General features: G+C 36.9%; 2 protein-coding genes and 1 pseudogene across 5 annotated transcripts; 2 read left to right on the forward strand and 1 right to left on the reverse strand.

Annotated features, from left to right (window-relative positions):
• The first annotated feature begins 129,682 nt into the window (after nucleotides 1–129,682).
• On the forward strand, nucleotides 129,683–205,825 carry B3gat2 (beta-1,3-glucuronyltransferase 2). The gene is made up of 4 exons (XM_071613264.1): nucleotides 129,683–130,267; nucleotides 173,698–173,842; nucleotides 205,467–205,615; nucleotides 205,697–205,825. Exons 1-4 carry the CDS (start codon nucleotides 129,683–129,685, stop codon nucleotides 205,781–205,783), a joined length of 966 nt encoding a protein of 321 aa, XP_071469365.1. The 3' UTR covers nucleotides 205,784–205,825.
• Nucleotides 205,826–206,259: 434 nt separating this feature from the next.
• Nucleotides 206,260–393,972, reverse strand: Smap1 (small ArfGAP 1). 4 transcript variants are annotated; one of them, XM_027928171.3, is made up of 11 exons: nucleotides 393,684–393,969; nucleotides 333,131–333,264; nucleotides 298,441–298,526; nucleotides 291,535–291,610; nucleotides 279,158–279,238; nucleotides 271,965–272,045; nucleotides 229,408–229,498; nucleotides 214,660–214,787; nucleotides 210,547–210,718; nucleotides 209,386–209,693; nucleotides 206,260–207,218 (listed from the first exon to the last, which is right to left on the reverse strand). In XM_027928171.3, exons 1-11 carry the CDS (start codon nucleotides 393,799–393,801, stop codon nucleotides 207,084–207,086), a joined length of 1,410 nt encoding a protein of 469 aa, XP_027783972.1. In that variant the 5' UTR covers nucleotides 393,802–393,969; the 3' UTR covers nucleotides 206,260–207,083. The 4 variants fall into 4 exon arrangements, with proteins under 4 accessions (XP_027783972.1, XP_027783973.1, XP_027783974.1 ...); XM_027928172.3 differs by lacking the exon at nucleotides 279,158–279,238; XM_027928175.3 differs by lacking the exons at nucleotides 206,260–207,218; nucleotides 279,158–279,238 and adding an exon at nucleotides 207,233–208,211 and having other exon boundaries at nucleotides 393,684–393,972.
• LOC114086742 (large ribosomal subunit protein uL18-like) lies at nucleotides 346,324–349,777 on the forward strand (annotated as a pseudogene).
• Nucleotides 393,973–446,864: the final 52,892 nt, after the last annotated feature.

Genomic DNA, 446,864 nt, shown 5'->3' on the forward strand with positions numbered 1-446,864 from the left:
CTATAGGACCTAAACTGGTATTGCTTAACTGCTTCTGACTAATTCTTATAGACCATCCTGTGTCTCCTGTTCTACTTGATTTGGTTGAAAGAAAGTCTCCAATTGAACTATAATCAGTAGCAACCCAAGATCAGTTTCTCAGAGCAAAAAAAAAAAAAAAAAAAAAAAAAAAACCCTAAATGGTACTTCCCTTGATAATCCTATATCTCAGCAGGTGTTACTAAAGCTCTTTGGTTTACATTTAAATAAGATGCTAATTTATTCCTTTACATGGTTTTTACGAGGAAATAATGTCCCAGATCATTTTCTAATCTGTAGACTTGTAGGAATGCTCTTTTGCTGCCAGCATTTGGGTAATGACATACCGTTTATTTCCAAATGCACTATCCGAAACAGTTTTAAATAATGAAAGGTAGATTATGTCTATTTAATGAAAGCAATTTCTACTTCTTGCTCAGTAATTATTTTAAGAGCCGAAATACAATTATTACCAATAAATTAATCATTTTTGCCACTTACTTTTCCACAGATTATTAGTTTATACTTACGTGTAAATGTGTCTACTGAGAATTTCTTCCCTGAAAATATATTATCTCTGAGGGTTTTTTTTTTAACATTTATGGCTTTATTTGGATAACCAGAGGGTTTTAAAACAACAACAACTAAGAGACCTATTGGAATAATTACAATAATGACAACTGAATACATTTCATCTGAGATTTTGGTTTTATCAAAGCAACAAGAATTAAGACCTAGTTCATTTCCAATCATTGGATCTATAAGCCCCCATTTGTTCTTTGTTCCATTCAAAGGTAAAAAAGGAGACCCGAGTGCTTGAAGCTTTGGAAAGCTATATGGTAGAAGGGAAACGTTGACTAAGGGAATATTGAAAAGTAACACAAAGAGAAAAATTGTAACATTCACGAACAATCTGAAATTCTAGTTTATGTTATTTCTAAAACTTTTGATCTCAACTTCATGGCCGTAAGTTTATTTTAATCACTTATGACTAAAACCCATAGTCTATGTTCTTTTATATTAAATCATGTCAACAGAGTTTGCCACTTATAATGCAGTTTTTTAGGATTGTGATTACTCATAATGGTCATATTTCAAGGAAAGAGTTTTGTAAACCAAAGAGCTTATATCATTTGACCATCTCATGCTCTCATTTGCCCCTGCAGAGGAAGCAGGAATTTTGGCAATTTTCAGATGTAAACCCTAGAGCACTCCCAGACATGTACACTGTTTTACCAAAGGTCATGCTATCTGTGGCAGAGTTGGGACAGGAAACCTTCTGTCTTCCCCACTCGTGTGTATTTTTTTACACATTCCCAGGTTTGAGCTTCTTTCAGATTTTAAAACAATTTAGTGGACATTTAATGATGAGAAAAACATATGGCATCTTGATAAACAAAGATGCACAATGGCAATGCTCAGACAATCAGGTTATTTCAGTATTTGTGAGTTTCCTTTCTCCTCTGCTCCCTACAGAAGGGGGAGGTATTTAATATCAATTAAAGAAGCATTTAATACCTTTCACTGATGCTGAGCCATCTGTTACCAGTTCTGTTCAACTTACATCTCTAGAACAAATCTTCTTTAATGCTTGAATTACATACCATTATAAAATTTGTATTCATTCACTATCATCCTAAAAAGATAAAACGTCAACCTATATCACAGTATAAGAAATTATGATTTTTCAAGCTTATGTTATCTATGCAAAATAAATTATATTAAAAACCTTCTCATTTTAAAAAGGGGATGCGGAGAGAGGTTTGGGAAAGATGAAGAAGATGAGAAGGGAACAAATTTGGTTTTGGGAATTAGTAGGGAGAATGATAAAACAAAATAACAATGTGCTTAGTACTGCTTTCTTTTCATAACTATATATTTCATGTGATAGCTTGAGACACTGGTCCTTTCTTTCCTCTCATTTGCTCATTTTATTCTAACTTCAATATCATTTTACATTATATCTTCCCCATGCTTCTTCCTCCTCCCTGTTAACAGTTGCTCAGACCATCTTTGATTTTAAATTTTTTCCACATTTTTTATTGATGCATTATACATGATAGTGAGATCTGTGGCTGCACATTTGTAGGAGCACACAATAAACATTATAATTTGATCACTATCATTCCCCAGTATTTTCTTTTTCCTTCCTCTCTTCCTTCCCCTGGTTCCCTTCCTATATTCTGCTGGTCTCCCTTCATTTTTCATGAGATTCCCTTCTACCCCACCTTTCTTTTCCTCTTTTCTCTCTAGTTTCCACATATGAGAGAAAACATGATCAGATCATCCTTGAATATCAATTAAAAGTGGCTGAGTTGGAAGGGCATGCTTCGACTGATCATTTAAGGTCGAAACTGATCTCAAACCCCACGTCTAACATAAGATGTAGCTCACGGGGAGACCTACTGATAGATGTCTCCAAGGGGCCTAACCGTGGTGCTATGGCTTGAATGTTCCCTCCCAAATTTATGTTCAGAATTAATTGCCCTTGTTACAGTATAAAGAGGCAGGACCTTTCAGGACCTTTAAGGGGTGAGTGGGCCACAAGGCTCTGGCTTCTTCTTCTGCCCTCTGCTGTTGTCCTGAAAGCAGTTTCCTTATGAAAGGACAAGTTTGCCTGCCCCCGCCCCTCCCCACACTCTTTTGCCCTTTTGCTTTTCACAATGGGATGACACAGCAAGATTGCCCTGGCCAGATGCCAGCACCTTGATTTTGGTCATGCCAGCCTCCAGAACTGTGAGTAAGTAAGATTCTACTCACTAAAAATTACCCAGTCCTGGGGCCGGGGCTCTGGCTCAGCGGTAGCCCAGAACATATGAGGCAATAAGTTTCATTCTCAGCACTGTGTATAAATAAATAGAATGAAGGTCTATCAACAGCTAAAAAAATATACTAAAAAATTACCCAGTCCTAGCCAGGCATGGTGGACACCCCTATAATTCCAGCAGCTCAAGAAGCCCTTGGAAAAATTATACTAGCAATGACACCATTAGCAAAGATACCGAGTTACAATTTGTTGTAGATTACAGTTTGTTGTCTCAGTTCAGGTAAAGCAGTGTCTCAATAGATTAACTCACAGTCCAGGTAAATCACAGTCCAGGTAAGTTTTGTAGGCAGCTAGCTTGATCCGAAGTCTCGTCCGGTTTTCAGCAACACTGGAAATTCTTCCATCCTCGTCCTCACCGGCACTGGGACGAAGGCAGGAACTAGCTTCCAGGTGTGGGAGAACCATTGTAGTTACTGGCCTTGGAAACAATCAAACTCGATCAAACTTCAGGGACGTGGGCCTTCTTCGTCTGCAGCGTCCCGGGCAGCCCCAGATGGCCCCAGAGAGAGTCCGGGGAGTGTCCTGGACTCCCGGGGAGAGTCCCAGGGAGCATCCCGTACTCAAACTGCCACCGGTCACAGGGAGCGAGAGCCTGCGAGACTGTGCCTCTGGGTCAGGTTTGGATTTGGGTTCTCGCAGTGGCGTCCCGCTCCCAGGGCAGGGGGGTGGGGAAGAGCCGGCTGCCGCCGCTTGGAAAGTCCTTACTGTGCCACGACCAGCTCGCGTACGTGGCAGCCGCCAAGCCGATTCACGCGCCCTCCGGTAACTAAAGTATTCAGTAATAGCCTTTTGCCGCAACTTTTTTCCTGATAATCCTTCCTCCTCTGAACTTTCTTCTTTCTGACTAGAGTTCCCGGCTTCCATCAACACATGCCCTAACTGCTCTTGGTTCCACTGGGGTGCCTCCTTCCCTTAGTAATTTACTTCTCACCCCTTCCATATTTTCGTCACAAAGACAATACAACATTTCAAGACAAAACAAGACACAAACATACTGTATCAATCTTCTCCATTTTCTCGAAATGGCCATTTTTCCTCTCGCCCTATCTAGGGACGAGCAGATTTTTTTCATCACTTATCCCCGAGTGTTCCGGGGCTCCCGGTAGGGGCCACCATCTGCCGCAGTCCAGCTGCAGCAAACTAACCGGGGAGTGACGAACAACTTGCGTACATTGATACAGCAGGAGTGGGAGCCTTTTATTGTAGGACAGGAGGGGTATATATACATTCCACACAGCTTATCTAATTAACATAAACTAGATACAGCAGTCAACCAATAAGGAATCTCCACACTTAATGGCTCGCTGGCGTTACTTCACAAACCACTCCCTCTGGCAAAATGCCAGGCGTCATCTTGATTTGTTTACAGATCCTAACAAGAGCTCTTCTGAATCCATAAGATTAAAAAAAAAAAAAATTTACCCAGTCTTAAGTATCCTGCCATGCTGGGCAGCAGCACAAAATAGACTAAGACTTGTGAAGAGAATGTTCAGGACCAAGAGACAAAGGTTCCATTTGTACTAAAGATAGGTGCAAAGGGAGACCCCAGTGCTTCCTGACTTGATTTCCACTCATAACCCCTAAATCCTCAGAAGAGTTTCAAAAAATTAGGCAATGTTTGAAATCATAGGAAATGTTTCTGCAGGGAATTTCTTGGGGGAGAAAAATACTGAAGAAAGTTCAGAACTTTGCACCAAACTAACATGGCCAAGACGGAGGCAGACTGGTGGGTGCTGTGGAAGTGAGGTGCCATGGAAAGGATCACAAAGAACTAAGCCCAAACCTGGAGCAGCTCTCAGGCAGGCCTCCCAATGTTTGCAGAATTGGGTTGGAGTCTGCAGATTACCAAGAGATGGAGATTCCTGGGACATAGCAGACAGATCTTCCACAGTAGCCAAGGCTCCTCATGCTCCCCACCTTCAAGCCCTTCTAAGTATTTTTTTTTTAATTTATTGGTTCTTTCTAGTTATACATGACCGCAGAATCCATTTTATATAATTATACAAGCATGGAATATATCTTATTCTAGTTAGGATCCCATTCTTGTGGATGTTCTCATATATGTACAGGGGAAAATTATGTCAGATTTATTCCACTGTCTCTCCTTTTCCTATCCCCAGTGACTTCCCTCCATTCCCCATGTCTAATCACACAAGGAAAGAACCCAACTTTCTTTGAATATTCCTGAATGGTTAAAATTCAAAATAAGATGCAAATACCTACTCATTTTTCTATTCTTCTTTTCGACCCCCACTCCACCCCTTATTGTGGGTTAGTTTCCACATATCAGAGAAAACTTTCAACATTTGGTTTTTGCAGACTGGCTTATTTCACTTAACTAAATAATCTCCAGATCCATCCATTTGCTGGCAAATGTCATAAAGTCATTCTTTTTTATGGCTGAGTAATACTCCATTACTATTCCCCCTATTGGCTCTTGATAATGACACACCCCTTAGCCATTTCAATCATAGGTAGGACTGTTCAAAGCCACAAAATCTAGTGCCTAGGTGATGTTTGGAACAAAGACATTTGACAAAAGGCAATAGTTTAAAGTTAGCTCACACCTTAGAAAGAAGAAATAGCATGAAAGTTCTTCCTAAATAAATAACAACAATAAAAAAAGAACTTAAGGATTAGATGGACCAATCAGAGACCCTCTTACAGTCATTTGCATTAAATTACAGGGTGAAAGTTGAGCCGTTGGCAGGGGTAAATAGAAGTCAAAGCAAACAAAAAAAGAAGGCAGTGTGCAGACTTCTGCTGTCAAGAGAAGACATCCAAAGAAGAGTAAAGGTCAGTGGAGGTGCAAAGAAGGGCGAGTGAAATCCTATGGCAATGTGTGCAAGGGGTCTGTTTTCCAAGCCTGTCTTCAACTCTTCCCAGCATGTCATAAGGTAGTATCTGGGTGATAAAGTGCTTTTGCTTCTTAAGCTACAGATTGTAAGGAAGTGAGGTAGTTAGATACACCAGAGCTCATGATGAGCTAATGCTAAAATTCCCTTTAAAAAACGAACAGCTTGTTTCTTTCCACTGCTACTGTTAATCACACAAGGAAAGAACCCAACTTTCTTTGAATATTCCTGGATGGTTAAAATTCAAAATAAGATGCAAATACCTACTCACTTTCCTATGACTGTGCCCATATGTTGCACAGTAAAAAGGATGTTTGTTTAAAACTGAATTATTGTGCCCATATCCAAATTACCAACTTCCTTGAGAGTCTCATTAAACAATTCCTGCAATGTTGTTAGGTGTTCAAAGTCAAGTATAAACGTGATGCTACTGATTCTGCACAACCACTGATTCTTACCCAGTAAACTAAATTTTTCTAATAGATATTTTTTGAGCACTCATATGTGTGAGTGCTCAGTACCAGGGAGGTTTTTCAAATTTATATAATGTTGAGAATCATCCAGAGCACTTGATTTTTAAAAAGTTCTTGAGACATGATCTAAATTTAGTGGATCAGAATTCCCAGGTAACAAGAGCTCCATGTCATTCTTATCTCCAGGGAAATTGGAAAACACTATTTTAGGATATATAAAGATGAGAAAAACTCAATCCCTATAGGTCAGTAACTCTGGAGAGGGAAAAATGAGATGGGTATGTAAGATGATATCAGGCAGAGGAGGAAGAGATCATATATGATGAGGGAAGGGTAGTTATGAGCAAAGAACTCATACACGGGTTGACAGATTTCATATGGCAGAGACTGTGGGATTTCACTAAGCACATGTAGACAGCACAGGTGTGGATATAGGAAAATGTGATGTTTACTTGAGAAATGGGGAGGTGTCCAGCCTAATTTGACTACAGGATACAAGTCTGGCTTGGAGAGTAGCACCCCACCCCCTTATTCACAGGTGATAAATTCCAAGACCCCCGGTGCATGTCTGAGAAAGCAGATAGCACTAAACACTGTATGTATTGTTTTATCCAATAAGTGTCTATCTCCAACTTTAATTCATAAATTAAGCACAGTAAGAGATTAGCAACAATAAATAATAATAAAATAGAACAATTATAGCAATATCTTGTAATAAAAGTTATTTAACACTTATAAACTACTTCTGGAATTTTCAATTTAGTGTTTTCGGATGATTAGACCATGGGTAACTGAAACTGTAGAAGGTGAAAACACGGATACAGGGGACTACTATAGTGGGAAAACAAGACAGTAGACATATTATAGAGGGTCTTAAATGCCAACAGTGGTCATGTGATTATGTAGGGTGGTGAAGTGATCAAATCTGTTCTTTGAAACATTATCCTGCCAGAGGTAATTAGGATAGTTAGAATTTACTTGATACAGTGAACTAGAAGCCCCCAAAGGATCTCATTTCAAAGGACTAAAAGATAGGTAATGAAGGGTGGTGACAATGGACTAAAAAGACTATCATTTTTGTGAAGTCCCTGGAGAGATGTTTGTTGTTCCTCTTCACTGTCCTATTTCTTTAAAGCATACAAACTTATTTAGTATTCACTCAACAAACATTTGGAGAACACTTACTGTGTGCCAGGCACTTTTACCAGCCCCAAGGTCCTGGCCTTCACCACACTGCTAACAGGCTAATGTGAGGATGAAGGGATCAATCAACACCCACAATGGTCCAAGGGGAACGGGTAATGGCTGGGAGATTAAAAGCAATTGCTTTGTAACTTTCTTCTGGTGAATTTACTGCATGTGCATTTTCTACACTTTGACTTCCAGTTAGGAGAATGTATTCTTCTGCTTGATGAACATATTAGTCTCAACTCATTAAAGCTAGAGTTAAGAGAGAAGACTTCCCAGAAGGACCTTGGAGAATGTTTGGGTTGTGTAGGACATGTCAATATTATCCAGGTTACCACAATTGTGTTTAAATTCCTAAGATCTAGACAGTAAGGGTTTTTTTTTTATTTTTTATTCTAATTTGTTGTATATGATAGCAGAATGCTTTACAATTCAGATTACACATATAGAACACAATTTTTCCTATCTCTGGTTGTATACAAAGTATATTCACATCATTCGTGTCTTCATACATGTACTTAGGGTAATGATGTCCATCTCATTCCACCATCTTTTTTACCCCCATTCCCTCCCTCCCCTTTGCTCTATCTAGAGTCTGTCTAATCTTCACCTGCTGCCCCTCCTAAACCCACTATGAATCAGTCTCCTTATATCAAAGAAAACATTAAGCATTTGGTTTTTGGGGATTGACTAACTTCACTTAGCATAGGTTTTTGATCCAAATTTTAAAACAAAACAAAAAAAATACAGGTTGAGAATTAATTGAGCCCTAACTATAATAAAAAATATTAAATGTACCAAAAGTCCACGAGGTTATAAACATACACCAAAACAAACACATTTACGAAGTCTACACACAGTAACTGCATCTAATATTCGAACATATTTACACAGGGGTAGGGGTTAAATTACCAATATCTCCAATCAGATTAATACTAATAAAGCTCATAATTTAAAATAGCCCTTACCTTTAAAATCAAGCTAAGGATGCCATTTGGGTCCATGTTCTCTGCTTCTGTCTTTGTGCAAAATTCATCACACAATCACCTGTCTGCTCCACACCAGCATATATCCCTACTAATACATACTGTTTCACACACACTTGGGATTTTCTTTTATCAACACTGACAGGCCAAAGGCTGGGCTTGAGGCTCAGTGGTAGAGCATTTGCCTAGCATGCTTGAGGCCCTGGGTTCCATCCCCAGCACTTAAAACAAAAACAAACAAAAATCTTATGGGCTGGACATGGAGCAAGATAGCTACTAAGTAAAATCCTCCAGATTGTCTCCCCACAGACACACCTACTTGAAGAGCTATTCATGCACCAAGCCAGCTAAGAGACCATAGTGACTGCTTCTAGTATAACAAAATTAAAAGGCATGTTGAAGAAGGCAGAAAGGAAAGAGTTGCCCCCATCACCTCTCCCCCAACTCCAAGTAGCCCAGCATGAAGACAGACACCTCCCACTTGGGAGAAGAGAAAGAGAATTAAATGCAGGCCTTAGACTTGCAACCCAGCATCAGGCCTGACACAGTGAGAGTCAGTGTTGGGCAAAGGCTCCCAACCCCTACCATCAGGTCAATTTCTGAGAATGAGTCACTGGAACAGTGTTAGGTTAGGCAACAAAGAGACAGATTCCACCACCTCTCCTTCAACTCAGGCACCACAACAGAGAGCAGTACTCCACCCAATGGGGGAGCAGGGCATGAAGGCCAGCATAGGGGATTTTTTGGAGCCTAGTATCAGGCTCACAGGTGAGAGTCAGCACCCTGTAGAAACTGAAAGCCCTAGCATCAGGACAGAGCTTACAGACAGAGCCAATAGATAAGCACAGCATCAGGCATGGACTTGTCCACTGATAGAAGAGATTTGAATCTCTGCCTGAATCATTATCAAACTTGAATTATGCCTTTGGTACACCTGTGCAGGCCACCTCAGCCTTGAGACTCAAGTATGACTCAGCTAAGTGTCAGCCTTAGTGACCAAGGGAGATTGTTTCTACCACCCATCTCCAAATCTAGACAGCACAGTTGTCTTCAGGCCACTGCTCTCAGTTGGGGTTCTAGGATTGGCAAGGCACCAGGAAGAGACCTAAGCCCCAGTGGGTTGCATCCATGATTTGGCCTGCATCGCCACCACCTATAGCGTGAACCTAAGTGCACCTTAATAGTATATAGGTCCCTGCAGCTGTGAGACTCAGGAATGACCCAGCTTATGCCTAGGTGGCCAAGGGGCAGCCTTCATTAATACTACCCCCACCTCAAGTAGCATAAAAAGTTACAAAACCCCCCTTTTCCAGAGGTTAAGACAAGATAGTAAGTATAAGACTTTACCCTGGAACTTAGTGCTGGGCTAGTGAAACTTAACACTGTCAGATCCTGTGGCCCACATCCCCTAGACTGCCTGAACATAGAGCTCCTGGAATAAGTCCGGTGTCACAGAAGGCACATGGCTCCAGTCTATTAGACTTCTTTTCCTATTAGTATCACCTGTGACTGGATATACTGGTCTTGGGCCATGAGTGTCTAGCAATAGGCAGCCCAGAGCAACGTGGTTCTTGGTCTTATTCCAGTATTGTGTTGGTGTGGGCAGACTATGCCTCAGGGTAAGACACAGTTTGGTAGCACTGGTGGACACAGATATGACATAGGAGCCTGGTGATTGTTCATCCACAGTGACTGTACCCCAGGCTGGGTGGAATCCTGTAGTGCCTGAGCACATGGGCAGTAACTGAAGATGAGGCAGCTGCACCTATTATAGCCCCAGGAAGAAGCTTATGGGAACAAACTACTCTTTTTAAGTACTCCTGGCTTTTTCTGAACAACACACTAATAGTATTTTGGGGAGAAACTTGGATTTGAATTGCTCTCCAGTATTGAAATGTCATGTCACTACAACATGCCAACAGAGGACTACCAAGAAATCTGGACCTGGATACTATCCAGTGCTGAAATAGTGAAAATGACTATATGCGCAGAGAAAATAAGTGGACTGCTTAAAATTATAGAAATACAAGCATCAAGAGCTTTCAGAAAACCAGATCACCTAACAGTCAAAATAAGGTTCTAGAAATCCATATATAACTGTCGCAAGCCATCAATGGGCTGTGTGTGTGAACTATGCACATTTGAGCTCATGAGGGGACTGGTCTTGCATTATGCATTTTGGGGGCTGTGTGCCCTTCTCTTGCTCTGCCTGTGATCCCACGCACACCCGAGATGGGTGTGGCTTTCCAAGATGTCAATCAACTTGCTGACCATAAGACATTACCAAGCAAGACTCCACCTTTTGAAACCCAATTTTTTGCCTTATTTGGATGGAATATTCTATGAATGGCTTTTCCTCCAATAAATAGAGGAATTTCAGGTGGGCTCTCTTTCTTGCCTCTTGCCTCCCTTGCTCCCCTTGCCCTCCAGCGTGGGAGCTAACACCTGAGGTCTGAGAGACATCCCTGACCCCTGAAAAAGATATTTCTGTGTTTGTGTGGTTTTTTAGTTGCCAGCCCAGCCAGCTAGCAATATGTAGCAAAATGAAATTAAACCCCTATTTCTCACCATGCACAAAACTCAACTCAAAGTAGATCAAGGACCTAGGAATTAAACAAGAGATCCTACACCTACTAGAAGAAAATATAGGCCCCAACTCTTCATCATGTCAGCTTAGTAACCAACTCCCTCAACAAGACTCCTAAAGCCCAAGAAATAAAATCAAGAAACAATAAATGGGATGCTATCAAACTAAAAATCTTCTTCACAGCAAAGGAAACAATCAAGAACCCGAAGAGATAGCCTATAGAATGGGAGAAAATCTTTACCACCAGCACTTCAGATAGAGCACTATTATCCAGGATATACAAAGAACTCAAAATCAATAAATGGGCAAAGGAACTGATCAGACACTTCACAGAAGAAGAAATACAATCAATCGACAAATATATGAAAAAATGTTCAATATCTCTAACAATTAGAGAAATGTAAATTAAAACTACACTGAGATTTCATCTAGCCCCAAACAGAATGGCAATTATCAAGAATACAAGTAACAATAATTATTGGCAAGGATGTGGGGAAAAAGTTACACTCTCATTCATTGCTGGTAGAAAAGCAGTTTGGAGATTTCTCAGAAAACTTGGAATGTGATTTCATTTGACCCAGTCATCCTACTCCTCGGCACATACCTGAAGAATTTAAAATCAGCATACTACAGTGACACAGCCACATCTATGTTTATAGCAGCTCAATTCACAATAGCCAAGCTATGGAACCAACTTAGATGCCCATCAACATATTAATGGATTAAGAAAAAGTGGTATATATACACAATGGAATATTATTCAACCATAAAGAAGAATGAAATTATGGCACTCGCCAGTAAATGGATGGACCTGGAGACTATCATGCTAAGTGATATAAGCCAATCCCCCCCAAAAAAACAAAGGCTGAATGTTTTCTCTGATATGTGGATGCTAACACATTATAAAGGGGGGGTGGGGAAGAATAGAAATTCATTGGATTAAACAAAGGGGAATGAAGGGAAGGGAGAGTTGGGAATAAGAAAGACAGTAGAATGAATTGGATATATCTTTCCTATGCTCATATATGAGAAAACAACCAGTGTAACTCCACATCATGTAAAACCACAAGAATGGGAATTTATACTCCATGTATGTATAATATGTCAAAATACATTCTACTGTCACATGTAATTAAAAGAAAAATTTAAAAAATAAGATTCCAGAAACTAATCAGACGGTAATCAGTGTGGGAGAAATCTCAGAGAATTTAAAGCTGTTTAAGAAAATTCAATGAAGCTGGGTACAGTGGCATACATCTATAACCCTAAAGGCTTGGGAGGCTGAGACAGGAGGAGCCTGAGTTCAAAGCCAGCCTCAGCATCTTAGTGAGGCACTAAGCAACTCAGTGAGACCCTGTCTCTAAATAAAATACAAAATAGGGCTGGGGATGTAGCTCAGTGGTTGAGTGCTCCTGAGTTCAAATCCCGGTACCAAGAAAAAGAAAAGAAAACTCAATAAGCATGAAGAAAACACAAAGAAAAGGTTTCAGTACTCTAACAAAGAAACTTAACAAAGATGGAAGCAATTCAAAAAAATCAAACCTTGAGATGAAAAATACACTCAGTGAAATTTAAATTGTGATAAAAGTTACAAAAAGGAGGATAAACTAAGCAATTAGTCAGCTTGAATACAGGCTGCTTGAAAATCCACAACTGGAGGAGAAAAAAGAATAAAGAGGAATAATGAAAGCTTAAGGGAAATTTGGGACATTATTGAGAGAGCAAATATTTGGATCATTGAGGTTCAGGAAAAGCCTGAGAATGCCAAAGGAATAAAAAGTTTATCCAAAGAAATAATAATAGAAAACTTTCTAAATCTGGAGAAAAATACAAATATCCAGATACAGGAAGGTCAAAAGTCACCAATAAATTAAACTCAATCAAACCTACCCCAAGTCATCTTACAATCAAATTCCCAAAGGTGACAGGTAAAGAGATTCTCAAGGCTCTAAGAGAAAACAAACAACTAACAAATTAAGTATGTCAAAATAACAAATTAGGCATCTTCTAATTCTCCTGACAATAGACTACTCAACAGAAATTTTACAGACCAAGAGAGAGTAACATGAGATTTTCACAGTACTAGGGGAAGGAAAATACCTAAAACCAAGTGTAATGTAGCCAGCAAAGCTACCCTTCAGAAATGAAAAAGTATCCCCAAACAAAAACAGGGAATATCTCAACCAGACCTGTTCTACAAAAACTGTTAAAGAAGATTCTTCTAACTGAAAGAAAAAGAAAATATAAATTATGGGAAAGTACACAACATGGATAAGAGTGTCATGCAGACAATTCAGAATGCTCTCACATTGTAAGCATGGCCATAAACAATTCATATCTTTAGTATGAACACTTAATAAAATAAAATGATTACATTAATATGTTAGGACATAGGCAATATAAAAGATGTAAAATAGGATATCAAAATGTCAAAATGTGTGGAGGAATGGGGTACAAATATAGTTTTCTTAGTCTACTTTCTCGTGTTTCTTTGTCTCTGTTCTTGTCATTATGATCACGTTAAGTTGTTACCATTTCAAAATAGCTTGTTATACTCTAAGGATTTTTTGTAAGCTTCATGGGAACCCCAAAGCAAAAAATTACAATTAAAAAAAAATAACAAGCAAGGAATCAAATGTATTACTAGAGTAAATCACTTAACCACAAAGAAAGACTGTAAGAGGGGAAGAAAGAAAGAAACTATAACACAGGAAGAAAACAAGTTACACAATGAATGTAATAAGGCATTATCCATCAATAATGGATTAAATTCTCCAATTAAAATACATAGAGTGAGGGAATAGATTAAAAATCAAGACCCAACTATATGTTACTATGAGAAGCTCCCTTCATCTCTCAGGTACAAATAGATTAAAAATGAAGGAATAGAATAAGATATTCCATGTAGATGGAATCCAAAAGAAAACACGGGCAGTCATACTTTCAGTATGAAGTAATTTAAAACAAAAGAAGTAAAAGGAGACAAGGATGGTCATGATAATCATGATAAAGGGGACAATGCAGAACAGGAAAATAACAATTCTATACATATGCACCAGATTTTAGAGCACCCAAATATATTAACAGATATAAATGGAGATAGACTCCAATACAATAATAGGTTTTAACATCCCACTTTCAGCAGGGGACAGATCATCCAGGTAGAAAATGAATGAACAGCACTCTAGACCAAATGGACCTAAGAATATCTATGAAATATTCCATCCAACAGGTGCCAAATACACATTTCACCCACCAGCATGCTCATGGAACATTGTCCAGGACAAATCATATGATAGGACAAAAAAACAAGTCTCAACAGATTTTTTAACATTGAAATCACACTGAATATCTTTTTAGATCACAGTGCAATAAAACTAGAAATCACTAATAAAAAATATTTTTAAAATGCATGAAAATTAAACAAATGAGTTTTGAACACACAACATACTGAACCCTATGGGATACAGAAAATGCAGTAGAGGAAAGCTTACAGCAATCAAAGCCCACATCAAAAAAGTAGAAAGATCTCAAACAACCTACCACTGTATCTCAAAGAACCAGAAAAACAAGAACAAACCAAAAGCAAAGTTAATAGAAAGAAATAATAAATATCAGAGTGGAAACAAATTGAAAAGAACTCCAAAAATCTCAATAACAAAATAAAAAAATAGTAATAACCCATTTAAAACAGACAAGAGATCTAAATTAATATTTCTCGAAGGGATACATATAAATGACAAACAGGTACGTGAAAAAGTGCTTACCGTCACTAATTGCCAGGGGGTATGCTAATAAACCCACAATGAGTTATCACCTCACTCAGTGAGAATGGCTATTATCTAAAACAATAAAGATAACAAGTGCTGGTGAGGATGTGAAGGAAAGGGAACATTTGCATGCTGTTGCTGGAAATGTAAATTAGTTCAGCCATTATGGAAAACAGTATGGAGGTTCCTCAAGAAATTAAAGATTGAACTGCTGCAGGATCCAGCAATCCCACTTCTGGGTATAGATCCGAAGGAAATCCAATTGGTATGTCAAAGAGACAGCTGTGTTCAGTGCAGCTCTATTCACAACAGCCAAGAAATGGGATCTATCTAAATGTCCAGCAATGGGTGAACAGATAAATAAAATGTATATTTACACAATGGAATACTCTTCAGCATAAAAAGGAATAAAATCCTATCCTTTGCAAGAACATGGGATGAAATTGGAGATGATTATATGAAGTGAAATAAACAGACACAGAAAGTCAGTACCACATGATCTCATTCATGTGTGGAGTCAAAAAAAAAAGTCGATCTCACTGAAGTTGAGAGTAGAACCATGGTTTTCAGACGTCAAGGACAACAGAGGGAGGGAGGGATGGGGAAAGGTTTGTCAATAGGTAAGTTATTGTAGATAGGAGCAGGAAGTTCTGGTACACTGCTGCACAATAGGGTTGAGTATAGATAACAATAATGTACTGTACATTTCAAAAGATAGAAGAAAGGATTTTGAAAATTTTCACTATAAATGAGTAATAAATGGGAGATAAATATGTTCAATCTGAGTTAAACATTATATCATGTATACATGTATCAAAACATCTATTAATGTGTACAATCTTTTAATGTATCAACTAAAAAATAAATTTAAACAACAAAAAGGAGTACTCAACAGTGTTATCTGTGTCCTCGTCCTGCTGTGGTTTTTAATCAAGAACCTTCCAACCTGGAAGTGACTGATCTGCACTTGCCTTTGTATCTCACCAAAGGGCTACCCCTCTACTACAGCAGCCAGAGTTAGAAGTAATCCAGTTGAAACCTTGTCAGCTGTGCTGTTTAGCTTCCTTGTAAACATTTGGATTAGACTTAGATGTAAGGAAAAGCAGAGCAAAAAAAAAAAGTAATTAAAGCATAACTCATTTTCATCAGATGGAAGAAAATACCCTAAAATGTCTCTAATGAATTAATATGAGAGCTTTTTTTTCTCTTTCTACTTATTTCCATGGTTCAAATTTTTTATTAATAAGCATTTACATCTTTATAATGAATATACATGTATTTTTAAGATTGTCTTTATAGGAATACTTATTGATTGTGTCTCCATATGCTTTAAATTTATGGAAGAATACAAAAGACAACAATAACATGGCTGCCTATGGAAAGGGGAGCTGGGTGGATGGAGATAGGAGTGGGTGGGTTGTTTTTTATTCCATACTCCCTTGTGTCTTGAATTTTAAACCATGTAAATATATTTCCTAGTCAAAAAACAAATGTTAAATTAAAAACCATAGAAATAACCTAAGTATGAAGATAATAAGGACAGAATTCATCTATGGCAGGTGTCATTGATTATATAGCTTTTTCACAGGTTCCAGGATCCCTGGGGATATCAGAATCTGTGGATGCTCAAGTTCCTAATATAAAATGGCCCAGTATTTTCATATAACTTATGCACATCTTCCCATATACTTTAAATTATCTCTAGATCACTTATAATATTTAATATAAATTATATGTAAATAGTTGTTGTATTGCTTAAGAAATAATGACTAGAGTCTGCACATGCTCAGTACAAAAAAAAGGTTTTTTTCATGTGTTTTGAAGGCTGTCTGTGAAGGCAGGCATTGCACTGGTCACAGGAACACAAGAGATGAATACAGGTGTGGCTAACCTCACATCTCACAGTGACTCAGATTTGGATATGATGCTTCCTTAGTAACTTTCTTATTACTATTTGAAAATTAGTGAAGAAAAACCCTCAGAGAATTTAGATATACCTGGTAGATGAAGAAATATTCTTGATTCCCCCTCAAAGCTAAATCATCTGTTTGAGGCAACTGGGTTTTGCAAAATTAAGCTGGCCCCTTCATAATTGAAGAGACATTTATTATTGTACTAAGAGCCTGGTCCTAGGAATCAGAAGAGATTTGAGTTTGACTCTCAACTTTGTCCCTCGCTAGCTATGTGATCTTGGGTAAGTTACTTAAAATTTCTAAGCTTCACATTGCCTACGGAATGAGATTATAATGATATCTGTCTCATAAAGCTAATGTGAGGATTAAGTTTTAAATGTATGCAAAGCAATTTTATAGTTATTATTATTATCTGGAGAGGAATCCTGGATTCTCGACAATAAAACTCGTCTACTTGAAACCTCTCACAAAGGTTTTTGTTAAAGAAAATAGGATTCAATTTCTGCTGGCAGAGTCTTCTCTAAGCTATTTTTTCCCTCCTACATCTCTTGCTCCCCCAAATGAACATTTGGCTGCAAACTTAGCCAGAATGCAGAATGGCTCCCAGGGAGAGGGGGCACCTTCCAAAAATCCATGATAAATATCCCTCAGCTATATAACTCCACAGGCTTAAACCCTACTTTGTAGCCAGGGCCCAGGGCATTAACCTTCTTGGCAGTTTCAAATAACACACTGTGAAAAAAAACAATTTCTTTGGGGAAAGTATATCACACACTGAAACAGGTTAAAATCCATGAATTTTATGCGTACCCTGCACAGGTTTTTTTCAGATTTTTAAGCTTTACAGTAAAAGTCCATAGTGCCATGAAATGAAATATTGATACATTTTACACATACCTCCCCCCAAATAATATATCTGCCTAGCAAAAGAAAATAAGAAGGGTCAAAAAACAAATAGATTAAAATATCTGTTAATTATTATAATATTCAAAGCTAATTTTGTTAACCTAAAAAGAGCACTCACAAATTTAAAAAATGAAATAGGAAAATAGGTAAGAATCTGAATAGACTATTCACACAAAAAAAAATATAAATAGCTCTTAACATGAAAAGATGAGCAACTAAGTTAATATATTAATTTTCATTTAAGATACTTGCAAAAAAGTTCAGTAATATACTTACTCTATGTGATGCAGACTGGAGAAAAACTTACTCTCATACATCAGAGGTGGACATGTAGATTGGTACAGTCCCTGTGAAGAGTGGTGGGGTTCAGGACACTCTATCCTCAAATACAGCTTTGGCATATTGAATATTTTACGATGAAGGAAATTAAGAAAACAACAGAAGCAGGACTTCCTCTGCCCTTGTCCCCTGAGGCAGGTCGTAAAACCTAGGAAGGATTTTCTGACCTTCATGTAGAGGACCCCTTACTAGAGCAGGAGGAAAGGAACATCCTCATCTCCAAAGACAAAGGGACACGGAGAAGACTTAACAAATGGCCAAGTTGCCCAGTTTATTGCCAGTAGTTCCTACCTTATCTCTGTCTTATTTCTCTGTGACTATTCCCTCCTTATCAAGCCTAGTATAAAAATACTCAGGTTAATTTGTTTCTTTGGGTCTTTGTTTCCTTATGAAGACTTCAGTGGCATGTAAAATTTATGTTAATGAATTTATAACCTTTTATTTCATTAATCTGTCTTCTGTTAAAGAGGCCTCAACTATGAACCTAAAATAGGTAAAAGAAAAACACATTTTTCCTCCCCTATAACATTAATTTAGCAATATCTGTCAAATTTTAAATGTGTAAATGTTTGACCCTGCAACTCTGCTTTGGAGATTCACCTTATAGATACTTTTGTGTACTACTCAAATGATAAATGTGCCTAGTCTTTCACTCACTATTGTTTGTAATGCAAAAGATTAGAAACAACCCAAATGTCCATCCACAGGGGACTGGTTAAATTTTAAAATTAAGGTATTTTTACACAACAGAATACTGGGAGCTGCATAAATGTACAGAAATCCAGGTTCAGTGTGCATATCTGTAATCCCAGCTGCTGAGGAGGCTAAGACAGAAGGATCACAAGATTGAGGCCAGCATCAAGAATTTAGTGAGACCCTGTCTCAAAATAAAAAATAAAAAGGACTGGGAAGTAACTTCTTTGTAGACACTTTTCTAGCATGTGTGAAACACTGGGTTCAATCCTCAGTACTGCAAAAAAAAAAAAAAAAAAGTATACAATTAGATAGTTATTACCATTTAAAAGGTAAAGTTCTCTACATACAAACATTACTAACATGGAAAGAACTATGTATATTTATTGTTAAGTGAAGAAAAGCAAAATTTAGGAGTTTTTGTCTCTGCTGCCTTTTATAAAATAATGATGTACACAGTGATGAATTCTCTGAAAGAGAAATTAGGAAAACTAACCCATTCACAACAGCCTCAAAAAAAAAATCCTTGGGAATCAACAAAAGAGGTGAAAGACCTCTACAATGAAAACTACAGAATGCTAAAGAAAGAAATTGAAGAAGGCCTTTGAAGATGGAAAGATCTCTCACTCTCTTGGATATGTAAAATTAATATTGTCACACAGAGCATTATACAGACTCAGTATAATTCTAATTACAATCCCAACATCATTCCTTGTAGAAATAGAAAAAGGAGTCATGAAATCGTTTGGAAAAATAAGAGGCCCAGAATAGCCAAAGCAATCCTTAGCAAGAAGAGTGAAACAGGAGGCATCACAATACCAGACCTTAATTTATATTACAAAGCTATAGTAACAAAACTGGAATAGGCTTGTAGACCGATGGTACCGAATAGAAGACACAGAGACAAACCCACATGAATACATTTATCTCATACTAGACAAAGGAGCCAAAAACATAGTTTGGAGAAAAGATAGCCTCTTTAAAAAATGGTGCTGTGAGAACTGGAAATCCATATGCAGCAAAATGAAACTAAACCCCCATCTCTCACCATGCACAAAACTCAACTCAAAGTGGATCAAGGACCTAGGAATTAGACCAGAGACCCTGTACCTAATAGAGAAAAAAGTAGGACCAATCTTCATCATGTCGGATCAGGCCCCGACTTCCTTAACAAGACTCCTAAAATGCAAGAAATAAATCAGGAATCGATAAATGAAATGGATTCAAACTAAAAAGCTTCTTCTCAGTGAAAGAAACAATCAAGGAGGTGAAGATAGAGCCTACAGAATGGGAGCAAATTTTTGCCACACGCATGTCAGAGAGCACTAATCTCCAGGATATATAAAGAACTCAAAATACTTAACTCCAAAAAAACAAACAATTCAATCAATAAATAGGCTAAGGAGCTGAACAGATACTTCTCAGAAGAAGATATAGGATCAATCAACAAATATATGAAAAAAATGTTCAACATCTCTAGTAATTAGAGAAATGCAAATCCAAACTACTCTAAGATTTCATCTCACTCCAGTCAGAATGGCAGCTATTAAGAATACAAACACAATAAGTGTTAGTGAAGATGTCAGGGAAAAGGCACATTCATAGATTGCTGGTGGGACTGCAAATTTGTGAAACCACTTTGGAAAGCAGTATGGAGATTCTTGAAAATCTGGGAATGGAACCACCATTTGACCCAGCTATCCCACTCCGGGGTCTATAACCAAAAGGACTTAAAATCAGCATACTATAGTAATGCAGCCACATCAATATTTATAAGCAGCTAAATTCACAATCACTAAACTGTGGAAGCAACCTAGATGCCCTTCAGTAGGTGAATGGATAAAGAAAATGTGGTATATATACACAATGGAATATTACAAAGTATTAAAAGAGAATAAAATTATGGCGTTTTCAGGTAGATGGATGGAGTTGGAGAATATAATGCTAAGTGAAATAAGCCAATCCCCAAAAACCAAAGGCCAAATATTCTCTCTGATTAGTGGATGCTGATCCAAAATTGCGGGGGGAGGGGGGAGGGTTTGGGAAAAATGGTGGAAGTTTTATTGGCCAAAGGTGAGGAAAGGAAAGGGAGGGGATATGGGGGTAGGAAAGATGGTGGAATGTGGTGGACATTAATACCCTAGGTACATGTATGACTGCACATATGGTGCAATGCTACATCATGCACAATCAGAGAAATGAAAAGTTGTACTGCAATTGTGTACAATGAATCAAAATGCATTCTGCTGTCATATATACCTAATTAAAATAAATTTATTTACAAAATGATGTACAATAAGAACTCATAATTATTCATTTGGATGTACTTACAAAAACTTTGAAGAAAATATATTGCAGCTAATAGCAGTGATTGGGCAAGAAAGGATGGAGACTTGGGAGATGGGGATGAGAAGGAAAAGAGTGAAAATGCACATTTGTTTATAATTTTTGTTTTTTTGCCCTCAAGAATCAACTTAAATTTTAAAACTTTACACAAAATTTTAAATGCTCTAAACTTTTCCCTGGTAATATTGTTTCACTGCAGTTCACAGATCATATTCAGAGACATCCCACCACATCTACTGTGAGTGTCCCCAGGACAGATGGCCTCTGAAGTGGCACACCTCACTGCCTTGTTAGAGGAACAGATTCAGAATTCAGAAGATGGAGCTGGAGCACAGAGCCACTTGGAAGCCACTCCCTACTTCTCTAAGGTGAGAACCGTTTTAGGATTAGAGGCTGGACATTTAAGTTGGAGGACACTGAGGAAGTGTTGGACACTTTCTGGGAGAGCATCACATCAACATGACAGTGCCACTTGTGACAATGTGACTGGAAACCAGGGGTGTGCCAGTCCTTAGTAGATTCTGTAACATTCCAAACCTTCCTAAATAACCTTACATTTTTAGTGTCAGAATGGATTTGACATCAGCTCTCTAATGCATTTTATGTTTAAAGCCTTTTGTTGTTTGTAATCTCATGGGATTAACGAGGATACATGAGAGACTACACAGTATGGTGAGGAGGTAAGAGGAAAGCAGGCTGTTGGGCTCCAAAACCTAGACTCAGTTCTTACTGGCTATAGGGCTTGGGGTGCATGTAAGTGGTAGAGCACTTGCCTAGCATGGGTGAGGCCCTGGGTTCAATCCTAGCACCACAAAAATGAATGAATAAGTAAGACCACTTTTACCATGAAAGTGACATTGCTCCTTTGTGCCTGAGTTTCCCCACATGTATAACAGGGGTCAGGATAACACATCCTCATGACCTCGCTGTGAGGACTAAATTGGTGATACTCACAAACATTCAGAAGAGCGCCTACATCTTGGAAGCCACAGTAAGTTCTTCCTGTGTACAACAGGACTCATGGCCAGCCCCACACAGATTGCTGGCATGGGCAGAATAAAAGGGGCTTGGTACTGAGGACACATGGCTCTCATTAAGCTGTCTATATACCCTCTGCATTTTCACAGCGAGGAAAGCATATGTCGACTTAAAAGAAAAGATTCCATATGTGGTCATCATATGCAATTTAAGTAAAACCATCTACTTTTCCTAAAACAACATTGCTTTCTCCTTTCCGGTGAGGTTCTCCTTGCCTGTGTTTGAAACGGAGAATGGAAGTACAGGAACAGCGATGATCCAAAACAGTGGTCCAATCCGTCATCGTTTCATCTACTTGCTTCAGCAGAGACTGAGTGGAGGGACCAAAACCAGACTGAGGACAGCTTCATAGCTGGACCCAGAGGAATCAAAAGGATCTAGTTGTTTGAGGAAGAAACTCTTCAACCTCTCCATTCTCATCTGTGACTACAGACATGGGGACTTTTTCCTCAGCACTGTCAGTGTTTTGGAGTTGTTAACACTGCAGGTTCTAATATTCAGCTTAGGAATTGATCTGGCTGACTTAAAAGAAAATAGAATACCATCTTTTCTAGGGCCTTCCAAAACACACAAAATCCAGACTTCTCCTTTCCACTAACTTTTATTATGCTCAAATGCAAAGCCTACACTTTTTACTATAATATAATGTTCTATAAGCTATCGTGTTACATGCAAGTCATGGTAAGTTTCTGTCAAACTATCATATTAAAATTGCTGTAGTAATACAATGAACAATGATACATTCTTATGAATAAATAGACTAAACCAAACAGAAGTTCCAAAACAGAATTTTTTAAAAAAATCTGAATACTCTTTGGAACTGCACCTAAAACATCAAAATATTCTTTAGAGAATAATACTTTTAGATGAAACCATACCTCCTATCTAATGCTAATGATTCCTAATAGAAAGTCATTTAAATGATTTCACATCCTGATATATATTAAAGTCAATAACTGGTAACTTAGTATGAGAAGCAAGTAAGCAGCTTTTAAATTGTTGTGTAGGAAGACATTATTTAGATTTACTCTGCTTAGATTTTCTAATCAATTAACAGGTCACGACCAAGCAGAGCTTACATTATTACAAGTGCTGCAATGAGCCATTTGCCTCATTAATAAAATCCAACAGTCCTAAGTTCACACAGGCAGCTGTTACATTTATCATACTTATATGTACAAATGATTATAACGATCACATAATGTTGTTATTATCACTTTTTGGAAATGATCCAGGATTTGTTTTCTTAGAACTCAGGCGGGCACTTCCATTTCAAATGTAGAATATATAAAATATTTAAGTGTGTTTCAGTTGAGGGATAGAAGTACATTTCACCAATTATTTAGAAGTAATAAATATACAATAAGCTAGACATAAAAGTTCAGTCCTTTCAATTCCCATCTATCACAATATAGTGTCACATGAAAGATTAAGATCCAAAGCTGAGGAAAATTGGCTAGCTATTATACTTTCTAATAGCTTGCGGTCAATATATTCAAGCAGTTTAGATAAAACCAAACCTCCTGAGTGAATTTAGTTTTCATCATAATTCTTGAACCTAAATGTTATTCCTCTCTCACCTCCTCTTCCTCCACACTTTGCAGCCCCTCATTCTGTGGACCAAGTCTGAGTCACATGAGTCTCTAAGGTTCCTGAAAATTCCAACCCTGTTGTAGTTAATTTCACCAAGAAGCTAGAAATGTACAATAAAAATTATGCATGTTATCCCCCCCACCTCGTCCCCTGCACTGACATTACTTCATCATGAAACAACATATCCTATTTAAACTAAGACAAAGAAACCATGAAGATAATGGAGCAACTAGCGTCAACGCCTTCTTTCCAAGTCTTAAGTATTAACTTACATAGTTTGAAATTATATTATGATGTGCTTTTACATCACAGTTTTTTTATTAAAAAAACAGCTTTATCATAGTAAATATTCCAATTCAAGAAGATAGGAAAGAGAGGTTAAAAGAGTCATTTCCTTTGGGAAAGCAGGCGTGGTGAGGAAAGAATCACAGAATCCCTAATAGAATAAACAAGACATAAATTCCTTTCAGGGTGGGGCTTTCTCTCTTCCCTTCAGCCACCAGCTGAGTTTTCTCCCATGTTCTTCCTTCCATCTGTTCAAGCAGCTGCTCAAGACAGACTATTTTTGGTTTATTGGTTTCTTCATAAATTAATCACTCTGCAACAAGAATATGGTATATCAGATTAAAGATAGGCTTCTGTGATTTAAAAAAAAAATGTTGTCCAAGTATATACATACATACGTACTAGTGCAGAAAGGGGGAAGGAGGGAAGTATCTTCCTTTCCCCTCTGGGTTTTTCCCATAGTATATGAATTATTTATGAATATGTATCAGTCAGGACACTTCAATAATGCGAATGCCTAAGCAATGGTATTCAGAAAAAGGTTTATGGTACTTGTTTTCAATAAGAATGGTTTTGCAAGTGCAGTGCATTATTTTTTTTAAAATCTCTACTTCAGGACTTTCTAATTTGAGACACTGAATATGTATGTAGCATTAACCCTATAAGACAATGTCATAGAGAGGTGGTCTAAGTATCGTGGCTTCTGCAGAAAACAATTCATTAAAGCAGATTTTTAAAAAGCAAAGTACATATGCAATTGGTTTATTCATAATTTATCTACAGTAGGGTCATGATTTTAAGACTAGTAATTAATCAGTTATTTTTACTTCAGTCTAAAGCAATTTCTCTGGGGTCCTTAAAATATTTTATTATTCACACTTATTGTTAAAGTTAGGAAAATAAACGGTAAACAAACAAATAAGCTGTTGCCCACTTAGAAGAACCAGATGCACTTGGGAAGTAAGCACCAGTTTTCAAATTTATATAGCATTACAGAATTTGTGAGAAAGGTGTTAAAAATGTAGGTTGTTGCTGTTCATGGTAGTTCTATTGCGCAATCACACATTCTTAAAAAATTACTCCCAAAGAAACGTCAATGGGTTGTTTTGTGATCATTTTTTTTCCTACAAGAAGTAGGGTGAAAGAATACACCCAGAAGAAACAAATTTTGATTTGTTTCATTTGGTTTCAGGGCATAACCCAAGACATGCAAAAGTGAAAAATCATGACATTTACATAATGGCATTATAGATCATTTGAATGCTAACTCTTTCTTTGGTTTTTCAACATGGACAGATATCTCTCCTACTGTTTTTACAATTATTATACTTACTGTAAGTGCTAATCTGTTATCAATTGTAATGAATAAGTTATAGCCATTGAGCTTTGGAAATACAAAATTTTACAGCAATGTAAAGAATGATGATACATATACCTGAATGAAAGATATGAGCAGAAGTTGCCAAACAATCTCAGGATCATTTGGAAACTTTTCTGCTAGCTAGCTGTACATACATATCCTTCAACAATTCTTTTTTTTTTTAATTTTTTATTGTTGGTTGTTCAAAACATTACAAATTTCTTGATATATCATATTTCACACTTTGATTCAAGTGGGTTATGAACTCCCATTTTTACCCCATATACAGATTGCAGAATTACATCAGTTACACATCCATTGATTTACATATTGCCATACTAGTGTCTGTTGTGTTCTGCTGCCTTTCCTATCCTCTACTATCCCCCCTCCCCTCCCCTCCCCTCCCCTCCCCTCTTCTCTCTCTACCCCCTCTACTGTCATTCATTTCTCCCCCTTGTATTATTTTTCCCGTTCCCCTCACTTCCTCTTGTATGTACTTTTGTATAACCCTGAGGGTCTCCTTCCATTTCCATGCAAATTCCCTTCTCTCTACCTTTCCCTCCCACCTCTCATCCCTGTTTAATGTTAATCTTCTTCTCCTGCTCTTCGTCCCTACTCTGTTCTTAGTTACTCTACTTATATCAAAGAAGACATTTGGCATTTGTTTTTTAGGGATTGGCTAGCTTCACTTAGCATAATCTGCTCTAATGCCATCCATTTCCCTGTAAATTCTATGATTTTGTCATTTTTTAATGCAGAGTAATACTCCATTGTGTATAAATGCCACATTTTTTTTATCCATTCATCTATTGAAGGGCATCTAGGTTGGTTCCACAGTCTTGCTATTGTGAACTGTGCTGCTATGAACATCGATGTAGCAGTGTCCCTGTAGCATGCTCTTTTTAGGTCTTTAGGGAATAGACCGAGAAGGGGAATAGCTATGTCAAATGGTGGCTCCATTTCCAGCTTTCCAAGAAATCTCCATACTACTTTCCAAATTGGCTGCACCAATTTGCAGTCCCACCAGCAATGTACAAGTGTACCCTTTTCCCCACATCCTCGCCAGCACTTGTTGTTGTTTGACTTCATAATGGCTGCCAATCTTACTGGAGTGAGATGGTATCTTAGGGTGGTTTTGATTTGCATTTCTCTGACAGCTAGAGATGGTGAGCATTTTTTCATGTACTTGTTGATTGACTGTATGTCCTCCTCTGAGAAGTGTCTGTTCAGGTCCTTGGCCCATTTGTTGATTGGGTTGTTTGTTTTCTTATTGTCTAATTTTTTGAGTTCTTTGTATACTCTGGATATTAGGGCTCTATCTGAAGTGTGAGGAGTAAAGATTTGTTCCCAGGGTGTAGGCTCCCTATTTACCTCTCTTATTATTTCTTTTGCTGAGAAAAAACTTTTTAGTTTGAGTAGGTCCCATTTGTTGATTCTATTTATTAACTTTTGTGCTATGGGTGTCCTATTGAGGAATTTGGAGCCCAACCCCACCAAATGTAGATAGTAGCCAACTTTTTCTTCTATCAGACTGCGTGTCTCTGATTTGATATCAAGCTCCTTGATCCATTTTGAGTTAACTTTTGTGCATGGCGAGAGAAAGGGATTCAGTTTCATTTTGTTGCATATGGATTTCCAGTTTTCCCAGCACCATTTGTTGAAGATGCTATCCTTCCTCCATTGCATGCTTTTAGCCCCTTTATCAAATATAAGATGGTTGTAGTTTTGTGGATTGGTTTCTGTGTCCTCTATTCTGTACCATTGGTCCACCCGCCTGTTTTGGTACCAGTACCATGCTGTTTTTGTTACTATTGCTCTGTAGTATAGTTTGAAGTCTGGTATCGCTATACCGCCTGATTCACACTTCCTGCTTAGCATTGTTTTTGCTATTCTGGTTCTTTTATTTTTCCATATGAATTTCATGATTGCTTTATCTATTTCTACAAGAAATGCCATTGGGATTTTGATTGGCATTGCATTAAACCTATAGAGAACTTTTGGTAATATCGCCATTTTGATGATGTTAGTTCTGCCTATTCATGAACAGGGTATATTTTTCCATTTTCTAAGATCTTCTTCTATTTCTCTCTTTAGGGTTCTGTAGTTTTCATTGTATAAGTCTTTCACCTCTTTTGTTAGGTTGATTCCCAAGTATTTTATTTTTTTTTTGAAGATATTGTGAATGGAGTGGTTGTCCTCATTTCCATTTCAGAGGATTTGTCGCTGATATACAGGAATGCCTTTGATTTATGCGTGTTGATTTTATATCCTGCCACTTTGCTGAATTCATTTATTAGCTCTAATAGTTTATTTGTAGACCCTTTTGGGTCTGCTAGGTATAGAATCATGTAACCTGCAAATAGTGATAATTTAAGTTCTTCTTTTCCTATTTTTATGCCTTAAATTTCTTTCGTCTGTCTAATTCCTCTGGCCAGTGTTTCGAGAACTATGTTGAACAGAAGTGGAGAGAGAGGGCATCCCTGTCTAGTTCCAGATTTTAGAGGGAATGCCTTCAATTTTTCTCCATTCAGAATGATGCTAGCCTGAGGCTTAGCATAAATTGCTTTTACAATATTGAGGTATGTTCCTGTTATCCCTAGTTTTTCTAGAGTTTTGAACATAAAGGGATGCTGTACTTTGTCGAATGCTTTTTCCGCATCTATCGAGATGATCATATGGTTCTTATTTTTAAGTCTATTGATGTGGTGAATAACATTTATTGATTTCCGTATATTGAACCAGACTTGCATCCCAGGGATGAATCCTACTTGATCATGGTGCACAATTTTTTTGATATGTTTTTGTATCCAATTCGCCAGAATTTTATTGAGGATTTTTGCATCTAGGTTCATTAGAGATATTGGTCTGTAGTTTTCTTTCTTTGAAGTGTCTTTGTCTGGTTTAGGTATCAGGGTGATGTTGGCCTCGTAGAATGAATTTGGAAGTTCTCCCTCTTTTTCTATTTCCTGAAGTAGCTTGAAAAGTATTGGTATTAGTTCCTCTTTAAAGGTTTTGTAAAACTCTGCTGTATACCCATCCGGACCTGGGCTTTTCTTAGTTGGTAGTCTTTTGATGGTTTCTTCTATTTCCTCAATTGATATTGGTCTGTTTAGGTTGTCTATATCCTCCTGACTCAATCTGGGCAGATCATATGACTTAAGAAATTTACCTATGCCTTCACTATCTTCTAATTTATTGGAGTATAAGGATTCAAAATAATTTTTGATTATCTTCTGTATTTCTGAAGTGTCTGTTGTGATATTGCCTTTTTTATCCCGTATGCTAGTAATTTGAGTTCTCTCTCTTCTTCTCTTCACTAGCATGGCTAAGGGTCTGTCGATTTTGTTTATTTTTTCAAAGAACCAACTTTTAATTTTGTCAATTTTTTCAATTGTTTCTTTTGTTTCAATTTCATTAATTTCAGCTCTGATTTTAATTATTTCTTGCCTTCTACTTCTTTTGCTGTTGTTTTGCTCTTCTTTTTCTAGGATTTTGAGATGAAGTATGAGATCATTTATTTGTTGTTTTTTTGTTTTTTTAAGGAATGAACTCCAAGCAATGAATTTTCCTCTTAGAACTGCTTTCAATGTGTCCCATAGATTCTGATATGTTGTGTCTGTGTTTTCATTTATCTCTAAGAATTTTTTAATTTCCTCCTTGATGTCTTCTAAAACCCATTGATCATTCAGTAACCTATTGTTCATTCTCCAAGTGATGCATGCTTTTTCCTTCCTTCTTTTATCGTTGATTTTCAGTTTCATTCCATTATGATCAGATAAGATGCATGGTATTATCTCTCGTCCTTTATATTGTCTAAGAGTTGCCCTGTGACATAATATATGATCTATTTTAGAGAAGGATCCATGTGCTGCTGAGAAAAAAGTGTATCTGCTTGATGTTGGGTGGTATATTCTATATATGTCAATTAAGTCTAGGTTATTAATTGTGTTATTGAGTTCTATAGTTTCCTTATTCAACTTTTGTTTGGAAGATCTGTCCAGTGGCGAGAGAGGTGTGTTGAAGTCTCCCATGATTATTGTATGGTGGTCTATTAGACTCTTGAACTTGAGAAGAGTTTGTTTGATGAACATAGCTGCACCATTGTTTGGGGCATATATATTTATGATCGTTATGTCTTGTTGGTGTATGGTTCCCTTAAGCAGTATGTAGTGTCCCTCTTTATCCCTTTTGATTAACTTTGGCTTGAAATCTATTTTATTTGATATGAGTATGGACACTCCTGCTTGTTTCCGAAGTCCATATGAGTGATATGAATTTTCCCAACCTTTCACCTTCAGCCTATGTATGTCTTTTCCTATCAAATGCGTCTCCTGTAGGCAGCATATTGTTGGGTCTTGTTTTGTGATCCATTCTACTAGCCTGTGTCTCTTAATTGGTGAGTTTAAGCCATTAACATTTAAGGTTATTATTGAGATATGGGTTGTTCTTCCAGCCATATTTGTTTATTTCTGTTACTAAACATGGTTTGTTTTCCTCTTTGATTATCCCCCCCCCCTTTACTGTCCTACCTTCCACTGTTGGTTTTCATTGTTATTTTCCATTTCTTCTTCCTGTAATGTTTTGCCGAGGATGTTTTGAAGAGATGGTTTTCTAGCTGCAAATTCTTTTAACTTTTGTTTATCGTGGAAGGTTTTAATTTCATCTTCCATCCTGAAGCTTAATTTCGCTGGATACACAATTCTTGGTTGGAACCCATTTTCTTTCAGTGTTTGAAATATGTTATTCCAGGATCTTCTAGCTTTCAGAGTCTGTGTTGAAAGATCAGCTGTTATCCTGATTGGATTACCCCTAAATGTAATCTGCTTCCTTTCTCTTGTAGCTTTTAAAATTCTCTCCTTATTCTGTATGTTGGGCATCTTCATTATAATGTGTCTAGGTGTGGATCTCTTATGATTTTGCACATTCGGCGTCCTGTAGGCTTCTAGGATTTGGGATTCTGTCTCATTCTTCAAGTCTGGGAAGTTTTCTCGTATTATTTCATTGAATAGATTGTTCATTCCTTTGGTTTGGAGTTCTGTACCTTCCTGTATCTCAATGACTCTTAAGTTTGGTCTCCTAATGTTATCCCATATTTCTTGAATGTTCTGCTCATGGTTTCTTAACAGTCTTGCTGAGCTGTCTATGTTCTTTTCAAGTTGAAATACTTTGTCTTCATTGTCTGATGTTCTATCTTCTAAGTGTTCTACTCTGCTGGTAGTATTCTCCATTGAGTTTTTAAGTTGGTTTATTGCTTCCTGCATTTCTAGGATTTCTGTTTGTTTGTTTTTTATAACCTCTATCTCCCTGTATAGTTGATCCTTTGCTTCCTGGATTTGTTTGTGTAATTCATTGTCGAAGTGATCTTTCATTGTCTGATTTTGCTGTCTAATGTCTTCCTTGATACTCCAGATCATCTGAAGCATGTATATCCTGAATTCTTTATCTGACATTCCATCTGCTGCAGCTGTTACCTCTTCTAAAGCGACTTGACCTGCATTGCTTGTGGTCCTTTCTTTCCTTGTCTTTTCATACTGCTTGCGTTTCTTTCTGCTTGGTGAAACTGTTGTGTTTTTGAAATGTTTTTTTCCCCTATATATTTACATTGCTCTTGTATAGTTGAAAAGTCTCCCTTGCAGGGTCGGGCGGCGGTCTGCCTACCCTGCAGGCGTGGGCGGCGGCTCTGCTCTGCTCCTACTCCAAATGGGGTGACGTGTCTGTCGCACCGGCAGGCCACTGGGCCTGTCCCGCTGGTCGGTCGCAGGTCTGCCCACCTTTCAGGCACGGGTGGCGGCTTTGCTCTGCCCCTACTCCAATTGGGGTGTCGTGACTACCACGCCGGCAGGTCGCTGGGCCTGTTCCTGGCCCGGGTGGCGACTCTGCTCTGCCCCTACTCCAATTGGGGTGACGTGTGTACCACGCCGGCAGGCTCCTGGGCCTGATACGCCGGTCTGTCGCAGGTCTGCCTACCTTGCAGGCACGGGCGGCGGCTCTGCCCTGTCCCTCCTACCACGCCTGCGGACCCCTGGGCCTGATCTGCAGGTTGGTCGCAGGTCTGCTCACCCTGCGGGCACGGGTGGCAGTTCCGCTCTGCCCCCACTCCAATTGGGGTCACGTGATCACCACACCGGTGGGGCCTGATCCGGGCGCGGGCGAAGGCTCTGCTCTGCCCCTACTCCAGTTGGGGTGACGTGTGTACCCCGCTGGCAGGCCGCTGGGCCTGACCCGCCAGTCTGTCGCAGGTCTGCTTACCTTGCAGGCGCGGGCGGCGGCTCTGCCCTGCCCCTCCTACCACGCCCGTGTACCACTGGGTCGCGGGTCTGCCCACCTTGTGGGTGCGGGTGGCGGCTCCGCTCCGCCCCCTCTCCAATTGGGGTCACGCAATCACCATGCCGGCGAGCCACTGGGCCTGCTCCGGGCGTGGGCGGTGGCCCGGCTCCTCCCCTCTGGCTCGACGACAAATCGAGAGAGACTCGGGTGTCTTGCCTCACCCTCCCTACCAGGAGACCAACTGTTTCTGTCGCCGCTGGTATTGATGAAGTTCTCTCCTCTGCCACTTTCTGATGACATCAGATCTCTGCCATGTTGGTATCCTATGCGAATGGCAGCATTTCGTTCCCTTTGCCGGGTAACCAAAGCAACGGGTGAGTCCTGACCGGCCCTCAGCAGGACCCGGACCTAGAAGCAGTTTCCACGGGCTCCTTAGCCCTGGGCCAGGGCAGTTCCGGGAGCCGGAACTCGGCTGCTCCGAGCTCGGTGTATGCTCTGATAAGAGCAGGCTCCAAGAAGCACCCAGGCACTGAGCCCGAGCAATCTGTCCACAAGCCGCAGGCGAATGGCAGCCTGAAATTACCTGTTCTATGGCTGAATGAGCTGCGGTCAGTCGAAAACAGGGATGGTGACGTCAGCTCTCCAACATGGTGGCCGCTGGCCTCCTCTGTGGTCTGACCGGTGTGGAGAACCGAGATGGACCGCTTCCTTCTCCCGTCTCGAACCCAGAATTCAGCCCTGAGTACGATGCTTGCATGGCTGGCAGAAACTGCAGCGCTGTATCCCTGCGTGGCTATCTCCTCGTTTCCCAGTGCGCGCTGCAGACTCTAGCCGCGGGGCGATTTGCTGAGTAAGCAGTGTTACCCTCCGTGCGACAAATCTCTCGCGTTTGACTCCCCGTAGCCGATCCTCGTGCGATGGAAATCCTTCCTCCAGGTTCCGGAGCACCCCACTATTGCTGGAAATTCCTAACAAGATAGCCTTTAGCCGTCCTGACTCGTCATAATCCCACACAGTGACGCAGCACACGGGGGCAATGCACTCCCCTCTCCGCCATCTTCTCCAAGAACAAAAAAAGTCTAAAGAACAAAAAAAGTCTCAAAAACAAAAAAAGTCTCAAGAACAAAAAAAGTCTAAGAACAAAAAAAGTCTCAACAATTCTTAAGGAATAGTAAATGTCGCTGGCAGGAAACTCAGCATGATGGTGATGATGCACACCAGGCACAGCCACCCCCCTCTCCATGCTCCCCACCCCAGTATGTATTGTGTTCTCATATAGGCAGCACTTCAGTAACTTTGGCTGCTTGGTTGACTGGCTGATGAATTTTTTTTAAAAAATTTATATATATATATTTACAAAGGAGGTAAAAAAAAAATATATATATATATATATATATATATTTGTAAATAAGGCCCTGAGATAGGAAATGTTAATCATTATGTGAAAGAATGAAAAAAAAAAAAAAAGCCACCAAGGTCAGATGTCCTTTCTGTGGCCTCAATCAGGCCACCTAATATCTTTGGGCCTCAGTTACCTTGTTTAAAAAGAGGAGTTGAACTTTACAAACACAGTTTCCCTCCAGCCCTGCAATTCTAAGTCTAGACTTTGCCTTCTTAATTGTGTAGATGGCCTAATTACTAGCAGAAGATATGAAAAGATATGACTTCTCTCATAACTCTGAGTACACCTCAGGGGTCTATTTTGTCCTGTCTCTGGTATGACATGGGGGCTAGATAGCATGTGCTTGTGAGTGTTGGAAGGAGTCACTTGGGTCCTGGAAGTTATAACTAAGCTCTGCTGTTTTGGATGAGCAAAGGAGCAAAGAGGACTGCCTTTAATTATCTGAAACCGTGATGATTTCCAAGAACCTCCATCATCAGTGCACGTATTGGAAAGCAGGGATTCCTACTATCCAGATGGCACAGAGGGTAATTGGGGGACAATTCTAGAGAATAATGCAAGTTATACTCAAATGGGGCTCTTCCAAGGGAGGAGGGGCAAAGTAATATTTTTCCTCAATTATAGCTCCATGGGCCAATTCATGTATTTTATACACCAAGAGTATGCAAATGTTTCTTTGGGGAGAAATATTATTAAGCATATTGGCAAGAAAGAATGACAAAGCTGGGATGTAGATTAGCTATTTTAATAAAACAGAGGGCCAATTGCTTATTCTATGGAGAGTGACTATAGCAAGCAATTAAACTCCTGAAGTGTCAATATAACAAATGTTGATTACACGCAACCAAAGAATCTGTAATAAAACAGAAACAACTTTTTTCCTAGAATATATTTTCAAGCTTGTGACTTTGGAATTACATATGCTTATTCTATATTTTCATAACATAATACTTGTTTTCAAAAATTAAAACTCTAGTTTCAAGAAAATTCTATTCAGAGATGCTGAGTGTCTTCTGAAACTGTTGTGTTTGTTTTCTACCATCAATTTTAGTGTTCCGAAACCACACCTAGGACTTTTATTGTACCCAGTGTTCCTGGTCAAAATTTCTTCACCTAGTGCCTGAATCAGACATGTGAAACTTTAATTTAGTTCACAGAAATCTAAGCACTATGCAAACATTACATGGTTCAAAAATGGTATTAAAAATAATAATACATATTTTCTTTCTACTCCCTCCAAAAGTGCCTATTTGAAATGTGCATTTGTGTCACTCCAAATCAGTCCTTGGAAATCAGGTGAATAATTTCGGGGGAAAATCTTATGACACGAGATATTGTTTAAAAAAAAAAAGGATAGTTATTCTAATCTCAGGAAATCTTAAAGCCTGGAGTATTTTTCTGTTAATTAATTGACTGGAATTGAAGATAATGTTTTTGCCCAGCTAAATTTTCCAAAGTCAATGTCCAAAATGTGAACATTTGATAGAAAAACTTTAAATGTTTCCCAAGTAGCCCTGCCTACAATGAATGCTCCAAATAGAGTTCCAAGAGAGCCAGAGCCTCAGCAGCCTGGGGTTTGGAGTCAGGGAAGGATATGGCTTTGTTTGATGTGAGCTTTTATTAATGTCAACACAGTCTCTCTGGGTGCTAAATTAGAGTCTGGATATTATTTCTAAGAAGACTATTTCACTGGTGATATGATACACAAATGTAATAATACCCAAATGATTCTGCAGTGGTAATAATATTTACTGCTCATCTTATACATTCCAGTGTTGGGAGTAAAACTGTTCAAAGATGTTTATATATGTTGTCTCTTCAGTTTTCAAACTCTGTGAGGTAGACAGAAAACATACCCTCCCCTTTGTTTTTTTACAGATAAGCATGCTAAGACAAGTAAAGGCTAAGAACTAACTCAAAGGGACAGGGCTAGGAACCAGTAGACCAGGAGACACACCCATCTCCTGTTTTCATCCCCAAAGCCCTCCCTGCCACCCTTCCCCTATTCAGAATTCCTTAACAGAGTCATTCTCATGTTCCTCCTCAGAACACAGATCTCTACAGGAATCAAATGCATCAAGAGGGGAAAAGATCTGAGGTTGAAGCATCCAGAATTCTGACTCCCTTTTACATCAAACCATTTGTCTAAGAAGTAACTTGGACTCTTTCCAGTGACCTGATTCCAAATAACATGAGAATTGCAGTTCTCTTTCACAGCATCATGTTTTATAATTTTTCATTTTGATAGCTTTTCTCCATGGTCAGGTACAAGCCACAGTGCTAAATAAATGATATATTTGTCTGTGTCTTTTTTAAAGGTGGACCCATCCAATGCATTTCCCAGCAGCTCATTACCCAAGAGAGAATGGAGGGCTGGCAGCTTGCATGACCTCATTTTCAGGATGCACTGTGATCTGTCTAGCCCATTAGCTATCTAAGGCATCTAGTTGTAAGACAAACTCGAGGCGCTGGGCAGAGGCAAGTAGGCTGGATGAGGCAGCTGCATCCATCCCAATACCTGTGTGGTCAGGAAAGCAATAGGTCAGTGCTAGGCATGCAGAAGCAGATGGCATCTCTGGCAAAGCCTAGGCAGAAATTTGTAAATGCCTGGTAATTGGTTCCAGCAGGATTTTCTGGGTAAGTATCTAAGGTCTGATATAGCCAAGGCTCTGATTTCTCTATGCTTGTTCCAGCAAGAACCAACCCTGTAGGAATCAAAGCTTGCTCTGTATCAAAAGGTGCTCTGTCTTTTAGTAACTTATTTTTATCGCTTGCCATTACTTTTCAAAGAGTTATTCCTTTCACTCTCACCCTTCACATTCCTCCTTTGCTCTTGAAACCTGTTATACTTTATACCTGAGGACAAAAAGCAGCTGGAAATAGGAGAGTCATTTCTACTCTCCCACATCCCTTCTTTTCTGACATAAAACACGAAAAAGGTAAGGCTCTGGGAGTGAATTGTGGCCACAGGAGTTTGATGGTGATGATACCCAGGGTCATAATTTTAAAGCTAATAGAGTTTTGATAGCATGCATGCAAACCCACACGTGCTCACACAAATACATGTTCCCTATCAGTAGTGATAGTCTAGAAAATGATTATCAGTGGACGATAGATCCCCTTTTCAATAAGAAAAGAGATCTTTTAATGGAGCACTTTCAAAACCTCTTTGACATCTCTGAAGCAATTTGTCAAAAATGTGGAGAGTCAGCCGAAAGCACTCCTACACCCACCCTACACCCTTTTTCTCTTTTTTTTTTCTCTCTCAAAACCTGCCTTATTGTATAGCTATTTATTCTCTTGACTATTCATCAAAACCAGTGTTGTCCTACTTCAGAGAATTTTCCTACCTTCGTTAGAATCATATATGTCAGAGCAGAACGGGAATAGATCAACCCTCTTATTTTTCACACAAGGAAACAGCAGCCCCAGGGAAAGTGACTCTGCTGAGGCAGGATAGTGGTGGCAGCTGTGCTTTGGGTCTCAGTCCAGTTCTCCTTCAGACAGGACAGCTGCTTCTTGGGGAACACAGTCTAAAATTTCACTTCTTCCACAAATATTTATTGGCTGCTACTGTGTGTCTGGTCCTAAACAAGGTCACAGAGAAGATACACAAATAATAAGAACTAATCCTTGAAGGATATTCAACTCCTTTTTTAAAAAAAAAATTATTAGTTGTTGATAGATCCTTATTTTATTTATTTATACGTGGTGCTGAGAATCGAACCCTGTGCCTCACACATGCCAGGCAAGTGTGTTACCACTGAGCCACAGTCCCAGCCCAGAATAATCAACTCTTTTGTTTTTTGAAGAGAGACTTTTTGTTATTTGAAGAGACTTTTTGTTATTTGAAGCAAGATACTAAATAATAAAATATTTTGTATAAGATGAAAACTTTAAAGTTATGTTTCTCTTTCTTGTGTTTGTTGATCTCTGAGAAAAATAACAGTTAGTACCCCTATGGATCCCATCTATAGTATAGATAACCCTTGAAACAAAATTAGTGTCTCTGAAAGATAATTTAATATCTTAAAGAGTTCTTAGGAAAACATATACACACAATACACTTTCTATTTGAGAATCTAATACTGAGTTCATTAAATCTTACTCAAACATCTCCATTTTAAAACCAAATTATATCTGGAGATATACAGACAAAGTATAAATGGATTTAACTGCCCACGTTGTTATCTGTTCCAATGTCTTAAAAGATAAAGTATATTTGGCCCATTAAATTTAGGGTTAAAAAAAAAAACTACAGGTAAAAAGGCTTAATTTTTTTCTCTCTCTCTCTCTTTGCATAAGCAGATACACTTCCATTGTTAGGACGCCACACCTGGCAAAATGGAGTCATTTGTTCTTCCCAGTCCTAAGAGACCACCAGGGAAGTCAAGCTTGAAAGACATGTCGTGTGACTCACTTCCCTTTTCTTCTGTGCATTTCACTTTTTGATCATATGTAGTCCTAGCTTCACTTTTGAGTGGCCTCGGGTTCAATGAGATAGGCAGAGCATTAAATTCAAAACAGGAACAGAGTCTGAACAGGCCTTGGGTGACTGACACACAACCTGAGGATGCAATCTATTTCACTGCCAAAAAAAAAAAAAAGTCCCTTGCTCTATCTCTAGGCTTTTTGAAGGCTTTCCCATGAATAAAATTTGGCTACTGAGTACCTGTGATAGCTGTATAACCCACAGCAAAAGCTTGCATTTAGATGCATTTTCTCCTTTCCTTTTGCTTCCCCCCCCCACCTCCTTCTTACTTTCAAAATGGTCTTTTAACAGTCCCAGCCCTTTTGCTTTAAATTAGAATACGAATAGTGACTATTAGTATAATAGTGACTATTTATTATCTATTGTATGCTAGGCTAAGAACTTTCCCTTTCACTGAAACTGCACCAAGAAGACCAAGTATGCAAGCCACTATTTGTGCCCCAGTTTTGAAGACTGCTTAAATAATTTAACCAATCTCCCACAAGAGGCAAGGGGAGGCCCAGATTCCCGTGTCTGAGCACATAATCACTATTCTCTTCTAGTAGTGACACTTAAAATGTCTACAGGTTTACTATACCAATTGTAAATCCCCTCTTGACCTTCCACTGCCACTGAGTCATGTTTTAAGGCCACTTCATCCACCTTGTGGCCGTAAAGTAATGGAAAATAAATCTAAATAAGATCTAATTAATTTTAGGGGAAATCCCAGAACACAATTATATTTGTTTTCTTTTTGTATATGACAAATTACCACAAACTGAGCCCTTTAGTTATTGTCTCACTGTAGTTGTCACTCCATATCCATGACTCCATTAAAGTCAACCAACTGCAGATCAAAAATATTCAAAAAATAAAATTGCATCTGTTCTGAACACACACAGAACACATATCACTATTCCCTAAACAATGCAACTATTTACAAAGCATTTATACTGTTCTAAGTATTAAGCAATCTAGAGATAATTTAAAATATGCAGAAGGATATGCATAGGTTATATGCAAATCATACCTATTTTATATAAAGGACTGGAGCATCTATGAATGTTGGTGCCCTTGCTGAGGAATTACTATATTTCCAGGGCTCATGGTCTTCTGCTCAGGATAGCTGGGTCTTCTGCTCAGGATATCATAAGGTTGAAATTGAGATGTCAGATAGCTCTATTTCCATCTAGAACTTCAACTAGGGAAAACTCTATTTCAGACTCTCTTAGGTTATTGGCAGAATTCATTTAGTTGAGCTAATGGAACTAAAGTCCGTATTGTCTTACTGGCTGTCAGGGCTTTGAGGACATCCTTAGATTTTGGCCTCATGTCCTGGCTCCATCTCAGTAATAGGAGCATCCTCCTACCAGATTTCTTTCATGCTTCAAATCTCCCTGACTTCTGCAACCAGTTGAATAAAAAAATCTTTGCTTTTAAACAGCACGTGTAATTAGGTCAGACCTACCCAGGTAATCTATCTTAGAGTAAACTGATTGGTAAACTTAATTATATCTGAAAAATCCCTTTTTGCCAGGTAATATAACATAATCAGAGGAGTAACAGCAGGTGGGCATAGAGATCTTAGAGGCTGCTGAGAGCCACGGCCGAGTCTGTATGGCCCCTGGCATTTTGCCAACAGTATTGATTGACAGGCGAGGCATTACTATCCGCCTCTGCTGCAACTTTTGAGTTCTCGCACTATTTTGGAGTTCTTGTGGGGATTTCCAGGGATTCCCCGAGAGTTCCCATTGGTTGGGGAAGTGCAGGAGGAGGGATTTCCGGGAGAGATATTTCCGGCTGGGGGTTCCTGGACAAGCCTCGTGGCGTTAGGGAGGATTCCCCGGGAGCTGTGTGAAGTGTTTTCCTGCAGTTTAAAAATAAAGTTTGTTCCTGCTTCAGTGGCTCGTGATTTGTGCCCAGCCAGACTGCGGCATTTGGCGGCCCTTGCGGGGAACGTCTGAAGCTTCAGGGTAAGTGAAATTGCTTGCCCCTAAGGGAAGGCGAGAGAATGGGTGACCATTTTAAAAAACAATGTGTTCTTGTTTTGATTTGTTTTGTGTTTGTTTCAAGCTGCCTATCCCTAGAATTTTCTCAGGCAGATTGGGAAAAATGGTTGGCTCAAGGTTTGAAGTTGTTCACCCCTGAGGAAGAGATAGAAATAGACCACAAATGCACATGTCAAGAAAATAGGAAAATTGATACAACGATTTTTTGTTCCGTTTTTGTTTCATTCTGTTTCGGTTTTGTTTTGTGTTATCTTATTGGGTTGCGTTATCTTTATAACAGATTAGAAATTAGTAAAAAACAAACTGAAAGAGTGTTAAGTAAATTGTTAGAGGTTCAGACCATGGAGAAAGACATTTTAGATCAAGCAAAAGAGAAGGTCTCTCAAGCTAGTCAGACAGAGGAAGAAAATTTAAAGGAAGAAAGCTTAGAGGAGAAACAGCTATTAGGGAAAAAGCTACAACAGGAGGCTGCTACTAACACCATTCTATCACCAGAGGGCGTAATTCAACCAACAGCTCCCCCTATGGAGATAGCTGAGTGGCCCTCAAACCCCATAGTTGATAGATGGGATCCTGAGACAGGACCTCAAAGATTAGCATGCCCTGTACTTGAGCAGGCAGGAGGGCAGTGAATTCACCGTGCTTTAGATTTCAAAACAGTGAAGCAGTTAAAGGAGGCTGTAACAACCTATGGTCCTCAAGCACCGTTCACTGTAAGCATGGTCGAATCCATTACCAACTTGGACATGACGCCAGCAGATTGGGCTAGTATGTGTAAATCTGTGCTAAATAGAGGATAATATTTGTTATGGAAGGTTGCCAATGAGGAATTTTGCAGGGAGACAGCTAGAAGAAATGCAGCAGCCGGTTACCCTCAAAGAAATCTAGATATGTTGTTAGGAAAAGGACCTTATGAGGGTCAACGGCAACAAATTGAATGTGATCCTGGCGTATACGCACAAATTGCTGTAGATGCAGTTAGGGCATGGAAAACTTTACAGGGGCATGGAGGTTTACAAGGTCAATTATCTAAGGTAACACAAGGAACTAATGAACCTTACGCTGAATTTGTAGATAGGCTTATTCAAGCAGCTTCCAGAATTTTGGGGGATACAGAACAGGCAATGCCATTTATAAAACAACTGGCTTATGACCAAGCAAATCGTTGTTGCAGAGAGGTCATTAGACCATGGAGACATGAAGATTTAAACACATATATTAAATTATGTAGAGACATTAATGAACAAGGGCAAGTCTTAGCAGCAGTACAACAGGCTTTAGATGCCAGGCCAAAAACATGCTATAATTGTGATCAAACAGGACATTTTAAAAGGAGTTGCCCCATAGGAGGAGGGTTTAACAAAGCTAGATATCAAACGAATAGAATACCGGGTATTTGCCCACGATGCCGTAGAGGGAAACATTGGGCTAATGAATGCCGTTCTCAAACCACCATAGAGGGTATTCCGTTATCAAAAAACAGACAAGGACCAAGTGTTTACCCACTATATCGTGGAGAAAGGCATCGGGCTCCATTGCCAAAAAACGGACAGGGGGGCCCAATGCTCCGGGGCCCACGACCACAAATGTACGGGGCACTGGAGGAACCCAGAAACACCATGGAGGAACCCAGCAACACCATCAGGGTAGTGCCCAGGACACATTATCCATCAGATCTCTCATCAGACAAACCAGAGGGAGCGCAGGGTTGGACATCTGCGCCTCCACCAGAGCAGTACTAACTCCAGAGATGGGAGTTCAAATCATTCCCACAGGAGTAAAAGGACCTCTTCCCCAAGGAACAGTAGGCTTATTGTTAGGACGCAGTTCTTCTACGCTAAAAGGACTTATGATAAGTCCCGGGATAATTGATCCCGATTATGAAGGTGAAATAAAAATTATAGCTAGTTCTCCAAAGGGTATATCAGTAATTTCACCAGGAGATAGAATAGCACAGTTATTAATAATACCCAGCCTACATGATAAATTTTCCATTAGTAATATAGAAAGAGGTTCCAGGGGATTAGGCTCCACAGGTGTAGATTGGGCTATGCTGTCTTTAAATTTAGATTCCCGCCCCATGCTAAAACTAAATATTCAAGGACATGAATTTAATGGGCTACTGGATACAGGTGCAGACCTTAGCATCATATCTCGTCAAGAATGGCCACAACATTGGCCGTTACAACAAGCCACTCAAACGCTTCGAGGCCTAGGAGTGGCAACTAATCCCCATAGAAGTGCAATGGTATTAGATTGGAAGGATCCTGAAGGATGTGAAGGAACTATACAGCCATATGTATTGGATCATCTTCCTATAAATTTATGGGAACGAGATGTCCTAGATCAATTAGGACTAACATTAACAAATAACATCAATTCAAATGCGCCCACTATTAGGGCTAGACAAGGTTTCAGGAAAGAAAAAAGATTAGGAGAACAAGGCATAGCAGCACCAATTCAAATAGATCAGGGAATAAATAGACATGGACTGGGTTTTCAGAAGGGGTCACTGAGGCAATAAAAATTACTTGGAAATCAGATAGACCAGTATGGGTTCCTCAGTGGCCCCTGACTAAAGAAAAGATACAAGCAGCCCATGACCTGGTCAAACAACAATTAGCGGAGGGACATATACAACCTTCCGTATCTCCTTACAATACTCCCATTTTTGTCATTAAAAAGAAATCTGGTAAATGGAGATTATTGCAAGATTTAAGAGCCATTAATAATGAGATGGTTATTATGGGACCTGCTCAATCGGGGATTCCTCAATTGTCTGCTTTGCCAAAAACCTGGTACGTTTTAGCTATAGATATTAAAGATTGTTTTTTTTCAATTCCAATTCATCCTGAGGATAGTCCACATTTTGCATTTACTATCCCTGCACTGAATCATGAAGGTCCTGATCAGAGATATGAATGGAAAGTACTCCCTCAAGGGATGGCTAACAGCCCAACTATGTGTCAAATTTATGTTAACAAAGCAATCCAGCCACTTAGAAATCAAAATCCTAAACTACAAATATTTCACTATATGGATGATGTATTGTTAGCACACAAAGATAAAAACACATTGCTAGAATGTTATGCCACACTTACAAATTTATTAAAAAATTATAATCTAGAGATAGCAATAGATAAAGTACAATTAAATTTTCCAATTAATTATTTAGGAGTTCTATTATCCTCAACCATGGTCCGTCCACCAAAAATTCAAATACGAGTAGATCAACTCAAATCACTTAATGACTTTCAAAAGTTATTAGGAGACATAAATTGGATAAGGCCTTATCTAGGCATACCAACAGGAGAGTTGGGACCTTTATTTGATATCCTAAAAGGTCCATCAGATCCAAATTCACCCCGCATGTTAACGCCTGAAGCAAGAAAGGCATTAAAAATTATTGAAACATATATGGAAAATATGCATTTGGATAGAATTGATATAACTTTGCCTTTATTATTTATTGTAATACCAACAAAAAATATTCCTACAGGAGTATTTTGGCAAGAAGGTCCATTATTGTGGATACATTTATCTTATTCTCCTAACATTATTCTTACTAGGTATCCTGAGGCTGTAGGACAATTAATACTCAAAGGAATAAAAGCAGCAAAGGAAGTGTTTGGAATTTCTCCCAATAAAATTATTACTCCATATACTATGGATCAAATTGATGAGTTAGCTAATGAGTTAAATACTTGGGCAATAATCATGTGTAAATCTAATGTTTCATTTGATAATCACTTACCATCTAATCCTTTGTTGTCTTTTTGGTCTTCGCATCCTGTAGTTTTTCCAAAAATGACAAGAAAAACCCCTATCATGAATGCTCCAAATGTATTCACTGATGGGTCAAATAATGGTACAGCAGCAGTAGTTACCCCTGATCAAATTTTTACATTTTTAGTACCCAAACAATCAGCTCAAAAGGTAGAGCTTAATGCAGTTTTACAAGCTTTTGTGATGTTTAAAGATTCTGTATTTAATTTATTCTCTGATAGTCAGTATGTAGTTAATGCTATAGTATCCCTTGAAGATGCTGGCAGGATTTCCCCTTCCTCTACTGTTTTCTCTTTGTTTTCTGCTATACAAAGTCTAATCTGGGACAGAAAAGATCCATTCTTTATAGGACATATCAGAGCACATACAGGATTGCCTGGAGCCCTTAGTTTGGGCAACGATTTAGCAGATAAAACTACACATGACATACATATTTTCTCTACACTAGAAGAAGCTACACATTTTCATAAAAGGTTCCATGTCAATGCTAATACTTTACAAAAGCGTTTTAAAATAACTAAGGAACAAGCTAGACAAATAATAAAACAATGTCAAAATTGTGTGACCTTTTTACCACAAGTTAATCTTGGAGTCAATCCTAGAGGACTGATACCTAACCATATTTGGCAGATGGACGTCACACACTTGCCACAATTTGGAAAATTAAAATATTTGCATGTTACAGTTGATACTTCTTCCGGATTTTTGATGGGCTCCCTTCATTCCGGAGAAAAAACCAAAGATGTTATAGCTCATTGCTTACAAAATTTTGCCACTGTGGGCATTCCAAAACAGTTAAAAACAGATAATGGTCCTGGTTATACTTCTACCTCTTTTAACCAATTTTGCTCATCATTTGGTATTACTCATATAACAGGAATTCCATACAATCCACAGGGACAAGGCATAGTTGAAAGAGCTCATCAAACTATTAAAATGTACTTACTAAAGCAAAAAGAGGGAATTGGAAAGGGGTATATGTCACCCAAAGATAAACTTAAAATAACCCTTTTTACTCTAAACTTTTTAAATTTGGATTCCTCAGGGCTTAGTGCTGCGGAAAGGCATATGTGTCCAAAAAATGTACATAAGCCTAAGGTACTTTGGAAGGATATTCTAACAGGACAATGGAAAGGTCCTGACCCAGTGATTGTCTGGAGTCGGGGTTCTGTTTGTGTTTTTCCACAGGGAGAACAGAGATTTGGATTCCAGAGAGATTAACTAACAATTTAATTAAAACAATTTCTACAGGCCAAAAGGAAGATGATTTGACTCAAATCCATAACAGCTGATATCCAGAACTCCAGTTTGGCTATTCTTACATCTGCTACAGTGATTAACCAGGATGCTTTTTTCAATATTTATTTTATTATTTGCCTTTTCCCACATCATAAAGTTCTATTTTATTTTTGAGCTCATACAGACCTAGGTTAATGTTTTTCTGATCAGTTTTATTTTTTGACTGTGGAGTTTTTAAGCATTGCAATGGAGATTTCACCTAGGTAAAGCTACAAGGCCTTTACTATTGTCTTATGTGTTGTATGTTATGTGTGCACACTTCTGTTTTGTGTTGTATGTCTGTATGTGCGTATGTCCATATATCATATATGAGGAGCGCTCATGAATAAATGGATCCGAATTTTTTTATTCACGTGATTTTAATGGTTTAATTTAGATTGGGTAAACAGCTGTTGAAAATTGTTTTAATATGTGAACAAATAAGGAGGTTAACAGATCTGTTTGTTTACTTTCACCTTTCCTTCTCATTATATTTAATAATTCTGTTCAGGATAATGTAAATTGTTCAAAAAATTGTTTTCTTAGTGCCTGTTGGAATGTTACATAATTTTTTTCTTAGCATCATTGCCAGAATTCCTATCTTCATCCCAGTGCCGGTGAAGACAAAGATAAAACCAAACTACAGCTTCTTCGATAGTTATCACAACAAACTGTAAAAACTGATGCATCAATGAATAATAACTCAACAAGTAATGCTCAATTAAGGAGTCGATTTACTTTGGGAGGAAATGGACATATTGACAGATTCCTCTGCTTTGAATTGCTTGTAGACCTTGCCTGGACTATGTATCACTTGTATGCATTGTGAACTATCTGTTGGTACAGCGAATTGTGGTAGTGCTGGAGTATTTTTGCTGATGGTGTCACCGGTGGTACAATTTTTCAAAGGAGCCCTCAATTGGCTTAGTGTCATGGCATTTTGCATCCTCCTCCCTTCTACTAGTGATGGTCTAAAATTTGGGGGCCAACAGAGGTGAGGCAAAGAACCTCACCCCCCCACTGGTGCAAAGGCCTATCCACAAGTATGGCTGTATGCTGGACCGGTAGTCAGTGACGGGTATGATCCAATTGCAGTGGTACCAACCTAAGACAGGAGGCTGACGCCTAGAGGTCAGTTCATCCAATGACGGGTAAGGACCATATGTTGAATTGGACTGCCTAACAGGCACAGTCCCTAAGCCACATTGCTTGTTGTTTAATTAAACAAAAAGGGGGAGATGCTGAGAGCCACGGCCGAGTCTGTATGGCCCCTGGCATTTTGCCAACAGTATTGATTGACAGGCGAGGCATTACTATCCGCCTCTGCTGCAACTTTTGAGTTCTCGCACTATTTTGGGTTCTTGTGGGGATTTCCGGGGATTCCCCAAGAGTTCCCATTGGTTGGGGAAGTGCAGGAGGAGGGATTTCCGGGAGAGATATTTCCGGCTGGGGGTTCCTGGACAAGCCTCGTGGCGTTAGGGAGAATTCCCCGGGAGCTGTGTGAAGTGTTTTCCTGCAGTTTAAAAATAAAGTTTGTTCCTGCTTCAGTGGCTCTTGATTTGTGCCCAGCCAGACTGCGGCAGGAGGCTATCTGAAAATTCTACCTGCTGCAGTTATTCAAAGTCAGCTAATTTAGCTTATTTTGTAATCTTGTCCAGTGTTTTCCTCCATTATTTGAAGAGCCAATATATATTGAAGAACAAAATTCAACCAAAATAGAACTTTTACCCACAGAATGCAAAGAAAGGGATAAATTAACAATGCTCAGATTAGAGCTGATGCATGGTAGGAAGGTCCTACTCTTCCAGCTCTGCAGAGTTACAGAGCCTTACTGTGCACATTCTCTGCCAGATTCACACTTCTTGATCCTCCTCTTCATGAATCAGCCTCAGGTGAACCTGAAAGTTCCCTTGTGAAAGGCAACAAGAAAACATGCTGGCAACCTGGTCAATTGCCCTGTCCCTAGTCTCTTATCAACATTTTATGTCAATTCCAATGCACGCTCCCTGAACTGAAACTTATATCTGGCTGTTCTGGAAAATTCAAGATCAAAGCACTGGAAGATTTGGTATCTGGTGAAGATCCACTTTCTCATAGTGCCTTCTTACTGTGTTCACAAATAGTGAAAGAATGAACAGCTCTCTTAAGCCTCTTTTTTTTATTATTCATAATTTTTATCAGTGCACTTTAATTCTACAGAAATGGGTTTCACTGGGGCATATTGGTATGTGTAAATAATATATGTTGGTCTTATCTTTCTCTCGGTATGCTCCCTTGCCCTCCCTTTCCCCCGTCTCCCACATCTTCTCTAATTTTCCACATGTTAAGCCCCTTTTATAAAAGCACTAACCCCATTTATGAAGGCTTCTTCCCAAAGGTCCTACCTCCTGATACCATAACCTTGAGGGTTAAAATCTCAACAGACGAGAAGGCATGGTCATGCATGCTTGTAATCCCAGCAGCTTGGGAGGCTGAGACAAGAGGATCACAAGTTCAAAGCCAGCCTCAGCAAAGGTAAGGCACCAAGCAACTCAGTGAGACCCTGTCTCTAAGTAAAATACAATATATGGCTGGAAATGTGGCTCAGTAGTTGAGTGCCTCTGAGTTCAATCCCTTGTACCCCCCCAAAAAAATTTTTCACCAGATGAATGGGAGGGTGAAGGGACAAATATTCAGACCTTAGTAAGGTCTTAGTAAGGTCAGCCCATCAGTTTACTCCATAAACTCAAAAATAGGATCATTTTCTCCTGATATAGCTAATACAGTATCCTAAATAAAGATCTTTAAATAAGAAACAACTGGAAAACACTCTTAAGATCTCAAGCCTGAAAAATATGGGTAATGTGTTTGATATGTTTATTTAGTTTGGGAACATGTTAGTAAAATATAATTTTAAAATAGAAGGTATATAGATTGGGTGGGTGTCAAGAAACCTGGATTTTAGTTCTTATAAAGTACCCCAGCTGAAATGTAATAGTTAATTTAGCCTTCAGGGGTTATCTGTCAAATTATCTGTCTCAAGTGGAAAGTCGAATGCTGCTGGATTATCAAACACCTGGCCCTCCACCCACATTGTATGCTAGTCTTCACTTTCAGTGAGAATGACCTGCAGGCCCCACTAGGATAGAATAAACGTTGTTAAGGATTGGGACCTTGGGGACATCGGGGAGATTGTTGAGTGGCTTCTACTTGCTGTAGCTAGGGCTAAAGTCTTGGGTCTTGATTAATTGCACCCCTGGTTGTGGGAAGAACCTACAGATGAGGTCCTTGATCTACTTCCAGTGCTGGAGGGATGGGCAAACATCATTCTGATTGCTGTCAAAACTGGAAATTCTACCAACTATAAATGTTGATCTCATCAACTGTAGAAATTCTAAGACTTGTTTTGTAAAGAATGGTTTGGCAAGACTGAGGAAAGGAAGCATCAATTATGAAGGATCTGGTGGACCCGTAATAAAAACTAGTATTGGCTGGCAGTCTGTGTTTCCTGTGCAGGCTGGGTTAGTAGGTTGATGAGAAGATACAGCACAAATCTTGTATCTGTGTAATATCAAGGGTTCCCAGAGAGAAGAGAACAAATCTAGATGGGGAAGTGGGGTAGAGAGACGAAAACAAGCAGAAACTGAGAAAGACAAGGACAGGGAAAGGTTCTAGTGGAAATGAGAACAAGGCAAGAGGAGAAAAACCTCAGCTCTAGGGGGAAAAGAGCCTAAGAACAGCCCCATCTGGACAAGAGATCTTGAGCTGCTTCCCAGCAGCAGAACATGAGATGGCAGAGGAGGAGGCCTTACTCTCCCAAATGAGAGGGGATGCCCCAGGCATCTTCCAGGTAGGATGCCTGTCTCAAAGCCTTGGGCCTAGGGCACACAGGGCTTGGGATGCAGACCATGCTGCAGAGATTGGAGAAACACTGTGGGCATGCAGGAGCCACTCCAGCCAGAGGAGCTGTGAGTGCTGGGCCAGGCAAATGGAGCTCAAATAGAGCATCCTTGGGCTTCAAGAAGAACAGAGCAGTTTATTTTCTTTCAGTATTATAGAACCCACACATTATTATTTTCATTCCCTCTGGGGAGTATAAAGCTATTCAGCAGAGTGAGCAACAAGGTTTCTGAAGTCCTGCCTCAGACTGAGCCCCGGTTCCTGTAGGTCGAGCTGCAACCTTGCATAAACTAGTTAACTGCTGCAAGTTTCATTGAATTCATTCATCAGATGCAGATACTAAAACTACCTTCCTAATAGGGACTTTGTTTTTTCTTTTTTAAAAAATATTTTATCTTCACTTGTAGTTGGACACAGTACCTTTGTCTTATTTATTTTTTTTTTAATGTGGTGCCAAGGATCGAACCCAGAGTCTCCCACGTGCTAGGCAAGCGCTCTACCACTGAGCCACAACCCCAGCCCCTAATAGGGACTTTTAAAGGATCCAATGAGAATTATCCAGGTAAAGTGCTTAATAAATATTAAGTGCCATTAATTATTAACTCAAGCTGGTGGTGCCTGAGGAAACCTTAACAAAGTCCCTCATGACATATTTGTGCAAAATATGGAGAACTGTAACTCTGACTTGTAACTGGTTAAGTAACAAAGCCAAAAAATATAAATTAATAGAAGAATATCAGTTTGGAGTATTATTGTGAATTAAAGAAAACCTCCTGAGAGTTTTTTTTTAAGATTTTTTTATTTTTTATATATATGACAAAAGAATGTATTTTGACATATTATATATATATGTAGTATAATTTCCCATTCTTGTGGTTATACATGATGTAGAATTACACTGAGAAAACATTCAGCCTTTGGTTTTCTGGGATTGGCTTATTTCACTTTTCATGAATGTCTCCAGTTCCATCTGTTTACTGGTGAGTGCCGTAAGTTCATTCTTCTTTATGGCTGAGTAATATTCTGTTGTGTATATATACCACATTTTCTTAATCCATTCATCTGTTGAAGGCACGTAGGTTGATTCCTTAGCTTACCTATTGTGAATTGAGCTGCTATAAAAGTTGATGTGGCCACATCACTGTAATATGCTACTTTGGGTATATGCTGAGGAGTGGGATAACTGAGTCAAGTGGTGGTTCCATTCCAAGTTTTCTAAGGAATCTCCATACTGCTTTCCATAGTAGTTGCACCAATTTTCAGTCCCATCAGCAATGTATGAACATAACTTTTTCCGCATATCTTCACCAGCATTTATTTTTGCTATCTTCTTTTTGTCCTCCTGAGTTTTCTTTTTTTTAATCTTTTATTTGTTTTAATTAGTTATACATGACAGTAGAATGCACTTATATACTTTGATATATCATACATAGATGGGATATAATTTCTCATTTTTCTGAGTATACATATTGTAGAATCACATTGGTCATACAGTTACATACATACTTAAAGTAACAATGTTTGTTTCATTTTACTGTCTTTCTTATACCCACATCCCCTGCCTTCCCTTCCTTTTACTTCCCTCTACCTAATCTAAGGTAATGCTATTCTTTCTTTTTTTTTTTTTTTTTGCATTACAATTCTTAATACACATATATAACACAAGTTTTGTATCTCTGTTTGTATATAAAGTATGTTGACACCCAATTCAAGTCTCCATACATGTTCTTTGTATATTGTTGCCATATTCTTAATAATCGTCATTCTGACTGGACTAAGACAAAATCTCCTGAGAGTTTTTAAATTGGTTCCATACTGCAGGTCCTTGCTTTAATTCTAAGAGACAAATAAATGACAAGCAATGAGGCCAAACATTGAGACAGATCTCAAACAGTTTCCCTCTTTAACCTTGGCTGACCCTTTTCTTCCCCAATAATTAGGTGAAGTATGATTCTTTCTTTACCAGGAGGGGAGGTCAGGAACTGCTCTTGGGAAACTAATCAGTGACATGAATAACCCAAAGAAGTATGATCTTTGTCCCTGAGATGCTTAGAACTGGGAAGCATTTGTGATTAGGTGATGAAGATCAGATATGCTTCATTTGGCCAAGTAAGAAGGGACCCACAAGTCTGTAACCACCTACGTCTTAAAAGGGGACCTGGGGAAAAATGGACCTTTGAGAGGAAAAGTCCTCCATCTTCAGATCAGCCAGCCCTGTGTAACAAAGTTCTTTCTCTCCCACAATATGGCCTCTCTACGTGGGCCTCCACCCTGCAGTGAGCCGAGTGAACCTTTTGCATGGTGGTAACAATTCCAGAGACCTACCTTTTTATTAGTTTTTAAAAATTATTTACGTAACTAAATTAGTTATCAAAGATATCTAAAATTTGATATTTACTAACAAAAATTAGCTCATTACTAAAATTACTGACAAGTGATAATACGGAGTTGTACTGATCATTTCTATCACCTGAGTACTGGTGTGAAGCCCAGAAGTGTTGCTTCATCAGGCTTATCATGACTTGCCGTGGTTTTCAAGTGGTGCTATATGCCACATTAACTAATACCACCTTACGTGTTAACAAATGTCCCTCCATCCTCAACCACTTAATGAATGTTTTCTGCATGCCTTGTCCATCAGGGGAGCCTGGATTTCTCCTTAGGATCTAGTCTGTCTGTTCTGGGAGATCCCTTGAGCACCTGCTGCTCACTTTCCAACATCCCATGTACCTTGGGTTCTGATGACAGACTGGGCATTTTCTTAACTCCAGTGTCCATCTGAGATGATTCATCTATATGGAATAAAACCTTATGCAGTTTCCTTCAAGACTCCCACCCTCTGATTCTCCCAGCCTCCCCATTCCCACCTATTATCCTCCATCACTTGTTCCTGATTCCTTTTGGACTTTGGTGCCTGATTTACCTGCAGCAGTCTTCCCCCATGCCACAGATCCTCCCATTGTCCTGGGTGGTTGCAATGTTCCTGTGGACAACCCAGCCAGTGCCCTAGTCTTTAAGTTCTTTGATCTCCTCAACTCCACTTCAGAGCCTCCTTAGCTAAAAGGGCCACAAGGGTGTAACCACTGTGCAGCATGGCTCCATTTCTGAAATCTAAACGCTTTCTAACTGCAACCACTTCTTCATCCTGATTTCCTATTCTCCTTCTCTCTTATTCCCAACACCTCATAAAGATGTCCATTTCCAGGTACAAGGAACTGAGTTCAATCCTCAGCACCACATAAATGTAAAATAAAGATATTGTGCCCACCTAAAACTAAAAATAAATTTTTAAAAAAGATGTCCATTTCCTCCCATTACAGCAACACCTCCCTATCTGTGCCATTTTTCTCTGCTTGATGGGATCTCTCACTGTATTAGTTCCATGTAGCTGCTGTAACAAACTACCACAAGATTGGTGGCTTAAAATAACGGACATTTATCTTTATAATTCTTGAGGCAGAAGCTAGAAATGAGACTTCAGCAGGACCATCCTCCCTTCAAAGGCTCTAGGAAAGATTTTTCTGTGCCTCTCTCCTAGTCTCTGATGGCTCCAGACCTTCCAGGCCTTCCAAACTTCCAGACTATACCACTCAAACTCTGTCTCGTCACATCATCTTCTCTTCTGCCTCTCTTTTATGATGGTACATATGATGGCACTTAGAGCCCTCTTGGAAAATCCAGATGTCTATATCCTAGCACTTAGCACAGCACCTAGCACCACACCTACTAACTCTATGTATTGGATATGTTGGATGAATAAGTTGTATAATTTCATCAATGTGAGTCATCTATCGGGCCTAGGAGCTGGAAGTGTTTAATTACATAAAATGAAATATCAGGAATTAGAAGGGTATTTATCTCCATAGACCCTTCACAGGTCTGGTTGGCCATGATTTTCCATGTGTGGGCATCATCCTTCAAGAAGGGTGCCCTTTATAAGACTGAGGCATGTCTCATAAAGCCCACACAGAAAGGCAAGGGACTAAAGGTCATGAAAGATGAGGAAAGGCTGTAGAAACTTATGTTTACATCATAGAAGATTCAGGTGCTGCCTACGTGAATACCATGTCACATAGCTCCAATGGAACTTATCTACCAGTCAGAACTGTTCTCTGAATGGAATGGGGCTACTTTAAAAGAGAGTCATGGGCCTGAGCATGCCGGAGTCACTTGGAGTTGTGGAAGAGTTGTGAGCATCACGTGACCAAACAATCTTTTCTGCAGACTCTTCAACTCTATCACTCTGAGATCCAAATTAATTAGCATGTCAGGCACTTTGGTACTTAGCAATTCTGGAACATCCTCAGTTCTATCATGCTGCGTGGGAGTACACCGCATGGACAAATGCACTCCTGGCATTTGAGTGAAGACAATTCCAGCCAAATCTTTCAGCATGATTGGATTTCATCTCCCTTCCAACTGTCTGTCAGTTATTAACAAAATTGTGTGTTTTGCTTTGTATGACTTGTGACAAACTGCTTTAAGAGTGATGCTTTAAAAACAAAGAGCAACCCACTTATTTTCAGTTCCTAGGAAGGCTTAGGATAGGATTCTGGCCACTTCCTCAGCTGATATCATACTTTCTTGTTTGTGCATACTATCATCATCATTCTTTAGCTGATGTGTTTGATCTGTGGTTCTTAATGTCTTTGAAGTAATGCACTTGATAATTGTAGTCACTCTATTGATTTTCATAAAGCTACTTTATTCAAAGGCAGTGAATCATGCACTCTCCATCTCCAGCTGCTTGGTTTTAAGGTGAATATTCACATAGGCCTGAAGCCACTATTTGAATGTTTACTTTGGGGCTATATCTTTAAATACCCCCCAATAAATCTATCCACTAAGTATTTGTGTATTGCTAATCAATTCCCACAACCTTGCTTTAACCATCTCCAGCAGTTTATGCACATCCAAAGTATCCAGATAAAAATGATCACATGGAGAAAGGGAAAAAATTCACTTACTTTCTAAAAACACACCCAATTATTAACTATTATTTTATGAAAGGCAGATCAAAACTGCCAAGGAAAGAAAATGATAGAAGCAGATACTTACATTTACTCTTTCTCTCATAGAAGCCATAGTCTCTGCCTGAGGTATTAAGCTGTTGGTTTTGGCCTCCTTTTATCCATGTGTGTGTTTCCCTATGAGGCCCATAAACAGTTTTTAAAAGTGGTCATTTTAGTCATGTTTAATGGGCTTGGTGTATTTGCTGCTCTCTGCCCTGTAATTTGCTTAGCTCTCCACCATCAATATTCAAAACACAGCTTTAAGGACTGGGCAGAGCAGGTCATTGATCAGTGCTGCTAAAAGGAGGTGACTGGATGCTCATATTTATGTTGCAGGAGCCCTGTTCAGGTTAGGCATTTTCCAGTCTCTGCAGCTTTGCTCAGAGTGTGCTGATTTGTTTTGCTGCGTGATTCCATGGAAAGAGCCCTGATTTGGAGTCAGAGGATGGGGACCGCTTCCCATTCTGCCAATGACCAGGTGGGTAATAATGGTCAGGCCAGAACGTCTCTAAACCTCTACCTCCTCTCAGAAAAACAACTGGTAATTTTTCTTCCTTCCTCAAAAATGAGAATGTCGTAATTTAAAAACAAAAGCACCTAATAAATAATAAGTCACTGATTAAATATGTGATCACACAAGATGACAGTGGAATATTGGATGCTATTCATGGTAGGTAAAGGAAGAGGATATATATGGGAGAATAAATTTCACATAAAGTATAGCTTCATAGTATAGCTCTGTGCTAAGTTTACAGGAAATGTGCAATTTAATTCTGGGTCAGTCTAATATGAGACCTTCATAAGCACAGAATTATGAAAACCTCCAGACTATACCACTGACAAATTTGTGAATTTGTTCCAAACTACAAACAAACAAAAATGTCAGAGAGGCAGCACTGAGACATGTTCCCCAGACGAACACAACCATCTAGGCACACTGTGTGGAACTGGGCTGTTCATTTGTCCATTTCTCACACCTGTCCATGAACTCCATGGGGGCAGGGTTTGCTTTGCTGATGCAAAGCTACCTGTTCCCTGCCTCTCTCCTCCTCTCTGTCTTGACTTGTAGCCATATCACTCCAATCTGTGTCTCCTTACATCACCTTCTCTCCTGATTCTCTTTTATGATGATTTTTGGAGCCCTCTTGGACAATCCAGATGACTATATTCCAGCACCGAGCACAGCATCTGACACACAATAAGTGTTCCATATGTTATGGATGAATACATTAGTATAATTTCATCAATGTAAGTCACCTGTACAGTCTAAAGCTAGAAGTATTAGTCACACAAAATGAAATATCAGGAGTTAGAAACCATGAACTGAATCATCTGACTCTATGCTCAATTGAACTGAGAGGTATATATAACCCCAGACTACAATCTTAAAGGAACAGCAACCAAAGGCAATAAAGGTCAGAAATGGGATTATACAAGATACCAAGGGACAAATGGCAAGCCTCAGACTCTGGGTCTGAGAACCTCTGTTCCTAAGAACCCACCTGAAGTTTAAGAAACCTACCCTGAAGTTTGAGAAACACCAAAAGCACATCTTACAGACTATTGTGCCCAATCTCCAAATTGCTCAAAAACCAGTTTAGTCAAGTAAGCACAGAATAAATGAAAATCTTAATTGGAAAACAGTTTTCACTTCATACTAGTAGTAAAACCTCGGTAAAGTCACCACACCTGCTTACAACTCATTTATAAAATGATAAAGCTTCTCTCACAGTATTGTTAAAAAGGACATTGAGGAAAATGTATGAAAGTGCTATGTAAATGATGAGAGTGGTGCCAATCATAGGAGCAGCTGCATTTTTAATATTTGGGAAAGTGGCTTCCTGACCCTTTAGAGACTGACTGGCAAGGAAGGGTGAAATCCGACTATGCTCACCAGCCAAGTGAGTCTTTCTGTCTCTTACTGCCCTGTGAAAGCACCTTCAAACTTTTCTCACCCAGGCAACCTCAGGTCTCAGTATTAGGAATTGGGCCCTCCTCCTCTGTGTTTCATTTAAAAAAATTATGTTCTGCCAGGTATGGCAGCATACACCTAGAATCCCATCTACTCTGGAAGCCGAGGAAGGAGGATCATAAGTTCAAGACCAGCCTGGTCAACTTAGCAAGACCTTGTCTCAAAATAAAACATAAAAAGGGCTGGGAAGGTAGCTCAGTGGTAGAGTGCCCCTGAGCTAACCTATCAAGACCATATTTATATTTCTTCTTTATGTAACCACAGCCTACATTTCAAAAAGTAACAAAAGGTAGCACAGGACTGCAGCTGTCAGTTCAGTGCTACAGGCAGGACACTGGCCAGGCTGATGAGAGAGTAGAACATGTTTACAAGACCTCAAAGGCTGACCTTTCTTTGCTATGCCTTGCTTGTCTATGTCTCTTAGAGGAGAATAGGCAGGGAAGGGACACAGGACATTATTCATGCTGATCAATGGTAGTCCCCACATAGTGCTCGACAGTGCTCAGGATAAAGCTGCAAGCTCCTCTGCTGGGTATAGAAATACAGTACTCTCAGATCCCATAGGAATAGTAGAGTGTCTAATTAGGTCTCTCAAAGGTGACTGAAAGTACTGGCACATTTTCTTTTATTCGAAAGGACAAAGCTTTATCCATCATCACTGATTAATATTAAGAGTTAGTATTCATAGCCCCATCTAGCAGTCAGTGTCAGCAACCCAGTGGGGAAGGGTCTGGGAATACAATCTCTCCTGACACAGAACAGTGAAGACAAGCCTACAAAGTGAGAAAGTATGAGACAGGCCCAGGATTAGACCATGCCAACCACAAAGTAAGAAGCCCCCCCAAAATTTTTTAAATGGCCAAGTTTTCTTCTCTTCTCTAAAATATCATTTAAATGCAATAAGGAATATGAGATAGAGAAATGTAAACTGTATCTTCAATGAAACTCAGAAGTAGGTATTATCCAAACTACATTATTAAAGGAAGAGCAGTCAGATGCAGTGAAGGTCAATATGGGTACTGGAAGATGCTGAGAATGTCTCTGGCTACAGAGTTCAAACCCAGGGACAAAGTAAAATTTTCCAAAGTGACACCCCCTGAGGTACAAAGTCAGCAAGCCCCTGGGTGGAATAACATGAAGGAGGTACATGAGAGTGGCAGGAACGTACCTAGACCTGACTCAGCACAAAGGAAAATTAGAAAAGGTAGGGATGAATAAAGAATCATACAGGTAAGCTATAAACGCAGATGGTATTCTATCACAGAAATAAGAGGGAAGAGACTTTCAGCTGCCAATATCAACTAAGTAGAGAAAAATAAAAACAAAAAAATAATTCATACCTATGACTCAATAGTATAAGAATTCCTGAAACATGGAACAATGAAAATGCTACCATAAGACTGATGAAAATTGTGATCAAATATATCAGCATAAATTCAAAAATTAATTAAGAAACAATAGTCATAAAATTGGATGTCAGAGCAGAGATGGAGAAATTCCAGTGAAACATGGTGAGACAGCAGGATTAGCAGCATTCAAGAGAGAAGAGAAAAACAAGACCGTTACAAAGTCCACATTGAAAGCAGCAAAAAAGGTAACAGATAATACAGAGACCACCAAAAAGAGACAGAGAACAGGACTGAGGATATTAGCAAAGGAAATGGAAATGAAGAGTTAAAACAAATTACAATAAAATATTATACATAGAAGAGAGAAAAAGGAGGCCTCACAGAGTTCTTTCCTATTACCAAAAAGAATTTAAAAACTGAAATAATAGAATAGGAAAAATATTTAACATAATTTTCATGAGAAAAGATTTCAGAGGTAAAAGATAAACTTTAACCTACATTTGAAAGTCCATGCCATGATCCAAGAAAAACAAAGTGATACAAAAACATCAATTTTGTGAGCTATCCTAGTTATTGTGATCCTAGTTCTATGTTATTGGACTTCAAAGTTAATGAAAGAATTATTTGGGCTTCCAGGCAAAATAGTCAATAGTCGATTCAGTTGGAAATATTGCAATAGCCCCAAAGCCCAAAAAGTTACTAAGGAAAGAACCTACGATCCAAGAACTTTTACCAAACAAATAATTGTTAAGTATAAACAGAAAAGAAATCTCAGGGAATACAGCTGCCTTGAGTACCTCTTGAAGAAATTAGTAATAGGACACACTTCAGCCACAAAATTTCCATGATACAATTAATAAAATTTAGGAGTAAAGGAGAAATGAATGATGAAAGAGAATATAGGACAATTAATTCCTCATCTTTTATATGTAGGTATAAAAGCAACAATTAAAGATATTAAATTAATAAATAAGTATATGTACATTATACAGGAAGTTAAACACTAACTTAGCAACAGAAAAGTAGTGCAGGAAAAAGGGAAAGAATGGAGAAAATGGAAATATAGTAATTCATCTTTTCTCATAGAGATAAATTTGAAGATTAAATATATATACCTGTCTTGTTAAAATAGGAATAGAAGAGAACTTCCATAATCTCCTTGTTATGGTTTGGATCTTAAATTTTCTACAGAGGCACATGTGTTAAAGGCTTGGTCTCAGCCTATAATGCTATTGGGAGGTGGCAGAACTTTTAGGAGGTGGTGGCCTACTGGAAAGAAACTAAGTCATTGTGGGTGTGCCCAAGGAGAAGATAATGGTACACAGGCCCTCTTTCTTACTCTCTCCCTGCTTCCCCCTGCCATGAACTGTACTGTTTCCTCCACTATGTGCTCCTGCCATGATGTTCTGCCTCACCACAAAACCAAAATCAAAGGAGACTAAAACCATAAGCTAAAATAAATTTTTCCCCCTTTTAAGTTGGTTTTAACTCAGGTGTTTTGTCATGTTTTATCCTGGAATGTTGAAAACATTATCTTTAAGGTCAAGAAGAAGATATTTGTCATCATTTTTTTTCAGTATTTACTAGAGGTAAAATGATTAATTTTTTTTAAAAAAAGCATTCATCATTATTTACAAAAAATAAAATTTTCTACATAGAAAACACAAAAAAATATATAGCACTCTTTCTGGATTTTAAGACAATATTAAGAAGTCAATTGTTTTTATATTCACTGGTCACAATTAGTTAGAAATGCTTTCTTTTTTTTCTTTTCAAAAAAAAATTTATTAGTTACACATGACAGGACAATGATCTTGACAATTCATATATTTGAATCAAATGGGGTATAATTTTTCATTTTTCTGATTGTACAGGTTTAAACCTTCACTGTCTACGGCCATACCACCCTGAACGCGCCTGTTCTTAGAAATGCTTTCTGAGATACCATTTTAAATAGCAATAAAAATATAAATTACTTGCAAAAAAGTCCAAATATGTGAAAACCTATAATTTATTAAGAAAATTACAGAATTTTATTCTAAGCAACAAAGAAGAACATACATACATATACATGTGTCTGTATACACATGTATATGTATGTTATTGGATAGAAGAAAATATTTTTAAATGCCAGTTCTTCCTCGACTGACTCTTAAATCAACTGCAATTCCAATCAAAATCTAAATAGAATTTTTCTAAGACAGGAAAGACCCTCAAACTTATATAGAAAAGCAAATCAGTAAAAGAAAAAAGTAGAGAAGTTGTTTTCACCAGACATGAAGACTTATCATGAAATTATACCAATTAACTACAGGAATTAATATAATATTGGGGCAAGAATAGACAAATTGGTCAATAAGAGGGAAGAGAGAGCCCAGAACAGACTGACACATACATGGAAACTTCATCCATAACAGAAATAGAATTGCAGATCAGTGGGAAACCATTGAATAAATTACTCAATAAAAAGCATTGGGTGGGGCTGGAGTTGTGGCTTAGTGGTAGAGTGCTGGCCTAGCACATGCAACATGCTGGGTTCCATCCTCTGCACTCATAAAAATATATACATAAAGTTGTGCCCAACTATAACTAAAATTTTTTTTAAAGCATTGGGTCAATTAGTTACTCATAAAGTACATATGGTAAAATAGCTCTGTATCTTCATTGTGGAGGTAGGGACAGAATATAAAATGTGATTTAAAAATTGCATAAAACTATATACATTGTACCAATGTCAATTTCCAGACTGTGATAAAGAAGTATAGTTATCTAAGATGTAACCACTGGGTCAAGTGGCGAAGTAAGGAAAGTGTGTTGTATTTATTCATATTTTCTCAGCATGTTCTTTCTTTCTTCCTGATATTCTAATATCCTTTCCTTTATCATTTTCTTTCAGACCAGAGAACTTCCTTTATTTATTCTTCCATGGTAGATCTACTGGCAACAAATTCTTAGTTTTCCTTCATCTGAGAATGCCTTGATTTTTCCTCTTCATTTCTGAAGGATGTGTGAAGGATATTTTTGTTGGACATAGGATTTTCAGTTGATAGTTCTTTTGTTTAGTTCTTGAAAACTCCTGTGTGCTCCTTTCTTATAGCCTCCACAGTTCCTGATGTAAAATTTGCTGTCATATGAATTTTCCCCCTCACAAAGTAAGGTACCATTTCTCTCTAGCTGCTTTCCAGACTTTTAGTTAGTAAATTTCAAAAGTTCAAATATGATATGTTTTAGAGTAGATTTCTTTGGTTTATTCCTTTTGGGGTTTACACAACTCTGCAAATCAGTAGGTTTCTTATTTTTAAAGTGAGTATAGTGCTCTCCTCTTATCTGGAGATACCCATAGTCAAATGAAGTCCAAACATATTACATGGAAAACTTTAGAAATAAATGACTTATGTTTTAAATTGCAAAAATAAATAAATAAAGTATATATGCAATGGTATTTTTACCTCCCACCATGTAAAAATTTAATTCCAAGCAGGTTAAAGGATTAAATATGTAATGCAGAACTATAAAATTTTAGGAGGTAATGTAAGAATCAATCATTTTTATATTTTGGCAAAAAAGTATTTTGTAAATTAGTGTAAAAAGCACAAATTTCAGCACTCAGATATTAAATTTCAAATTAAGAATTTCTGTTTATGGAAAAGATACTTAAGGAGAGTAAAAATATGAGTCACAAAGTTAGAAAATATTTTAGCAGCAATATATGTATCACAAATGACTGGTATGAGAATGTTTTTTTTTTTTTAAATGAAATCCACACCAAAAAGGTCAACCCAATAGAAACTGAGCAAAAGACACAGGCTGGCAATCCATTGATCAGGAATCAAGAGTAGTTTATGAGCACTGAAAAAAAGTTTCAACCTTTTTTTCATAATTAATAATTAAGGAAATACAAAGTAAAACCACAAGCACAGATCATTTCATTATTTTATCTTACTGGAATAAATTAAAAATCTAATAATACTAAGTGTTGACAAGGATATAGAAGTGTACCAAACATACAAAAACTTCTAGTAGATTTAAACATGTCTGCACTCCAGTCACAGGGAAAGAACCCAGAAAAAAATTGGGTTTTTCTCAGAGTGGCAAGGGCAGCAGGTTTATAGACATGCTCTTGGGGATGGTGTGGAACAATGAACTTGTGACCCATGGCTGGTGGAGGTGTGAAGTGATATGGCTCATTTTTTGATATAATTCTAAATTAGAATTCTATATTCTCCTAGATCCTGCAAATCCACATTTAGGAAATACAATATGTGGAGTTATATGCAAGAAATCCATTTCAGCATTGTTTGAAGTATGAAATATTAGAAATAATTTAAATATCTTTCAAAGAACCCAATGTACTAATGTGGAAGAATCATTAAGATATATCTTTTAGTGAAAAAAAAGGTGCATATGTTTCACTTGTGTTTTTAAAAACATGTACACATACATATGTGTGTATATATTTATATGTATGTTTTATGTGTATATATTTATATGTGCATATGTATATATTTGGATGTGTGTGTGTGTGTGTGTGTATTTACACACATCCATAAGATATCCTATCACTGAAAGCATGTGTGAAGAACAGACTAGAGCAGCTGACTTCAGGGATGAGTACATGTGGATGAGAAGAAAGGTTCAGGGGTTTTATGCTATTAAAGCCAGATTTAAAGTTAGGTGGTGTAGTTAGGTAAATCGGGTCTAATAAAGAGTAAGATCCAAAATGGAGGCCATGTTGAGAATGAATTCCTGGAAAAGCAGGACAACTCATGGAATGTTAATGTCCCCAAGGCCCAGAGCCCATCCCAAAGAAATGTTAATGAAACAGCTTCCAGCAAACTTGAAGATGCTGACCCAAAAGTCCTAAAAGATTACTTCTTTGGCCTACCTGTGCCCCACTCTTCGGGCCTTCCCACCTACATTCCATCACTGAAAGAACTATAAAAGGGGGAACACATTCGCCCTTCAATGGATTCCATCTCTTGGGTCCCCTTCTTCCTCTGGGAGAAGTCTTTTCTGCTGTCCTTTAATAAACTTCTACTTCCCACTCTGACCTTGCCTCAGCGTGCTTCTCTGGTGTTATTCTTCAACACTGGGGAAGCAAAGACGCGTCACCGGTCAACAGCGGTAACACTATTTTATAACTTTTCAAATTTTGTATATGTGTATATGTATCACCTATTGAGAAAATAAAGTAACTTTTTAAATAAAGCAATCATTGCTCTGTGTGGATCATCCAGGAATCTGGAATCAGGGGATCAGTAAAGAGTAGGAGCTTATACTGCCTCTCAAAGCCTGACCTAGGCAGTAGGAACATGGGAAGACTTCCACAGCAAATGTCAGTGTGGGCAGCAAGTCTGTAATTAGGGAGGCCACAATGATTAGGAGCTCAAATTCCATTGATGAAAGGTAGAAACCAGATGGTCTGACTCTGGACACCAGCGTCTTTCAGACTCTTGATACCAAGCCAACAATGTTTTCATCAAAAAGCCTTCATATACAGGATGAGTCACAGGCAAGTCTCCACTTATAGATAGTTTTAGGACAAGCAGGCAGAGAAAACTGGAATAGCAAGGCAAAAAGGAAAACAAAGAAAGAGGAAATTGACCATTGCTAGGAGGCTGCAAAGATATGTCTTCACCAGTCTGGGCCAGTTACATAATGTGCAAGGCCTAGAGCAAAATGAAAACATAGGGCCCCTTGTTCAAAAAAGCAGGGAAAATGTTCCATTCAGAGTATTATAAAGCATAAAGCTTTTTCCTTCTGCAGGCTTCTCAACTTGTCATGGTGATTTATATTTGCTATGTAATGTCATGCTAAGTAAAGAAAGATTAAAATTTTAAATTATTAGCATAAATTTTACAATCCAGTCTTCATATTGTGTAATGCCAGTTTTAAATGCAAATATAAAAGCATTTAACTCATGTGCAAAAATCACTGAACTTACCCAATTCATATTTTGAAGCTCATATATGCATATGTATTTTGTTCTTACCAGAACAGTAGAAATGCCACACAAAATTAATTCAACTGTTTTATTTTACTTTTTAATATGCACACTGTATACCAAAGTGCTCTGGCCTCAGCTTATCAGTAAGGAAAAGGAAATGTGGGTTGCCCCATCTCTTTCTTTCTTTTGTCATTAACTCCTCTGTAAGTAGCTGACTAATACAGGGAAGTGAAGGAATAGAAAAGAATATGATTGGGTTCCTTGGTCAGTCATGTGCCTTAGAATGACATTTCTTTGTGCACTTGAAGCAAATTCTGCTTCAAATGGAAAACCCAGCCTCCTGGGGCTGTTGGTAGTGCTACTTTCTCATTCTTACATATCATTCTTACCTTGTATTCTTTTGAGAAAGAAGCCAGGCACAGTGGCACATTTCGATACGGGAGACTTAAGCATGAGGAGCACAAGTTCTAGGCCAGCCTTGGCAACTTAGTGAGACCCTGTATCAAAATAAAAGGCTTGAAATGTAGCTAAGTAGTAGAGTGCTTGCCTATAATGAACAAGACCATGGGTCCAATCCCCCATATTGAAAGAGAGAGAGAGAGAGGGAGGGAGAATACAAAAATTCCCATGTATTGTGATGCTGCCAGAATCTAGTGCCCATGGGCCATCACAGGCACTACATGTAAAAGGGGGCCAAGGTATGGTAGAAACACCTATTGGACATATCTCTGATCACCCAAATGCTGCATTATTCCTTCAATCTTAAGTTACAAAATGCAAATTCAAAGATAAATTTATTAAGAATTTCATGATAACCACCAAACATTAAAGCAAGTGCAGGATCTTACACAGGACCTGTGACTGCACGGGACCCTGTGTGACTGCACAGGTCACACATCCAGGAAGCCAGCCCTGTGTCCAGAAGTTTTCCATTAAAGGAGAAAATCTCGATAGGCCTAGCTGGATCTCTCACTAGCATTTTTCTTCTCTACTTAATATTACAATAAATGCTTCGGAGGTACATTGTTAGAGCCATCATACTGAAAACATGTCCAAATGACAAGTATTATGCTGTAAATTTTGATTTTTCAAGGTTTTATTTATCAGTTCATTAACAACCTGTCTCTGTGCAAGAAAAGAGAACAATCTTCTGAGTGCTCTGGATGACACTGCTACTGAATTCTTATGATTATTAATACAGGATATGGAAATTCTCCCTAAAGAATTAAGAATAAATTATGGAGTTGCTCTTCAGGGAATAAATTCAAACTGATAAACTCTGGGATTAGTATGCAGTGGATAAACAGATGGGACGTAGATGTGCTGTTGCTCAGATTGTCAAAGGAAAGCTTGTCAAAAATATCTTGGGCCTCTCTGCATCATTGGTTTTTCTGTGTAATACAGACCCCATGATTGGAAGAAAATGTTTCAATCATTGTGATACCTAGTCTGTGGAGAGCTTTTCAAAATATATTTGACTTCCACTTGCCCAAAAACAAAGTTGGCTCTATTATAGAAAGTGATTAGATGCCCAGGATAGAAAGGAAAGTCTCTCCATTTTTGACAAACTGTTTTGAGGGCAAACTTGTCTGAAGAAAATGTCCTTGTTGACCTGAGGCAAGCCACTTAATTCCCTGAAAGTTCCAAGGGACTAGCAGTAATATTTAGCTTAGGGTCTTTTGTGATTTAAATACAACAAGACCAGAGAGATGTAGTATAGTGCCTGATTCATAGAAAATACTCAATAAATGTTATCTAGTATTATGAGCTGTTACACTAATTGCTTGGTAGCTACTACATTGTAGTCTTATTATAGAAAGAGATGACAGCAACAACCCATGGGTTTCTATTCAGCCACTCTCTGCTTTTATCCTGATAAAATCCTAAGAGACATTTATAGGAGAATCCTTCAGGAAAGTCCTCCTGACCCCACTCTTAGATAATTTTCTTAGACTTTATCAAAAGATCCAGATGACAGGCAGGTTGAGCAGCTTATTCCATAATACCTTTCCCAGGGCACACAGCCTGACACCACCTCCAGAAGTTTGTTCCTCTAGTAGAACCAATTACAGTGGGTCCTTGGGACTCCATGTTGTCTTAGACTCATATTGGGACTTCTTTCCATTGAGAGAAGGAAGGTAAAGCCTAAATCCCTCAAAAATATTAGAATCTGCATCACTATATCTCTAAAATAACACTGCTGGAGGAGACCAAAGATAGTGGAGCAGATTTAAGCAGCAACCCTGGATCCTTCCACAACCCAGAAAGGAAGCAGTAAACAAACAGCTGGGCAGAGAGGTGGGTGGTGGAGTAAAAACTCTAAAACTCCATACTGGACAGTTTGAAACTTGGAGGAGCTAGTAGTTTGGGTACTGGAGCAGACAATAAGGATAGGTTTCCTTGACCCCAAACCCTTATTAGGGTTTGGCTGGGGGGAGAGAGAACAAAAAAAGAGAGAAAGGAAAAGTCCATAAGCTTACTTACTTAACAACAGTTGGAAAGAAAAGCAGAGTGAGTTAAAAATGCAACAGGAATAGCAAAGATAGTGAAGGAGATCAATCAGTTAAACCCAAATTGTGGACTGAAAGCTATGCCAGGCATGCAAGTCATTTTGTAGAGCCTACAGCCAGCCAGCCTCCCTAGAAGAAATTTAATCAACACAGCCTTCTCCCTACCTTTAGACGGTAACAAATAAAACCAGAGGGAATACATGAAAGGAGTTGTCTCAGTAATCCATCTAGAAGGAACTTGTAGAGAGAATTTGTTAGCAGAAAGTTACTGAAACCCTTGCTGCCTTCCCATAAATAAAGGGAGTAGGATGAAGCTGACCCAAGAGCTAATCACTCCCAGAGAGTACTAGCCCCGACCCAGTGCTCAACACAGCCTCCAAGGGAGCTCAGGCAAAGATGGACCAACTGACATCTTATCCCCAACACAGCAATGGATTAAAACCACATTGATCTACATCAGCCTAGGTAGAGGCCTCAATGCCACAGACAGCCCACACAGTCGGTACCCACAGGCCCCACAGTTGCAGGCAGCCACCAAGTGCTTAAATAGCATCACTCCAAAGAAGACCCAATAGAGGGCAGTGACCACCAGTAACTCACAGCTACAAGAAGTAGGAGCTCAGACACAGGCAGATCAACTGACTCTATATCCCAGTCATAGAGACAGTATCTTGGTGCTGTATGGGGTGGAGGGAGCTTCTGTACCACAGACTACCCAGAGAACCCCCCACCACAGGTCCCACATTTGCAGACAGCCACCAGGCTCTATGCCACTTTAAAGAAGGCCCTATGAAGGGGAATTGGTACACAGCATCCCATGGCTGTTAGCACACAGCCTTGAGCCCTGCACCCTGTACCCCCACACCCAGTAGAAACAGCCCGCAGACACAGAATGGCACCCTCTAAGCATGCAGGCTCACATCCCTGAGCTGATGAATAAGAACCAGCTGGTGAGAAATTCATAGCAACCAGAGAAGTAGCTCTTGTGCCCCAGCACCTCTCAGAGAATCCAAAGCTAAAGAATGATGGGCATCTTCTAAAGGACACAAATCCTAATGAAATCCAAACAATAAAGACTCAATAAGAAATTTCTCCACCATAGCATGGATTATTATAAATAGCCCTAACATCAATTTTGATCTTACATATATTACCCTTCATTTTGAATTGATAGTGGTTATACTAGTATTTGATTTTATGCCCTCAACCCATTTGATTGTATTTCCTCTAATGTTTTAGATGGTTGATTCTCTAAACATAAAACAAGATTGACAAACCCTTAGCCAAACTAACCAAAAGAAAGAGAAAAGACCCAAATAAACAAAATTATAGATGAAATATCACCACAAACCTTCTGAAATCCAGAGGATCATTAGGAACTATTTTTAAAATGTATACTCCAATAAACTGGAAAATCTAGATGATATTGACAAATTTGTAGAAACATATGACTTACACAATTTGAACCATGAGGATATAGAAAAGTTAAACACACCAATATTAAGCAATGAGATTGAAGTAGTAATTAAAAGCCTTCCAAAAAAGAAAAGCCCAGGGCCAAATGGATTTTCAGCTGAGTTCTACCAGACCTTCAAAGAAGAATAATGCTAGCCCTCCTCAAGTTAATTCATGAAATAGAAATGAAGGAAACATTAACAAATTCATCCTATAAAGCCAGCATTACCTTGATACCAAAACCAGACAGACACTGCCAGGAAAGACAACTTCAGACAAATAACCCTGATGAACATAGATGAAAAAATCCTTAATAAAATATTGGCAAACCATATTCAAAAACAATTAAGACAATAGTGCACCATGAGCAGGTGAGTTTCATCCCATGGATACAAGGGTGTTTCCATATATCAAAGCAATACATGCAATTCACTATGCAGATAGAATTAAGGACAAGAATCACATGATTATTTAAATAGATGCAGAAAAAGCATTCAACAAAGTACAGTACCCATTTATGTTTGAAACACTAGAGAAAGTAGGGATAGGAGGAACTTACCTCAGTATTATAAAGGCTATCTATGACAAGCTCAAGGACAACATTCTAGTAAATGGAAAAAAAACTAAAAGCATTTCCTCTAAAATCAGGAGCAAGAAAAAGATGTCCACTTTCACCATTCCTATTCAACATAATTCTTGAAACTCTAGCCAGAGCAATCAGGAAAGAAAAGAAAATTAAAGGGATTTAACTAGGAAAAGAAGAAGATAAATTATCTCTAATTCCCTAGAACATGATCCTATATTTAGGTGACCAAAAGAAACTTCACCAAAAGATTTCTAGAGCTGATAAATGAACTCAGTAAAGTAGCAGGATAAAAATCAATAGCTTTTCTATACTCAAACAATGTTTTTGTGTTGAGAAAAAAATCAGGAAAAGCATTTCATTCATAATAACCTCAAAAAATAAAATAAAATAATACCTGGTAATTAATCTAACCAAGGAGGTAAAAGACCTCTACAATGAAAACTAAAGAACCCTAAAGAAAGAAATTGAAGAAAATCTTAGAAAATGGAAAGACTCCCCTGTTCTTGGATAGTCAGAATTAATATCAAAATAGCCATATGACCAAGAGTGTTATACAGATTCAGTGCAATTCCCATCAAAATACCAATGACATGTTTTAATAGAACTAGAAAAAAAGAATTCTAAAATTCATTTGGAAGACTAAGGACCCCGACCAAATAGCTAAAGAAATCCTGAGCAAGAAGAGAAATGCTAGAAGTATCACAATATCAGACCTTAAATTATACTACAGAGCTAGAGTAACAAAGACAACATTGTACTGGCACCAAAGCAGACATGAAACAAATAGAAGACAGAGAGACAAATTCACACACGTAGTCATCTGATGCATAACAAAGATGCCAAAAACGTTAAGTTAGAGAAAAGATAGCCTTTGTAAGAAATGGTGCTGGGAAAACTGTATATCCATATGTAGAATGAAACTAGAACCTATTCTTTCACCATGCACAAAAGTCAATTCAAAGTGGATTAGACCAGAAACTTTGCAACAGCCACAAGAAAACATAGGCTCAACTCCAACATATGGTACAGCACTGATTTCCTTAACAAGATTCCTAAAGTGCAAGAATAAAACCAAGAATCAATAAGTGGGATAGCATAAAATTTAAAAGCTTCTGCATAGCAAAAGTAATAATTAAGAACATGAAGAGAGAGCCTACAGAATGGGATAAAATCTTTTCCAGCTGCTCCTCCACAGGGGATTAATATCCAGAATACATAAAGAACTCAAAAAACTTCACACCAAAACCAAAAATTACCCAATCACTAAATGGACAAAAGAACTAAACAGACATTTTTCAAAAGAAGAAACACATATGGCCAACAAATATATGAAAATATGTTCAACATCCCTAGCAATCAGGGAAATGCAAATCAAAATTACATTGAGGTTTCATCTCACTCCAGTCAGAATGCAAATAATAATAAATGTTGGTAAGGATGTGGGAGAAAAGGTACACTCATAAATTTTTGGTGGGACTGCAAGTTAGTTCAACCACCTTAAAAAGCAGTATGGAGACTCCTCAAAAAACTAGGAATGAAATCACCATATGACCCAGCTATCCCACTTCTTTGTGTTTATCCAAAAGAACTGACATCAACATACTATGGTGATTCAGTCACATCAAGGTTTATAGCAGTGCAACTCACAATAGTCAAGTTATGGAACCAGTCCAGGTGCCTGTTGACAAATAGATAAAATAAATAATGTGGTATATATAGACAAAGGAGTTTTACTCAGCAATAAATAAGAATGAAATTATGACATTTGCAGATAAATGGATAGAATTGGAGAACAGCCAGACCCAGAAAGTCAAGGGTCAAATGTTTTCTCTCATATATATAAGTTAAACTAAAATAAGAAGAAAAAAGCAGGCAGACAGTGGTGGAGAATCTCATCAAAACAGAAGGAAGATCACTGAAGCGGAAGGGAAAGGGGAAGAATCATAGAATAAAATTGTCCAAATTATGCCATGTACACATATAAACATGCCACAGTGAATCTCATCTTTATGTATATCTGTAAAACAAACACCAATTTAAAAAATTAGAAATAAATACAAGGAAGACCAGTAGAGTAGAGGAAAGGGAGCGGGGGGAGGGAGGAGAGGGAAAGGAAATACTAGGGACTGAAGTGGAGAAAATTGTATTCCATGTGATTACGTCAAAATAAACTAATATTATATATAACTATAACATACTCATTAAAAACAATAAAAAGCAATGCAAATAAACTTTATATATGACAGGTGATTAGTTACATAAATTATGATAAAACTATATAATGAACTGTTTTAAAATAACATGAAAAGCAATATTAATATTATTTAAAACAAGAATAACTTGCATATAACATGATCAAAATTTGACTAAAGAAGAAAAAAAGAAAAAGGATTAAAGTGTGTAGGCACATAGTAACTATGATCAAACTACTAATAAAAATTATATCCATGCATTCATTCTTCCTTTTATTTAGCAAATGTATAATTATTGATACTATGTTTCAAGCAAATAGTGCAATTTTTAAATTTCTGGCATAATATAAATATCTTATTTATATAATGCTGAATATCAGACTTCTCTTTTTAAGATGTAACCTAAAGTATTATTGCTACCTATAAAATATTAGAAACCTTTACTATTTTAGCTAAATTCTTAACTAGTATTTCCTACTTTATTTCCATTGTTTTAGTTTAGAATTATGTTTTTCTTGTTAAAATTCAAACATGTAAATTCTGTGATCCACTTTCCTAAATATTCAAAGATAATACTTTCCTCAGAATTGTTGGTATACATACACACACAATTTGTGGTTCATAACATACACCTTTCTTACAAACTTTTTTTCAGTAGTACATGGTTGTAATCTCTTAAATGGAGTTTACAGCAATGAGTTACCACTTGAAGCTTGAAGAGTTTGTTCACAGTTCAATTATGTATTACTTTACTTAGAAAATCTTCTAAAATGAAGTATTGCTTGAAAACACACACACACACACAAAAATAGCAATGCTGGAAATGAGTAATATGTCAACAATTTGAACTATAAAATTCTTTTGCTAGAGCATGGTTCAGGTGCATTAAGGCATAGTTTTGGAAATATTTTGCAATAAAGGTGCCAGGAATATCCCTTCTACTTCCAGTTGTGAGGCTAGTTCCAGAAGCTATTGGTAAAACAGATCACAGCATTGAGCATAAAACATCTTCTCAATCAATAATACTTTATCCAAATTGAATAATCATCTTAATAGTTATACCCAAAGCATCAGCCTAGCCCTTCTCTTCTTAAATTCAAAAGAAAATGCCAGCACACTATGCAGAGAGCTTAGGAAGACTGCCTTTGAGAAAACCTAAGACAGCACAGAAGAAAAAATAATTGGAAATTAAATGATGCTCTGATAAATAACCTACAGATAAAAGAAATAAGAAGATAAATTTGAAAAGATTTTTAACTGAGTAAAAATTAAATAGCATATAAAAATGTGTGGGGTACAGTTAAAATAGTGCTTAAAGGGAAATTTAAAACTTAGTTTGCTTATATTTGAAACACAAAATGTCTAAAAGTCAATTATCTAAGTTTCTACCTTAAGAACCTAGAAAAAGGGCTAGGATTATAGCTCAGTGGTAGAGTGCTTGCCTATCACATGTGAGGCACTGGGTTCAATCCTCAGCACTAAATAAAAATAAATAAATAAAATAGAGGTATTGTGTCCATTTACAACTAAAAAACTTGTTAAAAAAAGATTATAGAGAGAAAAAAGCATAAAAGGCATATTAAGCTCAAAATAAATACAGGGAAGTAAACAGTAAATAAACACAAACAGGCATGGATACATAAATATAAAATACAAAATAGAGAAAATTAGCAAAGCAAAAAATGATTAACAAAATTTATAAGCCCCTAGTTAAAACAAATCAAGAAAGAAAGATCAAGAAAGGAAAAATGAGCCAGGCACACTAGCTCATTTCTGTAATCTCAGTGACTCAGGAGGCTGAGACAGGAGGATTTCGAGTTCAAAGCCAGCCTCAGCAAAAGCAAGGCACTAAGCAACTGGGTGAGACCCCGTCTTTAAATAAAATACAAAAAGGGCTGGGGATGTGGCTCAGTGGTTGAGTGCCCCTAAGTTCAATCCCTGGCAACCCCACACACAAAAAAAAAAAAAAAAAAAGAAAAGGGGAAACACACCCATGTATACACACACACAAATTACCAATACCCAGAATGAGAGACAATGCCAATCTATAGAAACTATGTATTTTAAAAGGTTAAAAGGCTATCATATAAAAATATACCAATAAATATCACAAATTTTACGAAATGGAAAAATTCCTCGAAAGATTCAACTTACCAAAATAGAATAAAAAGAAATTCTCTTTTTTTATATTTATTTTTTAGTTGTAGTCGGACACACTATCTTTAATTAATTAATTTATTTTTGTGTGGTGCTGAGGTCAAACCCAGGGCTTTGCCCATGTTAGGTGAGTGCTCTACCACTTAACTACAACCCCAGCACGCGCGCGCACACACACACACACACACACACACACACACACACGAATAAAAAGAATTTTAAAAAACATGAATAACCCAATTTCTGTTAAGGACATTGAGTTTAAAATAAAAAACTTTCCCACAAAAAAAGCTTCAGGACCACAGAGCATTGCTAGTGAAGGGCAGCCAAAGCAACCTTGAAAAAGAATAACATTGGAGAACTTGGAGTGCCTGATTTCGAGACTTCATATGAAGATACAGTAATCCAGACAGTGTGGTATTGGTCTACATATAGATAAATAGACGGATAAAATGGAATAGAGAATTCATAAATCATGCTCATATGGTCAACCAATATTTATACACACTAAACAGCTTAGTATAATTTATTTAAACCTCATGAGGTAGCTACGTGTTATTAGTTTCCCCACTTGCTACAAGAGGAAATGGAAGCACAGAGAGGTTTATAACCATTCCAGGGTTACACAGCTAGCAAGTGGCAGGGCAGGCTTCAAAACCTGGCATTTTGCCCCAAGAATCCATACTTAGAACCCAGGACACTAATTGTATCTATGGTAAGTGCTTGTTTCACTGTTATTGAGTTAACATTGTTAAACCCTCAGACAATGTGTAATTAACTCTATAAGTGGTGATACAAATCAAACCTATAGTATTAATATTTTAAACTACATTTAGGGGAAATGGTAAATATATGACATTTAATTATTTATAATATTTAATAACAGTAATTTGTGGGTAAGACAACTGAGATTCGTTATTTTTAAATGAAAAATGAAATAAAACTGAGCTAAGATTTTAACCATGTTGGCTCCAAGGGGTACAGACTGTAGGGGTGACCCTTTTTGCTTGGGGAATATTTTATTACAATTATTGTTAGCATGTAAGCACATGATAATAACGAGCAGACCAATCAACATCTACTTGGTTGACTATTGTGTTTATATTCTCCAAAGATCCTGCACCTCTCTATTTTCTGTACCCAGAGTGGACCACACCTGTCACTCCTATGCTATGTCACTACCCAAAGCTCCCCATATTTATAAGATTTGTGAAAATTATGTAGATGGTTTATATGATTTGATTTTCTAATTTTTTAATATGGTTTGATTTTTTAATTTTTTTCCATTGAAAAAATTTCTGGATTTATAAATGCAATTTGAAGCTTATACGTTGGAAATATAACTTTATAAATGACTTAAAATGGGCTAGATTTGTCAACAGAAAGCTAAGATTTGTGAGTTGAGCCTGACAGCTCAAAGAGTAATGAGAAAAGCTTCTTAAATGGCAATTTTTTCCTAAGTGCTTTTCACACATTAACTCATTTATTCCTCACAATCACCCTATTAGTATTTCCAGGTGACGGAAGTGGAAACTGAGACCTCAGCTGGGATAATTATGACACCTACACACGGTGCAGGTGCTGAAGATGTGTGGACGTGAACAAGGATGTGTCCCTGGCCCAAGGTCACACATTAATGACTTGTAGAGCTGAGATGCAAACATGGGTGTCTGCTTGAGTCTAAGCTCTTAAAGTTTTGAATGTGTAATCTTAATTAAATTGAATATTAATTTTTAAAACCCAATTGCCAGGCTAGGGATGTGACTCAAGCAGTAACGCGCTCGCCTGGCATGCGCGGGGCACTGGGTTCGATCCTCAGCACCACATAAAAATAAAATAAAGATGTTGTGTCCACCGAAAACTAAAATAAATATTTAAAAATCCTCTCTCCTCTCTCTCTCTCTCTCTCTCTCTCTCTCTCTCTCTCTCTCTCTCTCTCTCTCAAAAAAAAAAAAAAAAAAATTGCCCCTGAAAATTTCCTCCGATCATGAAAGCCATCCTCAAGGCCAGAAAGTATATCAACATTCTTGACCTTCAAAGTAGGACATTATTTTCATAGAAAAATAAACTTAAATCAAGGTTTAATGACTTGTCCAAAGTCAGCTCCTTCATATCTGATAAAGGCAATATTCTTCTCCAGTTTATCCAATTCCAAAGCCAATAATTTCAACCACACTGACAGAAGTACTCTCTTCCTACTGCTCGGTGTGGTCCACAGACCAGGAGCACCAAGGCATCACTAGAGAACTTGTATACCTGCAGAATCTCAGGCCCCTGGAGAAATCTGCATTTTACAAAGTCTCCAGGTGATTCAAGTACATGCTAGCAATGAGAAGGCTGCTGTCACTGACCTGATCTCCAACTCCTCTGCCCAGCCATGGAGAATTTCTTGGGCCCCTTACATCTCAGTTATGTTCCAATGATATTTTCCACTTAGCCTATTGCTTAGACATGGGGAGACACATGATTGGTGAGTATCAGAGATAAGATATAGGTGATAAAGGAGAAACAGAAGAATACTGAATTTTTTTCTGAATGTTTCAACTGGAAATAATCTCACCCTTGTCTACATCACTCACTTGATATATATTTAAAGTCTAATCTTGTTATCATTTCAAGTGCCCTTGTTTCTCTTCCCAATCATATTATAAGCACATTGTAGATAGTGTGTCCATTCATAGTGGATACCTGAACCGAGAATCAATAAATGGGATGGAATCAAACTAAAAAGTTTCTTCTCAGCAAAAGAAACAATCTGTGAGGTGTATAGAGAGCCCCACATCCTGAAATTTTTACCCCTCACACATCAGATAGAGCACTAATCTCTAGGGTATATAAAGAACTCAAAAAGCTAAGCACCGAAAAAAACAAATAACCCAATCAATAAATGGGCCAAGGACCTGAACAGACACTTCTCAGAAGAGGACATACAATCAATCAACAAATACATGAATAAATGTTCATCATCTCTAGCAATTAGAGAAATGCAAATCAAAACTACTCTAAGATTTCATCTCACTCCAGTCAGAATGGCAGCTATTATGAAGACAAATGGTTACATTGAAATAATAAGGAAAAGGAAATGAGAGTCCATCTTTTCATGGCTTATCATTTGAAGGATGAATATAAACTTCAACCCATCACCAATCAATCCATTAGTTCCATTCAGTTTGACACAGATACTAACAATGTATTAGCATTTTTTCCTTTTTATTTTTTGAAACACTTTCTAAAACTAAATTAATCATTTTCCTTCAAGAGTTGCCTTTTTATCTAATGATATCTCACCTTATATGATGACTTTCCCCTCAGGCACCCTGGCATTACATCATGAACCTGTTCTCAACTCTTCCTGCCTCTTCACCTTTTACATTTTACATCTGCCCTGATTACAATTGATCCTGCCTCCTAAATCTCTTTTCCATTTGTTCCCCACTTTTCAGACCTATTTCCATGGCCTTAGTTAAAGCCCTAAATGTCTATTACCTGTACCACTGAAGAACTTTCCTAATTACTTTTCTGGCCTCTGGTTTTGCTCTCTTCAAATAGTTAAAAAAAAAAAAAAAAACTTTTTAAGGAAACAAATCAGGTCATGTCACTCTCCTGAACAACCTCTGTGTTTCTGTGTTGCTTATGGGACAATTTTCACATTATTCACCCAAGATCCAAGGCCCTTCAAAACCACCTCAGCCTGCAGTGGGCCTCTCTTCCTACCTCCCCTATGCACTGGTTCCCAAAAGGATCACCAACCCTAATTGCCTCCGGGCACCATTCTCTGCCTATGATGCTTATCTCCCTCATCTGCCGAACTTTTAACGTTTATTACAAGTCTCAGCAAAGATATCACTTCTATAGAGCCTTCTTTAGGCACGTGCGTATGTACGCACACATGCGAGCACACACACACACACACACACACCGCCCCATTTTAGTCAGCTTTTTCCCTGCTGTGACTAAAGGATCTGACCAGGACAACAGTAGTGGAGGAAGAGTTTACTTGAGGGCTGACGGTTTCAGAGGTCTTAGCCCACAGAAGGCCAGCTCCATTTCTTGGGGCTGGACAGGAGACTGAACATCATGATGGAGTGTGTGGCAGAGGGAAGCAGCTCAGATCATGGTGATCAAGAAGCAGAGAGATTCTTGGTTTTAATTCTTGCACTATAAGAGTCTTATTAAGGAAATTGGGGCCTAATCCCACATGATGAAGATTAGGGCCTACTTTTTCTTCTATTAGACCCAGAGTCTCTGGTTTGATTCCTGGGTCCTTGATCCATTTTGAGTTAAGTTTTGTGCATGGTGAGAAATAGGACTTTAATTTCATTTTGTTGCATATAGATTTCCAGTTTTCCGATCACCATCTGTTGAAGATGGAAAACCAAGAATCAATAAATGGGATGGAATCAAACTAAAAAGTTTCTTCTCAGCAAAAGAAACAATCTGTGAGGTGAATAGAGAGCCCCACATCCTGGGAGCAAATTTTTACCCCTCACACATCAGATAGAGCACTAATCTCTAGAGTATATAAAGAACTCAAAAAGCTAAGCACCAAAATAATAATAATAATAACCCAATCAATAAATGGGCCAAGGACCTGAACAGACACTTCTTGGAAGAGGATTACAATCAATCAACAAATCCATGAAAAAATGCTCACCATCTCTAGCAATCAGAAAAACGCAAATTAAAACTACTCTAAGATACCATCTCACTCCAATAAGAATGGTAGCCATTATGGAGTCAAACAACAATAAGTGCTGGCAAGGATGCAGGGGAAAAGGTACACTCATACATTGTTGGTGGGACTGCAAATTGGTGCAGCCAATCTGGAAAGCAGTATGGAGATTCCTTGGAAATCTGGGAATGGAACCACCATTTGACCAGCTATCCCTCTCCTCAGACTATATCCAAAGGACTTAAAAACAGCATTCTACAGGGACATAGCCATATCAATGTTTATAGCAGCACAATTCACAATAGCTAAACTGTGGAGCAAACCTAGATGCCCTTCAGTGGATGAATGGATAAAAAAAATATATGTGGCACATTTACACAACAGAATTTTACTCAGTATTAAAAGAGAATAAAATCATGGCATTTGCAGGTAAATGGATGGCGTTGGAGGAGATAATGCTAAGTGAAGTTAGCCAATCCCAAAAAACCAAATGCTGAATGTTTTCTCTGATATAAAGAAGCTGATTCATAGTGGGGTAGGGAGGGGGAGCATAGGGGGATTACATGAATTCTAGATAGGGAAGAGGGGTGGGAGGGAAAGGGAGAAGGCAGGGGATTAGCAAGGACGGTGGAATGTGATGGACATCATTATCCAAAGTACATGTATAAAGACTCGAATTGGGTGTCAACATACTTTATATATAAACAGAGATATGAAAAATTGTGGTATATATGTGCAATAAGAATAGTAATGCAAAAAAAACAAAGAACATGTATAAAGGCATGAATTGGCGTGAACATACTCTATATACAAAGAAATGAAAATTTGTACTCTATATGTGTAATAAGAATTGTAATGCATTCCGCTGTCATGTATTTAAAAAAATAAAATCAATAAAACTAAAAAGAAAAAGAAGAAGGAGGAGGAGGAGGAGGAGGAGGAGGAGGAGGAGGAGGAGAAGGGAGAGTTATCCTCTTATTGGATACAAATATATATCCCAAAGCCATGCCCATATTCCTACCTGCTCCCATTCAGTTAATTCCTATCAGGGGATTAACTCACCGATTAGGTTAAGACTGTCACAACCCAATCATTTCTCCTGGGAACCTTCTTGTCTCACACATGAGCTTTTGGGGGACACCTCACATCCAAACCATAACACATCTCCCCCAAATGGTAGTCCAAACTGCATCAGCATCACCTGGAACTTGTTAGAAATGTAAATCCTCTAAGCCCACTAAAGAACTACTGAAGCCAAACCTTTAGTCCTGGGCACAAAAATCTACAGTATATAAGCCCTCCAGGTGACTAACACGTTCAAGTCTGAGAGCTGCTAAAGACTGTTCAAAAGTGTTATTACCTGAGGGTCTTCCAACTACTTGACAAGGAGTGGCTCACCTGCAGGGAAATGGTCTTACTCATCTCAGCTTCTTCAGTGTCTGAAACATGGAAACACCTACTAACCAAATAGAAAATAAACAATAAGAAATAAATAAGTTGGGGGTTCTGGGAAGATATTGGTCAAAGAACATAAGACTTAAGATACCATGAATAAGTTCTGGAGATCTATTGTACAGCATGGTGACTGTAGTTGCTAAGAAAGTAGATCTAATGTTCTTGTCACAAAAATGATTGACAAGCATGGAGGGAATGGATGTATTAGTTAGCTGGCTTGTGATCATTTCAAAAAGTATACATGTATCAAAATGTCACATTGCATGCTGAATATATACAATTTTTATTTGTTAATTATATCTAATAAAGCTGAAAAAGTTATTTTTAAAAACTTTTGTTTAAATTTTTCATTTTGATTTTAAATAAATTTAAAATCTATTTATTTTAAATAAAATTTTTGCCTACAAATTTTGTATGAATCAATGTTATGTTCCTGGCTTTTTAAATAGTTCTCTCCATAATATTAATCTATAGATATTAGTTTTTCCTTCTTTCCAAAATTCTCCAAAGATGTCAACCCTTTCCAGAGGTGGTTGGTTAGACAACTGATCTTATCCCCAACAGACAGTGGACAATCCACTCATGAATCCAGCCAGGGAGCCTCCAGCACCAATCTCCTTCCTTTGACAATGGACCCCTTGAAGCCAGCTTTTAGCTTTGAAGCCACCTGGCCTTAGTCCAAGTGCCTGAGGTATTGTGCAATCATTCATCTGAAATTGCTTGCAGGCTGGTTTAAATGATAATTTTTACAAGAAAAATACTGTATTTAATAATGTCAATGAGGATAATTCCATTAAAGTGAAATAGAACCAAAAAAGTTAACAGCTAAACTGAATGCATTTGGATATTGTGTCTATTTTGAGAAATACGCCTAGTACCATAATGGTATTTTTATGTAAATCTAACCTATATTTATACAAAATTAGAGAAATTTTGGTTCCAATCTGTGGCATAACCATGGTGTCTACATTACATGATGCAGAATATTAAATACTAATCCAAAAGGGTAGGGATTTAATCTGTTCCCCTAGAGGAACATCGCCTACTGTGTAAGCACAAATATTTGTTGACTATTGATTTTTTTTTCTTTGTACTAATAACTCCAAGAAACTACATGGTGTTCATATGCAGTTTTCACATTCTTTTTGTATAAAGGGAATTAATGACTAGCCTAGTTTTAACCTAAAAAAATGCAAATTTGTTTCATGATTTGTTGAAAATTCCTCAGCCTCCTCTCTCTATCCCTCTGGAGAGTTCAGGATTTCCCATTTTCTAATGGTCCACTTCCTGAAGGCAGAGGCATAGATATTGTTGGTTAACTTCCCAACACGCTGATTGTTAATGGTTACAACTGAGACCCTTCTTCCTGGAGGGACCGTACTGGGAAATCAACAGTTCTTTGTTGATTACTAACTGATTTCACCACTAATCAAAATAAGCAGAATGGAGCACTGCTCCTTTGGGTGGCAGACACTCCATCTTCCTGCCCCAATAACGTATGCCTCAGCCAAGCTGCAGCTGCAGTTCCTGTACTAATTCCTATTTCGCGGTGCTCAGAAAATGGCTAGAGTACACCACAGTGGACAAGAGGTCTTGGGCGGTACCAAATTTTGGCTTTCGAATATTACAGCCAATTGTCTATGCACTGCCCCCCTCTCCTGTCCACTAGATGGTGCTGCAGACTCGTGTTTGTAACAGTTCCCGGGGTGTGGAGAAAGATGAGTGAAAAACACACACAGGTGGAAGGCTGGGGAATGCTTAGAATTTATGAAAGTTAATCCTTTAAACATTCTGGTCTGTGCATACATTTTGGCAAGCACTTGAATAAAAGGTCCATCCAAGTGAATGGAAATGTACAAGTTGCCCGTTTATTTATTGCACCTGGCAGCCTGGGGCATATGTGATTTCAGGACAAGCACCTCCTGGTATCTCTGTTTAAAATAAGCAGCTGTTTACTCAGTGAATAACAATTAATGTGCTCCCTAAAGGGTAGAATTCATGGCACTGAATGCATAAGAGAATGTTTTGTGATCTCCCAAGACACTGCTCAGTAAAATCAACGGGTTGTCATATCTCAAGTTCATTAATTGCGCTACCTATCCTAACTCCCAATAGGAGGATTAGAGTAGGAATTTCGCCAAGAGAATTTGTGCTTTAGCAACCACATTTTCTTTGGGACTGAAGGTCAAATTCATGGAAGAATCCCATTATTCAAGGAAACCTTGGCATTTCTTTCCACTATGAAAGAACTTCCCCTGTGGGTATTTCTACACAAATTCTGCAGCTGGAGGGTGGGGAGAGGTAAGCTAGAAAATGTTGACTCCTTTCTAGAGTGATCTGAAGCCTCTTTTACAAAAAAGCTAATTCTGTTTTGCTGTTGTGTTCTTTCCCTCTGTGGCACTGAGGACCTCTCTCAGCAATAACATAAATCAAGCAGATTTGGCTTGGAGGCAGCCATCAGCTTCCTGTCCTTGTGATAAAATGGAGTTAACCTCATTTGCAATTGACCACCCTGTTTTCACGGATTTTGAATTGTTTGGTTAACTCACTTTGGGAAGAAGTATCAATAATTCAGCATTAGCCAGTTGGCATGTCACCCTGACAGATGGAAACAGCAACAGTGCTATCGATTCAGTTACTCCCTCTCAGGGGGCAGTGGAGAAATTCCACCCCCATCTCCAGTCTATGGGATTAGTGAGAGGAAAGAAAATGGTTCCAACACAGTCACTAAAGCCTGTCCAAGACCTCCTGACTACAGCCAAATATGCAAATTTTCTGGGATGTTTTCACATCAGGGAGAAAAGAGAAATGAAGCAAAAGCAAAGAGGGATTAACGATGCACCTGAGAAGAGAAGTGAGTCCCCGAGGGGCAGGCAAGAGGTGACACAGAAAAAGGCTGAGCCAGGGATCAGCCTCCCTGCTGCTGATGCCGCCCTTTCTGGCCCCCTAGCAAGGAAGTGGAAAGAGAGAGAGTGTGTGTGTGTGTGTGTGTGTGTGTGTGTGTGTGTGTGTGTGTGTGTGTGTAAGAGAGGGAGACTAGAATAGAGGCAAAAAGAGACAAGGAGAGAAGGAGAGGAAGACAGGAAGAAGAAAGAGATGATACATTATGGAGAGTCAAATCATATAGCATGTTTATTGGGGGTTCTAGACATTCGGCTTCCCCATTCCCCAGGATTGTCAGCTGCTGCCACTAAGCACAGCTCAGGAAGGTGAGGGACTGTCGGGGGTGGGGGTGGGGGGGCGAGATCCAGTCTGGTGAAGCCAGCTTATTAAAGGCTTTCGTCAAGGGGCATACAATCAAATGTTTGCTCTGTGTCTATAGTCAAAATGAAGCAGTTCTACTTTGTTTTATGTTTCAGCTGTCTTTGTGTTCATAGAAATTAACAACTCAATAAAGACATTGGTCCTACGGGCTAGAAGATCTGCAAGATGATTAACTAGCTTCTGGCACTCTTCCCCTCTCACCTCTATTTAATAAAAGAATAAATAAATAAATAAATAAATGTTGCATTTTTTTCACCAAAATAACTGAAGGAGAGCAACAGAGAACAAAAAAAAAAAAAGAAGAAGAAGAAGAAGCAGAAGTTCTAGAGAGCACAGAAACCCAGAACGGGTGCAAAGAAAAGGAAAGGAAGCATCTTGAACTGAATTCCATCCCACAAGTCAGGTACCCTTGGAACCAGAGCAAGAAGATACCTGCAGTCTTTGTTACTGAAGGTTCTGCAATCCTCACAGGCACTGAGACCAGTGGAGGGATTTTTCTGGAGCCCACATACTGAGCTACTCCCAATGCTGTGCCCCACCTTCCACAACCCTGGCACTACTGTTCTGTGCCATCTTGGAACTGGTCCTCCTCCTAGAGTGTGGATTCCCAGGGTCCTCAGGCCTGCTAGACCCCAAATTAGTTGCACCTCCCAGCACCTCAGCCAATAGAGCACCCATCCCAAGGCATCCCAAGGCTCTGCTGACTTGTGTTGCTGTAAATTTCTGGGGCTGAGTAGATGTGGTTCCTCATACCTCAGAGAATTAGAACTTTGAGCTCTGATACCTAGCCCTCCATGCCACAATGTCCTCTACCTAGAACTGGGCTGGCCACCCACAGTCAAAGCCACAAAGACACCCTCCGTCTTTGGAAAGTGGAGTCACCATTGCAGTGCTCACCATATCCTGGTGATCAAGGCACATTTTGCCATTCCTGGGTCCTTGCTGCTGTTTCACCTGGAGTCACAATCTGGGATACTGCTATGTTGCACCATCCAAGGGTCCAGAGTCACCACTGTATGGTACTTTATTCCCCACTGCCCAAGCTGCCGTCATCACAAATTGCAAGTCTGCCTGCCCCCCACCATCAAAATCATATCTACATCCTGTCTCCTGGATGTCCCCAGTTGCTGGGGTATGCCTCAGAGCAGCAGATGGTGACTTAAGAGAACTGGATCCATTGTGCCTTGAAAAGTGGGCCTGCACTTCAAGACCTTAGGTGCTACAGTAAGTAATTTCACAAGAATCTGAGCACACAAACTGGGCTCCAAAGCCACTTGGAGCACCTCTGCCCTGGATCCCAATGGTGCTGTGGCTGCCTGTGAGCCACTTCAGATCCAATTCCAAGAGTGATCCTCTCAGCTAATATTCCCCAGTGGAAGGAAACAAAAAGAGGTGAATCACCAAAGTCCTTACCAAATAACCTACACAGCCACTGTCACTGATACAAGTTGTAGCACAGATCAGGATGCACCCATAGCCATCACGGAAGTTGATCACAAATGAAGAACCTGCACAGGACTGAATAGTGACACACACAGAACCTGATCCACTGCACTCCATTAAACCAGAACCTTCAGACCCACATGCAGGTAAATATCTTACCCTATAAAACTCATTCTGTAACATTTGAAAGAGGTGAGCACAACACTTGCAGCTCAGCCAATACAGGAACACAAAAGACATGAATACAGGGACAATATAGGGACAAAAGACATGCGAGAAACATGACACCACCAAAGGAACACAATAATTCAAGAACTGACCCCAAAGAAAGGGAAATTTAAAATTTGCCTGAAAATGAATTTAAATAATGACATTAAGGAAACTCAGAAAGATACAAGAGATTACAAAAATGGCTAATTGATGAAATCAAGAAAATAATTCTGAATGAGAAATCCAACAAAGTGATAAATATCACAAACAAGAACCAAACAGAAATTCTTGGAACTAAATAATTCAATCTAGAAAATTTAAAAATACACTGAGATTAATTTTTGTGCTATAGGAGTCTTATTAAGGAAGTCGGGGCCTAATCTGACATGATGGAGATTTGGGCCTTTTTCTTCTAATAGGCACAGTGTCTCAGGTTTAATTCCGAAGTCCTTGATCCACTTTGAGTTTCAGTTTTGTGCATGGTGAGAGATAGGGGTTTAGTTTCATTTTGTTGCATGGTGGAGTCACCATTGCAGTGCTCACCATATCCTGGCAATCAAGTTTCTGTGCTCAGAATCTTGTTCCAGTTTTCCCAGCACCATTTGTTGAGGAGACTATCTTTTCTCCAATGTACATTTTTGGCTCCTTTGTCTAATATAAGAGAACTGTAATTATGTAGGTTAGTCTCTGTGTCCTCTATTCTGTATCATTGGTCTATTCGTCTATTTTGGTGCCAATACCATGCTGGTTTTGTTACTATTGCTCTGTAGTGTAGTTTAAGGTCTGGTATAGTGATGCCACCTGCTTCACTCTTCTTGCTAAGGATTGCTTTAGCTATTATGGATCTCTTATTTTTTCAGATGAATTTCATGACTGCTTTTTCCATTTCTATGAAGAATGTCATTGGAATTGCATTAAATCTGTATAGTGCTTTTGGTAGTATGGTCATTTTGACAATATTAATTATGCCTACCCAAGAACAAGGTAGATCTTTCTGTCTTCTGAGGTCTTCTTTAATTTCTTTCTTTAGTGTTCTATAGTTTTTGTTGTAGAAGTCTTTCACCTCTTTCATTAAGTTAATTCCCAAACACATACATATATTTTTTTGTTATTGTTAACAGGATACATTTTCTCATTTCCCTTTCAGAGGATGCGTCACTGGTATACAGAAATGCCTGTGATTTATGGGTATTGATTTTTGTATTCTGCTACTTTGCTGAATTCATTTACTAGTTCTAGAAGTTTTCTGGTGGAATTTTTTGGATCTTCTAGGTATAGAATCATATTGTCATCAAATAGTGCTAATTTGAGTTCTTCTTTACCTATCCATATCCCTTTAATTCCTATAGCACAAGAATTAATATCAAAAACCAAAACGCTTCTTCTCAGCAAAAGAAACAATCAGTGAGGTAAATAGAAAGCCTATAAATTGAGAACAAATTTTTACCACATGCACATCAGATACAGCACTAATCTCTAGGATATAAAAAGAACACAAAAATCTTAACACCAAAAAAAAAAAAAATAACCCAATCAATAAATGGGCCAAGGAACTGAACAGACACTTCTCAGAAGAAGATATACAATCAATCAACAAGTATATGAAAAATTTTCAACATCCTAATAATTAGAGAAATGCAAATCAAAACTACTCTAAGATTTCATCTCACTCCAGTCAGAATGGCAGCTATTATGCATACAAACAACAATAAATATTGGCAAGGATGTGGGGAAAAAGGTCCACTCATACATTGCTGGTGGGACTGCAAAATGGTGCAGCCAATGTGGAAAGCACTATGGAGATTTCTTGGAAAACTGGAAATGGAACCACCATTTGACTCAGCGATCACACTCCTCTATCTATACCTAAAGGACTTAAAAACAGCATATTACAGGACACAGCCACATCAATGTTTATGGCAGCACAATTCTCAAGAGGCAGACTGTGGAACCAACCTAGATGCCCTTCAGTAGATAAATGGATAAAAAAAATGTGGTATATATACACAATAGAATAATACTCAGCATTAAAAGGCTGGGCTGGGGATGTGGCTCAAGCGGTAGTGTGCTCGCCTGGCATGCGTGCGGCCTGGGTTCGATCCTCAGCACCACATACAAATAAAGATGTCATGTGCGCCGAAAACTAAAAAATAAATATTAAAAAAAAGAGAAAAAATCATGGCATTTGTAGGTAAATGGATGGAGTTGAAGAACATAATGCTAAGTGAAGTTAGCCAATCCCCAAAAAACAAATGCCGATATTTTCTCTGATTCAAGGATGTGGATTTATAATGTGGTGGGGGTGGGGGGAAATGGAAGGATTAGATGAATTCTAGATAGGGCAAAGGGGAAAAGGGAAGAGAGGGGAAGGATAGGGGCGTAGGGGTAGGAAAGACGGTGGAATGAGATGGGCATCATTACCCTAAGTACATGTATGAAGACACAAATGGTGTGACTCTACTTTGTATAACCAGAGATATGAAAAATTGTGCTCCATAAGTGCAATATGAATTGTAATGCATTCTGCTGTCATATATAACAAATTAAAATTTTAAAAATGAAAAAAAATTTAAAAATACAACTGAGAGCTTTGACAGCAGAGTAGATCAAGCAGGAGAATTTGTGAACTTGAAGATAGTTTTAGTTTGTTTGCTTGTTTCTGTACTGGGAATGGAACTCAGAGCTTCACACATCCTAGACAAGTTTATACCACTAAGTTACCTCCCCAGGCTCCTTTCTAAGAAATTTTCATCTTGATACATGTCTCACTAAGTTGCAGAGCCTCCCCTCAAACTTGTGATCCTCTTGCCCCGTCTCTTGAATAGCTGTGATTACAGGCATGTGCCACCATACCTGTCAAGATAGGTCTTTAAAATAACTCACTCAGATGGAGGGGAAAAGAATGAAAAAGAGTAAAGATAGCGAACAGAATTATGGACACCAATAAATGAACAAATATTTGAATTTGGGGGGTGCCAGAAAGAGAAGTACAGAGAAAGGGACAGAAAAACCTATTTAATAAAATAGTTGCTGGAAATTCCACAAGTCTTGGGAGAGATAATGAACATCCCCCAAACTCGTGGAGTTGAATAGTCTTCAAACATATTGAACCCAAAAAGCACAATTAAAATCAAACTATCAGAATCAAAGAGAACTTTAAAAGGAGGAAAAGAAAGCATTAGGTCATACATAAGGGAATCTCCATCAGACTCTCAGTGGTTTTCCCAGGACAGAATGGGATAATACATTCAAAGTGCTAAGACAAAATAACTACCATCCAACAATACTATGTTTAGCAAAGCTCTCCTTCAGAAATGGAAAAGAATTAAAATCTTTCACAGGCAAACAAAAACTGAGGGAATTCTTACCATTAGATCTCACTTACAAAAATGCTTTAAGGAAGTTCTTAAAGAAGAAACAAAAGGATGACATTTACTGTCATGCATGCCCATAAAAGCTTGAAATTCACTAATAGAGGTAAGTACTTGGTCAAATTCATTATACTCAGTAATGGTAGTGTCCACATCATACATAACTCTAGTATTAAGGCTAAAAGTCAAATCAGTCAAAAATATCTAAAGCTACAATAAGTTGATAAGAATATATAATATAATCCTTTGACCCAGCTATTCCCCTCCTCAGTATATACCCAAAGGACTTAAAATCAGAATACTACAGTGATGCAGCCACACTGATGTTTATAGCAGCTCAATTCACAACAGCTAAACTATGGAACCAACCTAGATGCCCTTCAACAAATGAATGGATGAAGAAAATGTGGTACATATACACAATGGAATATTATTCAGCCATAAAGAAGAATAAAATTATGGTATTTGTGGGTAAATGCATGGAACTAGAGAATACCATGCTATGTTAAATGAACCAATCCAAAAAAGCTAAAAGCCGAATATTTTCTCTGATAATCAGGTGCTGATCCATAGTGAGGCAGGGGGTAGGGAAGAATAAAGGAACTTTGGCTTGTGTACAGGGGAGTGAGGAGAGGGATGGGGTTGTGGGGATGTAATAGATGTTAGAATAAGACAGACATTATTGCCCTATATACATGTATGATTACACTACTGGAGAGATTCTGCATCATGTACAGCCAGTGGAATGAGAAGTTGTGTTCCATTTGTGTACAATATGTCAAAATGCATTCTACTGTAAAATAAATTATATATAAATATATATACACACAATATAAAAAGATGTAAATTGTGACAGAGTTGTTATCAGCTTAAAATGGGTACATTATAAATATAAGATATTTATGTGAGCATCATAGTAACCATAAAACAAAAACCTACAGTATATATACAAAAGATAAAAAGAAATCAAAGCCTAGCACAGAAAATTAGCAAATCACAAAGTTAGATAATAGAAGAAGAAGGAACAAAGAAGCTACATACCAGAAAATAACAAAATGTTAATAGTAAGTCCTTACCTATCAGTAATAATTTTAAATGTAAATGGATTAAATTCTTCAACTAAAAGACAGAGCACCTGAATTGATTAGAAAACAATAGGTAACTATATGCTGCTTATAAGAGAACCATGTCAACATTAGGGATGCACACAGGTTGAAAATGAAAGAATGGAAGAAGATATTCCATGCAAATGGTAACATGAAGAGGGAAACAGATTGCAAGATACTAATGGTAGGGCATTTGAATACCACACTTTCAACAGTAGGTAGATCAACCAGACAGACTTAATAAATGAATACTGAACTTAAATTGCACTTGAACTAAATGAACCTAACATATATATAGAACTTTTCATCCAACAGCAATAAAATAAACTTTTTCCCCCAGTGCAATATTCTCCATGATAGACCAACTGTTAAGCCACAGAACAAGTCTTTTCTTTGTTCTTATTCTTCAAACAAGTCTTAATAAATATAAGAGGATTATCTAGTATCTGTTTAAGAGTCTATCTAGTATCATTTCAGGTCACAATGATTTGAAACTAGAGATCACAAACAGGAGAAATATTAGAATATTCACAAATAATTGGAAATCAAACATGTTCCTGAACAACCAGTAGTTCAAAACCTAAATTGAAAGGGAAATTTTAAAACATCTTAGGACAAATGGCAAGGTAAACACAAAATACCAAGACCTATGAAGCATAACTGAAATAAATCCAAACATATAAGGTCAACTTATTTTTGACAAAGGCACCAAAAGGACACAATGGGAAAAGGATAGTCTCTTCAATATATGTCACTGGGAAAATCAGATTTCCACAAGTAAAAGAGGGAGAATAGACCTTATTCTACCATACACAAAATATCAATTCAAAATGTATAAAATAATTAAAAATAAGACTGGAAACTCTGGAACTCCTAGGATAGAACATAGAGGGAAAGCCCCTGGGCAATGAATGGTCTTAGCAATGATTTTGTAGATGATGCAACAGACACTCAGGCCATGAAAGCAAAAATAAATAAGTGGAACTCATCCCAGAAAACATTTCTGCACAGTGAAGGAAACAATCCACAAAGTGAAACAGTAGCCAGTGGGTTGGAAAAAATCTTCAAACCAAATATCTGATAATGGATTAATACAAAACATTTATAAAGGACTCAAACAATTGTAGGAGTGGAAAACAACCCCAATGAAACAGGACCAAAGGCCTGAATAGACATTTTTCCAAAAGTGACTTGAAAATGGCCAACAGGGATGTGAGAGGTACACAACATCATTCCTCAGCAGGGAAATGCAAATCAAAACCACTGTGATGTGTTTGTTCCTATAGCTCTGTAGCATGACTTATTGTCTGATATAGGGATGCCTCCTGCTTCACTTTTCTCACTATTCTGGGCCTCTTATTTTTCCAAATGAGTTTCACGACTGATTTTTCTATTTTTATTCACCCTACACAAAAATCAATTCAAAGTGGATCAAGGACGAGGCATTAGACCAGAGACCCTGTACCTACTAGAAGAAAATGTCAGGTAACTCTTCATCATGTTGGCTTAGGAACCAACTTCCTTAACAAGTTTTCTGAAGAACAAGAAGTAAAAAATCAAAAATCAATAAATGGGATGGTATCAAACTAAAAAGCTTGTTCACAGCAAAGGAAATAATCAAGACCATGAACAGAGAGCCTACAGAATGGGAGAAAATATTTGCCATCTGCACCTCAGATAGAGCATTAATCTCCAGGATATATATAAAGAACTCAAAAAACTTAACACCAAAAATAAAATAAAATAATAATCAGTAAATGAACTAAGGAACTAAACAGGTACTTCAAAAAAGAAAAAATATGAATGGCTAACAAATATATGAAAAAAATGTTCAACATCTCTAGCAAGTGGAGAAATGTAAATTAAACCTACATTGAGATTTCATCTCACTCCAGTCAGAATGGCAATTATCAAGAATACAAATAAAAATAAATGTTGGCGAGGATGCGGGGGGAAAGGTACACTCATTGCTGGTGGGAATGCAAACGGGTATAACCACTCTGGAAAACAGTATGGAGATTCCTCAGAAAACTGGGAATGTAACCACCATTGACCCAGGTATCTCCCTCCTCAGTATATACCCAAAGCACTTAAAATCAGAATGATACAGTGATGCAAGTCACATCAATGTTTATAGCAGCTCAATTCACACCAGCTAAGGTATGGAACCAACTTAGATGCCCTTCAAGATAAATGGATTAAGAAAATGTGGTACATATACACAATGGAATATTATTCAGCCATAAAGAAGATTGAAATTATGGCATTTGCTGGTAAATGGATGAACTGGAGACTATCATGCTAAGTGAAATATGCCAATTCCAAACAACCAAAGGCCAAATGTTCTCTATAATATGTGGATGCTGACACAGTAAGAGATGAGGGGAGAATAAAAGTTCATTGGATTAGACAAAGGGGAATGAAGGGAAGTAAAAGGAGGATGGGAATGGGAAAGACAGTAGAATGAATCAGACGTAATTTTTCTATGTTCATATATGAATACACAACTAATGAAACTCCACATCATGTACAATCACAAGAATGGGATACTAATTAGAAAAAGTTATACTCTATGTATGTATAATATGTCAAAATACACTCTACTGTCATACATGTCTACATGTCATACATATTTAAAAAGAACAGATTTTTAAAAAACACTATGAGGCACAACCTCACACAATTTAAGATGGTTATTATCAAAAAGTCAAAAGATAACTAATATTGGCAAAGACCATAAAGAGAACATTTTTTAGTTTATTTTTTTATTTTGAGACAAGGTCTCACTAAGTTGCCAAAGCCAAACTTGAACTTGCAATCTCCTGCCTCAGCCTCCTGAATCACTGGAATTACGGGGCACATAACTGCACCTGGTTAACAGGGCCAGTTATACACTGTCAGTGGGGATGTAAACTGGTATAGCTATTATAGAAAACAGTATAAATGTTTCTAAAAATTTTTAATAGAACTACCACATGCATGAGCCAGCAATCCCTCTTCTTGTGTATCCCCAAAAGAAATGAAATTGCTACCTCATAAGTATACGTGTATCCCACATTCATTGAAGCATTGTTCACAGTAGCCAACACAGGGATACAACTCAAATGTCCATCAGTGAACAAATGAATAAAGAAATTGTGTTACATATATGCAATGGAAAATTATTCTGCAAAAGAATGAGATCTTGTCATTTGCCACAACATGGATGAAACTAAACAACATTATGCTAAGTAAACTAAAACAGATACCCCCCCCCCAAAAAAAAAAAAAAGTATTTGCATGATCTCACTTGTGGAATCTAGGGGTAAAATTACATATACAGAGAGAATAAAACAGCAGTTACCATGAAGAGAGAGAGGGTGGAGGAAATGGAAAGATGTAGATCAGAGGATACAAAGGAGTAGATATGGAGGATGAACAAGTCTAGAAACGATGTAAAACATGAGGACTGTAAATAAGAAAATTGAATTGTAAACAAAATTCATGCTAGCTGAGTAGATTCTAGCTCCTCTTACCACAAAAGAAAAAAAAAACAGGTAACTATGTGACATGAAAGATATGTTCACCTGTTTCACTATAGTAATCATTTTTCTGTTTGTATTGATCTTATAACATCATATTGAGTGCCTTAAATGTACATAATGAAATGTATTTTTAAAATATTTTGATCATACCTATTTCTTCTATTTTCATTTCCCAAAATTCAAAAATGACAAAACAGATTAAGGTAGGAAAATATTGCTATAAAAAACCTATTGTGGGAGCAAGGCATTATCTATTCTGGACACCTGGAAACCCCTAGATTTGGTTGGTAATTGGGTACTCTGTCAGCATCCATCTGAACTCATGTTCCTCTAGGTACCTTAACTCTAGAAGCACAGGTCCATTTCTGTCACCCTGTGAGGCTACTCCCCAGCATTTGTCAATGAGCTACACTGCTGAGTTGGTTAAGCCTTGAGGCTGAGTGTCTTCACAGCCCCTCTGCCACCTGTGCCACCCAATATGTCCCTCTTTTCTCAACAACTGTCTGGGTGATAGCTCATGCCTAGGCTCTCCCTGCTAATTTTGGCAGCAACAAATATAAGTTCTGCCCTTTCCTTCAGTGAATGATCATAGAATTTTACAGGTGACACTGATGAAATTGCTAAGATATTTTTTTAAGACAATACTGCATCCCCATCTTGGAAGTGAGAACAAAAGGGTACACTCTGGCCATGCAGATTTAGCTATTTCATTCACTCTCACTTGGAAACATGACCCAGCCCCCAATGACATCATCAATCTTATGATGATTTGCTCTGACAGACTCACTAAACAGTCTTCTGATTAATACAAATAGCCCACATTTTGCATAGAGTTTTTAAATACGCAAAAACTCCTTGGTTAATATTATATCATTGAATCATCACAGAACCCTTTGATAACCCACTGATTTTTAAATAGTACAAAAGTTGAAGTTCCATCGAATTAAGTGATTGGCTAAAGTTTCATGACGTTAAATAAATGTCAGGGTCAGTCATTCAAGTCTAAATCTCACATTCTACTTTACTGCCTCGGTCTTAATAATGAATTGCTGGCCTTATATTATTGTTTTAGTCCACTTTTTCACTGCTGTGACTAAAAGACCCAACCAGAATAACTGTGCAGGAGGAAATGTTTATTTGAAAGCTCATGGTTTCCGAGGTCTAAGTCCATGGAAGGCTGATTCCATTCCTCAGAGCTTGGGGGTGAAGCAGAACGTCATGGCAGAGAGAAAGACTCTACACTACAGATACAAAATATGCACCCCATAGCCAGACCCACAATGAACCATTTCATTCCACTTGCCCCCAGTTACCACTCAGTTAATCCCATCAGGTATTAATTCATTGATGAGGTTAAGACTGTAACCCAGTCATTTCTCTTCCAAACCTTCTTGCATTATCTCACATGTGAGCTTTTGGGGAACACCACATCTAAGTCATAAGAATCATTGTACTGATCTTGAGAACAAATCCCGGGGAGATGGTGGCGAAGGGAGTGCATCAGCCCCATGTACCACGTCACTGTGCGGGAGAATGACGAGTTAGAACGGCTAAAAGCTATCTTGTTAGGAATTTCCAGCAAAATTGGGGTGCTCCAAAACCTAGAGGAAGGATTTCCATCGCACGAGGATCAGCTATGGGGGCTCAAACGCAAGAGATTTGTCCGCACGGAGGGTCACGCTGCTTATTCAGCAAATCACCCCGCGGCTAGAGTCTGTGGCGCACGCTGGGAAATGACGAGATAGCAACGCAAAGACACAGCGCTGCGGATTCTGCGGGCTTATGCCAGCTGTGCAATCACCGTGCTCAGTGCTGAATTCTGGGTTTGAGACAGGGAAGGAAGTGGTCCAATTCGGTTCTCCACACCAGTCAGACCACAGAGGAAGCCAGCGGCCACCATCTTGGAGAGCTGACGACACCATCCCTGTTTTCGACTGATTGCAGCTCATTCAGCCATAGAACAGGTAATTTCAGGCTGCCATTCGCCTGCATCTCGCAGACAAATTACTCAGGCTCAGTACTAAAGAACCTGCGGAAACTGTTTCTTGGAGCCTGCTCCTATCAGAATATACACAGAGCCCAGAGCGGCCGAATTCCGGCTCCCGGAACTGCTCTGGCCCAGGGCTAAAGAACCCGCGGAAACTGCTTCTCGGTCCAGGTCCTGCTGAATACTGTGGAGGTAAATACCAACCGAGCCTTCACAGGCAGTAGCAACAGGATTGAGACGGGGCTTGTGAGGGCCGGTCAGGACTCACCCGTTGCTTTGGACAACCGGCAAAGGGAACGAAATGCTGCCATTCGCATTGGATACCAACATGGCAGAGATCTGATGTCATCAGAAAGCAGTGGAGGAGAGAACTTCATCAATACCAGCGGCGACAGAAACAGTTGGTCTCCTGGTAAAGAAAGTGAGTCACAAACACCCGAGTCTCTCTCACTTTGTCATCAAGCCAGAGGGGCAGAGCAGAGCCACCGCCCGCACCCGGAACAGGCCCTGCAGCCTGCCGGCATGGTAGTCACGTCACCCCAATTGGAGTAGGGGCAGAGCAGAGCCGCCGCCCGCGCCTGCAAGGTAGGCAGACCTGCGACCGACCAGCAGAACAGGCCCAGGGGTCCACGGGCGTGGTAGACATGTCACCCCAATTGGAGGAGGGGCAGAGCAGAGCCGCCGCCCGCGCCTGCAAAGTAGGCAGACCTGCGACCCACCGGCACAACAGGAGTAGAGATAATACCATGCATCTTATCTGATCATAATGGAATGAAACTGAAAATCAACAATAAAAGAAGGAAGGAAAAATCATGCATCACTTGGAGAATGAACAATAGGTTACTGAACGATCAATGGGTTATAGAAGACATCAAGGAGGAAATTAAAAAATTCTTAGAGATAAATGAAAACACAGACACAACATATCGGAATCTATGGGACACATTGAAAGCAGTTCTAAGAGGAAAATTCATTGCTTGGTGTTCATTCCTTAAAAAAAGAAAAAAACAACAAATAAATGATCTCATACTTCATCTCAAAATCCTAGAAAAAGAAGAGCAAAACAACAGCAAAAGAAGTAGAAGGCAAGAAATAATTAAAATCAGAGCTGAAATTAATGAAATCGAAACAAAAGAAACAATTGAAAAAATTGACAAAACTAAAAGTTGGTTCTTTGAAAAAATAAATAAAATCGACAGACCCTTAGCCATGCTAATGAAGAGAAGAAGAGAGAGAACTCAAATTACTAGCATACGGGATGAAAAAGGCAATATCACAACAGACACTTCAGAAATACAGAAGATAATCAGAAATTATTTTGAATCCTTATACTCCAATAAAATAGAAGATAGTGAAGGCATCGATAAATTTCTTAAGTCATATGATCTGCCCAGATTGAGTCAGGAGGATATAGACAACCTAAACAGACCAATATCAATTGAGGAAATAGAAGAAACCATCAAAAGACTACCAACTAAGAAAAGCCCAGAACCGGATGGGTATACAGCAGAGTTTTACAAAACCTTTAAAGAGGAACTAATACCAATACTTTTCAAGCTATTTCAGGAAATAGAAAAAGAGGGAGAACTTCCAAATTCATTCTACGAGGCCAACATCACCCTGATTCCTAAACCAGACAAGGACACCTCAAAGAAAGAAAACTACAGACCAATATCTCTAATGAACCTAGATGCAAAAATCCTCAATAAAATTCTGGTGAATTGGATACAAAAACATATCAAAAAAATTGTGCACCATGATCAAGTAGGATTCATCCCTGGGATGCAAGTCTGGTTCAATATACGAAAATCAATAAATGTTATTCACCACATCAATAGACTTAAAAATAAGAACCATATGATCATCTCGACAGATGAGGAAAAAGCATTCGACAAAGTACAGCATCCCTTTATGTTCAAAACTCTAGAAAAACTAGGGATAACAGGAACATACCTCAATATTGTAAAAGCAATCTATGCTAAGCCTCAGGCTAGCATCATTCTGAATGGAGAAAAATTGAAGGCATTCCCTCTAAAATCTGGAACAAGACAGGGATGCCCTCTCTCACCACTTCTGTTCAACATAGTTCTCGAAACACTGGCCAGAGCAATTAGACAGACGAAAGAAATTAAAGGCATAAAATAGGAAAAGAAGAAATTAAACTATCACTATTTGCATATGACATGATTCTATACCTAGAAGACCCAAAAGGGTCTACAAAGAAACTATTAGAGCTAATAAATGAATTCAGCAAAGTGGCAGGATATAAAATCAACACGCATAAATCAAAGGCATTCCTGTATATCAGCGACAAATCCTCTGAAATGGAAATGAGGACAACCACTCCATTCACAATATCCTCAAAAAAAATAAAATACTTGGGAATCAACCTAACAAAAGAGGTGAAAGACTTATACAATGAAAACTACAGAACCCTAAAGAGAGAAATAGAAGAAGATCTTAGAAGATGGAAAAATATACCCTGTTCATGGATAGGCAGAACTAACATCATCAAAATGGCGATATTACCAAAAGTTCTCTATAGGTTTAATGCAATGCCAATCAAAATCCCAACGGCATTTCTTGTAGAAATAGAGAAAGCAATCATGAAATTCATATGGAAAAATAAAAGACCGAGAATAGCAAAAACACTGCTAAGCAGGAAGTGTGAATCAGGTGGTATAGCGATATCAGACTTCAAACTATACTACAGAGCAATAGTAACAAAAACAGCATGGTACTGGTACCAAAACAGGCGGGTGGACCAATGGTACAGAATAGAGGACACAGAAACCAATCCACAAAACTACAACTACCTTATATTTGATAAAGGGGCTAAAAGCATGCAATGGAGGAAGGATAGCATCTTCAACAAATGGTGCTGGGAAAACTGGAAATCCATATGCAACAAAATGAAACTGAATCCCTTTCTCTCGCCATGCACAAAAGTTAATTCAAAATGGATCAAGGAGCTTGATAGCAAATCAGAGATGCGCCGTCTGATAGAAGAAAAAGTTGGCTACGATCTACATACTGTGGGGTCGGGCTCCAAATTCCTCAATAGGACACCCATAGCACAAAAGTTAATAACTAGAATCAACAAATGGGACTTACTCAAACTAAAAAGTTTTTTCTCAGCAAAAGATACAATAAGAGAGGTAAATAGGGAGCCTACATCCTGGGAACAAATCTTTACTCCTCACAATTCAGATAGAGCCCTAATATCCAGAGTATACAAAGAACTCAAAAAATTAGACAATAAGAGAACAAACAACCCAATCAACAAATGGGCCAAGGACCTGAACAGACACTTCTCAGAGGAGGACATACAGTCAATCAACAAGTACATGAAAAAATGCTCACCATCTCTAGCAGTCAGAGAAATGCAAATCAAAACCACCCTAAGATACCATCTCACTCCAGTAAGATTGGCAGCCATTAGGAAGTCAAACAACAACAAGTGCTGGCGAGGATGTGGGTAAAAGGGTACACTTGTACATTGCTGGTGGGACTGCAAATTGGTGCAGCCAATTTGGAAAGCAGTATGGAGATTTCTTGGAAAGCTGGGAATGGAGCCACCATTTGACCCAGCTATTCCCCTTCTCGGTCTATTCCCTAAAGATCTAAAAAGAGCATGCTACAGGGACACTGCTACATCGATGTTCATAGCAGCACAATTCACAATAGCTAGACTGTGGAACCAACCTAGATGCCCTTCAATGGATGAATGGATAAAAAAAATGTGGCATTTATACACAATGGAGTCTTACTCTGCATTAAAAAATGACAAAATCATAGAATTTACAGGGAAATGGATGGCATTAGAGCAGATTATGCTAAGTGAAGCTAGCCAATCCCTAAAAAACAAATGCCAAATGTCTTCTTTGATATAAGGAGAGTAACTAAGAACAGAGTAGGGACGAAGAGCATGAGAATAAGATTAACATTAAACAGGGATGAGAGGTGGGAGGGAAAGGGAGAGAGAAGGGAAATTGCATGGAAATGGAAGGAGACCCTCAGGGTTATACAAAATTACATACAAGAGGAAGTGAGGGGAAAGGGAAAAATAATACAAGGGGGAGAAATGAATGACAGTAGAGGGGGTAGAGAGAGAAGAGGGGAAGGGAGGGAAGGGGAGGGGGGATAGTAGAGGATAGGAAAGGCAGCAGAATACAACAGACACTAGTATGGCAATATGTAAATCAATGGATGTGTAACTGATGTGATTCTGCAATCTGTACACGGGGTAAAAATGGGAGTTCATAACCCACTTGAATCAAAGTGTGAAATATGATATATCAAGAACTATGTAATGTTTTGAACAACCAACAATAAAAATTTTTTAAAAAAAGAATAATTGTACTAATTATCTGACTGTATTGAGAAAATATTGAAAAGAGAAGTTAAAAATATTACGTGCTATGCTATGTCCTCACAAATACACAAGGTTATATAGAATAAAGATGGGTCATATCAGAGTGGAAATAACATAGGATTTAGGATTTGACCAGCCCAATCTTCAATGTTCACTATCCATGTAACTTCAGGCTAAGTTTAATTCAATAACCGTGGACATCAGTTTGCTTGTTTCAATAATTCCTATTGAATACACTTGCAATCATTAGAAATTAAGCAAAAAGAATGTCATCTATTTATTGGCACCTAATAAATACTACCTTTTGTCAGTCATTATGGTTTTTGTTATTAACTTCCACATCATTAGTATTTAATTAAATAAAAGACAAGGGCTTAATTCAATCCCAGAACAGCCTGTGGGTTTGGCATGCTAACTTTAGGGTGGTAAAGGTATACAAAATAATACAAAACTGGCCTTGTATCTTAATGGGTGGAAAAAAGAAGGGATTTATGATTGCCTTTTAATGACAACTTAGTTGACATTTTTTCCATTTCATGAATACTGTAAACTGTTACATTGTCTACAAAAATAAGTTTGATCTCAGAAACAATTATTTATCTCTAGAAATGTAGAAACTCTGGAAGACACCAGGCAATTTGTTTTGTTAACCATCTGACAGAGATATGCTCAATTTTGCATCTGATTTTTCCCCCATCCCTGTCATTGTCAATTACTTTGTACTGTATCAGCATTTGGAAAACAGTTAATCAGGCTGGAGTGCCAGGCAGCCTTGGATCTGTCTTTGACTTAATCACAAACACATGCTGCCGCATTCATCAATTTCCTTTGAAGTAAGTGTCTTCGTTATTGCAATGCTCTACCTTTGGGTGTAGGATACGTGTACACTGATTTCTATGTCAGAGAACAATGAGATATAATCGGAAGTGCTCATGAGAACGAGTCACCAAAACGAAGCAGTGGAGTAAATTTAAAGTCGTAACTTAGGAGAAAATTCAACCAGTCGAAATCCATGCCATCTGTATAAGAAAATATTATGTGACAAGAGATGATGACAATACCACATTACACCAGAGGATATATAGTTAAAGCAGTAGAATGAAAACATAAGGAAGAAATCTTAAAGATGGGCTCAAGAGCTGTATTAAAATACACTACAATTATTGCAATGGAGACACTGAAGATAAGAAAATCATGGCAATAGTCTCTAATTATGGCCTCGGTTTTTAAAAATTGAGGGTCATCCTATGTTTTATAATTGAATTTAATGACAACTTTGTAGAACATCGGCGTATGATCTGCGTCTTCCTAGTTCATATTTATATCACTGCTATGGTTTGGATAAGAGTCTCCCAAAAGTTCGGGTGTTAGGTGGTGTTATTGAAAAGTGGTGGTACCTAAGTCCTAGTGAAGATCCTTAGGTCATTAGGCACATGCCTCACAGGGGGTCCTGGGACCCCAGTCTCCTCCTGTTCTCAGTTTTTGTTTCCTGGTGTAGGATGTGAGCAGCTTGCTCTGCCAGGCATTCCCTACCATTGCCACCCAGCACCCCCACTAGAGGCCCAGCAATGAGGCCACACAATCTTGGTTGGAAATCTCCAGAACCATGAGCTACGTACATTTTTATGTCTTACAAGTTAATTATCTCAGATATTTAACTATAGCAAGGCAAAGATCACCATTGCAATCGCTGATTCTTGATGTCCCATAGCGACTGCCAGTCAGAAAAGTGAAAATGTTTAAAGTTGTGTTTGCAATCATCAAGGGATCCAGTTCAGGAAATCCCTCACTTGTCCCTGATGTTCTTAACAACATGGACTTCTAAAAGTAGTCTCTGACCCACTAGTTGCACATTTATAACATCTTGTATCTAACTCATTTAATATCTATTTTAAGCCCCAAATAAACATTTGAAGGAGGGCAGTAAGATATCTCCATTTAACCTATGAAGGAATCACCCTCCAAGAGCCACTGCCAAGTGAGTTGTCCTAAGTTTCACTACTAAATCTTAGACTTGTAGGCTTAGCCATATTACTTTAGAGAAGACATTTTTTAAAGTGCTATTTTTATTCAATGTGACATTCTATAGCATAGAAATACAGATTTACTTTCAGTCAAGCTCTAACATGAATTGCTCCTCTCTAGCAAAGGATTTAACTTGATTAACTGATAATTATGAGCATCTAAACCTGGAAGTTAGCAGCTAGATTTTTGAAGGACAGTAGTATAATATAAACAAGTAGTGTCCAGAGATATGGTGGGTGATGTGTCCCTGAGAATGAGTGGACAGCCCTGAAATATTCAAGTTTCCTCTTTCTCATTCAAATCCTCCCCTAACCACACTTCAGAAAAATAAAGTATAATTCCTATACAATTTTATCTCCTGTTATTATGTCAAGACAAAGTCAACTGGGTGCAGTGGCACATGCCTGGAATCCCAGCTACTCAGGAGGCTGAGACAGAAGAACTTTAAATTTTAAGTCCAGGAAAACCCTGTCTCAGAATGAAAGGACCAGGGGTGTAGCTCAGTAGTAGAACAAATGAGATGAGATAGTAGGTTCAATCGCTAGTATTTAAAAACATCAATCAATAAATAAATTTTTAAAATAAAAAGGAGTTGAAGATGTTGCTCAGTGGTCATACACATGCCTAGCAGGCCTAAAGCCCTGGATTTAATCCCCAGTTATAATAATAATAATAATAATAATAATAATAATACTCATTCATTTCTTATTATGCTATATTACAGCATCATCCTCAATTTCTCAACTGTTACTTGAGTTCATCAATGAATTAATAGCTATGACAAACCTATATATAGTAACTGTAGCCCTTGAGTCTTCTGGGGGCTCAAAATGGTCTTCCAGATAAGCTACAGGTGGGGCTGAGGCTCAGTGGTAGAACACTTGCCTGGCACATGTGAGGCACTGGGTTCGATCCTCAGCATTATATATATAATAAAGCCACAGGTGTAACAAGAGGCATGATTGACTTTTTCACCGCAAACCAGAATGTATGCATGCAATTGAATTCTGGATCTTTCAAAGTTAACATAACAAGAAAGATAGACAGTACTACTGACACTCAGAACATTTTCAGTAGTGACTTTAGAATTGATTTGAAAGACATGCAAGTCTGTCTCATTGTGGTAAGACAGTACATATATACACACACTGTATGATGTCATCGAAAAAGATTTACCCAAGCTTGATCATCCATAATGTGCACAAGAATTAACTCTAGATTCTCTTAGAAATAGCCAAAATTCAAAGCCACCTTCAAAAATATTTGATATTCAAAAGGTATGTGTTCCACCAGGGCTAAGTGTTCAAATTGATTATTTAATTGAATCAAATATAATCTAGCCTGTTGAGACAGTTACAAAACTCTTTCTCATTCTCCCTCACTCTTTCTCTTATTCCGCCTGAATCATCTCATCCTCTAATGGAAGATTATTTGTTGAATACCAAAGGATGCCAGTTGGTGCATTTTCATCTGGCCCTCACACCCGGGAGACACAAACATTGTTCCTCTTCGTAATCATTGAGCAAATTGAGGCTCAAGTAGGTACAGTGCCTTGGTGGTAAGCCTGGCATAACAGCCCACCTCACGTGGGCTCACAAGCCAATATTCTTTTGACCACACTGCCACAACTCTGAAGGCAACAAAGTCCATTTTGCGGGTTTAGGTTCTAATATTATACATTTTTTGAAATGAATTAAATTACTCTATGATCATACCTCACATTTCAGAGATGTCATATTTATGGGAACTTTAGTGTATATATATATATATATATATATATATATATATATAGCTCAATTTCATTTCTTCTTTTCACAAAAATACTTTCTTGGTTTCCATTTATCTTACATGGCTCATAAAATGTTATTTATACCCTTTTATCTGAATTAGCTAACAGGAAAACCTAAAGCAATGCCTAGTGATCTGAATGATGTTCATCATAAGAAAAATTCAAGCTGTCAAAAAATATACCCTCCACATGAGCAGACCCTGCTAACTTCAGTATATACTTCCCACCATTAGCCCTTCTGAGTTGGTATAATACCTTTATCCAATTAGGCTTTTTCAGTGGGTGAAGAAAAAGGGAGAACTCTGTTTTCCTCTGCCATTTTCAATGTTTCATTATTATAAAAGGAAAATATCAAACAGATTTTGTAAGTTAGTAGTTTTTATAGCAGGAAGTAGGCCACAACGTGTTTATCAGGCAGAACAGAGAACTTTAACAAAGGCAGAAGGGTTTGGGGAACAAAGGGTACGTTCTGATTAAATGTACATTAGTCACCAGCTCAACTCCAGTCCGTGTTATTAGCCCACTAAAGTCCACATGGAAATAAGTGAAAAGGAACGTTATCTGGAGATTACACCAATTTTTAACATTCAAGGCAAATGTTTAAAATAAAAGATTAAATTGTGCCATGCATCACGGTCTTTTAGTGCTTACTTAATTGACTAACTATGCACAGCATAAACTTTGCAGCATCTTTTGGAGGAAAGCTGGGGGAAAAATAGTGTGGGGTATGATTGGTTATGATTTGTTACCAATACAGACATTCAAATGTGGTTAACTATAGAGCTCATGGAATGTGAAGACATTTTTTTATTTGTTCTAATTAGTTATACATGACAGTAGAATGCATTTTGACACATTGTATACAAATGGAGAGTAACTTCTCATTCCTCTGGCTGTACATAGTGCTGAGTCACACCAGTAGTGTAATCATACATGTATATAAGATAATAATGTCTGTCTCATTCTACCATCCTTCCCTTCCCCACAGCCCCACCCCTCCCCTCATTACCCTCTGTACAATCCAAAGTTCCTTCATTCTTCTCCACTAACCCCACTATAGATCAGCATATCAGAGAAAACATTTGGCCTTTGGTTTTGGGGGATTGGCTTATTTCACTCAGCATGATATTCTCTAGTTCCATTCTATCTACCTGCAAATGCCATAATTTCATTCTTATTTAAGGTTGAGTAATATTCCATTTGGGTATATGTACCACATTTTCTTCATCCATTCATCTGTTGAAGGGCATCTAGGTTGGTTCCATAGTTTAGCTGTTATAAATTGAGCTGCTATAAGCATTGATATGGGTGCATTGCTCTGTAGTATGCTGATAAGTCCTTTGGGTATAAACCAAGGAGTGAGATACCTGGGTCAAATGGTGGTTACATTCCCAGGTTTCTGAGGAATCTCCATACTGCTTTCCAGAGTGGGTGCATCAATTTACAGTCCCACCAGCAATGCATGAGTGTACCTTTTTCCCTGCAACCTCACCAACACTTATTAGTGCTTGTATTCTTGATAATTGCCATTCTGACTGGAATAAGATGAAATATTAGAGAAGTTTTGATTTGCATTTCTCTAGTTGCTAGAGATGATGGGCATTTTTTTATATGTTTGTTGATCAAATGTATTTCTTCTTCTGTAAAGTGTCTGTTCAGTTCCTTAGCCCCTTTATTGATTGGGTTTTTTTTATTATTAAGTTTTTTTGAGTTCTTTATATATCCTGGAGATTAACATTAATGCTTTTCAGAGATTTTAAGTGTATTCTATTCATTTTTTCTATGGAGATAGAAAAAAGATTAATATATGCACATGTTTCATTTATCTTGGCAAATGCATAAATTCTATTATCATTAGGATGCTATGGTTAGGTAAATAAAATTTCAGTAAAACAAAGTTCATACATGAGGTGATAAAAATGAAGCAGGGACCCAGGTGTACTAACTTTAGAAAGAAATGTTTCTAACAATGTATCTTCTGTGACTGTTTAAAAGGAGTATTGTCATTGGACCTTTCCTTAATGCCTCATGCTATCATTAGAGGCATTAGTTTCAGGATGTGGTGTTTCCATTCTCAGTGATGACCATCAGTGCTAGTAAAAATGCATAAATATATTTCCCTAAGTGCCTATATTTATATAATTGGTATTCTGTGGTTTTCTCTATCACAATGGCTGTCACTTCTCAAAATGCTGGCTTTCCAATGAAACCTCTGAACACTACATCCTCCCGCCCACACTTATGTGATTCAACACAGCACACACTTTTATCCCTGTCTCTGTCTCTCCTTAGATCTAGTTTCCTGCCTTCTGAAACCTAGGATGTGCTGAGAATCACCAGAGAAACCAAATAACCAAACTTGTTAAATCAAGTTTGGCATAATGCAAAGTGTACCCTAAGGCAGATTCGAATCACATCCTGCAGAATTCCTCACCACCCAAAAAAGGTGCTCTTTATTTTGAGCATGTAGCTATTTAGAGAATCATTAAGAATGTCAGCTGTCCAACCATGACCAGAGAGATGGAGCTTGATTTCTTCTACCTCTATTCAGTGACTCAGTTGAAATCTCTTTCTTTATTAGAGATGATTCTCAGGTGCCTCTAACTACCCTGTATGATGGCAAACAGAAATTTCTTTCTTTTCCTTCCTTCTTTCTTTCCTCCCCTCCTTGTCCTCTTTCACACAATTTTAATGTACTTCTTCTACTAAAAGTATTTGATTTGCTCACTTTAAAAATTCCCCAACAGTGTTTTGTTGAATTTTCAAAGACAAATTGAGTGTGAGCAAGTCTTTCAAGTGTTCCCTCCTCTTTAGGAGATAGTGATCTCATCCCTAATTGCAGTGCCACAGACCCAAAGTCACAAATAATAAGGTCTCAATTAAACCAATTAACTGAATTTATCAGGCAAAATGGCCTTAATAAGTAGTCTTTAATAAAATATTTGTCTTTCGTTGTGAAAGAGAGCTGGGGAGACTTTGTTTGCTATAAGTCACTGTTCCAAAATAGAAATGAATGACTGAAAATCAAACTAAGTGAAGAGATTTAATTTTTAAAAATCAACTTAAAATCTGTCCTGGGTCAATACAAATTCAGCCTCATTTCTTAAACCTTCTATATATCCAATTATGGTCAAGTCCAAATTGATGTTCACAACAATAGCCCTTGGTCATTGCAAGAGCTTTAGTCGCCCAAGAAAAAAAATCAATTATGTTCAGTACATTCCATCCGCTAGAGTATAACAGCAGCAGTATAACTTCAGGAAATTTCTTAACAATAATTGAACCATCTTCTTATTAACTCTGTCTTAGCCATACAGTTCAGTTGACCAGAACTGCCTCTTTACCAAATTAGAATTGCTAAACTTTTATCATGTTTATTTCTTCTTGAAAATAGTTCATATGGTTCTCAAGTGCTAAAATCCATTATTTTTTTGCTTTCTGAAATTCGCTTATACCAGAAAAAAAAAAAAACTGATTGCAATAAAATTCAAATAATGCAGAAAAGACAAAATTAATTTAAAATAGGTTAGAAAACCAAGAAATAAATATAACAAAAGTAGGAAAGTAAAGTTGAGATCAGGAGTAAGGTAAGCACAAAAGTGCAGGCTATTAAAACCCTTTACATTTGCTGGTATAAACCATAATTTTGTCTGTGCTCATTTTTACAAGCATTTTCTTTGTAATTCTTTGTTTCATGGAAAACCAAACAGAGCTATTGTGTACAAGTCAGTAAGAGCCTGTTAACATTAACTAAAGCCAGGCTCTGAAGCTTCAACAGAAAAACAGGCCAACAACTTTCCAACAACCTTTATAGTTCACAAAATGCCACAGGCACAGTGGGGGAGGGATGCATAAGAAGGCTCCAGTCTCCAGATGTCGGTTGTCAGTGGGGCACAGATCCACAGAACCACTGGTCTTGACAAATCAGAGTGTGAAGGGAAGAGGCACAAACACATGACTTTGTCCCCTAGGCACCATTTACCCTGAGTCTGTCACTATAAAGCAGCCTATTATAGAAGATTGTATTTTATCTGATTCTCATACTGTCCAAAAACTGCCTCCAGAGTAAAAACCTAACCAGCAAAACCCTGACGAGTACAAAGTAGGAAGAAGAAGAAGTCCCATGTCTATAAATCAGCTTCATTAAATTTTAGTTTTGCTTAGAGTATTATAAATATTGAGGTTTCCTCCTCTGATAAGAAGGGTCTAGGCCTTTACAGGCCAGGGCAGGACTCTTGTGTGGCCATCAGAAGGGGCTTCCTAATACAGTGGTAGATGAGATCCTGGCAGGCCGTCTGAAATCCACCTTGTGAATCTAAATGGTACACAGCAAAGAGAGGGAGACAGGGTAGTCAAGCAGGCCAGAGACCAGAGCAGCAGAACAGCAGACACTGAAGGCAGAAGTGTGGTCCTCAGCAAGACTCCATCCTTTCCCTAAGGTCACTGTTATGGACCAGGTGAGAGCACTTCAAGACAATAAAAAACTATAATGGGGCTTAAACACAACCTAAATTCCATCACATGATGACTTTAAAACACATGCCAAATACCTTTTAACTCATAATCATAGACATTCAGGACTGAAGAGAGCACCTCACCCAGTCTGAACTTGCTGCAGTAGGGTTGCTTATGGAGATTGTGACTTGCCCTCAAATTTTGATCATCTATATCCACAAAAAGGGTGTTGAGAGCTGAATAATGGATAATGGCCTTTTCACAATACCCAGGGACTGTGATATTTGCTTATACTCAGAGGAAGGAGATTTTAGGCGCCACCTGCACCTGGGTATCCAGTGTCAGATGGAAAATTATCCAATTTGGCAAATATAAGGTATGAAGAGACAAAGCAGATTAGGCAGACAGAAGTTTAACCTTTTTTATGACAGTTGCATTTTTTTAGGTGCTTAATTAAAGGGTAGGTATGTAAGTCCTCAGAATAGATTTCAGTTGTATTGCCAATAAATTATAGTCAAATTCAGAAGTACTACAGTAGGAAGGAAGCTACGACTGTAATTAAGCAAGGTGATAGTTAACACAGGCAGAAATAAACTTTTCAAAATGTTGTTATTTATATATTTTATTATGCCTGAAACATGAAGACTTTCAAAAATTTTCACCTCTAAGAAACCAAAACTATATGCCTTATTATCTTTGAATAGGATATTTAAGAGCAATGGAACAAGGGAGAGATATTAAAGAAGTCATATGAATCCATGTACAGTAGAAATCTTCATGAAAAGACAATGATCATATGTGTATTGAATGTATTAGGACCATGATGTTTTAGGGTAAGTAGAAGGTAGACAATAGATTCTGTGTTAGTCAGCTTTTTGTTTCTGTGGCCAAAGTGCCTGAAAAGAACAATTTAGAGGAAAAAAGATTTATTCTGGCTCATGGTTTTAGAGGTTCAGTCCATGGTCAGATGGCTCCAAGGCAAAAACATCATGGCAGAAGGTTACAGCAAAGAAAATCTGCTCAGCTCATAGCAGCTGGGAAATGGGGTAAGGGGAATAAATCCCTCCAGGACATTCCCTCAGTGACCTACTTCCTCACTTCCTCCAACTAGGTCCTACCACTACTAGTTCATCAAGCTATCAATGGATAAGTCCACTGATGAGGTTATGAGGTCAGATTCCTTGTGATCCAATCATTGACTAAAAGCCCCATCTCTGAACCTTGCTGCATTGAGGAACATGATAGTTTCAAGATAGGAAACTTTGTAGGGACATTTCAGATCTAAGCCATAATAGACTCTGTGAAATAGGAATTGCTCTAGACACTGAGGATGTAGCTCAGTGGCAGAGCATTTGCCTATAAAATGTGTGAGGCCGTGGGTTTGATCCCTAGCCCCACAAAAAGACACGAAAACAAAAACTGAGAGCTGGGCATGATTGCACATGCCTGTAATCCCAGTAGTGCTCACAGGCTGTGGCAGGAGGATGACAAGTTCAAAGTCAGCCTTGGCAACTTAGCTAGATCCTTAGCAACTTAGGGAGACCCTGTCTCAAAAAAAATTTTTTTTTAATGGGCTGGGAATGTGGCTCAGTAGTATAGTGTCCTGGGTTCAATCCCTAGTACCAAAAGAAAAAAAAAATCATTCTACAAACTGAGGCTCCATGGGGCTCAATTCCTTTCTCTGGAAATGAGGGAGTTAAAACATTATTATCTGCTAGCCTACAAATTGTATGAATCTAGTTCAGGTTTGAGAATTTTTGTATTTGGAATGACTGTGAAATGGCTTCCATTAGCAGTTTCCTTTTCGGTTGAAATAAAATCCATGGTAATTTGTTTAGAAAATTGAAGGAGAATGTGAACTGTGTAAGATGGGAGAATACTGTGAAGGATTTATTCTCTCTAAGTTGAATTGTGCCTATCTGTCAAACATATCTGGTTTTTCTGAGTCAATCTTTGCTTTTATACATATTTTAAGGGAGAGAAGAAGGATTGTTTTCAAGATATAAGATATTACATTATAATGAAGCAGATTCAGGTCAATATGATAGAGAAAGAAAAATATTTACAAACTGTTTAGAACCAACATCTATCTATCTATCTCTCCTTCTCTCTCTCTCTCTCTCTCTCTCACACACACACACACACACACACACACACACACTCATTCAGCAAGACAGAGTAGACTCACAGACCATAATAGCTAACATCACATAATGGCTTGAGGTCACATTTTTACATCAGCTTCATGAACTTGCAAACCATGGTTTGCAATTCAATGCAGTCAACTATTTGAGTGTCTCCTACATGATAGCCTGACGTAGATGCAGCGGGGGATACAATACTTCACAAAACATGACACTTCTTTGCCATGCCCATCCCATTCCCCAAAATAAAATCCACCTCACTATCTTTTAAAAGTGGGATTAATAAACCAGGCGCAGTGGTGCACAACTATAATCCAGTGATTCAGGATGCTGAGACAGGAGGATCAGGGTTCAAAGCAAGCTTCAGCAATGGCAAGGCACTATGCAACTCTGTGAGACCCTGTCTCTAAATGAAATACCAAAAAAAAAAAAAAAAAAGTGTGGTTGCAGTGGGGGCGGGGGCGGGCAGGAGGCTGGAGATGTGGCTCAGTGGCTGAGTGCTCCTGAGTTCAATCCCTGGTACCAAATAAATAAATAAATTTTTCTTTAACTCTTTTAAACAAGAACATATAATATAGGGGAAACTAGAAGGAGGCTATTTGAAAATGACAAATATTTTATAAAAACACTAAGGTGAGGACACATTAATGGAAAATATCATTCAAGTGTAAATTAAAGTAGAGCATCCACCTTGGAGGAAGTCAAAAATATCCTGCAATTTTGGTATCAGATCTAGGCACTGAAATCTGGGTAGAACTCCCACTGTAGAGTCCAGAATGGAGAAGTAGCAGAGCATTATTCCAAGACAGTAGAAGCAAAGTCAACAAGGAAGAAAAAGAAAAGATGTATGTCTCAATTTGTGCTGTTATAACAAAATACCTGAGCCTGTGTAATGTATAAAGAACAGAAATTTATTTTCTCATAGGTCCAGAGTCTGGGAAGTCCAAGATCAAAGCACTGGCAGATTGAGTGTCTGGCAAAGGCTGCTCTTTGCTTCCAAGATGATGCCTTCTTGCTGCCTTCTCACATGGTGGAAGGGGGCAAAAAGTGACAAATATTGTGCCCTCACAGTGTCATGGCAGAGGAGGTGAAAGGGTCAGGCAACTCTCAGAAGCCTCTTTTATAATAGTACTAATTCCACTCACAAGGATGGAGCCCTCCGACTTAATCACTTCCCAAAAGTTTCACTTCTTTTGGCAGGGGGTTAATGAAAATTGAACTTAGGGGTGCTTAACCACTGAGCCACATTCCCAGCCCCCCCCCCCTTTTTTTGAGACAATGTCTCACTAAGTTGCTTAGAGCCTTGCTAAGTTGCTGAGGCTGGCTTTGAACTTATGATCCTTCTACTTCAGCTTCCCAAGCCACTGGGATTACAGGTGTGTGCCACCACAACTGGCAAAAGGCCCCACTTCTTAATACATCACCATGGAGGTTGTTGCAACAGGAATTTGGGAGAGACATAAACGTTTAGACTACAACAGTGTGTCAAGAGAAAACTAACCTGATATGTTATGGTGGCTATTAGAGATTGATGTGATTGCCATTCCAACTAACTTTGTATATGACTTAATTGATTGCTCTAAAACTTACCCCCAAAGATCAGTAAATCCTTAAGCAATTAATTCTAGTTTCTATAGAAAAGTCATAAAAGACTCAGTGTACCACATATATTTATATTCATGTTTTTAAAAAACATTAACTAGTCTATTGCAGCATTCTGTTGCTGTGAATTTCTAGTTACACTGTATGAGAAACAATTACAAAGCTGTTAGATTAATCTCTTTTCCAAAACAATCACATTTTAGCTTCTTGATTTAGGTGTGGCTAACTTGGCAATTGCAATCTGTATTATGGTAAATTTTGCATTTAATAGCTATAGTGGCTACCTTTTCATGAAATAATCAATTTATATACAGAGGAGTAAATTGGTTTTGCAGCCCAGAACTAGTGCTCTAAACAAATGAAGCAAAATGCAATTCGATTATAATAAATCTAATATGGTAGATGGCATATTTAATAAAACTCATTGCTCTTCATAGATAAGGAATCCCAGATATAGATGTGTCCAATAAAATGTTAATTATGCCATCAGAGAATTACACAGTATCTTATCTGTAGTGGAAAAGATAGGAAGACTACATAATTACTTCATCGAAAAATTAAATAATATTATCTTCTTTGTAAAAAGCTATGCCAAGAATCTTAATAAATTCTTAGCATATCTTTTCAGAAAAAATTGTATTTTATTTTTAGGTGGTGCAAAACAAAACATTTTAAGTGGATGAAATAAGTCTAGCAAAACTATTTGAGATTCATATTTCCAAAATTCTCAACAATTATGAAGTGAATTCACTTATTTAACATGCTTTCTAGTATGATAAATCAAAACTATGTCATTGTAGAGATCAGAAAATTGATTTGAAAAATGAATTACTCTTCTGGGTTTCCACTCCAAGTCAATGTAAATTAAGATTAAAATTTAGATATCAGAGAGTATTTGTTGAGATTTGAATCCTGAATGTCATAGACTTATTCTTCCTGTTGAAATTAATTTCATACTTAGACATACTTTTTTCCTGAAGTTCCATTTTATTTAATTTGTATCTTAGTTTTCTCCCACAATTATTTATAGTAATTTAGAAAGTTACATAAAGTATTGCAAGTAAAGTAAAAAATGATAAAATGAAACAAAGGGGAAATAAGGAAAGCAATGTGAAGCCAGAGTCAGGTTTGTGCACACAAACAGGGCATGAGGTCCAATATGCTTATTTTGGTGGGCCTCAGTTTGTCTCCAGGATTTCTAATTATGTAGAGTGGACTGCATGTCCAAGGGTCTTATGGCCAATCATATTTTCCAAAAACAAAAACGTTATCTCCAGTCCCTCATGTTTCTAGAACTTTTCTATTCCCAGTCAAGAGGCAGTCTTAATTTTCCCTCTCCTTGAACCTGGGGAATGAGTTTTGGGCTACCTCAGCAAGAAAAATGCTACTATGTGACGTCCACAGCTAGGTCATAAAATATGATGCAATTTGGTCCCTATTTATCTCTCTCCCTTACCCCATCCCTGCTTACAACTAGAACCCAGCCACCATGTGTAAGGAATCCCAGAACACATGGAGAATAACATGAATATTCCAGCCAAGAGCCCAGCTAACTTCTCAGCCAAAATCATCATCAGACAAGAGACAGAGCTTACAAAAAACTCCAGTCCCCAACCTTTGAATCTTGCAGCTAAAACCCAAGACATTATGGGGCAGGGACAAACCATCCCACAGTTTTCTGTTGGAATTCCTGGCCCAAAGAATTCATGCACAAATTATATGATCGATCATTTTACACATTGAGTTTTAGGGTACTCTATTATGTAACCATAGCAACTAAACAGCACTTTAGACAAAAACAAATCTGGAGAAAGTCAACCACTCCCAATTCTGAGAGAATGGAGACCAATTTCTCTCACAGGTCTTCCTGTGTGAGGCAATGAACAATATTTGTACAGCAACATGGTCATGGTATCCTGGTTCTCACCTTATGTATGACACTCAGGTTAGGCTGACTGCATCAGGGCAAAGGGCAGGGTGGCAAAAGTGAATTAATAGGAAAGAAGCACAAATGCAGTTCATGTTACAGCTCTCTGATGGCCTGACCTGCTGCAGAGAGGCTGTAGTGGGCAGAGGATGCTTTCTCTGACAGAACTCAAAAACTCTATTAATAGTGCTGGGGTGAAGGGAAATAGGTAAAAATGAAACAGATAACTTTTACTTCCTACTCTTCAATTCTTCAATTGCTATTTGAAATTGATGAGTAATATTGGGGTGAACTAGGAAAATAATAAGGATATTAAAGATTATAGGAAAAATAAGATAGAAGTAGGAAGAGGAGCACACGTGAGACTGTCTCAGAATGGGTGCACTTTCTGAGTCCTGTTGGGAGGTTTAAACAACCATGTTAGGCAACCAGACACAGCCCCTCATAGGAGAGAAGGTCTCATGAAGTCGTGTATCTACAAGAAGAAAAATGTCTAAATTGAGGACTTAGTCTCAGGTCTTGAAGGGACTGTAGGTTCTCTAATCTCCTCCAGTAGGACAGACAAAGGATGGAAGAAGCTCAATTTCAGAGACTCCCAGAATCTTAATACCTTTCCTAAAAAGGTATTAATGGCTAGACCTGCCTTTCCTTTTCTCTATACCCTAGTGTTCTAAGGTTTGAGAGCCCAGGCTAGTTCTTAATTACTTAAGAAAACCATCCAGAATAAATAGGACAGAATTAGTGACTCAGATTTAGTACCCACTCAAGCCAATTTTTCCTTAACCTTCATGAGAACAAATTGAAGGAACCAGGTACAAGACCACTACTATGGCCATACCATTGAAGTAAATGACCAATTGGAATCAAGACCCTGTGAAAATGATGCCAGGAGTTGGCAACACTTCCATATGGCAGGCCAAACATTCCTAATCCAAAAACCTGAAATCCAAAATGCTCCAAAATTCAAAATTTTTTGAATGCCAACATAATAGTTCAAGTAGAAAAATTCCACATCATAACACTGTTTCATGCAAAAAAGCATTAAAAATATTATATAAACTTACCTTCACACTATGTTTAAGGTGTATGTGAAACAAATACATTTTGTGTTTGGACTTAGCTTCCATCCCTGAGACATCTCATCTTATATATATGCAAATATTCCACAATTTTTAAAAAATTAAAACATTCCTTGTCTCAAGCATTTCAGGTAAGGGATACTCATCCTACCCCTGAACTGTCCCTCCTCCATATCAGCTAAGATTCAAAATCACATGACTGGACATGAAATGCAAACTGGAATCTATGCTTTAAAGTATGTTATCTCTCCTGTCCACATGACCTTGCATTTTGGCTCATGACATTACTGACACAATTTGCCCAAACTTCAATGATGTTATACACTGGAGACCAGAGGTTTTAAAGTGTAAAACTGGGACAACTTTTAAGAACTATCATAGTTCCTCAAGAACAAAAACCCATCCACATAAAGACTTATACCTGTAGGTGTCCCGAGAGTCAATGATGGCATTTCAGAGAAATTACTTGAATGTGGGAGGAACCAGAGAGTGATGCTTTTCCATCTATGGTCAGTTGACCAGCACCATCAGCATCAGTGGGAACTAGTTAGAAGTGCAAACTCTCAGGATCCACCTAGACCTGCTGCATCTAGAACCCTCCAGCCAGGTGATTCTGATGCATACTCAAGCTTGGGGCTCTTACCATTGATAGTAGAGCCACTGCCAGAGCTGGGGACAGAAGAGAATGGCAGAGGATTACCCTTGTCACCACAACTGTATTTACCCCACTGACCATTAAAGGCCTCTTGAGAAAGAGGAAGTATGAGAGTAGGGAGGGAAATTGTGGAATAAGATAATAAAGAAGAGGATAATTTTAACAAAAGGATAAGACAAGGGATTGAGAGCAAAGAAAAGGAAAGAAAACAGGAATCAACTTTTTAAAAAGTAAATAGAAAACTAGACTCAGAAAACCTAAACTGGAACAATGCAGGCAAATTAAATTAGAGCTTAAAGACATATGCACTGGACTGCAACCTGTGCTTATATTGCAGATTCTCCCCTCATGAGTTTGACCTCTGTAGTCTCAGTTTCCTGATCTGTAAAATGAGGGTACTCTTAGTAATATTGTTGTAAGGATTCAATGATATCATACATTTAAAGAGCTTAGCATGAGCATGTTAAAAGACTAGCGCTTAGTATCTTCTGAATAAATAGTAGCTCTTTTTTATTAGAAATAGAAATTACTTTTAAATATCCAGCCCACATCATTAAAACAACAGCAAATTCTCATGTTGCATGTATTTGTAATGAAACAGACAAAAGGAATCAGGTATTGGGGAAAATGGAAAGATAAGAAAAAAAGAAATATGAAAAAAATTTGAAGAAACAACTGAGATCCAGGTGTGGTGATGCAGGCTGTAATCCCAGCTATTCCAGAAGCTGAGGTAGGAAGATCACAAGTTGGAGGCCAGTCTGGGCAATTTAGCAAGACCATATCTCAAAATAAAAAATATAAAGGGCTGGAGATATACCAGGCAGAATGCTCCTGGTTGAATACCCAGTTCCACCACCAAAAAATTTTTAAAAAGTAGAAGAAATAGTTGAAAGAAGCAGTCAGGTATCGTGGGCTCTAATGAAGTCTGGGAGAGTTCCATATCCTCGCTTGTACTACCAAGGCCTTGATCCAGACCCTTTCTCTGAGTGCCTCTGTGGAGATGTACAACATCCCTTTCATCTGTGTTTTATCTCCAGATGCATCCCAAAGGAAGAAAACCTTTCTACCAAGGAAGCTACAATGGACCACTCTTGGCCTCCCCCTTAGCTTCTGCCCACTCTAGAGGAGCAGTTTTTGATCAGATTGGTCAGACACATAGGCTGTAGGAACGATTCTGCCTTTCTCCCCTCATCCTGCTCTGGCATTCAGAGGGATGGATATCCAGCCCCAGGGAGCTGGCTTCCAGTTCCACAAGTCATCTCTTCACTCTTTATTCCTAGTGCACTCAGCCCCTTGGGTGGATAAGTGGACCTAGTCCTTTCTGGAGTGCAGAATCTTTGTCTCCCTTCCTTCCTCCCTCACTCCCTCCCTCCCTTCCTTCCTTTCTTCCTTCCTTGTCCCACAGCTATACATTTTCTCAGGATTCCCAGATTCACATGGGTGAGGTAAAGGCATGTTATGGGTGAGATCATAAAAGCCCCTAAAAGCTCATGTGTTAAAGGCTTGGCACCCAGGCAGCAGCGTTCCGAGGTGGAGCCTTGGGATGGTGACTGGAAAAGGTAGAGCTTAATGCAGTTTTACAAGCTTTTGTGATGTTTAAAGATTCTGTATTTAATTTATTTTCTGATAGTCAGTATGTAGTTAATGCTATAGTATCTCTTGAAGATGCTGGTAGGATTTCCCCTTCTTCTACTGTTTTCTCTTTGTTTTCCACTATACAAAGTCTAATCTGGGACAGAAAAGATCCATTCTTTATAGGACATATTAGGACACATACAGGATTGCCTGGAGCCCTTAGTTTAGGCAATGATTTAGCAGATAAAACTACACATGACATACATATTTTCTCTACATTTGAAGAAGCTACAAATTTTCATAAAAGGTTTCATGTTAATGCTAATACTTTACAAAAGTGTTTTAAAATAACTAAGGAACAAGCCAGACATATAATAAAACGATGTCAAAATTGTGTGACATTTTTACCACAAGTTAATCTTGGAGTCAATCCTAGAGGACTGATACCTAACCATATTTGGCAGATGGATGTCACACACTTGCCAGAATTTGGAAAATTAAAATATTTACACATTACAGTTGATACTTCTTCTGGATTTTTGATGGGCTCCCTTCATGCCGGAGAAAAAACTAAAGGTGTTATAGCTCATTGCTTACAAAATTTTGCCACTGTGGGCGTTCCTAAACAGTTAAAAACCAATAATGGTCCTGGCTATACCTCTACCTCTTTTAAACAATTTTGCTCATCATTTGGTATTACTCATATAACAGGAATCCCATACAATCCACAGGGACAAGGCATAGTTGAAAGAGCTCATCAAACTATTAAAACATACTTATTAAAGCAAAAAGAGGGAATTGGAAGGGGGTATATATCCCCCAAAGATAAACTTAAAATAACGCTTTTTACTCTAAACTTTTTAAATTTGGATTCATCAGGACTTAGTGCTGCGGAAAGGCATATGTATCCAAAAAATGTACATAAGCCTAAAGTACTTTGGAAAGATATTCTAACAGGACAATGGAAAGGTCCTGACCCAGTGATTGTCTGGAGTTGGGGGTCTGTTTGTGTTTTTCCACAGGGAGAACAGCAGCCGATTTGGATTCCAGAGAGATTAACTAAAACAATTTCTACAGATCGAAAAGAAGATGATTTGACTCAAATCCATAACAGCTGATATCCAGAACTCCAGCTTGGCCATTCTTACATCTGCGACAGTGATTAACCAGGATGCTTTTTTCAATAGCTATTTTATTATTGCTTTTTCCCACATCATAAAGTTCTATTTTATTTTTTGAGCTCATACAAACCTAGGTTAATGTTTTTCTGATCAGTTTTATTTTTTGACTATGGAGTTTTTAAACATTACAATGGAGATTTCACCTAGGTAAAGCTACAAGGCCTTTACTATTTTCTTATGTGTTGTACGTTTGTGTGCACTCTTGTGTTTTGTGTTGTATGTCTGTATGTGCATATGTCCATATTTCTTATATGAGGAGCGCTCATGAAAAAATGGATCCAAATTATTATTATTTTTTTATTCACGTGATTTAAATGGTTTAATTTAAATTAGGTAAACAGCTGTTAAGGATTGTTTTTAAAGGTGGTTAACAGATCTGTTTGTTTACTAATTTAAATTAGGTAAACAGCTGTTAAGGATTGTTTTTAAAGTAGGTTAACAGATCTGTTTGTTTACTTTCACCTTTCCTTTTCATTATATTTAATAATTCTTTTCAGGATAATGTCTTTTTAGCATCATTGCCAGAATTCCTATCTTCATCCCAGTGCCGGTGAAGACAAAGATAAAACCAAACTACAGCTTCTATGATAGCTATCACAGTAAACTGTATAAACTGATGCATCAATGAATATAACTCAACAAGTAATGCTCAATCAAGGACTCTATTTACTTTGGGAGGAAATGGACATATTGATAGACCCCTCCGCTTTGAACTGCTTGCAGAACTTGCCTGGACTATGTAACTATCATTTGGTGCAGCGAATTGAGGTAATGCTGGCATATCTTTGCTGATGGTGTCACCAGTGATGCAATTTTTCCCAAGGAGCCGTCAATTGGCTTGGTGTCGTGGCATTTCTGTATCCTCCTCCCTTCTGCTAGTGATGGTCTAAAATTTGGGGGCCAATGGCTATATGCTGGACCGGTAGTCAGTGACGGGTATGATCCAATTGCAGTGGTATCAACCTAAGACAGGAGGCTGACGCCTAAAGGTCAGTTTTCCGATGACGGGTAAGAACCATATGTTGAATTGGACAACCTACCAGGTACGGTCCTTAAGCCACATTAACCTCACTCCCCCACTGGCACCAAGGCCAAATTTGGGGGCCAACAGAGGTGAGGCAAAGAACCTCACCCCCCCACTGGTGCATAGACCTATCCACAAGTATGGCTGTATGCTGAACCGGTAGTCAGTATGATCCAATTGCAGTGGTATCAACCTAAGATAGAAGGCTGACGCCTAAAGGTCAGTTTTTCCCATGTCGGGTAAGAACCATATGTTGAATTGGACAACCTACCAGGCACGGTCCTTAAGCCACATTGCTTGTTGTTTAATTAATCAGAAGGGGGGAGATGCTGGGAGCCATTAGCCAAGTAGGTATGACAATTTTCTTGCCAGCGTACCCCATGTTGCTTAGTGGAAGGACTCATGGAAATAGGACATTTTGCAGTGACATTGCTTGTAGGTGACCTTGCTCAAGGACCAAGGCGGATCCGGGTTTAGGGTGTTCCCGGTTTAGGATAATCCGGGTTTAGGGCGTTCCCGGTTTAGGACTATCCGGGTTTAGGGTGGTTCCAGGTTTAAGGTTATTCCTGCTGGGAATAGGGCGTATCCTGCTGCCTGAGTTCCCCTTGAGTTCTCACGGGATTCAGACAGTATTTTTTGGGAGACAGAAGCCCAGTGGGGATGAATTTGGGCAGAGAACGTGGATTTCCCCAGAACATGATTGTAGACGGCTGGTGTGAGTTCAGGAATAAAGAGTTGCTGTTTGAATCTACAAGCTGTGTGGTGGCTCGTGATTTTGTGCCCAGCCAGACTGCGGCACATCATCAATGCATTTATCCACTGATGGATTCATAACTTCATGGGCTATTGGGAGGTGGTAGAAACTTTAGTGGGTGGGGCCTAGTTGGAGGAAGGAGGTCCTTGAGCATGCCCTCTTCTCTCCCTTGGGGAGTATTTCCTTCCCTCTCTCCTTTTTTACCCCTCCTCCTCCCTACCCTCCCTTTCTTCTTCCCTCCTTTCTGGCTGCCATTAGTGAGAAGCTTTGTTCCATGTGTGACCATGTACTCCCTGCCATGCTTTTCCTCACCATAGGCCCAGAAACAGTGCAGACAAGTAGCCATTGACTGAAACAAAGAGCCAAAAATCACTAAATCCTTACTTCTTTAGTTGTGTTTCTCGAGTATTTTGCTACAGCAGTAGAAAACTGACTTACACAGGTCCCCTTTCAAAAATTCCCACCTACCTGTAAGATTCTCAGCTCTGGAATATCAATGTTTGCCCAGGTGTTAATACAGGTGTATTTAATTTTCTCTTGTTTCATGTGTGTAATTCCCTCAAGAATCTCAAAGGCAGCCATGTGCGGTGGCACACACCTGTAATCCCAATGGCTCGGGAGGCTGAGACAGGAAGATCAAGGGTTCAAAGCCAGCCTCAGCAATGGGTGAAGCACTAAGCAACTCAGTGAGACCCTGTCTCTAAATAAAATATAAAACAGAGCTGGGGATGTGGCTCAGTGGTTGAATGCCCCTGAATCCAATCCCCGATACCAAAAAAAAAGAATCTCAAAGGCAGGCAAATAAGTCAGGCTTTTCTGGGTACCTGGTTTTAATGGGACAAAGCTTCACCTTAAGTCTGACCACAGAACTTGTTTTTGGTGTGTGTATGGGCCTGTGAAGAGAGGTTTTTATCCATTTCAATAAACAGATCTCCACTTTTGTAAAGCGCAGGAATCAAGGAAAGAGCACTGGTCAGCTGCATGTCTACAAACTTGTGTAATTTTTGAGTGTTTAGCCTTCAAAGTTCTTTTTTTTTAACTACTGATAGGTTTTTATCTATGTATTGGTTAAATTAATATTTGAATGTTTCCAAATATTCATTCATTCAACAAACATTTGTGTATTGCCTCTTAAAGGGACCTAGGAAACACACTAATGTTCAGTCACTGTGCAGAGTTTGGGACAGGACAACAGAGTTGTAGAGGGTCCTTATGCAAAAGTATCTGAGTGGATAATCTGGTTTATAGCATTCTTTTCAAAGTAGCAGGGGTATGAGGAGAAGGTTAACAAGAGTTAACAAGAAAAGACATAAATAATTCCTAATTAGGAATTAGGAATTATTGGGAAGTTGTGGTGTATGGACCAGAGCTGACAATGTGATTTTATTTCATTTGGTTCCAGGCAGGCTGAGCAAATACTATGACAGACTCATTCCTATTTGTGCCTCTACTGTGGGTACAAAGCATGAAATCCTTAATTCATAGCTCTGTGTGAAAGTCCTGTGGAGAAATTTAGATCCATGACTGTGATTGCATGCTCTGTTCCCCCCCTCCCTTCCTCTTCCTTTTTACTTCTCCCTTTTCTCTATCCCAGCATTGTGCAACAGCAATACAAGGCAAGCCATATGTGAATTTTAAATTTTCTAATAGTTGGATTTTAAGTATGGACGCTAAGGACTGGGAGTATAGTTCAGTGATAAAGTATGTGCCTAACATGTGAGAAAACCCAAGATCCATCCCCAGCACTACAAACAACAACAACAAAATACAATTGACCCTTCCCCCACCTGTTGTACATCCATGAGGTTCATCTGACCTTAGATCAAAAATACTTGAGAAAAATAAGTTTGTGTGCATTTTTGTGTATAATGACATTTTTCCTTGTCATTATTGCCTTGACAATATACTAAAACAAGAATTTATATAGCATTCACATTATGTTGGGTAACAGAGAGATGATCTAAAATATATGGGAGGATGTGCACAGGTTATATACAAACACCATCTCATTGGAGGCACGGGTCTAAATTCCAGAGTCCAAAGGTCCCAGAATTAGGATGTCCGAGGACAGAAAGAGACAAATGTCCCAGCTTAAGGAAAGAGAGAGAATTCCCCTATTCTCTATCTTTTTGCTTTATTGGGGGCCTCAATTGATTGAACGGAGTCAGCCCTCATGGGTAAGGGCAGGTCTTAACTCAATCTACTGATTTAAATACTATTTTCTTCTAAAGACACCCTCACAGACACACTCAGGAATAATGTTTTAACAGCTATGTGGGTATTCCTTAGCCTGGCCAAATTGGTAAATAAAATTACCCATCACACTGCTTTTCTCTTTAGTTTATCCCTACCTCTGCCATTACATTCTCTCTCTCTCTCTCTCTCTCTCTCTCTCTCTCTCTCTCTCACATAAAACTTCTTCATAAAATTTACATATCTCTATTCATAACTTTCCAAAACTTAAACAAAGAAATAGTATATATATTTTTTAACTTCTGTCAGAAATGTAAGATTGCATATTGTCAAAGAGAACCAGAATTGGACAATAGTTAAAGTAGTAAAAACAGATTTTATTTAGAAATAATTTCAAGGGGAGAAAAGTGGCCTCCATATACAATTGGGTTCAATATTGAACACAGCATGGACGGTCAGGGTTTATAGACCAGGAGCAAAGCAGAAAGTTAGTAGATGGAAAATGGTTAAAAGAAAATGACCAGGGTAGGGAGACGATGGCTAAGCCAATTTTAAGAGGATTCTTGCTGAAGGGAGACCAGGGCCATCAGATGTTGAGGGTGGAGGTAGAGAACCTGGATTAATAGCAAAGGTGATCAGATATCAGGGGTGGGGGTTTCTTAATGAGCTGATTCATCAGGATTCTTGCTCCATCTGGGCTTGGCAGCCTTGAAGACAAAACCCTAGAATGTGGTCTAGTCAAAAAGAGAGCTCTTAGAAATCTGTATACAGTTCAGTCAAGGACAGAGTCTTTGTTAATTAACAAGTACAGTCCTCATAACAACCCTCTGAAGTAGGCAGAGCTGGCTGGTATTGTTTGCCCCACCTAATCTACTTTTCTAACAATAGCAATAATAATATTACCTAACACACATAGAACTTATCAAATGCAAGCACTGTTTTGAAGAAATCTGCATATGTTAACAAATAATACACTAAAAGAATTTTTTTAAATTTATGTTATTGGATATTTATTTTTCTCTTGATTCTCAATTTCCCTTGTTAAGAGAAAGAAAGAAAGAAAGAAAGGGGTGTAGGTGGACCACTCCTGTGAATCCAGTATGCATGCCACATGACATCAGTTACACAAGAACCAGTAGACACCCCTTTCTCTCTCCATTTACCACAAGTCTGATACTGACAGCAACAAAGAGGAAACATAGAGTATCAATAAATCCTTAGGCTCAAAAGAGATTACCTTCTCTAAATATTGACTAACATTTTTATAATGCTGTTCCTATTACAAACAGAATTTCACTCACATATTATCGAAGTTAATCCTCGTGAAACATTTCCAACTCCCTTCTAGTTCTCACTGTTCTGTGACAAAATGGGGGGAGGGGCTAAACTCTCTGATCCTGATCTTCTGACCCCAAAATCCAGGCCTCCTTACCACCAATTTGTGCTTTTATGTTTATAATAACCACTTGATTACTCTTTTTCTAAAAAAGGCAAGCAATCAATCCTATTCTAAATTTCACTGATCTACTGCATACTCAGACAATAAGTGTACTGTCTAAAATAATAATAATAACAACCAATTCTAACTGAATACTTACTGTATTATTGTTCTGAGAGTTTTCTATGCACTGGCTCATTTAATCACAAAGAGTTTAAGTGTGAAACAACTTACATTTACAGATCAATTATCCATTCAACACTTTATAGCGTGGCAGATATTTATAGTAGAAAGAATGTTTGCTTTTCCATGAAAAAAAAAAAGAATTGAATTCAAATTCTGACTGTTGCTGTGTGACCTTAGAAAAGTTGTCACTTACCCACTTTGCAGTGTTGCTGTATTAAAGTATGTTTAGTGCATTGAACAGAACCTAGTTCATGACAGTTCTTTTATGGGATCTTGCAGTAGTAAGAGCAGCAACAGATAGCAAATATGATCATATTTACTTAACAAGTGAGGAAACAAGCTTAGATAGGCCACAGTCCAGGTACTCAATTTTGCATCTTTTGTACCATTTCTGCTTTAGACCAAGCTTTCTTACTGGGATCCTTTTTTGACTAAGTCTGTATAGCTAAATCCTTAGGCTAAGACTATAAACCAATGAGCACAGGAATGAGGAATCCAACCCCCTCTTCACTCAGAGGAGTTCATATTTCACTTAGACACCAAATATGCCCAAGCCAAGTCATATTTAATTTGGCATTTAAGAAACAGAAACTAATCAAAGTCAGCATTTCAATTGTCTAAATTCAGGCTTATAAATAAATATTATAAAAATAATAAAAACAAATTAATTCAAGCCAGTGGACTACTACCTTAGAAGAAATCAAACTTAAAACATTGACCATGTTCATGCCTGTTATTTTAATTATTATATTTTGGCAATGGGTTTACCTATAGGAAGTAGATTTATGCTTCTTTAAATTTCTTGCAGTGCTGAAGATCAAACTTAGCACCTAGCCCATACTAGGCAAGCACTCTACCAATAAGCTACAAACCTTACCCTTTTTAAAATTTTATTTTGAGACAGGGTCTCACTAAATTACCTGAAAGCCTGGGAACTTGTGGTCCTCCTGCTTTAGCTTCCTATATATCTGTGACTACAGGTGTACACCGCTGTCTGGCTTAGATTTACTTTTGAGACAGTAGATTGAAAAAAATCTTTGTGTGTGTATGTGTGCGTGGTACTGGGGATTGAACCAGAGGCACTCTACCAGTGAGCTACACCCCAGTCCTTTTTATTTTTTATTTTTATACAGGGTCTCGCTAAATTGTTCAGGCTGTCCTAGAACTTGCCACCTTCCTGCCTCAGCCTTGGAGGTAGCTGGGTTTACAGGTATGTACCATAATAGCCAGAAATACTTTCTTCTTTAACCTTTTTTAACTCTGTCTATAGCATATGTATGACTGGTCATAATAAGAACCATATTGATATTGAAAGTTTAATACAAACTCATCCACAGAACTGGAAAAAAATCAAAGTAAATTTTCTGTAGACTTTAGCAAGAGATCATCTAAACCTGTACCTTTTATACATGAAAAAAAACACTGAGATCCTGATATATGATACTTGCCCAAGCTAGTCAGTGACTGGAACTTTATTTGGCTTCTGTCTGGTACCCAGTTCACAAATTCATAGTATTATTTGCTCCCAGCGTTTGGCCTCAACTGTGAAATATCTAAGAAAAGGCACCCCACCAAATCAACAACCATTTGGAAAGAAACTTTTTTCTTCTTAGTATTGGGAATTAAACCCAGAGTCTTATACATGCTAGGTAAGTGCTCTACCAATAAGCTACATGTCAGCCCTTTTTAATTTCTTTGAGACTAAGTCTTCCTAAATTGCCCAAACTGGCCTGGAACTTGCCATCCTCTGCTTCAGTCTTCTGAAGTACAGGTTTGTACCACCACACCCAGCAGAAACATCTTTATTTAAATAAACACAGTTTAGAGGTAGACCCTGTCTTTACGGAAGTTTATTTTTTTGAATTTTGCTCCACCAGAAAAATCTTCATTTAGAAACCTTGCTAATTTAGAGATTGTATATTTGTAGTGCTGGGGATTGAACCCAGGATCTTACACATGCTAGGCAAGAGCTCTACCACTGAGCTACATCCCCAGCCTCAAGGTTGTATTCTTGATCAAGATATGTCGTTTGTGAATCAGATAAATGTGATGAAAATCTATATTGACTTTAAATTTCATCTGATAGTAAAATTACTTCTTTGGTTGAGTGAATATAAATGCTGTTTAATACGGTGATAGCAGTTTGGGTCTGGCTGCAGAGATACCTAGGCAATGACCAACAATATGGTTCACAGTGGGCAGCACTTTCTGTCTGTTGACATTGGCATAGCTGGGAAAAAAACGCCAGTATGAACCACGTTGGCTTGGAGAGCCATGTGGTGCAGTTACATTATTCAGCTAGTATTTATGGAGGATTTACTGGGGCATAACCTTTTATGAAGGTTATCTCATTATAGAAGACAATGTCACTTACTAACTAGCCTTCTCTGCAGCCCTTTCCATTCAGCCTCTTGCCTGCCTAGACCTTAAAGTATTACTTACCACCAATCACACGGAAGAGTCTTGATTTTAAATCCTACCCATTAATATTTTGCTCTGGACTATTGAGGAAGCTGTTGAGTTCTCAATGCTCTTCACCTATTCCTTCATTCTTACACACACACACACAGTTTGTGTCCTCATCTCATTATCTCCAAGTCCCTATCAGACTATAATTTCACAATCACCACCACTTCTACCTCTACTAATATTCAAGGGCTGCTGTAACAAAATATCACAAATGAGATGGCTTAAGAAACAGGAACTTGAGTCAGGCACAGTTGTGCACACCTGTTATCCCAGCAGCTCAGGAGTCTGAGGCAAGAAGATCACAAATGCAAAGCCAGCCTCAATGAGACCTTGTTTCAAAAAAAAAGAAAAGGGTCTAGGGATGTAGTTCAGTGGTTAAGTGCCCCTGGGTTCAATCTCCAGTACCAAAAAAAAAAAAAAAAAAGGAATTTGTTGTCTCATAGTCCTGGAGGCTAGAAGTCTGAGACCGAGGTGTCAGCAGTGCCACACATAAGACAAAGGCACTAAGTGCCTGTCCCCTAAATTCTGGGGCTTTGTCAGAAATCTTTCTCATTCCTTGACTTGAGGCAGTATAACTACAGTTTTCATGTGGCATTCTTCCTATGTGTGTGCCTCAGTGTCCAAATTTCTTCTTTCTATAAGGACATGAGTCATATTGGATTTGAGGCCCACCCTAATCCAATATGATCTTAACTACATCTGAGATGGCCCGATTTCCAAAGAAACTCATATTCTGAAGCACTAGAGGTTAGGACTTCAACGTAAATTTCAGGAGGATGTGTTCAACCCATAACACTACCATAATATTTTGCTCAAATCAGACACTTGAAGTTATTTCTAAAATAAGGGAAGTAAGAGCATCTTGGTAAGTGAATTAGATAGTACATAATAATGTATTTTATATATTTTAACTTTTTATTATGAAAAATTGAAACATGCAAAAATAAGCCTAATAACATAAGAAACCTGTTTTCATTCTGTAGTTTCAAGAATTTTCAACTAGTTGGGAGTCATGGCACATGCCTTTAATCACAATTACTTGGGAGGCTGAGGCAAGAAGATTTCCAAGTTTCCAAGTTTTTTAGCTTTGACAACTTGGTAAAACTCTGTCTCAAAAAAATAAAAGGGGGCTGGGGTTATAGCTCAGTGGCAGAGCACCCCTGGGTTCAATCCCTAGTACTGAGGAAAAAGAAATTATCAACTCGTGGTCAATTTTGTTTTGTTCCCTTCCTGTATTTTACCTTATAAACCACTTTACATTATTTAAAACACTTTCATCTACATTATCACTTTGATTTTTCATAGCAATTGTGAAAGGTAGGCTATGTAATTTTACAGGAAATCCTATCTCTAACAAATTACTATTTGAATGTATATGCCAATTTTTATTATGAAGGGGAAAAAAAGAATGCCATACACCTTTATGCATGTTTTATTGAGGTTTTATGCATCCCAATTCATTAGTAAAAAATCATTAACCCTAACTATTATTCAAACTGACTAGATTATTTTTTGACAAAATTATTAGGACAATTACCCATTTCTGCTTTTCTAGAAACTAGTTTCTGAATAACCTTGGACCAAACCCATCCTATAAAAATATGATTTTACTAAACAAACTACCTCTAACATTCACATTTTTTCACTTAACAGCTACAAATGTCTAAAATTTTAAAGAAGGATTCCAATTTAGAACAATTTTAGGCCAAAAGTGATGCTTATAATGGGTTCAGATATATGAAAATCAACCAAATGAGCCATTTAATTTGTGGTTCGGATGTCATTTTTCTGACAGTTATCAATGGAACTGTCATGCATCTCTAGAATGTGGGGCTATAAGGATTATTTATTTTGATATAATTCTTTCATATGATTGCATCTGACATTTTGACAGAATGTATTTATGTGTGCATGCATGTGAGTATTGATTATCAATAATTTCCCATTACATTACTTGAATATAAATTAGTTCTGATCCTCATCATGACTTGATTTACATAATCACATTATTATCATAGCAATATTTACAAATACTTAATTGTGTGTAGATATTTTTTTCTTGATCTCTTTCCTGCTTGACCAAGAATACCAAGGATGTCCCCAGTGCTCACTTGAAGGATAATTTAGTCACACTAGCAAAATCCCAGGCTCAAATGTCAAATGGGATTACCTCAATACAGTGCCCAAAACATGCTGTAATTTTCTTGCCACAGAAGTTACAGTTGTATTACTCATGAAGGCAAACTGTAAATGTTTAGTGATTATACATGTTTTTCATCAACTCCCCAGATGGGATTTTTTTTACCTTTGTTTGAGAACAACAACTGAATACTGAAATGCACCAGCTGATGCCAGCAATCCAAGGCTTCATTAGTGCACACGAAGTAATGCTCACTTTGTTAGGCAAATAATTACAGAGATTAAATGAAAATAAACAGTGAGAGGATGTGCAGACGCTCTGAAGTTAGGTTATTATTTTAATTACTCTAGTGACTTGCACCAACCTTCATTATCAGCCACAGATCAAATTTAAATTGTTTTATGTAAGAATATCATAAACTATATGGAAAAGTACTATAGCTACCCAGTGATTATGCTTATAAAATTGACACTTTATTTAAGTTCCCAATTTAAAAGTTATTTCCACTCCAGCACCTAATAAACTCACTACATATTTTTGAAACATAATAAAATTTCCACTTAGAAGTGTTTTACCCTGGTTTTATGCTTCAAATGAGCATCCTTAGTAATACTTTTTGTATCTTTATATCTTTACTCAGATTTGGTAATAAAGGATTTGGGGCCACAGTTTGAATCACTGAATGTAAAACAATATAGAATATTCAATCATTTGAAATAAATGTCACTTAGAATTATGTCATCTTTATTGTATACCCTGTATTTGGAGTAAGTTGATTTCTTCTTCTCCTATACCAACTTGGGAAGACTAACGACCCACTACAGGTGGGGACACTATATAAAGAAATTTCCAGTCTTATTTAGAATAGTTTTGTTTTGTTTTTGTTTTTTATTTCAGTACTGTTGATTGATCCCAGCTGTGCTCTACCTTGAGCTATACCCCCAACCCTTTATTATTTTGAGACAGGGTCATGCCAAGTTACCAAGGCTGGCCTCAAACTTGCAATCCTCCTGCCTCAGCCTTCCAAGTAATTGGCATTACAGACCGATACCACTGCATCAGGCTGTTTCACTTTATAGTCATGTGTTAATTATGATTCTTGGAGAGCCCCAGGGTTAAGATATTGAAGAACTGTTACCTGTATTTATTGTCTGCCTCTGTGTAATGCCAGTTCTTCTGATAAATATTTTACCTAACATCCCAATTATCCTTACACAGTTCCCATGGAGTATACATTATTACACCCATTTTCCAGATGAGGAAATGAAAGCTTTGGGAGGTTCATTTACTTTCCAGAATTACATAAGTAGAAAGAGCCCAGCTGGGAATCAAATCCAGGCCTGCCTGATTCCATATACCTTGATGTCTCCCAGCAGAAGACTGAATGAAGCAAACCTGGATGCAAATGCTGACTAAGGATAATAGGATAAAAGGAGCCATAGTCCCTGATGCACTGGTTAAGTGTTGTATTGCATGGCATCAGTGAATATTATGCACTAGCTAAAATCTCAAATTTGAGTGGTTTTCAAAGTGTTTTGCCCCTGAATAGCTTTGGATCTTGGAGAACACACAATTAGGAAACCGATTTCATGGTATAGTGGGACTGAGATCCTTACTAACAAAGGTTAGTGGTGTGTTTTAATACAACTCAGTAATCACTTGAACTTCACTCCAGCTAATACAGGCATTTCTCTTCAACCAAGTTTAAAAACTCCAACAGAATGGAAAATTCAGGAGCCTTTCGGGGAACGAGAGTAGGACTGACCTGTGCCCTACCTTCCAGCTTTTAAGGAAAGCTGGTACTGGCTTCCCCCTTCCTCCCACCATGACGTAGGCTCGCCAAGGCCAGACCAGGACAGGGTCTTCCCTGAGTTTGCCTTACATTCAGAGATGCCTTAGGCTATTCCAGAATTTGGGTAGGGATCAAATAGAGTCTTTGTTTCCAATGTTTAGGATGTGTTAATCTGCAGAATTTAAACTTAGTTGTGGGTAAGTAGGGAAGTTGGGACAGAAGACTAACCTTGTGTGTTGGGGGCAGTGGAAAGCGTTAGCCTGAGATTTCACTCTCAGGTGTCAGAATCTAAGCGGGAAGTTACGGAAATTCGCAGATGCGCAACGCCTGATAATCCGAAGGAGAGGCAATGGTAGGGCTGGGAGAAAAGCAGCAGAAAGCCTGGAAGAGAGGAGGCAACGGAGCCGGGGGGTGGGGTGGGGTCGCAATTGCCTCAGAGCTCTGCTTTGCGCCCCGAGAATGCGCAGTCGGAGGGATTTATTTGTGAACCCGAAAGAAAAGGGCAGATAACCGAGGGAAGATGGGCTCAGAAATTATTTATCTCGGACAGAGTCCTAAAGGGAGAGCTTTCCAGTTGCTTTGCAAGCACCTCCCTGGGACGTGCCTGGAAGCATGGCCCCTCTTCTTTCTTCCTGGTACATTACAGCGAGCCTGGGAAGGATTCAGGTGGCAGGTCCGCTAGATAGAAAAAGTCCAAGTAAGCGCCAGTGGTTTTCTTAGTGTCTTCTGGACACTGTCATGGTTCTACATGTCACCGTACACTCTGATTCTGATGGTACTGTGTTTATATCTAGGAAGGCAAGCCCCGCCCGACCGGGCTGTGTCCAGAGGCCCAGCGGTGAGGAAGCCACCAGCTATACTCAGGAGACCCACGTTCTATTTCCACTCGATCATTTGTGACTAGCCTCGAAGGAATTCCTTCAATTCTCCAGCCTGAGCTTCCCCATCCAAAAAAATGAAGGTACTTCTACTTCCCAGGCCTCCTTGGATCATTGGGAGGGGTCAATCGCAATAATTCCGGTGATAGCAGACTGTTTGGGGCTATGGCTCCAAATCATTGGGGGAAATTTAGTTAAACATTCTCAGCAGGAGTTTTATGAATCTTCCTCCCCTCACGCCTCCCTCCTCCCCCCCCCCCCCACACACTCCTCAAAGATCTAGCTGCGGTCAAAAATCTTTTGGATGGTTTCTTTCTTATGGGCTACTTCATATATCAAACACCTAAGTGCGGCACCCCTCCATCTCCGTGGGCTCCTACCGATAGCAGCCTTTTCGGTGAACGCTTTCCATCCCCGACCCAACGTTCCGCACACTAATCCCGCAGCTGTGGAGCCAGGAAAGAGATCCCGTTGCTCTCTCCCGCCTTTCTCCTACTCTTATTCCCCAGCCTAGGTCTCCCGAGTTTCCTACACGTGAATGGATTTTCCTGCTGATCTCCAAAGACCTTGCAGTATTTCAGAAAGCTGAGAGCGCGCGGAGATCAGAGAACCAGCATCACCCCTGCCCGGAGAGGTCGTGCAGCCCCGCAGGGACCCTCCTCCTGCTCCCCTTTTGGCTGTGTAGCTGCTGCCTCCCGAGCTAGCTCTCGGGGCCGTCAGCATCAGACCCCGCAGAGAGCCGGAGGCCTCCTCCCCACTTCCCTCTCTCGCAGCCCCTCTCCGCCAGTAGCAGCGCTGCTGTCTTCCCACAGGAGGACTGGGAGGACGCTGGAGTCTGCAGCGCCCCCGCCCCCTCGCTTTTTCTTTCTTTCCTTGCTTTGGGATCTTGCTGCCGGAGCCGGGAGAGGTTCTGAGAAGAAAAGAGCAAGGGACAGCTGCGGCGCGGGAACAGAGCTGGGGGCACGACATCCGCGGTGTCTCCTCTGGGTTCCAGCCAACCGGGCCCGCAACGTGAGGAAGAAAATCTCCCTGCACCTGCCGCCCACCCTCGAAGGAGTATCAGAGAGCGTTTCCGAAGCCCGCTCTAGGAGCCCCTGTGCCCGCAGCGCCGTGGGACTAGAGTAGCGAGGCAACCCGGGTGCCGGCTCCAGGCTTCCACTCTTCGGAGAGAGCACAGTGGGGATCACTGCCTTCCCTCACTGGGCACAACTCTGGGGCCAGCAGCGCGCGGCTGGACCAAGTACGGCTTCCCGCCGACTCACCCAGAGTGAAGGGACAGCCCCTGCCCTCCTGCCCGCTTCCACTTCTTGTAGTGCTACCTTCCCCAGCACCTGCGAGGATCCCCGACGCCCAGGTGGCGAGCCCTTTGGCTCTCGGTCCCTGCAGCTCCCCTGGCCCGATGAAAAGCGCGCCGGTTGCATTTCCTTGAGTGCGGGAGCCAGCTGGCGTCCTAGCCGAGCACTGGGGTCCGCCGGCTCGTCCCCCTCTGGGGTGTCGGAGAGAACCGGGAAGTGCGCACCATGAAGTCCGTGCTGTTCAGTCGCTTTTTCATCCTCCTGCCCTGGATCCTAATTGTCATCATCATGCTCGACGTGGACACGCGCAGGCCTGCGCCCCCCCTTACTCCGCGCCCCTACTTCTCTCCCTATCCAGTGGGCCGCGGGGGCGTCCGACTCCCGCTCCGCAGAGGTAGCTCCGGGCGCGGTGCCGAGAAGCGCAACGAGTCTCGGCCGCAACCGGAGCCGCGGCTGCCCACCATCTATGCCATCACGCCCACCTACAGCCGCCCGGTGCAAAAAGCCGAGCTGACCCGGCTGGCCAACACATTCCGCCAGGTGGCGCAGCTGCACTGGATCCTGGTAGAGGATGCTGCGGCGCGCAGCGAACTGGTGAGCCGCTTCCTGGCGCGGGCCGGGCTGCCCAACACGCACCTGCATGTGCCCACGCCGCGGCGCTATAAACGGCCAGGGTTGCCGCGCGCCACGGAGCAGCGCAACGCGGGCCTAGCCTGGCTGCGGCAGAGGCATCAGCACCAGCGCGCGCAGCCAGGTGTGCTCTTCTTCGCAGACGACGACAACACCTACAGTCTGGAGCTCTTCCAGGAGGTAGCGCCGGCCTGCCCCCACTGGAGGGCAAGGGCGGGAGGGGCCTCGGGTCCAGCTGGGCTGGCGTCTCACGTCCCCTCGCGCTTTGCCTGCACTTTTGAGTTCTCAGTTCTGCGTGCGCGCACTGGGAACTCAGCGTGGAGCAGCTCCACGCAGGCAGTTTGCAGCCACCGCTGACATTGGGGCAGTGGGGTGAAGCGGGTGAAAGGACCTTGTGGCCCAGGGAGACAAAGTCTGCCCTGGAGCTTTGTTGTCCCAAGACTGGGCCACAGAAATAGCACAGGTAATTTGCAGGGACCCGGCTCTGGCCAGCTTGAGGATGGAGCTCATATCTGGAGGTAGGCTTGGTGTACTTCAGGCTTTTCAAAGTATACAGGTGTGATTCCGAATCAAGCCCATATGGAGGAAAGTGGAGATAACTCGAAAATCAGCCCAGAAGCAAATCTCTCTCATACAGCTCCCAGGTGCAGAAATGGTTGTTAGTGACACACTGACTTCAATGAGGGTCCTTCCTCTCTCTCTTCCTTGTACTCCACAAAAGTCTTTTTCTGCCCATGATGATGAACCCTTTTCTAGGAAGCCTTTCTGGCAAATGAGTTGAGATTGTTCTGCCCTGCAGTTATCTTTTTGCAACCCAAAATATCATCTAGCTTGACTGATGCCCTTTTCACAACATTTCTTCCTTTAAGGCCTCTGGCTTGGCGAGTTAACAGGCTCCCTTTGCACTAGGCCATTGCTTCCAGGTGCTCCCTGAAATTCTGAGCGCAGCTGGGCACCCTTCCTGCTGACAAGGCGTGTATGTTCTTTGGAAAGCCACAAGCATGTACAAGCAGCAGGCATGGGATTCAAACAGGTGTTGTTAAAGGCTGGTATTTTGCAGTGGGCTTGTGTGTAGTCTGCAAAGAGACTGAGTTGCATGACTTTATCAGTTTTCTTCTTCTCAGTACACAGTTACAGCTGGCCAAAACCTTGATGTCTTTGATATCCTTTGGGACTGTTACCATCCTCCACCTGAAATTCCTTCACATCTTGCCTAGGAAAGACTCCCCCAATACCCCTTCCTCCCCTCATGTCAATTGGACATTTCCAAAACTGTGTGAGAATAATAATGAAGTGATAAAATAATTTGTATGACTAGTAATCTAATACCTAACTGCCCCACCCCATTTTCATCCCAATCTCTATTTGCTTTCTTAACTTCTGGACAGTTACTCTGTACTCCGATTGTTTAATTATTATGTGGCTTTCAAAAAATTTTTTCTTAATTGCTACCTTCATTTCCATTTATCCTCACCTTCATGAATAAAAGGAGCATCTTTTCTGGACATCATTTCATTTCATGGCTTGTTTTCCATTGTTTCTCCAGAGAATTAAGCTTGTGAATGTATTGTCTTCATTATATCCATGATTAGAAAGATGATCTGATGCTTTTAAAGTTAGGTTCTTATTTTAAGTTGGGCTGTTTATGTGCTCTTTGCTCCAAGAGTGGTCTCAGTAAAATAATGCATATCACTATTAACATTTGAGGAGCTGGATTGTCAAGGGAAAATAATTGTATTTATCCCGGTTTTTAGTCTATTGGCATGAGGTGTTGCATGAGTGGAAAAGTTGGCACATACTAGACAGTGAAACATTTGGAACAGTCTTTCTTTAATGCTCACCATGCTAAAAGGGAGGCTTGTTAGTGGGGGATATTATGTAGGAGGAAAATCCAGTAGGATTTTCCATCAGCTCATGGAGAGATAAAAAGAAAAGGAAAGAGTAGGGAGAAAAAAATAGTATTGGCAAAGAGGAAATTATAAAGAGAAATTATGCAAAACTTTTAAGACTAAAATTTTGTACAATTGGAAGTAATAAGATAATAAAATAAATGTATCTTAAGAACATGCACAACTATTTATGAAGAGTTGTCAACAATACATATCAAAAGGTTTGTTGTCCTTAAGTATAATATGCATCAAACACTTAAATTCTAAGTTCTATATCTCCTGGACATTTTTCCCAGACATTAATTTTTATAACTTACAGTACATTTCTGGACCATGACTTCCAGCTCCCTTTCCCCTAGCTGTAAGATTAGGACTCTATGTAAAGTTCATGTTGAACACATAGTTTCCTTGTTACAACTTTTTACCTTGCATGCAAGTACCATTGAACTTGATCAGTGGAATGTATGTGTCCTTAGTCTTGTGCATTTTTCAGAATCTGGAGGTTTTTGATTTTCCTTTTTTTTTTTTTTTTTTAACTCTTAGTTTCATTAATGGAATGACCTCCTATGCACCCATTCTGGAATTAATGATTCTATGTGTACTATGGTATAAACACTATTTTCTTGTAGAAAAGATAGGACCAGAAAAAAAAATTGATAACTGCAGCTATTTGGGAAGGGAAAGATGCTGATCAGGGATACTATAGGGCTGAGGCATATATCTCAGCCCTTTATATTGTTCATACTCACAGAGTTTAGTTTTTAAGTCATTCACAGGAAGGAAAGAATGTCCCAAGTCAGGCTTCATCTTTTATTCATAATGCTTCTCATTTCCATGGTTGATGTTAGAGTAGATAAGATAAAAGGAGGAAAATGAACCAGGTACAAATTAACTCACTAAGGATTGGCTGCAAATGAAGGAAAGTAAAGGATGAAAGGTCTCCAAATTGAATTACACACGCAACAGGCAATCTGTAGTCAATTATTCCTCTATAGTAACTGGAATAGTTGAAATAGTGCTTTTTTCCTCCCATAAAGCTAATTTTCAGCCTCCCTTTTTAACTGAGCTCTGCTGCCAGGAAAGAAATATTTGCATTGAACAATCCTATGTTAACAACCAAATCCATTCGCAAATGAAGTCAAGTGTGAGTTGTAGCCACAAAAACTTCCACTGGAGAAGGAGGTAGTAGGGTTTTATCAGGTTTCAAGGTTTCTCAACTACTCTGGTCCTTCCTGTGGCATTGATAGGGTTTTGCACTAGGGATCACTGGTAATCTGGCCTGCCTGTGCATCCTATTGATCTAGCTCCCTGGAAAAGCTTATTTGCAAAGGATTTAAGCTGCTTTAATAAAAGCCACAACAACAAGTAATTGTGACTTTAGCTGGTCATATTTTCAATAACATTATTGATCAGATTTCTGTTCTTCACTAGAAAACCTTCAAAGCTTTCCTAAGTTTAAAGTGGATGCTTTTCAGGTGAAGTTAGTTTCACCTTTGGAAATCAATTGAAAGGTTAAAAAGCACTTTCCAAGCAAGGAAAAAAAAATATCTTTAATGAGATGAGACTGGAAGACAAGCCAAGTTAATGAGACTGTATCTTGAACATGTATCTGGAAAGCAGTGAACTAAAGAAGCCTCTTGTTTATGTTTCATATTGGGTGCTGTTATGCTGTCTGTGTGCTAGGAAGATGCTGGAGTTGAGGTTTAATTCTGTCTTGCTGAAGGAAAGTAAAACGTAAGAGTGGTTTCTTCCCCATAGTAAGTGCTGAACTATTTCCCCCCTCTTGCATGCAATTTACTAGAGCCATAATCCAAAGAATATTAGAGTTTACAATGCTTGACATTTCCTAAGATAGATACTGTTTCTTGAAAGAGTTGATACAGTTACTTAGTTTAGGGTAATTATCTTCTTAAAGTGAAAAATCCTGGAAGATTGTCTTAGGTTTAGCCTAAAAGACTAACTTAAATGTACCCCTTATATTTTATTTCTTCTCCTCTGAAAGCATATTAACAGTCATGCCATGGGTCTGGTAGAATGTGAGAATTTTGTAAAACTTAGACTATAAATATTACATCTATAGATTTTCTTTGCTCTCCCTGAATGTATATTGCTGGAATTATGGTTCATTTTTGATAGTTTTCTTTGGAAACCAGCAGTTTTCATTTGGATTTTGATATTTTAATGGGCCAGAAATAACAATTTGGGTTTAAAAGACACTCTCCATTCTGCCTCTTCCTATTGTCTTTGTTCATCATTCTTCCTTCAACCTACTTTTCACTGATTATTCTCTCATGAATAGACATGAAGACATGTCCAGATTATTATTTGCTGTGATGGATGGTGTGTCTTTTAAAGGTTTAGGCTGCTGTTGTGGCTTCTTGGAAGCTGTAGCAGTGGGCTCCATTTTCTTCTGTCTACTCCACTTGCTTCTAAATCACAGACTGGTAAATTTTCTCTTGTGTGAACAGTAATAGAATAGTAATTGCTTTTAAGGCATGCTGCAAAAGCAAAATAGAAGAGCCAAAGTCAACGGTCTTATTTATTAACTATTCCAGGTGGAATTCAAGTAGTGTTTTCTTTTCCCCCCACAGAATTCAATAATGTTCAGATATGTCTATTCAGACCTTTTGGACTCTGGAATATTTGTTCAGTCTATTTAGATAGCACACTATTGTGTGTTTGATTCACAGTGCTAGTGAAGCATGAAATGTAAGTTTTGGGTGGTTCTCAAATTCTCCCCCCAAACATAGGTAAAATTGTTATACCAGTTCATAGGTAAGTAGGTTGGTTTAGAATTGATTTCCAATTTGCAGAAATACAACCATGCCTGGTAACTCTTGCATATGAGTTTAAATAATGCCAAAAATATCCCCTACTCAGATACAAGCAAATTATAGTTAACATCAATTGAGCACTTGTATGGGGGAGAAACCACTCTTATGTTTTACATATATTGGGCTCACCACACCCACTGCATGATAGGTGCTTATCATGTTCCTTTTGAGTCTCCCAGAGTAATACTTGAGTTTGAGCACAGTTCTTTGCTGAGTACATGAGGTTTAAACAAATGCAACCTGACTGTGAAATAGTGTTTATGACTGTACAATAAATCAATATCCCCATTTATTTTTTATTTTTTTAGATGTAGTTGGACACAATACCTTTATTTTTATGTGGTGCTGAGGATAGATAGAACCCAGGGCCTTGCACGGTGCGAGGCAAGCATTCTACCGCTGAGCCATAACCCCTGCCCCTCAATATTCCCATTTTTAACTGAAGTTCCATGAAAGAACTAGAAAAGGTAGTGAAACTGTTATGTCAGAGACGGAGTTTGAAACCCAAGTGCCCTGATTCCAGAGTCCACCTTGCTGACTGTCCTGAGGGGCTCTTGTTTGACATGCACAGTCAGAAGGAAAGTTGCCATTGTAATATACACAGCATTTGATTAGCAGGAATCTTCTGATAGTGTTGCTGTCTTCTGCCTTACTTGAACCCAGATTTTTCTTCTTGGCTTATATCATTAAATCAATTTTCTCTCTTGACTTTTCTATGTACGTATGTATGTATTTATTTATGGTGGTACTGGGGATTGAATCTAGGGACTCATCCATGCTAGGCATTTCATTCCCACCGAGCTACACCCAGCCTCATTTTTTCTTTTACTGTTAATTATTTTAAATCGACAAAATTGTATACATTTGTGTTGTACGGTATGATGTTTTGATATATGTATACATTTGTTACCCCACATATTTTTTTTGTGGTGAGACTATTTATAGCAATTTTCAATTATACGGTATGAGGTTACTAAACCTTATCACTATATTATACAGTAGATACCCTGAATTTATTTATTTTTTTTTGACTAACTGAAATTTCTTTTTTTTTTTAATTTTTTATTGTTGGCTGCTCAAAACATTACATAGTTCTTGATATATCATATTTCACAATTTGATTCAAGTGGGTTATGAGCTCCCATTTTTACCCCATATACAGATTGCAGAATCACATCAGTTGCACATCCATTGATTTACATATTGCCATACTAGAGTCTGTTGTATTCTGCTGCCTTTCCTATCCTCTACTATCCCCCCTCCCCTCCCCTCCCCTCCCCTCTTCTCTTCTCTCTCTGCCCCCTCTACTGACATTCGTTTGTCCCCCTTGTATTATTTTTCCCCTTCCCCTCACTTCCTCTTGTATGTACTTTTGTATAACTCTGAGGGTCTCCTTCCATTTCCATGCATTTTCCCTTCTCTCTCCCTTTCCCTCCCACCTCTCATCCCTGTTTAATGTTAATCTTATTCTCATGCTCTTCGTCCCTACTCTGTTCTTAGTTACTCTCCTTATATCAAAGAAGACATTTGGCATTTGTTTTTTAGGGATTGGCTAGCTTCACTTAGCATAATCTGCTCTAATGCCATCCATTTCCCTGTAAATTCTATGATTTTGTCATTTTTTAATGCAGAGTAAGACTCCATTGTGTATAAATGCCACATTTTTTTTATCCATTCATCCATTGAAGGGCATCTAGGTTGGTTCCACAGTCTAGCTATTGTGAATTGTGCTGCTATGAACATCGATGTAGCAGTGTCCCTGTAGCATGCTCTTTTTAGATCTTTAGGGAATAGACCGAGAAGGGGAATAGCTGGGTCAAATGGTGGCTCCATTCCCAGCTTTCCAAGAAATCTCCATACTGCTTTCCAAATTGGCTGCACCAATTTGCAGTCCCACCAGCAATGTACAAGTGTACCCTTTTACCCACATCCTCGCCAGCACTTGTTGTTGTTTGACTTCCTAATGGCTGCCAATCTTACTGGAGTGAGATGGTATCTTAGGGTGGTTTTGATTTGCATTTCTCTGACTGCTAGAGATGGTGAGCATTTTTTCATGTACTTGTTGATTGACTGTATGTCCTCCTCTGAGAAGTGTCTGTTCAGGTCCTTGGCCCATTTGTTGATTGGGTTGTTTGTTCTCTTATTGTCTAATTTTTTGAGTTCTTTGTATACTCTGGATATTAGGGCTCTATCTGAATTGTGAGGAGTAAAGATTTGTTCCCAGGATGTAGGCTCCCTATTTACCTCTCTTATTGTATCTTTTGCTGAGAAAAAACTTTTTAGTTTGAGTAAGTCCCATTTGTTGATTCTAGTTATTAACTTTTGTGCTATGGGTGTCCTATTGAGGAATTTGGAGCCCGACCCCACAGTATGTAGATCGTAGCCAACTTTTTCTTCTATCAGACGGCGCATCTCTGATTTGCTATCAAGCTCCTTGATCCATTTTGAATTAACTTTTGTGCATGGCGAGAGAAAGGGATTCAGTTTCATTTTGTTGCATATGGATTTCCAGTTTTCCCAGCACCATTTGTTGAAGATGCTATCCTTCCTCCATTGCATGCTTTTAGCCCCTTTATCAAATATAAGGTAGTTGTAGTTTTGTGGATTGGTTTCTGTGTCCTCTATTCTGTACCATTGGTCCACCCGCCTGTTTTGGTACCAGTACCATGCTGTTTTTGTTACTATTGCTCTCTAACTGAAATTTCTATCCTTTCGCCAACATCTTCTCAACCCCGCCACCTCCTGCCTCCCACCCAGTAACATTTGATCTTAGTAAAAAATTTTTTCCTTGTTCACATCTCTAACTTATAGACCATTTGGGTTTTAGATTGTATTGTCAAATCAAGTGAAAATTGCCAAAGAGGTAATTATGATTTCTAAAACTGTTTCCTTGTGGATAGGTAACCAATTTCTACAAGAAGATAAATGTTAATTTTTTTCCTCAGCTTATATGTTGATATCAAAAACTCTACTTGGCATCTGTCCTTGTAGAAGAAATGGCATTGAATGGAAAAAAACTTTTCAGGGTAAGAATGGAGAGAATATATTGAACAATTCAATATATTGAATTATTTCAAGGGGCACAGTGGCTTACTCCTGAGGCAGAGGATGGTTGCTAGAAGTCTTAGCAGAAGCTGATGTGGCACCTGATGGGCATTCCCACCTAAGGCTGAGGCAGAACCTCTAGGGGAATTTGGGAGTGCCTGTGGGGTCCTCAGTTCCCCACACAGTGTGCTCATTGTGTTGGTTGCCACCAGGCCACAGTCACCTCATTGTTCCCATGCTGATAGGAGGTTTGTTAATTTTCTTGTCTGATTTCTTCTTGCATTAGGAATTTCGCTGGGTTAAAAAAATTGAATAAATCATTGGCTAAGTCTTGTATGCTAAAAACCAAAAAAACAAACAAACAAAACCTTACAGACAGCTGTGCTGAAGGGGGCCATCTTGTTCTCTACCAAAACATCTGGTTGTTTGGTCCTCTCCCAAAATAACTGAAACCTCAATAGTTCTTTAATACCATCCATAAGTGGAAAGAATTTTAAACAAAATATCCATCCCATGCTGAATCAGACCATACAGAACCAGACTGCTGTCCCCTCTGCTGCAGACACATAATGCATCATGTCCTTGTGGGGACAGGTTCTGAGAACTGTTATTAAGCAACTGTTATCATGGGAGCATCGTTAGAGTGAATTCACACAAACCTAGATGGTAGGCCCATCACTCAAGGCTTCCTGATGATAAAATCAAGATGTGGCAAATATGAGATGTGACACTGCTGCTCTGAAGCACAACAAGTTGTAAAAAACATAGAGTACACTCTAAAATAACAAAAGGTATGGTATGGTAAATTCATAAACCAGTAACATAGTTGTCTACTGTCATCAGTTACTATGTACAGCACATAATTGTATGTGCTATATCTTTACACAACTGGCAATACAGTAGGTTGATTACCCCAGCATCACCACAAACCACAAGTAATAATACATTGTGCTCCCTACTGCAGTGGATGTTGAAAGGTGATGGGCATTTTTCAGCCTTACAGGACCATCTTATAGGACCATCATCACATGTGGTGTTCCTTGTTGATGAAATGTCATCATGTAGGACATGGGTTATATTTATAAATTATACCTTCATTTCTCTAATGAAAGCTGAGCGTGCTAAATGCTTACCATTCTCCATTATCTGATATCTTAGTAATCTAGAAGAATTACATCTTAGCATAAATGATATCATTCTGTGAGATCCCTTCTACCTACCTGAGTTTAAATGTTATCACATTTAGAAGATATTTGAATATAATGAGTCAGTGTGTCTTCTATACCTTGTGACCCATCTTAATTGGGCACTGTTGAGAGCCACAGCCGAAGGGGCCCCAGCAAACTTGCAGCTGCCGGCTGATGACTGGCTCACAGCGGCCCCAGCAACATCTAGCTGATTGGCTCCTCTGCGGTGATGCTCATTGGGCTGTTTCCCTGCCCTTTCAGACCACGGAGCTGCTCACTGGGGGACTTTTTTTGGCTCCGCCCACGTGACCCAGCCAATCGGCCTCAAGAGCAGGAGGATTGTGGGAGGTGGAGAGAGGCTTGTGTTGGAGAGAGAGGCTTGTGGGAAGCTGGTGGTGGCAGTTGGGGCTCTGAGGATTTTTCCTGAGAGGCTGTTTTGTTTGGCATGTGTGGTTCTAAAAATAAAGTTAGTTTCTTTTGACAAGTGGCTCCTGATTGTGCCCAGCCAGACTGCGGCAGGGCACTGTTAATTAATTGGGCTCAGTTAAGGCACAAGGTCCTTCAGCTGTGGACAGTGCATCCCAGAGCCCATTGGTTCCATGTCTAAATTTAATACATACCCTACTGTCACTGTATCTTGAGACAAATACCGGTACCCCGATGGAGTTGGCAGTGGTCAGAGCTGTAGGGAAGTGACATTTGAGTCAAGTGAGTGGTGAAAGAGGGGTGGGTGGAGGACTCTCAAGAGAGAGGGGGCCACATGTGAACCTGAGAAAACAGGGTATATGGACTGTCCAGGGACCTAAAAGATATCCTTGATGACCAAAGGCCGGGATGATGAGAGGCTGAGGTGGAGGGAAGTGGTCAGCCACCTTTCCGTTTCCTCTATGGAAAGTGGGATTATCTCCACCAATGAAGAAAATAAGTCTTCACTTTCTTGGGTGGGCATTTAAATGATGCGCATTAGACTCTTGTTCCCGGATACTGCCATGTCCTTATGTAAATCTGTGAATTTGAAAATGTATGTAGCAGTGTAAATGGCATATTTTCTATTTTGTTTTTTGTATTTGTTTTTCAGAATACTTGTTAAGCAAATCTTTGGCATTTTACTTTTTCAACAGAGCTTGGATAATATAGGTAGCAAATTGGTAGAAAACCTATTTTTTAAATAGATAAATATTTGTATAATTAGATAAACCGAGAAAGTAGTACTGTAGTCTTGAGTTTTTGTTGTTGTTGTTGTTGTTTTGTTTTTTGTTTTGGTTTGTTTTTGGTTTTTTTTTTGTACCAGGGATTGAACCCAGGGGCACATAAACACTGATCCACATCCCCAGCCCTTTTATTAATTTTTCTTGTTTTGTTTTGTTTTAAGACAGGGTGTTGGTAAATTGCTTAAGGCCTCACTAAGTTGCTGAGCCTGACTTTGAACTTGCAATCCTCCTGTCTCAGCCTCCCAACCTGCTGGAATTACAGACATGGACTACTGTACCCAGCAATTTGTGGATTCTTTATAGCACCTAACATCACCTTAAATAATAATCTCGGTTTTCATCGTTTTTTCCACTAGAGTACAAGGATGGGAATTTTTTCTTGTTTGCTACTTTATTTTTAGTGTCCACAGCCTTGCCTAACATATATAGTAAATGTTTATTGAATGAATTATAAGATTTAGAAGCTGAAGAAATTTATTGCAGAAAAAGTTAGTCCCAGAAAATAATCCTGCATAGAGAATGTCATTCAAATAATCGTTTTGAAAGCTATGTTAAGATTAACAGTTCTTTCAATAGTAGCTTAAAGATTTCTGGGTGTGATGGTACATGCCTGTAATCTCAGTGACTGGGAGGCTGAGGTAGGAGGATCTCAAGTTCAAGGCCAGCCCGGAAATTTAGTGAGACATTGTCTCAAAAGATAAAAAGGGCTGGAGATATACCTCAGTGGTAGAGCACTTCTAGGTTCAATCCCTGGTATAAAAAGAAATGTGGCTTCTACTCTTTAAAAGAGTTTTCACGCTGAAGAAGGGTGGGGATGGGTGCATGAATATTTATGTAGGTAGCAAGGCAACCTTGTTAATAGCCATTAAGGGGGGAAGGTATATCAGGGTAGTTGTGAGCCAGTTGAGGGATGTACAGGTAAATGCACTGTCTCAGTTGTCTAGTGGCCTCTAAACACTCCTGTCATCTGGGCACATCCCTGGAGGCACGGTGAGAGGAGGAGGTAGAAGTACTTGACTCTCCCTGATGTGGACCTGCCTCAACTGGGTATCTACTTATACCATTGGGTGTTGACTAGAGCGATTAGAGTTAACTAGGGCTTGTCCAAGGATCTTGGGAGAAAGTGAAATGTGAAAGTGAAGCAGACATTTGGAGTTGAGAGGACATGAAGTGTGTTCTGTGGGTTTTGAGTTCTGAGACTCAAACGATGTGAAGCCTAGGAAGCTGGCTTACTGGTAAGCTCCACGCAGGATGTTAAACTTCACACAGGTCCTGAGTGTGAATTTAGTTATTGTGTAGTCCCAGAACCTAGCACAGATGCAGGGCATACTCATTACATGATAGATTGATGCATTCATTTGTACCAGAAATAATTAAGAGATAATATGTGACCAAGCAGAGGGCAGCTAAATAGAGAGAAATGAGATTTTTTAAAGCATCTGATTGGAAGCAGTTGTTTGATCTTTAAAGCCCTTTCCTGGAGTGGGAAGAATCCCTTTAGCTTTGCCTTGAGCTTCTTCCCATCCCACCTTTTCCTGGGAGACTGAGCCTCTCATTGGCCTTCTGCTGACTGGAGCTTACCAGATGCTCCAGTAACCCTGCTCCTTTTTACAAACACTGCATAAATTTTCCTAAGTAGACATTTTAAAGCCTACTTCCTGCCATAGGGAGGACATAGCAGTTGAAGTTTTCAGAGTGTGCGCGTGCACATCCTCCACAGTGTCTCTTGGTGGTCCTCACCTGTGAATGCTGAGGCTGCTCACTGCTCTTTCTTCACAGACCCTGTACCCTTCAGGTTTGTTTCAGGTAAAAACTGATGCAGTCGTCCTAACATTTTCTGTTTGCATAACTCCTAACAGAATTTTGTAAAAGTAGTTTTACACCTTCTGGTATATTTTCAAATTTTAAAAATCATTTTAAATATTTGCAAAGCATATGGTTTCCAGTATATTATAAATATTGACATTTGCAAATAAACTCACATATATCTAGTAGATTCTATAACTACCATTAAGAATGTGATACCCATAATCATTCATTTAATAAATATACATTTCAATGGAATTTGGGTTTTTTTTTTCTTGTGCTAGGGATGGAACCCAGGACCTTGAGCATGCTATGCAAGTGCTCTATCAGTGAGCTACATCCCCAGCCCCTAATTTGAAAATGTTATGTTGCTCTTTTCTCTGTTTTTACCCTCAGAATTTTACTGTAGCTTAATTTAGTTCAAGATCATTTATTGATCCTCCTATTACTCATATCTGCAATGACAAAGAGTTCAGAGAGTCACAGGACTTTTAGAAAGTATAAGTACCACCAGTCTTTGTCTTAAAAACACTTTGGGACTGACTTTAATGTTAAGTCAGTAGTAGTAAACAATTAATCAAAACAACATAAATGCTAGAGTTGGACATTAACTATTAAGCATAAGAACTATATATAGGAAATTGGCTTAGTGACATAGAGGGAACATTTTTTGTTGATTTACATATTCTGTATTCATTGATAAATATTACAAATTGCTAGAAAGAGAGAGGGTTTAGTGTGAATTCTGTTCCTATTAGGTTAACTTTGTTTACATAAAGCAAGATGAAAGCTGTATCTTATAGCAATGTTCCTCAAGTTTTTGAAATTTTTAAGCCAACAATCAGATGATCTCTCAGCAGTGATGTATTGATAACATTCAATTCTGTTGAATGCAAATAATTGGACACCTCTTGTCTCCCCAAAGGATTTATTACCCATTCATTAGAGGTATTGATTTTCTTAATGAAGACAGCAATATATCTAATTACCTTTGTTTCGTGCCCTAGAGGTTTTACTATGGTGAGACACTGTATTTAATACAATTCTGTTGGGTGAGACAAAGGCCCTTCAAAGAATAGAGAGGGACAATCAGAGCAGCTCTGGCTCTGGGAGGGCAGAACCTGCCACCCTCGAAGCAGGTCAGTATTAGGAAAGCAAACATGGGATTGCTGAGGGTCCACTAATTGATCTCCTTTAAGCCTGCTGCATCCACATAGTCCATGGAGAGTCTATGTATATATCCAGGGACTACCCAGTCTGAAAACTGATGTTTGGGTAGATGCTAAATGAAGAACTGGAAGATGTGGTCTTCAGGCCTGGTTGAGCCAAAGATCACCCCCCAAGACCTCAGGGGAACTAATATTTTCTGACTTTTTTTTTAACTCATTTCTTGGTCCCCACCCTTGGTGTCAGATGGGTACACTACTGTCTTCCAAACAAGGAAAAGCTTTGGTGTTCAGCTTCTTCACAGGGCAAATACACATGTATAGGGTCATTGTGAGAATTATATGAGGTGATAGGTGGGTAAATAGGGTAACTTCCCTATTCATTTGGACATCTTCTCTCAAGTCAGTGGTCCCAGAGCTGTGGAGAGACTCCAGCAGACAGGATGTCACAAAGCCACCTAACTGCTGTGGCTGCACTAATCCTGACCGTCTTAGTGGCCCCAAGGCACTGCTCTGTTGGTTGATGAAAATGAGAATGTAAGTCTTGTCCATATGTGGACTGGTTGTTCATCATCTAAATAAACTTGGCATCACAATATGAAAATGCCGGTGTCACTTTTAAAGGTCAGATGACAGTTTGGGGATATTTTGGTAACTTTGAAAAGTTCCTCAGCTACATCTGTTCACATGCAAAAGTACTCGGAACATCCTTTAGAAGCCTTTTCTGTCTGGGGAGCTGCAGTCTTACTCTGTAGGAACACTCTGTTACATGGGGCTGATGAGATGGTAGTTAGGGCTTATCCCTTATTCATTTTTATGAAAGAAAAAGGAAAAAACAAATTTACTGGGTAGTGGACCCAGGGGGACTCTACTGCTGACCTATGTCCCCTTTTTGAGGTACAGCCCTTTTTGTTTATTGAGACAGGGTCTAAGTTGCCCAGACTGTCCTTGAACTTGTGACCCTCCTGCCTCAGCTTCCAGGATCACTAGTATTACAGGTATGCCTGGATGAAAATAATTTCTTACAATTTTCATTGTTCTTTAATACATTTCACTATTTGCCTATCACCTTTCCTTCCTGTTGTACATACTGATAAGACAATTTTTATGGGTTTTGTCTTTTCTGATCTTGTTTTACCTCTTTATTTTAGGATTTAAGAAACAAATAGGTTACAAGTTGGGTTAAACCATGTTTCTTCCTATGGGCAGTGATTTGGGGTTTTACAGCAACCCATGGGGTTCCTCTGAGAATCGTTGATTGTCCTATAGATCAAATATAGGTGCTCATGTGTTTGGCTCTTGTAAATCCAGTGAAATATAAAAATACATTCAGTTGGGCTTGGTGGTGCATGCCTGTAATCCCAGCTACTCAGGAGACTGAGGCAGGAGGATCACAAGTTCAAGGCCAGCCTGGGCAGTTTAGTAAGACCCTGGCTTAAAATACAAGGACCAGGGATGTAGCTCAGTGGTAAAGCACTTGCCTAGCATGAGCAAGGGCCTAGGTTTAACCACTAGTGCCACAAAAAAACAAAACAAACATCCACATGCCTATTCTATTTTGTTGTTACATCTTTTCCCCCTAAACATGAAGGGCAATAAGGAGAAATAAAAGTTGAGTATTCTTGTTTTTTTTTTTAATTGTTTTGATGATCTTTACATTTGCCATTTACTTTTACCCTAGTAACCTCTAATGAGGTAAAGTATACTTTTGCCACTGTAATCTAACCTGGGAACCTCTAATCTACTCTTTAACTCTCTGAGACTATTCTGGGTACTTTACATAAGTGGAATCATATGATATTATCCTTTTGTGTCTGGATTTTTTCCTGTAGAAGACTGTCATCCCAGTTCACTCATATTGTAGCATGCATCAGAACTGTATTCCCTTTTGAGGCTGAATGCTATCCATTTTATGTATGGACCACACATTGCTTATCCATTCATCCCTCGATGGGTACTCAGATTGCTTTCACATTTTTTGCTATTGTGAAATGTGCTTTCACATTTTTGCTATTGCTATAATGCTGATCTGATGATTGTTGTACACATATCTGCTTGAATACCTGTTTTAAATTCTTTGGAGCATAAACACAAAATTGGAATTGCTAGATCCTGTTGTAATTCTATGTATCATTTTTTTGAGGACCTGCCATGCTTTTATCCACAGCAACAACAACTGTCTTACATTTCCACTTAGCACACAGGGTTATAATTTCTCCACATTCTAGCCAATGTTGTTTTAGATACTAGTCCTCAAAAAATGTGAAGTGAAATCTCTCACCTAAAGTGAAAAGTGTGTCATCTCATCATAGGTTTGCATTTCCCTAATGATTGGTGATATTAAGCATCTTTTCATGTGCTTCTGGCCACTTGGAGAACTATTCAAATTCTTTTGCCCATTTTTAATTGAGTTGTTTTTTGTTGTTATTGAATGTGGGTTGGGTTAAACCATGTTTTTTCCTTTGGGCAGTAATTTGGGGGTTTTTATATGTTCTGGTTATTAATCCTGTATCAGATTTGTGATTTATAAATATTTTCTCACATTTCAAGGGAGGCCTTTTTATTATACTGATCATGTCCTTTAATGAACAAGTTTTTCAATTTGATGTTGATTTTTTTTTCTTTTGTGTTTTTGGTATCATATCCAAGAAATGTCAAATTCAATGTCACTTTTTCTTCTAATATTCATAGTTTGAGTTCCTTTTTACAAGGCATTAGGAATTCAACTAATTCAGCTCCATCCTTTTGCATGTGTGTATCTAATTTTTCACAGCAGCATTTTCTGAAGAGACTGTTCTTTACTCAATGAATGATCTCAGTGAAAATGAATGATTTTGCCAAGAATTATTTGAGAGTTTATTTCTGAGTTCTTTATTCTATTCCATTGGTTTATATGTCTGTCTTTACTGGTACATGCTGTTTTGGTTAATGTAGCTTTGTAGTAAGATTTGAAATCAGGAAGTATGAGTCCTCCAATTTTGTTCTTTTCCAAGTTTGTTTTGGCCCTTTAGGGTTCCTTGAGATTCCATATGAATTTTAGGATATCTTTCTTTCTGTAAACCAGTCATGTGGATTTTAATAGGGATTGTATGGAATCTAGAGATTGCTTTGAGTATAATTGACATATTAATTTTAAGTCTTCTAATCTACAAAATGTTCCCTTTATTATTGTCTTTAACTTCTTTCAATAATATTCTATTTTCAGCCTATCAATTTTTTCTTCCTTGGTTAACTTTATTTTTAAGTATTTTTAAGCTTTTTGATGCTATCTGATAGGTTTTAATCACTGTTCCCTGTCTGAAAAATATCATCTACTACTAATATAACTAAAAAGTCCAGGACTGAGAGAAATTTTAGGTATACACAATATAAATAGATCTTAAAAATATGTATGGCATAGAAAAATGGAAAAATATTTTGGTGTTGTTATGTACATTTAAAATATTGTATACAAAGCTACTCAGGAGGCTGAAGCAGGAGGACTGCAGATTTAAGGCCAGTTGGGGCAACTTAGCAAGACCTTGTCTCCAAAACAAACAAGACTGGGGGTGTAGCTGAATGGTAGTCTGCCTAGCATATGTGAAGCCTTGGGTTTAATCTCCAGCACTGCAAAATAACAGCAAAAAACAAACAACAACCCCCCACACAAACCTGCACTCAGTGTTTCACATTTTACAAAAACATTCTCAAAAATAACTCAGGGTTTTCTAAATGATGTTTTATAGAACATTGTGTCTGGTGAGATGTTTCCAAGCATGATTTTATTTCTTTATTGGTTCCTTTTAGTTATACAAAACATTAGTATTCATTTGACATAATTATGAAAGCATGGAATATTTGCTATGTTTCCCCTTCTTCTCTCCCCCCTCCCCCTTTTCCCTTTCCTCTACTGATCTTTGTGCTACTAATAGTTTTTTTTTAATTAGTATCTTGTGGTATACATAATGGTGATTCACTGTGGTTATTCATATATGTTCATAGATAAGTTAGCTCAGATTCAATCCACTGTTCTTCCCTTATTCTGTTCCTCCTCTCTTCTCCCTAAATCCCCTTCCTATATGCCACTGATCTTTCTTCTATTTGATGAAATTCTCCCCTCCTTTTTTTTCTCCACCACTTCCCTAGTCTAGACTACCTTCTGCATATTAGAGAAAACATCCAACCTTGATTTTTTTGTGTCTGGCTTATTTCACTTAGCATGATAGCCTTCAATTCCATCCATTTGCCAGCAAATGCCATAATTTCATTCTCCTTATGGCTGAGTAGCATTCCATCATGTGTGTATACCACATTATCTTTATCCATTCATCTGTTGAAGGGCACCTAGGTTGGTTCAGTAGCTTGGCTTTCGTGAATTGTGCTGCTATAAACATTGATGTGGCTGCCCCCCATCACTATTGTATGTTGATTTTGTATCTTATAGATATATAGCAAGGAGTGGGAAGGCTGGGTTGTATGATGGTTTCATTCTTAGGGTTTTGAGGAATCTCCATACTGCTTTCCAGAGTGGTTGAACGAATTTGCAGTCCCACCAACAATGTATGAATGTAGCCTTTTCCCCACATCCTCATCAATATTCACTATTATTTTTATTCTTGATTGCCATTCTGACTAGAGGGAGAAATCTCAATGTAGTTTTGATTTACATTTCCCTAATTGTTAGATATGTTGAATATTATTTCATATATTTGTGGACCACTTGTATTTCAAGAAGTGTCCATTTAGTTCTTTTGCTTGTTTATTAATTAGGTTATTTGTTTTGTTTTTGGGTGTTTCATTTTTTTTTGAGTTCTTATATATTCTGGATATTAATGCCCTGTCTAAGGTACAGGTAGTAAAGATTTTCTCCCATTCTGTAGGCACTTTCTTCACACACTCAGTAGTTTCCTTTGCTGCACAGAAGCTTTTTAATTTGATGCCATCCCACTTATTGATTTTTGGGTTTATTTCTTGTTCTTTAGGAGTCTTATTAAGGAAGTTGGTCTCTATGCTGACATGTTGGAGTGTTGAGCCTACATTTTGTTCTAGCAGTTGCAGTTTCTAGTCCAATTCCTAGGTCTTTGATCCACTTATATTGACTTTTGTATAGGGTGTGAGACAGAGGTCACATTTAATTCTTCTACATCGTGTGTGTATACCACATTTTCTTTATCCATTCATCTGTTGAAGAGCACCTATTTGTTAAAAAGGCATCTTTTGTCCAACACATGTTTTTGGCATTTTTGTTTAGTATCAGATAACTGTATTTATGTGGGTTTGTCTCCGTGTCTTCTAATCTACTCCATTGGTCCTCGTGTCTGTTTTGGTGCTAGTACCATGCTGTTTTTGTTAGTATTTCTCTGTAGCATAATTTGAGTATTGGTATTGTGATACCCCCAACAGTTCTTTTTGCTCAGTATTATCTAAGCATGATTTTAAATGCCTTGATTCTTATTGATGTTCATCTTCAGGGCTGTCCCCAAATAGGCATTAAAGATTAAACTTCTGAAACATGAAGGAAGGGGACACTTTATTCCAGGCCTGGGACTATAAATTTTACTTGGTGTAGATTTTTCTAGAAAGAGGGATGTATTTTCTTTCTTGAACATCTAAGAAAAAAGTTCCTATTAATTTCTTGATAACCAGTCCCAATATCTAAACCAAGGTTAGCATCTCCCTGTCTCTGAGCAGCATGTGAGGAAGGTGATGGTGAAGCTAATGACAGTGATGACAGGGGACACTAATATGGAACTTGTTTGCCTCATTTAGTTTTCAAAACAACCCTGTAAGATGGGACAGTGATTATGTCCCCATTTGTATATATGGAACAAGCATAGAGAGCCTGTCTGCCATGCCCAGGGCCACAGCAAATAGTGGGAGGCTGAGCTTTGAATGTAAGGAGGCAGATTCACAGACTCAACTTTTTACTTTACCTTTTCTACATTGTCTATCTCTAATTCTAATTAATTGATTTTGGTATAATTTGATTTTTTTTTCTTTTTTTCATTTTTATTTTTTTGGTATCAGGGACTGAGCCCAGGAACACTAAACCACTGAGCCACATCCCCAGGCCTTTATTTTTTTATTTTGTGACAGGATCTTTCTAAGTTGTTTAGAGCCTTGCTAAGTTGCTGAGGCTGGTTTGAACTTGGCAATCTTCCTACTTCAGTCTCCTGAGTTGCTGGAATTATAGGTGTGCAACATCATGCCCAGTGGGTTTTCTTATTTTTGTTTTTTTTATTTCAAGTGTGATTTGAAAATACAAACCTAATTTCTCTTAATTGAAATGTATTGATTTGCTTTATATTCCAGTATATGGTTGTTATTCGTGCATGTTCCATGTATACTTAAAAGAACATTTATTCTATAGTTGTTGGATATGGTATTCCACATATGTCAGTTTGGTTGGGTGCTCTTTAAAATTATTTTGTCCCTGCTGATATTTAGTCTGTGTGCTCTATCAATCGTAAAGGTTCTGACTACAACTGTGAATTCTTCTCTTGCTTCTTTTAGACCTATCTAGCCTTTGTTTCACTTACTTTAAAGCTATGTTGTTTGGAGCACACACATTTAGATTTGATAGTTTTTCTTGACCAATTGATCTTTTGTCATTATGAAATATCCTCCACTATCTCTGGTGACCTTATTGTTTTAAAAGCTATTTTGTCTGACATTAATATAGCCACAAGGGCTTTCACAATAGCTTTGTCTGTTGTATCATTTCCCATAAAACCTTTTGCTTTTTTAAAAAAATTTTTAATGTTGTAGATGGACACAATACCTTTGTTTTATGTATTTATTTTTATGTGGCGCTGAGGATCAAACCCAGTGCCTCACATGTGCTAGGCAAGTACTCTACACTGAGCCACAACCCCAGCCCCAAACCTTTTGCTTTTATCCTATGCTTTTAAAGTGTGACTGTTGTAAATAGTATATAGTTGGTTCTTGTTTATCCATTTTGCTTTTCTGATACTCTTCTTCTTATTAAGGAGGTAATAATCTGTAAACAAACCCTTATTTAAATAATCCCTGCTGTGAGTCTTGTATCAAGTAAACAGCCCCAGAGTTTTGTTGTTGTTAATTGAGCTCTCTGATTTTATATTTTAATTTTTGACGTAGGTAAAGATTGGCATGATAATTTTGTCAAATAACTTTCTACTGAAGATATAAAGAGTCTACTTACTGCTCTAGGAAAAGCTCTATCAAATTTGGAAATTTTTACCTTTCTAAATATTTTCTGGAGTTGTTTAATTACATCTATAATCTTTGAGGGACACTCCCTATTCTTTTACTCACTTGTAATATATCATAACTATATTTTCCACCAGGAGAACCTGAGAACTTTTCTTCTTTCATTTTCTTAAAGTATAGAGCTTGTCATTCTTCCCAGTTCCTACCTTCTGTCAGCCCCATCCTGTGCAGTTTCCTCCTGTTCTGTTTACTTTCTTTCACCCTTATCTGCAGGCACCTACTTTCATATGCATGCAGTACATTATTTTATTTGTACATGCCCTTGTGATATGCATAGTGTTTCATGTGTAGTATTTTAAGTGCACATAAATAACATCATAGACTTTTTCTATTTTTCCATGCTGTACCATGTTTTTAAGGTCTATTTATATTGCTATGTGTACTGCTAATATGCTGCTTCTAACAGTGGACTTTTTCAAATTAGAACTCTTATAAATGCGCTATTTATTTGGGAAATTAGAATTTGCCACAAAGTGCTTCTTTGTATTCAGTACCATGGTTCTCTAGAGCTTTATTAATTGGTGAAAAAAATTAAACTCCAATACTGTTCCCAGAGCCTATTTAACCAAAGCCTACCAGAATGGAAATCTGCCACTTTCTGGAGAATCAGGTAAATGCAAATCTTACATGAAGATGACCCGTCCCTCCAGCTCCTAAACTAACGCCCTGGGAACAATGTCCCTGCTGCTCCTGCCCCTCCACAGCTTAGGTACTTGTCTTTATTAGATGCCTTGGGTTTATTTTCATAAAATCCTGCTACATTTCCCCCAGTACAGCAGTTAAAGGTTTCATGGCCCTGCACCAAACTAACAGCTCAGAATAGCTACATCCCAGGTAGCTATTGTCAGTGAGCTTCACTTTGGGCTGCAGTGTAAAGAATTCTATAAATTGTTGAGACTTCTGGTCCAGCAAAATGGCAAGTGCTACAAATAGGAAGTCTTTGGCCACAAGTTACAAAACCCCAACTAGGATTATCTTAAACAATAAACACATGTATTATCTCACTCTATTGGGAAAAAAAAAATCAGTGTTAGCTCCTGTGGAAACAGGCAAACTGAATTCTGAGAGGCTTGATGCAATGATTGCTTATTGATTAGTCCCCACAAGTTTGCTTGGGGCTGGCAACTCTCCTGGGCATAGTTGATTCCTCAGATATCCCAGTGCTTCCATCTGGTCACTGCACCATATGTGGCACCTGGCTGGACTAGCAAGGGAAGAGAGGTGGTGGATCACTCAGGTTATTCTAAGGACCAGGCTTGGAATGGCCTTTTGACTTCTGCTCATGTTCCACTACCAGAAATCAGTCTTCAGTCATGTGAGCCCTTTCTAACTACAAAGGATGCTGAGGCACCAAATCTTCATGTGAGCTTTGAAAGAAGACAAGCTGTGATGAACAGTGAGCCACGTTCTCAACAGGAAATCCAGAGCTGTAGAGCAATTTTAGGGCTGGCTGACCTCATGATTCAGTAGTGTCATCAAGTCCTGGAGTTTGTCCATCTCTCTCTACCCTGCCATCCTCAGAATGTCAGCTTTGTCCTCAGGCTAGCGCTCTCCCTGGTTGAGAAATGGCTATTAGAGTTCCAGCCATCACAGCCAGACCTGGCAATGTGCTGAGGAAGGAAAGGACCATCCTTAGGAATTGAGGGAACCCTTTCCCAGAAGCCATCTGGTGCTCCTCTGGTGAGCAGAATTGCCAGCACCAGACTAGTCACAGTTTACCCCTGCCACCAGGGGGTGGGGGTGGGGCTGGGGTGTGCTTTCTTCAGTCATGTGAAGGAAAACCTTGTTACTACCTGAGTCAAACCAAGCCTCAGTCAATAAGAAAGGAGAGTGGACGTTGACTAAGCAACTGTCTTGCCACAGCCCATCTCTGTCCTCATGAACATCCTTTCATGTCCATAATCAAGGTCATGACTTTCTGTGACTCCTGCACTATCCTCAGTAAGTTTATGCTCAGTGTTGCATGTTTGTTGATGCTCTTGTGGTGCTGTTTTCCATTATATTTGCTTGTGTATGGGAAAGCTATTGATTTTCAGTCACCTCTGTTGATTTTCTTTCATCCGTATGTGTAAATTGCTTTTAATCTTTGTTTTTGGCACAATATTAGATGCTAATTAAATATTGGAAAGAATCCAGAGGTAAAGGGATCTTAAATAGAATATGGAACAGAGTTGAAGAATAAGAGAGCAAAGAATATTATATTTTTTTCTATAAAAAGTGAGTTATCACCGAGGAAGAAGTGGGATTTTGTGCTTTTCTCAAAAGTTGTTTTAGGAGAATGCTGTGAGTGTTTAGGAGGGGAAAGCATGATTAGTAAATAACATTTCCAAAGGGTTTCTGAGTGCTGTAGAGAGCTTTTTTTTTCCCTCTTCTCTCTGAGAAGAATAAGAGATGTAGTTGATTTTCATAGAGAGAAATTAAGGAACAGAAATAAGGCAATTTGAGTTTCCTCACATAATTATAATACTGAACAAACCAGACCCAAGGTCTTGGGTCACTATTCATTGAGGAAAATAGATTGATGGTAGCCAAGGCAACGGTTCTTGAAGTGAACTCTGCCATCTCTTGTGCAGTGATGAAAAGGAGTTGAACAACCCAGTACGTACCCCTTTCCTTGCACATAAACACACACACACACACACACACACACACACAAGTGCATACACACAGCACCTCAAGACATATTCTAACACCATATTGATTTATTCTAAGGAAAGTTATTAGTATGCTTTCAAATCAGTGGTGATATAATTTTTTTTTTTTTTTTTTTTTGGAGACACAGATTAGCATCCTCCTATCCACGTTTGCCTTTTACATAAAATGACTAGTGGACTAATGAGACCAGCGCTAAGAACCTTAGGTCCCCATACCAAGTGAACTATACATATCACATCATTGGACAAACACTACTATTATATGCTGGACCAGAGAGGTAACTAACATACCCTTTGCTTTTGAAGAACCCCGGAAATTTTGAACAGTGGGGGAATGCACAGCAAAGAATCAAATTTTTAAAGTGTAGCAGTTTAGAATATGGGAGTATGTTAGACATGCTAATCCATAGAACTTTTTTGCGAACCTAAGTATAATTTAACTTTATATAAAGTTTTCCTTTTAGATATCCAAATGAAGATGAATACAGTCACTGGCAATTAATTTGATTCATATTTTCAATAAACATCCATTTTACTAAAGCATACAGACCCATACATAGATTTCAGAGCTTTGTGAAAAAGACAAGCTTATTTGATCTTTTTTTATTTTTTTTTTAAAGAAGGAATATATTTTAACCTCTCTCCTGATGACAGGAGAGAGGTTTTGGGGAAGTCAAGGGGCCTCCAAAGCAAGGGACCTTCTTCTCTCATTTTTCTCTAGTATTGTCACAAGCTAGTCTCCTGAACACAACAGTTATGCTCATGTACTGGGTTTCTTTTCTATGCCAGTTGCCAATTTCCTAGAAACCCTGAGCAAAATAGAAATTTAAATAGTCGAGGCTAAGTTTATTCACACACACCCTTCTGTATTGGGCTGTCTAGCTTCCCCAGCAGACATCTGTCTCCTCATAACCACATTAAGACAAAACCTTTTCAGCAATTGCACTGCCTGGACCATATTGTCCTCCTCTTGCTACATCCAGTAAGGCACCATGCGTTGTCAGGCCATTGTACGTGACGCCAAGACTGGTGGCCACTCTGTCAAGGGATAACTGCCAAGTCCCTCATTGTGGAAGCTTATTTTCCTCTTGTCACTAACAAGTAACCCATGGGGTGATGCTTTGAGGCAGTGTGAATATTTGGCTTCCCAGCGATCTTTACCCAAGAACAGCTACTACACGCACACCCTATAGACATAGACTTGTGGATTCCCTCTTCCCCTAGTGGGTTTTAATCCATCGATTTCATTCTTTTTAATACTCGTGTTGTTTATAAATTGGCCAGAAATGTTTCAGACCAGTTTCTGTCTGTATCCATTGACCTTGTTCTTGTTTATCTTAGAGCACTTATTTGCTTTTCTTTTTTTTTTTTTTTAATGAGATACTCTAGGCTCATCTTGTAATGACCCTGTGCCAGACATGGAATCAGTCACTTCTCCAAGGAGTCCTGGTTTCTTTCAGTGGAGAATAATATTTACAAGCCAAGTTTGGCTGTTAGATATTGGAATAATTTTTCAAAGTTCTTCATTTATAAGTTCATATAGAAACCTCCCAATTGTTTTTGCTTTTATTTTAAATCAACTTTATTTACCTGAACTAAAAGGTACTCATTTTAAGCATTGAGTTTGCTGCATTTTAGCAAATTTATATACCCTTGTGACTGTCACCTTAAAACGTTTGCAGCCTTCACTGCTGCAACTTCTGATCTGCTTTCTATCCCAATAGATTAGTTTGCCTTTTCTAGAATTTCATATAAGTTGAATTCTGTAGTCTGTAGGATTTTGTCTGGCTTCCTTGACTCGGCACTGTATTTTTTAGACACATCCTTGCTGTTGGGATATCAATCACTCAGGACTTTTTGTTGAGTAGTGAGCCATTCTATGTGTATGTAACAGTTTCTCTTTGCAAATAGTTGTACATTTGTGCTGTTTCCAGCTTATGGCTATTAGGAATAAAGCTACTGAGAACATTTAGGTACAAGTTTTTATGTGGATGTGTGCTTTTTGTTCCCTTTCTTAACCTAGAAATGAGATTGCTAGGTCATAAGCATATTTTTTAACTTTGTAGCAAGCTGACAATTATTTTGCAAAGTAAGTTGTAGCTTTTCTTTACTCCCACTAATTAGAGACCTAGTTACTCCACATCTTCATCAACTCTTGGAATTGTTAGTCATTCAAATGGGTAAGTAATGGTTTCTTACTATGGTTTTTTTTTTTTTTTTTTTTTAGTTATCTTTTTTTTTTTTTAAGTTTCAAAATTTATTTTTTTTTCTTTTTTTTTTTTTAATTTTTTATTGTGGGTTGTTCAAAACATTACAAATTTCTTGACATATCATATTCCACACTTTGATTCAAGTGGGTTATGAACTCCCACCTTCACCCCATACCCAGATTGCAGAATCACATCAGTTACACATCCATTGATTTACAAATTGCCATACTAGTGTCTGTTGTGCTCCGCTGCCTTTCCCGTCCTCCCCCCTCCCCCCTCCCCACCTCTCCCCTCCCCTCCCCTCCTCTCTCTCTACCTCCTCCACTGTATAACCCTGAGGGTCTCCTCCCATTACCATGCAATTTCCCTTCTCTCTCCCTTTCCCTCCCACCTCTCATCCCTGTTAAATGTTAATCTTCTTCTCATGCTCTTCATCCCTACTCTGTTCTTAGTTACTCTCCTTATATCAAAGAAGACATTTGGCATTTGTTTTTTAGGGATTGGCTAGCTTCACTTAGCATAATCTGCTCTAATGCCATCCATTTCCCTGTAAATTCTATGATTTTGTCATTTTTTAATGCAGAGTAATACTCCATTGTGTATAAATGCCACATTTTTTTTATCCATTCGTCTATTGAAGGGCATCTAGGTTGGTTCCACAGTCTTGCTATTGTGAACTGTGCTGCTATGAACATCGATGTAGCAGTGTCCCTATAGCATGCCCTTTTTAGGTCTTTAGGGAATAGACCAAGAAGGGGAATAGCTGGGTCAAATGGTGGCTCCATTCCCAACTTTCCAAGAAATCTCCATACTGCTTTCCAAATTGGCTGCACCGATCTGCAGTCCCACAAGCAATGTACAAGTGTACCCTTTTCCCCACATCCTCGCCAGCACTTGTTGTTGTTTGACTTCTTAATGGCTGCCAATCTTACTGGAGTGAGATGGTATCTTAGGGTGGTTTTGATTTGCATTTCTCTGACAGCTAGAGATGTTGAGCATTTTTTCATGTACTTGTTGATTGACTGTATGTCCTCCTCTGAGAAGTGTCTGTTCAGGTCCTTGGCCCATTTGTTGATTGGGTTGTTTGTTATCTTATTGTCTAATTTTTTGAGTTCTTTGTATACTCTGGATATTAGGGCTCTATCTGAATTGTGAGGAGTAAAGATTTGTTCCCAGGGTGTAGGCTCCCTATTTACCTCTCTTATTGTTTCTTTTGCTGAGAAAAAACTTTTTAGTTTGAGTAAGTCCCATTTGTTGATTCTAGTTATTAACTTTTGTGCTATGGGTGTCCTATTGAGGAATTTGGAGCCGGACCCCACCGACTGTAGATCGTAGCCAACTTTTTCTTCTATCAGACGGCGCGTCTCTGATTTGCTATCAAGCTCCTTGATCCATTTTGAATTCACTTTTGTGCATGGTGAGAGAAAGGGATTCAGTTTCATTTTGTTGCATATGGATTTCCAGTTTTCCCAGCACCATTTGTTGAAGATGCTATCCTTCCTCCATTGCATGTTTTTAGCCCCTTTATCAAATATAAGAAAGTTGTAGTTTTGTGGATTGGTTTCTGTGTCCTCTATTCTGTACCATTGGTCCACCCATCTGTTTTGGTACCAGTACCATGCTGTTTTTGTTACTATTGCTCTGTAGTATAGTTTGAAGTCTGGTATCGCTATACCGCCTGATTCACACTTCCTGCTTAGCATTGTTTTTGCTATTCTGGGTCTTTTATTTTTCCATATGAATTTCATGATTGCTTTCTCTATTTCTACAAGAAATGCCGTTGGGATTTTGATTGGCATTGCATTAAACCTATAGAGAACTTTTGGTAATATCGCCATTTTGATGATGTTAGTTCTGCCTATCCATGAACAGGGTATATTTTTCCATCTTCTAAGATCTTCTTCTATTTCTCTCTTTAGGGTTCTGTAGTTTTCATTGTATAAGTCTTTCACCTCTTTTGTTAGGTTGATTCCCAAGTATTTTATTTTTTTTGAAGATATTTTGAATGGAGTGGTTGTCCTCATTTCCATTTCAGAGGATTTGTCGCTGATATACAGGAATGCCTTTGATTTATGCGTGTTGATTTTATATCCTGCCACTTTGCTGAATTCATTTATTAGCTCTAATAGTTTCTTTGTAGAGCCTTTTGGGTCTGCTAGGTATAGAATCATATCATCTGCAAATAGTGATAATTTAAGTTCTTCTTTTCCTATTTTTATGCCTTTAATTTCTTTCGTCTGTCTAATTGCTCTGGCCAATGTTTCGAGAACTATGTTGAACAGAAGTGGAGAGAGAGGGCATCCCTGTCTTGTTCCAGATTTTAGAGGGAATGCCTTCAGTTTTTCTCCACTCAGAATGATGCTAGCCTGAGGCTTAGCATAGATTGCTTTTACAATATTGAGGTATGTTCCTGTTATCCCTAGTTTTTCTAGAGTTTTGAACATAAAGGGATGCTGTACTTTGTCGAATGCTTTTTCCGCATCTATCGAGATGATCATATGGTTCTTATTTTTAAGTCTATTGATGTGGTGAATAACATTTATTGATTTCCATATATTGAACCAGCCTTGCATCCCAGGGATGAATCCTACTTGATCATGGTGTACAATTTTTTTGATATGTTTTTGTATCCGATTCGCCAGAATTTTATTGAGGATTTTTGCATCTAGGTTCATTAGAGATATTGGTCTGTAGTTTTCTTTCTTTGAAGTGTCTTTGTCTGGTTTAGGTATCAGGGTGATGTTGGCCTCATAGAATGAATTTGGAAGTTCTCCCTCCTTTTCTATTTCCTGAAGTAGCTTGAAAAGTATTGGTATTAGTTCTTCTTTAAAGGTTTTGTAAAATTCTGCTGTATACCCATGCGGACCTGGGCTTTTCTTAGTTGGTAGTCTTTTTATGGTTTCTTCTATTTCCTCAATTGATATTGGTCTGTTTAGGTTTTCTATATCCTCCTGACTCAATCTGGGCAGATCATATGACTTAAGAAATTTATCTATGCCTTCACTATCTTCTAATTTGTTGGAGTATAAGGATTCAAAATAGTTTTTGATTATCTTCTGTATTTCTGAGGTGTCTGTTGTGATATTGCCTTTTTCATCCCGCATGCTAGTAATTTGAGTTCTCTCTCTTCTTCTCTTCATTAGCATGGCTAAGGGTCTGTCGATTTTGTTTATTTTTTCAAAGAACCAACTTTTAGTTTTGTCAATTTTTTCAATTGTTTCTTTTGTTTCGATTTCATTAATTTCAGCTCTGATTTTAATTATTTCTTGCCTTCTACTTCTTTTGCTGTTGTTTTGCTCTTCTTTTTCAAGGATTTTGAGATGAAGTATGAGATCATTTATTTGTTGGTTTTTTCTTTTTTTAAGGAATGAACTCCAAGCAATGAATTTTCCTCTTAGAACTGCTTTCAATGTGTCCCATAGATTCCGATATGTTGTGTCTGTGTTTTCATTAATCTCTAAGAATTTTTTAATTTCCTCCTTGATGTCTTCTATAACCCATTGATCATTCAGTAACCTATTGTTCATTCTCCAAGTGATGTATGCTTTTTCCTTCCTTCTTTTATCGTTGACTTTCAGTTTCATTCCATTATGATCAGATAAGATGCATGGTATTATCTCTACTCCTTTATATTGTCTAAGAGTTGCCCTGTGACATAATATATGATCTATTTTAGAGAAGGATCCATGTGCTGCTGAGAAAAAAGTGTATCTGCTTGATGTTGGGTGGTATACTCTATATATGTCAATTAGGTCTAGGTTATTAATAGTGTTATTGAGTTCTATAGTTTCCTTATTCAACTTTTGTTTGGAAGATCTGTCCAGTGGCGAGAGAGGTGTGTTGAAGTCTCCCATGATTATGGTATGGTGGTCTATTAGACTCTTGAACTTGAGAAGAGTTTGTTTGACGAACATAGCTGCACCATTGTTTGGGGCATAAATATTTATGATTGTTATGTCTTGTTCTTGTATGGTTCCCTTAAGCAGTATGTAGTGTCCCTCTTTATCTCTTTTGATTAACTTTGGCTTGAAATCTATTTTATTTGATATGAGTATGGACACTCCTGCTTGTTTCCAAAGTCCATATGAGTGATATGATTTTTCCCAACCTTTCACCTTCAGCCTATGTATGTCTTTTCCTATCAAATGCGTCTCCTGTAGGCAGCATATTGTTGGGTCTTGTTTTGTGATCCATTCTACTAGCCTGTGTCTCTTAATTGGTGAGTTTAAGCCATTAACATTTAGGGTTATTATTGAGATATGGGTTGTTCTTCCAGCCATATTTGTTTATTTCTGTTACTAAACATGGTTTGTTTTCCTCTTTGATTATTTCCCCCCCCCTTTACTGTCCTACCTCCCACTGTTGGTTTTCATTGTTATTTTCCATTTCCTCTTCCTGTAATGCTTTGGCGAGGATGTTTTGAAGAGATGGTTTTCTAGCTGCGAATTCTTTAAACTTTTGTTTATCGTGGAAGGTTTTAATTTCATCCTCCATCCTGAAGCTTAATTTCGCTGGATACACAATTCTTGGTTGGAACCCATTTTCTTTCAGTGTTTGAAATATGTTATTCCAGGATCTTCTAGCTTTCAGAGTCTGTGTTGAAAGATCAGCTGTTATCCTGATTGGCTTACCCCTAAATGTAATCTGCTTCCTTTCTCTTGTAGCTTTTAAAATTCTCTCCTTATTCTGTATGTTGGGCATCTTCATTATAATGTGTCTAGGTGTGGATCTCTTATGATTTTGCACATTCGGCGTCCTGTAGGCTTCTAGGATTTGGGATTCTGTCTCATTCTTCAAGTCTGGGAAGTTTTCTTGTATTATTTCATTGAATAGACTTCTCATTCCTTTGGTTTGGAGCTCTGTACCTTCCTGTATCCCAATGACTCTTAAGTTTGGTCTCTTAATGTTAGCCCATATTTCTTGGATGTTCTGCTCATGGTTCCTTAACAGTCTTGCTGAGCTGTCTATGTTCTTTTCAAGTTGAAATACTTTGTCTTCATTGTCTGATGTTCTATCTTCTAAGTGTTCTACTCTGCTGCTAGTATTCTCCATTGAGTTTTTAAGTTGGTTTATTGCTTCCTGCATTTCTAGGATTTCTGTTTGTTTGTTTTTTATAACCTCTATCTCCCTGTATAGTTGATCCTTTGCTTCCTGGATTTGTTTGCGTAATTCGTTGTCGAAGTGATCTTTCATTGTCTGATTTTGCTGTTTAATGTCTTCCTTGATACTCCAGATCATTTGAAGCATGTATATCCTGAATTCTTTATCTGACATTCCATCTGCTGCAGCTGTTACCTCTTCTAAAGTTGCTTTGACCTGCATTGCTTGTGGTCCTTTCTTTCCTTGTCTTTTCATACTGCTTGCGTATCTTTCCTGCAGGTGCGGGCGGCGGCTCTGCTCTCTCCTTATTCCAATTGGGGTGTCGTGGCTACCACGCCGGCAGGTCACTGGGCCTGTTCTGGGAGCTGGCGGCGGCTCTGTTCTGCCCCTGCTCCGATTGGGGTGACGAGTGTACCACGCCGGCAGGCCACCGGGCCTGATCCGCCGGTCGGTTGCAGGTTTGCCTACCCTGCAGGCGCGGGAGGCGGCTCTACTCTGCCCCTACTCCAAATGGGGTGACGTGTCTGTCGTACGGGCAGGCCACTGGGCCTGTCCCGCTGGTCGGTCGCAGATCTGCCCACCTTTCGGGCACGGGTGGAGGCTCTGCTCTGCCCCTACTCCAATTGGGGTGTCGTGACTACCCCGCCTGCAGGACGCTGGGCCTGTTCCTGGCACGGGCGGCGACTCTGCTCTGCCACTACTCCAATTAGGGTGGTGTTTGTACCACGCCAGCAGGTTCCTGGGCCTGATCCGCCGGTCTGTTGTAGGTCTGCCTACCTTGGAGGCGCGGGCGGCGGATCTGCCCTGCCCCTCCTACCACGCCTGCGGACCCCTGGGCCTGATCTGCAGGTTGATCACTGGTCTGCTCACCCTGCGGGCACGGGTGGCGGTTCCGCTCCGCCCCCACTCCAATTGGGGTCACGTGACCACCAAACTGGCAGGGCCTGATCCGGGCGTGGCAGAAGGATCTGCTCTGCCCCTACTCCAGTTGGGGTGACGTGTGTACCACACTGGCAGGCCACTGGGCCTGACCCGCCAGGCTGTCACAGGTCTGTTTACCTTGCCAGCGCGAATGGCGGCTCTGCCCTGCCCCTCCTACCACGCCCATGTACCACTGGGTCGCGGGTCTGCCCACCTTGCGGGTGCGGGTGGCGGCTCCGCTTCGCCCCCTCTCCAATTGGGGTCACGCGGTCACCACGCTGGCGAGCCGCTGGGCCTGCTCTGGGCGCTGGCGGTGGCCTGGCTCCTCCCCTCTGGCTCGACGACAAATTGAGGAGACTCGGGTGACTGTGCCTCACCCCCCCTACCGGGAGACCAACTGCTTATGTCACCGCTGGTATTGATGAAGTTCTCTCCTCCGCCGCTTTCTGCTGACATCAGATCTCTGCCATGTTGGTATCCTATGCGAATGGCAGCATTTCGTTCCCCTTGCCAGGCAACCAAAGCAACGGGTGAGTCCTGACCGGCCCTCAGCAGGACCCGGACCGAGAAGCAGTTTCCGCGGGCTCCTAGCCCCGGGCCAGGGAAGTTCCGGGAGCCGGAACTCGTCCGCTCCGTGCTCTGTGTAAGCTCCTATAAGTGTAAGCTCCAAGAAGCAGTCCCACGGGCTCAGTTCCGGGAGCCGGAATTCGGCTGCTTAGTGCTTGGTGTATGCTCTGATAGGCGCAGGGTCCAAGAAGCAGCCTCCGCAGGCTCCGCAGCCCTGGGCCAGGGCGGTTCCGGGACGGTTAAGGGAGCCGGAACTCGGCCGCTCCGTGCTCTGTGTAAGCTCCTATAAGTGTAAGCTCCAAGAAGCAGTCCCCGCGGGCTCAGTTCCGGGAGCCGGAATTCGGCTGCTTAGTGCTTGGTGTATGCTCTGATAGGCGCAGGGTCCAAGAAGCAGCCTACGCAGGCTCTGCAGCCCTGGGCCAGGGCAGTTCCAGGACGGTTCCGGGAGCCGGAACTCGTCCGCTCCGTGCTCTGTGTAAGCTCCTATAAGTGTAAGCTCCAAGAAGCAGTCCCCGCGGGCTCAGTTCCGGGAGCCGGAATTCGGCTGCTTAGTGCTTGGTGTATGCTCTGATAGGCGCAGGGTCCAAGAAGCAGCCTCCGCAGGCTCCGCAGCCCTGGGCCAGGGCGGTTCCGGGTCGGTTCCGGGAGCCGGAACTCGTCCGCTCCTTGCTCTGTGTAAGCTCCTATAAGTGTAAGCTCCAAGAAGCAGTCCCCGCGGGCTCAGTTCCGGGAGCCGGAATTCGGCTGCTTAGTGCTTGGTGTATGCTCTGATAGGCGCAGGGTCCAAGAAGCAGCCTCCGCAGGCTCCGCAGCCCTGGGCCAGGGCGGTTCCGGGAGCCGGAACTCGGCCGCCCCGCACTCGGTGTTCGCTCCGATAGGATCAGGTTCTAAGAAGCACCCAGGCGCTGAACCCTAGCAATCTGTCTGCAAGCCACAGGCGAATTGCAGCCTGAAATTACCTGATCTATGGCTGAATGAGCTGCGGTCAGTCGAAAACAGGGGTGGTGATGTCAGTTTACTAACATGGTGGCTGCTGGCCTCCTCTGTGGTCTGACCGGTGTGGAGAACCGAGATGGACCGCTTCCTTCCCCCGTCTCGAACCCAGAATTCAGCCCTGAGTACGGTGCTTGCGCGGCTGGCAGAAACTGCAGTGCTATAACCCTGCGTCTCTATCCCAGCGCGCTCTGCAGACTTTAGCCGCGGGGCGATTTGCTGAATAAGCAGTGTTACCCTCTGTGCGACAAACCTCTCGCGTTTGAGTCCCCGTAGCCGATCCTCGTGCGATGGAAATCCTTCCTCCAGGTTCCGGAGCACCCCACTATTGCTGGAAATTCCTAACAAAATATCCTTTAGCCGTCCTGACTTGTCATACTCCCACACAGTGAAGCAGCACAGGGGGACAATGCACTCCCCTCGCCGCCATCTTCCTTCTCCCCTCTTACTATGGTTTTAATTTTAATTTCTATGATGACTAATATAGAGCATCTCTTTATGTGATAACTGGTCATTTATATATCTGATGAAGTATATGTTCAAACCTTGTCCATTTTTCAAATTGGGTTGTCTTTTTTTTTTTTTAATTGAGCTACAGAGTTCCATGTATTCTGAATACCAGTCTTTGTGAGATATGTGTGTTGGGATGTGTGGTGATATTTTAGAAAAATAAGGACAACCCCATTTTAGTGTTCTATTTATCCATTGATGGACATTGGCTTTATTTTGTATCTTAGTTATTCTAATAATATTGCAGTGAACATGGGAATTCTCTTAACTATGTTGATTTTATATCTTTGGCTACATAGCCAGTAGTGGGACTGCTGGATCATAATAGTAGTTCTAATTTTTAATTTTTGAGGAATCGCCACAGTTTTCTATAAAGGGGCTAATAATTTGCCTTCCTATCAACTGTTATTAGAGTTCCCTTTTCTTTACATCCATTCCCACCCCACCCCCCAAAATGAAGGTCCGTTAATTCCAGCATCTCCTTACTTTGGCATCTTGTCAAAAACCAGCTGACCATATATAAGAAGTCTAAATTCTTTAATCTCTTTTATTGATCTATATATCCATCTTTACATCTTTACCAATGGTGCCTTGATTATTATATCTATAATAAGCAAAGCCCAGACAGTCCATATCAGGATTCACAAAATCATATGCCTTAAATTCATAGAATTAAGTAAGTCTGTTGTGTAAGCAGTATAACTTTTATTTGTTTTGAAATCTAAGGACTAAAATTTCAATCTGGTTATTTTTCTCATGGTTCCCACCTGGTTTATTTTGGAGGATGTCTTTTTATACACACACCTTGCATATTAAATACAGAGGAGCATTCCTCATTTCCAAAATACCATGACGTCCCCACTTTCTTGAAATGCATGGCCCACTGGTCTCCTACGTTAAAGAGAGGAATCTCTCTATGGCAGCACAAGCTGGAAACAGTAGTGATTGACACAGCCTCAGCAGCAATGCTGTGATGGTGAATGGCAGGGGGCGGTGGCTAACAGGGGGGCCAGCACTTCTGAAAGCGACATAGATACTCCATGCCACTGTTGCTGAATGAAATGTTAGCGTGGTTTGCCAGATTTTCAGAGGCTAGGAATCTTTTTTTTCCTTTTGTCAAATTTTTTTTATTTTTTATGATTAATTATACCTGACAGTAGAATGCATTTTGACACATACACATAAATGGAGTATAATTTCTCATTTGTCTGGTTGTACATGCTGTAGTTACACAGGTCATGTAATCATATATGAACATGGTGTAATAATGTCTGATTCATTCTATTATCCTTCTTACCTCCATGCTCCCTCTCCTCCCTTCACTCCCCTCTGTCTGGTCCAAATTACTTCTATTCTTCACCCCCACCTTATTGTGAATTAGCATCCGCATATCAGAGAAAACATTTGGTTCTTTGGGATTGGCTTATTTTGCTTAGCATAATATAGAGGCTAGAAATCTTTGGATTTGACTGCATCTCAATTTAAAACGCAAAATTCCTGTGCAGGCCAAACCAAACTTTCCTCCAGGGCCAAATGTAGTTGCATGCTCCAGCTTGCTAACTCTAGTCTGCTCAGTAAATAAGAGCACAGAAAGTAATTGAGAAATTGACTCCGGTCTAGAGGATAAGTCGCACCGACAAGGTAAGTAAAGAGTAAAATTGATTACCTTTGGAGCTTTTGAAATGGATCTTTTTAAAATGACAATAATAATGTAAAATAATAATAGTGTAAAATAATAATAATATTATCAACAGACTTTAAGAATAGTTTTAAATTTATAAAAAAATTGAGAAGCTCCTAGAGAGTTTCCGTATCCTTTGTAACCAGTTAGTCCTGTGATCATTAGTATGGCACACGCGTTACACTTGATTAACTAAAGCCTGTTCTTCATTCAGATGTCCTGTTGCCCTTTTCTGTTCCAAGAGCTCATCTAGAATTCCACATTATACTTAGCTTTCTTGTCTTCTTAGAGTCCTCTTGGCTATGACAGTTTCTCAAATTCTCTGTTTTTGATAACCTTGACTGTTTTGAGCAATCCTGGTCAGTTATATTATAGGATGCACCTCTATTAGATTGTGATTATGGCTTTGGGGGACAAGACCAGAGAGACAAAGTGCCATTTCCATAATGCGTCAAGGACATATACTAGCAATGTTAATTTTGGTGGTTAGTTGTTCCATCTTTAGTCATTAGCAGCTGTTTCAATTAATGTGAGTTTGTTTAGGGTTGCTATTTAAAAAAAAACAACACTTCTCTACTTAGTGATTTACAAGCTATTCTAGGTTCATTATTCATATTTCCTATCACACTCCTAGAATCAGCTGTTCTTCAAGAATCCTTGACTCCTTTTGTAATAGAATAGTATTAGAAAATACCACAGAGATAGTGTCATTCTCATCCCCTGATATCCAGGGTGCATACTATCAACATGTTTTATCACTGTGATGTTAACCTTGATCATCTAGCAGAGACGGGACCTACCAGGGTTCTTCACTATAAGGGCACCCCCCCACACACACACACTCCATAGTCCATACTGCACTGAAGTTCTCGGAAATAAATTCTTACATGCAGCCCACACCTAAGGATTAGAGAGTTGTGCTCTACTAAGGCAGAGTGGAAGATATCAATATAAATTATTTGGAATTTTATGTGGGAGTTTTGTTCCCCATTTATTTATCCATTTGTCTATAATCATTGTGGACTCATGGATATTATTTCATACTTTGGGTTGTAATCAAATAGTACTTTATCTTGTTCTAATTCCTTCAACTTTAGCAAGTGAGAGCTCTGTCAGTTGATTCCTGTGTGCCTTTTGCATGCCCCCATTGCTGGGGAGGTTGAATTTTTGCTTTGTTTTTGAGTACTTCCTTACTTTCTAGTTCTAGAAGTTACCCCAGAGTCATCTTGTACATTTTTGGCCTCTAAATTCAGCTACTTCTTCAAGTAGATCCAGTTCCTTTAATTGGAGGATGGCATTACACCATCATCTGTATGCTAGGGGCACTCAGTGCTGCTGGAGTGCCATTCTTCTAGGCCCTCTTAACTAACAGAGCAAGGAGTGTGTGTGTGTGTGTGTGTGTGTGTACACTAACCCACGGAGACACATATATCAGTATGTCTACATGTAACCATCTCTGATTAAACTACGTATAATTCATACTGATGTCTTCAACTGTGTTACCACATGAAACATTCTAGTCTTCTCTTATGAATCTGTTTATTTTTACTCCTACAGTGGGAACTAGACCCCCAAAGTCCACCATCTAAAATGGATCTTTTTTGTTAAGAAAAGCAGGAGAAATACTATGAAGTGTTCCTGTGGAGGACCTGTGGCCCTTCAGTCCCTTTCTTCCTAGAAAGGTTTTGGTCTTCCAGAACCCAGTGGTTGACATTCAGACATTGGGCTCAGACCATACTGAGGTCCTCAAGGAAGCCCCAGCAGTTCCCCATCAGGTCAGATTTTCTGCAACTTCTCTCACAACACCATTTCCCTTGCAGCACTTACCAGTATAAAAAACAACTAAGGTTATAATTAGTTGTATCACTGTTTTGTTTTGTTTTGATTTTTTTTCTCCCAGAATATTGTCTTTGTGAGGCAAAGACCCTCTCTGCCCTGTTCAGAGCCTAGCAGGTGCCGAGCACCTCTAAGTATGTGAGAACCATTTATTGCAAAAATAAAGGAGGCACAGAAGAAATGTTAGACTCAATTTTCTACCCAATGAGATAGGAGAAGGATTGAGAATATAGCAATAAGGACATTTCTGTTTTCTGGAGTTTTTAGTTCCTCAAAATAACTTGATTATGCACCTCAAAAGTTCATGCTGCAGAAATGGCACTGTATGGAAATCAGAATGCACCAAAAAGAAAAAAGAAAGAAAAAGAAACCAAGACAGCATAAAGTTATGGAAAGGACACCAAAGGAATGAATAGCATTGAGTTGAGATACAACTAAGAAGAAAATGGATCATGAAAGTATTAGAAAGCAGATGCAAGAAAGAAGAGGGGCAGAAGTTTGTGCCAAAGAAAAATATGGGTATGGCACATCATAAAATGTTGTTCTGTGTTAGAAAATACCAGATGTCTATGGACAATGAAATTAGAAGGGTACTTATTTCTAGGTCATCACTCTGTATTCAGATCTTCCTCATATTTACAGTAATGTTTCCTTTGTGTCTTTAATTGATTGGGTCCCATTGGATTTGGTGGGTTTTGTGCATGCATGCGCATGCCTGTATGTGTGTGTGCCCCACTGAAATTGCTAGTTTAAAAAACAGGATACAGAGTGCCACATTCTTTATTGTAATTCTACTCCTTGAGGTTGCCTATAGCATTTTAAATTTCAGAAGATCAAGAACTTGCTTTCTTTCCCTTTGGAGAAAATAAAACATGATTTCAACTAGTACCGTGTCCTCAAGGAAGCTGAAGGCATTTGCTTCACTTTTTCTGTTTTCCTCTGAGGGTGCTCTGATGGTGGCCTGTATGTGATCTTCTGAAGTGTTCCAGTCCCTGGAGCTGGCTGGTAGCCAGCTCCCCTCCTACACACACACCACCACCACCCTCCTGCAGCTTTAAACACAAGAGCTGGCTATTGGCAAGAGTCACCAGACATAGAATGCATAGTAGCTACCTGCCTCCCTCCTGTCCTAGAGAAGACAATGTGTTAAACAAGTACCACCCATCCTGGAATAGTCTAAAGGGTATTTATCCTAGAGGAGTATGGAGAGAAACCATTTGTCTCTTGTGTGTCCTTGATAATCATTGGGTGTTTGGGAATTACTCTGGTCATGAGAGTGGATGGTTACCATTGCTAATGCAAGCCCTGCCCACTTAATTGGGAGTCGTAGCAGGAAAAGTAAATAACAGAATGTGACTCTGACATTGAATATATATGAAAAGTGCCCCTGGGATTCTGACCTGTTTGTAACATTGGAATGCTTCTAAATTTGTGAATTACTTCCCCTTAATATCAGTTGCAACTAATGTTTTGAATTAGAGCTCAAACCATGCACTTTAAAGTTGTGATGATTGTGTAGCTGCTACATTGTGCTAAGAAAGTAACAAAGCTTTTAAATGCAGGATATTTTAGTTATGGAAGGGTACTCATACTTTTAATAGTAAGTCATTGTAACATTTTCCTCCCTGTCTGCAGAGAAAGGGACTGCCAAGTTATCCTTAAAGAACATAGATTGAGTGAAAAGGACAGAACAAAAGATAGATCCCAAGGGGGACATGAAGAAGTTCTGTAAATAGCTGTGCTATTTTGCTTTGAAATGTCTGGCACTCTATATAGGATAGTGGTCGTGTGCAGAGGGCCGTGATGAAGCCATTCCACAGCAAATTTCAGAGCACTTCAGACTGCAGGGGCATCTGGATCTTTTCAAAATTTTCAACTATTTAAATGACATCTTTTTTAAAAATTTAGCATACCTGCATCCTCTTGCCACATCACTTGCTTTTATACAATTATCACCTCACTTTTAACTTCTAACCCTCTGGAAAAAATAAAACTTGGACAAATGTTAGCTCTGAACTGCTCTCAGAAATCTGCAGTGTGCAAACAAAACCCGTGAAGTGTTGCTTCTTTGATTCACCTCATTACTTAGAACCATAGGTCATTCTGTGTTCTGTTGGCAAAATCCTACATGTTTCATGGCTCTGTTTAAATAAAAAGCCTGCCGCGAAACATGCTTAATTTCTATGACCGTATTTAATTGTCTTCTTCCTAGCCATTCTATAGAAATAGGTTAATCTCTTTAATGGCAGTTTCTCTTTTCTTGAAAAAAAAAAAAAAAAACATTTTTTTAACTTCCTTTTCTTATCTGTTTCCCTCTTTGCTTATAAGCATGTCTTTTGTACAGCCCATGCATATACTGGTTGGACCCATGTTTAAATTACTACATGGTACTTTCTCACTTGTCAAGAATTATTGGGCACTTGCTGTACGCAGGGCAAAATTTCATGCCTTCTCAAAAGGACATAGAAATCTGAAATGGGGGTCTGCTCACTAGTTTTCTACAGATTTGAAAATTTACTGCACTGTGCAAAAAAAGAGTTTAGGAGACAAAACAAATCATAACCTTTAAGGAAATATTCCTCCCAAAAGAGCTCAGTACTATTTTTAGTGCCTTATAGATATAAAGCCATTCTGTTAATTAAAACATGTATTTATTAGATTATACTTGGCTTCTTTGTATGTTTGGTATGTTTGATACGTAAGATAAATTGAAATGTTTTCATTTTCCACAGCATATGAAGGAACAGGAGCCTGAAAATAGAGTGAGTTGAGGACAGGAAATTCTATTTTGGTGAAAATATTAGTATATTTTCTATTTTGTTCCCACCTGTGATAATGACTTAGGATGTAAACACATTAAATATTAATATTGATTCAAGAATTAAATTATCAAAATATTATTAGGGGAAATAAAAGATGTAAATAAAGCGGGAGGAAGATTATGTTTGTGGTAGATCAATGTTATTAAGGTGTCATCCTCACTAAATTGATATACAGATTCAGTGCAATCCCTATCAACATTTTGCTGAAATTGACAAGCTGTAAGATTTATTTGGAAAATAAAAGGACCTAGAAAAGTCAAAACCACTTGCAAAATGAAGGAGAAAGTTGCAGGATTAACACTATCTGATTAGAAGACTTAAAATCTACAATAAATCAAGACAATGTGGTATTGGCATTGTGATCACCAAGTAGACCATGGATCAGAATAGAGCTTCCAATAAATCTACACTCTTATGCACAACTGGTTTTTGGCAAAGATGCAAAAGCAGTTCAGTTGTTCCAAGACAATTAAATATATTTGGAATAAAGTAAATACAACAAAAATAAAGGTATTTTTTCCACACCTTTTAATCAGCCATTCATACCATATTCAAAAATTAACTGAAAAATGGATCATAAACTATAAAGAAGAGAAAGCCCTGTGACCTTGGATTGGGCTAAGCTATTTTGGATACAACACCAAAAGCATGATCCATAAAGAAAAAAATTGAGAAATTGGATTTGATTAATATGAAAAACTTCTGTTCTTTATAAAACAATTATAAGAATTAAACATGAGCCACAGACTGAGAGAAAACTATAAATTCTTGCCCATGTTTCACGCAGGCAATGGAAATGGGGCTCCCCTCAGTGGAATAGGCTGGCTGCAGAATAGAAGCTAAGAAAAATAGAATGATGAAAAAACCACAGGACACAGAAAATATTTTCAGAAAACAGAGGCAGGACAAGCTAGAAGATCATAGGAACTGAGCTTCTATATTAAAAACCAAAATGGAGCCCATGCTTGCTTTATTTATATCGGGGGACATCAAAGGTCTTCCATAGAATGTTCTTCACCAGAAAGGGTTATAGGTGGGCTGTCCAGTTCCCAGTGGGTTATGCCCATCTCCAAAGCAACCAGGAGATATCTTCCTAGCAGAGGAAGATAAAGGTCATGTGCCTTGAGCAATCTATTGTGCGGGAGAGCCAGGTTAAACCTAAAAACTCCCTGGCTTCTTGCCCAGAGAAGATCCTCATGGGTTTTTCACGGATGGCTCCCCGCAATAAATCATATTTCTAGTAAAAGATTTGTATATAGAACATATAAACAACACTGAAAGCTCAATAGTAAGAAAACAACCAATATTTAAAATGGGGGAAAATTCAAACAGACTTTTCACCAAAGAGATACAGGTGGCAATAAGTACAATAAGATATTAAACACCATTAATCATCAGAAAAATGCAAATTAAAACCACAGTTGATAATACTGATACCTATTAGAATTGCTAAAATTGAAGAATTGCCATACCAACTGTTGATGAGGATGTGGAGGAAGTGGAGCTCTCATACACTGCTGATGGGAATGTGAAATGACACACATACTTTGGAAAATGAACTAGCAGTTTGTATAAAGTTAAATATGTGGTGCAGTCCTTCCACTCCTAGGTATTAATATTTAAAAATGAAACCCACACAGACTTGTATACAGATATCCATAGCAGATTGATCTCTAAACATACAAAAACTCAAAACAACCTACATGTCTGTAAGCAGGTGGAACAAGCTGCTAACCTTCCAATGGAGTACTGTTCTACCACACAAAGGAATGAACTATTGATACACATTGCAAATGGATGAATCTTCATATTAATGATGCTGAGTGAAAGGAGCCACACTTACACACACACACACATCACATGCTATATAATTACATTCATATAAAATTCTGGAAAATCCAAACACATTGTAGCAAAACGGAAATCAGTGGTTTCCTGGGATGGGGCAGGTGGGAAAGGACTGGAAGGATGGATTTAAAAAGGTCACACAGAAAGACTTCTGTGGGTACAGGATTTGTTAATTATCTTCACAGTGGTAATGGTTACAAGGTACGTATATATGTCAAAGTGTGCCAAACTTTACATTTAAAATGTTCATTTTGTTCTGTATCCATATTTCCGAGGTCCCCAAGGTTATCCACTTGTTTGGAGATTTACTAGGACTCCCAGCACTCGGTGAATAATTGTACTCATGGCTAACATTTACTGTAAGCAACACAGTAAGAATACAAAGTGGATTAGGAAGAATAAAGACATGGGGCAGAATCTGTAGGAAGCTGTGTACTGGCTTCCTCTGTTCTCCCCTCCCTTGAGCGAGAAGGCAGAGCACACATTCCCTCCGGCAGCAGAAACCTAGCTACAGATGTGCAGTGTGTATGCCCAGGGAAACCAGTTGAAAACTTCAGAGTTCATGGGTTTTACTGAGAGCTGGTCATGTAGCTACCCCTTGCCTACCAAAAATTTTGATTTTAAAAAATAAGTGGGTGTTTAATACCCCAAATAGGCAAAATAGCCTTAGCGGTGTAGGACATGTTTCACAGGCAAGTTCCCCAGCTAAGGGCCAGCCTTGCAAATGGTCCTTTTAAAAAATGACAGTCTTGGACCTGTACACTTTTTTTTTTCAGTCTGTACCTCAGTAAAGCTTTTTTTTTTTTTCCTAATTATAAAATTTAGAATTTGTACAAGACAGTTGTGATTAATTTATTGAAAAAGTGATAGAAATATAAAAATAATAGTTTCAGATTTGAGGGAGACCAGTGCAATGAGACTCTTCCTTACCTGGAACGCTTCAGGCCCTTAAAGTCTCCTACTGGAATAAGGTAGGACATTAAGCTTAAGTGAAATTGGGGGTGCTTAGCTAGTGGGAGCTTCTAATTACTTTCTAATAGCAGGACTTCTGTTCCAATTGTGTTTGAAAATCTTTCCCAGCATATCACTGTTCTTCATTTCATTAAAAATTTGATAATCGGTATTTTAACCCTGGGTTACCCAATCGTGGTGACCCAGTTCAATTTTATAGCAAATAAAAGATAAAGCACTGGTGTCAAAATTATAATTACCTCAACAGCAGGAGTTGTTTTTTGATGGCCATGGCTCCAGCATGGGATGCATCTGCCCAAGGAAGTGTGCTAATTTGCATTCCAGTGCTGTGTGGGCTAGCAGAAGATGGCAATAGAGATGGTTTTCCTTGGAAATGCTGCCTGAAATTGACAAGCTTTCTTACGAACATTTCCCCTTAAAGAAGTACAGCAAATAATTTTCAGATGAGGGTGTGTTAACTGGTATTCCACCATGCATAACCATGTGGCAGGAAGAGTACCAAATACTTCAACACCTGTGTGAGGCATTTATGTTCTCTACTTTGGCCTGACTGCCTTGAAAGGCAGGTAATTTTTTTTTAAGGGTGTGTGTTTCTTTTTGTCACTGTGTAGGATGCCTACTATCCTGGGTCTGGATCCCATTATTAATGTCCCAGCCAAGATGTCTGTGTATATACAGCTGTAAATTAAAAGAAAGGACATTCCCATGGCTCCTCTGAGTGCAAGTTTTGCTCTTACTGAGTCATGAAGTTCCCTGAAGGGGAAGTAAACCTTCTCCCTTCAGAAGATACAAAGTATTGTTTGAAAGATTCAACTTTGAAACAAATGGAAAATATTCAGTAGCCTCAACTTAGCTTCAAATAAGTGATTCAGGTATTGACACCTGCTTTCTATTAAGGCTTGAGCTTTAAACCAGCTGCATTTATACTAGTAGACGCTGAGGGTACTTAGTGGCCAAACCATAATGAATTGGGCTAGCAGTGTACCCACGGAAGGCTTCTGTTTAGAAATCTTCATCTTTTGAATCTGTACCACCAACCCCTCCTATTCCTTCTGTGTGGGTCATGTTCCTTTCCTTGCTTCTTTTCCCTAACAAAACTTAAAACACATCTCTTTCCCCCTTTTGTAGATGCGAACCACACGTAAGGTTTCTGTCTGGCCAGTGGGCCTGGTTGGTGGTCGACGCTATGAACGTCCATTGGTGGAAAATGGAAAAGTCGTTGGTTGGTACACCGGCTGGAGAGCAGACAGGCCTTTTGCCATCGACATGGCAGGTGAGGAGTGTGATGGTGACATTTGTTCCTGCCTGATTGCCCTTAGGATGCTTCCATTTACAACAGGCTCCATGAAAAGGAGGCTTTAAAAGCCCAATTTGGATAAAATCCTAGATCATAACATATTCAGCAGGTAAAATATTTAAACATTCAAGATAGGCTTTTTGGTTAGTCCATGTGGAAATTGATTTTAAAAGTGGTCAGAAAATGCTTATTCCTTTCCATTTTGCCACCTCTCTGACCCTTTATCTAACAAACATTTACAAGCCAGGTACTGGGTTGAGCATTGGGGTTTGGCAGTGAGAATCAGACCTGGCCCCTGTAAGCTGGAACCTTTTGGTGCCTCTCTCAAGAAGACTGATTCATATATTAAACACATACCAATTTTATTGATACCTTTAGTAATAACTTAAAATTGACAAGTCGTTTTAATGCTTATTGATAAATTTGATGCCTTATTGATACATTCATTAAGTAGCTAAAATATAAAATGGATTACTAGTTTTTTAAGCATTTCTTAGCTTCGAGTATAACTTTTTTTTTTAAAGAGAGAGAGAATTTTTTAATATTTATTTTTTAGTTTTCAGGGGACACAACATCTTTATTTTATTTTTATGTGGTGCTGAGGATTGAACCCAGCACCTCATGCATGCCAGGTGAACGCACTACCACTTGAGCCACATCCCCATCCCTTGAGTATAACTTTTATATTTTCATCCCAACCAACCAACTGAATTGAATCAGACCTTTAGTAGACCACAAGTTTTAAAATGCTATTTTATCAAAAAGTGACTCATTTTCTAGAGGTTATATAAAATGATGCCTGTGATTATTGTGGAAGGTTGTAGTTTGGAATATGAGGCTGAGAGCTGGGAAAAAAATCTGACATCCGTAACCTGGAAGATGAAGGCAGAAAGTCTTCAAAAATTGATCTCATCCATCACAGGGCTGCCTGTGTGTCAGCCTGTGCTTGCCCAAAACTTTGTGTATATTTCCCAACCACAGTCAAAATCTCTGTGTTCAGAATTTTGATGGATAAAGGCTGTGCTGTGAACTGGATTCACCACTTTTATTCTGATGATACTATAAATGGAAGGGAGCAAGAGTTGAAGAATGCGAGGAGTAAGTTGGGGGCCAAGCTCTCGTGAATGGCTGGGTGGTGGATCTGCCACACTGCATCATGAGAGGACGAAATAGGATGTCTTTACTTGGCATTTAACAGACATTTCCAGAGCACCTGTTTTTTGGGGAGTGTATATTGTGGTCTTTGATCCCCAGGGCAGTCTACATCTCTTGCTCTTACCTGGTCACCCTCTGCCATGTCCTTCATGCCCTGACCTCTCCATCCCTCTCACAACCAAAGCCATACCCTTGGTTTTCATATAGCCCCACAGCTAGGCTGGCTTCTCAGCCAAAACATTTACTTGGAGGCAGATGGAGCAGCCCATGAGTCATATTTGGAAGGTCTGATGACTCTCGAAAGAGGCCTTTCCAATCTAGTCTATGGTTCTTAAAATATAAGGCTGATCATAATGTATCTTTTGAAAATTGAGTCTCTGGCTTGACTGCAGATAGCCTTGAGAAGAAAATTTAGAGAACATTAGAGTAAGTCTTTCTACTTCCCTGGGATTTAGTGTCCTGTGTGAAATAAGGAAATGGCATGAAATGACCACCAAGGTCTGCTAATAGATCCTTCCTCTTGCTAGTTTCCCATCTTGGGAAGAGCAAAGACAATCCAATATAAAGGAGCCAGTGGACAGATCTTTGGTCCTAATATTTCCCAAAGCCGCCACAATCGCTCCCCTCCCCCCCCCCCTCCTCCTCCTCCTCCTCCTCCTCCTCCTCCTCCTTCTATTTTTATTGTAATCATTAACACATATTACTTTGCTGTTTGAGATGGGATCTTACTACGTTTCCTGGCTGGTCTTGAACTTGTGGGCTCAAGTGATCCTTTCACCCTCAGCCTCCTGAGTATCTGGGATTACAGATATGCACTACCACACTCAGCTTGCACATATTAATTTTGCAAATTAGTGGAATTCGTTGTGATATTTTCACCCATGCATGCATTGTGTATTGACTATGTCCAGTCACTTGTATTCTATGCTTAACTCCCTCCCTGCTCCCTTCTTTCCCCCTTGCACTATCCCTAATAATCCCTCTTCTACATTCAGGTCATCTTTTCTTCATTTCTTTTTAATTTTCACGTATGAAATGTATGATACTTGTCTTTATGTGTCTGGCTTATTTTGCTTAACATGATGTCCTCTAGTTCCATACATTTTCCTGCAAATGACAGGATTTCATTCTTCTTTACGAATAATACTCTATTGTGTATATATACCATATTTTCTTTATCCATTCCACTATTGATAGAGACCTCAGTTGATTCCATATCTTAGCTATTGTGAATAGTGCCCCCAAAACATGGGTATGTATGTAGGTATCTCTTTTATATGCTGACTTCATTTCCTTTGAATATGTAATCAGGGTTGGGATAGCTGAATCATATGGTAGATGTATTTTTAGTTTTTAAGGAATTTTGATACTGTTTTCTGTAGTGGTTGAACTAATTTACATTCCCACCAACAGTGTCTAAGTGTTTCTTTTTTCAACATCCTCACCAACATTTGTTATTTTTATGTTAGTTTGCCGTTCTAACTGTGGTGAGATGGTATCTTGTGGTTTTTATTTGCATTTCTTTGATAGCTAAAGATATTTTTTCACATATTTATTGGTCCTTTATAGTTTCTCTTTTGAGAAGTATTTGTTCAGATCATTTGGCCATTTTTAATTGGATTACTTGTTTTTTGTTGTTGTAAAGTGTGAATTATGTATGTATTGTGGATATTAACCCTCTGTCAGATGAATAGCTAGCAAACATTTTCTCCCATTCTGTAGGTACACTCTTCACTCTATTGTTTCCTTTGCTGTGCAGAGGCTTTTTAGTTTTATGTAATCCCATTTGTCAACTTTTGCTTTTGCTTCCTATCAGTCTTATTCAGGAACTCATTGCCTGTACCAATATCTTGAAGTGTTTCTCTTATATTTCCTCTGGTAGTTCCAGAGTTTCATGTCTTGCATTAAAGTCTTTGGCCCACATTGAGTTGATTTTTTGTGCAGGGTGAGGGATGGGGTCAAGTTTCTGTCTTGTATATGTGGGAAGTTTTCCTAGTACTATTTGTTAAAGAGGTTTGTTATCCATTGTATGTTTTGACACCTTGGTCAGCTGAAGTTGTGTGGATTTATTTATGGGCTCTCTATTCTGTTCCATTGGTCTATGGGTCTATTTTTACTCCAATACCATCATGGTTTTATGACTGTGGGTTTATAATATGTCCTAAAATCAGATATTGTGATGCCTCTAGCTTTGCACTTTTTGCTCAAGTTTGCTTTAGCTTTTCAAGGTCTTTTGCATTTCAATATGAATTTTAGGATTTTTTCCCTAGTTTTATGAAGAACATTACCAGTGTTTTGTTGGAGTACACTGAATCTGTAGATTGCTTTGGGTACTATGGACATTTAATCAGTATTCTTCTAAACCATGAACTTATGAGGTCTTTCCATCTTTCAGTGTCCTCCTTAATTTATTTCTTTAGCATATCATAATTTTCATTGTTTTTTTTTTTACTGTTTAAATTAAGTTTATCCCTGCCTATAGGGTGTTTTATTTCTGTGACTATTGTGAATGAGATTTCTTCATAATTTTGTAGCAAATTTATTATTGGTGTATAGAAAAGCTATTTATTTTGTATGCTCATTTTATATCCCATTACTTAACTGAATTCCTTTACCAGTCCTAATAGTCTTTTGGTGGGTCTTTAAGTTTTCCTATGTATAGAGTCATATCATCTGCAAAGATAATTCAACTTCTTACCTGTTTGTGTGCCTTTTATTTCCTAATTGCTTTAGCTAAAATTTCTAGCAATATATTGAATAAGTGTAGTAAGATTGGACACCCTTATTTTGTTCTTGATCTTAGAGGAAATGCTTTTACTTTTTTCTCATTCAGTATGATGTTGACTATGGGTTATACAACCTTTATTATGTCGAGGTATAGTCCTTCTTTAATACCTAAATTACTCAGGGCTTTTATTATGAAGGGATATTGAATTTTATCCAATGTCTTTTTTTTCTCCATCTACAATATGACATTTATTCTCTGTGTATCTCATATATTTATTGATTTGTATGTGTCAAACCATCCTTGCATCCCTGGAATGAAACCAATTTGATAATGGCCTATCTTGTTGATGTGCTATTGAATTCTATTTGCTAATATTTTATCTAGGATCTTTTAAATATATTTTTTATTTTTTTAGTCATAGATGAATACAGTATCTTTATTTTATTTATTTTCATGTGGTACTGAGGATTGAGGCCAGTACCTGACATGTGCAAGGCAAATATTCCACCACTGAGCCACAACCCCAGCCCCTTATTGAGGATCTTTGCAATTGTGTTCATCAGGGATATTGGTCTATAGTTTTATTTTTATTGTGTCCTTCTGAGGTTTTGTAACAGGCTAATGTTGGCCATAACCACTGTTTTTTGTTTGTTTTGTTTGTTTGGTACTGGGAATTGAACCCAGGGATGCTTTACCACTGAACTACACCCCCGGCCCTTTTTATTTTTTATTTTGAGACAGGGTCTTGCTAAGTTGCTAAGGTTGGTCTGAACTTACAATCCTCCTGCCTCAGCCTCCTTAGTCACTAGGATTGAAGGCATGTGCCACTGTGCCTGGCCCAAGCCTTGTTTTAACACAAACCCCAACACAGTTTTCCTTACACATGGAACATTGGCCCTAGGAGCAGAGTGCAGTTGGGTTTGGTAGTTGATGGGTGGATACACTACTCTGCCAACTCGGTGAGACCCTGGGATTTTCTACTAGTAGACTCTAGAACAGCTCAGGTATCTGACAGCTGGCTAAAAGTGAAGCAGTCCATACAAAAATTTTAGTTCCACTTTGAGGGCAGGGAATTACTTTCAAGTGATAGACTCATTTTGACCACTTCTAAGAAAATATCAGAAAGAACCATTGCTTGAAAGAACTAAACTTGAGGTGATTTTCAGCCTAGTCCAAAGGTATAGATTTTTTAAAATTTTGGAACTTAATGACGAGATACTCATTTTGGATTCTCCATGTTATTAACTCTAGGAGGCAGCAGGCAGGGCACTGTGCTCCATGAATGACTGTAGATACTGTTCCCTGTCAAGTTCCTGGCACACAGTAGGCACTCCATTCCAGTAAAACCAGCTGGGTGTACTGCAATTCTGGCACAAACCACCTGGAGTTAGTAGAAACTCCACAAGTTAGAGGACACAGATGCCGGCCACACTCGAGGGATGCCCAGGCCACCAGCATTTCTGAACAACTGATTATAAAGTTGATGCTTCCCATAGTTCCCTCAAGTTTGATAATTTGATAGAAAGACTTGCCAGACTCAGAAAGGCGCTGCACTTACCATTATAGTGGTATTGTAAAGGACCCAAATTAGAACTAGCCAGATCAAGAGGGCCAGTGGGGAGAGGGTAAGAGCACACCTTTCCTCTTAGAATTACCCTCCCAGCACACACAAATGTGTTTGCAAACCAGGAAACTCCAATTGACTTCCCTGTCCAGAGTTTTTATTGAAGCTTCATTTTGTATAATAATCAATTAAGTCATTGACTTTATGATTGAACTCAGTCTCCAGGTTTTCTCAGAGGTTTCCTAGTCCAAAGTCCCAATCTTCTTGAAGCCAGGGGTGCTTAACCACTGAGCCACATCCCCAGCTCTTTTATTTTTTATTTTGAGACTTGTGTAGGGCCTCACTCAGTCGCTGAGGCTGGCTTTGTACTTGCAATCCTATTTCAGCCTCCTGAGCTGCTGGGATTCCAGGCTTACTCCACCGCACCTGGCCCAAAGTCCCAGACCTTTTTTGGGGGGTGCGGGCAGGTACCAAGGATTGACCTCAGGGGCACTCAACTACTGAGCCACATCCCCAGCTCTATTTTGTGTTTTATTTAGAGACAGGGTCTCACTGAGTTGCTTAGTGCCTCACCATTGCTGAGGCTGGCTTTGAACTCATGATCCTCCTGTCTCAACCTCCTGAGCTGCTGGTATTACAGGCCTGGCCCAAAATCTGGACCTTCTAATTCCATGTTTGTTCTTTCTGGGGACCAGCCGCCAACCTAAAGCTACTTAGGGGCCCACCCTGAGTTACCTCCTTAACATAACAAAAGTGTTCCTGTTATTGAGGACATTTCAAGGGCTTTTAAAGTTGCTTGCCAGGAATTCTACCCAAAGATCAGTTAGTTAGTTTATTTATTTGTTTGTTTGTTTTGTTATAACATAGGCTCAGCAAAGGTTAACTTCCACATCTGCATCTCTGTTGTACTGTTTTCATCCACAAAAGCAAAGGGACATTATATGATGTCACCAGATCACTTTCAGTTCTGTGGATTATTATTTTTGTGTGTGTGACTGGTAAAAATGAGATGTGATCAAAAAGTGATAAAACTATTTCTCCTGTGTGGTTTCTGAGGAGGAAGAGATATCTAGAAGGCCTCTTAGCTCTCTGTCCTGGTGTAAGGGTCCCGCGAAACGTCGGAGAAAGAGACCACCAAGTGACCACTCATGCAATTGGCAGAAGGGGATTTATTGAACCAGCATGCTGGGGCTCTGTGCCCACTCAAGAAGGGAAAGCAGACAGAGCCCCGAGCAGGGGCTGAGCACTGCTTAAGTACACTTTTTGGGGAGGGCGGAGGGCTTTGTATACATCAGAACAAATCATCATGAGGCGTGGGAAAATTGAACAACAACTCCTAAACATGATTAGTTCATTCATTGGCGGGAACAGGTCATGCTGGAGTGATAGGTCATTCCTAAGGAGGGGGTTACATTTAAACTGATTAGTCCAGGCCCTGCAATGCCTACGGTGCGACCACACAGAGCCCTTATTAAACAACCAAATAGTCAGGGGAAATATTTACTGGGCAGTTCCAAGCATTGTCTTAACAGCTACAGAAATTTCAGGTTTTGCAGGTAGCATAGAAACCTAACAATACCTAATCCTTTACATTTTAACTCAGACCTTGCAGCTTAGAAACTTTACAACACCCGGTCTTTTACCCTTTAACTTTTACGCTTTAACTTCAATTTCTTTTACCCTTACACTGGAGTCCGTGGACATGTGTTGTTATGCTCGAATTCGGGACCCCCAAAGACCACCAGAGACCCAAGATCGATGTAAGCAGCAAAGAGGTGTTTATTGCGAGCTAGCTCGGTCCTCCATGCACACACACAGCAACTGGTGACACTGAGAGGCCCCCGAGCCCAGGGTTTGCAGCATTTTTATACATTCTTTGGAGAGGGCAGGGACTTCACATACATCATAGCCTCTTTTAGCAAATCATCACACACCACGGGAAAATCAAATAACAACTATAAAACATGATTAGCACATTCACTGGCGGGAACAAGTTGGGTAGGGGTGATTGGTCAGTACAAAAGGGGTATTCGTTTGAACCGATTGGTTTAAGCCAAGAGGGGTGTATGTGCTGAACTACATGGTTTCCCAATATGTTATCAACCACCATAAACTACTGGGAGGGTCATCTGGCATCCCAGGTATTTCCCTGTCTCATGCTGATTGGTGGCTGCTAGGGGGCTGCTATGGGTCCCCACCTAGCCTGACTGAGTCAGGGACACCTGGTGCAGCAGATCTCTCCTGTTATTTGTAGATAAACAACTTAGCAGGGTGGGAATGTGCTTAGGAGTGCTCTGTGGGTTTTTCCAAGGACTAAGGTCATGTCCCTTCCTTGGACAGGCTTTGCTCTGAGGTAGAGGCTGGTTTTTCAGTGTGTGTCACAGCTCTGAGAATGGAAGAGGTCACCCAGGAATGCTCACCTGGACTTCCTGGGGTTGCCTCTATAGGAAGAGTCACTTACAGTGACTGCAGGGGAGGAACCAGGGAAGGAAACATGGCCGAGCAAGGAGGTGTTGGGATGGATGTGGGACCACAGTAGGTGGGGAGAAGAGGTGGGTGAATCACAAATCCAGCTGTTAGAAGTCTCATGAGGTGGAAGAGGAAGATCTTTGGAGAATGTGGAATTGGGAGAGACAGAAGCACATACTTGGCATCTCTGGGATGGTGGTGGCAAGACTATTCCCTGGGATAAGAGAGGATGTGAGAGAAGAAAGGATCTAAATTCAAGAGGAGTAAAAGGTCAGCAAAATTGTCAGAGAAAAGTTATTTCCACTAGAGCAAGAGGGAGAAGCTTGATCTGTGAAAGGGTAGAGAAGGTTCCATTTTGGTGGGACAGAGATTACAGAGGGTGCTGTGGAAATTGAGGCTAGAAGGCCTATGGGGGGACTGTGGTGGGGACAAGCTAGGTGGGTGACTCCAAGGTCCCTTCATCTTGAAGGATGTGTGATTTTTGGCGAGTTCTGATTCTAAGGGTCGAGTCTGGTGAAAGGATCTACCCTGCTCGTACTCCTATTCCTGTTGAGGCTTAGCTTTTCCTACCATTTGACCCATCAGCATCTTTCCAGCTGTCTGTAGTTTTTCCTCTCTGGAGATTTAAAAGGCCCAAGAGCTTTGGGGGAAGTCAGTGGGTGAAAGGTGCTGGGCTGGGAGTGCCCAAGGAGTTGCCACAGACAACTCCCCCAGGGAATGTGGCAGCACTAAGAAGGGGTAAGAGCAGGAGACAGGGAGGATGAGGTTTTTGTTTTTCTTTAATAATGGGGGAGACAAATGAGGCTTTAAGAGAGAAAAGTGACCCAAGTCCCAAAGAAGAGGAAATATGGGGGATCAGAGCCTTCAATGGATAATTTCACCTGGGCAGAATCACCTGTTACTCCTGGATTATAGGTGAGAGCAGTAAGGAAACCAAGAAGTGGGCAGTTGTTGGGAGTCAACCCTCTGCCTGATGTTAATTGACAGGGAGAAGTGACATCCCAAATTCCGCATAGCACAGGATTGCATTGGCCCTGTGGGGAATTTACAGTCCCTGTCCCTGTACTTAGCAGAAAGAAAACAGAGACTATTAAGGTCATAGCACTGACTATACCATGAGGTAGCAAATGAGGTACAAATGGAATGTCTGGGGTTTACATTTAAGAGAACAGAACTGCCATGGGGCAGGTTCAGGAGAAGGGGGTAGCAGAGGTCATACTTGAGAGGCACCTTGAAATTTTTCAAGTAGGGACTGACACATTAGAATTGTATTTAAAAAAAAAAATGTGGGCAGGTGCAGAATAAAGGCGGGGATGTCCAGAGGCTCCACAGCCATCTGGGGAGGGGTCATTGTGGCCAGGATAGGGAGGTGGGAGGTGAGAGGAGGCCTTAAATACCACAGCTCTTAGGAACATAAAATTTTAACAAGCCATTTCAGATTATACTCATAAATCAGCAGACATTTAGATTTTTTAACGCCTTTTTGTTGTATGATATGATGATAACTGATGTGTTAAATTTAAATTTGGTTTAGTTTTAATTGGTGTAATTTGTTTTATCCTTTGAATGTAATTTATGGGCAGAAAAATACAGTCTATTAATCAGAACATCAGTTATGCAAAAAAAAAAAAAAAAGGAGTCTGTATGGTGGCGAGGGGGTTGGTGGTGGTGGTGGTCACAAAACCCAACTACTCTGGGTGCATTGGGGTCCTTTTCCTGGTGGAGAACTTGGAGTTTGCAGGGACTGGAGATGAGGAGGAAGATGGCAATAGTACCTTCATGGGTCTGCTATGTTCTTCCTTGTTCTCTGGTGTCCCCACTGTACCTCAAAGCAGAAAGAAGAGGAATCTTTCAGGAATTTCTCAGCTGCCCCTTACTTACAGCTTTTCAGAGACTGCCATGCTCTGGGATACATAGCTCTACCTCTCTGTCACTGCAAGAGATTGGCGGGGGCCACCACCACCCAGCTTTGCAGCCTTGTGCCCCTCCACTATATCTCTGGGGCTTCCAATCCCTTCAGTACAACCTGACCTCCCCCTCCCCCAGATACTATGGGGAAAGCTAGATGGCTTTCCTCAACTTAGCCCTATGCAGCCACCTTCCCAGGGAAGCCTTTGCTGACGTCCCAGATTGACAGCCCCACCCCCATCAGGACTTGCCATATCTATGCTCCTGTGCTTATGAGCCATAGTGCTTGCCACAGTGGCATGACGTCTGTGTCATTGTTAAAACTCCCCCCCACCACTGGGATGCAGCCTCCATGTGGGCAGAAGCCATGACTCACCTTGTGCACGCTGTGCCTGATCCAGCAGGGACCCCAAACCCAGCCTCAGAAGGTTCTGAGCATTGCCCTGTTTTGGAGTACATTCCCAGGCAAAGCTTTTGAAAGGCTATTGCAAATGGTGACTGTGGGTGGAGAGGGCCAGGGCCAACGGATAATTCCATGAAGGTCACTGATGCTCTCCTGTGGGTTCTCTGCAAGGATGTAGAGATAATAGTGATACAGGGCTCCTTTGTCTTGATACTTGTCAACAAGAAATTTTGTCTGGGTTAATTTGGCAAACGCTTTCTTGACAGATAATTCTGTGATAAGCTAAAAGCCAACTTGGATCAGAAGGCCATCTAAGCCCAAGGAGCAGAGTCAAAACTAATGATGTTTACTTTGCGTCATGAATATAAACACTTCAAGAAAATGAAGTGACCTTTTTGTTCCTTTGGAGCCATTTGTAATTTAAGCCTGCTGTTTTCCATGCATGAATGTTCCATATAAGAAAGATTAAGTTATTGAGTGTTTTCAATAGAGTGACTTGATATATCATAGGGTGCCTTTTAATGTACCATAATAGGGACCAACTTGGGACTTCACCTTTAGCTGCCAGAGGTGATAATCCTGTCCTGACAACTTGCAGAGCCACAAGGATGGTGGTGTGATGTTCTGGCCATAGGAAGCCTGTTGCTCATTTTGTATCCATTTGCAGAATGAGGGGCCTTCTAAGGAATTAAAGGCAAGGTACACATCTAATATGTCACAGGTGCTGTGGTCACTGCTGTGTTGAATGGAGGTAAGGAGCACCTGTTCATCTTGGTGCTTATAATCAGGGAATCTTCCCTAGTATGCCTGGTGAGGGGGGAGAGCAAGGCAGAGGTAGAGTGGACAGGATCCATACAGTCCCTCCACCTTTTGTTTATGTGTGTGTGGGGGGGGGTGCTGGGAATCAAGCCCAGGGCTTGCTAGGCAAGTGACCTGCCACTGAACTATACCACTAGCCTTCCACAGAGCCCTTTAGTAGTTGCTGGGAAAATACATAAAAGGGGTTCCAGGATAGCATCCTCCTGCAATCCTAGTTGTTCTATATTTATGTGTTGGAATTCCCTTCAAGGCATCAATGAATAAACCATTCATTCAAGACTAAGAATTTTGAAAACCTGAAGTTTTCTTTGTATCACAGAAGTCTAGTAAATACATTTTGCTTGCTGAGTGTTTACCAGACATTTGTAGGCACTTTGTTCTTTCTCATTTAATTCTCACAAAACTCTGTCAGAGATTGCTAGATTTATTACCTTTAATGGTAAGGAGCCTGAGGTCTAGTGGTGCTAGTAGCTTGTCTGAGGTAGCACAGGGAGTAAGTGATTAACAGAACAGCAGTGGGCCACTTGGCTTGGCTTTGAATCTCAACTCGCCCCACCTCCAGCCAAAGGACCACATTGTTTTATTCTGAGCCTCTGTTTCTTCATCTACAGAATAGGGGAAATGAAATAAGATATTACAAAGCACCAAATACAACATTATAGATATTCAATGAGTGCTTCATCTTAATCAAGAAATGAGATCAGACTGTGACTTTGAACTCAACCAATTTTTAATATTTTTTTAGTTGTAGTTGGACACAATACCTTTATTTTATTTATTTGTTTTTATGGGGTTATTGAGGATTGAACCCAGCACCTTTCATGTGCTAGGCAAACACTACCGCTGAGCCTCTACCACTATGCCACAGCCCCTCAAATGATTTTAGATGGACAGCTTAAAGTTGTGTTTGATTACCCCCAGAGGCCAGCAATGGGCAGGGAACTGTGGGGCAAGAGGATCACTACCTTCACAAACAAAAGCACTGAGCTTTCCAAAGAAAAGACCACTTGTAACATTCAGATTTGCAAGGTGTTTGGTAACAGCAGGCGTCCTATGTGTCCCTGTGAGTGAGGAAGCCTGTGTGGAGCACATGCACATATTCATTGTACAAATTACTGGTGACATATGAGGAAGGATTTAAAAGAATGATTCTCATTTTCTGATCAAGTCACAAAAGGGAAGAAATGTTTTTTCTCCAACCTGACTTTCCTGAGAGCATCAGCAGATGCACTTTTCATCTTGAATTTGTTAAACAGAGGTAGACAGTTTATTCGTGTAGATAGGATTAAGGGCTATGTCTCTGCACAGGTAACCTGGGGGCTGGCACACATGCTAATTTCTTGGCCCATGAATTCTGACTATCATACCTCTCTGCACTGGCTTCCGAAGTTAACGTTACCCCGAGTTCTTCAGGGCTACCTGAGCAGCCAAGATTACCCCAATCGCAATCTGTGCTTCAGTCTCCACCTCATCCATTGTTGCCAACTGCAGGGGCAGCCCCCATTACCCTAAGCGGATGGTTGGTCCTAAGATCAGTAAGAGTGACACATACTGCCATCCAGCTCAGAATATAGAATGTTACTTTGTCTCCCATGTTTGCCTGCCTAATTTCTAGTCTCCATTCACATGGCATCAGTGACGCGGGAGCCTCTTTCTCTGGAAACTATTTCCTGATTTTCTGCCCTGCTTAGATGCCCCTCCCACGTGTTCTCCTCAGAACCCTGCCCTTGTGCATATGACCACGAGGTGGCGCTCATGTTGCTGTCCTCTGGGCCCTGCCGCCTGGCTGACTGGTGACTGCCTCTAGGAGAGGGCGCCTGACTCTTCTGGTGTCTCTGGGTGGGCGATGTCCCTGACAGTGGTAGCTTGAATCATGTTTGCTGAGTTTATTGATTTTAACTTGTTTTCCTTTTCTAGCTTAAAGAATTATCAAAATGAAAAATATATACCGCCCTTATTCCTTCTGAGACAGCATTGTTTTTTTAAAAAATATTTTTTAGTTATAAATAGATCTTTTATTTATTTATGATGAGATTTAAAAAGGGAGCTGCACTTCAGAGGGCTCCCTGAGGAGGGTCTAATCCAGAGCGGCTTAATTCGACTGCCTGCCTACCTCAGAATGACTCAGGGAGCTTTGAACAGATACTCATTTCAGGGATCTGCCTCTGGTCAGTTACAGCATTGCCTCTGGGGTTGGCCTTGGTGTTTGTGCGGGGCATGTGTTTTGGTTTTATTGAATCTTGAGGTGCCTATGAACTGCAGCCAAGGGAGAAGAGTAGTTAGTGTAGGTGTCGAAGCTGCTACTTTTCCTTCCTGTAGTTCATAATAGTCCATTGGTCGTCGCAGTCCCCTCCTAGGCCACCCAGAGTCAGTCTGAAGGTTTGAACCTCATAAATATGTGTAACTATTATGTCAATTAAAAAAAGGTTTTTAATGCATTAAACATGTATCATCAATGAATGTAGGCAATCTTTCCCCTTATACTGGTGGTGATGGTTTTCAGTTATTAGAATTTTAAAAAAATATTTTTTCTAAGCTTAAATTGTCTTCTTCCTTGGCTGATACAAGTGTTTTCTATGGAAATGATGCTATTGAGAAATCTTGGTAATGAGGCCATCCTACCTGAGATCTCTAGACTGACTAGGTCCTATTGAGCCTGTATCAGAATTCCTTCTATAAGGCTGAATATTTCATCAGCCTTATGAACATTCTGTTCATCCACTCACACATGGATGGACATTTGTTTTTTTATGCCTTTTGGCTACTGTGAATCCTGCTGCTATGAACTTGGGTTTACAGATATCTGTTTGAATCCCTGCTTTCAATTCTTTGGGATATATACCCAGAAATGGAATTGCTAGATCATATGGAAGTTCTTTAGTAGTTTTGAGGAACTATACTGTTTTCCATAGTATCTATATCATTTTATATTTCCACCAGCAATGCAAAAGTGTTTATAGATTCTCTCTACATGCTTGCCAATACTTATTTTCTGTTTTTGCTAATTTTTTTTGATAATAGCCATCCAAATGAAGTGATATCTCATAGTAGATTTAATTTCTCTACTGATAAGAAAGTTGAGCATCTTTTCATGTGCTTATAGGCCATTTGTACATCATCTTCCAAGAAATGTCTATTCAGTTCCTTTTCCTATTCTCAATTTGGGTTGTTTGGATTATTGTTGAGTTTCAGGAATTCATTATATATCCTGAATGTTAATCTCATATCAGATATATGATTTGCAAGTATTTGCTCCCATTTTGTGTTAACTTTTCATCTGTTGATGGTGTCCTTTTGATTACCAAAAGTTTAAAAAAATTTAAAATACATTTTTAATTGGTGCGTAGAAATGGTACTTATTTATGGGACACATAGATACATGTGTGCAGTGTGTAATGATCAGATCAGGGTAATTGGTATATGCATCATCTCAGACATTCTTCATTTCTTTGTGTTGGAAACATTCAAAACCCTCTCTAGTAGCTCTTTCAAAATACTCAGTTAATTGTTATCAAACATATTCTCCTGTGCTACAGAACTTTAGTTATTCCTGTTAGCTAGCTGCACCCCTGTACCTGTTAACTATCCTCTCCCCATCACCCCTGCTCGCCCCATTCTAAGGCTCTAGTAACCGCTATTCTGTTCCTTACGTCTAGGACATCAACTAAGAGTTTTAAATTTTGGTAGTCTTTTTTTTTTTCTTTTGTTTCCTCCTCTTTTGGTATCATAAAAATTCATTTCCAAATCCAACATGAAGGTTTTCCAAATCATGAAGCTTTTCTCTGTTTTATTCTATGAGTTTTAAAGTTTTAGCTCTTATGCTTAAGTCCTTGATCCATTTTGAGTTAATTGTTATATATTAGGCTATTTAAAAAAGAGATTAAAATCTCCACTTACCTGAATGGTTGATGGATGAGAGATAAGGATGGTATTTTTATAATTCACTAAAATGTTTTTTTTTTTTTACAATGTCTCCCTTTCTCTGTTCATTAAAAAGACTGGCAAGAAATGGAAGTTAGAAAAAATATCTAAAACTATGCTGGAAAAGGAACTATACAGTGAAATTTGAAAGAATTTGTTTTCAGATTTAAAAAGATAGGCTTGGATAGAGGAAAAAGTATGCAGCTTAAAGGAAAGATTCATATGAAAGTAAGTGATGGTGTCTCCATAAGATCTCCAAACTCAGAAAGGAGAGACCTGGTGGCTAGCGGGGACCAGTTCCCCAAGCACACTGGTAGCCTCTGCTTGGTAGAGAATGCACTTCACGTCAATGGAACAGTGGGGAGTAGTGTGTGGAGGGGGGCTTCAACCTCATTAACACTGTGGGAATGGAGATTGCTGGCAAAACCCTACCTAACTCTGGGCAGTTGCCTTCATTAACATGAAGGGAAAACTCGTACAGCCTGCTAGCGAAGCCCCTTGTAAAGTGTTGCGTCCATCACTGTACCTCTTTCCAGGTTTTTGTTTGAAAACTGCTCTAAGTGGTCCCAGGTGCCCCAAATGTAGTCTCTCAATTGCTGAGATCATTGACCTCTTTTACAAAAATGAATAGATTTTTTTTTTAAAGGGACACAGGTGTTCCCTTTGAAATAGTTAATGGTAATTGAGAGAGAAAAATTCTATTGTGTATTCACAGTGAGGTTTTTAAGGATGTGGTATCTTTAAAAAGTTAGCAGCTATGATAAAAGAATAACTAGAGAACAGACAAGGAACTCCCTGCTCCGACTGTGGTGCTAGTGATCAAACCAGGCCTGAGTGGGCTGGGCAATGGGCAAGGTTTCTTGTAAATCAATAAAAGAAAGATTGTGAAACAAACCCATGTGAGACAGTGAGAGCACAGTGGCTCTAACGTTGGTACCTGGAGGGGCTGGATATAAATAGGTGGGGGAAAAGCAGACCTCCAGGAATTCTACCAAACTAGCAGCTGAAGGACTAAGAGATGGAAACTATGAGAGGAGGAGAGAAAAGAAGTTTGAAACCAATATATCCAATAAGAGTTTCAGAATTAGAAAATAAAATAAATGTATGTGAAACAAATATCAAGAAATAGGATACCATTTTCTTAACCTTTGAGTTTTGAGAGTGGCTCCATTTCTAGGTTTAAATTGCGGCTTTGCCAGTTCCTAGAAGTGGTTTAGCAAAGTAACCTTTCTCTGCCTCAGTTCCTGCTTTGTAAGCTATGATAATAACAGTGTGTCCTTGGTGGGGTCATTGTGAGGATTAAATTAATACATTAATACTACATTCATCACCTGGAAGGATGCCTGATTCACAGTAAATGCTTGATAGAAGTTGGCTGCGGCTGGTAAGCCTGCGTTACCACTGCGGCCACAGCCACCACACTCCCTTTCTTAGAGTCCACACCATATACGGCAAGGTCATGGTCACTTCACTCTCCAGTCTCTCCCTCCCGCTGTGCTGCCTCCTATCTCCTACTTCCTCCCTACCACACTAGCTGTCATCTTTCCTGGATCAGCAGAAACCTCCTAACTAGTTGGACAGCTTCTGTCCTTGTCCCTAATGACATGCTCCCTGTATTTGGTTTCTCCATTGCCTCCCAGGTGCTGTGAGGTCTGGTGTCCCTGCTCTCCCCGCCTCTCTCAGGTTATCTTCCTCTTGTTTCCTGTGGGGGCTTCACACAGATTTGTCTCTTCCTGGAGCAGCTATCCTCTCCTGTCTCCCCTCCCCATCCCTTAGCTCTGTGTAATTATCCTTGACTCCCAGCAGCCTCCTGGAATTTCCTCACTGCACGTGGACCCTTTGCAACACTGTCACTGCATGTGTACCCAGCTCTGGGACGAGCCTACCTGGGACTGACAGACTGACTTTATCTACCACTTTCTCCACCGTCCCTGGCACTTTGCTTATTTATGTATATTTTTGTTTAATGAATGAATGAATCTAAGTGCCATGATTTTAAAGCAAAAATATCTCAAGTGTTTTCAGAGGGAAACAAGCTCCTTCCCTATGAAGGAGAGAAAAATCAGACTGGCATCAGATTTCCATAATACGAAATGAGAGAGTAATGAAAAAAGATGCTTAGAGTTTGGAGGAAAAGAAATGGGTCCTAGAATTTTGTGTCCAGTGAAATCATTGTGTCTGTGTGAGGACAAAAGAGACATTTCAGATAAAGGAAACATTACAGATACAAGAGACATTTCTTTCAAAAAAGGAAAAAATTAACAAAAGTACTTTAGCCAAAGTGAGTTGGAATAAAGAATTTAAAAATGAAAGGTTGTTATACCAGAAAAAGCAGTGAGCAACTCGAGTGGCTGTACTGACAGTTTAGAATGAATAATGACAAATGCAGACTGTGAAGTTTAAAGCAGTTTGTTGGAATCTCGAAGTGGGAGAAATGATATGAAAATAAAATTTTCAAATGACAGTTTTAGCATATTCTGGTAACGTCTGATTGGGGGCAGAGGAAAATGAAAGCTCTCTATATAGGTGGGTTCCTTCAAGGAGTAAGGGTGTGGGGGGTGTCACAGAGGTGATTTAATTCATGATGATAAGAAGAAAATATCAATTCTTAAAAAACTCCTTGCCACACATGGTGATGCACACAAGTTCAAGGCCAGCCTAGGCAACTTAGCAAGACTCTGTCTCAAAAATAAACAAGGACTGGGGGATGTAGCTCAGTGGTAGAGGATTCTTGGGTTCAGTCCTCAGTACCACACATACACATACACATCTCCTTAAACATTTTAAAATGTTTTAAATAATGACTTTTTTAAAGTATCAACAAGGACATCAAATATAAGATAAAAACTTTTGTATTATTAGAGGAAGAACAAAATTTATTCAAGTCAGAAAAGAAGGAGAAAGCCAAAAAAATGTATAATAAACAAGATAAAACAATTGTGATAAATGCTGAAAAATTGCTCTGAGGAAAATACAGCAATAAAGTTGCATTTCTTATAAAAGTCACACTTTAAATTGTGATGAAGATGGATGATAAAGGGATGAGACAGAAAGCCCAGAGCTTTGTCAGTATTGAGCAAAGCAGATAGAGGTCAAGACAGAGAAGAATGTCTTACACTGATGAAAGCTACATACAACAAAGTGTAACATTCACCCAGCGTATCAAACATCAGTGAACCCCCAAATGAGTATCATAGACCCTGGCAGATGTATTTAACACATGCCTTTAAAGTTTTCAGATTTGTGTGTCATCCTGGGGATTGATCCCAGTCCACACACATGTTAGGCAACTGCTTAATTACTGAGTGCTGCCCCCCCACTCCTCCACACACCCCTCCCCCCCAACCTGCTCGGGCACCTGAACTTAAGGTCATTCGTGTGAATTTCCAAGGACATCAAACAAAACACAGACACACACTTTATCTTTAAACAAGCTTCAGGACGGCTTCTCTGATCTTGGCCTCAGGCTTTCCCAAATGGGAGAGCAAGAGAAAGTCAGGAGAGTCTGGCGCAAGAGAGCAACCATGGTTGGAAGTGGGCTTTTATTAGGGGGACCCTTGTTCTTAGAAAGTTCCATCCAAAAAAGGCCAGAAAGGGCAGGGTTACAAGGGACAAGTGAGTGTAATTCAACCCAAGGGGCGTCACCTACATCTGAAGACACACCCTCAACTTCCTGAACTGGGACAAGGCCCAGATCACTACAAAATGTAGTGATGGTCAGTCTCTCATTTCAGGATAGAAGGCACAAGTCATTCAGAGTGGCTCCCCACAACTGAGGTACCTCCCCAGGCCTATTTATTTTTATTTTGAAACAGCCCTGAGGTTTACAGATCTAAGTAGATAAATACTAAGGCTGTAGAAAACTAAATATGTGACAAGCTTGATTTAGTCATTCTGTATATAACAGTGTCTTTAGTACACAGAGAATATACCTTTATTTCTTGTGTTTGACATTAATGAAGATTGAAAGTATACCAGGTCATTAAATTAAGAAAAACCTGTATAGCCTTGACACACTAACACTAGACATTACTAAATAATAAACCAAATAATAACAAGAAGAGTGGCACGAAGTCAGATATATTGACAGGTGGTACAGCTGGTGGCAGTGTCTGGAAAGCCCGGGGGCGTTGAGCTGGCATTGTGTCTTGCTTGATCTTTACTCAGAAGCCTGTCCCTGGCCAGCTGTTTCAGAGAGGAGCCTAACGTCACAGAAGCCTAGACTGGCTCAGAGAAAAGCTGACTGATTCCCCAGGCTGCATCTCAGTGCTGTCTTTGTGCCCTTAGGAGGGTCTTTGTCCACATTCCCTTCAAACATATGTACAAAATCTAAGGAGATTGTTTTGAAGCTGGGGCAAATGTGAAGATGCTCTTGGGGTCAAATGCCTTGAGGAGGTCCTGGCTTCCATGTCAGTCTAAGTCTGGTCACAGGGTTTCAGGCTACATCAGAGTTGCACACCTAGTTAAAGGTTTAGGTGCTCATGAAGGTTTTATTTATTTATTTATTTTTTAAGATATTTATTTTTTAGTTGTAGTTGGACACAGTACATTTATTTATTTATTTATTTATTTATTTATTTATTTATAGGTGGTGTTGAGGATAGAACCCAGGGCCTCGCATGTGGTAGGTGAACACTCTACCGTTGAGCCAAAACCCCAGCCCCTGTTTATTAATTTATTTAACTCAGTGAATAATAGCATGTCAAGAAGAATGAAATTATTTAGAATAATATTATAAAGAAGATATTTAGAACCAGGTGTGGTGGCACACACCTGTAAACCTAGCTGTTCTGGAGGCTAAGGCAGGAGGACTACAAATTCAAGACCAACCTCAGCAACATTAGCAAGACCCTGTTTCAAAATAATGGGACTGAGGATGCAGCTCAGTGGTACAGCACTTGCCTAGCATGCTTGAGGCCCTGGGTTCAATTTCTAGCACCACACACAAAGTATAACATTTATGTTTTTATTTAAAAAATTAAAATAAAACCTCAAAGATGAAGCAAAACACAAAACAGTGACCCTTCTGCAGCAGCAATTAGCCTGTGGACATCACCATGCACAGCATACACAGTGGTTCATTCCCATCTGTCTTTTGGGATGTTGAGCAAAAAGAACCACTTCCCTCTTGGACCTCAATGCATTTCTAGTATAAAAATATTCATGGGTATTTTTAATATTAAGTTAATTAAGGCGTCTTAATTTACATTTGGTGTTAGGATCAGATTTTCCATCCTTGTTCATCATGATTGTTTCCTTAGAAGATTTCATTTTCTATGATGCTTTATTGTTTTCAGAATAGAGATTTAAATGAGTTGTACATAATACTACTTATAAATGTAGCATTTTTCCCATCACAAAGAATACTGGCTGCTAGTTGACATTTGATAAGTTTAAAAAACTAGACAATAATTAAAAAAAAAAAAAATGCACCTTGAAGCAATCCTAAAGTTTCAGCCAGTATTCTGGAGCAGATTAATAGACCTATTTAAAAATCAAGACATGCTTTTTCATTTCTCTTCAGAAGAAAATGATTCTAAATTATAATTAGAAGTAAACGTGGAATTAAGTGCAGGCCTGTAGACATAGCTATTTAGCAGATGAAGGCAGGAGAATCACTTGAGTCTAAGAGCAAGAGGCCAGCCTAGGCAACAGAGGGAGATCCTCTCTTTCAATGTGAAAAGCTATAGTCATGTCTCCTTGTAAGGAAGTAGCATATTGGGAGGGAGTCTTCTCATGGTTGTGACAGAGCATGCCAAACATGTGAACATTCAGCTTTAGGACATGAAAACCTGTAGTGGAAAAGGTATGTACACGAGGTCTTGCTCTCCAGGACTGGATTAGTTACCACTAGGGTTGTTATAAAGTGAGGCTGCCCCCATGTTGGGCCTCCTCCACACACGCACACCTCCCCCTGTACCTTCTGCCATGTCATGACACCCTGGCCAAATGCTGCCATTCTGTCCTTGGACTTGGACTTTTCAGTCTCCAGAAACAGGAGCTAAAATAATTCCTTATAACTCATCCAGTCTCAGGCATTTTATTGTAGCAACAGAAATCAATACCACAACATGCTCCTAAGTATCCATTTGGTAGAAGAATAAATCATGAGGGAAATTAGAAAATACTTTGAGATGAATGAAAATAGAAATAAAATATACTAAAACCTTACCTTACAGATAAATTTATAGCTTTAAAATGCCTGTATTAAGAAAGATTTCATATAAAAAACCTAACTTTCTATCATAACAAACTAGAAAGAGAAACTAAGTCCAAAGCAAATGATTAGATCACAGCAAAATAAATGATATACAGAATAGAAAAACAATAAAGAAAATCAAAAGAAATGTTCTTTAAAAACAAAACAATTGACAAACTTTCTAGTCAGAATTCCCCCCAAAAAGAGAAGCTTCAGATTACTAAGATCAGAAAGGAAAGCAAGAGATTACCACAAATCTTACACTTTTTAAAAGTATTTAAGAGAATATTATGTAAAACTGCATCTCAAGTTAGTTAACCTAGATGAAAAAACTTTGTGGAAACTGACAAAATAGAAAATCTGAATAGAACTATAATACAGAATGATTGAATTAGTTCAACAAAACTTAGAGAAAGCCCAGTTCTAGATGGCTTCACAAGTGAATTCTAACATTTAAAGAAAAATTTCCAGCAATCTTTCACAAACACTTCTAAAAATAGAATGATCTAAAAAAAAATGTTCTATTAGACCAACAGCACCCTGATACCAACGAGATCACTAAATAAAAAAACTAATGTCCTGCAAACTAATGTCCCTTTGGACATATATAAAACTTCTACACAGAATACTAGGGAATCCAACAACATTGAAAAGTATTATATGCTGTGACCAAATGGGATTTATTCCTGGAGTGTAAGGTGAGTTCAGATACAAGAAATCAATCAGTGCAATACACCAGATCAACAGAATAAGGAACAAAAGCCACATGATCATATTACTAGATGCAGAAAAAGCACCTGACCCCCCACCCCCGCTGTAAAAAAAAAAAAAAATCAACATCTTTCATGATAAAAACAATAGAAGATCTGTAAACTAAGAATGGAAGGGAACTTCTATTTGTTGAAATGCAGTTTTGGAAAACTCATTCCTTTTTTTAGGGCCTCACACATGCTAGTAAATGCTCTACCACTGAGCTATATTCCCAGCTTCTAACAACATTTTTAATAGTTGAAGACTGAAAGTTTTCTTTCCAAATATCTAGAAAAAGATAAGAATGATTCCTCTTGCATCTGTTTTCACTATTGTAATGTAGGTTGTAGTCAAGGCAATTAGGCAAGAAAAAGGACTATAATGGAATTCAAATTGTACAAGAAGAAATAAAACTGTCATTTATCTATGATACGATGTTTTACATAAAAAAATTCTAAGAAAAACACAAGTGCTAATAAATGAGTTCCTTAAGGTTACAGGATACAAGTTCAATACATGAAAACCCACTGTTTTTTCCATATACTAGTGATAAACGATCCAAAAAGAAACTAAGAAGAGTTTCATTCACAATCATGTGAAAAATAATAAAATACTAATAAAAGAAGTATAAGACTTTTATACACTGGAAGCTATGAAGTATTAATAAAAGAAATTTAAAAAGAACTAAATGAAAGACATGTTCATGGATTAGAAGCTGCAATATTGCTGAATTGTTAATATTTCTTAAATTAGTTTAGAGCTTCAGTATAATCTCTATCAATTCTGTCTGCCTTTTTGATAGAAAATGACAAGATGATCCAAAAATTCATATGGAAAATGGACTTGGAATTGCCAAAGCAATCTGGAAAAAGAACAAAGTTGGAAGACTTATACTTCCCAGTTTAAATATTTACCATAGGGCTACAGTAATGAAAACAATGTGATTTGGGCATAAGGATGAGCATATAGATTAATGAAATACAATATAAATCCCAGAAAAAAGCCCTTCCATTTATGATTTTTGCCCAGGGTGTCAAGACCATTCAATAGTAAAAGAATATATTTTCAAAGAATGGTATCCATGGTTAGGAATGTACTAAAATCCACTAATCATACCATTTTGTTTGTTTTGGTACCTGGGATAGAACCCAAGAGCACTTAACCACTGAAACATATCCCCAGCCATTTTTTTTTCTCATTTTTAAATTTGAGCCAGGGTATTGCTAAGTTGCTTAGAGCCTCACTAAATTGCTGAGGCTGGCTTTGAACTTATTATCTTCCTGCCTCAGCCTCCCAAGCTGCTGGGATTACAGGCATGCACCACCACGACTGGCTAATCATACCATTTAAAAAAGCATGTTTTAATATGCATGAATTATATTTCACAGCGGGGTGGTAGCAGGGAAGTTTGAAACAGAGTATTCCAAAAGGCCACATGTGCTTTCCTGGGAAAAGAGATGAAAGGAAAATCAACCACCTCTAAGAGAAGAGGTGCCATATACATATCTGTTTTTCTCCAGCAAGTTCCATGACTGTATTGTGTCTATACACTTTAATTAGAAGTTCAAATCATTTTTTCTTATTGCTTAAAATGGACAGATTTTTGAAATCATTTGGTACTCATTAGCAATACATGTGTGTAAAGAGCCCAGTAGTTTAGTACATCTGTCCAATGACTGTTCAGAGAGAAAGCTGTGAGCATCTTTCATGTGACCAGACTATGAAAGTATTATTGCCAAAAGCCATCCCATGGAAACTGAAATAGTCTTGATTTGGAATAGTCTTCCTGAAATTAGATCATGTGCAGCTAGAGACAGAGTGCATGATGGGACGAGTATGTGGAGGTGATTCTTACAGGGCCAGAGAATCTGATAAGCTGCTGATGCTGTGGTCTGAGGCGAAGAGGAAGAGGAGCTCTGCTGTGTGTACTTTTGCTTATTTCCAATCTTGTGGTGTTTTCTGTTCATTTTTGGTAGTGGGGATTGAATCCAGGTCTTTGCACCTGCTGGGCCAGCTCTCTACCACTGAGCTACAGCCCTGGTCTTGTCTTATTTCAATGGCAAGGACCTGAACTACATTGCTTATTAAAAGTCAAGAGCTGCCCTCCTCACCTCATTCCAAACTTAAGGCTTTTCCTGGTCTTCTTACCATTAACTAAAATGTTGGTAAATTTTTGTCTGGATACCCTTATAAGTTGAGGAAGTTCACTTCTGTTCTTAGTTTTCTGAGGTTTATCTCTTTTTATCATGACTAGAGGTCAAATGCATTTTCTCCATCTTTTGAGATTTTATTCTCCTTTTTAAGTTTGTTAATATGCTGAATTAGCATTGACTGATTTTGAAATGATAAACCAACATTGCAGTCTTGGGGTCACGATTTATTGTGCTGTTGGATTGGATTTGCTGAAGTTTTGAAGTTTTCCTATGTTTATGAAGGTCGTTGATCTGCAATTTGTAAATGTTTTTGTAAGATTTTTAGTATTGGGGCAATGCTGTTTTCAAAATAATTTGAGAAGTGTTTTGTCCTTTTCTATTTTCTTGCAAAAAGTAATGTAAAATGGCCATCATTTCTTCCTTTAATGTTTGGTTGAATTCACTAGTGATGCTGTCTGGATCTGGAAGACTGTATGTGTATGTGTGTGTGCGCGTGCGCGTGTGTGCGTGTGTGCATGTGCACATGCCCATGTGTGTGAATATTTTTGACAATTTCTTTGATACAAGGATACTGTATCTTGATACAGTTAACTGTTCCCTCTTGAGCCAGCTTTGGTAGTCAGAATTTGTCAAGTTCTCTGCCATAAAGTTGCTCATAATTCTCCTTTAATATTAATGTTTGTAGAATCTGTTCTGATCTCCCCTTTCTCATTTCTGATATTGGTAATTTGTATCTTCCACTTCCTGATCACTTCTATTTCTTCCCCACCACAAAGGAGTAGGTTTTTATTTATTGATCTTCTCTAGTGTTTTCTATTCCTACTTCAGTGATTTCTGTTTTTATATTTGTTAGAATCCTTTTTCTATTTACTTTGAGTCTCGTTTACTTTTCCTAGTTTATAGAGAGATTTAGGTCATCAAGACCTTTCTTATCGGGCTGGGGATGTGGCTCAAGCGGTAGCGCACTTGCCTGGCATGCATGCTGCCCGGGTTCCATCCTCAGCACCACATACAAACAAAGATGTTGTGTCTGCCGAAAACTAAAAAAATAAATATTAAAAATTCTCTCTCTCTCTCTCTCTCTCTCTCTCTCAAAAAAAAAAAAATTAAAAAAAGACCTTTCTTATCTAAGGTGTTTAAAAAGCTTTTAAAAAATATTAATCTTGTGCTGGATGTGGGGGCGTGTGCCTATTATTCTAGCTGCTGGTGAGGCTCAGGCAGGAGGATCTCTTGAGCCCAGGCTTTTGGGGCCAGCCAGTCTCCTCAAAGAAAATAAAAACCAGCCAAACAAAACCCTTAATTTTCCATCAAAGCACCACACTAGATGCATCCTACAAACTTGGAAATGTCTCATTTTCTTACTTTCTCAGTTTTACTTCTTCTTTGGTCTAATTTAGAATTAAGTTGTTTTGGAAAATAATACATCTTTGTAATTTCTATTTTAATTCTACCACTGTCAGGGAACATACTTTGTGCAATTTGAATTTTAAAAATTTATTGAGACTTGCTGTATGGCCCAGACTATCATCTAGCTTGGTAGTATTCCATATGAAATGGAAAAGATGGTGCAAGACGCCATTATGGGTGGATGGTTGATGATAGTGTTCTTGAAACCTCATATAGCTTTACTGTCTCCCTGTCTCATTCAGTCTCTGTGACACAATTATGTGTATGCTTAGGTCTTTCTGTGTTTCATCTGGCACTTTTTGTTGTTATATATTTAAACCTACTAATCTTTTATTTAGTAATGTCTCATTTACATGAATCCAATCCAGTCTATTTTTCATCTCATTGTGGTTTTTATCACTGAGATGACTTTGGTCTTTTAAAAATATCTCCCTTTCTCTCTATTGGCATACTGAGTCCTTCCTCTAGTGTCTGTATTGATTATTCATAGGATTAGAACATATGAAGTATGTTTGTTTATATTTTATGTCATTCTCTGATCATCTGTGTCATTTCTGTTGACTGAATTTGTTCTTCAACATAGGATTGTATTTTCATGTTTCTTTGTACATCTGGTGATTTTTAAATGGCCCAGATTATATTTGAAAATAATAATAATAATAATATTTTATTATTATTATTTTTGGTACCAGAAACTGAACCCAGGGATGCTTAACCACTGAGCCACATACCCAGCCCTTTTTTATATTTTATTTAGAGACAGGGTTTCACTGAGTTGTTTAGGGTCTCACTAAGTTGCTGAGATTGGCTTTGAACTCACAATCTTCCTGCCTCATCCTTCAAACTGCTGGGATTAGAGGCATGTGCCACCATGCCTAGCTAATTTTTAAAAAATGTTTAAATTTTAAGTTGCTAGGTACTTATATATCTATTTCTATACACATACATACATATAGTATGTATCTCACATGTATGTGTATATATATATTTTATTATATATGCAAATATTTTTGAGGTTTGTACTTTGACACAGTTAAGACAATTTTAATCTTTTTCTGGCTTAAAGTTAGAAACTGCTCAGACCTTAGGGCTGATTTAACCCCATAATAACCTTTCACATACTCTTCCAGGTGTTCCCACTGTCACATGGTAGCACTACCTTGGCTGTAGATTTTTGTTATTTTGCGGTGTTTTTGGCATTGGTGATTGAATCCAGAAGTGCTTTACCACTGAGCCACATCTCCAGCCCTTTTTGAGACAGGATCTTGCTAAGTTACTTAGGGTCTACTACGTTCCTGAGGCTGGCCTCAAACCTGTGATCCTCCTGCCTCAGCCTCCTGAGTTGTTGGGATTATAGATGTGCATAACTGTGCCCAGTCTGGCTGCTAATGTGAATTATTTCCAGCCTACGTAAGCCCCATTTCTGCTCTTTTTCATGAGTTCTTACCATGGTCTTGGGGAGTTTACATAGCTGATGATGCTCAGTTTAAGACTTGAGGAGAACATTCTATTGATCAAGAGCTCTTTCTTTCCTAGTGCTCACAAATTCTAGTTGTCCTGACTTCCTCAAGTTCTCACTTGTTTCCTCAACTCAAGGAGACTGAAGTTGTTTTGGTTCCTTGCCCTGTGGTGTGGCCTGCAAACACTTTTCAGGAAGCTTGGGGCAGTCGTAAGTCTCACATGTACCTTTTTTTTTTTTTTTTTTTTTTGGGAGATATCTGTCCTAACTGCCTTTTTTCCAATTTCTAGAAAAACTTCAAACATTTTGTCTGATGTTAGTGATTAACACAGAGAAAACTCAGTCCAGTCCCTGTTGCTTTATCTTGTCCAGAAGTAGAAATGGCTTGCTAAACTTTGAACATCTTGCAATTTTTCTACCTAGTAATCATTGGAAGGTATTGAGGTAGGCTCTGTCCCTGTCTTGGAGAGAATATATCCTCCCCACCTAACTCTGCCTAAAGAAGTTAGTTAGGAAATCTTTTTTTCACAGAACAACCCCTTTTCATTTTCTTTTTTACATAACTGACAGGACAGAAAATCCTACTCGCCCGATTTTCATAAGGTTGCATTCAATATCTCAAAAGCCACAGCAACATTTTTAATGCCAAACTAATCTCACTAAAAAAGGGAGGACATAATTCTTGAGGCAAAAATACTTGAAATTGAAGAAAACCTGATTTCCATTTTGGGTCGAAAATCAGTGGTTAGGAGCTCAAAACTCTTTGCATGTTTCAGAGGGGGAGCTCCTTAACTCTCTCTGAACTCTCAGAAGAGCACAAAATTCCCCCAAAGCAGCTCACAGTTTGGTCTAGTTAGCTTGTGGTCCCTGCCTGCTGGTTGTGACCTGCTTCTTTTGAAAAGCTTACTGAGGATGTGGACAAAGAAATTGAGGTAGGTGATAGAGAAGCACCCGAACTATGCACGCCTACCCCTTGTGTTAGAAAATAGAAAAGCCCTTTGCTCCTGTGGTGAGCCAGCCACTCTTCTCCAAATGGAGAAGGGATCCTTGCAGCAGAAGGTTGTGTAGCTTCCTGTCACTCTGCTGACTGTGCCAGCTAACTCTGCAGTGAGTTAGGATAGTCCTAAATAAAGGAAAGTAAGAGCATACTCTTAATCTGAATCCTTCAGTGGTCATGGTAATGAATGTTTTAGTCTGTGGGGAAAATGAGGAAGATCAAATCAAAGTGGTTTCATATCATTTTTAGAATTACTTTTGCATAATATGGACCTTTTTTTGAGAGAAGGGGAAATAAAATCAGTACCTATAAGCTATTTAAAGAATATGTCAGAAGCTTCAGGATGATTGAGAAGGACCAACTCTCATTTAGACTTAAAAAAAAAAAAAAAAAAAAAAAAAAGCTGAAGCTTATTTATAAGTACATGAAAGAGCAAGAAATCTTTTAGCTCTTTAGGGAATAGACCGAGAAGGGGAATAGCTGGGTCAAATGGTGGTTCCATTCCCAGCTTTCCAAGAAATCTCCATACTGCTTTCCAAATTGGCTGCACCAATTTGCAGTCCCACCAGCAATGTACAAGTGTACCCTTTTCCCCACATCCTTGCCAGCACTTGTTGTTGTTTGACTTCATAATGGCTGCCAATCTTACTGGACTGAGATGGTATCTTAGGGTAGTTTTGATTTGCATTTCTCTGACTGCTAGAGATGGTGAGCATTTTTTCATGTACTTGTTGATTGATTGTATGTCCTCCTCTGAGAAGTGTCTGTTCAGGTCCTTGGCCCATTTATTGATTGGGTTATTTGTTATCTTATTGTTTAATTTTTTTGAGTTCTTTGTATACTCTGGATATTAGGGCTCTATCTGAAGTGTGAGGAGTAAAGATTTGTTCCCAGGATGTAGGCTCTCTATTTACCTCTCTTATTGTTTCTTTTGCTGAGAAACAACTTTTTAGTTTGAGTAAGTCCCATTTGTTGATTCTAGTTATTAACTCTTGTGCTATGGGTGTCTTATTGAGGAATTTGGAGCCCGACCCCACAGTATGTAGATCGTAGCCAACTTTTTCTTCTATCAGATGGCGTGTCTCTGATTTGATATCAAGCTCCTTGATCCATTTTGAGTTAACTTTTGTGCACGGCGAGAGAAAGGGATTCAGTTTCATTTTGTTGCATATGGATTTCCAGTAAAAAGAGCATGCTACAGGGACACTGCTACATCGATGTTCATAGCAGCACAATTCACAATAGCAAGACTGTGGAACCAACCTAGATGCCCTTCAATAGACGAATGGATAAAAAAAAATGTGGCATTTATACACAATGGAGTATTACTCTGCATTAAAAAATGACAAAAACATAGAATTTGCAGGGAAATGGATGGCATTAGAGCAGATTATGCTAAGTGAAGCTAGCCAATCCCTAAAAAACAAATGCCAAATGTCTTCTTTGATATAAGGAGTGACTAAGAACAGAGTAGGGACAAAGAGCATGAGAAGAAGATTAACATTAAACAGGGATGAGAGGTGGGAGGGAAAGGGAGAGAGAAGGGAAATTGCATGGAAATGGAAGGAGACCCTCAGGGTTATACAAAATTACATACAAGAGGAAGTGAGGGGAAAGGGAAAAAAAATACAAGGGGGAGAAATGAATTACAGTAGAGGGGGTAGAGAAAGAAGAGGGGAGGGGAGGGGGGATAGTAGAGGACAGGAAAGGCAGCAGAATATAACAGACACTAGTATGGCAATATGTAAATCAATGGATGTGTAACTGATGTGATTCTGCAATCTGTATATGGGGTAAAAATGGGAGTTCATAACCCACTTGAATCAAAGTGTGAAATATGATATATCAAGAACTATGTAATGTTTTGAACAACCAACAATAAAAATTAAAAAAAAATAAAATAAAAGGGGGCTGGGGGTGTAGCTCAAAAAAAAAAAAAAGAAATCTTTTAGCACTAAAATCCAGCTGGACTATGAGAAAAGGCACTTTGATATTAATTTGAATCTTTGGTGTTCTTTTATGTCTCATGTTGGCCTAGCCATGCCTGAAGGCAGCTTTGGTTTGTTATCAGAGTGGTATGATATGCAGATGGCGTAGCTCTGCTACCAAAAATGTTTTAAAAACCCTTTAGCTGCCGATCAGTATTCTTCTAGCCACAACTGGTGGCCAATACACCTGCCCTTCGTGAAATTATTCACAGTGCTATTTTTAATATATTTGTTGTAATCTTTTGAATAGTGCTTTGTATTCAATTGAGTGCTTCCACAGATTTTCATATATCAAAGTTAAGAAGGGGTCACACTTCTCTTGCAAATGAGGAAATATAGAAGTTACAGCATCAAGAAAGATTGAAATGACTTGGCCAGTGTCCCAAATGCAAGGACCTAGACAACAGAAAAGGCTAATCATTTCAAATTCAGTGTTTTTCTGCTATAATGTGCTGTCTCCCTGGAGGATTGGTGGAGATACTGGGAGTCTTCAGGCTGTTTCATGTTTTTGTTTTGCTTTACTCAGTACCAACTATACCAAGTAGTTTGTACACAGCTGAGTATTAATATTTTCCCAAAAGGCAGCAGGGTCTAGAACATGAGACTGCTCAGTCTGGTACCTAGAGAAGTTAAAAGAATGGTGGTATGGTTTCCTCAAAGCTCCTCCACTACTGCTGGGTATCATTTGGTACTAAATTTGCTAGTACAACTTTTTTCACAAAGAAGCATAAATCAATTCAGGTTAATGTAGAGAAGGATAAGATGTTGCTAAGAAATGTTCCTGGGAACTGGTCCTCACAACTTCAACTCTGGGAGGTTGCCTGACTTTACATTGTTACCTTAGTCATAAAAAGCAAAAGGGCTTCAGACTTTCAAAACAATGACTTGATAGCTTGTAGAGTGCTTTCATAGCTGAGGTTTAAGTGCAGAGATTGTTAAACTACAGATTGAACAGTGATGACATTTTATATAACCAAATCACTGAAGGGGTTTTATACATTCTTTTTTGAGGCACTGGGGAGCGAATTCAGGGCCTCATGTGTGTGCCAAGCAAGTGAGCTACCACTTTTAGGATGCAGAGCATTCAGCCCCCTTTTTTCCCAAATACTAAAAACTAATTTCTCAAATGGCCTATATCTTCTGAACTAATTTCTAACCTCCTCTCCCCTCACCATTTTCAGATTGAAACAAATGATTATAAATTAGGTATTACTCATTTTCTATGTAATTGACTTTTATAACCAGTCTTCTTAATACAACACCAGTAGTGCTGAGTTTGATAAAAATACACAATGATGTTAACAGCAGGCAGGAAATGTGGATGATCTGGATCTCATACCCTAAGGATAATTAAGGTAGGTCCACAACTGTTCTAGTTGCACTGAGTTCAGAATATCAAAAGTGGCGTTATGATAATCTCTGTGAAACCCTTTATTAACCACAAACCAGGCTTCATATTTTATGGTAGATGTCCCATGGGTATACCTGTTTTGCACTGTAATGACTAATTTTCCTCTTGAGATGATAAAGCAGGTAATATTCCTATTAAACTTGGTAAACCAAAATATAACATAGTATTTGACATTTTTTTGATGTGACCAAAACCTCAGAAAAAAAAGAAAAGTACATCAATATTTTACTTTAATGTCATTTTTTTTTTTTTTTAAACTTTTCACAAAGGATTTGCTGTAAGTCTTCAAGTCATCTTGTCTAATCCAAAAGCTGTATTTAAGCGTCGTGGGTCCCAGCCAGGGATGCAAGAATCTGACTTTCTAAAACAGATAACAACAGTGGAAGAACTGGAACCAAAAGCAAATAACTGCACCAAGGTACTCATTTCACTTGTGCTGCTTGGCGTTGAGTATCAGCGCTGAGAATGTGGCTGCCCAAAATATTTTCCTCCCCTTTAGGTTCTTGTGTGGCACACTCGGACAGAGAAGGTTAATCTAGCCAACGAGCCCAAGTACCACCTGGACACAGTGAAAATTGAGGTGTAAGATGAAGCAAAAACTGGCACAATCAACCTGGCCAGTGATGTGGAAGAGGATGACTGGTGTTTAGGATGCAGAGCATTCAGGTATTGTTTATTTTACTTCAGTACAACGGCCTTTATTGTCATCTGATGGACATCTGTCTAAACAGAGCTTGTCAGTTAATGTAACTAATTTGATGGTACAAAATTTTTGTTTTGTCTTCATTTTTTCTGCATGTTTTCTCTCCAACTTAACTGGAGAATTTTTGTACAGTACAGCTAATGATGCAAAATACCAATCTCAATATCTTATTTAATTTTTCTGTCCCCCCACCATTTGGCCTGATAATTGGTAGAACTGAATAGGTGTAATACTTGCCCTGAGAAGTATTTTGTCAATTGAACATTACCAATTCCTAACTTCACATGAAGTAAATTTTGGAAGGCTTGTGGCAGTATTCATTATAGGAGGAAAAAAAAAAGTCCACAAATAAAAAGGTCTATGGATTTATCTGTTTAATATATAGGGAAATAACATTTTGTCAATACTAGGCACCATAAAATGTAAACACAATTACTGTCATAAACCTGGATATACCTTCAAGGATTAAAAGTGGCTTTTAGTTACCCTGTTTGCATATAGTGCAGAGAAAGGTCTTCATGTTAGCACTATGTACATAAGAAGAGATCCAAATTATAAGAGGCAGGTAAAATTCAAATTCTTTAAACATTCATTAAATTAAGTTTTATAGTAACATCCAGGTTTATCTTCCTTTCACTAACCACGTTCCCTGTTAAGCACATCATAACAACAGCACGGTGAAGTGAATGATGAAATAAAATAATTTTGATACACTAGAAAACAGTGCTCAGTGATACATTTACATTCTATTTATATGATTAAACATTTGATCATACAGTACCTTCCTACAGGATTACTGGCTAATTTGGGGGTGGGGTTTATACTGTTAGAGGTATTACTAACATGATAACTACTTCCCTTATATGCAAACATTAGAGCTATAATTTTATTGAGTAAAACTGATTATGCAAGTTGACTGAGCAGCTTCTCAAATAATGTAGTTTTATGAGATCATGGGAAACATGAGCAAAGCTGCCCCTGACATAAAATGGTTCTTCAACCTGCTTTTCACCACATCAAATTTAATCAGTAACAGACCAACACGGTCAATCAGGTAATTCCTAATATGAACAAATGGGGGGAAAAGAAAAAAAAAATATGTACATGAATAAACAGGGGAACTAGATGCGTTTTAGCAAGGAATGTCAGGTGTTAATTCTGGATGAAACTTGTATTGCAGTTTTCATTTCCACAGTTGTGTACTCAGAGTCTGACCCGATGAGCTTCCAGACCATCCTGCTGTTGTGTTGGGGGGCTGGCCAAAACCTGCTGCAGGGTTTGCACTATTGATACTCATGCCAGCCATTTGCTGATTCATCTGTGAAACACACAAAAGACTTAGTTTAAGAGGATTACTTCATTTTCAGTTCTTGCTTCTTTAGCCTCAGTTGGGTATTTTTTCATCAATGTGAAAATTAGTTAAAGCACTTAGGTGAAAGACTAACATATACATATTTCTTTACAGAAAGCAAATAGATACTTTGTTCCCTTGTTATTTTCTTCCACTTTTTAGTATTAATCTCAATCATTTTCAAGATCCAATTTCTTTTTTTTTTTTTAAATATTTTAATTTTTTAGTTGTAGTTGGACATAATACCTTTATTTTATTTATTGTTACATGGTGCTGAGGATAGAACCCAGGGCCTCACATGTGCTAGGCGAGTGCTCTACCACTGAGCTACAACCCCAGCCCTAGATTCAATTTCTTATTAACCCTAACTGAATGGGGAGAGAACAATCTTTGAATTTGCATATGGGATTATATTATAAAATGAGTCCATTACTCTTTATTTTGAGATACTATACTAAGAATACTTTATGAAATTTTCTTAGTTCTAAAATTATCCTATAAACCTAGCATGATGGCTATAATTCTCTATTAAAATCTTAAATGGGTCTTTATACTTTCTAAATATTAAAGTTCATAAAGAATATTTTTCCTCTTTGTTCTAACAACACTAACAGTTAAAATTTGCAGTATGAAATTTCTTCCAGATTGGAGTCAAGTATATTTATAAGCAAGCCTCTTAGCCCTATGGTTCTCTTACTATCAGGATTGTGATAAGAGAAGGAAAGGCAAAATTTACCATCATGTACAGAGTGAATTTGAAACCTATGCTCAGGGTAAGATTGTATTCTATTTGCAATTTCTGAAAGACAAGAACAACTACATTGCTGATCAGACATAAGTGTCTGAAGGGCAGGCAGATTACATTTTCATACCTACTGAAGGATATTTTAACCACTTTATCATTGGCCAATAAATTTCACTGACAGTGTGCTGGAGAACAGCATCGCCCTTTTGCACTATCTGAGAGTTAGGCCAACATTAACTCCTTATGGGTTAATCTGCACCTAAATCCGAGCTGAGTGTGTTAGCACTTTGGTCACATAAAGCTGTTACTGATATTTAGTACTTGAGATTCCTAGAAGGTAGAGACTTCTGTGAATCATGAGTGTAAATAAATAAATTGAAACATTCATATGATATACAATAATTCTGCTACAATCATTAGAATCAAGACTATTCCCTGAATGTTCTCAAGGTAAAATTCTGATCACTTAGAAACCAAGACCACCAAATGGGGAAGAGGAACATAAATCTAAGTCTAGGAGCTTTTGTCTATGGAGCTAAATTCAGAACAGAGTGCCTAAGATAGAAATGCTCTCTTGGCTCTAAACAAACTTAGGTAGAAAAAGAATTTTATAATATGAAGGAATGTCTGAGACAAGTACAGACTTTTCATACCTTATGGGAATTCTTGAGCCAGTGGATACACTTTAAATATAAAGTCATTACAGATCATATAAAAAGGAAATACAATTTTACAAGGGTTACTGAACAAAAAAGTTTCTATAAATCCATGGGCAGTAGTCACAGGACTTGAAGACAGCTTTGATCCCTTATAAAATTGTGCTTTGATAGGTGAGAAAAATCCAGCCTCATATTGTGAAAGTTAAGCAAAAAAGATCCAAAAATTTGCCGGTATAATGGCACACACCTGTAATCCCAGTAGTGTAGGAGGATCATGAGTTCAAAGCTAGTCTAAGCAACTCGGCATCACCCTATCTCTAAATAAAATATTTTAACAGGGTTGGGGATGTGGCTCAGTAGTTAAGTAGTGCCCCTGGGTTCAATTCCCAGTACTAAATAAATAAATAACTGGTAAAGATAGGTTGGTCTAAGTAGACATCAAAAACATCCTACTAGGGAGCCAGGAAAAGCCTGATGCTAACCTCAAAGGTGGCAGACAAGAAGTCTCTCATCATCCCTCAGATAAATTTCTAGCTATTATAAGCAGACCAGGCATTTTTACCATGACAGTAGTGTTACAATCTGAAATGAAGAAAAAAGGAACCTAACAGTTCTTTACAAAATACTTTAAAAAATAGGGACAGTGACAAAGCATTTATCTCTCTGATGCAACTTTTGATCTTATATTATCCTTAGTCAATTTCCTTGATAGAGAGTAAATGACTCCTACCTGTGAGAGGCTCCACTGAGGCTGTTGAGCTTGTGGGAGGCCAAACTTACTCTGAGGTGCACCCATCTGTCCTACCATTCCTCCTTGGGGGGCAACAACATTTTGAGGAAGTGGCATCACACCAGTCTGTGCATTTCCCATAAACCCATTAGGCATGGGCATGCCCACCATCATGCCTGTACTCTGTCCCATCACATTTCCTAGAAGGCTGGGCGCTGCAGGCACAGGTACACCCATTGATGGAAAACCTTGAAATGCAGCCGGTGCTTGTGAGGTAAATGGTATATTTGTGGGTCCCATAAACACACCTGTAACACAAGAACCATGAAGAGAAAAATGAAAAAACAGGGCCATTGTATATAGTTACACTCACCTTTATAGACACAGAAAAAGGATTACCATTTTCTGATATACCTACAGCAAAAATTTTCACTCTGATCTGGCTGTTTTTCCTCCTACGAACAGCCCAAACCTAAACATTTGGAGCTGTTTATTTCTAGAATAAGCAAATCAGTTATTAACCTGAGAAAATTTAATTAGAAAATAAAACTCTCAGGCAATAGCCACATTAAATACCTCCACTGTAAAGACCAAATTACTCAGCATGAGAGTATCTGCTTTCTCTGCTGACTTGCACCACATGTCTCCCAGTACCAAATAGGCAAATGAGAGTTGACTATATTTGGCTTTATAACGAAGTAGTTGGATTGTTATACAATTTCAGCCCATATGTGAAATGCAGCTCACTATTTAAGAGGAAATGGTCTAGACAGATTAAAACTGAATAAATTTTATGCTAGTTTTTCATTGTAATGACAAAACATTTCAAAGTTTTTGGAATCATGTAATAATTCAGACTGCTTATTGTTTACTTACAGTAGTACACAGTCATAAACTTCCTGTAAATAAAATTTCAATAATTCTTCAAAGATAATCCATGTCCTATAAACTTGTGAAAAAATATTAAGTGATACATGAACAGCTTGTTAATTCTAACTGAATAAAGTTTTGTGAATTCTGTACTTGCCTTTTAATCACTGCAACAAAAAAAAGCACCTACTACCATAGGAAAATAGGGAAGAAATATAATAGAAGTAAAAAGGATGTACTTCTAGTAATGTCACTGTGATGCATTGAAAGCAGATTTCAAAATTTAATTACCAGGAGTGCTTTGCTGTTGAACTGTTCCTGTACCATACAGAGATAAGATGGAGTCTTTGGAGAGTTGCTTCTTTGCTACTTCTTCTGATTTTGTAGTTGGCTCAGTGAACAGATCCAGATCCCCAGATGTTACTGCAGACAGGGTGGCAGCTGCTGGTACAGAGGACGTCCCCTGAGATAAACACCAAACTAAGCTGATGAATTCTGTATAGTAAAGCTTAGCTTGTCTGTTACTTAAAATCCAAATAAAGTTATGAAATCAGGAATTAATTATAGAAGGCAAAGTGGTAACATTCAAGAGGATCATTCACAAGGCCTGCATGCAAAAACATCTAAAGGTAACAATGTTTCTTAATTTGAATCTGTTCTTGTAAAAGGGGGAGACTGAAGTTATTTCATAATAAACTGCATTTACCAACTAGGTGGATGGAGAGTTCTTGCTCATTGTGTTACACAACAAGTCCAACAATAGTTACATGGATATTGTCTGAGGACCACCACTATTTCAAAGAACTGATATTCCTTGGGATACAGAACATTTCTACCCCTAGCAGACTGTAAGATGGTCCTGCAATGGTTGACTAAAAGCTTTTGAAAATGTAAAACCAAAACCTATCTTGTAAGATTTTTACATACTCAATTTATACCTAATTATATGAGTTAAATTGTAGCAAAACTTTGACCACCTATACACTCACCTATAACCCGCACTCCATTTGGAGGCAAATGAACATTCACAAACATGTTGATATTTAATGTACAAAATTTTCAATAATCTATCTTGAACATACAGTATTATACAATTATGACCAATAATCTTATCTGTGATCTTTATATTCAAAAACTACTTAATTACATCACATTTGTTTATATGCATTTTCAATATAAAGAGTTTCAAAGAATTGTCTGAAGACTTATAATTTGAGAAAAATCTTAACTAGCTTTTATAAGGTGAACAGCAAGTTAATGTCCTGGTTAAAGTACCATGTAATAAATTACCAAATATTCTATTCACAAACTAGGTAGAACAATATTTTAAATCTATTATCACTAGTTAAGCAGGAATTAAGAGATACAAAGAAAAAGGCACCTTATTTTGCAAAAACTCTGTAATATGTAAGAAATCAGCCCTAACAGAATGCCAAACATACCAACGCCCTTGAAAAAAATATATCTTAGGTACCAATGAAAAAGCAAAGATCACAGAGGCTAACAGCATGGGTTACAGCCAGCTTGGCAGTACTAGAACCTTAGCCCCATGAATTAGGACAGTGTCACTTCACTTCTTTCCTGATAAGCTTGAGAAAGAAGTGATACACAAAGTGTATCACACAATGGCAGGGTTAAATACTCAGATAACAAAGTAAGTACATCACTAAGTGATCTTTCATCACATTTACTTTCTGTTCATTCTATGAACCTGTTCAACACGCTGGGGTCTATTCTGTGTGAATGAAATGTCACCATAAGAAAACAAAAAACGGTTGGGTACACTGATTCAGTCTTATACAAAAGCAGCCTTACTGATAATGTTTACATGATCTAAACATGTTAAGTTTCTTCTGAAGATAAGTAACATGGAACATCTACCTCAATGTGGACACAGTCTAAAAATGGCCAATATAAACAGCATAGCTAATAAGCACTCAAATGTCCTTTTCTTGGCATTTCATTTGCCAGCACTACATCCTCAGTATAAAAGGAGATTAGGTTTGCTTATCAATAACATTTCAGTAAGTTGCAGAGGCCTCTAAACAAAGGCTTTCTGGATGTCTGGAATTCCAGGGCTAAGCTAAGGATAGACTTCAGCCCTTGTATAAGTCTAGATACTATTGGTGTGTATATGTTTGTGATAGATAGGAAAGGGGATTCTGTGTTACTGTTAGGGCTTGAACTGTTCCCTTAACTCCTAACATGTGTATATCATCAGTTGAGGTCAGTTGAGTATTTCTAGGCCCCAGACAGGTAAAGCAGATGATAAAAAAATCAATCTATTTCATATTCATGAGTGGGGAAATCTTTTGCTAGAATTTATACATACTTAGAAAATAATACCAAGAGAGAAAGAATAGGGTTCAGAGTAACTCATAATCTTGGCATTCAAACTAGGTTAAGCTCAATATCATACAATTAAAAACCTACCAAAATTAATAAATTACACAATACCAGTATATATGTAAAATCTGGTACTCGATTTTCAAAGGTATTATTTTGAAAATGTGCCTAGGTTTTAATTTTTACATGTAATTTAGATGAAAGGCAATTCTGTTCACCAAATATTCCCCCAAAAGAATCAGATGTGATAAAAAAAATTAATCCTGTTATCCTATCAGGTAAGAATGCATGAAGCCAGACCTGCCTCTCCTATAGCAAGCAGCTATGCCCCACACTCCTTTCTTACGATGCTACTTGTACTTAAGATTTAAATGGTGCCAGCATTGTTCTGCTTGCTGCTACGATACTGAACAGAACATGTGAAGTACACTGAAGCAAAGCAACTTGTACCTCAGTGGAATCTGAAGAAGTCTAGCAGACATAACTGCTTCACTAGAGAAAACCAGAACAAAATAAATCGCTTTTCATGTGCAGATTGTCAAATATACTAAATGCTTCTTTCCGAAAAAGTATTTAGACAATTTTTTGTTTCATATACACCCATGCCTGCACAAATTCAAAAAGTAATATTAACTGAAAGAATAATTCTTTGCCCCTCTTTTTATGTGTGTTCCAATAGTATGAGAAAGGCAAAGCCATAAAATGTTACTAAGAAATATCAACATGTTCAATTGTAGTGGTAAGTACACAATAACTATCATAACAAAAATGTGTAGTAAAAATGTCTTAAGTTTTCTTAATGACAGACTTTTTATTAAAACTACATCCATACAATTCAGATTTAGCTCAGGGTTTTCTTTTGGGTAGTGTGGTGGTAACTGGGAATCTAACCCAGAAGTGCTTTACTGTTAAGCTACATCCCCAGCCCTTTTTAAAAATTTTTAAATTTTAGACAGGGTCTTACTAAATTGCTAAGGCTGGCCTTGAACTCTTGATCAGCCTCCTGAGTCACTAGGATTATAGACATGCACTACCACACCTGGCTTGGCTCAGTTTTTACACAGAAAGGAAGCATTTGTCTCAAAAATAATGCTGTTCTGAAACAAAATAGAATCTTAAAAGTTTATTTTTAAGAGTTACTTGTATCCTGAAAGTTCATATATTTTCCCTATAGAAATTCTATATAATGTTTAGAAGGCAATTCAAAATTTCTTCACCATTAATACTTTAAAAAATCTTGATCATTAATATTACTACTCTTAATTTTTTTAAAAATATTTTTTAGTTGTAGTTGGACACAAAACCTTTATTGTGCTGAGGATCGAACCCAGCACCTTACACATGCCAGGTGAGCGCTCTACCTCTGAGCCACAACCCCAACCCCTTAATATTGTTTTAATCATGAAAAAAAATAAGAAGGTAGGTTTTAAGGCATAATCTATTTTTAGAAAAAATAATATGTGGCTAGGGTTGTTTGTGCCTCAGTGGTAGAGCCTGGCATGTGTTGGACACTGGGTATGATCCTCAGCACCACATAGAAATAATGAATGAATGAATGAATGAATGAATACATAATTAAATTAAAAAAGAATATATTTGCTGGAAATTCTTATCCAAATCAAAATTTACAAACACCCATAGTTTAGAAACCTCTGAAATAAGAGATCTTGCTGATCTCAAGTCAGGATGAGCTACCCTGAACTTTCCCAATTGTTCATTTTAAAGACTGTTGATTCCCCAGAGCAAGAGTTAGAACTTTAAATACAGTAACTATTTTATGCTTTGTGGGTCAGTCATACAGTCTCTACTGTAACTACTTCAACTCTGCTTTTGTAATAACAAAGCAACCAAAGACAATACATAAATCCAGGGGAACGACTGTGTTCCAATAAAATTTTATCTGTAAAAACAAGCTGCAGGGTTAGTTTGCTAAGCCTGGGCCTAAAGAACAGAAGGCTTTCAAATCAGTGACTGCTCAGAAACAATTATTTTAAAATTCTTGAAATGTTTCACAAAGGAAATTAGCAGTAACCACATAAAACCACGTTTACCATGTACCTGAGCAGGGGGCATGACAGTGGCAGGTAAAGGATTGGAAATCATTGGTCCAAAGATGTCCAGATCATCATTCAGGGCTGGCACTGTGGTTGTGTTCCCATTGGTTACTGGTGCCTCAGCAGGGCCATCTGAAAAAAAAAGACTTCTATCAATGTAGAATCTCTTAAATTACTTGAAACATGGCATTAACTTTAGAAATAAGTGGTTTAAGAAAGAATTCAAATACATGTCCCCCTTTTACCATAGGATTTACCCCCCCCACACCAAAAGCCATTTTTAGTTTTCTTTATTCTCCCAGTGAATAAAGAATATTTCACTGGATTGTTGGCATAGATCCAAACAAATGTCCTATTTACAATATTTTGCATGCTGATTTTCTGGAGATCACATCATTTTTATCTACATTCAAAATAAATTTTGTGTATAACTGACTATAATAAATAAATAAATAAATAAATTCTGATGATTTAAAATGGTTAAAATGTTGCATTTTAAAGTCACAATAGGGAAAAAAACTGGATAGAAAAACCAAAACATATACTTTAAATTGATCCTACCAAAAACATTTATAAAACTTTGAAATAAATCCTTTATTTAAGCACAGCCATCATTAGTGATGGCAGCTAATGACAGAAACTCCAACAGATCTTCCTACTGAAAAATTCAAATTAACAAAAATTTAAATGTCAATAATTATATAATTTAGGAAAGGTAGCAGAATACAACAGTTACTAAAAGGGCATTATGTAAAAATGTGGATGTGTAACCGATGTGATTCTGCAATCTGTATTTGGGGTAAAAATGGGAGTTCATAACCCACTTGAATCTAATGTATGAAATATGATATGTCAAGAGCTTTGTAATGTTTTGAACAACCAATAAAAAAATAAAATAAATAAATAAATTAATTAAATGTCAATAATTATATAAGTTACATAATTTTAATAACTTTATGTCTCCTTTTCATGTGCTTGAACAAATAATTTGCAAGGTATAAGGGGTGGGAGTTGAAGTGCAGGGGAGAGAGTTTGTCACAGCATTCCAGGAAATGGAACAGCCCCCAGTTCGGTTTTCTTTGGGTATAACCAAGTAACAGTTCAGAAAATTGTAACTCCAATCTCTTGGGACTTATATCCTAATCAATATTCTATTTGAACAATTTATGATCTCATTTGATCTCTCTTTGATTGACTGTGCCCTCCTCAAAGGTAAATCTAACATCTTTACACATTAGATGGAATGTCTTGTGTAAAGCAGATACTTGATTTGACAAATTTAATGTCTTCTACTTGTTGCATATTTCCTCTATATAAATAATAGAAACTGAATTTTTTATTTCCCTATTTTAGTGTCAGTGAATTACAAATAATCCTTAATATCCTTAATGGTCATAGTCAAATATTTTTTACTATTTAATTTATATAAAAGTAAATAATTTGGAAAATAATAACTGCCAAGTATTTCTCAAGGCATCTTCAGTGATGCCATGATCAGAATCATAAAAAGAAATATATTTACTACAGATATGTTACAGACATAATGTCTATATCAAACACTATCAACAATTGAAAGATAAAGCAATAAAATGATGCACAGATAATCTCAAACATACAGAATTTTAGACATCATTTTTTTTTTCCATTTCTGTCTCTTTAAAATGGCAGCATTTTGAAGTTAGACCTCTGTAAAGAGTTATCTTATGTTTCTCATTCATTATAATTTTTTTTATAATGACCAGAAATAAACTGACATTTTAAAAGGACAAGGTATTCTAGAGTTAAAATCATCTAAAGAAACTTTTTTTTTTTTTTTTTTTTTTTTGTAATTTCTACAACGTTTCAGAGAACAAACCTCATATAATAATGACAGGTAAGCCAGTAGTGCTCTTAACCCAGACGCAAAGTTGGGGATGGGGAAACAAGTTCATCAACTACAAATGCTAACTTCTATCATATGCACGAGGAAGCACTTTAAACTATATAAAACTATAACTGTGTATATATATTTAAGAACTATATATAAAAATTACACAAACACATGTCCTCTAAAACAAGAAAAAATACAACAAAAAGTACAAACAGCTGACAAGCTGAACACAAGCAATTATTTCTAGTTTTCAATTAATTTATTTTTTGCCTTTTCAAATAACTAACAATTGGGATGGATTTATGGAAAAAAAAAGACTTCAAAATGAGAAAATACTAAATACATTTTTTTTGGCAGTGAATTGAGAAAATGCTATCAATTGACTTTTACCACAGAAAATGAGTGTACTTCACAGAATGACTGCTGTGCCCAGGATACACTGTGAGAAAACTGGGAGGTCCCTCCACTACAAGCAAATGATGTTTTCATTGCATTTATAAAATTGTACATCTTTTAGGAATTTTAAGTCTGTTCAAAATAGCATGTGATACTCTGCTCAGAGTATTTACTTACTTACACTTTCAAATCTAAACCCCAATTGGTATATAGTAGTGCATTAATTTATCAAAGAGCAAACAGGACATTATTTGGTTTTTGAAGTTTTGTTTTACGCTTCATATCCCTCAGGACTAAATATGTGATTAATAACTTCTCTAGTGTCACAGAGCTAAAGCAAAGCCTTGGATTGTAATCTTATTAATTTTCATTATAAAGGCAACACATTCTTGAAAAAGATTCAAGCCATGAAAAATGGAGAAATCAAAAAGGCCCCATGATGGACAGTTATGAGGGCTGCAAAATAACTTGAATATAATTAATACCACTGACTGTACATAGTTAAAATGGTAAATTTTATGTTTGATTTATTACAATTAAATACAGTTTAATTGGGTACATAAGAACATATAAAAACTACCTTCTTTACATAAAGTTATGTATGTGTAGGTGGGAGGTTTGCATTCTTTGATATTGCATATCATACAGTACGTAATGACTTATTTATTCAACTCGTGATTCATGGCCATTTATATAGTTTCCAGATTTTCATCATAACAAAAGCAGAACATCCCATTCCTTAATATGAATTATACACAGTTCATATCTGTTAATTATAAGGTAATGCAGCTCAGTTTTTTCCCACCATATTGAAAACAGGTCTCATTCTGTGTTTTTAATGTTAATTAATATTTTAAGACTGGCCTCTTGTATTCCACACAAACAACACTGAACTCTCTTTGTAATCACCTACCATTGGTTAATGAAGCTGTCATGAATGTCAATTCACTATAAGTCTGAGGGGTTTTGAAATACTTTGGAATGAAACAAAGGAAGTGCCTGCTTAGGGACAGCTATCTTTGTGGAAAGACTGATAAAATTTTTAATTGACTGGGAAAGATTTTCTCATGCCTCCAAAAACCTGAGGTAAGAAACCTTCTCCCAAGCCAAATAAATGTTTTCTTCTAGCCAGATACCTTGTAATGAGCACAGGTGATTCTTTTCTGTTCTCATACATACAACATACCTGCCCCCCTTTTCTTTTTATCCTGGTCTTCTCCCTATGTGATCCCTTCTGGATTTCATTCCTAATGATCTTCCTTGTTACTACAAAAGCTACACATTCATAAAACTGTTGAAAACATTCTTAACCTAAATGAAAATTTCTCAGCCTTGCAAAATCAGTAAATAAAAGTTCCCAGTGGGGGTTCAGTGTTTGCTAATCTTACAAAATACATTTGGCTTGCTAAACACATTTCTTAAAAAAGGACTGTTTCAATTTATTCTGAAGGTCATTGTGTTTTTAATTTTTAGTATTAAAAAGGGCAGATAAAGACTCACTATCATTACCATGATTATAAACATCACATTTATCCTGGATGTTTTAAAACATTTCCCTCAACTATCTCCAGTTACAGAAACTAGGGTACAGAGAGATTAAAATACTTCCTCAAAGTTACCTAGTTAAGCAGCAACAATTGTACTTATGTGTACCCCTAGACTAGTGCTCTTTTATTTACCATATCAGAAGACATGTAATTATAAGTTACTTAGTTATAAAGAAATCACTTAAAATTCTGAAAATTAAAAACCAATTTAAAAATAATTTACATTTGTTATAAGTCTGAGAATAAGGAACATAGTGAAAGAAATCATTCTAGACTGTGCCTATATATTTCATCTCCCCAATCTATCACCTTTGTACCCTGGCCAATATCTTCTAAATTTATAGGGGAATAATATAGAAGGGCATGATCATCAACAAACAAACTAGGCTAAGGGAAGAAATTGGGATATAATCAGCACTCAATGAATGAAGAGTATTTCAAATCACTGGGTGTTAAATACATTCTTTTGATCAAGGAACCACTAATAGCACTGTCCTTGCTGACTGACTGAATTAAAGCTGAGATCTCAAAAGTGACAAAATACCAAGATGTTGAAAAAAGTTTTCAGAGAAATATTTTAAAAATTTAGAAATAATAAGCCTTATTCAAATTAAATGGCTTACATGGGGTAAATCACCATATTTTTAAATATTTAAATTAATATAGGTTATGTCTTGTTTGTACATGTGAGTTTGAATATATGAGTGTGTATACACACACATATACACAGGCAAATGGAAACTTGCAACCAACTACATCAAGCCTTCTCTGAGATAAAGGGTTATCTACAAAAACAGGTAATCAGGATTCACCTCAAACATATCTCACTGTGTGTGTTCCTTGCTCAGTTACAAAATGGTGGTGGGAGCAGCTAGCAACAGCAGGAGGCAGCAGCCCCCTTTAATCAATATGCAGAAACAGTAGTTGGTGGACAATAAAAATAATGGGAGATCTAAAGTACAAGAAAAGCCTCAGGCAAATGTCAGAAATTTAGCTGGGACAACAACATAAAAAACGATAATGAAGCACAAAGGACCCCTTGAAAAGGCAATGCAGTAAAATGAAAGAAAGAAATTAGGACAATGCAGAAGAAATTAGGACAATGCAGTAAAATGAAAGGATTTCAAACTTAAAAGCAAGGCATCAAATGTACAGTTAGTAGTTTGTGGGTAACTATTTTCTTTCTACATTAGCTTAAGTTTTCAAGCTACCATTTTATTTGTGAACTGAGTTGGTGAATGAATGTTTTAAACTGCACACATACCAGAAATTGACAAGAAAGGTTAAAATGTTTTGAGCTACAAAAAAAAAAAAAAAAAAAGTTAAACCAGTGCTATATCTTACAAGAATGTAAGGCATGCCCAGCATGCACTTACTGACATCTTGATGCTTAGAGATGCTTAGAAAGAAGGTTAACTTTTCAAATCTGACAAAGTCTTGAAAGCCAATCTTGATTGTCTAGGAATCATTAATATGATGAGTGAGTCTGTTGATTCTATTAACCTTGGCTGTACCAGAACTCATCTGACAGTAATAATCCAAATGAGGACCAAGTTAAAAAAACGTATTTTAATGGATACTTGGCCTGTTCCAAGTACCTTTAAGAATATATAAACTAAAAGAAAATAAGAATAAAACACTTCACAGTTTGAACACTAATATTTGCTTGAACACTAATATTTATTTAAGTTCTATGGTTAGGCACTCTGATCAATGCTTTATATAAAGTATCTCAATTTAATCCTCATAGTACCTCAAGGGAATTTTCATAACAAGCTATGGATTTTAAGAGAGGCTACATGCTGCTATACCTGGGTGGCGGTGAGGGGGAAATCACATTAAATAACCAGTTTGAAAAACTTTTCCTTGGGCCCCCAGGCAGAAAGAGGTGCTCCACTCCAGGGTTAAAAGACTTTATTTACATGGCTATCAGCCCATGTCCCTAAAAATGCACCTTAAGAGTATGTGCTGACTTTACCATCCCACCCAGGCACAGTTCTTGGCTCAGGCTCCATTCTGAGGCAATGACCTCCTGAGTTCACAATGCACAGTACCACCTTCTCTTCAGGTTAGACCACCTATATGCAGTCTACAATTAGTAGCTCATAACCATTTTCTTTCCATATCATTTTAAGATTCCAGGCTAGTATTTTATTTGCAAACTGAGTTGGTATGAAGGAATGGTAGGTAGCCAGCTGACTCCAACTCTAATAGGCACTGCAAAACAGCAGCTTTCCTAAATGTCCTATGCCTTTCATTTTTAGTTTTTAATGACAACAGACTGGACATGCCTCAGTATACTCCAGGCCTCTTAGCTCTCCTGGCATCATTTTTATAGCCCAGAGTCTTTGTCCAGTTCCTCCTGCCCTATCACCAGAAAGAGTACAGCTGCCTCCTTAATTCAATGCCTGACAAAAAGCTAATGCTCAATAATGGCTGGAAAACTGAATTGTTTTCCAGAGACAAATTATTGATGAATATCTTGGTTACAGGCAGAGCCATAGATAAAAACAATTAATAGTTAGTGATCCTATTTTTGTTGGGAGAAAAAGTGAAATAATGACACTGTTTTTGAAAAGTACCAGAGATCTCCTGATTACAAATCCCTTTTCAGTCTTTGTCCTATTTGACCACTAGCTCATTTATCCTGAGCTGATCCTTCTCCCTTGAAGATCTCCTCCTTCGCACCTAAGGTTACATTCTCTTGGAAGATCAGGAAATCAATGCTCTCAGTATCCCTGGCTAGTTCTCCCCTCTCCGTGTTCACAGCCATAGCTTATAAACTATGATCTGCCCATGATAATACAACTGCTTCCTAACTGGAATCCTTTTACCAAGGCTTCCTCTTTTTGGTTTACTGATTAGAGAGAGGCTAGAATTTCTCTTTCTAAATCAGAAATGTGTCTTTAAGTCACTGTCCACAGCTTGGCACATCGCTGCTCTTAGTACCACACGTGATTACCCACATACAAGTCGGTCTCTTTCACTGACCGACCTCCCTGCTGGCTACGGCATCACTTATTCTCCTCCAGGCCTGTTCCATGTGTCCTACCACAGCACCTGACAGATACTGCAAGGCTGTCTGCTCAATAATAAGAAATTGATGGATTATAAATCATAAAATATTTGACAATGTTAAGACATTAACTGAGTCTATCTGGGTAGCTGCTTATCTTTTCCAACTGTTATCCATTGTACAGGTAACCTCCACAGACCATTAGCTTTCATCTGAAATAGACAAGCATAGTATAAAACAAATTTGTTTCTCCTATCACTAATAGTAGCAAGAAAAGTAACCTACAAATTAAAGAAAATAAAATTTAAATTACAATTTTATTATTAATACAGATTTCAAACTCAGTTCTCGGGCAGTTCTCATAATCCCATCTCTTCCCTCACAGATAATTCTCTTATCTTCCAGTTTCCAAGTGCAACTACATCTCCTACTTGCACTACTGTAAACACAGAGAGCTAATTTTCTGGTATTTACCAGCGTTCCATCAACTCTGCTGGTGCTCAATAAATATTAATTGAATTCATGTTTTAATTGAATGTCAAAGGCTTTAGCTGGTCATAATCTATTTGCACAAATAATAAAAAACATGTCAAAGAGCAACATGAGATTTCATGTATTACTAATCTAGTTTAGAATGTGATAAGTAAGTGGATGTTATGTTTTTCATTACCATTTCTGACTGAGTGTGAACATTCAGCCTTGAATATACCCTTGCTACAATGAAAACTGTCAAGGCTAATTCTTCATAGATAACTACTGAGGCATCAAGGTAAGCAGCAATTAATTTTAAGTGAAAAGAGTGCTGATTAAAAAAAGGTTGCTTCTTTGAGATATAGTGTTGCTTTCCTTAATGACAAAACTCCTTAAAGCTTCCTAAATTTTGTTTTGCTCATAGAATTCTTATTTTCTACTCAAGAAACCATTTAAAGCTTTTTCCTTAATAAAAAATGTTACTTGGAACTCATTTGTATTAAAAATATGACTTGCTTCATGAGATGAAATTAGCTCCTACATACCTTACTTTGTAAATTCAAATCATAAATTTCCACTTGAAACAAATTAAATTTTTTTAAGTTTTAAATTGTTTTCAAATGTTTTCTTTAAAATATGTCTAGAGTTAAGTGGAGCTACATATTTATTTTTAAATCTTTTTAGCACTAAACAGATGTTATTTGCCAAAATGATTGATATGGCCTTACAAGACAATCCTAAACCTCATGCTCACTTTTTATGCCCTTACCAAGTGGCTAGCCAGTTACTAGTAGAAGGAGGTAAATCTACTTTTGCACATTCCCATAATCTAGCCAATTTGTGAGCAAGAGATGCTCACTACAATGCTGTGTAGAGGGAAGCACTGCAGTGCTACCTATCTTTTAGGAGGCACACACACTGATTTAGAGGTGCTGTCTGGGACTGCTGATACACTTACACACACACACACACACACACACACAATCTCTACCATTTTATTGCCTCAAAAGATAAGACATATATAAATATGAAACCAACTTAGATAAAACAAATTTCTTTCCAAATGATGACAAAATGTGACAAACTAAATTTCTTTGACATCATCTAATTTCTTCAGTTTTTTTAGGCAGCTGCAGATCCTCATAGGCAAAGACCATGCTTTGCAATCACTGTTTCCAACTATCTCCCTCTTTCTCTCTCAATGACAGTGGTATTCATAACATAACCTAGTAGGAATCCTATTTATGTTATTCAGCATAATTCAAGTCCCTCTGCTACACGTACTTTCAAAGATCCATGCTACCTCTTACTGGTCTCCTCTGACCTGGTGATCAGAATACAGTCTCAGCACAGGACTGAATAGAACTACTGTGCTAGGTGTTTCACAAAAAGCACACCATTTACTCCAGCCACCAAATACAGAAGAGGTTTTATTTCCACAAGCCAGATGAAGATGCAAGAGATCAGAAAAAACACAGGTATAGCCTCAAAATTCAGTGTTCCCCTATGCCATCTATCTATCTGACAAATGGTTTCCATTTGATAAACAGATTTATTTGTATGACACTGTCTCACCTGGTAGTGTTAGAGCTCAATATAGTGTTAAGCATATGAACTCTGGAACCAGAAAACACAGTTTAAATCCTTGCTCTATGACTAGGCTATACACTGATAGCTGTATTTCACTAGCATTGTGGCTATATTGTATTGTTTAAAGAATAATGATGAGAAAAAGAAAGTCTATATATGTTCAGTACAGATGCAATTTTCCCCCCAAATATTTTAAACCCAAGGTTGGTTGAATCCATAGACATGAATCCACAGAGGGGAGACCCATTGTATTACCTTAGTGGAATCATCTTAACCTACTGCTAACCAGTCTCCCAGTTATTTTAAAAAATATTTTTATTTTTTTAATTTTTATGTGGTGTTGAGGGATCAAACCCAGCGCCCTGCACATGCCAGGCGAGCATGCTACCACTTGAGCCACATCCCCAACCAGTCTCCCAGTTTTTAATCATTACAAAAACAATGTAATAATCAACAAAGACACTGGCGTAACAGTATAATACAGAGTCCTAAAGGATTACACTGGTAAGGGGAAATGAAAAGCATCACTCCTACATGCCCTAGAAATTGATTTCAATTTTCTTTTACTATAGGAGGTATATATTAAAGTCAAGAATGTGTCTGTGTTTGATTCAAGTGTGTGCATTTAAGACTTGTTCAGCACAACACTTAGTCAAGAGTGGCCCCAAGACTCTAGATACTTTCCAAGACTAGATGGCAGATACTAATCAAGTATTTCCCACTTCTGGTGGAAGAGCATAAAACACTAATTAGTATTTCTAAGGCTTTAAACATGAATCAACATCTAACCATGAAGCAGTCCTTTCAGGTATAATCAGGAACATAAAGCAAGGATCAACAAACCACAGTCAAACCTATTTTTAAAGCTTTTTGGATCCTAATCCATGTTTATTGGTTTACTTACTTGTTTTAGCTGCTTGTATACTACAATGGGAGTTGAGAGGTTGCAAGACAGATTATATGGTCTGCAAAGGCAACAATATTTTCTTTTGCTCTTTTCAGAAAAAAATTGCTGATTCCAACTAAAAAGTATATATAAAAACATTTTATGTTTGACTTTTGGAATGGGCACTACATCAGGAAAAGAGAGCTAAATAAAGTAGGTTTAGCTTGTGTTACCAGGTTGAAAACAAGAGCATGGGCTTATCAATGTTCCATTTAAAGAGAATATAGAATTTCTAAAAATTGATATTAATATTCTCATAACAGGGTAATAGTTAAGAGTGATTCAGGCAGCCATGACCCTTGGAACACATGGCCTTCCATGGCTATGTGACTAAACTATTTCTGTCTAGAAACGTTTTAAGTTAATGCCTGTCTGTTCTGGTTTCCCTCATGGGATATGCTGTTTTTTTTTTTTTTTTTTTTTTTTTTTTTTGCATGACTATAAGTCATACTTCAAGACGTCTTCTCTGAAATATCCACTATGTTTTCAATTCACAGGAGAATAACAGAGTCCCACTAGGGGAAAGTGGTGTGCTCTTGAGCAGAAAATTAAGTTTACTGATTGAGGCTGACATCTATAATCAATCCAGATTTAGGACCATTGTTTGTTTTGAGATAAAGGGATTGTTGATTCTCTGCAGTTTCATGGACTTTCATGAACACAGCTTTAAAAAAAACAAAGTCTGAAGCTGGGCATACTGGTCCACACCTATAGTCTCAGCTAGTTAGGAGGCTGAGGCAAAAGTCTGAGGACAGCCTGGGCAACTTAATAAGACCCTACCTCAAAATAAAAAGAGCAGGGGATGTAACTCAGTTGTAGAGTGCCCCTCAGTATTAATCCCCAGTATTAAGGAGAAAAAATATATCTGAAAATATTTTTTAAAAGAATTTAGGTTACTGATAGACAGCAGGTATGAAGAGTTGTAGGTTCTCTGGATAAAACACTCATCCTGCTTTTCCTACTGCTAAAACTCTAGCACAAGCAGTTCTCTTCCTGATCACATCTTTCACCTATTCCATCTTTGCAACTCTTCCATTGTATGATCCAAAGCCTGCTGTCCAGCATCAGCAAAATCTCCTCTATATATCCTTTACCTCTTCTCCAACTCTGCCTTCACCATATTGCTTTAAATAAACCTTGATTCTCCCCTAGAGATACAACTTCCTGAAGCTTTCCAACTGTCTAAAAAAAGAGCTGGCCTAGCATATTCACAAACCCAGGGGTGAGAGAAATAAATATAAATTGATAGAAGCCATTGATGCTTTGGAATTGTTTGCTATGCAGCATGGACAACAATAGTTGACTATTCCAGAAACTGATAACAAAAGAGGGGTGCTGAAATCTATGGACCGACTTTGACACACAGTGGTGGAAGACAAGGAAATCCTTATAGGAACTTGAAAAACAGAGATACAATATGCAATGGTGAAACAGTTGGTATATAATGCCTTGTAAAAAGTGAAAGGCAGAAAATATCAAAGTTGTAGCAGAGCTGCCCTAGTTGACCTACAGCCCTGAGAATAAAAGATGTTTATTGTTGTAAGCTGTTATAATCTGGGGGTTATTTACTAGGCAGCATTATTGCAGCAACAGATGAGTATCTCAAAGGCTAAGTAGTTCTAACAGATTTTATGTCTCACAAAACCTAAAGTATTTATTTCAATTCTTAATATAAAAAGTTTGTCAACTCTTTCTTTAGACAGAGGCTGCTCTGTCAATATGGGTCCAAAGTAAAGATGATGTGAAGCAGAGCATTGGCTGATTTCAGATGTACACAACATGAGAGACAAGTAAGCTTTCTTTACAGCAAGCCACCAATGTTTTGAGGAAGTTTGTTACCACAGTATAATCTAGCATATTCTGATATAGAAATTTACTCTGACTTTGTTTTCAAGGGAAATAACTCAGATTACTAGTACTTTTTTTTCACTATTTACTCCTTCCTGGTTATCTCTCCAGGACCCTTGTTGTATTTCCCTATTCTCTAAACATCTGAGAGCCATGGGGCACAGCACCTCTTCTCTTCAGTCTAAATACACTCCCTTAGTGAATGCATCCAGTTTCTTAACTTTAAACAACATTTACATGCTGATGACTTCCAACTTTATATTCCTCACCCAGGTCTCTCCCTAAACTCATAATTCACATAACTGCCTGATTAAGATCTCATTTATGATAAAATTAACCTTTTTGGTCTAAGAAATTAGAATTTCAAATTTATTATGACCCAAGTAAAACTCCTAATCTTCCATCCAAACTTCCTACAGACTTTCCCACCAAAGTAAATGGTAACTTGATTCTTCTGACAGCTCAGATGGAAAACACTGAGTACCATCCCTAGCTCCCCTTTCCTCTCATTTTCCACATTGAATTAGTCAGCAAATCTTAGTGAATCTATCTTCAGTATATATCCAAAATCTGATTGGTACATCTTACCACCTCAAATACCACCATCTAGTATAAGCCATCATCTCTTCTTGTAATACTGCAACACTTCTTCCTGCTTACAGCCTTGCTTTGCTACAGAAATTATGAGGACTAGGACAACAATTCTTTAGATACTAAAATCAGCTTATTAAATCTTTGTAATCCTCTCCAATGTATTTTAGGTCACTTAAAGTAAAAGCCGAAGTCTTGTCACAGTCTGCCCCTTTCCTCACTCCTTACCTTCCATATCTCCTCTGTCATTAATTTCCCCAGATCATTTCACTCTAGCGATACTGTTGTCCTTGCTGGTCTTTGGACACTTCAAATAGGCTGCTACTGAAGAGGTTTTGCATACTTGCTGTTCTCCTATCTGGAATGCTCTTGCCCACAAACCCAGATATCCATAAGCTTCATCTTGTCAATCCTATTTAAAATCACAACTCCCATTTTTATTTTATTTATAGCACTTACCATATAAGACCTACTACATATGCTACTTACTTATTCACTATCTCCCCAGATAGAATGAAAGCTCCCAGAAGATAGGGGTTATTACTATCTTCTTTCAGAATTATCTCCTTTGTGTCTACAAGGAGCATGGACACATGGGAGACACTCAATATTTGCTGAACTAGTTAATGAATCTGTAATCAGATCTAGTCTATATCTAATATTTCTAAGTTCCAAACTAATAATTTAGGCACTTAGACTGGAAATAAAATGTTGCATTGAGAACAAAGATTCATACAGTAAGATAATTTTTTTTTTTTTACTTTGGTAATAAATCTTTTTTTTTTTATTTCCTTTTCTCATTTACAGCAAAGAAAATACAGAAATTATGAGAACTAGAATTCAACACAATTATATTTAGAGCTCTTGGACTGGACTAAAGCCTTAGTTTTAAGATTACAGTTATTTTTCCACTATCATAAAAGAATTTGACCTCCAGGGAGTATGTTTGTATGATATACCAGATTCCTAAGAAATGAATAAAACACTCAAGTGTAATTCTTAAAAGAGAAAACAATTGACTCAATAAGACTCAAGATAAGTTTTTTGAAATTTGAAAAGTGCTGTATGAAATTTAACTTTACTGTTCAAATGGCTTTCATTCTTTTCCTTTACTTGTCAGTCTTTCTCAAAACTAAACAAATGCTTTTTAAATTAAGTACTGCTCTAAAACTCAGATAGTATTAGAAATAACCATTTATCAAACCAATTCTTTTAGGAGGAATAAAACTGTAAAAAAAAAAAAAAAAAGGCTGACAATATTCACAGATGAGCATAGTATAAGCACATCTTGAATGAAAGTCTGTTTACAACATTTATCAACATGTACACCAATATATATCTGTTAGCCATTAAAATAAATAGGACATTAAATTGAGTACTTCTCATTGTCATCAGATATGTAATATAATATGAAGGTAACCATTAGATTTGGATATAAAATACATTGCTTAGGTTAAATAAAACTAAAGTTTTAACCTGAATATTTTACAATATGGCTATCCCAGAAATATTTTCACTAAGGTAGAACCCTCACAACCATCAAACTAAAATAATTGAAGGGGGTGGGGGAGTATAGGGCAAAAGGAGAAGGAAAGGAAGATAAGGGTGAGGGGTAGAGAAAGGAAGAAGAAAAAAGAACCCACGCCTTATTTTAAATGTTGAAATGTCACATCTACCAAGCCTTTGATGATTACTTTGATATCTCTTTTTCCCCCAAGGAACTCATTACTTATGTTTCAGTGAAGACAGTACTGACAGACACTGGCTCCCTTATTAAAGATTTCCTTTCTGTAGAATTCGGCAAACTAGTCCTACCATTTTCAAATTCTGTTAACAGGTAACTTTTGGTATACTTAAGATAACACCATCCTGAAGTCTTCTTTGATATAAGGAGAGTAACTAAGAACAGAGTAGGGACAAAGAGCATGAGAAGAAGATTAACATTAAACAGGGATGAGAGGTGGGAGGGAAAGGGAGAGAGAAGGGAAATCGCATGGAAATGGAAGGAGACCCTCAGGGTTACACAAAATTACATACAAGAGGAAGTGAGGGGAAAGGGAAAAATAATACAAGGGGGAGAAATGAATGACAGTAGAGGGGGTAGAGACAGAAGAGGGGAGGGGAGGGGAGGGGAGGGGAGGGGGGATAGTAGAGGATAGGAAAGGCAGCAGAATACAACAGACACTAGTATGGCAATATGTAAATCAACGGATGTGTAACTGATGTGATTCTGCAATCTGTATACGGGGCAAAAATGGGAGTTCATAACCCACTTGAATCAAAGTGTGAAATATATCAAGAACTATGTAATGTTTTGAACAACCAACAATAAAAATTAAAAAAAAAAATGAATGATCTATAGCTACATTAAATAGCCAAAAAAAAAAAAAAAAAAAGATAACACCATTATATTTGTTTCAAATAAAGATTTCAATTATTTTATATTCTAATTGTGGCTTTCACTGTTTATTACTTACCAAGTCCTAAAAGATCAACAGTGGGCTCTGCAGCTTTTTTAGGGCTGGTACTTTTTTTAGGCTCCAATTGTTGATCTTCTTTCTTCTGTAGCTTTTGAAGTAAACAATTAGATATATTAATTTTTCTTAAATCAAACAAACCTTTTAATTCCAACTTATTATGCACATTTTTGGTACAGTTAATATAACAAAGCATATGAACACAGTGAATGAAGCTTAATGCATTTATCATATAAAAAACAAATATGGTCTGGGGTTGTGGCTTAGTGGTAGAGCACTTGCCTAGCATGTGTGAGGCCCTGGGTTCAGTTCTCAGCACCACATAAAAATAAATAAATAAAATAAAGGTATTCTGTACGATTACAACTAAAAAATAAATATTAAAAAAAATAGACATGGTATTTTTTTTTTCTTTTTTTGTGGTGCTGGGGACTGAACCCAGGGCCTTACACATGCTAGGCAAATGCTCTATCACTGAGCTACATCCTAACATGGTTTTTAAATTTGAATGATAGTTCTTTTACATTATGACCCCAAAATAGTGGATATACAAATTTAACTCTTAACATAACTGTTCTTAACATTACACCCCTAATGTGTAATTAGACTTTTTGAACAAATGCATTTCATATTATTTCCTAGCTACTCTTAATGCACTCCAGTTAGCTGAGGTTGGGGGAGACCTTGGAGTCTTTATGAACACAATAGGAGTCCCATCATCCATACTACTGGAATCACCAATATATCATGAAAAGCCCAATGAAATGTTATTTGATATATTTTCTTCCTGAGTCTACATAATTAGTTACTTTTCCAATATAATATTATTCTAGTTCTCAGAAGCTTAAGTCTTAATTATATATTCCAAACTCTTTCTTTTTCTCAAAAAAAAAATGTCATATAGGACATGATGAAAAGCACCACAACTACTATGTTCTCAGTTCTGAAATCAATATAAGAAAACAAAACATTCATTCATTTACTCATTCAATTCTCAAACCATTCCTATAAGATCATTTCTACTATTCACTATTTAAAGAATTCAGAACTTAATTGTTATGGGGTGCTGTTTGTGCGTGCCATGTGCACACACACATATTTGACACTGGGGATTGAGCTCAGGGGTGCTTTACCACTGAGCTACAGACCTTTTTATTTTAGATAGTATCTCACTAAGTTGCCTAGTCTGGCTTCAAACTTGTGATTCTCCAGCCTCTCAAGACAGCTGGGGTTACAGGTATGCACCACACAGATATCTATTCTTTAACACCCTTCTTTAAAAAAAAAAAAAAAAAACCAAAACAACTAACCTGTAACTATATATAATTTTCACAGTATCTATTCCTTTAATTTTAAACATCCAGTATAGGTTAAAACTCATCTGCTATAGTTTTGCATGTGAGAGATCCAGGGTTCAATCCCCAGCACCACAAAAACAAACAAACAAACAAACAAATAAATACAAAAATTCCAGGGCTGGTGTTGTGGCTCAGTGGGTACAGCGCTCACCTAGCACAGGTGGGGCCCTGGGTTCGATACTCAGCATCACGTAAAAATAAATTTAAAAAATAAAGGTATTATGTCCAACTACACCTAAAAAAATAAATAAAAAATTCCAAGGAAAGCATAGTTTGTAGTAACAAAGTAAGCAATTCTTTTCAGCTGATACTTAAACTGCTGAAACTTCCTTCTTTCCCTACCCATCTCCCTTCCTTTCTTCCTTCTTTTCTCCACTCATTTACTTGTCAGCCTGTGTTATTTTAAAAATTCAAATCTAGAATGGAATCTGAGGATCAAGTGGCCATGCACATACAAACCTCAAATATATGGAAACCTCAAATATTCCAGAACAGAATTCTAGCAGCTTTCTTGGAAAGGTGGTAATTGTTCATATTGTGGGAGTGAGTTTTATGCTTAGTAGATATGTAAAAATCCAAACAGAAGGCTTTAATTGAAAATAAACATATAATCTGGCCAAACTTATTCACTTGGCAAGTTAACTGAAGTTCAGATATTAGATGCCAAATAGGAAAAGACTACATCTATTACTTTCTCCTACCCAAATTTGGAATTCTACTTTGGTGTAATTCATTACTAAATCTTCTTCCACAGAAATAAATATGAAACAGACTCCAAATCTGAGTAACTCCTTCCTTGTCACTTTCTGTAGTCTAAGAATCTAGAACAGGGTCCTTCTGACTAAAATGATCTTTCAAAAAATACAAACACCAATATTTATAAAATGGTTTTGCCACCAAATTAGAATTACCTTTTAAAATATTACTGAATATGAACTATCCATCATTGTTTGAAAGAAAGAGAAAAAATCAAATCAAACAATGCCGTAGTCTTCCAGTTATTCTGACTCCCACCCCCAGAACTACTACAAAAAATCTGTGAAATCTCTTTCCTCTTAGATGTCCACACCTGTTTTCTAAGAGTTCTCTTCTTACTTAAGAGTCCAATTACATCATCGTTCAAAAGAGTGTTTATCAACCATTTTTCACAACTGCACATTTTTCACAACTGCCACATTTTTCACATTTGTATAGTTGTGTAAGATAAGGAGAAACTATAAGGCAATAATAAGGGAATGTCCTAAAACAGTTTTGTCAAACTGCAGGTGTGTCCCACTAGCAGATTTTGGAATCTGTTTTATGAACCACACTAGAAATTCTAGCATGTTAAAAAAAAATTGAGTGGTGGGTAGGGATAAATAGAAAATAGAGTGCACTATACAGAGTAATATCTGATGAATATCTGTTTTGCACATCTGCACATACATGTGAGCATAAATCTGGACATTATATATAATGTACTTTTTACCAGAGTGATAGGCTCATGCACTAAAGACAGTCTGCTTCTTTGTTCCTATAATGGGTCACAGTAGGAGTGAAGAATGTCTATGACCTGAACCTTACTATTATGAACCGAGCCGGCTACTTTAGAAGAATTTCAACAATTCAAACATAAATTACCCTTAGAGTTGGCATCTGATAATTTTTCCCACAAATCACAAAAGCAAGAGAATTGATCAGTTTAAAAGCTTATACCTGTCCATCTTCAAATCTTGCTAAGACAATAACAAACTCATCAATGTGTAGCAAAGGCAATTTTGTAGATTACTCCCTTGTGTCTTCAAAGTAATCCAAGTTTAAACTACATATATTAGTGAGAGCTATAAATACTGAACTCAGATAATACTCTACTTCATTCATAAATGTAAACATAAAAAAATAATCTTTTTTATTTTTTGAAATATTCAAGAATATATCAAAGTACCATTCTATATAAATAAAAGGAATCTCTATAAAATTCCAGAGAGTAATAACTACTTAATCTTTTAGAGCTAAATATCCATAAATACATAATTTTTTATAAAAATTCCTTGAATGATTTTCTGATAAAATGGATAATTCTAAAATTTCAGAGAGAAAGTATTTGTTTTCCTTGTCATAGGATGAGTAATAACATCCAAAAATACAGACTCAGGAATTAAGAAAATTTAACTTATATATTGCCATTATGTGGGTTAAAAAAAAAAAACCTACAATGTGATGGGTACACATAGACTTGAAATTTTAAAAAATTTAAATACCTAAGTGTTGTGTTTTACTCCATTTTACTAAACATTTAAACCTAAATTATCACCATTAAATTGAGGAACAAAGCCTGTTTCTAAAAACTACTACTTCCAGCCATTAAATCCTGTCCATAGTTAGGGCTGCCCAATACTGCCATATTATAAAAGCTGACAAGATTGCTAGTCAGTTTTAACTGAGGAGGAAGATTATAAATGGGCTTAGCTACTAAAAAAAGGAAGAGACAGCTGAAGTGTTAAATCTCTTTTCTTTGCCACATTGTATAACCCAGCATTTCAAAAATCAAACATTTAATAATTTCAAGCTAAGAACAATTTTCCTATTTCCCCTCATTATAGTATCTGTAGCAACAAGGCAATGCAATGACTTTTAACCTGGATTTATCAAAAAAGGAGCAGCAGTATCCTGTGCTCATCCTAAAACCCTGTCTCATGGCTACTCCGAAGTCCACTTAATTTCTACAGCAAAGCATATTTGTGGATTGCTCTTTTTTGTTATAAGACACTGAATATCACCAATGTTAACATTCAGAAAATTATAAACAAATTTCCAAAATGTACTTCAATTAAACACATCCATTAACAAATAGTTGTGTAATAGATTATTACTTCCTAACAAGTCCTTCTAAAATGAAAACATCTTCAGGATCATGTACAAGTCCTTTTAGAACACAAGTCATACTCATGAAATATTTTCTATTAATCTGTACCTTTGTTCCCCAGCATACCAATTCTGTTGTGTCTTGCAAAGAAAAATAAGATAAAATTATTTAAGATATATATCTCTCATATAAAAACAAAACCCATAACATCTTGAAGCCAAATATTTAAGAATAAAAGGCCATTATCTTGTTAGGAATTTTGAGCAGGGATTACTAAGTGTGGTAATACTAAGTCAATATCTTGATGACAACATCTTCCCCACATAACTGATACCCTTTTAATATTTCACATTCAGCTCAGACATGATAAATGATACATACAGAATCATTCTACTTTAAATCCTCCTCCTACTAAAATATCACATAGGGAATTTACCTTTTAATAAGTGAAGAATGCAGTCAACTCTGAGTACATAAAATTGGGCAATCTATCATTTACTAAGAAAAATTTTCTGAGAAGCAAGAATATAGGTCTACTTTAGTAAACAATTTTATAAAATATAATTTCCTTAAATTCACTTTAAGCAGATACCCCATTCATATTATTAAAGGTTTTATTAACAGAAGCTTTACTACACAATCATTTTGTGATTCATAATGCTACTTCACAGAGTATGATCACTTAGCTTGCAAGTCCTACATTTGCCACCATTTCCTATCTCTTTAAATAAAAGACATAACAGTCTCTATAATGAGTTTCACTATTCTTTGTTCAGTTAATGTAGATAACAGCATTAATACTTATTACAGAACTATACAACTTTCTAGGTTTTAGAGAAAGTTATTCAAAATTTTCTTTAAAAAATACTAATCTCAAATCATAACACTTATCTATATGAAATTTCCTTTAATATTAATAGAATCATGCACCTATAAGGGACAGAAATCTATTATGTTCAATTCTCATTTTAAAATCAAGGAAAGTAAAGTCATATGATTTGTCCAAGGGTCTCATACATGGCTGTAGTAACACAGATTAACCTCCTGATAGGGCTTCTTTTCCTTCACCATGATGCCTTTTGCTGAGTCCAGCCTTAAGACGTTTCATTTTGTTTATGCAAATATTCCCAAAATCCAAAAAACTGTGAAATACTTCTGGTCCCAAGCATTTCAGATAAGGGATAGCCAACTTTTATTTACCCAATGCTTAACAACTCATATATATTTTTCTTCCAATGATAAAAAGAGAAACTGCAATAAAGGAATCACAGCCAAGGTACATTGTAAAGACCACATGAAAGGTATAAAATGTTATAAAATTCACAAGTGATGACTCTCATGGAATGAATAGAATTATATGAAGTATAAAGGTAGGGGCATTTACTTTCAGGTATATAGTAAAGATAGGAAGAGGACCAACATGTCAAAGTTGATAAAGCTACCAGAAGAAGAAAACTGAGTATGGGATAGTGGGAAAGGGACTTAGATGGTGGACATATATCACTAACTTACAGATCTAAGTGAAAAGTAGTAATAGAAGACAAATACTTACATTTTAATTTTATCTTTATTACTTTATTTGATTTATTTCTACAATATGGAAGGACCTAAATTGCCACCTAGAGCTAGTATTTTAAATAGGCCATCAATTTTCAAAGTGAGTAGTGGATAACAAAGATATGACTTCTAGGGAAATATGTAGAACATATGTACTGTACTGATGCAGAAAAATCTGACCATGATGGTTGCGAGGCATATTAAGAGCAATGCTTTAGGAAGAGTAGCATTCATCTATCATGTCAGTAGAAGTTGAAATTGGGAATGAACTTTCTAATAGTTAGTCAATAACACACAGTTCCCAGAATACTATCTTATCTGTAACATCTCTCTGCTTAAGTCATCATGGCAAATTTAACCTTTATTAAAATTGTTAGTAACAACTCATGAATTACTTAAAAGCTTCTGGGCATTACATCATGTATACACTACTGCACAAGTAGAAAAAGAATTCAAAGACTGTATCACCACACTGTTTACTCATTTGAATCCCTTAATAAAAATAATTGTCTTACATTCCTACTCTAGATTGGCAGCTAGAACTACTACCTATGTATTTCTCCATGTGTGCTTTCACAACTGACTTATAAAATCATATTGTTTAAAACCACTTTATGTGAGAAGTAATCTTGCACATAACTCTATTCTCTGCCTCATTTATTTGTTTAGAATCTTGTTAGTTTCTTCTTTATTATTGTTTATATTGTACTTATAGATTTTATTACATTAAACTTATCTATATAAAGTATATTCTGTTCTTGAATTTAATATTCTTAAATTCTATTTTTAGGGTTTGAATTTAGAACTGCAATCTACATTTTATTTCCCCTAACCTTATAGATATCTTTAATTAAACATTCGTACAGGGCCTAGGGACACTACTGTCCCAAACAAATTTCACTGAGTTAGAGAAATATCAACAATTTACATTAATTTCAGAACTGGAAGGAGCCTTGAAGCTTTTAATCAATTCATTAAGAGATTCATAAAACACCACTGTAACATCTCTCTTCTATATTCATTCTCTAAGGAAATTTGCCAGTGTTATGGAATCATTGGATATGATGACACAGCACAGTCTATATTTAGATAATTCTGAATATTAGAAATCTTCCTTTTCAGCTGACTTTCAATATCCACCACTTATGCACATTCTCCATGCCACGGATGTGAATAAACAAATGGAAGAATGAATGTGTGGCTTCTTAGAAGCCACAGCAGATCATTAATTCATATGAAACCTTTGCTCATTTAAAAAAAAATTTATGTTTAAGACCACCTGAGAAATTTTGTCAAATGATGTCTTAACTAATCTTTATTGCTATGTCATTTAAAAATTAACAAGGTGACATGGATATACTCAGTTAATACAATGTTGGGGGAAAAAAAAAGAGTCTGTGACTAAGCCTGAGAAAAGAGCAGAAACTCCCAATACACTGGTATAAATTCTATTAACTGGACTTCTCTGGGACAACTGTCCATTCTGCTCACTATCTACTCTATTATCAGATCTTCAAGCCTACCTGTCTATATCATGACCACAAGGATACATAAGAGTCTAAGAATAGCTCACGTGAGACCAAGTCTATTAATCTGACAGGAGCTATAAGGGAAACCATACAAACAACTAGAGAGTGCTGATGAAATTTTGGGAAAAAGCCGTAAGCCATTTTTAAAAAAATCCATTTGAATTTTGCAGAGAATCCATGTCAAGTTCAATGATGCTGAATTCATAATTCACTTACATTTCCTTCTACAAGTCAGACATTTGGCCATTCCTAATCTTGTTGTGCAGTAGTCTGTACAACTTCTCAAAGAATGATCTCTAGTGTTTTATAAATTGGGTCTACAAAGTTCCTCATTATTCAACACAAGCACTGAATGACTACCCTTAATAAAAGTTTCCTTAAAATAACATTTGTCCCACAGTATTTGTGAGGGATTGTTTCAGAATGTCCCTCAGATAACAAAATATCTGGGTGCTCAAATCCCTCAAATAAAATGGCACAGTACTTGCATATAACCTACCCACATTCTGTCTTAAACTTTAAATCTTCTCTAGATTACTTTTAATACTTATTAAAATGTCAACGCTATGCAAATAGATGTTAATACTGTATCACCTAGGGAATAATGGCAAGAAAAATATCTGTAAATGTTCAATACAGCTACTACACACACACACACACATATATATATAATAATTATATATATAACATTTATAATATGTATATCATATTTATATATTATATTATATATATATATATATATGTGTGTGTGTGTGTGTGTGTGTGTGTTTTATAGTATTTTCCATCCACAGTTGGTTGAATCTAAGAAAGCATAAACCACAGATATAAAGGGTTCACTACATGATTTTTTTTTGGGGGGGGGGGGAATTAAGCAAATAAAGAGCAATTTAAAATGTAAGCCAAATATACAGAGAATCACTTCCATTTGGCTGGCATATAATAACTGCTTCATAAATGACAGCCAGTAGGGCATTTTATAGTTATGTGCCAGGACTAGTAAGCACTGGGTTACAATGATGAATAAAAACTGGCTTGAACACTGAGCTCCACACTTGGATTCACTATTGTTAATCTTGTTTTACACAGCATTCTGGAGGTTTGCAGTAAAGAAAAATAAGAGTAATTTCTGAAAATTATCACTTACTTATCAATTCAACTATGTAAGAAAACTATTAGTCAGACTCCTCAGTTTTAAGCCCAGTTTGGATACTCCCCAGCTGCGTGATTTTGAACAAGTCATTTAATATCTCTTAGCAGGTTCAGTTCCATTGTATGCAACCTATGTAGTCCCACAGAGCCCCTATGCTAAGTTTAGTGTTGAGCTACTACCATCCTGAAATTCTTAATTATTTTATCATTTAACTTGTATTTTGTAAACTAGGAATGAAACCACTCTATGACCTGGCTATTACACTCCTTGGTATTTATCCAAAAAGAAACAAAAACCAAAACCAGAAATCAGTATACTATAGCGATACAGCCACTTCAATGTTTATAACACTAGAATTCACAACAGCCAAATTATACAATCAGCCCAGTTGCCCCTCAATAAATAAATGGATTAAGAAAATGTGGTATATATACACAATGAAGTTTTACTCAGCCATAAAAAAATAAAATTATGACATTTACTGATAAATAGATGTAAATGTAGAACATCATGCTAAGTGAAATAAGCCAGACTCAGAAAATCAAGGGCTGAATGTTTTCTCTCATGTGGCAGCTAGAGTAAAAAAGGGAAAAGTGGGGCAGGGTGCATGGATTGGATATCATAAAGTCATGGGAAAGATCTGTGGAGTAGAAGGAGATTGAGAAGAAGGGAGAAGGAACGGGAAACAGTAGGAAATGTGGAATGAATTTAACAAAATATAGATTTTTAACAAAGCATAGAATGGGCAATTTCAACTTTATGTATATGTAGAAAGTGCCAATAAAAAATAAACAAATAAATGAGTGACAGGAAGATCAACAGAGAAAGGAAAATAGGGGAGGGAGACAGGAAGGGAAAGAAGAGGAGGGAGGATGGGGGACTGAATGGAATAAATCAACTTCCAAGCATGTATGACTTTGTCAAAATGAATCCAATTACCATGTACAACTACAACACTCTAATAAAATAATTAAATAACTAAATAAATAAAATATGAATTTTGTAAATATAATGGGCCAATGGGATGTAAGGTTAAGCATAGGAGGTAAGTGCAGTATGTGCATCTCCACCAGTCTTTGTTGTCCATTTGCACATCATGTTCACCAAGCTCCATGGGCACAGAATTGCAATGAGAGATTCTTATGGTTTGGATCTTGAATGCCCTCCAAAGCTCATGTGTTGAAGGCTTAGTACCCCATGCACAGCACTCTTCAGAGATAAGATCTCTGGTAAGGATAAGATTGGTTAAGGACTGACTTCATGAATGAATGAATCCATCTGTGGATTCAGAGCTTAATTTGATATTGAGTGATAAACTTTAGGAGGTGGAACCTAGTTGGAGGAAACAGGTCACTGGGATCATGCCCTTGAAGAGAATATTTGTCCCCAGTCTTTCTCTTTCTCACCCCTGTCCCCCATTTCTCTCTTCCCTTTCCTAGCCACCATGTGGTGAGCAGCACTGATCTACCATGTGCTCCCAGTCATAATGTTCTGCTTCACCACAGTTTAAAAGCAAGAGTCAGCCAAACATGGACTGAAACTCTTGAGCCAAAATAAATCTTTCCTATAGTTGATTTCTCTGACACATTGTGTCAGAGTGATGCAAAGCTAACACAGACTCCTAGTTTATATGAGGTTAAGTTTATTAGCTATTTAACAGGATAAGTAGGGATCCTGACAGTTCCAAGAAATCATGCTTTCTGTTCCAACCAAATCATGCTACAAAAGCAGAAAGGAGGTTATAGCATTCTAAGGAAGAAGAAAAACCAAAAAATTCTCTCTCACTCATGTTATTTCCCTATAACTAGCCAACAATATAAGTAAAAATGATATCAGAAAAGAAAGAGAAAGGGCAACCAACAGTGAACCAAAGGTAAAAGAGCTGAAAGAATAGGTATGTATCAAGAAGTAAAATTAAAACAGTAGAATTAGCTGGGTTTGGTGGTGTAGTCCTATAATCCTAGCAGCTAAGGAGGTTGAGGCAGGAGGATATTAAGTTCAAAGACAGCCTTAGAAACTTAGCAAAGCCCTAAGCAACTTAGCGAGACCCTGTCTCAAAATTTAAAAAAAAAAAAAAAAAGGTGGAGACGTGGTTCAGTAGTTAAGTGCCCCTGGGTTCAATCCTGGGTATCAAAAACAAAAAATAAATAAATAAATAAATAAACAAAACAAGACAAACAAACAAAACAGTAGAGTTAATTTTGTGCACATTCCCACTGTTCTTGTAAGAACAAAACACACACATGCAAACTAAGAATACAAACTGTATAATTTTGGTGATTCTATATGTGAGTTAAACAATTTTATATTTCCAACTGAAACTTACACTATACAATATAAAAATTAATGAGAAATTCAAATTAAAGTTTAAATTTTCTCTTTTCTCTGAACAATATTAACAAAGATATCTTGACAAGTTAAGAAACTCTAGAAGAAAGGGAAAAGCTTTATATTTTAGTGTATTCAATGACACCTTTTTCCTGTTTTTTGAACAATGGGTCTCTGATTTTCACTTTATACTGGGTCCTCTAAATTACATAGCTGGCACAGTTAATGACCATCAATTTCAGATCAATAAAACAACAATAATATTATCTGTTGTACTGACCTTATGCTTGCTGAAATAATAATTAAGATAAATATTACGAGACTTCCAGTTTCTGGTCCACCACATAAGGAGCCTACAAATCACCATTCTGTTTTAACAAGTTAAAAGCTGAACAAATTGAAAAATGAACTGCTCTTTTTATATCCATCAGAGAAGTGAGGTCACAAGGCAATCTGTAGCTCTCAAAACAGGAGAGATAGAGAGGCAGATACACAGAAGTAAAACTTGTAGAATCAGAGACCCACTACCAAGACAAGAAAACCTGAACTGTAGTTGATAGATTGCTGGAGGTGTGGACAAGCCTGCGAGATTAAAAACTCCAGTCACCCAGGGGCATCCTCATCCTTTTAATTTTACTGTCGGGAGCTAACAAGGTTCTCACAATGAAGATGGGAGGAAAAACCCGTATAGCTTCTGGAAAGAAAAAGGAAAAGGAACTATTTTGAAATGCGACTGGTCTTAACATGCCATGCTTTCAAGAGAAACTATTTTACTAAAGCCTAACCTTACCTAGGGAAAGGAAATATCCAATTCCAGCCCTCTACAGTTATCCTGTTTCACCTGAAGGGATGCAGGACAGAGGCACTTAAAAAGTTCATGGCCCAAGGACATAGGTTCACTAAAAGACTGAGACTAATCTAAGTGGAGGACTATAGAATACTCCTCCTTTCCCATTCCATATTCCATATTATTATTAAACTACTATTTACTGAGTTCCTTTCACCAAGTACACTATGTCTTGCTTTCAACAAAGGATTACCAGCCATATTTACACACTAAAAGAACACACACACATACACACACACACACACACAATTTGAAGACACAGACCAAACATCAGAACTGGACTCAAAGGTATCAGACCATGAATTTAAAACAGATAAAATTAATAAGCTACGGGCTGTGATTGAAAAAAGCACAGAATATGCAAGAGCAGATGAGTAATGTAAGCAGATATGGAAATTCTAAGGTAGAATCAAAAGGAAGTACCAGAGATCAAAAAAGCTGAAGAATGCCTTTGATGGGCTCATTAGTAGACTGGGCACAACTTAGGAAAAAAAATCTCTGAGCTTCAGGATATGTCACTAGAAACTTCCAAAACAGAAAAGCCAAGTTTTAAAAAAGAAAGCAACAGCAAAACAATAATAATAAGAAGAAAAAGAGCTTATGGGACAATTAAAAAGGTTTAACATACATGTAATGAGAATATCAGAAGGAAAAGAGAGAATAGAACCAAAGAAATATCTGAAGCGATATGTCAGAAATTCCCCTACATTAATCTTGAACACCAAAATCACAGATTCAAGAAGTTCAGAGAACACCAAGCAGGACAAATGCTCCCCAACCAAAAACAACAACAACAACAACAACAAAACAACAAAAAAAACCCTATACCTAAGCATATTATATTCAAATTGCAGGAAATCAAGATAAAGAAAAAAAAAATCTTGAAAGAAGCCAGAGGAAAACAAATGCTTTACTCATAATAGAAGAAAAAGTTAAGAACATCCAACTTCCCAGAAACCATGAGAGTAAGAAGACAGAGCAGAGTGAAATAGCTCAAGTGTTGAGAGGGAAAAAAAATCCAAACAACCTAGAATCCTATTATCCTGCAAAATTATCCTTCAAAAGTGAAAAGGAAATAAAGACTTTATCTGACAAAACTTAATGGAATAATATGCTGTCAGTATACCTACCTTGCAAAAACTAAAAAAGGTCAAATAAGTTCTTCAGAGAGAGGAAAATGATTCAGGTCAGAAGTTCAGATCAACATAAAGATAGGAAGAACATTAAAGAATAAGTAAAGGTAAAACATTACAACTATAAAATGAAAAAAACTAATTTAATTCCTCCTTTTCTCTTTCCTTACTAGTATCTCAGAATCTCATGACTTTATGTATCATGTATCAGATAACAATCTTCACTAACCACATCACAGCTCTACTAAACTCATTTAAGTAGCACTTTTACAATGTCTGTTTCATCAGGTACTTTCATTGTTTTATTCCTTTACAATCAGGCTGTAAATGCTCTAGAAACAGTAGCCACTTATTACCAGGTCATAGGACACAGTTTCATCCTTTCACTCTTTGCATTAAGACATATTCTATCTTAACAGAAGTTCAGTCTCAAAAACCAATCAATTCACAAACAGAGACTGTTTCTCAATATAATGTTCTTGGTTTTAACAACAAAATATTTAATAATCAATAAAAAATAAAATCACAGCAAAGAAAATCTAGTCTATCTATTTCATAATGTTCTTTTAAATAGTTATAAACATTGATTCTTAGTGTGTCTAAATTTATGATTATTCTAGTGATTTGGTAAGAAATCAACTCAATGATATAATTTAATATTACTATAATACAACTACAATAATAACCAATACAACCATAATAATAACTTATATTTATGTAGTTTCCATGTTCACAAAACTCACATTTTTGCTTTTTACTTTTATTAGTTAATGATAATCTAACAGTTCCATTAATATAAGAGTTTGGAGACTGTGTTCTTGCTGACAGATCACCATGAGTTAAAGTAGAACACTGCTACTACAATTATTATTATCATAACTCCTCCTACTACAAACACTAGTACTATTACTTCTTTCACTCCCCACCCCTATTAGCATTCAAGAAAACTCTCCTTTCCTCCTCAATAATGGAAATTCTCCATGAAACTTAGTTGCAGCTATTTCAGAATAATACAGTGACTTTTTAAAAATACTTACTTCCAGTCTTTTGCTTTCTTTTTAAACTAAAGGAAAATGTAGATGACTTTAAGCTCAAATCTCCTGGTTATGCTAGAGAAATATGGCTCTCAGATTAAAGATGTTATATAGAAGTTTAAAGAAAAACTTCCAAGGCAATTGAATACCTTATACAAATTATAATTCACCAATTATCAATGAACTAATGAATGTAAAGAATTATTGTTCCAATATCCAAGACAAAAATAGCAGATACCACATATTTCCTGCAGGGTTTGGGTTAGCATAGTCAACTGATTAAAAGAAAATAACACCTGTTTTTAGAAAAGGTGTATAGTAGAGGATGGGTGCAAATTTCTAGTTGCCCTGTGGCTAGGAGTTCAAGTAGCAGGAATACTGCTTCTCAGTGCAATGGTGACAGAAAGAATACACTAAAGTTCAATATCAAAATCACAGAGACACATTGTTCAGGAGCTTTGAACATAGGTCAGTAAAGAATACCTTGAGAATCCAGCCAACAATGCCACAGGACCAATTTATCATGGAAGGGAGAGGTAACCCAGACAGAAACAAAATCTATGAAAAAAAAAAAAAAAAAGGCACAGGGGAACCTAGGGAACAGACAGGGAATCAATTTAAATGATCCACAGCAACCTAGTCTGAAAAGTGCTCCATGCTTCTCAGATGGAAAGTGAAGAGCTTTCAGGGAGCAATCTTGTAATGAACCCATAGCAGGGAGCCCAGGAGTTCTTAAAGAGCATGTGGGCTGCCCAGGCGCCAGTGAGATCTAGAGTTCAGCCGAGGGGGGCACAAATGAGGCAGGCACAAAAGAGATTGCAACTAAGGGGACTCAGGCCAGGAATACAGAAAAGAGTGCAGCTTACTACTATCCCTATGAGCTTAGCATCTTATGGGATTAACCAGAGGGAACACAGAAACTGGAGAGGTGGGCATATTTGTGCTAAGGGTTTTATCCTTGAAAGAATACATTTGTGGATTGTGGAGTGTGCAAGACCAACTCTGTTGGTCACTCTACCCTAGAAGTGCAGTTCTTAGGAAGCCTCTAAGACCCAGATGCCCAACAGTGATTGGCATCTGCCCAGCAAAAGGATGTGTGGAGCTATTCTGTCTAGAGCAGATACCTCACAACAAAGTTCCAAAGGCTGGATCGATCTTAATCCTAGCCTCTGTAACTTCACATTCAGAAATCTTCATCAACCCTGCCCTGGGAATGCATCTACCTAGGTTGCAGGCACAAAACCCCAATTTTTACTAATTCTCATTCAGTTCTACTTAAAACTATTGAGAAGGGAATGCGAGAGCTACTACAACTAGTTTCATCCCAGACCACTCCAGCTCGCAATTTAGCAACTCAAAGAAGATGGTTTTAATAAACCCTGGCCCTTGGTCTCACTAAAGGGTACATAACCCAAGAAGAAACAAAGGAGGACAGTGTAGCATGGGCAGTGAACACCCATTCTTGTTAACAGTTTTGACCACGCTGGCAGAGATAATTCCTTCATTTTTCATGAAGTTTTTTTTCTTTTCTTATTCCTTTCTTCTCTCATTTTTTCCCATCAAGTGTGAATGTGTATATGTATGTATTCTAGCTGTGTTGACTAGATCATGGAACACACACACACACACACAATTTTTTCTCTTCATTTTTTTTTTCTTTACCCATTTGTTATTTTGCCTAGTTTTGACTTCAGAGGATTAGGGAGTTTTGTTTAATTAGCACTGTACATATCATAGTGTTCACCATTTATTCTAATGCTACATATTGATCTCTAGTTGTTGCTGTCGTTTCCCTTTCTTCAGAGAGGGTCTGAGAAGCAGCTATGAGTGCACAAGGTAGAGACTCTACAGCTAAACTATACACACATCTCAAAGTAACAGCACATTTTCCTCCACAAACTAACTAAACCCTCTCGAATTTCAACAGTACTTCAACTCAAAGAATAGGGAAAGGAAAAAAAAAAAAAAAAGAAATTATTAGGTCCCAAGTAGGAACAACTAGAGGAGAATGTTGGGTCTCACTTTTAGACACCTACTCCATAACAAAATCAGAGAAAGATTTAAAAATGATGGCTCAGAAGAACCCACAGTGTTACAACAGCAGTTCTGGAAGAGTGAATCAAATTAGCAGTTCTGCAGTGGCGAACTGAGAGGCAATGACTGTAGGAACTAAGACTTGTTTTGATTACCCTAAGCCTATATGTTGAAGTTAAGAGATAACAATAATGGAGGACTTACTACAAAAGAGATAATGACTACACACCAAAGAATGTCCTCATGAAAGAGGAAGAGGGATCCATCTCAACAGATGAACACAAGTCCAAGACCTCTAAAGACACAAGGAAGCTAGCAAACAAATCTCCCCCCAAAAGTTAAAATCTTCCAACAAAGGAACATCTGGACATGGACGGGAATGAAATTCTAGAGAAAGATATTTAAAAATCGATTATTAAAAGGTTTATAATAAGCTAAAAGAAGATCTAAGGAACAAAATAAGACAGTAATTACAGGAGATGAAAAACCATGTCAATAGAGATTCTGAAAAGAAACCAATCAGAACTGCTAGAAATGAAAGACACAATAAATCAAATAAAAAATTCACTTGAAAGTATCACTAACAGACTAGATTACATATAAAACAGAAATTAATTCCTTGAAGACAGGGTATTTGAGCTGAATACTCAGCACACAGTAAAGAAAAAAAATAAAATTCTATGATCAGAACATACAAGCACTCTGACACATTAAGAAACCAAACTTGAGAGTCATTGGGATAGAAGAAGGTATAGGAATATAGGCTAATGCATAAGAACCTTTTCAGTGAAATAACATCAGAAAAATTTTCAAACCTTAGGAATGAGATGGACATCCACATACAAGATGCATGTAGAACCCCAAAGAAACAAGATAAAACTAGAACCTCTCTAAGAAACTTCATAATCAATATGCCTATCCTAGAGAAGGATAGAATGTTAAAAGCCCCAAGGAAAATGTCAAATCACATTTAAAAGTAAACCAGTAAGACTTAATTCAGACTTCTCAACTCAGACCCTAAAAGTCAGAAGGCTTTGAAATGAGATAATTCAAGCTCTGGGGGAAAAAAAAAATTGTCAACCAACATTGGTATATCCAGCGAAGCTACCATTGAGAACTGAAAAGGAAATTAAAAACTTTGTATGATGAGGATAAACTAAAAGAACTTACAACCACTAAACCTTCACTACAGAAAATAAACAAACCCCAGAACTCTCAAATGGATGAAACACTTCAGATAAGCAATTAAGCAAATAAAAATCAAGAATGAATTAAATTCATAAAACAATCAAAATGACTGGAAATCTCTTCAGAATAATTCTGAAAGTAAATGGTCTCAACACTCCAATAAAAGACACAGACCTGAAGAATAGATTTAAAAGATTTAGAGACCCAACCATATGCCATTTGCAAGAGACTCACAGGCAAACATATCCCCAGACCGAAAGTAAAACAAAGAAAAGACTTATTCCATGAAAATGGAGTCTGGAAACAATAAGAAGTAGGTATTCTCATATCTGACAAAGCAGAATTCAAGCAAAAAATAATCAAAAAAGATAAGGAAGGCCACTACATACTGTTAAAAGGAACAATACAACTAGAAGATATAAAAATAGCAAATATTTATACCCCAAATGTCTGTGCACCTAATTACATAAAACAAATACTTCCTAACTTTACTTAGTTCCCAGACTGACACCAATACAAAAATAACTGATGATTTCAAAATAACCCTCAACAAGAGACAAGTCATCCAGACAAAATTCAATATACTTCTGACCTAAATGATACTATAAATCAAATGGACCTAATAAATATTTACAAAATATTTCACCCAACAGCTGAATACACTTTCTTTTCAGTAGCCCATGATGGAACCTTTTCCAAATAAACTATATTTTAGAACACAAAGCAAGTCTTAACAGATCCAAAAAAATTTTAAAAAATCAATTTTATCCCATGCATCTTATCAGATCATAGTGGATTGAAATTAGAAATCAACAAGAAAAACACTTATAGAATCCACATAAAGATTGAACAATACTCTTTCAAATAAGGAATGGATCATAAAAGAAATGAGAGGAGAGATTTAAAAAAAAATTCCTAGAATCAAACAAAAACAGCAATACAACATACTAAAATCTCCGGGAAACCATAAAGGCACTATTAAGAGAAAAATTTATGTATTAAGTGCCAATGTTTAAAAAGAAAGAAATTAAGTTCCCAAATAAATTCCCAAATAAACAATCAAATGCTATCTCAAGGCTCTAGAAAAGCAGGAACAAACGAATTCCAAAACCAATAGAAGACTGGATATATAATTAAGATCACAGCCAAAATTAATGAAATAAAAAATTTAAATAAACAAAAGGAGATATCACCACAGGCACCTGTTTTTTTAAAAAAACCTTTGGGAGAATATAGAATTTATTATTTTAGATAAGCATATACTTCTTCTATAACTGAAATAATACAAAACCATTAATATCATGTTTAATTGCTGTCCTGATTTTTGTTTTCCAATTATTGATTAAATTGTTTCTTTACAATATTGATCTTACCATTTCTTGTGCTGTAATTGCTTTCATAGACATTGCTAAATTTTTAAAGGATCAATGCAACAAAGAATAAGCTCTTTGAAAAGATAAACAAAATTGATAAACCCCTACCAAAAAACTAACTAAAAGAATGAAAGAGAAGACCCAAATTAACAAAATTAGAGATAAAAAGGAGATATCACCACAGGCACCTGTTTTTTAAAAAACCTTTGGGAGAAATATAGAATTTATTATTTTAGATAAGCATATACTTCTTCTATAATTGAAATAATACAAAACCATTAATATCATGTTTAACTGCTGTTCTGATTTTTGTTTTCTAATTATTGATTAAATTGTTTCTTTACAATATTGATCTTACCATTTCTTGTGCTGTAATTGCTTTCATAGATATTGCTAAATTTTTTCCATTGGCCTATTTTTCTGTTTTTAAGATTTTTGTCTTTGTTTTAATGGTTTTCTGAGATATTTATCTTTTTAATTTTTTTTTTGGGGGGGGGAGGAAGGGAGTACTGGGGATTGAACTCAGGGGCTCTCGGACACTGAGCTACATCCCCAGACCTATTTTGTATTTTATTTAGAGACAGGGTCTCACTGAATTGCTTAGTGCCTTTTGCTAAGGTTGGCTTTGAACTCGTGATCCTCCTGCCTTAGCCTCCTGAGCTGCTGGGATTACAGGTGCACCACCACACCCGGCTACTTTTTAATTTTTTATTAGTTCTTTTTAATTATACATGATAATAGAATTTATCTTGATATAATTGTAAAGCATGGAATATAATTTGTTATAATTCAGTCCCCAGTACTTCCACTTCCCCACCCTTCCTCCCAATTCATGTTCACTTCCCTTTACTCTACTAATCTTTCTACTATTTACTTATACTTTTTTTTTTTTAATAGTGTCTTGTGGATATACATGATTGTGAGTTTCACTGTGGTACATTCACATGTGTACACAGGAATGTTAGGTCAGATTTATTCCACTGTCTTTCCTTATCCTATCCCTCCTCCCTTTACTTTATTCCCCTTTGTCTACTCCACTGATCTTTCTTTCATTGTTCTTTATTCACCACCCCCTACCCCATTTTGGATTAGCTTTTGCATATCAGAGAAAACATTCAAACTTTGACATTTTGGGACTGACTGTTTTTACTTAGTATGATAGTCTCTAGTTCCATCCATTTATTGGCAAATGACATAAAGTCATTCTTCTTCATGGCTGAGTAATACTACACTGTGTATATATGCCACATTTTCTTTATCCATTCATCTGTTGAAGGGCACCCGTGTTGGCTCCATAGCTTAGCTATTGTGAGTTGTGCTGCTATAAACATTGATGTGGCTGCATTTCTGTAGTATACTGATTTTAACTCCTTTGGATACATATGAAGGAAGAGTGGGATGCCAGTTCCATTCTTAATTTTTTGAGGAATCTCCATAATGCTTTCCAGAGTGCTTACACCAATTTGAAGTCACACCAACAAGTATGAGTGTGCCCTTTTCCCCACATCATCACCAATATTTATTCTTGTATTCTTGAGAATTGCCATTTTGACTGGAGTGAGATGAATTATCAGTGTAGTTTTAATTTGCATTTCTCTAATTGTTAGAGATGTTGAACATTTTTTCATATATTTGTTGACCATTCATGTTTCTTCTTTTAAGAAGTTTCTGTTTAGTTTCTTTGCCCGTTAACTGATTGGGTTATTTGTTTTTTGGGTTAGTGTTAAGTTTTTTGAGTTTTTTGTATATCCTGAATAGTAACACCCTGAGGAACAAGTGGCAAGATTTTATCCCATTCTGTAGGCTCTCTCTTGATTGTTTCCTTTGCTGTGAAGAAGGTTTTTAATTTGATGCTGTCCCATTTATTCATTTTTAAATTTTACTTCTTGCACTTAAGGAATCTTGCTAAGGAGGTCAGTTCTTGAGCTGACATGGTGGAGTGTTGGGCCTACATTTCTTCTAGCAGGTGCAGGGTTCATGGTATAATACAGAGGTCTTTGATCCACTTTGTGCTTAGTTTTTGTAGGGTGAGAGATAGGGGTTAAATTTCATTCTATGACTAGTATCCTTGATGAACATAAATGCAAAATTCTTAATAAAATATTGGCAAACAGCATACAAAAGCACACTAAAAAGACAGCACTTGATGATCAAGTGGGTTTCATCCTGAGAATGCAAGGTTTGTTCAACATATGCGTATCAATAAATGTAATTTGCCACATAAATAGACTTAAAAAAGATTAAAATCACATTATTAACTCAATAGATGCAGAAAAAGCATTTGACAAAAGTACAATAACCATTCATGTTCAAAACACTAGAAAAACTAGGGACAGAAGGAAATTACCTCAATATTGTAAAGGCTATATACACAAACCAAGGCCAGAATGATTATGAATGCAGAAAAAACTGAAAGCATTTCCTCTAAAAAGACAGGAAGAAGATAAGGATGCCTATTTTCACCAATCCTATTCAACACAGTCCTTGAAACTCTAGCCAGAGCAATTAAGCAAGAGAAGAAAATAAAAGGATATAAACAGGAAAAGAAGAGCTCAAATTATCTATTTGCTCATGACATGATTCCATATTTAAAAGATCCAGAAAATGCCACCAGAAGACTTCTAGAACTCATAAATGAATTCAGCAAAGTAACAGGATACAAAATCAACATCCATAAATCAATCATGTTTGCATACCCCAATAATAGAACTGTTGGAAAACAAATTAGAAAAACTATCCCTTAAAAATAGCCTCAATCCAGGCACAGTGGCACACACCTATAATCCCAATGGCTCCGGAGGCTGAGGCAGGAAGATCAAAAGTTCAAAGCAAGGCTCAGCAAGGGCAAGGCACTAAGCAAGTCAATGAGACCCTGTCTCTAAATAAAATACAATAGGGCTGGGGATGTGGCTCAGTGATTGAGTGCCCCCCGAGTCCAATCCCCAGTAACAAACTAACAACAACAACAAAAAATAGCCTAAAAAAAAATGGGGATAAATCTAATAAAAGAGGTAAAGGATATCTACAATGAAAACTATAGAACACTAAAGAATGATATTTTAGAAGATGGAAAGGCTTCCCATGTTCTTGGATAGGCAGAATTAATATTGCCAAAATGGCCACACTACCAAAAGCACTATACAGATTCAATGTAATTCCTATCAAAATTCCAACAACGTTCTTCACAGAAATAGAAAAGGCAGTCACGAAATTCATTTGAAAAAAAATAAGAGACCTAGAATAGGAAAAGCAATCCTTAGCAAGAAAAGCAAAGCAGAAAGCATCACAATACTGGTCCTATTTCTTGGTTTGACCAAGCCCTAGAACCCTAGACTTCTGTATTCAATTGCTTATCTATGTAAGCAAAGAGACTGAGAACAACTTTGAATTATGTGTTTAAGATGGGTCTTTCTAAGAAGTTATTCAAAGTAAAATCTGAATGATAAGAAGTCACCCAAGAGAAAATCATGGTGAGTACCACAGAAAGAGCTAATGGTGCAAGGGTCTTGAGATCATAATAAGCATGACATATTTTAGCAACACAAAAAAAGGGATGGCTGGTAGAATGAACAAGGGAAAAAAATGAAAAATGTGAAGTCAGACACATAGTGTATGGATTCACTGTGTATGGCAAAGGAAAGCCATTGGGAAGTATGAAGAAAGAAGGTAACATGACCTGACTTACCTTTACACAGAAAACTCTGAAGGAGGTGGGGGCAGGATGTGAGAACAGGAGGCAACTGCAAAGATCCAGGAAAGAAATAAAGGTGTGCTACTTTAGGGTGATAATAGTGAAGATAGAGAGAGGTATAGTTATGAAGACTGACTAATGGAAGTAATGGTGGTAGGGAAGGAAAGATAAATCTAGGTCAACTTGGATTTTTGCCTTGAGCAGCTAAGTGAAGCTGGGGAGTGATATTGGGGAGAAGGGAGCAGCTGAGAGAAAATATCAAGAGTTCTGTTTTGGCCATGTTCAGTCTAAGACATATATTATGTGGATATGGACACACAGGCAGCTAAATATACAAGGCCAAGGTTCTGGGGCTGGATCAAGCAAAGAAATACAGATTTAGAAGCCATCAGTGTACTCTAATAGTTAAAGCTATGGGAACTGTTGAGCACCTGTAGGCAGAGAAAAGGTACCAAAAAAGGGGGCCCAGCGCTGAACTAGAGTCCTAAAATATTTTGAGGTCTGGCAGTGAATACAGAGCCAGCAAAGAATAGAAGGAACAGCTAATGAAGTGAAAATAAAACCAGAAAAATGGGATCCCTGGAAACCACAAAAAAGTACTTTATGAAGCAGAATGTGGCCATCCATATAAAAAACTAATGAAAAGAAAGGCAAAAACAGAAAAATCCGATGGGCTTGATAACAGGAAAATAATTGGTGACCTTGACTTTAAGGAGCCTCAGGAGAAGGTGTTGGAACTGGAGGAGCATGGAATGAGGAGAAAGCCTTGAATTAGAAAGTATAAACAATGATTAGAGAAGACTCTTTCAAAAAGGGTAGTGGCTGGAGATGATAATAATGGGAGATCACAAATTAGGATAATTTGGTAGGGAGGGAAGGAATTGAAGAAAGAGCAGGTAATCACAGACTTGAAGGTGTGAGGCAAATTACCCAGAGCCCAGTTGGAGCCACTGATCAATGACAGGGGTAGCCTTGCCCATTTCATCAGAAGGAAAGATAGTGCACAATGCAGGCAGGCTGATTGTTTCAGGGTAGGGAGAATGAGGTAGTTCCTTGTAGCTGCTATCTTCTCAACCTGAAAAACATTATTAAAATAGGTAATATGTTTACATAGAGAAAAAAGGCATAAAAAACACTCTTCAGAAGAATAGAAAGCAAACCTACTAGGAAAGTGGAATAGAACTATAAGCAACATTCAATGCCCATTTGAGATTTGTAGCCACAAAGTGATAGTGAAACCAGTAAGCAGACAGAGAGATTTTTGGCTCAATTGAGGGTATGGAACAGAATGATAATTGAGCTGAATCGGTTCTTGCCAGAAAGGAGTACCATTGAGGGAGAGCACGTTATTCAGAAGGAAATAAGGAGTCTGCAATTGCGGAATTTTGGTTAAGTCAGAAGAACTATTTAAAACATTCTAGTTTGAGATAAAAATAATCTCAATACCTTAAGGAATTTCTTCTTTTTTTAATTGTTAAGTCATTTATCAGATTTTTGACAATAGCATTGAGTGTAAATAGAGTAGTTTTCCAACATTATTTACTTGAAGTCTTTTCATGTTATTATGACACTGAACTATACTGACTGGACAGTGAAAATTTTAATAATGTCTTCCTGCATGCAATGATTAGTATGCATGTAGAAACATAAGAATGGTTTGAATAAGTCCCCCAAAGGTTCATTCATTAAAGGCTTGGCTCATGATTCTATGAGTCCTACTAGAAGGTCTTCTGGTACATAGGGTCATGCCATGGAAGGGGAACACCTTTGTTCCTAGAATCTTTTTTTCTCTCTTTTCCCATCCCAGCCATGAGGTGAGCAGTTTTGCTCCAGCATGTATTCTTTACCATGATGTGCTGCTCATCACAGGACCAAAAGCAACAGTGCCAGTCAACCATGGGTTGAAACCACTAAAACTGTGAGCCAAAATAAACCTTTCCTTTTAAAAAGTTGATTATCTTAAGTATTTATTACGGTAACAAAAAACTGGCTAACATAGGTATGGTATGAAAATGTCATTGCAAGAAAGATCAACTAAAATTAAATCAAATGAAGCATAAAACACATTGACATCTGGAAACAATTTCAAGGAATACCCAATTCATAGGCTACAAAGAAAGAATGATTGAAGGAACTACCTCATTCTCCCTACCCTGAAATGATTCTGATTCATTTTTATGGAAGAAAAGAGTGGACAAAGGGGTTGGGGAGAGAACACAGGGAGGAGACAACAGGTTTTCTCCTCTCTTCTCCTTCTGCCTGTCATCTTTCCCTTAGGCTATAAGCTCTGAGAAGATTTTTTTTTTTTTTCCTGAGATCCTCTTTGTGCCTCCAAAACTAGAATGGGATTCAATAATGAATTAGCTCAATAGAAGATTCTCAGTAAATGTGTATTGAAATTAGAATTCCCAGGCAAACATATACAAAATTATTGGTCATGGAAAAAGAATAGGTGGAACCTAAACAAACACCCTTGTTCCTAGAGACTCTTAGAAATGAGCTCTATTGGGAAGCCCAGCACATATCAGGTTGCCATAAGGAAAGTATGGGGACAGTAATCAGAAATATCACAGTTTTCCAACTAAATGCACCAGATCAGACTGTAAGCTTTAAGAAGGCAGAGATTTTTGTCTAATTTTTTACTGCGTATATCCCATGAATATATTGGTTGCCATAAGGAAAGTATGGGGACAGTAATCAGAAATATCAGTTTTCCAACTAAATGCACCAGATCAGACTGTAAGCTTTAAGAAGGCAGAGATTTTTGTCTAATTTATTTACTGCATATATCCCATGAATATATTGGAGAACCTGCACACATCCATACATATTTGTTGAATAATTTGGTATATTTTCAGGGTTAGAAAGATGAGAGACCAAAGAAAAAATACTAACAAATTATGACCTTATCTTGGAATAACCATTTTAAGATTAAGCTGTAATTATAAACATTGAGGCCCTCCTGACTCCAAAGTCCATATTTTTTTTACTATACCATGTTGCCATGATTTAGTATAGATGGTATGTTAAATCAATCCAGGAACACTACTATTAGAAAATGCATGCTAAAGATATAAACAGCTTACTATTTCCCAGTGAGTATGAGCAGTTGTTTCAATTAATCTATGGCAGCAGACATTCATGAGAAGATAACAAATTCCCAATAAACTGCCTTCCATTTAGAAAGATCTGCTCTACCAATTATGAGATATGTGACCTTAGTCATTTTTCATTCTAAATCTTACGTTTCTTTCTTTTTTGGGAGGGCGGGGGGGGGGGGGGGGGGCGTTGTACTGACTGTACTTAGAGGTGCTCAACCACATCCCCAGCCTTTTTTATATTTTATGTAAAGACAGGGTATTGCGCAGTTGCTAAGGGCCTTGGCTCAGTTGCTGAGGCAGGCTTTGAACTGGAGATCCTCCTGCCTCAATCTTTCAAGCCACTGGGATTACAGGTTATTTCTTCTTCTATCTTTGTATGATACTTGTATTAAAATTTCCTAAGGTTACTGTGAGGACTTATTAGCACTTGTAAATGCTTATTATTAGCACAATGCATAGCACTTGACAGAAACTCAGGGTTGATCCTTTTCCCTCACCTTTTCTCCTATCTTTCCCCACTTTTGTTATGTTATAGTGTTATACACATAAGCCACAGAGCATATTGGTTAAGAGCATAGTCTGAAGGCAGACTACTCAGATTGGCTACTACTGATAGCTATGTGACTACAAATAAATTACCAATGTGTGTCTCCACTAATAAATTACCAAACTTGTGGCTTCCAGATTCTCATCATAAATGAAAATAATAATATCAAGTTATTATGGTTTGGATCTAAAAATCCATCCCCTTCCAAAGCTCCTGTGTTAGGCAATGCAGGAACTTTCAAGGGTTAAATACTTTGATTATGAGAGTTGGAACCTCATGAGATAATTAATTCATTTAATGGATTAATAATCTGAATGATTACTGGATGGTAACTATAGGCAGGTGGGGTGTGACTGTAGGAAGTAGGTCACTGGGGGAGGGGTCTTGTACTGTATCTTCTCCCCAGCTCCTCATGCTCTCTCTCTCTGCTTTATGTCCACCATAAACTGAGAAGCTTTCCTCCGTCATGCTCTTCTGCCACAAAGTTCTGTCTCACTTCAGGTCTATAGCAAAGGTGTCAGACAACTGTGAACTGAAACCATGAGTCAAAATAAATCTTTCCTCCTATAAGTAGTCCTTGTCAGATATTTTTGCTTACAGTGATAAAAAACTGACTAACATAAAACTCATGAAGTTGTTGTAAGGACTATAAAATAATGTCTTTAAGTGATCAGAATAATGTTTGGCACATGCTGGTCACCAAGTAAGTGCTCGTCATTTTTATTACCTTCAATAACCTATCTAATCTAACTGCTGATCCTAACACCTTGCATACGATATTCTTAAACACAAACTTTTAACTTCATAAAACTGCCTTCACATTTATTGAGCATTTTTATGTGATGAGTCCTATTCTAGAACACATTTATCAAGGAAGCCTTTTCCTTATTTTCTATTTAACTAAATTTCTAATTTACTAGGAAGGAGTGTAAAGCTTGCTAACTGAACAAAAGCCTTTCTTTTATTAAACAGAAAATAAAGACTTTGCACGTGAAGTAATTGGATTTCTTCCTCCTTTTTATTGCTTCACTTGCAGTGACTGCAAAAACGTTTCAGACATTTCATGAAGAAAAAAAAATGTTTCCAATTTACTACAAAAGCCTGTAATACAACCTGAAGTATGGTTTTCTGCCACAATCTATATACTCTTTATCATTACAGTTTCTTTAATAGTAAGCAGGTATTAAACAGCTTCATCGGGCTCCTTCTTTTAGGTGTGAGAGCTTTTTAGTGTATAGTTATTTAATCAACAAAGTAACATTACTATCATATTGTTATTGCTCTCTGCAAGACAATGACTCTTATTCTAGCTTCTTGATTCTTTCTTTTTTAAGCTAGACAAATGGAAGACACAGCAAACCATACTAGCTAAAAGAACTTTCATGTCAAATTTGTCTCAAGCTATTAAAAAGTATTTACTCATTTAATATTAGCCTTTTAAATTACAAGACATTCTGTACACTTTTAGCATCAACTAGTAATAATACTGTATTGATTTTTATATCTACCAAAGGGTTATATGTGTGTGTTTTAGTGACAATATCAAGTTTTGATGAAAAATGCAAAGCAGTTGTGACTGTCATACAAAATTACTACCTAGAGTGATATTTTACATTAGTTTTACTGATAAAAGGATAGAGAAATCAAGTTTTAGACTCCTTAAAGACTAAACTATACAGTTACTGATTATTCCTTTGAACTACTGTTATTTGTTGCCAATTTATGTAGGATAGGTTCATCTATTTAAAAAGAGGAGTGTGGAAATTTAGATACTAGGATTTATTAAAAGTTATGAGACAAATTAAGGGATAGAACAGGAAAAAATGAATTTTAATGAATTTTCAATTCATTAAAACTGGATTATATCAAGAGAACTGGATTTGAGTTGGGCATGGTGGCACATGTCTATAATCTCAGAAGTTTGGGCAACTGAAGCAGGAGGATGGCAAGTCAAAGCCAGCTTCAGCAACTTAGCAAGACCATGTCTCAAAATAAAAAATTAAAAAGGGCTAGGGATATGGCTCAGTGGTTAAATTACCTGGGTCCAATCCACAGCCCCCTACCACAGCCCCCTACCCCCCAACAAATAGACAGTGTTGGACACATGAGGAAAAAAAACAAATGATATACTGGTATCTATAAGATTATTATACCCACTGAAATCAACATTCTCATAAAATTTCATGGCTGTTTGTACCAGATAATAACTATCATGTTATTGATATAATATCATGTAATGAGACTTCTTTCCATAATCCAAACACAAAAAATTGAAAATACTGGATACTTTTAGAACAATATCTCAATTTTATCAGAAAAAAAAAGTCCTTATCTATTTCTGCAGATCTACAGCTAAGAATGTTAAATGCAAAATTATAATGAGTCCAGGCTGGTAGTAGGAGGCCACAAATATAAGAGAAACTCTAAAAGACAGAACAGTCATCTTATGGCAAGCATACATAAGAAAATTTCCAAGGCCAGAGGTTATTTTGTAATATACAAGTACACACATTTAAAAAACAGAACATGGATGCTACCCCATCTCATCCTTTCATTGTTTAACTTTTTTTTTTTTTTTTTTACTTTCAAGTTAGATTTTATTGATTTCAGCTAAAAGTTATGAGACAAATTAAGGGATAGAACAGAAAAAAAAAACAGCTTTCAATTCATTAAAACTGTATTATATCAAGATAAAATCATGCAGACCTACAAAGTACCTTTAAAACATATTTATTAGTTATTTAATTATGGCAAAATACACATATTTTACATAAATTCACCATTTTAAGTGTATAGTAAATAAGAAACAGACTTCAATTTTTTTAACATATCTAATTGACTTTTTATTTCAATACCCTGTTTTGAATTTTTTCTGCCCAAACACAGATGATTCTAATCAAACAGGAATTAGATAAAAAATACGTAATTTTAAAAGATAAGCCTGACTCTGGATAACTTCTAATTAATACAATGCCGATTTGTTTCATTTGACCCTACAGTTTACCTTCTACTTAATGACATTTTTATACTTTTTTTCCATATACATTAAATATATTATTTCCTTTTGTCCCCTGAATAGGAAAAGATTTGTATCTATATCCAAGAGCCCTTGACATTACTGGTACTCTTTAGTGAATCACACAACAGATAGGTATTCATTCTTCCACCAAGAGATTGTTTCACTGAGATGTATTTTGAAACAGTGTTCTCAAGTAAGTAATGATTTGCCCCTATAATGATTCATTTAGCAATGGCTGAAGACATTTTTATCTGGTAAGACTGGTAAGATACTGTTTAACATCCTACAAGACACAGGATAGCCCCCTACTACTCTATCCTTTGTCCTTAAAATACTTCATTGTATGCAGTAGGTACTCAGAAATGTCTGTTGAACAGACTTTCTATACCTATAAGAAAACAGATGGTTGTAATACATCTACTAATTAGCAGAGCTGAGAATCAAACTGAGTTGTTCTAACCAAGTCTATGCTTGTCTATCTTCTACTACCAGTCTGTTGGTATTTTTCAAAGACTTCTAAAAGTCCACATTCTTTGACATAGCAATTCCAGTTTTTAAAATGGATGGTAACAAGTTATAACATATGGGGGTAAAAAAGAAGTTATAACACAGCTGTATACTAATATACATATATATACAGAGATAGAGCTACATAGATAGGTTTTCATTATTCAAAAAGAGGGATAAATTTTAAAATCTTAATTTTGCAAAGATAAATTATGCTATATCCCATCAGAATATTTTTAAAGACAGAAAGGCACAGGTATATTTATTTGTAATAAAAGGCATTCAAGATATATTGTTAAATGACAAAGGAACAGAATAAGTTACAAAATAACAGATGTATTATGGTATCCAATGAATACATATATTTCCATGAGAAACAATCAAAAAGGATGAAGAAAAATATGTTAGAAATAATTCTTTCTAGGTAGGGCTATCTGCAGTGATGTTATTTTTTTCCCTTCATGCTTATGTGTATTTTTAAGTTCTTAAAAATATATATGGTTTGAGTATTATAGAGAAGCAGAAAAGCAAGGTTATAAAAAATCCACTCGTCTATCATATATCTTGGAAAAGAACAAGAAACTCTATAAATTTACCAAACAGGACAGATTATTTATCTTTACTTAAGGGTACCACCGTAATCTCTTCTGTTTCAGAGAGAACAATCCATTTTTTAAAAAATGCTTAATAGCTAAAGAAAAATAGGGACCTGTCAAATGAAACTAGCAATCTTTGCCATAATAAAACTTAGGCAACAGGGAAGCAGCACTAAACTGCTTTCTAAGAATAATATGTAGAGATACTTAAACTATTATTTTCTTTAAAAGTCTACAAACAATAGATCATTATCAAATTAATCTCTATGGTCCAGCTTTACAATGGAAATGAAATGATTTAAGGAAAATATAAAGAATCTTTCAAACCTATTAATAAAAAGGTTATGAGAAGCATTTGATGTGCTTACTCACCTAAGATCATATGTTTGTATGATTTCAATAAAAGAATGAATTATTAGAAATATTTTCTTCTCAAATGTATTCATTCATTATAGTAATTTAGCCTAACTTACACTGAGAACTTGGTAGCTGTGTAAATGTCTCCTTCAGGGTGCTAAATAATGTAACCTATCAATATAGCATCTGGTAATGAGCCACTTAATTTAACTTTAATGGCTTACTAAGAACAATTTATTTGATTTACAACTAGTTGTTAACTTTCCAACATTGGATTGAAATTTCAAGTTCAATAGATTCGTAATTATATCTTTTGCTTATACTAGTAGATCACCAAAATTTTTTAAAATTTTATTAACATAAAAGGTTTGTTCAAAAGGGTAAATTGATGGTTGTTTGTTTCCTTCCCAGCTAGTTTTAAAAAGCACTATTCATCTACATCATCATCTTAAAGATTCAAATAATTTTCATATTTTAAAACAAATTTTTTCATCAAAAGCAGAGGTCTTTTCTCTCTTATTATATTAGTGTTTCTCTATTTCCTTCCTGGAATTTTAAATTCTATTTTGATATATTCTTTCTGAACTGATTTTTCTCCCATAAAATTCAAGAAACTAGTGGTAAATATCTGAACGGGAAAATATTTTTATATACTAGAAAAAAACCAGAACATATACTTTGAGGACTACATTTCACTGCATGCATTATAGTAAGATTATACTAAGATTAATTATACTAAGATTATTCCACCACAGCATATACAAGTAAGCAAGAGTAAACACACACACACACACACACACACACACACACACGCACGCACACGCAACCCCCCACCCCACCCCCGGCCTCAATATAGAAGTAACCTGCAGTAAGAATAACTGAATGTGTTTTCTCCTAAATTGGACTTTGTGTTTTAAGAGGAGGCAAAAACTGATTAAAGAGAGCAGCAACTAGGTATTTGAAACAGAAGTCTGAAATATGAAGAATTCCCTGAATAAAATCCAGCTCTACAGTTCTGAAAGTCATCTTTAAGGATATATTTAGAAAATGTTAGGAAACTGTACCAATGTTTAGTAGGTGGAATAAGCCATTCTAGATTTAGAGCCATTTATTACCAGAAGGATCTCTAGAGATCATTTAGACAAACCTTATTTTTAAAATGAAGAGGGAAGTTCCAAGTTAAGCAACTTTGCCAAGGAGACAGTGAACCACAGATCAGGTGCTAGAGCTTAGTTGCCTTGCATCTTCACTAAAACCACTTCTCATTTGGGAGGAAGTAGGGAAATGTCTCAATAAGCTTGACTGCCTGCTTTTGTAAATAAAGTTTTATTAGAACAAATTCATTACTGCTTTCACATTACAGAGAGTTGAGTAGTTGTAAAAATGAAATATAGTTCAAAATTTTTACTATACAAAAAAGTTTTTTTTACTATACAAAAAAAAGTTTAAGAACTTAATATATAATGAGTACACATAATGGGTTGTAATAATAGTAATATAACCAGAACCAGAAAAAGTTTAACTCTTCTTTCCTTTAGTAAGGAACTATTTTTCCATTTTCCATATTTTGATATGCAAACCTCTAGAAACAAAAACTATAAAACTTTTATAACCTCACTAAGGATAAGTTAAGATCTTTTTCCTTAAACTGAAAAAGAACTCATATAACTTCGCTTTAATAGGATACTCCTTATATACATGAAATACTTACAGATCACTGGTTACTTGAAAAGTAACCTAGTAGTCCAATCTTAGCAAATTAGAACTATCTAATATATGACAGAATGTTTTAGAAAATCAAATTTTTACACAATTTTTCTACCAGTATAGAGCACAAAGAAGAGACAACCATTCAAATGTCAGAAGCACCTGCCTTAATAATCATTTGATTCATTTTATTAAATTTTTAGATTTTTATCTTTCTTCTCGCAGTAAACCTGGCTCTTACTGACCCAATAAATAATAGATGCCGGCACACCACAAAGATGTAAACCTCAATGAGACTTGAGTAAAATAAAAATAAAGTCTGGGAACAGTGGCGGTATACCTGTAATTCCAGCCACCTGGGAAGCTAAACAGGAAATTTGCTGGTTAGAGACACACCAAGGCAATTTAGTGAAACCCTGTCTCAAAATAAAAAATAGAAAGTGACAGGGATGAAGCTCAAGGGTAGAGAACTTGCCTAGCACATTGTGAGACCTTGGGTTCAATTGCCAGTACTGGAAAAGAAAAGGGAAAAAAGGAGAAACTTTCCATGAAAATTGTAGACTGTGTGAGGAAAATAAATTTAATTATAGAAGAATGAAGTAGCTAAATAGAAGCTAACAAATTATAAATAAATAGTTCTTTAGGAAAATCTGGACATTCCACTATAACATGATGTAGAACATACAACAGGAATGAAACTGCAGCAAGAAGATTTTCATGTCAAATCAAAATATCCACCATCCCCCAATACATCCCCACACACAACATTCGGGAATTGAAATCAAAGACTAGGGTTCAAATCCCTGGGCTATCACCAACTACTAACTAGAAGCAAATCACTTCTAAGCAATGAGCTCCTTCTAGAATTTAGTTTACTTTCATTTTTTTATAAAATAAAAAATGTGAATAATAGTAAGATTCCTCCCAAATCCCAAATTAATATGTTAGTATATATTAATATGTATTAATATTAATATATGTTGATATATATTAATATGTATACACTTTTGCTTTAATAGTTTATTGAACAAATCAGGGTAATTAGCACCTCCAACATCTTCAACATTTATCATTCCTGTGTGATGAGAAAATTCCAAACCCTGTCTTCTAGCTATGAGAGTGGAGGGATGAGTAGAAGTTGGTCAGTGGGTTCAATACTGCAATTAAATTGAATGATAATTCTAGATATATTGCTCAGAAGTGTGAATATAGTTAACAATAATGGATCATATTTCAAAATATTTCATTATTTTTATTGTTTAAAGTTGAGTTTGTAAATCCTGTATATATTATAAATATAGTATTTTTTATTAGACAATTATAATTATGCATAATAGTTGAGTTCATTTTGACAAAATCATACATGCACGATTTACTCCCTTTCAGTCCCTGTCCCTCCCACCTTTCCCCCTCTCCTCCTCCCTCCCCCTATTCTTCCTCTAATTTACTGATCTTTCATTTATTTATTTTTGATTGATGCTTGCTACATATAAATAAAGGTGAAATTCCCTGTAGTATATTTATAAGTGCATATAATGTGATTTTCTTAAATTCCTTCTGCATTTCCCATCCCTACTCCCCCTCCCTCCCCTCTCAATCTCCTCCTTCTATTCCACTGATCTTCCCTATATCTTTAGGGTAGCCAATGCACACCCCCCCACCCCACTCTCCACCACCACGTTCTTTTCCTTATTTTGCTCTAGCTTCCACATGTGAGAAAACATTCAACCTTTGATTTTAAGAGTCTGGCTTATTTCACTTAGCATGATATGCTCCACTTATATCCATTTATTGGCAAATGCCATAATCTCATTCTTCTTCATGCTGAGTAAGATTCCATTGTGTATACATACCACATTTTATTAATCTGTTCATCTAGTAATGGACATCTGTGCTGATTCCATAATTTGGCTACTGGGAATTGTGCTTCTATAAATGCTGAAATGGATATATGGGCTATATTATGCTAATTTTAGTTCTTTTGGAATAAATACTAAGTAGTGGTGGTTCCATTCCTAGTTTTTCTAGGAATCTCCATACTGCTCTCCAAAGTGGTTGTAGTAATTTGTAGTCCCACCAACAACGTATAAATGTACCTTTTCTCTCATATCCATGCTAGCATTTATTAGTATGTGTATTCTTGATAATTATCATTCTAACTGAAGTGAGGTCAAATAATATTAGTGTGCTTTGATTTGCATTTCCCTGATTGCTAAAGATGTTGAATATTTTTTCATATTTTTTGCCATTAGTGTTTCTGCTTTTGAAAAGTGTCTGTTCTGTAGTTCTTTCGCCCATTTATTGACTGGGTTATTTGTTGTTGTTGTTGTTTTGTGTGTGTGTGTGTAAAGTTTTTTGAATTCTTTGTATGTTCTGGGTATTAATCTCTGTTAAAGGAGCAGCTGTTAAAGATTTTCTTCCATTCTGTAAGCTGTCTATTCACACTCTTTTTTCCTTTGCTGTGAAGAAGCTTTTTAATTTGATGGCATCCATTTATTGATTCTTAGCTTTATTTCTTGATCATTAGGGATCATGTTTAGGAAGTTGGTGCCTGTACCAATATGATGAAGTGTTGACCCTATGTTTTTTTCTAGCAATTGCAAAATTTCTGGTCTAATACCCTAGGCTTTGATACATTTTGAGTAATTTTTGTGCAGGGTGAGAGACAGAAATCTCGTTTCATTCCTCTACACATGGATAGCCTTTTTTCCTAGCAACATTCCTTAAAAAAAAAAAAAAATAATAATAACTTTTCTCCAACATATATTTCTGGTACCTTTGTCAAGTATCAGATGGCTGAAAGTATATGAGTTTGATTCGGTGTCTTCTATTCTACTCCATTGGTCTTCATATCTATTTTGATGCCAATATCATGCTGTTTTTAAAATTTGTTTTAATGGAGTATAATTTCTCATTCTTCTGGTTATACATGATGTAGACTCCCACATGTCATGGGGTAAGAATGTGTGATTCATTCTATTATCCTTCTTATCCCCATACCCCACCTTCCCCTCCCTTCACTCCCCTCTACCTATTCTTTCCTAGCCCCCCTACCTTATTGTGAATTAGCATCTGCATATCAGAGAAAAACAGTTGGCCTTTGGTTTGGGGGGATTGGCTTATTTCACTTAGCATGATAATCTCCAGCTCCATCCATTTACCAGCAAATGCCATCATTTCATTCTTCTTTAAGACTGAGTAATATTCCATCATATATACATATATACCACATTTATTTTAATCCATTCATCTGTTGAAGGGCACCTAGGTTGGTTCCATAGTTTAGCTACTGTGAGTTGAGCTGCTATAAACATTGATGTGGCTGCATCACTGTAATATGCTTTGGGTATAAACCAAGAAGCAGGATACCTGGGTCAAATGGTGGTTCCATTCTAAGTTTTCTGAGGAATCTCCATACCGCTTTCCATAACGATTGCACCAATTTATATTCCCACCAGTAATATGTGAGTGCTCCTTTTTCCCCACATCCTCACCAACATTTATGGTTGTTTGTATTCTAGATAATTGCTATTCTGACTGGGGTGAGATGAAATCTTACAGTAGTTTTGATTTGCATTTCTCTAATTGCTAGGGATATTGAACATTTTTTCATATATTGGTTGATCTATTATAGTTCTTCTTCTGTGAAATGTTCAGTTCCTTAGCCCATTTATTGACTGGGTTATTTTGTTTTTTTAGTTATCTATATATCCTGGAGATTAATGCTGTATCTGAGGTGCATGTGGTAAAGATTTTCTCTCATTCTGCAGGCTCTCTCTTCACATTATTGATTGTTTCCATTGCTGAGAAGAAGATTTTTAAGTTTGAATCAATCCCATTTATTGATTCTTGATTTTTACTTCTTGCACTATAGGAATCTTGTTAAGGAAGTCAGATCCTAAGCTGACATGATGAAAATTTGGGTCTACTTTTTCTTCTACTAGGCATAGAGTCTCCGTTCTAGTCCTAAGTCTTTGATTCACTTTGAGTTGAGTTTTGTGCAGGGTGAGATAGGGATTTCATTTAGTTATATGTGGATTTTTAATTTTCCCAGCACTATTTATTGAATAGGCTATCTTTTCACCAGCATTTGACAAAACACAGCACACCTTCATGCTCAAAACACTAGAAAAACTAGGGGTAATAGGAACATACCTGAACATCATAAAAGCTACATATGCTAAACCCAAGGCCAGTATAATTCTAAATGGAGAAAAACTGAAAGCATTCCCTCTAAAAACTGGAACAAGACAAGGATGCCCTCTTTCACCACTTCTATTCAACATCATCCTTGAAACTCTAGCCACAGCAATTAGACAAAAGAAAGAAATTAAAGGAACATGAATAGGAAAAGAAGAATTCAGCTACCACTATTCGTTGACAACATGATTCTATATACTTATTGAATAGGCTATCAAAAATTTCCACCAGAAAACTTCTAAAACTCAGCAAAGTAGCAGGTTACAAAATCAACACCCATAATGGCAAGGTATTGGCACCAAAACAGACATGTAGACCAATGGTACAGAACAGAAGATACAGAGACAAACCCACATAAATACAGTTATCTCATACCAGACACAAAGGTACCATGCTGTTTTTGTTACTATAGCTCTATAGTATAATTTGAGATCATGTATTGTGATGCCTCCTCTGTTGCTATTCTTGCTCAAGATTACTTTAGTTGTTCTGCATCTCTTCCAAATGAATTTAAGGACTGTTTTCTTCCTAGGTCTGTGAAGTATGTCATTGGTATTTTGATGTGGACTGCACTGAATGTATACACTGCTTTTGGTAGTATGGCCATTTTGTTAATATTAATTCTGCCTATTCAAGAACATGGGAGATATTTCCATTTCCTAAAATCTTCTTCAATTTCTTTCTTCAGTATTCTATAATTTTCATTGTAGAGATCTTTCACCTCTTTGGTTAGATAAATTCCCAAGGTTTTTTGTTTGTTTAGTATTTTTTAGGTTATTGTGAATGGGATGGTTTTCCTGATTTCTTTTTCCTCCTACTTTCCTGAATTCATTTATCAGCTTGAGAAGTCTTCTGACGAGATTTTTGGAGTCATTTAGATATAGGATCACGACATCAGCAAATAGAGATAGTTTGACATCTCTGCTTTATTTTGATATCCCTTTAATTTCCTTCTCTTGCTGACTGCTCTGGTTAGAGTTTCAAGAACTATATTGTATGGACATGCAACAGTGGACACCTTTGCTTGTTCTTGATTTTAGAGGAAATACTTTCAGTTTTTCTCTGTTCAGCATGATGTTGGCTTTGGGTTCATCATATATAGCTTTTATAATTTTGAGGTAAATTCATTTTATCCCTAGTTTATCCAGCACTTTTAACATGAATAGATGCTGGATTTTATCAAAGCCTTTTTCTCTATCAAGAAGATTGTAAGATTCTTGTTCTTAATTCTATTTAAGTGGTGAACTGCATTTATTGATTTGTCAATGTTGAACCAATCTGTCCACTCTGGGATGAAACCCATGGTATATTATCTTCTTGGTATGTTTTGGAATGAAGTTTGCTAATATTTTATTAAGAATTTCTACATCTATTTTCATCAGGGATACTGGTCTACAGCTTTCTTTTCTGATGTGTTTTTGCCTGGTTTTGGTACCAGGGTTATACCCACTTCATAGAATATCCATTGGGTGTGTTCCCTCCCATTCAATTTCATGGAATAATTTGAGAAAGACTGCTGTTAGTTCTTCTTTAAATATCGAAACTCACCTGAGAATCCATCGTATTCTAGGCTTTTCTTTGTTTATGGGGTTTAAATTGCTATTACAAATTCATTACTTGATGTTGTTCCATTTAGGTTTTCTATATCTTTCTGGTTCAATTTGGGTAGTTCATACGCATCTAAAAATTTTGTCAATGTCTTCTAGATTTTTCAGTTTATTGGAGTATAAATTTTCAAAATAGAGTTTCTAATGATCCTTCGTATTTCAAAAGTGTCTATGGTGATACTTCCTTTTCATCTCTAATTTTGTTTCTTTCTTTTGATTAGCTTGGCTAAGGGTTTATCAATCTGACTCACCTTATGGAGGAACCAATTCTTTGTTTCACTGATGCTATACTATATATTGCTTTTGTATTTTCAATTTCATTAATTTTGGCTCAGATCTTAATTATTACCTGTCTTCTACTGATTTTGTAATTAGTTTGTTCTTCCTTTACTAATGCCTTGAGGTGAAGCCTAAGCTTATCTGCCATGTTAATATATTTTTCAAGTAACTATTCATTAAGCTATCACATTGTCAAAAATCACACTAATGGGGATACGGTGTGTGGTTCAGTGGAAGAGCATGTACTTAACATGTGTAAGACCTGGGTTCAATACCCAGTACCGCTACACCCATCCACCCCAGCAAAAAAAGGATAACTATACTAATAGCTTTAATTATTTATACAAATAAATGAAACTTAGAGAAAGGATCCTAGAATAATAATCCCGATTAATCCCTATCAAGTATTCTTTTAAACTCATGAGATATAAGCTGTGTTGGTTTAAAAAGATAAATAAAAGTCCTTATTTTTCCAACCCATTCTCAAAAAATTCTCCAATGAAACTAGGTGACATTAGACAAATCATATATTCTGAGTATGAATTCACCACTCTATAAAACGGACCTTGTAGCTTTTGTGAAGAATAAAAATAACATACACAAAAAGTTGAAAGCTTTTCCTTTGAGCTCAGGAATAAAACAAGGAGGCTTCTATCACCAATTCAGAAACCAGAACAAGAAAGAGTGTCAAATTCTGCCACAATTAAGTTATAGAAATAAAATGCCCTATATATGTATGTATATTTGCACAAACTACTATAAATAGATGAAGAAAAGACAGAAAATATAACAGAAAAACAGACAAAAAATTGTGAACCACGATTTTAGAAGAGTAAATCCAAATTGGCTATAAACATATGAAAGGTACTGAGCATCATCTGTAATCAAGGAAATGGACAATAAATGAGATACCATTACATATTCACCAGGCTGCAAATACTAAAATCTCTTGTCAGACCACATGTTGTAGAGAAAGTGAAAGGTGTTAAGAATATTTTTATATACACTTTGTAAAGTAGTTTGATATTATGCAGTAAAGTTTAAGATACAAACATAAACGGCTCAGCGATTCCACTCCTAAGTACTTCCTAAAGAAATACTTGCTTAGATGAACACTTACAAAAGTGTTCACTGCAGCACTACTTATAATAGTTTAAACAAAACTATATAGAATTCAAATGTTCAACAGTGGAATGCATAAACTGTAAAACGTGTGCACGTGCGCATACACACACGAAAACTACAGTTATATACTACGTAACTGACTCTTACAAAATGTTGACTAAAAATAAATTTAAAAGAACATTAGTAATATTATTTTAGTCATAATATAGAAAATCAAACCACATTGTTTAGAGATACATGTAGAGGTGGTAAAGTTATTTTTAAGATGCAAAGAGGGTTGGGGATGTAGCTCAGTTGTAGAGGGCTTGCCTAGCAAGCTTGAGGCCCTGAATTCATAATCCCCAGCACCACACAAACACATAAAAAGATGCGATGAAATTGGTATTCATAGAGGGGAAGAGAAATAATTTTTGCTTGGGAAGGGTCATGGGGGAGGTGAGTTTCTGGGGTGCTGTTCTTGTTTTACTTCCTGATTTAGGTGATGGTACATGTTGGTAATTTTACATAAAGATTATTAGATGTAACTGTGATGTAAGTTGTATATGTAGCACAGTTCCTGGCATACAGCAGATTGCCAAAAAAGCCAAATCTTAATGATAGGATATTATTCTGATTATTTGGATTATTCTTATTACTAGTTTAACTACAATTATACCAATTTCTTCTCTGTGGATTATTTATGCCTCCTGGAAACATCACCTCAGGAAGACTATCAAGAAAAATACCTATTTGTTAAATAAAGCTTCTTCATTTGTGCTACTGTTCTTCTAGTTTCTCCACTATGATACTTTTAAATGTATGGTTTTTCTTACATATTCTGCACTATTTGTTTGCAAAATTTTAATAGGAAGTAAAGTATTTTCCTCTATATGATTTTTCTCTTAGCAAGGCCTCCACCATCAGCAGCAGGAGGGCTAATCTTTGCAGGGTAAGCAAGAGAAACAGATGAGGCATGAACATGGTTTAATAAAACCTATGGCTAAAAGAAAACAGTAAAGGTGAAGTGCTAGATTTCTCACTGTTCACATACCCTGTATGCCTCAGGATTGTGATACAGAGACTATTCTCTGAAGTAATTGTTGGGGCCCATTATCACAGCAAACAATATAAGGTGATTATTCACAATGTAAGGCTACAAACACACAAGGTCACTACATCAGATGCTTACCATTTTTTAATGGTGAAATACTTTTTTTTAAATAATGGAGGAATAAAGATGATGTTTTAAAAAGGAATTAAATTTTATATCTTACCACATATAACAATAAGGCATTATACAAACTATTTTAAAATTTCTAAGTTTTAGAAACAAAAAATAAAACCTTATAGTGAGTTGAAAATTACTTTGTAATTAAATATGAAATAAGTGATTTCACTCACAGCTTCTTACTGATGTGCATTAAAGTTACCATAGAAGAGTTAATGCTACTTAGTCAGTCAACAGGTTATAATCACCAATTTAATCACTCCTTTAAAAAGTATTAAATTCGTTAACACCTAAATTTAACATGGTGAAAAGTAAGAATTTAATTCAGTAAACGATCACTAAAACAATAATAGTGATATTCAAACAAACTTTAACTGAAAAAAGTATTTTAAAACATATTTCAAGGGATTCCACATAGCAAAATAGTTCAATAGACTTTAGGATTTAATTAATTACTTATCACTAAATAATAATTTATTAATCTTTCTGCAGGACCTTGGAATCAAGACACCAAAAGGAATTATAAGATAAAAAGCAACAATGAATCCATTTACATGTATTTAACACAAACATAAGGAAACACAGGACTTAGCTCCACCTGACTAATAAATGATTTAAGGAAACAAAATACCTACTCATCTGTGTTAGATAAGGAATTTATCTAATAACACAAAACAGTAAAAGAAGGTAACAAGTAATAAAATCAAGTGCATAGCAATGTCTACAGAAGTTTGAGGAAAAGAAAAAGTGTATCTAGTTGGGATGTCTAATTGACTTTATGGAAAAGGTGACATAAGGAAGTTTAAGGAGAGGTAGGGAAAGAAAAGGATGTTCTTGGCAAAACAATTTAACACACATGGAAAATATAGTTAGGTGACAGTGGAAGAGTCTAAATGGTATGAAAAATGAAACAGAAGCAGAGGAAGGGTCAGATGATGAATGGCTTCAATTGTCACATAAAGGAACTAAGATTCTCAGGGTACTTAATATCTCTTCAATGTTGAAGACTTGTTGATAACTTTTTGAGAGATTGTTCCAATAAATGACAAAGAAAGAACTGCTATATATTTCTGCACTGTAAATGGATGTATTTTGTGGTATTATAATAGGTCTCAAGTTGATTTTAAAATTTAAACAACTAACATCAAGGCTGCTGCCTTTATTAACAATTCTCTTACCACGCTTTAGGTTTATATGATGAAATGCATTCACAGCCAACCCACCATAATTATATAATCAGGTCCTTTGCAAAAATATAATGATCTTCGTACCTCTAGTATGCCTATCACATCTATCCTTCACACTACTGCCAAAATGATCTTCCAAAAAAACCCTTCCAGATTTGGTACATCACCTGCTTTAGAATCTGGAGTGTTCCCATGGCCTTTCTTCCCTCAAAAAACAAACATCTACAATGTGGCTTCAACACATCATTCTGGCCTTATTTTTCACTACTTTTTATAAATAAACATATAACTTTTTTCAAACTCACTGTTTATTTTTCTTCTTTGTGGTGCTGGAGATTGAACCAAGGGTCTCGTACATGCTAGGCAAGTGCTCTACCACTGGCTACATCTCCAGCCATCAAACATCTTTTTCTTTTCTTTTTTTTTTTTTTTTTTTTAATATACTTCCATTTACAAACATACTTCCATCTATTTCCAGTTTCCATGTCTATTTTCAGGCTATTCTCTTAAACTAATATACTCTTGTCTTCCATCTTAATCCTTCCTACACTTTTAGATCTAATTCAAATGTTATGAAGCATAAGATCTTTCCTGGAAGTCCCTTCAGCTATGACCTCTTCATTTTCTAAATTTCCACTGAAAGGTGTGTATAAAACATTCCCAAGCCAAGTGCGATGGCGCATGCCCGTAATCCCAGCTAATCAGGAGGCTGAGGTAGGAGGATCAAAAGTCAAGGCTGGCCTGGGCAACATAGCAATACCTTGTATCAAAACAAAAACAAAAGCAACAAAAACCACCATTCTGTATATCATTCATGAGAGAATACTTGTCCTTACACTTGTGTGTAAGATGGTCTATACACACATTTATAATAAATTATAAATCATACAGGACAAGTCAGGAGGATATGCTTACCACACAGTATTCATTGAACAATTACTTAAAAGAAAACAAACTATTTGCATATCATAAATATCTAGAGGGTCTTTAATATAAGTATATAAGTAAGATGGTAATATTAATAGCTTTTTTTTTAATAAAGGAATTTTACCTTTTCAGTTGTAAGTGGTTTTGTAGGCTTTTCTGGCTCCTTTTCTCTCTTTTTCTCTTCCTTCTTTTTCTCTTTTTCTTTCTAAAACATAGCCCAAAGTTTTGATAAGTTTATTTTTTAAGCATGGCCACTTTTAATTCTTTTTTTATTTTATTAGTTTGAATTATCATGTGAAAATATTCAATGTTTACAATACCTAAGTACTATAAAATACAGCAAATTTATATTCTCACTGAAATTATGTGTTGATAACTCAATACTAAGTATCTCTCTAAAAATTAAAATATAAGTGAGACAATTTAGTACTTTTTGATATGACAGAAGTTCATGATATTTATTTTAAACAAATGCAAAATCCATTCAATAAATTCTCACTACATCCTTCCATAAGGATGTGCTTCCAGATAGCAACCATAATGTTGAATTTTGAACAAGCAAAGATAAACTAATTGATGAAACAGACCTCCTTTTCACATGAGTGAAGACAAATTATAATGGATAACCACAAGGGTAACAGTATAAAATCACTATAATTGTTTAAAAAAAATACAAAATATATTCAGGCCATTATTACAGGTTTTTAGTTTTCAAAATAGCAAATATTATTATTCTCTTGCAGAAAAAAAAAATGATAAAGATAGTACATAGAGACCAGCAGTTAAGGTAAACTATAATGGAATCATGATGATCACAATTTGCATTTCTAGAAAGGATGAAACATTTTAAAATTAAGGATCAAAAACAATAATGACAAATGTTAAGGGACATAAAATGCCAAAAAAGTGAAAAAAGATTAGACAAAGAGCATTTTTTGTAGCATTTCAAGGAAGAAATGACTGGAAACCTAAAATTGAATGACTGCTACATCTGCATACTAAAATATGCCTTAGTTCCTTGCACCAAATATAAAAAGATAAAAATGATGAAGAAATGCAATCCATCAACAAATATATTAAAAAAATGTTCAATATCCCTAGCAATTAGAGAAACACAAATCAAAACTACACTGAGATTCCATCTCTCTTCAGTCAGAATGGCAACTATCAAGAATAAAAAGCAACAATAAATGTTACCAAGAATGTGGGGGGAAAGGTATACTCATACATTGCTCATGGGACTGCAAAGTGTTGCAACCACTATGGAAAGCAGTATGGAGATTCCTCAGAAAACTTGGAATGGAACCACCATTGACTCAGCTATCCCACTCCTCAGTTTATACCCAAAGGACTTAAAAACAGCATACTACAATAACACAGACACATTGATGTTTATAGCAACTCAATTCACAATAGCTAAACTATGGAACCAAACTAGATGCCCATCAACAGATGAATGGATAAAGAAAAAGTAGTATATATACACAATAGAATATTATTCAGCCTTAAAGAAGAATGAAATTATGGTACTTGCCGGTAAATGAATGGAGCTGGAGATTATCATGCTAAGAGAAATAAGCTAATCCAAAAGAATCAAAGGTGGAATATTTTTTTCTGATATGTGGATGCTAATTCACAATAAAGAGGGAGGCTAGGGAAGAATAGAGGTACTTTGGATTAGACAGAGGGGAGTGAAGGGAGAGCAGTGGGTATGGAGGTAGGAAGGACAGTAGAATGAATGAACATTATTACTCTATGTGCATATATGATTACACAACCAGTATAACTCTACATTATGTACAACCAGAAGGATGAGAAGTAATACTCCATTTATGTATAATGTTAAAATATATTTATACTGTAATATATAACTAATTAAAACAAATTTTTTTTAAAAAAAGGAAATGTTAAAAAAAAAAAAGAAAAAGAAAAAAGGAAGACCACATGATAAGCACAGAAAATAGTCAAAAAAACTATGGGTTGAATTTGCATCTGTCCCTTTAAAATGGTCTTTGATATAACCTTCATCAGACCAAATTTGGTATATGTAATCAGGAACAATAATATGGGCAATTTGTAGGGTATAATATAAAAAAAAAAAAACACACTAGAAGCTCAAAATCAGGCAAAACTATGTTTGAGCTGTAATGGTGACAAATGCCTGTAATCCTAACAGCTTGTGAGGCTGGGGTAGGAGAATCCCAGGTGTGAAGCAAGACTTAGCAACTTAGTGAGGCCTTAAGCAACTTAACAAAACCCTGTCTCTAAAGGACTGGGGATGTGGCTCAGGAGTTAAGCACCCCTGGATTCAATCCCTGGTACCAGAACCAAAAAACTACATTGTTTGGGGATATGTACACCAGTATAAAATTATGATGAAAAGCAAAGGTGTGATGATAATGATGAAAATGACAGTAACTATAAAAAGTCAGAATGCTAATTACCCATGGGAGAAAGGATGAGATTTAAAAAGGAAGGTAACATGGAAGATTTCGAAGTGTTAACAATGTTCAGTTCATGCAGTGGCACAGTGATAGTTTCACAGTGATAGTTTTATAAGTATTCATTAAAACAGACACATATTTAATGTGCATTTCAATATTGAAAAGAAAAAAGACACTAAAACCCTCAAAAACAGAACTCTGTAAACTGTAAAACACTACACAAATATGAAACACTGTAACTTTAGTATTTGCTGTAATGATATAAAAAGGAGGAAAGAAAAACCCTTGGTCCTTATCCCAAAGTTTAAAAGAAAATCATAGAGAAGATTTTATGACATGAATATACAATGTCTTCAACTCAAATTTAGGAACAGCAAGAAAATTCTAAAGCGTTTCTCTTTTCTTTTATTGGTTCTTAATAAAGAGCAATGAGTGTAATAGTATTTCACAAACCAGTGATAGCATTTGAACTAAAACTTACACTAACAAACAGCATAGGTGTACAACTTTGTAGTGAAAAGAGAATAAATATATGACTAGAACTTCCAGAACCTATATAAAAAGAGTTTAAATTTTGAGGTTCTTTTAGACTAAGGTTCTCTAAAACATCTGTTTCAATAATGCTTTTCAGGAATGAAATAAAAGTTAACATAAAGCTGAACCTTCTGAATACTTAAAGTGCTAAAGCGTAAAAACAATCTATATTCTTTAACTATCAGATACGAATATCAAAACTGGCATTTTGAGATTGGAGTGTAGGCAGTGATAGAACACTTGCCTAGCACATGTGAGGCACTAGGTTCAATCCTCAACACCACATATAACAAATAAATAAAATAAAGGTATTGTGTACATCTACAACTAAAAATATATTTTTTAAAAAAACTGATATTCTGTCACAAACATTAAGGATATTAACATAGGACAGACAAAAGACCATCTAGAAAGTTGAATATATTTCTAAAAACATATTTTTATATCTGCTCAAGTACCTGGACTTCAGGTACTAAAATAAGGAAGATGTGAGCCTTTAAGGATAACTAGAAACATTACTTATTGGTGGTCAATCCCAACCCAAATCAAAACATTCATTTCCAAAACACAATTACCACTTATTAAGTGTTTCCTTATTACTTAGTTTAATTTTTATGAAAACCATTTAGTTACTGTCATTATTGTCCTCTTACAAATGAAGAAATGAAATCTTAGAAAAGTGGTGCCCGAAGCAACACAGATGATCAGCATCCCTTTAGGATAAGGGACTAGAGACTCCAAACATTCAAGTCTCTCTACTCAATGTGGTTCAGTGGAGCTTTTGCTATTCTTGTTATTGTTACTCCTTACCACAACAGTTAATATTTACTGAACCCTTACTATGTGCCAGGTGCTGTTTTGACTTAGTCCTCACAATAACTTTATGAGGTAAGTAACATTATCTTGGGCTGGGATGTAGCACACTGCAAAGTGTTTGCCTCGCATGTGCAAAGCCCTGGGTTCAATCCCCAGTTCCAGAAAAGATAACAACAACACTTCACTTCACTTTGTAAGTAAAGAATAAATGAGTTGTATAAAAATCCTTCATATATTACAAGATATTTTCTATATATTATTAGCAAAGTTTGGTGAGGCAAGCAATGCAAAAACACATTCTCACTAGTATATTGAGGACAGGTAGCTCCATAATCTCTCATAGATGTTAGTTTTGATATGGTCTGAAAATCTGTGCTCACCCCAAAATTCTTACATTGAAAATAAATCTCCAATAAGATGGAATTAAGAGGTGAGGCCTTTCATAGGTGATTACATCATGAGGGTGGAGTACTCCTGTCTAGGATTAGCACTCTTATAAGAGAGGCCCTGGAGAGATCTCTTGCCCCTTTTCACCATAACAGGCCATAGTGAGAAGGTGCATTCTATGACTAAGGAAGTGGGGTTGCACAAGACATACAGTGTCCTGAAGCCTTGAGCTTCTACTTTTTTATAGCCTTCGAAAATATGAGAAATAAATTTCTGTTCAAAAGATATTCAATCTTTGGTAAAAATTTTCAAGGAAGGCATTATAATGAGTAGGAAAGACTTCCTAAACACTGCAACTGGCAGGAACATATGAAATCACCAAAAATAAATCAAATTAGCTAGCTACATTTAATAGAAGAAGAACATGATTTATGCTTTTAAACACTGGAATTCCAGCCATCGAAATATGGTTGTCATCTACTCTGATTCTAGATGTGGTATTATAAAACAGGGTTTGAAGTAACAGTAACAGCATGGACTCTAAACTCAGATAATACAGTTTAACCCACTATAGAATCAATAGCTGATAAAAGATCAAAGAAGCCTTTTAGAACCTAAGAAATTCTAAACTATTTTCTCTGAAAGAATAAAATACAGCAGGTTTTGGTATTGTAAAATAGTAGTTCCTGAAATTTGGTTGGTACACATAAGAATTATATAGTGAAATGACAGACCTCCTGTTCAAGAAAATGGATAAACATTCTAGAGTCTTATAAGACAGAAAAAAAGTACATATTGGGTTCATCATAATCAAACTATACTTAAGTTATTGAGTTGAAGACATGGGTGCCAAATTTTGATTAGATACTATCTTTAAAAGTATGAGCATATATTCTCTACTATACTTGTACACTTACATAAGCTTACATAGTAACACTATAATAACAAGATAAAATACAAACGAAAATATAATTTTAAAATTATGAGAAAAAGCATGAAAAGACATTCTAAATGGACTACATAAGCTATAGACATTAGATTTTTGAGATCAAATAAGATCACTGCTTTCTGAGACTCAGAAACAGGAACCACATAAAAGAATAATCCTATAGTAACACATGCCTTCAATCCCAGCAACTTGGTAGGATGAGGCAGAAGGATCACAAGCTGTAGTCCAGCCTGGGCAACTTAGTAAGACCCTGTCTCAAAATAAAAAATAAAAAGGGATGGGGATGTAGCACAGTGGTAGAGTGTCCATGGATTCACTCCCCAGTAATATGCATATATACACAAAGTGCAATCCAGGGATTTCACCTTCTTTCCCTATGAGAAATATCTTCAGGGAAAATTTTCACAGGGCCAAACCTGCCTTTTGGCATCTTTCCACTTTCTCAAGGCAACCCAAAAACTCCTAGAGTGCTTGTTTCCTCAAGACTGCCTACTGACCTAAGCCACCTATAATACTCAAATAACCCAGTCTATCTACTTCCAACCCTGTACTTTGTGCTCTAAAAACATCCCTCATAATTTCATGAATTTCCCTTGCTCAGCCAATAACTCATAGATTCAGATGTTCCCAACTTTCTATTCTCTTGGTTTTCCTCCTGTCACTCAACATACTGGCTGGGGTTGGGGTCTTGGTCTCCCCACCACCATAAATCTGAGCTGTAGACCTGTATGTCCAATCATCTGCATATTCCACAGTTACTTCATACTCAGTATATTCAACTTTTAATTCATTTCCTTCTCCTTTCTCTCCTCAAACTTATTTATTCCCTCAACTTATATCCTTATCTCACTGAACAGTATCATCATCTACAGAGAGGGGCTCAAGCCAGACATTGAGTCACAGGCTTTCCAAAGCACCTCAATGATTCATCAATTACTAAATTCCAAAGATTCTACCTTAATATCTCTCAAAATATGCTCTCCTTTTCATCTCTATCCTCATTTACCACATGCCTCCATCATTTTATTCCTGGATAAATCTTGGTTCTCAAGCCTTTTAGTCACCCATCACCAAAATCTCAGTCCCCATGGAGCCAGTAGAATAGTGTTATAACATGAAAATCTGATCCTGTCACTCCTCAGAAGTCATCATTAAAGTGCCTGGGTCTTCAGAATGAACACCAAATCCTTTAAGCAGGCTTTTAAGAAAGTTCTCACACTTCTGTATCTTGCTGTTACTGCAGCTATGCCATTCACCTTGCAACTCCTCAAGCACTATACTTCACCCATAAACTTTTTAACAAGGTCCTTTCTCTCTCTATTTGGAATTCCTCCTAATCCTTATATCTTGAAACGTATTCAGAGTATAAGATGCATCAAAAGCACGCCTCCTGTATTAACAGCAGCACAGTGAGTTTTCCTCAATCACTAAACTGATTATACTGCACTATAAACTGCTGTACAGCTGTTTTCCTTCATTAGATTGTAAACTCCTTGTGTGCAGGGGCTGTATATTGTTTTGCTTGCCTTTATATCCCTCATATCTAGCATGCCATTTATCAAGGAATAGACACTAGAAAAATGATAGCTGAAAGAAGTCCTCCCAAACTAATTGATTCAGGCCAATGTAACAAAAGAAAAAAGGTTAAGAATCAAAGGAAATTACAATTCTCAAATATTTTAGGGCACTCTTTAAAAATGCATAGTGATGATACCATGTACCCAATACCCCCATTCAAAATGTATTCTAATAATGATTATTCTAAACTAATAAATCCAAATTACATACATTTTATCTATATAATGGTTGCTATTGCTTCAAAAAATTTTTGATATCAATTTTTTTTCAAGTACTTATAATAACAGAAACACAGATCAAACAGTTACTTAAAGTGTAAGATAGTAATAACAACAAAAAACTAATTGCTTAACTACTGTTGAGATATATTTATGGCCCAATAAATCAGTAACCCTGAAATTAAATATAGACTAAAACCCTTTAATTATACCTGTGGCATAAAAAAAACTGAAGAAATTGTTGCTTTTAAAAACACAATTAGTACTGTGGATCATTCAAAATTTTTTAAAAAAAAGCTATTGTAGTGCTCTTAAATTATGGCAAATTGTGAAAGAAAGTTCATTTATCACTGAATACCACATAATGCAGATGGTTAAAACACGACCATACCTCCAATTTGTTTTTCTCAACAGCAACTTGCAGAGAAGGAGAAGATACCAAAGGCTGAAGAGGAGCATCAGAAGAGGAAATCTGCAAAGTGCAGATAAAAAGTCAGGAAAAAAAAAAAGTGATCAGAATTGACAGGCATAAGAAAGACTCATTTATTTCTGAGATACAGAAGCACTTAGAAGCATGTTAAAAGGGAAAACATGCATAAAAAAGGAAATACTGCTTTTTAAAAATTTCCATATGAAATTCTTAAAGGAAATAGTACAGAATAGTGTATTATTTAAAGCTGATTTCACTAGACTATAAAATTTAAATGTACTCAGATTAGATCACACCAAAAATTGGTGAAAAATAATTAAATCTCTCTGATAGTTCACTTTCAATCAATATTACTGTTGAAAGCTAATGTTCTGAAGCATGAACATTGTCCCAAGTAGGACAGTGAAAATAACTTTGTTTTTAACTGATAGCTTTAAAGAATGAAAAATAAAACAGCTGAAAGATTAAAATTTTTAATCAATGATTTAAGAAAATAGGTAAAAAAGAAAAGCTGGGAGAAAAGACTGGACTAATGTAATTTAACAACTGAACAGCAGACAGACTTATTACAAACCAATTTATATACTTGCTTCTTTAAGATTAGCATGCAAATACTATTTCCAGTGCTATACTTGCTGAATTACCCCAAAACATTATGAGACAGTTATAAATGCAGTGGAGGTAATTTACACACGAAAAAGTGTTTCATCCAAAAGCTTTTTCACACATCTTCCTACCCAATTTCTACATGCATAGTTGATCACTTTAATGAAAGCATTATCTTCTTGCTCTCTTTTACTGCCAAAATATAACTGAAATACATTTACAAAATGCATAATACATCTTTGGAGCCATAAAAGTGACATCTCTATATTGCCCTATCATATGCCTGTGTGGAATTTTTAAGGTGATAGTACAGATAGGTCATTATATAATGCCAAAATAACAATGCAAAATGACAAGTCCTCCTTCAATCTCCTTGTTAAGTTAGTTCAGGATATTTTTTTCCTGCACAGTGTTGGCTCTGTTATAACTACATAAACTAGCAATTTAATTACTACTAAAGCACATTTATATAAAAGTAGTACACAATACAAGGATCTTTCATTTTAAAAAGGTCAAAATTGCATTAGAGACTGGCTTAAAGATGATTTGTCCTACTGGATATTCACTTACTAGAGATCTTTAACTGAAAGTTTACATAAAAAACAAGAAATTAAAAAGCAATAATTTAAAATATCATAACTTGCATCATAAAGCTCCTTTTTCTCAAACTTGCAACATAAAGCCTCTTTTCCTCAAACTCATGTAAAACCACAACATAAAAATATGAAAGGTTCCAGACACAATGGCACATGCCTGTAATTCCCATGACTCAGGAGGCTGAGGCAGGAGGATTGTAAATTCAATGTCAGACTCACCAACTTTGTGAGACCCTGTCTCAAAATTATAAAGGGCTGGGGCATAGCTCAGTTGTAAAGCACCTCTTGGATTCAATCCTCAGTATAAAAAAATTAAATAAATAAATAAAATACAATGACCATCAAGAATTACCAGTCTTTAGAAAACAAGATAATTTCATTGTAAAACTGTTCTGTTTTTGAGAAGATGATAAAGTGACTTGGCCAATCTCAAAACTAAGAAATAGAAATATAAAATTTTTAGTCAATAAATATTATTATTAGTAATTTAACAAACATTTTAATGCGAAAAAAAAATGGAAGAGGGAGAAAATTTTTTAAAAATGGAAGAGGGAGAAAATACAATGTTCCAGATAAGAAGAGAAACCTGTTCAGTAAGAAAGACAATGAAAAATCCTATAAGCATATCAACAAATTATGATACACTATTTGCCATTAAAAAAGAAATGAATGAAAAAAAAAAAAGAAATGAATTAAGAGCACATACAAAAGCAGGGTGGAACTTCAGAAACATTCAAAGAAAGAAGTCAGACATAGAAGAACACATAGTGTTTTGTACTATTCACGTGAAACTCTAGAAAAGAAAATGTAACCTACCGTGATAAAAAGCAAATCAATGGTTTATCTGAGTTGGGGTAGAAGATGATTATTAACAAGGGGCCCAAAAGAGCCTTTTGGAATGATGCAAAAGTTCTTTGATTATGGTAGTAGTGTTTTTTTTATTTGCCAACCATTAAAATATATGCATTTTATTTTCTATAAATTATATCTCAATAAACTTGATTTTTAAAAAATCAATGAGCAGGGTAAAATACATTGTGTGAGCAAGGAATAAAGAAACAGAGCTGAACATATTGGCAACTGAAAATAAGAAGCACTACAAGTGTAAGTGGAAGAGAGACGAAAGGATGGCAAAGATTAAAAGGAAATACAGAGGCAACAAAAACTAGGTGCTCTGGGGACTTTCTAAATCTCTCAAAACTATCTGCTTCTTTTTTTTTTTTTTTAATTTTTTTATTGTTGGTTGTTCAAAACATTACATAGTTCTTGATATATCATATTTCACACTTTGATTCAAGTGGGTTATGAGCTCCCAGTTTTACCCCATATACAGATTGCAGAATCACATCAGTTACACATCCATTGATTTACATATTGCCATACTAGTGTCTGTTGTGTTCTGCTGCCTTTCCTATCCTCTACTATCCCCCCTCCCCTCCCCTCCCCTCCCCTCTTCTCTCTCTGCCCCCTCTACTGACATTCATTTGTCCCCCTTGTATTATTTTTCCCTTTCCCCTCACTTCCTCTTGTATGTACTTTTAAAACTATCTGCTTCTTACCATCCTAGTATGAAATTGCTACTATCCATCTCCTGAATTAGTCCTAATAAGTCCCCCTACTCCAATTCTTATTCTTTGCCAAATCCATTCTCCATACTTCATCATTTTGAAATGCAAATTTTATCACATTATCGGCTTAGAAATCTTAAATAGTTTACATACATTAAAGAAAGTCAAATTACAAACTCCTTAAACAGGCCACACCTACCTGGTTCTCCCTACTCCCTTCCCTGCCTGGGACATACTCTGTTTTGGGGGTTTCAGATCTCTAGTCTACATCTCGTGACTCCAACAGTCATTGCTTTCACTGTTCCCATTGTTTGAAATACCAACACCTTCTATTAGTTCCTACTCATTCTTTAATTTTGAGGTGACACTGCCCCCTCCAGGAAATATTCAAATGATTATTTGACACCTTCAGACTGAGTTACACAGACCCTTTATATGTGTTCCCAAATAGCTTCTGTAATATTACCATATTATAAAAGTTATCAATACTGTCCTGGAAAGATCTGATTATTTATTAATATTCTCTATCCAATTAAGTTCTCTGAGGAAGACATTTCTAGTATGCTCACTATTTTTAGCAATTGTCAACCAATAGGTCTCAATAAATGTTTCTGACTGTTATAGGAAAAGAGGAGGAAGAGAGAATTTCAGAGGGAGAACTAGAGGAAGACTCAATCTCTGCAGTTGTCATTGTCCTGTGGAAGTTCACTGGCTTGCTAAGATACTTTTCTTAAATCCCTTATAAATTATGTACATATTTTCAAACTTAGTATTTATTTTAACTAGATATTAATTTCCATTCTACTGAATGTTCACACTTTCATATGGACAGAGGAAAAGACTTAGAAAATTTTTCAGGGACTTGGTTATGTCAGTAAATTTAGTAGTCATGTTTAAAAGTCCTTTTCTTCCCTACCTTTCTCCTGCCCATCCTTTCCATCCATGAGAAAATACACAAAGTGAAACTGAAGCTTTTCAGAAGTCTAGAAATCATTTTTTTTTTTTTTTTAAGGATTTTTGGCCAGGGACAGTGGCACATACCTGTAATCCCAGTGACCTGGGAGGCTGAGGCAGGAGGATGGCAAGTTTGAGGCAAGACTCAGCAACTTGACACCCAGTCACAAAATAAAAAATAAAAAGAACTGGGGATGTAACTCAATGGTAAAGCACTACTGGTCAATTCCCAGTATCCTCACCCCACCTCCCTGAATAAAAAGATTTCCAATGTCATTTACACTTCTGGGATGTCTTTTTACACAAAAGCTAAAAACATTTAATAAACTAACAAGTAAATCATATGAAAGACCTAGCAATTACACTCACCATTATTAGGAGTATTAAAAGACTTTGATAAACTTAACCAAGTAAACATGGCTACTAAACATGTGGAAGAAGCCTGTCTTAATATATTAAATTTTAAAAAAATTTGTTTTTGTTAAGTTATACATGACCATAGAATGCATTTATGCACTTTGATATATCATACATAGATGGGATATAATTTCTCATAGAATTTTATGAGTGTACATGTTGCAGAATCATATTGGTCATGTAGTCACATATATACATACAGTAATAATGTCTCTTTCATTCTATCTTTCCTATCCCCACATCCCCTCCCCTACCCTCCCGTCACTTCCCTCTACCTAATCTAAGGTAATGCTATTCTTCCCTAGTGCCCCCTCCCACAACCTCACTGTGAATTAGCATCCACATATTAGAGAAAACATTCAGCCCTTGGTTTTCTGGGATTGGCTTATTTAGCTTAGCATGATATTTTCCAACTCTAACCATTTACTGGCAAATGCCATAATTTCACTCCTCTTTAAAGCTGAGTAATATTCCACTGAGTGTATATACCACATTTTCTTTATCCATTTCTCTATTGAGGGACATCTAGGTTGGTTCCATCTTCTAGCTATTGTGAATTAAGCTGCTATAAACATTGATGTGGCTGTGTCACTATACTACCCTGATTTTAAGTCCTTTAAGTATAAACCAAAGAGTGGGATATTTTCTGAGGAATCTCCATACTGTTTTCCATAGTGGTTGCATTAATTTGTAGTCCCACAGCAATGTATGAGTGTACCTTTTTCACCACATCCTCGCCAACATTTATTGTTGCCTATATTCTTGATGATTGCCATTCTGACAAGAGTGAGATGAAATCTTAAGAGTAATTTTGATATGCATTTCTCTAATTGCTAGAGATGTTGAACACTTTTTCACATATTTGTTGATTGATTGTATTTCTTCTTCTGTGAAGTGTCTGTTCAGTTCCTTAGAGCATTTATTGATTGGGTTATTTGTTTTTTTGGTGTTAAGATTTTTGAGCTCTTCATATATCCTTGAGATTAATGCTTTATTGGAGGTGCAAGTGGTAATGATTTTCTCCTCACGTTATTGTTTCCTTTGCTGAAAAGAAGCTTTTTATTTTAAATCCATCCCATTTATTGATTCTTGATTTTACTTCTTGCACTTTAGGAGTCTTGTTAAGGAAGTCAGATCCTAGGCTTATATGGTAAAGATTTGGGCCTATTTTTTCTTCTATTAGCCGTTCTTTGTTCTAGTGCCTAAGTCTTTGAACCACTTTGAGTTGATTTTTGTGCGGGGTGAGAAATAGAGGTTTAATTTCATTTTTCTCCATATGGATTTCCAGTTTTGCCAGCACCATTTGTTGAACAGGATATTTTTTCTCCAGTCAGTGTTTTTGGCATCCTTGTCTAGTATGAGATAACCATATTTATGTGGGTTTGTCTTTGTGTCCTTTATTCTGTACCACTGGTCTAAAGTCTATTTTGGTGCCAATACTATGCCATTTTTGTTACTATAACTCTATAGCACAGTTTAAGGTCTGGTATTGTGATGCCTCCTGCTTCACTTTTCCTGCTAAGGATTGTTTTAGCTATTCTGGGTCTTTTATTTTTCCAAATAAATTTCCTGATTGTTTTTCTATTTCTATGAAGAATGTCATTGGGATTTAGGAACTGCATTAAATCTGTATAATGCTTTTGGTACTATGGCCATTTTGACAATATTAATTCTTCCTATCCAGGAGCATGGTTTTCTTCAATTTCTTTCATTAGTGTTCTATAATTTTCATTGTAGAGGTCTTTCACCTCTTTTGTTAGATTGATTCCCGGGGTTTTTATTTTATTTTGTTTTGAGGCTATTGTGAATGGAGTAGATTTCCTAATTTCTCTTTCAGTGGATTCATTGCTGATGTATAGGAATGCATTTGATTTATGAGTGTTGATTTTATATCCTGCTACTTTGCTGAATTCGTTTATTAGTTCTAGAAGTTTTCTGGTGGAATTTTTTGGATCGTCTAGGTATAGAATTATGTCATCAGGAAATAGTGATAGTTTGAGTTCTTCTTTACCTATTTGTGTCCCTTTAATTTCTTTCTTTTGTCTAATTGCTGTGGCTAGAGTTTCAAGGATGATGTTGAATAGAAGTGGTGAAAGAGGTCTTGTTCCAGTTCTTAGAGGGAATGCATTCAATTTTTCTCCATGTAGAATGATACCAGCCTTGGGTTTAGTTAGCATACATAGCTTTTATGATGTTGAGGTATGTTCCTACTATCCCTAGTTTTTCTAGTGTTTTGAACATGAAAGTGTGTTTTTTTTTGTCAAATACTTTTTCTGCATCTATTAAGATGATCATATGATTCTTGTTTTTAAGTCTATTAATATGATGAATTACGTTTATTGATTTCCATGTGTTGAACCAACCCTCCATCCCCGGGATAAATCCAACTTGATGGTGGTGCACTATCTTTTTAATATGTTTTTGTATGCAGCTTGCCAGAATTTTATTGAGAATTTTTGCATCTACATTCATCAAGGATACTGGTCTGAAATTTTCTTTCCTTGATGTGTCTTTGTCTGGTTTTGGTATCAGGATGACATTAGCCTTGTAAAATGAGTATGGAAGGGTTCCCTCCTTTCCTGTTTCATGGAATACTTTGAGGAGCACTGGTGTCAATTCTTCTTTGAAAGTCTTGTGGAACTTGGCTGAGAATCCATCTGGTCCTGGGCTTTTCTTGATTGGTAGGCTTTTGATGGCGTTTTCTATTTCATTACTTGAAAATGATCTATTTAAATCATGTATGACCTCCTCATTCAGTATGGGTAGGTCATATGTCTCTAGAAATTTGTCAATGTCTTTGATATTTTCTACTGTATTAGAATATAAATTTTCAAAATAGCTTCTAATTATCTTTTGTATTTCAGATGTGTCCATTGTGATATTTCCTTCTTCATCTTATATTTTAGTAATTTGAATTTTCTTTTTCTCTTCATTAGCACGGCCAGGGGTTATCTATTTATTTTTTCAAAGAACCAACTTTTTGTTGTCAATTTTTTCGATTGTTTCTTTTGTTCTAATTTCACTGATTTCAGCTCTGATTTTAATTATTTCCTATCTTCTACTGCTTTTGGTGTAGATTTGTTCTTCTTTTTCTAGGGTTTTGAGATATAGTGTTAGGTCATTTATTTATTGACTTTTTATTCTTTTAATGTGCTCAATGCAATAAACTTTCCTCTTATTACTGTCTTGATAGTGTCCCAGAGATTTTGATATGTTGTATTAGTGTTCTCATTTACCTTTAAGAAATTTTTTATTTCATCCTTGATTTCTTCTACTATCCATTCATCATTCAATTGTGTATTAGTCTCCGTGTATTACAGTAGCTTGTATTTTATTTTTAGTTTTATTGTTGATTTCTAATTTCATCCCATTATATTCTGATAGAATATAGGGTATTAGCTCTGTTTTTTTGTAGTTACTAAGAGTTGCTTTGTGGCATAAGATATGGTCTATTGTAGAGAAGGATCCATGTGCTGCTGAGAAGAAAGTATATTCTCTCATTGATGGATGAAATACTCTGTATATGTCTGGTAAGTCTAAATTATTGATTGTATTATTCAGTTCTACAGTTTCCTTATTTAGTTTTTGTTTAGAAGATCTGTCCAGTGGTGAGAGAAGTGTGTTAAAGTCCCCCAGTATTATTGTATTGTGGTCTATTTGACTCTTGAAATTGAGAATGGTTTGTTTGATGTACATAGATGCTAGTAAGATTCTAAGCAGAGAAAGCCATGACCCATGCTTAGACTCAACCTACAGAAATTGTAGGATAGTAAATTGTATTAAGTCATCAAATTTCCAGTAAATTATGAAGTAGGAAATAAAATTAATATAATAACCAATCTCTTTTTAAAAAAGTGCAAAATCCTGAGCAATCTGGGATTCAAGTTCTCCATATAATCCTATTTGTTTTTTTGAAATTTACCTCCTCATGTATTTATTTTCTCTTCCTCATCTACCTCCTCCTGATAAGCCCTCTTTCACACTTACTAAACAGAACAATCTTATGGATTACTCACCAAACCCTAAGCACCAAATAATACCCCCAAGCTTTCCTTCCTCACCTCACTTTGGCAGAGATGGGAGAAAATGTCCCTTCAGACTGGAAAGTCTTTCCTGCATTGTCAACATTTCCTTCTTACATACCAGCCCATTTCCTCTTTGATGAAATTCTACTTCCCTATTGAGGATAATCTCAAATATAATTCCTTTAAGAATTATTCTAATGGAAATAAACTACTGCTTTGTACATTTTGTTTTTATAGCACTTTTACTCTTTGGTAACAACAATTACTTCATTCTGCTTTAGAATACAGTTCACTGAACATGTCCATGACATGCTGAAAGTGTTTGAAAGTAAGCTACTTGGAGCAACAATTAAATCAATGTCAGTGCCCTGCACATGATACATACTCACTAATATTGTCTGATTAAATGAAAATATAAATAAAGGAACATTCCAAGGGGATTTCAACAGTTAATTTCTGTCATTCTATATCTAATTTCAAAAGGAGATTAACACAAATCTCTGGAAAGAGTGTAATGAGGGTTGATAATGAATGAGGACAAAGTGACCATGTTTGTGCCCAGGATCATGTAGCTATGAGACACACACACATAAAATCTTTTCTAGTTTAACACTATAAATCAGTAAACATTTCTTCTAGTACAAAAATATTTCTACATACTTTCCTTTGTTTTAGCCCCTCTCTGAACTTTGCTTTTCTCCTTTAAGCCTTCTTCTATAACTCATGTTTACAGTGCCACAGAGCACTCAACACTGCAAGTTCTATACACAAACTCCTTCTATCAAAATAAAACATATAAGCCCCTCTGCTTTCTCAAAAGTACTACGTTAAAGCCACATTCTACAACTGTAAATAAATCCCTAGGAATGATTCTATTGTAGCCTCTCTCGCACTCTATATAATGGATTGAATGAGGATTGGTTCACAGACATATTAGATGGCCTGGGAAGCAGAGGGGTAAGAATTTAGAAAACGCACAACACTGCCTTTTTTTAGTTTATTGCTTCGTATTTTGTCACAACATTTTGAAATGTTTTGCTATAAAAAGGCAAGAAATATATTGGTATAGTGGTTTAAAGGGTTAAAAATTATTGCTTTACACAGAGGAAAAGAGTCATCTTTATGTCTTTACTGCAAAACTCTTAAAATAAGAAAATAAATTAACAGCAGTAACACATCCTGGAGCACTTAAAAAAGACACAAAACAAGAGGAAATAGACAAATTATAAAAATCAGACAGAAAAGCTACAAACTAATTTAGAGCTATTTAATATAGAGTAATAGTCTCATCAAGCTTAACAGCCACTTGAAAGAGCTCTTCTTTATCAGAGTTATCTCTAGCTTCCACATGAGGGAAAACATTCAACCCTTGACTTCCTCAGTTTGACTTATTTCGGTTAACATATTGGTCTCAAGTTCCATCCATTTTCCTACAAATTTCATTATTCTTTATGTCAGAATAAAATGCCACTGTGTATGTATACCATATTTTCTTTTCCATTCATCCACTGATGGACACCCAGGCTAGTTCCAGAGTTTGGCTATTGTGAATTGTGCTGCTATATACTTGGGTATGCATTTATAACTATAGTATGACAAGTTTAAGGAGGAGTGTTATGGTATTGTTGGGGCATATTCTGCTCCGAGTCTTTTGAGGAAATTCCATACTGATTTCCAAAGTGATTATACTAATTTACAATCCCATCAACAATGTAAAAATGTTCCTTCTCCTCCATACCCTCTCCAGCATTTATAATTATTTGTGTTTTTGATGGTTGCTATTCTAATTAGAGTGAAATGAAATCATGGTGTAGTTTTGTTTGTATTTCCTTAATTGCTAACAATGTTGAACATTTTTCATATATTTGCTGGTCATTTATATTTCTTCTTTTGAGAAATATTATTTTAGTGCACTTGCCCATTCATTAACTGGGTTGTTTGGGTTTGTTTTGGTGCTCAGGTTTTTGAGTGTTTTATATATTATAGATATGAATCCTTTGAAGAGTAGCTAGTGGAGATTTTCTCCCGTTCTGTAGCTTCTCTCTTCATGCTATTTTCTTCCCTGTACAGAAACATTTTAATTTGATGCTATCTCATTTATAAACTCTTAGCATTACTTCCTGAGTTTTAAGGATCCTATTGAAAAAGTTACTACTATATGTTGAAGTGTTAGCCCTACGTTTCTTCATGCAGTTTCTTCAAAGTGTTTGGTCTAATTCCAAGGTCTTTGATGTTACTTGAATTATCTTTGTGTAGGGTGAGAGATAGGAGGATCCAGTTTCATTCCATATATGAAGAATTTAGGTTTTCCCAGTACCACTAATTTAAAAGGTTTTCCCAGTACCACTAATTTCAAGGTACTGAAATTTCTGGCACTTTTGTCAATGATCAGATGATTGAAAACTGATTGTATCTATGTGGGTTTGTCTCTGTCTTCTATTCTGTACATTTATTTATCTGTTTTTATGCCCGTACCATGCAGTTTTGGTTACCATAGTTCTGTAATATAATTTGAAGTCATATTGTGATGTCTCCAGCATTACTTTATTGACTTAAAACTGCTTTTGCCTATTCTGGGTCTTTTGTTCTTTTAAATTAATTTTAGATCTGTTTTTTTTTCCTAGTTCTATGAAGAATACCACTGGTATTTTGATGGGTACTGCACTGAATCTGTATATTATTCTTGATAACAGGACCATTTAGGAATATTAATTCTGCCTATTCGTGAACAGTGGAGGTCTTGTATCTTCTTCAATTTCTTTCTCCAGTGTTCTATAGTTGGTTAGATTTATTTCCAGTTTTTGTTATTGTTGGTGGTGGTGGCGGTAGTTTTTGAGGCTACTGTGAATGGAACATTTTCCAGATTTCTTTCTAAACAGATTCATCATTTATAAATAAAAAGAAATAGTTGACATACATATTTATTACAATAAAGTCTTACCTAAAAAGTACCAAAATGTTCAACAGTTAAGTATTGTACTGAAAAGATATTGCTTTTTTATGTTCATTTGTTAACCTACTACTTTGCTGAATTTGTTTATTAGCTCTAGCAGTTTTCTGGTGAAGCTTTTTAGATCATCTATGTATAGGATCATATCATCTACAGTGATAATGTGACTCCTTCTTTTCCTATTTTTATTTTTATATTCCCTTTTCTTGCCTAATTGCTCTGGCTAGAATTTCTAGTGCTATACTGAACAGGAGTGGTAAGAGTGGATATCCTTGTCTTTTTCCAAATTTCACAGGCAATGCTTTCAGTTTTTAAATTTTTTAGTATATCACTTCTCCTTATGGACCAAAAATAAAACAAAAACTGTTGTCTACAAAATACCTAAAAAATTATTTCACCACAAGATTAGTTTATAGCTTGCTTACATATTTTTGGTACTGGGGATTTAACCCAGGCATAATTTACCACTGAGTCACACCTTCAGCCCTTTTATTTTTTATTTTGAGACAGGGTCTCACTAAGTTGCTTAGGGCCTCACTAAGTTGCAGAGGCTTCGGCCTCCTGCTTCGGCCACCCGAGTCAAATCACTGGGATTGCAGGCATGTGTCACCACACCCAGCTATAGTTTATTAATATGGAAATCAAAGGCCAAAAAATATCTTAACAATAAATGCAATTAGCTTTAAACTATAATTAACTGAGATGGGAAAATTTAATTAGAAAAAAATAAAAAGAAATAGTTAACATACATATTTGGTTATTACAATAAAGTCTTAACTAATAAGTACCAAAATGTTCAACAGTTATCAATTAAAATGTCAAGCTTTAATATAATACTGGGCTAATTGTTTCATGTTTTAAAAGACCCACCAAAGACCTTGGATAAAGACTTTTTTCTTTTTCATATGTTCCCAGAATTTAGCAAAATAAATTTTTCTCCCTTTTCTGTTAGTACCCTAATCATTTTTGCAAATTTCATAAAATTAACTTTGTTAAATGTCATATAAGCATTTATTAGACTCTTATTCAGAACATGCTCCTTTCTATATCAGAGGCTCTGCTTTGCAGATCAACATTATGTGACTCCTCCAGCCAAATTTCCAACACTTAAAGTATCTAAACATACATAACTAGCATATTGTTACAACAAATAAATTTAGCTATGTGGTAAACTTTGATATCTATACAACAAACATCAGTTAGAGCTGAAGGTTTTACTTACATTTGTAATAGCTATAGCGTTTTTATCATAGTATTTCTTCTTTTCATATTTATCTCTGATGAAAAATTCTACTGCTCTGAAAACAAATAACTTAAGGAAAAGCATGAGTTTAGTTACATGTATATTTCTCTTTATTCATTCCTTTCCAAAAAGACTACCCTCTAAAATTTTTTACTCTCACACTACTTCTGCTTGTAAGTTCTGTAACCTTCTTTCCTTTCTCCCCTTAAAAAAAAATAAAAATAAAAAAATTAAAAATTAAAAAAAAAAATCACATTTTTTCAGGAAATTTTCCCATTCAACAAAAACCACCCAAATCAACTTCAGAAAGAACAACAACTGGGGCCGGGGCTGTAGGTCAGTGGCAGAGTGCTTGCCTAGCATGTGTGAGGCTCTGTATTAGATCCTTAGCACCACATAAAAATACATAAAATAAAGGCATTCTGTACATTTACAACTAGAAATTATATATAATTTTTAATTCCTCCACTACTGCCACCACCAAACTAATTCAGGTTCATTTAGAGTTTATAATATAAGTAAACAAACTCATACCCAGGCAATACTCACAATGTGTTAAACACCATATTCTGTAAATTGTGCATATTGTTTCTGTTAATTCCTCTCACAACTCAGTAATGGACATACTATTATTTTCACATCATAGATGAAGAATTAGCAACATGGAAAGAGTGTATACTGTACTGTGATTCCAATACAATGCTCTTTTCTACTAAACATACTATATCATACACAGGTTAGTGTATCATGGGATTCCTTTTGGAATACAAAAATAATGGACAAATTTTCTCTTGCAAAGTTGAGGAAGGGAGAAGTCAAGAAGCTAAAATTAAGGTTTTCACTTATAATAATAAATGCTTTCAAGAAATATCTAAGTAGTAAGCAATTTAAAAAATTATCTGAAGTCAAAGTTAATATCATTGATACATACATACTGTTTTACAAGGATATAAAAATAAAATACAGCATTAGTATAGGAAAACTCTCTAGGACCTTCCTAATTATTTAACAGAAAACATTATTTAAAAAAAAAATCAAAGCACATCACAAAGGAAATTTTTTAAATTCCATGGTAGTCACTCAAGGAAGGACTGTGATTTAAGGAACATACTATGTCCTTGGTTGCTCTCAGTGCCCACCTTCTTCTTTGAGCAAAAATGTCTCACAAGGTTCTTATGTTTTTGTAAAAAATTCCAAATGTTAGTTGACCTAAAGAACTATCCCAGGAATTAGCAAATTTTTACTTATAACACCAAACAGTAAATATTTTAGCTTTATATGAGAGCTAATAACTACTTAACTCTGCCTCTGTAACTACAAAGTGGCCATAGAAACTTCAAAATAAGTGGGCATAGCTGAGTTTTAGTAAAAATTCATTGACAAAATTAGGCAATTGGTTCACAGGTCTGTAGTTACTAACTCCTGAATTCTATTCAATGCTGAAAGCAAAAAACAGCCATGATGAATTTATAGAGGGAACCTGTCTATAAACTGTCATTATGCAGACAACTTAGACAACGTTGAAAGGAAAATTTGTACAACTTCATTTGTGATACCAATAAGCACTTATTTAATTTGAAGTTATTGTGACTCTGAACTTAGCCAATCTACCAGACCTATTCCGAGATATATAAAAAAGACAGTAGTCATACTCACCTCACAAGGTTGTTGTGTATGTGACATACACACATACATATACACAATATATACACATATATATTTAAAAATAAAAACTAACTTCATTTATTAAATGCTTATATTTATATATACACACACACACTAAATGATATATGTGTGTGTGTATATATATATATATATATATATCACTTAGTATAATACATAACAGTAAGCATTTGATAAATGAAGTTAGTTTCTATTTTTACTTAACTTTGTGCCTCAGTTCCATCCACTTTAAAATATACTCATTTTAGTACTCATCTTACAAGATTATTTTAAGAATTAAATGTTATATATGTAAAGTAGTAAAAAAAGAACGGTACATGACAAAGTACTATTTTAACTTTTAATTCTTATTGACAATATAAAGGTATTTTGATAGGCAAATCATCTTTTAAAAGATAGGATCCATAAACAGGGTACAAGAGGAATAGCAACAACTATGTTAAGGACTAAGAGGGCTTACACATAATCAAGTTTAAACAGATGTGTTAATGAAAAACAACAACAAAAGAACAAATATAACTGAGCATCAGGGAATATTTATCTTCATTTTCCAGGCTCTAGATGTCCTTTAAGATACAATTTAAGATATAATCTACATTGATGTAGATTAATAGCACAACCAAAAAAAAATAGAATGAGAATATTTCAGAGTATCAAGATAAGGAATATATTAACTAACAATTCAAGTTTAAGTGGCTGATTTGAGATTTAATAAATAAAAGCATCAAAACATCCCAAAATCTTCTCCATGCCTATACTCACAAATCATTCAGTAAACACGTCTAAATCTTCCTTCCTCCAAAACTAAACATTGGTACAAGCTCAAAAATTTTTTAACATTATTACATGTTTTATCTTTTAATATGTATTTGTTTTTTAAGACTTTCCCCCTTTCTTTAAAGATACCACTTGAACCAGAAATTAATATCTACTCCCAAGAAAAAAAAATCTTCCAGTTTCAGACATATACCAGTGACAGCAGTAACACTTCAAAAAGCTTAGAGGAGGAGAACTGCTGATTCGCTTTGGTGCACAATAGATCTCATGGAATTGAAGTAATTAAAGTTTTTAGATAAGATGAAATATCCTAATAATAAAAAGCTTAATGTAAAGCTTTATCATTTGTCATGCGTTAGCACATGCAGCCTATAATTAACCACATCCCACATGAGAATTACACTTTCACAGCAGCTTTTACAAAACTTTTTAAATTGTAAAGCTTTTAAAAAGCAACAAATCTTGTTAAGAACGTAATTAAGTCCCATATTATATGAATTTAACTCAGTTTGATTCCACATACCTCTGGGGACATATATCTATAAAAGTGCAGAGATATTAGGCTTCAAAAAGCAATGAATGAGCTTTCAAACAATGGAAGGAAGGAAGGAGAGAAGGAGAAAGGAGGGAGAGAAAGTGGTTCTCTTACTAGATTCCCTTATAAAATAAAACTATTTTATCTATAAAAGTACTAAGATATAAGGCTTTTCAAAGAGCCATGAGATATTTATATTTACTTAGTACTAGAATTTGAACCCAGGCCCTCAGACATGCTAGGTAAGTACTCTACCACTGGGATACATCCCAAATCTTTTCATTTATTTTTGTTTTGAGACAGGTTCTCCTAAATTGCCCAGGCTAGCCTCAAACCCATGATCCTCCTGCCTTGGCCTCCCAAGCAGCTAGGATTACAGGCTTGTACGCACAATGCCTGGCTCATTGAGATATTTTGAGAATTAAAAAGAAAATTTAAACTGGGAGTGGTGGCACAGGCCTATAATCCCAGCAGCTAAGAAGCTGAGGCAGGAGGATCCAGGGTTCAAAGCCAGCCTCATCAAAAAGAAAGGCACTAAACAACTCAGTGAGACCCTGCCTCTAAATAAAATACAAAAATGGGCTGGAGACATGGCTCACAGTGGTCAAGTGCAACCCCCCCCCCCCCGAGTTCAATCCCTGGTACCCCAAAAAAAGACAGTGTACATAATAATGCCAGGAAACCATTAAGTAGTAAAGTACTGTAGCTGTGATTTCCAGAATTCTATTTTCACTGGGTCAAAGGTGAAGAATTACTGATACCAGACACCAATTAATTCACTATAAAAATCTCATCTTTCCTGAAATTTAGATACGCACCAAATATTTTAAACTATATCTGACAAAGTATCAGAAATAATAATGACATAGAAGCAAGCACAGAGGTCCATGCCTGTAATCCCAGTGGCTCGGGAGGCTGAGGCAGGAGAATCACAAGTTCAAAGTCAGTTTCAAACAACTTATTGAGGCCCTAAGCAACTCAGCGAGATCCTACCTCTAAATAAAATACAAAAAAGGACTAGGGGTATGGCTCAGTGGTTTAGTGACTCTGGGTTCAATACCCAGTACCAAATAATGATAATAATGAGATAAAAACACTATCTCATTAACATTTCATTTATCTAAGTTAAACTGCCTACAACATACACAAAATGAACAGGAAGGAACTGAAATGAAATTGGAATGCTGGAGCAGTTGGACTAAGTTAAGACTGTACAGAAAAGTTCAACATACTAGGATACTAAGAAGGCATCTATTATCCTTCCCTGAGTATCATCTAGGCTCATTTAAAAACAACATGGATTCAAGGTGATGAATTAAATAACTTTGAAGCTGCTTTAATCTATAAAGTATTATATAAAAAAACAAAAATCCAAACTTTCAAGAACCTCAGGTAATTTACCCCCAGTTCCCATAATATTCAAGAGAACCCCTACATATTCCAACCCAAACAAAACCAATCACCCCAGTACACAAAAATTTCCATAACAAGTGTATTGTTCAATGAAGGGAATTTCTTGTCAATTCAGGCAAGAATACAAAGAGGAATAAGTTAGTGCAACCAACAGGCAGCTGGAAACAACTATCTAAGTCACTGATTTTTTGCTTGGTTATATTTCCTTCCCCCACGCTCTCTTCCTCAGGATTTTCACAAGGTCTTCATTTTTCAGAGGAGAAGGAAAGAGCACTTCTAGAATTCTCTATAAAAAACAAGAAGAAAGAACTACTACCTGTGGTAAACACAACTTCACCTAACACTTTATATCACTTCTATGTTAAGTGACTCCCCAATCTGCATTTTCTTATTTCCAGGTACCAAATGGATAATCCCATATAAATGTACAACAGACACTTCAATCTGACCAAAGTAATGGAGCATGGTTCATTATCTTTCATTTCTAACCCTTAAACCTCCATCTGGTAATGAATTCCTTCTCTCAGTGAACAAGCTTTACAGTCATCCTAGCTAGAATCTGTGATCAGTGTCTTCCTCAGAAACAAAGTCAGTCTAGTCCAACTGCTCCAGCATTCCAATTTCATTGAAGTTCCTTCCTGTTAATTCAATGATACTATGTAACTTAGAGCTTCATCACTGCTCATTTTGGGCTGTACTACTATTCTACATGTTCACTCTCTTCCTCTAGGATGTCCATCCTCCTCTAACCAATTTTCTTTGAGGTAAAAGTTAATGGTTTAATATTTCCCCTGCTTCAAAACCCTTCATGGCTTTTCAAACACATCAACCCTTGTGACAATTAAATGAGATCCAAACTGCTCTACATGATATTGAAAACCCTTAAATTAATTTGGACCAAAATGCCTCATAAGCTTCTTCTGCCACTTGCCTCACAAAACTGAAATTCAAATAAAAACCATCTAAAAGGTCACACACTTCCTCGCTCATACAATTTTTAAAGCGGAAATACACCTCCCACTCTTACCCTAGGATCTTCTATAACAAAAATACCCTTGGATATCAGATTGCTAAATTTGCAAAAGGGAATGGAGCCATGGAAAAAGAAAAAGACAAATGCAAATTACTAACTTTTCCATTATAACTTAAAAAATTTCTGTCCAAATTTTAAAAGAAAGAAATATACAATGCCCTGAATCTTTGTGTGAGAAAAGAAAATTATTTTCCACAGGCCACATAAACTGTTTTCCCACTGAAATGGGTAACATATAATTGACCTTTAAGAAACTACATTTTATTGTCAAAATAAAAAATATTATTTATTACCTTTGGACGCATCCAAATACCTACAGTTAATTAAATAATCATATTTATAAAGGAGCAAATTCCAATAACCTACTTTCTAAAACTTCAATGAATTTTAGAAATCCCATTGTTAAGGTTCGGATGTGAGGTATCCCCTGAAAGCTCAAGAGTAAAAAACTCCAGGAATGTTCAGAGGTAAAATGATTATGTCATGAGAGCTATAATCTAATCAATGAATTGATTGATTTGATGGGTTAATAATTTGAATAGATTATTCAATGGGTGATAACTATAAACACTTAAGGCATGGCTGGAGGAAGTAGGTCACTGGGCACATGCCCATGTCCCCATGTCACATTCCTAGCTCTCTCTCCTACCTGGCTGTTATGAACCTGAGCAACATTCCACTGCTACAGCCTTTTGGCATGATATTCTGCCTCACCTAGGGCCCAGAGCTGTGAAGTCAGTCAACCATAAACTAAATCTCTGAAACCATGAGCCAAATTAACCATTTTCTCCTTTAAGTTGTTCTTATAAGATATTTTGGTCACAGCAACCAAAACCTGATGAACATATCTAAAGAATCAAATGATTTTATCTTTCATAAATGTGAAATACATCCTAACTAAAATGTCTGCCTATCTACTCAAAAAAAAAAAAGTATATATGTAAAGCAAGCACAATTGTGCAACCTCTGACAGAGGTCATATCAGTAAATATATAGGTCATAACACTGAATATTTATTTTGCCTTTTAAAGCATAAATGCCAAACTGCTTCACATAATTACTCTAAAGTTAATAAAAAAAATCTTTATGGAAATGATTTTTTAAATGCTCATGATGCTCACAAATCAAATTTCTAATAATAGTTTAAAATAATAAGCAACAAATACTCTCCTATCAAGAGATAGAGATCAATCAAGAAGAATCAGTCATAAAATTTTATACACAGTAATAATTATATAAAAAAACTATATTATTGCAAATTATCAAATTCCTATTTAAGAACCTACTATATACAAAGTATAGCTCAGAACCAATCAATTTCTATCGTTAGTGAACAAGAATGTGATACAATTCATATCATATTCTCCTAAATACTAACAGATAAAATATGACTAGTAGAAAGGAGTTAATCTTAACCCCACAATAAATAATTTCTAAAGGATACTGATCTGTCTGTGGTCTTCGAAAGTTCTCTGGAAGGTTGGCTTCATAGAGTAGTCTTGCTTTAGTATTTCCCATATCTTGCATGCACTGTAGTAAAAAACAAGGAAATCAAGTATTTTAATTATTCATATGAACACTAAAAAGTAATCCTATACACACACATATACATAAACACACACACACACACACACACACACACACACAAATACCAAATAACATTACTTCCAATATATGTTCTGCTTAAAAACCTAATTTAAAGCTGGTATGGTGGTGCATGCCTATAATCCCACCTACTCGGGAAGCTGAGGCAAGAAGATTGCAAGTTTAAGGCCAGCTTGGTCAATTCTGACCCTAACACAAACAAAACAAACAAGGGTCTGTGGTTGTAGTGCAGTGGTACAGCACCCATGGGTTCAATCCCCAGTACTATTAAAAAAATGGTTTTTAAATCATTACTATGAAATTAATCACTCAAGTTCCAAACAGAGATGCTATTTTTAATCTTTCACATTTTTCAATATATGTGAGTTCAGATTTTTTTTATCTTTTCTGTGAAAACAATACAACCTTTACATTCATTACTTCTTAAAAATAAAATTCCTGGTAGTTTATAGGCATTTTTACGATTTTTTAAATGTGCTAGTATGCAGTCATTTCCAGAGTTAACAACTCAAGATTCAATTTTCTTTGAGTTTCAAAACACTCTAGGAGTCTCACAATGAACTATCAAGAGCACAATGAAGCCAGATAAATGCGAAATAGGGCTTATCTAGAATTTTACGGAATGAATTTCTTAGGAGCTCTTAATCCCTGTGATTTTACTGAAAGCTTTTCCCCACCAAACAAATAAAATATCTCTGTGTCTAATGGCTCAATTTTACATACAAGCTCAGGGTATACAGAACCTTCCAGTGGCTTGAAAGAGTATCCCCTAAAGGTCCATGTGTTAATTAATGACTTAATCCTTAGGTTAGCACTACTAAGAGATAGTGGAACCTTTAGGTGGGGACTACTGAAAGACCCTTAGCAGTAGGCCCTTAAATGGGACAGTGAGACCCCGCCTCTCAGTTTTCCTGGCTGGTAATGTAAGCCATCTGGAGCCTTTGGGAGACCCAAATCAATAAAGCCACACAACCTTGGACTAGAACCTCCAGAACCATGAGCTAAATCAAACTTTTCTCTTTGTAAGTTAATTGCTTCCATTATTCACAAAAGTAACATAAAGCTGACTAATACAAACCTCTTCTCTAAAACTGATGAACTCCAAAGGTAAGAATTATGGCTCAGCAGACATAAAACTGTTTGATAATCATTTAAACCAGTTTAATTAAGTTTCAGTGTCATCTATGGTGGATGACTCACCAAATAGGACTTCCTTGACAATTTGTTGCATTACAAACTAAAGGTAAGATTTATAAACATTATAATATTGTATTACATTATTAACATAGTTCATTAAATGATTTTAATTGGTGGAAAGATCAACTTTTACAATATGTTTTTTTCCTGATTTCTCAATCACACAACCACTACACCACTGACAATGCAATTCAGGTTTAACAATTTACCCAATGTTTACCTTGAGTTATAGTCCTCAAGTGTAGAGAATCATCACCTTTCAAATAAAAAAAATAGGACTCTTTTCACAACTGATAATTTTAAGATATATAAAATTTCAATATATTCTTACTTCATTACATCTATTCTACCTTGGCTGAATGTAAGTATTCTCTCAGAGTAAACTAGATTTGTTATTCCTCTAGAGACAATGATAGTTAAGGAATATAGGGACTAGAAGTAAAAGGGATGATAAACTGAAAAATAATTAAGGATCACTGTCATTTAGCCCTTAAAATGAAATAGAAAGTAAGGCAAAATAAACCTCAGCTTCAAAGCTGTGGGGTAGGAAAAAAAAATCTATGTGCCTGACAATACAAGGTTAAAGGCTCTATTATGTCATGGTGAATAATAGCATGAATTAGTAAGAGTAAAGCTAATATGTAATTCTGTGGAGGGGAAAAACTAAGAAACTTCCAGTGTGGTTTACCCTTCCTAAAGTGAAAAGAAAATATTTTCCATTTCAAGCACTCAAATGATGCTGCTTCTTTATGCCATGGTGGGAATATGGAAGCAGATGTGGTGAACAAGTTATAACAACATTAAACATTTGGAAAGAACTATATCAAAAAACAATTGCCTCTTGGTTTACACAATATTTGCAATGAAGCACAAAGTAATTTAGATACATTTCACTGAAGCAGGTTAAGAAGACTGTAAAAGTTTCTAACAAGCAAACAAGAGGTTCATGGAAATTTCAACAAGACTAAAAATAGTCTATAAAATGGGTATACTTCTTAACATCAGCAATGTTTTATAGTCAGTGAATATGACAGTCATGTTTATTTAGTGCCAGTCATTAATATTTTGTTGGCAAAAAACAGAAACAAGGCATAAATGAACATTACAATAAATTAGTAAACATTGTTCTATGATGTCATCTATCACAATCAGATAGTAAGAAAATAACAAGCATAAAAATCTGAAAGGAAGAGGTGATGTGAAATTCTAGAGGAGACCACTGCACCAAAAGTGACTGGGTAGAGGTGTATGTTTTTTGTTAGTTGTGATTTTGAGAAATAAGGATTCAGTGATAACACAGATACAGATAAATCATTTGTAAGGATAAGGACAACACTGACAAAAGTAGTTTCTAAATTTCTAAAAGTAGAAAAGGGTAAGGTGGAGGTCAGAAGTAAAAGGATCAATGGAGATAAAGATAAAGGATTGAATAATTTAAAAATGAAAATAAGGGTAAAAGGGGAAAAAATCTGGCATTTTAGGGAGGAGATAATAAATATAGTACAAAACACATGTCCTCAAGGTTTCAAGATACTACAGATAAGAACTCTACAGAAATCTATGAAAATACGTTCCACTGGCCCTGACAAACTGCCCAGTATCTATCAGAAGAAAACATACAATGAAGATTAACATAACAGTTATACTGACAAGCATTAGCCTCAACACTTTGTGTTGGTGTGTATTTATGTTTAATTTTTTTAAAAAACCTTAGGATAGGTATTATTACATTAATTTTATAAGAAAGGAAACCAAATCTGAAAGATATTAAATAAAGCCTAATCATGTGTCTCCATGATTCAACTCTTCACAGAACCAACATAAGCGATCAGTGGTTTAAGTATATCTGGCTTCAATAATGGAACTAGGACTAAGTCCTGTAGGGCTTGCAAATACCAGGCTCCATGAACCCAGCCCAATTCCATCTTAAGACTGGGAACTATCTCATCACAAAGTCATGAAAAGTTAATTTCTTTTTTACAATAAATTACTGCGATTTTCTAAACTTGTTTGGAATTCCTGCCCACGCCTTGAACTCACCCATGTCTGGCTCCCCCTGACCAGATAACAACCCTCTTAGAAATCTCAGTGGTGCCTCATAAATTCTGATGTTGGGATCTGAATCTACGCCCTACCTTGAAAGATCATGCCATGTAGATCATTAACCTACTATCTGCCTTTGCATTATGCTTGTCAAAATCCCGTTAGCTGTAAGTTCTCAAGACACCCCCCTTTGCAAATTTTGTGCTATAAAACCTTGTTCCTGGAAAGCTGGTGGGGCTGGTCTCTAGCCTGTGTTAGGAGGGACAGCCACTGATCAGCTCTCTTTGCATACACAAATACAAGCTTGCTTTAATTTGATTTAAAATTGGAGTTGGTGGTCTTTTCTTTGTGTCAGGGCTCAACAGGCTCTTTTTGTTTACAGATGAGGAAATTGAGGTACAAAGGGGTTATATGATTTTTCTGTTGGTTAATATAATGAATCAATGGCCAAGGTGAGCTAAGATCTAGTTTTCTCAGTCTCAATCCTTACTACCATGTGGCATCTAGAAGAAATAAGAATCCATGAAATTTTACTAAAGATATAAGTGTACTATCATATTGTTTCCATTATAAATACATCATTTCTGTTATTAAAACATTGTTCCTTCTGTTTTAAGTTCTCTCATCCAAATTGCTTTAACAAACATTGACAGAGAAAGAGAATTTTAGTTGCTTCTTCTATTGCAATCAATGACTCAGTTTTCTGGAGCTGGGACAAACAGATTGCTTTGGGTGGGATAGAAAAAGGATAAATGGCATATGTTTCTCTTAAAAGAAAAAGTAAACTTTAAACTTTTTATTATTTGTAACCAGCAGGAGATTTAAGTTTTCGATAATGGAAGAACAATCTTTGTTAGAGTCTGTAAACAAGTCAGGATGGCACCTGGCAAATGTTAGAGTCTGTAAACAAGTCTGGATGGCACCTGGCATTTTGCCAGAGGGAGTGGTTTGTGAAGTAACTCCAGCGAGCCATTAAGTGTGGAGATTCCTTATTGGTTGACTGATGTATCTAGTTTATGCTAATTAAGATAAGCTGTGTAAAATGTATAAATACCTCTGTTGTCCTACAATAAATGGCTTCCACTCCTGCTGTATCAACGTGCACAAGTTCCTCGTCACCCCCCTGTTAGTTTGCTGCAGCCGGACTGCAGCAAATCTTAAATTCTACTATCTAAGTACTGAACATCATTCTGACAAACTTTAAATTTTCAAACCTTTTTTCACTTCTCCAATAATAGGAATACTTGTAAGGCTATCCAATAAACTATTAAAAATTCAAGGATATTAGTAATGTTGAAAATTCTCTAGCTTTAGAAAAGTCATGGCATTCCCTGTCAATACTTTTTTTTTCTTCCCTCACTTCAAGTGTGAAAAAGGGAAGAAAAAACTCTTAAATCATTTAAATGAAAATTTCGGTAAAGCTTATTTTTAAAAGTATATTTTAAAGACATTTACTCAACAAACTATAGCTCACCTAAAAATTAAGATTAAAAAAACACAAAAAAGTCAAAAATCCAGTGTGCAGAAAATGTATTGATATTCTTAACAATTAAATGATTGTAAAACTCTATCAGATACAAAGTTAACCTTAATTTTTTACTTTAAGAAATATATATTAGTATAATGAGGGATAAATTAACTATACTTCACAGCTATGATAAATGCCAGCTAAGTAGACCATATCTAAAATTTAGTGTTATTTTTTTTTCCACTAAAGCTAGTCTGCTCTCAGGTAGGAGGTTGTAGCTCAGTAGAAGAGCACTTGCCTAGCATCTGCAAGGCCCTGACTTTGGTCCCCAGCACCACCCCCCCACAACAAAAAAAACAGGGTGTGGGGGAGAAAGAAAAAGAACTTGAGGCTGGGGTTATGGCTCAGCGGTAGAGCGCTCGCCTTGCACATTCAAGTCCCTGGGTTCGATCCTCAGCACCACATATAAATAAATAAAATAAAGTTATTGTGTTCAACTACAAAAAATAAATATTTTAAAAAAAAAAGAAAAGAAAAAGAACCACTGTTATGACCCAGCTACACTACTCACTCCTTGGTATTTATCCTAAAGAATTAAAATCATCATACAGCAATACTTGCATACCCAAGTTTATAGCAGGAGCACAATTCACAATAGCCAAACTATAGAACCAGCCTAGTGTTCATCAATGAATGAATGGATAAAGAAAAAGTGGCATATAAACACAATGGAATTTTATTCTGACATAAATAAAAATGAAATTATGTAATTTGCAGGAAAATGGATGGAACTTGAGACCAATATGTTAAGCGTAATAAGCCAAACTCAGAAGGCCCAGGGTCTTCTCATAAGTGGAAACTAGAGAGGAAAAAGGAAAAGGAAGTGGGTGGGAGGAAGCTTATGAAACTTGAAGGGAGATTAGTAGAGTAAGGAACCAAGGAGGGGAGAAGTGAGGGAAAGGGGAAATACTGGGGAATGATACTGGCCAAATTGTATTTTTATATTGTGTACACTTATGAATATGTAACAACAAATCCCACAATTATGTACAACTAAAATGCACCAATAAAAAACACAGAAAAAAAAAGAAAAAGAAAAAATGATAGAGGGCTGCGGTTGTGGCTCAGTGGTAGAGCACTCGCCTAGCATGTGCGAGGCCCTGGGTTTGATCCTCAGCACCACATAAAAATAAAATAAAGGTATTGTGCCCACCTACAATAAAAAAACAAGTGTTTAAAAAAAGAAAAGAAAAAAAATGATAGAGGAAAATCAGCCCGTTCCTAGAAAGATGGATTCTGTATTCTACTTTTTAAATTGAATCATCTTTAGACAAAATATAATTATGAAGGAAGGCTTTACCTGGAAATAGTATAATATACAACATTTAAGAATCCCAAAACCTACTATTAAAAGTATTTTACTGTCTTTAGTACATAATCTTTTTAGTTTCTCTATATAACCCATAATTTGGTACAAAGAACAACAGCACAGCCCAAAGCCTCAAATATCACTTGAGATGCAATTTCAAAAATTATTATTTGAATTGCTGAGAAGCATCTATAGCCTAACACATTATCATCACAAAGTAACACAGATGAAGCATTTCTAATTCCCGAACTGCTTAAGGACAAAACATTTTTTCCAATCACAGTTTCAGCATTAAAAACAACAAAATGTACATTCTAAAAGTCCTAAGGTTTCAATGTTTTACAGTGTCTGAACGGAATTGAGGCTGCCAATTTAAAACGTTTTAATCTATATCTGCTTATTACATTTGTCATTTTAACAAATTAAAACATACAAAAAGCAAAATAAAATTAACAAATATAACAACAAGTGGGACTAGATAAAAAGAAAATAGGTAGAATGAATAAGTACACAAATGTAATTTGTTCATTTTTATGTAACAGTACTGTGTTAAAAAAAAAATCACTATTTAAAAAAAAAAAAAAGTACTTCCAGTGACTGGCAACTAAGCAGTAACACAAAAATAGTTTTACTGACAAGTGAGCATTGAAATAAATATGTGAAGATAAAAGATAAGAGGCAACAAAAGCACCCAAGTTTAATTCACTGTTAGTTATCAGGAAACAAATAATTAAGAACAATAAAAACACAAGATCAATGACAGACAGGTCACCTAAAATTCCAAGTTAATGATTATTTTCCCTGAGAATAACATATGTTGAATTCTGCTCTTTGCTTTAATCTTCCAAAGTCTTGGAAAGTAGAGTTCTCTATGTGAGAAAACTATTGTAAGATATGCTTCTATTTGTCCAACTCAACTAAAACCAAATTCAGTCCATTCCAAGTTCAGAGGCTACATCTCATAAATAAATGTGGCTCCTTGGGTTCCCCTCTTTTAGCATCATCATTTTTTCTCTGTACCTTCCTCCTATCTGTTCCTGAAATGTTTTCTGTACTTCATCCCTTAGATGCTAAAAAGTACCTGATATCCAGCCATTAACAACAAAAGTAAAGTTTTTACTAAAGTGTCATGTAACTTCAGGTAGCTACATGCATAGTTTTCACTAATTTGTATCCACATATTTACTTGGGTTTTACTGGTTGTTTTTAAAATATGAGATAAGTGGAAGAAATAATAGAATAGCAGATACTGCAAATAATTAGAATACACTTAGGTTTTCTAAGTTCCCAATGGCAAAAAATGCGTGACATTAAAGTAATCAACAGAATCTTGAACATTAGTGTTTACTGAATGAATGCTATATGTCCATTATAAATCTAGAGGAAGAAAAGCAAAACTATTCAAAATAAAACTTTTCTACCCAATTTTCTGAGGAGTAGATTGGGGAAAACAAGAATCTGACCTCTAGATCAAAAGATTTTTTTTGTGTGTGTAAGGACATAAAAATCTATACTACCTATATGTTTGTATACATATGCATAAAATATTTCAAGGAGAATATACAAGAAACCTAATTGGTTACTTCTCTGGAAGGAAAATGGATGACTTAGTGCAAAATTGAGAGGAAGACTATTCAGTTTACATTTTTCCACTTTCAGAGAACTGTACAATGCCCTGTATCACCCAGTCTTGAAAACTGAGTAAAACAATTAAGGGAGGAGGGGGCGCGGTATATTAATCCTACACTGTTCCTAACTAAAACAACTACAGTACAGTAAAGTACCTAAATTATGTACTAAACTATAGGGAGCTTAGCTAGGGTATGCAAGCAGCATATAAGTCAGAGCAAGGGGACATCCTCCTCCAACTAAGGAAAACAAAGTCTTCTGATGGATCAAAAAGGTTAAGAATAAAAGCAAATGCATACACGTTTAAAAATTTTCATCCAACCAGAGCTTACATTCAAAATATACTCAAAGCATAAGTATGGCATCATTTTCATGCCTTTTCTCAGTATCATCATCTTAAACACATGGCCGCTGAAGACATTTTCATAAGGCTGCTGAAAGCTTCTTAAAATTATAATGTATTTGTACATGATGGGGAGAAGCACTTGCTCTACTATTTTCTACTCATTAAAACCTTTAAAAACACAAAGACTAATATTTTCAACTGCCTTAGCTAAATATATATTTTTAATAAAAACAAATAGAGAAATAAATACTGGTAGTCCCTGGATAAATTCTTCATGTCAGTGACTCACCTCTACTACCACTTGAAATTTTCCAGAATAGTTCTCTATCTTCCTTTCAAAAGCCACCAGGATTTCTTGCATAGGAGCAAGCCTTTCAGGACTGGTTTCAAGATCTTTTGGATTCCAGCTGCTGGAAAAGAAGGGCCACCATTTTTGGTCTCGGGAACTCTCTGGAAGTATTTAATACAGAGTCCATTCCTTTAATTTCATGAAACTGTATGTAGGGGAAGTTATTCTCTTTCAATTGTTGTTTTTAAGAATAAACCATACAATTTAAATTTTTTAGTGATGATGTGGAATTACAGAGAGCAATTTTCACACCATTTCACAATTCCTAGATATTCTCAAATCTTGATTTATCTACTGCAGCCTTTGGTAGGTGCTACAAATTCAGAAAATGCATAATGTTTTTAAGCAACGAAATAAAACACTGTTAGGACAAAATTGGAAGTTTCACATCTACATCACACTCTTGTGTCAACTTTACTTATTATGAAATTCACACCATTGTCATCCAGGGATATACCGTGACTTTCTTCCTAGGTGCTTAAGGACAAGCTCAGGAGTTATCCTGGAGTCTTCCTTCTGCGAAAAGTTTTAAGTGATTTTATCTCTTCAATATTTCTCTAGGCTTCTCCCATTATCAACAGTACTGCCACTGTTGTATTAACATGATGGAGAGACCCAACATGGCGGCCGGCGAGGAGACAGCACTTTCAGTATCTCCACATTAATGGGATCAGAGAGACCCATTAATACGCCTAGATTCTACCTGCTGAGAAACTTCTAGCAAAATTCCGCTGAAAGGAGACCTGCCGGGAATTAGTAAGTTTATTGGAGGTGACAGTCTGTCCCAGACGAGTGAATCTCGGCCACGCGGCGCAGAGGTCCAGTCCCGCCGGCCGCCGCCAAATGGCCACCGCTCGCCTGTTGCGGAGAACATTCGAACAGCCCCGCCCGCCCGGCGAACAGCCCCCTCCGCCTGGCTCTGCGAACGGCCCCGCCCACCCGGCTCAGGAGGCAATGTAAAGGGACTCTAACCAAGTCTTTATGAAATAGCGAAGTGGGAACTAAAACCAGAGATTGAGTCAGACCAGAGACAAGCCAGTCCCACCTCTCCCTTCGGACACTCCGGCAAAGAGCCAGGGGCGCGCCATAGGAGAGAGGGGAAGTCACCAGAGTTTGGCCAACGAGATTCCTTCCCAGCGGAATCTACTTTAACAGGTGTGTGACTCCCACCCACACCAGATACAAACAACCAGGAAACTTCAAAAATCTCTACGTGGGCGTGACCATAAGGGCAAAGGGACTCCCGACCCCCAAACTCCCCCTACCGCCAGTGACGTGGGCGTGACTGTAGGGGCAGAGGGAAGCAGAGAAGACTCCCCACCCCCAACTGCCCCAACCACCAACGGAGAGGGCGTGACGGTAGGGGCGGAGGGAAACAGAGGACACTCCTGACCCCCAACTCCTCCTACCGCCAGCGGAGTGGTCGTGATTGTAGGGGCTGAGGGAAGCAGAGGGGATTCTCTACCCCCAACTCCCATTACCACCAGTGGCGACACCCAAGGTCTTAGCCGCCAGCTTCCGAGGGCGTGCCCACCAAAGGGGTCGGGAAAAATTAAACTATTGACTCCCAGACCACAGCTCCACAGCACTGGGGCTTAGATGAATGACAGAGAGAGTGCTCAGTCGTTCGGGAAATAGGGCATGCGGTGGGGCTGAAAGTGTAACCAGATCCTTGGAGAACCGCCTCCGGTGAGCAGGACTTGGCTGGCTGGCAGGAGGAAGGGGAGGAGGGGCCGTAGAAGTGAAACGGCTCTGGACTAACAGGATTGAGAGACTCCTAGGAGCCCACCTTACAAGGATTGCTATTGACACATAGAGGGCAAAACTCAGCTCGGAGGGCACAGCTCTGCCTACGGGAAGAGAAGAAAATGGATCTCTAAGACCTAATTTTATTTCTTATTTTATTTTATTTTTTCTCTCCCCTGTTCCTTCTTTCTTTCCCCTTTCAAGTTTTATTGTTCTTTCCATTCTCCTCTATTCTATCTATCTCCCTCTCCTTCTTTCTTTTTAAGAGCACCTTTCTTCCCCTTCCCCCCAACTTTCATCCCAAGCATTACGTCCTCCATTACGTGTAATTGTCTAAATGCAAATAGGTGAATGTTTCGAGGCTGTCTATAGGGCTCCTAAATACCTAGCTATTACCAACACCCTGATCCAATCGATGGTTAGTATCCCCCTTCAGTAGAGCAACCTTCTAAAGTAGCCAAGACATACTAACCCTTATACCTTCATAGCACCTAACCTAAACATAAAGTCCTAAGAACAAACAACAAATCACTATATGAATACAGAATCCGGAAGCCCTTTATAAATAGAATGAATCAGCTTTAAAGTACAATAAAGCCCAACATCTCGAGGCATAATCTCTCACCACAAAGGAGAGACAACAGAGATATACAAAGCCAAAACAAATTTACAGGAGAAAGCAAAAACACAGCAGTCAAACAGACCTGGAAAGTAACGTGAACATCATGAAAAAACAAGGGAAAAAAGGAGTACAAACAATGCAGGACAACTTAAATCTACAGGAGGACCTAGATGCATCAGAAACATGGATAGGGAAAGAACTCAAGGCATACCTAACTCAGATGGAAAGGAATATTAGAGAAGACATGAGACAGCAAATCCAAGCAATAAAAGTATATTTTGAAAATGAATTAAACAAACAAATTCAAATGGCAAAGAACGAGCTTTACCAGGAGATAGAGATCTTTAAAAAAAATCAAACAGTAATCCTAGAACTGCAGGAAACTATAAACCAAATTAAAAACTCAAACAAGAATATTACAAATAGACTAGATCAAGTAGAAGTCAGAACATCAGATAATGAAGACAAAGTTTATCAACTTGAAAAGAATATAGTCAACACAGAAAAGATGCTTAAATCCCACGAGCAATCTGTCAAGAGATGTGGGATGTCATAAAAAAAACAAATTTGAGAGTCATCGGGATAGAAGAAGGCATAGAGATTCAAACCAAAGGAATGGACAACATATTAAATGAAATAATTCTAGAAAACTTCCCACAGATGAAAGATGAAAGGGACTGCCAAATCCTGGAAGCCTACAGGACCCCAAACATTCAAAACCGTAATAGACCAACTCCAAGACATATAATTATGAAGATAGCCAACATAGAGAACAAGGAGAGAATATTAAAAGCTACGAGAGAAAGGAGGCAGATTACATTCACGGGTAAACCAATTAGGTTAACGACTGATTTTTCATCACAGACTTTGAAAGCGAAAAGATTCTGGAACAATGTATTTCAAACGCTGAAAAATAATGGATTCCAACCAAGAATACTGTATCCAGCAAAATTAAGCTTCAGATTTGACAATGAAATTAAAATCTTTCACGATAAACAAAAGCTAAAAGAATTCACAGCCAGAAAACCAGCACGGCAAAGCATTTTGGGCAAAACACTACAAGAAGAGGAATGGAAAAATAGTGCCCAAAACTAACAGCAGGAGGTATCTCAGTAAAGGGGGAGGAAAATAACCAAAAAGTAAAAACTAACCAAACTAAAATAAATAAATAAATAAATAAATAAACATGACTGGAAGTCATGCTATTTCAAGAAATAGCAAAAGAAGCTCTTCCAAATTCATTCTATGAGGCCAACATCACCCTTATCCCGAAACCAGACAAAGACACTTCAAAGAAAGAAAACTACAGACCAATATCTCTAATGAACTTAGATGCAAAAATTCTCAATAAAATCCTGGCGAATCGAATACAAAAACATATCAAAAAAATTGTGCACCATGACCAAGTAGGATTCATCCTTGGGATGCAAGGCTGGTTCAATATACGGAAATCAATAAATGTTATTCACCACATCAATAGACTTAAAGATAAGAACCATATGATCATCTCGATAGATGCAGAAAAAGCATTCGACAAAGTACAGCATCCCTTTATGTTCAAAACTCTAGAAAAACTAGGGATAACAGGAACTTACCTCAACATTGTAAAAGCTATCTATGCTAAGCCTCAGGCTAGCATCATTCTAAATGGAGAAAAACTGAAGGCATTCCCTCTAAAATATGGAACAAGACAGGGATGCACTCTCTCACCACTTCTATTCAATTTAGTCCTTGAAATACTAGCCAGAGCAATTAGACAGACAAAAGAAATTAAAGGCATAAAAATAGGAAAAGAAGAACTTAAAATATCACTATTTGCGGAAGACATGATCCTCTACCTAGAAGACCCAAAAGGGTCTACAAAGAAACTACTAGAACTAATAAATGAATTCAGCAAAGTGGCAGGATATAAAATCAACACGCATAAATCAAAGGCATTCCTGTATATCAGCAACAAAACTTCTGAAATGGAAATGAGGAAAACCACCCCATTCACAATATCCTCAAAAAAAAATAAAATACTTGGGAATCAAACTAACAAAAGAGGTGAAAGATTTATACAATGAAAACTACAGAACCCTAAAGAGAGAGATAGAAGAAGATCTTAGAAGATGGAAAAATGTACCCTGTTCATGGATAGGCAGAACCAACATCATCAAAACGGCGATATTACCCAAAGTTCTCTACAGGTTCAACGCAATGCCAATCAAAATCACAACGGCATTTCTTGTAGAAATAGATAAAGCTATCATGAAATTCATATGGAAAAACAAAAGACCCAGAATAGCAAAAGCAATCCTAAGAAGGAAGTGTGAATCTGGAGGTACAGTGGTACCAGATCTCAAACTGTACTACAGAGCAATAGTAACAAAAACAGCATGGTACTGGTACCAAAACAGGCAGGTGGACCAATGGTACAGAATAGAGGACAAAGAAACCAATCCACAAAATTACAACTTTCTTATATTTGATAAAGGGGCTAAAAGCATGCAATGGAGAAAGGATAGCATCTTCAACAAATGGTGCTGGGAAAACTGGAAATCCATATGTAACAAAATGAAGCTGAAACCCTTTTTCTCGCCATGCACAAAAGTTAATTCAAAATGGATCAAAGAGCTTGATATCAAATCAGAGACTCTGCGCCTGATAGAAGAAAAAGTTGGCTCCGATCTACATATTGTGGGGTCGGGCTCCAAATTCCTTCACAGGACGCCCATAGCCCAAGAGTTAAATACAAGAATAAACAAATGGGACTTACTTAAACTAAAAAGTTTTTTCTCAGCAAGAGAAACAATAAGAGAGGTAAATAGGGAGCCTACATCCTGGGAACAAATTTTTACTCCTCACACTTCAGATAGAGCCCTAATATCCAGAATATACAAAGAACTCAAAAAATTAAACAATAAGATAACAAATAACCCAATCAACAAATGGGCCAAGGACCTGAACAGACACTTCTCAGAGGAGGACATACAATCAATCAATAAGTACATGAAAAAATGCTCACCATCTCTAGCAGTCAGAGAAATGCAAATCAAAACCACCCTAAGATACCATCTCACTCCAGTAAGATTGGCAGCCATTATGAAGTCAAACAACAATAAGTGCTGGCGAGGATGTGGGGAAAAGGGTACACTTGTACATTGCTGGTGGGACTGCAAATTGGTGCGGCCAATATGGAAAGCAGTATGGAGGTTCCTGGGAAAGCTGGGAATGGAACCACCATTTGACCCAGCTATCGCCCTTCTCGGTCTATTCCCTGAGGACCTTAAAAGAGCATACTATAGGGATACTGCCACATCAATGATCATAGCAGCACAATTCACAATAGCTAGACTCTGGAATCAACCTAGATGCCCTTCAATAGATGAATGGATAAAAAAAAATGTGGCATTTATACACAATGGAGTATTACATAGCACTAAAAAACGACAAAATCATGGCATTTGCAGGGAAATGGATGGCATTGGAGCAGATTATGCTAAGTGAAGCTAGCCAATCCTTAAAAAACAAATGCTAAATGTCTTCTTTGATATAAGGAGAGCAACTAAGAACAGAGTAGGGAGGAAGAGCATGAGGAAAAGACTAGCATTAAACAGAGACGAGAGGTGGGAGGGAAAGGGTGAGAGAAGGGAAACTGTATGGAAATGGAAGGAGACCATCATTGTTACACAAAATTACATATAAGAGTTTGTGAGGGGAAAGGGGAAAAAAAAAACAAGGGAGAGAATTGAATAAGAGCAGATGGGGTAGAGAGGGAAGATGGGAGGGAAGGGGAGGGGGGATAGTAGGGGATAGGAAAGGCAGCAGAATACAACAGTCACTAATATGGCATTATGTAAAAACGTGGATGTGTAACCGATGTGATTCTGCAACTTGTATTTGGGGTAAAAATGGGAGTTCATAACCCACTTGAATCAAATGTATGAAAGATGATATGCCATGAGCTTTGTAATGTTTTAAACAACCAATTAAAAAAAAAAAAAAAAAAAAACATGATGTACTAGTCACAAACTGCCTAGACTACTGCAGGCATGAGTCCTTAAGATTTATATTCTTAAAAAGAACATCAGATGTTATTTTTCAACATAATATTTTAAGAGCTCCCTAGTCTGACCTTGTCTCTACCCCTTATCATTCACAGAATCAATTCCAAACCAATCCATGGCTAAAACTTTCACTTTCACCTCTTATGACACATATAACCACACCCAGAATTCTGGTCACATAGAACACTATCTTACTTCTTAAGCACAGCACACTTTTTCCATCTCTTTACACACTGTTGGTATGCTTCTAGTAATTCACGAAGTTTACTATATAAAGAATAAGGATACATTTTTAAATGTTAAAAACTTACCATATGACTAGATACTATAATTTTTTTTAAAAGCCACTACAAAGTTAATGACTTATTGAAGATCACCCATCATTTAGTTAACAGAGATAGACCCAGTTCTATAGTCCCAAGCAAGTGCTTTAACCATGCTTGTCATCCTCTATCATTGTTGTATTCACATAAAACAGGGAAAAGACCATCATTTGACCCAGCTATTCCTCTTCTCGGACTATACTCAAAAGACCTAAAAACGGCAGACTACAGGGACACAGCCACATCAATGTTTATAGCAGCACAATTCACAATAGCTAGACTGTGGAACCAACCTAGATGCCCTTCAATGGATGACTGGATTAAAAAAAAAAATGTGGCATTTATACACAATGGAATATTACTCAGCACTAAAAAATAACAAGATCATGGCATTTGCAGGGAAATGGATGGCATTAGAGCAGATTATGCTAAGTGAAGTTAGCCAATCCCCAAAAAACAAATGCCGAATGTCTTCTACGATATAAGGGAGGTGACTCAAAATAGGGTATGGAAGAAGAGCATGAGAAGAAAATTACCTTTAGATAGGGAAGAGAGGTGGAAGGGAAAGGGAGGGAGAATGGGAATTGTATCGAAGAGGGAAGGAGACCCTCATCGTTATACAGAATACAGGTATGAAGATGTGAGGGGGAAAAAAAAAAAAGAAGTGGGTCACATTAGATTGGGTAGAGAAAAGTGATAGGAGGGGAGGGGAGGCATAGGGAGGAATGGAAAGACAGCAGAATAAAACAGACATTATTATTGCTGTGTGTATATACGTGACTGCATGACCAATGTAATTCTACAACCTGTACACTTAGAAACATGAGAAATTATATCCCATCTGATTCAAATGTATGATATGTCAAGATCATTGAACTGTCATGTGTAACTAATCAAAACAAATTTAAAAAAAACAGGGAAAAGAATGACTACGAATCCAAAATAGTATGTGCAATGAAACTAATAATTATTGTTTCCAGATGAACCATTCATTCATTGTATTCAATGTTTTCATTCAATACATTTAAAAATTTCCTATTCTATATGGGGATTTAAGCCATCATCTTCAAATAGCTTACTATTTCTTCAGACTACCTACATTTGACAGTATAAATTTACCAAAATTAAAAATAAAGACTTCCATTAAGCAACATCTAACAATTCTGTTCACTATTTTGACCCAAGAACTATAGCAATTACTAGGAAAAGAGAATTCTAAAATATGCACCTTAAAAAAAATAGTACTCTTATTAAAAGTATAATTTTTTAAAAAAATCAAGAGGAAGAAGGGACTTTCTCTAAATGAAACTGCTTTAAAATGCAAGCCTCTTATTAAACATCACATATTATATTTTGTTAAAAACCATACCACATTTATTTATTTACCTCACTCTTCATATGTACATAATACATAAACCCAATGTTGTAGGCTGCTCCAATCCTGCTTTTCTCTGGAGACACATTTAATGATCATGGGAAGGATTCAGCGTAAGTAAAATCTCAATCAACTTAAAAAGGACATACAGAAGACCATGCTTTCAGAAATTTTGACTGCAATCTTTCCAAAAATAAGAAAAAGTTTTTTGATCTGCAATTTTCTTGAATAAAATGTGTACCAAGAATTATGTATTGAAAACTTATTATATTCCTGGTTATATAAGGCACTATGAAAATTTATGTAAGAGTCAAAACCTTAAAAAGATTATTCTTACACATATAGGTCAGATGTTAAATCATGGAGTTCTCCACATTCACTTTTTATTAACTATAATTTTATTCTATCAAGTATTACTTGGCATGGAAATTATAATAGCAAAGACAGTTTTTGAAGTTCCCAGAATTTATTCATAAAAAAAAATAGAATCACCAGATGGATAAACAAAAACCTCGCAGACAATATTTAAAATGAAACTAGACGTCTGATTATCCCCACAAACCTCAAAATGGCATCACATAAGGACAGACCACTAGACCCACCTGATGTTTGCAACCAATGGGAAATCTAGTGGATCTAAGAACAGAACAAAATAGTTACGAGATATATGAACTAGAAACCACACTAAACCAATTTTTTTTAAAAACATAATATCAAAAAGGATTTTTACCCAGTCCAGTGGCAAGTAAACGCAAACAATCCACACTGTGGGGTCCGGCTCCAAATTCCTTAATAGGACACCCATAGCACAAGAGTTAAAAACAAGAATCAACAAATGGGACTCACTCAAACTAAGAAGTTTTTTCTCAGCAAGAGAAACATTAAGAGAGGTAAATAGGGAGCCTACATCCTGGGAACAAATCTTTACTCCTCACACTTCAGATAGAGCCCTAATATCCAGAGTATACAAAGAACTCAAAAAAATTAAACAATAAGATAACAAATAACCCAATCAACAAATGGGCCAAGGACCTGAACAGACACTTCTCAGAGGAGGACACACAATCAATCAACAAGTACATGAAAAAATGCTCACCATCTCTAGCAGTCAGAGAAATGCAAATCAAAACCCCCCTAAGATACCATCTCACTCCAGTAAGATTGGCAGCCATTATGAAGTCAAACAACAACAAGTGCTGGCGAGGATGTGGGGAAAAGGGTACACTTGTACATTGCTGGTGGGACTGCAAATTGGTGAGGCCAATTTGGAAAGCAGTATGGAGATTCCTGGGAAAGCTGGGAATGGAACCACCATTTGACCCAGTTATTCCCCTTCTCAGACTATTCCCTAAAGACCTTAAAAGAGCGTACTATAGGGATACAGCTACATCGATGTTCATAGCAGCACAATTCACAATAGCTAGACTGTGGAACCAACCTAGATGCCCTTCAATAGATGAATGGATAAAAAAAATGAGGCATTTATACACAATGGAGTATTACTCAGCACTAAAAAATGACAAAATCATGGCATTTGCAGGGAAATGGATGGCACTAGAGCAGATTGTGCTAAGTGAAGCTAGCCAATCCCTAAAAAACAAATGCCAAATGTCTTATTTGATATAAGGAGAACAACTAAGAACAGAGTAGGGAGGAAGAGCATGAGAAGAAGATTACCATTAAACAGGGACGAGAGGTGGGAGGGAAAGGGAGAGAGGAGGGAAATTGCATGGAAATGGAAGGAGACCCTCATCGTTATACAAAATTACATACAAGAGGAAATGAGGGGAATGGGGGAAAAACAAGGAAGAGAAATGAATTACAGTAGTTGGGGTAGAGAGAGAAGAGGGGAGGGGAGGGGAGGGGAGGGGGGATAGTAGAGGATAGGAAGGGCAGCAGAATACAACATACACTAGTATGGCAGTATGTAAAAACATGGATACGTAACCGATGTGATTCTGCAATCTGTATACGGGATAAAAATGGGAGTTCATAACCCACTTGAATCAAATGTATGAAATATGATATGTCAAGAGCTATGTAATGTTTTGAACAACTAATAAAAAAAATTAGCAAATAATACCAAAAAAACAAATAAATAAATGTGGAATGGGGGTGGAAAAAAGTCTAGCTCCAGTGAACTCTTGTAACTAACCACTATGTTTCCCTTCCAGGACAGAGATCCACACTGAGAAGAAATTTCTAGGAAATGACACAAAACTGAGCAGGGTAGGAATAATGGAGATAAAAGAGGTGAAGGTAGAGATAAGAGCAAGAGAAAGAAACAGCAAAAAATTCTCAGAAGGTTGATTTTTAAGCATTACATGAAAACAACAGAGAAGTTTATGAACTTTAAAAAAGTATATAAAATACCACTTCCTTCTAAAAGTAAAGAAAAACTAATGTCACAAAAATGGTCAAGCCAGGCATGATGCAAGACAGCACCTCTGGAGGGAAGGCCAGTCTGAGGCCAGCCTCAGAAACTTTGTAAGACCTTGTCTAAAAATAAAAAGGGCTGGGGATGTGGTTCAGTGGTTAAGCCCACTGGGTTCAATCCCCAGTACACAAAACAAGGAAGGAAGGAAGAAAGGAAGGGAGGGAAGGAGGGAGGAAAAAACATTCAAAGTGAAATTTCACAGTTATTAAGAAATAAAAATGAGAAGCAGAATAACACTTCTACAATGAAGCCACACTAGTAAAAAATGTAGACAAAAAAAAAAGATCAAAACAGCAACCCACTAATTCAGAACTACCTAAAAGACATGAAAGAACATATAGAAACTGATTAAAATACACACATAAGCTATGACAGAAAAAATAAACAACTAAATTAGAAATCAGAAACATTCATGATTTAGATGACACAACTCAGGAAAGCAGTAGAAAGAAAATTTACTTACGAAAATGAATAATAAATAAAATGTAACATGACAACAAATAATGACCTAAAAAATGGAGAAGCAAAAGAAATTATTTTTTTTAATTTGATGCAATTTCTTAAAAATATTAATAAAAAAGATTCAAAAGAAAATAAACATTGGAGTAAGGCAAGGAAGATTCAACATACAGATAGGTAAGAAGAGTCACTGAAGAAGAAATATTAAAAATAGAAAACTAAAAAGTGTAATTAAAAAAATCATGAATTCATTGAAGCTGGGATCAGTGGCACATGCTACAATCCCAATTACTCTGGGAGGCTGAGGCAGAATTGAAAGGTTCAGGCTATACTTAGCCACATGGACAGACTCCATCTCAGACATATAAATTAATTAAATTTACAAAAAGCAAACTCAAAAAAAACTTCATTGGGAAAAAAATTTGAAAATTCATATTGAAGGAGGATATCACATATTAGCATTAGTTATCTAAAAGAAATCTATTTAAAAGATATAAATCTATTTAAAATTTTAAGTAGGTTAAAATTAAAAGCACAGAAGATATACCACTCAAACATTAAGCAAAAGAAAGCTTAATGCTTGTATGGCTCCAAAACGTAACAACTGTGAGACATCTGTACCACTGCTAATGCAAATTTTACATTTTCTAGAGCCTCATTAAAAAAATAAAAAGTAGGTAAAAATAATTTTAATAATATATTTTATTTAATAAAAGTCCTCCTTTGGGGAACTCACATTAAAAACACCATAACTTAGTTGACCTCCATCCAGAGACTTAAAAATTAGTATCATGAAAATTATTTTTATTATAAAATGATTATCTAATTATTCACTAATAGCTAAGACCCAAGGGAAAAGAATCTAAGCAAAGCATTCTTGGATCCTGGGTAAAGCAAAACAAACATGCATGACTTACATAAAATTTAAGTTTTAACTGCCTATCAACAGTCTAGGTTCTTTCCAGTTCTGAATTTTTATTTTTAAAGATGGCAAAAGTACCAAACAGGAATGCTATACTTCAGTCAACTACGTGTCATTTTATTTGACAAAATATACTTTTTTTTTTTAGTCTTTCATCATTGTTTTATTTTTTTTTTAATTTTTTATTGTTGGTTATTCAAAACATTACATAGTTCTTGATATATCATATTTCAAAATATACTTTTAAATAATAAAATTTACAACTTTGCCTGAAATATTCTATGTCAGAAAGTCAAGGAAAAAACTTTCCTAAAGTATTTTGCCACTTTCATTGCCTACCTCTTTTAATTATTTATATCCCAATTTTACCATAGAAGATAGGTATAACATGACCACTAAAATAAGAAGTGTTGGTAATTCTAGTTGCTTTTTTAGCTACAGTGAAGTATTTCAGATATCTATAAATATTCTTTTACCTATTCTCCCTATATGCAATCTAAATGATTAAGAATTTTAGTTGAGGCCACAGAACATAGCAAAGCTAATTAATGAAGACTAGTGAAAACCAATGGTTTTGGCTGACAAAGGAAAAGAATTTGTTCTAAGAACCAAGGATTAAATTAATGTGAGAAAGTCAATACTATGAAATAGGTAGTGCTAAATTAAGCTAAAGAATACCAAAATACTTCATTTGTAGGTTTTCCTAGGAAACTAGATTATAATAGAAATCCACATCTAGGGCTGGGGTTGTGGCTCAATGGTAGAGCACTCGCCTAGCATGTGTGAGGAACTGGGTTCGATCCTCAGCACCAAATAAAAAAATAAGTAAATAAAATAAAGGTATTGTGTCCATCTACAATTAAAAACATTTTTAATTAAAAAAAAGAAAGAAACACATCTCTTTACCTAGTGATCTTTCTTTTCTCATATACAGAAAATATAACCAGCAAAAGCATGTGATCAAAAGTTTTTCTTTCAGATTCAGAAAGAACATGTGTCTTTCACTTTTAACCTGGGAATACTATCACATTATTTTGAATTCTCTAAGAGTACAGAAAAAAATTATCCTTTGAGATTGAATTAGACTTTTGGGAAAAGTTGAATCACATCACTAACTGTGACACATAATTTTTATTCAAAGACAAATAATAAAAATATTTTTTAACTGCTGTGGTAACCGAGGACTGAGTATTCAATCAAAGAATCTCAGGAATGGGACTTTCAGAGTCATCTAAACTATACTTCATCTGCCTGTTCAGAGCTTAAATCCCAGCTACGCATTTCCAAAATGTTGTCCAATTGCTCTACAAACCATCCTGGTAATGGTAAACTCACTACTTTCTAAGGCAATTAATTTCATTTTTAAATGGCTTGATATATCGAAAAATACTGCCTTTGTAATATTTGCATATATTATTTTGGAACTTCACATGCTAGTTTAAGTCATACTCCATAAGACTGTGGTACTTCTAGAATTTTAAAAGTATACAGGAACATGGGGAGAAAAGGACACAGATTAAGAAATGAAAAATGACTATACAGAAAAAATAGAAACTAATTTTTAGGAAAATGCTTGTTTTCTTTTTCTGTGGAGACAATGAATGGAGACATTCATTGCTGAGAATATTTCCACAGAATTTTATCAAACCAAAGATTAATCTTATCCAGGCAGAGTGGTGCAAGCCTGTAATCTCAGTGGTTCCAGAATCTGAGACAGGAGGATCCAGAGTTCAAAGCCAGCCTCAGCAAAAGTGAGGTGCTAATTAAGCAACTCAGTGAGACCCTGTCTCTAAATAAAATTTTAAAAGGGCTGGGGATGTGGCTCAGTGGTTGACTGCCCCTGAGTTCAATTCCCAGTACCCCAAAAAAGAAAAGACTAATCTCAACATGCCATTAAAAAATTTAAGTACATGTTATGTTCCTAACACAGAGGCGGCCATTACCAGAACTACAGAGATACATATGATAACTGCTGGAAGTTTATAATTCAGTTAACAGACAGGCACAAAGGTAAACAATAATACTTGGTGATAGGAAATTAATCACAAGCTACACATAGAAAAAGGTTTTATTAAAGTTAGGCATTAAGCTGGACCTAAAGAATGGGAAGCATTTAGTTTGCCAGAAAGATATGAAAATTTCCAACAAGGAAAACAACTAAACCAAAAGGGAAAAACAAACAATAAAAACAAGAACACAACACAAACCTTTAAATAGAGAGAGATGCCTCAATCTAACCAAAGCCATCTGAATAGAATCAGATGAGATGAAGGCAAAAAATAATAACTATTACCATAGCTACAATTCCTCACATTGAAACACTGAAACAATTTCATAAATACTTTTTTCCTGTTTCCATATGGAACACAGTCTAGCTGATACTGCTATAAGACAAAAATTAATTCTGATTTTCCATTCTTTATTCTACTTTAAAAAAATCATATCTAGAAAAAAAATTCATGCCTAGACAACAGCTATTCCTTTCTCTTAACTTCTGTTATCCAATTAACACTTTTCTTCATGAAGTCTTTTTTCACAAAGAAACAAAAATTTTAACTACAAGAGTAACTGAATATACAAGGGTAAGTAGAAAATATAAAACCATAATGATTCCAGTATCTTGAGCTGGTTAACTATATGCCAAAGAACATAAAATTACAATGGAAAAAAATACCAATTACTTTATCCTAGGGATGTCCAATATTTTTTAAGAACGACAGATGTGGGAGATCAAAGATGGAAGATTAGAAGAATGTACTTTCCAGTTGCTCTGTGCCTTAGGATTCAAGTACGAGAAGTACTGCTTCTTATTGAGGTGGGTGACAGAGGGAATCCACAGAAATTCAATACTGGACAGTCAGAAACTCATAGAGACCCAGAAATCTGGGTCCTCTAAACAGAAAACAAGAAAGACTATATTGGAGCCAAGCTGGTAGCACTGGCTGGCACCAGTACTCTCCAGAGCAGAGGGCTATCAGAAAGAAGAAAAAAACATAATGAACAGATTTGTCACAGGAAAACTTGTAGAACAGAAAAGCAGACTGAACTTAGTTGAGTAAGAGCTGTACAGTGAGCTGGTATTTGAAAAGTGCTCAGTGTTTCTCAACTGGCAAGGGAGAGCTAAGGCGGGAGCCAGCCTGAGAAGGTCACACTGCAGCTTCCTGGTGTGAGAACCCATGCTGACCCAGCAAGCATCTAACATGTGATCTAGGTGTACTTGGCAGAATGAAATTTGAACAGGCACAAAGAAGACTGTATTCTGAAGGTTCAGGTCAGAGATATGGAAGGGAGTGCAACTTGTTTTCCCTTTGAATCTGGTGGTGCATGTGACTAGGTGAAGAGGGTCAAGAAACTGAACCTGGAAAAGCCGTATTTGTGAGCTGGAATGGGTGAGACATATGGAAGGAAGGTCACCCTGCTCTTCAAGTAGAATTCTTGGGAGGCCCCTGAGACCCAGATATTAAGCACAGATAGGCATTCTAGGGGCCCCTGATTTCCCCATTCAAAACTATGCATCAGCCCTTCCTTGGGAATGCATCCACCTAATCTGTCCAAAACTCCAACTGACAATGCTCCCCATTCTACCCTATACCGTGAAAAAGAAAGCTGAGAGCTATTTCAACTAGCTCCAGTACCAGGCCACTCCAGCTGTTAGCTCAGTGTCCAACACAAAGAGGAAGGATTTAACAACCCCCAAAGAAGGGGCACATAGCCCAGGGAAAAAAACAGAAAAAAAGGGGTTGGCACATAGCAGTGACTATGCATCCTTGTTCAAGGTTTTGATCACCTCAGCAGAGATAAGTCTTTCGCGTTTCATTAAGGTTTTTTGGGTTTTGTTTTCTTTTCTTTTGCATTCTTGTTGCATTTGTTAAGTGCTTCATGGATATATACACTTATACACGTATGCTTTTGTTTCTTTTAATTATCTATTTATTATTTTTGCTTTGTCTTCCAAGGGTGTTTTTGTTTCTTTAGGCTTTATTTTGTTTCTTTTGTTACTCTTTCTTTTCTCTCAAGTATCCAAATCCTCCTGTTTTCTCTCTGATTTTACATCTATTATCTATGGTTTTCTCCTTTATATAACCTTCACTTGCTATCTTTCTTCTGCTGTATCTCTTTGCACATATTATTTATTCTAAGCTTTCTTTTGCCTTCCTATCCTGTTTTTTCCCCTTAATGAGCTATATTTTTTTATCACCTTTCAAACTATTTAGTTTATATGATTTCTGCCCCTACCATCCATAGTTTGGCAGTTATTAGTTCTATGGATGGCATACAAGCCTAAATTAATCAGAAAAGACATATAAGGTCACTTCATGATGTTAGATGGAACAATCCAACAAGAAGATATAATGACAGTAAGTATTCATGCTTCAAATGTTGGTGCACTTAACCACATAAAACAGTCACTACTAGACTTCAAGATTCAAACAGGCCACAATATAGTAATTCTGGATGATTTCAACAAACTTCTCTTGCCAATAAAAAAGGTCACCTAAACATAACCTCAGTAAAGACCCTTCAGACCTAAAAAATATTACTCATCAATAGACCTAACAAACAACTATAGAATATCCATCCAACCTTAGCCAAATTAGCTTTCTTCTCAGTTGCTCATGGTATCTGCTCCAAAACAGACCATATTTTAGTTCATAAAGCAACTCACAGTAAATACAAAAAAAGAATTGATATAATTCCTTGTATATCATTAGATCATAATGGAAAAAATTAGAAATCAACACCTAGAAAAACTACAGAAACTATATAAACACATGGATATTAAACAATGTACCTTTGAATGATAAATGGGTGATAGAAGAAACCAGGGGAGAAGTGTAAAACTTATTAAAATTAAATGTGAATATAGATTCAGCATATCAGAATCTCAGGGAGACTATGAAGATGGTTTTAAGAGGAAAGTTTATACCTATGAGTGCCTACATAAGAAAATCGGAAAGATACCAGATAAACAACTAATGATACATCTAAAAGACATAGACATGGAGTTGGGGCTCTGGTTCAGTGGCAGAGCGCTTGCTTAGCACGCGTGAGGCACTGGGTTCAATCCTCAGCACTACATAAAAGTAAACAAATAAGGGCTGTGGCTGTGGCTGTGGCTCTGCAGTAGAGTACTCGTCTCATATGTGTGAGACCCTGGGTTCGATCCTCAAAATCACATAAATAAAAAAATAAAGGTACTGTGTCCAACTACAACTAAAAAAAAATATTTAAAAAAATAAAATGAAGGTATGCTATGCATCTACAACCAATAAATAAATAAATAAATAAATAAATAAGACCTAGACAAAACCAGGAAAAAAAAATTTTAAATTCCAAAATGAGTACAAGGAAGGAATTAAGATCATAAATAAAATCAATGAAAAAGGGAATAAAAAAAATACAAATAATCATTGAAACAAAGAGCTGATTCTTTGCAAAGACAAACAATGGTGCATACCTATAATCCCAGCAATTTAGGAGACTGAGATAGGAGGATTCCAAGTTCAGGGCCAGCCTCATCAACTTAGAGAGACCCTAAGCAACTTCAGGAGACCCTGTCTCAAAATAAAAAATAAAAAGGCCTGGGGGAGGTAGCTCAGTGGTAAAATCAGGGTTTTATTCCAATTTTCAGTTTAAAAAAAAAAAAGTATAAACAAGATTACAAGATTGATAATCCCTTAGTTAAACTAACCAAAAGAAAAAGGAAAACCAAAATTTTAAAATCATAAAAAAGGAGGTATCACCATAGACAAAACAGAAATCTAGAGAATCATGAGGGATTATTTTGAAAACTTATACTCCAATAAACTAGAAAACCTAGAAGAAATGGATAAACTTCTAGACACATAAGACCTGCCAAAATTGAACCAAAAGAATACAGACACATAAACAGACCAATAACAAGCAATGAACTTGAGGCTATAATTAAAAGCTTTCCAACAAAGCCCAGGACCAGATGGATTCTCAGATGAGTTCTACCAGATCTTTAAAGAAGAACTAATGCCAATGTTCCTCAAATCATTTCATGAAATGAAAAGTACAGAACATTTCCAAAGTCACTATCACCTTCATATCAAAGCCAAGTAAGGACACATAAAGAAAATTACAGGCCAATAGCCCTGATTAACACAGATGCAAAAATCTCAATAGATCATTAGCAAATTCTATTTAACAACACATTGTGAAGACTGTACAGCATGACCAAACTGGATTCATTCCAGGAATTCAAGGATAGTCCAACAAACACAAATCAATTAATGTAATCCACCACATAAATAAAATTAAGGACAGTCATCTCAATAGATGTAGATAAAACCCCTGACAAAATTTAGCACTAACTCACGATAAAAACAATAAAGGGATAGAAAGAACTTACTTCAACATCATAAAGGCAATATACACCAAACCCAAAGCCAGCTACATAGTGAATGGGTAAAAACAAAGGATTGCCTCTAAAATCGGGAACAAGACAAGGATGTTCACTTCATGACTCCTATTCAACACAATACTTGAGATTTTACCAGAGCAATTAGAAAAAGAAAATAAAAGGGATAGAAACAGAAAAGGAAGAAATCAAATTATCACTGCAGATGACATGATCCTGTATTTAGAAGATCCAAAAAGCTCCACCAAAAGACTTACTTCTAGAAAAAGAAATCAATTTCCATGTATGCATGAGTTTGTTGGGATGAACCCAACTACTATGTATAACCATCAAGCTCTAAAATAAAAATAAAGAAACAAATAAGTAAATAAGAAGAAACATATGTTCTAGAGGAGAGAAGCCCAGTACCCAAGTACCCACAATGTAAAAGGCAAAAATGGTTTACAAATTAAAACATAAAGCTGGTGAGGGAGGAGTTATCTCCAGGAGGCTCTCAATAGGATCACTGCTCTCTAAAAGGATCATGGCCCCAGGACTATAGCTGGAGCTTGATGGACATTCCACTGTGCCCTTCGTATGCTCACAATGTCCAGTCTCGGACATTAATACTGAAGATCCCATCGTAAGTTATTTTATCTTTTTTTTTTTTTTTTTTGCAACCTGGATCATATTAATGCTTTTTACGATTTAATAAATAGCTCTCTTAATGGTTGCACACGCATGCACATATATATACACACACACACACCCTCATACACACAAAGATTCTAAAGCTCATAAACAAATCCACCTAAGTTGTTGCAGGATACAAAATTCACATAGAAAATTCAATACTTTTCCTATATGCTAGTAATGAATTTGTTGAAAAAGAAATCAGAAAAACAAATACTTTCACATAGGTTAAAAACAAAACCCTAGGAATAAATCTAACCAAAAGGTGAAAGACCTCTAAAATGAAAATTATAAAACTCTGAAAAGAGAAACTGAAAAATTGAGGAAGATACTTCAAAATGAAAAGGCCTCTCATGTTCCCAGATAGGCAAAGTTAACATTGTTAAAATGGCTATATTTCTAAAAGCAATCTACTGATTCAATGCAATCCCCATCAAAATACTAATGATATTCTTCACAAAACTAGGAAAAAACAGTCCTAATTCATTTAGAAGAACAAAACACCTAGAATAGCTAAAGTAATTTTACGCTGAAAAACTAATGCTAGAGGCATCACAACACCTGACTTCAAATATACTAGAACTATAGTAACAAAAATTACATGGTACTGGCATGATCCTGAGGGAAGGGGAGGGGGAGGAGGGGGGAGAGGGGAAGGGGGAGGAGGGGGGAGGAGGAGGAAAAATAATCAACTGTTAAAGAAAAATAAGAGCTTATTCTTAGAAGGTAGTGGCAGACACATCACAAGTACTACAATAAATCAATGAGTAGTATATCATCATCATGAGCTGTATGCCAGGGGAAAAGACAGTATATGAGGAAGATTTTGTTTAAAGAAAAATGTGGAAGTATATTTCAAAGAAGAAAAAATTTTAATATGCCTCACAGTGAAGAAACATACATAAACACACACACACACACACACACACACACACATTAAAAATAGGTAAAAAGAAAGAAGGAAACCTAAGAATGCATATAATGGCAAAGAAAATGGTAACCACTATGCCTCCTCAACTCCTGCCCCTAAATAAAGAAAACAAAAAGCTGGAAATTAAAGCAGAAATATTTAGAGGTTGAGTAAACAGAAAATAAGAAAGAGGAAAGCTTCTCTTCTCTTAGTATAATGATGAACAGGGTGGTTTAAAAAAAAAAAAAAAAAAAAGCTGGCTTTAAATATGCTTTTATTCCAGCCAAAATTTTTTGGCTTTAAAGTTATTATGGTTTGGGGGTTTTGTTCCCCAAAAGCTCAGGTGAGACAATACAAGAATATTCAGAGGTGAATTGATTAGGTTATGAGAGCTGTAACCTGATTAGTGGATTAATCCACTTGAAAAGGATTAACTGAGTGGTAACTATAGGTAGAGAGAAGCTAGAGAAAGTAGGTCACCAGGGTTATGTCTTTAGGGTTCATATTTTGTCCCTGGACAGTGGGAACTATCTTTGCTTCTTGGCTGTCATGCCCTGAGCTACCTTCCTCTGCCATGCCCTTCCACCATGATGTTCTATCTCCTCTTGGGCCCAGAGCAAAGAAGTCAGCCGACCATGGACTGAACTTCTGAACTGTGAAGCAAAATAATCTTTTCCTCCTCTAAGTTGTTTTTGTCAAGTCTTTTTGGTCACAGCAAAAGGCAACTCTAATAAAAGCTAAAGTAAAAATGGTAAAAATATGAAGAGAGGGAGTGAGCAAGTCTACAAAACAATAAAACCAAGGTCTATAAGGATAAGTCATACTGTGGAAACTATAATCTCAAATGTAAAGTTCAAATGTAAAGTTCCCCAAGATATAATTTTATAACTAAAGAAATGTTAAGGGGCTGGGGTTGTGGCTCATGGGTAGAGTGTTGCCTAGCATGTGTGAGGCACTGGGTTCAATTCTCAGGACCTCATATATACATAAATAAAATAAAGACCCATTGACAACTAAAAAATATTAAAAGAAAGAAAGAAATGTTAATTGTGAAGGCCTGATGCTTCCTGGAAATTCCTAAGTACCACATCATAAATTATATTAATGAATAGTAACCAAAGAGACTACAAAAGTTTACTAAAACATTTATAGACATATGAAATATTAAGAGTCCAGAGGTTATCGAGATAAATGCCAAATATACAGACTATATTTTCCAATATGGATAAGATTTCAGTATACTGTTTATTCAGCAGCATAAATTTCAAGTAAGCTAAAAAAACTTGAAAAGTAACATTCTTCTATAATAAGGATAAGACATTCTTCAGTTTTAACCACTTCAGTACAGGTAATTAAAAGATTAAAATGATAAATTAAGAATTCTTAAATTATACTCAAGATTAACAGTTAATGTCATTATAAAAGATAAAAAACATAATGTTTAGAACAATATAAAAAATTTGGCCCTTTCTAAAAACTTAAGAAGTACTTGACAATAAACCCAATAACTGATAAACACATGACATATAATGCCTCATTTAAAATTTGAGCTGAACATTTAACTGTGTTGTAAGTTATTTTCCCTCAATATTTTGAAAATGGTCCTCCATGGTTTAAGAAATTATTGTTGCTGCTGAATATGGAACACTAAATCATATTTTAATTATCACTTCCCCAAATCTGAACAATCAGTCTGAATAAACAGGAATAGTCTCCAAAAGAGACATTTCAATATACAGCAAAACTAACCCAAAGGGACAGAAATTAGAAATATTTCTTTTAAACATGAACCTCATTAAAAGAAAGAATTTTCAATTGTTAAAGGTGAATAATACTAAAAGAAAGACTTTCACAATTTTATAAAGTGAATAACTTTATTTCTATGTTAATAAAAATAAGTTTTGGTAAACAAATTATTTTCTTTTTAAAAAAGCATATCATTAATTCTAAAACAGCCAATAGATATGGTAGATGTCCAAAAACTGAAAATGACACACAACATCTATATAAGTAACTGATAAATACATTACATATAATGCCAGTTGATAAATAAAAAGAAGGCAAAATTTTATAAGTAACTAAGCAGTTAACAAAAATCACACAAACTTGCCCCCTCAAAAAAGAACATCTTTATTTCGCTTGACAGAACTCAAAAAGATTAAATCATGTTTTCACATTTAGCTAAGAAAAGATTTTTTAAAAAATAGAATTATCCCAACCTAAGTATCATCTTTGAAAATTATAAACATGATCATAATGAAATGCTGGGGAAGACAGAGTAGAATCTAAATTCAATAAACTAAATTTATACCTACTGAGTAGGTATAAATAAATTACTACCCAAACATTTTTTTATATCAAAGACTTTTTAAAACATACATGGGAATAACTAAATCATATTTAAATTATCACTTCCCCAAATCTAAACGATAAGTCTGAATAAACAGGAATAGTCTCCAAAAGAGACATTTCAATATAAGCAAAATTAACCCAAAGGGACATAAATTACTATAATATTTGTCACTGGGGGAGTTGACTAGAATTTGGCACAGGGGAACTTTCTAGGGTGATGGTAATGATGGTGACAGAGTATAGACATTTGCTGAAACTCATAAACTCACTGAGAACCATGAATTTTCTCTGTAACAATACTAAGATTTTCTTATTCTTTTTTTATTGATTTTTTTTAAAATAAATGACAGCAGAAAGCATTATAATTCTGATTACACATATACAGCACAATTTTTCATATCTCTGGTTGTATATAAACTATGTTGACACCAATTCATGTCCACATACATGTACTTTGGATAATGATAGAAAACAATAACAGGTGCAAACAGTGTTGGATTATATGGAACAAACCTACTACCACAAGAAATGAGATATGCTTAGGTCTGATTAAAAAACAACTTCAATAAACAGCAGACGCAATGATCTAATTATTCATCCCATAATGCTTACCATCTATCAGTATTAAAAAGTAAAATAATTATTTTTGGTAAATAGTCTCAAAAAGAAATTCACTTATACACAAATAATCTGTTTATTTGCTCAATAGTACATTTAGCAATTACAGATTAATAGGAAGCTAAATTGCTTTAAGTCAGAAAGATATTTAATTGAAATGTGTCAGGTAAAACAGGCTTGGTGGTACATAGCTCTAATCCCTGTCACTCAGGAGGCTGAGACAGGAGGATATCAATTTTGAGGTCAGCCTGGGCAACTTTAGCAAGACCTTCAAAACTAAAAACAAAAAGGCCTATGGACATAGCTCAGTGGTACAGCACCACTGGATTCATTCTCTAGTACAAAAAAAGAAGTTTGTCAGATACTATCCTAAAATGTTTCACCTGCATTAACTTATTAGATTCTTCCAAAAATTATAAGATAGGTACTATTTTCATTCATATTTTACAAATGAAGAAACTAAAGTACCCTAAGGTCAGGTATTCTGTGGAGATAACAGGTCTAACTGATTGTTTGACATTAGACATAATCTCCTTAATTACTCTGCTCGACTACCTCCCAAGAATTAATTGTCTTGAAATACACTGGTCTGAAATAAAGATTGTGCCTTACAGTTTTGAAACTTGGGATCTTCAACAATTACTTACTTATTTATATTTTGTAGTTTCAGAATAATTTTTAAATTACAACTCTGGCTTTGCTTGCAAAAACTCACAAGGCCCACCAGAAAAATACAGGCTGGTCCATCTGTCTATATTATTTTTTTAATATAAAACTCTATTGTTTATTGATTTCTAAGTATATCCTGTCAGATGTGGTTGCACACACCTGTAATCTCAGTGACTCAGAAGGTTGAATGACAGGAGAATCAGAATTTCAAGGTCAGCTTCGCCAACTTAGTGAGGTACTAAGCAACTTGGTGAGACCCTGTCTCAAAAAATTAAAAGGGCTGGGGATATAGATCAGTGGCAAAGCAACTATGACTTCAGTCCTCAGTACCAAAATAATAATAATAGTAATAGTAATAATAATAATAATAATAATAATAATAGATTTCTAAGTACATCCCAACCTTAGCATCCTCATCATGGCACACCTGGAAGACGAGTTCCATGAAAAGTGGAGCCAGGCAAAACATCCTCTGGTGACAATCACTAATCATAAAGTCTAGCATTTCAAAACAGTAATTCTTATTTCAAGAAATAGATAGGTTGGACCAAACAATGTTCAAATATAATTTCAAGTGTTACATGTTAACAAATAATTCTTTTTAAGATCCTTATCTTTTTTGCAGGGGATGGAGGGGTTAAACCCTTACACATGTTAGGCAAGTGCTCTATCACTCTAGAACCACTGCCCCAAATCCTTTAATTTCTAATAATTCAGTATCTTATCATGCACCTCTTCTATTTCACAGTCAATGAACTGCAGCCCTCTGATAGGAAATTTCTGTTCTAAGCTACAAAGCTGCCCACCTCAAATAATCTGTTATTTAACTCCTCCCAACAGTCTAATTAAGAAAAACAGTATTTTCAGAGAACTGAATTGTCCAGGGATTCCATGTCTTGTCCTTGATTTAAAATGAACTATTAAAAAGACTATACACTTTTTTGTCTTCAATGTTTTCTATCTCTATAACCCACTACCAACGCGAAGTTACATTTTCAAACTACACCTCATATTTTCTTTAAAAAAACTAGAAACAACATTGTAACATCTGTTACCACATTTGCTACAGAGATATTAAGAACACTGTTTTATATGAAGTGTTCAAAAAACTCTAACTTCTTTGATGTAACTATATGTTTTCTCCTCAAGGATCTTGAAAATACATAAAGGATCATATTTCCTTTTATGCCCTCACCAGCAAAAAGCTCAAAAACTAATTTAAGATAGAACTAAATAAATTATGCTTGACTTTATAGCTGGAAGTCTCTATTTTACTCTTTCTACCCTTACCTTATTCCATCTATGCAAATTTTCGCTTTTGTTGACTCTGAAGTACATATGCATAGCACTGAGGTTGAACCACATACAGTTAGCATTTCATATCTTTAGTTTCTGCATTTGTGGATTCAATCAACCACAGATCAAAGATATTAGGGGAAAAAACTTCATCTGTACTGAACATGCACAGACTTTATTTTTGGACATTATTCCCTAAACAGTATAACAACCATTTGCATAGCATTTACATTGTATTTGCTATTATAGGTAATCTAGGAATGATTTAAAGTATATGAAAGAAAGAATATGCATAGGTTACATGCAAATACTACATACACCATTTTCTAAAAGGCACTTAAGCATCCATGGATCCTACAATCTGGAACTAATTTGTGGACATCAAGGGATGATTGCCTATTTATGCATTTAGCACTTTATACTGACTAAAAGCAATTTCAAAAGGGAATAAGAAGTAGTGTAATTTCACAGAAAATTAAAAAGACCAGTAAAAATGACCATTTTTACATTTGTAGCCAACCATAAGGATTAGAAAGTAAGAATTTAAGGGTGTAAGAGTGTTACACTGGAAAAATGGTAAACTCTTAAAATTACATACAAATTTATCTCTAACAAAGCTAAACCACTCTAAACAAGCCTAAACTGGTCATAAGAACATTCTCTCACTGAACTAGCTTCCAACTATCAGACCTGATTGAATGAATATCAAGAGTACCACTCTAGGCCAGGCGCATTCCACATGCCTTTAATCCCAGCAGCTCAGGAGAATCACAAGTTCAAAGCCAGCCTCAGCAAAAGTGAAGTATTAAGCAACTCAGTGAGACTCTGTCTCTAAATAAAATACAAAACAGGGCTGGGGATGTGGCTCAGTGGCTGAGTGTCCCCGAGTTCAATCCCGGTACATCCCCCCTCCCAAAAAAAGAATACCTCTCTGTATAGAAGGGAAATCCTTCAAGTGAATTTTTAGGTTAGAAATCATTTTTTTTCTTTACCTTTACCCAGGCTCCCTCTACTGATAGGAAAATAAACTATGGAATTATAATGGCAAATTTCATTAACACAAAAAATATTGTTAAAATACCTTAAAATCAGCATTTTAGATAAAAATTCAAAACTGACTTTATTGTAGATCCAAGAATAAAATAAGTATCTGTGAATTAACAAGTCAAATAGCATTCACATTTTATATGTAGTATACTTCTTTTCAATGTTAATCCTTAGATGCAAGAAGAGTTAGATATTTTTAAATCATTTTAAGTATTTTTAATAATTTCTTGTAAATGTAATGTTTACCTGTATCTGTTCTGGTGTCCATTGGTCTAGGTTGACTGATTTGACCCTGGATATATGAACCCCAAGATTTCTATGTATTCCAGCACATCTTATGCAAATAAACACACCAATATTCCAGGAAGCCCATCGGGGACCTAATTAAGGAAAAGAAACAAAGAAAAGCAAGTATTAAAAACTAAAAAACAAAACAAAACAAAAACCCACAAAAGCATATTAGAAGCATTCTGATATTTATACCATTATAACAGAAATTTAAAGAATCATAAGCTCAAATTTTCAAATCATACTGACAGCAGCTTGCTATGATGACCTATGACCTGGTTGCACTGAAGGTTATAAATAAATCTTCCAGAACCTTAACCATATTACTAAGTTTGTTTTCTAGAAACTTCTCCTGAATCTAAGATTTTTAAATTAATCTGTATAGTTATTTCACTAACCATAGTTGAATCAGTAGTACTGCTGCCCAGTAAAAAAGTGAGTTCTTTAAATATATAAGATACTAATTAAAATACTAACAAATAAAAATTTTTAATACTTTTTTTTTTTTTTTGCCAATGTGTTCTGGATATGTTGCCTGAACCACACAACCCTCCTGTCTCAGCCTCCCAAGTAGCTGATGTAACACATTTTTAAAAACTAAAACATAGGGCTGGGAACAGAGCTCACTGGTAGGTAGAGCACTAGCCTAGCATATGGGAAGCCCTGGCTTCATCCTCCATCACCACAAAAGTAAACAAACAAAAAATAAAAACAAATCCCAATATTATATATAACTATAATATAATGCGCCAATTTTTATTCATTGAAAAATCATTTTTTTCATTGAAAGTATATACTTAATGTATACATACATTGAAAGTACTATATCAAATAAAATAAATAAAACATAAATCAATAAGGAAAAAAACCAATTTTTCAGAAAACTGGCCAAAAGCTATGAATGGATAATTCATAGAAGAAATGTATGGCCAACAAATTTATGAAAATAGGTACATCTCACTGGTAATTATGGAAAATGACCTATGTTGCATACAACAGAGTTTTTAAATACATTAGTATTGTATGCAACAATGAAAACAAGAACTGCCTCAAAAAGCTTTATAGGAACTGAGGTATACTGTAAAATGTTACTTTTTGATCATGGTCAAAAAATCCTGAAAATATTAGAGATACTAACAGACTCAAATATTCAGGAGCTTATACCTGATTTCTATAAATTACTTGATTATGAAAAATTTCAAGTTTTTAAAAAAATATTGTAGGCTTATGTTTTAAGTACACTTTTTTTTTTCTTTTTTCTTTTTGCAATGCTGAGAATTGAACCAAAGGCTTGGAACATGCTAGGCAAGTGCTCTACCACTGACCTAAACCCCCAGACCCTTACTTTTTATGTGAACTTGAAATCTACTCTACTAAAACATTAAAGCCAGTAATTACAAAACAGAAAAACTAAACACATGTCTCTCCAAACTCCTTAATTACACAGGAAGTAGGTTATGTATATACAATTTTTCCCAGATATCTTGCTTTTAAATTTGAGAAATGACATCTACAAGCTGACAAACATACATTTGGGACTTCAAGGACTACTCTAGATAAGTTATACTTCCAGTTATTTTCCATCTGTCTAATCATTTCTAACTCAACTATCTGTAACACAACTATCCATGTTTTGAAGCTTACACAGAAATCTATGGTAAACAGTTAAAAATAAATAGCTGCTAAACTTAGCAGTTTAGTCTCAAACAAGAAAAGTTAAAGAAACACAGTTGTCTCTCAAATTCCACTGTGCTTATGCATCGCCTGAGGATATTATAAAAATGCAAACTCTAATTCTGTAGTACCTGGAGTGGCAGCTAATAGTGAATTCCCAGTTATGCTTATGCTGCCATCCACAGACCATATTTTGAATAGTAGGGTTCTAGATTACTGTTGACAGTCTTCATATTCAAGCATTAAGTGTAGAGTAGACTTAGCTAATCAATACCTGAAACTGCACAAAATACCCAACTATACAAATACTATGGTTGTTTCTTATAGGTAATGTTTAATTCATAAATTGGGCACAATAAGATATTAAAAAAATAATAAAAGAGAACAATTATAACAAACATTATAATAAAAATTATAGAAATGTGTTCTCTCAAAATATCTCACTATACTGCACTCATCCTTCTTCTTGTGATGATACTTAAAGGAAACAATTTACAGCTTCTCTTTGGCCTCTCTAAACTGACAGTCAGAATATTCCTGTGCTTTGGGGCCATTACTATATAAAATATGAGTTACTTGAATGCAAACACTGATGCCACAACAATGTTTCTGAAAACTGAGATGGCTACTAAGTAACCAACTGAGAATAGCATATATAGCATGGATATGCTACACAAAGGGATGATTCACATTCTAGACAGGACAGAGAGAGAGAGAGAGAGATGGCATGAGATTTCATCACATTCAGAATGGTCAGTAATGTGAAACTGTTCATTTCTGAATTTCCCATGCAATATTTTCAAATTACAGTTGACTATGTGTAACTGATACTGCGGAAAGTGAAATCATGGATAAGGGAGAACCACTGTCCTTTCTGATCTGCTTTCACATACCTGTGAGCTCATTAAGTGTGGTGGCAATAAGAATGGAAATAAATAAACATAAGTCACCAAAAAAACTAAGAAGATTTAGTGATAGAAAAATATAGTGAAAAAGGAGAAGGTAGAGAACAAAATGTCTGCAAGTTCTGTATTTGGAATTTTAAAAAAGTTATTTGTAAAGACTCAGAAAACTGCAGAATTGTTGAATGGTTTAAGTGACAGTGACACACTGAGATGAAAAATGTCCAGCAATCTATTAAGGTCGACTAAAGTTTACCTGGAGCGTCTTCTTCAAGAATGACAGTTGCAACCCCAATAGGGAGTACAAAAAGTAAATAAAGCAGAATTATAATTCAGAGAGAAAATGAAAAGCAATGTAAAATCAAAGGAGAGAGTTTTAAAGAAAACATGGTCAACAGTGTCAAATAATTCATAGAAGTTAGTAGAATGAAGCTAGAAAAGAACATGTGGATGTGGGAACTGTAGTAATCGAGAGGTCATGGGTAACCTCATAAAGACTAGGCAGAGTGAAAAGAATTCTACTTCCAGTCTAAACTCTTAGCATTTCAGTCTATGACACCAAACCTTTAAAAACAATTTTCCATTTTCCTCTATATTGTTTTCATGACCATCTTGGTCTTAATTCTTCTTAAATTATTTTTCAAAATTCCAACTTAAATCAAGGAGCAATAAGAACACACTCCTTGCTTTCCCTTGAATACAACTCAATTATTCTGTCTTGGCACTTTGCTTCACACCAACCATTTTCCTTGCCTAAAATGTTCTGCTAGTGACCACACAAATTCTACCCCATCTTCAAGAACTAAACAAAGTACTGTCTTCTTCTTTAAGCTCTTCCTTATGACTTCATCCTCCATTCTCTTCTCCTATAAAAGTCTATAGTTCATGACAGCTTGTCTCATATAATATGCCACAACAGGTACCTTCTATTTTCTCATTTGTTGTTAGCAATTGTGTCTTAAAGTAGATGGTAAATTTCTCACTAGGAAAGCTCTATGTGGCCTTCTGCATCACTTATAGTAAGGAAATAGGCTATATAATAAAAGTCTGCCAGGTCTGATGACTTAGTCAAATATGGAGGTTCTTTGATTCCTGGAGCAATTGATCTACTATTTTTCTTAAAGGAAATGAAACCAAAAACTCCGTGGCAGAAATTATGGTCTTTAATAATTTTGCCATTCTTCTTTTTGGTAATAAAGGCCTTTGACTATTAACTAGAAATATGGCTTTCCAGATAAGACTATATTTCTCAGCCTCCTCTGCAGCAAAATATAGCCACATAACCAAGTTCAGGCCAATAGATGTGAGCAGAAAAGATGTGTTTTGCTATTAACCACCCTGGGCCTGTGTTTCCTATTCTCTTCCCCATTCCCATTATTTGTGAGATAACAAAAAACTAACCTGTTACCTTGGATCCAGATGTTGAGCCCCATGTTGAAGATGACAGAACTACTCTATCTACATTGGATAGTTCATCTTTAGACTAAAAGGAAGAAAAAATAACCTATCCTATTTAAGCCACAGTCTTTAGGAGTGAGTCATTTTGTTATAGCAATTAAGCCTATAATCAAAATAATTCAATGTGAATTATAATTGTATTTGGTAGCAGCAAATAGAATACATCTGAGATTTAATATTCCTTGATTTCAGAGACAAAATCCTAAATGAAGGATTAAAGAACAAACAATAAAACATTCTCATCAAACTCAAATGCTCTAAATTCAATTTAAATCACCAATCATATGTTAAGTGTTTATTTTAACCAAGGTATTAAATGAAGAAGGCAAAACACAAGATTATGCCTTCAAGGAGCTTCAAGTCTAGTAAGTCAGACAGTGGTTATAATATAAGGGTAAATGTTGTGGGAACATAGAAGAGGAAAAGATGAATGCTGAACAGCAATATCAGTATAAGCTCTATAGAGTCAGTGGTATTTGAGGCAATTACTAAAAGTCAAGTATAGGAAAAGAAGGTAAAGCCTGGACAAGGTACAAAAGCACAAAGTACATCCTAAGTTAAGTGAACAGTCCCTCCCATTTTGAAGAGTCTAGACTTTGCTATGATGTATGATCAAAAAATATAATACTAAAGTGCCTTATAACTAAATTTCTTTTTCACTGATTTGATTTTAAGTAATGATACACAATGTAGCTTGAATTTGTATGATACAAAGTGATTACTAAGTCAGAAATAAAAGGAAGTTTTAAGGTATGGAAATCTTGTAGATTGTAAAATAATTAATTTGCTAACTGATAAATCATTTATACATATAAAAAAATAAACAGAAATCTTCCTGAGATCTCAATGTATGGCCTAGAATCTTTCATGCCATTTGAAAAATAAAACGAAATTTTGTTCTTTTCAGAAAAAAGAAAAAATCTTTTGCTTACCATGATGGATTTAGATATAGAAAAGCTTCTTTGATTTTCCCCCCCAGTACTAGGGATTGAATCCAGGGGTGCTACCACTGAGCTATACCTCCCAGCCCTTTTTAATTGAGACAGGGTCTCTCTAAGTTGCTTAAGGCCTCACTAAATTGCTGAGGTTGGGCTCCAACTTACAATCCTCCTGCCAGTCTCTCGAGTCACTAGGATTACAGGTGTGTACCCACCTTTGAATATTTTTTATAAAAAGAAAATACAGTGAAGAAAAAAGACTTAAATTGCTTATAGTAATTTCCTTTTTAAGATTTGGTTCTTCTAGGGCTGGGATTGTGGTTCAGTAGTAGAGCACTTGCCTGGCATGTTCAATTATGTGGTGCTGAGGATTATATGACTTAAGTTCAATCCTCAGCACCACATAAAATAAATAAATAAAATAAGGGTGGTGTGTCCATCTGCAACTTAAAAAAAAAATTAAAGAAAAAGACTTAATTCTTCTATAAGCTTCTATAACCCTTCAGCAACACTTTTTAAATAACACTTATCACAATGATTTACAGTTAATTGTTTTATCTGTCTTTTCTGAGAAACTGTGATTTCTTTGAGAATACTAACTCCATTTTATTGATCTCTGTGTGCCAGACCCAGGCACAATGTCAGCTACAAAAATTTAGATAGTCTCCAGCTTACAAATAATAACTATGATCTTAAGTCATATAAGTTATTGCTATCAAAACTGCTAAGACAGAAATTTTAAAGGAAACCACTATCCTACTGAATAAGTAAAACATTATCATTATTTCCAAACACATTGCCAGTTGTAATTCTAATAAACACGCAAGATTGCCACCCATTTTAGAGACTGAGAAACTTGTGCTCAAAATATAATGAAAAATGCTAGTAATGGTGAGAAAGTGCTAAAACCATATTATGGGCAGATCTCCAAATGCAACTGAAAATACTTTGTAAGGTCTTGTAATTCTGGTACTATCCCAAACAAAATTTCCTACCACTGGATAATTGGTTTTACTCTATTTTGTTAATGTTCTGAAATGCCAAGTTACTTGCTATTGAAGCAATTAATTTAAAAATGAAATAACTTTTTCCTATCCTTCCATAAGTATCATTTTTTTTGCACATTATTTAGTTCATTTTATTTCTTTCCTCATAACATTCAAGATTAGAGACAGTAAGAACTAGATTTGGTAGTTTTAGTGTGAAAGAAAAACTGCAAAGAACAAGAAAAATTTTGCTCATGGAAAAGCAGAGTGGAAGGAGAGGGCAAAATCCACTAAGATATAAAGAGTAATTCTTCCAGCAGCATCATTAGTAGTAGATGCCTCAGGTAAGAGACACAAACCAAAGCAATAAAATGAGCTCAAAGAGAAACTACCTGTATCAGAATATTGTCTGTGACCAAGCATGAAATAAGGATAAGTCCACTTTTTTCTCTCCCTCTCAAGGCTCTTTATTCTCTATCCATGAGTATTAGCTTACCCTTCATTGCTTATTGTCAATAATGTTTTGTATTGGGTATGCTTATAGACAACCAGGAGAACTAAACAACAATCCATGAAAATGTGTTTTCTACACTATAAACAAATGAACTACAAGTCTGAAAAAGAACTTGGGGATGGGGAAGGCAGATTGGAAGTGACTGCAAATAAGCCTGAGAGGTCATTTTGGAGTGATGGAAATGTTCTAAAAATCCATTGTGGTAAGGATTACAAAATTCTGTTAATATGCTAAAAATTAGTATATACACTTAAATAGATAAACAGTATAGTATGTAAATTCTATACCTACATGCATTCAATGTAAAAATGAAATATCATATATTCTTTTTTTTAAATTGGTTTTTCCTTACTTTACCAGAAAAGAAATAATGACAGTCAAAAATAGAGCCAGTAGATTGAAGTTAAGAAGACTGGTGGATGATCCTAAGATGTGCAGCTCTGGCAGATATACAGAAATGTCAACCAAGAAGCCATGGACTCAGCTTCTATCACATTAAAAAAGATGATAAGACTTTTATTAAACACAAAAGTTTAAATAAGAGTTCCATAAACAGTATTTCAAGAATGGTTATTTTAAAGTTCCAAATGGTTTCTTATAGCAAATATTTTATTATGCAATGTTCTAAGAAGTGATTTTTAAAATAACTTTTTAATCTGAAAGAAATTAACATTTTGCCATGACCTAATCATCTGTGGTTATCCGCATCACATCCATGTTTTCCTGTAAAGTAGCATCAGTAATGCCAGAAGATGAAAGCATAGGGATAACATTTTGCAACCAGAATTCCTGCACAATCATTATAAACTTCAAAATAATTATCACAATGCTAATTAAAAGTTCTGTGTGCTATTTTATCTATTTTTATGGTGCTGGGGATCAAACACAAAGCTTCATAAATTCTAGGCAAGCGCTCTACCATTGAGCTACGTTCCCAGAGTTGAGGTATTCCTTAAGAAATGCTGAAGGGGGGCTGGGGATGTGGCTCAAGCGGTAACGTGCTAGACTGGCATGTGCGGGGCGCTGGGTTCGATCCTCATCACCACATAAAAATAAAATAAAGATGATGTGTCCACCGAAAACTGAAAAATAAATATTAAAAAATTCTCTCTCTCTTCTCTCTCTCTCTCTAAAAAAAAAAAAAAAAAGAAATGCTGAAGGTATATCAAGGAGGTTTAAAACAAACAGGAGAACAAAAAGAAAGTCTATAAAAAACCACTTTTATATCACTATGTCAAACAAAATAAAACATTCAAATTCAAATGTTTTTTAGTCTCTAAGATAAACGGCATAACACATACTGGGTTTTTTTGTTTTGTTTTGTTTGTTTGTTCAAGCTAGGGTTCTTGCCTGTTGTCCAGTCTGGTCTTCCCACCTCAGCCACTCCAGTAACTGGAACTACAGACATGCTTACCACATCCATCTTTTACCAATTCAACTCAGTGCCCAGCATAAACTCAGTAAGTGAGACACAAAGAAGAGAGAAAGAGAGAATGCTAAGTGAGAAAAGTGATTTCAAAGAATGTTTGAGATCCCTACTGCCACTCTATCAGGCACTGGAAAGGGTCATATGACAAAAACAAAAAGTAATCTACTCCTTACTCCTCCCTATCCCCCAGCCTTCCAATTCAAAGTCTAACTGCAGTATACAGGGAGTGCAAATACATCCACAAAGGCACATGTCCATTAATTACCTCAAGAGAACATACTCTTTTTGCAAATGCTCTCATTTTGATCTAAGGTTTATTTATGTAGCACTCCCCTGTCTTAGTACTTGTTGAATCTTACAAAGAATTTATCACTGATGTTATTAGAAAAATCGATGAAACAGTAGCTCTACAAATTAAATAAATTGTGTTATCAATGTTAACTGCCTGATTTGGGTAACTGTACTAAGGTTATTTAATAAAAGTCCTTCCTTGTTTTTAGGAGATAAGCTAAATATTTAGGCTTACAGACACATTTTGGCTGTAACTTATTCTAAAACATTTCAGAAAAAAATGTGTTTGTGTGATATACACATATGTACAAAAAAGAAATGTGCTAACAGCAAATCTCACTATCATGTATAGTTATAATGTACAAATAAAAAATATGATAAAGAACAAATGTGATTAACATTTGAAGAAGTTAAATAAAGGATGGAAAAGAAAATTGTATTAATACAATTTTCTTCATTTACTTTTTATTTTTTGTAGGGGAATTGAACCCAGGGTCACTTAACCACTGAGCCACATCCCCAGTCCTTTTTATATTTTATTTGGAGACAGGGTCCTGCTGAGTTGCTTAGGGCCTCAATAAGTTGCTGAGGCTGGCTTTGAACTTGCAATCCTCCTGCCTCAGCCTCTGGAGCCACTGGGATTACAGGCGTGTGCCATTGCACCCAGCTTCCTTCATTTACTCTTGCTTTCACTTATAGAAATGAATAAATGAGAATAGAATGCTATGTATGATCAGTAAATAAGAAAATTATAATTAAAAAGGAAAAATCATCCCATATTCACATAACTTTTCTTAACATCAGTTTCTTCGTCTAAAAATAAAAGACCACCATCTTCCATATTTAAACAACCATTATGAACATCAAAAGACAAAACACGTATATGAAAGCTTTCTATAACTATGAATCATTTTTGTAGAGCTAACAAATCCTTTTCTCTGTATTCCATACTTTTCCGATCTACTAGTAAAAGTCCAGGAAACATCAATCTTTTTACTCCAAAAATCTACATCTTCTTAATCATGCAAATCCACCAGTTACATAATAGAGGATAAAAAGTAATCTTTTGGGGGGATGAAATTCACATTAAAAATACACATTAATTATGAGATACTTCTCAAGGTGAGAAAAACAAAAACAAGAAAATACTTTTTGTTTTCTTTTTTGCATCCCTGGTTGGGCACCAAAAGAAAATGATTCTTTACTTCTTAGGATTGAGGAGATGTGGAATAACTCTAGCTTTCATCTCATCTCTAAGTAGATTTTTATAACCCACTTATGTTTAATTCAATGTGTTGCTTTTACATATCTGAGGCAGAACTAAGATTTCCACTACATCCCTCTCCAATCCAACACATGCTCTTAATTTCTGCAATTTGGTTATTTGCTGATGTAGGGGGAAAAAAAATTGAAGTCATTCTTGTTCCTCTTTTCCTTTCAGTATCTCTATTTATTCAAGAAACCTTTCTAGCCATCTTAATTTTTCTCCCTTCAAATTCATGACTTTAACCTCATGCTGTTTGGGACTGTCTCAGTTAAGGATCTCATCAGCTATCACCTAGAGTCCTAGACTACTACAATATCTGCCTCAATACCCTCATGATTCCAAATAGTGCTTTTCAGACCTGTTAACCTATCATATAAAGTTTAACTTCATTAACTATATATGTATGTCTGGTTACCAATGAACAATTCAATGTTTTGAAGCTGGAAAAGGAGCTTTACATCATTTACACTGGTTCCACTGGCCAAGAAAAAAATTAAAAAAAAAAAAAAACTGTTAAGGGACTTGTGGAAAAGAAGGAGCAATATAACAAAAGAAATCTGTCTTAGTGCTTTTAATAAAACCTATTCTAACAATTAAAAAGTGACTATTCTATGACTTTGTTTCCCAATTATCAGCAATATAATAGATACATGGGATAAACTTCTTGAAATTTGATATATTATCCACAAGTAGTTTATCTAAGAGAATGTACCCAGGAAAATGAAAAACAGTTCTTCAGGATGTCTTCACAGTGTAATGAATTAAAAAAAAAAAAAAAAAAAAAAGCCTAGTTCCATTTAAATGATATAACCAGAAGTGAAATCACCTAAAAATGTGATCTGTGACCTGAAAATATCTTAGTAAAGGGACATCAGCAAGACAGCAGAACAGATGGCTCCTGGCTTTCCCTCCTCCCATATATGCAACAAATAATCATTTACACAGAGGTTAATTCCCTCTGAGAAAGCCAGAAACTAGCTGAGATACTTCTATACAAGAGTAACATTCACAACAAAATGAACAGGAAAAGCTAAGATGCTCTCATACAAAACCCTCCATTTACAATGCCATACAACTGTGAAAGAATCCTCAACTCTGAGCTTATGCAGTAAGAGTGAATGATTTGCTTTGCCACTTGCACCTCAGATAAAGCATCAAACTCCAAGATATATAAAGAACTAAAAAAAACTTAACACCAACAAAACAAATAACCCAATCAACAAATGGGCAAAGGAACTGAACAGATACTTCACAGAAGAAATATGACTGGTCAACAAATATATGAAAAAAATGTTCAACATCACTAGCCATTAGAGAAATGAAAATTAAAACTACACTGAGAATTCATCTCACTCCAGTGAGAATGGCAATTATCAAGAATACAAGTAACAATAAATGTTGGTGAGGATGTGGAGGAAATGGTGCACTCTTCCACTGTTGGTGGGATTGCAAATTGGTGCAACCACCTAGAAAGCAGTATGGAGATTCCTGAGAACTGAAATGACCCAGTTGTCCCTCTCCTTCGTTTATACCCAAAGGACTTAAAATCAGCATACTTAAGTGACGCGGCCACATCAATGATTATAGCAGCACAATTCACAACAGTTAAGCTATGGAATCAATCTAGATGCTTTTCAACAGATGAATGGATAAAGAAAATGTGGTACATATACACAATAGAATACTACCCAGCCATAAAGATGAATGAAATTATAGCATTTGCAGGTAAATGGATGGAACTGGAGACTATCATGCTAAGTGAAATAAACCAATCTCCAAAACCCAAAGGCCAAATGTTCTCTCCAATAAGTGAATGCTGACTCACAATAGTTGGGGGGTGCAGAGGGCTGGACCCTGGATTGTAGGTTGGTGGACGATAGGAATGGGAAAGACAGTAGAATGAAATTGGACATAACTTTCCTGTGCTCATATATGAATACACGACCAGTGTAACTCCACATCATATACAACCACAAAAATGGGAAGTGTTAAAAAAAAGAGAGTTAATGATTTGACCTATTCTTACAGCACTCTTTTATGGCTTGGATTCTTAAACAAACTTTCTCTGGAACTAGGGGATTCTGCATTCATGAGTTTCCCTGAATTGCAAACAGATAATTATTAATGAGCATGCATGCACTTTCGAGCTCTAAATCCCTGAGGTCAATACAGACCTTCAAGAACATCTAAAATATCTGCTCCCAGTTTTTCCCTGAAAGAGATTTGTCTGCATACTTTGCTGGTTGCTGTCTGAAGATCAGGCTTCTATTTGGCCTACATCAGGAAGCTAATGAGGAAAGTAAACAATAAAACTCCTTGAGCCCAAATGGAATTGCAGTAACTTCCCAAGCCTTCTCTCCAACTCATTCCTACAATAAATCCAGGTCTGCAGATTTTTCCGGGAAAGAGTGCATGCACACACCAAGCACCCTAATTTTTTATAGCTCCCACCTAAGGAACTGGCTCCTAAACCAGCTACCTCTGAAAGTTGACAGGATCTTTAGACCACAAAAAAAAAATAAAAATGTGGTTTTACAAGTAAGTTCACCTCCATCAGCTATCCCCAAAGGCTTTAGGGTGCACAATCTAAATAAAAATGCAAGCACATGCCTCAGATTCTCTCCTTAGTTTAGGGCAAGTAAGTGGGACATAATCTCCAGCATTCAGCTTCTCCTTGAGAATAGAAGGAACTGGAACATACATTCAAGCATCCCAACATTTCCAGCTGTGTTTTAATAGGCTGGTGTCCAAATCACCTCTCTTAGTGATGGGCAGGAATTGGCACATCTAATTCTAAGGGACAACTAAGAACAAAGACAACAGCTGAAATGAACTTGACTTGAAGAGAAGCACCTAGAATCTCTGGCTAGGCTGAGTAGTGAGGTCTATCTCCCATATGAAGCCAGTCTCACAAGCCTGGAAGAGGAGTTGTCTTATCCAATGCACAAAAACCAACATGTCAGCAAAAAACAACTTGATTTAAAAATGAACAAAGGACCCAAATAGACATTTCTCCTGAGAAGACATAAAAATGGCCAACGTGTATATAAAAAGGTGCTCAACATAATTAATCATCAGGGAAATATAAACTAAAATCATAATGCAATATCACCTCATAGCTGGTAAAAGGATTATTATCAAAAAGTCAAGAGGTAACACGTTAGTAAGGGTGTAAAGGAAAAGGATCACTTAGACACTGCTAGTGGAAATGTAAATTGGCATATCCATTGTAGACACAGTGTGTACAAGATCCTTAAATGATTAAAAATATAATACCATATGACCCAGTAATACTCCACTGAGTATATACCCAAAGGAAATGAAATCAACAACTCAAAAGTAGCGGTACTTCCATGTTCAATGAAGCATTTTCATAGTAGTCAAAATATGGAAATAGCTTAAATGTCTGTTCATTGTGGGCAAACAGGTAAAGAAAATGTGGTACACATCTAAAATGGAATATTACTGATATGATACAGTTATAGCAAAAAAGGAGATACTGCCATATGATTCACCTGAATCTTCTGTCAAGTGAAATGAGCCAGGTGTAGGAGGAAAAACACAATTTCACTTATAGGCAAATTCACAGGGGAAAGTCAAACAGAAATAGAGTAGAATGGTGGTTACTGAAAGGAAGAAGGCAGACAAAATAGGGAGAAGCCAGAGGGTTAGATAGAGCTATAATGTACACCATGAGGTATACAGATAATAATGTTGTATTATATGCTAAAATTAAGCTAAAAGAGTAGATTTCAGTTGCTCTTTCAACAGCCAAAAAGGTAACTGTGTAAGATGATAAATGTATTTGATTGACTATAAAAATCATTTCATAATATGTATTACAACATCATGTTGTATACCTAAAACATATGTAATAAAAAATAAATTCAAAACTGTTCACGTTAATACAACTTTAATGTAATATTTTGGATCTCTATTTTCAAGCTTTCTTAAATGCTAAAATAGTTCATTTTTTCTTAATTTTTTTAAGTTGTAGATGGACACAATACCTTTAATTTTTATTTATTTTGATGTGGTGCTGAGGATCAAACCCAGTGCCTCACACATGGTAGGCAAGCACTTTACCACTGAGCTACAGTCCTAGCCCAAAATACTTCATTTTTAAAAAGAACTGATTTATTTTCTTTTCATAAAGGCATCAGCAAGCATCAAAATAAAAACATACTCTCAATAGCTTTCAGAGTTGACTCAACACAATTTTGTTTATATTTCCTTTTAAATTAAAAAAGCTTAAATGAGAATATAAAATTCTTTTCTAGTATTATCAATAAGTTAATATCCTTTGTTATCAAAAAATAAATAACTTTGTCAGATAATTTCATGAAAATTCTACACTGGCTATTAACTGGACACATTCAGAAATGAAGTTTATTCATTTTTGTTAAACTGAAATCAAGCTCAAACATTTTTTGTTTAGGAGATGAAAATATGACAAAACTGCCACAAATCCAAATTCCAGTATAAAATAATTAGAAGTTAGTTAATAGTATCAAAATTGACAAAAGAAATCATTAATGTCAAAAGCAGAACAACTAATAAACAAAAACCAACTACTGGGAAAATAACAGGACAACAGGAGAGACAAAAGATATCTGAAAAAATGCAAAATAGCTATATTTCTAATAATAAATTTTATTCTACTATTATCCCAATTTCTTATGATAAAATTCCAAAAACTATATGGCAACATTGGTGTATTTAACATACTCTGGAGCTATGCATTAGCAACTTGTTCATTTTGCTTTTCATTCCTGAATTCTAGGCTCCGTTATTATCTGCGTATACTCCCAGGCCAAAATTCTAACAATACCCATAACATAAAATAATTCAGAGAATGGGGTGGGCATCATCTTAAACTGGATTAATATTGAGCGCCATCTGGTGGTATAAGTTTTAAATGATTTCCATTTGTTTAAAGATGTTTAATAAATATAAATAAGGTTATAAAATTTTTAAATTTTTTAAACAATGAAAATATCTCAAGTGAACAAAAAAGCAAAGCAAAAACTGTCAATACAATTTAACCAAAAATGTAACACACTTTGAACTATTCTGAAAAGATGCTACAGCAGTTTATCAGATCATTTACTAAGCAATCAGATATACATATCTCTAAGCAGCATTTTAATATTGCATATTTGATCCACATGAAATCATAAGGGAAGACAAGTTCAACAACGCATTATAGGTTTGAGGTTATAGCTCAGTGGGAGAGTGCTCGCCTCGCACGTGTGAGGCACTGGGTTCAATCCTCAGCATCACATAAATATAAAAAAAAATAAACAAACATTGTGTTCATCTGCAACAAAAATATTTTTTAAAACAATGCTTTATCAATAAACACGATCTTCATTTAAAAAACAAGCAATTAGTTCACTGATTTTAATTTAAAATGAAAATCTATTGGGGAAAATGAGATTATTTTACTGCAAAGCTTAATTTTGGTTTGTTTTATAATTTAGATATTAGATGTCCCCCAAAAGCTCATGTATAAAACAACGCAAGGTTTAGAAGCTAAATGCTTGGGCTATGGAAAGCCTTAACCTAATTAGTTCATAAATTCGATGATAAGGATCAACTGGTGGTAACAGACAGGTAAGATATGGCTGGAGGCGATGGGTCACTGGGGGACTGCCTTTGGGGTAGCAAAGCAGTCTCTCTCTGCTTCCTTGTTGTTATGTTCTGAACTGCTTTTCTCTGCCATGATGTTCTGCCTTACAGGCCCAGAACAATGGAGTCACCATCTATGGACTTGAAACTTCTGAAACCATGAGTACCAAATAAATTTTTCCTCCTCTAAAATTGTTTTTATCAGGTCTTTTGATCACAGTGATAAAAAAGCTGACTGAAACACTTTGCTTCTTTCTTTTATCAGAATGCAAGTAGATAGTTTTTAACTATGAAAAGTGCAGTAAAGAAGATAAAACTGGTTTATTATTGTACAAAGTCAGGAAGTCAATGTGGTATAGTTGTCAAGCGTAAAGTTTTTCAGTTTTTCTCCCCTGTTGTTCTGCTGTACCTGCAGGTCTTTATTCCGCAGAATAGGGTTTGTTAAAGTTGTCAAGAATAAGGCCTACTTTAAGAAATATTAAGTAGAATTTAAAAGACAAGAGGGCAAAACTTATTACTATGCTCAGAAATGCTTGATCCGGGACAAAAATAAGTACAATACACCTAAATACAGGATGACATTTCATGCAACTAACAGAGATATCATTTGCCAGACTGCTTATGCCCGTCCGTATAGAAGGGGATGTGATAGTCTGCAAAGCATATGCACATGAACTACCGAAATATGGTGTGAAAGTTGGCCTAACAAATAATGCTGCAGCATAGTACTGGCCTGCTGCTGATCCACAGGTTTCTCAGTAGATTTGGTATGGTCATGATCTATGAAGACTAAGTGGAGGTGACTGGAGATGAATACAATGAGGAAAACATTGATGGTCAATTTGGAGCCTTCACCTGCTATTTGGATGCAGGCCTTGCTAGAACTACAATAGATAATAAAGTTTTGGGGGCCCTGAAGGGAGCTATGGATGAAGGCTTGTCTATCCTTCATAGTACCAAAGAATTCCCTGGTTATGATTCTGAAAGCAAGGAGTTCATATAATAGTATCAAAACTGACAAAGAAATCATTAATGTCAAAAGCAGAAGCAGTTAATAAACAAAAACTAACTACTGGGAGAATAACAGGACAATAGGAAAGACAAAAGAAATCTGAAAAAATGCAAAATAGCAGAAGTACATAGGAAGTACATCATGGGTTAGAATGTTGCAGATTATATGTGTTATCTAATGGAAGAAGATGAAGATGCTTACAAGAAACAATTCTCTCAGAATACAAAGAACATTCCCCTGACATGATAGAGGAGATGTATAAGAAAGATCATTCTGCTTTATGAGAGACTCCAGTATATGAGAAGAAGCCCAAGAGGGAAGTTAAAAAGAAGAGGTGGAACTGTCCTAAGATATCCCTTGACCAGAAGAAAGATCAGGCAGCTCAAAAGAAGGCAAGGTTCCTCAGAGCTCAGAAACAGGCTGCTGCTGAACCAAACCATAATTTTTCTATGAAGTTTTTTCAGATAAAGATATTATGGGCTGGCGTTGTGGCTCGGTGGTAGTCTGCTCACCTAGCAAGCACGAGGCCCTGGGTTCAATCCTCAGCACCACATAAAAACAAATAAAGGTATTGTGTCCAACTACAACTAAAAAATAAATATTTTTTTAAAAAGATAGTAAACTTATTGAACAAGCATAAGAAAATAGCAAATAATGATTCCCATTATATGCCATATCTATTATAAGGTAAACATAACAGCACAGAATAGTATGCAAATTTATAGACAGAGTAGATATTACTCAAGAAATATTTCTTCTAGTATATATACATGTATGTGTGTAGTTATGTACTGAGTCACCCTCTAACTAAAATGCTTTTTCCTCAAAGTATCTCATATACAGGAGTATCAGGCCACTGCAGACTCTATTGCTTCTCTGTTATGTGAGTTTGGACACATTCCCTAAGCTTAAATTTTCTTTTTCTGTGAAACAGTGCTGAAAACAGAAATATGACAATAATGATTATGCAAAGTATTAAATAAGATAATGTACATAAAGCACAGTATCTGACATGTGGTAAGCTCTTATAATTGAACATGATAACTATCACACTGAAGAATGGCTTAATATAAAGATTTTTTTCATTTTAATTTTTAAGATTGCTTAGATCATAAAAGTAAAAATTAAAGCAACAAATCCCAATAATAAATGTTTCTCAAAGAAATCAAAGTAAGATCTACCACTTTTGCTGCCACAGTCTTTATGTATCATAAAGCTGAGATATGAACAAAATGATTGGTACCTCTCTTTTCCTTGTAGCATTTCTAATTATCCCATGTTGTCTTCTCTTCCTAACCAAGTATCACCATTCTGCCCCTTTCCGGCCTTCATTCCTTGACAGAAATGACAAACTGCCATATTTCACATAACCCTAATGAAACTTCAATGCAATAAGTATTTACCCACTGTTACCCACTGAAGGCAGAACAATATCTTTTCTACAAAGAAAATTTGAGTCATCACAACACTTAAAGTTACACAACTGTAAAGAAGTTATATGGCCTCTATAAACTTTAGTCTCCACAACTAGAAAACAGGAAGAATTTACCTATACCTTGTAGGGTTCTTGAAATTAAATATATAAGCACCTAGCACAAAGTAAGAACACCACATATCAATTCCCCTAACTTTTTGACAGGTCATCCTGCCACTCCTTAAACATTTCGAATAAAAGAATAAATGTTCCCTTCTTGTAGTATATATGCCAATTGTCATTTCAAATAAAAGAATGTTCTATCCTTTCAGTATACTCCAATTGTGTGAAATTATATGTTAAAAAGTTCTCTCTGTTGACATTTTCATATCAGTAAAAGAAAAAAAAAATCGTGATAAGCAAAATAGGAGACAACCTGAAAGGTAGCTTCATGAATGCAGTATAACTTTGAACTGGGCCTGTGTGGATGAGATGTGGACAAGCAGAAAAGACTTAGAAGGGTAATTATTCATTCACTTATTCATTGACTCACTGATATCAGAAACGTGCTGAATGTAAGCACTATGTGCTAGGTGTCTAGCAGAGAAATAAAACATTCTCTGGCATCATTAACTATACATTCCAGGGGAGCAAGACAGAGAAACAAAGAAGTTAGATATTTTGTCTTTAGTGGTCTATAAAATTAATACTAACTTTCATCTTGGAGTGGAAAAAATAAATTCAATAATTAATGTCTCCATGCATTAGAACTATTACTTAAAAATAAGACTTGGGGGGCTGGTGGAGCACTCGCCTAGCACAGGAGGGACCCAGGTTCAATCCTCAGCACCACATAAAAAATAAAGGCACTGTGTTGTGTCCATCTACACCTAAAAAATAAATATTAAAATAAAATAAAAATAAAAATATGCTTTTTTATAGGAAAAAAAGCATAAATTGTTAGCTAAAATGATATTCTCATTACCTAAAGAGTCCAACCACATTCTTGTCTACCAACTTCACAAATAAGAGCTAGGTGACTAACCTATTATTTAATATCTTTGATATCAGTAAAAAACAAACAATGAAACAGCCAGGAGTGGTGGCACAACTGTAATTCTGGTAACTTGGAAAGCTGAGGCAGAAGATTCACAAGTTTAAGACCCTGGCTGGGTGACTAGTAAGACTTTCTCAAGATAAAAAAAAAAAAAAGGCTGAGGATATAGCTCAGTAGTAGAGTGGTTATGGCCCTGGACTCAATCCCCAGGATTGCAAAAACAAGGATACAGCGATCTATCAAAATTTTAATAAAAATATCACCATGGAATAAATTAGCCTCGTTTATATGTTTAACATGAAGAATAAAGAATAGCAAACTATAATAATATAAACAGATGTTTTCAACAGTATAAAATAGGAGATGATATTTGAAACATTAGCAATTTTACTTATATGGTACAGAATATAAGCAAATATTTTAAATTTTGACTTGGGAAAAAAAACTTGTGACATCAGTATTCAGCAAAGTAACATCAAATTTACAAATAAATTATCATAAGATATTTCCTTTATAAATTGGTTTAGCCTTCAGAAAATGGGAAAGATTAATTTGTTGCACATCAATTAGTAGTACCATGCCTTCACTGGAACAAAAGAGTAGCAGCAACATCGTTAATTCTGTCATTTTCTCCTACATAGTGTTAGTAACCCTAAGTATTATATGAGAAAGAATGTTATAAACAAACTTGACTATTTTTTAAATATTTACTTTCTAGTTGTAGTTAGACACAATACCTTTATTTTATTTATTTATTTATATGTGGTGCTGAGGCTCAAACCCAGGGCCTTGCACATGCCAGGCAAGTGCTCTACCGCTGAGCCACAATCCCAGCCCAAATTTAACTATTTGTAAAGTGCAGGAGAAAAGTTAAGTTTCAGTAAAAAGAAACAAAGCACTTTAAAAAGTAATTTTCATGTCTTGATTCTATTAAATTACTATACTGAGTTACATTTCTAGCTAAAATATGGAGAAGCAATGAATTTACCTGAATAAAACAACTTAAGAACCAGAGAAAATAATATAAAACAACATTCCTAAAAGGACTAGAAATCAAGAGGTGGCAAATAAATTAGGTAAGAGCCCTACAATGACCTTAGCTTACTGCCTAGGGAAAAATGTTCAGAGCATGGCAAGGAAGATAAACCCAAAAGCAACCCTGTTTTCATAAGGCAAAAGAAAGGAGAGATATACAGAGAAAACTCCTTACTTCGGCAAAAAGCCACCATTGAGCATTCAATGGAGTATTGATTATTACAAATGTGTGGGGAAATTACTGAAGACAGAAAAACCCACCCCAAGGAAACAAATCTTAAAGCTCAAACACATCAGGGAAATTTCCCATAAGCTGCACTAGAAAAACCTCACCATTCATAAATCATCAAATGTGACGCTTGGACGAATTTTTGCACTAATAATGGGATATTCAAGATCAAGCTTAAAAGCAAGACCTGGAAGAGTCAGACTACTTGTAAGTAGTCTGTTCTGACTGTCCCAAGAACAAAAATAAAATAAAAATTTATAGGAATACAAAAATATCCATAATTGACAAGTAAAATTCACAGTATTTAACAAACAAAAAGTTGCCAGTCATAAAATCTATAAAGAGAAGAAAAGTCAATCAATGGAAACTGATACAAAAATTACACTGATGGCTAGGGCAGTGGCGCATGCCTGGAATCCCAGCAACTCAGGAGGCTAAGGCAGGAGGATCACAAGTTCAAAGCTACCTCAGCAACTTAGTAAGGCCCTGAGCAACTCAGCAAGACCCTCTCTCAAAATAAAAACATAAAAATAAAAGAGGCTAGGGATATTAATCAATGAGCAACCATGGGTTCAATACTTAGTACCAAAAAAAAAAAAAAAAAAATACACTGATGATATAGAGTTGGTAGGCAAGAACATTAAAAACCATTATCACCATTTTATGTTCAAGAAGGTCTAGGAAAGACTGAACATTTTAGGAAGAGGTTGGAATCTTTAGGATGTAGTGAAAGGAAATTAGGTAATTGGAAATATTATGAACAACTTTATGGTAATAAATGTACCCATTCCTTGAAAGACACAAATGAGCTCTCTCCAGAAGGCAAAGTCATTCTGAATAACCCAGTATCTATTAAAGAAAAATGAATTTTCAGTTTAAAATTTTCAGTAATGCAAGCAAACAAATAAAAACTCCAGGCCTAGGGGGTAGGGCTGCAGCTCAGTGATAATGCTTGCCTGGCATGCATGAAGCCCTGGGTTCAATCCCCAGCACCAAATAAATTTTTTTTTTTAAAAAGTTGTTTAAATATTTTTTAAATGTGTTATTGAAAAAGAAAAACAAAATACAGGCCCAGAACACATTTTTGGGGAAATCAAACAATTAAGGAATTAAAGAATATATTAATTCTATACAAATTGTTCAGGAAACTAAAGGAAAAGGGGGAGAAGAAAATGCTTCCTAATCCATTCTGTGAAGCCAATATTACCCTGATATCAAACCAGACCTCTGTCATTTATCAAAAGAAATAAAACCTACAGATTGAAACCTTAAAATTTTAAACAAAATTTTACCAAATCAAATCCAAGACTACATAGAAAGGATAATACAGCAAGACCAAGTATGACTTATTCTAGGAATGCAAGGTTAATTTAATGTGTGAAAATGAATGTTATTTAGTATTTAAAAATTATATGGTCATCTCAATAGATGCAGAAGAAGCATAAAATTCAGCATCCATCTGATAAAGACTCTCAACAAACTAGGAAAAGAAGAGAACTTCCTCAACTTGATAAAAGCCATCTGTTAGAGAGTAAATGGCTGAATTCTTTCCCCTTTACATCAGAAACAAGACCAACAAGTCCACTCTCAGAACTTCTATTTCACTGAAGGTTCCAGTCACTGCAATAAAATAAAAAGGAAAGGAAAGGAAGATTGAAAAGGAAGCAATATTTATCTTTGAAGATAATGATTGTCTAGGTAGGAGATTTGATATAATCTACAAAAAAGGCTATTAAGACCAATAAATGAGGTTATCAAGGTTGTAGGAGACAAGAAAAATATGCAGAAACCTACTGTATTAATATGTATATATATAAACAACAATTAGAAACTGAAATTTTTTAAATATAATTTATAATCGCACTGAAAAATAAAAACTTATCAATAAATCTGACAACAACAAAAAAAAACAAAGCCTGTACACTGGAAACTACAAAATATTCCTGCAAAAAATTAGATAAGACCTAAATAAATAGAGATAGTTGCTTTGTTCATAGATTGGAAAACTACATTATTAAAGATGTCAATTCTCCCCCAAATATATCTACAGTCTCAAAGTCATCCTAATTAAAATCCTAGATTACTTGTACAAAGTAACAAACTGATTCTATATGAACATATACAGAAATTCAGGGGACCTACAACAGCTACAACAACTTTGAAAAATAGCAAAATTGAGGTACTTATAGTATCTGACTTCAAGACTTACCACAAAGCTACAGTGATCAATATAGTATAATACTGGCATTCAGGCAGGCAAATATCAAAAACAGTAAACTCCAGAAATATTCCTGACGTATACAGTAAATTGATCTTTTGATTAAAAAAAAACAGTTTGATAAAGGTACAAAGGCAATTCAGGGGAGAAAGAATGAACTTTTCAAAAAATGGTTCTGGGTGGGCTGGGGATTGAGCTCAGTTCCATAGCACTAGTTATCTAGCAAGTGCAAGGCCCTGGGATCAATCCTCAGAACCATCAAAAAACAAAGAAAAAATAAAAAATAGGATCTGGAAGGACAAAAATAAATAAATAAATAAACTTTGATTCATACTGCTTATCATATACAAAAAGAAACTTAAAATAGATCATGACCATACTTTTAAAACACAAAACTTTTAGGAAAAAGCACAGGATAAAATATTCAGGATTTAGGGCTAGGCTAGTAGTAGTTACACTTGCAAAAAAAAAAAAAAAAAAACCAATGTATAAAAGGAAAAATTAATAAATTGGACCTCATCAAAATTTTAAAATTTTCCTATTGTGAAAGGCCATGTGAAGAGGATGTAAAGTCAATATACAGAGCAGCAGAAAGTATTTGCACATATCTAACAAAAAAGAGTAGTATCTAGAATATTTAACGCATTTCAAAACACAGTATTAGCAAAACATCCGATTAGAAAATGAAAATCACAGACATTTCATACAAAGAGGCATAGATGGCACATGAGATGTTCAACATCTTTAATTAGCCATTAGAAAAATGCAGATCAAAACTCATACTAAGCCAGTCTTGGGGGAGCATTCCTGTAATCCCAGTAGCTCCCGAGGCTGAGGCAGAAAGATCACAAGTTTAAAGCCAGCCTCACCAACTTAGCAAGGCCCTAAATAATTTAGTGAGACCTTGACTCAAAATAAAAAATAAAAAGGACTGGGGATGTGGCTCAGTGGTTAAGCACCCCTGGATTCAATCCCTGGTATAAAACAAACTCATTCCACTATTGCACACATTTAACAGAGTGGCAAAACGGTTAAAGCAAAAAATAGGGACAAAACCAAAAGCTGGCAAAGATATAGAGAAACTAGATCATTTGCAAATCACTAATAGGAAGACAAAATTGCACAAACACTTTGGATAAGTTTGGCTGTTTTTTTATAAATCTAAACACAATTATTATATGGCTCAGCAAAATGCTCTACTGGGCAGTTATAAGAGAAATGAAAATTTATGTCCACAGAAAACTCTATACACAATTTTTTTTTTTTAGAATGGAAAGTAGAAGCTTTATTAAAAGACAGCAGAAAAGACTTCTCCCCAGAAGAAGAAAGGGACCCAAGAGGTGGAATCCCTACACACAAATATTAACAGCAGCTTTATTTTTAATAGCTCAAAACTAGAAAACCCAGAAGTCCAAAAGAATAGTTAAACTATGGAACACACATACATATTGCAAAAAACTATTTAATAAGAGAGAAAACTATCAACATATGTAATAGACTTAGATTAACTCTCCAAAGAATTACACTGAATGAATAAAGTTAATCCCATAAAGTTACTTATGATTCATATGGCCCTTTTAAAATGACAAAATTTTAGTAATGGAAAATAAATTCATGGCTGCCAAGCATGGTTAGAAATGCAGGAGTGAAGAGTGGGAAATAGGTAGGTCTGTGTGGTTATAAAATGGGAATCGAATAAATCCTTGAAGGGATATATAAACCTGTGTATAATAAAACTATTCAATTAAACACATACATGCACGCGTGCGCACACACACACATGAATACAAATGTTTGTACCCACTAGATTGTATCAATGTCAATATTCTGGTTGTTTTAGTCTCCTGTAGTTTTATAAGATATCACCACTGGAAGAAACTAGACAAGTTCAATGTAGGTTTTTTAATCAACCAACATATATTAAATTATGATTGATACGGTCATAAAAGTCTTAGTTTCTTTATGTTTGTTTTTATTCAGTTTTTCTTTCCAGCCCAAACATCCACCAAAAAGTGAGAGCTTTAACCTCAAATGGCACAGAGAAAATATGGTCATTATTTTTAACCTAACACAATTTTTTTTAATTTTTTAATTCATTATATATTCATACATTCACACAATAAAAATAGTATAATTTGATCAGTTTCATTCCCTAGTCCCTCCCCGTTCCCTCCCCTCCATCCCCCTGTTCCCCTTCTTCTATTCTACTAGTCTCCCTTCCATTTTTTTTTAATTTGTTCTAATTAGTTATACATGATAATGGAATGCATTTTGACACAAATGGAGCACAATTTCTCATTCCTCTGGCTGTACATGGTGCAGAATCACACCAGTAATCATAAATGTATATAGAGTAAAAATGGCTGTCTCATTCTACCACCCTTCACCTCCCCATCGACCCACCCCTTCCCTCACTCCCCTCTACATAATCCAAAGATCCTTCATTCTTCCCTACTGCCCCCTCCCACCCCACTATGGATCAGCATCCGCTCATCAAAGAAAACATTTGGCCTTTGGTTTTTTGGGATTGGCTTATTTCATTCAGCATGATATTCTCTAGTTCCATCCATTTACCTGCAAATATCATAATTTCATTCTTATTTATGGATGGGTAATATTCTGTTGTATGTAGCACATTTTCTTTATCCATTCACCTGTTGAAGGGCATCTAGGTTGGTTCCACAGTTTAGCTATTGTGAATTGAGCTGCTATAAACATCAATGTGGCTGTATCACACTGTAGTATGTTGATTTGAAGTCCTTTAGGTATAGACCAAGGAGTGTGAAAGCTGGTCAAATGGTGGTTCCATTCCAAGTTTTCTGAGGTATTTCCATATTGCTTTCCATAATGGTTGCACCAATTTGCAGTCCCACCAGCCATGTATGAGTGTACCATTTCCTCTACATCCTCAGCAACCTTTATTGTTGCTTGTATTCTTGATAATTGCCACTGGAGTGAAATGAAATCTTAAGAGTAGTTTTGATTTGCATTTTTCTAATTGCTAGAGATGTTGAACATTTTTTCATGTTTGTTGACCAATTATATTTCTTCTTTGTAAAGTGTCTGTTTAGTTCCTTAGCCCATTTATTGATTGGGTTATTTTTTTCATTGTTGTTGTTTTGTTTTGTGGTATTATGTTTTTTGAGTTCTTTATATATCCTGGAGATTAGTGCTCTATTTGAAGTGTGTATGGTAAAGATTTTTTCCAATTGTGTAAGCTCGCTCATTGTGTTACTGATTGCCTCCTTTGCTGAAAAGAAGCTTTTTAGTTGGAGTCCACCCCCATTTATTGATTCTTGATTTTATTTATTGCACTTTAGGAGTCTAGTTAAGGAAGTCAGGTCCTAAATCAACATGATTAAGATTTGGGACTACTTTCTCTTCTAATTAGGTGCAGGGTCTCTGATCTAGTGCCTAAGTCTTTGATCCACTTTGAGTTGATTTTTGTGCAGGGTGAGAAAGGATTAATTTCATTTTGCAACATATGGATTTCCAGTTTTCCCATAACCATTTGTTGACTAGGCTATCTTTTCTCCAATGAATGTTTCTGGTACCTTTGTCTAGTATGAGGTCACTGTATTTGTGTGGGTTTGTTTCTGTTTCTTTTTATTTTTTAAACATTTATTTTTTAGTTATAGGTGGACACAATACCTTTATTTTATTTTTATGTGTTGCTGAGGATTGAACCCAGTACCTCATGCATACTAGGTGTGTACTCTATCTCTGAGCTACAACCCCAGCCCCTGTCTCTGGGTCTTCTATTTTGTACCATTGGTCTACATGTCTATTTTGGTACCAATACCACACTATTTTTGTTACTATTGCTCTGTAGTATAATTTAAGGTGTGGTATTGTGATTACTCCTGCTTCACTCTTCTTGCTAAGAATTGCTTTGGCTATTCTGGGTCTCTTATTTTTCCAAATGAATTTCATGATCACTTTTTCTATTTCTATGAAGAATGTCATAGGGATTTTAGAAGGAACTGCATTAAATCTGTATAACGCTTTTGGTAGTGTGGTCATTTTGATGATATTAATTCTGCCTATCTAAGAGCATGGTAGATCATCTTATTTTTCTGAGGTCTTCTTCAATTTCTTTCTTTAGTGTTCTGTAATTTTCATTGTAGAGGTCTTTCACCTTTTTTGTTAGATTGATTCCCATGTATTTTTTTTTTTTTTAGGCTACTGTGAATGGGGTGGTTTTCCTAATTTCTCTTGCAGTGGATTCAACACTTATGTATAGAAATGCACTTGATTTATGGATATTGATTTTATACCTTGCTACTTTACTGAATTCATTTATTAGTTCTAGAAGTTTTCTGGTCGAATTTTTTGGATCTTCAAAATATAGAATCATGTCATCCACAAATAATGATAGTTTGAGTGCTTCTTTCATCTGATTGCTATAGCTAGAGTTTCAAGGACTAAGTTAAATAAAATGGTGAAAGAGGGCATGCTTGTCTTATTCCAGTTCTTAGAGTCAATGCTTTCAATTTTTCTCCATTTAGAATGATGTTGGCCTTGAGCTTAGCATAGCTTTTTTTTTACAATATTTTGCTGAGAATATTCTGTAGTGCAGACTTCCTAGTTGTCAATCTAGTTGATCCTACTATTCCTAGTTTTTCTAGTGTTTTGAACTTGAAGAGGTACTGTATTTTGTCAAATGCTTTCTCTGCATCTACTGAGATAATCATATGGTTATTGTCTGTTGATGTGATGTACTACATTTATTCATTTCTGTATGTTGAACCAACCTTGCATCCCTGGGATGAACCTCACTTAATTATGGTACACTACCTTTTTAATATGTTTTTGTATGCAATTTGACAGAATTTTATTGAAAATTTTTATGTCTATGTTCATCAGGGATATTGGTCTGAAGTGTTCTTTCCTTGATGTGTCTCTGTCTGGTTTTGGTATCAGGGGGATGCTATCCTCATAGAATGAGTTTGGAATGGCTCCGCCCTTTTCTATTTCATGGAATAATTTGAGGAGTATTAGTATTAGTTCTTCTTTGAAGATCTTGTAGAACTTGGCTGAGAATCCATCTGATCCTGGGCTTTTCTTGATGGGTAGGCGTTTGATGGAATTTTTCTATTTCATTGCTTACAACTGATCTGTTTAAACTGTGTATATCCTCTTGATTCAACTTGGGTAGATCATATTTCTCTAGAAATCTGTCAGTGTCTTCAAGATTTTCTATTTTATTGGAGTATAAATTTTCAAAATAATTTCTAATTATCTTCTGTATTTCAGTAGTATCTGTTGTGATATTTACTTTTTCATCATGGATTTTTGTAATTTTTCTCTCTCCTTCTCTTCATTACCATGGCTAATGGTTTATCAATTTACGTTTTCAAAGAACCAACTTCTCATTTTGTCAAATCTTTTCAATTGTTTGTTTCAATTTCATTTATTTCAGCTCTGATTTTACTTATTTCCTGTCTTCTTCTATTTTTGATGTTGATTTGTTCTTCTTTTTCTAGGTTTTTGAGATGTAATGTTAGGTCATTTATTTGCTGACTTTTTATTCCTTAAATGAATGAGCTCAATACAATGAACTTTCCTCTTAGCACTGCATTCATAATGTCCCAGAGATATTGATATGTTGTATCAGTGTTCTCATTTACCTCTAAGAATTTTTTTAAATCTCCTCCTTGATTTCTTCTGCTATCCACTATTCATTCAGCAGCATAATATTTAGACTCCACGTGTTTTGAGTAGGTTCTATTTTTAATTTTATCATTGATTTCCAATCTCATTCATTATGATCTGATGGAATGCAGGGTAGTATCTCTAATTTTTTATATTTGCTGACAGTTGCTTTGTGGCAGAATATTTGGTGTATTTTAGAGACAGATCCATGTGCTGCTGAGAAAAAATGATGGATGAAATACTCTATATAAAATGTCCATTAAGTCTAAATCATTGATTGTATTATTTAGTTCTATTATTTCTTTATTTTTGTTTGGAAGATCTATCCAGTGGTGAAAGAGGTGCGTTAAAGTCACCCAGTATTGTTGTGTTGTGATCTATTTGATTCTTGAAATTGAGAAAATAAAAGACAATAACCATATGATTATCTCAGTAGATACTCCATTGTTTAGGGCATAAATACTTAAGATTGTTATGTCTTGTTGATGTATGATTCCCTTAAGTAGTAGAAAATGTCCTTCTTTATCCCTTTTGACTAACTTTGGTTTGAAGTCCACTTTGTCTGATATGAGGATGAAAATCCCTGCTTATTTATGCATTCTATGCTAGTAATATATTTTTTCTGAACCTTTCACCTTCAGTCTTTTGTGGATGTCTTTTCCTAGGAGGTGTGTCTCTTGAAGACTGCATATTGTTGGATGTTGGGTTTTTTGTAATCCAATCTGCCAGTCTGTCTTGTGATTGATGAGTTTGAGCGATTAAGGCCAACATCATTCAGGGTTATTATTGAAATATGATCTGTATTCCCAGTCATTTTGGTTTATTTTTGGTTTTTAACTGGACTTAGTTTCTCCTTTGTTTGACCTTTCCTTTAGTGCAGCTCCTCCCTTTGCTGGTTTTTCTTTTTCTTTTTTTTTTTTCCATTTCCTCCTCTCTGAGTATTTTGCTGAGAATGTTCTGAAGAGCAGACTTCCCAGTTGTCAATCTAGCTGTGTAACTTTTATTATAGAAGGTTTTTATTTCATCTTTAAACCTGAAGCTTTATTTTGCTGAATATAAAATTCTCAATTGGCATCCATTTTCTTGTAGAGCCTGATATATTTTATTCCAGGACCTCCAGGCATTGATGGTCTGGGTTAAGAAAGAAGCTGAAAACTGAATTGGTTTCCCCCATAGATAACTTAATTTTTTTCTCTCGAAGCCTTTAACATTCTATCCTTATTCTGTATGTTAGTCATTCTCATTATAGTGTACCTTGGTGTGGGTCTGCTGTAATTTTGTACATTTGGGGGTACAATAAGCCTCTTGTAGTTGATTTTCCAATTCATTCTTTTTTTTTTTTAATTTTTTATTGTTGGCTGTTCAAAACATTACATAGTTCTTGATATATCATATTTCACACTTTGATTCAAGTGGGTTATGAACTCCCATTTTTACCCCATATACAGACTGCAGAATCACATCAGTTACACATCCATTGATTTAAATATTGCCATACTAGTGTCTGTTGTGTTCTGCTGCCTTTCCTATCCTCTACTATCCCCCCTCCCCTCCCCTCCCCTCCCCTCTTCTCTCTCTGCCCCCTCTACTGACATTCATTTGTCCCCCTTGTATTATTTTTCCCTTTCCCCTCACTTCCTCTTGTATGTACTTTTGTATAACCCTGAGGGTCTCCTTCCATTTCCATGCAATTTCCCTTTTCTCTCCCTTTCCCTCCCACCTCTCATCCCTGTTTAATGTTAATCTTCTTCTCCTGCTCTTCGTCCCTACTCTGATCTTAGTTACTCTCCTTATATCAAAGAAGACATTTGGCATTTGTTTTTTAGGGATTGGCTAGCTTCACTTAGCATAATCTGTTCTAATGCCATCCATTTCCCTGTAAATTCTATGATTTTGTCATTTTTTAATGCAGAGTAATACTCCATTGTGTATAAATGCCACATTTTTTTTATCCATTCATCTATTGAAGGGCATCTAGGTTGGTTCCACAGTCTTGCTATTGTGAATTGTGCTGCTATGAACATCGATGTAGCAGTGTCCCTGTAGCATGCTCTTTTTAGGTCTTTAGGGAATAGACCGAGAAGGGGAATAGCTGGGTCAAATGGTGGCTCCATCCCCAGCTTTCCAAGAAATCTCCATACTGCTTTCCAAATTGGCTGCACCAATTTGCAGTCCCACCAGCAATGTACAAGTGTACCCTTTTCCCCACATCCTCGCCAGCACTTGTTGTTGTTTGACTTCATAATGGCTGCCAATCTTACTGGAGTGAGATGGTATCTTAGGGTGGTTTTGATTTGCATTTCTCTGACTGCTAGAGATGGTGAGCATTTTTTCATGTACTTGTTGATTGATTGTATGTCCTCCTCTGAGAAGTGTCTGTTCAGGTCCTTGGCCCATTTGTTGATTGGGTTGTTTGTTATCTTATTGTCTAATTTTTTGAGTTCTTTGTATACTCTGGATATTAGGGCTCTATCTGAAGTGTGACGAGTAAAGATTTGTTCCCAGGATGTAGGCTCCCCATTTACCTCTCTTATTGTTTCTTTTGCTGAGAAAAAACTTTTTAGTTTGAGTAAGTCCCATTTGTTGATTCTAGTTATTAACTTTTGTGCTATGGGTGTCCTATTGAGGAATTTGGAGCCCGACCCCACAGTATGTAGATCGTAGCCAACTTTTTCTTCTATCAGACGGCGTGTCTCTGATTTGATATCAAGCTCCTTGATCCATTTTGAATTAACTTTTGTGCATGGCGAGAGAAAGGGATTCAGTTTCATTTTGTTGCATATGGATTTCCAGTTTTCCCAGCACCATTTGTTGAAGATGCTATCCTTCCTCCATTGCATGCTTTTAGCCCCTTTATCAAATATAAGAAAGTTGTAGTTTTGTGGATTGGTTTCTGTGTCCTCTATTCTGTACCATTGGTCCACCCGCCTGTTTTGGTACCAGTACCATGCTGTTTTTGTTACTTTTGCTCTGTAGTATAGTTTGAAGTCTGGTATCGCTATACCGCCTGATTCACACTTCCTGCTTAGAGTTGTTTTTGCTATTCTGGGTCGTTTATTTTTCCATATGAATTTCATGATTGCTTTCTCTATTTCTACAAGAAATGCCGTTGGGATTTTGATTGGCATTGCATTAAACCTATAGAGAACTTTTGGTAATATCTCCATTTTGATGATGTTAGTTCTGCCTATCCATGAACAGGGTATATTTTTCCATCTTCTAAGATCTTCTTCTATTTCTCTCTTTAGGGTTCTGTAGTTTTCATTGTATAAGTCTTTCACCTCTTTTGTTAGGTTGATTCCAAAGTATTTTAATTTTTTTGAAGATATTGTGAATGGAGTGGTTGTCCTCATTTCCATTTCAGAGGATTTGTCGCTGATATAGATGAATGCCTTTGATTTATGCGTGTTGATTTTATATCCTGCCACTTTGCTAAATTCATTTATTAGCTCCAATAGTTTCTTTGTAGAGCCTTTTGGGTCTGCTAGGTATAGAATCATGTCATCTGCAAATAGTGATAATTTAAGTTCTTCTTTTCCTATTTTGATGCCTTTAATTTCTTTTGTCTGTCTAATTGCTCTGGCCAGTGTTTCGAGAACTATGTTGAACAGAAGTGGTGAGAGAGGGCATCCCTGTCTTGTTCCAGATTTTAGAGGGAATGCCTTTAATTTTTCTCCATTCAGAATGATGCTAGCCTGAGGCTTAGCATAGATTGCTTTTACAATATTGAGGTATGTTCCTGTTATCCCTAGTTTTTCTAGAGTTTTCAACATAAAGGGATGCTGTACTTTGTCGAATGCTTTTTCCGCATCTATCGAGATGATCATATGGTTCTTATTTTTAAGTCTATTGATGTGGTGAATAACATTTATTGATTTCCGTATATTGAACCAGCCTTGCATCCCAGGGATGAATCCTACTTGATCATGGTGCACAATTTTTTTGATATGTTTTTGTATCCGATTCGCCAGAATTTTATTGAGGATTTTTGCATCTAGGTTCATTAGAGATATTGGTCTGTAGTTTTCTTTCTTTGAAGTGTCTTTGTCTGGTTTAGGTATCAGGGTGATGTTGGCCTCGTAGAATGAATTTGGAAGTTCTCCCTCTTTTTCTATTTCCTGAAGTAGCTTGAAAAGTATTGGTATTAGTTCCTCTTTAAAGGTTTTGTAAAACTCTGCTGTATACCCATCCGGTCCTGGGCTTTTCTTAGTTGGTAGTCTTTTGATGGTTTCTTCTATTTCCTCAATTGATATTGGTCTGTTTAGGTTGTCTATATCCTCCTGACTCAATCTGGGCAGATCATATGACTTAAGAAATTTATCTATGCCTTCACTATCTTCTAATTTATTGGAATATAAGGATTCAAAATAATTTTTGATTATCTTCTGTATATCTGAAGTGTCTGTTGTGATATTGCCTTTTTCATCCCGTATGCTAGTAATTTGAGTTCTCTCTCTTCTTCTCTTCGCTAGCATGGCTAAGGGTCTGTCGATTTTGTTTATTTTTTCAAAGAACCAACTTTTAGTTTTGTCAATTTTTTCAATTGTTTCTTTTGTTTCGATTTCATTAATTTCAGCTCTGATTTTAATTATTTCTTGCCTTCTACTTCTTTTGCTGTTGTTTTGCTCTTCTTTTTCTAGGATTTTGAGATGAAGTATGAGATCATTTATTTGTTGGTTTTTTCTTTTTTTAAGGAATGAACTCCAAGCAATGAATTTTCCTCTTAGAACTGCTTTCAATGTGTCCCATAGATTCCAATATGTTGTGTCAGTGTTTTCATTAATCTCTAAGAATTTTTTAATTTCCTCCTTGATGTCTTCTATAACCCATTGATCATTCAGTAACCTATTGTTCATTCTCCAAGTGATGTATGCTTTTTCCTTCCTTCTTTTATCGTTGATTTTCAGTTCCATTCCATTATGATCAGATAGGATGCATGGTATTATCTCTACTCCTTTGTATTGTCTAAGAGTTTCCCTGTGACATAATATATGATCTATTTTTGAGAAGGATCCATGTGCTGCTGAGAAAAAAGTGTAACTGCTTGATATTGGGTGGTATACTCTATATATGTCAATTAGGTCTAGGTTATTAATAGTGTTATTGAGTTCTATAGTTTCCTTATTCAACTTTTGTTTGGAAGATCTGTCCAGTGGCGAGAGAGGTGTGTTGAAGTCTCCCATGATTACGGTATGGTGGTCTATTAGACTCTTGAACTTGAGAAGAGTTTGTTTGACGAACTTAGCTGCACCATTGTTTGGGGCATAAATATTTATGATTGTTATGTCTTGTTGTTGTATGGTTCCCTTAAGCAGTATGTAGTGTCCCTTTTTATCTCTTTTGATTAACTTTGGCTTGAAATCTATTTTATTTGATATGAGTATGGACACTCATGCTTGTTTCCGAAGTCCATATGAGTGATATGATTTTTCCCAACCTTTCACCTTCAGCCTATGTATGTCTTTTCCTATCAAATGCGTCTCCTGCAGGCAGCATATTGTTGGGTCTTGTTTTGTGATCCATTCTACTAGCCTGTGTCTCTTGATTGGTGAGTTTAAGCCATTAACATTTAGAGTTATTATTGAGATATGGGTTGTTCTTCCAGCCATATTTGTTTATTTATGTTACTAAACATGGTTTGTTTTCCTCTTTGATTATTTTTCCCCCCTTTACTGTCCTACCTCCCACTGTTGGTTTTCATTGTTATTTTCCATTTCCTCTTCCTGTAATGTTTTGCCAAGGATGTTTAGAAGACATGGTTTTCTAGCTGCAAATTCTTTTAACTTTTGTTTATCGTGGAAGGTTTTAATTTCATCTTCCATCCTGAAGCTTAATTTCGCTGGAAACACAATTCTTGGTTGGAACCCATTTTCTTTCAGTGTTTGAAATATGTTATTCCAGGATCTTCTAGCTTTCAGAGTCTGTATTGAAAGATCAGCTGTTATCCTGATTGGCTTACCCCTAAATGTGATCTGCTTCCTTTCTCTTGTAGCTTTTAAAATTCTCTCCTTATTCTGTATGTTGGGCATCTTCATTATAATGTGTCTTGGTGTGGGTCTCTTATGATTTTGCACATTCGGCGTCCTGTAGGCTTCTAGGATTTGGGATTCTGTCTCATTCTTTAAGTCTGGGAAGTTTTCTCGTATTATTTCATTGAATAGATTGCTCATTCCTTTGGTTTGAAACTCTGTCCCTTCCTGTATCCCAATGACTCTTAAATTTGGTCTCTTGATGTTATCCCATATTTCTTGGATGTTCTGCTCATGGTTTCTTAACAGTCTTGCTGAGCTGTCTATGTTCTTTTCAAGTTGAAATACTTTATCTTCATTGTCTGATGTTCTATCTTCTAAGTGTTCTACTCTGCTGGTAGTATTCTCAATTGAGTTTTTAAGTTGGTTTATTGCTTCCTGCATTTCTAGGATTTCTGTTTGTTTGTTTTTTATAACCTCTATCTCCCTGTATAGTTGATCTTTTGCTTCTTGGATTTGTTTATGTAATTCATTGTTGAAGTGATCTTTCATTGTCTGATTTTGCTGTCTGATGTCTTCCTTGAGACTCCAGATCATCTGAAGCATGTATATCCTGAATTCTTTATCTGACATTCCATCTGCTGCAGCTATTACCTCTTCTAACGTTGAGTTGACCTGCATTGCTTGTGGTCCTTTCTTTCCTTGTCTCTTCATACTGTTCGCGTTCTTTTCTACTTGGTGAAACTGTTGTGCTATTGAATTTTCCCCCTATATATTTATATTGGTCTTGTATAGTTGCAAAGTCTCCCTCGCAGGCGCGGGCGGCGGCTCTGCCCCTCCTCCAATTGGGGCAATGTGCCTACCACGCCGGCAGGCCACTGGGCCTGCTCTGCCGGTCGGTAGCAGGTCCGCCTACCTTGCAGGCGCGGGCGGTGGCTCTGTCCCTCTGCGGGCTGCTAGACTTGTTCTGTCGGTGGTCGCAGTTCTGCCTACTTTGCAGGCGCAGGCAGCGGCACTGCCCCTCTGCAGGCCTCTGGGGCTGTTCTGCCAGTGGGTCGCAGGTCCGCCTACCTTGCAGGCGCGGGGGGCGGGGCGGCTCTACCCTTCCTCAGGCCACTGGGCCTGTTCTGTCTGTCGGTTGCAGGTCTGGCCTGTTCTGATGGTGGTCACAGTTCCGTCTACCTTGCAGGCACGGGGGGGAGGGGGCGGCTCTGCCTCTCAGCAGGCCGCTGCTCCTCTTCTGCCGGTGGGTTGCAGGCCCGCCTACCTTGCAGGAGTGATTGGAAGCTCTGTCCCGCCGCGGGCCACTGGGCCTTTTCTGTCGGTGGTCACAGTTCCGCCTACCTGGCAGGCGCGGGGGGTGGGGGGCCTCCAATTCATTCTTTAGATTTGGAAAATTTTCTGATATTATGTCTTTGAAAGGATTGTGCATTCCTTTGGTTTGTTATCGCCACACCTTTGTCAATCCCAATAAATCTTAAATTTGGTCTTTTCATGTTATCCCATATTTCTTGAAAGTTCTGTTCATGGTTTCTTACCATATTCTCTGTGCAGTTGACTCTATTTTCTATAATATATATTTTGTCTTCATTGCCTAAGGTTCTGTCTTCTAAGTGGTCTAGTCTGTTGGTAATACTTTCAAATGAAATTTTAATTTGGTTTATTGCTTACTTCAGTTCAAGAATTTCTGCTTGATTTCTTTTTATAACATCTGCCTTTTTATTGAATGATCTTTTACTTTCTGTATTTTCTCTCCAATACCATCCTTTATTTCAAAGATCAGCCTAACTATGTAACTTCTAAACTCCTTCTCTGTCATTTCTTCTACTGTGTTGTCTGTGGATTCTATTGTTAGAACATCTTGGTTTGTTTGAGGCGTTTTGATCCCTTGTTTTTTCATGTTATTTGTGTGTCTTCCCATCTAGCAGTATGGATCTGAGGCAGTCTTGTAGTGTCCTTGAAGGCTTCTATTACCTACCTTTAAGGGGGAGACCAATATTAACAGCACCCAATGCAAACAATATACACCTTTAAACCAAATAGCTTCTATTAAGGCATCTACAGTTTTGTCACAATAAACAAAAATGATGTATTCAATTATTGTCTACAATATAAACAATAAGTTTGTTTAAAGGATTTCCTGTTTCTAATGATGGAGAACAAGGGATCAGAAGTAGTATAAGATGCGATGTTTACATGGGAGAAGGAGAGAAGATAGAGGTAAAAATTTATAGTAAGAGGGAGGGAGGAATAAATAGAAATTGGATGTTACTATGAAAGAAGTGAGAAAGAGAATCCAGGAACACAGACAGGTAAGAGAAAAAACATACACAGATTTTTTTTTAAAAGTTAAAATATAAGGATACACAACAAAACTATAATATACTACTCAGACATCCCACTCCACAATAAATGATGCATGAAAAATACTCAGATTCAAAGATGGTAAAGATGTGGGAGAGGAGAAAAGGGGGGAAAAAAAGAAAGTAAGTCTCAACAGAAAACTGAAACTATAGTTTCTGCTGACTTTCAAAATTTTTCTCAGCTTCCCTTCTCTGCAATAGGCAGGGTTGTCTTAAGTTTGATGGTGGCTCCAGTCAGGTGGGTGCAGGTCTAATTGGGTGGTGAGCCCATAGCAAGATGCTCTCACAACCTCTTCCAGTCTTCCCACTGGATCCTTCTGTCCCATGTACTTCAATACTGAGCTGAAGAAAGCCTGGTTTTCTCCAGGTTCTCCAACCTGTGCTCCCCAGCTTCCCACCCCCAACTGCCCCTAGTCTCTGGCGTTCTACAGGCTTGCTTGACCCAGACTGGCCCACACAAACCCAGCTGCAACCGACAGACATGGGCTTTAGATTCCCCAGGCTCTGCCTTGCTGCAATACCACCATCTCCATGCTGTTCCAACTTGCAGGGAGACCACCAGGATGCACTCACACAAATGAGCGACCCTGCAAAGAGGCAGCCAGATGGCAGCCACTAGCACAACTAGCAGAAAGACCTCAAGTGCAACCAGACCTGCAGGCATCCTGACAATATACCTCCAGGCCCTAGTTGGTGTCCCCAGACTGAGGCAGATGTGCCCGTTCCAAGATGGCCTCAGCCATGTGTAACCAAACCTGCAAGTACTGTGACAACGGGCTTCCAGGTAGCAGAGGGCAGTGGGCAGCGGGCAATATGCTGGCAGTCTGTGGGCAGTCTGCAGGCCAAGGGCAGGTGATCTGCAGGCCGTTGTTGGGCAGTGGGTGATGGGCAGGCAAGAGGCAGGCAAATAGGCAAATGATGGACAGCAGGCAGAGAGCAATCTGTGCTCAAAAGGCGGGCAGTTGGGCTGGGGTTGTGGCTCAGTGGTGGAGCACTTGCCTCGCATATGTGAGGCACTGGGTTCAATGCTCAGCACCACATTAAAAAAAATTAATAAAATTAAGATGTTGTGTTCATCACTAAAAAACACAATATTTTTTTAAAAGGCAGGCAATTCTGGTGGACAAACAATTCTGGTGGGTAAACAGCAGGGGATCAGTGGGCAGCGATGGCTGCCTTGCAGAGAAACAGTATTTCCTCTGTTTGAATCCCAAGTCATGGGAGGAACAAGGAATGCAGACTGCCTCTAATTCGCCATCTTGGATCTCCTCTAACATGAATTTTCAAAACACTATAAATACTCAATGTCCTACACTTTGAGAAAACTGTAATCATTTGCAGTGAATATATCTAAGCTGCAGTAAATTACATGGTATAATAAAATCTTAATAATCTTAAATCCCACCAGATAGACACACCAGGTTAAATGGGGTTATTTATTGATAAACTCTTTTTATTTATGGCAAAGAAAAGGATTCCTTCAGAATTTAAGAATGTCAGGCACATGGTGGCACATTGCAGGAGGACTGTAAGTTCAAAGCCAGCCTCAGCAACTTAGTGAGGCCCTAAGCAACTTAGTGAGACCCTGTATCTAAATAAAATATAAAAAAGGGTTGAGGACATATCTCAGTGGCTAAATGCCCCTGGGTTCAATCCCCAGTACCAAAATTAATTAATTAATTAATTAATTAAAAACAATGACTACTTCATGAAAATCATAATCCTCCTGATTTAAAAATTTTAATAGAAAAATACTACTCAAAAACTGAATTTTCTGTGATGTTAGAAACACTACAATCTGCATTGTTCAACACGGTAGCTCTTAGACAAATGTGATTATTAATCCTTAAAATATGGCTAGTGGAACCAAGGGGAAAAAAAACGTTTAAATTCAGTTAAATGGTAACATATGGCCATGACTTCCACATTGGACAAACTACTTGTTATATGTTACCATTCAACTAGATCTAGAATTTACAAAACCTTCAAAAAAGAATACACACACACACACACACACACACACACGCACATCAGCATATTAGGTCAGTACTTTTCAACCAAGATACTATTATCATTTCAAACAGAATAATTCATTATGCAAGATGGGTATTTTTTTCCCAAAATTTAATTTTATGGCTACTCTTGAAACTACCGATCATTATTTCACTCAAAGAAATTGCCAGTTATTTAGTTAATAGCAATAATGCATTTCACCAGCAGATGGCATACATACATATGATATAAAACCACCACCTCAAATACTGTGTTCAAATGTTTAACAAGTCCAATTATACTATATCAAAGACACTAGTATGTTCATTCACACAAAAGCAATTTTTTTACTTGCTTAGAAGAAAACATGCTAAAAAAAAATTACATTTTTCAAAAATACCAGTCTCCCCAGATACCAGTAACCATTGTTTGTCAATTTTTTGTTTATTCAAGTTAACTACAATCTCTTAAACAACTCTGACAAATAAAATGTCAGCTAAGCCTTATTTCAACAGGAATTTACATAAGTATTAATAATTCCTTCAGCTGCAAAATAAATTCCAAACAATCTTTCTCAGAGTATAGAATCTGTCTGAATTTCATGGGAAAACAGCATTTGTTTCAAAAGTAAACTAAATGCAGAATACAAAATAAATTAAAAAATCTTTCAAAGGTGCAAAAAGAAAAAAAGGCAAAAGACTACTTAAGAAAAGAGAAATGGTGCCAACATACTGAAGATACTCACATTTTTAAATCTTACCATACAGAGCTGAACAGCAGGTAGAAATAGGTTCTGAAGCACTCTGGGTTCAACTTCACAACAGACCCTCTACCTTTCATTGAAGCTTAGAAAAAATTGTTGATTTCCTTGTGCTTTGGCCTGGATTCTTCATTTCTAAAGACTGGAGATGGAACCCAGTCCTTCTCACATTTTGGTAAAGACTCTATCACTCAGCTACCTCCCCAACTTCCTCTTCCTCTTTAAACGTTTTTTTTTTTTTTTTTTTTTTTTTTTTCCCTTGGTTCCACTAGCCTTTATTTGAAATAGGGTCTAATTAAAGTGCACCACCTGGCCTCAAACCTGCAATCCTCCTGCCTCAGCCTCTTGAGTAGCTGGGATTACATACATGTACAACTGCACCTTGTTTAGAAAATGGTGTTAATGTTAACCAAAAAAATACAAAAGCAAAAAAAACCTTTTCTAGTTCCTTTCCTTCCCTATTGCATTTAATTTTCCTGACTTTGTTTATCTCCTTCTTCTTAAAACCTGAGGTTTCTCTGTTCTGATTTTCCTCCAAGTCTTCCTTCATCATTTCATTCCTTCAATGATGTACTTCCTCCTGTTACCTTCCTACAAAGTCTTGGTCACTAATCTGACTAGAAACTTAATCTAATCCAGTCCTGCCTCAACCTCCAGAGTCACTGGTATAGGTGTGTGCCACTGCAAATGGCAGAAGGCTCTTTAAAGAATAAAATCTATAAAAACAACATTCTCCTCATGTTTGTTAAATGTTACTTTGGCAAAAAAGTAAATTACACCGATTAAGAGTTTGCTGGTCAACAGGATAAAATGAAGCTTAATTTTTAAGAATCAATAATCTTGGTTTCAAAATATAAAATACAATAATTCTGTTTCGCCTGACTATCCTAAAATTCAAGCCTTGTCAAATCTATGTTTTTTGTCCAATGATTTAGTGTCATTCAAAAATTCAGATTTAAATTTCAAGAGTTTGAACAAACATAATGTGGCTTTTTTTTACTGCTTACCTCATCATAAATGTTCCAGTGCTTTCCACTTACAAAATCTGTCAAGCTGAAAGATATTTATAAATACCTCTCTCATTTATACTATTCTCCATACTGATTACAAATTTATTTCATGAGATAACCAATAAATAGCATTCCAAATTTAAAATCTAAAAGATGTCAAAATTATTGCCAAATGTGTGTTTGAATAAACTGGCTAAATAAATAACTGGTATATAATCACTGCTCACTCCAATATCTAATATTTTTTAATACGGTGCCATTACATAGATAATAACAACTCAGAACTAACACCTCCTTCTCACTGTATATAATAACTGAATTTAAAGAGAATGAAAAAAAAGTGGAGTTACCTTAACAAAGGTCAGGGGTAACACATTAATCTGTATTGTTGACAAAGCAATAATAGGTTTCCATAGGACTTAAGTTCACTCCCATGTGTCCTTTCACTATTTCATAGTTTTGAGCAAGTCAGATAAATCAGCTTTTTTTTTTTCTTTTTTTTTTAGGGGGAGGGGGGGTGGAGTGCAGGGCAGGGGTACTGGGGATTAAGCCCAGGGGTGCTCTACCACTGAGCTAACTAAATCCCTAAACCTTTTTATTTTGAGACAGAGTCTCAGTAAGTTGCTAAGGCTGGTCTTGAACTTGGAATCATCTTGCCTCAGCCTCCCAAGTCACTGGAAATATGGGCATGTGCCATCTCGCACAAGTCCCTGGGTTTGATCCTCAGGACTGAAAAAAAAAAAAAAAAAAAACTAAGAAAAATGCAATATAGTGTAATACCATTTTCATAAACCATATTTAGGAAGTTTTTTAAAAATATGAAGATTCAGTAACAAACTGGGTACAGAGGCCAGTCAGTCTGCATACTACTGATGGAAAAGTAAACTTGACACACCACTCATGACAACAGAGGTCAAACGGGTTTTAACCTGGCATACTGTTTAACACAGAACTTCTTTATCCTGAAGAAATAATTAAGTGTACACACAAAGCTTTGATAGCAGGGGTGTTTATAACCACAAGTTAGAAAACAAGCACCCATCACTGGGGACAAATACTTTAAAATACTTTTAGGTTATTTTAAAGTATTTACTATTAGCAAATATTCTGTGCAGAGAATAACCCTGAATTCCCTACTTTGTCTTACTAACCTTTATTTTTGGCAAATGACTAATCATCACCTACTTGTCCTCTCACACTTCAGGCCATTCTCACTCTACTTCCTCACAGACTGAGCCTTTCTTCTTGATCTTTTTCTTCTGTCCAAAGTTCTGAATCAAAATTTCCCCACTGAACTTTGCATTAATATTAACTAGAAATGCCAGATGGTCCCTCAGAGAACTTGCCTGCTCTTAAGACATGGTTCCCCTACATGATATTACTGCAGCCTTCTTGCCTCTGAAACAAAATGACTAGATGTACACATATGACCCAGATTAGGACAGGTCATTTCACTCAGGAAGAGTAACTAAGTCTTGTAGGGCATCTTTAAGAAGCCAAGCAGCAAGTAACATAAGCACAGGAGTTAATAAAGTATGAGCAAACAAATTAATAAGGAAAGTGGTCAGTCATGAAGCAAACAAAAAGAAGACATGCTATACAGGCCCAAAGATACAAAGACAAAAGCATGGCTGCCTGAGGACTTTGTGGTTCTTTTCAGGTCAAGCTGTGGATGTTTCACTCTTTCTGATGCAATTCCCTAAGACAGACTCCATGGTAGACACTGAATTTGCTTACACACCTCTATTCCAATCTACTTCTAGTGTGCCTTCCTGGACTGAGGATAGAAAACTAAAAACTATTTGATTCCTTTGTAGTCAGAATTCTGAATGACCATTTCTACCAATTAGAGGCACTCATTCAATATTTGAAAAGTGAAGTGGAGACTATCTTCCTATCCTTTCTGGTTGTTTTCTAGTAGGAACACAAGATCATAAAAATACCTAGTCTTGAGCATCTCAGTTGTGAAGAAGCAGTTTTTGACAGCTGAGCATCTCAGTTGTGAAGAAGCAGTTTTTGATACATTAAATCCCACATTCCAGCACCAAGTCACCAGTTTACAAGAATTCTAATGCAATAATAGCTTTTTAATTGCTTTATCTTTTCAGATAAAGTCTTTAACTGACAGTATACATTATTCCTGGGCCTGGAAAGCTCCATCTCCTTATCAGTCATTTATTCATTCAACAAATATACTAAAAACCTATGTGACTAGAACATTCTAAGCCCTAACCAAAAAACAAAAATCTGGCTGCCAATATTCTACAAAGACAGACAGATTTTAAAATATAGTATATTTGAGTAAGGACCTAACACCAACTATATGCATGTGTTGAAGACATGCCAAGTGTGGGAAGGACAAGTGTAAAGCTCTGAGACAGGAGCATGACTGGTACATTCAAGAGTAAAGACGAGACTATGGACCATAGTAAGGCATTGATTGGTTTTTACACTGGCAGAAAAAAAAAAAAACAATGAAGAATTTTGAGCAGAGCGAAGACAAGATATGACTGACATGTCTTACCTTTTAAAAGATCACTCTATCAGCTATATTAGAACAGATCACAGAAGACCAATCCTAAAACTAGTAGAGTCAACAATGAAGATAATTCCAAAGTTTCTAGCATGAAGAAAAGGTCAGAGTACAATGAGGAATGGCAGAGGAGCAAACAAAGGAAGAAGGTCAAAGATCCAATTCAGTCTTAGGGGAAGAAGATCAAATTTTTAGTAAAGAAATGTTAGTTTTGAGCTACTGAACAAATGAATACTGCAAAAGCTTATACCCATAGAGTTTTGGGAAGAGATCTTATAAACTGAAGATATATATCTGGTAGCCCAGACTAAAAGCAAGCATGACAGCTAAAAGCAGGATACTGGATGAGATTGGCAAAGAAGTGAATACAAACAGAAGAGAGAAGAAGTTCAAGGGCTGAGTCCTGTGAAGCAAGCCTCCCGCCTTCTGATAAAAACAACAACAAAAAAAAAAAATGAATGCTCCCTTATCCCCTGCAATGGAAAGGCCAAATTAATATAGAAAGCCTTTAAGTATCCACATACCTTACATAACTTCAATTTGTATGGCAAACAGCAGCTGTACCTTACACATAATAGGTACTCAAATAGTTATCTATGAAATATATACAGATGTCCTTCAATATCCATGGGTCACTGGTTCCAACACTCCCCATAGACACTAAAAATCTATGGAGTATGGATGGTAAATGGCATCATACTTGGACATACCTAAACATATCCCCTGTACACTTCAAATCATCTCTAAATTATAATACTTAATATAATGTAAATGATATATAAATAGTTACACTATATTGTTTAGGGAATAATGACAAGAATAAAAAGCTGTATGTTTAGTACAGACACGAATTTTTTTCTTCAAATACTTTCAGTCTACAATAGGTTAAATCCATGTATGCAGAACCCACTGATATGGATGGCAGGCTATTCTTCCTTAAGTACTCTGGAGACAAAAACCAAGATAATGATTAGCAATAGAGATTCTGATATATTTTAGTTTGTTGCAATTCTTTTTTCAATATCTTCTTAGAAAATGAGATGATAGAGAAGTAAAATTAAAAGATATCAATTACTACATTTTTCAAATGCCTTCTTTTAACAAAAACTATAGAGCTCTAATCCTTTAATCCATCATCTCAAAATGATTATGAGCCATTAATTTAGAATAATTTAGTAATTCTTTAATCACACTATCTTTGCAATTAATTTTTAAAACCTTTTTGGCTTTCTTAAAATGTTTACAGTATCTCTGTATGTTATGTTCAGAATAGTTGATATCACGTTGAAATCATTTAGTATAAGATTATATACATGTCCAAATATATCAGTAAAGCCTAATATAATATAATGTTTAATAGAAAAAAATGCATGTTTTTTTAAGTCCAGAAGGGTTCCCCTTATTTGTTAGTAACTTGTTTTATGTTTGTTCCTTGAGCACAAAAACTTAAAATCTAAAGAAATAGTACAGGGCTGGGATTATAGCTCGGCGGTAGAGTGCTCACCTAGCACGGGCGGGACCTGGGTTCAATCCTCAGCACCACATAAAAATAAAGATGTTGGGTCCACCGAAAACAGAAAAATAAAAATTAAAAAATTCTCTCATCTCTCTCTCTTTAAAAAAAAACTAATAAAGGCATTGTGTTGTGTCCATCTACACCTAAAAATATAATGAATGTTTAAAAAAAATTTAAACAAAGAAATAGTACAGTAAACACCCACATTTCCATTGCCTGACTCAGTAATTAATATTTTGCCAAATTTTTCTATCTTTTTATGACATCAGACATCAAGAATCACTTCAATATGAATCTCTAAGAAATGAACATCCTCCCTCTACCAAAGTCATTATCACACTTGACGGAATTTCTCAGTGTCATCCAATACTCAACACATACTCTATTTTACACAAATGTACTCCCCGCAAATAATTTTTTTGTAAAAAGTATTTTTGAAAAAGATATCATCTCAAGAACAATGTATTATATTGGGTTATGTCTTAGGTACTTTTGAACTTAGAAGGGTACCCCATCCCAACTTTTTCTATATCATTGACTTTATAAAGAGATACTAAACCCAGGTTAAATATAAAGATCAATTACATCATCCCTTTTTGGGGAAACATACATATATTAAATGTCACTTATTTGCTATCAGTATAATGCCCGTTAGTTGGTATGAATTCTAAAAATAATTTGTGAATATTTAAGGTCCGAAAAAGATTAAAGCTGAGATGAGTGGGACTGATATGAAAATATGTTCCTTAACTCTAGTACATATTATTTTGGACTGACATTCTGCTCTACAAAAACTCAAAACTTTAAAATATTAAATCAAGGACTAGGGTTGTGGCTCAGCAGTAGAGCGCTTACCTAGCACATATGAGGCCCTGGGTACAATCCTCAGCACCACATAAAAATAAATAAATAAAATAAAGTTATTTTTTAAAAAAAAGGATGAAAGAGTTTTTAAAAATTTAAATAAATAAATAAAATACAATATTAAGTCAAGATTACGTAATCTTGTTGGAAGCAGTGGTACACGCCTGTAATCCCAGCAGCTCAAAAGTTTGAGGCAGAGGAATCTTGAGTTCAAAGCCAACCTCCACAAAAGTAAGGTGCTAAACAATTCAATGAGACTCTGTCTCTAAATAAAATACAAAATAGGGCTGGGGATATGGCTTAGTAGTTGAGTGCACTTGAGTTTAGTTCTGTTATCCCACCCCCGTAAAAAACAAAGATTATATAATATTATTCAATATGAACATATAGTGATCTAGTCATTTATATATTTGGTTATGTGTACATATGTTTTATACATACATTCATTTAAACACAGGAAAATATTGTTACTTGTTTTCCAGTTACAATTTAGATCCCAGAAAGGTGCAGAAAACAGCTTATTACCGTATTTCAGATATTTTGAAAATACTTTCATCGTAAAATTTAAAACAAGAACCTCGACTTTTTTGTGTGTGTGTCTTGTCATTTTTTTCTTGATAGCCTGACATAGTTTAAAAAGAACTGCTAAAAGTAGTTCAGTAGGGCTGGGGATGTGACTCAGCGGTAGAGTGCTCACCTCACATGTGCAGGACCCTGGATTCGATCCTCACCACCACATAAAAATAAATAAGTGAAATAAAGGTTAAAAAAAAAAAAAAGTACTTCAGTAACGTGGTGATTGGGGAAGAGGATATTCTACAGTCCTATAATTAGGTCTCAGGCCTTCCAGTGAGCCTTATACCTCTTGTCTATGAACTTCACAAGTGCTTCCTGGTTTTCTACCCACCTTCTTTGGTGAGACAGGACTGGAGAGTTAGGTATTTCCCTTCCCCCAGGCCAGTTAAACTAGGGTCTAATAAAACTGACAAGGTTAAATGCTGGTTAAATAGCTTCTCCCAAAGGCACACCTTGTTAAGAATTAAGTGTTCTGGTGTACAATATTTCAAAATAGTTCCTTTTCCCTTCCTACTGCTAGAAGCCTAAGGGGATTTTTCTGTAATCACAATAAGAATCTGACTCAATTCCCTAGGGTTTTCAATTCTCAGATTTGTTCATTCTTAACCTAACTAATTTATAGTTACAGTTTAGGTTTTCCTTATTACCCATTTCTGCTCTTCAGTTTCTCCTCCAGTAAATTATGATTCTCTGTATTCCTACCTAACCAATTTGGGGGGACAGCAGTTTGCCCTGTGGTTTCATTTCTCTGATAGATTTAAGAAGAACTGCTGGGCTTTTTTGTTTGTTTGTTGCTGTTATTCAGTTCATATGGCTTTTCTTACCTGTTAGGGTATAAAGTGACAATTTGAAGTTTCCACCTACTTGATTGGAAACCTCAAGTCCCCCCAGTTATTTTTCTGAAAATAAGACCAATATTTATTTTAGGTAAAAAGCCTTTGCTTCCTTCTCTCAGAAATGTAATTGCCTAAAATTTGGAACAAGACAAAAAGACTAAAAAAGAAAGCAATCACCCTGCATTATCGATTGAAGTGAAAATCATTGTCTCCATTAAAAACAAATTTCAAGTAACAACTAATTGCAGTGAATAAAAAAGAGAAAAATCTCTGTCCAATAATTGAATAGACTTTCCACAGGGGAAAAAAAATGTATTTTAATATAACATGAGGGAGTTCACAGTAGTAATAGTGGGAAACAATGTCAAAAAGAAAAATTATAGCAAATATTGTAATATAATTTATCTTTTTTTTAACTTTCTATGATAGTTAAATAAAAAGCCCTCATAAAGTAGTCACTTCTACATGTGTGAGGCACGGGCTTCCATCCTCAGCACCAGCAAAAATTAAATAAATAAAATAAAATTTTTTTAAAAAAGTAATCACTCTCAATTTTAAATTCAGAAAAATTTCATGACAATAAAACTAGGCAAAATCAGGAGGAAGAAGCATTTCTCTTCCATCAGAAACACTGAAAAATCCCCTTAAAAAGTAATTAAAAAGAAAAAACATTTTTGCTTTAAGTTAAAAATGTGCTATATGACAGTCCCTTTAACATCTATATAAATATATTAATAAGAATGCATATCTTTTAAATGTGTGTTGCAAAGATGACCCTTCTGGCCTCCAAGTTTATATCACAAAACATGTAAATTACTCTGAAGTCCATCCATGTGGGCACAAAAGGATCAGGATAACTTAAGAGATTTGAAATAAAATGAAATTTAAGATGGAATGAAACCAACAAGGAAACCTTTTAAATCTTGTCTCAGTACCTCCTCAGAAACTCAGAACACTTCCTCCTTTCTGCAGATCCCAGTGGCTTGGGTGGCTAAGGCAGGAGAATTTCAAATTCAAAGCCAGACTCAGCAATGAGGAGGCACTAATAAGAAACTCAGTGGAATCCTGTCTCTAAATTAATACAAAATAGGGCTGGGGATGTGGCTCAGTAGCCAAGTGTCCCTTCCCCCACTAAAAAAAAAAAAAAAAAAAAAGACTCACCCATGTTACTGTTCATTCCTTTATATTGCAAAGTATCATTCCATTATATGAATGTGCCATTTTCTTCATTCATCAAGTGATGGACATTTGGATTATTTCCACTCTGTGGCTATTATAAATAAAGCTGTTATAAACATTCAAGTACAAATTTTATTTTTTATTGCTTTATAGTATTTATTTAAATATATTCTGAGCAAAAGTCCTTATCAGATATATTTGCTCCCAATCTATAATTTTCCTTTTTGTTTTCTTAAGTGTATTTTTGTTATGGTTTAGATATTAGGTATCCCCCAAATGCTCATGTGTGAGACAGTGCAAGAAAGCTCAACAGTGAAATTGGGTTAGATGAGCCTTAATCTAATCAATACATTAATCCACTGATAGAGATTAATTAATTGGTTGGTAACTATAGGCAGGTAGTGTGGCTGGAGGAGGCGGTCACTGGGAGCATGCTTTTGGGGTACATATTTTGTGAGCTGAGCTTAGTCCCTCTCTGGTTCCCAATCATCATGCCCTGAGTCACTTTCCTCCACCACACTTTTACCATAATGTTCTGCCTCACCTCCAACCTTGAGGAATTGAGCCACCTGCTTATGGACTGAGACCACTGAAACCATAAGCCCCAAAACAAACTTTTCTTCTTCTAAAATTGTTTTTGTCAGGTTTTAGGGTCATAGGAGTAAAAAAACTAACTAAAACACTTGAAGAGCAAAAGTTTTTAATTAAGTCCATTTTCACAGTTGTGTATTTACAAAATGTACATTTGTGTCCTATCCAAAAAAAAACTTTTCCTTGTTCATGGTCCCCAAAATTCTCTAACAGTCTCTTCTAAAAGTTTTGTAGTTTTTGCTCTTAAGTTTAGTTTTATGATTCATTTCAAATTAACTTTTGTGTTAAGATTCAAGGTAAGATTCTGAGGTAAGATTGAAGGTACATTTAGTTAATGTTGAAAATATTACCCTTTCCCTCACTGAATTACCTTGATATTTCTGTTTATATAAATGACCATATATGTGAGTCTATTTTCAGAACACCACTGATCTGAATATGTCTTGACACCAACACCACACTGTCTTGATAACTATAGCTTTTTAATAATTACAGAAGTCAGTTTCCATAAGACCTCAAATATAACTTTTCAAAATTGTTTTGATGTTGCAGGGGTGTTCTCCACATTTCATTAAAAACTACAGAACCAATGTGTTAACTGATAAAATACAACAAAATTCTTCTAAGGTTTTGACTAGATCATATTGAATCCAGAGAGTCAGTTGGAAAGAACTGACATCTTTAAATTTTTGAGTCTTCTAATCCATGAACATGGTATATATCTTCATTTCTTTAGGGACTCTTTAATTTCTCTCCGGAATCTTTTGTAGTTTTCAGTGTATAGGTCTTACACACACTTTGCTAAATTTATCCTCAAGTTTTTATATTTTTTTAAAATATGAACAGGGATTTTTTTAAATTATTTATTTATTTTTATGTGGTGCTAAGGATGGAATCCAGTGCCTCATGCATGCAAGGTAAGTGCTCTACCACTGAGCCACAATCCAGCCCACTTAAATTTTTATATTTTATGCCATAAATGCCAATTTTTATTTCAACTTCCAATTATTTGTTAGTGTATAGAAATAGTAAATATTTCTACACTCACCTTGATTTCTACAACCTTGACAAATACAATTATTGGTTCTAAAAGGTTTTTTAATCAATTTCTTGGGTTTTCTATATAAATGATCATACTGCAAAGAGACTAATAAATTATGCTAGCATGCATATATTTTTAAATTCCTACTAGAATACTCAATTAAAATTGTATTCATTTCTATCCTATACCTTCTTAAACATATCCAAAGCAGGTACCTTTCATAAAAATATAAGTTTAAAAGCCATGCACAGTGGTACACATCTGTAATCCCAGCTACTCAGGAAGCTGAGGCAAGAGGATCATAAGCTCAAGGGCAGCCTGAGCAATGCCATCTCAAAAGAAAAAATTAAAATTCTAAGTTCAATATACAACTTTGATCACTAATCTACTTGTAGTAGGCAGAACAACAGCCCTAAGATGTTCATGTTCTAACCACTGTAATCACTGTGAATGAATTAAGTACACTGATGGCAATATTATCTTAGATTATCCAGGTAAACCCAAAGTAATTGTGCCAGAAAAAATATTATGATGAAAGATATTGGAGAGTAGGGGACTAAAGATGACACACTGCTGGCTTTGAAGATGAACAGAAGAGCCACAAGCCAAGGTATGCAGCTGGTCTCTAGAAGCTGGAAAAGGTAAAGAAACAGATTCTTCCATAAAGTCTCCAGAAAAGGGGTAGGAAAATGTTGCTTTTAGCTCAATCAGACTCATTTTGGACTCTAAATTCCAGCACTGTAAGTGATAACTTGTATTGTTTTAAACCATTAAGTTTATGGAAAACATTTATAACAGCAATAGAAAATGAATACAACAGTGATGATCAATTCACTTCAGTAAACATTAATTCTGCTAGCTTAATGGCATCATGCACAACCACTATTTGACACCAAAAGCAACTTTTGGTTATGGTTATGGTTTACTACAGCAAAAAGATACTAAGCACAATAAGCAAAGGTAAAAAGAATATGAAGCAAAGTCCAGGAGAAAACAGGAGGAAGCATCCAATTGTTCTCTCCCAGTAGGATTGTACTAGACACACTTAATTCTCCCAGCAGTGATTGTGGCAACACGTGTAAAGTACTTCCAACCAAGAGACTCAGTGCCTAAACTTTTATCAGGAAGTCAGTAGTACTAGGTATGAATCAAGCAACATCTAGACTAAATCGTAATTTTTATGATTTTTTTTTATATTGGAAGACAAAGCTATCCTAAGTATGATTTCCCACCAAATTCTTTATTTTTATGTTTCAATTTTAACTTACCACTGGTCCTTAAAATGCACTCTTTACAAAAGACCAATGACAGATACCTAAAGATTTATCATAATCACATAATGTTAATCACTTAGATCTCTTGTGAAATTTAGACCAAAAATTGGTTAAGGGAGTAAAGGGAAGCAGTATGAAGACTACTAGAAAGTTTATAATTCTCTTCCTATTCGGCCCTTAAGTCCCTACATGTTCTATTTGAAATACATGTGAACATAAAATCAACATGTTTCCAATAGCTTTATCTAAGGTTTATGTGAAATAATTCTAAAATCACTTCTATGTGGTACTAAAATTTTACTTAAACATGGCTCTACCTAACACAACATGTAGAAAATGCTGTCACTGATAAATGTACAACAGGTGATCAAAAATTTAATATACCTACAGGTTTTTTCTTAAAAAACAGTGAATAAAAGGGAGTCTTGACTTTATTAGTCAACTTAAAGTGGTGGAGGTTTCTTTGCTTTTACTCTAATTACTTCAAGAAAGCATTACAGTAAAAAAGTTTCAAACAGAAATCTGTAATAAATATTTCTGTGAGTTATATAAAATGGCTTGAGATAATTAAAAATAATACCAGGTAAATTTGCTCAGTAAGACCTAAATTATCAGTGAAAACCTTAAAAATGTATAAAGAAATGATCATGACTCAGACTTCAATAAGACCTCAAAAATACAAACCCTTAATAACAGAATTTTTAAATTAAGAATTACAGTAAATACCAGCATAGATATGACACAAGGTATAGGATTCAAGAAAGAGCACAGACTATAACAGAGTTAAAATAATTAATTGGAGTAAGGATGAAAAAAGACAGGGACAACTGATTACTAAGCAAGTCAGAGGCAAAGCTGGAATTCAAACCTAATTTTACCAACTTAAACCGGGCCAGTGCTTTTTCAATTCTATCATGTTGTTTCTATGGTTCAAAAAAGCGCAGGTAAATGACCAGTACCTGATCTTAAAGTCATAATGGAAAAAAAAAGTTATATGGAAGACAAAAATTAAACATTCAAGTATTTGTAGGCTCAATTTATAAATAAAGTTTAATAGTCAGACAAAAATTTCAGTTTGTTTAAACTGGTATTTTGAAGTTATGGTGGTTCTCCTATTAAATTCAGAGATAAATTTAAATGAAGACATTTTTCACATTTAAACACACTTGGCAATATGATAAACAATGAGTCTCTCACTGTGCATAAATAAGGTGTTTTTTGCTGAATACCTGCTTTTTTTTCTGGGAGTCTGGAATTTGCATATGGGTCAGGAATGGGCACATACATATGCAAACATATGTGAACACACTTCGCAATATCTCTCTGGAAATATTTTAAGTTAGTATGAAGAGATAAGTCTTTCCAACAACAATATCTTACATCATGAACTTTCAACAACAAAAAATATTTTTTAACTAGCATTGCATCAGATATGGTTAACAGCATAGGCTCTTGCACTAGATCACTTGGGTCTCCAAATCCTTATTCTGTAGTTCAGATTTCCACCCTTATTTCTTTTCAGTAAAGTAGGAAGAGCCTCTACTATTCAAAACTGCTCTTCTAGGCTGTACCCTTGTGAGTAGGCTAGGTTCCAGAGCCAGCCAAAATATGCTTAGACTTCAACATGTCCTGGACAATAAAGAAAGAAAGTATATACTACCAATAATGTTAGGAGGTCCCCAAGACCACCCTCAGGTTCAGCAACTTGCTAAGAGGATTCAGAAGGCTCAACATATAGTTGTATACCTGGTTATGGTTTATTACAGCAAAAAGATACTAAGCACAATAAGCAAAGGTAAAATGAATATGAAGCAAAGTCCAGGAGAAAACAGGAGGAAGCATCTAATTGTTCTCTCCCAGTAGGATTTTATTAGACATACTTAATTTTCCCAGCAGTGAGTTGTGGCAACATGTGTAAAGTACTCCCAACTAAGAGACTCAGTGCCTAAAGTTTTATCAGGAAGTCAAGTAATACTTGTACATTTGCAAATTCCACACTCCCAGAAAAAAGTATTCAGCAAAATCACATTGTTTATGCAAACAGTTTAGGTACAAAGACAAACTCTTATTAGGGTGAAAGGACCATCTCAAATTCAAGTTTCCAGATGTAAGCCAAGGCCCAACCTTATAGACCTGGGTATGTCAACTCCTTTCTGCACACTAATAGATTAGTAGATCCTTTACAGCACGGCCCTTTACCTGTTCCCTTCTTTAATCCCCACCTCCTAGAAAAGGACTTGAAATATAAAAGTTAACCATTTTTATAATGAAAAAATTCCTGATCTACCACTTCTTAGCTACGTAACATTGAGAGAGTTATACTCTCTCTGCCTGTTTCCTAAACAGTAAAACAGGATGACAGTAGCACCCACCTCAAAAGGTTATTTTGAGAATAAGTTAATATATGTATTCACAGTATACCCTGCAAAAAAAATATATATATATATATGTATATATATATATATACATAATTGATGCATATATAAGTGATGTTATTACTTTTAATCCCATAGTTAGAGATCTATTCCACCTCTAAACTTCTAATGAATCTACCAGTCTACCATAGATGTGGAGTTAACTTATAACTATTTCATGTCTATTGAGATTGCTTAATGGCTTGAGGTCCACACTTAAAACTTTTTTTATACACACAACAGTCTCTAATACAGAACTTAATTTTTATAGGGCTATGCTATGGTTTGGATGTGGTTTGTTCCCCAAAGATTCACCTGCAAATTTGGTTCTCAGTATGGTAATGAGAGGTGATAGGATCTTTAAGAAAGTGAACCCTTCACAAAATTACAACTATCTTATATTTGACAAAGGTGCTAAAAGCATGCAATGGAGGAAGGATAGCATCTTCAACAAATGGTGCTGGGAAAACTGGAAATCCATATGCAACAAAATGAATCTAATCCTGTTCTCTAGCTATGCACAAAAGTTAACTCAAAATGGATCAAGGAGCTTGTTATCAAAACAGAGACTCTGCTTCTGATAGATGAAAAAGTTGGCTCTAATCTACATATTGTGGGGTCGGGCTCCAAATTCCTTAATAGGACACCCATAGCACAAGAGTTAAAAACAAGAATCAACAAATGGGACTTACTCAAACTAAAAAGTTTTTTCTCAGCAAGAGAAACAATAAGAGAGGTAAATAGGGAGCCTACATCCTGGGAACAAATTTTTATTCCTCACACTTCAGATAGAGCCCTAATATCCAGAGTATATAAAGAACTCAAAAAATTAAACAATAAGAAAACAAATAACCCAATCAACAAATGGGCCAAGGACCTGAACAGACACTTCTCAGAGGAGGACATACAATCAATCAACAAGTACACAAAAAAATGCTCACCATCTCTAGCAGTCAGAGAAATGCAAATTAAAACCACCCTAAGATACCATCTCACTCCAGTAAGAATGGCAACCATTATGAAGTCAAACAACAACAAGTGCTGGCGAGGATGTGGGGAAAAGGGTACACTTGTACATTGCTGGTGGGAATGCAAATTGGTGCAGCCAATTTGGAAAGCAGTATGGAGATTCCTCAGAAAGCTGGGAATGGAACCACCATTTGACCCAGCTATTCCCCTTCTCGGACTATTCCCCAAAGACCTTAAAAGAGACTACTATAGGGATACAGCTACATCGATGTTCATAGCAGCACAATTCACAATAGCTAGACCGTGGAACCAACCTAGATGCCCTTCAATAGATGAATGGATTAAAAAAATGTGGCATTTATACACAATGGAGTATTACTCTGCACTAAAAAATGACAAAATCATGGCATCTGCAGGGAAATGGATGGCATTAGAGCAGATTATGCTAAGTGAAGCTAGCCAATCCCTAAAAAACAAATGCCAAATGTCTTCTTTGATATAAGGAGGGCAACTAAGAACAGAGTAGGGAGGAAGAGCATGAGAAGAAGATTGCCATTAAACAGGGATGAGAGGTGGGAGGGAAAGGGAGAGAGAAGGGAAATTGCATGGAAATGGAAGGAGACCCTCACTGTTACACAAAATTACATATAAGAGGATGTGAGGGGAAAGGGAAAAAAAAAAAACAAGAGAGACAAATGAATTACAGTAGATGGGGTAGAGAGAGAAGATGGGAGGGGAGTGGAGGGGAGGGGGGATAGTAGAGGATAGGAAGGGCAGCAGAATACAACAGACACTAGTATGGCAGTATGTAAAAACGTGGATATGTAACCGATGTGATTCAGCAATCTGTATACGGGGTAAAAATGGGAGTTCATAATCCACTTGAATCAAATGTATGAAATATGATATGTCAAGAGTTTTGTAATGTTTTGAACAACTAATAATAAGAAGAAAATAAAATAAAATAAAGTTAAAAAACAAAAGAAAGTGAACCCTACTGGAAGGTGTCAGGTCATCTGAGGCACTTAGAAGGGTTTAAGATAGTTCTTATAGGATTCTGGTTAGTTCCCAAGAGAAAGAGTGAGCCTGGCCTCTCCTACTCTCTGGCTTAATTGTTTTACCATTTGATCTCTCCCTTGCACATGCATTTCCACCATAATGTCATCCATCACGATGTGATACAGCCAGGGGGGACCCTATTGGAGCCAGCACCAGCTGCTGGAACCCTCAGCCTCCAAAACTATGAAGTAAATAAACCTCTTTTTTTTATATAAAGTATACAGCTCAGGTTGTTATAACAATAGAAAACTAATACATTGATTTACCAACAAAAGTATGTTAAATCAAACTCTTTACAGTGGTCAGAATATAAGGCATTAGCACCTCTCATAATAGTTATACAACTTAAATAAAATGACCTCCAAGTTTCTTTGATCTTCTTTCATTGAGAAAATTGAAAAAAAAGGCAAGAAAACAGCTTGGTTCTATCCAGTGGAAAAACCAATAGTAAGAAAAAGGTTTGAATTTTTAAGTATATAATTAGAATATCAAATATTTTACTTTGCCTTAACAAAATCATGGGTTCAAGTCCCAATGACTTGAACAATTATGTATATCTCATACAGAAGAATTAAGGAGATATAAATCTCATTAATGAAGTCAAAAATGAAAGAATATTATAATCTTAAAAAAGAAGAAGACAAAGAATAATTAGAAGACAAAGAAGGGAAGCAACATATAATCCAAGTTTTAAACTGATAAGTCAGAGAGAAAACAGTGGTTTCCATTCAAGCTCTGACATCAGGGCATACAATCTTCAGAGAAAACCTCAAAAATAGGCAGAATTACAAGAACAATAGATCCATCAGCTGAAATTTACATTTTGTAAGAACTTTTAGAATGACAAATTTCTTGAGATGAATTATAATCAGACTTTTGTTAAAAATAATTTACCTGGCAAGCATCAACATCATAAACATTAGTTCCTTGAGGTAAACTTTATTTTTAATTAAGAATTTCAAATAGTTCATATAACAACTCTAAAATAATGAATGCAATGAAAAAAATAGTCTCTATTCTCACTGCCTGTGGTAGGCTCTACCTAGGACTGTCTCTCACAACCAGTCTCTACACATGTCTACTTTTTGAAGAGGTTAGAAAGTTAAAAGACACCCTAGAAAGCAAGCTGTTGGAATCATTAAGTTTTGTCAATTATTTGCACATGGAAAGCATAAGTGTGGCACAGGCCATACAGACAAAAATTACTAACAGCAATCAAGTGCTTATAGCAACCACAGTCCTTCTTCACCCATCAGCTCACCAATTTTTTGAATGAGAAGAAGTCTAGGTACTGGGGCAACAGTTGTAGCAGAGTATGTGTGACCTTGAAAGCAAAAGTCCAGCAGTGAGTACCTCCCTGACTTTACCTCCTCCAGTTCTTCCAGTGATTTTTTTAAGTATCTTATTCTTTAAACACCTTTTAGGTAAAATTAGCTAAATTATACCTGTTTCCTGTTCTATACATCCTGACTGATAGATTGATACTGCATGAGTTCAGGTCCTATTTCCTATTCCTTGGACTACTGTTAAACACCTCCTTACTTAGTGACTTGCCTGCAATCTTTCACTATCCCAGTTCTTCCTCTGACATGCCAGAACCAAATATGAGTACATATAAAGACAACTTTACCATTAAAAGGGCATATGAGACCTCTTTTACCTTTCATAAGCCTATACTTTTGTGTATCCAACTGTGCCGTTTAATTCCTTCTCTAGCTGGTGAAATTTCACTCCACCTTCAGAACCTAGATCACATAGGACTTCTATGACTCCTAACAAGGTTACTTCAAATGCCACTCCCTTTCACAGGTGTATTCCCTTTCAAACACTCCCTTTGTTGCTACTGGCTCTGTGCTCATTCATACATTCATTTATTCAAAAGATATTTGATGAGTTATAATTATGTTCTACATGCCACACACTGTGCTGAGAACTGTAGAAATTACCCCAAGCAAGATAAACAAGATTTTTTCCTTTCTTGCAGCTATAATCCAACAGAGATATGGAATGCCCAATAATTACCTCAACAATGTTTAAGTGTGATAAGATTCAGGATGATGTCTCAAATATATAAAATGGAAGCCTAACCTAAGGTGAGAGAAGCAAAGGGAATTTTTTCCTTGAAAAGATAGTTACGCAAAAATTGAACATCAGTAAAAGCAGATTAGACAAAAAGTATCATCAGAGAGGAAGAGCATGTGTGAAGGCCTTGAGGCAGCATTCTGGAAACTATAAAGGCAAACAACAGGCAAAAGTCAGGGTGCAGGGAAAGAGAGCCAAAAATAAACAGGAGGGGGGTACTTTTTACAACAATTATTATACCACTTAGCACAATATTTGAATATTATTATTTTACAAATATACACTCACCACTAAACTCAGGTCTCAGAAATGTTTTTACCCTTTAATCTAATATAGTACTTAACAAACTGGCCTCCAAGATCTGTGGAATTAAGAAATAAGTGATCTGAGCAAGGAACTTAACTGCTCAATACCAGAGAGTCTAAACAAAATGATTTCTAGGATCCAAAAACCTATGTCTGACCACCCCAAAACTGGGCAAATTAATATTCATGATTACCTGTGGAGAAGCTTTAGATTCTGAAAACTAAATTTTAGGTTGGTGAGGGGCTCTCTCAGTCCTCACCATCCCATATTGCCACTAATAATCACAGAGTGCCTTTAAAACTCCCACAGAGTCAGGAATGCAGCTGGGGTAAAGTGAAGTACCATCTGCCTGTTCTTATTCTCCAGTTGCTCAACATATCTGATAAGTGTAGGATCACAAGCAGGAAACTGGCATCTATGCTATCCTTTTCTCCTTCCTTCCTAAATAATGTAAATACAGGAAACAAACTGGTAACTCAGAGAAATGTCAAAATCCAATTGACATACATCTGTCAACTACTATAAAGTAACGGAATAAGACAATCTCAAAACCTATGCTTTATTTTGGATACATATTCAAGACCAATGGAGGATTTCTTTCTTTGAAAGAATGAAAATTGAGTTAACTAGGAAATAGCTTCAAGATTCATGAAAAGCTTGATACAATTCATTAGATAGTGAGGAAACATCACTACATATACTGAACGAGATCTCTTAATACCTGAGCTGTGAAAGTCCTTTAAAATCAGAATTTCACTATCTACATTTATTATTTCACCTAGCATATATAATAATAAATCCAAAATTATGTAACAAGTCAATAATTCTACTATAAGAGGGCTCCATACTGGAGCCCAACCATACCAAGATGCAAAAAACTTTGCAAAAATATATTTAAATCTATCAATTTCCCAATTATGTCAAATTTTAAATTATAAAATTGAGTATAAAATTTAAATTTTCAACTATAAAATTGAGTTTAATTTCAAGTGTCCCTATCTTTGAAATTTTTTCCTGATCAAGATCAAACAATGAAATAATTTCCAAGATCATTTTAACATTCTAGACTTAGTTGCAACAAGGAAAAAAATCTTTCTAAATCATGACTGCAGAGTTCATGCCATGAAATCTGCACTCTTGAGCCCTTGAAACTACTCTCCAACTTCCTCTACTTCTCAAAAACAAACCAAGAAACAAATGACCAAACAAAGCCAAAATTAAAGATACTCATTCAGCTTTTTTCCACTGACTTTAACGGCAATAAAAATAGTGAGGGCTGGGGCTATAGCTCAGTGGTAGAGCACTTGCCTCCCATGTGTGAGGCACTGGGTTCAATCCTCGGCACCACATAAAAATCAATAAATGATGATATTAAAAAAAAGTGAACAAATGTTTTGTACTCATGTCAGAAGTAAAACTTTTTTTCCTAATTTTAGAAGTGTAGACCAAGCCCAGTGGCACACACCTATAATCCCAGCAGCTCAGGAAGCTGAGGCAGGAGAATCCCAAGTTCAAAGCCAGCCTCATCACCTTAGGCCCTAAACAATTTAGGGAGACCCTTCTCAAAATAAAAATAATAATAATAATAATAAAAGGCTGAGGATATGGCTCAGTAGTTAAGCACCCCTGGGTTGAATCTCCAGTAGAAGAAAAGAAAAAAGAGTAGCACATGATATTCTTCCCTCCATTCCCAAAAAAGTAAATGAAAATGTGTTAATATGTGTGGTTAATAAAGGCTTTGAAAAAACCTACAAAATTACTTTCATGAAAAATTAATGAAAATCTGATTTTATAAAGTACCTTTTTTATAGAAAGAAATTTAAATAAAAATTACTTCTAAAATTATTTCAATAAATAAAAGTTAATCACTGAAGCTATCATTACTCAATTATTAATAGATTTAACATTTACCAACGTCTCTACTTAACCATGTTATTTATTACACAAAATGACAAATATGATTATAACTTCAGCTCCTTTCATTTTCTGATCTCTTAAAGTCTGTCTTTAAGTGTTTTACTAGTAGTGATAAGCAAGCAATTGAGCCTCAATACAGTAGAGTATCACCAAATAACCACACACATAATCAAGCATTAAGCAAACAAATATTACTACAGAAAAATCAGATATGTAGTTTTTTTAACTTCAATACCTAAAAGTTACATGGGATAAATACAAGGCTGATTCAATCAAGTTACTAAGATATTGAAAGTGCTTCATAAAATGATCTAGTTACATTATTCCCACCTACTTGATCCTTACAATAATTTAATACCTGTTATGACAGTGAGGTAACTTGCCGATGCTGTGTGACTCAGTCTGATCATATATTATCAGTCTACTGACAGTGACTTATTTATTTAGTACTGATAAAGAATAGTAAATCTTCAAGAAAAGTCTAGGTTAAATAATGCAGAAATCTTCAACAACACCCCCAAAGACTGATTGTCTCCTTCTTCAAAGAACTACCTATTGCTCACTGAATAATTAAATAAACTAACTTACAATTAACATTTTTTTCTAACTACATGAGAGGTTTGGTTAAAATCTGAAACAATATTCCCCATGAGATTACTTACAAGACTTTAAGTATAAATCAGATCTCCAAACACAAAACTATCAGCTAAAAATAGTGTATCTATTTCAAAGGCTCAGGCAGAAGCCCTCCAACTGAACAAACTAAAATTAGGTCTTTTCCATCTCTGGTTCTTTAAAATGCACCTTCAACGTTTAAGAGGCTGACAAACCTGTGTCCACATATTCTCCCCAAATAGCTTGTCTGAGAGAATCTAACCACTAAAACCTTCAGGATCTGTAAGCCCACTGTCCGATTCATATAATGAAATTCCTCTTCATCCTGGCTAATAGCCAGACTGAAAAGCAATACTACTATTAAGATCCTTTCCCAGTTATTCAGGAAAGCTCCAACCCACCAAAAAGGACACCCATGCCCTTTTTAATGAAACAGAAGCAAGAACCCTGTACAAAAGCTGTCAGGTGGGCAAGCAGGTAGGGCTCCGTCTAGGAGAACGAGCAATAGAGCCCGCAAAAGGAGAACATGGTCACTCTGTAGGGTCGAAGAGAAGGCCAAGACCTAAGAGCGGCCCCACCCACAGAGGCAGCTGTGAACAGAGGCAGCGGGGCAATTCTTTAACCTAAGCACTACCCAGGCCGACGCCGGGTTCCGCGCTCCCTAGCCCAGCCCTTGGAGGATAGGAGCACCGAGACGCAGGCACCGGCTCCGCCCCAGGCGGGTGAAGAGCGGAGGCCGAGGACACCGACCGGCCTGTGGGCCTGACCTCGCCGCCGCCCCTGGCGGAGGCGACGGTCACTGGGAGCCCCGCGCCCACCCATCCATCAGCCCTGGCTTTAAGGCCGGCCCGGCAGCTCAGCCGAGGCGCAGCGGCTGCGGGAAGGTCACCGGTCGCAGGAGGCCCCTATAGGGCGGCGGCGCCGTCTGCGCTACCTTTGGCCTCGCAGTCGGCGCAGTACTTGTTGTCCTCCTCCCTCAGCAGTTTCGACAGGATGAGCTGGTGCTGCTCATTTAGCTTCTGAGCCTTCTCCCGGCAGGAGCGCGTCGCCATCTCGGAAGCGGTGTGGGGAGCCTGGGGCAGCTACAGCAGCGGCGGACGCTGGCAGAAGACCGGCAGGATGAACGCACCTGGCGCCGCTGGGACCGCAGGCAGACTCAGCCCAGGAAGCGGCGGCGGCGGCGGCGGCAGCTGGAACAGCAGGAGGGGCGGCGGCGGCGGCTGTAGCAGCGCCGACGTGTCCCGCCTCCTCGCCCCGCCGGCCCGCACGCTCCGCCCGAGCGGCAGGGGAGGGGGAGGGGGAGCGGGACGAGCCAAGGCTTCCGGGTAGCTCGTAGGAAGCAACCCGGGCGCCGGGCGCCGGGCGCGCTGCGCTGCGCATGCGCCGAGCTGCCCGCGCTCTGGGCCAGTCAGGTCTTTCTGCCAAGGAATTTTGCCTAAGGTGATTCCCGCACTATCCTAAGCGTGTTTTCCCTCTTTTGAAATGTGATTGTCGCCGAGGACCTCGGGTGACCTAGTAATGGAAGAACTTTTGTAAGGAGGCGACTTTCACTTGATTCCTTGCCTTTGATTTTTTTGACACCCGTTGCAAATGCAGAAATAATAGTGATTAAGTGGATTTATTTATTCATTCTGTTTTGAAACAGGCACCATTCTAGAAGCTACAGACTTGCATGGAATGAAGTAGGAAAAACAGTTCCTTACATTTCAGGGAAAGTAATTTAGTAGTGACACGCGTTGAAGGTTAACATTTATTGAGTGATTATGCCATTCACTATTCACGCATTTAACCTGACCACAACCCTATGATAGTGTTCATCTCGGGACAGTTGTTGTAGCTCAGTAAAGCATCTGTGTAGCATGTTTGATCCCCAGCGCCACAAAAAACAAAACACGTTAGTCTCAGTTGAGAAAGGCAAAACAGAGAAGAGTTAGGTAACTTGCAATGTTACAGAGCTACCCAGTGGAAGAGTTGGGATTTAAGTTCGAAGCAGCCTCTCACGAATAGGGGAAAGTGTGACCAAGAAGCCAAATCTATTTTAACAAAAACCTGTATAAACAGTGATCTTTAATGCAAGAAAACTATGGAGAGAAGATATAACCCAGAGCTCCCTAATTTTGGCTTACTGGGTTTGCATTCTGAGTGAGGCAGTTTGAATGATTCAACATATTGTGGCTTATTAGCAATATCTAATATGGGGCTTATGTAAGCAGAATAAGTATGGCCTTTGCCTATGGTGAGGAAGATACTACGACAGGCAATGAGCAGAAGTCTGTGTCTTATACTCTTGTGAAGCCATTTTCTAGCCTCTTCCCTGCCTAAAGATGATCCATATGCCTACCTACCCCAGTTCTTGACACAGAGGCTCAAGAATGTTTGTAGAATTAAATGGAATAGACATGGCAGTGAAGATGCTGCTCAGTATTTGAAAAAAAATTAGACCTTAAACTGTACACATCTGACAAATAATTATCAGGGTGAGTTCCAATAAACAAAAAATATCATGTGAGAGGTGGAACTCAGGAGCCATATTCTGAAGATGATTTGATTTAGAGAGGGATTAGGGAGGGAAATATTGTGAAGAGCAACATCACAAAAACAAACACTTTAAGAAGCTTGGAAAATAGAATGGATAATACCATAAGGATACTACTTAGATAGAGTGAGAGATAAGGCTGGATGAGTCAAGTATGACAATATTATTAAAGACCTGGGAAGCTAGAGAAAACAATCTTGCCTTGATGCATTTAACAGTAGAAAAATTGGATTTTTCAACTTGGTGAGTAGCATGATAAAAAAAGGATCTTTTGGGAAAGTCAGTCCAGCAGTTACCAGTTGACAAAAAACATTTTTACTGTCCCCACTTTCCTACCCCCTAAAAATTCTGCTTAGCACAGTAAGTATTCAGAAAAACAAGACAGAATTACCATCAAGAAGTGACCTACAGGATAAACTGAAAGGTAACATCGATGTCTAATGGAAATAAAATGCATTTTATATATATATTTTTTTTAATATTCTAGGAGCTATATTTAAAAACAAAAAAAGAGATGAAATTCATTTTAATAGTATATTTTTAGCTTAGTGTATCCAAAATATCCAAAATATTTCAACATGTGAGTAATATAAAAAATTACTGAGACTTTTATATTCTTATTTTCATATTTCTTCAAATGTAGTATGTATTATGTGTATTATACACTTGTAGGTCTTTCACTTCTAGTAGCCAAATTTCAAATATTCAATGTGGCTACAGGTAAGTAGTGGCTACATTATAGAATGCTGTTATTCTAGATGGTCAGCTTAGAAGCTATGAAAATCTTAATTTTGTATTAATTGTATATTAAGTCTATAATAGAAAAAAAGGAGGGAAAAAGGAAGAGAGTGATATCAAAATTATCTCAGGAGAAAAGCAACATTGCATTCACTCACCCATATTTATCAAACAACTTCTTTTCACTTATAATCAGTCTACTATGAAATGCAAACGCATAAATAGGAAAATTAATAAACACATTGTAAAGTCTGTAGCAAATGTATAGTGCTCTGGGAGCAAGAACAGAATATATATATTCACTAAGGAGATGAGCTTAAACTTGGTTTTAGCAAGTGTCGGAATTTTTCAAGCAAATGAGGGTAGAAAGGAAAAAAAGGAATAGCTTGATGAAGATATGTATAGATTCTGGAATTACAAGGTTATATTTTGAAAATAGTGAGATTTGAAGCAACCGGAACCTGTATTATATGCAGAAAACATGAAGGTAGAAAAGAAAACAGGGCAGAAAGATAGATTGGGGCCAAGAGGTTAGGACCTTTCTGGCTTAGCAATAGGGTTTGAATCCCATGGACTCAAGGTCCTAACCTCTTGGCCCCAATGACTTCAAAGGAAATGACTTCAAAGGCTTACTATAGTGGCAGCATAGAGAACATAAATTGAGAAAATCTGTTATCAGAGTAACAGATGATGGTACTGTTGCATTAATAGACCAAAGAAGATATAATGAAGGTTTATTTTAAGCCAAAAGGATAGAGTGTAGGAGAGACAAAATCAAATGATGTTTTAAAATTAGAAGCAGCAGGATTTGGCAGCTGACTATAGGTGCGGGGTGAGAGAAAGGAGGTGAGGATGACACTAAGGTTTCTAAGTTGGGAGACAGGTAAAATGGTGATGCCATTAACCCAGAATAAAAGGCATAAGCCTTTTGGTCTGGTGGCAGCAGGGCTGAGCTGGCTGAGCTGAAAAACCTAGCTCTCCATCCACTTAACTGCCTGTTCTGCTGCTCACTCTGTTACCATGACATAATAGGCCCGTTCCTTGACCAAGGACTACTGGCTGGCTTTATTGCCACCACCATGTCCAAGATGATCATGAGCACAGTGGAGCAATCAAGCTGCAGCAGATGTAACACACTGGTAAGCAGATCACAGCCAACAAAAAATGCACAGGCTGGCTGCATCATCCACATCTCCAAGGAGCTGAGGTGTCCTGCCCTTCTGGGTGGGCAACCTGGCCAACATAACCTGCTATTTCCCTACACAAGCCCCTTCAACAGATAAGCATATACAGGTATTCCTGGGAGTATGGACAAGCACATGCAGTTCTGGGGGTATTTTGCTAGCAATGTGGCCTCCAACAGGGCAACCAGAGCTAACTATCCTTGCTTCATCTACTCCAGGATTTCCCCAGAACCCATCTGGTGATGGAAATTGGGAAATCCAACACAGATCAGGAATTCAAAGGCCTGGAAGGCTGTCTGGTGAAGATCCCCAAGTGTGATGGAACCTGGAGCCTGAACCAGGGTTTTAACATTTCTTTCTATGCAGTGCCTCATAATCTACCTGTGCTCCATTAGCTCAAGACCACTCACATTATAGTGAACTCCATCACTGCCCAGACCCACAGACTTCTAACCCTTTAGAGAAGTAGGAGGAGCTGACATCTTATGCACAGGGAACTGACTATTGGAGAAAGATTGTCAAAGACTAAGGGGGCAAAGCCTTCTTCAAGGGTTTGTGATTTAATGTTCACAGAGATTTTGAGAGGCAGGAACAGGGACAGAGGCTTCATGTTGGTCCTATAAACAGATTGAGGAATGTTGTCTAAGTGCGTATTCTCACTAGAAATGAGAACATAAAGAAACATGATGCATACTTAACTCTTATGGACAGTTGACCTTCCAGAGATTCCATTCATTTTTGTCATGGCCACATTGTACCATAGAAGGCTAGGGCAGGCTTTAAAGAAGGGACTAACTGTAATCACTTTGGACCACTGAAACCCTGATTCCATGTATTGATTAATGGGGAAAAGATGATCATAACATAACTATGGATCCACAGGTCAGGCAGCTCTACCAAGATGACCTAGAATCAAGGTGCTTGTAGGACCCAGATTGTGTTGAAGTATGTATTTTAAAAAATTATAATGTCTCCCTTTGTACTTAAGCACTATCTCCTCCATTGCACAGTCAAATATTTCCAGTTATGCCGATGTTGGGCATTCTGTTACAAAACAAAAGCAGGAAATTCCAAAGAAGAAAAAATAGAAGGGATAGTATAGATTTGGGGTCAGCACAAAAAGAGTCATTTGCCTTGAGGACATATTAAGTTTAAGATGCCTACTAGACATCCAGATCCATATATGTAATATTGTAAATCTACTTACAGAGTTCTAGAGAAAAGATAGTGCTATTGATAGTCATTTGAGATTCATCTTCATTTAAATTATCACAGCAGCTAAAAGTATAGATGAGATTTTGCCAGAGAAAGCGTTAGACAAAGATGATAAAAGAATAAAGGATTCTGGGATTTGCCCACTAAATGTAGAGTAGACAGAGAAATGATGACTACTGAAAAGAGAATGAGGTGTGGCCAGAAAGAGAACCAGAAGTCATCAGAGGAGAGGTTTCTGAGAAATAAGGGTGAACACTAATGCCAAGTGCTTCAGAAAACTCAATTTAATTATTATACAGCAAAGGAATAGAAGTTAGTAAACAAAATAATCTTCATTCCATACTTCAATCTTCTGATAGTCTATATAATATAGTATGGAATCAGCTTCCCTCATCATTTCTTTGTTAAAGACCTCCAAACAGCCACTATCAATGCACATGGCAAACTCTTAACAATGCTTGCTGAATGATGCTTGAATGTAGGCACTTGAATATAAAAACATCTAACTTCTAGAAGCAAAATTAAGATATAAAACTTCTTGATCAACTTCTAAAAAAAAAAAGAATCTAATGCACAAAACGTGCATTTCTATCACTCCCAATTCACTTCCAACCTTGATCAAATTATATTTTATTTAGTGTTTTTTTTTCCTTTCCCCGACTTAATTTTAGGTTTCACAGAGTTTCTGCATGTCAGTTTAGAAGACAAATTCTAAGTTATCAGAAAAATACGATACATGCGTACCCATACACACACACACACACACACACACACACATTGGAGAATTATTCAACCATAAAGAATAAAATTATGTCATTTATAGGAAAATGGTTAACTAGAAATCATAATGTTAAGCAAAATAAGTCAAGTATTGCAATGTTTTCCCTCATGTAGAATCTAAAAGGGTAAAAAAAAAAATATATGAAAATAGTAGGGAGAATATTAGAGAAAAGAACAGGGATGAAAGCAGGAGTAAGTAATGAGGGTGGATATGATCAAAGTATGTTATTTGCTTGCATCAGTATGCTGCAATGAAACACAATTAAATGCATGGGGTCGGGGGAGGGAAGGAAGGAAGGAAGGAAGGAAGGAAGGAAGGAAGGAAGGAAGGAAAAAATACATGGTCAACTTCAAGATTAAAACCATGACAACAATGAAACTGACCTGTGATTTACTCTAATTAGGTATAATCAATCTACTTTCGCAGATCTGAACTTGGCAGTAATTTATCTTAAACTAGTCCAGTTATTTGAGGAAAGACTCAAAAATAAGTGAATAAGCAATTTCATCTTGCTCAAGACAGAAAACAAACACAAGTTAAAAGATAAAATGTTCTGCCTTTTTAAGAGTCTTACAGGCATCTATTGTTTTGTCTAACTAGGGTCTATCCCCCTCACCTTATAGTAGCAGTGCCCCAGTTTTACTTTGGAGAACTATCTGTCTTCCCTATTGAAAGCATTTTGGAAGGAATGACTATCAACCAAAGTCCCTGTACAAAGCTTGTGACCAAATTAGGCCATTGAGATACTTTTCTCTAGAAAGTTGAGCTTCAGGGGACAAACGCAAAGACAAACATCTGGAAGTCATTCATCTCTATGAAAATTTATTTTATCTATTTGATCTTGCTCCCTTGATACTCAAAGCTACTCTAGTCCCTGTCCTTTCTAAAAAACTCTTAGCTTTCCTTTAGATTCTTTGATTACCACCTATAAGTTTTCCAACTTATATTTCCAACTTATTCCTCTCTCACTTATAAATATAAAATGTCAAACTAAAATAAATGTATGCAGAGCACCAAGATTCTTGATAATGGACCATGTGTAAGTGGAAGGGCATGTGCTATGGTTTGAATGTTTGTATCACCCCAAACTTCATATGGTGAAATCTAATCCCTAATTTGGTAATATTAAGAGGTGGTGAGATCAGAACTCTTGTGATGGGATTAGTGCCCAGGAGAGCTTGTTGGTCCCTTTCATCAAGTGAGGGTGCAATAAGAGGGCACTGTCTATGAACCTTAGAGTGAGCTCTCACCCAGACACCAAGTTGACAGGTACCTCTATCTTAGACTTCCCAGTATCCAAAGCTGTCAGCAATACATTTCTGTTGTTTATAAACAACCTACTCTAAGGTACTTTGTTATAGCAGACTTAATGGATGACATCAGTAAGTTTTCAAATAACTTAGTCTCTTTTCCTAGTTTTTAAAGGAACTCATTTTAGGAGGTTTGGTAAACTTGTAGGGATAAGACATTTTATACACAAAATGTTCTGACATTCTCATTTTTTACCTTCTTACAAAAATAGTGCTGCATATCATCTCAGTAACTTCATATTAAGACTAGGAACATTTTAGGAGTAAGGGAGAAAGGAAATAGGCATAAGTTTATTTAAAATAGTTTGAAAACGTTATGTATTCTTTGCCCCTTTTGGATAGGAAAAGATTTCTTAGAACATAATTGCACTGAAAAAGAAAACAATTGAAAATCATACTTCATTCAAATTTCTGCTCTTCAAAAGCCATAATCAAGAAAATACAACTCAAATTATAGGTTTGGGGAATATATTTGTAATACATGAGCAAGACAAAGTACTTGTTTAGAGACTGCATAAAAAAATTTCTACAAATATACAATAAAAAGACAACACATAAAAATGGCAGAAAATGGGCTGGAGTTGTGGCTCAGTGGTATAGTGCTCACCTAGCATGTGCAAGGCCCTGGGTTTGATCCTCAGCACCATGTAAAAATAAATAAAATAAAGGTATTGGGCCCAACTACAACTAAAAAATAAATAATAAAAATGGAAAAAACTTAAAGATACATCTTTAAAAGAGGTATATGAAAGATCAATGAGCATATGAAACATCATTAGTCATTAAATAAAATAAAAGCTACTATGTGATACCACTTCTTATCTACTAAGATGACTAAAATTAGAAGACTGATAATATCAATATTAAATAGGTAGTGACATAACTAAAGGTCTCTTTACTTTGGGGAGTATGAAATCTTATAACAAGTTTGGAAAAATAGTTGTTAGATCTCCTCTAACTCAGAAATTTCACTCCAAGAAAAATGAAAACAGATATTCACGAAAAGACTTATGTAAGAATATTTATAATAACACTATTTACAGTAGCCATAACCCAGAAATACACAAATAACTGGGTGAAGAGCAATATGTTTTACAATGAAAAATACTACTCATAAATTAAATGGAACAAACTACTGATGTTTAAAACATGGATAAGCTCAAATATGAGTAAAAGAAGCCCTACACAAAACAGTACATACTGTATGCTTCCACTTATATAAACTTCTAAATCAGGAAAAATCAAATGTACCCATACAAATCAGGAACAGGATGGGAAGTGACTAGAAAATTATATGAGGGGAACTTTGGGGGATTTATATAACTGTAAAACTCACTTAGCTATATCCATAGGATACATGCACTTTATTGTATGCAAACTATATCTATAGAAATAATATTGAATATATTCCTCAATACTTTTTTCCCCCAATATTCTTTCACCCTGCACAAAACTCAAAGTGGATCAAGGACTTAGGCACTCAGACATTGAGAGCCTGTGCCTACTAGAAGGAAAAGTAGGCCCAAATCTTCATCATGTTGACTTTGGAACTGAATTCCTTAATAAGACTCCTAAAGCATAAGAAGTAAAATCAAGAATCAATAAATAGGATGAAATCAAAACTAAAAAGCTTCTTCACAGCAAAGGAAACAAGAATGTGAAGAGAAAGTCTATAGAATGGGAGAAAATCTTTACCACTAGCACCTTAGAGAGTATTGAGGATGTATAAAAACTCAAAAAACTTGCCAACAAAAAAACAACCTAATCAACAAAAGGGCAAAGGAACTGAATAGACACTTCACAGAAGAAGAAATATGATTGGTCAATAAATACATAAAAAAATGTTTAACATCCTTAACAATTAGAGAAATGCAAATTCAAACAGTAAGATTCCATTTCACTCCAGTCAGAATGGCAATTATGATAATCCAAGCAACAATAAACATTGGTGAGGATGTTGGGGGAAATGTACACTCATACACTGCTGGGATTGCAAATTGGTGCAACCACTCTGGAAAGCAGTATGGAGATTAGCAGTATGGAGATTCCTCAGAAAACTTGGAATGGAACCACTATTTGACCCAATTATCCCACTCCTCAGTTTATACCCAAAGGACTTAAAATGAGCATACAGTGATGTGACCGCATCACTGTTTATAGACAGACAGGAGTGAAGGAAAGGGAGGGGTCAGGGATGTAAGGAGGATAGTAGAATTAATCAGACATTATCCTATGTACATGTATGATTATATGACTAGTGTAATTCTACATCATGTACAACCAGAAGAATGAGAAGTTATACTCCATTTGTGTATGATGTGTCAAATACATTCTACTGTCATATATTACTAATTAGAACAAATTTTTTTAAAATGGTGTTGAGAGACATTATACCATGTAGATCCACTAGGAAACTGAACAGAATTTGGTGTCACTTTTTCCTATTGTTCTTGATCTGTGCTAAGCACTTCCTACCCTTCCTCAAAACTCTACTCTTGGCACTTCTACATAACCCTTCATGCACCCCAACATTCCTTCTTTGAGCCTTTCAAAAACTCCTCTTTGATATATAGTACATTTATATAATGGAGTATTATTCAGCTATAAAAATGAATGAAATCCTATTATTTGTGGAAACACAGATGGAACAGGAGTGCATTATATTAAATAAATAAGCCCAGCACAGAAAGACAAATACCTTATGTTCTCACTTATTTGCAGATGCTAAAAAAGACTGATAGAATAGTTGTCACTAGAGGCTAGGAAAGGGGGAAGCATAGAGAAAGTTCAGATACAGAGAGATATCAAAACACAGTTAGCTAGAAATTAGTTCTAGTCTTCTTTTTTATAGTAGGGTTACTATAATTCACAACAATTTATAATATTTTTATAAAAACCTATAAGGGAGGATTTTGAAGTTTTCCAACAAATATTTAAAGAGATGTAAAGACTAATTCCTCTGATTTGATCATTACATGGTGTATTCGCAAATCAAATTACCATGCTGTACCACAGAAATATGTACAATTATTGTATTTTCTATTTTAAAAGGAACTATAACAATATATATCAAGAATTTTCATGTAGGGGCTGAGGCTATAGCTCAGTGGCAGAGCACTTGCCTGGCACCTGTGAGGCACTAGGTTGGATCCTCAGCACCACATAAAAATAAATAAATAAAGGTATTGTGCTCATCTACAACTAAAAATATTTTTTTAAAAAGAATTTTTATGTAAAAAACAAAGCAAAACTCCTTCATTCGGTTCCCTCATTGCTGGTATTGAGTGCTAGGCCCTTTGCTTTTTCTCTCCTAAAGCATACAGTTTTTTTCAGGGACTTTGGGTTCTCACAGCTTTCCTTTTCACTTCTCCTCTAGCACATTGTCCAAAGCCTTAGCAGCTTTCACAGTCACTCTCCCTTAGGTTCAGTGAATTTCTGCCAGTCTCTTTTCCATTATCCTGTTCAAACTTCTCATCTCTTCTGGAGCCCCATTTACCACCCAGTCAGTTTCTATAATTCTCCCTTGATATTTTGTACTGGCAGCTCCCCTGACCATCTACATCACTTATTAGATGCCATATCAACATTTGTATTCTCTCCATAGCATTGTTTCTTAGTCTATCTCTCTAAGATCTCACCAGTGCACATTTAGGGTAAGCTACTAATAATACCTCCTCACTCAGACTCCCAAAGCTTGGCTACCCTGACAGGCCTATTGGAGGAGGAGACACTCAATGAACTTCAAATCTTTCACATCAGCCTTCTTTTTATATCTCTAAGTTTTCTTCTAATTATTTTCACTAGGAAATTCTTTATTTAGAGTCAGTCTTCAAAACCAATTCATCTTCCTCCTCATTCACTGGGATCCACTTTCCAAACATCCCCATTAGGAACTCCATTATCTCAGATATTTGGTATAACATGTTTGAATCATATTCAATTCACTTCATATAAATAAAATGTCCAATAAGTGAGCCAGTCACTTCATTTCTTCTTTGAAATATCTCCATGATTCAGTCCATCAACTCCTCACATGCAGATGAACCTCTTTGTTTGTAGCTCTTCTTGACCCTAATTTGCTATTTTATTAAGCTCAGGAAACCTCACATCAAAGTGCAAGGGTCATTAACACCAAGAAGATAAAGCAGCTGAAAAGGCTAAAAGTACCCAAAGGACCAGCAAATCAGGAACTTGAGTCTCTTTTCTTACATTCATTCATTCAACAAAAATATTTTGATCATGGATTATATGCTGGTTATTATATATATATATATATATTTCACAAGTGAAAAAGACACACTTTCTGTTTAGTACCTATGGCCTAGGGTAGAAGACAGAGAGTAATCAAGAAAATAATCACATAAATAATGTTTTAAAGAAAGATATATAGTGCTATGAGGACATGTAAAAGGGAGAAGTGGCCCCTTCATGGAAATAATCTCTAAGAGAAAACTAAGCTGACAACTAAAAGATCATAGAAATGAACTGGTATTTGTGTGGGAGAAAAGGTTTGGGAACACATAACATTCTTGTTCAAGGAAGTAGCAAAAGACTTGTATAAATAGTTGGATGCCACAGAAAGCAGAAAGGTACAAGGCAAGGTTGGGGAAATGGGCAGGGATGGAACTATGATTGTCTTGTGGTGGTCATAAAGATTCACTACTCAGTTTTTCTGCCTTAGGCAATCATAGATGATAATAATCTGAGCTGTCCTTCTACTGGATCTACTGATAATGAAGCCAAACTTCCCCTGGTTTTTGCTAGCCAATAACTAAGCATAGGCATAGGGGAATGTGGACAAGGGAAACAACTAACATAAAACAGTATATTATTTTAATGGCAAGTTTGGCTCAAAGACCCCTGTTGGCCTTGCTAAAGCTTCCTCAAAACTTTGCTGCAATCTGAGTCTCCTCCTGTCTAGTCCTCCTTCCTTTTCCCTCTTTCACAGGTGATAGACCTGCAGTTCTCTCACATTCTCCATCTCCCATTTATTATTTTTCTTTTAGTTGTATGTGGGCACAATGTCTTTATTTTATTTTATTGCTGAGGAGTGAACCCAGTGCCTCACACATGCTAGGCAGCTGCTCTACCACTGAGCTACAATCCTAGCCCTCCCATTTATTCTTAATAGTCTTTCCTCCTAATAAATATTTTTCATATATAATCCTATCATAGCATCTCCTTCTTAGAGAACTTGAACTAATTGTTGGGTATGTTGGGATTTTGGTCTCTATTTCAAGAGTAATAGGAAGTTATTGGAGTATTTTAAATTCTAGATCGACATGATCGGGTTTATGTTTTGAGGGAAAAAGCATTTCTGGCAGCAGTATAAGGAACAGATTGAATGTAGGCAAGTGGATGTAGGAAGACCAGTTAATTATCTTTGTCGGTAGTCTAGATGAGATGATGATGATGACTGGATCAGCCTTATGGAGATGGCAAGAACTGGATGAATTTGACAGATGTTAAGAATGTAAAGTCAATGCTCTCTCCTTCCCTCTGCTACACTCTTCCACCATGTTGTTACAATCTCACCTGGAGCCCTGAGGAATGGAGCTGGACTGCCTTGATCCTGAATACCCTTAACTGTCCATGCCCCACCTGATAGAGAAGAGGACTTTGGGATACTTCCCCCAACTTTTTTTTTTTTTTAGTTGTAGTTGGACACAATACCTTTATTTTATTTATGTATTTTTATGTGGTACTGAGGATCAAACCCAGGACCTTGCATGTGCTGGGCGAGCACTCTTATCACTGAGCCATAACCCCACCCTAATTCCGACAACTTTGTCCGCTTTCAGCGGGAAGCAGCTTGAAGATGTTGTCACTCATTTTTCCAAAGAAATGAAATGTGGAAATTGACATGGGGAAATATAACAGTGGTCCATGTTTTGTTTTGAATATAGCCCTTGCTGCTCTGCCACTGCAACTGATTTTTTAAATGGACATGTTTCTTTCTCTTCCTCTCTCCCTGTTCCTCCCTAATCTTTCCCGTTCCCTAATCTCAGAGGAAATAGAATTACCTTTCTTCCCCACCATAGGAATGAAGTAATCCGGACTTTGGAGATGGTACCAGAAGATCTCAGAAATAATTATCTCCCAAATTAACAAGTAAATTACAACTCCAACAGACCAATAAGAGAAAATGTGGAATGTAGGCTTTGAATCAGCTCTTTAAAAGTTGCCTGTTCCTGATGATGGGCAGAATATGCCTCTGGGACAGGAGTCCCCGGTGTTTCTCCTCCCTTTTCTCAAAACAAAACAAACTTGGTGGGTTAGTGGCAAATATCTAAAACTGCTGTGTTTCACAGAGTTTTAATGTTTCATAAAATTCTAATATAAAATTTCTGTAGACAAGTTGAAACTATAACTGGTGTGTCCTAAACTCCCCATTTCGACTTTCTTCCACTGCCTTATGGCTTTTAGGCATCATTGGACATGATCCTCTAGGTTCCCATGAACTTATGATGGTCACTATTTGTCATATATTGTTGGAAGAATTTATTTTTATTTCCACCCTATGTAAAAATTTTATCTAATATCCCTCTGATTGCTATATTCTCCTAATTATGTCCCTCCCTCACTGTATACTTGTGTTTTTAATTAAATTTAATTAAATAATTAAGTAAATAGGAAAAAAATATAAAGCCAACAATACACCACAATGGACAATAGATGCAATAAGGCAAAAAGCCATTATCAAGAGTGATTCTGAAGGTCCTACCTTGTGCCCCTGGGTAGATGGTGTCACTCACTGAGTGGGGCAACACCAACAGAGGTGTATGTTTTAAGGTAGTCATAAGTCTGAAGTGCTGTTGAGATAGCCAGATGAAGCTGGCTGGAAGGCACTTGGTTGTCTGAGTCTAGAGCTCAAAGAAGGGATCTAGGCTGGAAGTATCAATTCGTGGTTCAAAGTATGTAAACAGAAATAACTTTATTTCATTTAAAGATGCTGCAGAAGTGGATGAAATCACGTGAGAAAGAAAACCTGAGTGAAAACAGCCTTGGATTGAACTTTGAGATATATCAATATGCATGATGAACTGCATAAGTGACCAAAAAGAAGCAACTAGAGTTATGGGAGAAAATCTTTCATCTTAGTACTTATTTCTGTGAAACAAATCACTCCAGAATTTAGTAGCTTAAAACAGCCATTTTACTGCTTACAATTTCATGAGTGAGCAATTCTGGTCAGTCTCAGGTTAAATGATTCTTCATTATCTTACCTGAGGTCACTTGTGCAACTATAATCATCAGGTGCCTTGGCTGGGGCTGGATGATCCCAGATGGCCTCATTTATAAGTCTGATGCCTCAGCTGAGATGCTGGAATGACTGAGATAGCCAGACCTCCCTCCATGTTTTCTCTTCCCCTTGCTCTCATCCTCCAAGAGGCTAGCCTGGTCTTGCTCATATAGAAAAGGTAGCACTCCACAAGGACAAACCCCAGTGCAATGAAGGTCATATTGCCTTATATTCTTATTAGGCAAAAATTCAGGATCAATGTGGGAGGCAACTATGTAGTTCTCGCCATATATATAAAACATTGTGTGTTTTGGTGTTCGGGATCAAACCCAGGGCCTCAGGCATGCAAGGCAGACACTACCTCTGAGCCATATCCCCAGCCCCGTATGCTTTATTCTTGCTACATCTCTGTCTGAGATCTTTTTCCCATGTCTCAGCCTTCTCTTTCCATCTAATTTTAACCATCTTTATACACCCCCCACCCCCTTCCATAATCCTTCAGCAACACCAAAATTTGGCCAATTCTAATCTCAACTTCCCCATGAAGACTCCTTAGATTGATCCTGCCTTCATCAGTCTATAAATTCCTATTGATCTAATAATTGTACCTAATAGTTTTAAACCTAATCATATATATATATATATATATATATATATATATATATATATATATATAGTACATTATCTAATTGTGCATATTTTTACTATTGGTCTTACATGGACCTTTTTTTTTTTTCCATAACTGGACTGTAAAGTCCTTGAAGAAAGGAACTGTGTTCTATACCTCTTTAACACAATGTCATATAATGTCCTATAAACATGAACAGTGTTCTCAATAATGTTTCCTTCTAACGAAGAAGACTCCCTGCAAGTAAGGAGGTCATTTGTATAGACTGTGGATACCATTTCAAGCTGAAGTGCAGGGTACTGGGGAAAAACAGTGAACAGGCTCCCAATTTGTTATTGTTGTTGTTATTTGGGGGGTTTGTTTGTTTTTGAATTTTAGTGGGGCAGAAGGTGGTCAGGAAGTTGACCTTTAGATTGAAACTCAAATGATGGGTAAAACTGGCCCAAAGACAGTAAGGTATGGAGGAGTCTCAGGCCAAGAATGTAGACAAAGAGGAAAGAGACAATCTTATTCTTTAGGAACTTTAAGTATAGGACTTAAATATGAGACTTGCTATTTAGAGGACAGTAAGAGAGGAGCAATAGTGAAATTGGAAGTTATGGGCTTCAATTCTGAAAAGGCCTTCCTTGAATTATCCCTGCAAAAATCTTGTTGAAACAGAATACTCCTTATGGTGGTATTTAAAGAGAAAAGTCCTTAGAAAATGTGATTAGGTCATGAGGGCTCTTCCCTTGTAAATGGGAATAATGCTCTTATAGCAGAGTCTTGAGGGAGTAGAGAGCCCCTTCTGCCATTTGAGGACATGTAGAAGCCACCATGTATGAGGAACAGTCCCTTCCCAGACATTGAATCTACTGACACTTTGATCTTAGATTTTCTAACCTCCAGAATGTGAGCAACAAATCTCTGTTGTTTGTAAGTTACCCAATCTAAAGTTTTTTTTATTATTATAGAAGCCCAAATGGAATAAGATGATCTTCTTTTGTGTTATCCATGATGCTGTTTTTGCAGGTAAGGATTAGTCCAGTTTCTGAGGACCAATGAAGGAACCCAACATGAGAGGTCAGGATGGGGCCAGAGAAGTTGAGAGAAAATCCATGTGGTTACTATTTCTTCAACTACAAGACTCTAGTGTTATATACTGTCATCTTTGTTTAATCCTACAGGAAAGGCCTGCAAAGGGACTTTAGCCTTAGCCTATATATACCTGGAAAAACTGATGAAGACATCTTTGAAAATGAGATCAGGGCTACTTTTAATCTCATCTCAACTTGTAAAACTGTGTAAAATCATGTAGTTGAGTGACAATTATTATGTTGGACTCAATCTTAAACAGTGATTAAAAAAATTATGGGCTTTGTTCCTATGCAATAGCCTACTCAAACACTATGGTTAGTGAAAAGTAATTTTTACAAGCAAGTCACCAAACAAATACTTCTCTGTGTGTGATTTTTAAAATAAAAATAGCTACACTCCCTAATCAGCCTACACTACTAATTAGTCCTTTCTCAAATCTTGTAAATGGTTAGTCAACTTCATTTTAGAAAAGGCCAGCTGTTTGTGGAAAACTTATGAGAAGAAAAAGATAAAAATAAGTTTACTCCACCAAACTGTTTTTATGTAGGCTCCCAGTGAGACAGCAAGCACTTCAGTGATGCATCTAACATAGAATTTTCTTTAGACATATCTGAAGCTCTAATAAGCCATGTCCTACTGTGGGAGTAAATTAATCCCAAATACAAGTTAGGCATTTTACAAAGTACATTAACTCTTTCAAGTCTCCTAACCATAAAATAAATAACCTAGAAAAGCCATTAATGGTTAAATTGAATTGAATTGAGGTCAAGTGAAACATTCCTAGTTAATAGTGATCATTTGGGGAAATATAAATGTGCTCCCAAATGACCTATTTATATTTAAATAGTTGAGAAGTGACAGAAATAGCTTATTATATTTGTTAGGGATCTTCAGCCTGTTTTTCCAGCCTTATTTCCTCTTTCAATGATTAATTCAGTGAATCAGTCAACATTGGAGGCTTTGCCTTGCCTCCCTGCTAAGAATTCTCAGGCATTTTCAACTGTGAGGCCATATAACAGAAATTAAGTTCATAAAGGCAATTTCCTGTGTAGTTAGCTGTGGTGTTTTGTTTTGTTTTTCCCACCTTTCACCTGCCAGGTGAATAGCTTTATTTATGCACAATGGTCTTAGTAAATAACATGCAAATAGTTTATTGACTTGTACTTTTGTGTGTTTGTAAAAACAAAACAAAAAAAGGGGGGAGGGTAAAGAAATTGAATATGATTAAACTTAGTTTAATTTCAGGAATATTTCAACTGGAGGAATTCAGTTAGGAATCTTCATATATTGACTAAAACTGCAAAGAAGTTAGAAACAACCTAAATGTCTAACAATAGGTAAATGGATAAGTAAGAAATGACAAAGCCACATAATGAACTATCCTATTAATATTTACAAAGAATTTATATAACATATAACAATATGATTTGCAGAGGAAAAATCTCAAAGAGAACATTACAAAATGACAAAAGTAATAGACTTTGAGAGAAGTACCTGTGAAGGATTTTTTTCTCTGTATAACAAAATTTTTAAAGTTTGAACAAATTGTGGCCAATTTCATAATCTGAAAAAAAATCCACTTTTGAAAACAAAAATTCATTCTTAAAATGCATATTTTACAGATCATTTACCACAGTTTATTTAATGATTATAGTACCTGTAGTGCTTTAGAGTTTACACACCACTTTTACATTTATTCTCTATTATCTATTAATAGTTGAGACCTTAGCACACCATTTATTTCAAATCAAGTCAAGCTGATTGTATTTCACTTTTCACAACATGATACTAAACCCAGCAAATGTTTTGATAGAAATAAAATAGTTCCCAAATGTAGTTTTCTTTATGATTGCTCATAAAATGTACATTTTAACTGTAGTAATAAAAAAGCTTATGGAAATTATCATATTGGAAGTGTTTTTAAATCCTCAAGTGCTACATTCCTTCTCTGATTCTCCACATAATATTTTAGCCTTTAAAATGCTCCTTCAAGTCAACACTCAGAACTCCCTCACCTTCTTATTGTTTTGCCCCACCTGTCAAGAAAGAGAAAAAAGAAACTGAATATATCAGGCCTGTTTCCTTCAATAGCTCATCCTTATACACAGATTCAGCTGTGTAATTTTCAGGACTCAAAGCAAATGAAAATACAGGGACTTATTGTTTAATAAAGCAAGAAAAAAGTGCAATTAAAGGTGTTCAAATATAAAAATTTTTCCTTTAAAATTGTATTTCATTACTTATAAATTTATCCATTACTTATAAAATATAGTAGAGGTGATAGAGATATATGAGTAAAACAAACAAACGGTAAAAATATTTTGACATCACAATTTCATAAAATACAATAAAGAACAATACTTTATTAATGTGCTATCTTAATCCCAAGATTTTTTCTAGCTCACTTTCTGAAAATTCATTCATTATGTTGTCAAAAATTTACTTTTAGCAACTTCATTTTCAGTTGAAATAAATGAGAGCAATGTCAACATATAAAATTACAAATAATTTTTTTATCATTTTTAATTCTGAAAAGAATCTTTTTGTTGGTGAAACTGTTATTGGAGCTGTCAACTGTTAATAAGAGTATTTTTTAGCTATAACAACATTGTGATAAATTTCTGATAAATTATTTATAGATAAAAATTTTAGTACATTTTGAGCTAGTGATTCTTGTGGGGCAATTTTCCTAAAAATATTTAACTGCATATAAACCAGCTTTATGTTAAATATGAATTTAATTATATTTAGACAAAGTTGTGAGGGGATCACCCATGATAGGATTTGTGTCTTTATAAGAAGAATGAAAAATATCAGCATTCTTGCTAGTGCCCTCCCTTTCTCCTTCTCTCTTTCCTGTCTCCCCCAACTTCTCTCTCCCTCTTTATCATGCAAAGCACAGCAAGAAGGGGCTATCTACAAACCAGAAATAGATGCCTTCCAAAAACCAAATTGGCTGACACCTTGATCTAGAACTTCACAGTCTCTAAAACTGTGTGAATTAAATGTCTACCATATAGTCTATGGTATTTTGTTATGGCAGACTGAACTGCTAAGACAATGTTTATTTTTACAAAAGCTTCCCTTTCCTAAAATCCCTCCCTTATATTCTGAAGCATCACCTCTCTTGGTTCTGATTTTACCTCCATTCATTCTAATAAGTCTTGGACTCCTTTTCTAATATTATCCTTAAATTGTTTTTCTTCTCCCTTGGCATATTATCTCTGACAATCCCAATGCATAAGATAAAACTGATAAATGTTCACATAATCTCTGAACTCATCTTGAGTCTAAACCTCTCTCTGCTGCTCCAGACCAATAAAATTTATAATTTCTTGGACATCGTCCCTGTGATATCCCTGGATACCTGGACCTCAGTCGGTCTAACAAAAACATATCATCTCTCCTCTGTGTTTGTTACACCTCTGTCCTACAGGTGGTGGCACCAGAATCTAATCACACTCATGTCAGAAAAAGGAATTGTCCTTGACCTCCGCTTTTCCCCATTTTCAATAATTTCCCAGATCTAAGGGATTTTGTATTTTTAGGATTTCTCATCTTTGTCCCCCTTTTTCTTATCTCCAAACTTTCTAACTTAGTTCAGGTATTTGTCATCTTTCCCTTAAACCTCACAAATATTTTTCTTTTGACTATTTTCACTGCTCCAAATGTGTTCCCTATGTAAATTTTGTTGTATGAGTGATCTTTCCAACACAAATCTGCTTGTGTTTCCCCTACCTTAAGACTTTTTGATGACTTCTTATTGCCTGCAAAATAAATACCATTTTACCTAAAAAAAAAAAAAAAAAAAGACTTTCCATAATCTGCTTCTATGTCTTTCTTCAGCCTTATCTCTTATATTCTGTGCTCTATCTATGTCAAACTACTAGCAGTCCTCCAAATCAGTCACTTTGATCATCCATGCTTTTATTTTTCTTTTGCTTAGAAACCTTCTTTTCTCTCACACCTCTTATTCTGCTTGTTTAGGGATTCTCAAATAGTGCATGAGATATGAAAGTACTCATCTTTGGAGCCATCAGGGAAGACCTGGGGTGGCCCAAGGTGGTGAGATACATGCACACTTTCTAACACATTTAATGTGAGATGTGAAACAGAAAGGAGTCAAATGAGTCCAAGGCTTGAAAACTGGAAGGGTGAAATTGCCAGATTAAGGAAGACTAAGTATTTTAAATTTGGAAGGGCAGATAAGATGACAGTTTGGGATATGGAAAGTTTGAGGTACAAATCAGATGCTCAAATGAGGATTTGAATATGAAGTTATATATAAGCCTGTAGTTCAGGGTAGAGATTTGGACTAAGGCAAAAATCTGGGAATCATAAATGTGCACATGACATTTAATGCTATGAAGCTAAAAGGATTACCAAGGAAATGAGTGGAGCTAGAAAGTAGAAGTCCAGGAGTGGGAATGTAGCTTAGTGACAAAGCATTTCCCTAGCATACACAAGGCCCTGGGTTCAATTCCCAGCACTGAATCCCCTTCTACCCAGGAGAAGGAAGAGGGGGAAGAGCAAGAGATTCTGTGGAGTGGTAGTAAGGAAAGACTAATTAGAAAGGGATCAAGAAAAAACTGAAAGAAAGGACTTGAGAACAGGGAATGTTCAACTCTTTCACAATTCTCTTTTAAGGAAAAGAGAAAGAGGTTAATAACCAGTAGAGGAAGTAGAATTTAAAACTGGTATTTTTTTAAATGAGAGAAATTATAGCATGTAATATATATGACACATAACGAAGAAAAGAAAGAAAAATGGAAAAATTAGGAGATAAACAGGATAATTGCTAGAGTGTTGACCATGAGTGGTGAAAATGGATAGGATCTGGAACAAATAGAGGAGTAAGGAACACAGCAAGGGCAGCTCAGTGTCCGAGTACAGGTGCACAGATGCAAAGGGCAGGTGGATCAGTGGGGCCTTAATGAAGTTCTTTCCTGGTTGCTCCTATTCCTCAGCTAAACACAGCAAAGTGGCTAGCTAAGAATGGAAATCAAGGAGAACTTAAAGATTTTAAGAGAGATGAAAAGGTATTGTCACAAGGCAAGGTGAGCGTGACTAGGTGAGAAATATGATTACTGAGTGGAATCATGGGCATCCTTAAACTTAGCAAGCTTAAAATGAAATCAGTTAGGTTGGATGTTTTTATTCTGCCATGTTTGAAAAGAAGGGAGAATATAGAGAGAGTTCCGTCTGAATAGTACTGAGGCTTTGCCAAGTGAACAAGGAAGAGATGAGGGGCCAGAGGTGCTGGCTGTGTTCAAGGGGATAATTATTACTGATCAAGATATTTAAGCTAGACTAGGAGGGGGTTGAAATAGGAATGAAGTTAGAGATATGAAAAGGTTGTGGAGTGGAGTTAAGGATTGTTGGGTTTCAGACACTAAAGGGAATTAGCTAGAAAGTTGGAAGGTGGTGCTCTGAAATTGGGATGTTGAAATTGAAATTATGGTAATGTGGCAGTTTCATGTAAATTATGTAAGTAGAGGGAAAGATCATAAATCATGTAAGTAGAGGGAAAGATCAAAAGAGAAAAAGAAAATGCAAGGTCAGGATATGAGAACATGCATATTGATAATGAAATCATTGCATTTTATGAAAGAACAATATAATTCCTAGATCTTTGATTCATTTTGAGTTGACTTCTGTGCAGGGTCAGAGGGATCCAGTTTCATTCTGTATCTGGATAACTAGTTTTACCAGCACCATTTGTTGAAAAGGCTGTCTTTTCTCCAATCTTTGTTTTTGGCATCTTTGTCAAACAGATGACTATTTACATACTGTGTTTTTTGAAATGACCTTTGACCAAGACACCACCTTACTGTGTTCTCATTAACATATCAGTTGAATGAAATATTGACATAAAAACCTTCCAATGACTTCTGTCACATTTAGAATAAAATCCACCCACTTCAACATTATTTACAAAGGCCTGCATGATCTGTCCTCTCTTCCCCACCCATCCCTTGGACCTTATCTCCTAACTCAGACCCCTCATCACTCTGTTGCCACCCCTCAGGCCTCCTTGCTATTCTTCAGAGAAACCTGGCATACTCTGCTCCCCTCATCCCAGGAAATTTTGCTTGTGTCCTCTGCTTGGAAGTCTTTTTCTCTTAGATCTTTCATGATTTTTCCATCACTTTATACAGATCTCTGTTCCAATCACCTAAAAAATGACCTCTTCTGCCTCTCTTATCTGAAATAAAACCTCTACTATCTCTACCATTCAGGCTTTTTTCCTTGCTTTATTTTTTATTGTAGCATTTGGAGTTATCACTACCTGATCTTGTTTTATATATTTATTTGCTTTCTTACTGTAATATTTTATATATAGATATGTGTAATAGCTAGCTATATATAGATGTATATATGTATTTTTTCCCTTCCCAGTTCCTGGATCACAACCCCCACCTCTGGAATCAGGCCATAGGAACTAGAACTTCTTTTTACCAAAAAGATACTTGCACCTCCATGTTTATTGTGGCACTAGTCACAATAGCCAAAATATGTAATCAACCCAGATGCCTTTCAGCAGATGAATGGATAAAGAAAATATGGTATATCTACACAATGGAATACTACTCATCCACAAAAAAAAAATGAAATCCTGTTATTGCAACAACATGGATGCAATAGGAGAACACTAAGTGAAACCAATCAGACAGTGAAAGATAAATACCACATGTTCTCAGTCTTTTAAGGAAACCAATAAGTTGACTTTGTAGAAGAACAGAGTGGAATACTCATTACTAGAGATGGAGAAGGGCAAGGAGTGAGGAACAAAAAGAAATTAGGAGAGACTTTTAGGGGCTGGGAAGAGTGTTGGTGGGAAGAGTGTTAATGGATGGAGTATACATATATGGAAATATAGCAAATTCCATCAATTTTCCAGTTGATATGTACTAATAATTATAATAATTATTGTTTTAAATATTAACAAAAAAGAAAACAGAATTTCTCTTCTCCAAGATGGGTTACAGAAATCATTCTTCTACCATATTTTTCTCTTAGAGCTGGCTACAAAGAAATTCTCTGACCTACCCTTGTCTGATAGTAGGACATAATATCTTCCTCATTCCAGATGAGGATCCTACTCTATACCCTAGAGGGAGGAATGCTGCGTAGGGAGATCAAGAATGCCAACAAGCCTTACTGAATTTCTCTACTCAATCTATTAGCATTTGCATTTTTGTCCAATCTCATGTTAACATGGTCATGCCTATGCAATGAGGTCTCCATAAAAATTTAAAAGGACAGGGTTTGGAGAACTTCTGAATAGCTGAACATGAGGAGGTTCCTGAAGGGTGGTGTATCCAGAGAAGTCATAAAGGATCTGCACCCCTTTCCACATAACTCACCGTATACATCTCTTCATCTAGATCCTTTGTAGTATCCTCTATAATAATTGAGAAATGAAAACATTTCCCTGAGTTCTATGAAAAGCTTAAACAAATTAATCCAATCAAAGTAGAGTATTATAGGAACCTCAATTTATATTGTCATCTAAAGAGTTGGGCGATAGTCTTGGGTGTACTGAACCCTCAATCTGTGGGATCTGATGTTATATACAAGTAGATAGAGTCAGAATTGGATTAGAGGATACCCAGCTGATATCTACTACAGAATTTATTGCTGGTAGTAGGGAGAGATCCCCACACATATTGAAGTCACATAAGTCTTGTATGTTCATTGTCATGGTATGAGAGCATAGGAAAAACAGGCACTTTGTTTCATCCAACACATTTATCCTCACATTAGAATCTAATCCCCAGCAAGATATGATCTGTACTTTCTTCACTACATTCTAACCCATTTCTGTTATAAGTAGTTTCTCAATAGTAGTTATTTTTTGGGAGGGAAGATAGCCAGCATCTCATTGGGGGGTTCTTCTGCCCAGAGGAGTCCAAGCCACCCTACATCTTAATATCTCAAATAATTAACAAATAATAAAACACAAACACTCAGAAATATATTTACAAACATCAAAGCCCTTGATAGATCTGGTCCATATGGGTTCTTGAACTAGACAAAGAGAAAGTGGCTCCAGTGGTTTATTTAAACAGGACATCAAAGGCAGTGATAAGGTTTCAAGGGTAGATGTCTTGCAATCAGCAGGTTGATTGACATCTTGGCAAGTCTTACCCATCTCAGGTGCTGTGTGGAATCTTAGGAAAGCTTGAGGAGGAAGTTCACCTGCATCTGGTAGTCAGTCCCTGGGTGGGGGTGCCCCCAGAGAGTTCCCAGTGCCATACTTTTCCCCTTAGTAGGCTACAATGCACAACATAGTCCACACTCAGCCCGTAGACGGCTCATGACAGTTATTGAATGAATATTTTCATTGAAAAAGAAAGAAAAATTAAAAGTAGTGGCAGCACCCAACATTCAGAGCTGTCCAACATCTATAGTTGAGCCATGTTATTATACCTATTAGATAAAAATCATCTTAGAGAATGCCACCCTTAGACAAGTTTACTCTGAGATGAGACAAATAAGACCACTACATAATTTTACCTAAGAAAAGACAAAAGTGTTCTTGTCTGAGAGAGTTTAGCTCAGTGGTAGAGCACCTGCCTACCATGCATGAGGCACTGGGTTTGATCCCTAGCACCACAAAAAACAAAATCAAAACCAAACCAAAATGAAACAAAACTAAAACAGAAAAAAGCAAGGTCAATATGCTATTCCCAAAATATTAAACACCTCCTCTCTAGGACACTATGACTCATGGTTTCTTCCTTACAAATTACAGGTTATCCTTATTCTAGTTCTTTAATAAGATCTATAGAGAGACCCAATCACAGAATTGTCCTTCTTTCTGACAACAACAACCATGTAGAGCAAAACCCCTTCCCTTCTTCCTTAGGCCCTCTCCTAATATATTTAACCAATGCATAAATGCTATAGTAAATTCTTGCTAGCACCCTATTATTGAGTGACCCCATGATTCTCCATGGTGCATGTTTTCCCTCACTGCATACACCCAACTTGTTTAACTACATATGTGTTCCTGGTGATCTTGAGCGAAAGACATTAACACAACAAATGAATCAGTCAGTCTTTGCATGTGTAAATTATGAATGATGTTTTCTCTTCTTTATGCTTTCTATTTTTCTGTATTTCCAAAGATTTTGATTAAAAGCAAGCATTATTTTGAAATCAGGATATATTAATACATACATATCTGACAATGAAATTAGTATGGTGTATCAGATAGTATTAGAACCAATAGTGACATTTTATGCCAGAGTATTCATATGCAACTTATTTAACCTTTTTGAATCACACCGCTAAATGGCAGAAAGATATTTTGAGATACCCTGAAGTTTTAATTAAAATTCTTCCAAAGTAATGTGCTTAACTCAACACCATGATGTTCAGGAATGGGGCAGTGCGGTAGTGTTAAAATATTATCATAGACCAACTTTTTTCTACTTAGTATTTTTTGCATGATATTGGACCAATTACTTTAAAACCTTGACTCCTCTATTCTTTATGAATTATGAGTTATTAAAACATCTACTCTGAGAGAGATTTCCTAGGACTCATTGTATAAGTACACATCATTTGGAGCAGCAGGCACCTTCATCCCGTTTCTGTTCAATGGCACTATTAGGAAAGCCATTTATTATTCTGAGTGAGAGATATAAAATTGTCCTACCCTTAAGAAACTCAAAGTGAGTGGGTTAGAGGGAAATGTAAATAGATGGTTAGAATTTTTAATAAGAGATATATATGTCCAAAATACAGAAAAGGTTGTGTTGGGGTAAGGAAAGGTTTTCCAGAAGAGGAATAGTTAAGCATATGAGGAAGAATGAGTAAAAGTAGGACATATATAAGGAGAACATTTTGTACAAAGAAAACATTGACAAACAGCAAATAGTATTATATATTCAAGAAAATATAAGCAATTTAGTTACTGGAGTGAATTGTAGGAGATGGATTAGGAAGTAGAGTGAGGGGTGGCATTGGGAGAAAAGGTAAGAAAAATTTTTAAAAGTGTTTTATTCCACATTCCAGCTATTAAAGGGGATTTCTTCTAAACTCTGTAGAACTCTCCAATATGGTAGCCACTGACCTTATGTGGCTGATTATATTTAAGTTACAATTACTAAAAATAATTTAGTTCCTTGCTCATACTGCTCATATTCCGAGTTCCCCCCCCCCCCATGTAGCTTGTGGCTGCTATCCAGACAGGAGAGATACAGCACATTTTCATCACCACATAAAGTTCTGTAGGGTAGTATGGCTCGAGAGCATCCCTGATAGATGCCTGTTGATCTTCTATTTGAATAGTGGGGACATGGATACTTTCCAAGGTAGCACATTCCATTTTTATACAGATCTACTTGCCAGAACTTATTTTTAAATAATCTAACCCATAATGTATTTCCTTTTCTTTTTCTGCATAAGAATTCCAGCTCTTTGGAGAAATATAAAACAAGCTCACATTTTTCTTTCTTATTGGCTCTTTGTTTATTTTCAAATCATTGCCCTGTCTCCCTCTTCTGTTTTTTTCTCCAGTTCAACCCTCCCAAATTCCTCCAATGTTTTTCCCATGACTGTTTGGAGAGTTTCTGTTCTGGTAGACTTCTTCTATAATTCTCCTAGATTATGTTTTCCTAAATTGAACTCTTTATCTCAATTGTGGTCTGATCAGCAGAAAACAGAACTACTATTTTCCTGTGTTGTAAGCACTTTATTTCCTTATATGGAACCTAAGTTTATTTTGCCTTTGGGTTTTTTTCCTTAAGTATCTATCCTGTTGTGCATATTAAGCTCACTGTCCTTGATATCCCACTTTCTTTTTTAACACAAGTTTTAAAAGTCTCTCTGAACCAGTATCAGACAAGGAACATTTTTTTTAAAATCTCTGATTAATTTCTTCTTGTTGCTGCAATTCTGTTATATACTCTAGGGAAAAATTGGTAAGGAATAGCAGAGGAATAAAAAAAATGTCTCAGCAGAGGTAAAAAATAAGAAATAATATCTTATAATTTATTATTAAATCTGCCTCATTAAAATATTAAATTGGAACCGCCCTGGCCCAGGGCTGCGGAGCCTGCGGAGGCTGCTTCTTGGACCCTGCGCCTATCAGAGCATACACCAAGCACTAAGCAGCAGAATTCCGGCTCCCGGAACTGAGCCCGCGGGGACTGCTTCTTGGAGCTTACACTTATAGGAGCTTACACAGAGCACGGAGTGGCCGAGTTCTGGCTCCCGGAACTTCCCTGGCCCGGGGCTAGGAGCCCGCGGAAACTGCTTCTCGGTCCGGGTCCTGCTGAGGGCCGGTCAGGACTCACCCGTTGCTTTGGTTGCCTGGCAAGGGGAACGAAATGCTGCCATTCGCATAGGATACCAACATGGCAGAGATCTGATGTCAGCAGAAAGCGGCGGAGGAGAGAACTTCATCAATACCAGCGGTGACATAAGCAGTTGGTCTCCTGGTAGGGGGGGTGAGGCACAGTCACCCGAGTCTCCTCAATTTGTCGTCGAGCCAGAGGGGAGGAGCCGGGCCGCCGCCAGCGCCCAGAGTAGGCCCAGCGGCTCGCCAGCGTGGTGACCGCGTGACCCCAATTGGAGAGGGGGCGGAGCGGAGCCGCCACCCGCACCCGCAAGGTGGGCAGACCCGCGACCCAGTGGTACATGGGCGTGGTAGGAGGGGCAGGGCAGAGCCGCCGTTCACGCTGGCAAGGTAAACAGACCTGTGACAGCCTGGCGGGTCAGGCCCAGTGGCCTGCCAGTGTGGTACACACGTCACCCCAACTGGAGTAGGGGCAGAGCAGATCCTTCTGCCACGCCCGGATCAGGCCATGCCGGTGTGGTGGTCACGTGACCCCAATTGGAGTGGGGGCGGAGCGGAACTGCCACCCGTGCCCGCAGGGTGAGCAGACCAGTGATCAACCTGCAGATCAGGCCCAGGGGTCCGCAGGCGTGGTAGGAGGGGCAGGGCAGATCCTGCGGGCAGGCCCGCGCCTCCAAGGTAGGCAGACCTACAACAGACCGGCGGATCAGGCCCAGGAGCCTGCCGGCGTGGTACAAACACCACCCTAATTGGAGTAGTGGCAGAGCAGAGTCGCCGCCCGTGCCAGGAACAGGCCCAGCGTCCTGCAGGCGGGGTAGTCACGCCACCCCAATTGGAGTAGGGGCAGAGCAGAGCCTCCACCCGTGCCCGAAAGGTGGGCAGATCTGCGACCGACCAGCGGGACAGGCCCAGTGGCCTGCCGGTACGACAGACACGTCACCCCATTTGGAGTAGGGGCAGAGTAGAGCCGCCTCCCGCGCCTGCAGGGTAGGCAAACCTGCAACCGACCGGCGGATCAGGCCCGGTGGCCTGCCGGCGTGGTACACTCGTCACCCCAATCGGAGCAGGGGCAGAACAGAGCCGCCACCAGCTCCCAGAACAGGCCCAGTGACCTGCCGGCGTGGTAGCCACGACACCCCAATTGGAATAAGGAGAGAGCAGAGCCGCCGCCCGCACCTTCAGGAAAGATACGCAAGCAGTATGAAAAGACAAGGAAAGAAAGGACCACAAGCAATGCAGGTCAACGCAACTTTAGAAGAGGTAACACCTGCAGCAGATGGAATGTCAGATAAAGAATTCAGGATATACATGCTTCAAATGATCTGGAGTATCAAGGAAGACATTAAACAGCAAAATCAGACAATGAAAGATCACTTCGACAACGAATTACGCAAACAAATCCAGGAAGCAAAGGATCAACTATACAGGGAGATAGAGGTTATAAAAAACAAACAAACAGAAATCCTAGAAATGCAGGAAGCAATAAACCAACTTAAAAACTCAATGGAGAATACTACCAGCAGAGTAGAACACTTAGAAGATAGAACATCAGACAATGAAGACAAAGTATTTCAACTGGAAAAGAACATAGACAGCTCAGCAAGACTGTTAAGTAACCATGAGCAGAACATCCAAGAAATATGGGATAACATTAAGAGACCAAACTTAAGAGTCATTGGGATACAGGAAGGTACAGAGCTCCAAACCAAAGGAATGAGAAGTCTATTCAATGAAATAATACAAGAAAACTTCCCAGACTTGAAGAATGAGACAGAATCCCAAATCCTAGAAGCCTACAGGACGCCGAATGTGCAAAATCATAAGAGATCCACACCTAGACACATTATAATGAAGATGCCCAACATACAGAATAAGGAGAGAATTTTAAAAGCTACAAGAGAAAGGAAGCAGATTACATTTAGGGGTAAGCCAATCAGGATAACAGCTGATCTTTCAACACAGACTCTGAAAGCTAGAAGATCCTGGAATAACATATTTCAAACACTGAAAGAAAATGGGTTCCAACCAAGAATTGTGTATCCAGCGAAATTAAGCTTCAGGATGGAAGATGAAATTAAAACCTTCCACGATAAACAAAAGTTTAAAGAATTCGCAGCTAGAAAACCATCTCTTCAAAACATCCTCGCCAAAGCATTACAGGAAGAGGAAATGGAAAATAACAATGAAAACCAACAGTGGGAGGTAGGACAGTAAAGGGGGGGGGAAATAATCAAAGAGGAAAACAAACCATGTTTAGTAACAGAAATAAACAAATATGGCTGGAAGAACAACCCATATCTCAATAATAACCCTAAATGTTAATGGCTTAAACTCACCAATTAAGAGACACAGGCTAGTAGAATGGATCACAAAACAAGACCCAACAATATGCTGCCTACAGGAGACGCATTTGATAGGAAAAGACATACATAGGCTGAAGGTGAAAGGTTGGGAAAAATCATATCACTCATATGGACTTCGGAAACAAGCAGGAGTGTCCATACTCATATCAAATAAAATAGATTTCAAGCCAAAGTTAATCAAAAGAGATAAAGAGGGACACTACATACTGCTTAAGGGAACCATAAAACAACAAGACATAACAATCATAAATATTTATGCCCCAAACAATGGTGCAGCTATGTTTGTCAAACAAACTCTTCTCAAGTTCAAGAGTCTAATAGACCACCATACCATAATCATGGGAGACTTCAACACACCTCTCTCGCCACTGGACAGATCTTCCAAACAAAAGTTGAATAAGGAAACTATAGAACTCAATAACACTATTCATAACCTAGACCTAATTGACATATATAGAGTATACCACCCAACATCAAGCAGTTACACTTTTTTCTCAGCAGCACATGGATCCTTCTCTAAAATAGATCATATATTATGTCACAGGGCAACTCTTAGACAATATAAAGGAGTAGAGATAATACCATGCATCTTATCTGATCATAATGGAATGAAACTGAAAATCAACGATAAAAGAAGGAAGGAAAAAGCATACATCACTTGGAGAATGAACAATAGGTTACTGAATGATCAATGGGTTATAGAAGACATCAAGGAGGAAATTAAAAAATTCTTAGAGATTAATGAAAACACAGACACAACATATCGGAATCTATGGGACACATTGAAAGCAGTTCTAAGAGGAAAATTCATTGCTTGGAGTTCATTCCTTAAAAAAAGAAAAAACCAACAAATAAATGATCTCATACTTCATCTCAAAATCCTTGAAAAAGAAGAGCAAAACAACAGCAAAAGAAGTAGAAGGCAAGAAATAATTAAAATCAGAGCTGAAATTGATGAAATTGAAACAAAAGAAACAATTGAAAAAATTGACAAAACTAAAAGTTGGTTCTTTGAAAAAATAAACAAAATCGACAGACCCTTAGCCATGCTAGCGAAGAGAAGAAGAGAGAGAACTCAAATTACTAGCATACGGGATGAAAAAGGCAATATCACAACAGACACTTCAGAAATACAGAAGATAATCAAAAACTATTTTGAATCCTTATACTCCAACAAATTAGAAGATAGTGAAGGCATAGATAAATTTCTTAAGTCATATGATCTGCCCAGATTGAGTCAGGAGGATATAGAAAACCTAAACAGACCAATATCAATTGAGGAAATAGAAGAAACCATAAAAAGACTACCAACTAAGAAAAGCCCAGGTCCGGATGGGTATACAGCAGAATTTTACAAAACCTTTAAAGAAGAACTAATACCAATACTTTTCAAGCTACTTCAGGAAATAGAAAAGGAGGGAGAACTTCCAAATTCATTCTATGAGGCCAACATCACCCTGATACCTAAACCAGACAAAGACACTTCAAAGAAAGAAAACTACAGACCAATATCTCTAATGAACCTAGATGCAAAAATCCTCAATAAAATTCTGGCGAATCGGATACAAAAACATATCAAAAAAATTGTACACCATGATCAAGTAGGATTCATCCCTGGGATGCAAGGCTGGTTCAATATACGGAAATCAATAAATGTTATTCACCACATCAATAGACTTAAAAATAAGAACCATATGATCATACAGCATCCCTTTATGTTCAAAGCTCTAGAAAAACTAGGGATAACAGGAACATACCTCAATATTGTAAAAGCAATCTATGCTAAGCCTCAGGCTAGCATCATTCTGAATGGAGAAAAACTGAAGGCATTCCCTCTAAAATCTGGAACAAGACAGGGATGCCCTCTCTCTCCACTTCTGTTCAACATAGTTCTCGAAACATTGGCCAGAGCAATTAGACGAAAGAAATTAAAGGCATCAAAATAGGAAAAGAAGAACTTAAATTATCACTATTTGCAGATGATATGATTCTATACCTAGCAGACCCAAAAGGGTCTACAAAGAAACTATTAGAGCTAATAAATGAATTCAGCAAAGTGGCAGGATATAAAATCAACACGCATAAATCAAAGGCATCCCTGTATATCAGCGACAAATCCTCTGAAATGGAAATGAGGACAACCACTCCATTCACAATATCCTCAAAAAAAAATAAAATACTTGGGAATCAACCTAACAAAAGAGGTGAAAGACTTATACAATGAAAACTACAGAACCCTAAAGAGAGAAATAGAAGAAGATCTTAGAAGATGGAAAAATATACCCTGTTCATGGATAGGCAGAACTAACATCATCAAAATGGCGATATTACCAAAAGTTCTCTATAGGTTTAATGCAATCCAATCAAAATCCCAACGGCATTTCTTGTAGAAATAGAGAAAGCAATCATGAAATTCATATGGAAAAATAAAAGACCCAGAATAGCAAAAACAATGCTAAGCAGGAAGTGTGAATCAGGCGGTATAGCGATACCAGACTTCAAACTATACTACAGAGCAATAGTAACAAAAACAGCATGGTACTGGTACCAAAACAGGCGGGTGGACCAATGGTACAGAATACAGGACACAGAAACCAATCCACAAAACTACAACTTTCTTATATTTGATAAAGGGGCTAAAAACATGCAATGGAGGAAGGATAGCATCTTCAACAAATGGTGCTGGGAAAACTGGAAATCCATATGCAACAAAATGAAACTGAATCCCTTTCTCTCGCCATGCACAAAAGTGAATTCAAAATGGATCAAGGAGCTTGATATCCAATCAGAGACGCGCCGTCTGATAGAAGAAAAAGTTGGCTACGATCTACATACTGTGGGGTCGGGCTCCAAATTCCTCAATAGGACACCCATAGCACAAAAGTTAATAACTAGAATCAACAAATGGGACTTACTTAAACTAAAAAGTTTTTTCTCAGCAAAAGAAACAATAAGAGAGGTAAATAGGGAGCCTACACCCTGGGAACAAATCTTTACTCCTCACACTTCAGATAGAGCCCTAATATCCAGAGTATACAAAGAACTCAAAAAATTAGACAATAAGAGAACAAACAACCCAATCAACAAATGGGCCAAGGACCTGAACAGACACTTCTCAGAGGAGGACATACAGTCAATCAACAAGTACATGAAAAAATGCTCAACATCTCTAGCTGTCAGAGAAATGCAAATCAAAACCACCCTAAGATACCATCTCACTCCAGTAAGATTGGCAGCCATTAAGAAGTCAAACAACAACAAGTGCTGGCGAGGATGTGGGGAAAAGGGTACACTTGTACATTGCTGGTGGGACTGCAGATCGGTGCAGCCAATTTGGAAAGCAGTATGGAGATTTCTTGGAAAGTTGGGAATGGAGCCACCATTTGACCCAGCTATTCCCCTTCTTGGTCTATTCCCTAAAGACCTAAAAAGGGCATGCTACAGGGACACTGCTACATCGATGTTCATAGCAGCACAGTTCACAATAGCAAGACTGTGGAACCAACCTAGATGCCCTTCAATAGACAAATGGATAAAAAAAATGTGGCATTTATACACAATGGAGTATTACTCTGCATTAAAAAATGACAAAATCATAGAATTTACAGGGAAATGGATGGCATTAGAGCAGATTATGCTAAGTGAAGCTAGCCAATCCCTAAAAAACAAATGCCAAATGTCTTCTTTGATATAAGGAGAGTAACTAAGAACAGAGTAGGGATGAAGAGCATGAGAAGAAGATTAACATTTAACAGGGATGAGAGGTGGGACGGAAAGGGAGAGAGAAGGGAAATTGCATGGTAATGGAAGGAGACCCTCAGGGTTATACAGTGGAGGAGGTAGAGAGAGAGGAGGGGAGGGGAGGGGAGAGGTGGGGAGGGGGGAGGGTGGAGGACGGGAAAGGCAGCGGAGCACAACAGACACTAGTATGGCAATTTGTAAATCAATGGATGTGTAACTGATGTGATTCTGCAATCTGGGTATGGGGTGAAGGTGGGAGTTCATAAGCCACTTGAATCAAAGTGTGGAATATGATATGTCAAGAAATTTGTAATGTTTTGAACAACCCACAATAAAAAATTAAAAAAAAAATATTAAATTGGATATAAAAAAGGGAAATGATAACCTTTGGCATAAAATGGTAATAAAATTACCAGATGAAAATAGTCCAACAAAAAAGTGCTACTTTTTCCAATAAATGACATTTAAACTTGGGTTAATGTATGTGCTAAATAATTAAGCACTACTTCTTTGTCATACTAAAGCCTCTTTAGTATGAAAAAATGATAAAAGTTTTCATTAAATTTTGGAGACACAGGTTTATGTGTGAGTGTTGCCCATATATTGCATGGGAATGCATAACCAGTTCCGCTTCTGCACCTGAATGATGCCCTTAGAAATTGCCCAGGACCAGCTGAAGGTAGAAAGGGCATTCACAACCATTAATCTGAGTCATAAGTTATTAAAATGACCTTTTAATTAGGTCATTTCTCCCTACTCTTCCTGTACCAGCCTTTGAAATGACAGTTTTCCTGAAGCAAGATACACAGCAACCATGAATCTCTGAGGTCACAGTAATGTAAGAACCTCAAACCATATCCTAATTATTTCTATACAATTCCATGATCCTAACATTATGTATTTGACAAATATCTTCATCTCAGATATTTGATTAAGAATCCAGTTTACACATTTTAATGAGTAAAAACCAGCAAAGGGAGAAACTACACTAAAACAACAGTGAATCAATGGAGAAATAAATCAAAATGATAGGAAATAAAAATCATATCTCAATAATAATATTGAATGTAAATGGCCTAAACTCATCAATCAAAAGACATAGACTGGCAGACTGGATTAAAAAACAATAATCAATCAACAAGTACATGAAAAAATGCTCACCATCTCTAGCAGTCAGAGAAATGCAAATCAAAACCACCCTAAGATACCATCTCACTCCAGTAAGATTGGCAGCCATTATGAAATCAAACAACAACAAGTGCTGGCGAGGATGTGGGGAAAAGGGTACACTTGTACATTGCTGGTGGGACTGCAAATTGGTGCAGCCAATTTGGAAAGCAGTATAGAGATTTCTTGGAAAGTTGGGAATGGAGCCACCATTTGACCCAGCTATTCCCCTTCTTGGTCTATTCCCTAAAGACCTAAAAAGAGCATGCTACAGGGACACTGCTACATCGATGTTCATAGCAGCTCAATTCACAATAGCAAGACTGTGGAACCAACCCAGATGCCCTTCAATAGATGAATGGATTTAAAAAATGTGGCATTTATACACAATGGAGTATTACTCTGCATTAAAAAATGACAAAATCATAGAATTTGCAGGGAAATGGATGGCACTAGAGCAGATTATGCTAAGTGAAGCTAGCCAATCCCTAAAAAACAAATGCCAAATGTCTTCTTTGATATAAGGAGAGTAACTAAGAACAGAGTAGGGACGAAGAGCATGAGAAGAAGATTAACATTAAACAGAGATGAGAGGTGGGAGGGAAAGGGAGAGAAAAGGGAAATTGCATGGAAATGGAAGGAGACCCTCAGGGTTATACAAAAGAACATACAAGAGGAAATGAGGGGAAAGGGAAAAATAATACAAGGGGGAGAAATGAAGGTCAGTAGAGGGGGTAGAGAGAGAAGAGGGGAGGGGAGGGGAGGGGAGGGGGGATAGTAGAGGATAGGAAAGGTAGCAGAACACGACAGTCACTAGTATGGCAATATGTAAATCAATGGATGTGTAATTGATGTGATTCTGCAATCTGTATATGGGCTAAAAATGGGAGTTCATAACCCACTTGAAGCAAAGTGTGAAAGATGATATATCAAGAACTATGTAATGTTTTGAACAACCAACAATAAAAAAAAACAATAATCAACAATATGCTGTCTCAAAGAGACTCACCTCATAGGCAAATATATCCACAGACTAAAGGCAAAAGGATGGGAAAAAACATCATTCACATGGATATCGTAAACAAGCAGTGGTTTCTAACCTCATATCAGATTAAGTGGACTTCAAGCCAAAGTTAATCAGAAGGGACAAAGAAGGACATTTCATACTGCTTAAGGGAATTATACATAAACAAGACATAACAATCATAAATATTTATTCCCCAAACAGTGGAGCATCTTTGTACATCAAACAAACCATTCTCAATTTCAAGAATCAAATAGATCACAACACAATAATACTGGGTGACTTTAACACATCTCTGTCACAACTGGCTAGATTAAAAAATACAATTAATAACTTAGAGTTAACAGACATATACAGAATATTTCTTCCATCAATGACTGAGTATACTTTCTTCTCAGCAGCACATGGATCTGTCTCTAAAATAGACAACCTCTTGGGCCACAAAGCAATTCTTGGCAAATACAAAAAGTAGAGATAATACTTTGCATCCTATCATATAATAATGGAATGAAATTAGAAATCAATGATAAAATAAAAAATAGAAGCTACTTGAATATGTAGAGACTAAATAATACTCTATTGAATGATAAATGGATAGTCAAAGAAATCAGGCTGAGAAAAAAAATACTTAGAGGTAAATGAAAATAGTGATATGATATATCAAAATCTCTGGGACACTATGAAGGCAATGCTGAGAGGAATGTACATTGCATTGAGCTCATTCATTACAAGAATAGAAAGTCAACAGATAAATAATCTAACATTACATCTCAAAGCCCTAGAAAAAAGATCAACTCCAAAAGCAGTAGAAGACAGGAAATAATTAAAATCAGAGTTGAAATCAATGAAATTGAAACAAAAGAAATGATCCAAAGAATCAACAAAACAAAAAGTTGGTTCTTTGAAAAAAATCAATAAAATTGATAAACCCTTAGCCATGCTAACAAAGAGAAAGAGAAAGAAAACTTAAATTACTAAAATTCACAATGAAAAAGGAAATATCACAATGGACACTATTGAAATACAGATGATAATTAGAACCTATTTTGAAAATTTATGCTCTACTAAAATATAAAAACTTGAAGACATTGACAAATTTTTAGAGACATATGACCTACCCATATTGAATTAGGAGGAAATACAAAATTTAAACAGATCAATTTCAAGCAATGAAATTAAAGATACCAGCAAAAACCTACCAAGAAAGAAAAGTCCAAAACCAGATGGATTCTTAACTGACTTCTACAAGACCTTCAAAGAAGAACGAGCACCAATCCTCCTCAAACTATTCCATGAAGTAGAAAAAGAGGGAACATTTCTAAACTCATTCTATGAAGCTAGTATCATCCAGATACAAAAACCAAACAAAGACATATCAAGGAAAGAAAATTTCAGATCAATATCCCTGATGAACATAGATACAAAAATTATTAATAAATTCTGGCAAATTGCATACAAAACGTATTAAAAAGATTGTGCACCATGATCAAGTGGGGTTCATCCCAGAGATGCAAGGTAGGTTCAACATAATGGAAATCAATAAACATAATTCATCACATCAAATAAAAAACTCAATAGAAATCATCACCAACAGATTAGATTACTTGGAGAACAGAACCTCAGACAATGAAGACAAAATATACGATGTGGAAAATAAATTTGACCACACAATGAAGATGGTAAGAAACCACAAACAGAACATCCAAGAATTATGGACTAACATCAAAAGACCAAATCTAAGATTTATTGGGATACAGGAAGGCACAGAGTTTCAAAACAAAGGAATTCACAATCTCTTCAATGAAATAATATCAGAAAATTTCCCAAAAGTAAAGAATGAATTAGGAAATCAAATACAAGAGGCTTACAGAACACCAAATATACAAAATTACAACAGATCTATACAAAGCACATTATAATGCAAATTACTAGCATACAGAATAAGGATAGAATTTTAAAGGCTGCAAGAGAGAAGAATCAGATTACATATAGGGGGGGACCAATTTGGATCTCAGCAGATTTTTCAGCCCAGACCCTCAAGGCCAGACCCTAAAGTATGTTAAAGTCACCCAGAATTATTGTGTTGTGGTCTATTTGATTCTTGAAGTTGATAAGGGTTTGTTTGATGTACAAAGATGCTCCATTGTTTGGGGAATAAATATTTATGATTGTTATGTCTTGTTGCTGTATGACTCCCTTGAGTAGTATGAAATGTCCTTCTTTAATCTGTTTTCCTTAACTTTGGTTTGAAGTCCACTTTATCTGATGTGAAGGTGGAAACCCCTGCTTGTTTACGAGATCCATGTGAGTGATACGTTTTTCCCCATCCTTTCACCTTTAGTCTGTGGAAGTCTTTTCCTGTGAGATGAGTCTCTTGAAGGGAGGATATTGTTGGGTCTTTTTAAATTTAAATCCAATCTGCCAGTCTATGTCTTTTAATTAATGAGTTTAGGCCATTCACATTTAGGGTTTTTATTGAAATATGTTTTATATTCCCGGTCATTTTGGTTTATTTTTTGGTTTTTAACTTAACTTGATTTCTTTTGATTGGCCTTTCCTTTAGTGTAGTTCCTCCCTTTGCAGATTTTCATTGTTGTTTTTCATTTCCTCCTCTGGACTATTTTGCCAAGAATGTTCTGTAGTTCAGACTTTCTTGCTGTAAATTCTTTTAATTTTTGTTCATCATGGAATGTTTTTATTTTGTCAACAAATCTGAACCTTAATTTTTCTGGATATAAAATTCTTGGTTGGCATTCATTTTCTTTCAGAGCTTGAACCAATCTGGAAAGCAGTATGGAGATGCCTTAGAAAACTTGGAATGGAACCACCATTTGACCAAGCTATCCCACTCCTTGGTCTATACCCAGAGGTCTTAAAATCAGCATACTACATAATGTGGCCACATCAATGTTCATAGCAGCATAATTCACAAGAGCCAAACTGTGGAACCAACTTAGACGCCCTTCAGTAGATGAATGGATAAAGAAACTGTGGTATATATACACACAATGGAGTATTACTCAGCAATAAAAGAGAATAAAACTATGGCCTTTTCAGGTAAATGAATGGAGTTAGAGAATATCACGCTAAGCAAAGTAGGTCAATCCTAAAGAACCAAAGGCCAAATGTTTTCTCTGATAAGTGGATGGTAATCCACAATGGGGTGGGGGTGGGGAGCACATGGGATGAGTGGAGGAAATTTGGATGGGACAAAAGGAAGAAAAGAGGGTGTCTGGGGACAGGAAAGATGGAGGAATGAGACAAACATCATTACCCTATGTACATGTATGATTGCACAAGTGGTGTGATCTTACTTTGGGTACAACCAGAGAAGTCAAAAATTGTGCTCCATTTGTGTATAATGAATTGGAGAGCATTCTGCTATCATGTATAACTGATTAGAATAAATAAATAAATTAAAATATTTTTTAAATAATAATAGATAAAATAGACTTAAAGATAAGTATCACATGATTATCTCAATAGATATGCAGAAAAAGCATTTGACAAAATACAGCATTCATGCATGTTCAAAACACTAGAAAAAGTAGGTATAGGTAAGAACATACTTCAATGTTGTAAAAGTTGTATAAGCTAAACCCAAGGCCAGCGTCATTCTAAATGGAGAAAAAATTTAAAATATTCCCTCTAAAAACTGGAACAATACAGGGAGAGCCTCTTTCATCACTTCTATTCAACATAGTCCTGGAAACTCTAGCCAGAGCAATTAGACAGAAGAAAGAAATTCGAGGGATACAAAATAGGAAAGGAAGAACTCAAACTATACCTATCTGCTGATGACATGATTCTATATTTAGAAAGCCCAAAGAAACTTCACCAGAAAAGTTCTAGAACTCATAAATGAAATCAGGAAATTAGCAGGATACAAAATTAATACTCATAAATCAAATGTGTTCCTATATATCATGAATCAACTGAAAGAGAAATTAGGAAAACTATTACACTCACAATAGCGTCAAAGAAAATAAAAATTTGGGAATCAATATAACAAAAGAGATAAAATACTTCTACAATGCAAATACAGAACACTAAAGAAAGAAATTGAAGAAGAACTTAAAAGATGAAAAGTTCTCCCATGTTCTTGGGATAGGCAAAATTAATATTGTCAAAATGGCCAACCTACCAAAAGCAGTATACAGATTTAATGCAATTCCTATTAAAGTTCTGATGACCTTCTTCACAGAAATAGAAAAAAAACATCATGAAATTCATTTGATAAAATAAGAGGCCCGGAATATCCAAAGAAATCCATAACAAGAAAAGTGAAGCAGGAGGGATCACAATATCAGAACTTGAATTATACTATAGAGCTTTAATAACAAAAATGGCATGGTATTGGCACAAAAACAGACCGGAAGACCAATGGTACAGAATAGAAGACACAGAGACATACCCGCATAAATACAGTTATCTTACACTAGACAAAGGCACCATAGATATACATTGGAGAAAAGAGAGCCTCTTCAACAAATAGTCCTGGGAAAACTGGAAATCCATATGTAATAAAATGAAATTAAACCCCTATCTCTCATCTTGCACAAAACTCAACTCTAAGTGTATCAAAGACTTAGGCATTAGACCAGGGACCCTGCACCTACTAGAAGAAAAAGTGGGCCCAAATCTCCATAATGTTGGCTTAGGAAATAAATTCCTCAACAAGATTCCAAAAGCCCAAGAAGTAAAATTAAGAATCAACAAATGAGATGGTATCAAACTAACAAGCTTTTTCTCAGCAAAGGAACCAATCAAGTATGTGAAAGAGAAAGCCTACAGACTAGAAGAAAATCTTTGCTGCCTACACCTCAGATAGCGCATTACTCTCCAGGATATATAAAGAACACAAAAAATTTAACACCAAAAACCAAAATAACCCAATCAGTAAATGGACAAAACAACTGAACAAGACACTTCCCAGAAGAAATATAATCAGTCAACAAATATATGAAAAAATGTTCAACATCATTAGCAATTAGAGAAATACATCTCACTCTAGTCAGAATGGCAAATACCACGAATACAAGTAACAATAGATGTTAGCGAGGATGTGGGGGAAAGGTCCACTCATACATTGCTGGTGGGACTGCAAAATTGGTACAACTACTCTAGAAAGCAGTAGAGAGATTCCTCAGAAAACTTGGAATGGAACCACCATTTGACCCAACTACCCCACTCCTCAGTTTATACCCAAAGGACTGAAAATCACCATACTATAGTGACGCAGCCACATAAATGTTCATAGCAGCTCAATTCACATTAGCTAAGCTATGGAACCAACCCAGATGCCCTTCAACAATGAATAAACAAAATGTGGTATATATACACAATGGAATATTACTCAGCCATAAAGAAGAATAAAATTATGGCATTTGCCAGTAAATGGATGGAACTGGAGGCTCTTATGCTAATAAGCCAATGCCAAAAAACCAAAGGCTAAATGTTTTCTCTGATATGTTGATGCTGACTCACAATGGGGTGGTGGAGTTTCACTGGATTGAATAAAGGGGAATGAGGGGGAAGTGAGGGAGGGTGTGGGAATGGAAAAGACAATAGAATGAACCCCACATAACTTTCCTATGTTCACATATGAATACACGACCAGTTAACTCCACATCATGTACAACCACAAGAATGGTAAGTTATAGTCCATGTATGTATGATATATCAAAATATATTCTACTTTCATGTATAACCAAAAGGAACATATTTTTTTTTTTTAAACTAACTTTTTTTTTTAATTTTTTAATATTTATTTTTCAAGTATCGGCGGACACAACATCTTTGTTTGTATGTGGTGCATGAGGATCGAACCCGGGCCGCACGCATGCCAGGCAAGTGCGCTACCACTTGAGCCACATCCCCAGCCCCTAGGAACATATTTTTAAAAGTAAAAAAAAAATAAAATTTAAAGGGCTGGGGATATGGCTCAGTGATTAAGTGTCTCTCAGTTCAATACCCAGTACCAAATGAAAAAAAAAAAAAAACCCACATTAATTTCTTAACCCAAAGGTCCTGAAGATATACTCCTATTCTTTCTTCTAATAGTTCATAGTCTTAGCTCCTACACTCAGGTCTATGATCAAGTTTGAAGTATTTTTTTTGTATGTAGTATAAGCAAAAGTTCATTACTTTGCATGTAGATATCCAGTTGATACAGTATCATTTGTTGATTATTCCTTCTCTATGAATTATCTTGTTACCTTGTCAAAAACCAATAGACCATAATGTGAGAGTTTATTTCTGGATTCTTAATTTTTTCCTTTAATATATATGTCTTCTTTATGCCAGTACGACATTGTCTTGATCACTGTTGACTTTTGTAAGATTTGAAATCAAAAAGTATGATTCCTCAAACTTTGTTCTTTTGGATGTTGTTTTTTAATTGTTTTGATTATTTTAGACCCTGAATTTCCACTTGAATTTTAGAATTAGCTTGCCAATGTACTCAGAAAGGGAAGGTAAGATTTTGAAAATGTGTTATTGAATCTATAGATCAATTTGAGGAGTACTGCTGTCTTAACAATATTAACTCTTCTGATCCATGCTTATGGAATAAACTTCCACTTATTTAAGTCTTCTTTAGTTTCTATCAACAATGTTTTATAGTTCTCAAAATACAAGTTTTACACTTCCTTTTAAAAAATGTATTCCTATGTATTATATTCCCTTTGATGCTCTTGTGAGTGAAATTATTCTTAATATTAGTTTGTTCATTGATAATATGTAGAAATATAATTTTTATAATAATATTCACTTTCTATCCTTCAACCATGATGAACTTACTTATTAGTCTTTGCAGGTTTTTACAGATTCCCTGGTATTTTTGGTGATCAAGATCATGTTATCAACAGGTAGAAATACATTATGTCTTTTTTTTTTTTTCCCCATTCTGGATGTCTGTTGTTTTCCCTTCCCTTCCCTTCCTTCCCCCTCCCCTCCCCTCCCCCCTTTCCTTCCCTTCCCCTCCCCTCCCCCCTTTCCTTCCCCTTTTCCCTTTTTCCCTTTTTTTTTTTCCTTTCCCTTTCCCTTTCTTTGCATACCAGAGATTGAACCCAGTCACTGAGCCACATCCCCAGCCCTGTTTATCATTTTGAGACAGGGTCTCACTAAGTTGTTTAGGGCCTTGTTAAATTGCTAAGGCAAGGTTTGAGCTTGTGATCCTCCTGCCTCAGCCTCCTGAACCACTGGGATTATGGAGGTCAAACAATTTAATCTTTGGTGCAAATGCAATACATTTCTTGATTTTTATCTTTTTAATTATGTGGAGTTGAGCAGCCATGGACTCTTCCAATGGTCTAAGTTCTGAATGTCTGGATTGTATTTCCTATTGTTTCTGGCTGTCAACTTGCTGGTAATTTCTGAACACATATGTCTTGTAGAAATTTGTGAAATGCAGCTAGTATTAACCAATATCTTCCCCTAAAACTGCCTTCCATGCTATCATAAGCCATAGTTTTCCTATATATTTTTCCACAGCTTAACATGGAACATCATCTGTGTCCCAGCCTGACATGGATCACTGTGCGCAAAATTTATGCAGCAGGAAATCCTTGAAGCTGGTGCCTGTGTCCTTGTACTCATTATTCTTTGACCAAAGCCTGACTTTCTAGAAAAACTGGATATTCTAGGCTCATCTTATACTTCCTCTGTCTCAGCCCTATAAACAGTCAATTTACTCAAGAACCCTGGTTCCTTGTTATTAGTTCTCACAGGTTTTTGTAGATTCCATGGTATTTTCATATACTTATTGCTACAAGAATGCACTGTTCCTAGACTTTTAGCAGAAAAAAATGTAATACCCACAGCTGTATATCTAGCCAGTTAGTTAGCTATCTCAAAAAACAAATATTCACAAGGATACCTTCCATTCCAATTCAGAACTTCAGTATATATGCTAGCCTTGCCCCTTTCCATATTTCTACCTATTCTCTCTAATAATGAGAATCCTGGCTCCCATTATCATCAACACACTAGCTTATCTGCTCAATTCTTACATTTATAATCAGTCTTGAAGATAATTCAGATTGTCTCTTTATCCCCAGCTCTTCTGGATACACAGACCAGATCAATCAAGCTTCCTCCAGTTTGACTCCATCCTGCTTAAGGCATATCAGATAAGTGCCTAGGCCTAATCAAAGGGAAGAGGTAGGAACCAACTAAGTTTGGGAGACAGTGATACTTGATACTATTAAAAATAATAATATTCTTGGGCTAAAAGTGTTTATGACTGTTGGCACCTTAACAAGACCTTGGGCCCCCAACCTAAGGGCTGTTGATTACCTCAGCAGATGCTAGTCTAGCCTGATTGATACAACAATCTATGAGTGGTGAAGAGGGAAGGGTGGTGAAGAGGGCAGGATAGGGGGCAAAATATTCCCTAAGAGTAATTTCCTGCTCAGTTTTAAGACTGCAAAATTTCTATTCTGAGAGATAGAGAGAGAGAGAGAGAGAGAGAGAGAGAGAGAGAGAATGAGAATGTGTATCTGTCCAAGATGGTTTGAGTATATGTGTGTGTGTGTGTATGTGTGTGTGTGTATGTATATATATACATATATATATAATATCTTTTAAAAGATATATTATTATTAAAGGGGGGATTTACTAAATGCATTCCATTCAAGAACAAAAACCATGTAAAATAATACTCTAGTTTACATATTTAAAAATAATATTAGTTAATAATGATATCATGTTAATTTCAACATTCTCAGAAATTGAGATTTAGAACTACTTGGAGATAATGAACATGTTCATCAGAATTGATGGTTTGCTGTTTAGATTTGAAATGATCACACCAAACATATAAGAGTAATAAATGCCAGTGAAAGCATAGTTTCCAAACTCTGTAGAAACAGTTATTCTATTTATCAGTTCATCAAATAAATAAGTATGTCAGTCTTTCATTTGAAAAGTGTCATTAATTTAATAACTACAAGAAAAAATAAGACCCCAGTCCGGTTTTTGAAAAACTCCCTGGGATGTAGACCAGTAGCTCTCTTGACAGGTACCTATTCACCTTCTCTCAACTTTCTCACCCTGGTAATGGGCATTCTTTCGAAGGAAACTGAATCAATGGAGACTTCCTTCATTGGTTATGTCACTCTATTCCCATCCTGGAGGTTGGAACACTCCGAGTGGTCTTGTGCTCCCCACATTCACCCTCTCTGAGCCTTAGTTTCTTCATCTGTGAAATAAGGGGCTAAGAAATATTAATTCTCAGATTTATTCTGGGTACAAATTTCCATTATTCTTTTACCATTAGGATTATTTATTTCCTTAAGTAAGATCCTCCAGTTCCATCAGAAGTCTTTCCTACTGAAATGATTTGATGAACCTGAATTCTTGGCTTGTACGAATCCAATGGGGAATTCACATGTAGTGCATGTTCTTATTTAGTTAAAGCTAATTCTCAAAGAGCCTCTGAAGAAATTTGTCTCATGAACATAAGAATGCATATAATTAATTAATATACTAGTTATTTTTTTTCTGCTCCTGATCATATTTGGAATTTACAACACAAAGGCAGTGCCTAGTTCTGACTTCTGAACAACTTGACAAGAGCAGGCAGTTCCTTTTCCCCACACTGTTTTTTCTCCTTTCCCTGAGAAGCCTGGCTTCTACTGTGTGAGAATCTGGAACTGATGATGATGCTACCATCTGTCAGAGGGAGTCAGTGGATCTGAGATCCCTGTACCTCTGGGAGCTCTGGTTACTACAGCCTTTGCATACCTCCCTCCACCATCACCCAAAACTCCAATGGTTCCCCCAAAGTATTAGCTCTCCATTAGCATTCTCACCCACAATATCTCCCATCTACAATAGTCCTCAAGATTGTCTTTAAAACGGAAGCAGGTGAATTTAACTTCAGTTGTTGTTTTACTCATTTCTAGATACCATATCCTCATTGCTTTTCATGTGTGCTAAAGCACTGTTTATATTTTTGTATCCTCTGCTGGTATGTTCAGATTTTTTATTTATTTAAATAATGTTAAGTATAACATTGTATTATAACCTACATCTGATCTTTCTACAGGCTGAAGTATGTTTATGTCTAGTTTTGCTTTTATTAATTCTACGGGTATTTATTCAAATTGCCTTATTTTCTTATAGATCTGGTTATCTTTAATTAGTTCTTAGTCACTGTCTTTGAAATCTTATTTGTGAGTTTGTTGGGATTGAGTCTAAATATATCACCTTAGTGAGGTTTTTTGCTTGCTTCTGCACACATGTGGAAAAAATAGCAGTTGGGAAACAATATCATGCCAATTTCATGACTTGGAGTACCTTGGCCTACTGTGCCTTCCCAATCTCTGCAGTGATTTCAATTCCAGTTCAACCTAACCCTAACGGTATAGCCTTTGAAGTCCCAGTAAAATACAGGTAAGGTCTTTTACAAATTGGATGAACATACAACCTGGTTTATTCAGCATGGTCCTAGTTTATGCCTGCTTCTCTAATGTAATTATTAATATACTCATGTATGAGTATATATGTATGTATGTGTGTTTACAAATAAAGAGATTTAGGCTGGGCACAGTGGTACTTGCCTATAATCCCAGCAATTTAAGAGGCTGAGGCAGGAGGATTCCAAGTTGGTGATTGCCTCAATTTGCTGGTGCCTCAACAACTTAGTGAGGCCCCAAGTAACTTAGCAAGACTCTATCTTGTGAGGAGCCACTCCTGAGCTATTTGAGTGTCTTCACTTGGCCTTAGAGCCAAGGAGATTTTGGTTTGGCAAATGCAAGCTATTTTGTGGCTCCTTCCACTTAATGGATTGTGCAATGCACATGACTTCTGTCTTCAGTCAGCTAGGAAGACTAATCTCCTAGCTCAGGAGTTGGGTGTGACCTATTGGGAACTGGATCGCTCACCTCCTACCTTAATTGGCTAACAACATTCTGTAGAAAGTCTTTGAAGTTCCCCCATATAAATAAAGCAAAGGCTGGCTCTCACTTGCTCTCTTTCCAGCCTGGAAGCTCGACCCTTAAGGTCGAAGAGCCATCCTACCCTTGCTCTTAAACCTATCTTCTATGTCTTGTGATTTTTTGCTGTATTTCTCAGCCAGCCCACTCCACGCAGGGGAACCCAGCTTCCGTCACCTGCGTGGGTCGCAGGCAAGAGTATCTCAAAATAAAAAAATAATAATAAAATGGGTTTGGGTTATAGTTAAGTGGTTAAGCACCCCTGGATTCAATTCTTGGTACAAATAAATAAATAAATAAATAGATTCATTATGAAGACTTAACTCATATTATTATTGAGGCTAGGAAATCCCAAAATATGCAGTCAACAAACTGGGAAACCAGAAGAGCTAATGCTATGGTTCCTGTCTGTCTAAAGGCAGGATGAGACTCATGCCCTAGCTCAGACAGGTAGAAAGAGCAAATTCTTCATTACTCACTCTTTTGTTCTGTTCAGGCCTTTGCTGAATTAGATGAGGCCCACCCACACTGTGAAGGCCATCTGCTTACTCAGTCTACAAATACAAATGTTAACCTCATTAAGAAACACCTTCATAGACATACCCAAAATGTGTCTGGGAAACTCATGGCCCAGTCAAATTGGAAAATAAAAGTAATCCCCTTCACTCACTCCCTAGATGTCCTGATTTGTACAGTCAATCATTTCATCTTCCTTAAAGATTCCCCATCTTGGACAGATCCTGGACCTTGACAAATGCATCAGGGCAAAATGGCTTCACTGCTCTCAAATTTCACTTATTGCTCTGTCATTCTCTATTAATTTAATAGCACTTTGAGTCCTTTAAGGTGTGTGTGTGTGTGTTGAGTGTTTAAATTTTATCTGGAGGTTTTCTTTGATTGCACTCAGTGGACAGGTTAGTGAAAAAAAAAATCCACCAGCTAATTACTACCACTATAGATATGTTTGTATCCCTCAGCTGGAACTGGAAACCAGTTCTCCTATAGGAAAGGCAGCATTGTAGATGGATATTTAGTTCTACATGTTTTAAAGCTGCTTTACACATTAAAGTCTCTTTTTGAGAGACTACTTACCCTTAATGCTATTTCAGTGGCAAAATTAATTCCAAGTCCTAAATAACTAACTTAAAACCAAAATGATTGGAGGCAGAGATGACCTTTATGTATATTTCAGTCTCTTAAACTTGTTCTACCTCACATTTTCTTAGAATAAACATTTTGAAATAGTGTAAGAATAAAATTAGATAAAAGATTGTCTGAGTATTATACCTTCCATGTATACAATTCCTTTAGTAATTAAGATTTAAACATCAGTCTCCCAATATGTGCTTTAGTTTATACCAATATTGTTCAAATTAAAACTAAACCCCTGTCTCTCACCATGCACAAAAATCAACTCAAAGTGGATCAAGGAATTTGAATTAGACCTAAGTTGTTGATTGATTATATATTTTCTATTAGACCCTATACCTAATAGAAGAAAAGTAGTCCCAAATCTTCATCCTGTCAGATTAGGCCCCAACATCCTTAACAAGACTCCTAAAGCACAAGAAATAAAATCAAGAATCAATAAATGGGACAGATTCAAACTAAAAATCTTCTTCTTCATAAAAGAAAAATCAATGAGGTGAAGAGACAGCCTACATTTTGGGAGCAAATTTTTGCCACACACGCATTAGGTACAAACTAATCTCCAGAATATATAAAGAACCCAAAAAACTTAGTACCAAAACAAATAAGCAAACAAACAACCCAATCAATAAGTGGGCCAAGGAACTTAACAGACACTTCTCAGAAGAAGATATATAATCAATTAATAAATATAAGAAAAAGTGTTCAACAGCTTTAGTAATTAGAGAAATGCAAATCAAAAATACTCTTCTCATGCCAGTCAGAATGGCAGTTATCAAGAATACAAACAACAATAAATATTGGTGAGGATGTGAGGGGAAAGGCACACTCATACATTGCTGGTGAGACTGCAAGTTCATGCAACCAATCTGGAAAGCAGTATGGAGATGCCTTAGAAAACTTGTAATGGAACCACCATTTGACCCAGCTATCTCATTCCTTGGTCTATACCCAAAGGACTTAAAATCAGCATACTCTAGGAAGATAGCCACATCAATGTTTATAGCAGCACAATTCACAATAGCTAAACTGTGGAAGCAACCCAGATGTCCTTCAATAGATGAATGGATAAAGAAACTGTGGTATATACATGCAATGGAATATTACTCAGCATTAAAAGAGAATAAAACTATGGCATTTGCAGATAAATGGAGATGGAGAATATCATGCTAAGCAAAGTAAGCCAATCCCAAAAAATCAAAGGCTAAAATGTTTTCTCTGATAAGTGTATGCTGATCCATAATGGGGGGGAGGGCATGGGGAAAATGGAGGAACTTTGATAGGGCAAAGGGGAAGGAGGAGAGAGGAGAGGCTATGGGGGCAGAAAAGATGGTGGAATGAGATAGACATTATTAGCCTAGGTACATGTATGACTGCACATATAGTGCAATGCTATATCATGTACAATCAGAGAAATGAAAAGTTGTGCTGCAATTGTCTACAATGAATCAAAATGCTGTCATGTACACCTAATTAAAATAAATAAATAAGTAAATTTTAAAAAAATCTACAGCTTATGGTTAGGATCTAATAGCTATGATTCTAAAATACATGTTACCCTCATTATTCATCCTTCTTTGAATATATAGTCTCATTACTCAAGAAATATATCTGCCTGATTCTGGTTCTACCCTACAACAATAGACTTCAGGTGCTGCTCTCTGTTCTTAACAGAATCCAGGCATCATCTCATGGTTCCCACCCTACCTCCTTTCTTCTTTTATATTCTTTAACATAATTTATTGGGATTCTGTTAGGCTGATACAGCTCCTGCGCCTTGGGTTCTTAGTAGGCAAACCAAAACTCAACTCAGAGTGAATGGCCATACCCTGACCAATCAGAAAGCACCAACTAGCCTCTAATTAGGAACTATCCCCTTAAGCCAATCAAATATATATTTTTTTCTTTCCTGAATACCTTTATAAAAATTTTCAGGGATAGGGATGTAGCTCAGTGGTAGAGTACATGCTTAGTTATATACAAGGCCCTGAATTCAATCCCCAGTACCAAATAAATAATAAAAACATGCATACACACATTTAGAATAAAAGTTTTTCCCTGTACCTTCTCTTTAGAGTCCTGAACTGCCTGTGGTTTGGTGTTTCCTAATTCATGAATTGCTGTCTGCTCAAATTATCTCTTTAAAATTTTAATGTCCCTAAGTTTATCTATTCGACACATTTTATTAGGTTATGGATAATAAAGCTTTAGTTGAACCAGTCAGTGAACCACAATAATTTTGCCTGGACTGGCTATGGATAATTTTAGACATTGGATCAGGCAAAGCTTTGGGGTAGAAGTATTCATACACACTTATTCATTTTTAATTAATTAAAAAATTCTCACACACATACACATACATAAGTACACATATACTTTTTTTTTTTTTTTTGAGTAAAGATCTTGCTATGTTGTCTCATTTGCCTTCTAACTCTTGGGCATAAGAAATCTTGCCTCAGCCTCCCAAGTAGCTGGGACTAAACTGTTTAATGACCTTCTTTCTTTTTAATTTTAATTTTTGGTACTAGCCATTGAACCTAGAAGCCCTTTACCACTGAGCTACATCCCACCCCCTTTTTATTTTCTATTTTGAGACAGGGTCTTGTCAAATTGCCCAGGCTAGTCTTAAACTTGTGATCCTCCTGACTTAGCCTCTCAAGTAGAGTTTCCATGGCATTCTATTAAGATGGAAGTGAAAGGCAATTTCCTACAGCCCAATATTCTCATTGTTTTAAAGGAAAATAAATTTTAAAGCATTCTAATAAAGTGATTTGACAGTATCTTATTGAAAATTAATTATATTGTCAAAGTACTTAATATTTGTATTTTATAAATACAGTTTGCCTGTTATTGCCTTACTTCCTTGGATTTTTTTCCTTCTGCAACTGAGAAGCTGCTTTGATTACAGAACAGTATACAGAGGTTTCCATTTTGGCTCTGAGTAGGAGGTTGCTATTTATATGATTCAAAAAATTGTAGACAGATTTTAGTTTTTAAACTAAGGAGAAATCAGAGTGGTGATATGTCAAATGAATTCAAGCAGAAATGGAGCACTCTTTGATTCTTATGTAACAAGAAGGAAAAAAAATCCAGAACTCCAACCTCCCATATTCTCAGCCCCTGGGGACTTACTCGAGAGAAGAGGAGCACATTTTTCTATCCCTTTCTCATTGCTTATAAAGGACTGGTAGGGAAATAATTTCTTCCTACAAATTTTTATTAAAAAATTATAACTTCAACTTTTTAAATTATTAATCCTTCTGACTAAGAGTACATGGAACTTTTGATTAGAGATAACTTAGGGTTTTTGCCTATGTACATAAGTGTTTCAATTGTCAAAAGAAAAAAAAGAGATAAAATTGAGGGTAGAATGCTAGCAACTGTGGAAAGTAAATAAAACAATGAGATACTTGCTGAGATAAACTAGTCAGTAAGAAATGGCTGGAGATAGGGATGGCTCACAGAAATGCCAAGTATAATTGTCTGAATATGCTCCCATGCACTCAGGTGCAGAATTGCCAAATCATTCCCCCAACATACTATTTGGGGAGGTGGGAGTGGAGTGTGGGAGTTTCTAAATACTTGCACAATCTGGAAATTTGGGGGAGGGTCTCTGGTCTTCAGTTGGTTGCTACTGAGGATAGATAATGATTACCATCAAGCCTGCCTTACCCATTCAAAGGCTAGTGACTAACTTGTCCATACTAGGTTTGATACAGTGATCTTGGGCCATGATCTTGTCATGGGTTGAATTGTAGACCTCTCCCAAAAAGATGTGTTGAGGCCCTAACCTCTGGTACTCCAAATGTGACTTTATTTGGTAAAAGAGTCTTTGCAGATATAATTTGTTAAGATGAGAAAGGTCAAACTGGAGTAGAGTAGGTCCCTAATCTATGACAGGTGTCCTTATTAGAAAATGTCCATGTGAAGACAGAGATACTCAGGAAGAATGCTTTGTGACTATAAAGGCAGAAATTAGAGTTGTACATGTGCAAACCAAGGAATTCCATGGATCTAGCATGTCATCAGAAGTAAGAAGAGGCAAGAAAGAAATCCCTTCTAGATTTCAGAGGGACAATGGTTCTACCAACACTATTTTTTTTTTTTTTTTTTGGTACTGAGGTTGAACCCAGAGGCACTTTATCACTGAGCTACATCCCCAATTCTTTTTTAGTTTTTTATTTTGAGAGAGGGACTTACTAAGTTGCCTCAGCTGGCCCTGAAATTATGATCCTCCTGTTTCGATCTCCCAAGTCACTGGGATTACAGGTGTATACCACCTGCCCAGCTGCTTCTGCCAACATCTTGATTTTAGACTATTAAAACTTTCAGAACTATGAGACAAAATATTTATGTTGTTTAAAGCATCCCAGTTTGTGGTACTTTATTATGGCAGTCCTAGGAAAGTAACACAGATCTCAAGGCTATGGTATTTAACATTTAGTTACCAGGTATCGCCACTCCATCATCCCCTTGGAAGTTGTTACAACAGGGGTAACATCTGGGGGTGGGGTATGAATATGCCATACTCCTTCTTTAAGCCAAAGCTTGAGTCTTCTTCCTTTTTCCTTCAGTAGTGGCCCAGCTTATTCTCCCTCAAAGGATGTAGTCACAACAGCTATTTACTTGTTTAGTGGAGTTACGGGGAACGTAAAAAGACCTCAGATCTTAAAAACACAATATGTTTCTCTTTCTTATATTAGTGAGAGGGATCAAGAAATTATTCCTTCCTTGTGAGGTTATAGTGATTGAAGGAAATCAGTAACATCAAGAAAAGAGCCCACTGATTTTTTTCCTTAATAATTTACCCTGCTGTGTTAGTATGCTAATGTTCACTGCTCTGTGCTTGTCCCAAAGACAATCTCAGTTGTCCCAAACCTTTACTGGAAGGTTTGCATGAGCAACAGGGGGTATAAGAGACATAGAGGTATAGGAAAGTATGACCTTCTATCAACATCCTTGATGCCCTGGCCACTACATCAACATCAGCAGCCCACCCAGAGGAAATGGATGGTGGAAAAGTGGGCAGGGCTATGAGCTACAGATGAGAAAGGAGGACACATCTTCACTGAGGACTGACTCATACAATGTCCTGTTACAAAACCCCCTTTTGGGCATGCTGGTGTAAGGCAACCCTCAGGGGGATGAAGGAGTATTCATTTGGGTTACAGTTACATTTTAAAGTTGGCATGTGACTATTTGAAAGACTGTACCTGAATATTGGGAAACTATGAGAGATTTATTAAAGGAACAGGACACTCCCAAAGAATCTCGTCTCCACTTTTCCAGAGGAAATGAACTGGAAATATAATGCATAATCAAAGAGAACTGAACTGATGGTAATAACAATCTTCCTGAATGCAAAAGATAAAATTTTCAATATATTCCCTAAAATCCATGAAATCATTGCCTTTGATCTTCAAGAGTAATCTATAAAACTGCAGAAGTGAGAACCAAGAGTTACCAGCCTACTTATAAAATGTTTAAATTCCATGTAATTTAAAAAAAAAAATCTATGTAATTTTAAGTCTAAAATATATTCCTTGAAATAAATGACTACAGACATAATATTCCTCACTTAAGATATAACAAAACCTTAAGAGAACAAGATCTCTTCCCCCTTTTTTTTCTTTTGACTTGCAATCAGATCAGTTGGTTCTTTCTGAGAAAACAACATGATTTTTTAAAAAATTTAATTAATTTCTAGT

This window comes from Marmota flaviventris, chromosome 6 (genome assembly GCF_047511675.1).
Source record: "Marmota flaviventris isolate mMarFla1 chromosome 6, mMarFla1.hap1, whole genome shotgun sequence".
Lineage (NCBI taxonomy): Eukaryota > Metazoa > Chordata > Mammalia > Rodentia > Sciuridae > Marmota > Marmota flaviventris.

Bases quoted from the DNA above. Each gene is read 5' to 3' on its own strand.
- B3gat2 (XM_071613264.1), top strand. From the start codon at position 129,683: ATGAAGTCCGTGCTGTTCAGTCGCTTTTTCATCCTCCTGCCCTGGATC. The intron at 130,268-173,697 runs GTAGCGCCGGCC...CCCCTTTTGTAG, and splicing joins GTCTGGAGCTCTTCCAGGAG to ATGCGAACCACACGTAAGGT. The intron at 205,616-205,696 runs GTACTCATTTCA...CCTCCCCTTTAG, and splicing joins AAGCAAATAACTGCACCAAG to GTTCTTGTGTGGCACACTCG.
- Smap1 (XM_027928171.3), bottom strand. From the start codon at position 393,801: ATGGCGACGCGCTCCTGCCGGGAGAAGGCTCAGAAGCTAAATGAGCAG. The intron at 333,265-393,683 runs GTAGCGCAGACG...TTCCTTAATTAG, and splicing joins CGCCGACTGCGAGGCCAAAG to GTCCCCGATGGGCTTCCTGG. The intron at 291,611-298,440 runs GTATCCTTTAGA...ATTTGTTTTCAG, and splicing joins CGAAGACCACAGACAGATCA to AGCAGTAGAATTTTTCATCA.